The sequence below is a fragment of the Ostrea edulis genome, chromosome 6, assembly GCF_947568905.1.
Source record: "Ostrea edulis chromosome 6, xbOstEdul1.1, whole genome shotgun sequence".
Lineage (NCBI taxonomy): Eukaryota > Metazoa > Mollusca > Bivalvia > Ostreida > Ostreidae > Ostrea > Ostrea edulis.
Genome location: NC_079169.1, coordinates 73733248 through 74309963, shown reverse-complemented (window position 1 = coordinate 74309963; position 576716 = coordinate 73733248). Strand labels below are relative to the sequence as shown.

The 576716-nt window shown below is 35.6% G+C and overlaps 18 protein-coding genes and 4 long non-coding RNA genes across 49 annotated transcripts; 14 read left to right on the top strand and 8 right to left on the bottom strand.

The window, feature by feature from the left end:
• Positions 1–366: 366 nt before the first annotated feature.
• On the top strand, positions 367–9996 carry LOC125647965 (collagen alpha-1(XII) chain-like). The gene is made up of 6 exons (XM_056140752.1): positions 367–528; positions 672–1040; positions 1321–1551; positions 3112–3453; positions 5451–5546; positions 9661–9996. The coding sequence occupies exons 1-6, from the start codon at positions 405–407 to the stop codon at positions 9801–9803; spliced, it is 1305 nt and encodes a 434-aa protein (XP_055996727.1). The 5' UTR covers positions 367–404; the 3' UTR covers positions 9804–9996.
• LOC125647961 (uncharacterized) lies at positions 9974–21891 on the bottom strand. Of its 3 annotated transcripts, none has more exons than XM_048874833.2 (10): positions 21734–21890; positions 20769–21008; positions 19962–20107; positions 19707–19842; positions 19480–19617; positions 17525–17734; positions 15412–15561; positions 11803–11949; positions 10876–10963; positions 9974–10560 (listed from the first exon to the last, which is right to left on the bottom strand). In XM_048874833.2, the coding sequence occupies exons 1-10, from the start codon at positions 21798–21800 to the stop codon at positions 10236–10238; spliced, it is 1647 nt and encodes a 548-aa protein (XP_048730790.1). In that variant the 5' UTR covers positions 21801–21890; the 3' UTR covers positions 9974–10235. The 3 variants fall into 3 exon arrangements, with proteins under 3 accessions (XP_048730790.1, XP_048730792.1, XP_055996726.1); XM_048874835.2 differs by lacking the exon at positions 21734–21890 and adding an exon at positions 21509–21650; XM_056140751.1 differs by lacking the exon at positions 15412–15561 and having other exon boundaries at positions 21734–21891.
• Positions 21892–22308: 417 nt separating this feature from the next.
• LOC125647964 (uncharacterized) lies at positions 22309–33310 on the top strand. Its single transcript, XM_048874840.2, has 4 exons — positions 22309–22747; positions 32405–32498; positions 32601–32669; positions 32767–33310. Exons 1-4 carry the CDS (start codon positions 22616–22618, stop codon positions 32907–32909), a joined length of 438 nt encoding a protein of 145 aa, XP_048730797.1. The 5' UTR covers positions 22309–22615; the 3' UTR covers positions 32910–33310.
• Positions 33311–48858: 15548 nt separating this feature from the next.
• Positions 48859–59667, bottom strand: LOC125647962 (probable mitochondrial glutathione transporter SLC25A40). The gene is made up of 9 exons (XM_048874836.2): positions 59264–59667; positions 57542–57720; positions 56789–56856; positions 53643–53776; positions 52824–53000; positions 52226–52335; positions 52014–52092; positions 50397–50474; positions 48859–50217 (listed from the first exon to the last, which is right to left on the bottom strand). The coding sequence occupies exons 1-9, from the start codon at positions 59346–59348 to the stop codon at positions 50090–50092; spliced, it is 1038 nt and encodes a 345-aa protein (XP_048730793.2). The 5' UTR covers positions 59349–59667; the 3' UTR covers positions 48859–50089.
• Positions 59668–62381: 2714 nt separating this feature from the next.
• Positions 62382–94110, bottom strand: LOC125647958 (peptidyl-prolyl cis-trans isomerase G-like). The gene is made up of 23 exons (XM_048874831.2): positions 94021–94110; positions 88677–88741; positions 88248–88322; positions 88045–88152; positions 86160–86204; positions 85628–85715; positions 85294–85323; positions 83369–83514; positions 81984–82140; positions 79599–79724; positions 79272–79383; positions 78161–78369; positions 77572–77901; positions 77200–77385; positions 75819–75977; positions 74327–74410; positions 73743–74124; positions 71839–71898; positions 70265–70374; positions 68698–69075; positions 66476–66601; positions 64174–64653; positions 62382–63943 (listed from the first exon to the last, which is right to left on the bottom strand). Exons 2-23 carry the CDS (start codon positions 88738–88740, stop codon positions 63664–63666), a joined length of 3735 nt encoding a protein of 1244 aa, XP_048730788.2. The 5' UTR covers position 88741; positions 94021–94110; the 3' UTR covers positions 62382–63663.
• Positions 94111–100672: 6562 nt separating this feature from the next.
• Positions 100673–168070, bottom strand: LOC125645450 (zinc finger protein GLI4-like). Of its 6 annotated transcripts, XM_048870970.2 has the most exons (18): positions 167919–168070; positions 165067–165150; positions 146396–146525; positions 127476–127718; positions 126733–126868; positions 124110–124279; positions 122204–122341; positions 116085–116291; positions 113115–113332; positions 110060–110186; positions 109786–109931; positions 109292–109441; positions 108795–108959; positions 108395–108556; positions 107218–107493; positions 106977–107094; positions 106459–106557; positions 100673–106343 (listed from the first exon to the last, which is right to left on the bottom strand). In XM_048870970.2, exons 3-18 carry the CDS (start codon positions 146490–146492, stop codon positions 104074–104076), a joined length of 4722 nt encoding a protein of 1573 aa, XP_048726927.1. In that variant the 5' UTR covers positions 146493–146525; positions 165067–165150; positions 167919–168070; the 3' UTR covers positions 100673–104073. The 6 variants fall into 6 exon arrangements, with proteins under 6 accessions (XP_048726927.1, XP_055996724.1, XP_048726926.1 ...); XM_056140749.1 differs by lacking the exons at positions 165067–165150; positions 167919–168070 and adding an exon at positions 161451–162365; XM_048870969.2 differs by lacking the exons at positions 165067–165150; positions 167919–168070 and adding an exon at positions 161797–162365.
• Positions 168071–168220: 150 nt separating this feature from the next.
• On the top strand, positions 168221–176386 carry LOC130046952 (uncharacterized). Its single transcript, XR_008796021.1, has 2 exons — positions 168221–168525; positions 175976–176386. It is a non-coding gene; the product is annotated as an uncharacterized LOC130046952 (long non-coding RNA).
• Positions 176387–208199: 31813 nt separating this feature from the next.
• On the bottom strand, positions 208200–208648 carry LOC130047321 (uncharacterized). Its single transcript, XM_056141996.1, has one exon. It carries the CDS (start codon positions 208629–208631, stop codon positions 208200–208202), a length of 432 nt encoding a protein of 143 aa, XP_055997971.1. The 5' UTR covers positions 208632–208648.
• A 10435-nt stretch (positions 208649–219083) lies between these two features.
• LOC125683873 (contactin-like) lies at positions 219084–262920 on the top strand. Of its 6 annotated transcripts, none has more exons than XM_048925374.2 (25): positions 219084–219757; positions 221517–221606; positions 223134–223228; positions 225899–225984; positions 232080–232225; positions 232548–232661; positions 232839–233168; positions 240636–240731; positions 241613–241840; positions 243652–243757; positions 244145–244329; positions 244496–244768; positions 244999–245295; positions 245469–245638; positions 247298–247424; positions 248334–248498; positions 248877–249029; positions 250987–251081; positions 254762–254848; positions 255924–256107; positions 257009–257130; positions 259437–259623; positions 259768–259883; positions 262218–262392; positions 262589–262920. In XM_048925374.2, exons 2-25 carry the CDS (start codon positions 221528–221530, stop codon positions 262702–262704), a joined length of 3732 nt encoding a protein of 1243 aa, XP_048781331.2. In that variant the 5' UTR covers positions 219084–219757; positions 221517–221527; the 3' UTR covers positions 262705–262920. The 6 variants fall into 6 exon arrangements, with proteins under 6 accessions (XP_048781331.2, XP_048781329.2, XP_048781330.2 ...); XM_048925372.2 differs by having other exon boundaries at positions 221507–221606; XM_048925373.2 differs by having other exon boundaries at positions 221407–221606.
• On the bottom strand, positions 237357–238488 carry LOC125683875 (protein trapped in endoderm-1-like). Its single transcript, XM_048925377.2, has one exon. It carries the CDS (start codon positions 238379–238381, stop codon positions 237443–237445), a length of 939 nt encoding a protein of 312 aa, XP_048781334.1. The 5' UTR covers positions 238382–238488; the 3' UTR covers positions 237357–237442.
• An 8839-nt stretch (positions 262921–271759) lies between the features above and the next one.
• LOC130046434 (filamin A-interacting protein 1-like) lies at positions 271760–306135 on the top strand. 3 transcript variants are annotated; one of them, XM_056140743.1, is made up of 3 exons: positions 271760–272508; positions 275275–275403; positions 276307–277000. In XM_056140743.1, exons 1-3 carry the CDS (start codon positions 271785–271787, stop codon positions 276705–276707), a joined length of 1254 nt encoding a protein of 417 aa, XP_055996718.1. In that variant the 5' UTR covers positions 271760–271784; the 3' UTR covers positions 276708–277000. The 3 variants fall into 3 exon arrangements, with proteins under 3 accessions (XP_055996718.1, XP_055996719.1, XP_055996720.1); XM_056140744.1 differs by lacking the exon at positions 276307–277000 and adding an exon at positions 305564–306135 and having other exon boundaries at positions 271764–272508; XM_056140745.1 differs by lacking the exons at positions 271760–272508; positions 275275–275403; positions 276307–277000 and adding exons at positions 301504–302234; positions 304556–304684; positions 305564–306135.
• Positions 286024–288873, top strand: LOC125647586 (uncharacterized). The gene is made up of 3 exons (XM_048874318.2): positions 286024–286153; positions 287074–287208; positions 288670–288873. Exons 1-3 carry the CDS (start codon positions 286081–286083, stop codon positions 288822–288824), a joined length of 363 nt encoding a protein of 120 aa, XP_048730275.2. The 5' UTR covers positions 286024–286080; the 3' UTR covers positions 288825–288873.
• A 23611-nt stretch (positions 306136–329746) lies between the features above and the next one.
• LOC130046951 (uncharacterized) lies at positions 329747–334188 on the top strand. Its single transcript, XM_056140746.1, has 3 exons — positions 329747–330568; positions 332610–332738; positions 333617–334188. Exons 1-3 carry the CDS (start codon positions 329854–329856, stop codon positions 334015–334017), a joined length of 1245 nt encoding a protein of 414 aa, XP_055996721.1. The 5' UTR covers positions 329747–329853; the 3' UTR covers positions 334018–334188.
• Positions 334189–357715: 23527 nt separating this feature from the next.
• On the top strand, positions 357716–362304 carry LOC125647945 (filamin A-interacting protein 1-like). The gene is made up of 3 exons (XM_048874817.2): positions 357716–358454; positions 360518–360646; positions 361618–362304. Exons 1-3 carry the CDS (start codon positions 357731–357733, stop codon positions 362016–362018), a joined length of 1254 nt encoding a protein of 417 aa, XP_048730774.2. The 5' UTR covers positions 357716–357730; the 3' UTR covers positions 362019–362304.
• Positions 362305–373208: 10904 nt separating this feature from the next.
• LOC130046950 (uncharacterized) lies at positions 373209–381962 on the top strand. The gene is made up of 3 exons (XM_056140742.1): positions 373209–373810; positions 374695–374829; positions 381742–381962. Exons 1-3 carry the CDS (start codon positions 373612–373614, stop codon positions 381894–381896), a joined length of 489 nt encoding a protein of 162 aa, XP_055996717.1. The 5' UTR covers positions 373209–373611; the 3' UTR covers positions 381897–381962.
• A 10318-nt stretch (positions 381963–392280) lies between these two features.
• LOC125683284 (PTB domain-containing engulfment adapter protein 1-like) lies at positions 392281–428561 on the top strand. 8 transcript variants are annotated; one of them, XM_056140738.1, is made up of 14 exons: positions 392281–392399; positions 397929–397977; positions 401533–401606; positions 410992–411217; positions 414641–414712; positions 414819–414917; positions 417038–417175; positions 418499–418615; positions 420911–420997; positions 422974–423117; positions 423733–423856; positions 424869–424925; positions 425738–425883; positions 427698–428561. In XM_056140738.1, exons 3-14 carry the CDS (start codon positions 401542–401544, stop codon positions 427776–427778), a joined length of 1356 nt encoding a protein of 451 aa, XP_055996713.1. In that variant the 5' UTR covers positions 392281–392399; positions 397929–397977; positions 401533–401541; the 3' UTR covers positions 427779–428561. The 8 variants fall into 8 exon arrangements, with proteins under 8 accessions (XP_055996713.1, XP_048780232.1, XP_055996715.1 ...); XM_056140739.1 differs by lacking the exon at positions 392281–392399 and adding an exon at positions 397425–397528; XM_048924275.2 differs by lacking the exons at positions 392281–392399; positions 401533–401606 and adding an exon at positions 397178–397435.
• A 7885-nt stretch (positions 428562–436446) lies between these two features.
• Positions 436447–504029, bottom strand: LOC125683811 (semaphorin-5A-like). 7 transcript variants are annotated; one of them, XM_056140733.1, is made up of 27 exons: positions 500506–504029; positions 499176–499610; positions 498071–498134; positions 496644–496835; positions 496299–496390; positions 493853–493940; positions 474562–474755; positions 459254–459362; positions 458824–458926; positions 457204–457302; positions 456561–456777; positions 456208–456296; positions 456071–456103; positions 453616–453788; positions 452375–452510; positions 451531–451664; positions 450617–450815; positions 450398–450474; positions 449740–449876; positions 449206–449373; positions 448823–449017; positions 448171–448350; positions 447615–447800; positions 442656–442850; positions 442113–442286; positions 441701–441847; positions 436447–439206 (listed from the first exon to the last, which is right to left on the bottom strand). In XM_056140733.1, exons 7-27 carry the CDS (start codon positions 474689–474691, stop codon positions 438815–438817), a joined length of 3273 nt encoding a protein of 1090 aa, XP_055996708.1. In that variant the 5' UTR covers positions 474692–474755; positions 493853–493940; positions 496299–496390; positions 496644–496835; positions 498071–498134; positions 499176–499610; positions 500506–504029; the 3' UTR covers positions 436447–438814. The 7 variants fall into 7 exon arrangements, with proteins under 7 accessions (XP_055996708.1, XP_055996707.1, XP_055996709.1 ...); XM_056140732.1 differs by having other exon boundaries at positions 499176–504029; XM_056140734.1 differs by lacking the exons at positions 496299–496390; positions 496644–496835; positions 498071–498134; positions 499176–499610; positions 500506–504029 and adding an exon at positions 494921–495042.
• Positions 504019–504618, top strand: LOC130046949 (uncharacterized). Its single transcript, XR_008796020.1, has 2 exons — positions 504019–504138; positions 504338–504618. It is a non-coding gene; the product is annotated as an uncharacterized LOC130046949 (long non-coding RNA).
• A 17176-nt stretch (positions 504619–521794) lies between these two features.
• On the top strand, positions 521795–531286 carry LOC125683410 (cytochrome P450 1A1-like). Its single transcript, XM_048924546.2, has 8 exons — positions 521795–523497; positions 525660–525879; positions 526221–526344; positions 526439–526592; positions 527597–527733; positions 528875–528971; positions 530268–530474; positions 530754–531286. Exons 1-8 carry the CDS (start codon positions 523152–523154, stop codon positions 530939–530941), a joined length of 1473 nt encoding a protein of 490 aa, XP_048780503.2. The 5' UTR covers positions 521795–523151; the 3' UTR covers positions 530942–531286.
• A 14213-nt stretch (positions 531287–545499) lies between these two features.
• Positions 545500–547451, top strand: LOC130046948 (uncharacterized). The gene is made up of 2 exons (XR_008796019.1): positions 545500–545832; positions 546705–547451. It is a non-coding gene; the product is annotated as an uncharacterized LOC130046948 (long non-coding RNA).
• Positions 547452–550461: 3010 nt separating this feature from the next.
• On the bottom strand, positions 550462–552865 carry LOC125683413 (uncharacterized). The gene is made up of 4 exons (XR_007372947.2): positions 551687–552865; positions 551202–551309; positions 550912–551016; positions 550462–550807 (listed from the first exon to the last, which is right to left on the bottom strand). It is a non-coding gene; the product is annotated as an uncharacterized LOC125683413 (long non-coding RNA).
• Positions 552866–556455: 3590 nt separating this feature from the next.
• LOC125683411 (cytochrome P450 2J4-like) lies at positions 556456–568613 on the top strand. The gene is made up of 8 exons (XM_048924547.2): positions 556456–556861; positions 563033–563252; positions 563876–563999; positions 564097–564250; positions 564980–565116; positions 565774–565870; positions 566755–566961; positions 567720–568613. Exons 1-8 carry the CDS (start codon positions 556516–556518, stop codon positions 567905–567907), a joined length of 1473 nt encoding a protein of 490 aa, XP_048780504.2. The 5' UTR covers positions 556456–556515; the 3' UTR covers positions 567908–568613.
• Positions 568614–576716: the final 8103 nt, after the last annotated feature.

Below are 576716 nucleotides of genomic sequence, written 5' to 3'. Positions count from 1 at the left end.
TCCCCTGTTTGATAATCACCTCTACTAACATTGCATAATGAAGAAGTGTTAGCTGAAAAGTTTACACTTTATAGTGCTGTAATTCAGTAGTGTTGATTTTAAGGATTTTGCGAAACCGCGGTTAACATCAGATCTCTAAAATGGCCCTGCAATACATTGACTCTCGAGTGTACCGCTCTTTGGAGTCTTGATAGCGCATGGACTAAATCTTGTTTGCGAGTCAACAAGTTAGTAAAGTTGATGGAGAATCAAGAATGCTAAAATTATAATTTCTGACTATGTGATTGTGGTTACAAACAAAATTGAAAATGACTCCTTCATACATGAAAAAAAAAATCATTAAGTAGACCCAATAACATTTTTTATTCAAAATCTTTAATCTACTCCTATTCAAATGAAATAGAATGTTAAACTCATCGACAGATTCTTTTCTTCACTATGAATCTACTGTATATTTATTGCATAACTGTATTGCAGGTTACATAGACTCGCAATTCATCTTTAATCTCGCCGAGTCTTCAAGCACAGGTAACTTTATTATTCTTTGGGTGTACTGTAAAATGAGACATACTTGATTAAAAATGATTTCATAGATCACAGATGTAGCCTGCATTTGTAACCTTTCTAAGGTTTTGACTAGCCGTGTTACATATGTACTGTCGTGATAACAGGCTGTTCAGAAGATGCGGACCTCGCTTTCCTCGTTGACACATCTAGAAGTCTGGGTCTACAAGCCTACCAGAAAGAGCTCCACTTCGTGGAACGAGTCTTGGAAGGATACCAGATAGGACCCAACAAAACCAAAGTAGCGGTCATAACCTTCAGCGCTGGCAGTAGACTGGAATTTGACTTCAATAGATATGACACCAAAGAAGCTGTTCTACGAGCAATCAGGGGTCTTTCGTACACTGACGGGATGTGTACAACCATCTACAGGGCACTGAAACAAGCCAGGCAGGAAGTGTTTGTTGCGCACGCGGGCGACAGACCAGGTTTTAAGAATTTGGTCATTATTCTGACGGATGGAGAAACAAATCCAGGTACGGATTAGAGTAGAATACTGACATAAAACTCCATGAACGATGTTCCCAATTCTTTCACACTCTCATGCTTAACCAATAACATCACCCCTGTTCTTTACATTCTGCATTTGATTCTACATTAGAATTATTTATTTTTGCAGCACGTGTAAAATATTGTCCACAATTCCAATGTTTATTTCATTTTGTCACGAGATTCTTTGTAAGAACGCAAGATTTTGTTTTTGTCGTCTTCTTGTTGCGCAACATCTAAACATGTGAAATGGTCATCTCGATGCAGGCAGGTATGACCTGTATAGTCTGCCAATGGCCAAAACCTTGACGAGAAAGGAAGCTAACAAACTGAAGTTCCATGGTGTAGAGGTATTTGGTATTGGGGTGGGCCACCGTGTGGATCACGCGGAGATGGTGGGAATATCTAGTGGCGCGAAGAACTACTACCGCGTGGACGACATTGACAGTCTGGAAAAATCCAGACTGTTTAGAATACTCCTCAACAATCTCTGCACAAGTAAGATTCTCTTTGTTCTCATATACATTGTACATAGGAAATTTTACTTCTAGTTATTGCGGAAAATGTCATGCACCATAGTTATTTGGAGAGAATTCATCAATATCCTTTGAGTCCTCAGTAGAACATGCATCACTATATATAGAGTCAGACTGAATTGAGCCTTCTCAAATCCTCTAAAAGCGACATGGTTACTAATGGTAGTACTCAAATATTATGCAATCAGTAGCTATTTTTTTAAGTGTGTTTATTAATAGCATGAAATGATACATGTAGCTTCTGTGTTCTTGTTATCATATAAACTGTAAATCAGAATTTGTTTTAGCCAAACTTTCTCCTTTTCTTGGAATTCTTTATTCCTTTTATTTAGACTGGTTTGGTTCTTTGTCGTTTTGATGTAATCTGATTATAAGTGTATTGACTGGCCTTTATTCCACCAGGGAATGTGATGATTTTATGGTGTTTGCCTTACCTTTCAGGTCCACTAAGAAGGCGTAGGTACATATATATTCACGATGTTACACTATTTGTTCACGATATTACACTATATGCTCACGATGTTACACTACATATTCACGATGTTACACTATATTTTAACGATGTTGCACTATATGTTCACGATGTTACACTGTGTATTCACGATGTCACACTATATGTTTACGATGTTACACTATATGTTCACGATGGTACACTGTGTATTCACGATGTTACACTAAATATTCACAATGTTACACTATATATTCACGATGTTACACTGTCTGTTCACGATGTCACACTATATATTCACGATGTCACACTATATCTTGAGGATGTTACACTATATGTTCACGATGTTACACTATATATTCACGATGTTACACTATATGTTCACGATGATACACTATATGTTCACGATGTTACACTATATATTCACGATGTTACACTATATGTTCACGATGTTACGCTATATATTCACGATGATACACTATATATTCACGATGTTACACTACATATTCACGATATTACACTAAACATTCACGATGTTACATTAAATGTTCACGATGTTACGCTATATATTCACGATGTTACACTATATGTTCACGATGTTACGCTATATATTCACGATGATACACTATATATTCACGATGTTACACTATATGTTCACGATGTTACACTATATGTTCACAATGTTACGCTATATATTCACGATGATACACTATATATTCACGATGTTACACTATATGTTCACGATGTTACCCTATATGTCCACGATGTTTCTCTATATATTCACGATGTTACATGTATACTCCTGTATTGCTAGGCACTTTTACACATGCTTGCTTTTTGAATTTTGAATTTTTGCTGTCTCGATATTTAGTGTGCTTGTTTAAAATGTTGATTTAAAGATATTAACTATCGCATTATCATATTATCCACTCTTATATCGATAGTGTACGGGCGATGACGCGGTAGGGTAAAGATGATAAATAGATAGTACAATGGAAATGACAAGATACTACTAGTATATCGCGCGATCGTACCATCGTCATTACGTCATCGTTATGTTACGTATTCTTATAGGATGCAGTAACAAACCAGCGGACATCTTCTTCATTGTGGACAAATCCTCCAGTCTCGGTAGCGTGGCGAACTTTGACAAGGAACTTTCCTTCATCGCCAGATTTGTAGAGGGGTTTACCATCGGACAGGGCAGTGAAGACGTGAGGATAGGGGTCATATCCTTCAGCACGGACGCTCGGTTAGAGTTCGGGCTTGCTGCTCATGGCGATAAAAGGAGCTTGCAGGACGCATTGCTGAATATTGAATACTCACTTGGGAATACGTACACTCACAAAGCGTTTGAAATTTTACTCGATCAGGGATTCTCGGTCTCCCCACGACCTAGCACTGTGCCTCGTATAGGTAAGTATTCAACAGTGCTTAAACACTCTAAGATAGAATTCATAACAAACTCACTACTGAATTTTAAGTGGGAGAGGACACAAGGTCAGTGGAGATTTAGAGGTCACCCTGTGACCAAATCAATTATTATTTGTTGTTGTTTATCGATTTTTATTATGATTAAAAAATATCAAAAATACCTCATAAAAATAACCTAAAAGCCTCAGAATCCTGGAGCTTTTGGGGACCCACCGAGGGCCTTACAAATAACAGTTACACTGAGCGAAGCTCGGCCCGTCCGCGAAGCAAGATTTTAAAGGTCAATCAACTGGCAATGCATCAAATTCACTCATGGATGCCACCGTATTACATCCGAGATCTACATGTATGTCGAGTGCGCGAGACATTCGAGAAGTTCCGATTGCTTTAAAGGTAACACGTAGCCTAGTCAAAATCTGCAAAAGAAAATGCGAACGGGATGCATTGTTGTTGTTTATAATTGTTTGGTTTGAAATACCCCGGTAAGAAACACTGTTGCAATTTTAAAGACCGCTAAAAATTAACAACATTAACTAACAAATTTAAATTGGTAAAAAAGTGTATATTTTTATTTAAATAAAACTCACGAACTCGTTCTTCTACTTAATCGTAATTACTGTTTTTCTATTTAAAAAAAAAGAAGGAAAATGGAAAGTTTAAATTTCAATTGACCAGTATTGACTACTTGGGAGTATTAACCGGGACGGTTAAAACCGCTGGTTAAAACCGGGGGCGGCCGCCCAACCCTGGAATATAGAAATGCTCTTAAAACTGACTTAAAGAATTACAATGGCAGTTCCTTTTAGTGTAATCAAATCAAAGAACTAATAGACAAAACAATCGCAACTTCTTTGGTCTTTCCGGCAAGCTTGGGAAAGGCGTCTCGAGATTGTTTCTCCGCCTGCTGAAAAAGCACGGGAATGCGATTCTAGACGAGACTGCTTTTCGTTTTCTCATTTTTTAAAGACTGGAAAGCTGGTAAAATTGTTAAGTTGTATGTTGGTTGGTTGTATATTGTTTAACGTCCAGCTTATATTGAGACATCACAATTGCCGGTGAAGGGTTGCAAAATTTAGACCTATGCTCAGCGCTTACGGCCTTTAAGCAGGGAAGGGAGGGATCTTCATCGTGCCACACCTGGTGTGACACGGGACCTCGGTTTTTGTGATCTCATCCGAAGGACCGTCCCATTTAGTCGCCTCTTATGACAAGGATCTATGCTAACCCTGATCCCCACAGAATTATGATGTTGACTGATTGTAACAATTAACTGCTTTGAATGCACAGTCCAACAAAAAAATGCATCGACATGTCTGTTTACATGTGTATCGATCTCGAAATGCAGACGATTGATTTATGCTGAATAGCAAATGTTCTTCAGTCATTTGTGAATTTATTTTTCATAATTATAAAATTGAGTTATCAGTTATCGACTTTATTGTTGTATTGGCAAAACACGGAGCGCAAGCGAGATGTGTATCAATTTTCTCATAATCGGTTATTACGTATGGAGGTATATCACAGAATAATGACCACGGCATTCCTTTGATCTTTGCAATAACCGTGGTAGAATTTCACATCATGTATCCTCCACCAATCACTATTGAGAGTAAATGCGTTGTCCGGAGACAGAAACAAAATTTCAACATTGTATATACACTGTCCTCCGTGAAAGACGGTAATGATGTCCTTAATTAACTGTTGCGTTGTTGAGGGAATAATTAGGACGTAATTGGCGGTTGAATCGTAGTTGACGTTTAAGTGACAAGGGAATATGAAGTTTGGGCAATTAGTTTATTTTTGTAAGGGAAATAATACATGATATACACATTACATGTAACTTGGTTCATGTTATGGATGAAAAATATTCTTTTAGATTTATTCTAAAGTGTTCTTTAATTTTTCAAAAATTGGTAGACCAAAAGGGCATATTCTGGGTCAAGTTCTTTATGACAAAGTTACCGTTTGAATTGTTGAAGGTATCATCATGACGGATGGCCAATCTACGAATCCATACAAACTAGAGGATGTGTTGATGCTGGTCAAACTAAGAGGGATAGAAATATTCTCAATCGGTATGTAAAACTTCATTATTGGCCGTCAGAAAGTTGGTGATTAGATGTTAACTGCGGGTCTCAAAAACCACCATTGTTGTCTGATTATTCTATTAAATCAAATCACGGTAGTTACATGTGTTTAATCACGATTTTGATCAATAACATAAGATTTTTTCTGCTAATAAAATTTTTGGTATACGGAATTTGTTAACTCGTCCTATATTTATTTTCCCATTGTAAGAGACAATTTAAACTTTGTGGTTTTTCATCAAGTAATACGAGTTTGTAATTTTTATTTTTAGTGAGCTTTTCTGATCACCTGTTGTCCGTCCGTCTGTAAACTTTTCACATTTTCGACTTCTCCAGAACCACTGCGCCAATTTTAACCAAACTTAGCAAAAGCATCCTTGGGTGAAGGACTTTCAAGTTTGTTCAAATGAAGGGTCATCCCCCCCCCCCTCAAAGTGGAGATAATCACAAATATGCAAAAATAGGGTAGGGTCCTTTAAAAATCTTCTCAAGAACCAATGGACCAGAAAAGTTTATATGTATGTGAAAGTTTTCTGACGTAGTGCAGATTCAAGTTTGTAAAAATTATGGAACCCGGGGATAGGGTGGGACTGTATTAGGAAATCAAAGTTTTGCATACAAATATAGAGAGAAAATCTTTAAAAATCTTCTTCTCAAGAACCATTGGGCCAGAAAGTTTATATTTACATGAAAGCTTCTTAACATAGTGTAAATTCAAGGTTGTAAAAAATGGGGGGGGGGGGGCACAATAGGGATCAAAGTTTTAAATGCAAATATGTAGGGAAAATCTTTAAATACGGGGCAAGGTGACTCAAGGTAAGCTATGTGGCCCATTGGTCTCTTGTTTCTTTGTTATACGCTTTATCATATTCTTTTTTTTTTTTAATATTCATGGGTTACCTTTTTTAAAATAAATAGTCATTACGGACCCAGCAAGAGCATGGTTTGATCTTATGAATTTTTTTGTGATTTGACAATTTCAAGGATGGGTACTTTGTAGGCTTTTTTAAAATCCTCTTCATAATTCTAAAATCACAAGGCAAATAATTCGTATGTATAAATTGTGATTTAGAATGGATTAAAAGTGTAAGAGGAATATCAAAATCCCGCATTAGACACATCAAAACAAAAGTACCTACCATCTATCCTTCTGTGTTTAGCAAACCAGAAGTGATAAAAGAATTAGATAGGTTACGTGAGGAATATGTTTTGGTTCCAGCTGACAAAGCTTGTAACAACATTGTCTTTGTTTGTAAGGCTCATTATTGCAACTGTATTTTTAAACGAACTTGGAATTAATTCCACTTTTGGTAACTGCCCTTTCAAAAACTGAAATTCTTCAAAACATGTTTCAGTTTTAGACAATAGACACATTTAATATCCCAGTCAATGGGTCGGATGAATATGAGTTACCGTATCTATGCTGATTTCTAAACTTCATAAAAACCTTACAAAGATACATTGCTGGATCCAGTAAGTGTTCTACCAAGCCTCTATCTCTGCTCCTCACGAAAATATTAACAGCAATGAAGGAGAAACTTCAAACGCACTGTGCGACTACATGTGCCAGAAGTGGGGTAAATCAAATGTGGATTCTAAAAAATTCTAAAGAACTTTTAGTTTTGAAATCGCAAAACTTTTCTCAAATCAACATCAAAACGTATGACTTTCAACACTTTACACGACCATTCTTCACGATAAATTAAAGACTAGACTTTTTGATATCATAGACAGTTGCTTCTTCAACAAAAATGGAAAACGGAAATATTCATATCTATCAGTCGTCCAAAAAATTACTTTGTTAAACACCACTCTAATTCCACACTAAAGTACTCTAAAGTTGAAATAAACAATATGCTAGAGGTCCTCAATGACAATATCTTCGTGGTCTTTGGTGATCAGATCTTCCAACAGTTTCTTAGAATTCCCATGGGTACGAATTGTGTTCCTTTGTTTGGTGATCTGTTTTTATGTGGTGTCTTTTATTTTCAGTTCGCAGGGATATATTGAATCGACATATGAATGAAAATTATTGTTGTTGATAGATAATTCGTCGTCGATATATCTAGATGTCGAATTTAAGGCCACAGCAAAAGATTTTTTTTTCTAACGTAGAAGCTTTTGAATAAATTCTGCTTCATAGGAATATAAAAACTGGTCAGCTAACAAAGGAGCACAATTCGTGCCCATGGGGGATTTCAACAGACTGTTGGAAGACCTGATCACCAAAAACCACGAAAATATTGTCAATGAGGAAGTCCAGTATGTTCTTGATTTCAATTTCAGAGTGCATATGGTGTATATATCTCTCAGCTGATTCGATACGCAAGAGCCTGTTATGCGTATGATCAGTTTTTAAATCAAGACAGGCTACTGACAAACAATTTGATGGTACAGGGGTTTCAACAGTCTCGTTTAAAGTCAGCATTTCGCAAATTATATGGTCGTTATAACTATCTAGTTTGTCAATACAATCTATCATTGGGTCAAATGCTGTCCGACTTGTTTCGTACCGATTGTTAGGCCGTTCTTGGCACACTGATTTTGGCTACGTACATGTATAACACCGTTTACCTGATCAAGATATAGGGCTTACGGCGGATGTGACCGGTCAACAGGGGATGCTTACTCCTCCTAGGCACCTGATCCCAGTAATAATAATGCAATTGCTATTATTCTGTCTTTAAAAACTCTTTCATGTTCATTAAAGTAATATTAGCTCTAAATGTGAAGTTTTTGTTTTGTTGTAAAAATGTGGTACCATGATAGTTTTGTACATGTAACTTTAACCATAGTCATTGATAAAACTAAAACTAAGATTAAGATTTTATCAAAATAAAGATTTCGGTTCTATTGAATACATGTATATAGCATTATATAGAAATAAGTTTTTGTACGGGAAGACAATAATGAAATTTTACTTCATTCAGAGCCTCTGGATAGGTCTTCTAACACTAATATTGATAGCAAAAGTTTATAAACTTTATTTTTTCTGTCATTGAAATAGTAGATCACAATTTTGCAACAAACTTTTTCGACACCAAAATGAGAGCTAGTATTACTTTGATTACCGAACTTCAATATAAAAACATGAAGGTCTCTAAATGGTTTGCTTGGCATAATTTTATTAGTTACCAAGAAGTTGCGGCCGTGTCACTAAGTTTTCTTGTATTCACATGTACAATATATAACATGGGACTAATCTAGCTTCCTAAAATGACTTTCAGGTTTTTGGATGCCAAGCAGATGCACAATATTTACTGAAGAATGTTGGTATTTTTTAAGATATGGCATTATACATGGTTCCCCTGACTTTTGATGGGAACAAATGCACATTTGAGTAACACATTTTTTGTAACAAAAGCAGCTCATCTAAAAATATGATTTGTTATGTTACTAGCAGTATACATCTAGTTTTCATGGTAGATGAATGGGATAGATCAGATCCACCCGTTACATATATATAAACTTTCGATTTACAGCACAACTTTCTTCTGAACAATATTTAGGTCTTATTTCTCGGCATATTTAAATCGACGCTCAACGATTTAAATATGAAAAAAGAAATCCAACATATTTTCTCATTATACCACTACACTGTGAAGACATACTTCAAACCTTTCTAAAGCCCCAATCGAACTGAAAACGCATAATAAACTACTGTGTACAAAACTATAAGGGTCGAAGAACATGCTCTCAATTCTCAAATGAAAGGTGAAGATAACGAACAGTGATCAATCTCATCACTCCTATAAGCAATACAAAATAGAGAGTTGGGCAAACACGGACCCCTAGATACACCAGAAGTGGGATCAGGTGCCTAGGAGGAGTAAGCATTCCCTGTCGACCTGCCGTGAGCCATATCTCTTGATTAGGTAAACGGAGTTATCTGTAGTCAAAATCAGTGTGCCAAGAACGACCCAACAATTGGCACGAAACACGTCAGACAGCATTGGACCTAATGGTATGTTGTATTGGCAAATGTGTTCAACGTTTTTTACATGTAAATCAAAAATGAGCAAGCACTTGGTGATGTTTACATAAACTGGACGTTCTTACTAAACCTGTAATAACTAGTACATGTACTGTTTCTTGTTACCAGGTTTTGGAAGCGTGGACGTTACAGAACTGAATATGATGGCAACGGTTCCGGATCACACTCGCGTGTTCGTGGTAGATGATATTCATACGCTGGACACAGTGCGGGACGAACTATATTTAGAGATCTGTAATTTGATTGGATAACTAAACGTTCTAGTTACTGAACCAAATCTACCTCATGTATATATATTGTATAGTCTTCTCAAATTCAAATTACTGTTTAAATGAATGAAAAACTACAGTTACTTAAACAGGTTCATAGTGTACGTTGAGTTTCGCAGCTTTATGTGTATGTAAGGTTTGCCAAGTTGAAATTAAAAAGTTCAATGATATTTAATCGTGCTAATCAATTTTAAAGGAGAAAACAACAAAGTACAAAATACATGTACCTAAATCAAAACAAAGACCCACTAATCCAAACAGAAACATTGGTATATGAATGCAGTATATAAATGTATACTTATTTCCGGTATATATATATACATCTATATGAAAAAGCGCATTTGGAAAATGGTGTATGTTCTTAATAAAATCACAGCATAGGCAGCAGCAGCAGCAGCAGACATAATTGTAAAATCACATGACCGTTTCATAAAGCCCTTGTACACAGTATATCTGCACTCTCCCGTGTGATATCTTGTCGTATTGGTGTAATTTACAATTCATTGTGTCGTAGTGATTTTGGGGTGTGGCATTGTCTTCTGTAACTGGTGTGTTTGTGCTATCATGAACCAGCTGTTTCAATGTTCCCTTGAAATTCAATTGATTATAGTTCAAAATGTACTGATTGTCAAGAAATATGTTATTGTATATCCCGCTACGCTGTCGGCGACTCTGCTTTTCTAGTATATAATAAAACGGCTCGATGGCTTTTTCTTCCGGTACATGTACTTTGCGTTGTCTGAAATAGAGAGCATATTTTACAAGTTATTATTGATTGATTGGTTTCATATTGTTAAATGTCTCTCTCGAGATTAATCTTTCTCTCATATGAAGACGTCTCTAAGTTATTATGATCATACATGTATAACATTTTTTGTAAAACAATTTTGCATTTAAAGGTGTCACATGGGTCGCAACCCAATTTCGGTTGGCAAATTTTACTCCCAAAATACTTTTCGAACCATTGGGGGCTAAACTTCATTTTGGGGGACGGAAAAGTGTCATTTTAAGGTTTTTCTGGATCCACCCCTGCAAAGTCTTGTGATGAACTCACCTTGATCGTTTAATGTAGACACCCACCAGCACCATGGACAAGAACAAAAACACTGCAGCGACTGTTGGGACAACTATCCAGTACATCACTAAAATATATTCGTTAAAAAGACGTACTTACTATTGGTTAACTTATTGGAAATAGCAACAATACATTATTCCCAATTTCTGATATATCAGAAAATTGTTCATTAAGGGGCATTAGCTGCCAAAGTAATATTCACCAATTGTTATCAAATAACGAAAACTGCTTAACGGTACATAAAAATCACTACTGTCAGACATATCAAAATTCATACATTTTTTCAATCAGAATTATTTTTCTTATTTTTTAAGGCATTCCAGCATTTTAATCATGTGACATCATAGGTTTTTGCAAAATCTTTATTTAATTAAACTCGATAGATTGTAAGAATCCTCTTTAATGAATAAAATTAAAAATCTGGTAAATATTGATACTGAAAAAATTCATGTTTTCCATGAATAATCAATTATTTGAAAAAATTCAAAATGTTGTCAAGGGCAATAACTCATATGCTGGTATTTTCTCTTCTTTATGTCTTTTATAATGATTTCCATGATATCCACAATTAATTTATCCATATCTATATTTTTAAAAAGGGTTTTTTTTAAACTGTTGACATTAAAAAATGTCATTTTCTTACAAGTTTTTATGTATTTTTATCAATCCTTTAAATGAAATTGTGAGATTTTCTGATGTTGACATATTCATCTGTTTATGTATGTCTGACATCTTTAAAAAGGTGGCAATATACACATTTTCTTTCATTATTGATTAAATTAAACTATATTAAGTAGAAATCAATACAGTTGCTCCACTTTCAACCATTAATATTGATAATGCACATGAGGATGGAGCTACCTTAAAAAGCTTTTACGTCCTAGTAGATAAATAAAAGATGCTTACAATTTGCTTTGATGAAGTGAGACGCGTCTCTAGATGTTGAAGATGAATGCGTAGTCTGTGTAGTTTGCGCATGCGTAATATGATGACTTGTGTTGTAAGTACCTGGTGGTCCATTTACATGTAAATCCTCCAAATCATACCCTAGTGCTGAAAAAATAATTTACAGTTGTTCATATGCACAATTGGCATTAATCCGAGATTCCTCTGACTCTTGCCCCCACCCCCACCCCCGCTTTTATATTGGGACATGTTGGGAGCCCTCCCCCGCACATGTCACAATATAAAAGTGGGGGTGGGGGGTAATAGTCAGAGGAATCTCGGATTAAATTTGCATTGAATATCGACGGACATATGGAAGAGATCAAATTTATATTTATATAATATACAATATAGAGGCAAATCGGTAGGTGACAAGAATCCCAATGGTTACTACGTATCACCCTGTCTTAAAAGAGCTAAACAAAATTCTGAAGAAACATATGCCCATTCTTCAAATGAACCCAAGAATGGTCGATGTCTTCAAAGAACCTCCTATGGCTGCCTTCAGACGTCCGAGAAATCTGAAAGACATGGTGGTGCAAACCAAATTGGAGAATCCTTTGCCCAATGGGGGCTTTAAAACATGTTCTGATGGCAGATGCCTGTTGTGCAAACCCAGCGCGAGCACAGACAGTTTTGAGAACCCTGTCACCGGCCGATGCTACCGAATTCTTGGGGACACATCCTGTCGCACAACTGCGTTTATCTCATACCGGTAAGCTGCAAGGTCTGTGACCAACAATACGTAGGTGAAACTGGGGACCTACGTAGAAGGATCAATAACCACCGGTCTACCATTAAAACCAACACGGTCAAAGAAACCCGTTGCCGAGCATTTCAATCTCGCAGGACACAAATGGGAAGACATGACAGTAGTAGTTATTGACCATAATACTCACTGGACCGATGGGGAGAGAAAAAACAAGAAGAAATTCTGAATGCATAGATTGAGGTCATTCCGCCCCAATGGCATGAACAAACCCAATGACTTCACCAGAATGTGGCCTAGCTTCCCCTAGTTATTACTCAGTGTTGTTCTGTTGGTGATGTGGCCTAGCTTCCCCTAGTTATTACTCAGTGTTGTTCTGTTGGTGATGTGGCCTAGCTTCCCCTAGTTATTACTCAGTGTTGTTCTGTTGGTGATGTAGCCTAGCTTCCCCTAGTTAGTACTCAGTGTTGTTCTGTTGGTGATGTGGCCTAGCTTCCCCTAGTTATTACTCAGTGTTGTTCTGTTGGTGATGTGGCCTAGCTTCCCCTAGTTAGTACTCAGTGTTGTTCTGTTGGTGATGTGGCCTATCTTCCCCTAGTTATTACTCAGTGTTGTTCTGTTGGTGATGTGGCCTAGCTTCCCCTAGTTAGTACTCAGTGTTGTTCTGTTGGTGATGTGGCCTAGCTTCTCCTAGTTATAACTCAGTGTTGCTCTGTTGGTGATGTGGCCTAGCTTCCCCTAGTTATTACTCAGTGTTGTTCTGTTGGTGATGTGGCCTAGCTTCCCCTAGTTAGTACTCAGTGTTGTTCTGTTGGTGATGTAGCCTAGCTTCCCCTAGTTAGTACTCAGTGTTGTTCTGTTGGTGATGTGGCCTAGCTTCCCCTAGTTAGTACTCAGTGTTGTTCTGTTGGTGATGTGGCCTAGCTTCCCCTAGTTAGTACTCAGTGTTGTTCTGTTGGTGATGTGGCCTAGCTTCCCCTAGTTAGTACTCAGTGTTGTTCTGTTGGTGATGTGGCCTAGCTTCCCCTAGTTATTACTCAGTGTTGTTCTGTTGGTGATGTGGCCTAGCTTCCCCTAGTTATTACTCAGTGTTGTTCTGTTGGTGATGTAGCCTAGCTTCCCCTAGTTAGTACTCAGTGTTGTTCTGTTGGTGATGTGGCCTAGCTTCCCCTAGTTAGTACTCAGTGTTGTTCTGTTGGTGATGTGGCCTAGCTTCCCCTAGTTAGTACTCAGTGTTGTTCTGTTGGTGATGTGGCCTAGCTTCCCCTAGTTAGTACTCAGTGTTTTGTTTGTTTACACTTTCTGTTTTGCCGTCTACTTGTCACGGCATCATCATTAGCAGTCAAAAAACATTTTTTTCAATTTATTTATTTATTCATTATTATTTATAATATCCTTACTTAGTCCCCCTAATTACCCCCCCCCCCCTCATTTTTTCTATACTCCATTGCCAGATTGGATATTTATTTTTCGATTTAATCTTTTCATATTACTATATAATTTTTAGCTCACCTGAGCCAAAGGCTCAAGTAAGCTTTTCTGATCAAAATTTGTCCGTTGTCTGTCGTCATTGGCGTCTTCGTAAACTTTTCACATTTTTGACATCTTCTCAAGAACCGCTGGACCAATTTCAACCAAACTTGCCATAAAGCATCCTTGGGTGAAGGGCTTTCAAAGGGGAGATAATCACAAAAATGCAAAAATAGGGTGGGGTCATTTAAAAATCTTCTTCTCAAGCACCACTGGGCCTTTCTGACATAGTGCAAATTCAAGTTTGTCCAAATCATGGCCCCTGGGGGTTGGATGGGGCCACAATAGGGAATCAAAGTTTTACATACTAATATATACCTAGGATAAATCTTTAAAAATCTTCTTCTCAGGAACCACTGAGCCAGAAAAGCTGAGATTTACATGAAAGCCTCCTGACATAATGCAGATTCAAGTTTGTTCAAATCATGGCCCCGGGGGTTGGATGGGGCCACAATAGGGGATCAAAATTTTACATACAAATATATTAGGAAAATCTATAAAAATCTTCTTCTCAAGAGCCACTGAGCCAGAAAAGCTGATATTTACATGAAAGCTTTCTGACATATTTCAGATTTCAGTTTGTTAAAATCATGGCCCCCAGGGGTAGGATAGGGTCACAAGGGAGGATCAAAGTTTTGCATACAAATATATAGGGAAAATCTTTAAATATGACTCAGGTGAGCGATGTGGCCCTTGGGCCTCTTGTTATAATATATTTTATTTTCCATCACAGTTCAACACTAGTTATACAGCTTTACACCTCCTGGTACAAAATACTCATTATAAGCCGTCATCAGAACGAGTTGATACACCGCTTAAGGATACTGATTAGTTAACTCGTTCTTTGTTTTTGACTTGATCCAGCGAAGGACTGATCAGTTCAGATCAGTCTTGACGCTCTATGGCAACAGACTTTTCTATTTTCAGATTTATTACACTCAATAATTTTAATATGTTGACGTTTTATTTGTTATCAGCTTTTGTAGTTTAGTTGTAGTTTTCTTTTCTATTTAGATTTCTTTTTTATGTAAATATTCTATCGTCCTGAGGAAGGGACAGGTTGTCCTGAAAATTTGACAATTCACTTGTTCGTGTCGTTGGTCATTTTCAGTGTTTTTTATATCCTTTTTTATTTGACCTCGTATCTACTATTAGATCCGACACTTTGGATGTTGAGTGTTGTTGGATTATAGTGCTAACTAGCTAGATAGATATAGATAGATAGATACATTTGTGTAGATGGATAGATATATCTCGTCTGCACATAAATAACTACAGTATGCACTTTTAAAAAAAATAGTTTCCCTACAGAATGAAATTTTGAACAGTACTTGACTGGCACAGTGCTGCATGTTTGTTGCTGCAGGAAGTGGACGTTAATCCCCAGCCTCCCCTCTGTCTGTATTGCAAAGCGATGCACAACTTCTCCCGCGTTGACAAGAAAGGAATATGACGTTTCATAGACATGTCAATTGTTGAACCTAAATGAACAATGTGTACTTAATTAATCAATGGAGGAGGTAATTGAGGGATTTTGGTTCGACTTCCACTGCACATAATTTTAAGTAACTGTGTATGGTTTCTCTTCTTAAGTTCTATCCGTGGGGATCCGGGTTAGAATAGATCCTCAGTACCCCTTGCTTGTTGCAAGAGGCGACTAAATGGGGTGGTCCTTCGGATGAGACCGCAAAACCGAGGTCCCGTGCCACAGCAGGTGTGGCACGATAAAGATCCCTCCCTGCTCAAAGGCCATAAGCGCCAAGCATAGGCCTAAATTTGGCAGCCCTTCACCAGCAGTGGTGCCTTCTCCATATGAGTGAAATATTCTCGAGAGGGACGTTAAACAATATTTTAATCAATCAATCTTACGTTCTAAAACTCGATTGCTGTAAACATGTAACGTTTGAAATCGAAGTAATGGTTTAAAACCGATCGATTATTCATAATATGTAGGGCAATTATATTAAACACCAGGTACACAATAAATGCTCTATCACATTTGCATACAATTTTGATATTAGATGTAAAAACCTTTACAAGAGAAATATCCTCAAGAGCTTCCAAACCTGCATACAGCAATCAATTTTATGGCACTTCTGTGTTGATCTACTAATTAGCTACAGGTGAATTAATAATCCGCCTGTGCATAATAAGGATATTTGAAATCATATATTTCCAGACAGTTGCATACCTTCCATATACAATGTATGACCCAAAATCAAAGAATGAAACCACTGTATTAGTCAAATGTAGTGCATATGTATTGATAGCAATGAACTTTTTTTTATCCCACTTGATCGGCCGTATAACGGATGATTAACACATCGTCACTTCTTTTCTTAAACGGAAGTACACACTGATGTAAAAGAGACATAGTCTTTGTCCATGTAATAGTGTTTACCTCGATTTTTGGTTACCTCTGTGGATTAAGACATTGGTTTGGTAATCTGCAGATGGTGCGTTCGAGAAGTTTTAATTATATTTCTTAATGTTGCAGGGAAGTGAAACTTGTCATTGATGACAATTTGAATAAATGTTTTATACATAAGTTTCAATTATAATGATTATTTCATATTCAAGAATATATGTACAAAATTACTCGACTGACTGTCGACGCCTACCTTCAAATGACGTTGATTGAAAATAATCCAATCATCAAAATAAACTGATGATGATGTGTCTTTCATATTAATAATATATATATTATGATATGCACATTCTTTTACTCATTCGACTCAAAATACCTTATTGTTGTTTACGCACTAGCTATTCGATATCGATGCCACAACTTTGATTATATTTCATGTCATATATTTCCACAGGACAATGGGTTACTAATTTATTCTTAAGAGCCCAACTCTCTATTTTGTATTGCTTATAGGAGTTCAGAGATTGATCACTGTTCGTTATCTCCACCTTGTATGCAGTAATGTCATGAGAAACTATGCCGGTAATACGCTAAAATTACGCCATCGCGAAATATCACCACATCTCAGCCATTGCTTTCTCAACATAAGACAAATACAATAGAAGCCACATGCAATGACAAAGTCTGCAACCTGTGTACGCTTTCTTACTTCCGTGTTTGTATCGGTGTTGAATAATTTACTTTAAATGCCCTGTTGTCGAGATAACGTTTAGTTCGCTGCAGCAATATTAATTCACTTAAATGTAATATACATGTCTACATGCAGCAATGCTCCAGAGATCATCAAATCGATGAATCCTCTCGAACCATTGACCCCCACGAACAGCTCGATGAGATCAATTTTGTTAATTTTCAAGATAATTAGCTTCATTTCCTGCTCGTATCTCGTTCTTTACGCTAAATTTATGACAATTTCTAGCAATAAAATTTCATCGTCCTTAATACTCTCCATCCCCCATTCATCCCAGTAAAATGATTATTGCCTTGTCAATAGACCTTATCTAAGTTTAACTCACCGTCGGTCCAGATCTGCCGCGTCCTAGTCAATCCCGTCCAGTAATAAACGTTCGAAAGATTCAGATTATGATGATGCATGGCGTCGCGGTCCACTAGATGGCCGTGCATCTGATTGCACTTGTAGCTGGCTGTGTACCAGTCAGTTTTCTCTGACACAACGTACAGACAAGGAGTTGGTTGATTCAACCAATCACACATAGCACTTTCTTCTACAAATAGCATATATTGGCACTGTATAGCAGGTTTTATTGACGGGTTGCTAATTTTAGCCAATCTGCCAAATCGTCAAATTATGTCCTTAGTACTTCCTTTTTACACTGTCTTAATAAGTGTATTTTTTCACTACAAGTTAACCAAGAGAAAATTTGTGTATAACTTAAAGATTCAATAAAAATTAAGACATCTGAGATGTTTGCCCATGACCATGAACGTCTGGGGGAAAAAATTGCACAGTGTATTTTCATTATTTACATTGATGACAAATTACAAAAATCGAAGACGAAAGTGAGGATCTAAGCGCTTATTGATGAGCCAGATGGCATTGCATGAATTTGACTTTTTTCACTTTAAAGTAATTCCACCCTCCTGTGATGTCATCAGATTTTGCAAAATCAATGATTTATTTAGATTTATGCATGATAGGAATATAAATTTTGTTGGAGTCTTTTACTATAGTTATTGTAAAAAATCTTGTTAAGAATAAAATATTTCAAAAGTCTAAGTTATAAATGAATGATCAATGATACGTTTCAAAATATTGAATCCAAGGGCAGTAACTTTGTTTCTATTTATTTCTGTATCAAGTCTATCATTTGATGATTTCCTTTATTTTTTACAGACATTTTGTATATTTTTGTGACGATACAGTTTCATGAAATTGTTATGAATGCTACTATATCATCATAACCAGTTTGTATTAAATTTTAATAACACTGTTAAAGGAAAATTGCAATTTTATGATGTTGATATATGATTCTGTTTATGTACGTCTCACATCTTAAAAAGTGTGATGACCTATGTATTTTATTTGATAATTTGATAGTTTTAACTCTAATGAATGGAAATAAATACTCATCTTAAACTTGTATCAGATAAAACTGCGAGTATGGAGTTACCTTAAATTCAACATCTAGCTGACTCAAATATACGGCTCATTATAATTAGCATGATTAACAGTACCACATGTATATCCTCTGTGTTATCATTAAAAAAGAAATCATAGGGCCCAAGTCGAAATCAGCGATATAGAAGGTTGTAAGTGGAATTCATATTAAGGATGGATGAAAGTTTATCTATATTATACGGGAAGGTCCTTATTCTTCTTTTAAAAAGCCATAAAATATAGTCCCTTTCTAATATTGCATGGAGCGCAATGAATTAAAGTACAATGTATTTGGATTTGAAATTATGGAGTACAAAATTCCCTTCAATTTTGATCATAAAACGAAAATCTGATACACACAATAAATTCATAAGACCTGTGCAAACCTCATGAGCATACATCTTTTAAAAGACGGTTCCCTTTCTTGTCAAATCTAAAATAATGGGAATCATTGAGACGGAAAGAAATAATTCTCGAACGTACTTCACATGCTGTGCTTTATGCTTAGAGTGATGTGGTTTAGGGAAAAGAGGATACATAGGGAAAAGAAGGCACACTGTGTTGAAAATTCTAATATAATTGTCGAAAAGCATTATTAATTAATGCATAGATGACCCTTATCAGATTTGATATTGGTTCTCTTTAAAATGAAATTTATACTCGTCAAAAAACTGACATTCCTAAAGTCTCAATTTTTTTTTTTTTTTTACACCAGTGAAGAGCACGCGCTATACGGTACATGTAGTCTTAGTAACGTTATTGAAAGATAACCAGCAAATATTGATATTTCTTCCATCCAGATTAGAATTATGATAATATATCACAGAGAATATTTGTTCTGATTCTACTCACTGACGTTGCAAATAAACTCGTGCTCTTGTCTGCAATATTCAGTGGACCAAACATATTCCTTATTGAAAACCATCAGCAGGGCGCAATCTTTCCCGTATCTTTGTATCGTTGGTTCATGTAAACCCCATTCTACAGAATCTGTAAAACATATTCTTTAAATAAAACCTTAGAGAGATTAAGTGAAGTGTTTGAATCAATTTTCAGAAGGGAATTGGGTGCAAACAGACCCCATGTTGGAAAGACGGAGGAACGATTCGGTCCACCACAAAACTCCTCCGGGTTGCCTGCGCATGTCGTGTTGCATTCATATATTGGAGCTTCTTGGAGGATCGAGGTGTCATATAGGCAGTAACACTTCCGACCCTGTCAAAATGTTCGTAATGAATAGCAGGTCACTGAATGAATACACCGAGAGAGAAAAAACACACACCATTAATTGATATTATAAAACATCATAACAAAAACATCTACATAAAAAATACCTGCAGAGCAGCGAATTGTCGCTTGAGCGCGATTTTACAGAATGCCGTACAGAGCTCAGGGTGGTTATTGTGGAGAACTGTGTACACCGCCAGCGTCAGGTTACCTTGGAAACACCCGGTAATCCTGCCAATCTGAGGTCTCTGATCTGCGTGTATATATACCATGACGTATATGATTGATTGATTGATTGTACATGTATATTTCTTTTCATGCACTTTGAGATTATGAATATTTAAAACATACAAGTAAGAAAAAGTGCATGTAAATGTAAAATATGATTACGGATATGCAGTAGATTGAAAAAAGATATTTTTGTACGATGAATCACAAGCACTTGTTTCATACATGAGTCCTCCCTCCTTAACAGTGATATTATTAAGGAGGGGGGACTCGTGTATGAAACAAGTGCCTGTGGTTCATACCCCCATGTATTTTCAAAAGTGAAATTTATTCTTCATATTTACATTTCACTTTCGTTTCTGTCGGAATATTCCCAGCCGTTGAAATAGTCGTACTATATTTATCCAGATCCACACGTATATTGTCCATATTCAGTGAGGAAATAACTATCATTTCAATTGGGAAAGATTACGAAGGTAAAACACTGGAAATGTAAATTATATAACTAGCTGCAGAACTGTAGCTCTCTTAAAAAATATTTTGACGGAAATATTTTTTTCAGAGAGCTACAGTTCTGCAGCTTAAATATAACCAGTTATACGTGTTGTTTCATGATTGAAATGAATGGCCGTCTGGTGCAGTAAAACTGTCGCTCAATGCTCTAGTCGTTTCGTACATGTACTCACCATGTGACCACACCCACTGAGATTTAATCTCCCTGCCTCCAACCCAAAACGTGACAAAACTTTTGTTGGTGAAGCTATTTAGTTGACGTTCGACACGAAACATTTCCTCTTCATTTTTGAATGTAGCAAGTTTTTCGTCATTTTTCCCGCAGTTTCTTTCAGCAGCTTGCCAGGATTGAGGTCTTGGAAAAATGTTTACTACCTTTTCGTTAATATTGTGCTCAGATGAAGCACCACGATCTAAATGGAAATAGAATATGGTGACATTCTACATTTATAGTACTAAAATATATAAATACCCCCCCCCCCCTTGTTACTTTCCGTAAGATCGTTATGATTTTGGTTCGATCTGTATGTCTGCCTCTTAACAGAACTAATTACATGTATAGAAAGAAATCTTAATCCAGTATCTAGGGACGGGGCTTTTTTAAGACTAGGCGAGTCGTGCTTTCTTTGAATTTTTGTCATAGCATCAATGTTCACGGTATATCGGAAATATATATTAGACATTTAAAGAAAAATTTAAACAGTACATCATTTTTCCGGTGACTTAATTAAATGTTCTTAGTGATATTCCTGAGTTATTTCAGTTAACTTGTATTTCTCGAAGAAGAAAAAACACCGACCTTTCAATATTCCACAATGAATATTAGGTATAGATATCAAAGTTACTATTACAGGGGGTAGAATGGAAGCATATATATATAAGTTCTAGTGACTAAGCTGGTTATACACATTACCTGAATGCTTACACTGTTCTTTATCCGCATAATGTATCCAATTTTTATTCCTTTAAGTGATAAATTGATAAAAATTGCCACCAAATTTGTTTTCAATCAATCAAAGGTTCCTCACTCCACTCCCAAACAAAACAAGAGAAAAGGTGGGGATATTTAAAGGAATATAGAATAATTAATCTGATAATGTAACATGTTCATCAGAATATTAATCTAAATAATTCTTACCTAAAAATAAAATTATTAGAATACTTCCCACTGATATCATTGTGGCCGTGTCAAAAAGGATGAACATCACATGCTCATGTAGACCTGCTAGTTAATGTGACTAAGTGCTGTGGATTTTGGTTACTGTTATTTTTGAGAGGTTGATACTAAGCGGCTAAGCACGGAGAACGGAACCTGCATCTTCAGAATAAGGTCATAGGCCACGCTTACGTTACGCAGAATTGAAATGCAAACGACAATAAATACTTATGTACTTATCTACTCGCCAGACAGACGACTACTGTTCATAAATTTGACAGTCATTTCCCAACTTCTTCAAATGTTTCGTGAGGATAACAAATTTTCATTGTATTATTTAAACGTAAACGCGTGCAATTGACCACTAACCAGCACTTGGTGTGTTCTTAAGTGGGGGAGAAAGCGAGAGCAAAACAATCTAAAAGAAGATATTTATTTGAAGGTATTTTAATGTATATGAATAAACAGAACATTTTGGAACCTTCGTGCTAGTATGTACACCGCCATAAGTATGTACTTCTGCATTATATGTATAAACTTATGTTTCTCTACGTGAGCAGCCGATCGATGAAGCAAAAATCAGTGGGCATGGTATTCAATATATTAGCTAGTAAATGCATTCAAATTTCAATCAACTAATGCTAGATATTTACCGGTAGCTCAAACGTTACAACCGGTCATTCGTATATCAAAGGCAAAGTGATATTCCTTGTATTGTCAAACTATGTGTAGCGATCAATAGCGGGCTATAAAGCACTCCCAGACTGCTCTCTCTCAGAGCTAATAGAAGCCTTCCAACAGGAGAAACCCACACTCTGTCTTCATTCTTTCTCTCTCTTCCACACACTTCCAGACAGACTGACAATGTTTAGTGTGAAGCCCGGAGTGATTGTTATCTGTTTGTTTGTCCTCGGTGTGGAGTCCTACTGGTACCAGTATTACAACCATGGGCCCTTATTTCAAAAAAATTGGAAACTTCACCGAAGAAGTCTAAATGTGAGTTGTATTTTATCTTTTCCCACAGGTAACTTGGATAAGTCGTCTAGGATTGAATGAATATAAAGTAATTAATGTAGAAAGTGAATGTAGTTGTAACAAAAAAAATTCTTAGTGCATTTTCGACATTATTTATGTCAGATTTAAAGATTTTAAAATGCTATAGTAGTTTTCAGAATATCTCTGGCGGTTTATTCCATTTGTGAGTTTTTAGAAAGGTTTATATTTCACATTGAATTCTTCAAAATAAGATAGAGTCATGTGATGCTTCCTCATCGCGGATTACCACGTAAATGTAAATGTTTTGTTCATATCGCAGTGGGTAAAGAAGTGGGGTAGATTAAGGAGGTATGATAGTGAAAAGGGGGTACATCACAGAGATGTGATGTTGAAATGGGGTAGATTAAGGAAGTATTACTATACGGAAACAAAAGCTATAAACTTTTATTGCAAAGTATACTTTTTGCATATGTACAACAAAATGAAGGATCAAAACACGAATATTGGGTTCGTGAGCCAGGTGGTGATAAACATGACCCTTTTGTACTTAAAATTCAACTTGGAGCTTTTTTTCTAAAAATTTGCTATTGCGTTGAATAGCGTGATTAAGACACAAACTTAAAGATGTTGAAAGTCTATTTTTATTTCCCACAAAAGTGTTACACTTCCGAAGTCGAAAATTAAGTCTATTAATTTACCTCTTCAAAGACTCGTGAAGAAGTTTGTCTGCACCTTTTATGGTCACGTGATTTTGTCAATATGGTAAAATCTTCCTAGACGAAAAAATAGTGCACGGTCCGACGGTACTTCCTGTATTAATATAACTATAGTTAATGTTAGAAATTGACAAATATCTTGATTTGTTAATTTCGACAAATAAACCGAAAGAAAACCTTTATAATTGTAAAAAAAAAACCCAGCATTTTGGAAACAAAATGAAAGATGTTTTACTTGGAATTTGTCTCTTTTTCATGAAAAGTGACTTTCGGCAGGGGTGGAGGCAAATACACGGAGCTTCTTACAGGTTATTCATAATAAAATAATATTTTGCACCATTACGAAGATCCTATGGAATTGTAGCCCTCTCCAGAAAACGTCAGAATAAAAATAAAAAAATTGGAGAGGGCTACATTTTTGCAGCTAAACGAATCCCATGTAGTGTATGCTTTACCACTGTGTGGTCTAGTGGATAGACTGCCTGTCCCATTATTTGTTAACTGCACTGGTTCGAATCCTAATGCGCGATCCCTTCTTTTTCTTCCAAATGTTCTAACATTATGTTGTTCGCCATATTTAATGAACGATTAATGATGCCCTAGACCGTACATCAAATCCAGCGTTTAATGAATGGATCCTTTCATTAAATATTTGGTACAACGGAACTTAATGTCACATCAAATATTTTGAATTTAATGAGGCTTTAATGTCACATTAAATATTGATACAACCGGGCCCCGATATATAGATATTTCAGGCGTTTTCATCTGTATAGCCCTCCGCCATCAAATTTAATTTCTTCCCTAAATTGTATTTGAAATAAAATTCTGATATATACTTGAATAGTAATAAGACTGTAGACATATATTTTGTACATGCACATAGCGATACTACATGTACTTAGCCCTCCTCTTCTTCATCTCTGCTTAAATATCTAAAGAAATTATCTTTCTGTAATTCTACTTGCATACTATTACCTTCATCTATGTGTTCTTAGCGATAGCATTCAAGGAATAAATTTCAGGATGCATTTGTACATCTTGGTGTTTTAATTTTCTATGATAAAACTTTGATTCCCATAGTATTTGTAACATCTTTGATGCTACAATTATTAAACTTTAGTAGGTGTAGAAAATTTGATACCTTGATTTACTATGAAAAAAACTTTTTGTGTATAAAATATCTTATATTATCCATAACTTTGGAAATATTTTTGATTATTTATCTGAGTGGAGTAAATACTTCGACAAAATAAACATTATTTAAAACTTGATTTAGTGTTTTATAAAAACCTTTGATTCATTGATTTTCCTTAGTGAAGCGTTGATGTTTTGATTTAGTATAGACGAAAAATTTAATATTAAATATATTTCCTTCTTCTGTCGGTTACCAAAGACATCCACAATAGTGAATGAGTTTTAAGGTTTGATACATTTTTTGAAAAATCCAATCAGAACTTAAATTCATTACAACCTTTAGCAGTGGCGTAGCTTCCATTGAGGCAACCGAGGCAGCTGCCTCGGTAAAAAAAAAAAACCCCACCTTTTACATTGTTAAAATGTCGATAGCTTCTAGGGGGCGCTCCCCAGACCCCCTGCCTCGGTAATATTTGAACCCAAGCTACGCCTATGCCTTTAGTCAATGGATAATATTTACTGAGAAGTAACTCACACCATTTCATGGCTGTCAATATAATTTCGTACACTGTAGCAAATCAAGTATATGTCTGGTTTACGGTTGTTTGAATTTATTCCGGGTAAGGTATACTATGCCAATTTTTATCAAATGTCTTTCTGTTTGAAAAAAAAGAAGAAGAAAACCACCGCGATTTTTCATGAAAAATACATCCAGAACATAATTTATCCCGTTAGTCGGTAATGGAAAGTCGGTTTTTGTCAACTCGCAAGAGTGCATAAACTTTTTCTCTCCCCTATTAGCTCTATCAATTCTCGAACTACAACGATAAATTCGAGGATAGATAATGTTCTCTGGAGATTTCGGAAATCAATATTTGAACGTCACAGACTGATGAGCACAAAATTCTAAATCGGCAGTGATGACACGTCCGAGTATCGATGTGTCTTAACTGCTGAAATAAATCAGTGTTCAGATATTCAAAGTTGTTCGTTGTGGACGTCATATTCACTACTTATCGAAGGGTTGCATGCTCATCAGATAACTCTCTCTTTTCCACAAGATCAACTATTTCAAAATTGATCTTTTATTGATTACCTGGATTAATTACTTTGTTGTTTCGTTACTGGTATATGATATCAGAGATGATATTTTTGTCTTCCGAAACTCAGACGTTAGATAGGACTTAAGCATGGGCAGCGGAAAAGGCAAAAATGTATATATATATATATATATATATATATATATATATATATATATATAAGAGAGAATAAACACTTGGTATCATTTCAATGACCATAAAAACTTAATAAGTGACATAAAATGCTGAATCAACGGACCTTTTTTTTTTTGCAAAAACAAATATACATTAAAAAAAACCAAAACAAGACAAACCACTTTCAAAATACACAGCAAATAATTTTATATGCACAACATTTTGCAAATAAATGACAATAAAATTAAGATAAACGGTTCCTTACCATATATACACATGTACATATATTGAAATCAAGATACATAAACGCGTGATGAACAGACATAAAAACCTAACGAACTTTTTTTTATGTATTGTTCGTTTTGCAAAGATAACCGTTCGTTTTGCAATTACGTCTGTAATTTTGCTTTTATGTATATTTGTTTTGCAAATAGTTCCGTTGATTCAGCATTTAATGTCATTAAGTTTTAATGGTCATTCAAGTGTTTATTTTCTCCTGTATGGTATTTTTTTGTCCTTTCCGCCGCCCATATAATTCTTTAAAGTATGATTTTATTTTGAATTGTTTTGAATACATGTATGTACATTTACTCGTACTGCAATGTTTATAAGCATGCAATGTATTTAATGTTTACAGTTAGGCGAAAGTATGACGTAAAATAAGGCCCCGCAAAGCGCGAGATCCCATCGCAACATGACATATCGCGCGATAGAAACATAAGTAAGTAGTAACATTGACTTTTCATATTCAGTCTTCAAAAAATACAAGGAACCAAGACCCGGATTTAAGATAAGCATTCTTGAAATGCATTTAAAATCAAATAAACGACAGAGACTGGTTTACAGGAAATGACTTGTCCAATGACCTAAGTTATGATCCTTCTTGATAGGCCAGGGCTGCGTTCAAGATCGTAGCGGCTAGCCTAGCTGCTAGGCTAGACATCTAGGTATATTGAACGCACTGTATGAATTAACACTTGTTATCCCTACGTAGGGGCTAACCTAGCACATCGTTCAAGATTGTAGCGCTACCGAGCCCTACGTAGCCGCTACGATCTTGAACGCGGCCCAGGAATCCGTATCTTTATTCAATGAAAGTTGGATACAAAAGTACATGTACCTTGAAAACTAATAAAAGGCACGATATGTATGCAAAGTAATTATAACATTCCTACAAGTCTGATAAAATTTAGATGAAAATGTATCAAACATATTGTACACGAGAAAGTTTTGAATTATCTGACTTTGACCTTTCATCTGTAATCTTCAAAGCCAATAGAAAGCGAGGAATGTATAAAAGGTATAATTCCTGAAACTTCGAGAGAAAAAAGATAAAATATGAAGCTTAATCTTGTACACACAATTTCTGGAATTTCTCTTACAGTGACCATGAACTTTTGAATTTCACACCGAAAATTAATAGAGACAAAGATCTATATGTAAAGTACCATTTCTAAAAGTTCGGCAAACTTTGGTTGAGAAAATAAACCTCGTCTAGAAGAAGCTTCGGAATTTTCATTCCATTGACCATTATCTTTTATTTGCGACATCGAAAATCAATAGGAACCAAATATTTCATACTGGGTATGATTCCTGCAAGTCTGACAAAATGCGCATAAACAATGCTGTTTAAATATTGTGCACGAAGACTTTCGGAATTTCCTTACTAATTACTTTGACCTTTTATCTGTAGCCTTGAAAACCATGAGAACCAAGGTCTAAATGCGGGATAAAATTTCAGCAAATCTGATAACATTAAGGGGAAGAGGAATACGGTTTACAAATCTTGTACATAATCATTTTTAGGAATTTCTATTTTGACTACCTTGATACTTTTAGCCATAACCTTTATATAACCGATGGGAACTAAGAACATGTTTAAGGTATCTTTCCTGAAAGTTTGATAAAAATCCGATGAGATTTGTAGCTTAAAGCGAAAACATAAACACACAAACAAGTAAGTACTATATCCTTCCCCGATTCTGTTGTGGAGAGATAAGAAGGTAATAAATGGTACATTTACATATAAATCTATGGACTATTGATATAGACATTGATAACATTGAAATCTAGAAATCACAGACTGCAACATCTAAATAAAATACTAGCAATAGTTTAAAAGCATATAAGAACATACACTGGTATACACCTTTGTCATCACCAGTGATACTTGGCCTTTGTTTGAGTGTACAATACTTATAGGATATGGGGCTCAAGGTGGGTGTGACCGGTCGACAGGGGGTGCTTACTCTTCCTAGGCACCTGATCCCACCTCTGGTGTGTCCAGGGGTCCGTGTTTGCCCAACTATCTATTTTGTATTGCTTATAGGAGTTATGTGATTGATCACTGTTCGTTATCTTCACCTTTCTTTATAGTTCATGCTAAAATATAGTCCATACCAATAATCCTTTATAGTTCATGCTAAAATATAGTCCATACCAATAATCCTTTATAGTTCATGCTAAAATATAGTCCATACCAATAATCCTTTATAGTTCATGCTAAAATATAGTCCATACCAATAATCCTTTTTAAAATGAAAACAGGTGAAGATAACGACGTATCACACTAAATTCATTTATATTCTAGATCACGTGACACTAAAGGGTAGCGAGTTGATGGGAAAATAGCACGTGATGTGCTAATAAGACAGTCACGTGGTTACCACTCAGCTCGTTTCGGAAACTTGAAATCTCAACATGTACAACCGTAGTTTTTTTTTTAATGCATATCTAATAGAATTCTATTTCATTGTATACATAGAATACCGTAGTATTGATATCTTAATTAAAATCTAGCATAAAAATTGGAGCATATACATGTATGTATGTACCTTTAAGATAGGTCGTGAGTGTTCATTTGCCAAACGCCTGGCATCAAACGCGAAAGCTAAATCTAACAGGTCGATAAAGAACTCATTACTTGTCTACGGCCTTGAGGTCAATATATGCGACTTTTCACAAACAGCTGTTGACGTGTCTATAGTCGTTAGAAAACTTTTTTGAATGGTACATTCAAACAAAATCTAGGAGATCACCTGATCATCAGACCACCAAAATAAAAGTTTTCAGTTTATTTCTTCTGCGGAAAAGTAATGACTTGATTTTACAAATTCATGATAAAAACTATATCAGATCATGAAGGTCATATCTTAAGGTCAAGGGTTTAAAATACCATTATAGGCCTTGGCCACGTGGTCATAGTTTCATAAACACATATCAAATATACTTGTACATTTTGAAATTAATCCGCAGACTAGTGTATTATCGTCTGCCTCGTATTTTCTTTGTTTAGTGTGGCAGAGTATCTATAATGTTTCGTTTTCCTCTATATAATTGTTATTCGAAAGAAGTCGTTTTATGAACCGCTATGTTATTGGGTGTGGCCAATTGAATGGAAATTTGGCCATGACCTACATAAATAACTCTCATCATTCAAGTTGCGTTGACTTTCTTTTCACTATGTATGAAGTCTGTAATGATATGACAACATTTAGTGTTGCGGACAGAGAGACTAAACATAATATTCCACAAAATATTTGCCCTCTAGGACATTCGAATCAACGCACAATTCAAATGTTGTAATGTTCACGTGGGATATTTGTAGTCACGTTCACGTGGGGTATTTGTAGTCACGTTCACGTGAGATATTTTGCACCGTAATGTTTGGATCTTTTTGTGCAATAAACTATCCCTATTACAAATCATAGACTCTTAATACATAAAAAAAACTAACATGAAGAACTCTTGCCAAAATACTATTGAGTTTATAGCATATCGAGATGTTATGCTTCAAATAAGGATGCATGGATGATTCTGTTTATGCAAGATCCTTGCAAAAAGTATATCTCCATATTAAAATTCCGTTTCCACAATCAATTTCATTGGATCCCCTCGATGCTTTTTTTTAAACACTGAATAATATGCAGATCTCAATCAGAATTTGAATAGGTTCTGATTACAGAAAACCAAGAGCAATCCGTCTTCACAGGGGAAAGTGTTCAGACTTCGTAAGTGTCGAAATTCAATTTGCACCCACGGTGATAGGCGAAACCCCTCTGATGAAATGCACACGGTAATGATGAAAGATTAGTATGTATTCTAAGGAAATCACATCCTTCAAGGATAAATAATTCCCCTATTCATTTCTGTCGCTTATATTAATGAATGGGGTATCGCGAGTGTCGTTTGATTTGCATACTTGTGGAAAATTCTCGTTAGTACGGAAAATTAATACCAAAAAACGGATCATGGCAAAAGCGTCACCTAATTTAATTCTGTCGTGGTTATGAGACTTGAATCCATATCTGTGTTGTGCTAAGCTTGTGTTCGATTTTACTCAGCCAGATTTCCAAACTTCTTTTTATCAACTTTGTACATTCATTGGAACACTGAAATAGAAATATTAGTGTACATACTATTTCTAAACAGTTAACAGTCTGAGTGAAAGAATCCCCCATGCAGGTCTTCTTAAATTATTTAGGTTTAAAGAGATTATGTCTCAATATGATTTACATATATCATACATTTTTCTGAATTCAGCTTATTTGTATACTCCCACCTGTGAAAATGGGAGGGGCATATAGTTGTCTGTCCGGGTTAAATGAAGGCCTCGTCAGGGATTGTTTTTAGAGTCAAAGGGTTTTGCTGCTGATACTGAAAGTAAAAGAATGGTTACCCAGCTTTCAATCGAGAACGCTTTATAATTAGGTGTTCATATGTGTACCATGGGTTGGTACATGTATGATGAAGAGGTTGACTGGGGTAAATATGGGAGTCATGTGGTGAATGGGTGTGACTGCTAAAACTGAAAATAGAAATTTGTTACAAGTTGGGAGTTCATATTTGATTAACAAAACCTTTATGCCAAACATGATAATGAGTAACTGATAAATACATGTAATCTCTTCACTTCCTTGAACAAAACCAACTGAAGATATCCACTTTGATTTGCCCCCAGGGAGTGGGCATTTGAGTCATTCAGACACATGTAGTTCAAATTATTAAAAATCACAACAAATTCAGTGACTGTAGGTCCCCGTTTAGAGTCAAATTTCTCTTGCACATTTTAAACATCCCGAAGTCAAAGTTACCTCCTTTGAGGTGGTGGCATTGACCTTTGACCTCAATACAATTGGAAACATTGGTTTGTACATTTTTGATAGAGACTTGTAATGTGAAGTATCATTTATAAAGCTCCAGTAGCATGTGACATATCAGCCAGAAAATATCTCTTACTTTTTGTGATCTTGACACAAAACATCCCAAACAAAAGGATTCATCCTTCATGCTAGGTATATATCACTGTACTTAGTGTCAAGTTTCATCGCTAAAACTTAAAAATAGTACAGGAGATTTTATTTGACACCCCCCCCCCTTTATTTTTCCTACAAAGAAAGGTGAAAGCGAGGTACCCCAAATTCTTTAAAATTTAATCCATGTTCCCCACATGACACTAATTTGTCCTCTTAAAATTACTTTCGTTGTTTAAAGCAAAGTTTACGTTTGGTCCATAAATAGTGCATTACATGTATATTATTAATAGGGGAAAATGGAGCTGATCCTTCAGTGAAACATCAAAAATATTTCCAGTTTTCATGAGCACAGAAGAAGGTTTACAAAGTCGCACGATGTTTTTGAAACAATAATAATAAATTTAAAAAAAAAAAAAACACTGAAAAAGGTGAAGTCAGAAGACAAAAGCAGACGATACAATACCTAATCATAGTTCCATCACAAAAACTTGAAGTATTAGAATAATAAACTAGATTTTGCACATTTTAAGGGACCAAATTAAGCCCTTACCATATATCGTTATCTGCATGTTGAATTTACATGTATTTTATAATGGAACGGGTGGTAAGCATTCTATTTTTATTGAATAAACAATTTCAAAACGTCAACCGATTCCATTATTGCTTGTATAAATCTCTGCCAGCATTAAACATGCCAATAATGTTGTGCTTTATCTCGATATATCATTGATCTTTCTGAAGAGGTAGGACATATTCCATATCTCATATCCAGAGGATGTAGTTATCTTCCGCAGTTTTTGAGGCGAAGCAATAAAAAGTGAAGTCATTAATGTTCTAAAGCATCCATCACGGGTGAAAATGACATTTGTTGCAGTTATTACTGGACACAATATGGCAGATAATTGTCCGGATCAATCCTAAATGACAGGGGGAAATAGATTTAATACTGTCCAGCACGTTCTACTGTACCGCGCATCAGCCAAGTTTGGGTCTTTTACTTGAAAATTTTAAGAAAACATTTATCATTTCTACGTTGCGTGCAGTAAGTACTCCTACAATATTCAGCAATAAAAAAAAAATACAATTATCGCTATCGTTCTTATACATTTATGTTCTTGCCACTTAAACATAATGAAATGTACAATCTTTAAATAACGCCCTCTTTGAACACCGAGCTCGGACTCCAAGAAACTGATCTGTACCCGTCCTTCCCATACTTATGTCTAAATTGCATGTTCTTTGGATATTGGGGTGTTTAGTGGTGGATCCAAATGGAGTGGGGGATTGAATTGGTTAAGATAGGTACAGTACATTATTACGTAATTTTGTTTTCAGTGTGTTGAAACCGACGAGCAGTGTGGACATACTAGTCAGTGTTGTGACGCGAAGAATGTATGCTTGAAGGACCGACAACAGTCAATTCTGATGGGTAATATCATTTTCCCATATTGTATTTTTCTGGTTTCCTGCGTTTAAAAAATACATATACATGTATGTGTCTTTATCATTAACTATTTTTGATTTTTCAAAGGTCGTGGGATTGGAATTTGCAGAAACGTTGAAAAGCTGAAGCCTGGTCCAGAATTCCTCAAGCAATTAGGTAACTTATGGATATTAGTTTTCGGGTTGCTTTTAATCAGTTACATTAATGAGTCGAGTTGTATTTTCATTTCTTTTCTTTGATGACTTGTTGACAGGAGCCAAGTGTTCGGACAGCACGGAATGCGGCGCTGGTCTTTGCTGCAGGGGCATCTTCCGTTTCCGGTTTGGCAAGGTTTATCGGTGTGAGAAAAGCGAAGGTCCATTCATGTGCATTTCCAGTGAAGAATTCGAGTTCTAAATCAACTTTTACAAGTGTTTACATTTTCTACGTCATGAATTCGAATACATACCTGTCAAAATACGAGTTAATATGCTTTTAAGGTGTGGACTTTTTATGAGTAAGTAGGGTTGAGATTTGCAAAATTAACCTATATCTAACATCATACCGTAGTGTGTAAACTGCATATATAGTTAAAAACAACACGTTGATAGAGAGGTTCGATTTCATCGAAGTTCCATAAAGTTTCATTTATAAACAACTTTACCTTAATTTGTGTAGAAATTTACTTCTAAGTATGCAAGCTATCCAAAAATAAAAACACGTACCCCTCCCCACCCCATGAAAATTGTTGTTGTTAAAGAAAGATAATTTTCTACAATGTATACAATACTGTAAATAAATTATTTACATCAGAGAAACGGTTGTTGTCCATGCAGTTGTGGGGTTTCGGTGAGGAAAAACATGTCGGCAGACGATGCGCCAGAAAGATCTTGTAATAGTCACAGGCACCTGAATTATGGATATTACTAACCCCCCCCCCCCTTTTTTTCATAATTTTTTTTTGGTGGCAATAAGTTCTCTGAAATGTATGAATTCCCAGTCTATCTCATCCCTCTTTCGATTCATGTAATCGTTTCACGCTTTTTGTAAGCTTTAGAGATTGGCCTTCTACCGGTATAATAAAATACACAAGGTATAAGAAACAAAAATTTGTAAACAAACAGGGGGTCCCCGTTTCGGGGCACATTTTCCAAGTAATTACAGCGTTACCTAAGGAATTTTGGCGAGCGGCAGGTCGGGGAGATGTCATACTACAAGTCTCTTCAACTCACAACCCATCTCATCTCTTTTATTTGACAAAATCTTGTGTGCATTGATCGGACAGGGCTTCATCTCTTCCACTGGCAGCCAAAAAGGAGATCACAGAGTACGAATTTGTTGTACGCGCCGTGTGATTGGTTCGCAAAGACATTGCTTAGTCTCGGGATCATCCGAAGGGTCTCGGGATTATTCGCGGACCAATCACACGACGTGCTCTGTGACCTCCTTTTTGGCTACCAGTGGAAGAGATGAAGCCCTGTCCGATCAATGCACACAAGATTTTGTCAAATAAAAGAGATGAGATGGGTTGTGAGTTGAAGAGACTTGTAGTATGACATCTCCCCGACCTGCCGCTCGCCAAAATTCCTTAGGTAACGCTGTAATTACTTGGAAAATGTGCCCCGAAACGGGGACCCCCTGTTTGTTTACAAATTTTTGTTTCTTACCTTGTGTATTTTATTATACCGGTAGAAGGCCAATCTCTAAAGCTTACAAAAAGCGTGAAACGATTACATGAATCGAAAGAGGGATGAGACAGACTGGGGATTCATACATTTCAGAGAAATTATTGCCACCAAAAAAAATTATGAAAAAAAGGGGGGGGGGTAGTAATATCCATACTTCAGGTGCCTGTGGTAATAGTATCTCTGACGTCTCCATAAGAGTGAAATATTCTCCAGAGGGACGTTAAACAATATCCAATCAATTAATAGTACCTCTGTCGTACTTTTCAACACAAAATATCACAGATAAAAATCTTGTAAGAGTTGTCGTACTTGTCAACACAAAATATCACAGATAAAAATCTTAGAAGAGGATTTCTGTCCACTCCTGGCTGTCAATTCAAAGTATCACTGAGGTAGTCTTCTCCTCATCAACGAGTGGTGGTAAAAAGCGTTTTGATGACCAAGACTAGTAATGTGTCAAGGATGGGAGACTCAATAAGACATGACACAGACTTTGAGTACATTATATCACAGGGGCTAAGCCCGTTTTGGGCCCAAACTCTGTGATACCATAAATATTTTCTATATTTATGGTATCACAGAGTTCGGCCCCAAAACGGGCTTAGCCCCTGTGGAAAGAACATTTTCTAACTTTTTAATTGTACTTAATGTCTCCCAAAGACATAAAATGACACATAGAACGTTGTTCAAATTTGTCAAAATTGCTGAGTTAAGTATGCATAATCTACCATCTTGTAGGGTGCCATATCTCTGTCACTTGTCAGATAATTATTTCGACTGTTCAGATGATTATGTCGACTTGTCGAGAGAAAAAAAAATCCTCGTTCTCATTTTCGTCTTGTTCACTAAACATCAACATTTTGATATCAAGAAGTCGATATGTCACTGATTTTAACAATTAGTCGACTTTTTAAACTCAATAAGTCATCATCTTTATGCACTGAACGATATGTTTTCTCGTCTTGGTTGTAGATGTTATGTTGTTGTAATTAGATGGGAAGATATCGTCAAAAGCTATTTATTTTTAGCATAAAATCTACATCTTGTTGACATCTTTTCCGCGACTTTCAACAAATATCATCTTTCAAAAGTTGTGTTGGCATGTTGATGGTTAGTGAACAAGACACGACACTGAAAGGTCCCCGTACTTTTTTAAGTCTTCATTATTTGACAAGAATTGTCTGACAAGTTATGACAGAAATGTGCTGCCATATATCTGGGGCTTTTTCAATTTGAATGCGTTGATGTAACATCTTTTTTAAAGCGCGTACCTGCTTTATCGAGACAAATATAACAAAAATTCGACTTTCTGGAAGAGGATTTAGACTGTTTTATTTCAACAACTCAACATAAATTATTATATAATTTGTCACAATGTATTTTAAAACATGTATACGATTTCGTAATAAGTGGCTCTTAAGATTTTAGTTCCTAGATATAATAAATATTTTCTGACAAGTCATCAGAAACATTTGACGCGTGGTGGCAGAAATATGCCACCATAACATAATGACTTGCTTGTTAAGTTTTTTTTGTTTTTTTGTTTTTGTTTTTTTTAAAAGATTGATTAACGATTTGTCCATTCCACTCCTACGATTTTTATCTACGTAATAATATGCCATGGTTATTAAACATGTTGCGGCTAACATACGGATTCTCCGGATCTACAGGATTAATTTTGTGACAATAGTACAGATACCAGTGAAATGTTTTTTCAATGAAACGTGTTATCAGCAGAAATGATGAAAAATCGACTACCAGAAATAGTTATTAACAAAACATGAAATTAGCTGGAGAGAGAAGTTATTATGTGAGAAGGGTCTGTGGTGACATTGGTTGGTTGATTCCCGAGCCGCGTAAATTCAATTTATTAAATGTGTTTCACTCCAACAGTTGTTTTGCTGGAACACGAATAGGAAGCCAAGCGATAACTTGTATGTCTTCAACTGTTAGAATACTAAATACTGCATAAATTGTGAAATCGCACCGGAGCACGTCAACAAAATACATAGAAATCTCTATTACTCAAGAGATATCTGTTTTACGTTGAGATATACCTCCTTCACTTAAAGAGATATCTCTCTAAGAATTCCTACAGAGATTTCTCTAAAAGTATAAGAGATATCTCTTTAATCGTTAAAAAAGAGATATCTCTCAAAGAGAAACAGATATTTCTTTCCAATATTTTTTATTAGTTTGAATTAAGGAATTCTCCCTAAATCGGAGCCCGCCAAAGCAAATCTTATCATGATGGCTGCATTCCCGGGCGAAGATTTTGCGTTTACCACATGTGAATACAGGCACCTGAAGTATGGATAATACCCCCTCCCCCTTATTTTGATAAAAAAAAATTGTGACAATAATTTCTCTGAAATGTATAAATTCTCGGTCTATATAATTCCTCTTTTGATTCATGTGATCGTTTCACGCTTTTTATAAGCTTTAGAGATTGACTTTCTACCGGTATGATAAAATATATTTATACCGATAGAAGGCCAATCTCTAAATTTTTTAAAAACCTCTTCCTGATGACTACCATTCCAATTCTTCTGAAATTTGGTATGAAGCACCCTTGGGACATGGGGGGGGGGGGGCATAAATTGTAACTTTCAGGACTCCTGCACCCCTTAGGCCCTAGGTGCGGGACAAAAACTGCCCAAAATTGACCAATTTTCAAACATCTTTAGAACCCCACGTGTGTAAGAAAAACTAAATGCATAGTGATGTAGAGCAGGAAGGCCTCTACCAAAATTGTAAATTCATGATCCTCGAGATAGGGGTTCTGACCCCCAGGGAAGGGCCAATTTTAGTTTATGGTGTTTATGTGTACAACACTTGAATAACATCTTCTATATTGAAACTACATTTTGCAAATGGATATTTAGAAAGAGCAGGTAGTCCTTTATCAAAATTGTAAATTTGATGATCCCAGGAGTAGGGGTTTTGATATCAGGGCTTGACCCAAATGGTCAGTTATTAAATGTATGAACAATAGAAAAGTTCGACTTCTTGATAATTACCATTCCAATTCTTTCCAAATTTGGTATAAAACATCTTTGGAACCAGGGGCACTTAGATTGTAAATTACAGGACTCCAGCACCCCTGGGGCCCTAGGGGTGGGGCAAAAAATCGCCTTCTCTAGAACTGCACATGTTCAAGAAAAACTAAATGAATTATGATGTAGAGCAGGAAGGCCTCTACCAAAATTGTAAATTTCATGATCCCCGGGGTAGGGGCTCTGACCCAGGGCGAGGTAAAACTTAGTATATAGTGTTTATGTGTAAAACATTTAATTAACATCTTGCTATTCATACTAAATTGAAACTAAATGGATATTGAGAAGGAGCAGGTAGTCCTTCACCAAAATTGTAAATTGCATAATCCTTGGTGTAAGGGTTCAGTTTCAGGGTGGTGTCAAAATTATAATAATGATTTGAAGAACTTCTTTAAGTTTGCTGATACTATATAAAATATAAGTGCATACAAAGGAATAGCAAAAAAGGATGTACAAAAATGGTGAATTTTCACAACCCAGGGTTTTGACTCTAGGATGGGTCCAAATTAATCATATCTTTTAATGTTAATACAAGGGTTTTGACTTTAGGTATGGTCAAGAGTAGTGATATCATTTAATGATAATACATAGTGGTGTATATCTTATTATGTAAAGCCTTTCATCAGTGTATGCACTTTTTAGGGCATTGAAGTTTTAAGAACACCAGTGACGGATTTAAGGGCAGGGGTGCAGCCGGCGCGCACGCCCCCCTAAAATTTCCAATCTTGACGTAAATCGTGGTATCTTGATTAGAAAAATGTACAAAACAATGTAAGAAGCAATAATTTATTCTACTCCAGGAGAAATGAATGACAAAATCTATTGATTTCTTGAATTACTTTATTGGGAGAACTTAATGTTTTCCCAAAACCCTTAAAATTTGCGTCATTTTATTAATTTCACCTCATAAAAAAAATGATAGAAAATAGTACAAAAGACTCAATATGAGATATATTTCAAGCCTTATAAAATCTGTAAAATCCAGGAGCTTCCTGGGGCTTCGCCCCCTGGGCCCCCACCAGGGCTTCACCCCCAGACCCCCTGCCACATAAAGTGGCGCCTCCCGTAACCGCAATTCCCGGATCCGCCCCTGAACAGACCTTGTTTTATACTGTTGCTGAACATTAAAATTTAGCTTAGATATTCAGAACGGCAATTCTTTTCTAGATTTCATAGCCCTTGGGAGTAGTGATACCTTTTCACTAGTACTCAGGTGACCGATAAGGCCTGTGGGAGTAGTGATACCTTTTCATTAGTACTCAGGTGACCGATAAGGCCTGTGGGCCTCTTGTTATTATTAATCATTGATAAACAGTGCCGTGTCGCATCAACAAGTAACATAACATTGTGATAATGAAACCGTGTACCTAGTATATCATAGTGATGGTTGTTTAATTAGGGCTTTCCACCTTTCTGTGGAAAGTCCTATTGATATTGTTCTGTTTATTATTTTCTTCCTTCTTTTCTTTCCGCCAAAAAATAATTTGACATCTTTAGACTTGTCGAATAGTTTTATAACCCATCATAATCAACATCTCAAAACATGATCACATGTGACCCTGCGTAATTGACCTTTGACCTTTTACGGAGTTATTGTACTTTACGTAAAAATCCTTGTTATCGCTACTCCTCTTTATGGAGCGCCAAATTAACATAAACTCAAATAAGAAGATATCTTCAATTATTTGAAGATATCATCAATTCAATTATTGCTCTCTTTAATTGAATTAATGCGCGTATTAAATCAAGTATTGCTCTCCTCAAATGAATTAATGCGCGCTTCAATTCAATTACTGCTCATCAATTGAATTAATGATAGCAATAATCGACTTAATGCGCGCATTAATTCAATTATTGCTCTCTTGAATTCAATTGATGAGAGCATCAATTGAATTAATGAGAGCAATAATAGATTTGATGCCCGCATTAATTCAAATATTGCTCTCTTCAATTAAATTGACGAGAGCATTAATTTCGTAGAAATATTGCTCGCAATAATTGATTTAGAGCTCGGTATAAATAATTTGATGACCTCTTTAATTCAATTGAAGATATCTTTAATTATTTACAGTGCTTTTGTATAAGGAATTAATGCGCGCATCAATTCTTTTAAAGAGAGCAACAATTCAATTAAAGAGATCATTAATTAAATTGTGGATATGTTGAATTGAAGATATCTTTAATTATTTAGTTGCTCTCTCTAAAAGAATTATTGCTCTCTTCAAATGAATTAAAGATATCATTAATTCAATTGAAGAGAGCAATAATTGAATTAATGCGCGCAATAAATCTATTATTGCTCTCATCAAATGAATTAATCCGCGCATCAATTCAATTATTGCTCTCATCAATTGATTTAATGGGCGCATTATATCAATTATTGCTCTCTTCAATTGAATTGTAGCGCGCATCAATTCAATTGTTGATATCATTAATTCATTTGAAGAGATCATTAATTCAATTAAAGCGCGCATCAATTCAGCAGAAGAATTAATGCTATCATCAATTCATTTAATGCGCGCAATAATTCAGAATTGAAGATATCATTAATTATTTGAAGAGATCTTTAATTTAATTGGTGCGCGCATCAAATGAATTGATGATATCTTCAAATAATTGAAGATATCTTCAATTATTTGAGTTTATGTTAATTTGGCGCTCCATACCTCTTTAATCGTAAAAGATAGGAGCGTCAAACATTTGCTGAAACATAGAGGAGACTTAGATGGATTCATATGGGCATCAATCAAAAGGATTCGAAGACCCCTCAGGGGAGTTATTGCCCCTTAGGTTTTACGATTTATTCGTAAATAATGTCCAACATGAGAACGGTTTATCGTAGAGACACGGGACCAACTGGAATGGGATCGTTGACCTTTGACCTTGAAAATTATTCAAAGTCAAAGTTCAAGGTCATCCAAAAAGGCCAGAAAATATCACTTATTATACTCTTTTCCCTGCTTAAGATAGCATTGAAATATTATATCGATAAGTATTGACTTCATGATTGATTCAGATATTATGCATGATAACTTTGAACTTTGACCCTTTCGTGAATTTGGGAGACTCGCATTTAAAAGCTTGTTATCACTACTACTAAAGCGAAAGTCATAGAGACATGAAACCTTCGCTAATGACTTCAGAGTAAAACCCCCTTGCACTGAGAAATTAATGGAAGGGATAAGCATAGTTATTGCCCCTGGAAGTCTCGAATATCATTATATAAGCCTATAACTTTTATATTAATATAGATAGAGACATGGAACCACTTGCATTGAGACCGATGACCTTTGATGTTCAAAATGAGGTCAGGGTCAAAGGTCAAGGTCATCATCAAAATTATTTTTTTCCATTTTCAAGGTGTTTCAAAGTATTTTTAGCATTGAGAAGCTAACTGAAAGTAACCGAAACCCCTAAACAAATTATTGCCCCTGAATGTCTTGATTAACATTTTTTAAGCTTATAGCTTTTAAATTAATATAAATAAAGACATGAGATCACTTGCATTAAGACCGATGACCTTTGATCTTCGAAATGAGGTCAAGGTCAAAGGTCAAGGTCATCGTGAAAATTATTATTTTTATTTTCAAGGTTTTTTTGAGTTTCTAACATCATCTAAAATATTCTTAAATATCTTTTTTTAAATCATTGTAGGTGGAAAGCCCTCTAATTGTTCGCGAACAATTAGGATTACTAGTTCAACATGTTTCTTATAGACGATAATTGAGAAAGAGTCGGGTGCAGAGTAAACTTGAAGCGAGTGAAAATGAACTGCGATCTATTGAGAGGCCATGTTTTATATAACCAATCCACCCCCACCCACCCCGATCACCGTATTCGTCACTGTAAACAGATGCGTGTTACATTAGACATGGATTGCAATCCGATACAAATTGGAATTACAATTTTCATCTTGCAGTTGATGGATTCTAGAATTCATTATCCCATTTCGTCTGTGTAGGAACCTTTTAAGTGAATACGAAGATATTTTTTTCTACATAGAATACGAGATGTTATTTTATGTTTATGATTACATTTCAGATAGAATTGTTTAGTTTTATCCTTTAATTGGACACAAAACGAAAACTTCCAGAATAGCCTGTCAAATTTCATTTGATTTCATGTCCGCTGAATTCTTTGCCATTGCTATTTAAAATAACGTTAACTACTTTAAAAACTAACGAACATCGTATATTTGTTTGTTAAGACTGATGCAGATTTTATGTCTATAAGTATTTGAGCGTGAGGAAGATGACAGCACCAGCTGTACAATAATGTCAAAAGTTTATTATGTAGTTGAGAGTAATATGCAATTTTTTTTTCGAGAAAACCATTGTCCACCACTGCACCTTGGTCGATCACGATTTTCTCGGGGTGAAAATTTTCAATGTTACCCTCAAATACATGGACTATTTACATACAATCTAATTAAAATTAGATGTTAGATCCGCTCACATACTCGCTACATGAGTATGTGATCGGATCTAACATCTGATTTTAATTAGATTTATTTACATAATGACCCAAAGCATTTAAACGTAACTTCCTTATATTTCCCTTCTATTTGAAATACTTAAAATTATACATAATGAGTGAAGACAAAAATTATACATCATGAGTGAGTGAAGACCGAGTAATTATGCTGTACTATTCCAGGAAAACTTATTCAAGCACTCTGTCAAACATTTAAAGAACAAGAGATGTTTGTAAAACACATATGCCCCCCATGGTGCAAAATTGAAAAGGGTTATACACACACATCATTTAATTGATAGTATTATCATCAATTCAAAATATTGAGCAGACAATATCTTCCTATGTCAAGAGTGAATTGACCATGTGACCTAAAAATCAATAGGGGCCATCTACTCCTTATGCTGTACCAGTGTGCTAAGTTTGGTGTCAATCAAGCAAATAATTCTTAAAATATAGGAGACAATATATTACTATGTCCAGTTCAACAAATGACTTTTGACGTCAAAATCAATATGGGTCATCTTCTCCTGAAGATGTACCAGTGTACTAAATTTGATGTCTGTCAAGCAAAAGGGTTATCAAGATATTGAGTGGACAGTAAATTACTATGTTCAGTTTGGCCTTTGACCATGTGACCTCAAAATAAATAGGAGTCATCTCCTCCTGAATATACACCACTGTACTAAGTTTGATGTCTGTCAAGCAAAGGGTTCTCAATATATTGAGCGGACAGTATATTCCAATGTCCAGGTTGACCCTTGACCTTTAAACATGTGACCTCAAAATCAATAAGGGTCATTTTTTCCTGAAGACGTACCAGTGTACCGAGTTTGATGTCTGTCAAGCAAAAGGTTCTCAAGATATTGAGTAGACAGTATATTCCTATGTCCAGTTTGACCCTTGACCTTTGATCATGTGACCTCAAAATCGATAGGAGTCATCTTCTCCTGAAGATATAACTGTGTACTAAGTTTGATGTCTGTCAAGCAAAGGGTTCTCAAAATATTGAGCGGACAGTATATTCCAATGTCCTGTTTGACCCTTGACCTTTAAACATGTGACCTCAAAATCAATAAGGGTCAGCTTTTCCTGAAGACGTACCAGTGTGCCAAGTTTGATGTCTGTCAAGCAAAGGGTTCTCAAGATATTGAGCAGACAGTATATTCCAATGTCCAGTTTGACCCTTGACCTTTGATCATGTGACCTCAAAATCAATAGGAGTCATCTTCTCCTGAAGATATAACTGTGTACTAAGTTTGATGTCTGTCAAGCAAAGGGTTCTCAAGATATTGAACGGACAGTATATTCCTATGCCCAGTTTGACCGTTGACCTTTGACCATATGACCTCAAAATCAGTAGGGGTCATCTACTCCTTAGGATGTACCAGTGTGTTAAGTTTAATGTTTTTCAAGCAAAGGGTTCTCAAGATATTGAGCGGACATTATATTCCCATGTCCAGAGTAGATTGGCCTTTGACCTCTTGACCTGAAAAACAATAGGGGTCCTCTTCTACTCATAACCAACCCACATATGAAATATCATTATCATCAAGTGAATGGTTCTCAAGATATTGAGCGGACAACATGTGGTCTACCGACCAACCGACAGGTGCAAACCAATATGCCCCTCTTCTTTGAAGGGGGCATAAAAAGGTACCAGGTATTCTTGTTTTATTATATAGCTAATAAATAGTCTAATATAAAATCTGCGTAAAATCTAGAGAATGTTAGCGTTCAATATCCTGAGAATTTATTGAACTTTGCATTGCGTAAATTGTATGCGCCCGAAACATTCCGAGTATGAGCGTTCAATATTGACGTTACCGTAACGACGTAAACAAGCCAAAATGGCAGACGACGGTCCTCCGAATCTGACAGACCCGGTATTTGATATTTACTTAAGCAAAATGTTTTACTGTACATGAATTATGATGTATTCATTTACAAAATCAGTTTGCTTCATGCAAAATATTGAACAGTTAAGAAATGCATGCCGTTATTGCACACTGCCAATATTGATGAATTATCGTCTATTTTGGAGTAGTTTGAGTGAAAAGGGATATAATTTAACAACTAAATACTTTAGCTATATAATAAAAGGGTTATTGAACTTATATAGGTGAATATTGGTACTCGTTGGCTGTCAAAATGCACTCGCAAACTCGTGCATTTTTACAGCCAACTCGTGCCAATATTCACCAATATAAGTTCAATAACCCTATATTATTACATCTTAATAAAATAATATAAAGATGAAAAAACATCAGCGGTTTGCACCTTCGGATACTATTCCGACGGGATGAACTCCAAGCTGATTCCAATGGGGTGCCAAAATAACATAAACGTAAAAAACTGGTATGTGATATAATTAATTATTTGAAGACATCGTTCATACAATTATTGCGTGCAATAATCCATTTGATGCGCGCATCAATTAAAATAATAATTACGCGCAATAATTTATCCATGTGCGCATCAATGTAGTGGAATTATTGCACGCAAAATTTTGTTTGGAGCCTGGTAAAAATGATTTAATGACTACTTTAATTCAATTAAAAATATATTTTGATTATTTACAACGATTTTGTATAATGATTTAATGCGCACATCATTTCTTTTAAAGAGCCAGCAATTCAGGTGAAGAAATCATCAATTTAAATGTGGATATGTTGAATTCAAGATATTTCTTATGTTCTCTCTCTCTCTCTCTCTCTCTCTCTCTCTCTCTCTCTCTCTCTCTCTCTCCGTGCGCATCAATTGAATTTATGATATTAATTCAGTTGAAGAGTACAATGCTATTATTGCGGGCATAAATTGAATTGATTTAATCAATTCGGCAGGATAATTGATATGCTATCAACAATCCAATTAATGCGCACAATAACTTAAATTTGAAGATACATGTATCATTACTTATTTAAAGAGATCTCTAATTGAATTGTGTGCATCAAATGCATGGATGGAATCTTCAAATAATTAAAGATATCTTCAATTATTTGAATGTACATGTATGTTTAAAATTTGGCGCTCCATGAATAATTCCACAACTTTGATTCAAATTACTCTATGGTTCTATTTCAGCAATGCTATTTAGGGTATCATGGACATAGATAATCAAAAAAGGAATGGGGTTTAAAACCCGTGTTACGAAGAATTCACAATGATCACTGAGCAGTTGCAGCCCAAAGGTGGTCACAAGTGAGCGAATAGGTAAAAAGTTCATAAAGGTAACAAAAGCATGCATAATGAAAACATTTATTTCAGTGTGTTGTGCTTGAACACTGCAGATCGGTCAGCTTGGTGTGTCCATCGTACCATTCGGCATTACACCCTCCGCAATAGTTCGCCCTACAGATGAGAAAATAACAGCAGCTTAGCGAATGTAATGGAACAATGTTGCTATTTCATTGGGGAATTTTTATAGCGCCGGTCTAAACTCGTACCGATCATGAGTAGACTAAGCCATGCCATTGTGTTAAATATTAGCGATAAAGTTGTTTTTAGTAAAATTATACATTTCGTCTACTTGTTCTGTATTATTAGCAGCGTATTATGGAGCGCCAAATTAACATAAACTCAAATAATTGAAGACATCTTCAGTTATTTGAAGATATCATCAATTCGTTTGTTGCGCGCAACAATTTAATTAAACATCTCTTCAAATAGTTAATGATATCTTCAATTCTGAATTATTGCGCACATTAATTGAATCAATGATAACATTGATTCTTCAGTTGAATTGATGCGCGCTTTAATTGAATTAATGATCTCTTCAAATGAATTAATGATATCAACAATTGAATTGATGCGCGCTACAATTCAATTGAAGAGAGCAATAATTGATATAATGCGCGCATTAAATTAATCGATGAGAGCAATAATTGAATTGATGCGCGCATTAATTCGTTTGACGAGAGCAATAATTGATTTAATGCGCTCATTAATTCAATTATTGCTCCCTTCAAGTGATATCTTTAATTCATCTGAAGAGAGCAATAATTCTTTTAGAGAGAGTAACTATATAATTAAAGATACCTTCAATTCAACATATCCACAATTTAATTAATGATCTCTTTAATTGAATTGTTGCTATCTTTAAAAGAATAGATGCGCGCATTAATTCCTTATACAAAAGCATTGTAAATAATTAAATTTATCTTCAATTGAATTAAAGAGGTCATCAAATTATTTATACCGAGCTCTAAATTAATCATTACGAGCAATATTTCTACGAAATTGAAGCTCGTATTAATTGAATTGAAGAGAGCAATAATTGAATTAATGCGCACATTAATGCTCTCATCAATTCAGTTGAAGCGCGCATTAATTCATTTGATGAGAGCAATAATTGATTTAATGCGCACATTAATTCAATTAGAGAGAGCAATAATTGAATTGATAATATCTTCAAATGATTGAAGATATCTTCAATTATTTGAGTTTATGTTAATTTGGCGCTCCATACAGTATATTTTTTTTTAAATTAAAGCTTTACTGAATTCTATAATTCCGCAATTGATTTCTACAATACAACTATCATTTTAACACAACACATCCGGGTATTTGGTGTTTCGTTGTCATTAATGCTAGCTCGATTTGCTTTTGTTTTCACTTACATGCAGTGAGCTCTCGGGTACGAACATTTTGAAACCGAACAAGGATTGACTAAACAAGAGAATGTCTGTCCTGCACATCCACTCAAAGAGGCGGCCGAACAGATGGAAACTAGGAAGAGACAAGAACCAAGACTCCATGTTATTAAAGTACAGAAATAGGACACACCATTAATAGGAAAGATGTATCCCAGCGGGAACAATAAAAATTATTTCCCTTTCCTAATTCTAACTCACGATACTGAATATTTATAGGACTAAAACAAACCTGTAAACAGCAAACAGAGGGCATAGACGCAAAAGCCTTTCATGTTGATTGTCGAGGAAGGTAGATTAAGGGACGATGCGTGGTGTAACAAGATAAGGAAGGCTTTATATATCTAGTGTTTATTGTTGATATCACGATCTTACGATGAGAGCGACATTGTCTGTAAATTATATCACCAATCCTTAAGAAGATGCTTCTTCAATTTTGTTCTTCTATATCGAGTTCAGATTGAGGGTGTGGATCTGCGGTTTCTGAGAAGTTAAGATATTAAAGCTGACATGAATTAATAAATATAGTATAATTCTATATGTCCGCCATATTTCTCTGCTAATCCGCCATATTAGTTGGATATTCTATTGTTATATGTATCAGGGTTCGTATGGTATATAAGGGGATGAGTTTGCTACGCTTCATTTCACATCAGTGTCATCGATTTACCTGTGCGGGTAGCTTCGACAGGTAACACGTACATCTCCGATACTAATTTATAGGACATCAAGAAGAAATGAAATCACGTTTTGGAACACCACGCAGTAAGCTAACAAGACCTGTAAAATACAGCACGAAATTGGGTCGAACACGTACTATGGTAGAATTGTAAAGGAATCCAGTGGGGCCCAGAGAACATCCCACGCAGCTCCTGAATGCTGGCCATCCGGAATATTATTTTCAATGCCAACATAAACAAGTGGCTTGCAAGTTTCCATGCTCACCTGCATCACAAGTATTCCTTCGTTACTCCACTATTGGGAGCCAAATTAACATAAACTTAAATACTTGAAGAAATCTTTAATTATTTGAAGATATCAGGAATTCATATTGAATTATCGTCCTCTTTAATTGAATTATTGCGCGCATCGATTCAAATGCAGTAAATCAATTAATGTGCGCAATAATTAAATTAGATATTACCCTCTTCAGTTGAATTGATATAAATATCAATTAATTCAATTGATGCGTGCGATAATTCTTTGGGAGAGAAAGAAATAATTCAATGAGTGATACCTTGAATTTAACAATCCATAATTAAATTAATGATCTCTTTAATCGGATTGTTGCCCTCTTTAAAAGAATTGATGCGCGCATTAATTCCTTATACAAAATCGTTGTAAATAATCAAAGATACCTTCAATTGAATTAAAGATATCACCGAACTATTTATACCAATGTCTAAATTAAATTTTGTGAGCAATAATTCCACTACATTGATGCGCGTATCAATAGAATTGATGTGAACAATAATTGATGCGCACGTCAATTCAATTTCTGCGCACAATATTTCAATCGATGCACGTATCAAATAAATTATTGTCCGCAATAATTTAATTGATGTGTGCATCATTTCAATTGATGAGAACAAGAGTTCAATTGTTGTGTACATGAATTGAATTACAGATTAATGTCTTCAAATAATCAATTATATCTTCAATTGTTTGCATTTATATTGATTGGGCGCTTCATGGTCCACTTGGTCCTGCTATTGATGGTAGTCATGCTTAATTAACCTCGCATGAGCTAAGGAGCTTTTCTAAACAAGTTTTGAGTGGAGTCTGTCTATCTGCATGCCAAACTGGCATAAACTTTTTCATTTTCAAGCACAATTAGAACCAATGTGCCAATTTCAACCTAACTTCACACAAATTTGCTACCGTCCAAGGAGAAAACGTACACAAGACAATTATATGTAGCGCTCAGGACCGTAGCAGTGATGGTTCTTTATTGTGCCAACACCTGCCACAACAAGGGACCTGTTTTTAGGGTCATATCTGAAAGATTCGCAATTCTTGCTTCTAAATGCGGAGCGTTTGGCAAAGGAGCAATCACTACCCATTTTAACATCTCAGGTTTGATGCGGACATGGCACGAGCGGGGCTTTAACTCACGATCCCTTTCAACCCCTTAATGTGACCTGGCAGGCATGATTTTAACAATTCAAAATCACCATTCATTATTAAAAGAAGCTTTAACACATTTTGTCTCTTCTGGTTTGGAGGTTCTTAAGCTTTTTTTCTTTAAAGTGTGCGACCCTACATTTGCACACACCCAAGATGCTTAGCTCAGGTGGACTAATAATCTCAAAGACCACTGTTCTTCAGAATGATCTGCTGACAGCTACATCTTTACTTTTCAATGCAGTTTCATGAAGTTGCATTTTCTCTCAGCAGTGAATCCACACTTCTCCCCAGGAGAATCTCAGTATCAACATCAATTGACATCGACTGAATTACCAACAAGTTCGTCGTTAAATACCAAGAAATTCAAGACTCCTTTTAAATCGTTTATTAATAAAGGAAAGCATTACACACTTCCCCTTTCATTGGACTGCTACTGCTCCGCATAACACTTTTTGGCTATTTACATGTACTGATTTGATTTTAAAAAATTTTGGCAATTAACATTAAATCATAAACAAGAATTACTTGCACACAATCCATGTTACGGAAATCATTCTCACAGTATTGGGCAATTATTTACAAAGAAAATGTTAGGCCCATATAGAATTATCTTGAATATCTTCAAGATAATCTTGAATTATCTTCAATAATGCAGTATATACAGAAATTTGTATTGAATACAAAAATCATTCGATCAATCAATACACTCAATTTGTGCCAATTAAATAAATACTGTCATAAATATGGACATGAAATTTTACATATCAAATATTTACAATAATAAAAAATATCTACAGACAAACCAGGAAACCCAATGCACACTTTGACATTCTTGCACTCACCCGCTCTTTCACACACCAACTTGAGCATGCTTATATCTAATACACAGTATCACTTCTCATCACCTTTGTGTGACAGGAAAACAACCCCAAAAAGCAACAAGTCACTCAAAGAGATACTACAGGTAAATATCGTATCCATCATGTACGGTATATTTTTTTTTTCATTTTCATACTTATTTAGTAATCAATGTAAGTGATTATGAGTCATGAGTGATCATTAAGATAATGAGGCTGATGAAACGTGTGGGACTCTGTACAAAGGAAATCACATGCATTACATAGACACCACTTAGTGGGTCAGTGCAATTTATAAATATTTCATTTTATCACAGGAAGTAAACGTGTATCATGTTAGAAATGTCAGATAATATTACATGCACTAACTGTTTAATCTTAATTTGTTAATTGCATACTCACATCAGATAGTGAAGAAAAAGATCTAATTTTGTTTAAAACTACAATAAGTAGACAATTACTCAAACCCCGAAAATAATTATCCCCTAAAACAACAATAAAACTTCTTATTATGCCTGAAATTCATAACATTGCTGACATTCTGATAATATAAAACCATAACGCGAATTTACGTGCTGCCTGTATTTCATTAAAAATCATGGAATGCAGTACCTTTCATAATTTACGCACAGAATGAGATAAGAAGATTCAAATCATCATCAAACAAGTCATTTCAAAGACTAGACATACAAATATAAAAAGCACCAAAAGTTTCCATGTCAATGAACCGCGTTACTCTATTGCTCAAGCAGAGTGCATCCTATTTTCTCGTAGTTCTCGATTTCTGGCTTTAAAAAAGTTTTTGAAATACTCGTATGAAGAAATCATGATGGCACATGCAGGTGCGACTTTCACAACTCTAGGAACCAGACCTGAAACCGATATAGAATTACATATTATCATCACAATGGCATCAGTTTTGTTTTTCAATGAGAATACCCCATCCCCTCCTCTCACCCAACCTTCAGTATAGGAACTCAAAAATATGAAGATAATACATTGCTAGTTCACACAGAACTCCTGACTCTATATTCAATTGGACAAGACTCACCTGCAAACAAGGCATGTGCTCCTTCTCTGTAGTACAACTGTATAATAAGGCGCAGAGTTGAGGTTACTTCTTGGGAACCTGAAACAGAACAGAATGTCATCATTCTTAACAAGAGGTACTGTGAGCAATGTTCACTAAGAATACCCCCCCTTACCCCAATCTCCCAAAGGGTGTTGTTAATAGGTATAAATTACCTCTTTCCTGAGTGTAAAAATATGGTATGCCTTTGTATAAGAAAATGGAAGATATAGTCCGAACACAAATCCATGGCATAAACCTATAATTTTGACCTTGAGATCAAAGGTCAAGGTCATAAAGAGGTCATGAATGTACATGACACATAGTCTCATGGTGATACACCCATGTCTTATGGTATGACTGTCAAAACCCTATAACCAATTTTGACCTTGAGGTCAAAGTTCAAGGTCATATAGAGGTCATGAAGGTACCCGACACATTGTCTCATGGTGATACACTCATGTGTCAAATATGGTATGCCTATGTCAAAAAACAAAGATACAAATCCATTGTAAAAACCTTTAATTTTGACCTTGAGGTCAAGGTCATATGGAGGTCATGAAGGTATATGACACATTGTCTCATGGTGATACACTCATGTGTCAAATATGGTATACCTATGTCAAAGAACAAAGAAGTTATCGCCCACGAATCCATTGTAAAAAACTTTTAATTTTGACCTTGAGGTCAAGGGTCAAGGTCATATAGAGGTCATGAAGGTATTTGACACATCATCTCATGGTGATCCACCTGTGTGCCAAATATGGTATGCCTAAGTCAAAGAACAAAGAAGTTATGGCCCGGACACGAATCTGCACAGACAGACGGACAGACAGAGCGATTCCTATCTCACCCCCTGAACTTCGTTCGGGGGGGGTATAAAAACTACATGTGTAAATTTATCTATAATCCATGTTCTCTATTTTAACCATCATGCATTTGTATAGTGGCCCCACCCTTGGCATACATGCACTTATATAGTGGCCCCACCCTTGGCATACATGCACCTATATAGTGGCCCCATTCTGGGTATCCATGCACCTGCCCACCCTGGGCATATAAAAATTAGAGGGATGGAAATGACTTATCCAGTAATCCATGTTTCACCTCTCCTCCAACACAAATACCCTTACAAAATTTATGACCTTAGTCCCCACAGTGTAAAATACATTAAATTGCCATGTCATGCAAAATTAGCCACCAGGACCTACTGCTTGGTACATCAGAGTACAGCTCCCTCCCTATGGAGCATCAGCTCAAAAGCTTCTTCTTGAAGTGTGCAAGATATAATCTAGAAATTATTTCATTATGCATAGCCATGTAATTCCAAGATGAGGCCATTGTGACCTACATCTGAGCTGCAACCTTACCTTTACCCAATCATGTGACTCGGTTTTGTGATTATTAATGTAACATGTTCAGAGCACTAAGCTGTTAATTTATCATGACTACAATAACTTTCATACTTATCACATATGTACCTCTTCCCTGTCTGTTAATTTATCATGACTACAATAACTTTCATACTTATTACATATTTACCTCTCCCCCGTGTCTGTTAATTTTTTGGGCTATTTTAAATGACTGGACTATATTTACCTCTCCTCCGTGTTTCTCCTATTGAAATCTGACGATGAGTTTTAATTACATCGAAAGGCAAGGTTAGTACAGCAGCAATCTGAAAAAGTAAAGAAATGTGTTAATACTTCCACAAAAACTGTTTATTTACAATTAGGTAATTTTAATGGAAAAACTCATCCTGAGCATGCATTTTTGTCAACGAAACTTGTGTGTCATTTTCCTCTACCTACCCCTCCAGAGACAGCTCCACAACAGAAACTCTCAGCAGACGTCATATTGTGTGATGGAGACTTCTTGATAACTATGGACTTCATCCCCTCGTATCCAAACCAGTAAAGAGCTGAATCATGTTCAGAAGAACAGGATTAATTCACAATAATGATCAGTACAATCAACTATTAAATTTAGAAATATTGCAAGTCAGCTAAGAAATAACAGTTCAGCATTATAATACTATACATTTTCTGCTATCAGAACATTTGTATGTGACATGTATTTCTACATGACCTTTACACCACCTCTTAAGGAGGAAGAACACATTGTCATAATGGCCGACTTTCTTTCAAAAATAAATGGAAAAAAATAAATATCAGTAACATTGCCTAGCCAGTTAGCTCAATGGACTCATTGTGAGTTACTGATTTTCAGTTCCCCCCCTCCTCCCCATTAATTTTCTACTAAAACTGCATTTTTTACTATATATACATAACTGTAAATTGAATTTAAAAATCATCCATTTTCCATTTAAAGTTTTCTCTGGTGTGTTATACATCCTTAATGCCGTATATATTGCACATTACAGCATATAAATATGTAGCTTGGACTGACCTGAGAATGGGACATCCCTGAGGAGTGTTGGTGTGAAGCCCCGGTACAGGGACTTGACCATGCCCCCTTCTTTCACTGTGTGTTGGACTGCCGTCAGTACCTGGCTGTACTTTAATTGCTCTGACTGTATCTTTGTTCTGACCATCTCTAGGGGGCTAATTGCAAAAACTGCAAGTGCTATGAAGAGAAGTAAACAAGTAAGATTTACTCTGAAAAAATCTAATGAATTGTTACAAACTTCAAATAAATAATCAGAAAAGAAAGCACAAACCCAAAACGTTTGTTGACAATAAAAAGGACAATCAAAACTGCTCTGCAATGTCTTCCACATGAAATATCACTTGGTAATTTTTCTGTATTCAGTGTAAGCATTTTTAAAATTGTTTCATTATTAATTTATAGCTACATGTATTGTTTATTACAAAGAACCATACAGTTCATAGGTTTAACGTACATAAAATAATTTATACAATAATAAGATTAACATATAAAGTATGACAAAATAAAGAAGATGGTGCGGAATAGTAACATTGTAACATTAATACAGTTTTCTATAGATGAAAGCGTCAGCAATGCTATATAAGGTCTATATAGTGTGATACATGATGTACAGTGAGGCTGATCAGGATATTCCCCTAATAATATATTAAATTTCTGCTCTTAATTTTGAACACATATAAAAATTTGTATGTCCAAAAGCAAACACTCACTCAAAACGCTATCTAGTATATATACAAGTACACAGCGAGTAAAAAGCACAACACTCGCTCCAAGCAACATCAAGTATATATACACAATGAGTCCTAGCACAGAACTTACTCCGTGCACTGGCTCCAGCCATTATCGGCTTCCACCAATCATTTTGTGATGAGAGTCCTGCCGAGTAACCAAATAGATTTCTAAAATGTTCGTAACATGAGAAGTACACCACAGTGGCTGGGACAGCCATCACCCTGAAAAAATCAAACATAGATTTGACAAATTACTTTCTTATAAATCGCAAATATGTTCAGGATGCTAAGAGACTACAATTTCATAAAATTCTATGATTTTGCCCAACAGTACCATGAAGAGCACTGCAACCAAAATACATTGTCCATTATCGGATACCCATAGTTCCTCTCATTGTCCATTATCAGATACCCATAGTTCCTCTCATTGTCCATTATCAGATACCCATAGTTCCTCTCATTGTCCATTATTAGATACCCATAGTTCCTCTTATTGTCCATTATCAGATACCCATAGTTCCCCTCATTGTCCATTATCAGATACCCATAGTTCCTCTCATTGTCCATTATCAGATACCCATAGTTCCTCTCATTGTCCATTATCAGATACCCATAGTTCCTCTCATTGTCCATTATCAGATACCCATAGTTTGTCAGATACCCCTAGTTCCTCTCATTTCCGTACTTATCACTGACAAAATCAACCATAGTTAACAGAAAATTAACCCAGGGTTTGACACTAAGGCACGTCCGACCGACTGAGTCTACTAAATTATAGGTCCGGTCGGGTAAAATGTCGATTTACTAGTCCGACTGGTCATGTTGAAAAAATAAACAAGAAACTTTACTTTAAACCATAAGATATTTTATTCTTAACTAAAAAAGAATAACTGTAGAGTTTGCGAGCAATTTTGAACCGCATGATGACACAATCTCTATTTTTAGTTCTAATAAATTAGTCGTGGTCAGAAGTGATGTTTTACGACATCTACTCGATGTTAATGTGTGTAAAGTTATGTTTTAGATGAATTTATTTTCATTTTAAAAAAACCTCAGTTTATTTGAATCAAATATAAGAAAGTGTTTATCAAATTAATAAATTACGTCGCAAACAGTCATTTTTCAGTGTTGACATATGTGCGGGAATTTCTCTATATTCAAATACGACTTCTCGTCCTCAAGAAAAGATGTCCCAAGAGAAAAAAAGTAAAAGGTTGGGAAGAAACAAAGCAGGGTTTATGAAATAGAGATTTAAAAAAAACGGTTGAGGTCATTTTATTTTAAATGGACTAGATAATTTCCATGCCGGGTAGAATTTAAAGAAACAGAAAATGTGTTTGAAAATGAAAGCATTAAATTCAATGACGAGACCAAAGCTCTTTTTTTTTTTTAACAATTAAGTGCGTTTTAGTTCATGCAAACTTAATGTTTGTCATTTGAATTAAGTACATTTAAATATGGAAAAACTATCAGTTTCTGGAAAGTTGGTCGGGGCTAGTGGTCAGGTCTAGCAAAAATCATTTGAAGTAGCCCGACTGGTCTAGTGCTCAAAAAAGTAAATGTCAAACCCTGTAACCTAACCTTCTCCTGAAACATAGTAAAAACAAGAAAAGTTTTTAAAACATATACATGTATGCTCCCCTCCCCCTGGTGCAAAACTGTAAAGGGTTATACACATGCATCATTTAATTGACAATAATGCCAAACCAATTGAGTATTTGATAATAAAATAGCTCAAACAAAAATCGATAATCATTTTTCTTTGATAAAAGTATCACTCGTGTAGAAGAGGAAGTAAATAATAATTCTATATTTATTTTCATATGGCCTAATTCAAACAAATTATTCTTAGTACTATCATCAGTCTAATGCATACCAACAGTTGATATAAACAAAATGTACATTTTCATAACTCTTATGACCTACATAACCAGTCTATAATGTATATGTGCATACACCTTATACCCACCAAAGTTTTCAACAGAATACTTCACATACCTCCACCACAGAAGAGCTGATAACAGAATACTTAACATACCTCCACCACAGAAGAGCTGACATCTCAAAAATTGTGTATTGAACAATATTTCAGATGATCTCATGTTCATAAATACGCCTACATCAAAACATTGAACGATTGTCAGCTTGTAAAATGCTGACTTTGGATTGAATGGTTATAATGAGATAAATAATGTCCCATGCATCATGTTATACTCGGAAGCCACTGTACCGGTGTACATGAATTTGAATAGCTATGATGTGCTTAATGCAGGGCTCGAAACTAAAGTGTATTTTCGTCAGTCTGTGACTAATAGAAATCATGGAGGACATATTGACTTCTCGACCTATAAGTCCGAATCTACAAAATCCGACTGAAAGATTTATTTGAAAAATAGATAAAACATTTTTCTCTGTGAAGTATCTAAAATGGTTATAAAACCCCAAATCCAAAGGCAGAACGATCGATTTTTAAAATTCGTCCTGATTCCGATTTCCAATTTATAGAAACATTCAGTCAGTGTCATTAAATTGTTTTGCGATACAGACGGTAATAACAGTGTTAATTTAAGCGCTACTAAAACAACACCGAAATCCAGGTATCGTGTGACTTTAGGAAACATGTTTGTTTAATGTTCCCTAGAGAATGTTTCACTCCTGTGGTGACATGGGACCTCCGCTTTTAATGTCACATCCGAAAGCCCTGTAATTCTCACTTCTAAATGCCAAGTGTTTGGCGAAGGAGCAATTACCACTTTATTTACATATTAGGTTTGACGCAGCCATGGCACGAGTGCGGCTCGAACTCATAACCTACCAGTTACGAAGCAAACACTCTACCACTGAGCTACCACGACCGGTCTACAAAATATGTAAAGGGTGTTGACCTCAACTTGTCACAAAACTCATCAAAACGGAAAGATTCCAACAAAAGCAAGAAAAGGTGTGACAGGGTTTATAAAAAGGAGAAACGGTCAAGAAGCTTTCAGGGTAGATTGCTAATGGTTGGAAATGATTGTGGTATGACCAGGAGAAACAGTTGATATTTTGATCCTGGAGTGAACAGTTCACCAATTCAAACAATAAATTGTTTTTATTTACCCCAAGTTTCAGTTTAAATGGCGGACAGATTAATTTCTCTGTAGACTGACAGAAAATGTCATCCATCAGTTTGGTCTGACTGGTTTGACCGAAAAGTTAGTTTCGAGCCCTGTTACCGTAAATGTAAATACTTACAGAGTAGGGGGCAGACCACTCCAAAGTGAACGAAACCCCTCATGCCTAGAAATCTGCATCATGGCATCCTATATTAGTAAACAACTAGTAGTCAAGTTTTTCATCAAAAAACCATTTATCTAAATTCATAGATTTAAAATGTTCATGTGATTAAAAAAACATTTAACAAATTACCAAAAAAAAACCAACAAAAAAACAACATAAAATTAAAACAATAAAACCCATTGGCCTTGGTACCCTCTTCCATGGCTAAATTATTCTAGCAAACTCTAATTATTTACAATGTTGCATAGAAAGAAAAGTAGAGAAGGGATTGGTACAAATGTACACATGTATATATGTATATGCTTCTATATTATACCATTCATATTCCAAATTTTGCTTTAAAAAAAATTACAATTGCATTAAAACCTCCAGGTCTAGAAAGTCAGTTAAGAATTAAGGAAATGGATAACGCATATGGCCAATATTTCTATAAAATTTTACTCAAACTGCCTCAATTAAAGCTCATAACTTCAATGAATAATGCCATAAAGAATTCCTTCTGGCCTGAAAACTATCAGCAATCAAGTATTTTCCATTCTCCCAAACCATTTAAAATCAGAATGATATACACATGGAACAGCCTAGTTTCTTTACACTATAGTAAAATCTACAAATGTGTTTTAATTTATCAACATAAGATGTAGAACATTTCGAAGGCTACATTTCAGAAGAAGCTTGACCTGATTATACATGTGAGATTTTACCTACCACTGTTCCTTTGTAGTGTCCAGGCACTTTCCTTTTGTACCAGTACCCATTGTTTGTCGGTCCATTGAGACAGGTACACAAATGATCCATCAGTCCATTGCAGTACAAAAAACATTTTCCCTTAACCAGTGGTACTTTCTGGGACTGTAAGCGAATCTTCACTACATCAAAAGGTGTAACTACAAAATGTCCTTATCATAAAAATACATGTATTTAACAGTTACAATTATATCTCTAAACCTTAATCTAAGATCAGTTACAAATCAGACAAATGTCTCTAAAATTGTAAAATGTTGCCACCTTTTGTGCACATCTAAATGCTGTCTTTTTATTAGGCATTTATTTTTTTTACATAATAACAAGTACAGGGTTGGGCGGATAAAACCGCCCCCGGTTTTAACCAGTGGTTTTAACCATCCCGGTCAATACTCCCCATGTGGTCAATTGTGATTTAAACTGTCCAATTTCCTATTTTTGTACATTTCTTGCAAAGATAAATTAAGTCTTTTCATTATATGGATCAATTGTTGATAAATATTTTTCATTAGATAATCAAATGTAATTTCATAAGTTTAAAATATATTTGGTTTGCTGAAACTGACCAAAATATCTTCAGTACCTACCAGAGGGTCACAGTTCTATAGCATAGCTTGACAATTGGAGACAGACTTGTTAATACATGTACCTAGACAGATTAAGAATAAAAGGTAGCTGGACATTACCTGAGCACAGGAAGCAGAGTTGACAGGTGTTAATAAGCATAGGCAGGGACCAGAGATGACCAGTGTGTGTGTTATTGTTATGAAAACATCACCAACCCACCCACTCAAATGTTTATTTAACACTTAAAATGAAGATTGATGAAACAATACTTATTAAAATATAGGTAGTTCTTATGAGCCGAATTCAATGTTAAAACTCACAACTTATCAATAAAACGATACTTCTTGCACTTACAAATATAGATTAAAAGAAAATATCACACAAAAATTCGATAACAGAAGCACACAATTGTAGTCAACCGGATTTTCCTTGTCATTTGAGCGAACGAGCCATGTGACTCAAAACAAAGCTCAACAGTTTGTTAAAATGTTATAAAAAAACTGATTATGTGATGAAAGAACTCATGAAACCGATAATAGTAAGTACAAAAAGCAATTATTTGATTTATTGATTAGTTGTGAGTTTAACATTGAATTCGGTCTGCAAGTATTTAAACTTGTCCCGAGAATGCCGCCTCCAACTGGAGGTGGAGAAAATTTCTGGTTTACGCAATGATGTTTTCCTGGCATGGTAAATATCAAAATCTGAAAAAGCCAGGAAAACGTCAGATATTTCGGACCAGCTGCCATGTAGTGCTAATCACTTTGATCAAAACATTGGAAGATGGTTTCCAAGAAATTCCAGTCAATGAGTTTGATGCAGAACAAATATATGTATCCAGGTTTCTCAATGTGAAATTTAGAAGATTACATTCATAAAAGTATATTGCAGAACAATGTAGTATTTACTGTTACAGTATTATACAAGTATATCTCTATATATTGCAAAAGTTCCCGTTTCACTTTGTGCAGGTGAAATAAGAAAGTGCATTGGATTTGACAAAGAAAAGAAACTCTAATGATAAAACAGATACATGGCTAATCATGATACATAAAGTATGGTACTTCATACTCAGTTTGTGAAAGAAAACATTCTTATGCAATCATTAGTTGTCATTACCAAGCAAAGAGGTGAGTATGGCCCCTGTACATGATGATATCATCTGCTGCACGGCCGTGATATCCTCGAAAGTGTCTCTAGGCATCACTCCGCTATTTCAGTTCTGTATAGGTAGCTAGGTATCCATTCTTTTGCTGAACATGCTGAATACGAGAATCGAATGTTGTAACACGTGAAGTGAAAAGTAAGAAGGAGGACAAGTTAATATTTTTTTTCGAAGGTCGAACCCGATTTATATTACGAAACGCTTATGCAAGTTAACTTTTTGGCAGGCGGCTGTACATTCATGCACCGACTCGATCATTATTTCAAACAAATCAAACCATCAATGCACGTGGATATTTATGCATATTACTACAATAATACGTCCATGAGCCGAGTATGACGGTCGCACAGAGTTCATATTTTAGGACGTTTCGCTACACTCATCTTCGCTAGCCAAGGGTTTTCGGTCCACTCCGCTCCCCATAATGGGGAGCGGAGTGGATTATCTTCACTTTCATACAATGCATTAATTGAATTATAGCTCTCTTCAATTGCGTGCATTAATTCAATTGTTGATATCATTATTTTAGTAATTATTTTCTTTCTTTGAGAGCAAAAATTCAATTATTGCATGTATGAATTAATTGTGTTAATGTATTCATTTTCGGGTGTTCGATTCACAGGCACTTGTTTCTGTATATAAGTCTGTATACTAATAATAACACATTATTATATTATTATTAATGTTATTATTAGTATACAAACATCATAACTTATATACTGAAACAAGTGCCTGTGGTTCGATTCCCTCACCTTGCATTTCTGAATATTTACATTTCCAATGGTTTTGCCTTTGATATCAACTGAAATCATATCCTCAGGAGTGTGCTGAAATCATATCCTCAGGAGTGTGCTGAAATCATCTCCTCAGAAATGTGCTGAAATCATCTCCTCAGGAATGTGCTGAAATCATCTCCTCAGGAGTGTGCTGAAATCATCTCCTCAGAAATGTGCTGAAATCATCTCCTCAGGAGTGTGCTGAAATCATATGATTTCAGCACTCCTGAGGATAAGATTTCAGCACACTCCTGATTTAATGGCGGGGAAATCTGACAGATATGAATGTGGAATGTAAATATAAAAATAAATTTTATTTTTGAAAACGCGCGGTCAAGAACAGAGCTCTTCACTTCAGGTTGGCATACTTATCATGAAGCTCGAATGCAGAGCTCTTCACTTCAGGTTGGCATACTTATCATGAAGCTCGAATGCAGAGCTCTTCACTTCAGGTTGGCATACTTATCATGAAGCTCGAATGCAGAGCTCTTCACTTCAGGTTGGCATACTTATATCATGAAGCTCTAATGCAGAGCTCTTCACTTCAGGTTGGCATACTTATCATGAAGCTCGAATGCAGAGCTCTTCACTTCAGGTTGGCATACTTATCATGAAGCTCGAATGCAGAGCTCTTCACTTCACTTCAGGTTGGCATACTTATCATGAAGCTCGAATGCAGAGCTCTTCACTTCAGGTTGGCATACTTATCATGAAGCTCGAATGCAGAGCTCTTCACTTCAGGTTGGCATACTTATCATGAAGCTCGAATGCAGAGCTCTTCACTTCAGGTTGGCATACTTATATCATGAAGCTCTAATGCAGAGCTCTTCACTTCAGGTTGGCATACTTATCATGAAGCTCGAATGCAGAGCTCTTCACTTCAGGTTGGCATACTTATCATGAAGCTCGAATGCAGAGCTCTTCACTTCAGGTTGGCATACTTATATCATGAAGCTCTAATGCAGAGCTCTTCACTTCAGGTTGGCATACTTATCATGAAGCTCGAATGCAGAGCTCTTCACTTCAGGTTGGCATACTTATCATGAAGCTCTAATGCAGAGCTCTTCACTTCAGGTTGGCATACTTATCATGAAGCTCGAATGCAGAGCTCTTCACTTCAGGTTGGCATACTTATCATGAAGCTCTAATGCACTTGAAGTATGCCGACGCAAAGCTCCATTCATAGCCTCATGCATTTTCAAAATTTTAATTTCTTAAACAAGAAATGTTTCGGAAACATGTATGCCCCATATGGTGCAAAATTGAAAAGGATTTTCACATGTATCATTTAACTGATAGTGATGCCAAAACAATTCAAGTTATTGAGTGGACAATATTTTCCTATATGTCCAGTGTAGATTGACCACGACTTCAAAATCAATAGGGATCATTTACTCTCTAGGATGTGCCAGTGTTCCAAGTTTGGTGTCACTTGAACAAATGATTCTCAAAATATAGGAGACAATATATTGTAGTAATTAGGGCTATATGGACCGTGGATATCAGCTCAGTGGTTAGAGCACCTGACTAGTAATGCAGGGGTCCCGGGTTCGATTCCCGGTCCAGCCAAAAGATTTTCTCCTCTCTCCAATATATATACTACAATATATTACCATGTCCAGTTTGACCCTTGAAACCCCAAATCAATAGGGTTCATCTACTCCTTACGATGTACCAAGTTTGATGTTTGTCAAGGAAAGGGTTCTCAAGATATCGAGTGGACAGTATCTCCTATGTCCAGACTGGATTGAACCTTGACCATGTGACTTCAAAATCAATAGGGGTCATCTACTCCTTAAGATGTACCAGTGTACCAAGTCTGACGACATTCGTCAAGCAAAGGGTTCTCAAGATGATGAGCGGACAAGACCTGGTCTACAGATCAACCAACCAACAGGTGCAGAACAGTTTGCCCTCTTTCAAAGGTGGGCATAATAATCAACCTTTGTTGTACAGGTAAATTTACTGTACATTAGGTCACAGTGAAACTCAAGTGTTGGACAAGAATTAGAAAATTTGTCGGAAAAAAATTAATTTCATAACGAAGACTGTTACTTTAACAATACTAATTCATTATAACCAATTCTGTGTCAAATTGCCTTTTAAGGTGACTTCAACCAACAAGTACAAATATTCGTTACATGAAGGGTAACCTGTCATGATTCGACAGGATGATGCATCCCGTGTTGGGTTAGACAGGGTTACACAAAAATCTTTGAAGAAACAGAATCCACAGGTCTCGCATCAGACTGAAACGTACAATCTAATCTGTTAAAAAAGATACTGCAAAATAGCATTGCATTAATCAATGAATTTATTGAAAAACATTCATGTCATTGTAAAAATTGTGAGATAATGAAAATTGTTCCTGCTATTTAATGACACAAAGGAACGAACATGATGTCATAAATCTTTAACTGTAAAAACAAAATTCTCCATGTTATTTTTTTTTTTTTTTTTTTTAAATTTTGCACACATCCCTGTCTTTACCACTTCACACTTTTACATACATATACAGATATTGGACAAAGAACTGAAATGGTTAAACTTTAACCATATTTTTCATACAAAAATGAATTATTTTTTTTAAAAATTCATTTGAAACCACTGCTGATTCAAATTAGAAGTTTCTTGTCATATTTATTGATAAATTACAGATACATGTACACATCTATTAAAGTTTGATTTAAACATCTGACTAAATAATGGAGTTAAACTTCAAAGGATCTAAAAGACAAACTTATCAATGAAATTATTTTGATTTTATTTCATTAACTCTCTTCAATGATTAGGTGACTTTAGACTTCTGATAAGGAACTAAAATATTTCTGTGTTTCATAGTTTTATGAAGAAGAAAAAAAGAAAAAGGATAAACATGGTTTTAAATGCATACATGTACTTTAGAAAAGATCATTCTACATGGATAGGAAAATACAGTGACATTTTTAACAGTCCCGGTACATTTGTCCATAGTCTTGTTGGTTGTTGATATAAATCTGGAAGATGCATGTCCAAAATTAACATGAAATTCTAGAGTCATAATTCTTTCGTGTTATGCTTAATTCACAAACCGTTATATTGCAGAGAAATTGAATAATCAAATACAAAATATAAATCTAGTTAATAAATCATCTATCGTGTTTGAATCAAGGGGAAATAATGAAATGCAATGGGCGCATGGGATAAAAACACTTTTGCTTCTGCTGTATTCATTCTCCCATAATTCAAGTAATTCTGAAACGTCTTCGGTTGCTTAAAGTGTGTAAACAGGGAGTACTAGCAGTCCATATAGCAGAGATTTGTCTGACTCATTCAATGTACATGTATTTGTTGTTAAAGATGAAGAATTCGCATCACACAGTTTTGGCTTTACTTAGTACATTAAGATGAATATAAAATTTCAAAAAGGATATGTTGAATAAATCAACCATATCTATTGATTTACACATTCAATGAAGTTGATACGTATACAAAATTTATGTACATGTATTATAAAACAAACAGTAAATGACAAATTTTCACACACATGGCTCATGTCCTACTTTCATCCACAAGACAGTAAACTTTTCTTTGAAATTTTAAGATCTACTCCTACTGCGACGTCGACTTCTGCTTCGTCGTCTGCCTCTAGGACTGTCACTACGTCGTCTGCTCCTGCTACGCTGCCTACTCATACTGCGACTTCTACTGCGCCTTCTGCCTCTACTAATACTTCTACTCCGTCTCCTGCCCCTACTTGTGCTCCTGCTTCGCTTTCTGCCTCTACTTATGCTACTGCTACGCTTCCTACTTCTACTTCTGCTTCTGGAGCTAGAGCTTCTTCCTCTTCTTCGACTGCGACTCCTACGAGACCTTGATCTACCATTATACAAAAGAAAGTCAGTTATTTAAATTTTAAAAAATATATCATTACTTTAAAACTACATGAATCAAACAGCTTTTTTCTCTCAATATACTGATTTTGACTATTTTAAGTCATTTGTTTGCATGTATCAATGTACAATGAAATTGACAGGAAATATAGAGACTTGTTTGTCTTAACTGCAATTTTTAAAAAAAAGAAAGCTTCATGTATATATCAACTGTACCTCTGTCTTGGCCTTATTGGAGAACGTCTCCTGGATCGACTCCTTGACCTACTTCTACGGCGGGGAGACAGCCGTCTTCTTATAGGAGACCTATATCGATAGGATGGGGCTCGTCTTCGAGGAGAAACTGATCTTTTGCGAGATGAAATAGATTTCCTGGGTGATCTGGATCGTCTTGGCGAGATGGATCGTCTCCGTGGTGATCTTCTTGATGACCTTGATCTTCTTGGGGACTTTAATCTCCTTGGAGAACCTGATCTTCCTCTTGATCTTCTAGGTGAGATTGACCTTCGTCTTGGAGATTTTGACCTCCTAGGTGATACCGAGTTTCTTTTAGTTGTCAGTTTCCGTGGACTTTTAGAGCGATTTGCAGATGATCTACTTTGCTGAGGACTTGTAGACCGTTTTTTGCCAGACCCTGGTGACCTTGAAGAATTTCTTTTTGATGAAAATCTTCTGGGAGATTTTGATGATTGCCTCCTGATGACAAAACCAAATAAAGTTAATAGAATAAAATATCATATAGCATAAACAAGAGGCCCAAGGGCCTAGAATCGCTCTTCTGATAAATTGTACAACCCCACCATTTCTATTCTTAGCCTCTTAGTATTCTAAATCTTTAGTTAAATCCTAAGAATTCAAAAAAAGTAAGTCAATGTGACCTACTTTTTGGTTTACACATTTTGAGAACCCAAGAAATATCAACTGACAAAGTTTGATGATTTTAAGCCAATTAGTATCTGAATATTGAAATATAGCTGTCAAATTCCAATCGTAGGTCATGGTGACCTACTTTTTGGTCAGCGAACTCCGAACATGCAAGACCCATCAACTGACAAAGTTTGATGACTGTAGGTCAAATAGTATCTGAAATATATATATATAGCCGTCCAATTCCAAAAGTAGGTCAAGGTGACCTACTTTTTCGTCAACACCCTTCAAACATGCAAGACCCAACAACTGACAAAGTTTGATGACTGTAGGTCAAATAGTATCTGAATTATATAAATATAGCCGTCCAATTCCAAAAGTAGGTCAAGGTGACCTACTTTTTGGTCGACACACTCCGTTGACTCAAGATGCATCAACTGTCAAAGTTTGATGATTGTAGGTCAATTAGTGACTGAAATATATAAATATAACTGTCAAATGCCAAAAGTAGGTCACAGTGACCTACTTTTTGGTCGATACACTCCGAAGACTCAAGATGCATCAACTGACAAAGTTTGATGATTGTAGGTCAAATAGTGTCTGAAATATAGTAATTTAGCTGTCAAATACCAAAAGTAGGTCACGGTGACCTACTTTTTGGTCGACACAAACCGAAGACTGAAGACGCATCAACTGACAAAGTTTGATGATCCTAGGTTTTACAGTGCCCAAAATATGCATCTAAAATTGGAAATGTGAAATTTGAATATCTGCAAAATTCAAAAAGTAGGTCACTGTGACCTACTTTTTCATAAATATGTTTCAAGGCCTCAAGATGCATCAACTTACAAGATTTGATGATTCGAAACCTCTCGGTATTTGAAATAACAACTTAAAATATATCTATAAATGATAAGCCATAAAATTCAGAAAGTAGGTCACGGTGACCTATTTTTCAGTTGACGCATTTCAAGGTCCCATGATCCACCAACTGACAAGTTTTGATGATCATAGGCTTCAAAGTGTCCAAGATATGCATCAAAATTAATTTTAAAATAAATACCTGCAAAATTCAAAAAGTAGGTCACCGTGACCTACTTTTGAGACAACTTGACACAAGGTCCTAAGATGCATCAACTGTCAAAATTTGATGATCCTAGTCCTTATAATGACTAAAATATCTAAGATTTAAGGAATTTAAATTTTTTTTAAATTTAGGTTAACTTTGAAGTGACCTTGAGACCACGCCCTTTGCCCCAGGGTAATGACTTGAACAATTTTTAATCTACAACATATCCTCATCCTTATGTGTAAGTTTGGTGATAATCTGCCCTGTGGTTCTTGAGAAGACGATTTTTTAGCAACCACTACTTTTGTTTGTATTTTCCTGATTATCTCCCCTTGTTAAAGGGTCACATCCCCCTATTTAGTATGTATGAAAGCCCTTGGGCCAATGATACCCTGTAACAAATTTGAGAAAAATTGGCCAAGGGGTTCTTGAGTTATAGCCCTTTTTCTAAAAAGTTTACGCACACCGCACAAATGGCCATAGCATTAGCTCTTTGAGCCTTCGGCTCAGAAGAGCTAAAAAGGTAAGAAAATTGAAATCTATAATGTATCATGCCACATATTTAAAACAATCAGTTTTTACCCTTGTCTAGACTTGGAATTTTTGGGTGATCTAGACCTGCTGGATCCATCAGATGAGGAAGAACTGGAGCTTCCCGACCTTGACCTACGGGTTGCTATTTCCACCTTCGATTTTGACACACTGACACTGGAAAGAAAAGATTCTATAGTGAATGTTACTACATATTTTGTGCTACATGTATCATTCATTTTCATGGAGGCTACTTTTCTTGATTAACAGGTTTATCTCTTTGTTGTGAGGACATAAATTGGATCCCACATCATAAGAAGGCTTCCATTGCTATATAATAATTTGTTGGTACTACAGTCATAAGCTAATTTTACACCAGTGTGAGCTTCTAATATCTCCCCATCACAAAGTTATGAGCCAAACAATAAGACTGTAATTATGAACCAGTGACCTCAAATCATGATAAACTTTCGTCTGTCATTATCAACCTTTATCACACAACATTACTTTTCCCAGGTTCATAATTATGCAAATTAGGTAGGTCTATCATTCATGCGCCACATAAACAAAACAACATGTCATCCTTTGAAATTGTTGACACTAAAAGACCTTGTTTTGTCACCAAGGTTGTTCCAAGAGGATTTTGTGTTTTTATGAATTGAAAATAATTTAAAGTTTCTTCAAACCGTGACATAGGGACGACGTCACAATCCAATTGAAAGCAAAAAATTTCTGTGACATCGGATTGTGAAATAGACAGTAATTTAAAATGTGCATTTAATGATAGTTGTGTGATAAATAAAATCTTACATTCATGCTTATGACACATGAAATTCGTTACCGGGTTTGAATATTTCCCTTGCCAAGGCTCAGGAAATATCAAGTCTGGTAACTCATTTCATATGTCATAAGCCCTTGTTCAAGATCCCCTATTTTTGCCAACTATGCGTTTCTAATGTCTATCCATTTCAAATTTATTTTCCTGACAATACAGCACAACAAATGACGGACATGGTCATTCTCATATACCCCTGAACTCCTTGGGGATACAACTAGTTCAATTTTGTGGAAGTTGCTGATACAGAAAAAAAGTACGCAAGGAAAAATTCATCCTCCCAAATAAAGGGTTTCTGAGCGGAGCGGATCATAAACCCTTGACTTGGGAAGATGGGAAAAATTAAACATGCTCTGTGGGCATATTGTGAGGATGACATGATCAATACCGTATATACTCGCCTATAAGTCGGATTTTTGGGAGTCAATTTTTGGTCCAAAACTCTATGTCCGACTTATAGGCGCATTCTAAGAAGATTGGGTTTTTTCTGGGCGGTGGAATGTAGTGTTTTTTTAAACAACTCCGACGATTATCATGGACTACCACACAAATGATTATCTAGACATATTGTATTGTTTATGTATTTTAAAATTATGTATAAAGTACAAGTATTTGCATATTTTTATCTAGTTAAAAATTATTTACATACCGCTACGATTAATACTTTCAATATTCAACTAATCTATCGTTTATCGGTAAAATTGAATTGCGAACCCGATTTGATATTGAAATATTCATATGTGTACTGGCTGAAATATATTTCATAAAAGATTGAATATTGTTAACAGATAATTTAGATCATCATTCTTGACTCTTAAAATTGTTGATACAATGAATTTATACCAGAATCCCACAATAACAGAGGCATGTGCCACTAAGTAAACAGTCACACTGTGTCAGGTACTGGTAATTAGGAGACCATAATTGCATAGGTAAACAAGGGATCATTGCCCATAATAGATCAAGGGTTGTGTTTAAACCCCAAACAGGTATGGCTTGGATATTGAGCACCTCATAATTATTAATTTCTCAAAATATTTTTTGAAACACAGGTAAAAACACTAGAGCATTGACTTGAAATTGTCGACCGATTCTGACAAAATCTGTATCGACTTATAAGCGGGTCAATGGCAAATTCCTATAAAATAACCTTAAAAAATACAACTGACTTATATGTGGACCGACTTATAGGCGAGTATATACGGTAGGTTCCACAGACACAATTACAAGAAAAGTATATAATACACTGGCTTTTCAAAAATGTTTCACATTTTGTAATTTATAGAGAGAAAATCATATGGTGTGGAGTGGTTTTACATGTATTACCATTTTCCCGACTAAAAGCAAAATTCCTTCAAAAACAGGATATAGTAAATACAGGTAATTTAAGCTAAAAGCAAGTCTTGTTAATTTTTTCCCCAACCACAATAAAACCTACTTAAAGTCTTTGATCCTTTCATCCAGAGATGACTTGGGTTCTTTTTGTTTCTCTGGTGATTTCTCAGGTGCTGCTGGAATCGGTATATCCAGCATGCTCGACAAAGCCCTATTCATTGCACCCAGAGCTGCCTGCTGATTGGTTGCTTTGGGAGCTTCTTCAACTACTTTACTTTCACTTTCTCCATACAGAAACTTGCTTGTAGGTGATGGAGAGCGTGAGTTGGAGCTATCTGATCCAGATGATGACGATTCGGATGAGGAACGTTTAGTTTTATGAAGCGTTGGACTATTGGACTTTCTGGCAACAGGACTTGTTGTAGACTCACTCAACTTCCTCTGTGTGTCACTTGTCTGGATGTCCCATCTATTACTCCTCCTGTAATGTAATGTCACATGACTTCAAACGTTTTAATCACCTGCTGAGCAAATGCAGATGTGGGGACAGGGGAGGGGTCAGGATTATTTTGTACCATTCTGGGGGCTGCAACCCCACCCCCCCCCCCCCCCCCCCCCCCCCCATTTTCAGCAAAATAAGTACCTTCTAAAGTTGCCTTCCCTCTTTAAAAATTTTCAGGATCTTCCCCTGTTGAGTATTAGACAACATCAGGGGTCTCACATCAATATTTAAAAATGCATAAGGCCAAGGCCATTCAAATTGGGGAAAAGTAATGGAATATTCTTCAGGAAGGAAAAAGGAATGAGAAGTTAAAATAATGACTAGAATACTAGAATAAAACAAGATTCACCCTTTCCCAATGCTTATTACAAAGGACCATCCTTGGCCCATTGAAGATCACATAAATAACACCTTTTTTGTTTATTTTGGAATGCTGCCAATCATTCACCCTGGTTTCAGAAAATCAAGAACTCTGAAATAGGGGTGAATCAATATATCGATATCTCGAAATGTACTGGTATACGCCTGTCCAGCGATATACGATACCGTGTTTCGACGATACGATACAATATAATGTCGGGTTTAAAAATAGCCCTTTTAATAGTCAGGATCGAAGTTCATAATTTAAAAATGGCTTCTAACAGGAACACGATTCCTCAGACTTTATACCCCCTTTTACATTATGACAATGGAGATTCCTCTGACTTCAATACCCGCTATTACATTGTGACACATCAGAGATTTCTCAGACTTTAATCCCCACTTTTACATTGTGACATCAGAGATTCCTCAGACTTTAATCCCCACTTTTACATTGTGACACATCGGAGATTTCTCAGACTTTAATCCCCGCTTTTACATTGTGACATTGGAGTTTCCTCAGACTTTAATTCTCATTGTTTGTTTTGTTATGAAATAAAGATATTAAACCACTTCATTTTTTTAAAATTTTGATATTTTACTTCAGAAAATGCTTAACTACATTGTAAATCCAATATATTGGATATCGCATCAGAAAATATTGTATTGTATCGTATCGGAAAATCTTGAGCAATACACACCTCTACCCTGAAAGCCATGTTTGAAGGCATTTTGTTTTTGTATTACCTTGCTAGTTCTGATGTAGCCTCTGCTACCTGTCCTATTGGAGACATTGGCGGGGTCTTACCTTGCTAGTTCTGATGTGGCCTCAGCTACTTGTCCTATTGGAGGCATTGGTGGGGTCTTGATTCTCACTGGTGTTCTCACACTCTCTTCTTTCTTATCAGAGTGAACATTCTAATAATAAATACATATACATTGAGCTTAATATTAAATAATTATTACATACCCCCTCCCTCCTCTAAATGTTTTTTTTTAAAGTAAAATAATCATTTGAACTGCAAAATCAACTACAGTGTATTTCAGCCTCCAAATATTTTGTAACAGCCTTAGTTTTGTAATTATATTACCATAATTTGCAAAATATAATACACAGTTGTATTTAATACACCACCACCACCCCTCTAGGGTCTGAAAACTGGACCAAAAAAGCACTTCGTTTGTTTAATATGCAGCAAAAGTTCGACCAAGTGGTAATTTAACTTTATATATATTTTGCGCTAATTTTCACAGAATATTTTTGAGGAAATAATGAATTCTGAACAAAGATGAAAAATTAGCAAACCGCACAGCTATATTTTTGAGAAACTTTGAGATAATCTTCACTGAATATCTTCAAAAAATACTTGGGTAATGATCATTTTAATTTTAGCAAAGCATGAAATTTTATAGCATTAAAGTTTGAAAAGATTAGATATTTTCTTGTTTAAATTGAAATCAATTAAATAGTCAATGTTGTAAAAATACAATAAAAATGTTAAACTAGGGTTTGATTTGTTGTAATAAACACACCGCCAGTGATTTACATTAGGTGCAATATATCAACCCTCTCGTTAATTTATAAAAATGATTATGATCAGACATTAATAGGTGCTGTAAATAATTACTGCTCTCTGTAAAAACAATACCTTCGATATGGCAGAGAAATGAAAAAATTCAAGCACCTTTTGAAATTTTGTTGCATGAAGATGGGTATCGTATCCATACCAGTTGATTACAGCAAAAGAAAATGTAATAGTGTATGCAGACTCGTGGAAATCGGACCATATGCTAATTCACTCTGCATGATTGTTGTTTTTCTTTCTATACCCTGAGGGGGTATCTGACAAAATCAAATGACAAGCACAGTGTACTCAAATATGGCTTCGTAAAATGTGCTGGATGCCGTCTCATTATTTTTTTTGCTCATTAAAAGTTATTTCAAAGCTTCAAATTAACATTTCATTGAAAGATATTCATAAACTTTAGAGTAACTAACTTTTAGTGACACATTATTTACAATTTAGCTTTGTTTATTCTAGCACATGACAAGGCATTGTGTACACATGCTAGAATGGTGGTGCCACATACAAGGTGAAGAATATTCAGATCTAATGAATATTATTTTTGCTGTTATATAATGATTTAATTATCAACACTTTCAAATAGATGAACAACATGAAAAAGCTAACAGTATCTATGAAGGCTATGTCTCCGAGTGAAACATTACTTCACTGCCGAGTTCCAACCAGGGAAAAACAATGGCCACATGATACACCAAAAAATTCTTGAAAAAAGTGTGTATTATATTTGGCAAACTACGATATACTACCGTAAATGTAAGTTCTCTATCAAAATTTAAAGAAATTTCAACATGCATACCCTTTGTTTGGGCTTAAATTCCTCCTCCGGCTCAGGTGGTGGCTGCCATTTAAACTTTTCCTGTACAACACAAACATGAATTTTATTATAAACCTTTCCAATACACTAAACAATATACAATCAAACCTTTCCAATATAACACTTATTTATCATGGTTTAATTATTGTTATCGAACCATACACTGCCCACCAAAAATATCCTTGATGTCAAGTACACGAGAAATATAATGCTTCAAAATTTGGGTTTTTTTGTTTTTGTTTTTTTGGTTTTTTTTTTTTTACAGCTGAGTACTTCATTGATATGATTCAATGTCATTTTTAAACAAACTAATTCAGGGAATTTATGTCCCCTGTCTTAGAACAGAATAAGATAATTCAGGGAATTCATGTCCCCAGTCTTAGAACAGAATATAAAGCTAATTCAGGGAATTCATGTCCCCTGTCTTAGAACAGAATATAAAGCTAATTCTGGGAATTCATGTCCCCTGTCTTAGAACAGAATATAAAGCTAATTCAGGGAATTCATGTCCCCAGTCTTAGAACAGAATATAAAGCTAATTCAGGGAATTCATGTCCCCTGTCTTAGAACAGAATATAAAGCTAATTCAGGGAATTCATGTCCCCTGTCTTAGAACAGAATATAAAGCTAATTCAGGGAATTCATGTCCCCTGTCTTAGAACAGAATATAAAGCTAATTCTGGGAATTCATGTCCCCTGTCTTAGAACAGAATATAAAGCTAATTCAGGGAATTCATGTCTCCTGTCTTAGAACAGAATATAAAGCTAATTCAGGGAATTCATGTCCCCTGTCTTAGAACAGAATATAAAGCTAATTCAGGGAATTCATGTCCCCAGTCTTAGAACAGAATATAAAGCTAATTCAGGGAATTCATGTCCCCTGTCTTAGAACAGAATGAGTGGGTGGAACACCTAAAATAATGCAGCTGAAGAGAGAGCAATAAACATGGTAACCCCCCACTTAATGAACTCACAAAAAGTAGACACATTCTGATCTCAATTGTTTATACATAAATGTATTAAGAGCAAATAAAGCAACAAATTTTATTGTCATGAAGTGTCAATTATCAAGATTTGAAATAATTCCAAAACTGATGTATCTTACAACTTGAAAAGAGAGCAACTTCAGTTTGTGGGTTTTATTGTTTTTTGTTTTTTGTTAATTCCTTCATTAATTTTGGAAAGAAGAATTTCTGGTTTGTTGGTTTTCATTGCCTACTTCATTAATTTGATTATATCGACTTCATTAGTTTGATTATACCGACTTCATTAATTTGATTATACCGACTTCATTAATTTGATTATACCGACTTCATTATTTCGATTACAATGCCCTTGATCTTAAAAGTAAATGCTTAGTCACCAGGAAGAAGGAAAGAGGCTAGATTCACAGTATAAAACAATTCAATACCTTATATGAATTGTGACCATGACCTTTTACCTTTTGATCTCAAAAATCGATAGAGGTCTTTCTTATGTTATAGAAATTCACCACCTTCAGCATCATTGCACAAGCTTTAAGGAAACTAAAGTTATCATCAGGAAACCATTTTATTTAAATATAAATTTCTGACCTTGGTCTTTGACCTCAAAATCAATAGGATTCTTCTTCAAGTTAAAGGAATTTATTGTATAAAATGTCATTATAAAAGTTTAATGACTTTGTGTGTGAAAACAAAAGTGTGACAGACAGACAAAATGATGTACAGACCCAAAGTAATGTCCCGTGCATTTTGCTAAAAGCGGGAGACTAAACATACATGACAATAATATTACTTGATAATCAACCTGCTCCAGAAATTTAAACCTGGGATATTTAGAATACGACCTATTTCTGACTAGGCGGTGAGGTAAAATTCATATATACATGTATATGTAGAAAATACCTCAACTTTTTTCTCTTTCTTTTGTTCCTCAGTTGTGCCATTATCATCAGATTCATCTGAGCTGGAGGAAGAACTTTCTGAATCTGATCTTGATCTGCTTGATGACCTTGACCTTCTTGGTTTAGCGTCATTTAATGACTTCATTGGATGGGCTTTGATGGGTACCTCTTTCTTTTCCAAGTCATACTGTATTCGACTTTGTTGCAGAACTTCATTAGTTTTACTAGGATGGTCCGCTCTTTTGTCGTCTGGAGATTTTCTGATGGTGGATCTAAATTCATTTTCTCTGTGTTCTCTCCGTTCATCTGAGATTTCTCGTCTATCTGCACTATATCTGGAACTGCTCAGGCTACCATTCACTTTCACTGAACTTGATTGATCCCTAATGAGTGAAACAAAGTCTAATCATGTTAATTATCTAAAACATTCAATTTAAACCAGTTTCAAATGAACTAGTATATGAAGTTTAAGATTTTCTTTATATAAAGTTGAATGAATCTGACCTGTTTTTTTAATCTGAGTTTACAGTTGAATGAATCTGACCTGTTTTTTTAAATCTGAGTTTACAGTTGAATGAATCTTACCTGTTTTTTGATTCAGAGTTTAGTGGCTTCTGCCCTGGCTTCCAGTGTGTTGGGGGAGGACTTTCCGATTTCTTCTTAATAATCCTTAAAACACAATTTACATTGATATAAAAATAGCAATCTTCATCCTGAAATGTGTACATTTAACAAGTCTTATTGAACAAACATGTAAAGTATTTGATTATGAAGCAGAATTTTTGAAAACTGCCCGTCCAAAGAATTTGTTGGATCAGAAGAAAGTGACAGACTGAGTACACAGTGCGGCCTCAGCAATCTGGGCGCCATTTATCTGGATACTTTGCCTTCCAGACAACATTTTTAAGGGAACAAAATTTTTATATGTTAATTTGCATCGTTAATCCATCCAAAAATTCATGTTCCAGATCCAGACAGCCAGGTTTTACAACAAAATGTTAAAATGCATTGAAAATTGTATCATTAATCTGGATTAATTAAAATTCCTGCTAGACTCAAATCCACGATCTACAAATCACTGTTGACACGTTAAGCTACTGAGCTACCCAGCAATTTGACTATCTCATTCATGTTTCACAAAGACATCCCATTATGAAGATATGTTACTCCTCTTAAGTTAAATGTATTTATTAACATGATCTGACAGTTATTTTCATGTGTAAAATATTAAGAACGTACCATGTAACTGTGTAGATTGATTCTCATAACAATGCCGTAGAGCTTTTATTGTTTTGCAATTTTTAAATTCTGGGTAGAAGCAAGAAAATTTGTTTTTAACAAGTATGGCAATTCTTGTTTGTGCATGCAGACACCTGTAATTTTGATGTCACATGGAGTTCTTTTCAGTTACTTAATAGCGGATCAAAATAATAAGTGTGTGTGGAGATCAAAGCAGAATTAGTTTGTAATAATGAGCTTGGATGACTTTGCCCCCAGATATTGGCTTGAATAATTAGGCCTATAGAATATGAAGCATTTATTTTTTCCCCAGTTACATGTAGAAATGGATTAGTTGCTTTTAGTCTGTGTGGTGCATAATTTTGACTATTTGGCTGTACGCCCTGAATTTTTACATTCAACATATTTTAGATTGCCCTCTGAAATTAAATATACAAATTGTACATGTAAATATCTACAAGGACATGGGTATTTTAATTTTTGTGCTTTGAAATACATGTAATTGTTTAAAATATCATCACAATTTATTTAGTAATTCTTATCTCATAGTGCACATAAACAAAGTAAGCATATTGATTCTGACAGGAAGATATAAAATAAAACTGCGATTCTGATGATTCTGGTAAGAAACCAAGTGTCCAGATTAACAAGGCTCCACTGTATTTCACTGTTCTGATTAATGAGGCTCCACTGTATTTCACTGTTCTGATAGGTAAAATCATCAAAAGGACCGGTAACTCAAAAACTTTGCGAAAGACTTCAGCACTCAAACAATATCACTCACAATAGGCAAACACATTAAAATTCAACTTCAAATATGAAACAAAAATAAGCATACCTTGCAGGTGGAGGTCTTCTGTCTCCACTTCTGGACCGCGAACTTGACCCACTACTAGAGCTGTATCGTCGCCTGCCCTTGTTTCTGGAGTTTGACCGTGACCTTCTAGGCACTTTCTCTTTCGACCTTGATCTTCTCTCTGAATCTGCTGAACTGGAACTTAATGAAAGAAAGATACAATTTGTGATTACTTTATACATCTTTTGAACCTAGTGGATAATATACTGCTCAATGCGAAAGTTTTAATTCTTATCTCCTTGTTTTTTAAACCCAATCATTTTCAAATACAGAACACAAATGTTTACAAATATCACTAACAGTATTCACTTATATTAATGTAATGAATAGTTATCAAGGGGTCCATAAAGTGGGACAACCCTCCCAACACAGACATTACGCGTTCCTCACAACACAGACATTACACGTTCCTCACAACTCGGACATTACACGGACATTACGCATTCCTCACAACTCGGACATTACGCGTTCCTCACAACACGGACATTACATGTTCCTCACAGACATTACACATTCCTCACAACACAGACATTACACATTCCTCACAACACGGACATTACGCGTTGAAGAGGAACAACACATCATCATTGACTTCCTTACGACACAAAAATAAATTTCAGCAATACATTCCATGTCAAGCAAAATATTGTCATCTGACTGGTATGCACATTAGGATAACGCATAAATTGATGATCAATAGATCGTGAGTTCAAATCCTGCAGGTTTTGATATTTTTCCTGTAACTTTCTACTAAAACTGTATTTTCCAAGAAAATAAGGCAAATTTTAAAGTTTTCAATTCCAATATATTATTGTATACTTTCTCCATTTTCTATCCACAATTTTCTCAGTTGTGCTTTACCTCCTTAACCAGAAGCCATGAGTGCATCGTGTGTAATTGCTGACCTAAAGTTTGTGTAACTCTGTACAGAAACAACTGAATGGAACCAATGTTAAAACTAGGAAGAATTATTTTAGCACACTAAAGTTGATGTCTCCCCTTACGTTTTCCATAGTTTTTTAAAAAACATTCTTATGGATCATCTTTAGGTGGAAAATTTAGTTATGGTACATAGCAGTCACTTACGTGTATATGTGCTTCAACCAAGGAATAGTTTTGTGAACATACCAAATATCAAAAGCCTATGTCAAAAGACAAAAAAATACCCCAAAAATTATATTATTGGCCTTAACATAAAAGGTCAAGGTCATCAAAAATGGCACACGATACACTGTCTTACCATGGTATACCCAGATACCAAATATCATAGACCTATGTCAAAAGACACTAAAACAATATGTTCCCCTTCTGGGAAAGGGAGACATAATAAAAGCAGATAGATCTGTACGCTTTTTATTCATGCCTTGATTTTCTTCGCCTGTTGTGCGTGGATGATGTCCTCCGAGGGCTTCGTCTGCTGACTTCTACTCGTCTGCGCTCTTGCTCCACGTCCCTCCTCCTCTCTCTAGAATCACCCGCAGACATGTTCCTCCTCTCTCTAGAATCACCCGCAGACATGTTCCTCCTCTCTCTAGAATCACCTGGAGATCTACAACAGCAGTGGGAATGTGACCAATAATACTAATGACATGTTATTGTGTAAGATTGAAATAAAAAGCTGTTTATTGTTCGCTTTTAGTACCTATGTTTTAAAAAAGTTGTAGAAACATGTTGAATAGAATAGCAAAAGATTTCCATAGCAACAATAGTAAAATTAACAAAATTTTGGCTGTACCTGCGTCTGATGTTCCTTTCCTTGTCTCCGGATTTGTATCTCTCCTTGTCCCTCTGTCTGGGGGGTGACGAATCGTCAGACACTTCCCCGTCTGAGGAAGGGCTTCTGTCACGTCTCTTCTTTCTATCCTCAACACTGTCTTTTCTTTTATTGCTCTCCCTGTCTTGCCTTCTATTTTTCCCTTTGTCTTTCTCTCGATCTGTCTCCCTATCTCTCCTATTGGGAGATCGATCCTCTCGGATGGATTCTTTTCTTTCTCTGTTTGGTCTCTTGTCAGACTTATCCTGTCTGGATCTTTTCTCATCTTCCATTCTATCTGGTTTGTCCTCTCTAATTGTTTGAAACATCATGAATTAAGAAAATTTGGTAAATAAAATATAATTGTTTGCTATGTCAATAGAGAACAATCTGAACAGTAACTATAACTTCTTGAAACAGGCAATTTCTCCCCATAAAATTTAACTATAATATTAATTCTTACAAAAGAGTACCACTTTAGTTTATCCCAATATTCACCTTTCGTTCACTTCATCTTAGTTTTACTGTAGTAATCGTGAACTAATGACAGAATAGTGAAATCATGTTTAACCTCCTCCTCCTTGACTCCTGGTTGTTTTCCTGTATGTACCTCTCTCTCATTGGCTGTCTGTCTCTCCTGTCAGCCATCCTGTCTCCCCTTGTCCACCTCTCTCCTTGACTTTGATCCTCCACCTCGTCAGTTTGGGATGGTCTCAGTCTGGACTCGATCGCCCGTCTCCAGTGTGGGGGAGTTTCACTTCTGCTCCGGCTTCTATATCTCTTTTTATTACAAAAAAACAACACACAAAACAATTTAATGTCTTTTGACATTATGGGTGATAAAATACAGGTATCTATCTCTAGTTTTATTTGTGAATATTCTGTTAAAGAAATGATCTAAAGCTGTCCTAATGGAACCATTACCCCTGCTGGGTACACAAAATATCAATATGATTATTAGAAATACGACAAATAATAGCTTTTAAAACTTTTACACACTGGACAGCTGAATAAGGTGATTGTTTGCGGGAAATAATAACCGAAGCAGTTGATATTGATAAATATATTTTCAAACTAGATTGATTGATTGAATATTGTTTAACGTCCCTCTCGAGAATATTTCACTCATATGGAGACGTCACCACTTCCGGTAAAGGGCTGCAAAATTTCGGCCTATGCTCGGCGCTTATGGCCTTTGAGTAGGGAGGGATCTTTATCGTGCCACACTTGCTGTGACACGGGACCTCGGTTTTTGTGGTTTCATCCTAAGGACTGCCCCATTTAGTCACCTTCTACGACAAGTAAGGGGTACTGAGGACCTATTCTAACCCAGATCCCCACGGGACTTTTCAAACTAGATGATTTCTAAATAACTGCATGAAACAGTGGACTAGATGTGTAGTGTCCCTCTCAGTGGCTTAAACACAATGACAAAAAAACCCCACACTCCTAATCTTTTAAAAACAACAATATTTACATGTATATCATAGATTTTTTACGACTTTTTACGGTCTGAACACTCACCAATGTGCCCCGTCCCTCAAGCTTCCTCCCACTAGGTGTAAACTTGGGTATTACGACTTTTTACAGTCTGAACACTCACTAATGTGCCCCATCCCTTAAGCTTCCTCCCACTGGGTGTAAACTTGGGTATTACGACTTTTTACAGTCTGAACACTCACCAATGTGCCCCGTCCCTTAAGCTTCCTCCCACTGGGTGTAAACTTGGGTTGGTTCCCATAGGGAATCCTGTCAATTCTCCTCCTGTTGCCAAACCCTGGTGGTGATTTTTCTCTGTAAACGTACAAAGTAATAAACCCCAACAATTAATCAGAACTTGAATCAGAGTTAAGAAAAAATAAATGCATTGTGACTTATCCCAATATCTCATGTAAATAGCAACTGAAATTTTTCTGCTCAAATGAAAAAAGTATTGATATTCTTTTTTAATTATGCACTTGTAAACCATATTTCATTTATCACAATGACAGATAAGAAATTTCCATTACTTTTCTATTTCTTCCTCTCTGTTGCCCCTGAACAAGAACTTTTGCTGGGGGACCTCAGGGATTTCATCTGGACGAATCTGGGCGAACACTGTGGTGATTTCTGCCTCTTTCTGCTTATCCTTTTCACTAATTAACAGAAATAATGTGTCTGTAAATCACTATGCTCCTGACCATGGCCACATTCAATGCAGCAGATTTGATCTTGACTGAATGACCTTAACCTAATCAGTCACCTCTGACTTTGATCTTTCTGTCTACGAAGTATGAAGTCCCTATGTTGTATATTTAAATTTTTTTGACTAAGGCTAAAGTTACCTCCAATACATCATCATTTTAACCTTAGCAATAGCAGTGCTCACACTGCTAAATATATACAGTACTGCAGTAGTAATTAAAGAAAGGAATAATTTAAGACACAAATTTCAATTTTGTAAATACATGGGGGTATGAACTTTGAAGCTTCATGAAGAGTATGCCAGTAAGAAACATTGCAGTAATAGAAACATATATGCCCCTCTTCATGTGACAATATTGAAAAGGCTCAACATGAAAATTAGTATGTCTATAATGATAGTGAAATATTTGGGATAGTGTATCGAGATCAAAGTCTTCCCAGTAAAAGATTCTCACAATATTGAGCAGAAAATTTTATGTGCAGAAGGTTTGACCTCTGACCTTTGGATGTAAAAATCAATAACGATTACCCACTCCGTAGGGTTTATATATATAACTAGTTCGATGTCTATCATGCAAAGGGTTCACAAAATATTGAGTAGCTTGACCTCGACCTTTCGCCTCAAAATCAATAAAGGTCATTTACTCCTTAGGCGGTATCAGCACCAAGTTTGATATCTATGAAGCAAAGGGATAAGATATTGAGCAGAAGGTATTTTCTTAAGTTCAGAGTAAATCAAGTACAACACTTAATGTCTTGCGTATACATAATTTTATATAGCACATTGAAAAAGAGCTAAATCAAATCTAAGTTAACTTGTCGAAAAATCAATATCTGCCAAATATTGTACACACTAAATATAATACATTTACAGTAGTTCCAAGTCTCTACTATAAAATATCATAAAATACAAAATTGAAACTTATTATCTAGGAATGTGAATAGTGACAATATATGAAACAAAATTCAAATGGTAAAATCATGCAGACTGATAGCATTTTAATTAAATAATCCTTCTGCCATAAAATATAGTTCTTTCCGAACTCCTTCTAAATTTGATTTGATACTGGATAGGGTTAAGTAACAAATATGTAATTATATTTGGGCCAATACAATAAATATTGAACTAGTACTTACATAGTAGCTACATCATGAACAATAGTGCTCAAAAACTGAGGAGCTAACTTCCTTAACTACAGTTGATTAAATAGAGAAAGTGTGTTACTTTCGATTGTATGTACTCCAAATGACTAAATCTAACAGACAGGCTACGAGAAACTGTATTAATCTATCAGAGACAGGCTACGTGAAACTGTATCTATCAGAGACAAGCTACGTGAAACTGTATTTATCAGAGACAGGCTACGAGAAACTGTATTAATCTATCAGAGACAGGCTACGAGAAACTGTATTAATCTATCAGAGACAGGCTACGTGAAACTGTATTTATCTATCAGAGACAGGCTACCTGAAACTGTATCTATCAGAGACAGGCTACGAGAAACTGTATTTATCTATCAGAGACAGGCTACGTGAAACTGTATTTATCTATCAGAGACAGGCTACATGAAACTGTATCTATCAGAGACAGGCTACGAGAAACTGTATTAATCTATCAGAGACAGGCTACGTGAAACTGTATTTATCTATCAGAGACAGGCTACGTGAAACTGTATCTATCAGAGACAAGCTACGTGAAACTGTATTTATCAGAGACAGGCTACGAGAAACTGTATCTATCTATCAGAGACAGGCTACGAGAAACTGTATTTATCTATCAGAGACAGGCTACGTGAAACCGTATTTATCTATCAGAGACAGACTACGAGAAACTGTATTTATCTATCAGAGACAGGCTACGTGAAACTGTATCTATCAGAGACAGGCTACGTGAAATTGTATTGGGAATAATCTCTTTCATGAAATGAAAAATCAAGCCTTCCTGTAATTCTTTATGAGGGTATAGAAAGATTCAATCTGACTTAAATCCAGACCTTTATTTACATTCTCACATCCCCTTTGCAATATCATAAACAGAGGTCAGGTTTAGTCAGATTGAGAAGGGTTGTTATACATAATCCATTAAGCATCTTCCAACGACATCCTGAAAATCCATGCATTTTCAAAGTTTTGAGTGAACTTCGCTGTGGTGATTTGATGGCAAAATATTCACAATTTGAAGAATCATAAACAGATGTGAACGTTTTTACCTTTCCTCTTCTTTCTTTCTCTTTTTATGCTTTTTCTTTTTTGATTCCTTTTTGTGCTTCTTTTTTTTCTTCTTGGCCTTTCCAGTTTCTGAAGATGACTCATCTGATTCACCAGAACTCTTGGCTTCAGATTCAGACTGCTTCTTTCTCTTTTTAGCTACATAAAATAAACATGAATAATAAAGCTTGGAAATTTTGGAAAAATTAAACACCACTTGAAGGAATTATATCTTACTGTCCTTTGTTTTGGGCCTAAATTAAAATGTTGTTTGTTTGCCCTCAGCTGATAAACCTATGGAAATTAGCCCAATTCAAAATACTTTGTTGCTAATTTTCATTTATAAATTAAAAAATTACTTTTTAATCAACTTTTGTCCATTTTTATTCTGTTGTTTGATTTCATAGAAACTAGGTTGGGGCATTCAGACAATCGATTTAACACTTCGTTAAAGACTTTTTAAAAGCATTTGACAATTGGTGGCAATATTGCCAGCATCACGATAAAGTTCCAGAGCCTGTTTCCCTCAGATGAGGATTGGTTCAATGTGTGTATTTCTTTAGTGGTGCAATGTGGAGGCACTTCCAATGAAATACGCAGTAATAGAAAGTGGAATATTTTGATGAGACAACATCCAGAGAGATCGTGTTCTAGTTCTTGTGGATGAGTGCAGTCAGGATGATTTCCACTTGAGAAAAACAGGCAGAATTGCCATAATATATCTGATAAATTTAAACAAGCTTACAATAGAGGGTGGCTAAGGACCAGAAAATGCTTACACTACATAAATAAAGCAGGATTGACATGCATAGGAAGACAAATACATTCATACACAGTAATAATAATGTTTTATTAATATAAAACATAACATTTCAAAAGATGCATTCAAGTACATGTATATGTACTTTCAAATTTTAATAGTTATATAATTTGCATCTAAATTTGAAGAATAAATGAAATATTTTTTTCTACCTACTTAACCATTGTTAAATTTGAATTAGAAAAGGGCAAACAAACAGTATTATATAATTCATGCCTTGCTAGTGAAATCATTAATTTGAAGTGCATATCAGAACATTTACACATAGATACAAATTTGCATCAGCAAGGATACCCATTTCCCAGATTTCAGTACAACACCTCAATAATTTATGTAACCTCTGTCAATCACTTCTCCCCTACCTACCTTTAGATTCTACCTGTCAATCAGTTCTCCCCTACCTACCTTTAGATTTTACTGCCAATCAGTTCTCCCCTACCTACCTTTAGATTTTACCTGTCAATAAGTTCTCCCGTACCTACCTTTAGATTTTACCTGTCAATAACTTCTCCCCTACCTACCTTTAGATTTTACGGTAACTCTGTCAATCAGTTCTCCCCTACCTACCTTTAGATTTTACTTGAAGAACTAATTCCCCACAATTGGCAATTTTCACATCAACCTTTGGTCTGCTTTTTTCATCTGTCTCTAAATTCTCAATTTTCCTGACCACTTCTTCACCAAAGATCACTTGTCCGAAAACAGTATGCTTACTGAAATCAAAGATATGAAAATAAGAGCAGGGGTCAAATAAATCATATTATGATTGTCATTAATTAGAAATCTTTCATCATGTTGTTTGAGTCAACAGCAGTGAAGGCCATACACAACATGGCTACCATTTTCTCTAACACTACTTTTTCATCTCCTTGATATGAAGAGTTCTTGTATGATTTCTGAAATGGGTTTAAAGTTTATATCGTGATAATATTACGTTACTATATATATCAACCTGGTTAGCTTAGTGATTAGATCACCTAACTGTAATGCAAGAGTTACGGTTTCTCTACAATTGATTCAAAGACTATTCTCCCCTTCTTTGCTACAATAACTTACAGTATATACAACCTTCTAAAATACATAAGAGCTGACTTTACATTTTCACTTGCTACAACCAGGCCCTATCAAAACATGCTAACTCTAAAACAGACCTGGTAATATACCCCACAATTTTTGTAGGAATAAGATAGGATGCAAGTGAATTGGAACTGGAATATCACTAAAAATCATATATTATTCAGAACCATCGCATATGACCTTAATTACAGGGTTTGAAACAAACTTGAACGTTTGGTAGCTATGTGGGCTCCTGAACTTTGCAATTCTTGGGGCCCACATCAAAATTCAGTTACCCACAAATTAGTACACCTTTTATTTACCAGTAAAAATGTGTTAAAGCTTTGTTGGATATTGAGAAGAATTTATTGTAAACATTCTAGCCGCCGAAACCACTCCCCAGGGAATCGCTCGTTTAATGAAACTTCCAACTTATTCCACTTCCACTTGAGATTCACTAATTCGTGTTGTGTCTTTTCCAATTTTATTATTGCTACTTTCCTTAAAGTTTATTTGCCTCTGCTGGAATCCATTATTCTTTTGTAACTTTTTATATCCCATTCCTTACTTGTATGTTGGCTTTTTTATATTGTTTTCAAATCAATATCGATGATCAAGTGCAAATGAAGCTATGTGATTTGGGTTAAGTTAACCATGACAAATTTAAAAAACAATCCAAGCTTTAAAAGAATTTTTTTTTAACACCATGAGCTATAATATCAAAACTTTGATCCCAAATGGTAAGATGACATATGAACTCTAGATTTATATTAGCACATGTAGACGGATATAAATATATTTAAGTATGTTTAATGTGCAGTAATACATATTTCTATGAAAGTTCTGGTCAACAGGAGATTTTTAATCAAGTCCACTTTATCTTCACTTTTGAACAAACTTGGAGGCCCTATACCTAAGGAGCTTTGTGACAAGTATGGTTGAAATCAGCACACTGGTTTAAGAGAGGAAAATTTTTAAAAGGCAATTATTTCATGATTCCAATTATATTTGCTGAGGATATGTCATTTCATTTGATCAAACTTGAATCCATTTCATCTAAGGTTACTTTACATTTTATATAAGGTTACTTTACATTTTATCTAAGGTTACTTTACATTAAATTTACTTGAAAATGACTCCATAATTCTTGAGAATATAATTTTTTTTTAAAATTTAACATTTAATTTTTCCTGATTCTACATTATCTCCCCTTTGCAGAGGGTATGGCCCTTCATTTGAAAATACTTGAATCCCCTTCACCTAGGAATGCTTTCAACAGATTTCGATGAAATTGACCCAGCAGTTTCTGAGAAAAAGTCAATTATGTGAAAAGTTAATGAATACACAGACCTCAGATGATAAGACAAATTTTGATCAGAAAAGCTCACTTGGTCTTTGGCTCAGGTGAGTTAAAAGCAAAGTTAAATCAAACTTACTTATCAAGGTGTGGTGCAGGCTTGGTTGTTCTGGTAACAAATGGCAAATAGCCGAAATTCATAGAAAAGAAAAAAGCCACTGATTAGCCAAAAATCAATAAAATGTTAACATTCATAGTATCAATACAATGTTTAAATGTTTATATGCATAGAAAACTACCACAAAAGCTAAAAGGCCAATGTATGCTCTTTGAACATTTGTACTATTTTCTCAGTTTTTCTCCCTTTGAAATTCGAAAGAAGAAAAAAACACCAATATGACACTTGATTTGAAACTGTCATTAATACCTGCACTAGAAAAATCATTGTCTTCATTTTACAAAATCAATCTTACATGAAAAACTGGGACCCATTTGTGTCCTTTCCACGATTGGCCATGGACAAAAGAAAATCTTTCTCATGCTTCACCACAAAGTTCTCATCTGTAATAACAAAATATCATCTCATGCTTCATCACAAAGTTCTCATCTGTAACAATAAAATATCACAGATTTTCAAGTTTTATATTCCAGCAAATCTAATTACAGTCAAAATGGAAAAAAGACCTCGAGATGTCAAATAATTGCTACAAATAACTCAGTAGATATGCTCCGTGAAGTATACAATCAAAACTAGAGTATATATATCGTGTAAATGGAACTTTTAGTGAGACACAGAGATATATGTGGGTACATATATTTAGCAACTTTATAATTCCAAGACAGGTAACTACTACCTCCGACGTGTAATAAATTGTTAACAATTTTCAATTTTAGCAATCTCATCACTCTCGTTAATGATGTCAAAATTAAATCCTCGCTAAAAATTCTGCTTATTCGGTATGCTTCATACATCAGTTCTCCATTTACTTCAGCATGGTGACTTACCGGGAAACATTCCTCCGTATATAGACTCCCCTCCAGTTCCATCTCCTGTAAATAGTACACATACAGTAGATGATTGTACATCAGCATTCATCACAACAAAATTTAACAAGATGTGTTTGTGAAACACAAATGCCCCCGATAATGGCCAATTCCAAAGATGGCCAATGTCACAAGGACAAATATCTTGGTACCAGTAGAAAGATCTTGTCACAAGAACTGCTCATGTGCAATATGAAACCTCTAATATAAATTTACCATTTAGAAGTTATGACCTATTTCAAATTTTTAAAAATGTCACAGGGTCTAAAATGTTGGTACCCACGAAAAGCTCTTGTCACAAGGAATACTCATGTGAAATACCAAAGCTCTAGCACTCACTGTTCAAAAGTTATTAGCAAGGTTAAAGTTTCATACAGAATGACAGACAGGACAAAAACAATATGCCCCCCGATCTTCAATCTCGGGGGCATAAAAAGATACTGTATCAATCTGCTCCATTCTAACTACATGTAGCAATCAAAATTGTTCCGAAAGTTTCAGACCAATTTTGATTGATTTTGAAGTCTTAGGCTGACATGAGGTGTGATACTTCAAACTAACCAAACTAGACTTATAATTTTCCCCACCTCTCTCAATAAAAAAACTGTTGTGTAATGATCATCACTAAATCATACTGTGGAAATAATACATACTCTTCTCTGCATCACGCCTCGTATCAACCTAAGACTTCAATATCAGGCCAAGGGCAGGGCTAGGGTTAATATTGGTTGAAGGTTGACATGGGATGCAATATACATGGGCAGGGCTAGGGGTTAAAACTGGTTGAAGGTTGACATGGGATGCAATATACAAGGGCAGGGCTAGGGTTAATATTCAGGGCTTGAAACTAACTTTTTATGTCACAGTCCAGTTGGACTGGTGGGGTATAATTTCAACCAGTCTGCAAAAAAATTTACCAGTCCACCAGAGTTTTCCAGACATAATTAAACATATTTCGTTAATGATATTAAAATGAAATATGTAATTTAACTCAATATGCCTTTAATAGAAAATATTGTAATACTTATGTGAGATTTATATTTACTAATCAGGTTTGCCTGAGAGGAATGCCAAATGCTCGTTTACAATTCACAAGTATATTTTCCAGAATGACGTTTTAGAAAATTGACCAGTCCCATTGGACTGACTAAAACAAATGTCAGTCAGTCCGCCAGACTTTTAACCAGTCATGGACTGGCGGGCATATGTTAATTTCGAGCCCTGATATTGGTTGAAGGTTGACATGGGATGCAATATAGAAAAGGTGATGTATTACTATAAAGTTTAACATATTCTTCATAACAACACACAAATATAAAATAGTAGAACAAAGATCACAAATATCAATTTGTTTTAAAGAAATTGATTTGTTCCGCTCTGCTGAATGGGCCGCTGGATGCAATATGTCTTTGTGTCTTTGTTATTAATTGTATGCAAAAAAATCTATATATACCATGTATGTAATAAAATGCATTACATGGATATAGACGAAGACTACTGTAAATGTAGAAATGTAGAAATGTTTACAATGTTAATTTACCCTAAATATATGAAAAAGAACTTTTGGCGTATATATTCCATGTCAAAAGGTTAATATTCACGGGGCTTTCTAGCATGCATGTGTATGTACATCAACTGCTGTGTAATCCTTAACATAGATAGTCATCAAACTTCATTGGTAAATTGACTATCACTGGTCAACAACCCTGTTGGTTTCAGGTCAAAAGGTCATCTTGTTTCCCAAACATTAATTTTAATTGGTGAAAAGAGGAGGAAGGCACATATGTTTTACAAACATGTTTTGTTCATCATAATTAGCCAATACCTGAAATATTTACAATATTACCTTTGGTGAAATCCCCCGACTGTATCATGAAGTCTTTCACCACGCGGTGGAATGGGGCTCCCTTGTAATGGAGAGGTTGTTCTGATTTCTGACCGACTCCTTTCTCCCCTGAATATAATGAAGAGCACACATCATTATTCCAAAACGTACTAAAGCTAGATGTACATCACGTTCTGAAACGTCATCTCACAAAACAAACGTACCTGTGCATAATGAACGGAAGTTTTCACATGTTTTTGGACAAACATCTGCAAACAACTCAAACACTATTCTTCCTTCTACAACAACAGAAAGTTGAAAACTGCTTATTATACATAATTGTATGCAAGCAAATTCACAGAGGAAAATTTATCAATTCTTAAGACTACTTATTAAAAGTCTGGAAGTTGAATCCAGTAATTTTGATACACTTTCTTGATTATTAAAGTGTCTCTCAATACTACACACTTGAAGACAACAATTCAAAGAGACAATGGGACTCTATTACAAGGAACAAACAGATGTGTAGAATTACAATTTACTGACAAAAGTTACATAGGAAGTCTGGGACAGGGAACAGACACACATGTAGAAGCATTATTTACCTGACAAAGTTTGGGAAAAGGAAGAACAGATATAGAAGTACGATTTACCTGACTTTCCGTCCACCTCAATGTCCATGAAACACCGGGGTTTGTATCCAGTTGATGAAGTCATCCTACAAAACCACACAATACTATAACTATAGTCTAAATCCTGCTAACTTGTTCATTCAATTTGATATAGGAATAGGTGCAATAACCATGATAACATTGAAATTCATTACATTTATTGAAAAAGTAAAAAATTAAACATTTCCGCTGAAATATACCCTAGCTTGTACTATGACATCACAGATTTAAGGATTTTTTACACTTTCCTTTGGAATTGTCAAAGATGTTAGTTATTCAGGCCGTTTAATGCCTAGAAATCATTGGTGTCATGAATCCTCTAAAAGGCAATTTTCATATTTGAATCAAAACAAAACAAGAAATGTTTTAGAAACATATGCCCTCTGTGTGGCAATATTAAAAAGGATCAAATTTAAATTTAGAATGTAACCATAGTTCAAATTGTGGATTATCTAATACTCAGGGGAAGCCACAATACAAAGTTTGATCTTTCAGACAAAGAGTTTTACAGATACATGTAATAAGCAGGTTTTTTTTTTTTAATGATCTCTATCAGATAAAGGGTTCTACAGATAATAAGCAGGGTTTTCTTTTATGATCTCTATCAGACAAAGAGTTTTACAGATAATAAGCAGGTTTTTTTTAATGATCTCTATCAGACAAAGAGTTTTACAGATAATAAGCAGGGGTTTTTTTATGATCTCTATCAGATAAAGGGTTCTACAGATAATAAGCAGGGTTTTTTTATGATCTCTATCAGATAAAGGGTTCTACAGATAATAAGCAGGGTTTTTTTTTTATGATCTCTATCAGATAAAGGGTTCTACAGATAATAAGCAGGTTTTTTTTTAATTATCACTATCAGATAAAGGGTTCTACAGATAATAAGCAGGGGTTTTTTATGATCTCTATCAGATAAAGGGTTCTACAGATAATAAGCAGGGTTTTTTTTTATGATCTCTATCAGATAAATGGTTCTACAGATAATAAGCAGGTTTTTTTTTATGATCTCCATCAGATAAAGGGTTCTACAGATAATAAGCAGGGTTTTTTATGATCTCTATCAGATAAAGGGTTCTACAGATAATAAGCAGGTTTTTTTTTATTCAGACTGATTGATTTATAACCTTGTGAGATTCAAAATGAAAAGTTGGACCTTGTGACTTGAAAATCAATGGGGGTCATCTACACTGGAATACCAATATATCAAGTTTGATGTTTGTCATGCAAAGGGTGTACACGATAATGAGCAGAGAATATTTATCCAGAGTACTGAGAGTAGTTTGACCCTTGACCGACCTTGTAACTTCAAATCAATTGGGAACATCTACTTCTTTAATTGGGTAAAACCATTATGATATAGGTCAAGCTGAAAATATCTTGATATGTTTAGAGTAAACTGACCCTTGACCTTTAACCTTGTGACCAGTTCATTATTTAATCTGAACCACTAATTTGTAATATTACAAACTAATTACAACATCAGCAATAAAGGCTTCAAATTAGCTATGACTGTTTTATGTGTGTTGCATCTTTCATATTTATAATCCAAAGTAACAAAGTAGGCAAACTAATAAAAGAACTGATTGATGTAACCCCAGTTTAAAAGTTTAGATCAGTTGCACTCACTTAACCCTGTAGTCTGTACCAATTTTTTTTTTTACATCACTGACCTGAAGGACCTGTCAGTACATGACAACTACATTAGGAGATCCCTTATTTTCTGTACATTAGGAGATCCCTTATTTTCTGTACATTAGGAGATCCCTTATTTTCTGTACATTTGAATCCAAATATCAGAACATAGTAGTGAAACTCACTATAATCGTATTTAACTTCCTGCTCTATTGATATCTTCAAATTCAATTCCCTACTCTTTTAATAAAAGATTATTTTCTCTTTCTTAGTGCTTGCCTTACAGAATGATTTATCATTAGTTGGCACTTGACTCTTGGGAAGTGGTTAAACTGTGACAACACTCTCATATAAGACACCTGCGACTCTGGCTAGGTAGATCAATAAAATTTCTTTGCTTCTCTCATTTTGGTGCCTTTCCAGACACTGCATCTCCCCCATACTTAAGAGCTCTGAATGCATTCCCCCGATTAAATAAAGCATTGTTTCCTGTCCTCTACTCGCTGTTGGGGACTTAAAATACTGGTATGTCCCTGTTTGCATTGTATATGTGTCATATAATTATTTTAGAGGAAAACTGTGGTGAAATGGACAGACAGATACACTATATCCTATAAATACTAATATGCTGTGTTTGTATCACAGGAGTCGGCAATTTTATCAATAAAGTAGAAATATATGAGAAATGGGCATAAATACTACCACTGAGCTTCGCGAGCGTAGTGACAGGAATGCAACGCGATTTCGACAAATCTGCTCCGGTGCTATATTGCGTGAAAAACACAGCAGTACCCGGTATAAATAACATCAGTCGATGTGCCCCACCTGATTTCTGGATCGGTCACCCTTTTAATTGCCGTCAATTACACTAAAATCCAAAATAAACACATTTTCGAAAATAATCACTCTCCATTAGTTTTTGTGTGATGTCATGCCACTTGCTGCTGAACTATCGCGGTTGAATTTTATCATGTTTATAAGAAAAATATATAAAAAGAAATAAAACATCTTTTTTTATGACTTGTTTTTGTGTTTGTTATTTTTTTTTTTAGAGACAATAATTGGTAATTAATTTTTAATTGAGTGTTAAGTTTACGTAGGTAATATGCGTTTGAAAATAAAGGGAGGTAATTTTTTCACGAAATCAATATTATGCTTCAAATTTGAAGAAATATGCCCAACAACTTATATATATTGTGTTTGATATCACACTTTGAATGGAGATCATCATGTTGGGGGTGGAGACACAATAAAGTTTTCAAATCCAAAAGGAAAAAAAAATGACTTATTGAGTACAGTATATGAATTTTCAAATATATCTAGATCTACTCCAATTTCAAACAACAGATGTACAGACTTTGCAGTTTGTGCATGCCCCAGGCCACCCCCTCATTTTAGGGTAGTATAACTTACAACGCTTGTTATCTCATTAAATAACATTCTTCAATTTTAGCCGTTTAAGCCTAGCTCATCTTTCAATAAGGCCTAAAAGCACTATTTAAACAAAATTTTAAAGTATCATGCTGAATTTTCTTCTCATCCTCACAAATGTCAAGGGTTCTGAGTGAACTCATGGTTCTATGGGATGGCCAAATGGACTCTACCAGGCCTGCTAACACTGCGAGAATGTTTTCTCCATGTATCAAGGTCCATGTCCCAAATCAGGCTGATTTATAAATAGGATTTGCCCCCCCCCCCCCCCCCATGATTTTTAAAAGGTCTGTCATTGACTGTACCACTGGAAAATTCAATAGCAAAAGCAGAACTGATGATTTTTTAAATGCTAAGTGAGGTTCAAAACAATTTCAGCAAATTAATAATAGTATTTCTTCATGCCACAGTGTTCTGCTGTAACCTCATAGAAAGAATTATTGGAAATATCTTGTATATAAATATTACTATCTTTAGTTATTAATATTTAGTAAATTTCTATGGGTTGGCGCGATAAAGAATTAGTCTCACTGCACTACGTCCTTGAATGAAAAAACAGCACAAGAGGCGTAAAAAGACCGGCATCCCTCACCCACCTCAAACTGAAAAAAAAGCAGGGGAGGTTGACATCTGAGTGACTCAGGTGATATATGGAAAAAAGAAACTTGATAAACTGTACTAGCAAAAATTTTGCAATCAATAAAAATTTCTATCTATTAAATACTTTTGTTATGTGTGATGTAAAATTACAACAATATCTAGGCCATCACATGCCGTGATTATCTGGAATTTCTCCGTGTCAATTTTGATTTTACTGCTATTGTTCAGCAGCAAATGGCGTGACATCACACAAAAACTTATGGAGAGTGAATATTTTCAAAAGTGTGTTTATTTTGGATTTTAGTGTAATTGACGGCAATTTTAAAAGGGTGACTGATCCAGAAATCAGGTGGGGCACATCGACTGATGTTATTTATACCGGGTACTGCTGTGTTTTTCACACAATATAGCACCGGAGCAGATTTTGCCAAAATCGCGTTGCATTCTTGTCGCTTCGCTCGCGAAGCTCAGTGGTAGTATTTATGCCCATTCATATATTTCTACTTTATTGATAAAATCGCCGACTCCTGTGGTTTGAATATACCTAACATCAAAGAGGATTACTGGTAAGGGACAGGTCCTACAGTCACACCCAAATTTTATAGAGATTCATGGCCACCACCCCTAACAAACTATGTACATGTGACAGTCAGATGGGTTCTATCGCTGGCAGCCAGATAGGTCAGTTAGTAGAGCACCTGACAGGAGGTTCAGAGGGGCCCAAATTCAAATTCCGATCTGGTCTGTTGCATTTTCTCCCTTCCTGTAATACATTTGGTGTCCGGATGTCCTGGACCAGCCTCTGGAACTGACATTTAAAAATGCCTGCCAGGGGATAAAGATCAAGGTGTGAAGACATTTAAGGAGGGAGGAGTGTAGCAGTCAGACAGGTTCAATCACTGTCAGATAGCTCGGACAGTTGGTAAAGCACATGACAGGAGATTCAGCTTCAGGGGGTCTGGATTTGTATTTCGGTTTGGTCTGTTGCATTTCCTTCCTTCCTGTTACAATACATACACATACAATTCCTAGATACATTGGGAAGGGGTGACCATGAGTTCGATGCCTGCATGTGGACCTTTGTAGTTTTAAGTCCTAAAAATAAGGCAAATCCCCCTCCCCTGCTCCCAGTGGTTCCTCCATGTAAAGACAATACTTCTGAAACACTCGCTATAAAAAGTCAAAGTTGGAGTGAAACCTCTGTTTAGAAAAGAATAATATTCTTTCTTAACTGATTTGAATAACACAGTTTCTAAAATCCTATTTTATAATCTGACCGTTTATTTTTATCACTTTGAGCGTACACTGCATATATAGGCGCTAGGCCTATGCCTATTGATTTTTTTTCCCCGTTTAACACCAACATAAGTATCATCATAGAAACTTATTCAACTAAAGTCATGCAAATTAAAAAGCATTATCAGTTACAACATTACAATAATCTTGTCTTTCGTTACATTTTGCACAGAGCATGACTAATTTACATGCATCACACATTAGCTCGAATTTCCTATGAAAATGCCGCTATCTTTCCCCACGAGTGTATACATCGCACACCTTTCCCCAAATATTTTACATGATGATAAACGTTTTAGAAGCCATAATATTCCTTTGGCAAAAATATACCTATAATCGTATTTAACTTCTTTCTTAAACTTACGTTTTTATTGGATAATTTACCCTCCACAATGGTGTCAATGGTGGAGAACGGAGTTACCTGCTCTTGGCGTTTCTAAAATGCAAATCCGTTGTGGATCCGTGTTTCGGCTACATTATAAGAGGCCACAGATTATACTAGAAAGTAATAAAAACAACATAGAGACTTGAGCAAGTCTAAGATTATACTTGAGTTTTCACTTATGTATTAGATTATCTGGAAATTGTTGACGTGAGAAATTTTCTGTTTAGCTATATATGTAAAGATATCTTCAATCTGATTTTAAAAATTCGATCCTAAGATACGCTCACAGTCGCTTTGTACGCAGAATATACGGCGCGGATCTAAGAAGCCTGGTTTTGAAGATATCTCATAATTATAATCTATGAGATATCTTACAGGATACCTCATCTAATTTGCAGTTTTTAAGATATCTCATAAAATATATCAGATATCTTATAAATTATATAAGATACCTCATAAAGTTTATAAGATATTTTATATATTAAACAAGATATCTTATAAAGTTTATGAGACATCTTAAACAAATAAAAGATATCTTTTAAATTACTTTTATAAGATATCTTATAAAACATAAAACATATCTTATATGTTTTATAAGACATATTACAAACTTTATAGGGTGTCCTATAAATTTTATAAGATAAAAACATTAATGGATTTTTATAAGATATTTCATAAACTTTATAAGATATCTTATAACTTTTATAAGATATCTGTAAAAATACAGTTTATAAGATATCTCATATATCTTATAAGATATTTCATAACGTTTATGAGATATCTTGTTTGATATACAAGACGTCTTATAACATTTATGAGATATCCTTTAAGATATCTCTTATAAACTTTAAATCACATGAGATGTAAAATATATGAGATATCTTATAAACTTTCTTTCATAAGATATCTTGTGGTGTTTATGACATCTCTTATAAAAATCCATTTAGGATATATCTTTAAAAATCTATAAGATATCTTATGAAACATATTTTATAAAATCAAATTTGTAAGATATCTTCTATTTTTATAAGATATCTCATATACTTTTTAAGATATCTTGTTTGATATTTAAGATACCTTATAAAGTTTATGAGATATCTTATATAGTTTATAAGATATATTACATATACATACATGCATTTTATGAGATATATTACATGTATAAACTGTAAATTACATGAGGTATATCATTAAATCTATTAGATATCTTATCAAAAATAGAAGGTATCTCATAAATTATAAAAGACATCTTTATAGATGAATAAATATGAATATGGCGTGTTATGGATATCTCATATAATTTACAGTTTACAGCTATCTCATAAGATATATAAGATATCTTATCAAGTTTATGAGATATCTTGAATATTAAACAAGATATCTCTGAAGTTTATGAGATATCTGATAAAATAGAAGATATCATAAATTTATTTTAAAAGATATCTTATAAAACATGTTTTATAAGATATATCTTATAAATTTTACATAAATGAATTTTCATAAGATATCTCATAAATTTTAGAAGATATCTTATAATTTATAATTTTTATAAGATATCTTATAAAATTTATGATATATCTTTAAAGAGACATAAATGTAAAAACGGCGTGCCATACAAGCCCCCATAACCCCTTCTTTACTTTTGATAATTTTAAAAATAACTATATTAGAGTTATCTCTCTTTGTAAAGTATTTGCAGTTTTTTCACACGTTTCAAACATGTATATTATTCTGCCGAGGAAATACAAAATAATTTCTATTTACCTATAAACGTTCTGTAACATAAATCACAAATAGATTGGCCGATAATCAAAGTCAAAGCTGAAAACTGTCTCAGACACGAAGAATCAGAGGAGAGGGGCATCCAGGGGTGTACCCCCTCCCTCCTCCGCACACACAGACAATGGTGAAGTCATCCAACTTCTCCAGCCCCCCCCCCCCCCTTACTTTGAAACATGTCTACATTGGGAAGTCTAATTATGTAAAATTGGTGATTAGTTTTACTGGATCAAATATATAACTAATCCAGTAAAACTGTGTAGCTTTTTTTGAAAATAATTCTTTATTTATGGAATGAAGTACCACATCTGATAATACACTTTTAGTATCAGCTTATAAAGAAGACAAAGAATTAGCTTTGAAAAGGAGCTATAATTCATGGCAAAGCAAGATTTTCATTCTTCAACATAAACTTAATTTGACTTCTTTGAATGTTTCTCGTAAGGAGTTTAGGTGTAAGCTTAATAAAACTTTTGCCGACATGACCTATGAACAATTGAACAAAATCTCATTATCTAACTCAGGAAAACTTTATTTCTATAGTAAAATCTTAAATTGTAATGAATATAAATTGCAGGATTACTTAAAGTTTCTTTTAAAAAGGTGTGAAAGATCACAGCTTACAAAATTAAGAATAAGTGCACATTCACTATTTTATTGATATCGCAACATACATGTATATCTTAAACATGCTACATGTACGACCAGATGGCGGGTCATGGACATGACGTTAGGGTCATATAATTTCACCTTATCTGTTGCCCATATGGGATGTTTTATTTTCTTGCTTGATATTTGCTTTCCTTAATGAATCTGGTGTCGCTAGCTGTCTCTGTGTTCAGCTGCCTGTTATCACTACCGGGTAACTATAAGCAACAGCAACATTTGCAAACTGTACGAGTATTCATTTCTGGATTGATTCAGGGGGGGGGGGATAACTGAAACAATTTGTGTGTGGTTTTTAAGATATCAAACGAAGGGCATCTGATTTTGACTTGCCCGAATTTATTGAAGCATGAGTACCAAATAAGTAAAATTCATAAAAGTAGAGTTGTATGTTATACATGTACGTTACACATTCTACGCTTGATTTGATTCATGTGTCGTAGTCATGCACGTGTCCGTATTATGTTTGAGAAACATACATCAATCAGATATATACGTGTGTAAAACGAATGTGAACTAGAAATAAAAGACACCACAGAGTCTTCCACATCTGCATCGTGTTTAGATATTTTATTGAACATGGGTGTTAACGACAAACTAACAACTCATCTTCATGACAAACGGGATGACTTCAGCTTCTCCGTCTCAGTCTTTACAAACTGATTGTGACTACAGATTACTCCGTTTACCTGATCAAGATACAAGGCTCACGGCGGGTGTGACCGGTTGACAGGGGATGCTTACTCCTCATAGGCACCCGATCCCACCTCTGTTGTGTCCAGGGGTCCGTGTTTGCCCAACTATCTATTTTGTATTCCTTATAGGAGTTATGAGACTGATCACTGTTCGTTATCGTCACCTTTTATTGATCACTGTTCGATATCTTTACCTTTTCATACTGCAGGCTGTCCAGCACTCTGTCCAAAAATAAGGGCTAATTTTAGGGCTAAAATTACGAAAATTTAGGGCCAAAATTAAGAATTTCATAACTAAACCAGGGCTGTTTTAGACATTTAAATAGTCTTACTTTCGCAAATATGACAATAAAGAGACTCACAAAAAGTACTCTCCATGCAGGAAGGGCGTCTTCCAGCTATTAATGGCTACAATCTTAATAGTCACAAAGTCACAACCAACAAGCATTACATAGTCCCCTACCGGTTGCAAAAATTACTGTACCACAACAATATTCAAAGTTCATTATGTAGGTTATGGTAAAAGGAAAAATTGGGGAACCAGGGTAGGAATGGTTGGAAATCAACTACTATTCGAGAAGAGACAAGACCAGGAAAAAAGACTAATTAAGTTTATGTCTTTAACCAAGTCAATAAACTGTGACATGTAGGTGATCATAAATAATTTAGCTATATTGTTGTATTACTATGCTAGAAGTTTTAATGAGTGTAGTACTCTTATCTACAGAGATAAAAAAACAACCAAAAAACAAACTTGGATGTAAACTAACAATTCATGCTATTTTTCTAAGTCCAAGGGCCATAACTTAATGAAAAATCAACGGACCGAGACGAAATTCAAACTTGATCTGTAACTTGTTATGGCAAAGCAATGTACCAAATATCAAATTAATATCGGCAAGCACCACAAAAAAAAAAAAAAAAAAAAAGTCCGGAAAACTGATAATTCATGCTATTTTTCTAAGTTCACGGGCCATAACTTAATGAAAAATCAACGGACCGAGACGAAATTCAAACTTGATCTGTTACTTATTATGGCAAAGCAATGTATCAAATGTCAGATGAATATCTGCAAGCACAAAAAAAAAAAAAGTCTGGAAAACTAATAATTCGTGCTATTTTTCTAAGTTCACGCGCCATAACTTAATGAAAAATCAACGGACCGAGACGAAATTCAAACTTGATCTGTTACTTATTATGGCAAAGCAATGTATCAAATGTCAGATGAATATCTGCAAGCACACAAAAAAAAAAAAGTCTGGAAAACTAATAATTCATGCTATTTTTCTAAGTTCACGGGCCATAACTTAATGAAAAATCAACGAACCGAGACGAAATTCAAACTTGATCTGTTACTTATTATGGCAAAGCAATGTATCAAATGTCAGATGAATATCTGCAAGCACAAAAAAAAAAAAAGTCTGGAAAACTAATAATTCATGCTATTTTTCTAAGTTCACGGGCCATAACTTAATGAAAAATCAACGAACCGAGAAGAAATTCAAACTTGATCGAGCTGTAACTTGTTATGACAAAGCAATGTATCAAATATGAGATGAATATCTGCAAGCACAACCAAAAAGTCCGGAAAACTGATAATTTATGCTATTTTTCTAAGTTCACGGGCCATAACTTCATGAAAAATCAACGGACCGAGACGAAATTCGAACTTGATCTGTAACTCGTTATGGCAAAGCAATGAACCAAATATCAGATGAATATCTGCAAGCACAACAAAAAAAAGTCTAGAAAACTGATAATTCATGCTATTTTTCTAAGTCCCAGGGCCATAACTAAGTGAAAAATCAACGGACCAAGATGAAATTCGAACTTGATCTGTAACTTTTTATGGCAAAGCAACGTACCAAATATCAAATAAATATATGCAAGAACAGAGAAAAAAGTGCGGAAAACTGGACTGACGGTAAGACAGACGGATGGACGGAGCGCAAACCTAAAGTCCCCTTCAACTTCGGTAGGGGACTAATAAGCACGTCGACACATGGATCCACTGGTCAAATTTAGTAGGAATACATTTTAAAAATTTCTAGAATAGAAATATACGTTGAAAAATAGGAATTGACATGAAAATGTAGGGCTTTTTAAGGATTTTCCCTTGAATTTAACATTTTTAAAGGAATTTTAGCAAAACTAAAAAAATTATTAGGATTTTTTAAGGAATTTTAGGGCCGCTGGACAGCCTGATACGGTAGAATCATTTAAATTCATAGGGGCTAATTTTCAATTTCACCTTTGTTGGCATGTAATTTCGTGCACAGGTACTCAACCACTGGACCTAGATTTTTATTTTTTTTTTTTGATTTTACAAAGAATGTTTATTTCCCCCTTTTATAGGAAAATATTTCGTTTGGTTGTATATTTATACTTGAGGATTTTTAGAGTGGAGCCCCCACGAAATCCAATCACTCCACAGTATGCATGAAAGAGGCGAAGATCTTGAACAGCGATCAATTTCATAAATCCCTAAACAATACAAAATCAAAAATAGGGCAAACAAACACCAGAGGTGGGATCAGGTGCTTAGAAGGAGTAAGCATCCCCCTATTGACCGGTCATCCTCACCATGAACAAGTAAACTGAACAAACACTAGTTAAAATCATTTTCTTGGGAACCCCCCCCCCCCCCCCCCAAAGACAAACGAACCACACCTCCCCCAACATGTCCTAACAAACATATGATAACATTTAACCCATCAACAGGCTGTATTTGCAAACAAAATCATTATATCGATAATAGAATTTGGGAAATGCTGACTTTAACAGTCTTTTGAAACACAGGTAACATATCCTTTATTAGTCAGTTGCCGTCTCAGTTTAGAAATTGATCATATGCAAAACATGCTCGAGTGCATCAAATCAACTGGGAGACTTGTAAATAAATATGTTAATCGAATTGCTACATAAATATGAGAAGTTGACAAAAGAGAAGCTGAAGTCATCAACTGAAGTTGAATCACAAGTTTGCCATTGACATCCATGTTCAGCAAATCAACCAAATAGGAAGCAGCTGGATGTGATGAATTTCAACTTCACCGGGACATGATGAATCGACAAATGAAATAAATGCATTGAACATACAAGATCAACATGTCAGGTCGTACGTGCAGCACAAGTTTGTAAATTATATGGTACACATAGCTGCCGGATTCACATATTCCCAGTTTTTAGCACCAGAGACAGCCAATACAGTGAACGTTTGTTTTTATGATTAAGCTCCATGAAATGTTTATTCAGATTTTTTAACAAAATCAGGCTAGTAATGCGAGGCAAATAATTTATGCAATTGAAACAAACCCGAATCCTTTCATGTAAAAATTCCAGGTGTGTGCATGTGTTATACATGCATTTATACTGGTACCCCCCCCCCCCCTCCCCTCCTCATCTTCTTGTGCATGTACTTCTACATACATTTAATGTACCACATTTTGATTAAATTACACCCCCTACTAATAAGTAATAACCATGGACATATTGTATTAGAATTTTATTGAATCATAATATGACGCATGTAACATATATAACTGAAAACAAACATTGGGCATTTCACTAACATTTTGTTCAAGTTTAGAAATTTCTCTTAAAAAGAAATCACAGAGAAATGCAAGTAGTCAAATTCTTCAATTAGAAGGAAAAAAAAAAAAAAAAAAAGAATTACGAAAACTTGCATAGGTAAACATGTCAGCATGCATTTAATGTGATGCTATGTCAATGTTATACACAAATGTTATAAAATGAAATTGATAACTTCAGCATGAATATATGATGAATATGCACTAAAATGGTACAAAAGAAAATATATTGTAAGTACAATTAAACGTCTCATGTAGTAATAGCACTTCAAAAAAAAAAAAAAAAAAAAAATGCGATTTCAATATCACCAAACAACCATTCGTAATAACTATAATCTCAACAATCGTAAAGTTCTGTAGAAATACAATAATGCACCAAATATAGCAAAATAGGAGATTCCAAACCTCTGAAATAAGCACTAACCTTTACAGAAAATACCCTAAAAACTGTCATACAAAACTACATCTTACAGCAATTCCCATTTAAAAATATAGGTATTGATGTTTGGTTTTGAACCCTAATTAGGAGATTCATAATTATCTTTAGGTCCGACTCTAAAACAGCACTACCTTCATGAAAACCCAACTTTATGGCACATACTTGGCAAAACTGAAAAATTTCGAGTTATGACTGAAGTATGATGAACACAGTGGATTCCTACATATACTGAATGACAATTAATGGTCACATATAGCACAAATTACCGTTAATTCTCTTCAATCAGGATATCCTGTAATATTTCAAAGTTTTGAGCATGTATCATTTTCAAGTGTTACTTGGTATGGGCACACTGTACAAAGCTTTAAATTCAACCTTGGTTATTTTCAAGATTTTAGAACAAAAGAACAAGGTACAATTGTGTACATAAAAGGTCCCAAAAATTCTGATTTAAATGTGTCTTGAATCAAGCTTGATCTGTGTTTTGAATAAGTTAAATACATGCCAAGTATACTATCTCAACTTAAATAAAAGTTATTTCTTATCTAATATCATTATTACGTCATGAATAAGAGTTTTTCCTGCCTTTTTTCAAAAAGAGCTTGACAGCTGTTAAATTTCATCCAGATTATTGCTTAATAGGAAAAGGTGTGCCCATTCGTTGAGCAAAATGAAATTAATATATATTGTGAATTAAGAGAAGATGAAAAGTGTGTTTGAAAATAAATTTGCTCGATGCATGGGCTGTAGGTTTTCTGAAAGGAAAACACCCTGAATTTATGAAAATTTTCATTGATTTTTGGCAATTTTATGCCAACTTCACGCTCCTGTCCTACAACACAAAGCAATTTTGGATCAAATTAAATGTAGTTTGAATTTGCTTATATATTCCTTATTTGAATGCCAGATTTTGGGACTCCTACTAAAATCATCTATTTTCTGGGCCAAATGACTGTAGAAACTGTCCCTACTTCTTTGTTTTCACTAACCCAACTTCACAAGATACCATTGTGTTTCCAGAAAAAACATGTGTATTTGGTTGTATATTTGAAGTTTTTATATAAAAGTGATGGCTATGCTATTTTCACTGCAGTTTTAATTTCATGGATTTATCCCTCAAACAAAACATATGGCCGTTTACTGTACCTGAAGTCCTATCATCCTTCAATGTGCTTCCTTTAAAACTATGAAATTTCAACTCCATGAAAACAAAGTCTTACAGTATCTAAAAAGAGCAGATTGCATATTTACCCTGTGCATTCAATATTCCTTTCTCAAATACCCTGTTCATAATTAATACATGTAACTTGTAGTATAATTGCATAAATCTAACTATTCAAATATAAATGAGCACTAGTTATCAACAGATCTGTTTACTTTGTTATCTATAAAAATGAAAGAAAATGCATAGTATTTCTGATATCAATCTGTATCAACACACAAAAACTCCCAGCATGCATCTGATAGGTTTGAAATGACATAAACTGTACAAATCTACTGCTTTCGATTATTGAGTTTTCCTTTTTAAACCATTGATAAAGTGCATCTTCATTAAATTTTGCTGCCCACATGAAGAGATCAAATGATGAAGAAGATATATATAATGTGCTTATACCAATCAGTTGCTCAGTTTTTGGCAACTTCTCCAAAATACTATGAATCCATAAAATTTCATGGTGTATCAGGTTGTGTGGAATTCAAGGGTATACTTTTTGACCATAGTGAATAATGATATATGCAAATCAATGAACCAAAGAATAAAATTGAGAATATGCATCCTCATGCTAAAAGATTTGCATTTTTAATTCAACTTTGAACGAAAATGATAACCTTTATTTATGTATACTTTAATGGCTGATTTTATACAAAATGATTCTTTTGTACGAGAAATCAACACAATGTACTAACATATCATTTCTGTAAAAATGAGATATGCCACTAATTATTGTACAACCATTGAGTATTTTGGTTATCATACAACTTTGATTTTGTTTTTGAGCCACTAGTTTAAGAGCACTTGTATAAAAATTTACTTGGATAAAATAATAAAAATATACATTATCTACAAGGCACTTAAAATTTAAACATCTCTTGCAGTTTGGGGGTGGTGGGGGTGGGGGGGGGGGGGGTGGTGAATTTTAATGAGCAACATTAGAAATAAAAAGAGCAGCATCAATCAAATAATTCTGAAACAAGCAAATAGATAAACCACTAAGTCTTCACTATGCAAAAGCGTACAATGAGAAAAAAAAGATAAAATATATGCATTTGATACATAAGACAATGAGATATAAATTTTTAGAATATTTCATGACATTTAATGGTAAAGTCTAACCAATGATGGACTTGAATGCCCAGCTGAATACACAGACAAGGCAGGTAATCAAATAAAACAAATTCAACCCTGAACAGCCAAGTCTCCTCTTTATCAAACGAAGAAACATCTTCATGTAATTTGTTTCTGAAGATTTTCAGCACCAAGTCTATAGGAAGTTTTCACCCATGACATGAAAACACATCAACTTTGTGCAAAGCATCAAATTTCTCCTACGAGTTTTCAGAGTAAAAATCATAATCACTGTTCACAATAACTAAATTTTCTTGGCACTTATAACATTTTTTTCATGGACAGATGTACAAAGAGCACTGAATTTCCTATCCATTCATTCACATTTGCACTACGTGTTTGTGAAGCTGACATAAACATTCATTCTCACATAAATGAGATATGAAACTCAGAAGTCTTCTTTCTTCCAACATTATAGATTACATAAATTGATAATCTCATATAAAACACAAACGAACACATTTCCCCAAGAAACTGAATTTAAGTATATTTCTGACTCAGTTGCATCCACCATTATCAATGCCTCATATTTAAATATTTATTCTCCTCTGCCAATTGTGTCAATACAGAACTCATGTCATTCACCACCATGTTATTTGAATTCATTAATGATGCATTATAACGAAGGGAAGACTGGGATGCAGACCGATGGCTCATAGCCGTGGGCGTGCAGACGTCGGTAATCGAACTCATATTATCCAATAAATTCTCCGATGATATTGAATTGATGTTCTCCATGAATTCCTCAATAATTGGGGCGGGTGGTTGTGGGGGTGGAGGAGGGGGTGGTGCCTCTTTTCTGTCTGTAGAACTTGTCACCTGATTACAGCCAGGGGACATCTCCATCTGTGTTGGGTATGCCGGCTGAGGCATCAGGTGATTTTGAGTGGGTTGATTATTTGTCATCTGCGGTTCCATGTTCATGTTTTGTCTGTACATGACATTTGGTGAATTCTGTTGGTACATGGGCGGGGCTGGAGGGTGGGGCATCATGTTCCCAGATTGATTCTGGTTATACATGATTGGCTGCTGTTGGTTGTTGTACATTTGTTGTTGGTGCTGACGCATCACCATCTGGTTTCTGCCCTTGGCCCTCGATGGAATGTGGGAGGTACTGATATGTGGCACCTGGACTTGAGGACTCTCTGATTCTCGTTTGTTAATCGGTGGTTGGGGCTGATGCATCATGCCCGCCATCTGTTGTTGCATTGCATTTTGAGATAATGGTTTAGGCATGTTTGGGGGATGAGGCATATTTGTAGGGGATTGAAGGGGATTATTAATGAATTGTTGATTAGGCATACCTTGGTTAGTATTGTTCATCGTGTTCCACTGGGTCATGTTCATATTTTGATTCATGTTCATTTGCATTATTTGTGGGTTCGTATTTTGTTGCATAGTCCTGTACATTTGATTTCCGGGCGAATGCTGTGGTACATTTCGATGTGTTAAGTGCATATTTTGGGCATTAGATATGGGACCATTTGGAGGATGAGGCAAGGGAACATTAGGCGGGTGAGGCATTGGTCCACTGGAAGACATGGGAGAGCCATTTTCATAATTAGGTGGGTGGGGCATAAGCATCATATTTGAACCTTGAGGTAGATTCTGAACATTTCCTTGAACTCCTGGTGATATATTACTGAATCCTTGATTACACATAGAATTCATTTGCATATTACCACCCATCATTTGCATATTTTGGTTTTGCATATTTTGCATCACATTTTGGTGCATACTGTTTGGATTCACATCACCACAGTTTTGCAATCTTGCATTATTAAATTGTTGCATTCCATTTGAGATGTTCATCATTTCCTGGTTATTGCCTTGGTTTCCATAGTAACCACCATTGACCTGCATATTGTTATCCATATCTCCTGGTAGAGGCGTGGCCTGGTTCGTATCTTGAGTGAGAATACTTGCTCTGGATGAGGCTGCAATTTCGGTGTCTGCCATGGAGTTGTCCACATGGTAGTAATGCTCGTTAAGAAAGCGTTGCATGTCGTCCGGAATCAACATGTCCTCATTATCGTCCATCATCTTCTCCAGAAGCGCCATCTCGTTGTCCAGCTCCACTTCGTTCTCGTACTCATCATTTTCTTGTACACTGTTATCTGTGGCTATGCTACTCCGTGATGAATTAAATGTGCAGTTGGAGTCTGTTTTTGTCAGTAATGATTTCATACTCTGTGGTACAGGTAAAGGCTTCATCATGTTGAGACTGTGAAACCTCTGGAGACGTTTAAGAGCACTGAAGTTAGGATCCAGTGTCCTCACTGGGTCACTTGCCCTTCTCCTCTCTTGGTTGGGGATCTCGTGTGGCAGTGGAGTTCGGCAAGGTGTACAAGTCCGGGCTCCATCGAGGTCATGTCTTGCTGATAAATACCTCTGAACACGTTCTCGGGACTTGCTTTGTGGGCTGCGTAGTGTCATTGCTTGAGATTGCACTATGAGATTTGGGTGGCTTCCCAAGTGAGTTTTTGAAAACTGGGCAGCCATATTGCTGATATTGCTGATATTACTGTTACTAGATTCACTGGAGCGACGACTAGGACCATGTATGGGTATATTTCCTGTGATATCATACTCATAAGGGGAGTTTGTAATGCTAAGTCGAGCTGATATCTGGGAAGCCTCACTTGAGCGCCTGCTGGAGAACTTGCTGCCTGGCATGAACGGACTGGAGTCTGAACGCATACTGGACATGTAAGAACTAATAGTGCTCGTATTGCTGTCCCGACGGCCCACTCCATATATATTTCCCGGAACCAGCTCATTACGACCTACAGATAGAAAAGTATTTTAATCATACTGCACACTTTTCTGGATTGACTTCAGCATTAGTTAAATGTCAGTCCCATTATATCAATCGTGTATAGAAGTACTACTCATACTCACTGTTGAGATCTTGGGTAAGGCGCTTGATCTGGGGGTTTTTGAGATGAAGAGCTTTAGAGTTGAGGTCTGTGAATGGAGACTGATTACTATGTTGATTACCTGAACAGGAAAACAAAATAACAAATGTCACATGTGGAAAAATTCTAATGAAAAGAGGGGAAATTTTTTTTTTTCAATCAATGTGCTTAATATGATGATCAACTTTGCCTGAAAGTAAAATTGTAGTCAAAGCTGTATGTTCATTTTGCTGAACAATTTCATTCATTTCATTAACTGAAGTGAATGCCAGGTATTCAAAAAAAAATTTAAATTCACTAAAATTGATATCATATCAATATCTTTTTTAAGGTGATACAAACTTCAAAGCAAAGAGATTTCACTTGCATTTGTTTAACACTATGTTGTCTGCCTAGAATTACATGTCAGTTTTTCTGAATTTCTTGGAGACTTGGTGAATAGTGCTCAGATTTACAGTACTCCCAGAAGTTTTCCCTGAAATAGATTTGTTGGTGTCTCACCTGATGTGGTTATCTGAGGTAGTGCTGTTTTGCCTGGTAGGCTTTTTAACTTCTGCTGTAGAGTTCTAGTTGTGTTTAGCCTATTTGTTCTGGCTACAACTGCTGAAGTCCCATGAATCTGGAAAAAAAACAACTTGCAAATTACAAAAATTCATAACTGCTGAACAGCAGCAGAATCTGTTTCATCACTTTTGAGAACACCTGTACCCGACACACGTCATTTAACTGCACCTGTACCTACCTCAACATCCTCAGGTTCTGGAATGTCCTCTTCCTCCTCCAGGTCTCCATGCCTGTCAATCATGTGGGAGGTGTGGTCCTCAATGAGATCCGGTTGGTTGTTACACGTGACATTCACCTCAGGACTGCTGTCTGGGGAGGAGTGATGGTGAGGTCCTGTCCCGCCTCCTCCCACGCTGTCCTGGGACTGGCGACGCTCTCCACCCCCAGTATGGAGGGGTGTCACTGTCAGACACTCTTCCACCTTCCTATGGTTGTCATCCATGTTATCTGTGTCCTGTACAGAATGTAAATAATTAAAAATTACCACCTTTATGCCAGGCTCTGCTTATTTTTCCTAATTTTCTGTAATATTAGGTTGATAGTTTTTTTCGCTATCTTGCAAGCCTTGCCCAATACACTGAATTGACCTATGTAAGGCCTATATTGAAAAAAAATTGCATGTGAAGATTTAAAAAATTGCTTTTTAATATCATCCAAATAGTTCATAAGGAAGCGGATAAGACGCAAGACAAAGAAAGATAACTCTGATGTAAAACACGTTTTTGGATCTGAGACAGGTAAACCTTATTATTTTAGATGTTTGACATGAATAAATGAGGGCATTAACATATCAAGCATACACACAAAACTAATGAAACATAGCAAACTACATGTGTATAGCCCTTTCAATCAATTTTACTGGTAACCAATATGTAAAAACCAATACAGTGGATGAGGAACAGTAAACAATCTGAGTGTGCAATGCTTAAAGTTGGATTAGCAAAGTGGTAATTTCATTAATTGTATCTTCATAATGAATGGCCTGTATCAATGCTTTCGGAAACATCTGTTAGATTTAAACCAGTATAACTTGCACGAAACCCATTCCCTAACGACCTCATAATAGTACTATAAATAGCTGGGAAAGTCTTCGCTCTATCTGCCGAATCAACCAATCTAAGGATTTTTCTTAGAAAATGGCTAAATATAAGCCTTTTGCCATATACTTTACATTAAGACTGTTTCCAAAAATTACGGTAAGTCAAATTATAAACAAATAAGACCATTTTGGTAAAATAATAATTCTCAAACTTTCCATTTTGCTTAAAATGAAGCGATGAGTTTAAATCTGAAAACTGAATTTGCAGTTATAATGCCATGTCATATAAACGTAAAATTTGCTAAAGACAGACAACCTGATCTCCATCATCCCGCCTCTCCTGTTTACAAGAACCGTCACCTTTATGTTTCTTATTGGCATAGAACTCTGGACCGTGGACAGTTTTGACATGTTTCCTAAGAGAGCTAGGGTCAGTGTAACGTTTTGTACACCCTGGAGCCTTGCACACGTAGGGTTTCTACAAAGTATTAGCATAAACAATCAAATATACTAACCCTGTCATGATTTTCAAATGATACAGAATTTTCTCATACTTATCTTGACAATGCACAGGAAACAATCAATTCTTTTTTCACTTTTTATAAATCAGGTTTTAAAAAATCCAGATCAAGAAATTTAGCCATTGGAAGAAGGGTATATATGAAATGATTACGTGGTGCAGTATTAATTTTGGAGCAATAGCAGCAGTGACTCACAGCATTAGAGTGTGTTCTGTTCTGGTGTTTGGCTCGGTCTGAGGCATTACTGAACGCTTTGGTACAGCCTGGAAACTCACACATGTACGGTTTCTCACCAGTGTGGGATCGAAGATGCGTCTTCAAATTTTCCAGACGAGAGTATGCCTTTGTACAGCCCTCAAACTAGGTACAAGAATTCCAAAATTAGCAAGAGAGTAATTATATATATTGTTTATATTCATCTTCTGTGAAACAGTACCTTAAATGCATGTCCATGGTATTCTAAGCATGAGTGCTGACAGATCTTTTCTTAATATGTGTTTCAAAAATCAACAAAATACTTTTTGGAATCTGTGAATAAAGATCTTAAAAAGCTTACAACCTGACTGGCGTCAGCCCACAGGACAGAAGTGCCCGGAGATTGGGCGTAGAATCGAGACAACTGTTGACTACCTCAGCAACTGGGACTACCGTAACAGAATAAATACAAAAACTGGATAGTGAGTATGACTTACAGTACACTTGTGTGGCTTTTCTCCTGTATGGCGCCTCATGTGAACCACCAACATGTACTGGGCTTTGAATGGTTTCTCCTCACGACTGCAGTCCTTCCACCGACAGATAAACATCTTCTTGTTAGCTTGTATATGGTCAATATTTATATGCTACAATTAGAGTAAGCGTTGAATAAATCTCTTGTTGACAGACATGAAACTCGGGTTAAGCTTCGTGTTTCTGTGGTTCCGAGTTGTCACAGAGTCCCAATGTATCAATCATTAAGGACGGATCATCAGGACCAAGTGGCGATTCCTAGCTAGCTGGATTTAAAAAATGGATACCGTTGTGTCTTTTTTAAATGAATAAACCATGCAACTTCAGCAGACACGTCAGAAACAGAACCATAAACTTTTCTACATGTATTTTCATTCCTCTATTTACTTTTCGGATCAGTATGTGTCTATAACTTCTGTTGGTAAATTTCTATTGTAATAAAAAGTTTATAGAGTACCTTCACCAGGTCATCTTGAGTAGGGAACTCGAGGGAACAATTTTCCCAATGACAATTAGTTTCTATAAAGTCAGGCTCCCCCTCCACCGGGACATGTTTTCCTTGAGAGTCAATGGTAGGCTTCTCATCATCATCACGAAGGTCTCCTTACAGAAAAACACAAGTTATCTCTCATTTCTTCACACTCTCCTTTACTTTATAATGAAATATTGCAAATTTTTTGTTTTGAAAAATTACTTTAAAAATGAGCAAGAAATACGACAGATCAACATACTATGAGATCCATGATGTGAATCAGCTTCTTTCTTAATTTTTGACCTTTTGACCTCAATAGGGTTTGGATCAACAGTACTACTGACGACACTGCTGCCTGCCTCCTTAGTTGTCGTAGAAATCTGTGACTGTAAGGAAAAATTTAGACATGTGTTTACCGTTTAAAGATTCATCAATTTGTCAGCTCTTACTGGTACACAGATATATACTTTAATTACTATAACTTGACTGAACGTAGTAACCTTATGATTAATTTTCACAGGTTTCAGTTTCGACACACAGTGTCCAAAACTTATCCACTGAATGTCTACTCAGTGGGAATAACTGCATATTGCACTGTCTTGATAAAACCATCCAATTCATATGTAAATTAGATGCAAGTAATAGTTAATGAATACATGGGCACTGCCAAGTGGATCATCTCGTAAAATGATTCAATATTCTTGTATATCAACCTTTCATCAATATGTCCTTGACCATTGTTCTAAAAACTTCTCCCTCCCATCTAATTATAAGATTAAAAGATCGAAGGGTATTCTTTCTATGGTAGCCATACATACGCTGTATTCAGTTAGCGACAGGCTTGACCTACAACCTTTTGACCCACAATCAATCAATGGCAGCTTTCTGTCCCCTCCTGTCATCTCTGCTGATATCATGAGAAGTGGGTCTTAATACTTGGTGTTGACACTTATTACATTGTAACCTCGACCTTTTAACCCAGAAATCTAATTGTGATATTCCCTTTTTTATTTTGCAGCGTAATTAAAGTTTCCTGAAAAAAAAAAGCGCAGTGTGTACAGAAGTGTACCTCCGTGCCCTTCACACTATCTGAAGTCACAATGTAAAAGTACATCACAACATACAGGTCTATAGTTGTGTAGTGGGAATAATTACTTGTGTATACACATGATTAGCAATTCATATATGTATGTACTTGTTTCCCCATCATGCTGTATCCACATGCAGTTTACAGTCTATGTAACCTGTAGTTAACGTTGTAAACTTTCTTTCTTTTTTGAATTTCCTTCTTTATAAACTGTCTTACTGTTATGCCCTCTGGGCCCAAAATTGGAATAAACTTATCTTATCTAATGTCATTATACTATATAGTATTTTGTCGTTCTTTTCTATTGTTATCAATTGTTCAAGTTGTATAAGTGTCAATTTGCTTGTAAAATGATTTAAAATTTTTTTTCTTTAATATCATATAAGTCTCCTATTTGTGTTCTGGTAGTTCTGATATTGCATTGTGACCTTGACATCACCCCCAGTATGCATAGTCATATAGAATAAAAAAATTTAATTGTGTGTACATAATGACTTGGCGTAGGTGAAAGATGAGGATTGTTTGCTGATTGTGTGAAACGAGGAAAGGAAGCTGTTGTTCAAGCAGATAGTTATGCGAATCTCGCTTAGGAAAGCTACAAATTATTCTGGTGCTGTATATCATCGGTCATGTTTTGCAAAAAATATCCTCGAATTTGACGATGTTTGATTTGTTTGTTTTGATGTTTTCTGCCACACTCAACAATTTTTCAGTTATATGGTGGCGCCCAGTGTTTATTGGTGGAAGAGAGAACCCAGATACAATGTACGTGGGAAGAGACCACCGACCTTCCGAATGTAAACTGGGAAACTTTCTCACTTTCTGGCGCGAGAGGGATTCGAACCCGCGCCGACAGAGGTGAGAGGCCGTGTGATTTTGAGCACAATGCTCTAACCACTCGGCCACGGAGACGATGTTTTAGAATTTTGGTCTAATATTAACAATGTTTATGATTTTCCAATGCAAATTTCAAGTAAATCTAACTATTCTTTGACTCTAATTTCTTTATTATATTTCAATGCCATGGGATCTTTCACTTGTGCTGAATCAATTTATTGCACGGGCCATAGAATGCATAAATATCAGGTCATGTGACTGTTATGATTATGTGACTATAATTAGGGTGTGTGTGTGTGTGTGTTGGTTCTCTCTGGCATATTAAATATTCTATTCCTAATTTCGTCAAACTAATGGACATCTAGGTAGTAACATGGGTTTTGGCAACATAGTAATGAATTTGTGAAGTTTGTTCATATATACTTTACTTTACATACGTTGGGTAGTCTTAACATCGTTATAACATCGGTATATTTTTTGCCTTCTTGGCATATATACTTATTGTATATCATCATATCTTTTATAATTAAATTCTTAGTGATTTGAGAAACTATTTCTGGGTGTAGTTAGACACCTTTAGTATGACAAAAAATAGGGATTGCACTCCTTATATGGCAACCATGACATCATTTCATTTGATCTCTGACAGTAACCTTGACCTTCTGATCTAGAAATCAATAGGAATATTTCTTTCCTATCCTTTATCAATATAGCATGAAAATGGAATGGCATTCTTTAAATGGTGTCCACAACATTATTACATTCAATCAATGATGTGACCTTGACCTATTGAAATAAAATGTGTTAAAACCATTTTAAGTATGATTCTATGTATACTACAGTTGATAAATGTACATTTTAAAATTTTATTTAATTAATGAAAGCAAACATCTCTTTGTGTTTAACTTGTTTACCTGTGTTGTTGAGGTGGCAGTGATGTTTGTGTTGTGTTTACCTGGGAGTGATCAGCTTTGAGTGGTTGTTGTTGAAGTGGCAGTGATGTTTGTGTTGTGTTTACCTGGGAGTGATCAGCTTTGAGCGGTGGTTGTTGAGGTGGCAGTGATGTTTGTGTTTGTTTACCTGGGAGTGATCAGCTTTGAGCGGTGGTTGTTGAGGTGGCAGTGTTGTGTTGCATTTACCTGGGAGTGATCAGCTTTGAGCAGTGGTTGTTGAGGTGGCAGTGATGTTTGTATTTGTTTATCTGAGAGTGATCAGCTTTGAGCGGTGGTTGCTGATGTGGCAGTGATGTTTGTGTTGTGTTTACCTGGAAGTGATCAGCTTTGAGCGGTGGTTGCTGATGTGGCAGTGATGTTTGTGTTGTGTTTACCTGGGAGTGATCAGCTTTAAGCGGTTGTTGTTGAGGTGGCAGTAATGTTTGTGTTGTGTTTACCTGGGAGTGATCAGCTTTGAGCGGTGGTTGCTGATGTGGCAGTGATGTTTGTGTGGAGGGAGGGATTCCCATGTGTCCACCCTGCTGCATTCTACTGTGTGTCATCATGGGTTGTTGCATCATGTGATGCATAAATGGTTGGCCCTGCATGCTGCCAGCAGATGGTCTGAAGTAGGGCAACTGTGGTTGATGTGCAGGACTGACAGCCCCAAAGGATGCTGAAAACAAACACATGCAGTTTCATAATATGTGTCTATGTATGTGTATGTATATATATGTGTATATATATTAAGCATATAATTGGTAATGATTACACCGATTCGATACAGATGACATCACAATAGCCGATATCGCCGATTGGTCAGAAAACCCATATCACACATGTGATAAAAATAATACCATTATCAGCCTCAAGATGCCATATCAGATAAAAATTCTCCCTCAAAAACACTATACTGTATGTATACAATGTTTAAATATATGATAAAGAGAATATTGCATGCTTCACCCTCAGGCTAATACGGGGTCACTCAGGCTGATATGATATATTATGATATCGATTTTAACATGAAATATTCTCCCCCTTTTTCTCTCTTTAGACATAGAGGATAAATATATTTGTAAAATGCATTTTACAAGTAAAAATAAATTGTTCAAATTTCAAACCCGATAATATGATAAGAAGTAGCAAACAAATATTCTTATTTACTTATGTGAATAGTTTGATTCACATAAAATCATATAGTACAATTTACGTACATATATTATCTGTAATTACTTTATCATCAGTGTTCAAGATTTCTAGAGATAGCAAAACTAGAAAACTTTGTTTATCTCCAGAAATCTTCAAAGAAGGACCCTGGGAAGATGGTTTTCTGAACTTGTATTTTCCATTAGTCACCACTTAATTAGCAAAAGCATGAAGGCAATTAAAATGAAAGAAAATAGGATTGCTTTGCACAGAAGTAGTTCTGCAAGTTGTCTTGGAGCTTGCACCTGTATGTGTTCAATGTGAGTGAACTTTGATCAGTATACAAATACTAGGGCCAAAATTAGAAAAGACAGTCAGATTGTTTAGGCCTCCTGGAACCCCACTTGAGATCAGATGCAGTTAAAATAACAAATCTGTAAACTTTGAGAAATTCCATCAGGTCCATTAGACACACAAAATGATTGCCAGCCTAGCTTCAAAGAGATATATCTCTACTAAAACATATACCAAACAAACACTAGTTCCACAGACAATTACCTACTGTGGCAATAATGTGTGAACAGAATGAAACTGGAGCCTGTCTGTTTACTGGATTACATATCATCTGGTTTATTTTGTGTTTGGTTTTTATGAAATATTCCGCTTTCTTGTGTATTTTGAATCATCCAATTTATTGACAGTACTTTGATTTCCCTAATGAAATTATTAATTTACTATCTTCTCCCTTAATGAGCCCCATCTTTTCAGTGCTGTAGAGGACCTCACTCTAACAATCTCCAGCCTCCCATTTAGAGCCCATTATCCTTGAGGTAAATACTTGAGGAATGAGCTTAGTACATCTACAGTTGATAGAAAACTGTGTGAAGAAGTTCAGAAAACCAGGCACCCCTGAATTTGTGATGCAATTCATAAATCACCAGGATACCTGCCAGCAGACGCACTAAGCAGGAAGTGAGGCCAGATAAAGGAGAACCGGCCTCAACTATTAACTTCAATGATTTTCAAGCTTTGTTATCCCAAAGTGATACAAAAATACTTCTAACATTGCACATCAGAATTTCATAATGCAGCAGTAAAAAAATATATTAAGAGCTACTCAAGACTTTTTAGTAAAAGGAGCTTTGGGTGAGAAATACAAAGGCTAACAAAAGATTAACCATATCACATAAAAATATTAAGCACTTGCAGGTGCTACAGATTTTCTCTCAATATTACACTTTATAATTTGCACATTAAACAATCTGATTTGCAGCAGATAAAACCATATGTGTGGCTTCTAAGCCTGGATGAATCTCTTCTATCATGTAAACATAATTTCCTATTTTTTAAGATCCCAAAGCAGCACAGCCTGTTGCTAAGAATTCAGCTGATGGCAATAAACACTTTACAGTTACAAAATAATGCTTATCCTGAACTTTACTTCCTCTATCTCTCCTTTCTCAAATTCATTTATCATTAAGCTGATAATTAACTCTGAAGGTTCCCAAAAAGTTAGACTGTGTTAGGTAATCAGCACTGTCAATTTAAATGATAAACTCCCTTCATCCAAATTACAGAATTCTCAAGATAATCATTTTATCTTTCTAACCACAGACCCAAAGTACCCCTAGTGTAGTTTTGTGCACCAAGAGCATCATTACATTTGCCTGGAAAAAAGAGATTAATTTCCAAGTGTAGACTTATCTTGTTGAAGGTCAGATTCTTACTCCTTAAAGCTAGCATAGTGAACACAACATGGCTTTAATTTGTGTGTGTGTTTTTTTCATTCTGATGCTTACAAGTAGTGTACATAGATAAACAAATTTTCCATCAATAATCAAAATCTTTAATAGGCATAATTATATTGGCATCCCCATCCTTTTCCCATCCCGCCCACTTTCCCCCTCTCCCTTTACCCCCCCCCCCCCCCCCCCCCCTTCATCGCACAAGTCCTATTTAAAAGATATTCAAATAGACAACTGGACTGGGTTAAGATGTAAAATCATTTACTTTGCAATATATACATGTAATAGTAACTCTACACATATCTGTTCAATGATATCCAAGATGTCATTTTAAAAAAAATCAAAGATGTCAGTTTGACAACATTTAAGATATCTATGAATAACATCCAAGATATCCTTTCATAATATCCAATATATCAGTACTATTATTTTCATAAGATCCAAAATATCAATTCAATAACATCAAAGATATTGGTTCAATAATATCCAAGTATATCCAATGCCAAGATATCAATTACCATTTCATAGACTAACCTGCAGACAAATGGCCATAAGACCCACTGGCAGCACTAGAACTCCGGGAATTATGGGTACTCAGGTTGAAGGAAGGAAACTGTAGTGACCCCTCGGAGCTGCGAGTTAGACTCTGAATATCCAAGAAGTCCGAGATCGGAGAGTGGGACAATGCTCGCTTCCGACTGCGGCCCACAACACTAGGTCTAGGGCTGGTCAGGCGCGAACCTAGAAAATCAAAGCATATGCAATTGAAACTAAAACTGGTTACAAACTATGATTCATTGATAAACAAAAGTGGTTTAGTTTGAAATCAGGAGCAACTCCTTAAATAACAATGGTCAGGAGCAACTCCTTAAATAACAATGGTCAGGAGCAACTCCTTATATAACAATAATCTTTCTTAAAAATGATTTTGAATTATTTGACTTTGTATAGAGAACATCAGATATTTTAAAACAAGCCACATCATGTGTATACAAGATGAAAATTTTGGTAGAAGTATTTTCTTTCTTCTGATCTGAGCTGGGAGGAATTCTTGAATATGTACAGTCATATATATAGAATTTGCCTATGGGACATTGTGATTCTCTATAACTTCTATAAAAGCACCTGGATTTATGATTTTCTTAGTAATCACTTCATAACACTCTCCATAAACAGTGTGATTTAAGAGACCAGTCAATTCTACCAGCCTATCACTTTATGAGGACTCTGTCAGATCATTATTGAACAAAGCAATGATTTGGGATATAATCTCATATCCAACATGATACCACGCTATTTCTAACTGATTTTCATAGCAATTCATTGAAATTTCAATATTCAACCAACATAATCTTTAAGTCTTTGCAGTAGAAATGTTTACGTCAATGGTACACAAATCGATATGAATTTTATGAATGTGGTAAGTCATAAACAACTATAAAGACATTCTGTTGTAAACATTTAGAACACCTCTTGCTTTCCTGATAGCCATTTTATTCCTTTTATACCATATATCCTTTTAATAAAGAAATGTGTGAAGACACAGAAGAGAAGCCTTAAATATCAGTTCTTCATTCACTCATTTTCAATTGAATCTCTTTCTAGAGAATATTATTCTACTTTAAGAAAGAAACCATTAAAAAGATGTATAGAAAAAAAGTCAAGGTTGGTAAAGATGTTCTGCATAACATTAGGATTTAGTTCTGGAATGAGAGCACCCATATTCCTGTGTCACATCACTCAAAATAGCATCACAGAAGTGTTCATTGATAATTGTTACTCTGTTTATTAGTAATTTAAGGACGACAGACCTAATTCGAAATTTTGCACTTCTGCGCAGAAAGCCGCGCACATCGCTATTTACAGTCTCCGTGCATTGTGACGTCGCTGTAATTGTTTCATCACATTATGAACATGCGAAATTTACGAACTGAACTTGAGACTGTATATTTCTTTCATTATACAAGTAATACATCTTATTTTAATCCATATTTAATATGAATTCTTCAATAAAGTCGATTTATAGCATTTCCGTAACTTTTGTATCTGTGAATCATCTATCTGTCCATGACTCTGCCGTGTTTTATGTGCAATTTCTGGGATTCCGTAATTGTCCGTGTTTTTACAACCTCCCGCGCATATGCCATGAATCAAACTGTCATAGGCATGCACAACGAAGTAAAAAAAAAAAAGTGGACTCTTTTGTTATTAAAATTTTACTTCTGAATATAGTTTATATCATGAATATTCTTATCAATAGTAATTACTGTATTACTCCATAAACAATTAACGATTTACGGCATGCACCAGAAGCGTATTAATCAAAAACCGACGATAATTTCTATTTACAACCAACTACGGAAAAGAGGGTAGAATTATATTTTGAAATCTTTCGACCTTTCACTAAAACGACACAGAAAAAAAGGACTAAAACCGTATCAATCAACAACAACGGAAGAACAGAGGCAGGGTCGCGGGGGGGGGGGGGGGGGGTTTCTCTCTCGGCTGACAATAAACACGCTATCGCCCCTACTCATTGGATAGATATTTTATTATTTTACCAAAGCAGAATAATTCCTCTTCTGACAACAAAGCAAATCGTTCCGTCATAATGTTGGGAATAGCTGCTATAGTTGTGACGTTGAATACGCCGCTGGGCTTTGTATTTGACGTCACAATGCCGAATTGCGCGGAAAATCGATGCTGCCGGTGAATAGTTTGAAGACTATCACCCTAGCGCAGATCTTATAGCATAAAACCGATCACACGGCAGAGATACATATACTTTGGTGAAATTAGTCGGCTTATCGCATCTTTTGATATAGAGAAAAATACATTCAGGTAGAATAATGCTGTAGTTACTCATGTCTGAGATTGCAATTGCCAATCAACATGTACCACGTATTACATAAACATGTATATGCATTTACATTCAATACAAGTACAAGTACATGCAGAAATGTAAGAATTACTTTATTAAAATAAATTTATGCTACTCTGAAGCTTAACTTATAAAAATGTTTCAGGGAATAGAAGTCCATTTTGTTTCTGAGAGTGTTCATCAGAAAAATCTTATAAATGATGATGACACTTGAAGTACATGTTAGATTCTATCTTGAAACTGTACGATAAGTCATGTACTTGATCTCTTATCAGTATAAAATATGTATGCTTTTATTCAAACATTTGAACTTTTTAAATTTATTTAGAAACGTTAAAGATAAAGAAAATGAAAACAAAATGTGCACATTACATATACACTATATACAAATCCGTTGTCTTAATCTGCATACTGAGCTCTATATTGGATTTACTGAATTTGTGACAGTTCATACATTACATATTTTGACACCACCCCTGGAATATCATGCAATGACTCAGTGTTTACATATGATTGGTGAACTTTTTCCTAATCCATATGATTATTTAGTATAAAGGAAAAGTATGAAACTAAAAGTAGAAAACCTAACCATTTCTTATTTAATGTCATTTTTCTTGAAAACTGCCCAAAAATCGTCCTTTGACATGCTCCCCTGAAAAAGAATTGCCGATGACCCATACTTTTTTTCTTACAATTAGTAAGATTATTGTCTTTTTAAAATCATTCTTTAATTAGGATTAAAACTCTATTGTAGAATTTTTTTAATTTTAACTTTTATATTGCACATTGGAAATTTCCCTATATTTCCTTTGCAATTACGACTACTTCATAGCCAACTTTTGAAACGCCCCCTGCTGAAAATCAAATACGATTTTCATTTGATTTTTTCATTGATTTTAACTCATTAATGCATGCTTTACCTTATATCAAAATTTGAATAAAATCTCTAGTGTAGAAATGAATTAGGTCCGTCACCCTTAAGTCATAAATAAGACAATAAGTTATAAATAAATGTATTTATAGCTAAATTGACCTTGAACTTTGAATATCCCATAATGTACAAAAATCATGTACAACAAATATTCCTATTCAGTTATTACGAAATCAATTTGAATCATTTAAGTACCCTTATTAGACAATAAGAATTTTGCAAAGATGTTCATACTTAACTCTGTGTGCATGCCTTTCATTTAGTCCCCCCCCCCCTTAATAATATAGAAACGGTAAATTCTAAAATGCAAATTTACACTTTAAATGTGAAAACATTTTCTTGAGAATTAAAAAAAATATCAAAGATGTTTCAGTCAATGAAAATTCATCATCCCAAATTCATGCACATGATTTTGGTGTTATATGAGACATCATATATGTTCCATAAAAAAAAGTTTCATCTGAAAACAAATATGCTCAAAAATTCATTGGTCAATAAAATGAAAATAAAACAATCAAGCAAAGAGTTCTCAAGATATTGACCAGACAGTATATTCCTATGTCCAGTTTGACCCTTGACCTTTGACCTCAAAATCAATATGGGTCATCTTCTTCTAAAGATATACCAGTGTACCAAGTTTGATGTCTGTCAAGCAAAGGATTCTTGAGACATTCAGTGGTCAAGATATTCCTATATCCAGTTTGACCCTTGACCTTTGACCATGTGACCTCAAAATCAATAGGTGTCATCTTCTTCTGATGATGTACCAGTGTACCAAGTCTGATGTCTGTCAAGCAAAGGGTTCTCAAGATATTGAGTGGACAGTATATTCCTATGTCCAGAGTAGATTGACCCTTGACCTTTATACCTGAAAAACAATAGGGGTCCTCTTCTTTTTATAACCAACCCACATATGAAATATCATTACAATCAAGTGAATGGTTCTCAAGATATTGAGCGGAAAACTCATGGTCTACCACATGGGGTTAAGACCAGCAGTTTAACCTTGACCTTTGACCACGTGACCTGAAAATCCATAGGGATCATCTACTCTCTAAGGAAAGCCTCTGTATCAATTTTGGCTATTATCAAGCAAAGGGGTCAAAAGATATTGAGCGGACAACACATGGGTTTAAGACCAGAGGTTTGACCTTGACCTTTGATCATGTGACCTGAAGGTCAATAGGGATCATCTACTCTCCAAGGGCAACCCTTGTACAAAGTTTGGTAGTTATCATACATAGGGGTCAAAAGCTATTGAGTGGACAACACATGGTCTACCACATGGGGTAAAGACCAGCAGTTTGACCTTGACCTTTGACCATGTGACCTGAAAATCAATAAGGATCATCTACTCTCCAGGGGCAACCCCTGTACCAAGTTTGGTTGTTATCAAGCAAAGGGGTCGAAAGATATTGAGCAGACAACACATGGTCTACAGACCGACCGACCGACAGTTGCAAAACAATATGCCCCCTCTTTTTCAAAGGGGAGGCATAAAAATATTCAGTTCTATACAGGACATTCATCAGACTGTAAATTCCAAAGAATTGATGAGTGAAGTTTAGAACATGCCAGTAAGGATGAAAAAAGAGCTTCAGTCCGGCTCACTTTATATCAAATTTATGCCTAATAAACATATTCATCCCCCTCCTTACATTCACATCAAACAAAATTGACCTGCCATTAGCACCATGCTACTGAATACTGAAGATTATCTATGTAGATATTTGACAAATCCTAGTGTCGCAGGACATGATGAACTGGGCATTTGTTTTGTCAGATAGAACAAGCACCTGTCTGTGACATAAATCAGCCTGGCCGAAGTTTCCACCCATGGTTGACAGTCTGTGTCAATGTAGGTCTCTGAGTGCAGTCAGGTATGGAGGTCATCAAAAATCATAAAGGCAATACCTCAGTGGACATTGATGGCTGGGAGGTGTTTAGATTGACTTTTTGTGGCCACTTTCTCTTACCTGGACTCTCAGGTGAATCTAACGTCTTCTCTCTCAAGTTGTGACCATGTGATCTGATAATGTTGATTTTTATGGGAAGGGTTCTAGCAACAATACTGCCACCTTAAAAGTCTTTTAATTTGTATCTAGGACTTTGAAAACCTATCATTTATGAAATTTAACAGCTGTAACCAAAGATGTAGGCTACTGACAAACAAGTTGATTTTACAGGGGTTTCAACAGTCTCGTTTAAAGTCAGCATTTCGCAAATTATATGGTCGTTACAACGATGTAGTTTGCCAATACAACCTGCCATTGGTTAAAATGCTGTCTGATGTGTTTCAACCAATTGTTAGGCCGTTCTTTACACACTGATTTTGACTACGGACTGCTCCTTTTACCTGATCAAGATATAGGGCTCACGGTGGGTGTGACTGGTCAATGGGGAATACTTACTCCTCCTAAGCACCTGATTTCACCTCTGGTATGTCCAGGGGTCTGTGTTAGCTGAACTCTTAATTTTGTATTCCTTGTAGGAGTACTGTTTGTTTCTTCACCTTTTTTCACACACACACACACACACATATAATATGTGTGTGTGTGAATGTATATGTTTGTATGTGTGATGTGTGTGAAGAATTTCACTATTCTAGGCCAAGATAAATTTGATGGAAGGAAATTTGAGTGACGTAAATCAAAGAGTTATGAGTAACCACAAAGCAACAGCATTTCATGGTATGTTTTTTCATTTCGCAATTTCATGGTATGTTTTTTCATTTTGCAATTTACAGCACCCTTACCTTCCAATGATCCAGGGGGTGTTACAATTTACAGCACCCTTACCTTCCAATGATCCAGGGGGTGTTACAATTTACAGCACCCTTACCTTCCAATGATCCAGGGAGTGTTATGCTTCCACTGCCTGGTGTGGGAGGAATGTCCCCAAACATGCTCCGCCCACTCTGTGAAACATGACTAGGGGCGTAATCACTATATAAGGACCCAGGACCTCCAAGTGGAAAACCTGTAAAGGATTGAAATTTGTAAATGTGCTCTTTCTCTCCAAACTTCTAAATGTCAAAACTTTTATGTGGCTAAGGCATGTCATTTACATGAATTTTCTATCAATATAGAAAAATAACTAGGCCTGTCCCAACAGGACTAATACCCCCCCCCCCCCCCCCCCCCCCCCCCTTGTAGCTTATCCATATTGGGGCATATTTGAAATATAGCTGGAGACAAGAAAGACAAAAGTTTCAACATTATTCAGGTTTCAACTGAATACAAGTTACTAGTGATGTACCGATTGTCGCCGACTTTCGATTGTCGGTCGCTATAACTGAAATGATGTGAATAATCGATTGTCATTTTGAAAATCGAAAATCGTCGACGTCAGTATTTTTTTTTTATAATACGAATGTTCCTACCGCGACTTATCTAAAATCAAAAATGGCTGACGAAGCTGCATCATCCGATAAGATTGAATGATTGAATATTGTTTAACGTTTCTCTTGAGAATCTCTCACTCATGGAGACGACACCATTGCCGGTAAAGGCCTTCAAAATTTAGCCCTATGCACAGTGCTTACAGTCTTTCAACAGGGGGGATCTTTATCGTGCCACACCTGTTGTGACACGGGGGCTCGGATTTTGCCTCTTACAACAAGCAAGGAGTAATTAGGCTCTATTCTAACCCGGATCCCATAAGAACAACAAAAGTCAAGAGATCAATCTCTATCCCGTTAAAATAAAATCGAAAGTATGGGATTAACTTCAAATTTCTAATTATGATTTTGGACGCCTCCATATGGGTGAAACAAGATACAATCAATCTAATAATTTTATTCTAATTAACTTAATATCTAGGGTAAAACATAAAGTAAATTTAATATATTTATGCTATGAATTTGAAATCATTAAAATTCGATTATTTTTCGATTAATCAATCGAAAAGGTACATCCGATTAATCCGATCATTGATTAAATTTTCCCGATTGCCCATCACTACAAGTTACAGGATACACTAAATTCTTATGACTTCGATATTTTAACAATAATCATGGTGCAATAAAGAGAGTACAAATTTTCAGAAAAATCCATGTCCACAGACACTGGACAAATGGACATGATTCCATCATACCTTCTAAACTTTTGCAGTACTTAGTCTCTGTGAGAAAACATGTTTATACAAAATCTAAAACAAAATGACCACAGTCCATAGAGTTGAAAAAACACATGTAAACTAAGAAAAATTGTCCAATCATGATGCAAAGATCAGGTGCCCATCTTTATATGATGACAAAATAATGCCTACAGACAAACAGACAGACATGCTGACACCCCCCCCCCCCCCCCCCCCCCCCAAAGTTTGTTTCCTCGGGGTACAATTTTTTTAACATAATTTTTTTATATACTTCCATGTAAATTAGACGAATTTGATTGGTTTATAAACATTTGTTAAAACGTACCGTTTCCTCACTGTGTGCATAAACCACGCCCCCCGAGTAACAGTACATAGCAACGGTTGACAATGCATGATGACGGGTAACAGTATAAAAATTGTTAACGGCGCAGAATGTTTGCACGTACAGTTCATCATAGTTTAGCACAAAGGTCTTTTGGGCGTTAAAACATTCCATATAACAAAAAATATTACAGGTTTTGCATATGGTAGCATGTGAAATGGTCACCCCTTGAAAAACCTCTGCTTCATCTTGGTCAACAATTGTATTTTTGACAATTTCACATGATACCTTACAAAACCTGTAATATTTTTATCGTATTTCATGTACCTGGTAAACTAGATGGGCTGTATCTTCGTTGTGAGAGGGGACTATGTTGATAGTAGTTTCTCTGGAGCTGTTCCCAATGGATTCGGGCAGCTAAGTTTGTGACTGGTTCTCGTGCTAAAGGGCTTCGTAGACTGAGAGATGGAACATCTGATAGGGGACTGTGGGGAATGCTATAAAGAAAGAAATATAAAATCAAGAATACACTGATATTTGTCTGTGACCTGAGTGTTCCGACTTCTAGATACGATCGAATATTTGGGAAACACTTTGCTCTTGACCATGTCCTGTTGTAGCAAATTTGATCTTTCACCTTGATTTATGACCTTGAACTTTATCAGATACAAAGCTTTTGTTTTACCTGTTTAGTCCATCATATATCAAGATTCTATTTTGCCTAGTTCAAAAGTGCTGGACAGACAAACAAAGAGACAAAACAAAACAATAACAATCTTCGAACTTGGGGGCATAAAAATTTCTCAAAACATTGTATATACTTACTTTAAAGTTTACTTAAGTCAATCAAAACAAGACAATGACCTGCTGCTTCATGCAGTACGTACTACACTTTGAAGGGTGAATTGTCCCTAAAGTTAGTAACTAATTGATTTCAAAAAGCTTATGATTTATACATCAGATGCCAATACCTAGATTTACACTAAACTATGCTTCTGGCACTAATCTAAAAATTAAGTATTAAAGAACTATTAATTGCTCAAAAGCCCAAACCCATAATGAATAACTATAATATTCCAAATATCCCACAGTTTAACTGAGGTCCTTAGAAAATTTCAGTCAAGCATGGCAAAACTCTGCATGATGAAATGAAATCCATTTGTTGTGTCTATACATTAATATCTGTCTGTCAGTCTGTCTATCTATCATCTGTCCGTCTATCTATCTATCTATCTGTCCGTCTATCTATCTATCTGTTTGTCCATCTATCTATCTGTCCGTCTATCTATCTATCTGTCTGTCCCGTCCGTCTGTCTATCTATCTATCTATCTGTCTGTCTATCTATCTGTCCATCCGTCTGTCTATCTATCTGTCTGTCCCGTCCGTCCGTCTATCTATCTGTCCGTCTGTCTATCTATCTGTCTGTCTGTCCGTCTATCTATCTATCTGTCCGTCTATCTATCTGTCCGTCTATCTATCTGTTTGTCCATCTATCTATCTGTCCGTCTATCTATCTAACTGTCCATCTATCTACATGTATCTATCTGTCTGTCCCGTCCGTCTATCTATCTGTCTGTCCGTCTATCTATCTATCTGTCCGTCTATCTATCTGTTTGTCCATCTATCTGTCTGTCCGTCTATCTATCTGTCTGTCCGTCTATCTATCTGTTTGTCCATCTATCTATCTGTCCGTCTATCTATCTATCTGTCTATCCCGTCCGTCCGTCTATCTATCTGTCCTTCTGTCTGTCCGTCTATCTATCTATCCGTCCATCTATCTATCTGTCCGTCCATCTATATAATCAAAGAACCAGGAACTACACTTCCATCAAATTGAAACAAGATTCCAAGTGTTTACCGTCTGTGCTTTGTCCAGAAAACCTTTTACAGCATGGAATGACTTTCATTAAGGTTATAGACACAACAAAAGTTCATCCAACAAAAAACCTCCAGTCCACTAACAGACGACAGCACTTGTATGTCTCTAGTAACAGTGTTTGTGTGTATACAGTAAATGCCATGTAATGATTGCATGGAGATGATCAAGATACGGGACCAACATAACGGTCCACTACATTGAGGAGGTTTATGGTTGACTTTCATAGCTTCCGTAGTGTAATACTGCTTTATTTAGGTGTGTGAACTAATATCAAACACATAGTCAGATATAATCTATCCAGACTTTTTACTGCTCATCCAGGTTTTTTAGATTTTGTGGTGCAGGTGATACAAGGACAAATCAAGCTTTCTCATCATGGCGTCTCAAAATAGATATGGAGTAAGTTAGAGGTACAGAAACCATGATGTAATACTTATAGTAGATGTCAATCAAATGGATCATAGATTTAAATAAACGGCTTTTACTAGTCAACAAGGTTTTGCCTATATCAACTATCATAATACATATACTTCAACAATGAATGCTCTAAAGTTTCATTTTCATAAAAAAAAAATTCCCACCATTTAAAAGCTGCTGAAGAATGTAATCCATTAGCTAATTTCAGTCTTGTGAGCTATATAAATCACCCATTTGGTCCTAGTATGACCTAGGCTATTATTATGTTACCCTAACCCAGGAGGCACAGGATGACAATATCGCCCTGGTTGATATTATTATGTTATCCTTACCCAGGAGGCATAGGCTGATGATATAGCCCTGGTTGATATTATGTTATTCTTACCCAGGAGGCATAGGCTGATGATATGGCCCTGGTTGACATTATGTTATTCTTACCCAGGAGGCATAGGCTGATGATATGGCCCTGGTTGACATTATGTTATTCTTACCCAGGAGGCATAGGCTGATGATATGGCCCTGGTTGATATTATGTTATTCTTACCCAGGAGGCATAGGCTGATGATATGGCCCTGGTTGATATTATGTTATTCTTACCCAGGAGGCATAGGCTGATGATATGGCCCTGGTTGATATTATTATGTTATTCTTACCCAGGAGGCATAGGCTGATGATATGGCCCTGGTTGAGGCCACTGATATCGCCCCTCCAGTGTGTGCGAGTTCAGTGGGAGTGGGTTGTTGATGGGATAGTGGAGGTTGTAGTATCGGTAAGGATTAAGGTTGAATCCTGCAAAGACAACCAGTTTTAAAAGTATTGATTAGAAAATTCACCAGCACAATGCTGGTAATCGTAATGATGAACCATCTCTCCCAGAACAGCTTTTATGTCCTGTTCATGACAAACAACAACCAATTGTGTATTCTTCAGATTGCCAGTGAAAAGCTATTACACAGTTTCTTATTTTCAGCACATTAAGGTGGCTCACTACACCTTGAAAGAATTTCTCAAACCAGCACGAAATTATTTGATCATGAAAGATAGGATATATAATAATAAATCAAAAGGGCAGAAAATGTGTAAGTTTGGATAAAAACCATGATTTCCAAAAATTAATTTCAATAAATATGAACAAAATTTCTTGCGGATTTGAACTCGGGATCTGCGGGTCACTAACCCGATACTGTATCCACTGAGCTACGAGGATAAACAAGCAAATCGATCGATACAAAATATTACATAAAACATTTAAATCGTCATTGACATAAAAAGTATAAGTCTTGATGTAATGAGGTACCTTAATCAAAACCTAACACTTTCTTAATCTTTTCAATTGATATCAGTATTTACAATGAAATTAACGAGTTTAGTAATTATAAGACAATTAATGACAAACCACCATAGGAATAGTCAAGCAATCCATTTCTAGGGTCCAAAAGTGGTTGGACACCATAATACGGACTGTGTGGCGGTAGTCTCGGGTCTACTGGGGGTGGTAGTGGGGTAGGCCCCACCCCCCTATCAACAGTCTCAACCTCCCGTGTTGGTTCTGATGTGGAAGGTTCCTCATCCACGCGTGGGAGATTACTGGGAGGACGGATGACGTTTGTTGGTCGTCTAGTCTTGGAGGACGAATCAGCTAAAAAAGAAGATTTGTTTTGGTATATCAAACTAAACACTCAACTGAAAAAAATATTTCTGAATGGGTTTTATCTTTTTAACAAAAGTTCCTTGCAGTTAATTAAATATTTGCCAAAAATTTTCAGAGATTTTCAATCAGGCTCATCTGATCATAAAATCTACTACACTGTTAAGAAACTTATCAAGAAAATTCAGTTGGTTTTCAATTATCTTCAATTCTAAGACAAAAAATACAACAATTGGAAATGTTTCCTGCAACTTCAAGAAGTGTCTTTTAAGCACCTTGGAAAAAAGATGAGATTTACTATTTCAAGTCTGACACATCACTGATCAGTGAGAGAACAAATATAGATTTCTTGAAAGTATGATGACAAAAGAATGTCTTCAGCAAAAACATTGTCTGGAGAATGTTCGTGTTTAGATTTCTTCACAACAAAAAGTGCAGAACAGCTGTTTTAAATTACGGAACTAACACCACATCCAGAATTTACTGCAAGTTTAAATCTCTGAAAAAATAAATCTTGAAACTATATCAGTAGTGTGTTTGACATTTTGCTATTATAAATACCTCATGTCTGATACTGAGGCAAATAAACTTAAAGTGCACACTGTGGATTATGAATTTTTTTCTTTCTAAAGTTTTTAAGTCAACTGCAAAAACAGCATCCAGCACCAAGTTTATCTATGGAGGTTTGATTAGACTCATTTGTGCTCACTTGTAAGCTGGGAGGAAAAAATCAAGGATGTTTCTGATAAATAAACACACACAGACTAACACATGTGGAAATTTGGGATGATTCTCTAATTTGTTGAATATCAAATCTGCAATTATATTTTTGGCATTTTTATTGCAACTTCTTTCCCTTCCTGTCTACTACTCTGATTCTGGTTCAGATCCCCCTGCTCCTTTTTAAATTGGCTTCCAAAATCCTCTAAAATTTTGTTAACATAAACATCCTAATGGATGACAGATAGAAAAAGATCCATTCAAAAATCTTCTGTTAATGTGAGATTCAGCAAATTTCATGTTAAAATAATCAGAAACAAAAAATTAAATTTCGTATCCCTAACACTGATCTCTAATAGTTGGCTATTCTTTAACAATTTCTGTGAAAATATAAATTTCTGAGGCAGTTTCACACCTACAAAACAGGGTGAACCGAAATTATTTTCATGTACTTGCAACATTTAAAGTATGAAGTTTAATATCCCAATTTGATCATGGTTCATGCAGTGAGCCCAAACTTTCTGATACCAAGATGCTTTTATAAACAGTAATTTTAAGCCTTTTGAAATAAAGTGGCAGTAAATCCACATGTTTGTGACATTGTACATAACATGTACTTGATTCAGGATTTACTGCTAAAAGTTTAACAAACACCTAATCATTTAAACAACAAGACTTCTGTTATCTATGCAGCACACACTTTCTGTCAGAATTAGGGTCAAATTATACTGCTCATGACACTTCGTCCTTTTTATACTCAACACTACAAAAACTATACACATACTTAATTTTGGTTTCAAAGTTTATTTGGACAATTAATTTACACAAAATGTTTTTTGCGAGCAGTTGACTTACAGTTTACCTATATTAAAGAAAACATTTATCACATGCATATAGACAATGATACTCGAGATTGCTCCTAGATAAAAAGTCCTCATGGTGGGCTCATTTAATTTGGCTCCTATTGCTAATTAAATGATTGTGTTAGACATACTGCACTTCAAAACTACACCAGAAAGGTGAATTACTACCTGTAAAATAATTATCTCAGATCTACCAATGAAAGGCCCTTCATGTAGATTGTATAAAAATTTTCAGGGTTTTAACATAGCATGGATATTTCTGATGACTGTAAAAGTCAGTAGGTCAGTATTTCACTGCTGCATTTTAAGACATGCATTCATTAATAATAATGCTGCATATACTTGATGTAACATATCAGTCCAAACATTGTAGGAAAACAATTTGTCATGTAGTCTACATCAGTGTTTTGATATACATATATTAATATATACACTATATTGTATCTTCTTGACTTTGAACCTGCACCTGCCAGTGTATGTAATGCACTTTTTAAGTGTCTGTGCTGGTACCCTTTGTGGTTATACTAGTGCTGGTACCCTCTGTGGTTATACTAGTGCTGGTACCCTCTGTGGTTATACTAGTGCTGGTACCCTTTGTGGTTATACTAGTGCTGGTACCCTTTGTGGTTATACTACTAAGCATATGCTCAATGGCTTACAACCCAAGTCAAATGTCAAGATAGTACTCTCTATGCATCTGGATCCGGTACTAATTGTGATATTTCTGCTGCATGCACTGTACAGACAGATCAAGTTTACAATCTTAATGATTGTGCTCAAACAGCCATGACTATGTGTTCGTGCCATCATGTAAAATGTCACTACTTCTTCAATAAATGTCCCAACAAAAACACTCTTTATTTTACTACCTGTGAACACTGTGCTAAAGCTACCGCCATAAATTAGTGACATCTCTCATACACCCTGCAGCTCCTATTACCTTCTGTGTTTCAAAATCACGGGCCAGAACGCACACATTTCTTAAGCCAATATTGCCTACCCTAATCGTCTTCATAAAGTCGGATGAAAAGTTCCCGTTCTCTCTTTAAACCATGTGTTTTTCATCTTTTGAGCGCCCGATGCCCATAAGAGGTGAATGTCACGCCCTAATTTTGTTACAGAGTACCCATTACACATTCATTAAATCTTGAACATATCTCATTTTTTATGAGAAAAATTTATTTTGAATTCCTCTTTGCGCGTTTTTGAGAGGACAGTTTTATTGTGTTATTGAGATGAATCTTCTCATTTAAAATTCATTATGTCTGGCAATCCATTTGCATAACTTTAAGAATTGAGTGGGGAAAAGTGATTTTTTTTTTCATTTCAAAATCTAGCATGCAAACAAAATACCAGTCCATAAAATTTTTACTTTCTTTCAAATCTTATGATTATCAATAATTGTTTAATGTTAATAATCTAAAACTGTTTAATACATAGAACCCTTAAAGCTATACTGATTGCCCTCTGGGGACCCCACCTCTTAGACCTCAACACTGCATTGTCCTAGGCTTTGCATAACAGTTTGTTGTCCGATCATCCATTGATCTTTTCAAATATCTTATTCTAACACTTTCATACCATTTGCAAATACAGTGACACATACTATTTAAAATCATCATAATATATCCAGACTTGTTTTTTAATTTGATTCTATAATACTACATATTGCATTCTAAATCAAAGTTTAGTTTGTGATCTGTAGGAAATAAAATAATTCACCAAATCATTGTCTGGTCTATATTGTACGTGGTACAAGTAAAAATGCTATCAACAGCAAGTCAATTGCATTTAAACTCATGTAACACAGATTGGAGCACCACAAGCTGTGGTGTGATCTTCACCTATTTGCACTCAATATATACTTTATTATGCATTTATGACTTCTGTATGCCTATGGTTACTTCAAAGTCTAACCAGAACATTACAAAGAGCATGCCTTGTATGCACGCACACAAACACTAGGTCATACACACAACTGTTGCTGTATGCCTTAAAACTCTGTTAATTATACGCAGAAACTATAAGTGATGCGTCCATTTTTAATTACCGACTAAGAAACATACGTTACATAAATTTGCTATTCCATTTTATCAATACACAATATTCACACATTCAGACTGAATCAAAGCACATGAAATTGGCTTTTATTTCTACAACGCACATATAAACCAGTAGAACATTTCACTTAATTATGAAAGAGGAAAATTCGAGGATGTAATGATCATAATATTATTTACATTCGATCGTAACCAAAATGACAAAGTCACAGTGAGTGCAGGATATGTCCAAACAATTCTGTCTATATAAACCGCTGACCAAAATATGAGTGGGAATTTAAGCTTCACTGAAAGATTTATCTCCTACATCAAAAACTGAAAAACCTCTTAAGTTCAAAGGCTGCTAGGGTCACTTCAAGAAGTAGAACTAATGGTTTATATTAAGAGGTATAAAATACATTTCTATAAAACAGTTCACGTGCAATAAAACAAATTCGAAAGGATAAATTCCATGAGGCTTCATTTTGGGCTCGGGTTTTATTTGGAAGTCATTGTAATTTTTAGGTGTAGTCAGTCACATATAAATTTTTTTCCATATTTTAACGAGTTCGAACTCTTTCTACCTGAGTGCTTGAATGAACAGTTTTGAAGCCACTAAAGGTGAACTCAATTGCTTATCCACAATAATGAGGGGAGATAGCTTTTGTCTCCTTTAGCAGAATTAGTCAACATGAAGGACTAAATTCCTCAATACCCATCTTGTGCAGACGTCATCGATTCCCACTTATAAAAAGTTCCCAGTAATTATCTGGAGATTTGATCAAATATACTTCTCAATTGAAAGAAATTGGTAGGCAAAAAATCAGGCTGGATGACAATATGATCTAACACTATTCATCTGTCAAAATGTCTGATCGGGGGCTAGATAACAAAGCACTCTGTGTGCAGTGTGCTTTTTAAAGAAAGGTCTCAACAACAAGGCTTGCATGCTTGATGTATTTATCATGGTCTCGCCTCGTGAGTTCTGGCAATACCTTTAACATGTCATATACCTACATCGGTCATAATACATAAACCTAAGAATTTACTTTACATCTCATTTAATTATCAATTTGTGTGTTAACGCACTTCAGGAGGTTCCTTTTTAAAATCCACGTGGACTGCACAAGGTGAAATACAAAATACACACAGAATAGAGATGAGAATAACCACACAGTCAAAAATTGTTTTCTTTTGCAGTGTTGTAGAGTTAAGAACTGGAGGTGGTATATATGGATGTTCATCGATTCGTAATGATCATTTCAGAACATCGTAGCAAGAATACTAATACAATTTCACTCATAAGTGCCACAATTTAGATCTAAATGCTAGAGACCCTGGTCAGTTCTTTTTCACGACAATGCCTACATTTGTCATGACATGAGACAGATTTTTGAGAGAGTCTGATGTAGAAGACCAGTGATTTCCACTTACTGTCGCCAAGCACTTTGTGAAGGTTTTTCAATTTACTTTATGCCATATGCCACTTCAGGAACATTTTGGTCACTGCACATTCTTGAATCTGTCCTATAAGCAGTGACAGAGAGGCACTTCTTCAATATTCCATGCCCATTGTGACATATGAACTCAGTTCATGCATGAACTCAGCTCACACACTTTCTTTCAGAGAACCGGGTAATTTTACAGTGTGTTTCAAACCTGCAAGTCAGGGATGATCCTCATACACATTAACAGTGGAGTAAAACAAGGACTATACAACTCTGAATCTCATGGGCAACAGAAGATGGAAACATAACCCCCCGAGTACCTGCTCCATGTTGCACAATAGGAAACACTCCTAGAACATTGTGTCAAGTATCCAATATAGGGAGAAAATGTAAAATCTTAAAGCCTTACAATTTTATGGTGGATTAGTTACATTTACAGCGATAAAATAGGTTTGGGGAAGATATTTCTTAAAATGTTTTTAATGGACGTATTCTTTTCATATTTATTGGATGTGTCGAGATCTGATACTTTACATGCAACAACTACAGAATAAATTCATTGTGAAATCTGGGTGTCACCATTCTTTTTTTTGAGTCAAGGTTAATTCAAAGTTACAAACCATCTAGGACATTGAAATTCTATTACAGCAGACATGAGTTGTATTTACTAGTGATTTATAACAAATTTTGTCCAAATCTGTAGCATAAACACTATATATGAAAATATTTCTGTCTTTTTGCAAAGCAGAACTAATGAACACAGGCATATTGGTGGACTGAACTTTTTCCTCTGATAATGTCAGAATTTTGCACGTTGTAATTTCTGTCATGCTTTAACTTTTTTGGACATTTAAGGTAGTAGGGGTAATGGAACACATTAAAATTTCTAAATTTTCTCCTTAAAAAAGATAAGGGTACGCATCTCTACATGAAATGTCAAAGAAAAGGGCCCTTCTCAGACACACAGTTTTTTGCAAATTACAAAAATCTGAACAAATGAATTTTAAAGTGTCTCCCTCTTGTAGTTGCCTTGTAGTTCCTGGATTAAATCAAAGTAGTTCATCAATTTTCTTGAATTTAATAAATTTAGCATTCAAGGAACAGCAAATTACATATTACATAAACTCCTAATGTTTTTAGAAACGTGCATCCTTGATTTCATATATCATCATAAAAAGTGAGAGAGAAATGGGTCACTTGGATGGAACCTTCAATTTCCAGATCCATAAAATAGAAAAGTGTCTGACTTTGCAAATTTTCTGTAAAGAAATTCAAAAATGAGTAATATAGTAAATTGTTTTCTATAAAATTAATTAAATAATGCAATCTGCAGAATGAATTATATAAACTTGTCTTTACTTATAGAAATATTAATACACCATTTGATTTTGTGTATGAAGAAATTTAGTTTTAATATATGTACAAACAACCATGGCATCTCATCCTTATATTCCATAACTTAATTTGTTTCTTTCTTTTTTTGGATAGGGTGGGGTTGGGGATGGGGGTGAGGTCAAATTAAAAGGTCAGTGCTTTCATAGAGAAATAAAGCACACTGAAAAAGCATACGTTTACCAATGACAAAACATGATTAATGACAAATCATTGGTAAATCTAAATATTTCTTTTAACTTCAGTCATAATTAAGTCATGTACATTTCAAATGTGATAAGTTAAACATCACATGTGCATCTATGTCGTAAGCAAATTCAGGGAACTTGATTTGATATTTGTGCTTTTAACACTACAAAATGGTGATACTTTTCTTCTAAGATTCATTGCAGTAAAAGACTTTATAAAAAAGATCATTTATTGTCTATGTGACCTGGTGACCTTGACCTTTGAACCTTAAAATAACAGGGATGATTCTTCGTGTGATAGACTATTTATCTTAAGTTTCATTGCAAAAGCTCAAACAGCTTTTGAGATTTCATCTGAAAAACCATATTTTATTACCACATGTGAACGAGTGACCTTGCCTGCTTCAACAGAAGGTCATCATCCTGTCATACAGACTCTTCTTGTGGAATGTTATTGCTAAAGCTCAAACAAAAATTAATATATCTGGAAATTGTTTATTATTATCATATTATGTGATCATTTGACCTCAAAAACAATCTGGATCACCCTAAAGTCCTGATGAACCTTCATGAGAAGTTGTATTGCTAAAAGGCAAATGGTACAAGAAATGTTCACAACCATTAGACTGTTGTCAGATGTATGGGGGAGATCCTATATAAGAAAGATGCTGTCAGCCCTTAAAACGTCCAGTGAGACTAATCAACCTCAGTCTATCTAAATTTGTAACATAAATTTTGATATTTTTGTTTTTATTTGGAAGATCAGACACTTAATTACTATATTAGCACCTGATCTGTATGTAATTTAAACTCTCATTGTTTTGATTTAACAATTAACTTTCATGATTTATTTAGCCAGTGTAATATAAACTTTGTACTTATTCAGTGTAGCGAATTGGCAGGAAAAAACCTCCCAGACAATAAAATATTCCTTTTCTAAGTTTAAGGTTTTCTGGGGTATCTGATAGAAATCCAATAGGTTCTACATGTACCAAACATATATAGGAATGCAGGACTCATTAAATATTGTCTTTAATACAACATCTCATTCATTCTCAACATCTCTGTTGTACTCGATAATCATCAGAAAACCAAATTGTCACAGGACAGATTGATGCACAGTGACAGATCAAATACTCCCACTTTTAATGCCAACAGTGAAATTAAAAACCAAATGAATTTTAAAGATGATGAAAATAAAACCCTTTGAGTGTAATGAAACAAAACAGCCCATGAAAATTATCTCACTATTTGACATTCATGTTACAGGTATACTGTCATATTCAAAATATTAATAATGTATTTGCATGTACATGGCTGTACAGCATTATTGGGCCACACACCGACAATATACCGTAGGTGGGCTCATGTTCTGAACTCAATACTGTGCAGCAGTGTCAACCACATACAAGTTGGGGTTAAACTATGACACACTTCTAATACTTCAAAGACAATTCATATAGGAGTTATGTTGCAATTCATTTAAAACTATACATTGAAGAAGATCGGCTTATGAAAAGAAAGCAATGTATTTCTCACAATTACAAATACAAGTGTATTTAAATTCACAAGACAAATGATGGGAAATGTTGCATTGTTTTAAATCCATATAGGCCTATAGTCCTACATTAAAAGAAAATTCTTTTTTCAACCAACCCAATAAAGACATCCGATATCCCCTCTATTCATTGGTGCAACTGTTTTATTACTGTTTCTATCAAGAATTCTTCTTTCGAAATTTCAAACAATATTCACTGATTTATATTCATTCAATTATATCGGAAAAAGATTTGGCTTCAATATGTGTCAAAATGTGGGAAAAGTGATTTGCTCATTGATTTTTTACAATAGGTCCTTTTGGTGGGTTGCTAAGGGGAAATAATTGTTTTCCTTTTTCAGTATATCCCACGACCCAAAAGTGAGTAAATTTTAAAAATTTCTGATTATAAAGATCTAAAGCAAAATCATCTTTTAGTCTTTTTCTTTTGTAAATAATTTAAAGACATACATGAAGTTTCTCGATAATGTATATTTTTTTGTGACATTTCACGTACAATTCACTTGCTTTCTATCTAATTTCTACAAAAAATAACATATTTTGATAGTTCCTGGTTATTGCAAGTAAAACTGTAAAGTCAGATCTTATGTATTGTATAATTATATGAACATTACAAAGTTATTGTAGCAATATAGAAGGGAGAAAGATCTTTGGAACAATATGGGATTGAACTTGGGACCCTTGCATTACTATAATTAGGTGATCTAATCACTAAGCTCCTTAAGGTCGATATACAAAGTATGGTAATATTAATACCGATATAAAATTTAAACCCATTTCAGAAATCATACAAGAACTCTTAAATTCATATCTGCAAGATGAAAAAACAATTTTTGAGAAAATGTCAAAAACGTTGCACATGTCCTTAACCAATCTAAAAGAAATAGTGAATTGCAGCTCAAAGATCTTAAAATCATACAACCTACAAGACATGTTAGGTCTACCCATTTTTAAATATAATGCAAATTAATCTCATGATTTATGTATATATATGAAAAGATTTACCTTCTAAAACTTCCAAAACCTCACTTATAATATCCAGGTCGATAGATTTTACTCAAAACACACCATACAATATCCAGTGTTCTCACAAAAAGTCAAGTTACTTCTTAATCCAGCAAACCATATAGCACACAGATTTTACTTTTTCCAACAGCCATTTTCCATAGCATTGCTTTTTTAAAAAAATCATCCAGGATCAAATTTCATATTTTGTAAATTCAAACACCCCTGTGGATAATTTTTCTTAAACAAAACTCTCAAATCATTAACATCACTATCACGTTTCAAAACAATACACACTGCAACAATATGTCAGCGTAAATCCAACCTTTCATGCAGAAAAATCACATGAAAAAACAACATAAACAGATTCAACAATTGATCTGTCTAAATCCAATAAAAGTGGAAACTGGATAAAAACAATGGAAGTCACTTTTTAAGCTGTAGCAATAGTAACACACCTCCCGTTTGCCAGCTTACAAGCAGTCTAACAGATCACATCTTCTCTGGTGGTATGAAGGCCCTGTTGTGGGTCAATACCTCCCATACATGTTCAGTCAGCCAATACCTACACCTGAATTGAATCGTTTTCTCAACAAAATACACAATTATGTCTCTCACTTGATCCACAGGTAGTTTTGGGATAAAATCCACTCATTAATTATGAAATTTGTTGGATCCAAATGCACGTAACCCCTAATTAGGCCTCTAATTTATGTATATTTCACGTATGACGTTTTATCTTTTTGGCTTCCCCTATTTTTTTCTAACAGTGTGCTAGACCACCCAAGTTACGTTTTCAAACTGCATGCGTCTGTCAACGCTATTCATACAGTCCCTGTTGGGATAAGTGATCCTTAACCATTTTGATCTATTTTCTTTTCATTAACAGATAAAAGAAACATTTTTTTGCATTTAAAACATGGATAGAAATGGTGAGATGAAGGAGATTTCCACAGCAAGGCTGTAAAGGTGAGTATGTAATTATAGCCTCGCATCATTAACTTGACAAAATTTGAGCAATGAAAATTACAGCTTTTTAGTGATTTCAATACTTAGAATCACTTTCATAATTATGTATCCCAGGTAACTGCCCAACAAGATATCCTCATTTCAATTTTATTTGTGCCCGTCTTCTATTTCAATAACCAGTTTAGGAAATAATGGGTTCAGTTAAGAAAATACTTAGGGCATTTCTACCATAGTATCACCATCACTTGAAAAAAAAATATTAGGAGATAAAAAAGAAGATATACTTGCAGATTTGCTGAACAATAGATGAATGGATATTGCTGTCAGTCAGATATTGTAAAATATTACGTTGCCCATCATGCTTTGCTCTATGGTCATGACACAAGGAGCTAATCGTATAAGGTCATGGGTTTGAAACCCTTTGTGAGACATAGAGGCTTAAATTCAGACAATACGACTAAATGTACCCACAGTTTAGTGCTGATTGTATTTTAGACTTTCTGCACTGGTCTTGTTTTACTATTAATACCTATGACCATAAACATTATATACTACAAGGATACATATCAAATTCTTTAAAAATCTGCTTATTCATGATTGTGCCATTGTTGTTTTGTTGGAAAATGCTGTAATTCTTGATTTTGTCAATGGAAGTACATTTACAGCAATGAAGTCCAACAGCACGGAAACTAACACATAAAAGAATCCCTGCTGCTTCTTTATAGGGTTCCCGCACAAATGCAATGTGGCTTTATTCTTTCACCCATGTGGCAGTACTGAACTCAAAATGAAAGATATGCTTCACAGGTATACCAATATGACATATTTTGTGGTATCTTTCTATAAATGTAACGTAGGTAACTATTAAGGTGCATCACAAACAAGCATCCGGCCCGAGTCTGTGAAACATCTTCTCCATGAGACTTCTGAAGTTTAAAGTTTTGAATTTCAAGAAAATTTTACACCCACTGAATTTGCACTGAGAATAGAGTAGAATTGAATGAGCAAGCAATTATTGTTCATGTATTCAAATAAGGCCATTTCCATGTTTTTCTGGATGGCTTAAAATGCCTATCAAGAATACATTTTTCATTTTCTGGATTTTTACAAAGGTGCACATAATCACAGGTGGTGGGGTTCCCTCAGAAGTATGGAGGACTGGGGACCACGAGGCAGATCTGCTGATCACTCATCTACCTGTAAGTCTTTTTCATCCTGGTGACTGCTATATAACATAACAGAACAGGCCATGCATATTTCTTAATTATCTCTCCCACTAGAACTCTTGGAAGGACGAGGCCCAGGGGCAACAATACTCACCTGAGTAACCCATCTTTTACAGATAACTTATGGGATAGAAGGATTATATTGGAAACAATAATGCAATCAGTAGTATGACTGTAACTGCCTTTTACAAAATTTCTGCATTTCTATGCTAACTAGAACAGCTGAAATTATTTTTCTTGTCCCCCACATTGACTTCAAGAAAGGTTTTTGTTTTCATTAAAAAAATAAGAGTTCCTAAAATGTAATTTACAAATAAAACAAATGATCCACTGGTTTCATATCTGTCTCTTTTCTTTGATCAATTCAAAACTTTATATAACATTGATGCTATACAACTTTAACATTATAATATAGACCACATACATTCTAGATCATCTACAAGAGCTATGACTCTTAATTTGTATTAGTCTAGAACATGTAATTTCTTGCTATTACAACCCAATGTTTTGCAAACCACTGTCTCAGTATTGAAAATTGCCTTCATGAGTTATGATTGGTTAATATCAATTTCATTCATTTGGTGATTACAATATAAAGGTCTATTGAAAGATGAAATTGAAAGCTAATGGGCATCAAATTAACTTATGTGTTCATTGCCTCCAATGCCATGAAATTTATCAGTTTCTCTGCAAAAACCTGTTAGTGGCCTGATCAACTAAAACTGGTATAAAACTGGTACATATGTGTACAGTTCACTATTAAGAAAGCAGGCCTATTCCATACAGTCTAAACAAGTTTCCTTTTCTATCTTATAATAGGATGCATCTGGATATGATTTAATATTAAAAGATTTGAAAAAAAAAAGATTTAATGTGGTATGCCCATCATGCTTTGCTCTATGGTCATGACACAAGGAGCTAATTGTATAAGGTCATGGGTTTGAAACCCTTTGTGAGACATAGAGGCTTAAATTCAGACAATACGACTAAATGTACCCACATTTTAGTTATAAAAAATATCAATCTCTGACTAACATTCACACCTTTGATTGACACTTCAAACTTCCTTACATGTTATAATTATAACACATTCCTTACCTTTCTAAACAGAAGAAAGAAGATTTCACGTGCAACTGAGAATGTGTCAACTTGAGTCAGAAACCACTTTAAAGTTTGAAACACCAGTTTGCTAAAATTCAATTGTTTGTGAACAAACATTGTGGGAAGACTTTCTTTTTTTACAATCTTATACTCCAAAGTGAATAGTTCTCAATTGTGAGAATGTGATATTGATTTTCTGTGTGAAATGTGAACTATTTCAGTTACAAAGACGTTTACCTTTGCGAAACAGTCATTCGAAATTAATCAATCAAAATTTACGACTGCATACTCTTCAGTTTCTCTTGTACAATATGAATCCGAAATATTCGATATAGATGGTTCACCATAAATATAAACTTTTTTATTCAGCAACTTCGATGTACGAATGTGAAACATTCGATAGATGTCTCGCCATAGAAATAAACTTTTTTTGATTCCATAACTTCAATGTATGAATGTGAAATATTCGATAAATAGTGCACCATAGAAATATTAACTTTTCTTATTCTGCAAATTCGATGTACAAATGTGAAATGTTCGATAGATGTCACGCCATAGAAATATAAATTGTTTTTATTCCGCAACTTCGACGTATGTGAAATATTTGATAAAATGGCGCACCATAGAAATATTAACTTTTTTCATTCCGCAACTTTTGATGTATGAATGTGAAATATTCGATAGATGTTGCGCCATAGAAATATAAACTTTTTTTGATTCTGCAACTTTGATATATGAATGTGAAATATTCGATAGATGAACCTCCATAGATCGAAATATAAACTTTTTCAGCTCTGTTGCTTTAATGTATGAATCTGTTATATTTGATAGATGGTTAAAAAACTTTCTCGACTCAGCAACTTGGATCTGACATTAGCTCAGTAATTTGGGGTCAGTGACCTCTCTACCTGTAGAACATTTTCATCAACTAACTGTTATCTCATCATTATAGCCACAATACTCTGACTGACCATCAGATTCACACAGTATCAATGGAAAAACTGCATAATGAGAGCAGGGTATAGATCAACAAGGATAGATGTTATCTACTTAGCAAATGATTCAACATTTTTGTAGGTCATTTTTTAACCACACAGGTTAATTCTGACACTCGGTAACACTAAAAAAAACCACCTTGTATGACACTCCTATCAACAACAGTAATGCACCCCGGGAACATGGAGTACAGCAGAACAATACAATGATAGTTATCAGACAGCCTCTAAAGGCTGCCAAAGTCCCATGTCACCTGTACAGAAAACAAAAGACAATACACAACAAAACAGGCATTTGTATCCTTCTCCTTACTTGTGGGAATCCCAGCAAGACAAAAAATGATAATCGCCTGACCCCGATTTAAATCACACACCTCTTAGAGGATAGAGACACCCTCAGTTTCTTAATCATCTTGGTTTTAAAAAGTTTAATCAGTTGAAAATTGAATTCCCTAAATTTCTATGGAGCTTCATTTTCTTAATGGCTTCGATGTCTTTCAATGATTCCTCGGTGTTCCCATAAACAAACATTTTTGAACAGCCTGCAGTATTTTAGTGCTTATCCAACTGTGTATGTGACTGGAGTTTCATTTTAAAACTTCTAACCATGAGTCACGTAATTATAAGGTATAGAAGGAACTTACACTCATTCAACCTATCATTATTTCCAGCTAGCCTTTGTTGGCTACTTACACTCACAGGACACAGATTAATGTAGCTTACTACAATGAGCTACGTATGTAAACTATGAAATTATACCCTCTGTGGATACATCAAATATGTATATTGAATGTAGCCATCTTACATCCCAAATTTTTTTTTTAACTTTGCTCTAACTTGTCCGCTAATCCTTGCAATACAAAGTTATTGCTCTACCAGAATTTTTATACATATATTTCTTAATAACCATGACTGAAGATGATGGCAGCTCTTCACGACTGGTCGCGGTAGAACGTTTGCTTTGTAACCATGAAGTCGTGAGTTCGAACCTCGCTTGTGCCATGGCCGCGTCAAACCTAAGACATTAAAAATAGGCACTGATTGCTCCTTCGCCAAACACTCGGCATTTAGAAGTGAAAATTACGGGTCTTTCGGATATGACCTCAAAATACAGAGGTCCCGTGTTGCAGCAGGCGTTGGCAAGATAAAGAACCCTCACTGCTACAGCCCTGAGTACTAAGCATAGGTCTAAATTTGTGGTACTTCACCTACAGCTGGTGACATCACAACATGAGTGAAAATTCTCGAGGGGACGTAAAAACAATCAATCAACTTCATTATCTTCCCAACTAATCCATGTGGCCTTCATCTTACCTCAATTGCACAAAATTCTACACTTTGATCTTTGATAAGCAACATTTGTGGCTTCTATCTCTCAGCATTGCTAAGCTGTAAGCCAGGTAATTATCTTAATCACTGTGACCTTCACGTTTTCTGTTTGACTGTCTATAATTAAGAGTAATGATGGATAATCAGGTCATTAGAGATCCTCGTATCCAATATGAGCATCGGATGTTCCGATGTCGCAAAGACATGGCTTGAACAAGAATTTTCAAATTGTGTCCTTCAATGACCTTGACTTAGTTTAAACATGTGGAAAATTAATCTCGGTAACATGGAAGAGACAAATGGACCTCAGGGGTCCCTCGAACCTCTCCTAATGGAAGTCCTGCATGTTGATCTTGCGACAGAACATGATGTAATTGGTTTCCGTAATGGGGAAATTTCACTCATTTTTTCTGGGATATTCATTAATTAACAACTTTATACTGAATTGAGTGAACCTGTCCATCCCCAAAGAGACCATACTCATATTCTACTCTGCAAAGACATTCCCGAGCATGCCCTTAAAAGCACTCAGTGACCAAACTAACCCATCTGTGACCATTTACAAACTCAAATTCATTAAGGTAGCTTGGCAAATTCCAATGAAGTGTCATATGATGAATTTAATCTTTGATTTTGCACTGATCATAATAAGTCTCTCAAACTTCAGAGTTTTCAAGAGTCAATTATTCATGCATGTTTACATTGGACCATCTCACCATCCCCCCTCCCCGCAAAAAAAACCAAACCATGAACATGGAATAACATAGAATTAATTTAGGTAAGCCTTCCTGTAAGTATTAAAACAAATAAATGCTGTACCTAACACCCTACCCCAGCCCTTAAAGATTCAATTTCTTGAAATCTATGATTCTCACTTGAGCAGTATACTATCTACCGATGCAGGAGACCAAATGATTTTTCTTACATTCATCAATGCACCGCTGAATTTGCTGACATCCCCCATGACCAAAAAATCCATAGGTGTCTTTGCTGACACCCCCATGACCAAAAAATCCATAGGTGTCTTTGCTGATATCCCTCATGACCAAAAAATCCATAGGTGTCTTTCTTTAATGATCAACTACCTTTGTGACAAATATGAAAGCTTTTTGTTGAAAAATGTTTTCCAAGATATAGAGCCACAGCAAAAGTTATGACAGACAGTTAAGCAGATGCCCATAATCTATGAGTGTATTCTTTTAACAAATAGCTACCTTTCTGTAAAATATTGAAGCTGTACATTGAAAAACAAGATATTGTGTCACATTGAAAATGTATCAAACTTGGATTGAAGGTCTCTTTTGACCTCGACCTTCAACTCCATGACCTATACATGTCTTTCAGTAATGGTCAGCTACCTTTGTGTGGAACATGGAAGCTTTATATTGAAAGCTTTTAAGTTTAAAGTTTTGAATAACAAAGTCTTGTGGCCTTCAACTTTGACCTCATGACTCAATAATACATCATGTATATAGTATAGGTGTGTTTCTTTAATGGTCAACTACCTCTGTATAAAATCTTTGTTGAAAACTATTTAAGATGCCATATCACAATGAAAATGATCACAGATGGATGGTGTCAACTATACCTTAATTTGTATAAAATATTAAAGGTTTATGTTGTAAACTTTTTAATTTTAATCTTAAAATGGTAAAGGATTGTTGTGACCTTAACCCTCAATCTGATTAAAACCAGATCTTCGATCCACTCCTCTACTGGCCATGTTGCAACATGGCCAGTAGAGGAGCGGATTGAAGATCTGTTTTTAATCAGATTGCTTAACCCTTGACTTAAAAATCTGCAGGTGTCTTACTTTAATGGTCAAATACCTTTGGATAAATATTAAAAAATTCCAAGGTCCATTGAAAGAGACAAGCTATATTTATAAAGATTCATTTGAAACCAGTAGATCATTTATGTTTTATTTGTAAATCACTTTTTAGAAACTCTTTGAAAACAAAAACCTTTCTTGAAGTCAATGTGGGGGACAAGAAAAATAATTTCATCTGTTTTCGTAGAAATGCAGAAATTTTGTAAAGGGCAGTTAGTGTCATACTACTCATTGCATTTTTGTTTCCAATATAATTCTTCCAGCCCATAAGTTGTCTGTAAAAGATGGGTTACTCAGGGGAGTATTGTTGCCATTGGGCCTCTTGCTTCCTAAAAATTTCTAAGGAACATGGACAAACAAAGAAATGCAGCCCCGAAATTCATAAGAGTCTTTCTCTCTTTGTAAAGTATTTCTGTACAAAATTTGAAAAAGACTCGGTTTGAGGTATTGTATCACAACACAGGCAGACAGTGCAATTCCTACAGGGTTCCCACTTTTCATGTTATAAATTATAGTGTGGTGGTAATGCAGTTGTTTAAGAAATAAATTTCATTTTGAAAATACATGTTATGAACTGTGATGCTTGGCACCAGCATACTTCATGAAGGTGTTAGCATGACATTTTTCTTTAAAATTCATCTTATAACATAATTAAAAGGGTATAGTAATGAATCTACCAACAATGGGTTGTAACACAACTCCGTGCATATCAGTTTTATACACTGCTTTGCAGTTTAGAAATGTAATTTGCACGAAAACTATATATGCAGGTAATAATATCTAAACGGTGTCTCATAAAAAACGGTAATAATCAAGACAATTCGATAATACCTAAGCTGTTTAAATGTTACATATTATTTTGCTCAATAAAAAAACTGACCTTTCAATTCAACTTGATTCAAAAACGTCCAGCTTCAGAATATTTCACTCCAATGGAGATTCACCATTACTGGTGAAGGGCTGCAAAATTTAGGCATATGCTCGGCGCTTACGGCCTATGAGCAGGGAGGAATCTTTATCGTGCCACACTTGCTGTGACAGGGGGTCCCAGTTTTTGCGGTCTCATCTGAAGGACCGCCCCATTTAGTCGCCACTTACGACAAGCAAGGGGTACTGAGGACCTATTCTAACCCAGATCCCCACAGGTGTACATGCATGCATGCTGATATAATAAATATGATATGAATTTCACTATGTAACATTCTATTTTAATCAATTTTGATACTGACTAGAAGAAAAGAGAAAAAATTAAAACTAAATTTATTAAAAATAAATTGAAATTATTAAATCATATAAGTTTCAAAGAAAAAGTTTCAAGAAATTTGAAGTTTTATTATAAAGAAAAATCACTTAAAAGTTTTAACTTCCATTTAATAATGCCCTTCAACATCAAAACCCCTGGGTTTATTAGAGAGCATCAAATTTCAATCAAGATAACATATGGGATAGGGCAACAGGTTTCTCCACAGTGAATCCAATATTATCATATTACCCATGTTTTCAAGCAAGTTTATGGCAATTAAACTTGAACTTAAACCCTCATTACTGGCCGACAAAAGAAGAAAGCTTATACTTTTGTATGGCACCTTAGTAAATGGAGAAGCCTAACCAATTACAAATACCCCACGATAAAAATCTTCCAAACTTTGATGGTTATAAATCAAAATTTGAGAAAAAATAAAAATATTTATACTAACCTTCTTAATTTGTGTGCCCCAGAATTGTATGGTGAGTATTTTAATGGGGAATGATGTGCAGGTTTGTTTCACTAGTTCCTGTTAGTTTATCATTGTATGATAATTCGTATCTTTCTTACTACCTATCTCCTTCTGCATCATTGACTCCAAATTTTTTTTTGGCCACCCTTTATCATCATGATGTTGAGATGCTGACTATGTGGTCCTCTGTATGTAAATTTTTCTACCCCTCAATCCCCTTCTATTTACATCTAGGCCTTAGGAGCCATCTTTTTACTGACCAGTCCTTATCTACCCCCTCACTCACCATCAGGTCCAGATGCAGCATCTTTGGATTTCTTGGTTTCAGGGCTGTCTGATTTAGCAGCTATCCCATTGCTAGATTCACGGCCCTTGGTGGACATTATGGTTGTTTCTCTGTTGAGCCACCATCACTCCTACAAAAGTTAGAAATCTTGTTCAGTGCGTTGACGCGATACCTACACATTTTCAAAATCGCACAGCCTTCATTTATAGAATTTCAATGTCGTGCGGCCATCACTCTTACAAAAGTTTGAAATCTTGTTCAGTGTGGATACCTTGATACCTACATGTTTTCAAAATCGCACAACCTTCATTTATAGAATTTCAGTTCTAAGATGTACTATTCATATCAAATAAATGTTCCCCTTTCAGAGAATATTTTTAGGAATGTTGATGCCATAAAATTCATACATCAAGCATTTTAGAATTCCAACAAATATCGGTCTTCACTTTAACTTTGGCATCACTAGTGATACCTAATATCGTTTTAGCACCATATTACATGCAGCACACACAATATGCACTTTTTGTCCACTTTCCACGTTTTCTTCTTACTGGACACTTAGTAAAAAAAAAAAACTAAAAAAAAAAAAAAAAAACTCAAGTAAAATTGATTCAAGTACAAATATAGGGGTTTGTAAATGCCTAAAGACTACTTTAACTCAATTATGAGGTCACATCTGCTTTCATAACATTGCATCTATTTATGAATAATAATGGACATAAACACTGCATCTGCTATCCAAAATGTAAATGAATGTAACACAGCTAGCTTCTAGATGCAAAAAATATATCTTGCATGGAAAAGGACCCTGCAAGCTTGGTCCACTTTACCATGCAACAACATCGTGCAGGCATATATTTCTTAACATATGGGCAATAATCTACCAGTAAAAGTTTATTGGAATTTTCTCAAAACTTCTCTATCCCCAGACTACTGTGTCAGAAATGATAAAACAAGTATAGGCAGCTAACGTATGTATGTATATAATGGAAAATTACTATGTACATTTTTTCAAATTCAAAGTTATATCCAAGGAATTAACCACAATCAATTTAGCATATTAAATTAAAGTCAAAGAAAATAGTTCAATTCCTTAAAAAAATAGGTTTCTACAATTGTTGTATTGATATACTAGTAAACACTTCATACACTATCATTGACCTGATGTCATTGGCTGTTTAATTCACTAATTAAAACACTAATTATAGATGTCATCTTAAGAAACATCTAGACACACTCCAGACAAAGGATGATCTAATAAATACAATGAATTATTAATTTCCTGCGCATCTGAATAATAATTCCGTCTATCTGTGGGTAATTCAATTTTATTTTAAATATTTCATAACTCTTTTTCTAGATACATACATTTCTATCCAAGAACTATAAGAATGTTGAACAAATAACATGTACACACAATGTAGATATTTTCATTTCAACAAACATTCAGAGGTCACTAATGGTACATTATGAACACATCCTTCACCTGAATTTAACAATGCAAGGTTGGGTAACTTCAGTATCTTACAGAATAAATGGAATTTTCATGTTCCATTGTCATTAACATGAATCATTTGTCGACAAGCAAAATTGCATTCAAGTAAAAAACAAATGTGTATGATTTGTTTCTATGACAACTGTAAGTTTTTACACAACTTGGTCTATCTACAAGAAAAATATTATGCTGAAATGATTGATTTCTTCTGCCCTAGGATTAATATTTCTATTAGAAAATAGACTTCCAAAGGACACTGGCGTTTAATCCTTTAATAGTGAGGGTTTCTGAAGTTGAAACATCTTATATGGCATAGGTTTGTGCAGTATGTGTCCATGTTCTTTTTAATGTGAGCCTTTTATGATTTTTTAAAAATATTTTGATACTCATGTTCTACCATACATGATGTAGTCTAAGGTCTTTGTCCAGTTGTAGAAGCTTGATTGTCTATGTGTCCAGGACTATGCTGTGAACAACATTCAATTTTATGAGCCTCATAATTGTTATAGAAATGGCAGATGGGGAAATCTAAATTTTAATTGATCTCTAGGTCAAAAGGTCATGTCAAGGTCATAGTATACTGACACTGTGAAAAAGAATGTTCCACATCATAGTGCCTTTGTTGACCAGCATGTATGTTGTGAGGGATTATTCCAATTGGTGACTGTATGTGCTATGGGAATACTCTGCTTGGTGGTGCCCTTTTTCTATTTGTGGCATATGTGGTGCTCTTGTTTCAATGGTAGGGTATGTTATAAAGAAAATTATCCACTTTGTGGTGCTTTCGTTTTATTGGTGTATGTTGTAACACATAGGCTCCACTTTGTGATGTTTTTGTTTCATTGGTGGTGTAATGCTGTAAGGGAATGCTCCATTTTATGATGCCCTTGTTTTTATAATGGTGGTTTATGTTGTAACAGAACTGTTCTACTTTGTGATGTACTTATTTCATTGGTTATCTAACTTACTTTGTATGTCTCAGGAATGCTCCACTTGGTGATGCCCTTGTGTTATTGGTTATTCAACTCACTCTGTATGAGGAATGCTCCACTTTGTGGTATCATTGTTTTGTGGTGTATGTTGTGAGAGTATTTTTCCACCTTGTAATGTTCTTGTTTTATTGGTGGTTGTGAGGGAATGATCCACTTTGTGGCGTATGTTGTGAGGGAATGATCCACTTTGTGGCGTATGTTGTGAGGGAATGATCCACTTTGTGACGTATGTTGTGAGGGAATGATCCACTTTGTGGCGTATGTTGTGAGGGAATGATCCACTTTGTGGCATATGTTCATTGTTGTGAGGGAATGATCCACTTAGTGGCGTATGTTGTGAGGGGATTATCCACTTTGTGGCGTATGTTGTGAGGGAATGATCCACTTTGTGACGTATGTTGTGAGGGAATTATCCAATTTGTGGCATATGTTGTGAGGGAATTATCCACTTTGTGGCATATGTTGTGAAGGAATTATCCACTTTGTAATGTCCTTGTTTATCGGTTGTGTATGTTGTAAAGGAAAAATGTTCCACTGTGTGGTGTTTTTATGAATGCATAAAGTTTTTATAACTTGCGGGGTCAACTAAAGCTCATCAATACCCTTAAATTCCTCCTGGCAACAACAAAAAAAACACCCAAAAGCATTTCACATTCACATATAAATTTTGGCACAAAGCTACATTTCCTGTAAACTGTACACATATGCTGTGCAAACAAATAAAATTTCTGGTACCACATGCACTTGATTTAGACAAGTTTTCTTGTACTAACTGACCTTGTTTTGTGAATATTGATGAGTGATTGAATGTATGAAGTTTTACATCCTTGTGAGATGTGCCCATCAAGCAACAGCAGTTATACCTCATTGTACTAAATGTAGACCCATGCTATCAACTCCAAGTTAGTGATGGTTGATCAAGAGTCCACAGAAGATGAGACCTTCATCTATGGCCACGACATTAAATGCTGAAAATTTATTGAGTCTGAAGTCTGACTCCTAACTGATGTTCGACTATTCAGGCCTGCTATTCATTCACTCTACAGACTATTATCATAACAGTCAATCATTGTGTGTGCATAAAATAAGGTTGTTTTTTCTTCTTCATAAAATTAAGGTAGCTCCTGCACACTCATGTGACTTACCAATATTAATGGTTCAGAGTAGAAAAACTGTATCAATTTCTACTTAAAATAAGTTATTCAATCCTTGCAGCAATCCTTTGATCTTTGCAATAACCTCATTAGAATAGTAAATTAATTGTGGATATCTGGGATTAATCATTGTATTATAGCTATACAATAGAGAAAATACCAGCATAAGAATTATTGCCCTTGACAACATTTTTTTAAAATAGAAAATCATGCTAAATTTTCAGTATCAAATTAGTTTACCAAATTCTTTATTATACTCAGAGAATAAAATTCCTCCAAAAGATGTAATTCTATCATGCATAGAGTTTAATTAATTAATAAAGATTTAAATTGTAAAAAAAACAACCCATAGTGTTGCATAATTAAGGATGGAACTTCCATAATTTCTATAATTCATATCATGACCTCGACTTTGGTCAGTCACCACACACTCTTTAATGAAAAAGCTTACAAGCAAGCCAGGTTTTGCTTAATTAGTTATAAAATTACCAGTATTGACCAGATAAAATTGCACTCTACATCAGACAATAACTTTGGCCAAGGTAATACATGATCACTACCCACTCCTCAAGTTATATAGTTCATTTAATCTCTACCAACAACTTTAATCTTGTTTGAAAGCTCATCTTATGCAAACATTGATTGAAATATGTATTTCACACGTTACAAAATTGCAGGTTAAAGAGCAACTTCATTTAATCTCTGCTAGTGACCTTAACTTTGTTCAAATAACCTTGATTTGAATATCATGACAAACCTAAATTTGCACAAAGTATGAGGTTCTCTCTACTCAATACACATTGTGGTTGCTGGTCATCCTCATGGTGATATTGAGTTTATTCAAATGATTTTGGTTAATTAATACTCACCTTACTAGCCTCTGATTTCTAAAAGCTCTATAATGACCTTGATTTCTACAAGCTCTATAATGACCTAGATTTCTATAATGACCTCATTCAAAGGTCATAACACACAACATAAAAGTTATACATAGGACTCTAGAAAACAGGACAAGATTTGGAACACATAGACAATTCAATGGACAGACAGACAGGGCAATTAATGCTGTGAAAAGGAGATTCAATGAACAACCTCAAAAAAAAAAAAAAAAGAGAAAAAAATAACCACTTTAAACACTAAGAGCTAGGTCTAATTAAAATCCAGACCCCAAGTTATACAAGTAATTACCAGGTAACTCGCTGAGATAAACCTGTAACTGCAGCCCTACACACAGATAACCCTTGTTTCCTCCCATTTCTGGATGAAACGAAACATGTGGCCCTAAATCATCAACAAAAATCAAGTTCACATTTCTTTCTCATTAGTTATCAAGCAGGAGAATGCAGTAGATACAGGCAGTTTTTCCCTCCTTTTTTATTTATCCTAGAAACACATGATGCCAAGAATTAGGTTGCATTGCTGTTTAGCAGAATACTGGCTTAAAATCCATGATAAAACAAAATATTAAGTGCAGATTAGTGGACCTTTCCATCAATGACATCACAATCCTCCAATTTTGAAAATGAAGACAAGAAATTAACATTAATTTCCACCCATACAAAAAAAAAATCACCCACCTCACCTTAATTATATTAGAATTTAAAATTACATTTTAGGTACTGGCATCACTGTTATAGATAATTGGAAAAAATTCATAATCGATTAAAATCAGACTCGATGCATTGATATAATCGATATAATCGGTATTTGCATGTACAGTAATTTATAAATGTTTATTATATTTTTGCTTATTTCATCTTAGTTTCATGAATATGTGCAACATACACATATCTATTAGTCTATTAACGAGGAATGAAATACACATGTAGGTGTTTTTTCTAACCATGACTGAGCGAGTGACCCAAATTGACTTTAGTTTTAAGAAACCCCCAAAAAATTCAGAAGTCGACCAACTTGGCTTTCCCTGGGTAGGAATATACTTGTATCAAGTTATCATGACATGTGTAAAAGCTGGGGTAAGAGTCAGAGGAATCTCAGATTAGTTATCAACTTCATTATTGTTGATTTCAATATCCATGATGATGATACCGGAAGCCTTTTCCCTTTTTAAATGTATCAATTAATGCATAAGTTGTTGATTCGTTTATTGTGGGTTTGTCACTTTGTGTTCGGATGACAATCGATTATGAAAAATGGAATCAATAATCAGAATTGACGAGCCAAAAACGATCAACTATCGTTTCATCAAGAGGTACCATTTCAAAATCCAAATTTTCTGTAATGTTTTCGATGCAAAGTGAAGATAACGAACAGTGATCAATCTCATAACTCCTACAAGCAATACAAAATAGATAGTTGGGCAAACACGGACCCCTGGACACACCAGAGGTGGGATCAGGTGCCTAGGAGGAGTAAGCATCCCCTGTTGACCGGTCACACCCGCTGTGAGCCCCATATGTGTCTTGCAATAAGTCTGCAAATTCCTTATTTTACATGAACACTAAATGTGGCGAAATGACATGTATATGTCAAATCGTATGAACATGAATATATAATTTGCATGTAGTCTGTTAATCAAGAGGTCTTACATGTACATATATGTATTTTAACAACAGCAAAATAAAAGTGGATATTTCTATTTTGCGAGTCAGATGCCTCTCGCGATATTACATGGTAATAAATACGCCGGTTTCGAGATACGCCTAAGTTATTTCCCCTTTGGGCAACTCTCGTATATAGTGAGGCGCGAAACAATTTGTTTACACGTGGGAGTGGGACTAATTTTCATCACTGCATAAATGAATGTACTCAGTAAGTTTCTCATACACTGTTACATCACCCGAATTCGACTGATACACAAACTAAGTAAGTTATAAGTATTTAGGGAGTAATTAAATACATAGAATTCTTATCATATCACGTTATTTTGTTGGTCATAAGTACCATATCTAAGATATTACTTGCAAATATGACATTGTTTTTATGTTTCCACTTCAGTAAAACATTTCTTTCGACAGTATTTTGTATTCCCCACATTTACATATTAAAAGAGAAGCCACTTTTAATGCATTTCATCGTCTTCCTCGCTGACTGTAGGTCCACTCTCATTCAAAGCGCCACTAAATGCACCTCCTACACAGAAGAGTTCGTATCTCGAAACTGGCGTATTCCTCGCGTATATTTACAAATCTTCAGTATACTACATTGCTCATTATGAAACTTAGCATGAATATTTGGTCAGATAGAAATATAGTCTAATGACTCTTGAGGTCATGAAGGTCAAGGTCAATTTATGCACATGATAATTTTTTTTAAAATAAATGGGATTGGAGACATCTTATTTCAAAACTTTCATGTATATGCACTAAGCCACACTCTTTATACCATGAAATTCAAGCAAGTTTATACAGAAAACTGCAAAGGTCTTTCCTCGGAAAAAGTTTTGTAAACATTTTTGATGTACATGTACTTCATGGAAAATAAATAAATGCAATTTTATACATGAATCGCCATTGTCGGGCTGCAGCTTTCTGCATGAACAAAGCTTCTCTGATTTGGATTTCTATTTATAATTTGTGTAGACTGATATTCACACAAATTCAAGTATAACAAAATTTGTTTGAGTACATCTTTTGACTAGTGATAATTCTTTAACCTAAAATTGTTTTCTTGTTGAATTTCCGGTGTTTGTTTCAGGTTCCGAGCCTTATTTTCTCGTAACTGTCCACTAACATATACTTTTCAAGCATTCACATTAGTCTCAGAGGATTGCTTTTTTAAAAGGTATGCCCTTTGAAGAGTTGTACTAAGGAAATTTGTGCAATCTGAAGATCTAGTACTATCAAATAACATCCAATCATAAGGAAATAAACCTGAATATCATCGGTAAAACAGTCAAATCAAACATGAGGAAGTGCAAACTCTAAATACATGTACCATGAAGCCAATTACTATAATAGTGTACTTTTAAAATACATTTCTGTACGATGAATTACATCATAGGTAATTATTTCTTTGTATAATGAATTATATCATATGTAGGTAATTATTTCTTTGTATAATGAATTATATTATAGGTAATTATTTCTTTGTATAATGAATTATATCACAGGTAATTATTTCTTTGTATAATGAATTATATCAAAGGTAATTATTATTTTGTATACATGTTCATGTAGTATGATTAGAATTTCTTGGTACATTGTTCAAATTCTTGTTTTGAATGAAATATTTTTGGCAAGGTAAATAAGTGTTGATGCTGGTCACTTCCGGTGTGTGCAGAAATTGATTAGTTCGTACCGATAACTCTCGCACCAGGCAGAGAAATTGAATTCAAATGTTGTAACAATGTGCACACTGTGCCAAAAATTAATTTGGACTATTTGATATAAAATCAAATATTATCCTGATTGTTTTATGAAATGAGATACTACTACCAACTGAACATGAGGCTTGGTTTAACACATCAGTAAAAACCGTTATATGGATGTGTGCAATGATATTTTAAAAATCTCAAACATTCACATTTACCTAATTTAGCCAGAAAAAATTTAGTAGAAAGTAATCTGGAAAAAAAATAAAAACTCTGCAAAAATTTGAAGTCATGATCTACCGATCAGCAGCCATATATGTTAACCACTGAGCTCCCTGTGGCTCAGTGATGGAGCGTTTGCTTCATGACCAGGAGGTCATAGGTTCACACCCCGCTTATGCTGTGGCTGTGTCAATCCAATGATGTGAAAATTGGTAGTGACCGCTCCTTCACCAAATGTTCAGTATTTAGAAGTGAGAGTCGCAGATCTTTTGGAGGAGACTTTAAAACCAAAGTCCCTTTTCAGGGCAGGCGTTGGCACAATATAAACACGTACCCCACCTCTACTAGCTGCCCCGAGTTTTTTTGATTTACAATTTCAAAATGCCATTACCAGTAGTTACAAACTTTTCAAACATTCATTTCGTTTTAAATCCGAGGAACTTTTACGAAACTTATAAATGATTTTTCGTGTTTGTAAACCTGAAAATAAACCCAATTTGGAGGAGGTCTTTAATTTGGCTAATTTAATTGTAACCTGAAATTTGAAATCTGTAAGAATTGAAGCAATTTAATATACTAGAGAATAACAGCAAATGTTGCATAATGGATAAAAAGATCTGCAACAAATTAATATGTAAAGTTTTAATAGCTTTGGCGAGTAAAATTTGTAATTAATTAGCATATTAAAAAGAGAGAGGGAATTTGACTTCATGATCCACTGTATGACATCAAAGTCATTAGTAACAAAGCATTTTGTACAATTGTGGTGAAAATGACAACATTCATCAAACAAAATGATTTGCTATTATTTTATTTGCCAAAGGTCTTTTTAAGGATGTGAGGTTACTGCAATATTTGCGGAAATTTGAAAAATAGGTCTGCATGACAAGTTTATGATAATTGATGTTGTAAAAACTAAGACAAATATGATCTTATTTTTAGAGATAAATACCACACATAACAAAAAAATTACACTACACAATCAGTTTTGGAAAAGTTTTGTAAATTTGATAATGAGAAGAATCGACTTTTCATTATGCAAATGGATTTCAGGTTATTTGCTGCTGCAAACTTGCTCAGTATTACATTTCTATAGATACCACACTCGTAATTATCCAATCAAAATAAAACTTAGTCAATCACAATTTCATATACCGGTATATAAAAGAATTATTTTTGTCTATGCACAATTTGTTTTCATTTCCCGGCCCAAAAATTATCCTTTTCTCTCAATTTTTGTACCCCAGATTAGAAAATTTTGAGTAATTTGTAGAAACAATCGTTTACAAAGGAACTATTTGATGTTGGTAGCTGATGTTACTAAAGATGCACTTAGGCCATTTACATGCAAGTGAAAAACACATGGATTTGTGGGTAGTCATGCTTGCAGGTGAAAATAAAAATAAAATGCCGAGTACGGTGGGTTTTTTCGGTGTTGGCAGAAAGAGACAGGTAACATAAACATTGAACATTTCTGACAAATTTATTTTTCATCAATTTAACAAACTGTTGATTTTCCCCCTATATAGTAATACATAGTAAAAATAATTACCATGCAGTGTGATGCCTTTAAAGCTTGTCTGGTTCTGTATGCATATTACAGAACATGTAAATGCGAGAGCAGCAGTTTAAATCTTCATGTATTATGCTTTGCTGGAAATCTGAGGCTTCATTTATCCAGTCATAATCAAAGAAATGAATTAGTCTTTGAATACATGGCAATTACACCAAAGGTTAATTAATGATCAGGATTAAAGATATTGCCCATCTGGCATTTGAATTGGAAAATGAGCCTAAAACAAATTCCAAATGTTGTCTAATCTGAATGATTATTTCTGGTGTACGTGCCAAGCATTATTGTCTGGATTATAAAAATTTCTTAAAATCCTTTTTATTTCTCAATCAATTTAATTTCTATAATATTTCTACATGTACATAGAACAAATACTTATATTTGTAGCAGCAACGATTTTTTCATTCTGCAATAAGAATAAAACCATCATAATCCAAATTCTTTTCGCAAACTGTCCACTAAACAAAATTTCTAACACTCATAGCAGTCACCAATATCGTATATATAACACTTTACCTGAATGCCAGAAATAAAATATTCAAATTGCTACGTTAATATGCAGGCTTATAAATGTGCTTAATTCCTCATGTTCTCTACTTCGTCTGAAGGTTAGTCCATTCAGAACTGGTCACTACATCTACAGTTTTGGTGGAAAGCTTTCTTATCTAATATTCCCAAGCCTTTGCATACCTGTGGGAATCTCTCTCCTCATTCAATGACAATAGAAACGACTCCAGTAACTGGTCTAGAGAAAAATAATGTACAGGCAAAACCATAAATAATACTAGGAATTTTTGGAATACGCCTCTCATTCATTGTTTAACTATACATTTGACCAAATTCCAATCTACCACAGTTGTTCCTAATACACAATACCAACTCCACTCAGACCCAACACAATACAGAGGCAAGATCAAAGGTGCTGTTCTTACATCAAGACAAAGACCTGTAAAACACACATAGCCTGCCATTGTCTGAGACAATGAGAAGACACAGGAACCACCATCAGAGCTGAACTAGACCTTAGATAGATTGAATTCTATCTTGATTGTTAGTGGTAAATACCACCTATCTAGACCTATCTGTGTTCTGTCTACAAGGCCCAACAACCCAGTAGGTAAAAAGACAAAGCTATTACAGATCAATCACATTATAGAAAGAGGTCCTACTGCACACAAACACCTTACAAAAACACAATAACCAAAGAGCATACTTATCAAGGAGCACACAGTAAAGAACAAATCATTTGATATATATATAATTTGTTTGCTTGTCTACATGAAGCCAGATTTGAATGTGGCCATTTGTATGACAACTTTACAGAACTCTCCCCATGATAAACAAGGTCTTTCAGTTGGGAAGCCACCCTTTCACTATCAAATAACTTTTCGAAACAGCATCGAACTATGCAACCAAGAGCAAAATTAAAATAAGGAATTCTACACAATTCTGAAACTTCTTTCTCAGAAGTATTGACTAATCTCTATAAATTTTAGAAAACTTCTCTTTCAGAAGTATTAACCTCTATAAATTTGCATGGTACTCACCATAAATAATTAGATATGGTGTATCATGTGTATAGGAGTAAGAGATGTATATAGAGAAGACAGAATAGATTTCAATTTCAATTTCAATAAGGATAATCAGCAAAATCCACTATGTAGACATCCCGCTGATGACAAAGAGACAGAGAGAATATAGAGGGCAAATGGAGACACAGAATAGAGGGGACACAAAATAGAGGGCAAATGGACAGAATAGAGAACAAACAAAATAGAGGGCAAATGAAGACATAGAATAGAGGGCAGACAAAATAGAGGGCAAATGGAGAGACAGAATAGAGGACAAACAAAATAGAGGGCAAATAAAGAAAAAGAATAATGGGCAGACAAAATAGAGGGCAGACAGAAAGACAGAATAGAGGACAGACAGACAAATAGAGGGCAGATAGAGACAGAATAGAGAACAAACAAATAGAGGGCAGACAGAAAGACAGAATAGAGGACAGACAGACAAATAAGAGGGCAGATAGAGAGACAGAATAGAGAACAGACAAACAAAATAGAGAGCAAATGGAGAGACAGAATAGAGGGCAAATGGAGAGACAGAATAGAGGACAAACAAAATAGAGGGCAAATAAAGAAAAAGAATAATGGGCAGACAAAATAGAGGGCAGACAGAAAGACAGAATAGAGGACAGACAGACAAATAGAGGGCAGATAGAGAGACAGAATAGAGAACAGACAAACAAAATAGAGGGCAAATGGAGAGACATAATAGAGAACAAACAAAATAGAGGGCAAATGGAGACAGAATAAAGGGCAGACAAAATAGAGGGCAAATGAAGAGACAGAATAGAGGGCAGACAAAATAGAGGGCAAATAAAGAGACAGAATAAAGGACAAACAAAATAGAGGGCTAATAAAGAAAAAGATTAAAGGGCAGACAAAATAGAGGGCTAATAAAGAAAATGAATAAAGGACAGACAAAATAGAGGGCAGACAGAAAGACAGAATAGAGGACAGACAGACAAAATAAAGGGCAGATAGAGACAGAATAGAGAACAAACAAAATAGAGGGAAGACAAAATAGAGGGCAGACAGAAAGACAGAATAGAGGGCAGACAGAAAAAATAGAGGGCAGATAGAGAGACAGAATAGAGAACAAACAAAATAGAGGGAAGACAAAATAGAGGGCAGACAGAAAGACAGAATAGAGGGCAGACAGAAAAAATAGAGGGCAGATAGAGAGACAGAATAGAGAACAAACAAATAGAGGGCAGATGGAAAGACAAAATAATGGGCAGACAGAAAGACAGAATAGAGGGCAGACAGACAAAATAGAGGGCAAACAGAAAGACAGAATAGAGGGCAGACAAAATAGAGGGCAGATAGAGAGACAGAATAGAGAACAAACAAATAGAGGGAAGATGGAAAGACAAAATAATGGGCAGACAGAAAGACAGAATAGAGGGCAGACAGACAAAATAGAGGGCAAACAGAAAGACAGAATAGAGGGCAGACAAAATAGAGGGCATATAGAGAGACAAATAGAGGGCAGATAGAGAGACAGAATAGAGATCAGACAGACAAAATAGAGGGCAGATAGAGAGACAAATAGAGGGCAAATGGAGAGACAGAAGGGAGGAGAGACAGAATAGGGGGCAAATGAGGAGAGAGAATAGAGAACAGATAAAATAGAGGGCAGATGGGTAGACAGAAGGGAGGGCAGACAAAATAGAGGGCAGATGGGTAGACAGAAGGGAGGGCAGACAAAATAGAGGGCTAATGGAGAGACAGAAGAGAGGACAGACAAAATAGAGGGCTGATGGAGACATAATAGAGAGCAGATATATATATATATATATATATATATATATATATATATATATATATATATATATATCTATATATAGTTACTTAGTTACTGAGCTTCTTGTGACTTAATGCAAATATCAATTACTCAGGCATGATAAAGAATTCGCAGTACTGAAGCATGTTTTGACAAAGTTTTTTTTCATTAAAAAAAAGGTAGCTCAATCCAGCTATATAAGTACCAAATTCAATTTTTGTGGATTTGAACCAGCAATCAATTTTATGATGAGCAAGTACCATATATATGAAATACCAAATTAATGTGAACCAAATCTTGATGCAGATCAAAGAATCAAATCAAGAAGATTGACAAAATTTTCCAAAGAAAGAAATGTCAAGTGTGTACAATACAATAAATGTTGCCAATACTTTTCAGAGAAATGATGTTCTGCATACTAGTTAATAACAAAAAGAAAAGTGATATTTTATCTTGATCATTAAAGACTTTAAGTAGTTGGAGGAGGGGGTGTACAAACTTCCATACGTTTCTCTTGTCTGACATTGATTGCACATTTTTTTTATGGAAGGAATGAACATGTTGAATGAAGATGTGCATTTAAAGTGACATTTTAAGACTACATGTACACTTTCATTTGTAAGTAAACAGCAGAAAAGGAATGTAGAATAGAGTGTTCGAAGAAATTGTACTTGATAATTTAAGTTTGGATCAACATTTATCATAATTATAGTTATAGGGGGTGGACATGATGAAAACTATACATGAATCAAGTTTTTTTCCCAGACATGGAACTATTGATCTTGCCCCTAAAGCTATGAGATTTTGTATCAATTCATAATATCTTTAATATCATGGAAGCCCATATGTGTAATAATATACAAGTGTAGCAATAATCATTCTGTTGCAGGTCTGTGGCTAAGAGATCAGCAAACCATGATCTGCTCTGCATGCATCAAATGACTGACCCTCCACTTTCACCAAAGGATTGGGAATGGCATTCACAAAACAGCTGTCATTCCATGGCCCCATAAAACAGTTAGCAAAGAAATTCGACCCTATCACCAAGATCACTGGTAAATCCATTTATCATACAACCAAAAAACCATGTTTCTCTAGGTCTATCTCTAACCTTTCTCAGATATTCTATACTTCCTGTGCTTTATAACCGTAGGTGTTACACATCCGAGAAGAAATATTTCATTTTTGCAGCTTGAAGAACGAACCATCCAATGTGTCAGGGTTGTCACTGAATATTCTGAGACGAGGAACCAGTTCCTTAAGCTCCAAGTACTTCAGGAAAACTGCTGCAGTATCAGTTTTACGACTATTTCTTATAATAAACAGTCATTGTATAGAATGCATTAAGATATTTATGGGTACAATTTTTTTTACAAGTTGGATTTTTTGAGTAATATCAGCCTTGAATTGAGAAAAAAAGACATCCCTTTCCAATGGGAAGATTGATGCCTTTTGAGATATTTGATTCTTTAAGATAATTATCTTTTATTTGATGTGATTCTAGAAAACGAAACAAATTTTTCAATCATCTTTTAAAGAGAATTAAATCAACTTGATCTCCATAAAAAATGTCATTAACAATGTGTCCTACATAGTGAGCAAGTTAATTAATGTATGCAGACTTCCTTTTTGAGTAATATTTATAGTCTTGCTCATAAATTTCTTTTTTTTTTTTTTTTTGGCCACTAAAATGTGAACATAAAAAGTACAAATGTACTACAATATTTAGTTTTCTATGAAATAATGTTGATTCATCATTATAAACATTAATTATATTATCATGACAAGAAAACATATAGATTAGAACTCTATTTAGTTACAAACTGTATCTGAAGGTGTATATCATGATAGCCAACATCAAAGTGAGCGCTGGACATACCGGCTCTCATGCCTAGCATTCCCCCCACTCCTCTCTTTCCCCCCTCATCAACCAATGCAATTTACACATGTTATAGTATATATGATATAATAACAAAGCATGACATTCTCCATCACCTCTAGAATTCTTCATCCTTCGATGAGTATGCTAAACTATCATATGTTCCAATAGACAAAATACCACAGACTGTAATCTGCAAATAAGTGAGATTAATTCAATAAATTGCTACTGCCAACACCTTTCAAAACAATCAGCATGGATTGCATGTCTGTATTTGATTTAATTGGTGCCCAATTGGCCAGCACTTGTTGATGATAATAATATGTCTGCAATAATCAGAGTTTGTTGTGATATATTCATGGAGAACTGCATCACCACTTCAATTTCCCCATCCCCCCTTTAACATTCATTCATACATGAAGGCTGCACATTCTGAAATGAATTCAGATACTATATACTTACATATTGCAGACGACACATTCTGCACAGAAGCACTGTTTCTGGAAACAAAACCATCCAATTTAATGCTGTCTTCCCTTGTGTGCATGTAAATAATGGAAATTATAATCTATTCCAAGTTCACTGCAGAGAGAAATTTGGGGTCAGACATTTAACTCCTGTTCACAACAGACACACGTGCTTTTAACACTAAACAGACAATCAGTATGTAGATCAGAATAACACTATCACAGTCATTCACAGAAAATAAACTTCCACAACTGTGCCAACTTCTGTAAACTATATATCCCCTGCCACCATCTGCCTCTGGGAACCCCCTTCTGCATGTGTATATATCCGCTATCTATAGACTCTGAACTGCTATAGCCATTCCATCCCACCTTTTTTCTGGCTGTGTTGCCTTAGGCCTATATGGTGTGTTTCATTATACCTGTATAACACCGACACTTCACAGATTCACTCAAGCATATTCGCCACTCCACAAAGCATTCAAACTCATTTTTGAATAGACAAACCATACACAAAAAAACCCCACGTAAATGGGCCCCGCTTAATAGGAATCCCTTTACATGACTTCTTTGCAGGAAATACCAAAGCTGAATGTTAACATTTTTCTTGTGAATGGAAGCAATTTACAGTCACTATCTTAAGTTTCTCCTTACATGATTTGAAACTTGATCATACTCAACCCTGGATGGCATCCACAGTTTTCTGCTCCAAATATGAATTTTGATGATGTTACAAATGACTTTTCCCCCTTGATTTTGACTGGTTAACTTTCTGTGAATTTTATGGGAGGATATACTGGTTTAGAGAGAGAAGAAATCCATGCAGAATATCAACCCGCATATCAAAATTCAAAAGATTTTTGATAAGATTTTTGTCAGAGAAAAGATGATCCTCATAACATGCAATTATTACAAAAATCATATAATAATTACAGAAAAGCAGATAAAAATCTGAAATTTAAAAACTTTATTTTTGAAACATGATATGATCTTATTAACATGCACTCTGAATTCTCACAGAAAGCTAATTCAACGTTAACACCTTGAATACTTGGTTTGCGCACTCCCGATTGTCTAAAGGTACAAGCACCTACCTTTAATAACTGCACCAGTTTAACTTTCTGTACAAATTAAAATAAAATTAAAAAGTCTTAAAGTCTTCATCTAATTTTTTTTTTCCTTCAGCAATGTGATCATTAATTTTAAATGCATATACAGACTCTTTCTGCTAAATTCCCCCCCAAAAAACCCACTCCACTGATTAAGGGCCTTATATGATCAGTTTCAATCAGACAACAAACATGAAGTTTTATCTTTTATATATGTCAGAAGTTATGACCAAGGTTGAAATTGGCTGACAAAGGGAGACACACATAAAAAAAAACCAAAAAACAAAAATGACCCCCAATTTTGAGGACATGAAAGTTTTGTTTTAAACTCTACTGAAAATTCAAGAACTTCTTATTTTCCTTATTTTACAAAATTCAGTACAAAGGGAATGGACTTTATCATCAATAAAAAAAAAATAAATAACCAGGAACAAATTCAAAGTCAGAATACATCAAATCTGTCATGAACAAATGATCCATGCAAAAATTGAAATGAAAGGTAATTTTAATTGAAAATTAATTATAGCTGTCCAATCAACAGATTATTTTGGTCATGGTATGTTTAACTGCGACATAAAAGAATTTCAAAAATGCTCTTCAGTGATCTCATTCGGACATTCTGTGCTACAGTGCCAAAATGATTTCAATCGTTAATTCATGACCATTTCCAGATACCAGTCAGCATTAATTTGAAAGATAACTATCATTGGGTGGGGCAATTCAAGAGGCAAAGCATCAATTTTTTCCACTAAATAAGTTTGTGAAAGATATCAAGAAAAGACTAAAATATATATTAAAATTATATATTTACTGTAATTTGAATAACAATTCAAAAGAAGACATTTAATGTGTTTTCAGATCAGTATAATGAATTACAGATAAGAGGACATTATAAAAAAAAAACCCAAAGTATATATCCAGGTGTCCAGGCCTCTCCCCTAAATTCCGACCAAGACGAAGTTGGCCCTGTTTGTTCATGAATGGTCATTACTTCATTTTCAGTCACAACTGTCACTTAAATCATTTAGCTGTCCCTGGACATTCGTCTGTCACTCAGGACATAAAAAAGTACACAAGCACTGCCAGGCCAAATCATTATATATGACAAATATCACCCCTGTCATGCCATGTTGTTCCATATGCCATTAAAAACTGACCAAAAACCAGTTCTGTAGCATTCTTTACATCAACCAATGGCCAGGTTTTACCCCCATTTAATTTATGGTTCATTAGGAAGCAATACAGGTTATAATAACTATATATATATGTGTGTGTGTGTGTGTGTGTGTGTAAGACTCTAAAGTGCGATGGTCACGCCAAAGTGCGATGGTTTGTTAACGTTATGGACGCCAAAGTACGAGGGCCACACCAAAGTTCGATGGTGCGGAGTTCAGTAACGTTTGTGACGTAACGTCATTCTAAATGTCTTTCAAAATAAAACTGAAGAAATGCAACATGGACGACAGTAACGGCAAGGTTTACACTGTTGAGGATAGTGAGAACGGCAAAGTACATTTGTTGTCGAACTATCTATTTCGCCCAAACATTCTTTAATTCATGATCATTTATTACTTCGACGTACACGCATTAAATTCCTGGGGGTATGCTATAATACAAAACATTCTATACGATTTCACATTGGAAAAATTTGTGTTTAATAACACGACAACTAGATGGTAATGAAATAAGTTTTTATTCTTATTTTTTTTGCATGGATTTTGCACTGATATTTTGGTGAAACAACACACGGTTAGTTCAGTCTGTACCATAACAACGTGTCATTTACAGACCAATGGATTTTGGGGTGTCACACCATCACACTTTGGCGTGTCGGACCATTGCACTTTGGCGCATGAGTGTGTACCATTGCACTTTGGCGTGTCACACCATCGGGGTTTGGCGCAGACCATCGCACTTCGGCGTGACATGACCATCGCACTTTGGAGTCCTACATATATATATATACACACACACAGCTTATAATACAATATCATACAACATGCATCTCTATCAGAAAGCGAAAAAAAGCCTTCACTTTATTCCCAAATATCATTTATTTATTCCAGCACATCAAATTGCATAAAAAATTCACTTGCTCAAGAAATAATAGAACTGTTGCTTGATAATATTGTGCATCATTATTCTAAACCCTTTACCTGACAATTAAATTTGACCTCCGTGAATGACCTTTGCCCTTGTCAGCCATCTAAGTCTTGTACCTTGATCTTTTACCAGGTACCCTGAAATCCAAAGAAACCAATATCTTTATAAGAATTACCACTCTGTATTTATAGAGGCATACATAGCTTCTGTCTGACTAAACACTAAATGTTCTTGACCGGCCTTCTCAGATTTCTTTACATGCCATCCTGCATGTGCACCTTTAAATATAATTTACTTATACAACCATAAATATGATCACCAATATATATTTACATTTCCAACGTTCTTTACAAATTGTAATGGTAGGCATTTCCTCATGAATATACTGCATTTGTAAACAATGCACATATGATTACAGAACTACATGTACTGGATAAATACAGTATGTCTATTCTAACATGACTGAGAATTCTGACAGAAATGAAAGTAGAATGTAAATATAAGAAATAAATTTCATTTTTGAAAATACAGGAGAATATGATCTACAGTGCTTTACACTGGTATACACTTCAAAAAGGGTGAGGCACTTCATTTGATCAAACTTGAATCCTCTTGACCCAAGGATGCTCTGTTCTGGAGAACAAGTCAAAAATGTTAAAAGTTTATGGATGGATGGACAGATAGTGGACAAGAAGTGATCAGAAAAGCTCAACTTGAGCTTTAAGCTCATGTGAGCTAAAATTGAAATTCATTTTTAAATGGATACTCAACATACTACATTGTATATTCAACTCATATATAAACTCTCTAAGGACTTTTGATTTCTTTTTGATAAGGAAGAATTGTCTCAGCCTGTCAATGATCAAATTTCAAAGCCTACAGGATTAAGAAGATTTAATGAGAAGGATACAAGCCTAGCAAACACTTGTCAATGAGCTGAAAACGAATGAATCCACAACCCCATTTTTAAATTGTTTGCTTTGTGTTTTCCTTGCAAACATTGGAAATCCATCTTCTAACACTTGCACAATAGTATAGCCAATTGACACAATTCTCCTATTATTCCTAGTAATTTTATCTTAAAGGAAACTACTTCTGACTTTTCTTTGGTTCTTATTTTCTTTTCAGAGTTTGAATTGTGACATCTTGTTATATCCGGTCTTTAGAATTCAGCACAGATTTCTATTTTGAAAATTCCATCATTTTGATACTTTTATATATTTTTCTGATTGCTAAATATTCTGTAAAAATGATCCAAGAGCAATAATGCCCACAAGGCCCTGCACTTTAAAGGCAAAAGAAGAGAGGAGCTAGTTTCTAAATATGATAACAAATTTCCTTCTCCTTAGAAAGCCCAATCTATGCAAGGTTAAACATAGATGCCCAATTCACCTTTTCCTCTTGTCGGGATGTAGAGGACAGTTCAAGAATCAAGAAATATACTACCGAATTATGGAAAGCTGAATTGGATCACTCTCTGGAATGGTCCTTAAAAAATATATCTGTCCATGGAATCAGTCAAATATATGTACTATTAAACTGAATTTCTTCAATTATGCGAAGTCCTAATTTGATTGATTGATTGTATCTTGCTTAACATCCCTCTCGAGAATTTTTCACTCATAAGGAGACGTCACCAAGACCGGTGAAGGGCTTCAAATTTAGGCCTTTGCTCGGCGCTTACGGCCATTGAGCAATGAGGGTTCTTTAGTGTGCCATTACACCTACTGTGACACTGGCCATCAGTTTTTAAGGTAATCTCCAAGGACCCATGACATTCACACCTGATGCCGAGCGTTTGGCGATGGAACTGTCACTACCTGTTTTAACGACTTAGGTCTGTCGCAGCCGGGATTCGAACTCTGACCTTCCGCATGCGGGGCGAACGCTCTACCACCACAGTGGTTAGTTCTATTTTGAACTTATTTTTCAAAACTTTCACTATGTTCTTTATCATCAAGAATTTTAATGGCTTATAGAATGATTGAATGCTCATTTACAGTGATGCAAAGAGTGCATAACAAAACTTTAAAAAAAAGCTTAGTTTCCCCTTTAAAACAGACAGTGACTGCACACTAGGCATGAGAAGCAAGTCATGGGTTTTCTGGATGGGACCTCTCAGGATAATCTTTTTATCTGGCCATGATAAGTGTACACCACATCAAACTCAATGCTATTTCTATTGGCATTAGGGGTGCATTAACCTCATTCATCCACCAACACACATATGCACTATTGTGATAATATAAATCACCCTATTGTAGTGTGTTAAGCATTACAAAATCCAAATAGATACCCATCACATTGACATCGTTCTAAATGGAACGTTCTGGAAAAGATACCAATGGAATACAATGAGAGATGTTATGCCTTTTCGTAGACATTTTCAGTCTTTCTTTTCTAAACGACAATTTTCAGCCAGTACATATTCAATGGGTGTTCCATTGAAAGGACAGCACATTTAAATGTTTGTGAGATCACACACAGTTAATTTGACTAGACAGCAAGTCAAATCACAATTCTTCAATAGATCCATAAAAATATTTATAAAGTGCTTTACAAACATTTCACACTCCAGCTTTCTGTCTTCCTCAGAGAAGTCATATTCAATCGTTTTTCTTTTCTTTTTTTCGGGTAAAGGATTACTCTGATTTTTTCCCCCCTTTTTGTGCTTTACAATAGCTTTTTTACATTATTTTTATTCACTGAAAAACAGATTAGTAATGCACAGTTTCAAGGATAAAGAAACAGAAATGAAATCCTAATCTCCTAAATATCTTTCTTTCTCCTTAATCCTTATTTTCAGTCATCGTAACAGAATTACATATTTACAGACTTTCAGTTTGAATTCCTTGTGACCTGTTCCCTGCAGTATTTCCACTAATTAGTTATAAATTGGCTGTACCTCTGTGAGTGGTCCGCTGAAACTGTTACCACGGGTACCGTCTTTGTGGAGATTTCAGCCTCTTTGTTTGGGGTCAATGGATTTGGTCACTACGACAAATGGAAAGGATAATCTCCTTCAATCTGACATGTGGGTGTTCCCCCCAATGTTTCACATTGTCATCATATTTTGTGTTCTTTCATTTGGAAGTTTTCACCCCTGAGTTAAAGACATGTATTTGCTCTCTGATCCCATGTCAGTCGGAATTTAAACTTGACCTTTACAAGGCTTAAAAAACAGAATTCTTTCTTTCAAGTTTTGTAATATATTTCCCATATACCAGTATATCAAAGAAATACTCGATCTGCATATAAAAAAAACTATTAGCTATACAGAATGAACCATCAATACACAGGTGTTGCAATAATGGACATTATAAGTGTGATGTCATAGAATACAGACTATTAGTACTTGAACACTGCAGTGAGAAAGAGTTTTTCTTTTGAGATAGAGATCTTGTATTGAGCCAATGCTAATATCAAAATTATATCAATATATCGAAAGACTGAAAACATTTAACGAACCATGCCTTGGTAGGAAATCAATAATCAGAAACAGAGGTCCTTAGGTAAGACTAGAATTATTTAATCCTATGCATGTATCACCAATCACGACTAAAACTTTGGATGCAACCTTTCCATCTGTAAGGTGTGCTGAATCTGTTTATATATAGTTGTTTAAGTACATGTAGTCATGCATTACAGATTTGACAGTGTGGCTCCATACTTCTACAGACAGATCAACGGAATGATAGATAACAAAAAACGTCCCATGTATTAGTACTTTTCAAAAGCAAGGGTTAAGAAGGAGGAGAAAAAAGCAATCAAACCAAGAATTTTACTATCATATTTGATTCAGCTTTGCCTTGAGAAAATGTATGCTCCTTAATGTTTGTCCAACAAGTTTCGCAGGTCTTATAAATTTCTCTGTTTTAACATCACAGGTAAATTCTGTATGTATCATTTCAAATCCAAATAAGTTTATTACATTATACATTATTTCTGTGGCAGATGGAGTTTTAGCAAAAAATAACGGGAACTGTAGCACACAGTTTTACATTGCTTTCTATTTGCAATTTCGTTTTCATCAGACTAAATATAAATCTGTATTAATTTTAGGGTAAAAATTGTAATACTTAGTTAAAAGCAAATATAATTTTGAAAATTCTACACAAAATCCATGTAAATAAATTCTACAGGTTTGCAACTGGCTCTCTATCTCAATAGTTTCAAAAAGAACTCCCATAATTTCTTCTGATTTTAAAATCTAGGATATGAGGATAATTTCAAGAGTTTCAAAATATGTTTAAAATGCATGATTTGAACATTTTATAATCAAATTTACATTATGTCAGAAAGCTTTCATTAGAAAGGAATCAAAGTTTTCAGGTAATGCATATTTCATTTTGTGCAAATTGTGGCTGTGGAAGGTAGGGGCCCACCTAACACCCCCTTGGGGCCACAGTAAGGGAACAGCAGTACCATGGTTGGTCATATTTATATGAAAGCTTTCTCAGGTAGTGTAGACTCAAGTTTTTAGTTTACCAGAGCTGAAACCTCGATTCCCTATCATGGCCCTACCCTGTCCCAGTGGCCACAAATCGAATAAATTTCATTTCTGTATTTCCTGGCTTGCATATTAACATGACTAATCATGGCCCTGTGCTGCTCTTGAGAAAAACTTTAAAAGATTTTTCCCGATGTATTCCAATATAAAATTTTGTTCCCCAGGGTTTGAAACTAACTTGAAAACTTTGGTAGCCATGTGGGCTACTGAACCTTGCAATCATAGGGACCCACATCAAAATTTAGTCACCCACTGACTAGAACACTTTTTATTTAAAAAGCATTTTCATGTTTTGTTATGCTGTTTGGTTTATATGACATGCAACCGGCAACAAACAATCGGGACCCTGTGACATTTGATGGCATTACAGAAAAGAGTATCACAGTAAATACGATAAGACAAAAAGATAATGGAAGTTTGAAATCATGGAAGACCAACCGACCACGACATGACACCCCATCCCCCATGCATATGACGAGCATGCTTTCCAGCCTTTTTCTCGAAGAAGAGGTAACAAACTCACAATACGAATAAGTCACATCCACTTCTGTGTTTTCTAGCCACAGTCGATTGGTCTTCCATGATTCCAACAACTTCCGTACTTCCGTTGTCTTTCTGTCTTATCGTAATCACCCTGATACTCATTTCTGTCTGTATTTTTTGTTTCTTGAGTTCACTGACCCCATTTATAAATCGCCACATCGTTGGTAATTCAAAATCACTTAGACGCTTTGCAGAGAAGTGATTCTATAAGATGCGATTTGCAGATCACAAACTTTTCATTAAAAAAAAACCCAAAATGATCTCACAAAATTGAAAAGCAAATGTTTATTTCGTAAATTTTCTAATTGCCATGTGGGCAACTTGAACCGTAATTTTAATTTGCCCACTTGGAAATTTACTCGCAAATGGTGAGTGGGTGACTGTTAATTTCAAACCCTGTTCCCCTATTGTGGCCCACCCTACCCTTGATGGCTATGATTTGATCAAACTTGAATCTGCACTACTTGAAGATGCTTGCATATCAATATGACGTATCATTGCCCTGTTGTTCTCGAGAAGATTTTTCAAGATTTTTCTGATATATCCCCATATACAATTTTAATCCCCTATTACAGCCCCATCCTACCCCTGGGAGCCATGATTTGGATAAACTTGAATTGTTATTGTGTCAGGAAGCTTCCTCATAACTTTCATCTTTTCTTGTTCAGTGGTTCTTGAGAAGATCTGTAAATGACTCCATCCTATTTTTTGCATTTTCTATGTCACTTCTCCTTGGAATGGGAGCTAGATGCTCTTTCATTAGAACAAACTTGAATCCCCCTCACCTAAGCATACTCTGAGCCAAGTTTGGTTGAAATTGGCCCAATGATTCTGGAAAAGGTGAAATTTGTGAAAAGATTGCAATGCTGCAGCCACCAATGGACAAGTTTTGATCAGAACCTTTGGCTTGAGTGAGCTAAAAATGCAGTTTATTAAAATGTTTTTGACCCTACAGAAATAGATTCAAGGTCTCGAGAATTGACAGGCCGATAGAAAATGCTTAGGTTTTCAGGAATTTGACTGACATAAAGTTCCTGAAAATCTTTTGGTACTGTCAGCAAACCTGATAAAAATTGATAATGCTTGTGCTGTGAATTTACATCAGTTTTTAATTTTGGACTGAAATCATCTGCCATTTGAGAAATGCATCTGATGATAGGACCATGATCTACCTAGTAAACTACCAAATATAAGGATCAGTCACAGGTTTTAACCCATATATTTACAATGTTTGATGTCCTCATAGTTTTCAAGCATGTTTTAAAACTAACTAAGGCTGTTTAAGTAAATTAGATAAAACAATGCAATGTCACATTAAAGTCTGTGGACAGACGGACTGGTCACATTAGAGTCTGTGGACAGACAGACTGGTCACATTAGAGTCTGTGGACAGATGGACTGGTCACATTAGAGTCTGTGGACAGGTGGACTGGTCACATTAGAGTCTGTGGACAGGTGGACTGGTCACATTAGAGTCTGTGGACAGGTGGACTGGTCACATTAGAGAGTCTGTGGAAAGGTAACATTAGAGTCTGTGGACAGGTAACATTAGAGTCTGTGGACAGACGGACTGGTCACATTAGAGTCTGTGGACAGGTAACATTAGAGTCTGTGGACAGACGGACTGGTCACATTAGAGAGTCTGTGGACTGGTCACATTAGAGAGTCTGTGGACTGGTCACATTAGAGAGTCTGTGGACAAGTAACATTAGAGTCTGTGGACAGACGGACTGGTCACATTAGAGTCTGTGGACAGACGGACTGGTCACATTAGAGTCTGTGGACAGACGGACTGGTCACATTAGAGTCTGTGGACTGGTGAACTGGTCACATTAGAGTCTGTGGACAGATGGATTGGTAACATTAGAGTCTGTGGACAGACGGATTGGTAACATTAGAGTCTGTGGACAGACGGATTGGTAACATTAGAGTCTGTGGACAGGTCACATTAGAGTCTGTGGACAGACTGGTCACATTAGAGTCTGTGGACAGGTGAACTGGTCACATTAGAGTTTGTGGACAGGTCACATTAGAGTCTGTGGACAGACGGACTGGTCACATTAGAGTCTGTAGACAGACGGACTGGTCACATTAGAGAGTCTGTGGACAGGTAACATTAGAGTCTGTGGACAGACGGATTGGTAACATTAGAGTCTGTGGACAGACGGATTGGTAACATTAGAGTCTGTGGACAGACGGATTGATAACATTACAGTCTATGGACAGACGGATTGGTAACATTAGAGTCTGTGGACAGACGGATTGGTAACATTACAGTCTATGGACAGACAGATTGGTAACATTAGAGTCTGTGGACAGACGGATTGGTAATATTAGAGTCTGTGGACAGATGGACTGGTTGGTAACATTAGAGTCTGTGGACAGACGGATTGGTAACATTAGAGTCTGTGGACAGACGGATTGGTAATATTAGAGTCTGTGGACAGATGGACTGGTCACATTAAAGTCTGTGGACTGGTCACATTAGAGTCTGTGGACAGATGGACTGGTCACATTAGAGTCTGTGGACAGGTGAACTGGTCACATTAGAGTCTGTGGACAGGTCACATTAGAGTCTGTGGACAGATGGACTGGTCACATTAGAGTCTGTGGACAGGTCACATTAGAGTCTGTGGACAGATGGACTGGTCACATTAGAGTCTGTGGACAGATGGACTGGTCACATTAGAGTCTGTGGACTGGTCACATTAGAGTTTGTGGACTGGTCAGATTAGAGTTTGTGGACAGATGGACTGGTCATATTAGAGTCTGTGGACTGGTCACAATAGAGGTTGTGGACTGGTCACATTAGAGTCTGTGGACAGATGGACTGGTCATATTAGAGTCTGTGGACTGGTCACATTAGAGTTTGTGGACTGGTAACATTAGAGTCTGTGGACTGGTCACATTAGAGTCTGTGGACAGATGGATTGGTCACATTAGAGTCTGTGGACTGGTCATATTAGAGTCTGTAAATAGGCCTGGGATTTGTAAATGGTAATCATCACACAGAAAGTAATTGCTTTAATTAAATAAAGTGAGAGCTACAGACTCCTTGCATGGAATCCTCAAAGTCCAATGATTGCAACTGCAGCCAATTTTTAATACATATAAACACCTACGTGTAGTCTGAAGTGACACATATATAATCAATTCCTAGACTTTCAAAAATTGAAATCTACCACTAACGCTACATTTTATCATGTAAATATGGAAACTATCAGATATCCAAGACACCACACACATTTCATCAACACGCATGGACATTGGAAAGTTTCCCAAGAATCAGTTACAGAGAGTCAAAACCATTACTCTCTATCAAAAACACACACACATACGGAACTTTCTGTTAAACTAACATTTCATGGAGCATATCTTTCTTCATACATTTGGTCTAGATCTCTATCACTGTACTAAAAGACTGAATTCTCTCACAGAATATTTGGTCATGGTGTTGAGTAAATGGAAATTATCCTTAACCAACATCTGAAATCTGTGGCTGTAGTACTGAGTTCACTCTGTCACTCCCAAAGTTTATCAGTTCATCTTTATCATGTTGTTATTTATTTCTATCCTTCAAACATATATACGTGAAAATCTGTGGTATGTTAAGATTTATGATCATTCAAGAACTTACTGTCACATTCTGGTATATGAAAATCGGTGAGAAGTTCTTAAGTTTAATACATTGTGTGGATAAATATACATCTGTGCCTAAAACATACTCTAGCCAAATCTCTCTAAAGTCAAAATCATTCAAGTTGATACAAATACATTTGTTTTTTAAAGTTGAATTGAAAATCTATTTCAATAAGTATTGTAGATATACTGACTAAAAATAGTGCATAAACCATTAGCAATGTTTAATACCGTGACTATGTCTTATGTCTATGTGTAAATAATTATCACATTCTAGAGTATCAAAAAAAAAAAGGAAATTTTTTTTTTGGAAAAACATGCAGTGTTCCCAAATTTACATGAACGGCCTAATTTTTATCCTGTCCTTTTTTGCTTGTGAGACAAAAGCCATATACAATATAGGAGAGTGTGTGTGGTTTTCTCAAACAAATTATCTGTGGTTTTTAAGGGGAAAAAAGAAGAAACATTGACCGAAAAACAAAACTTGCATGATGGCAATACATAAATACAAGATATTTGAAAGGAGAGCAGGTCGCGAGAACTAGTTTTTATGGTCGTTTCAGATTTCTGACATCTTTTGTCTGTGTTAGGGGGAGACACCAACATGCTTATGCTTTGTATGAGTCATGTTGCCAGATAGATATGAGTCTTTGACACACTAGAAGCATACATGATATGATCCTTCTGAACTTTCTCTACACAGTAAAAAAAATCTATGCTAAATATTTCTTTTATATGAAATAGCTTTTGTGAGTGACAAAAGGATCACATAAGAAATAAATAATGATTTAATCAACTTCACTGGGATATAAAATCCTGTAAAACCTGAAGAACTTCCCTGACAAAGATTCTATCACACACTTGCCATTAAAGCTGCATAGCCCTTCCTGGTTCTCAATATTCTGAAGGGATGGCTGCAATTTCAAAGGTTTCATTTGTCCAAATACAAAGCAGCTACTCTAGGGAAAACAAAACATCTTGCAGTTAGGATAACCCTAGATAGGGTGAAATTTTGATGTACATTTAGTAGACCCTCCTTTCACTTACCAAATGAACACAAACTTTCAGATGTTTTTTACTTGCCTACATGATCTTTCGCCATATATCCCTCACAGATCATGAGTGATTGGCAGATCTGAGCTATGAAAATTTAATGAGCTTGCAAAAATTAAAATATTAAGCAAATAAATGTTGATTTCATATGATCTAAGGATCTTTATTTGGATTGCATTTTCCAAAATGTTATCCCTATTGCATTAACTTCAACAAAACTTGTGACTAATCAACTAAATTTGGCTCTTAGATCTGCTCCTAATTTCTTATTGGTTCTCCAAAAATAATGTTGGTAAAGGTCAACAAACATGGCGGTGAAAGGTGACAGATTAAAAATGACAACAATATCGATTTAGTTTAGTTTCATTTTTGGAAAACTTTTTGAGTTTTTTTTTATGCATCAACAAAAATGATGTAAAAATAAATGGTGTGAATACACACTCACAAATTTCAGAACATTGTAAAAACAGTGTGTGAAATTAACTTTTCTATACAACTGGTCAACAATTTCAAAATCAATAGACCTGTCTGATTTCCACTACTTTTTGGAATTGCAGCCCTCCCCAAGAATGTCAACATGTTAAAAATCAAGGAGAGCTAGTACCACTTGAAGTCATTTCCTAGAGAAATTTTGAAAATCATTTTCATAATGTATGTATTTCAGATGAACAGCCCATTTTAAACTATGACACCAAAAACCCATGATACATAGTATTGATTGACCCAGCTAACCTCGAAAAGAGTTCCTCAATGTGGTACTGAAATCGTGCAGTTTCGTGAGAATTTCTGTTGTCATCATTTCTTGAAGAACTCACAGGTTTTTTTTGTTTACCAAAATAAGCATTTGAGATAAGATGTGACAAAATAATAAAGGACAATATGAAGAGATCAAGGTTGGACAGATTGAGGGATTTCAGGATGCAGTGAATCTTTTGATGGGACAACCATCAAAGTCAATATTGACCTTAGTGTTCCCTGTCTGTGGTAATGAAAGATTCCTGTTATACCCCCACCATTAAATATGCTTTCAAAGTATCTACCTCAAACTGGTAATGAAAGATTCCTGCTATACCCCCACCAAATATGCTTTCAAAGATCAAAGTCTCGGAACTCAAACTGGGAATTTTGGACCTATCAAAACTTCATTGTCAAGAAACATTTTTCAATTTTTTTTAGTGTTTTATACAAAGGGAAACAGTACTGGTTTTTGTTAACAGGTGCCTGAGAAACATCCTAGGGATAACGTGGTCAGATACTATCAGCAATGCAGACCTACGGAAAAGGACCAAACTGTGGTAGTTACAGCATCAGAAGACACAGATGGAACTGGATAGGTCACACACTGAGGAAAGTGAACTCCAAGCAAGGTAGTTACAGCATCAGAACACACAGATGGAACTGGATAGGTTACACACTGAGGAAAGTGAACTCCAAGCAAGCTCTAGAGTGGAGCCACCGAGGACAACGAAAGCGTGGAAGGCCAAAAAATCTAGATGTGTCGGCACAACCACGAATGTCCCTGCCTGCAGTAAAGTCAAATGTAGAAAATCCATTGAAGTATAGCATTGAATGTGTTATTTAGATTGTATGTTACACACATTTAGTACAATAAAAAACTTATCAACAATCCTTTGTATGTTTTAACAGCCAAAAAATAAATATATGAAGTTTTCTACGTTAAAGGGGCACAACTCCATAAAAAAATCAATGAACCAGAACAAAACTCAAACTTGATCTGTGTGTAACTCATCAATATACATCTGTGTACAAAAAATCAGTTCAATATCTCAAGGGGTTTAGAAAAAAAAGTCCACAAAACTGCATGGTCTTAACAGAAATTTTTCTAAGTTAAGGGGCGTAACTCCATCAAAAATCAATGAACTGGAACAAAATTAAAACTTGGTCTGTAACTCATTAATATACAACCACATACAAAAAAATCAGTATCTCAAGGTGTTTAGAAAAAAAGTCCGGAAAACTGGGTGTTGCAGAAGGATGGACAAGGATAAAACTACGTCCCAACCACTTTGTGGCGGGGGCATAAAAACACACCTGGCATAGAGGGAAAATTAGCAAAACCTGGGTGGATAGAGGTAAAGAACACTGCACAAGACAGAGAGAGATGGAAAGCTATGTCTTCCCTGAGATGCAGTGGATTATGTCACGTCATACAAAGGGATAAGCATTTTTTTTAGAATTATGATGTGCATGTATCAATCTTTAATAAAATACTTAATGAAGTATTTGTTACAGTAATATTTTGAAAAGTTTTTTCCCCCAGTATATTGTGAATTTTACCTTCAATCTGTGCATTGCAGGTTCATTTATACCCTGTGCCAGTTACCTCTTCAGCCATCAACTTCCTCCAGTTTAACCTTGAATTCATCACACTACTGCTTTTCAGCTTCTACTATCTAAAAACAAAAAATAAATAAAAATATGTACTGCAGGTTACATCCAGAAAAACTCGATCTTCATGACTAATAATTCAGAATCATGATTTATGGCTCTAAGAGGTTGTCCCAAAATTTTGTGGACTGGGCTTACAACTTTTAAAGTATCAATTTAATTTCATAAAAACTGCTATAAATAACCAATTATACCAATGTTGACCAATAAATACCCAAAATTTCAACTTTGTACTTCTTTTAGCTTTTTGAGAAAATTATTTTACAATGAGGTTGCATGTGCTTGCTTGGTGGCGCACCTTGTGACGTCAAAATTTTCTTGCGGTGTTTTATATGTATTAAGTTCATCCTTCGAACATGAAATCCTTTTTTAGGTCAATATGATTGAGCTACCCAAGAAGTACAATATTCATCGAGCTCAAATTTGAAATTCGCAATTCAACTTTGGTCTGCATCAGATGTTGAGAAAATAAAAATATTTTATTACATGATTGAATAATTTTGTGATTTTTGACAGGAAAAGATCCAGAACCCTTAAAAAACCGAAATATTATTTTCATCTGCACATGGCTTTGAGATAAATCAAAAAATAAATTGTGAATTTCAAAATTAATACAATTAATTTTTTGTTTATACTCAATGAAAACTTGTTTTTATTCAGTATATATTGATTATTTTGCACTTATTGTAAAGAAAAGGTGACCTTTATCATAAACTGGAGTAACACTGGTTGATTTATAGCATCAATGAACCCAATCTCAAGATGACTGATCAGGTATTGTTTGGTAAATTCCAGTAGCCAGTTCCCATGTTTTAAATCATTCAATTATGAAATAAACAAAATTCACATCTAATCACTTTCATTAGGTCTTTCATCTAGCTGAATACAAAAATGGCCAGCCATATGGCTCTAGCATCCAGTTTTGATGTTTTAAATTGTTCAGTCATACAAACAATTATTGAGATCTTTTTGGTCATTGTAATGCTTAAGCTACCTGAAAATTAAATACAATATTCTCCAAACCCAAATGTCAATAATTGTGCATATATTTCTCCTCAAAGGCACAAATTAATTCAAGGTCATGATACTTAGTAGTTCTGTATATAATAATATACATGTAAAATGTATCCAGTGAAAATATGTATTTACAGTTGAACTACAGTATCTCAAACATCAACATCTCGAATACCATATATATCTGAAAGTGAGTAAGTCCAAACTACATTTTCTTTATGTTGGTTGTACGTTGTTCAACATCCCACTCGAGAATTTTTCACTTATATGGAGACGTCAGTACACACTCAATACCTGGAACCCTTGGATATTTAGAGTTTTTTTCTCAGTACCATCAAGTTTGCGATAACAAGGTTTGACTGTATCTAACTTTCATCAATTCCAGCCTGCCACATTTTCTATTATGCCTTTATTCCAACCTATCTTCAGGGCAACTTCTCCATTCTTCCTCCTTTTACAACCATTAAGCAGACATTAATCATTACACCCTGACAACATATTATAGCGGCAGCATGAACCATATTTCTCACACTGGGCCCATCAACCTCCCCCTTTGTGGAAGTGCACATTTACATATTCAATTATTTCTGCCCTGACCATTTCACTGCTGGAATTTTAACATTTTGTGGCTTTATAAGAATAATAATTAAAAAAAAGCTTGAGACATTTAAAACCTACACATTTTTTGCAACCTAATTAAACAGCATGCTTTTATTTATGTTTTTGTACTGTTGAAACACCTTGTGTTTTCCCTCCATTGTAAATCAATAATTTTTGTACATTGTACATATGATAATCTAATGTTACTATCTTGTGCTACAGTAAATACCACTCCTCACATCGAAGTCAGCGATCCATAGTGAACCACAACCTTCACAAGAACAGTCTGATTAAAAATTACAACTTTCAACATATTCATTTATATTGTGCAGCTTCATTTAATTCATAAAACTTTTAGGCAGCTGACCTATATCTGCCACTCAGTCAGTGAGAAGAAAAGGGGGGAGGGGGGCATTTATCATGACATTCGATCTAAAGTTGTTAAAAATAAAGGTAAATAAGGTTTGAGAATACTCCTATTCAGCCAAGAACATGTGGTTCCCCAATAAAACCTACTCACATTTCACTTAAAAACACACTGTGAAAAAAGCTGCCTTCTCATTCCAATGTGTCATGCCAATGGTTAACCTACATATTAACTTCTCATTTTCATCTCTTTGGAAAGGAAGATAACAAAAACAGACTGCAAATTACTCAACATTTGTTGCAAGGAAAAACACAATAAGCCAATTCTAGGCTGTCTGTTTCCTGCTATCTGTTTCAGAAAGGAAATCATTAAGCACATCTGGTGAAAAGTTAGAATATGTGTTTTACATAATACTCCACAATTAGGTACTGCACTGCTGTAATCTATTGAATTTTCTTTGGAAATAAAAGTTATTTAATAAAATGCTGTAGTGCATAGAACATTTCGATCATTATACTGACCACATGCTAGAGTATACTCAAAAGATTGTATACAAATCCCTGTCTAGTCAGCTGCACCTTCTCCTACCCCACAACACTTGAGTGTCATCATTTGCCCCTAAAATTCATTGCCTGCCAAGGGAGACCCTGGTAGGCTTTGAAGCAGACATGGGGTAGGCTTTGAAGCAGACATGGGGTAGGCTTTGAAGCAGACATTGGATACGTAGGCTTTGAAGCAGACACAGGGTAGAATGGTAACAGTTTGATTGCTGGTGACCAGATATATATAGCTCACTAAAGTGAAAGCCCCTGGAGATTCAGAGGTATCAGGTTCGAATCTGGTTCATTGAATTTTCAGATTTCTCTTTTCCCATTACTTACAAAAATTCCTGAATTTAAAAACTGTCATGTCTAAATGTTCTACCAGAGACATATATAACAGAGATTAAAGCAGCTTCCCCAAGTCTTAAATTCTATCAATTCTTGTCTTGTTATACATGTATGCCTCTGGTTGTACCTACCTTTATGTAGCTCTTCCTACCTAATTTACTAAGTTACACCGAAAAGGTGAGCCCATGTCAATTGAACAAGTATTTCTATTTCTAAGTTAACTTTAACATCAATTTCGAGTTTTAATTCCTAAATGCAGAGTGCTTAACAGAACTTTTCAAAGTTTATTACAAATATCTGTAGCCAATCTAATGACATTTCAGCTAAAAATTCAACTTAGTAAATCACATGTATTCACAACACTTACAGAACTGTGCCTTATGTACATCTCAAATCAAGGCTTTGGGATCCTCCCCATTCTCGCAAACGTCATAAATCACATGTATTCACTATACTTATAGGGCCTCCGTGGCCGAGTGGTTAGAGCATCGCGCTCAAAATCACATGGCCTTTCACCTCTGGTCGGCACGGGTTCGAATCCCGCTCATGCCGGGAAGTGAGAAAGTTTCCCAGTTTACTTTCGGAAGGTCGGTGGTCTCTTCCCAGGTATATTGTATATAGTGGTGAAACGATGCATCGCGATGCGGCCAAATTGTGATGTAGAGGTCTTGATTCGATGTTCGATTTATTCCAGGTCTGTTTCGGTTCGATACGGTTCTAGAATAATAACATACATTGTTTTTGATAACACGGTTTCTGATTGGCCAATGGAATTTAAAATTGCCCAATCACGTACGAGTAAACTTTGCTGTACCAAAATGGACACAGTCGAGTTGAAAAATGCACCCCCAATGTATAAATCCTGGCTATGGTGACAGTTTGGCTTTAGAACAAGTGATAAGAGTGTTGCTTTATGTTAAACGCTTTTATATTATGTAGAATTTATTTGCAGAGAGCAATAAATACAATAAACATAAAAAAAATCTAAGCATTTTAAAGAATTTGGAACATGCTATTGTATCGAATCGAAAATCATCGAATCAAGACTAAAGTATCGAAAATCGAATCGAATCGAGAAGGTACTGTATCGTTCCACCCCTAATTGTATATAGGTTCTCTCTTCCACCAAGAAAAACTGGGTGCCACCAGATAACTGAAAAATTGTTGAGTGTGGCTGAAAACATCAATCAATCAATCACTACACTTATAGAACTGTACCTAATGTACATCTCAAGTCAAGTCCACTCCAATCTCGCAAACGTCGTAAATCACAAACCCTTGACTTAGCAAGATGTCTTGGGTAGTTCTACTGGCTAAGTGAACAATGCAAGTGATTCAAAGGAACTAATTTTAATCAGATTGCTGAAAATTTATAAAATTTCCATACAATTGTAGATATGGTTTGGGCTATATGTGGATAATGGATATTGGCCTGGATAGCTCAGTGGTTAAACTTAAAGCACCCGACAGGAAATGCAGGGATCTTCGGCTAAAACACAATCAGGGTGGAAATTACACCTAACCTAATATGGAAGCAGATACCTTTTTTGTTTTAATAGATACAGTTTCAAGAATAACACCACTGCAACGTAGACACTCCCAGCTTTCCCGTATAACATTAATCACTTTGCATCATTTTGTAACCAAAAAAGTTGGTTAAATTGAAAATTATACAGGATTCTGAGGGTGTGATTTGTGTCAAATTTGATTGAATGTATTTATCCAGATTATTTGCTTGGTCAAATCCAAGAAAAGGTATTTAAATTTTTATCTTAGTATTAAAAGCATTTTATACACTTTCTTTCAAAATTTACAGTTTCAGATTTGGTTGAAAAATAACAGAAGAAGTAGTATCAGCACCTGAGAGTGATATTTTAAACTTTTCAGGCTTATAAGTATACTTTGCTTAAAATATTGTATATGGTTGTTCATATCGCAACCAATTTACAAATATATTTCAGGTATGGCATCTAATAACAAGTTAATTCCAACGAAAATTTATTCCTTTGTATCAGATAATTGTAACTTGATGTGCAAAAATGTTCACTTTTTGTAGAGTCTGTAGCCCCCCCCCCCCCCTTTTTAAAGGAAGGACAGTTTTGAAAACATTTAATGATGAAATAGAATATATCTTCTTTTTTATTCTCCAGCACTTCAAAAAGTATTATTACAAAGAGTTTTGCAGAAAACCAATTTTATTAAAATTAGATCAGGACTATGATCTGCTCATCTACTATGGTTACACCTATGGGCGATAGTAGATGAGCGGATCATAGAATCGAACTTTAATTAGATTGGTAGAAAAATGAACTTACAGTAAAATACCAGGAGCATCATTACAATATTGTGTACAAAGTAGTGTCTGTAACCCTATACAATTAGATGAATTACAATATTGTGTACAGAGTAGAGTCTGTAGCCCTATACAATTAGATGAATTACAATATTGTGTACAAAGTAGTGTCTGTAACCCTATACAATTAGATGAATTACAATATTGTGTACAGAGTAGCGTCTGTAGCCCTATACAATTAGATGAATGAATTACAATATTGTGTACAGAGTAGTGTCTGTAGCCCTATACAATTAGATGAATTACAATATTGTGTACAGAGTAGTGTCTGTAGCCCTATACAATTAGATGAATTACAATATTGTGTACAGAGTAGCGTCTGTAGCCCTATACAATTAGATGAATGAATTACAATATTGTGTACAGAGTAGTGTCTGTAGCCCTATACAATTAGATGAATTACAATATTGTGTACAGAGTAGCGTCTGTAGCCCTATACAATTAGATGAATGAATTACAATATTGTGTACAGAGTAGTGTCTGTAGCCCTATACAATTAGATGAATTACAATATTGTGTACAGAGTAGTGTCTGTAGCCCTATACAATTAGATGAATTACAATATTGTGTACAGAGTAGCGTCTGTAGCCCTATACAATTAGATGAATGAATTACAATATTGTGTACAGAGTAGTGTCTGTAGCCCTATACAATTAGATGAATTACAATATTGTGTACAGAGTAGTGTTTGTAGCCCTATACAATTAGATGAATTACAATATTGTGTACAGAGTAGTGTCTGTAACCCTATACAATTAGATGAATGAATTACAATATTGTGTACAGAGTAGTGTTTGTAGCCCTATACAATTAGATGAATGAATTACAATATTGTGTACAGAGTAGTGTCTGTAGCCCTATACAATTAGATGAATGAATTACAATATTGTGTACAGAGGTAGTGTCTGTAGCCCTATACAATTAGATGAATTACAATATTGTGTACAGAGTAGTGTTTGTAGCCCTATACAATTAGATGAATGAATTACAATATTGTGTACAGAGTAGTGTCTGTAGCCCTATACAATTAGATGAATGAATTACAATATTGTGTACAGAGTAGTGTCTGTAGCCCTATACAATTAGATGAATTACAATATTGTGTACAGAGTAGTGTTTGTAGCCCTATACAATTAGATGAATTACAATATTGTGTACAGAGTAATGTCTGTAGCCCTATACAATTAGATGAATGAATTACAATATTGTGTACATAGTAGTGTCTGTAGCCCTATACAATTAGATGAATTACAATATTGTGTACAGAGTAATGTCTGTAGCCCTATACAATTAGATGAATGAATTACAATATTGTGTACAGAGGTAGTGTCTGTAACCCTATACAATTAGATGAATTACAATATTGTGTACAGAGTAGTGTCTGTAGCCCTATACAATTAAATGAATGAATCACAATATTCAGAAACTTTGTTCTTGTCCCAATTTTTCTAGAATTATGTAATAAGCCAATTGCTCACTGAAGGTATGAAATTCAGACTATAAAACACAACATATAATGATTTCTATGATATTATAATAATTTCAATTACCACAACAAGGTGGGTTTTTAAAAAAAATAATTTTGCAAAGAAAGTTAAAGGTAGGCCAAATTAAGTTATATTTTAAAGTTTTGTCTCATAATTCTTAAACAAAAAGAATCATTAATAGGTTTCAAAATATATGGATCTCTTTTAAGAAAAGATATCTCATTGTGACAAAAAATTGTCCACCCCGATTGCATTTTAGCCACCTGGGTTCAATTCCCAGTCCAGCCATAAATTTTCTCCTTTCCTGTTTTAAAATTACTTAGGGCCTAATACATTTGGTGCCATTACAAGACTAGCCCCTGGAACTGACAGGTTAAAATTTATCTGCCAGGCAACATAAATCTTGGGTTGATGTATTCGAAGAGTGAATTTAAGACATTTAACATGTTTAAGGAGGAAGGAATGTGGCGATCACAGGCAGGTTCGATCGCCAGTGGCCAGATAAGCTCAATATGGTAATTTATTATATAGCTAATAAATAGTCTATTATAAAATCTGCGTAAAATCTAGAGAATGTTAGCGTTCAATATCCTGAGAATTTATTGAACGCTAACTTTGCATTGCGTAAAGTGTACGCACCCGAAACATTCCGAGTATGAGCGTTCAATATTGACATTACCGTAACGACGTAAACAAGCAAAAATGGCAGACGACGGTCCTCCGAATCTGACAGAGCCAGTATTTGATATTTACTTAAGCAAATTTTTTACTGTACATAAATTATGATGTCCCCATTTACAAAATCACTTTGCTTCATGCATTAATGACGGGTTAAATATTGAACAGTTAAGAAATGCATGCTGTTATTGCACACTTTCACCTTAGATGCCAACATTTATGAATTCTCGTCTGTTTTGGAGTAGTTTGAGTGAAAAGGGATATAATTTAACAACTAAATGCTTTAGCTATATAATAAAAGGGTTATTGAACTTATATAGGTGAATATTGGCACTCGTTGGCTGTCAAAATGCACTCGCAAGCTCGTGCCTTTTCACAGCCAACTCGTGCCAATATTCACCAATATAAATTCAATAACCCTATAATATCTAGAAGTCCGATATATACAAACAAATTGCGATTGAAAGAGGTATAGCGCCCTTTCCCAGGATTTCGCCTACTACCATATTTAAATGGAAAGTACCTATTACTATTAATAGATTTATTACTTGACCCAATGGGTATTATTGAATGCAGGAAACCAACTTTATGAAATAAATATGAGGAACAGCTTCTACATGTTTACCATATAAAATATTTCCCTAATTTTGCACTAAAAATTCACCAGAAATACTTTTTATTAATAAACTATATACAAGATATTTCTCTTCTACTACTTCACAACCACATTCTCTGCTTACATGCATTATATGTCACTATAAACACATCAAATATTTTTCATAATCTTTATATTTTCAATTTGTTTGACATTTTACTGAATCGTGTATCAAGATATTTTCTTGACTGTTTCCAAGATTTTTGTTTCACGAAAGGTGTAGATTGCTACGTTAAATTCATATGTATAATATGGTAACCAGAGAGGTTGGAACAACAATGAGTAGATCTACAAGTATACGTTTATATCTGGTGTGTATATTTTGTGGAAATTACGATGTTTAAAAATTAACTAGCTGAAGTGAAAAAAATGATCTGGAATTTTAGAGAATTGAACCGTAGACCCTTAACGCAAAAACCGTTCAGCATACACCACTAGGCTATTCACGTTATTGTGAAGAACTTCTGTCTTATGTGTATATATATCGCCACTTTGCAGTCTTTTGGAAGATAGGATAACTAGATTAAATTATCAATTTTTAATATGAAGACCAAGTTAAACCAAACAGATTTTAATACGACAGTATACTATGATATCAAAAAAACAAAACCCATTAAAGGTTTTTCTGGTTTAAGTTAGTTTAAATAAACAAACACGTATTTTTTCAATGCCAATTCAGTAATTCTCCATATATCCCATGCAAAATAAGTAAATTTCATTGATCTTGTTTGCGATATTTATGAGTGTTTTTGCCAGGAACTGGTATGATTGGTATTTGTTTATTGCTAGATTTAATAAATATCATGGACTATTGAAACAATTTGGATGTTTACAAATGCGCTATATTGTAGGCCATGTCGTATACTAAGTGCGCTATACCTCTTTGTTTGTATATATCGGACTTCTAGATCTATTACCATATTGAGCTGTACACAAGAAACAGGATTATCCTAATATATTTTTGAATAATTTCTTCTTGTATGTTTGCATAATAATAAAGGACATACTTTCTTCTTCTATAGGCCTACATGTTTGTATAAAGTATGTTTACTCATAAAGAACTATGATCGGACTAAGCGAGACAACTCTCACAACAGAATTACGATACACAATTGATGAATTACATCTTGCAAATTATGCATTACGTAAATAAAAATACAACATTCTCAACATCTACACAGTGGTTGTGTCATGCAGAGGACCATCTGATTTGTAATTACCGATATGATAAAGTCATCGACGATCACCTAGCTTGTTTCTCTCGTCACATTCTCTTACCAACTTCCGGTATATTCTGGCGCGAAATTTAGGCAGTTTTTTTGCTAGCGGAGTGTTGACTATGATACATACACCACTAAGTGTCGTAATTTCTATGGCTGTCTTATCGCAACGAGAGAGAGAGAGAGAGAGAGAGAGAGAGAGAGAGAGAGAGAGAGAGAGAGGGGGAGAGCAGTAAAACGAGGACACATTTCAACCTGAATTCCACTATGAGGACCAAAAAAAAAAAAAAAAAAAAAAAAAAAATGTCCTCAAAATTTACGTCCTCATAAATGTGACCTGCAGCATGTGAAAGCTGTAGCTACAAACTACTAGCTTAGTGAGAATTGACATGTCCTTACTATTATTTTCTCTCTCTTAAAAAAAAACCAACAACCTTTTTTCATAATTCGAAAGAGTATTAGATAAACTTCTGTAGGTATCCCTATAGCTATACCTAACATACATGAGGTACTTTTTTGCTTTAGAATAATATATGCGTATATTCTCTTCTACACATTGTGAGGACGTCCTCACTTAGTAGGTTTGGTCGGCGAGAGAGAGAGAGAGAGGATTGACCGTGGCGTGACTAAAATACTAATTATTTTAGTTCTATCATGGTCAATCCTCTTGATCATCCTCGCAATGTCAAGGTTTTTGTGATTACGTCGAACCTTGACATTGTGGAGATGTCCTCTCAATATGATAAGGGTTAATTGTTCAAATCAAAACGTTTTGATTTGAGCAGTTTTTATTTTTTGTCGCTTAGTAAGGTAACTCCATCCATATGTGACTTCAAAAAATTGTATTATTTTTACTCACTATATAGTTTAATATAATAATAACTAAAGAAAATGTGTATGTCACCACCTTTTTATAAGATGTCGGACATAATGTATTAAGTTAATAAAATCAGAGATTAGATCAACATAAGAAAATCACAAACTGCTAATTTATAAATAATACTATAAATTAATTGTGGGTATAAAACTATTAGGCAAATCATAAACCAGCATAGGAGTTATTGCCCTTGACAACATTTTATTCATTATGAATAATTGACTATCTATGGAAAATATAAATAGTTTGCCAGATTTTTAAATCCAGTGAAGAAAGTTCCTCTGAGAGAACATATTTCTATCATGCGCAAAGTTTTTGCATAAAAGGACGCGTTGAAAACCCCCGTTAGATCAAATAAATTATAAGTTCTCCCAACAAAAGTAACAATGAAATAACAAATCTTGTCGTTTATTTCTCTGAGAGTGGGATTTTTTTAAAATATAAGATTGTGTATTTTATGGTTTATTAATTATAGACCATGATTTACCTTAAATGAACCTTTTAAAATGGGGGTGTCCCTCCCCTTTTTAAACCCATCACTGATCATGTTATGAAAAAATATGTTTCATGTGTGAAAACAAACATTGAACTATATCATATTTACTTCTTGCATTAATTGTAATAGAACTAGATTCCTTGTCAATCATGGATGCTTTTTATCTTGATGTTGGTCGGAACACAGGCACCTGAAGTGTGAATAGCGTGTATAGATCTTATGTACATACCCCCACCTCTCTCTCTCTCTCTCTCTCTCTCTCTCTCTCTCTCTCTCTCTCTCTCCACCTCTCTACCCAATGATATAAAAATAAATATAGAACCAATAATTTATCCAAAATATGTTATTAATTTCCCCGTCGATCACCTCCATAGTCAACTTACAGCTTTTGAGATGACCACTTGTGAGATATACATATATACTATTTATGTTATATTAGTATCTTACAAGTAGTCGTATCAAAACCTTAATACAGAAAGTAAAAACAGGCTTATTCAAAACGACTTATGAAGGTGATCAGCTGGGATATTACATATTTTGGATAAATCATTGGTTCTAATCATAGGAGCTCTCACAAATTGACCCTCTCTATTCTATATTTACACAAAGGGGAATCCGGAATCCCAAAATCGCTACCTCTAACCATTTATCTCCTTTTCATATTTCACGAACGTTAAATTTTACAATCTAGGTCTCAATCGATTTGGGAAAGATCATTGTAAAAAAAAACAACCTGATACCTGTTTGCAACGGCAACATATATAAAGAAATAATACATTTTTCGATCTTTACTATTATTTTTATTTTTTTTAACCACAGGAACTTTTCTTTAATCACCCAAAATGGAAGACGCGCTCTTTCTTATCAGTGAACTCAAATTGCTAAAAACTCCCAATTTGAAAAGACATTTGAGTTTGTAGTTTAGTTGATTAAAAGTGCATGCAACATTGAAATCGTTTTCATTTGTGCATGAATTATTACGTTTTTCAATGTAGTTGATCAACTCCACATACCCAGCGAACTAACAAGCAGGGGAGGATCCAGGAATTGTGGTTACGGGGGGGGGCACTTTATGAGGCAGGGGGTCTGGGGCCGCCTTGAGGGGACCCAGGGGGCGAAGCTCCTGGATTTTACGGATTTTATAGAGCTTGAAATATGTCTCTTATTTAAGTAATTTGTACTATTTTCTATTATTCTTAAAAAGGTGAAATTAGTAAAATGACGCACATTTTAAAGGTTTTTGAAAAAAAAAAATTAAGTTCTCCCAAGAAGTCAAAAGATTTTGTCATTTATTTCTCCGGGAGTGGAAAAAATTATTGCTTCTTTTATTGTTTTGTACATTTTTTAAAACAAGATGCCACATTTTGAAAATCCGCCACTGACAAGTGATTCCCTTTTGAAATGAAAATAGAAAATCGACAAATGAAAAATACTGCCTGATAGAAATTGAAATCCAGGTTAATTCCCATAGTTCCCGCCTATTGACCTTTATATTTTGCATGAATTGAATTTACATCCAGTTAGGGGGGAATAACACATTGGAGCTGTAAAGGTTATCACAGAGAAAACAGTCAGTGGAAAAAGTATTTATCTTTAAAAAATTATCTATCATGGAACACAATGCTTGTATTCAGAATGAAGTTTATCAAGTTGCAAGCTATCTTTTTCCTGCAGCTGGTCCATCTGATCAGTAATTAGAGAGTTCACAGTGTGACTGAAATGTTGCGAGTTCGAGCACCACCCGTACCATGACAACATCAAGTCTGAAGTGTAAATACGGGTATATTGCTTTCTCCTTCTCTGAGAGTCGAGGGTTTTTGGATGAAACCTTGAAAACCGATCTTCTGATCCACCGCAGGTGTTAATTGATACGATAAAACACTACCGGGACCATGCACGAGTCTAAATTTGTGGTACTTTCCCTACAGATGGTAACGTCTCGATACGAGTAAAAAATCCGCGAAGGGACGTGAATCAAACAGGGTTCATACCGGTGTAACATTAAATAGTGACCCCGTTGAAAAACAACCCCAGGGGTATTTTTCAACGAATGTTTGATCAATTTTCAACGTTGAAAATTGATCCAGACCGTTAATTAACTACCCTCCCAAGCGTGGAATTTTGACCCTTGTTAAAAAATTACCCTTAGACATTTTCTCTTCAAGAGTTCATTTCTGATGGGTCAAATTTCAACATTGAAAATGAACAAAATGTTTTCTTTACAATCCACACCTCGGACAAGTGGTGGGTCATATTTCAACATTGAAAATGACCCCAAATAAGCAAAATGTTTCTTCTATTAAAGTAAGGATACTACACCGATCCACTGAAGTTCGTGACCTTATATTTTGATCAAACCAACATTTTCTGCTTTTCATTGGTTGGAAATAACGAAGGTATCCGGTGATGCAAAATATGATAAACTAGTATGTTATATAACACTTTATGACGATTTAGGACCTGCCCTAGAGTCAGAACTCTGGGATTCAAAATTCAAATTTTCGTACATTCCTTTCTGTTTTCCTATATATGCATTTAACTTTTATATAGATCAGCGCAAAATTAAAGGAGTCCTTCAAATGATAGACATTTAATCACTGTGACCATTTTGGCCTTATCCTGGCAGCAAAAGCCCTACCCTGGGATCATGAAATTTACAATTTTTGTTCCATTCAGTTTCAATTTCATATCATAAGCATTAAAGAAGATGTTACTCATGCATCATCAGATATTTTCGTTATTTCCAACCAATGTTGTGTAAATCATAACATCATTATTTCTATTATTTAAGGTTACCAAATGTTTCCAGAAATCTGTGATTTTTTTGGTGCTAAAATCAGTTGTTTCCCGCCAACATGAGGAATTCTAACATATTCATTGGTCATATATTTTTCGTTGTAATCTTGTATAATGAATTCTAAAATATTGAATTGTTTGTTTTGTCATTTCTTGTTTAATATAAAAGTTATTCATTGTCTCCAGAAATCTGATTTTTGTGTGTGCAAAAATAAGTCGTTTCCCCCCAAAATGAGGAATTTAAACATGTTTATTGGTAATATTTTTCAGTGTAAACTTCTTTAATGAATTCTAGATTATGAAATTGTTTGTTTTGTCATTTCTTGTTTAATTTAAAAGTTATTCATTGTTTCCAGAAACCTGTGATTTTTGTTGTTTTTTCATTATTTTGCCCCAAAATTTAGAAAGAACGAGTGAAAATCAATCTAAAGATGGATGAAATTGATGATACTAATTGAATGATTGTAAAATAGAGTGTTTTGACATTGGGCAAATTTTGGCCTTTAATGCCCCTTGTCCATTTGTTTCCCCCCTCTCTCTCTCTCTCTCTCTCTCTGACAATACTTGTTAAACATTTACATTATGTATGTAACATTTAAGTAGCCGTTAAAAATAACCCCATTACTGATCAAAATTTCACGTTGATCAATTTTCAACGACCGTTTTTGATCAAAATTTAATTTAAAATTAAATTTTGATCGGGGTCATCTTTCATCGTTAAGAAATGACCCTGGGGCCGTTTTTCAACGGGGTCACTATTAAATTAAATGTTACACCGACTTTGACTTATGGTGACGGTAATGTTGCTTTAACAGATAAAGTTCAACTTAAAGGCACTATTTGCTGACGAAGAACATCATCTTCACTGGCAAATTCTGACAGGTTTTGGATTTCTTAATACAAGAAACTTGTGTCAGACCACGCACTTCTTCTGAACAATCTTTAAAAATTCTATACAAAAAATAAAAATACTAAATCAAGAGCGTATAATACTTAACATATATATCTCTTTTAAATGTACGAAAAGTGTGTGTTCTGTTCACCCAAATACATGTGATTCATTGATTGATTGTATATTGTTTAACGGCCCTTTCGAGAATATTTCACTCATATGAAGGAGGAGATAACGAACAGTGACCAATCTCGTAAGTCCTATAAGCAATACAAAACAGAGAGTTGGGCAAACACGGATCCCTGGATATACCAGAGGTGGGATCAGGTGCCTAGGAGGAGTAAGCATCCCCTGTCAACCGGTCACACCCGCCATGAGCCCTATATCTTGATCAGGTAAACGGAGTTATCCGTAGTCAAAATCAATGTGCCAAGAACGGTCTAACAATCAGCATGAAACACGTCAGACAGCATTCGACCCAATGATAGGTTGTATTGGCAAACTAGATCGTTATAACGACCATAGAATTTGCGAAATGCTGATTTTAAACGAGACTGTTGGAACCCCTGCACCATCAACTTGGAGATGTAACCATTGCCAGTGAAGGGCTGCAAAATTTAGGCCTATATGCTGCTGTGACACGGGACCTCAGTTTTTGCGGTCTCATCCGAAGGACCGCCCAATTTAATCGCCTCTACGACAAGCAAGGGAGCCTGAGGACCTATTCTAACCCGGATCTCCACGGGATCAAATAAATGTGAAACCCAATGAAACAAAACATTTCACTGCAGCGCATTGAAAGCATTCGTCGTGACTGAAACACAAACATTTGCAAAACACCACAAGAAAGCTAAATTGCAAACAGCCAATTTCTGTCACAAAACCCTTCTTCAGCTCTGTCTTATAATTTGGATTTTCAAAAAAAACCAAAAAAAAAAACAACAACAAAAAAACAAAAATGAAAGTTTTGAAAGAAATATAATTAAAAATCTAAGATGGGTTATTCTGGCTATATGCTTTATACATAATAAAATCAATAAATGACTATGCACTTGTGTGTATGTATAATGTCAAATCTTGTACTTCTGCTGTTGTTTTACTATTTATTTTTATTCTGCCCCCCCCCTCCCTCCTGTCAATCCGCCACTGCAGATCAAGTGTAAAATAAGGGAGATTTCTCAGCTAATTTGGATTGATAGCCACCCAAGAAAACTATCCCAAAACAACATCTGGAAACCACAATGAAGAATGCCATTGATGCGAGCAAAACAATTTAAATAACACGAAGAATTACATAAGAAACAAAGTTTTGTAAAGGTTGCATGTAGTTAGCGCTTATTTTACTTTTTCATTGCAGAGTACATGTACTTAGAACCATTTTCCAAATACAGAGATCCTTACGGTGTGTGTGTGAATTGATTTAAATGTAAACATTAAAAATATAACTCATTTAATATTGACAGCCAAAATTTTGACCTTCTGAATGCAAGAATATTAGCAATATTTTAGCCTTGAATCTGTGTTATGTAAACAAAGACTCGAGTCTTTTTATGTATACAAACAAACAAGTGAAATATTGATTTTGTAATATAAAGCATAAAAATTTTGCATAGTCACAATTTAAACTTTTAAATGACACATTTACCCCAAAAATGCTTGAAGTGTGAAAGATATAATAAAACTTGGATCGATATCCATTTCTTTTGAAAACTTCATAAACAATAACATACCGCAATCTTTGTTTACAAAACAAATAATAGACTCTCTAAAATGAGCTGTGATATAAATGTATAACCTTAATTCTTATGTGAACTCTTTTAAACACACTGGACAGTGAAAATTCTGTGGAATATCGTGAATCGGTCCCTTTAATACGAAGTACAAACCTGGTGTTCATAATGGTGTTCCTTTATGTTCTGCACAGAATCAATCTCCTTAAAAACAGATAAAAGCTGGAACTGAAAGACTGGACACACTTGCCTTACATGTATATAATACGCACCATCGGAGCCCTGTTCTAAATTCGGGTATTGAAAACTATGATCGATTGGCGTGCGCAGTCTTTCTTCGATATTACCCCAAAACTAGAGATAGAATACTCTAAATCGGACCCCCCCCCCCCAAAAAAAAAAAACAACCCCAAAACAATGAAACTGATAGGTCTTTGCGTAAACTAGGTGTGTTGAGATGCACATCTATTTTGGGACGTTCAACATAATATGTTTCAATACATGTACATTGTAAAATGCCATCAATTCATGCTAAGCCCTTCACGAGTCCTCTAAAGCAAACTGGGTTTGAGACAAACTGCCAAATGTTATTTATGGTTCAAAGTTTACAGACTTCTTGACTTCCTTAACTTGTTTCTTTTTGTGGGTGCTTCATGTTTTCGATGTGATCAAGCTGCTGTCAAATTACAGAAAAGAGATTTAAATATCCACCATGTTCAGGTCCTGGTACAAGAAATGCACACGGATATTGGAAGTATGCGTGAAGCTGTAGACGATGAATTCATTATTCATGTTAACTTGCAGATAAATGGGAGGTCGAGACAAGCCTTTCAAGAACACGTTCCAGGGAGTGGGACATTTTGTTTGTAATATTCGAAGGGATTAATGCTTCATTATCTGGACATTGGGGTCCTTGAAGCTACATAACTGATTTGGTTACTGTCTTTCAACACTGGTATTTTCCCCATTGTCAAGACACTCTTCCATATACAGCAGGCTGCATGATGGATGCTTTGATGAATCCTCTCAGAAAAGCAAGAAAATATTGGTTTGGTCAAACATGACAACCTCCAATGTCAAGAGTTCTAGCTGTCTAGTAAGACCACTACGCCTTTATGTAGGTGACCAGAGACCCTACTTGAGAGTATGCATTATTGTTTGAAATAAGAATGAAAGAAAACTTAAGTTGAATATAGACAATGGTATTGTATTCTATCTGATAAACTCACATAAAATGCAGATATTTCAGCATTGGGGAAAATGTTTGCATGTAGGCCACGAAAACGCTTCGAACGCGGATGGATGACTGCAATATACACGTGCACTTTAGTGCATGAAAGCATGTGCAATCCCAGGAAATTGAAAGGAAAAAAAAAACAACTGACTCACTCTCACAATTAGAGTATATACAATCTTTAACAAGAAAACATTGATATCTTTAAATTTGCCATTAGAACACAAATGGTAGGAAAACTTTGATCAGAAAAACATTTGATTTCTAAAGATCTGTGTCAGTTTACGTAAGAAACTACAAGGACCACAAGTCTCGTGAGTAACCACATGCTTCTTTGATCCCCCCCCCTATTCTAATTCAAAAGTTACGTTTTTGGGCTATTAGTAATAAAATGAGGTATCGATTTGTACATTGTCTTCTTTTTCATTGAAAATATTATACCCCCTTTGCTCTGTACTACAAGTGCTTGTGGACAGGACTTCCACCCGACCCTGCACTTCTTTTCATGATCATAAGGTATATATTATAATCACTGATATAACATTCATAAAAATGGTTTTTCTCGTGGGATTTCTTTATTTCATAGAAGTAACAATAGGCCCAAGGGCCACATTACTCACCTACTTGCTTTGACCCTGCTCTTGTTAAACTGTTGTAATTCTTAAAAGGTTTCTTGTTTACTGAAAAAAAAATTGTCCCATATCGTGGTCTCAACCAAGTCCCAAAGGGTCATGACATAATCGAACTTGAATTCACTCAACATGTGTATGCTTCATCACCAATATGACTATCATGGCCTTGCTGTTTAGGAGAAGAAAGTGTTCTTTCCTGTATACATCCATTATGCTAGATTTGATAGACCCTAGTTCCAGGGTTCATATATCCCCATTTAAAACTGATCTATTATAGTGGCCCAACCCTACTACCGGGGTCCACAATATGAAGAAACTTGAATCTGCACTAAACGAGGATACTTGCAAATTGATATGGCCAATCATGATCTTGTTGTCCTTGAGAAGAAGATTTTAAAAGATTTTTCCTATTTGTAAAACTTGACCCCTTATTGTATGAAAAGTAGAAGATAACGAACAGTGATCATTCTTATAACTCCTACAAGGAATAGAAATTTAAGAGTTGGGCGAACACGAACCCATGGATACACTAGAGTCTAGGAGACCGGTCACACCCGTGCATGGAACGCCAAATTAACATAAACTCAAATAATTGAATATATCTTCAATTATTTGGTATGGCAAGCTAAAGAACCCTCACTGCTCAATGGCCGTATATATAATTGAATAATTTGCAGAGATCTCGAATTGAATAGTTGCACGCATCAAATGAATTGATGCTAGATAAATTGATGATATCTTCAAATAAATAAAGATATCTTCAATGATTTGAGTTTATGTTAATTTGGCGCGCCATACCATTGTTGACCCATCCTATCCCTGAGGGCCATAATCTGAACACAACCGAATCTACACTATGCGAGGAAGCCGTCATGTAAATTTCCACTTTTTCGGAATATTCTTTTCCACCTTGAGGGACAAATGAGGTGGAAAAACGAAGAACAAAAATCATGTGCTTGTGGTGTTAAAACCAAAATCTTCCGTCCAAAACTCCTTTTCAAACGTTATTATCATTCATTATTTATTAAGTTATGAATTTATTCTTTATTAAATCACGAATTACTTATATAAATACTGAAAAAAGAGGCTACAGACCACTATATTTTCCAAATTACCGCCATATGCTCAATACTCATTACAATGTACCACGGTCATCTCTACCGTTGGCCAGCGCCTTGTGATTAATTAGGTTTTTTTAATCTTCACTTTTCCATTGACCGCTGTTCGCTATCTCCACATCTTCATGTTCCATTTGTCTTAGTAGACCAAGTACTGAAAATCGTAACGGCAAACAATCAGAAAAGCTGTAGAAGTTTTAGGTAATTCATCAACTCTATATGGCATGGAGGTAATTCATCAACTGTATATGGCATGAAATATAAGAAATACAACACACACTATTTTTCCATTAAAGAATTTACATGCTCTTACATGTTGATAAATCGCTCAACATATTACAAGTAAGTCGAGCGCACAAGATAGTAAGTTAATCACTCGAGATAACATATATCGCGCACAGAGACGACAGATCGAGCACACGAGATTATATATCAATCGCTCGAAATACATTTCAGCTTTTAGACACACATTGATTAAGAATACGAGATTGTTGAAAGAATAATTGTACACAGCTTTAGAGAAAACATTGAAAAATCTATTCTGAAATATTGCTCATGTTTTGTACAACTTACATACAACACAAGCACGTTTTAATGGCGTTTCTGATTTTGGAATGAGAAATAGAGTAAATAAGAGTTTCAAATACATTTTGTGACCACATGACATAAGTGAAAATCACATGAATATCCACACCAAGATTCAAATCAGGGTCTATAATTGGAAGCAATCCTGCCGGAAGGTAAAAGAGTATAAATGACGTCACCATGATGATAACAGTGATAATGAGTTGTCGTTCTTGTCTGAGTTTCCTTTTTTTCTGATGATGATCCTGGCTCGCGGCGTAGACTTTTCTCCTGCTTAGTAAAACGGTTCGTACGATCCCAACATACGAAAACAGAAGTGCCGACAGTGTCACAATGAGTGAGAAACAAACCAAATATGTCCCATATCCTCCAGAAAAAGGGAAACACCACGGCGCATGATTCGTCAAACTGAACTCCCCCCAAAGTTCGGTCAACGGCATTAACATATTAACAAAAGGTAAAATCCAAATGAACACAATACACGAAACAACATTCCGAGTTTTAGAAAAGAATGTTTTCCCGAAAACTGAATGCGAAATATTCATGTAAGTGCTTATGGATAGTAATGCTATATTGCACATTTGAACACCGATCAGAACGAATATAATGAAGCCACTCATTCTACAAAGCAAGTCCTTTCTCCCAGTCGGATGGAATGAGTTAACCAGGGCAGCAGACATTGCTATGATGCTAGCTGCAAGGTTGACGAACATCAAATGAAGTGTAAAGAGAACCGAAATTTCACGATATAGCTTCAGTCGGATGATGACCGCGATGCTAACTGCATTCATAAGAACTCCAGTGACCAAAATTGTGGAGGAACAGGCGATGTGAATGGCGAAGGCAGAATGGTACATGTAATAAGGCAAACTCGCCTCTGAAGTATTTCCTTGCGCAAACATTTTTTGTGATTGAAAATATGTATTAATGTTCGAGAGATGTACCGGGTATGCAGATCGAAAGTGTAAGCGTGTTTTCACAGCTCAGACTTTTTATTGCCGAGAGAACACATTGATTGTGTGTTAAACAGCCAATAATGAAGTTTGAATTCCATTTTGACCTCGGTGAATATGAATGAAATGATAATACCTGTTAAACCTATTGCAAGCAGAATTGATGGACATTTTTACTTTACTCGAGATTAAAATGTAATGACACCTAAATTTATTAATATCGATCGATGAATTTCTGAGAGATTTTCCTCCTTTCAAATTAAATTATCAATACAATAGATTAACCTGACTTTCAGGAAGGAAATCCCTTATTTTTATTTAACCAAAATAGCTTAAAAGGGAAATGAGGAAATTTCTTCAAAACACTCTGATACATACATTAGCAGCGAGTGTTGGGTGGAACTGTTTTATGATCTGGATTTTGATAAGTTATATCTCGATTGTGACGTCAGGAGAGAGAAAAAGTAAACACACAACGTCAAATATAAACAGGTCATGAAGTAACTATGGAGGCAAATGTGAAGAAAGATATCAAGAGTCTCAATAAAATGAGAATAATTGGTTAGTTAAAAGCAAACATTCGTTTTACAGGGGCTCTAAAATCAAAACGAACTGTCTCACTTTTTCGCTGTCCTTTTTTATAAATGTTAGATTTAAGTGTTTAGGATGAAAAAATAAATAAAATAAAGAACAGCGACTAATTACATAAATCCTATGTAAATGAATCTCATGGGTGGGAGTAGGTACCTAAGAGGAGTAGGCATCCTCTGTTGACCGGCCACATCCCCGTTGACTTGGCCATAACCGCCATTATCCCTCTTTCAGGTAAACTCAATAATCTGTAGTCAAAATCAGCAACAATTTCTAAATATGTCTTTAATTAGGGAATGAATTTACCATTTTTTTTTCTTCGTTGGATGGAGGTATACCACGAAAAAAAAACCGACGGAAAAATGCATCATTGCGCGTAGCGTATGATGAAAAGTTTTCCGTATTTTTTTTGGCGGTATATCTCCATCCAACCAAAAACAAATCATTCCTTATCATTTGAATATTCTAAAACATTGAGTTTATATAATAAAACATGATATGATTCGAGTTCACATAACGATTTATTCTTAGACTGCATTTTATGTCATTTTGAGATGGGCGTAGTAATTTGTGAATATGACTTCCACGAACTGTTTACTGTTGAGCAAAGGTTTCTTGTGAACTGAAAAGTGCAGTTTTGAAAGGATGAGTTAGAGATCAGTCCTATGGATAGAAAATTGCTGGAATTCTGTTGATTGGAACTGGCATCAAATCCAAGGTACCGACGGCAAGCGTGGGACATGATCATGATGTGGGATGCGATAAGAAACCAGACAGGTACGGTTCTCTTGACGGTTGACACGGCTTTTAAAAAATTCCAGGTGGAAGAGCGAGTTTTGCAGAGGGTCTTGCGACTTTTATAAGTGAATTGCTTTTGGTGGTAATTGCAATGCCTGTTGCAACTTCGTACGGAAGCCTTGTCTCGGTGCCCACTCATTAACATAATATGCTGGAGTTCGAAATCGTCGTCGTCTAGAGCTTGAATATTGCAGTCGCTCTGAGGCACTGTGCGGTGTAATTTTGAGAACCATCAGAATTTCTAGAAATGTCAGACATGGATTTGGAAAACTGTTACGCTTTGACTGGCTTTGCTGTGAACCACATATTCTCTGATTGTGGAGATGCCAGTGCAGCTTTTGAACAGTAATAAAATAACGAAAAATACAACGTCATTAACGTTTTTGTTAAGACATGATTGAAGGTGTATGTAGCAAGTGATGAATCAAGTCATAAGGAATGACATTAATTGCAAATTGTGTGATTGGGTGATGACATAGATAATCTGACAATTGCTACATCAATTAAGCAATAACACAAACATTACAATTTCAATCAGATCAATGCCGTTTAAAGACAACATCCATGGCTGTTCCAGTTTGCAGACTAACAAGCGCTCACGTTATTTATACCCTACCGGTAAAGTTCGAAGGGACTATCTGTTTGCACTCCGTACATCTGTTGTTTTGTCTGCCTGTCATACCTTGGTTTTTCGGACTTTGTGCACCAAGCTTTGAATTTGGTGTGATTAACTAATATATGTTCAAGCCTTGTCACGGTTGAGTGAAATTTACGAGATTTATGGGACTTTGAGGCAAATATAGTTTTATGGACTTTTTTCCACAATGCTAAGAATCTAAAATTTGATAAGTGGGTACCCAATGAATAGATACAGATCAAGTTTCACTTCTGTTACGCTTGACTTTTCTAATAAAAATTAATTTCATGGTTGAATGAACTTCTTAAAAAATTTTATACGGACTATTTTCACCATGCTTTGATTAATAAAACTGAAATTTGGTATGAAAATGAGAATATAACGAACAATGATCAATATCATAAATCCTCTTAAGAAATAGGGCAAACACGGACCCCTGACTACGCTAAAGGTGGAAGCAAGTGCTTAGGAAGAGTAAAAGCGCTTATTGACAGGTCACACCCACCGTGAGCTCAATATCTTGATACATGTAAGGTAAATGGAATAATTTGTAGTCAACAATTGGTATGAAAAACGTCAGACAGCATTCGACTTGACAGGTTGTGTTTGCAAATTAGATCATATAAGGACCATAGAATTTGCAAAATGCTGATATTAAACTTAACTGATGAAAAAATTATAACAGTGACCTAACTGTCAGTAGCCTACATCGATTTAGAAATTGATCATACGCAGAGCATGTTCTTGCGTATCATTTGAGAGATATAAACACCATATGCAGGTGATAATGGTTTATAGCTGCATAAATATGGGAAGTAAACGATGGCGAAGCTGAAGTAATTACGTTTGGTCATAAGTTTGCCGATAACGTATATATTCAATGAATTATCCAAATGAAGCAGATATGGAAGACATTGTATTGTTTTTTATTTTATTAGTTCACTAAGATATATCCACTCGGCAAATGAATGGAAGTGAGTATTGTTAACAGATCGATATATATCTAAATGTCAAGTTGAAGGCCATAACGAGATAAAATCTTTTCTCATATAGAAACTTTTGAATAATTTCTGTCTCATAAGAATACAAAATCAGGTCAGTTAATGAAGAAGTACAATTCGTGCACATAAGAATTATAACAGCCAGACTGTTGGAAGACTTTATCACCAAAGACTACGTATATATTGTCAATTATCCATCATCCAGTTCAATTTTTATTGAAGATGTAGCTGTCTATGACGTCAAAAGGCCTAATCTTTTTAAAAATTCATCATGAGAAATTGTTATGTAAAGTGTTGCAAAGTCGTACAGTTTGATAATGTTCATTTTGGAAAAGTTTTGCGATTTCAAATTTGCTAAAATTCTTTGAGAATTTTTGACGAAATCCTTAAAATGTGTGGTGAAAGACGAGACCTCAAGAAATTGAAGAACACAACGACTGGGGCAGTGGCTTACAAAGAAGATCAGGAGAGGCATGAAAAGGGTCAAGGAAAAATGGAATGAGAAACAGTGTGCAGAAATAGAAGAAAACCTCAACAGGAACAACAGCAAAAAGGCATTCCAGGTTGTAAAAGATCTTAAAAAGCAGAAGCAGTCGCGAGTCAATACCGTACAAGACAAAGAGGGGAATTGCCTCACAGAAGAAAAAGAGAACATTGATAGATGGACAGAGTACTACTAAGAACTCTACAATAACCAAACCCACGGAGACACTGATGTCCTGACATGTCGGGAATCACCAAACCCACGGAGACACCGATGTCCTGACATGTCGGGAATCATCAAACCCACGGAGGCACTGATGTCCTGACAGGCCAGGAATCACCAAACCCACGGAGACACTGATGTCCTGACAGACCAGGAATTATCAAACCCACGGAGACACTGATGTCCTGACAGGCCAGGAATCACCAAACCCACGGAGACACTGATGTCCTGACATGTCGGGAATCATCAAACCCACGGAGACACCGATGTCCTGACAGGCCAGGAATCATCAAACCCACGGAGGCACTGATGTCCTGACAGACCAGGAATTATCAAACGACGATTACAAATCCTGCGGGGAAAAATAGAGGCAGCAGTGAAATCACTGAAGAACGGACAAACAACAGAGACAGACAACATACCAGCTGAGCTGATTAAACATGGAGGGGAAACAGTGATTGAAGTCATCACGAAAATCTGCAGTAAGATCTGGCAGACTGGAGAGTGGCCAACACCATGGACTCAGTCACTCATCATAACTCTCCCCAAAAAGGCAACTACAACAGTGCCAAGACTACAGAACCATCAGCCATATGAGCAAAGTGATGCTGAAGATAGTTTTGAACAGAATAAAACCGCAGGCAGGAGAAATTGTTGAAGAACAAGCAGGGTATCGCAATCGAAGAAGCACCACAGAACAGATCTTCAACTTAAGAGTTCTGTGCGAGAAGTACAACCAACAAAAACAAGATATCTACTCTGTCTTTGTTGATTTTAAGAGGGCGTTTGATAGGGTGTGGCATGAAGCGCTTTGGGTCACTATAAATCAATACAACATAGGTAAAACTTGTACGGTACCAATTTTGATGCACCAGATGCGCATTTCGACAAATTATGTCTCTTCAGTGATGCTCAACCGAATGTTTGAAGTCCGAAATAACAATGAAGTTTTAGAGCTATTATAGGCAAAAACAGTGTGCCAAAAAGTGGAGTCAAATTTGTTGAAGGATAGGAGCTATGCGTGAGGGAGATAATCCTTAATTTGAAATGAATTTCTAAATTTTATAACAGTCAAAAGCTGACAAATACCACCAAGCAGCTTTATGTAAAAACCAGCAGTGCAGTACTTGTTCAAGGCACAGCTGGAGACAGGTTCCACACATTTGTTGGGGTCCGTCAGGGCAGTCTCCTTTCACCAACCCTGTTCAACATCTTCCTGAAGCGCATGACAGAGACCCTCGAAAATCACCACGGCACAGTCAGCATAGGAGGGAAAGTTATCACAAACCTACGATTCCCTGATGATATTGATGGGTTGGCTGGAGATAAAAAAAAAAAAAAAAGAGTGTGCCAGTCTAGTGAACCACCTGGACAAAATTTCCCCCAGATTTGCCATACAGATAGATAAGTGCTGATACGACAAAAATGACGACAAACAGCACAAAGCCAATTGAAAGAAAATTACAGTCAGTGGACAAGAGTTCGAGACTGTAAAGCAGTTCAGATATATAGGAGTCATCCTTGACAATCAGGGCTCCAAAACTGAAATCCTCGCTAGAACTGCTCAAACAGCGGCAACGTTGGCAAGACTGAAACCTATATGGGAAGTAAATAAACATCAGTCTCACATCCAAACTGAAATTACTATATGCATTAGTCATTTCAGTCTTTCTGTAAGATCCAAGCAGTGGAAATGAGATGTTACAGAAGACCACTTGGCATTTCGTACACAGAACATGTCACAAACGAGAAAACTCGGGAGACCATCAATCAGCATGTGAGCCACTATGAAGAGCTACTGGCCACTAAAAAAAAAAAGTTGAACTGGTACGGCCATGTCACCAGTGGTAGTGGACTGTCAAAGACCATCCTCCAGGGTAATGTGCAGGGGAAAAGACAATGAGGGAGTTAGAAAAAGAGATGGACAGACAAAATTGCGGAGTGGGCGGGGAAACGTTTTGCCACAACCCAGTCCCTCATCCATGACCGTCACAGCTGGAAACAGTTGGTACAGCGTTCAGTGATGCAGTGCCCCTACGACCCTAGAGGGTTAAGGGACCAGTGACAGTGATATAAAAAATCTTCTCAGGAACATCAGGGATATCACCAGTCATATTTGTATGCAAACATCCCCAGGTAATGCAGATTAAGATTTGTTCAAATTCTGGCCCCCGGAAGTAGGATGGGGCCACAATAGGGAATCAAAGATTTACATGGGAATACATGTATATAGGGATTTTTTTCTTGTCAAGACTAGCAGGGCCTTGCTTAGTCGTATTGATATGTAAGCATCCCTGGGCAGTTCAGGTTTTAGCTTATTCAAATCATGATCTTTGGGGTAGATTGGAGCAAATTTAGGGGATCAAAGTTTTATATAAAAGATTATAGGCAACATCTTTAAAAATCTTCATCCCCACAAAGAACAGGATCATGATTAGTCACATTGATTTGCAAAATTCAGCAGGTAGTTCAAAATTTAAGTTTGTTCAAGTCATGGGCTCCAGGGGTAGGGTGGGGGCCACAACAGGAGATCAAATTTTTGTATGGGAAATTGAAGAAAACAAATTAAACAAGTTTTCCAAGAGTAACAAGACCACAGTAAATCTAAATGCAAGGTTTTTTAATGCCCCTGTGTCTAAGGTTGGAGGCATGGTGTTTTTGTCTTGGCTGTCAGTCTGAAATATTAACCTTTCTTATAACTTTTGAATGGTGAGTGATAGGATTCTCATATATTATGTATGCATTCTTTGTAACATGACCTTTTCATGACAGTAAAGGTTTTAACCTTGTAACATTGATCTTGGAGTTTGACCCACTTTTAAGAAACCTATCGTGTTCAATATATCTTGATTGATTTTATATTGTTGAACGTCCATCTTGAGTATCTCTCACTCGTGTGGAGATGTCACCACTGTCGGTGAAGGGCTGCAATATTTAGACCTATGCTCGACACTTGTGGCTTTTGAGCAGGGATGGATCTTTATCGTGCCACAGCTGCTGTGACACGGGACCTTGGTTTTTGTGGTCTCATCCGAAGGACCGCCCAATTTAGTCGGCTTTTACGACAAGCAAGGGGGTACTGAGAACCTAATCTAACCCGGATTTCTCTTAAACTTTTCAAAGTAGAGTTTTCATATTTTGTATATAGATATCTCGTGGTACGACCTTTTATATCATACTCTGACCTTGACCTCCAGAATAACAAGGGTGTGTTAGTAATATTGATATTGATGCATATCCATGTTGTATGAATTTTGATTATGTATGGAGTATGATTATGATTGTATGAAGTTTGATTATGTCGCAACCCTTTGAGCTAGGTTGAAGCCATAATATGGGGTAAAAATGTTTCATGGAAATAAAGATTGAAAAAAAATCTATGAAAAACAACTGCAGGGCCAAGGTGACTCAGGTGAGCGAAATGGTACATGAGCCCATTGTTCCTTTGAAATTCTTGATAAGCATTATCATCTAGAGTTAGGAATAATGAAAAGGAGTATCACATCTTCCTCAATATAATCTATTTTACACTCAAACTTTGTTGAAAATTCTGGCAAGAGAGATACTTATCAAAGGTGTGCTGGAGGCAATTTTTATCAAAGAGAACAATATGGAGATTGTTATTGTCACACAAAGAGCACACCAAGATTTTAACATTTCAAAAGACATGCTTTGAAGGAAGTTTTTGAGAATTCTAGGTACCGATATGGAAGAAGTTCTCTTAAGAAAGATTTCTTTCACTGTGGAGATTCTCGCTCAAGCTTTCACTATCTTCACAATATACAGAAACAGGAAAGAGATTTTCATAAAGCGTTACTATAAATGTATCAACATCGTACAATCGTACATGACAGCTATATTTCCAAAGATGTTCAGTATCAATGTGGTGGTGACTCTTTTCCTGATCTGTTTGCATGTATTGTTCTCTATATACATTTGACATTTTGCTGTAAAACTTGCTTGGCTGTTATAATAATGTTGATTTGTCAATGATTTTTAACATTGTAGATTGTGTTCTGTTTTGTTTGGTAGATATAGTGTTTGTAAATTTGTAGTAAAACTAAAAAATGGATAAACTGTATGAAAATGTGTGCTATACAATTTTTTACTATTTGTTTGTAGCATTGTTGTATATATCTACTGTCGTGCTCAACATGCTGATTTTACTTACCCCCCCCCCCCCCCCCCCCCCCCCCCCGGCTCTCTGTGTTTACATTTCCAATGTTTTACCGTCAATTTCTCTCATATCAACGTATGTAAGATACAGATATTCTATGAAAGAAAGGTATGTAAGATATTTCTATCTTTCATATCACGTGACGTTTATCTTACATATCCCGTGACGTCATAATCAATACACAACTAGCTTGCAACTTACCTCACCTCGATTGGGAATACCCCTCGATTGACGAACACTAGCGTTTGCAAAGCTCTTGTACAAAAATGACAGATTGTAATGTCCCTGATAATATCCAGGTGTATGTGACCGGACACAAAAATACACATTCCTTGAACAATTACTGCACACTCAACAACAGTCACAAATTCCTCATACACCTAGATGTCATCCGGTGCAGTATGCCAGTTCACAGAAACCCAACCCACACGGTCTACTAGTTCTAGGCCTACCTCCACATTCACTCTGTCAACGTCTACTGTCCGTGTCTCAGGTGAAATAAGTGCCTTCAATGTCCATGAGACTCGAGTCCTTGCACGAAAACGAAAGTCTAGCCATGCCCATATTCACCAAGAAAAACCACTTGAAATCTCTCTTCACACACTCGTCATTAAATAACTGCTCAATTAATATCAATATCAATGCTCCTCTAAGAAAAAAACGTGCAGTTGTGGATTCATATTCTGATTAGGTCTGTCAAAATGTTTCGCGCTGATGGACTGTCGAGTTACGTCACGCATCACCCTGATTATTGATTTATTCAAAGAGGAATAACTCTAATACAATTCACTTATACACTCGTCGGCCGATTTTTTGTCGGCAACGTAGTTGCCAAAATGAAGGTCGTAGAATTCGATTCTGGTGTTATTTTTAATGAACAGCGAAATATTAATTAATTGGAAAATTCTCAAAATGGCGTCGCTAGGCACAAGGAAAACGGAAAACTCTAGAAATATGAGAGAAAAATACTCTCTTATGAGTTGCCATGAAATATTAAGGTGATTCCACCCTCGGGGTTGCAAAAAAGCGGTAAAACCCTCGGCAAAGCCTCGGGTTTCACAGCTTTTTTGCAACCCTCGGGTGGAATCACCTTATATTTCATGGCTACTCATAAGAGAGTCTTATAATCTTTACCTACTGCCATCTCCTCATGAATGCTCTTAGATGTGAACAATGTGAATATAACTTTTGATAAATACAGTATGTCTGTTTTAGCGTCTAAAATCCCAAAAGAATTGAAAGTAGTATGTAAATGTAGAAATATGAATTTCAATTTTGAAAATACATAAGGGTATGAACTGTAACACTTCACGACAACGCTAAAGATTTAATGTTCTGCTTGCTAAAATTTAGCACATTTTTTGTTTACATTGAAATATGTAAATAGCAAGGGTACAAGGAACTAATCTTTTACTGTACAACAATTTGAAAACAGTTTATTACGATTTGGTTTGCATATTACTTATTCAGTATTAATAGCTAATCAAAAGAAACTCGTCCATTACCGGTATTTGTGCTTAAGTGGTATTCTAACCTTTGATTTTTCCCTGGTGTCATGCTTCAATTTAGTTGATACACGTCTTGCTATTTAGTTGATGCATCATTTATCAAAGATGAAATGCAGAAAATAACTACGGGGAATCACCCAATGAAATGATGACTACGCAACATATATTTTGTAAGTTTATTGGCGATTATTGGCCATGGCTGCTTATAAATGTGGGAGCCAGGCATAAATTCTTGCCTTAGAGGGCATCCCTAAAAACTAGCAAAATATTTGAGCCCTAGGAACAGATGCCGAAACGTTGTCCGCAGCCATGACGACTGGGAGTCATTGATGAAAACAGTCAGGTTTGACTTGACCTGTAATATAAATCAAAAGAAAACGAAACAGCAGTACCCGTAGGAATGAAATACATGTAATCAAACAGAATGATAGTCACCAACCAGTCTACAAATTTATGTACACGACTATCAAAGTGTCAGACAACCCCCCCCCCTCCCAAGGGGGGGGGGGTATGGGAGGGAGGGTGATTTTTTTCCCCAGATGAATGTGACGAAAGCACAATATGACGTCATAGGATAAGCTAACAGCCTGACAGTTACGGGCAGCACTAAAAAAAAAAACAACAACAACCCGGGAACGACTTTTTATCGTTAATGTAGCAGAACGAGTGAAAACGAGTGGATACAAGATTAAATAATCTGAGAATAGACAGAATCACGAACGAGCAGCAAATCAATATACGTTTCCCTTTGATAAATGGATTTAACCCCGCAAAATTTCGGCGAACGAACTATTAGAATTAATTACTATAAGCATAAAAAAGACAAAATGTATGTAATTTTGTATACTACTTTAAAAACATGAGATGTGTCCTTTAAATCTTATTATCAAAGATGAAATGCAGAAAATAACTACGGGGAATCACCCAATAAAATGATGAATATGCAACATATATTTTGTAAGTTTATTGGCGATGATTGGCCACAGCTGCTTATAAATGTGGGAGCCAGGCATCAATTTTTGCCTTAGAGGGCATCCCTAAAAACAAACAAAATATTTGAGCCCTGGGAACAGATGCTCAGATTGTCCCAGTTCATTCTGATAACTTTGCACCTGTGAATTGTTGGGGGTAGCTACTATGGTTGATAAATCAGTACCTGACTGGTCGCTGTCTGTTTGTGCCTCTTGGACCACCAGGGGGTTAGAGGACTCCATCCTCTGAGAGAGCACAGCGACTACCGCCTGAGTCACCTCATTCAGTTGCTCCCTGGACAAGGCCATAGTTGGCGCCGAGTTGTAAAAAGTAGATGAAGCTTGTTGTAAGGGGTACGGTTCGTGGAGGGTTGGAGAATCAGCAGTTACATCCACATTTTGCTGTGGACCATCCGTGCTGGACGGGGTGACGCGTCTCTTTCCACGTGGTATCGGCACGGCGCGGCTTGGGGCATCTTGTTGTTTCCTTTTAGGCATTTTCTTTCACTCAATTGAAATATAAAATAGATTTAATAACATAGTGGTTTGCCAAAAATGAATAAGAAATAAACTAGGTTTTCTAATGAAATAGGACGTGTCACACGAATCGTAATGGCGACGTGTGCAACATCCGATAAGTTAAAACCAATCCAAGCTAAATACATTTCAATTTGCCATCGGGGATTGAAAAGGTAATACAAAGGTTAGAGTTTCATCAGATACCTCGATCAACAACTTTCACGACAGAAGATTGAAACCACGACGAAAATTGCAAACATATTCGGCTCACACAAAAAACACGTCTTACCTGCTGAATTTTTTCCAAATGAATGTGACAAAAGCACAATATGACGTCATAGGATAAGCTAACAGCCTGACAGTTACGGGCAGCACTAAAAACAACAACCCGGGTTATCGTTAATGTAGGAGAACGAGTGAAAACGAGTGGATACAAGATTAATAATCTGAGAATAGATAGAATCAAGAACGAGCAGCAAATCAATATACGTTTCCCTTTGATAAATGGATTTAACCCCGAGTGGTTAAATCTTAATAACATTTTCATGTAAAACTTACTTGTCGCTACTGTTTCTAAGTCCCCTTTACAAATTGCAATTGTTTTAAACAAAAATCTTGGTTCCGTCTTTAGACTAAGTGTTGTCTGCTTAATATTTGAAGAATCTCTTCCTGGAAAGTTAGCATATTTAGCATTAGTACAGTGTTTGTCCCTAGAAAGAAGATGATCCATATTGATTATTGGGTTAAAGATCAATGTCAAACTACTACAATATCGAAAAATATTGTCTGCTCAATATCTTGAGAAACATTTAACAATAAGTTAACTTGAGACATTGGTTGCTCTTAAAGAGTATATCACCCTTATTGATTTTCGGGTCACAAGATCAAAGGTTAAGTTGAAGCATAATTTTGTACTAACATGCTTCCTCTATCAGTACTCTCAGTACTTTGATTCCACTATGCTTTTACTTGGCAATTGAAATTCGATATGTGGGTGCCTGAATAGATGCAGATCAAGTTTCACTTTTGTTATGCTTGACTTATTCTAACAAAAATTGTAAGACGTAGTTTCATGGTTAAATGAATTCCTTTAAATTCTGTTTTCCGAACCCTTTTCTACCATGCTTTGATCTAGAAAGCTGAAATTTGGTGTGTGATTTACTATTATACGGTTACAAATCAAGTTTAACTTTTGTTTGAATGGAGTTAGTTTTACGAGATTTACAGGACTTTGCGCCAAATGAAGTTTACCTTAGGATTGATTGATGTTTTACGCCGTTTTGGCAAATTTCAGCCATTTTACGACAGTTTTAACTTATGAAACTAAAATTTAACATGTCTGTTATCTAATAAATATTACACAATAATTAAGTTTCTCATTCGTCACAGCTGACAAAAATTGTAAGACTTAGTTTCATGGTTAACTGAATCATTTTATGTACTCTATTATAGTGTCTATTTCTCAGTATTTTTTCTTTTAGGGAAAAAAATTTAAGAGGACAAACCAATATGCGATCAAGCTCGTCGGATTCGCAGCATCCATTTACAAGAGATTTTACCTGGGATTAAAATAAAATCAGCCTGTTCGTCCAAAAATAAATTTTTCCGACTTTTTATTCAAACACATAAGAGATCTAGCTATAACATGGCCACACTTAAGTGACAGAAACGCGGGTAAAATAAAAGTAACAGTTGTGACTATTTAAGACGCTAGATAAAAGTGAAAATGTCAATCTGTATGTTTCATTGTTCAGAATACTGGAAGTGAGGTTGTTCTTAACACAGCAATATAACTCGAGGCTGAGGTTGATCGCAGACATATTTCAAGCCTATAGAATCCAAGAGCTTCCGCCCCCTTGGCCCTCACCAGGACTTCCCCCTGGACCCACTGGGAATCTTAAGACCCCCTGTCTCATAAAGGTGCGCCCACCCACCCCCACTTCAATTCCTGGATCCGCCCCTAAGTACTACACATGTATACTTCAAAAGATTGGTAAATTGGGGGGGGGGGGGGGGTAGGCTTTTAAGGATGGTGGCAAATCTGCTGACTACATCGAGATCTGCAGACCCTCATGGTGATCCCTAAAAGCGCGAAGGATTCTTCCTGCTGTGTGTGCTTCTGCGCCGCCATAGTTGCGAAGAATTCACACTTTTGTATTGTGTAGGTTTAAATACGTAACAAAATTATGTGACGTAAAAATTCATGGGCGCCACCTGGTGACTGTTTACGCATCCTTTCGTTAGTTTTCTATGTCTGTTCATCACGCATTTGTGCATCTTGATTTCAATATATGTACATGTGTATATATGGTAAGGAACCGTTTATCTTAATTTTATTGTCATTTATTTACAAAATACCACTGCTCTGTATGTAATATCATGCTCTGTATGTAATGTCATTTGCTGTGCATTAAGTGGTTTGTCTAAATTATGTTTTTTATGTATTGTTCGTATCGCAAAGATAACTTCGTTTTTGCAGTTACGGCTGTTCTTTACATACCAGATCATTAAGTTTGCTTTTATGCATATTTAACTTGCAAAACGGTTCGTTGATTAAGCATTTAATGTCATTTATCAAGTTTTTATGGTAATTGAAATTATATTAAGTGTTTATTTTCTCTTATATGGTCATTTTGCCATTTTCACCGACCATATACGTTGATGCGTACCATGAAAAATAAACATTTATAAATCGGAACAAAAATATTCATATCATTAGATTTCTATACATGTAAAACAATAATTGATACCCGAAATCACATGTATGAATTTCATGGAAATATATAGAGAGGCTCTTAGAAGGTTTTTATTTAGAACTAGGTCACCTGAGTAACTCATTGCTATCTGTTTTGCCCGTTGTGTGCCGTCGTAACTTTTAAATCTTTGGAACGGCTAAACCCATTTCAATCATTTTGGTAAATACAAATGTAACATACGGTATATGGGTCTGTGAAAACGAAAGTGAATTTCATGGACCCTGCCTCCCTGGGGCCTGAGAGATGTGGATAAATTTACCAAAATAAATGTAATCTTCAAAAATCTTCTCTACTCCTGAACATCAAGGAATCTAACTATCAGCATGATCATAAGCAATTGCCAGAATTAGAATTCATGACCCATGGATTTAGGGTTCATGCCCCGGGTGGTGTTACGTTAGAAAATCTTGGTCTTTACATCTGTTGGACATCAAGGATACGAAATGATTGCCAGATTATGATGAGGATTGAGCCCTATACCAACATTATGAAATTAATTACCACTGTGATCAGGGTTCAAGCCCTTGGGTGAAATTAAGCTGGTCATATTTTTATTGAAAACGCATTATATCATTAAAAAGCGTTAAGGATGTTTGCTACACCAGAGAAATTTGATATGGATGAAAAGTGGAGGATATGTACAACAATATTTTGAAACTGAAATTTTTTTGTTTTAGATTTACTTCATTTAGTCAAAAAATGCAGTTTTAGTCGAAAGCAATTTGAAAAAAAAAAAAATTTAAAACCCTGTCGGACTCGAACACGCGATCTACAGTTCAGCAGTAGACGTGCTACTCAGCGAGACGATGACTTCTTAATTGAATAGACAAATATTGCTAATATTCATATTTTCATCCATGTTTTGTAAGGAAGTCAGCCATTATGACGATGTAGAGAACATCCTTAAACAAGTCTGAATTTGTGGTAATTCACCTACAGCTGGTGACGTCTCAATATGAGTGAAAAGTTCTCGACGAGACGTGAAACAAACAAACAAGCAACCAAACTATTGACATGATTATAATAAGCAATGAGCCCTATATCAAAAAATTTAAATTCATGATCCCCGGGTGCAGGCCCTAGGGTGGGGTTTGGATTACATCGGTCATCTATTGTTGGTAGATTACATTAAAAAAATCCTTTGTGCTTTTAGAACTCAAATAGGAAATCGCATTTCGCTGTGATGTAATGAAACTTACTCATCTATAAAATGATTGTAAATTATCCAATGTGTTTGATAATTATACCAATATATCTATCATCTAGTACAAAGTATAAAGATAGAGGAGTATTAAAAAGCACACAGGTAATGCGATGTTTTCTAAAGAATAAAAAATGTGAACACTCAGGTGACTGTTAAGGCCCATAGGCGTCTTGTATTATCATTCGAGATAAATATAAAGCTTTAAGTCAGAAAACAGGAACAGATATGGATACGAGGAAAATCTGAGAGAGATATGTGGTATAACAATAACAGAATCTGTATAAACTACACATTTCTATAGCAGATCACAGCTCTTAAGGTGACCTCACTATTTCCGGTTATATGAAAATCAAAAACAAACAAACAAAACAAACCAACCAACCAACCAGCCAAACAAACAAAATAAGTTAAAAAACTTACAGGATGTCATTAATCGACATCGCCGATAATTTGTAACGAGAAAGTCTTTATTTTCATTTTACCTGGACTCTACACTGAGAGGTCAAAATAGAACTAGTTATCTTGTACGTTAGGTATCTATTAAAGCTAGCCGATACGATCTTAATTGTAGTGCTGGATATGGCCTTCTAAATTGAACTACCATATGTTATTTGATTTAATGGTGTTACTGATACGACTTCATTGTTTACATAGACGAATACGGTTGGGGCCTACCAATGAGAAAACACTCTACGTCAGAAGCCTGCGTCTACTTTGTAGAGTGAATAGGTCCTAAAGTAAACTGAGCTGTGCTTTCTGGACGGAAAAGATCGAGAAATAACACAACAGAGACATTTGATACCGGATGAAAAGTGGAGGATTGATACAATAATATTTTGAAATTGAAAGAATGAAAAGATTCTCGCCAAACGGGTCACATTTTTATGGAAAACAGCCAAATCCGAATTGTTACTGCAACAAGATTTGAGTTTTAGGTGTTTAGATCTTTAAAGGGACTGGTTCACGTTTTTTGAAAAAGACATTTTTCAATTTTGACATTAAACATTCGAAACATACTAGTAACTCATTTAAAGTTGACAATCAAAATGTTTACCTTCTGAATGCAAGGATAGGGAATATTTTAGCCTTAACTCTGTGTTATGTAAACAACACTCGAACTTTGTTTATGTTTACGAACAAACATATGATATGTTAATTATGTATATTGCACAGACACTAATTTAACTTTTAAATGGCACATTTTGCCCAAACACCTCATGAAATGGGATATACAGTATATCATAAACTTAGATCGATAACCATACATTTTCAAAACTTTGAAAACAATCAAATACCCCAGTCTTTGTTTACACAACAAATAATAAACTTTCCACAATGAGCTTCTGTCATAATGTATAACTTTAATTTTTTGTTAAACCTTTTAAACACATTAGAGAATAGATTTTGATAATTTTAAAAAAAGTGGAAAAACAAAATTGGGGGGGGGGGATTGCGAATCAGTCCCTTTAGGAAGGAATATTTACATTCACCAAATTTTTTCTCTCATATTTCTTTTGAAATTGGCATTGCTTTCATCATACAATGAATACATGTTTTGCAAACTATAGTTCGATCCAGTTTTCTAGTACTGCATACTCATTACCAAATATGGAACACCATCAAGGTCAAAGGGTACATTGGCTGTTCCGTTTAACGTAACAAATGGGTCAGCCATATGCTATTTTAGAACTTAATTCTAGTTTATAGTATTATATATATATATATATAAACAATGAAATGTAAGAAAGCATTTTATTGTTTAGACAACACATCAGATAAAATCTGACATGGATGGAGAGAGAAGGATATGTACAATGATAATTCAAAATTGAAAAGTTTCAAATTTCCCTCATTTAGTAAAAAAGAAAGAGCAGTTTCATTAGAAAGTAATCTGGAAAAAATCAGAACCACTGATAACTCGAACGCACGAACTACAGATCAACAGTCGACATTAATGGTCAACTGAGTAACATGCTACAATTTTATACATGTCTTTTATAACCAATGCACAAAAGTAAAAAAGACGGGTTTTAAAGATTACATGCAAATTTTTACTATAAAACCATTTGGGACCACACCCTCAAGCCTGAGTCCCTGGCCCAGGGGAAGACATTTTCACAAATTTGGTAGACAGCTACACGTGTTTCCTTAAACGAGGGGTCATGAATTTCCCAAATTTGGTAGAAGGATTCATGCTCTTAGCTTCATAACTACATACTCTGTAGGTCAAGTTGCGCAGGGGTAAAAAAAATCTTCAAAGATTGTGTTTTTGAAAACCCATTCCCTCAGTCCCCAGTGACCATGAAGTTTTCTTTCGCCGAAATTTGAGAAAAATAACCATATGTGTTTGCAGAGAAGATGCTGATTAAATTGTAACGCACAACTGACAATTAACAATCGCAGTAGATCATGCAAGTGACTCATGTAACCGAAAGATAGTGCGTGTATTTCATGCAATTGTTAATCCGAAAAATCCACCTTCGCAGCAGTTCATCCGATGATAGGCTTTCACAAGTTCATAGGAGTTCTTCTTGCATTATCTTATTTCGTAGGTCGGATAGTGTATGACAAAGGTATCCAAATGATGGCACCATCTGTTGATTGGGCTACTATAATGTCATGCTGCAGATTACTTGTCTAGCTACCTGTTTCTCGAGTGAATTCGATAAGAATTCTAGCTTACATGTAGGTCTAGATAGTGGAAATAAACGCAATAATCTCGCATAGTGCAAGGCATATTTATGGAACAAATTGAAGGAAACATGGCACATGTTCTAACTTTCATTCGTCATTGTACTTGCACTTTCTAAAGAAAATCCGGGTATATAAATGTTGTTACCCTGGTCAGTCTGTCACGCTCTCTTCCTCAAACTCCTCCTTTACTTCAAACAGTAACCAATTAATCTTTTGGAATGTGATAAATGGTGTCCTGTAGATGTGCAATTGTATTTACGGTTTCGGAATTTTTACCCTGGGGGCAAAATGGGGGTAAAAAAATCTGATATTTTTTCTTTATAAGAAAAAAAAACAACAAACAAACAAACAAAAAAACCCCTGGTTCCCAGAACTCATACATTTTACGCAGTAGACAAATCATCTTTTGTAAGATGATTGGTCGTGCCCTGTAGATGTGTAATAAAGTTTCAGAATATTCATTTTCATCTTATAGGGGCTAAACGGGGGTCGAAAACAACGGGTTAAAAAAAAACCCAGACCTTCTCTTTCATTTTAGCAGTAGGCAAATTATCTTTTAAAAGATGGTTGGTGGTGTCCTGTAGATGTGCTATAAGGTTTCGGAATTTTCATTTTCACACTTGTCCCAAATGGTGGTCGAAAAACTGGGTTTTTTTTCTTCTGTATATGAAAATAGAAAAACATGGTTTCCAGAACTCCTCCTATTATTTACGCAGTACAGACATATCTTTTGGAAGATGGTTAGTGGTGTCATGTAGATGTGCAATAAGTTTTCAAAATTTTTCTTTTTCTTCCTGGGGGCTAAATGAGGGTAATAAAACGGCGGTTTTTTTGTTGTTGTTTTTTTTTTACAACAAAACCCTGGTTCCCAGAGCTCCTCTTACATTTGACACAGTAGCAAAATCATCTTTTGGAAGGTAATTTGTGTCGTCTTGTAGATGTACATTCAGGATTTTCATTTTCACCCTGGGGGCCAATTGGGGTTGAAAAACCCACCCAATGTTCTTCTATAGAAAAACTTGGTTCCCAGAACTTGTTTTACACTTTATGCATTAGCCACCATCTTTTGGGAGATGATTGGTGGTGTCCTTTAGATGTGCAATAAGTTTTCAGAATTTTCATTTTCACCTTGAGGAGCAAATGGGAAGGAGACACGATGAACAAAAACCAGGTGTTCAGTGCATTGTGTCATGCGCAATAAGAATATATTTGCTTTATCCGTTGGAATCTCAACCATTTTAAAGATAATGGAACAATTAGAAATGGTGGGGGTTGGGATAACCCCAGGCATTTGCCCATCAAAATACTCCATGCATCTTGATATGTGCAGTAGGAATATATATATATGGTTTAAGGGTCAGGATCAATTAGTCAACTCATTAATGTAACGAACAGAAACACATTAATCCGATTATGTTAATTCATAAAAATTATCATGGAAAGAGTTAGTTATCTATGTTGAACATTCTTTTTTTTTCTTTTTGGTTACCTTTTAATACTCAATGCATCTTGTTTAAGAAATGAAACTTATAATTCTTTATTTGATGCATGTATCAAACGAAAAATTAGACGGAAAACTTCATCAATGCGAGTAGCGCATTGATGAAAAAGTTTTCTGTTCAATTTTTCGTATGATACATGCATCAAATAAAGAATTATAAGTTTTATTTCTTATCCATTTAATTATGTTTTTGAAATAGAAAAACAAATAGTTTCTCACATCAAAAAGCTTTAATGAATGTTTTTGAAATGGCGCGTACGAATACCTATACGTAACAATGAAAACAACAACAAAACTGGCTGTGCATTCAGGTAAGGTAGAGTTACTGTTCAGAATTAAATGGATTGTACGCCAAATTAAAGGTGCAATGGTTCAAAGCTGAATTAGATATAAAGGAAGAACTAGTTATAACTGGATGTATGCTGATTTGCGTTCGAGGAGATGTTGAACACTGGTTGTGTCGTAGGAACGGTGGAATGCGACTCGGCTCCATTTCAACATCAAGTAAAAAGCTCAACACCTCTTCATCTAAATTACCCTCGTTGACTGAGCCCCATATAACGCAGTTCAATTTCAATATCTCGCATACCAAAAGTAGCTGCTTGCTCCATCGTGTTATTGAACTCGTAAAGCAGACGATACATACCGGGAACTCGTGTTTACAATCTGTCTACTTCTACCAGTCAGTGTCCCACGTCATCAAGTTGACTATTCTGCCACGTCATCACCAGGCCTATGTGTGTTGTTTCTTTAAATTAATGTGTATTTTATTCATATATTTGGTTGTGTTTATATTTGGTAGCATCAAACGAATACATTTCGTTTACAATGCTTGATTGGAAATTCCCGTTCTATAAATACCAGTAAAATTAGAACTGGGAAGACGCATTGCAGAGAAAAGTAGTCCCGCGCGCATAGTGCAGATGAACTCCGGACGAATTTTTTTGAGACTAAGAAATCAAACGAATTTTTCATCCAATCAGCATCGTTGTTAAGTCATCACTTTAATGGGTTTTAAATGATATATGCAGCAAGAATATATGGTATGGGGCATGTCATATGGTAACTATTGCAGCATCTTTGCTACTTACATAAGACATATTCTTTTATCATTATATCAAATAATCTCATCTAATTGACTAAACTTCGCAGTGCGGTATGTGTGGTTACATTTTTTAAACATGGTACAAGTTAACATTACTTCTCGTCATTTGGTACAACTTAGCTAAGGCGTTACGAAACTTCCGTTTCCGTTTTACGCCAAAGTGGCAGCATCACTAGATACAGTCTTTCCCCCGCCCACCCTTCCCTAAATGTAATGTTTTATTTCCTGATACCCAAGATATGATTGCTAATGCTTTACAACTCACAATTTCAAAGCAATTTTTGCAGAATAATCTGCCGTCAGAATTTTATTTTTCAGGAACAAGTCTTCAGCTTTGACCCGGAAACTCAGATGTTTATACCCACTGATTTATGGACCTCATTGACATTACTTTTCTCTGTGAATCCTTCACCTGTAACAATTGTTAAACTAGCCACAAACAATCTTTATTTTTATCTACCCCCCCTTTTTTTATTCGTTGCATTGTATTGGGGGCAGGTCTGAGGGGATATATTGGGAAGTTTTCAACTTGTCTGGCCTAATCGTTTCCCCCATCTGCCACCTAAGGCAGAGGGTGTTAAGAATATCATACACGTATATTTCAGGAAATTATGTTGTTCTTGATTTGGGGTGCCCACTCCACCTCTTCACACAGGAGGGGAGGCTTAATGCTGGAGTACAGGGAAATGTACTAACAACCAGGTGCAATCCCTGGGAAACGGGGTATACAGCTGATGACTTGAAAACTCTTACTATCCCAAATAGGTAGTAAGTTATAGTTTGGGATTTTCAGTACTGGCGCTAAACGCCAGGCCACCGATTTGTCCGTTATACCGGTTAGGTTGGTATGCCGGATATTCCCTCGGACCCTTGGGCTGATACAATGCGGCAACTCATATTCCATTCACCCTTTGTGTAACTGTTTGATTCTGTGTGAAGTGTTAGTATTTTGATTCAATAAACAGGTGTAACATAACGTTGGTGTTGTTACTGTTGTCATGGTTACAGGATAGAACATGTATAAGGTACGGGTGTACCTGACTCTCGGAACATCATGGATTGATGTGGAATGTTCATTTAAGTATATTTATGTTAAAATCGTGCTGTTAATCCAAGGCAACAATGCAGCTCTATTTGTTTCCATGTAATTCATAACAGAAAAAGGTTAGGTGTAAAAGATTGTCATTTATTTAAAATGACGAAAACTGTGAGTCCTAAAAATACAGAACGAAATTGGCTGGGAGACATACCCGCATCTTGACTAGAAATGCAAAATATAAAAGAATTACACAACAGCGTTCTCCCAGCCACAATAGTGTTACCTAAAACAAACGCGATAATGCAATAACAATACAATATGAATCTTTACTGGAAACAAAAGTGGTGCGGTTTCTTTGCTAGTTACACAAGTATATTTAAAGGCAAACACTTGCGTGCGGGTATTTCTGTCTGATGCCAGCATCTTGTTTACTACTGTAATTGATCTCTAAGTAATAATGAATCCACGGTATTTACGCGACAAAATCCACTTGTAAACAAACAAGAGGTTAGGGTATTTGTGTGTCCGAGTTTATCGCAAAGATAGCGACGTATCAACTGACCCTCTTATACAGATACCGCCCAAAATTTGTACGTAATATTCAAATCGAAATATATACATGCCATATACCCGAGTTGAAAGTTATGTATAATTCCGGGAAATCATTCTAAGCACAGGATACTCATCTTAACTGTTATAAACTGTGGACATCGGATGCTCGCCTTGAGATCGTTTTGTCGCACACACTAGACTAGGTGAGGCATACTCTTGGCGCGTACTGTAGCGACAACGGTTCAAAAATTAAGGTAAGGTAGTTTATTATAAAACAATTGAATATAATATGCAATATTGAATGTAACGATGCAGGCAAAAATTATATCATTGAAACCACCACATAAGTAACAAGTTTTAGATATTGTATACACTTTAAAAAGGAATGTTAGCGTGTGATAAAAGCAGACCCATTGTATAGGTACATGGAATTCTGAAGTCCGGATCTCATAACGGCATATATGTTGCATTTCTTCATGAAAATCGTTAAAACACAATCCAGTTTAGCAATTGTCATATAATACAATATTAAAATTAATTTATTGGATGATAGTAATCTAAAAACCATATATTCGTTTGGGATTCACAGTCATTGCATTTGCTAAATAAAAACTTCACCATGTTCCTTAAATTCTATTCTATTCAGAAATGAATTGATGGGTTTATCGAGCAGTCTACTACCCATGTCAAATCTTTCACCAACACTGAATTAGATCCCACTGTTTTAGTTTTTCTGATACTGGTCTCCACCCAGCTGCGGGCTCTGTGGGCTTTATCTATAAGATTATTTGCTTATTGTTATGGCAATCATTATTTTCATTAATCATTATATTATTATTGCTGAAAAATTATTTCAATTCATAATTCCAATTAAGTATGAAATACGAAGCACTTGTGTTATCATTCTTGTAACTTAACTTGCTTGACAACCGAGAACTTCAACACGAGGTGTAGTAGTACTGACACACTGGGAGATATCAGTTCTCGCTCCGGATAATGGAAACGTCTTTCACATACTACACGAGAGACATGCTACATGTACCATATAAAACTGATTTCAAGAAAAGTTTTGTACTTTCACCCCAAGTACATTTGTCATTATAAGAGGAGACTGATAAAGTCAATAAAATACTGATAGGATATTTTTCAACATTTGACTTGTACTCTTATCTAATAAAGTTACAGTATCATTTAATCTGGCGTTCCTATAATCTCTACCGATTACGCAAAAGTACAAAGGACCCGGTCATCGTGGTAAGGTGTTCTTTGCTTCAATTGACTTAGAACATTAAAAAAAAAACATCCTGATTTCTAAATGGATATGCTTGTATTCTACCGCCTAATCATTTAAAAAGAAAAAGAAAAGGAAAAGTAGAATATTTACTTGATGTTTAAAAACTTTATTTCGAAACATCTTGAAATCTATGACTTTGTGGATATATTTGTATTTTTACCACCTAATTGTTGAAAAAGAACATGATGGTTTAGAATATTTCCCCCCATGTTCAAAGACTATATAAATATTTTAAAGTTTGAATTTCGGAACTCTTTTAAGTGTCATTTTTATTAAAGCTAGAACAGAGAGAGAGAGAGAGAGAGAGAGAGAGAGAGAGAGAGAGAGTCAGTCGTAGATGACCACAGAAAGGATTATACACTGTACACACAGACCATATACATTTAGATAGGTTTATTGTGTCGTATCAGTTCCGTGCATTAATTAAAATTCTTTTGCCTTTAATGCAGCGCCTGCATATGCATGTTAATTTTTTAATTGTGTTTGAAAACTTTAATGAGGCCTCTGGCATGTTCGTTTATTTGCTCCTCGCTGAGATCACGCACACCACCTCTCTCAGTCCATTCAAAGTTGTGCCGTATAGTTGCACTCGTTTGGAATTCTTTTCAGAGAAATGAAAGGACAAAAACAACACGATTGTAGAAAATATAGACGCTTGAAACATTATGAAATGAATTATTCGTATTTATACTATCCTGTAAAACAATAGATCTACACAGAGAATGCCACCATGGACGGAATTTCCTGGACTCTCACTGCTTTGGTGCTGTTTTTCTCCATGTGTGATTCACAATTAATTCCAGCTGCAGGTTAGTACAATGACGTCATGCTCTTAATTTTCTTCTTCATTATGTTAATTAAATAAAGATTTTTTATGACACTGAGATCGATGATCCAGGGATGCAATTAAAAAAATTAATTTTTTTAAAAACTATTTTTACATTCTGTTTATTTTCAACTTTAATTCTGACATAATTTTGAGATTGTAAAGACTTTAAAAACATTTATTAGATGTACTAAGATCGAGGTCAAAAGTTTTATTCTAGCTAAAAGTGAAATACATCAATGAACTGAAGACCTCGCATCATCACAAGCACTCTTTGAACATTGGAAATGTTTGTCTAATCTGCAAGTAAATAAAATGAGTGTATTATCATATATAAATTAGTATGTTGGTTGAATTTGACATACTACAACAGATAAATAAAGAGGAAACAGCAACTACAAAGGAAAGCGCTGAAAAATAATTTACATGTTCAAAGGGTTGTTTTAGAAAGACTATTTTATTTACAGTCCCCAAGTCAATAAATATATATTAGATGCATTGCACAGCTTGGATATTTTGTACAACGATGCTTGAATTTATTTTGTTTTTAAAAATTGCTTTCGAATTCAAGTGACCACATTGAAATAACTTTAAAGTCTATAGGGAAAGTGCGACAACTGGAGGTATTTTACATTGACCCCCCCCCCCCCTTCTCAGTTTGTTAACCACTCCCAGTGATGTCCAAGTCCTGCCAAGTGGAAGAAGAACGTAATCTACAAAACATATGAAACAGTGAGGGAGTGATGCATGAAAATGTTACAATATATATTAACGTATATCCCGCCCATCGTCATTCTATTAATTTGTCTTAAACGCGAAAGGCCTCCCTTGAAAATGAGTCTCACTACGTTAGTTATCACAGTTGCCACAAATATCACTCTTCAAAAGATGTACCGAATTGTTTTCCGTCACGACAAAAAATACAACAACAAACCACAAACAAACAAAAAGTGAAAGAAAACACCACTTCAGATGTCATGTTGCATTATTTTTTTTCGTTGAGCTGAATAGCGTAGTCCAACCTCAAGAGCAGAAACCGGCGTAAATAAAGAATCGGGTGATGATACATTGTATAAATTACGCAGTTATTTATGATTTGCTGTAACTCTGAGTCAGCTGACATAACCACTAAAGAAATATACAAACAAACCCCGAACAGTACTAGACTAAGTTCGCAACAGGAAGAAACATGAAACTGAAATGTACGCCGATCCTTCCAAAACACAGTAGTGAATATGATGTGTAGACAGGAAGAATTTAGGTGTTTCCATTTCAAATCCGAAATCAAGTTATGTCATTGTATTTCGGTTTCATACTGCTTCATAAATGCACAATCTTTTCATTTATTTCTGCAATACATCCTTATCTAAAATGTATGCTCGTAACGAATGTTAGTGATGAACTTGGAACAGACAAAACGATCATGCGTTGAGGATGGGGGTGGGGGTGGGGGGGTGGGGGGTGACTGACGATTGATATTTCAGCCTACATAAAATCCTGTTATTTTCAGATTGTCCATTAAACTGGTATTCCTTTGAAAACAACTGCTACAAGTTTAATGTCTATCCACTACGAACATATAAAGAGGCGGCTATAGAATGCGAGGTAACTTGTCCCTCTCTTGTATTTTACCCATAACGTCCACCTTGAATTCAGATATGAGTAAAAACAATATATGATATACCAAATAACCTATCTTCCAAAAGAAAATATTATGCTTTGGAAATAATATCGACATTCTGTATATTTCTCCTTCATAATATGTACAGGCATAACCTCTGCACAGATCATCGATAGAGTGATGTAAAGTTGGTTACTCTGCAAAAAAACCCCAAAAACCGCCCTAGGGTGGATTTGCCCCTAGGATAAGCTAACTCGGGTTCGATTTCCCCTTGGTATAGGTCTGTACATAACTTCTTGAGCTTGTGATGAACAGTACCTGTTTAGAAACTGTATATATATGTGTCCCTTGCAATTCTCCAGTTTGGGATCAATTTTAGACTTTATTGATGGAGATTTATGTACATGTAAGTTGCTCACAACATGAATTGCCAGTGTTGCTATACTTTACAGCTGGAAAACGTCTTAATAATCGAAACAATGCCATGTTAAAAGTTTATGGCTTCGTTTAAGTCAAACTGACTTAATTTTAGACGAATATTTAAATGATTAGGCAATATGCTTTATTACATATAGTATATCAAAATGTTATTTTTCTTCATAGAATATAATTGTGTAACCAAAGGGTAACCAAATGACTCAAATACGATGTTGTTTAAATTGATAAAGGATAATAAACAGAACAGTTTTCCCATGGGGATTATTGATTTTTTTTCTTTCAACACCAACATAAGCAATAATTACGTATTTGGAAAAAATACGATACCAAATCACAATCTTAAAAAAGCGTTTTTAACACACCCAAAAATGACTGACGAAAAATTAAATAGGTTTATTCATAAATATCAAAGCCTGGGTGCTTTCAGATTAAAATGTCAATACCGAACATATGTCACTACTGTGAAAATAAATTTCGTAAATAGTAAAATTCAGTGAGCATAATAATAAAAATGTTCACTCCAGGATTCGAACCCGTGATCGACATAAAGTGTTATCCACTTAACCACCAGAAGAATCGGAAGAATTCCAACCTATACATGTAGTTAGACATTAAAAAAAAAAAGAAGACTTATCAGTCAATTTCTTGCAATTTACCAAAGTATGCATGTCTGAAACAAGTGACAATTTTCTTAGAGGATGAAACAAATTCCAGTAAAACGGGCCTTATTTTGTTACAAGAAAGCCGTTTTTTCACATTATTGAAAACCCTTCAGATTAATGGTCAAATCTGACAATTAACGCTATTTGCTCGTTTTTAGAATGAATCATCTGAATAGGTTTTTTTTATGAATCGGAACTTCTAGTAGATCACCCAAGTGCAGAACTTTAAAAGGTACAATATCGGTAGACATGCGATACTTGTTTTCTGGAGCTGCCCGTGTGCTAGGAACAGTTGTAGTGCTATAGCTCTAACATATATACATTTACTTGTCTTGTATATAGAATAATCTTATGATTTTAATCAACGCAAATTACAATGAACAGAAAATATTTCATGGAAACCAAAATAGGACTAATTTTCGAATACACTTTTCTAGTTTAGAACCATATCTACGATGTAAAATCATAAAATCGAAATTTGAAATGTGTTTTTATATCATTAAGAAACAATTTCTCCCACTCATATGTTGAATGTTGATCCGCAATAAATTAAATAAACAGTGCCCCGGTACTCTATACGTAAGACCACCATTTGCATAACGTAAATATGTCCACATGATTTGGTTACTGTCATATCTGAACTAGTAGTTTGAAAGGAATGACACTATTTTTACTCGCTTGCAGACAGGTGCAGAATTATTTATAGATCAGTACGAACATGCCTTGCTTATTCCGCAGATAATATATTTCAAGGTGAATGACCAAAAAAAAAAAAAAAAAACCACAAAAAACCCCACAACTTTGAAATACGATTCAATTTCAATTGATTTATTGTATAAGACATAGTATATCTTCAATAGTAATGTAGTGGATATATCTAGTTGGGGTTATATGGACCGTGGATATTGGCTTGGGTAGATCAGTGGTTAGAACACATGACTAGTGATGCAGGGGCTCCGTGTTCGATTCCCGGTCCAGCCCAAAAAAATTCCTCCTCTCCTATATATTACATTTGGTGTCGTTAACCACCTCTGGACTTTGGGTGAAAGTTCAGCCACGGGCAAAACGAATCTGGGTTGTGTGTCTTCGAGGGCGAAGACAATTTAAAGAGGGAGGAAAACGTTGAAGATATATCTAGTTAGGGCTATATGAACCGTGGTTTGCGCACATGACTAGTGATGCAGGGGTACGGGGTTCGATTTCCTATCCAGCACAATAATGTCTTCCTTTCCTATATTATATTGCAGTAAAATGATCATTACGACAAAGAAATATACATTGTTTTTGTGCTGAATCCATGTATCAAAATGTAGTTGTAAATGTATTGACCTAACGATACTGCATTCTGAAGTACATGCATTTATTTTTCGTGTAAAAACTATTTAGAATTGTTTTCAGATTAGCTTTGTATATAATTAGGTTGAAGACATTACAAGGCAAGTGATAATGGCAGGTCATAGATAATGGGAAAGGGAGTGTGGGAATACATATTAGGAATTTTGGAATACACCCAACTGCCGACCCAAAGTGCATTTTAACTTTCATTTATCACAGGCTCAAGGAGCCGGGCTGTTGAGCGTGAACACTGCCCAGGAACACAATTTCATCGATACCACCCTGCAGCGGATTGATCGGGACAGGTAATGATATTAAAGACAATAATTTATGACGAAAGTCACAAAGCGTGTTTTGAATTGCTGTATAAATCAAAGTACTAGCAGAGCTGTTGATCGATCCGTAAATTATGTGTGATGAGAGAGTTTCTAACAATATGAAACGATAACCCACGTGTCTACAGGGTATGTACCATGAGTAACAACTTATTGAATCCTTACCATCAACGCTATCAATGACATAGAGTTACTTGAGTGACCGAATATGAAATTGGTTCCTACAGGCTTGATATAGGGGTAAATAATTGTCATGGCTATAAAGCTCACTCTGAGGATATACAAAGTAATTTTGCTATAAAGGTCAAGTATATATCATTAACGTATCACATGCCCTGTGAGAAAGTTTTTGGAAAAATATTCTTATTTTGACATTTTAAGATCTATTTCGCACACTTAAATGATCAATGCCTTGACATCTAACCCTTTCTCACATCTAGCCCGTTACCTTGACATTTAACCCCGTTACTTTGACATCTAATCCCGTTACCCTGACATTTCACCCCGTTACCCTGACATTTAAGCCCGTTACCCTGACATTTCACCCCGTTACCTTGACATCTAATCCTGTTATCCTGACATTTCACCCCGTTACCCTGACATTTCAACCCGTTACCTTGACATTGAACCCGGTTACCTTGACATTTAACCCCGTTACCTTGATATTTAATTCCGTTACCTTGATATTTGATCTCGTTACCTTGACATTTAACTTCGGTGCCTCGACATTTAACCCAGTTACCTTGACATTTAACCTCGGTGCCTCGACATTTAACCCCGTTACCTTGATATTTAATTCCGTTACCTTAATATTTAATTCCGTTACCTTGATATTCAATTCCGTTACCTTGACATTTAACCCCGTTACCTTGATATTTAATTCCGTTACCTTGGCATTTAACCTCGGTACCTTTACATTTATCCCCGATATCTTGACATTTAATCAAAGTACAAGGGTATAGAAGAAGGGGGAGGGGCAGCCCCTACACCTTTCAATGTGGGGGGATTAGCACAACCATGTTTGTGCCTACGCACTCCACTTTGTGAATGGGATCAGTTATGTAATTATCATTAAAAGTTCGCTTTGTAGTCATAGTTGCTTTTCTTAAAGTTTATGTTTCCTTTTCTTGAAGTTTATGCCCCCCCCCCCCCCCCCCCATCTTATTTCTTCTTCCGCAATTTAGACCACATGTTAGGTTTCTTTTTCACTGAATGTTCAGGATTTTCACAAACGTGCAATTGAAGGCGAAGACGAAAGTGATTTCTGCCTGTGTTTGACAGTTTACGGTATTAGTTCGGTCATCCAATGTAAGTAGTATAATGCTTGAATTAAACTAAATAAGTACCAGACTATGTCATTGACTCGGTGTTTTATATTTTGCCATCTCACTAGCTTTTACATATTGATGATATGTTACACAAGAGCATACCTGTTAGACTTAAAAGTAGTTATTATCTTAGGGTATGAAATTCAACTAATCATAATCTATTCTACTTCCCTCCCTCCACAAGAAGAAACCCCCCTCCCGTGACGCTGTTTTTTTTTTTAGTATTTAGATTGATAAATGTTTTCTTTCACCTGCATATTGTCAAAATAGAGAAATAACTATTGGTATGAAGGTTGTTAAATCTTACTCTATATTTGATGTTGCCTGTTAATCGGATTACATAATTATCTGGCTGATACTAGTAATCAAACTATCATAAAAATGACAACAAGTAATGGTACAAGATCCCTGACGTCACTCAGAATTAAAGCATAAAAATCTCTTATACCCCCTCCGTTGTAAACGATTGGAAGGGGTATTTACTATGTTTAAACAACACCATGTTCTAATTAAGGATATAATTTGTTTTGATTAGTTGCAATAATTAGCACAGGCATGATAAAATCAGAATGTAAGCTTGAAGTTATATGAATTGACACCATGTCAAAGGTCAAAGTGGACATAGGAAACCGCGCAACTGAAGGAAATGGAAACTCCTTTCTTGTTTCTTCTACTTTATTATGGGAAATAGCAACTACAAAGTTCAGAAAGACATACAAAGAAATAAAAAAAGAATAAAGTGGCTTTGTGGGGGAAAAGAATATATTAACAACAACAAAATTAAGTACACGTATATCAAAAATAAATTTTGGAAAGGTGTATTAGAAGCTTGGATTTACTTTTCTGGAAAATAATCTTGAGTCAACTCTTAATGCAGTCATGGAACCACTATTTTACAACACAAATATTATAGTGCTAAGAAAAGTATATTTCATAAGAATTGGCCATGAAAACAATATTGTGTATATCATAAAGATGGTTCTTTTATGGACCTTTAATACAACATATGGGATAACGCAAATGTTCTGGAATATAATGGAATTTTAGCAGCGGGGGGGGGGGGGGGGGGGGGGGGGGGGGGGGGGGGGGGGGGGGGGGGGGGGGGGTAAATAATCCTTTGACAAAAAGTATGTCATTTCTACATATCCCTTCATATCTCCTTGTTACTTAGAGCAACAACAACAAAATCCATATGAAATATTGAAAAGAAAATCAAGAAGTGCCCTCAGGAAATACTAGATATATTTAATTTCAATGACGTAGAGAGGAAGAATATTTTTCCCTCCGATTTAAACTTACTAAGAATACAAAACTTCAATAGTTTCAATTTCGAATAAACCATAAAATCCTATCAACAAACTCCCTATTGCATGAAATTAGAATTTCAGACAGATGTACTATTTGTAATGATGAAACTGAAACTATTGAGCATATTCTATGGGGATGTGACTTTGTTAAATGAGTTTGATACTTTATGTTTCGAAAAGAGATTTTATACTTGGACCTTAGATAAGAACAGATAGGATAAAAACTATGCTGTCTTTACAAACTAAATACTTTATTTATAGTATGAAATATGCAAATAGAAATATTTCATTGAATGGGTTGATATCCCCTATACAATCTATGTATGATATTACCAAACAAATAGCTATAAAAATAACAAAAACAAACTTCTTTATGTACCCCCCCCCCCTCTCTCTCTCTGTTATACTGTAAAATAAAAACACGATAAATTAAAAGAAAAAAGAGCATGAATTTAAAAGGAATAATAAGAGAAAAACATATATATAGATTCGATAAATAAAAATTCAAAAACAAACAAACAAAAAATACCCCCCCCCCCAAATACCAGAACAAAAAAGAAAGAGATGTGTTGACACTCAGAGTCGAGTGTTTCCACAAGATATATGAAACTTTGTGTCGAATCGTTTTCCAGACCTTTTTTTATCAGGTGATCGGACGATAATCGGGCTCACGGCGGGTGCGACCGGTCAACAGGGGATGCTTAACCTCCTAGACACCCGATCCCACCTCTGTTATGTCCAGGAGTCTGTGTTTGTCATTCTCTCCATTTGAATTCCTTATAGGATTTACTAGCTGCAATAATGTAACCCTCTCCAATTTATTTATTCTGACGTTTTGGGAGAGGATTACAATTCCAAATGGTCTTCGTAATGGTGCACAATAACTTATGAATAACCTATGATAAGCTGCGTGTATTGTCTCTAATGCTGTTGATACGAAGAATACCAACGTTTTTGCTTGGGTATGTCTAATAAAGGTTTTTCCATTAAATATTATATACACCATGCAAAACTCTTCGTATGCTCCGTCATGCTTATTATAGCGAAATCTTGTTAGTGGAAGAGATAGAACTTATCCATATTTGGACAGCACACTGAAAATTAAACCAAAAACTGCGCAAAATTGTAGTTGTTCAACATGGACCCAAGCCATTCCGACATAGAAAGGAAAATCATATGGTGGTAGAAATATTTTTTTTAACACCCTGCTGTTGAATTATTAACTTGATATCGAATTTAAACTTCTCCAATACCGACGAAAGCTCTCTCTCCTCCAAACTCGTACATTGATGTAAACAGTACATTATATGGGTATATAATTATGTAAATAACTTGCAGCTGAAAAGATATGTTCAGTACATCAAACATAGACATATGAATCGAGATATTGGGATATATCAAAATTGTTAAAAAAGATAGAATAGAGTCTCACAATTCGCGAGATTATTTAAGTAATAAAATGCTTTCTTTGTTGCTTTACCACGTGATGAAGGTAACTGGCATTGCAGGAAAAAAAATTCACAATCTGCGTAAGCAAAGGATTATATAATTTCTACGTACCGGTACATGCACGGCGTGTTGTTTTTGTTCTACTGTCCACCGTAACAGGAAGTTATTTCGCCTTTTCAGAAGACATAAGATCGCCACTTTCATTAATTCCGTTTGGCGTAAGAACAGGACCTATCAAACTCGCCAAGGGTTTGAACTTAACGACCTGCTACTCATAAAATAACAAGAGATGTTTGTAAAACACTATGCCCCCATGGTGCAAAATTGAAAAGGGTTATACACATGCATCATTTAATTGATAGTAGTATCATAAATTCAAAACATTGAGCAGAAAATATTTTCCTATGTCAAGAGTGGATTGACCATGTGGCCTAAAACCAATAGGGGTCATCTACTCCTTATGCTGTACCAGTGTACCAAGTTTGGTGTCAATCAAGCAAATACTTTTTAAAATATAGGAGACAATATATTACTATGTCCAGTTTAACCCTTGACCTTTAACCTCAAAATCACTAGGGGTCATCTTCTCCTGAAGATATACCAGTGTACTAAGTTTGATGTCTGTCAAGCAAAGGGTTCTCAATTTATTGAACGGACAGTATATTCCAATGTCTAGTTTGACCCTTGACCTTTGACCATGTGACCTCAAAATCAATAGGGACCATTTTGTCCTAAAGATGTACCAGTGTATTAAGTCTAATGTATGTCAAGCAAAGGTTTCTCAAGATATTGAGCGTACAGTACCATATATTCCTATGTCCAGTTAGACCCTTGACCTTTGACCATGTGACTTCAAAATCAATAGTGTTCAACGTCTTTCTAAAGATATACCAGTGTACCAAATTTGATGTCTGTCAAACAAAGGGTTCTCTAGGCATTGAGTGGTCAGTATATTCCTATGTCCAGTTTGATCCTTGACCTTTATCCATGTGACCTCAAATTCAATAGGGGTCATCTTTGCCTGAAGATGTATCAGTGTACCAAGTTTGATGTCTGTCAAGCAAAGGGTTCTATAATAATAATAAAAAAAAGTACACTTATATAGCGCCTTATCTAAAAATACTCTAAAGCGCTGTACAACATACTAAAATTTACAATTGATAATTAAAAGAAAAACCATAGAATACACAACGAATAATCCTTACACATATAAGCATGAATGCAACATTATGTCATAATGGATAAAAAGTACAAATCAAGACAATTTAAACTATAAAATATGATGCAAGCATACAACGTCCTAAATATAAGAAAAACAAACAAGTAAAACCACTCAAAGGAATCTAAAACACAAATGTGCCCAAAGTTCATTAAATTCAACAGTACATAGCTATTTAAAGGTTATAGGATTGACAGAAAAGATGAGTTTTTAACAGACATTTAAAACATTCAAGATTTTTGGCGTTTCTGAGCGGCTAGGCATATTGTTCTCAAGATATTAAGTGGACAGTATATTCCTATGTCCAGAGTAGATTGACCCTTGGACCTGAAAAACAATTGGGGTCCTCTTCTACTCATAACCAACCAACATATGAAATATCATTACGATCAAGTGAATGGTTCACAAGATATCGAGCGGACAACATGTGGTCTACCAACCGACATACCGACCGACCGACAGGTGCAAAGCAATATGACCCTCTTCTTTGAAGGGGGCTTAAATACTGAAAACTTTAAACTTTTACACAAATGACGAAAAGGTTTAGTGTTTCATTCCAAATAGTATCAATTGAATAATCACCCTCGATAAGACTTTTTTATTACAGAAATACAATATTGCGAAAGTTTACTTTCTAAAATCAATAATGTTCTATTAGCTGACAATCTTTACAGCAGTGGGTCATAGAGATGTCAAAGAGCCACGAGGTCACTATAAACTGTCTAGATTTTGTTTTTAAATCTTGTATCCGTTTTCCTGCAGATCTTTGTGGTACACGAGTGGCCACAGAGAGCGCCGTCATGTAAAATGGAGTGGAGATGGCACCGTGTCTACGAATGACGTCACGTTTTGGGCAAGTCCTGATGATCTGAGCAGCATCTCGAATTTTATTGTATATAAATACTCTGGTGCGTGACTTTAGTTGTTAAATTCATATTATATCATAATGAAATACAAATAATTTTTGTTTGAAGTCATATATTGGAACAAGTCTTTAATTATTTGAAGATATCATCAACTCATTTAATGCGAAAAACAATTCAATTAAAAATATCTTAAATTATTTGAGTTTATGTTAATTTGATGTTCCATAGCAATGATATTGTGGTCATTTGTTGGGAGGAAACCATATTGCTCTGAGGAAAACATCGTGTCCGACATGCAATCACTACCGACCACAAGGATCAGCGATAAAAATGTCAATTCTTCAAGATTTCTCTTTTCTTGCAGTGACGCTTTTGAAATACGCCTGGAGCACAATAGACGGAGGGGCGCCTTACAAGTTTATCTGTGAAATTCCAAGGAGTGAAACTCAGCGCCTCCTCCAGGAGAACCGAGATTTCAGTACGACACAAATCTGATACCTCTTGTAATCTGTAAATGACATCAATATTAATGTACAGACCGTGATCAGTCAGGTTTGGTTTCCTGTCGATGTACATTTTAATTGCTTAATAAGAACAGTACCAAAGTTGACAGTAAACACACTTCATAAACATGCAATCATGGTTTTTTTTCCAGCTTATGGTTCAAATATCACAGATCCTTCTTTAGCCCCGAAGGGACCCAGATTTACCCTACATCCATTCAACGTCGTCCTTACAAATAGGTCTTATCTGCCAAGTATTGAATGCGATGCCACTGGAAATCCACAACCAAAGTACAATTGGTACAAAACTGACGTCAGCGGAAGTACGAAGGTCATCAGCATGTCCGATTTCTACACCATCAGTAACGGAAAGCTGACGTTTAACCGGATCGACGAGAGACGGGACGCGGGCACTTATCATTGCGAAGTTTCCAATATTTATGGTTCAGTGCGCAGTGCTCCAGCAAAGGTCACCTTTGGAAGTGAGTATTTCGTGATCTGTTGTACATGATGCAGTTAATTCTTTCTCCTTAGTTATTATATGACCGGGAGGTCGACGTGGGTACGAGTCCTGCTCCAACCTAATTTCTGTGGAAACGAGGGGGTTATTGGAAAGAGCGAATATAAATAACCCCCTCGTTTCCACAGAAATTAGCTCGAACCTTGACCGCGATCCACTTTAATGTGTAAATGTTGGTAGTGAATGCTCATCCTCCAAACGTTCGAGATTTAGAAACGAGAGTCACGGGTCTGTCGGATGAGCCACTATCTCCCTCTGGCACTCTTTGACACAGTGCATCGTGGATGCCGATCCACTTGAGGCCTTCGGAGTCAAAATCGGCGAACAAATGACACCATCTAAGATGGTTTTTATTCATTTTTATCACAAGAGCCCTTCACTGCAGGATTATTCTATAGTATAAACAACAAGTCATAAAGTATGTTGTACTTTGCCATCAGCGTGACTTTAATGAATGAACTGAAAAGTTATTAATTTCCAATGTCAAGTGATGTAATTATGAATGATTTCGTAATAATAATGGTTAGCAATGATATTGATCAAAAATGATTTTGATATGATTCCATTTCGAGAAATCACCGTGTACAATGCCACATGCGGGGACCGTGATCGGTGTAGCGCGGGGATGTGATTTCGAAGCGAAGAAAGTAGGTCAATAAGTATTCAAAGACTGATTGTGTTTAATCAAAATAAATCTAGATAGCCAAAAGTATTGCACGGAAGACAGTGGTTATTGGCAAGCTAGCACTAGCAACTGGGGAGTTTAGAACTCTTTGGAAATACCCAAACACTTCGACAATATACAAGTAGGGTAGGCGCCGGGTATATTTTTCGGTGTATTTAATGAGAAATATCCACTCCTACTGCATAAACTCCAAAGTTTTTTTGACCAGAAACATTACCTTTGAATGGGACTCAATATTCGACTGAAAAAACCAACACAAAAGCATGATATGCCGAGTATTTGACTGAAAACCCTGTGTGGCGTAGGGGGGTGAAAATCTTGTGGCGTAGGGGGACTGAGACTCGCAAAGTTTCTTACCAAAATCCTCATCTTGAACACAGTGAATATATAAATATCAAATTCAAACTTGTTCAAAGTTACTCTGATATTCGTACGATAAACCGATAATGATGTGTGTGACTTTCTATGCCATTACATTTTCATTAAAAACATTTTCTAAAATACCACAATACCAGATGATTAAGACAGTTTCATATTTTAATGAAATTGACATGAACTATTGATAATTTCAGATAATGCAATGATCAGAAAGAAAAACAATCTTTGGTTAAATAAACACAGACACCTGAGGTATGGATACTACTTAGCCCCCCCCCCCCATTTTTTGCACCATAATATCTTTTAAATGTGTGGATTCCCTGTCTATCTCACCCTAATATTGATTTATGTACAATCGTTTCACTTTTTTGAAAGCTTTAGATATTTACCTTGTACTGGTATTAAATTACATGTAATACCAAGAATTTCACGAATATCCAGAAATAAAGCAAGATGAAAGCATATGATATAAATGTTTTCAGGCACGTAGGATTTCCCCCCCCCCAAAAGTGGGGAGGGGAGGGGTGGGGGGAGACGTCCACTTCACAAGCGTCTGAAAATTCTTGAAAAGCAAAAACGAAACAAATATAACAAAACCCAGTTTAAATCCTAAATCGCGGGGGATGGAGTGCAAGAGATTGATCGGTTCCTTAAATTTTATAATTCAAATATTATTTTATTAATGGAGGTATTTTATAGATCAAACTTTGTTTGTAAAATTAACTAACTATGCACGTACAGTAAAAAACACTCCCTTCTATTGCTACGTGTTTGATAATTATTTTTGTGTACATTTGAGTAAGTTGATTTACACTAACATTGATTTTCAAAAGATCGAATTACACATGAGTAAACATATTTCAACAAAAATATTGCATTAGAGAAGCGTGTTCGATAAAATTAACATGTTGCGGTCATTGACTCCTGATGTACATGTATATTTTTGTCCACAGTGTGAAATGATTACAAGATAATACTTGCATGCTTTGTTTCTACATGTAATTTCTGAAAAGTAATAATGAAAACTTGATATTTTAATGACATCCTTACCCTGGTATAATTTTTTTTAGGACTGCGAAAAATCACACAAGGGACACATAAATATAATCAATGACTAAAAGTATTGTACAGCGTCAGCAATATCATTTCAAATTGTCAGTAATTACACTATTCCTTAACTGGCACTTATTTACATGTACAACCAGAAATAGTAAATCCTTATAATGCTGCAATGAATTGAGGACCGCAACCAAACTCAGCCAGAGTTTGTTTGAACATGGACCGCAAGCATTCTCTCGCCAAAGGGTGCGTTACGCAAGATTCTCTTGCATCTCTGTCAACACTTGCAATCACGTGACAATACAATCAAATGATATACACAGCCATTCTCATTTCCTTTCCTTTTAAAAGTTCTGGCAACATGTGATACATCAGGCTCTTTCATAACGCACTGGCACTTTGATAAGTACATTTTTACCATTAAGCTGTTTGTCTCTTATTTTACAAGTGTTATGGAATGTTTTACAGCCTTCCTTACTTTTGATTCCATGTTTACAGTGATCTCTACCACGTGAATGACCTACATTCATACGCATATTACGAAGTAGTTCCAAATTTAGTATCAGAAAACCGTGATTTTAAACATTTTACAGTAAGCACCCATTAAATTGCACCAAAAGCATTTCATAATATGACTAAATATTTAGTCCAAAACATAAATGTTGAATTATTAGAAACTTTTACAAGATTTCTGTAAAAAGCCGTTGACAGAGGTCTAGTGCTCGTACAATCTAATTAGAATTAGATGTTAGATCCGCTCGCTACACAAACATCTAACATCCCATAGAGGTCAAATTTGCAACAGCCAATCAAATTTCCGCCTTCATATCGCAATTCCATATATTGTTTACGTAAGAAAGAGAAAAAATGGCGGCACCCACGATCGTGACTTATTTATCGCGTGTTTGGTTTAAATTTTAAACTATGGCGACATCGGGGGATCTTTTCATGTATACTTCAACAAAGATGACGTGTAGCGAGTATGTTAGCGGATCTAACATCTAATTTTAATTAGATTGGTGCTCGTAGCGCACGAACCTTTGAGTGGAGAATAGGACCGCAACGTGTTATGCGCCACCTGTATTCAGGGGGAAATATCTCGCGCTGCACTGTGAAAAATGCCTTAAGTTTGATTTTGACGCATATAATATTTCTCGCACAAATCGTATATATGTGCTTGTTTGGTTGGGATTCCATCATTTCCTCTACATGCAATCAGTTTTACTCTGCAAAACACACATAAGTTTAAACATATAGATAACAGTCAATCATACACTGTGATTTTACTTGGGTTCCCTTTGAACAAAATGATTTGAGAATTTTCCATATAATTTTGAATAAAGACAATATTCGCTGTGCTGAAGATGTGTATTTTAGTGAGAAACTTTGCTTACGTTAAAAGGATTCTCGGCCCCCTTACGCCACAAGATTTTCACCCCCCTACGCCACACAGGGTTTTCAGTCAAATACTCGGCATATCATGCTTTTGTGTTGGTTTTTTCAGTCGAATATTGAGTCCCATTCAAAGGTAATGTTTCTGGTCAAAAAAACTTTGGAGTTTATGCAGTAGGAGTGGATATTTCTCATTAAATACACCGAAAAATATACCCGGCGCCTACCCTACTTGTATATTGTCGAAGTGTTTGGGTATTTCCAAAGAGTTCTAAACTCCCCAGTTGCTAGTGCTAGCTTGCCAATAACCATTGTCTTCCGTGCAATACTTTTGGCTATCTAGATTTATTTTGATTAAACACAATCAGTCTTTGAATACTTATTGACCTACTTTCTTCGCTTCGAAATCACACCCCCGCGCTACACCGATCACGGTCCCCGCATGTGGCATTGTACACGGTGAAATTAAAATAAGAAATATGATAAACTAGTTAACTAGAGAAATACATGACGTAATCATTACATACACTGTAAGATCCAAAAATCACACTCCGTGTGATCTGAAACCGCCATGGGTTTGGTCAAACCTTCTGTTCAATTTAAGAAATTTAGATACAATGATTTCTAGATCTATGCAAGGTTAAAATGATGCTAATATAAAATCACCGAATGTGAAAAATACACTAATAGTTTGTGGTTGCTGATTTTCCCATTCCAACATTTCAGCCTAAAACCGTGTCGGCTTTCTTACAAATGAAAAATAATTTGATTCCATGTCTGATTTTGGTATGTAAGACAGAATATATCAGAGTTTCAACTACATTCTGTGACCACATGATATAAGTGAAAATCACATGAAGATCCACACCAAGTCTGGAGTCGGGGTCTGTGACCGGAAGAAGGCCTGATGGAAGAAAGAGGATTATATATGAAGTCGCCATGATAATGAGAGTAATAATAAGTTGTCGTTCGTTGATGAATTTTTTTCTGTTTTGGCGAGGAAGCTGGTTCGCGGCCTCAACCTTTCTTCTGCTTCGTACAACGGTACGCACGATTCCAACATAAGAAAAAAGAAGTGCCGACAAAGTCACAACGAGGGTGAAACACACCAAAAAGGTTCCGTAAGTACCGGAAAAAGGAAAACACCAGGGCTGATGGAGGGAAACGGCAAATTCACCCCAAATTTCGCTCATAGGCATTGACATATTTGCAAAAGGCAAAACCCATATAAAAACGAGACATGACACAGTGTTGCGAGTTCTAGAGAAAATCACTTTCCCAAAAGTACCCTGAGCAACTTTCACGTAAGCACTTACAGACAGCAATGTAATATTACACATTTGAACTCCAATCAGACCAAATACGATGAATCCGCTCATCCTGCAAAACATGTCCTTTTTCACGATTGGATGAAATGAATTCAATAATGCAAGAGGCATACCTATGATGATTGCTGTAAGGTTGACGAACATCAAATGAAGTGTAAAGAGAACTGAAGTTTCACGATATAGTTTCAGACGGATGATGACACCGATGCTAAATGCATTCACAAGAATTCCCGTAACCAATAGGGTGGTGGAACCGACAACGTGAATGGCGAATACAGATTGTGATGTGTGGTAGTGTGGACTCGCCTCCGAAATATTTCCCCGTGAAGACATTTCCTTCTGTGAGACAGATGTGTTCGAATCAAATTGCAAATTCAGTTTTTAGCACTCTATGCTTGTTATTGAAACTGAGAAATGCCACCTTGATTTTGTCAATTAGATGTAAAGTAACAATTTGATGAAATTGATATCACTTGCTGAATCTTCTGTAAATATTTGGGTAGTTTTGTAAATGTTGCAGATAAGGAGGACCGAAATATGTGACATTTATAGTCTGTATAAGCGCCACAAAAAGCAAATATTGAACCCAAAATCCATATATCGACTGTTCGTTTCTAGGTAGAAGTCAATTATTATTCAGTTTATTATTTCCTATTAGCTATAATTAATTATCAAAATTAACGGCAAGGCTGTTGAAAGTTTCCCCGTTGCGTCCCACGATTTTGACTTTTGGGTAGGTAGATAGGAAAATGTTGTGTTGGAGGAGAAAGAGGCCTGTGGGTTTAAACGGTCACCTGAGTTCCACACAATTAAAAAAAACCCAGATTAGAAGTATTGCAAATTTATTATGCTTCGATTGCATTTTTCAAACTGAAACCCAGTAATGATAATGATTACTTCTTTAATTTTTGACCTATGGTCTTGACCGATATTTGGAATACTTGAATGAAGAACCTCGACATTGACTCGTTTTCTATTCTTAAGAAGGCTTGTGTGCCTCATTATTCCAGAATTATAATCCTGAACAAATAATCCCAATTTTTTTTAAACCAGTGAATTAAACTTTGGTAAAATCACCATGGTCTCCCTCTTGGTCGTGACGCAACGACTGGTCTTAAGTTCAAGCGTTTTTCTCTCCATCTCTAACTACCTTTTACTATTTACTTTGACCTTGACAAAAGACTTTGATTCATATTCGTGACACAATTCCTAGTCATAAGCAAACTTTGTGCCAAGTATGAATTTGTAATGTGGATCCATTATAAAGTTACGACCTTGGCAAAAAGTGCGATGGAAGGACAATGGACACACATAAGCGTATTATACACTTAGTTTGTCTACCACATACATAGGAGTAAAGAGGATTTTTAAAAATTCCATTAATTTTCATTGCATTACCTGTTTAGTCCCACCATGGAGTCTGAACCTCAAGTTTCACGAATTTCACCAATTTGGCAGTCTGCCTATCTATCTCCATCTCTCTCTGTTCATCTCCATTACTCATGCAATTAAATCAACTCAGTTTTTCTGATACATATTCCAGACTGAAACATACATGTAATATACATGTACATGTATTTTCACTATACGCCCTATTTAACCCTGTCCGAGTTCCTGGGATTTGTTCATTATAATGATGTACTTAATTTGTCTAGCCGTGTTTTATGTGTATGTTTATTCAGAAAAACAATCATGTTATATCTGTTTACAACATATGATTAATTTTAAAAATACAAATATGTGGCAGCAGTGACTTTGATTTACGTAATATAGAATTATTTATGTTTTAAAATAGGCACACCATTTAGAGTGACAGAGTTGTAACGTTATTTTCAGAATTTTTGCTATAGTTCACGTGGTAATTCAACTAATTAAATAAAATGAAGGAAATGTTTTCACGGAAAACTCAACGACATCCCGTGGGGACCCGGGTTGGAATAGGTCCTCAGCGCCCCTTGCTTATCGTAAGAGGCGACTAAAAGGGGCGGTTCTTAGGATGAGACCGCAAAAACCGAGGTCCCGTGTCACAGCGGGTGAGGCACAATAAAGATCCCTCCCTCCTTAAAGCCGTAAGCGCCGAGCATAGGCCCAAATTTTGCATCTTTTCACCGAGAATGGTGACGTCTCCATATGAGTGAAAGACTCTCGAGAGGGACGTTAAACAATATTTCAATCAATCAATCAATGTCCAAGAGAGGTAGAATACAAAGGAGGTCAATGAAAATATCTCGTTATTTTAGCAATGATGACATCAGTACCCCTACATTGACATACCCATGTCTTGAATGAAACTCCGTAAATTCATAATACTCAGACGACATCGATATTGTCCAGTACATTTTGAAGTGACTCGATATTTATGGCCCACGTATGAACTCGGGTCCGGTAGAGGGCATATGGTTATGTGATTAAAATATTAGTGTATTTCATAGAAATAAGAAACTTCTTTAGCTAAGAAATTTGTTTGTAAAGAAGGGTTTTAATAAGTATTTTGTATTCAGGTTTGTATGTAAGGAAGAGTTTTAATAAGTATTTTATAGTCAGGTTTGTTTGTAAAGAAGAGTTTTAATAAGTATTTTATATTCAGGTTTGGCCCAGTTCCCTAATGTGGCTCCAGGTATTACCCGGGTGGCGCTGTACCAAGGAACATATCTGAATTGTAATCCACCCACACACACACCAGGTTTGTTTCTAGAAAATTCATCCTAAAACATATTTCAAATGCATATCTATGAAGTAATATGGAAACTTAAGAATTATATTATCATTTCAATCTACGCACTATATCTATCGAGATTCATACGCGCATTGTTCACAGTTGCAACGCATTCATGAGGAATTGGCTATCATTACAATTTGTAAAAAGACATCAAAGGCAAAAAACAAAACAAAAACAAACAAACAAACATCGGAAATGTAAATATTTTATTATGTACAACATGATAGGATTAGGCAGCAGACGGAGCCTATATAAAACTTCTCTCAAGGTACAAGGCCACTACATGCACATGTTATAAATACACATCAAAGTAATAGAGATATTAAGAAGGTATATAATTAATTACATGTATAAATATAGAACGTATCGATAGTATTAAAGTGTCTTGGCGTATATGTAGTGTATATTTAAGTTTGATCTCAAAAGTTTTATGTAATAGATTCACAGAGTTACAATATGTTAATATGCAAAAGTACTCAAGTAGTGAATAAAGTTAATGTGCGTTTAAATAATCACTCCTGGGTCCACGAGAGGGTTCAAGGTTTGCACAGGAATTTACAGAAAAACAGAACAAAAGTTTATGCAGGGTCAATGTACATGTAGATTGAAGTTTGTACACAATAGGGTGGTCGGGCCCAGGTTAGTGCCATAATTCGGCTTTAACGTATTACATGGGGGGAATTGCAATATCTTGTGGGAGCAATAAGGCCCATGGGCCTCTTGTTTGATACACACAACTAATAAACGTACTCATACAATAGCTTTGACAAACGATACCCACCGAGATCCACTTAATTTTGTTTTGTATAATTGTGTGTCATTTTTATTAATTTTCTGTTTGTCAGCCATATCTTATCATTGGATGAAAGGAACGAGCTTTTTGATCCAGGAATTAAACAGCTATTTCTTCCTCTCTGCGGATGGAAATCTTTATTTTTCCGAAGTTCAGCAAATCGACGAGGGGAATTATCACTGCATTGTGTCGTTAACGGCGTCTCCAGGCGATAGGCTAGCAACCAATCAACCTCCAACTGAAACAAGCCTCAACATTAGACTGGATATATTAGGCGACAGTAAATTAATTTTTGAGCAAGATTCCTTAATGATTTATTAGAATAATGTAAATATTTGAGCTAGATCCTAAAGAAGCCCTTGTGAATATTTATATCGTTAATCTCCCCTCGGGATTACGTTAAAGGAAATTTCCAGCAAGTAGAGTTGGTGCGTGCGTTCTTTTGAGATTACTTCTAACTCTCTGCTTTATTGCAGGAATTATTCTGGATATTGCGATATAATTCATGTACAGTGGTGGCATATTTCTGTCGTCACTTGTCAGATCATTTTGTCGACTTATTATTTAATTATGTCGACTTGTCAAATCATTTTGTCGACTTCTTATTTAATTATGTCGTCACTTGTTGGATCTTTTTGTCGACTTGTTATTTAATTATGTCGACTTGTCAGATCATTTTGTCGACTTGTTATTTAATTATGTCGACTTGTCAGATCATTTTGTCGACTTCTCAAATAATAAACGTAACAGTAAAAAAAATTCCCGCCTAAATGCGCTGTCCATTTACTTACGGTAGCTGCATCCTCTTGTAAATTACATATCAAAGGTTAATTTAATCAATAACCAAGGAAAATATAGGCCTATATGTTGACAACTTTAAAAATGCCAGACATACAAAAACAAAAGAACCTGTGAGGATCCGGGTTAGAATAGGTCCTCAGTACCCATTGCTTGTCGTAAGAGACGACTAAATGGGGGAGGTCCTTCGGATGAGACCGCAAAAACCAATGTTCCGTGTCACAGCAGGTGTGGCACGATAAATATCCCTCCCTGGTCAAAGGACGTAAGAGCCGAGCATAGGCCTAAATTGCAACCCATCACCGGCAATGGTGACGTCTCCATATGAGTGAAAAAAATCTAGAGCGTAACGTTAAACAATATACAACCAACCAAAAACAAAAGTTTATATGAACATCTAAAAATTGAACATTTTCATTAAACTGCAGGATAAGAATATACAAAAACTGGTTAAAATGACAAAATTTTAATTTCAACAGTTTCCAAAAACTCCTACTTTGTGTAAAATTAAATACATGTAAATTAAGTGTGAATATAAGTGGAATCGTTGTATAATAGACATACAGTAGAGAAATACCAGCATAGAAGTTATTTGTATATTGAACATATATACAATAATATATGATCAAATCAGAAGTTATTGCCCTTGACAGCATTTTTGTAGTATAGATGATTTATTATTTATAGAGAATATAGACCTTGTTAATATCAAATAGTTTACATTCTTTTTTTATTATACCCAGTGAATGAAATTCCTCAAAAAGATATATTTTTATCATGCACAAATTTTAGTGAAATAAAGATTTTGCAAAAACCTGTGACATCACATGAAGATGGAGCTACCTTAACAACATAATGATATGACAAGTCGAGGAATGATCTGACAAGCCGACACAAAGATATGAGAAGTTGACATTATCTTCTGACAAGTTGACATAAAGATCTTATTGTCGACTTGTAAGATGATTACGTTGACCATAGGGCTAATGACGTCGCTGCTTTTTCTTCTGAAATTTGAATCTAAAAAATTCTGTAGATATGGATAATATTTATGTAAACGGTTTAAAGCGTTAACGTTTTATTAAGTTTCCACTGACTAGAGTTTGGGTGTGTGAGGATGATTTAGATACATTGGTTCGCGTGGAAATTCTTGAAAAGGCGGCTTCTCGATTTATGTGAATTACCACTCGTTCAAATGTATCCATCCGACCACACCCTCTTATTTCTATAGATATACCACACACCCTATATCTATAGATATACCAACAAGTGTATTTCAAACTATCGTTTTAGCGGCGGCGCTGTACCCTCCCCAGATCCACAACGACTTTCCGGCGGTGTTCCCAAAATCTCCTAGGCTTGGGCAGACAGTTAAAATAGAATGCTTAGCGTATGGAAGGTATGAAGTGACATGATGAAAAGATGATATCACTTCTTGGTGATGTATGTTACATGTAGTTTGAAATTTACATTTATATCCACCGATTCCACACGACATCTCAACGTGAGGTTCTTTCTAGTGGCCTTGTCTATCTAACAAAGGCCAAAAACTCTATATAAAAGTATTTACATTAAACACAAATACAGAAAAATATGAATGATAAAATGTCTTTCTTGGGTTTGTTAAACGGAAGATGAAGGTAGCAAACATTGCAAAAATTAAAAATGCAATATGTTGCATAACCCGCTAACGCGTAGATAGGATAACATACAGTTTATATTTAGAAAAGATCATTGCAGGAAAGAGGTCCAGATTCGCATTATTTGAGACTCATTCTATTTATAGAATACCTCTAAAATATAGCTGGAGAAAATCCGGCGATGTAGGGATGCCATCCAAGGCCTACACGCTCAACTTCGACCGTGTGTTGGTGATCCCCAATGTACAATTTTCGGATGAGGGAACATACACATGTCACGTGAAAGGTCGAACACAATTTGATTCCAAAGATTTCTTGCTTACCATTGGTGGTCAGTATGACGTCATACATTTAATATTGGACTGACGGATACATATGAACTAAGGAAATTAAACCAGTTTATAATCTATGCAGGTGACAAATTTTCAATAGAAATTTTTGGTGAATTTTTGTATACAGATAATTTAGCAAAACAAATTTTCTTCTTTTATTTGCAGCAAAGCCGTATTTTGTATATCCTTTAAAAGACCTCATTGTTGATGAAGATAGTGATGTCACGTGGCGCTGTGAAGGTATCGCCAGTCCGCGAGCAACATACGTGTGGTACAAGAACGCCCGACTAATTACCGCGGGAACTGATGGACTCGAGATCTCGTCCAATGTTTTGAGGATCAGGAATCTTCGAAAGAACCTTCACAATGGAATGTACAGTTGTCAAGCAAGCAACATGTATGGGGCTGCAGTGACCAGCGCGCAACTTAAAGTGCTCTGTACGCATTTTTCAGCTTCTAGAATCATTAGCTACATGTAATTGTTCTTTTAAAAGTATATGTACATGTATTCAGATCATTTACAGGTGCTGGTTTAGTACATGAAATGATGATTATATTAGTTTTTCCTATCTTCTAGTGCATTTTATCTATTTTCACACCTCACTGTATAACAAACTGTATGGAAATTAAACATCAGGCATTGGTGAAATACTTTATGATTTTTACAGCTTTTAAACCATCCTTTGCTAAAAACCCTCTTCCAAAAGTGATTATGGCGGCAAACAACGGAAACCTTACTATTCCATGTATACCGGAAGCAGCTCCCGTGCCCGCCATCTCGTGGCTTCAAAATGGCGCGAAAATGAGCCTCACTGTAACTGATGGTAACCAGAGAGGTCCTCAGCAGTTGACGAACGGGTATCTTAAGATCGTGGGGATTAGTTTCGCTAATAGAGGTCTGTACACATGTGTGGCGGCGAACAAGAATGGGGAAAGTATGAGTACAGGAAATGTGACAATAGTTGGTAAGTTCTAATGTCAGAAACAGGTATTATGTATTGCATTTTTATAATGTGGAGCGTCAAAGGAAAATGTATCAAAATAATCTATGGAGAATATTGAAGCAAAATAATGAGAAATACATGTATATATCTTACACAATGAAAAGCTGATCATTATGATTTCATTTGCCATGTAGGTGGCATCTCGATCGTAACACGGCTTCCTGGTGTTATCCCATCCAATAGGAACGACACAGTTTTCATTGAGTGTCAGGCAACATACGATGCCTCCCGAGTTGACCTTGTTTATGTTTGGAGGTTCAACGGAAGAGTCATAGACTTTTCACAGGACTTTTTGTATGAAAAGGTATTCAAATTAAAAATTATAACATTTACAACTTTTTTTATCCGGTTTTATAATTACAGTTAATATTATGTTGATAGATACTCGAATTGTGACAATGTGGAATGTTGTTAAGCGGGTAAAATTTATTGAGGGGGTGTGTTCGGATTGCCATAACGATTTTTTCTCGATAACAAAGAATGATTATGATATATATATTCTCTTCTGTATATTCTTATTTATGAATATTTTTTATCGATTGATTGACTATTGTTTAACGTCCCGCTCGAGAATATTTCACTCATATGGAGACGTCACCACTGCCGGTGAAGGGCTGCAAAATTTAGGCCTATGCTCGGCGCTTATGACCATTGAGCATGGAGGGATCTTTATTGTGACACGAGACCTCGATTTTTGCGGTCTCATCCGAAGGACCGCCCCATTTAGTAACCTCTTACGACAAGCAATGGGTACTGAGGACCTATTCTAACCCGGAACCCCACGGGATAGATTTTTTTTATCGAAGTAATAGTGTGAATCAAAGGCATGATAACGTGAAAAGCCTATAATCATGTAAATGTAAAGGTGGAAAGGGTGTAAAAGCGAGAAAGAAAGGCGTAAAAACATGGACGAAAAGATTTCTTGAATATGGAAGAATGGGAGGATAGCTATATGTTAAGGGTTATTGGGACGTACCCCTTATATGGGAAGATGGTAGTTTTCTATTCTTTCTTTTTTTTTTAATTTTTACGTTTTTATAAAATACCGTAATATATTCAAAATATTTAATATTTGGATTTTCATTCACACAATTAGCAAAATTAAAAACTCCATCAAACAAAAATAAGAGAAAGGTTTTAGAGCATCCTAGCTTCTACCAAGGGCCCCGATCCCTATAAGGTCGGATCCAGGACCTCTCATTAATTTTCAATGCAAAATTAGTACGGGACCGACATTTTCCCCAGCCGCTGAACAAAGAAGTTATGGTTGTCTGTATTTAACAATCGGGCCTGGGAGGAGTCACGGAGCAAACCAATTTTGCGTGTATATATTGAAAAGCACCCGTGCTCCGCAAATTTGCTAAAGTGGGCGACCCAGTTTATTATACATGTAGAATAGTGAATTGATTTATCGGTAGTGGGTTTGGGTAAAACGTAGTTTTTTATTATCTCTTTTTCTGATCCTAATAGACATCCATACTTATTAGTTTTGTTGATATAACACACATACAATGATTCTACATAAATTGTACATTTTAGCTCATTTTCAGTCAGGTTGTTTTTTTTAGCCGTACCAAGTACTGTATATCTATGATACGAACCTTCAGATAAAATGACAGGCGGGATGCTCATAAAGATGTCCGTTTTCTTTCTTTACAATCATGCATTTAAGATTGAAAATTGATTACTTGTGCATAGACTCGCCGTCAAATTATCCTCTGGCTGTGAGTAACATTTTAACTGAAGAAAACACTGAAATTTAAACGTAATGCATTATCCATTAAACAATGAGGAGAAGAAGGACGAACTCCGAAGATTGTGAAACGTATCAACTCTGTATTCCGTCTATCAACGAAGCTCAGTCTGTCTGTCATTTATTCAGCATCAAAATGTTACGTATTTATCGGATCACACATTTATTACCGACAGAGACGATGACACCTGTTCTATTTTATGCTTTAAGAGTTCTAGAATGGGAGTCCCTGGTCTCTTCATCCACTTTATAGACTACCACCACAGTGGGAAGTACGAATGTGTTGCCATGTCAACTATTGCCCAATCCTCTATATCTACAACAGTGTCTGTTCAAGGTATGCACAGTCTACTCTACCTATACCGAAGTCACTTATATTGAACTATCTGTTATATCGAAGTAAAAATAAATTCCCAGTAATATGTATTATATAATTAAATTATGATCGTATTTAACTTTGGATATAATGAATAATTGAGGTCGGTCCCTTGAAATTCAATATATACCTTAAATACACGCGCGATAGTAGTTGAATTGATTCACCAGGAATTCAAAGCTGTCTTAGACAAATTTTATATTCCCGCGACAGCTCCACGGTTTTGTACATAAAGAAGGCGATTAGGTACACCAGCTGTAAAAGTCAGAGTCTCCGCCATATTCAAACCTGAATTTATCGCTTTACCAAAATAAAAAAATTAAAAAAAAAACACCAAAAAACTCGCGAAACGTAAACAAAAATATCCAGAAACTGGTAGGTATTTCTGACAGTGAAAGATGAACACGGCTGTACAGGTGTATATGTTAGAAATAGATTAGACACTCGTGAGCTCCATGATATGCTGAAGCATGTAGATAAGGTACATAAACAATGCTACGTGTAGCAATATATACAACAACCTTTCCAACAGTTTGCCCAACGTGCATTCATTTAAAACTTATTTTTGAAAATGCATGAGCATATGAACTGCAACATTTCAGTTCGGCATAATTTTCCTGAAGCGCCGACGCTAAATAAAATTTATCTCTTATATTTACATTCTGCTTTCATTTCTGCCGGATTTCTGATTCATCAATGATAATAGACCTACTATATTTATTAAGTAGTTCTGTATTCACGCCTATTATTACAATTTATAGATATCAAAGCCAAAAACATAGGGCATACAAATGTTAAAGTGTGAACATCAATCAACGGTCGGTAGGAATTTGCCCAAATTATATCTTGATTTTTTTAAAATTCCGGTAGGCCCACCAGGAATGCCGGGAAAGGTGTACCGCATTAAAGGATCGGAAACAACTCGATCAGTCACAATTAAATGGACAGTACCTCCGAATCATGGACCCCAAGTGCAGGAGTACAACATCGAGGCGCTGACGTCAGCAAATCCAACATGGAGGCCACTAGCAATGAGTAGGTTACCTTCCCTTCAGGACAGTGGGTACTCAAAATTGACGTGTTATAGATATTTGAGAAATAGTTTGTACAGGTTTTAGTATTATCTATGATGAATTTTCCCTTGAATTCATTCTTACTCTTGCATTCGGCCCAATACTGGACCTTCATAGTTTTATAGAAATTCAATTCAATAACGGAATGAAAAACTCAAAACCGTCTTTTATTAATTTGCATTGATTTTATAATGTGTTTTATGATTGATTTACATCGTAAAAACATCCTATGATATAGATCTTTTGTGCACCCACTTACCTGATACAATAAATTCTCAAAATCTGATTAAGATATCTTTCTCTCATTCATCCTTATATTTTTTAAAATTATATCTTGCAGATTTATCAGATTTCGAAGTTTTGATTGATGGAAATGTTGCTGCGGACAAAAGACAGTACACAATCTCTGGTCTGGTTCCCTTTAACAGTTACCAGTTCAGGGTGTATGCACGCAATAGATTTCCCCAACCCGGAGAGTACAGCAGGCCATCTGGTAAGGTTTTCAAACATAGAATAGCAATGTTGTCACGCTGCAGCTGTATTTATTTAGAGCCCAGCCTGCTGATGAATACAAGCTATATGTAATAGGTCACAGTTTCCAGTGCTATCTGCTGTTAGTAGACTTGCTCAAGGATTTTAATTTCATGCACCTGCTAAAAAGGGGAAGGCAATCCCAAATATGTTTACATGATAAATGATAGGATTAATTATATGATGATTTTTTTAACTATTCTGTAGATATACGGCCTAGATAAGCTTCAGTACTAATTTGAAAACGTTAAAAATTGAAATTCCCACCATCTAAAGTGGCTGCCGTGATGTGGAATTCTTTGTATTCAAGACCACAAAAATCAATAATTTTGACGTCACGCCGTCTGTTCCTGTTTTGATGAGATTTTAAAATAATCAAAGGTGTGAACGTGGTAGATTTTACGAATAAATAGGTTGATGCCTTCCTGTCAAGCTGTTAATTGCACTAAAGCGAAGGGAGATGTGAAAAAAGTTGTTTTTCTCTCTCGAAATTCCTGACCCAACTAAGCCATCTGAATAGAAAAGACTATATAAACTGTGGATCCATGATTTGTGCAATGACAAGTTGAGATTCGAGACATTTGTATGAAGAAACGTGTACCATCTGCCTGGTCTGCGATTGGAATGAACGTTTACTTTTCTCAATTTCTTCTTACGAAAGAACGGGCTCAAATCTATACGGCTCCAAACTTAACTGTTTGTTACTTGTCATGTTTACAGTGCTGCTGATTAAATAAACCGGAACCGACGGTGTGACGTCATTAATTGAACTCCATTGGTCGCTCTCTTAGCGGCTGGTAATTTCAAATATATAATAGATTAATATTGATTTAATCGTTAAGCAAGGATTGTTTTTGTTAAAGACTGTCATTTACGATATCAGTAAGTAATAATTTATTCATAAAAACAACAATGTGGTTAGGGTTGCCTTTCCTATCACAGTGAGCAGTTAGCGAGCGTTTTTTTGAAACTTACCAACAAAGAGCCTTGAGCAAGTCTTATGAAAATTGAATATAACGAATAGTGATCAATCTCATAACTCCTGTAAGCAATGCAAAATAGATAGTTGGGCAAACAGGGACCCCTGGACACACAAGAGGTGGGATCAGGTGCCTAGGAGGAGTAAGCATCCCCTGTCGACCGGTCACACCCGCCGTGAGGCCTATATCTTTATCAGGTAAACAGAGTTATCCGTAGTCAAAATCAGTGTGCCAAGAACGGTCTAACGATCTGTATGAAACACGTCAGACAGCATTTGACCCAATGATAGGTTGTATTGGAAAATAAGATCGTTATAACGACCATATAATTTGCGAAATGCTGACTTTAATCGAGACTGTTGAACCCCTGTTCCATCAACTTGTTTGTCAGTAGCTTGCCTCGATTAAAAAAACTGACCGTAAGCAGAACAAGCTCTTGCGTATCGAATCATCCCGTTTGTCATAAAGTTGAGTTGTCAGTTTACCGTTAATGTCTACTTTCAATAAAATATCAAAGTATGAAGCAGAAGTGGACGACTCCGTGGTGTCTTTTATTTCGAGCTCACAGGGATATATCGAATCGACATGAATGAAAGTTATCATTATCATATATATGAGATATTGGTGATGTTCTCCACCATAGTCATGGACTTCAACAGAAATGGCTGGCGGTAGCATTATACCATTCTAACACACACACCCTTCCGACCTATATCAAAATTCCGATTTAGTCGTCTGTCAGATCGTATATTTGTAGCTCACAATCATCAAAGGATACTTCTATTCATGAAATATAGGGGGATTAACAGTTTTATTTCACAGAGGTGTAGGACGTTCATTGCCAGTGTAGGGTCACAATATTTCCATTTATGATGGTTGCTAACATGATTTAAGTTCTAATTACAAAATGCCGGTAATTTTAAGATATTGTATTTACAGAGTACATTCAACTGAAGGGGGACAGACCTGTAAATGCTGTACAAAACGTAGGGGGAGGGGGTGGAAGTGTCGGTGTGCTGACGATTTCATGGACGGTGAGACAATAACAATTTCATGTATTTATTTATTTATAGGCTTAACACAGTATAAAATCATGCGTAACACAATGTAATACTAGGTGTAACACAGTATACACTGTACAACCATGTGTAACACAATATAACACTAGGTGTAACACAGTATACACTGTACAACCATGCGTAACACAATATAATACCAGATGTAACATTGTATACAGTGTGCAACCATGCGTAACACAATATAACACTAGGTGTAACACAGTATACACTGTACAACCATGCGTAACACAATATAACACTAGGTGTAACACAGTATACACTGTACAACCATGCGTAACACAATATAACACTAGGTGTAACACAGTATACACTGTACAACCATGCGTAACACAATATAACACTAGGTGTAAAATATTATACACTGTACAACCATGCGTAACACAATATAATACCAGATGTAACATTGTATACACTGTGCAACCATGCGTAACACAATATAACACTAGGTGTAACACAGTATACACTGTACAACCATGCGTAACACAATATAACACTAGGTGTAACACAGTATACACTGTACAACCATGCGTAACACAATGTAACACTAGGTGTAACACAGTATACACTGTACAACCATGCGTAACACAATATAACACTAGGTGTAACACAGTATACACTGTACAACCATGCGTAACACAATATAACACTAGGTGTAACACAGTATACACTGTACAACCATGCGTAACACAATATAACACTAGGTGTAACACAGTATACACTGTACAACCATGCGTAACACAATATAATACCAGATGTAACATTGTATACACTGTGCAACCATGCGTAACACAATATAACACTAGGTGTAACACAGTATACACTGTACAACCATGCGTAACACAATATAACACTAGGTGTAACACAGTATACACTGTTCAACCATGCGTAACACAATATAACACTAGGTGTAACACAGTATACACTGTTCAACCATGCGTAACACAATGTAACACTAGGTGTAACACAGTATACACTGTACAACCATGCGTAACACAATGTAACACTAGGTGTAACACAGTATACACTGTACAACCATGTGTAACACAATATAACACTAGGTGTAACACAGTATACACTGTACAACCATGCGTAACACAATATAATACTAGGTGTAACACAGTATACACTGTACAACCATGCGTAACACAATATAACACTAGGTGTAACACAGTATACACTGTACAACCATGCGTAACACAATATAACACTAGGTGTAACACAGTATACACTGTACAACCATGCGTAACACAATATAATACTAGGTGTAACACAGTATACACTGTACAACCATGCGTAACACAATGTAACACTAGGTGTAACACAGTATACACTGTACAACCATGCATAACACAATATAACACTAGGTGTAACACAGTATACACTGTACAACCATGCGTAACACAATATAACACTAGGTGTAACACAGTGTACACTGTACAACCATGCGTGACACAATATAATATCAGATGTAACACAGTGTACACTGTACAACCATGCGTAACACAATATAATACCAGATGTAACACAGTGTACACTGTACAACCATGCGTAACACAATATAACACCAGGTGTAACACAGTATACACTGTACAACCATGCGTAACATAATATAACACCAGGTGTAACACAGTATACACTGTACAACCATGCGTAACACAATATAACACTAGGTGTAACACAGTATACACTGTACAACCATGCGTAACACAATATAACACTAGGTGTAACACAGTATACACTGTACAACCATGCGTAACACAATATAACACTAGGTGTAACACTGTGTACACTGTACAACCATGCGTAACACAATATAACACTAGGTGTAACACTGTGTACACTGTACAACCATGCGTAACACAATATAATACCAGATGTAACACAGTGTACACTGTACAACCATGCGTAACACAATATAATACCAGATGTAACACAGTGTACACTGTACAACCATGCGTAACACAATATAACACTAGGTGTAACACAGTATACACTGTACAACCATGCGTAACACAATATAACACTAGGTGTAACACAGTATACACTGTACAACCATGCGTAACACAATATAACACTAGGTGTAACACAGTATACACTGTACAACCATGCGTAACACAATATAATACTAGGTGTAACACAGTATACACTGTACAACCATGCGTAACACAATATAACACTAGGTGTAACACAGTGTACACTGTACAACCATGCGTAACACAATATAACACTAGGTGTAACACAGTGTACACTGTACAACCATGCGTAACACAATATAATACTAGGTGTAACACAGTGTACACTGTACAACCATGCGTAACACAATATAACACTAGGTGTAACACAGTATACACTGTACAACCATGCGTAACACAATATAACACTAGGTGTAACACAGTGTACGCTGTACAACCATGCGTAACACAATATAACACTAGGTGTAACACAGTATACACTGTACAACCATGCGTAACACAATATAACACTAGGTGTAACACAGTATACACTGTACAACCATGCGTAACACAATATAACACTAGGTGTAACACAGTATACACTGTACAACCATGCGTAACACAATATAACACTAGGTGTAACACAGTGTACACTGTACAACCATGCGTAACACAATATAATACTAGGTGTAACACAGTATACACTGTACAACCATGCGTAACACAATATAACACTAGGTGTAACACAGTATACACTGTACAACCATGCGTAACACAATATAATACCAGATGTAACACAGTGTACACTGTACAACCATGCGTAACACAATATAATACCAGATGTAGCGCGGTATAAAAGTAGATGTAGCGCGGTATAAAACTAGATGTAGCGCGGTATAAAAGTAGATGTAGCGCGGTATAAAACTAGATGTAGCGCGGTATAAAACTAGATGTAGCGTGGTATAAAACTAGATGTAGCGTGGTATAAAACTAGATGTAACGCGATATATAAAACCGTGGCGTGGTACAGTATACATTAGGCGTAGCCAGATATAAAACCAAACTTTACTTGTAATAAAACTAGGCGTAACACTGTATAAGAATAGGCGTAACACAGTGGTAATAGGTAGGGGGGGGGGGCTACTGACTTCGTTATGAAATTGTTATGAATACTATTATATCATTTTCACCAGACTTTGATGTTTAAGGAAAATTGCAATTTTCTGGCGTTTATAACAGGTATATGTGTGCCAATATTGATAAAAAAGAAAAAAGAAAAAGATTAATACCGCAACATACTTATTTTATGATTTCTATTTGTTACTAAGATGTATTATTTAAAAAATCAACAATCAAATATAAGATTGTCGACGCAAAGTAGGACAACAGCATGCTGTTCTCTACAGTATACATGAAGAAGTTATTTTTAGTCAAGATTAACCTATATATCGACTGCGTATAACCAGCTATTCCTGGGTTGTATAAAATCTGAAGACTAACGGCATTATTGTTAGTCTGGTATTTAAAACATTATTGCTACTTAAGTAAAAGCTTTATCAATGATGTCACAAATGTGTGAATGCCGCATTATGGCACCCAGAGCATGCTCACGAGATGCAAAAACACTAAACGTACTTCCGGAGGGCGCTAGAAATTATAAAATATGAGTTCTGAATTTTGCAGTTATTATCAAAGGAAGATAGATGTGGACCCAACGTCGGTTATATTGTGTACTGGAGAAAAAATGGAACCACATACGAATTTGATGAGGTACTAGCAATCTGTTGCCATACATTCTGTGATCGACTCTACTACAAATGAAAAATATAAGACCAATACAAGTTGTTCATATACTAAAACGAAACTGAATGCGAAGTTTTTGTGGTAATAGGTACGGGAAGCTATCGACTTCGTCATTAAAAAATTAAAAATCAAACCTGCCATCAATCCTTTTGTCTTCAATACGGAAGATGCACCATATCTTTGTATAACATTTATTTTATATTCATACTTCATATATAAAGGCTGTTTATCATCTGGGTCATTATCCAGACATTTTAGACATCTGATGATCACAGAAAGAAAAATTCAAGTTCTTGTTACACCCTTATTGTCGTCGTATGATATGGTCATGGGGTTCACCTCTCCCACCTCCCCTATCCAGCCCCCTTTTCCTTTATTCCCTCCTCCCCTCTTATTTCTCCCCTTTTCTATTCCCCCTCTTCTTCCTCTTCTCCTTCCTCTCCCTCCCCTATCTTCGTTCTTTTCCCTTCCTTTTTACCCTGTCCGCCCGCCCCACCCATTTCCTTCCCTTGATATTTTAGAAATATGCGTGAATGTTTATAGAGACTACTTATATCTAAAGGTGTCTTATAATCCTAACGTCAGAAATTGTAGTATAGATCGAATATGTAATATTGTGAAACCTGTCTAATCCGATATGCACTGGGTGACATTTTTTGTACCAAATAATGAGGAATAAAAAGTGTACCAAAAATGAGGAATAGATAGTGTACCAAAAATGAAAATACGAAATCAAGAATGAAAATAAAGATCAGATTGTCCAATGAAACGGATTGCACAGGTGTTTGATTAGGCAATTTTCACTGTACTTTGAAAACAACTGCACTGAAACTTTCCACGGGGTGCATATATACCCGTGAGTACTGACACCGCATATTCATGTATAAAGTGTAAATAGTCACTTGATGCAACTTTGCTTATGGCTTTTTAGATGCAAGAATTTTTTCTCCTCATGTCAAACTACATTTACCACATGCAGATATTCTCGCACCAACATCAATAAGGAATATAATAGTGATGTTAAGTTGATTATTGATTTCAGAAAAGAGTGTTGGAGACGGACTACATCTTTACTAAAATGGTTTCTGGTAACAACGTATCTTACACAGTAAATCTACACAACGATGAGTTATTTTACTTGCCATATGAAGTGAAAGTTGGTGTGTTCAATAAATATGGTGACGGGCCAAACAGTACGTCTACCACTGTCTATTCCTCGGAGGGAAGTAAGTGATAAGTGAACATCTAAGAATGTCGGTTACATTTTATACCAAGGTACTTTAAGGATAGGATCCCCATTTCCTCTTTACCAGCACTTGATGTTCGTTTTTTTCTCTCGATATCAAGTACTGTGTGTACACTTATTGTACAGTGGATTAGGGGGAGAAGTCCTGTCCTCAAACACCTTTTCACGTGCAGCTTCGTGAGCCTGTCTGTGTAACATATTTTTTTTAACTGCCGTTGTAAAATGACCAGGGGTTATAATTCAGCGTTGTAAATTCAATTTTAAACTGTGGTAGTACGGGACATTTTTTATTTCATGGGTTGTTTGAAAAGTAAAAATAGCAACTTTGGATCAATCCCACGCTTGAGGAAAAGACCCCATTGAATTTTAACTAAAACGCAAATTCTATGGTCGTTATAACGATCTAGTTGACATGTTTCATACCGATTGTTAGACCATTCTTGGCACACTGATTTTGACTACGGATAACTCTGTTTACCTGATCAGGATATGGGGCTCACGGCGGGTGTGACCGGTCGACAGGGGATGATTACACCTCCTAGACACCTGGTCCCACCTCTGGTGTGTCCAGGGGTCCATGTTTGTCCAACTATCTATTTTGTATTGCTTACAGGAGTTATGAGATTGATCACTGTTCGTTATCTTCACCTTTCATACATGGATCATTGCAAGTAACTTTTAAAAAAAATGGGAAAGAGTCACAATCCCACAGCATAGGTCGCATTTCTCCATATTGCAAAATGACCAGAATAATTTTTCAACAGCAGGTTAAAATTTTAATAGTACTAGCGAGTGAAAAAACAGTGTTTTCCTAGTTCGCCAGAAATGCAAGTTGTGATTGTTTCAGTATAGTTGTTTAATTTTTCCAATACATATTGCAGTACCCTTACTTCGCCCAACAAACGTCAACGGTTGGGAGATCAATTCCACTGCATTGTGGGTAACTTGGGATCCAATGCCAAACACCAGAAAGGCGATCAAAGGGGTCATTCGAGGCTTTGAGGTAGCTCACTGAGATTTATGTTAGTATTAAAGACTAGTTTCCCAGTTTTGAAAGTTTTATTGACAATCAGACATTTACATGCACTAGTATTGAAGTGAAACTCGCGATAGCTCAGACAGTAGATTGCTGGCTTCGTGAGGCAAGACAGTGCTCGTTTGTGGAAGCCGGTCCAATCATCATTAGACGCGAAAGTCACGTGTCCTTTATTTAAAACTGACGTCCGATGTCACGGTGGACGCTGACATGAAACAGAAACATTGTCTAAGGTCGATGTATGATAACATTTTAAAATTTGAATATATTCTATCGTATGGATATACAAAAGGATTGGTTACAAATTCTAGCAATTTAGAAAACCTTTCCCATATAAAAAATATGTTGTACATGTACATATACAAATCAAGGTTGTCGTACCACATGCTAATAGTTGTTCTGGGACCCCGTAAAACTCGAAATTTGAAAGCTTTAAAAATATCAAACCTTCTTATTCATCATAAAAGATGTCATGTTCAGTACAATTAATATAATTTGTCTTTGGATTTTATAGAAATTTGAAGTACATAGCATCCACAGGCAATTATATCGCTTGGGTTTGAATTTACTATCTACAGGTATCCTATATATATATATATATATATATATATATATATATATATATATATACATTTTTGTGAACTTTTAACGTATAGAAAACATACAACGTAGTTTTGGACAAACATTTTTCCTATCATATATTTATACTGGAAAGATAAAGCTATAGTTTATTCAAGCCTACATGTACGTTCATCTTTTCTAGAAGAAATGCTCAATAATTATAACCACTTTGTTTCAAAATTTAAAACAACCGCAAAACGTCTTCTTTGTGATGTCATAATTCTGTTTCTGCGTCATTTTGACGAAATTTAAGATAACAACTGACATTGGGATTCTTGTACAAAATACACTTAATTTGAAACAAAATCACAATTGTGGACTTTCGTGGGCAAATAGTCTTCATAGGGCTTTGTGACATTTTCTTCCTTAAGCTGATGACGACTCGATATATAATGAAACTGGCCAAAACTTGAGGACCATCACATCTTCATACGATCGTGATCTGATTTTATGAATTACTATAATAATTAATCAATCGATATCTGGGGTTATTTAGACTATTGAATTCTGATACAACTTTGCGGAAAGTCAACCTAGCGAAAGTACCATGATTGCACATTGTAAGAGATGCATACTAGTAGATATGGAAACACATCAGGAAAAACTTAATCTGTAACACCCCGCACCTCAGATCTCCATATATTTCTGTATTTTCCCGTATTTAGATGCAGAAAAAATACGAAAAATTGGGTGAAACTAAGAAAGTAAGGAAATAAGGAACAAATCTGGAAAATATGTGGGGAAAATCTGGAAAATATGTGGAAAAAATATGGAAAGTTGGACTTAGTCTATTTTCAATCAGAAATGCAATAGGAATGCAGAACTTAGAAAATATTTCATCTGGAAAAAATACGGAGCTCTGAACTTTTTCCATATTTTAAATGCGGAAAAAATCTGGAGATCTGAAGTGCGGGACATGTACATGTATGAACTAAGCAAGCCAACTCGGTCTGGGTATTAAGATCATATAGAGTTCCAAGGTCACGGATTGTGCAAAATCAAGATAATCAGGATACATACCTAAACATCGATCTCATGAATATATATAGACAGTCTCGTGTTTGTCCCCAGGGTTTCAACAGTCTCGTTTAAAGTCAGAATTTCACAAATTCTATGGTCGTTATAACAATCTATTTTGCCAATACAACCTATCATTGGGTCAAATGCTGTCTGACGTGTTTCATACCCATTGTTAGACCGTTTGTGACACACTGATTTTGACTACGGATAACTCAATTTACCTGATCAAGATCTAGGGCTCACGGCGAGTGTGACCGGTCGACAGGGGATGCTTACTCCTCCTAGACACCTGATCCCACCTCTGATGTGTCCAGGGGTCCGTGTTTGCCCAACTATCTATTTTTTTATTGCTTATAGGAGTTAAGAGTTTGATCACTGTTCGTTATCTTCACCCTTATAGGAGTTATGAGTTTGATCAATGTTCGTTATCTTCACCTTTATAGGAGTTATGAGATTGATCACTGTTCGCTACCTTTACCTTTCTGTAATACAACAATCCCCAACAAAAAATCATATTGTTGTGTGTAATTACCGAAGTGATTTGATACAAAGGTACATAAATAAGGTGGTCATTAACCTATGTCCAGATGTACATTATCAATTGTTCAGTATTCCACTACCACCAATTGCAGATTAATGTTGAGGATGCCAATGACCCAAACAGGAAGGGCGTGACAGCATATCATTATGGATATATGACCGGAAACAACGTCATAGGCCTGGAACCGAATACAGATTATTGGGTGACCGTCCAGGTGTTCAACACGGCTGGAGAGAGTAATCCCAGCGAAAAGCAGCTTCTGGGCACCTGTCTAAATCGTAGGCACATTTTATATATATGTTTCCGTATGTTAAGACGTTGACACTGACATTCGACTTGTGTAAACTCAGGAGCAAATATCGACCTATACTGTCTTCAGTTGATACATAACAAATCATAACGCACATTGTCCGTATTTCCAGCACCATTACTATATCCGGAATTTGTGAACATTCGATCTCACGGAGCAGACAGTGTGTACGTAGAATGGAGAGGTGTGTCCACGGGACTGTTCGAGGAAACTCTGAGGGGGTACAAGGTAGGTCTTCACAAGTGTACAAAACAGGTTTGAAATATCTAAACTCAAGGAACACTGGAAGGAAATGTGGTAAGGCACAACGCTTTCGTCTCATTTTATATTCACTTCGATTCTTGTGCTACATGCACAGGCAATTGTATCGCTTGGGTTAGAATTTACTATAAAAGAGGGTACCCAAGTTGGTCGATGTAAAAACAATAAACCAAATGATATAAAATCATCCTCTGTATTCTAATATATTCATACATAATCAATCTACATTACTACCAAAGTTCATTCCGAAATGCCGTATACTTTCCAAGATATGCAGAAATGAATTCGAAAAAATGCTTACCATTTTTTGGTCGACTTTTAGCTGGGTCCTGCCACTATACATGTACGACTAACAGAATGTTTGAGCATTACAACAAGCTATTACATAGAATCTGCGGTATTATATATCATTTCTAAGTTGAATTTCTTACCCCTATTCATAAACTGAAGTCCGTAATTTAGCGCCAAGTGACTGAAAATTCTAAAACCGTCTCCACTTTCACTTACCACAGCTTTTCAAAATGACCGGTACAACTAATAACCCGAAAAGAATTTTAAAAAACCCAAACCATAACGATTTCGAGACTCAAATACTTCTTTTTTCTCAATATTAATTCATTACAGTACATAGATTATCCTAATAACAAGTCTTTATAAAGATACAAATGTCTTATGTCTATTTTTATCCAAATGATATTCACACAGGTGTTTGACGATTTATAACAATGATGTTCATTTGGGTAGTTAGTGGCACCGGTCAATATACATGAAAACGCGATCTTTATTTCTTAATTATATAATAACATATACTGATTATTTGCATGTTTTAGTTGTTACTGAATTAAAGAATTATATAGTAGGTTAGGTAATAAATCACTTATTCGATGGCTTCTTGAGTACCATTCAACTGATGTCCCTCAACCTCCGGCCTTGGGCAATGGATTTCACAGGTCTTCATCCCTAGCTCGGGACAACAGCTTGACAAAGAAGCTATACAATAATTGTCTACTGTATAGTGCGTATGCTGTCGATTTGTTCCTACTTATTTTTTAAAGGTTTATCTTGAAACAACTGTAGAGGGAAACTTTGTAACGTATTTTCTATATAAAATATTGAGGCGGCGATGTAAAACTACAGAAATATAAGACCTGAAACGCGCGCAGGAAAAGCTGAGTTGTAAATCCAAGGTTTTTATAATGGGTAGATCTCTCGCTTTTTGATCCACCCAATTTTTGCTAGAGAGCTCAAAGAGGACAAATTAGGTGAAAATAAGGAGAGGAATATTCTCTCGAATAAAATGGAACCAATGTCTTAAGTGTTAAAGATTATTTTCTCACAGGAGTTTATGTCTGTATGTTGTAAAATAGAAGTTATGACATCAACCGTCATATTTCTGCCCCCCTCCCCAATGTACACCTTAATGTTTATTATGCCCCCCTTCAAAGAAGAGGGGCATATTGCTTTGCACCTGTCTGTCGTTCGATCGTTAGACCACATGTTGTCTACTCACTATCTTGAGAACCATTTACTTGATCGTAATGATATTTCATATGTGGTTATGAGTAGAAGAGGACCCCTATCGATTTTCAGATCAAAAGGTCAAGGGTCAATCCCCTCTGGACATAAGAAGACGCTGTTCGCTCAATATCTTGAGAACCCTTTGCTTGACAGACATCAAACATGGTACACTGGTACATCATAAAAAAGTAGATGACCCCCATTGATTTTGAGGTCAAAGATCAAGGATCAAACTAGACATAGGAATGTACTGACCGCTCAATGTCTAGAAAACTCTTTGCTTGACACACATCAAACTTATTACTCTGGTACATCTTCAGGAGAAAATGACCCCTATTAATTTTGAGGTCAAAGGTCAAGGGTCAAACTGGACATAGGAATATACTGTCAGCTCAATATCTTGAGAACCCTTTGCTTGACAGACATCAAACTTGGTACACTGGTACATCTTAAGGAGTAGATGGCCCCTATTGATTTTGAAGTCACCTGGTCAAAAGTCAGTGGTTAAACTGGACATAGTAATATATTGTCTCCTATATTTTAAGAATAAGTATAGCTTGATTAACACCAAACTTGGTACACTGGTACAGCATAAGTAGTTGACCCCTATTGATTTTTAGATCACATTGTCAATCCACTCTTGACATAGGAAGATATTGTCTGCTCAATATTTTGAAATGGTTTGGCACTACTATCAATTAAATGATGCATGTGTATAACCCTTTTCAATTTTGCACCATAGGGGTATACATGTTTTACAAACATTTCTTGTTTCTTTTAAAGATACGATGGTGGCTTCTTGGAGAAAACATCAAATCCGCTAATGACACTGTTGTTGGCAAGGAAACATATGGGGTGGTATATGGAATATCCAAAGGATATGTTTATGCCCTCCGCGTTCTGGGATTTAGCAAAGGAGGGGACGGCAAAATGAGTCCCACGCAGTATTTTACACTAGGTGAATCCTCTACTTTTAAACCACCATTTCAGATAAACGAAAATAAGTAATTTAACGAAAATAGAATCTTTACAATTTTTAGGAAAGTACAATGTACGTGTAATCTTATAAAAATATTTTATATTTTGTCTCCTGTTGTATATTTTCATTTGTATTTGTAGAAAATCATTTCCAATTTCAATTTGTTTTTCTTCAGGAGGCAGAGTGCCCGTGGACTCTAGAATTTCCGTCGTGAAATTGGCTGCCTCTTCCACAAGCCCATCACTCTTCGTCGTCAGTTTACTTTGCCTCATTCAATTATTGTTACCGTAATCGCCTTCTAAGAACCTTGACATGATACCAAAAGATCCAGAAATCCGCAGTCATCCATCCAACATTCCCCATTTATTTGCCGTTGTATATATACATAATTTTTTTTGTACGCTGTGACTTAATATTTTTATATGTATCTTTTATTCAATTTCTAGTTTACAATATTGCAAATGATTGTCCCGTTAAAAATACTGAAATAAACAACTTTGATTTGTCGAAGCGTTGTTGTTACTTATGTAAATCAGGGAGGGAAAACATGGGTGCAAAAAAAAAAAAAAGGATGGAGGGAGAGAAGTGGGAAGACAAAAGTTGACGAGGGAGAAAATGTCGAGAAAATGAGGTATTTCATAAATGATACTATTACCGTTGTCCGAGGAAGGGGATATATACTGTTGACATTCTTGCTGTGTTAAAATATCAAGGAATTACAAAGCGAGGGTATATGAAAATGCGACTACTATTTAGTAAATAGTAGCATGGCATTTAATGCAAAGCATACATACATACATATGGCAGAGGTTCAACACAGGCATGTTGGACATAACTAACACACAGGTAATACATAGAATAAACAATATGTCTGAATAGTTGCATGGTTTGACTTCGAGTGAGCGTCTCAATGCCGGAAACCCGCTCGTGCGCAAAGTCGTGGTTCGCTACGCATGACCCGTCTATTTACGGACACCTAACTCGACTAGAATACATGTAGAGTTGAATTTTTGATTTTATTGGTTCGATTGCCTTTATTTGCAAGGGAGTTAATTTGGTGCTGATCTAAAATATGTACAACTTTCAAAGGCACACATAGCAGGTAATAGTTTCGAATTATAGGCAAATTTCTTAAAAAAATGAAGACACCCCATATATCAAATGATATTACATGTGTAAATATGTGTAGAATAGGATACATGAAAGGTGAAGACAACGAACACTGATCAATCTCATAACTCCTATAATGAATACAAAATAAAGAGTTGGGCAAATACGGACACCTGTACATACCAGAGGTGGGATCAGGTGCCTAGGAGAAGTAAGCATCCCTTGTTGACCAGTCACACTCGCCGTGAGCCTTGATCATGTAAACTGAATAGTCCGTATAGTCAAAATCAGTGTGCCAATAACGGCCTAACAATCAATATGAAATCGGTCAACAGGGGATGTTTACTCCTCCTAGGCACCTGATCCCACCTCTGGTGTGTCCAGGGTTCCGTGTTTGCCCAACTATCTATTGTGTATTGCTTATAGGAGTTATGAGATTGATCACTGTTCGTTATCTTCACCTTGTATACGTCAGGCAGCATTTGACCCAATGATAGGTTGTAATGGCAAACTAGATCATTATAACGACCATAGACATTTCGAAATGCTGATTTTAAACGAGACTGTTAAACCTCTGTTACATCATCTTATTTGTCAGTAGTCTGCCTCGATTTAAAAACTGTCCAAACGCAGAACAAGCTCTTGTATATCGAATCAGCTGAGAGAGATATATAAACATCATATGCAGGTGATAATGGAATATTGCTACATGAATATGGAAAGTTGACGATGGAGAAGCTGAAATCATCCTGTTTGTCATAAAGTTGAGTTGTTAGTATGCCGTTGATATCCATTTTCAATAAATATCTAAGAAAGAACCAGATGTGGAGGACTATGCGATGTCTTTTATCTCGAGTTCACAGGGATATATCGATTCGACATATGAATAAAATGGTTATTGCTAATAGATAAAACGTCATCGATATATCTAAATATCGAGTCGAAGGCCAAGTATAGCTAGGTTTTTATTGAAAAAACTTATAGAATTATGCAAAATGTAGGTGTCGCCATGATTCCTAGCATTAAATGTGTGCAAACACGAAACTAAGATACACGTACATGGTTAGTTGCGAAAGAAATTTTTATTAAAATCTACATGGTCCAGCAAAAAGTCTGTTGCTGAGAGTGATGAAAGATGGCCCCAGATGAAAGGTAGACTTTTAAAAGAAGGACAGACAAATGGGGTTTGAGTGGTGCGGATTTAGCCCAAATGAGAGAGATTCAAAGCGAGAAAGGGGCGCCTGCTCAGAGCATGTTTTGTGCACCAGGATGTATGAATTACATGTAATTTAGGGTTATAATTTATCAATATGAAAGGTGAATATAACGAACATTGATCAATCTCATAAATCTCATCAGCAATACAAAATAGATAGTTGGGCAAACACCAACACCCTGGATACACCAGATGTGGGATCAGGTGCCTAGGAGGAGTAAGGATCCCCTGTCGACCGGTGTCACCCGCCGTGAGCCCTATATCTTGATCAGGTAAACGGAGTTATTCGTAGTCAAAATCAGTGTGCCATGAAATAAAAGGGATATATAATTTTTCATTAGTCTGTCATAACCTGACCTTGAAGTTGATGTATATCTCCTACCCATATATTTCAGAACCAAAACACTGGTACCTGCCACACGCTTTTACAAAATAAAGCCAAAACCAATCTCGTCTGTTGACTTCGAAGTGTTTTAAATGATTTATGAACGTTTGGCGAAAGAGCAGGATTCGAATCCACTTTTCCGTCATGTAAATTTTTATATATATTTTTTATTTTTTGTAAATTTTTATATTTTCAGAGCAGTTCAGCAATGTGAAGTAAGAATCGTGGGTTAATCGAGATCCTCGTGTCCGATCAGAGGCATTTGAATAAGATATTGGATGTCAAACATGGCTTGTAATGTAAAGGCATGCTTTTCATCTAAAGTTGAGTACCGTGCTACAATTCAGTACTTGTATTTAAAAGGTAAAACAGGCAAGGAAATACGCGGCGAGTTGTGTTTATGGGTTTTCTGTGATAGACAGAGATGCTGACTGTGATATACAGAGGTGCTGACTGTGATAGACAGGTGCTGACTGTGATAGACAGATGCTGACTGTGATAGACAGGTGCTGACTGTGATAGACAGGTGCTGACTGTGATAGACAGAGGTGCTGACTGTGATAGACAGGTGCTGACTGTGATAGACAGGTGCTGACTGTGATAGACAGAGGTGCTGACTGTGATAGACAGAGGTGCTGACTGTGATAGACAGGTGCTGACTGTGATAGACAGGTGCTGACTGTGATAGACAGGTGCTGACTGTGATAGACAGATGCTGACTGTGATAGACAGAGGTGTTGACTGTGATAGACAGGTGCTGACTGTGATAGACAGAGGTGCTGACTGTGATAGACAGGTGCTGACTGTGATAGACAGGTGCTGACTGTGATAGACAGAGGTGCTGACAGTGATAGACAGAGGTGCTGACTGTGATAGACAGAGGTGCTGACTGTGATAGACAGGTGCTGACTAAGATAGACAGAGGTGCTGACTAAGATAGACAGGTGCTGACTGTGATAGACAGGTGCTGACTGTGATAGACAGAGGTGCTGACTAAGATAGACAGAGGTGCTGACTAAGATAGACAGAGGTGCTGACTAAGATAGACAGAGGTACTGACTAAGATAGACAGAGGTGCTGACTGTGATAGACAGGTGCTGACTGTGATAGACAGGTGCTGACTGTGATAGACAGGTGCTGACTAAGATAGACAGAGGTGCTGACTGTGATAGACAGGTGCTGACTGTGATAGACAGGTGCTGACTGTGATAGACAGGTGCTGACTGTGATAGACAGAGGTGCTGACTGTGATAGACAGAGGTGCTGACTGTGATAGACAGGTGCTGACAGTGATAGACAGAGGTGCTGACTAAGATAGACAGAGGTGCTGACAGTGATAGATCATCACATACAGACTCAAGAAATGCCTATTCCATAGAGGACTCTCACCTGACAGATGAAAAATTCACCTTTGAAAAAATATTCCCCTTCGAAGAATATTTTTGTAGGAAATATTAGATTTTCTATAGTATTACTCGCTGCCTATTGAGGAATATCTTGTTATATCATTGTGAAAAAACCCCAACATAAAACTGATTTTGTAAATGGGGACATCATAATTTATGTACAGTAAAACATTTTGCTTAGTAAATATCAAATACCGGCTCTGTCAGATTCGGAGGACTGTCGTCTGCCATTTTGGCTTGTTTACGTCGTTACGGTAACGTCAATATTGAACGCTCATACTCGGAATGTTTCGGGCGCATACAATTTACGCAATGCAAAGTTAGCGTTCAATAAATTCTCAGGATATTGAACGATATGGTGTATCATTGCTCATCAATATGTTTTAAAAACAGAAACATTTGTATTTTAATCATTTTAAGTTAGAAATAATTCATGTAGATTTACAATACTTTATACCGTAATTGATAAAAGAATGAACGACTGTAAACACAATACATCTTGTGGTGGATTTAATTTGTCTGAAAAATTAAATCCACTTCAAAATTAAACCATTCCATATATTACATTAACAGAGAGGCAAACCCAAGAAACATTTTGGGAATAAAATCGAAATTTGATACAAAACCACGAAAATTCATCCCTATGAAAGTGCAATCCTACACATGAAAGGAAACATCCCTTACCCATATCCAACACATCGCGTGTTTGATTTGATTCAGAATATCTCCGCATACGATTATTTTGTTTCTGACAAGAAAAAAAAAATCGAATTTAAGTACTCATGAAAGGAACAGATTATTCCTGAGAATTTTATTTTTGTAAAACATTTTTAGTTTTCTTTATACGCATTGCACTGGATTTATATCAGTGATCAATTAGAAACTATCTAGATCTACTTTACATCATGTATGACATATTGATTATGTAAATCCTTCCTTTGACAATCACGGGACGTGTTTATTTTCGACTGAGAATTTCAGATTAGAAAGGAAAAGGAAGTTCCTATTTACTCTCATTACATATATATGTAGTTGCTCAGCTTAGAGACTTCGTGGAAAATGTCCAAGTATTTCTTATCATATTATGACTAATAGATAGCAAATGTGGAATCTTTAAAGTCACGAGTCAAGAAATTTAAAAACTTTCAGAGTAATCAAGAATTACATCTGTTTTCAAACATGTCTGTCAAAATGCTGAATTTCTTCACCATTAACCCCTTTTTCCAGAAACCCATGAGATTTTTATTTCCTGTTTACGTTCATTATTTTTCAAAAGCGGTTATAAGGCTCATGGGCAACTTCTTCCGCCTCACACCGACACAATTTAAATTCCTTATTATCATGAACTCCCGTGAACTTCATACATGTATGTCTAATGCGAAATGAAAACTGTTCAGTTCTGCTGTTTATTTTCTTGCTTCTTCATAACAAAAAAGTAGGTTGTACAATCTTTAAAAATAAAAAAATAATGAAAGCGTAAAAAACGTTTTCCATTCCAATGCGTTATATCGGAAGTACAATATCATCATATATAAACTCCAGTTTGATTTTTAAGTATGCCCTCTAGATCTATACTATACATTTTGTTCACAATACTAGCTATCTTACAAGTATATCCCGGTGTATTCCTCAAAATATGCCAGTGCCTAGATAAGATATGTAATTAGTTCCCCAAACGAAGATTTTAACATTTTGTTTTTATTCTGTATGATATGAAAGGTGAAGATAACGAACAGTGATCAATCTCATAACTCCTACAATTTCTTTACAAGTTTTTTTTAACGCGATTTCTCGGATATGCGTCGTGGGCCAATTTTCGTGAAAATTTCAGGAACTCGGTAGGTATTTTCTCGATTTTTATTATATATTGCTTTTTACGTAAGATATTGGCGTTTTCCCGATTTTTTGAGGGACAGTTTGTTTCCGAGTGTTCTCGGAAACTATTCCAGGTATCAAATTGAAATTTTCAGAGTTGAGTTCATGGATGTGCTGAATTGCATTTAAATTTCACATTTAATACAAAAAACGTTAGCTCGGTAGGGCTAAAAAAAAGCACCAGGTGTTTTTTTTACTGCATTAATGTATACATTTTTGTCAGTATCATTTTATACACAAATAATTTTGAATGGTATGGATATAGAACAAAAGTAAACTAGGAAAAATTGTTTTTACACACTAAGACTGATGTCTCGCCTTCCATACCTTTTTTAACATTGTGTAGGAATACTTTTTAAAGTGGATAATTTAAAAGAGTTACGAACATAACAGTCACCTATATGTACATTTGTATATGTACTTCATCCAAGGAACAGTGTTGTAAACAAATGATTGATTGATAGATTGATATTGTTTAACGTCCCTCTCGAGAATCTTTCACTCATATGGAGAGGTCACCATTGCCGATGAAAGGCTGCAAAATTTAGGCCTATCCTCGGTGTTAATGACCATTGAGCAGGGAGCGATCGTTAACGTGCCACACCTGCTGTGACACGATACCTCGGTTTTTGCGGTCTCAACCGAAGGATCGCCCCATATATTCGCCTCCTACGACAAGCAAGGGGTAATGAAGACCTATTCTAACCCGGATCCCCACGGGATGAATTCTTATTGATGAATTGTAGTTAATATTGTGTAAACAATGTCCCATGGTTTATATATATCTAAATTGATTGAATTTGCGTACATTTTTGCAGTAGACGCAGGGAGAATCCATGGTCATGCACGATCTTATCAGATTCTTTTAAATTAAGCACTGTCCCCTGTTGTCTTTTGCACATTTGTTACCAGATTTAATATATACTATATTAACAATTACAATCCTGCATTAAATACAGGGAGAATATCGTCAAATACAATATTAAGATATTCTTAAGCACTGTACCCTGGCAATCTAATTAAAATCAGACCCTCTCTAACCGTTACACTATTAGATGATGTCCCCTGGTGTCCTTTGAATTATTGAGATCAACTTTTTAAACTATTACATGCTTTGGTAATGGTATATGTATTGCACTACATCTAGTCATGTTCTAGTCGCCTTCTTATGTTGTTTTCCCTCCACTTAAAATCAATGAAAGGTGAGGATAACGAACAGGGATCAATCTCATAACTCCTATAAGCAATACAAAATAAAGAGTTGGGCAAAAACGGACCCCTGGATATACCAGAGTAGGGATCAAGTGCCTAGGAGGAGTAAGCATCCCCTGTCGACCGGTCACACCCGACATGAGTCCTATATCTTGCTCATGACCACAGCATGAGGGTTCTTATCGTGCCAACCACTGTTATGACTCAGGACTCCGTTTCTAATAAGGTTATCTCTCATATGATAAAGTATTTCTAAATATCTCGAAAAATTTAACGAATTAATGAAGCAGCTTTATTGCAGTAAAGTCGTTCGTTTTGACACTCTCCGACTTCTGATATCAAAACGACCATTTGTTAAAGTACTAAAGTACGAAAATTCTTACATCTCTTCAATGAGAAATATTTTGGAAAGCATTATAGACAACAATTGTGTAGAATATTATTCTCAATAATATATAAGCTTGCGACCCCTTTAAGGAATTCTGGGGTCGGAACATAAATATGAATATCCCAATGATCTCGAAACTGAAATATATTATGTTAGACGTTTTAGAACAAAGTATGACCAGACCGATACGACAATATAAAGTTTTAGGGACCACCCCCTCAAATAAGGGGCTAGGTGATATCAATAATATTTCCATAATAATTCAAAATTTATAAAGAATTTGTGGAGCAGTATTGATGCTAAGTTGTGCTTTCTGACGTTCTCTAACTACTGATATTAGGAACATGACGTTACCAACATGACGATCCATTACGTAATGAATGTTCTAAACGGCTTTTATGTTCGAAATTTTTATTCTTTCTGTTGCTGAAACTAAAGATATTTTTGCATTGTAGATCAAAGTTAATGGTCATCATCGTAATCTTTATTACATCTATCGCATTACAGAATCCAACAGAAGACCTTCTCGTTGTTCAAAATGAGACCGTGTCTAGTTATTATTTTTATTATGTTCCCGAAACAAACTGGCCATAAATTTCTAATTAAAGGCTGATATAAAGTGATATTTTTGCTGTAGATTTACAATACAAATACCTAATGAATGGTGCATTGTAATTTTTAACTTCCTTCATCAAGTATCGATCTATTATCATTTCGAGATTCCAATTAAATGTTTCGAAATTTATGTGGCACATATATTTTGGACTCTCTATCTAGCATAGTCAAAATCACTTACACACGCGCAAATACCTGCGTTAAATTTTGATTGGCTAATATTTAGATGACCTGTAAATCTCTTATGAATGAGAAAAATGGAATGATACTGACATCATAGGTACTAACTACAAAAACTTAGAAGAATGTACATGTAAGATGATTGGTTGTGCTGAGACACAATGGCACCACTTTCTAAAGGCGTGGGGTGCATCCGTAACGGTCCCCGTTACAATTAGAACTAGTTCTGTTCCCCAAACGAAGTGTTTTTACTCTTCCTCTTCTTCTTCTTTTTATTGTTTTTCTCCGGAACCTTTTCTCCATAGGTGTTCCAAGAAACTACAGAAAGTTGAAACCTTTTTAGGATGATAGTAGTGCAAAACGGATGCTATTTTCTTTTAACATGCGTGTATATGCATGTACGTTCATCAAAATTTTGCCACAGGAACTTTGGAATCAGTGTCAAGTGTTTATTTTCCAATGAAATCGTTTTAAATAAAAATCGTAGTTAACAACACACATGTCCACCCCTTTAATTTTGATTGGATAATGCTCAAACGTCTAAAACATTCCTGCTTATTTAAAGAATTAGTTTGAAAATGATACCGTAGATATCTATTGAGACGCTTAACGTAATTGACATGGTCAAAATTGCTGACCAGCAAGTATATGTACGTTTAGTTCATTTTGATTGAAAAATACTTCAGCTTACATAACTCAAGGAAATAAAGTGAAAGTTATACTGTTATTAATCAAAGTGTATATTGAACGACTCAAACAAAATGGCAAAGTACTTAATCAAACAAATTGGCTGCACTTTGTAATTGGGGGACATTAGGGGAACATTTCTAACCATCCCCGTTAAAATCAGAACTAGTTGAATTGTTATGGCACGGATGAGCTAAAAATTCAGAAATATCTGGGTCGAAAAACTTTCTAAACGGATTTGTAAATATTGGTTGGGTATATAAAATGAATTGCGTATCAAAATAAGACATTTCCACCATGAAGCAGGTGGTGTGCTTGTTGTTCGTGGCAATATGCTTGTTCAGATCGAATGGTTTATCAGTTGTAACAGACAATAGCATGCATAACTCAACAGACATCGACTTCAGTACACTTGATACGAAGAGCGTCGATGTGTTCCGACAGTTACTAAATCAGGAGACGTTGATCCGAATGACATTGGTGAAAAATGTCCACGTTTTGATGAAGGACATGGTGTCCTTGCAACAAAGCCTTGTGTCTGCAGAAAGCGAAATTTCGTCACTTAAAGACACAACCGGCAGAGAAATAACCGAACTGAAGAAAGAGTTACAGTCCCTGAAGTTCCAGAACAATAAACTGAATGACGAAATTACCAAATGTAATGAAAATATTTTCTCTTTAAAAGAAAATATCACGGAAATGGACGAAAATCACCGTGTGTTCGAAAAACAGCTATCTGACGAAAAACGAAAGTTTGAACGGAACACATCAGGAGTACTTGCTGACCTTAAAATCGAGGTTCGCTATTTGTCCACTACACTTTTGGATCTGAATAAACACACTCTGCAAATAGATAAAAATATACCTGAACTCGTTGAAAACAAATATATGATGATCTCAGAGAGAGTTAATGATTCCATGGCCATGTATAGCAGAGAAATGAGAAGCACGGGTAGAAAACTGACAACTGCCTTGTCAGACCTAGAAAGAGTGCAACAGAGCATGGCAAAGTCATTATTCGGTAAGTAGAATGCAATTCATGAATAGCGAAAATTGATGGGTTATGGATAGAAAAGTTTACAAAGGTTGTCCTCAAAAATTGTAGACATACCCATCTTCTCAAAAAACTAATATGCAACTGATATTTATACATGTACATGGAAAAATTTGCCCTCGTTTTATATTCGCCCACTTCAGAGAGTTGTGTATATAGAAGGGAAGGAAATCAATGATATCCATAATTCTTTATCCAACATTACTGGTTTTATGAAGTCACACACAAGACTGTTTCTAAAGGGACAGCAGGAGCACATCTCCATATCGGTAAAAGTCTGTCAAGAATTAATATTTCATTTCATGCTCCCTGAATAAAGTCGGGGGCAGATTGTTTTACCCCTTTTCTTCCCACATAGAGTACTTGATTTTCCCAGATACTAGTAACGCATGCTATAGTTTTCGAATTCCATTTCATTCCATGCAGGATATTACTACAAATACTATGGAGGCAGCGCTGCATTCAATATTTTCATTTTCTTTAAATGAATTTATCATTTCAAGTGCATACAGGATACCTATTTCACACAAACTAATTCTGCAGTTTGCAGACAAGAACTCTTCTATCATACAGGATGCAAGTATGCTGAGGTTGTGCAAAGTCTCAGGATTGGGGGGTGGGGATAAAAATCTTCACAATTGATAGTAAGCGGAACTTCCCTCTGTTCGTTTAACGTCGTCTGTTAACATATTTCAATAAAGTACCTATTCTAATCCGGATTGCCATGGACTTCTAACGGAATTGTGAGTCATTTTATTGGGTCCTGTGGGGATCCAGACTAGAATAGGTCCTCAGTACCCCTTACTTCTCGTAATAGACGACTAAATTGGGCGGTCCTTTGGACGAGACCGTAAAAATCTAGGCTTCGTGTCACAGCAGGTGTGGCACGATAACGACCCCCCCCCCCGGTCAAAGGCCATAAGCGCCGAGCATAGGCCTAAATTTTGCAGCCGTTCACCGGCAATGGTGATGCCTCCATTTGAGTGAAAATTTCTCGAGTAAAAATATAATCATCCAACCATCATTTTATTGACCCAAGTTGAAAAAGAATGTTTGTGAATTTTGCAAGTCGTGTTCATGTTTGCCAGACGGTATGGAAACCTAATCAGAAAATTACATCTGCCCCTCTGCAACCCATATGAAGCTACACCTCATAGGAATATTAAGTCCATCGTTAAGACGCTTATCAAGTTTTTTCCCCCAGCTTTGTAGGAGTACCTAAAGCCATTCAGTCCGACCAAGGTTCGAATTTTATGTCAGGGTTGTTTCAGCAGGTCATGAATGAGTAAGGTGTTAGACAACACAAGTCCACTGCTTATCATTCGGAGTCTCTTGGGGGAGGTGGGGGGCGCTTGAACGTATTCATCAATCCCGTAAAACTATGATGAGTACATATTGTTACTAGTATAATAAAGATTGTGATCAAAGGGTTCACATTGCTTTATTTGCCGCACAAGAAGCAGAACAGGAGTCTAGTGGATCAAACTTCTACAATATGGAAAACATTGTCTGCAAAATATCTTGAGAGAAGTATTTGACAGTAAGTAAACTTGAGACAGAGGTTGTTCGATTTTCAGGTCACAAGACCAAGTCGAAGGATAATTTTGTACTAAAAATAAAAATCAATATATGCACCCAGGGGTGCATAAGCCGAGTTGCATGGGATACATTGTAAAGTCAGGAATGATGTGGCATATTTATAATTGTGAAGAACTAATTTCAGTTTTAAACTTTTCAAGTTACTGTCCAGAAACCATATTTGTCTGAAGTTTTCAATCTATTTTTGGTCACTGTTACCTTGACCTTTGACATTTTTTCTCCAAAATCAATAGGGGCCTTGCTTTGCTGGTATCCAACAATATAACCAAGTTTGATTTGATTCAAATTAAAAAAATTGAAGTTATTCTCCGGAAACTAATTTTTTTTTTTGAATTTTAAATCTATTTTCGGTCACTGTGACCTTGTTCTTTTACCCATTTTCTCCAAAATCAATAGGGGTCTTCCTGATTTGGTACCCAACAATATATTAAAGTTTCATTTGATTCGAATGTAAACTTTCTGAGTTATCATCCGGAAACCAAATTTTTCTGAAATGTTCATTCTATATTCGGTCTTTGTGACCTTGACCTTTTTTCTCCAAAATCAATAGGGGTCTTCCTTACCTAGTACCCAACAATATATCAAAGTTTCATTTGATTCAGATTTAAACTTGTTGAGTTATCATCCGGAATCCAAATTTTTCTGAAATTTTCATTCTATTTTCGGTCACTGTGCCTTGACCTTTGACAATTTTTCTCCAAAATCAATAGGGGTCTTCCTTACCTGGTACCCAACAATATATCAAAGTTTCATTTGATTGGATTGTAAACTTTTCGAGTTATCATCCGGAAACCAATTGTTGACGCCCAACCGCCCGCCCGCATCACCAAACCAATAGCCGAGTTCAACTTCGTTGAAACATGCTTCTGCCTATTAGTACTCTCAGTACTTTGATATATGTATATTTATGAAATCGTTACATCGGACTAACATTTACCGATTGATGATGTAACAATATATTTGCAAGAACAATAAAAACAACAACAAACAAACAAAAACAAAGGAAACAAACAAACAAACAATTTTTTTTCGAATATTTGAAATAAATATCACTGTGGTACACGAAATGTGACTCAGGAAATTCCTTAAAACTGAGTACATACAATGTATATTAATTAACTTACTGTTTTGCAGATGATTTGAACAGCACAGTTAGTAGCGTAGAAGCAGAAGTGAAGAAGGTTGAATATGAACAACTAAAACTCTCGTCTACTGTGTCATCTTTAGAGGTGTTCCGAATGAATGTTACTAACAACCACTGCGGTATGTAGTTTTACATTGTTACATGTATACAATCGTTCCAGGCCTATTCAGGGAACAGTCAAAACTATTGTACCGAGGTAGTGGCGAAGACCTAGGAAACTGTTGTCACAATAGTTTCCCGGGTCTTCGCCACTACCGAGGGGCAATAGTTTTGACTGTTTTCCCTGGTAGGCATGATATAATTGTTTTATTACCTACTCTGTTAACCGGGCAATAGTTTCTCACGTGACCAGGAAACAGTTCGGCACAGGATCGGGTAAAAGTAGGTCACGTGATGAACTGTTACACCCCTGCTCATTTTGTGTAGCTTATTCTGCTGATTAAAGTTGGAAAATAGAAAAAATATTTATAATATCAATTCATATTGTAGATTAGGTAATAACACTATGTTTTGTAAAGAGTATGTTTTATGAAATTAACAAATTGCAAAGATTTTGCATACATTTGTTAATATTTCAGTACTGTATGAATTTTAATATTCCATAATGTACATGATATACTAGTATATATATAATACATGTAATCAGATAACAGTGTAAAGTCTAAAGAATCTAAATTATAAATCAGAATCATTTCCATGGTCATTTATATCACTGATTTTTTAAATAATTTTCGGTATCCGAGCACTTATAGAACCTGTGATCTGTTTACAATACTGAACATTTCCTTAATGGCTTTTTTTACGGGAAAACAATAATTTAGTATGTGTGTTATGTAATATACTTTCTTTTATTTCATCATTGCAATATTGATAAAGTACGTTCCTTTCTGATTAATAACACATTGTCAGAGATGATCTTTCAGATATGGAGGCGTATAAGGTTTATTTAGTTTTCTTTTTGGAGACTTCATTCTTAACATAGATGCAGGACAATATATAACGAGACAATATTTATATTTTAGGCTTGTCGACTAAAGTCGCCTTTACCGCTACGATAACGTCAAGCTCCTCTTCGTGGACCGGTGGTACACTGGTTTTTCCCCAGGTGATAAACAACGTGGGTGGGGGCTACAACACCGGGACAGGGATCTTCACTGCCCCCATGGGAGGGCACTATGTCTTCTTTGTCAGTGTACAAAGTTTCAATACTGAGGAAATTTGGGTAGATATTGTACTGAATGACAATTCCCAGGTCAGAACGATGGCATATGACCAAGTTGACAATGATTATTATGAGACCGGAGTTAACCTGGTTGTTCTAAGATTGGACAAGGGAGACACGGTGTGGGTTAAACGTTACAAGGGTAAAGGTTACTATTCCGAGAGTGTACCAATCACAACCTTCTCTGGATTCCAGTTGTAAATGAAATAATACATAAAGATGTTGATGACATCGTCAGATGACAATCCTGTAAATGATAATTACGAATATGAATGATAAATACATTGAGAACAATCAAGAGAGATGTCATGTCAATTTCCCTCTGGTGACGTCATTGTATTTATGAACAGTGTACATATGTTCATGTGCATCCACAGTAATATATATGATTTCAAGTTTGGACAATGGTTTGAAACATAAGTTATGAAAATGCGATATGTTAATGACAGTAACAACACATTCATTCAAAATGATTAAATCAGATCAATGCGTGCCTTTTAGATTTGATTAGTAAATTTGAATCCAAGCGATATAATTGTTTGTGGATTAGATGTACGTGTAATTATAATACGACTCAGTCGAATATTGCCGGTTTATCATATATAGATAAACCGTGTTATTTCATGCATATAGTAGTCTTATGGGTTATGAAAACAACGACAACTCTTATAAGTAATTCCACATCACCCCACCCCCCTTCTCTTTATTACGAACGACAGATATTATTAGTAGTCCCCCCTTCTTATTACTTTCGGAGCATGCGCGTCATTTACTTCCTTTTCTGTCTCAGCATCCAACTTGGGTACAGGCAAAAAATATCGAAAAATACAATCGTGCAACATCGACGTTCTTTAAAAGAAATAAGTTATCAAGTTCAACAGAAAAGATTCTGAGGGCAAAATCTCAACGAGCATCGAAATCAAGAAGCCCATACGCTACACAACCGGCGTCCCGTGTGTCTTCAAAAAGTGTATTGGCCCGGGGGCAAACAAGCCACGAGGTCGGACAAGCGTCCACAGCGGGACAGTCTACAATGGTTACTCAGCCTCCATCTACCGCTTCATCATCGTTGGTGTGGACAACACAAATAGATGGGGAATCTCTTCAACAGTCGCTCGGTATCAACATTCCCTCTGTACCAGTGAATGCGAGTCCTGTTGCTAATATCGTGCCCGTCGTGGAGATGGCATCATCATCGGGGGCATCAATAAATCAAGGTATGGATGCTAATTTCGATATATGTACTCTTAGTCCATTTAACAGTGTGGCTTCTCCATTAGGAGCTCATGTCTCCCTGAATCTCAGAGAGAAAATTTGGAACAATGAATATGTGCATTTAAGTAGATTAAATTATTCCTGCAAGACCCCTGTTCAGAGAATCAAAACCAAATTGTTTTCGAAGGGGGTGTTTTCCTACTCAAACGAAAGAATAAAGAAAGAAAGTTAGCAAATTTTTCTCAATGGCTGGATGCATTTTTTATCTATGCATCAATTTACCTACAAAAACACCCATTACAAGCCATTCCTCTTATAAGATACGATGTGCAATTTCGTTTAAAGAAATCTGTTGACGCCTCCCTAAGTTGGGGATCAATTGATGCTGAGCTTTGGATGTTTTACATGCAGTCAACACACTTTAACAAAACCCAGCAAATCACTCCAACCAACCATAAGTTTAATCTAAAATGTTATAATTTCAATTATGAGGGTTCTTGTCAGAAACAATATTGTAAATATCTCCATCAGTACATTAAATGTAATGCACCCCACCCATCAATCAACTGTCATAAATTTAGTCAGTCTTCTCAAGCTCCCCGGAATCCCCAGGCTCGTTCAAATCCAAATAACTATGGTACCATTTTTTTCAGGAACCAGCAACTGCAAAATTCTGGACAACAAAATACCAGGTAGTTTGTGGTATAAGTTATGGGACATTGGATATTCTCCTATCAAAACTTGGATTTATTACTTAAAAATTATCCTTTCAAGCACATTGCAACAACTCTATCTAATGGTTTCAAGAATGGTTTTTCCTTACAGTATTCAGGTTTAAGAAAAAAAGTAGAAGTTAAGAACATGATTTCAGCTCAAGAACATGCTTTCGAACTCCAGCAAAAAATATCCAAAGAAGTTGACCTAGGTAGAGTTTAGGCCCCTTCCCGTATCCCCCCATTTCAAATTTGAGATGTAATCCTATTGGTATTCTCCCTAAAAAACAAGGTGGGTGGCGAATGATTTCTAATTTGTCATATCCAATTGGTGATAGTATTAATGATCATATTGACGAACAATATTGTTCGGTGTCATATGCTACATTTGATGAAGCTGTATCATTAATTCAGGAGTTTGGAGTGGGTGCATTAATGGCCAAAATGGATATATCTAGTGCATTCAGGTTATTGCCAGTTTGTCTAGAAAATTTTTGTTTGTTAGGTTTCAAGTTTTTGAATTCATATTATATTGACAAATGTTTGCCAATGGGTTGTTCAATTTCGTGTTCATTATTCGAAATGTTCTCATCATTCATTCATTGGGAGTTGCAGCAAAGATCTAATTCAAGAGGAATAACTCACTATTTGGATGATTTTTTGTTGATAGGAAAAGCAAACACCCAAGAATGTAGTTTGTTAATGTCACAATTAGTTGAGTTGGCTGATCTAGCACCGGAAAAAACTCAAGGTCCGTGTACACGTCTTTGTTTTCTGGGTTTAGGCATTGACACGATATCAAGAACATTATTCATTCCTGATGAAAAGGTTAGTGAATTGTTGGAAAAAATTTCCCTAGTCTTGCGTTGCAAAAAAGTTACTCTTAAAGAATTACAATCATTAGCTGGTTCACTAGCATTTGTAGTCAAGGTTCTACCCTCGGGGAGAACATTTTGTGGGCGTATTTATGGTGCACTAGCAGGAGGGAAAAAACCTTTTCACTTCATTAGGATTTCAAATGAGATTAGAAAGGATTTAGAAATGTGGATAGAATTTTTGTCAAATTTTAATGGGTTGACAACTTTTCCATCTTTGTCTTGGCAGGATGATGACACACTTGAATTTTATACAGATAGTTCTGGTTCTAAGGGATGTGGAGTTATTTTCGGAAATGAATGGTGTTCATTGGCCTGGCCTTCACATTGGTCTGATCACATGATCAAAGAGATAACATTTTTGGAATTAGTTCCGATAGTCTTAGGGATCCATATTTGGGCAGAACAACTCAAATCAAAGAAATTACTGCTGCATATTGACAACCAAGCATTAGTTCACGTCATCAACAAAAAATCGTCAAAAAGTAAAAACGTTATGGTTTTGCTTCGAGCTTTAGTCTTGCATACACTTCGTTTTAATATTCAGGTCAGAGCAACTCACGTGGCAGGAAAATACAACGATATAGCAGATGCTATTTCTCGTTTTCAGTGGGCAAGATTTCGACAGTTGGCCCCATCAGTAGAGAAGTTTCCTTCCCCAATTCCTACTCAATTTTGGGAAATCATTCAGCTACTATAGATCAGCTATTAGAAGCGAGCATATCTGAAAATTCAAGTAAAGTTTATAAACAAGGTATTCAGGCATTCATCAATTTTAGGATACTTGCTTCTCTTGATGATTTGTGGCCACCCCCCTTTAGTTCATGTTGTAAATCTTATAGCCTTTATGAAAGAATCAGGTCTGGCACATTCAACAGCAAAGTGTTATATGAGTGGTTTAAGTTACGTGATCAACTTACATGGTTGGGAAAATCCAACTGAATGCTTTTTGGTTCGAAAGTTGATGGTTGGTTTTAAGAGAACTCAGGAAGTTGTGGATTATAGGCAACCCATTACATTATCTTTGCTTACACAAATAATCAAAATCATTCCTGTGTTGACGTACTCTTCGTATGAATCCCAATTATTTCAGTCAGCATTCCTTCTTGCATTTTTCGCTTTATTGAGGGTGAGTGAAGTAGTGTCATTGGAAAGAAATCATATTCAAATATTTGAAGACCAAATCTGTTTTTTAATTCAGTGTTCCAAAACTGACCAGTTTGGGAAGGGTAATTCCGTTAGAATAATGAAAAATCTAGATTCTTTGGTGTTGTTTGAAATGTTACAACAATTTACTGATCTCCGTCGAAGCATTCAAGGGAAGCAGTTGTTTGCACATTACAATGCTAAGCCCTTAACTCAATATCAATTTTCATGGATGCTACATAAATCACTCAAATTTCTAGATATACCTAGCAATTCCTACAAATCTCATTCGTTTCGTATTGGTGGGGCAACTTATTTGTACCTCAAGGGTGTTTCAGAACTACAGATTAAACAAATGGGTAGGTGGAATTCGTCTGCCTTTAAATCCTATATTAGACCATAAATTCAATTTCACATAAACATTTTCAGACTCTGTGTGGATCATTGGTTCATCAATTGTTCACTGGGCACAGCAATATGCAGAAAACACCAATCAGTTAGACCTTGGTTTGAAGCAGTTTGCTATCATATGGAATGGTAAAAGGGGGATGGTTTGGGAGAATTTGTCTTCAGTTGTTGCAAGAATGTCGAAATCTCATAGCCCTCCATCTATTTTGATTCTACATTGTGGAGGTAATAACATAGGCGATCCTCAAAATACCCTTAAAGGCATCCAAAAATTCATGAAACGTACGTTAGCACAATTAGGTCAAGATCTGCCAAATACACTAATTGTATGGTCCCATATTTTACCTCGCGGCAATTGGAGAAAGTCATTGTCAAATTTTGAAGGTGAAAAAGCAAAAAAGAGAATTAATAGTGCAATTGCAACTTTTGTTTTAAACCAACTTCATGGTGCCTCCATTAAATACCCTGATATTCAGGTATCTTACAAGAGGCTATTTAGAATAGATAGGGTACACTTGTCAGATCTAGGAAATAGTATTCTCATCAACACTTGGAAAAATGCTATCGTGCAATTCGTCACTACATCTACTCGAACTTACCCTTGAATCAATTTTTACATATACTGGCGAGTCATGGTCAGTTTTCAGAAAGTATCATCTATCTATCTTAAATTTATATACATCGTGCCAATTATTTTGGTATATCTGGCACACGTACATTATGACATTCATGTGCATATTAAATCTGGGTAGCAATTGGTGCACGTGTAAATAGAACTTATGACATATATCTATATCTATTTGGCTGACATTGTGTACATGGTACATGCAAGCTAAAAATTATATATCTAGTGAATGCAAAATTGCCGCCTTTTAATATTGGCGGATGGTTCCCATGACTGAGTCCTGTGATCCATTTGGCATAATTTTGATTAAAATATTGTCTCCGGTGTGTACTGTCTTTTCCAGGCTCATCGGATAAAGATAATATTTTATTTCATAATTGTGTATTTTACATCTGATATATGCTGCCATATTGTATGTTCGGCGCATTATATGTATCTATATACATGTAGCATATCTTATCTGATGCACATGTATCATATTTGTCCACAGCTCTGTCAGAATCTGTTATATTGCAATTTTGATTAAACGGCCATGACAATATCGCAAAACAAATACAATTTTATTTTTATCACAAATAATTAGGTCGGAAATATGTATCAAACTTTGTCTGTTGTCTGTCTACTCTGTAATTTGCTAATTATTTAGAACTTAGGTCCTGAAATAACTTATATATATATATATATATATATAGAGAGAGAGAGAGAGAGAGAGAGAGAGAGAGAGAGAGAGAGCAGAGCCAGTGTATACTTATCCATACCAGGCAGGTAGAATCAGACGACGTTCAGCAGCCACTCACAACAGCCTGTGTTGGCACCATTGATACAGCAGCACAGACAAGGCCAGGTGATATTTCAGATTATCAGCAGGACAATGAGAACCCGCACACTGCGAGATTGACACAGAATTTTCTTCAAAGAAATTATATCGATGTCTATCTGGCTACCTTTGCCAAATCTGTCTTGTTCAAGCACGCAATTATCAACTTAGTGTTCATGCACACGTCGGTAAACTCGTATTCTGCCGTTCACATTACTGACGTTGAATCTTGAGTCCAATTCAGGAGTTGATTTTTAACCGCTGTCGAGTCCACTACATTCTGTTACGTCGATGATTTGGTTTCAGTTGTAAGCCTTTTATAAGGTCTTTTGCAGAAAATCTCACAACGTTTCAATATTCCAGAAACTGTTCTACAGTGAATTGCCCTACCATGGCACCCAATTGTTTGCCTCATCGTCGTTGTGGCAGCTCATTCTCTACCCAGAGTTCCGTGCGCTCTCTCGCACTACACCTCTGTCAACGGCTTTTTACAGAAATCTTGTAAAAGTTTCTAAGCGCGGAGCGCTGGCTCGTACTGCGAGCTCTAATGACTAGAACGCGGGAAATAATCCGAGCTAAATCTCAACCTCTAACAAGAATTTTTTTGGACGCCAATCCCAGAAGTCCCTTGTACAAAATGGCGGATGGTTCGATTCGTAAAATAATAATAAAAAAAATCTTTGAAGTATTACAAACCTTTCTTATTTGAAAGGAAAGGATGACAATCATATTCTTCCCCCTTTCTTTTTCTTTTTAAAATATTGTCTAAAGAAATGTAAACAGTCACGTCACAACTACCAGGCTACGTCACAACAAGCTCGTTGCATTTCCCGCTAAACTGGTTCCTACATTGACGAGAAGAGCACGACAGTAATCCTACGTATTGACAGTGAACCAGATCAGTTTTCCTTGTTTTCAATATAAATTTTTTGAAAATGTATTCAGATATGCTGCGCTCGCCCCAACGGTCACACCGTAATCATATTATTCAACATTATAGAGGGCGAAGCCCTCTCACGGCTCGAAGGGCCGTGAGAGCGGAGCTCTCCCTATAGGTAACACGTATATACATGTTTAAAAGGAAAATATAGAAAACTAATGAAAAATTAAACCATACCTATGGAACGTTATTCTGAGATGTTACATAAAATCCATAAAAGCATATAAATCTTATTTTCTTAGTCATATATAATTACTCCTCGATTTAAAACACGAATAGTACATATACAACGTTTCAAATGTTTGTGTATTTGCTAAACACCGACGCTGAATATGACGTCACAATGCACTGTTTACATCAGTTGCATAGAGTTTCCCGCGTTCAATGAATAGGCGGATCAAAAATGTCTGAAGTTAGAATACTTTGAGCTCTGTCCTCACATGTTAGGTGCAAATATTTCGGGATATTTTTTTGTCCTGTTATGGATCTAGATACTATATAATGCCAAAATGTTTTTGCTTCGCCCTCAAACACGGTCACGCCGTAATACATATTACATTTATTGCATGATAGTGAGGGAGATATGAAGATTCATGCAATAATATAAATTGTTTATTATACCAAAACAAAGCAAGACTATAAATGATCATTTGAAATTGGAGTCCGCTCATCTATATATATTGCATGTAGCTGACATCGTTCTAAGGGTAACACCGCGCCGTTAACGTAGTACGGTATAAGGTACAAACAACAAAATACAGTGATATAATAACCATTTTTTGTAGTTCCATTCTCCTTGAATGCTGATTTACTTTCTTGTCTTTGTATCAACCAAAACCAGGCAATTTAACTCTGTATCAGGGACCCGCATATTTTGTGCCTTATGAACTATGAAAGTACAATGACTCGGACTCATTGTGACGTCACAACAAACTACGTCTACTTTGCCGTAAAATATATGGAAAATGAACGAGGTTGCCCAAGAGGTAAATATGATGGGGAGATTAAACTGGTTTCCTGTTGATCTCGCTTCTCTACGGGTAGTCTCGTTCAACCAGACACTCAGCTGTCTCCGTAGATCACCGACAAGCAGATATTTACGGAAAAAGCAGAGCGCCTGGTTGCACGAGACTACTCTACGGGTACAACAGGTAAGCGCCAATTTTTGACGGCCAGGATTCGGGCTGTATCGTAATTTTACACGTATGATGAGAGTTCCTTTCAAAACAACAACGACGCTAACTTTGACGTCACAGTTGACCACACTACGTTATGAATACAGTGAAGCAGGCTTATGAAGCGCGAAACTTCGTATCGTAGCGCAATAGACTTTGACGTCATAACTAGACTACACCAACTTTACCATTCGGAATCTCTCTAGTGAGACATAACCAACTGACCAATGAAATCGGCTCATTTGGGCTACCAAAGTACCGCTTACCCGTTGTTTGTGTGTAGCATCAAACAGCGGGGAACCAGTTTAATGGGGAGATATGCAAACTCCCCGTCGAGGCCCCATTACGTCACCTACGAATTGGTTTGTGAGCAAACAAACTCTGGTGGAAGTTTGGAGAGATATGATGTTTGAGAGGGAGATGCGAAGTTTTGTCATCCCTGGCACGTGACTGTATAGACCAATCAGATTACGCGTTGCATAGAATTCTCATACTGAGGTAAAAGAATTGTGTCTTCGACTAAATATTTAGTCATACTATGAAATGTTTTTGGTGCAATTAAATTGATGCTTACTGTAAATTGTTTAAAATCGCCGTTTTTTTAATCCTAAATTTGGAACTACTTCGTAATGTGCCTATGAATGTAGGATATCCACGTGGCGAAGATTTGAATGTAAACATGGAATCAAAAGTAAGAAAGGCTGTAAAAATACCATAAAACTTGTGCAATAAGAGACAAACAGCTAAATGACAAATATGTACGTAAAGTGCCAGTGGGCTATGAAAAGAGCCTGATGTCATCACTTGTTACCAGAACTTTTAAACAGGAAGGAAACCGAGAATTATTGTTTATATCATGTGATTATATTGTCACGTGATTCCAAGCGTTGACAGAGGTGTGTGTGAAGCTTGCGTAACGCGCCCTCTGATGAGAGAATTGTGGCAGCCGTATATCTATTCCGCACGTGACGTTGCCGTATCAACGCTTGTTGACGTTGTGTTGTCACAAATGACCGACCCGGTCTTGCGCACTCATTTATGGACCCTGTTTGGTGAGGAAGTCGTATCAATCGGCTGATTGTGTTAGCGTGAACGTTGAACACCCCCCCCCCCCCCCGACTGACGCTTGCTTGCACCATACCGAGTGCTTGATTTCGCAAATCATTGCTTCGACGCGGCATCGCTTCTTCACCAAACATGAATCGATCAGTGTCTGGTTGTAGAAATATACCAAGGTTTTTATCTTTTAGTTCTTACATTTTACGGTACATACTTGGGTTATTTAGGAAGGGTGTTTTGCCACAGATCTCTAAACCTCTTTTACGGTACATACTTGGGTTATTTAGGAAGGGTGTTTTGCCACAGATGTCTAAACCTCTTTTGCCGGATTGTTTCTTTAGTTCAACATGTTATGAATTTTCATTTCAGTGCACAGTGTGAATATACATGACGGTTAAATGAGAAAAAAATCACAGCAATTAGATAAGAATAAATGTGTCGTTAATCTGAATTTTTATTGGCGAATAAATGAGACATGATATATTCTTATTGTCTGTTAATGAGCTGCATATTCCTAATTGGTGATAGAGCAGCAGCTGTTTCAAATGACGCTGCATTCACTGAAGTCCTCACTCGGTGCCTGCTTGAATCGTCACTAAACATGGACTCAAAGTACAGCTGTAGAAATGTCATCTGGATTGTTGCGATTCAATTTCTTCTCCATCAGAAGCTAGGTTTGTTTGGTTTTTATAACTTTTAAATATGCTGGCAAAGTTCATAAAGGGCTTTCCGAAGTTTGTATATACTTATGAAAATTCTTCTTTTTTCATTTGTTTTTTCTTCTTCAGTAATGTATCACCCATATCAGTGGGGATGTCTTTTTTTATACCAAAAAGTTATTTCTCGCAATTTTGCAGCCATGTCCCATTTTCGTCGAATAAAAATGCAACAATATTTAATCCCTTCCCCTTTGAATATTTTTAATTTGATTTGAATGTTTTTCATTCTAATACCCTGTACACTTGCAAAGGTTTCGGGCACTGTAAAAGTTAAAGAATTAAACAATCTGAACAAGAGTTTATTCTGTCTGTTGCCATGCTGTGTGTATATATATATACATATATATATATATATATATATATATATATATATATATATATATATATATACGCGCGCGCGCGCGAACGACAAAATTCAGATGAAGATTTCACATTTATTCCAAAGCGCTTTCGCTCTACGGGATTTTTAAAAAAAAAACCGCTGAAGACCCGTGAAATCTTCATCTGAATTTTTCCTATATTTTGTCTAAGCCAAGGACTTATTTTATTCTAATAAATAGATAGATATCCTCGTAAGCTGAATACTCGGACTGACGCCGTCACCGAGTCTCGGAGTCAAGATATGTCGACCGAACGAGATAATATCTTAAGCGCACAGGATGATTATGTCACACGCATGGCATAATATGTCGATCGCTGGAGATGATAAATCGATTTTTCGCCTGGTAAAAGTATCGGTGTTTTTAGTATACCACCGTAATGTCAAGTTCTAAACCATACTTAAAGCGACTACAACTCCCACCCTCGACTTTAATTCACCACAATTCGGTTTTAGGTGTATGTTAATAGTTTGATTTTTCTCTTCTGACAATCAGAAGCATGCCCACCATTAAAACAACAAGACCTGCTGGCCTGCTGGAACATGGACCCATGCTGTACAGTTCAACCTTCGCACACCATTGACCAGTTCGGGTTTGGATGTTTTCGCGGATGTGTGAAAAAGTGCTCGAGTAAGGAGGTTGAATCGTTTTTCATGAATCTGTCATTTTATTACATTAATGTTAGCTAAACGAAGATTTTTCAAGTATGCACGATGAATCTACCAACCAAAAATGAAATTACAGTTTCATAGTATAAGACACAACATCAATTTATTCAAATGGTTTGCACATGTGCATAGCCAGGTACATCTTTTGAAATCCAATAACAGCTTTATAAAGAGGGAATTATTATGGCAAGCCCTTTTACTATTTATTCGAAAAATAAGATATCTTTTTAAATCAAAGAGATATCTCTTATTTGAAAGATATCGCTTTAAAATGAGAGATATTTCTTGATTTTAAGAGATATCTCTCTAAAAAAGAGATATCTCTTTCACTTAGAGAGAGATCTCTTTCACTTAGAGAGATCTCTTTCACGTAGAGAGAGATCTCTTTCACTTAGAGAGATCTCTTTCACTTAGAGAGATATCTCTTTCACTTTGAGAGATATCTTTTACTTAAAGGGATATCTCTTACTCTGAAGGATATCTCTTTTACTTTGAGAGATATCTCTCTAAGAATATTCCCAGAGATATATCTTTCAAAGTATAAGATATATCTCTTCAATTGTTAAAAAAGAGATATCTCTAAAAAAGATTTTTTATTAGTTTGAATATTTAAGGAGTTCTCCCTAAGCCGGATATCCGCCAAAGAAAATCTTACCATGATGGTTGCAATCCCGTATACAGGTAACACAAAACAAAGACAATAAATTAATAAAATATGTGAGCTACACTCAATCTGATTAAAACCAGATCCTGAGATCCGCTCACAATCGCTACACTAGTGTAGCGATCTAAGTGAGCGGATCTCAGGATCTGGTTTTAATCAGATTGGAGCTGCACTGGATTTACATTTATACCAAATTATGTTTCCCCAACCACCTCTTCAAACTTGTCCGCCATTTTTACACTAGAAGTTGTTTGATTGGTTAAAAGATAGGGTTATATCATATTAATGGCGATGCAACAGGGAGAAGTCATTATGATCACGGGGGGGGGGGTATTAAAGAGATATCTCTTTAAGTTAAAGAGATATCTCTTTTTGAAAATTTAAGGAGATATCTCTCTAACTTAAAGAGATATCTCTTTTTACTTTGATGGAGAGATATATCTTTCTCTTTGAGAGATATCTCTCTAGCTTTAAGAGATATCTCTCAAAGAGAAAGAAATATCTCCCTAGCGTAAAGAGATATCTCTTATGTTTAAAGAGATATATTTTAGTTCAAGAAATATTTCTTATGTTTAAAGAGATATCTCTTGGTTAAAAAGATATCTCTCTAACTTACAGAGATATCTCTACAAGCAATAGAGATGTCTCTCTAGTGTAAAGAGATATCTCTCTTATATAAAGATATATATTCTATTTTACGAATAAATAGTAAAAGGGCTTGCCATAAATGACTGCTAATTATGGTTGTTTTCTCCTAAGCTTCAAGAAAGATGTGTTTCAACCCATGCTTAACCCAACTTCACAATCTACAAAATTGCATCAACACGGACCCTCTCCACTGTGACGTAAATCCCATCATGCAACGCGTCGGAGGTCAGCATTGCTTCAGCGGATGCACACAATATTGTGAATGATTGAACACTGATTTCTCAATTGTCATTCAAAATAAAATTTAGATACATTTTTAGATCTGTAATATATACTGTGTTATCTATCTTGACCGTTGACCGAGCAGGCTACTTATTCTTTCCAAACAAAACTCGTCTTTCAAGTTACACTGTACATTGCATAGGAAATTACACTGAATGAAGTGTTTTACAAACAAGTTCACTATTTGCGGATAGACCATTAAAAAAACCAATTGTAGAATTTATTTGGTATCCCATGCTTCCGTTGTTTTCCCATAATACAATAACGTATATTTATATTTATAAATTAATGAATTTTGCCAATAAATTCCGAAACGCTTGATCCGGAGTTACTGCTTGAACATTTGATATTGTTTTATATAAGAGGTGAAGTGCGTAAGCTATAATAGAATTTTACTTCATTAGTAAATGTCGTGAAATTAATTAAAAATCTACTTTCGTTTTCGATAAACTAAACAATTTATTGCCATAAATTATTTTTATGTCTGTCTGCCTCCAACCAAATACAATAAAGAGAACTCCTGGCTAAAGATAAAATAGGTCATTTGTTGAACATTAATGACAATAAACAAATAGAAATATACATAATAGCCTGTTGCATAAAATTACACAATATGCTCAATCAAACAGCATGCAACTAGGCTAACAGTCCAACTAATAAAATGGTTGCATAGAACATATTATGCATATTCAGAATAAAATATGTAGAGCATGGAAATATTTACGTCTAATCGAAAAATATTTGGACTAGTACGCTGAAGGGACTAGAAAAAACATGATCCTAACATCGGAAAAAATATGTTATGGGGTGTTACATCGCCACCTTAACAAGATAGATAAAATTTGTTGAGCATATGAAAACACAAATATTGGCTAGCTTGTTAACGCCCCATAAAAATAAAGCAAACAAACCTAACAGTTGCAGAATAATAACAATACATTGAAGTTGCAGCCCCTGACTGCTAAACACAATAATACACCACCAGCCCCTGACTGGATGGTAAGAAAGGTACTAATATTAAATATCATACAACCCCTGTTTGCATGAAATGTCTTTACGATTAGAACATAGGGCTCTTGAATAGGGAAACATTATGTTAGCTCACACGTTAAGTGTGGGGATACGGATGTATTTTTAAAAGCGGTGGAATGCCATCTTCCCATAGTTTGGATCTGAAGTTCTGAAAACCCTAAGGATGCAGCGGTGGTTGTTGCACCTATTCTGAAACTGTGTGTTTGATATCGTTTTAAATCTAGGTTGCAAAAGGCTAAGGCTTTGCGTAAATGGTGTGTGAATTTATTTTTTTTTGAAACTGGCAACCCATCCATAAATGAAAAGAGGAGTTCCGAGGGAGACACGTGCTTTCTTAGTAGGAGATACTGCGTAAGCGCTATACAAGGGCAGATAACTGGATTTTTAATATTTTGATGTAGGCGCAGAGTAGTAATATTTGACTTAGAATGCTTTAAATGGGGAATATTAATTTCAATAAGCTGCAATTGATCTTGTTGCCTCTGGACTGAGATATGATCAAAGAGCAGGAAGTGTTGTGCAGGGCCAGTAGTTTTAGTGATATCTCCTATCCGCAAAAAAGCAGAAAATGCTAAAATGAACATTGCTTTTAGCAGGCGCCTAAGAAATAAAGATGAAGTAGTATACTGCAGGGCATTTACCAATTGTATCAAAATAGATGGAGTTATGGGGAGTCTCGAGTCCATTGAAGGTTTACATTTTTGAAACCCAGTCAGCATTTTCTTAATGATAAAATGTTGAGTAAGATCTTGGTAGCCACCGAGTTGAAAAATAAAATTCAGCGATGATATGAGTGTGCAAGTAGATGAGGCAGCCAGCTTCCTGAGGAAGCAGTGAGCAATGAATGCTGACAAATGCTCAAGGGAAGGGGGTAGGGGGTTTGCACAAGATCCAAAATGCGAATTAATAAAGTTCATATAAGTCTCAAAACCTGACTTGTAGACAGACAATGTGGACTGAGATAATGAGTTCCTCAACAAATAATCTTTTGTATGCTTCAAAGTCTCACCAGAGCAGGAGGTATCTGAGTACGTCTGGGCTGCATGTGAGGGAAACCGAGTTTGAAACTCTGTCACCTGTAGACGAGAAAGCATATCAGCTGCTGTATTTAAGACACCAGGGACATGCTCAGCAACAAAATGAATATTATGTTGAAGGGAGAGGAGCATAAGGCGCCTCATTAAAGTCATCAGATTTGGGTCTTTAGAGGTGGTTTTGTTGATCACATGCACAACGGCAATGTTATCTGAGTGAAGAATCACCCTGCAATTTGGGAACTGATGACACCAAAGTTCTAGTGCAATAACAATTGGAGAAACTCGCGGACGGCAATGTGAAACTGCAGCCAGTTGCTAGAAAATTTACCAAAGAACCACTCCTTGCCAAAGGTACAGCCATATCCAAGGTCACTTGCGTCAGTGAATAAATGTAAGGAGGTGGAAGAGTGTGTAATGCCTGATGGAAAGAGAGCTTTATCGTTGAAATGTCTCAGAAAGATTCCCCACGCATTCAAATCAGCTTTGGCTTCAGAATATAAACGGCGATGATGATGAGGTTTTTTGAGGCCCACTGTCAAGTCAATCAGTCGCCTGAGAAAAGTTCGGCCAGGTGGTACGACCTTACAAGCAAAGTTAAGCATTCCGATGAGAGATTGTAATTGTTCTAATGTGGCTGATTTTTGTGATTTAAGCTTTTGCACCTCTTCTCTCAAGGAATCCAGCTTGTCTTGTGGTAGGCGGATTTCAAATTTTACAGTATCCAACTCCAAGCCCAAGAATGTTAAAGTTGTGGTGGGGTAGACGGTTTTGCTTGATTTAATGGGAAGGCCAATATCCTGTGCTAGTTTGTAGAAGGACATAAGCATTTAGAGGAATTTCGAGGTCCAATAAATAAAAAATCATCTAACACATGGACGCAATGTGCCACAGAGAACTTGTTTTCTAAAATCCATTGAAGGGCTGTGCTGAATCTCTCAAAAAGATTGCAGGAATAGCTTAGTCCAAAAGAAAGAGTTTTGTCATAATAGTAGTCATTTCCAATCCGAAATCCTAACAATTCAAAGTCACTGGGATGGACTGGTATTTGTTTGTATGCGTTCTCAATGTCGGTTTTTGCCAAAAGTGCTCTTGGTCCCAACTGTTGTATAAGCGAGATTGCAGTGTCAATGGATTGGTATTGTACAGTACATAAATGATTGGGTATATGGTCATTGATAGAGTTGCCTTCGGAGTACGACAAATGGTGTATCAACCTGAATTCACCTGATGCTTTCTTTAGCACTAATCCTAATGGGGAAACTTGAAGATTAACAAACGGTGGATCTGAATAGGGTCCTGCTATCCTTTTGGCTTTTAATTCTTGTTGGAGACGTTGAGACACTAATAATTCCTGTCCTTGAAGAGATGATAAATTTTTGGAAATTCTAAACACACATTGTTCTGTATACAGAATTTTGAATCCAAAAGTAAACCCTTCAATAAGGAATGATTTTAAGACTGGGCTGTATCCATTTAAATAGTCAGAAAGATGATTGGGTTTTATTGGAGTAGTGATTGGAGAGGTTTTTTCCGGGTTACTTGGTGGTTGAAGACTGGTTACTTTTGGTATTACTTTGTGCTGCGTTTTGTTGGGCGGGTGTTGTTTGTCGAGGTCTATTACAATTTCTTTTTTAATGTTTGCCTTGGCAGTGCTGGCACACATGGGGATGGGGACATGCACGTCCCTTGGGACAGGTGCCGTGATTATTGAAGGAGTAGCTGTACCTGTGCTTCTGGGGGGCATGAAAGGGCTGCGTTTTGGCTTTTAATTTGAAGTCGAGCCCCGCAAATACTCTTGATACAGTTCCACATTTTTTTCTTGCCATGGGCAAGAGGCGGGATCTTTCTGACTCCATCGTCTAAATTTGTCATCATATGACAGAGCTGCAGCATCTTCACAGGCGTCAGATATACGCTGCACAATCTGTGCATATGCCATAAGATTACATATTTCCTGTGGGTGCTTCTCCGCATAGATTGCTACGAAAATGTGGAATGCTTCCATCCACTTAGTAAGGGTTATACGCTTTCAAATAGTGGATCTTAACCAGTTTTTAATTTTTAAATGACATCTTAAGCTGATACGATGTGAAGTAAATCCGTTGTTTATCGATGCTTGATTTTGATCTTACAGGTGAAGTAAGTTTTGATAATTATTAAATAAATAAAATATGCCTCTTCGTTTCTTCAATTCGTGATTTTAGTCCTAGATCAGTTTTATGGAAATTTTCAGAACGCCCAGAATGAGGCAAAACAAATGATAATTTAGATATTCCAACATCCCCCCTCCCCCGTGATAATAGAAGTCTGTGTTACGACCTTTTTTTTGGTAATAATTTATCAACAGTTACCAGTACGTACAAGCACATGGATAAACACAACAATGTCTTTTGATTGAACATGTTTTGTGATGACACAGATTCCTGCTTTTGTACATAGGGTTAAGTCCAATACATGAAAAATGTTTTTCATTTTCAGGTCTACTTTCTTGATTTTGTCTGCAATTTTGTTAAATTCTGGAAGCTTCAAATTCCCGGGTTAGAATAGGTCCTCAGTACCCCCTTGCTTGTCGTAAGAGGTGAATAAATGGGGCGGTACTTCGGACGAGACCACAAAAACCGAGGTCCCGTGTCACAGAAGGTTTGGCACGATAAAGATCCCTCCTTGCTCAATGACCATAAGCTCCGAGCATAGGCCTAAATTTTGCAGCCCTTCACCGGCAGTGGTGGACGTCTCCATACGACTGAAATATTCTCGTTAGCAATATTCAATCAATCAATCAAATTGGCATTCTCACAATATTCACATAGACATTGTAAAAAAAATTCCTATATTTTTGGGTTTTAACCTCTTTAAGCTCCAATTTAGAGAATTTGTATGACAAGCCCTTTTACTATTTATTTGAAAAATAAGATATCTTTTTAGATTAAAGAGATATCTCTTATTTTAAAGAGATATCTCTCTAAAAAGGACATATCTCTTTCACTAAGAGATGTATCTCATTTACTTTAAGAGATATCTCTTACACTTAAAGAGATATCTCTTTTACTTTAAGAGATATATCTTTCACTTTAAGAGATATCTCTTTCACTTAGAGAGATATCTCTTTCACTTAAAGAGATATCTCTTACACTTAAAGAGATATCTCTTTTACTCTGAGATATATTTCTTTTACTTTGAGAGATATATCTTACACTTAAAGAGATATCTCTTTCACTTTAAGATATATCTCTTTCACTAAGAGAGATATCTCTTTCACTTAAAGAGATATCTCTCTAAGAATTCCTAGAGAGATATCTCTCAAAGTATAAGAGATATCTCTTTAATCATTGAAAAAGAGATATCTCTTTCCAATATTTTTATTAATTTGAATACTTTAGGAATTCTCCCTAAAACGGAAGCCCGCCAAAGCAAATCTTCCCATGATGGCTGAGGTGTTGCTAAAACGCGGAACGGAAGATAGAACTGAAGACGGAACGGAAAACGGAAAATACATTATGCAATAATGTTATGAGGTCAACATTTTGCAAAATCAAAAGGCTTATAATGAACAAGGGATGCAGGAATTACAGAGAGAACAGGAAGTCATCCTCAGAATCCACCATTTCATATTAATACCTCATACTAATGCATTATTATGTAATTTTACACGGTGTATTTTGTGGATAAATGTACCAACAGGCGCTTGCCTAATAATTCGCATAGTAAGTTTTAATAAAAATATCAAGCAAGAGTGTGTTGGCACCATCATTTTTCCCGGCTTTGTCATATACATTATGTATCACATCAAATTTTAAAGCGAACGAGTCCGGTGAAGAAAAAAGTTTTGCCTCAATTGGGATGAATCTATGTGAAAGTTCGTATATTTACCGATATCTTGCGGATTAGTGTTGAAACTGAAGAGATACAGTGGGAAAGAAAGATTGAAACAACACCAATGTTAACTAGGGTGAAGTTTACGACCAATAGAAAGAGGAATTAACAGATTTATATGAGATAATATATGAAATAGCTAAAAAGCTAACACAGAATTTATGCTTGAATGGAAGTAAAAGTCATCTCATTATTAATCCAAATATTAATCTATACAAGTATTTAGTTTAAAAATTAACTGCCAGAAGTTCTCCATATTTAGGATTGGGGTGCTGTGGTTACTAAGTCTCCTGTTAATTAAAAATAATATATCAAACACAAGATGTTTAACTTGTTGACTAAATAAGATCATGAATTATTCTTTATTATTTTATACATATCACACTCCCTGTTGTAAGTACACACATACACGGTATTATGTGTAAATACATGTATATGTGCGTTAATGACGTTTTGCCACGGGGGGGGGGGGGGTATAAACCACGTGTGTTCTCTTCATTATCCACCCATGGGTGTCACTGCTCGCTAACACCTCTGTCAATGCCGAAATTTCAAAATTCTTATAAAATGCCTTGTAAATTCATATATTAACGTTTTTAACTAAATTCGCTTACTCAATGTATAATGCAAAAGTTTAAGATAAAGCTTGTAAACAATCCCAAATTGTTGATTTTAATCAAAATGACCCCCCCCCCCCCCGATTTTCACCGTTATCTTATCTACATTAATCATTCTAATTCTTAAATTCCGGATCCGTTCCGCGTTTTAGCAACACCCTGATGGCTGCAATCCCGTGGGAAGATTTTGCTTTTACCGCATGTGAAATGTATACAGGTAACAAAAAAACAAAGACAATAAATTGATGAAATATGAAAGCTAGACTAGATTTCGCCTCTCTGCAACTTGACAATGTTACCTCAACTACCTCTTCAACCTTTCCCGCCATTTGTCCACTAGAAGTATTTTGCTTGGTTAAAAAATAGGGTTACATCATTTCAATGACAATGCAACAGGGAGAAGTCATTATGATCACCGGGGGAAAAATTCTAAAGAGATATCTCTTTAAGTTAAAGAGATATCTCTTTTTGAAAATTTAAAGAGACATCTCTCTAACTTAAAGAGATAACTCTTTTTACATCGATAGAGATATATCTCTTTACGCTAGAGAGATATCTCTTTGTCTCTGAGAGATATCTCCCCAACTTTGAGAAATATCTTTCAAAGAGAAATCTCCCAAGCGTAAAGAGATATCTCATTTGTTTAAAGAGATATCTCTTTAAACAAAAGAGATATCTCTTTTAGTTAAAGAGATATCTCCCTAGCGTAAAAAGATATCTCTCTAACTTACAGAGATATCTCTTTAACGAATAGAAATATCTCTCTTATTTAAAGAGATATCTTATTTTACGAATAAATAGTAAAAGGGCTCGCCATAGAACTTGTCAAGGAAAATCTTCTGATCTGGGTTAACTTCCTTCTACATCTTATAAGTTGTGTCAAGTGCACCCAGCAACACTCTACTCTCATCACTGTCTTTCTTGAATAACTTCTTATTTGGTAAATTAGTTGAAACTTGATCCTGTTGGAAGAATGTTTTTACAGATTTTTTTGTTGCCTCATCCAAACAGTCTTTTCTCTTCTTGTCTTTTTTCAGGCATCCTGAACTTAAGAATTTTTTGTGAATGCCTAACTCAGTGCTGACCATTTGGATTGTTCCATAAATGTACTTTTTAAGGTTTTTTATTATACTACTTATAAATGACTTTCTTAATGTTCTAACTAATTTTGCTCTTCCTCTTAAACTTTGATCAATTTCCCTGATGGCATCTGTGTATATTTTGTTGACCATTAAACCCTTTTCTGCCAAAACCTCTTTTTTATGAGTTGAAGATTTTTCCACGAGTCCTTTAACTATTTCAGCAAATTTTCTAGGAGATTTTGGTAATTTCCCCTTAATCCTATAGACTGCTTTCATTACAGCACTAGTTTTATATGGAATTGAAGAATCACTTGCTGTATTGCGTTCTGTTTTTGGTGTTGCTGACAATGTGCATACTTTGATCTCAGATGTCTTTATCTCTGCTCTCTTTAATTTCTTTCTTAATGCATCTTTTTCACGTATTCTTCTGTTCTTTTGGGAGGAAAGTTTTGCTCTGTATTTCCTTCTATATTCAGCATTTCTCTTTTTCCTTTCTTCTTCCTTTTTAAATTCTTGACGGGTTATCCTGACAGTATTCTGACTGGACCTAGATTTTTGATCTTTTTTCCTCTGTCGATATGCTCTTATTCTCTCTCTAGCTCTCTCTCTCTCTCTCTCTGTTTTTCTGCATGGTTTTTCGTCATCATTCCAACTCTCTCTGTATTTTCTCATTCTCTCAGCATGATAAGATCACTTTCGGATGTGTGTAGACTGGCATATTTCGTATTGCTGGGAGGTGACACGTTTTGTTTATGAAATTAAGTATTTTCATGGTCTTTACAACTTCTTATTCATTCATCTGATTTTCATGTAAATTTAATTAAATATGACATTTTAACAAATCTACATTGTATCTGTGGATGTGCATGTTTCAAGCAAAGAAAGATGCATTGCAAGTATCTTAAAACTTCTAAACTTAATATTTCTTTGGTGGAAACATAATCATTATCAAGATTACATTAAATATAAGCTTCATGGAATAGTAATATGACCATGCACATCTTCCAAAGTGTTGCAGTTTCTATACAATTACAATTACCTATATCAAGTCAAAGGTTCTTTAAACGATGTTTTGAATTACAATTGTTAACACTTTGCAATCTTAAAGTAAACATTTCGTCAACAAGAGGCCCATGGGCCACATCGCTCACCTGAGTAACCTTGGCTCATATTTAAAGATTTTCCCTATATATTCGCAGGTAAAACTTTTATCCCTATTGTGGCCCCAACTTACCCCAAGGGCCATGAGTTTTATAAACTTAAATCTGCACTATGTCAGGAAGCTTTCATGCAAATGTAAACTTCTATGGCTCAATGGTTCTTGAGAAGATTTTTAAAGATTTTTTCTATATATTTTAAAACGTTGATCCCCTATTGTGGCCCCATCTTACCCCCGGGGGTCATGATCAAGATTTGAACAAACTAGAATCTGCACTATGTCAGAATGCTTTCATGTAAATTTCAGCTCTTATGGCCCAGTGATTCTTAAGAAGATCTTATATGGCCACACCCTAATTTTGCATTTTTGGGATTATCTCCCCTTTAAAGGAGATATAGCCCTTCATTTGAACAAACTTGAAAGCCCTTCACCGAAGGATACTGTTGGCCAAATTTGGTTATAATTGGCCCAGTGATTCTTTAGAATCTATCTTGTCTATCAGTGGACAAGAAAGGAAAGAGAATTAGTGTAAACAATGCCTCTTTTTATAACAATGTCCCCGATGTGTTGTGGCTGACAGACGTTACGTTCAAAACATGAGGAGAAATAAACATCAATTTCTATTCAATTTTAGACATTTTTAGTTTTCTTTATACGCATTGCATTGGATTTATATCAGTGATCAATTAAAAACTATCTAGATCTACTTTACATCATGTATGCCATATTGATTATGTAAATCCTTCCTTTGGCAATCACGGGACGTGTTTATTTTCGAATGAGAGTTTCAGATTAGAAAAGAAAAGGAAGTTCCTATTGACTGTTATTGCATATACATATAGTTGCCTCAGCTTGAAGACTTCGTGGGAAATGCCTAAGTAATTCCTATGATATCATGACTAATGGATATTTAATGTGGAATCTTTAAATTTACACATTCACGAGTCAAGAATTTTTCAAATATGTCAGATTAATCAAGAATTACATCACTGTTGACTGATCACTGTTCGTTATCTTTACCTTTCATCTATGTTTACAAACACGTCTGTCAAAATGCTGAATTTCTTCACCATGAACCCCTTTTCCCAGAAACCAATGAGACTTTTATTTCCTGTTTACGTTCATTTTTCTCAAAAGCGGTTATAAGGCTCATGGGCAACTTCCTCCGCCTCACACCGACACAATTTAAATTCCTTATTACCAAGAACTCCCGTGAACTTCATATGTCTAATGCGAAATAAAAACTTTTCGGCCATGCTATTTAGTTTCTTGCTTCTTCATAGCCCAAAAAATGTGTGCACTCTTTCGAAACAAACAATAATGAAAGTGTAAAAAACGTTTTCCATTCCATTGCGTTATGTCAGAAATACAATATCATCATATATAAACTACAGTTTGATTTTTAAGTATGCCCTCTAGATCTATACATTTTGTTCACAATACTATCTTACAAGGATATCCCGGTGTATTCCTCAAAATGTGCCAGTGCCTAGATATGCTATGTAATTAGTTCCCCAAACGAATATTTTAACATTTTGTTTTTATTCTGTTTCTTCTTATCACCATTACACTATTAGATTGTGTCCCCTGGTGTCCTTTGAATTATTGAGATCAACTTTTAAAATTATTATATGCTCTGGCAATGGTATATGTATTGCATTACATATAGTTATGTTCTAGTCGCCTTTTAATGTTGCTTTCCGTCCACTTAAAATCAATGAAAGGTGAAAATATCGAACAGTAATCAATCTCATAACTCCTCTCATAACCCTTGGATATACCAGAGGAGGGATCAAGTGCCTAGGAGGAATAAACATCCCCTGTCCACCGGTCACACCCGCCGTGAGCCCTATATTTTGCTCATGATCGTAGCATGAGGGTTCTTATCGTGCCAACGCCTACTATAACTCAGGACTTCGTTTCTAATAAGGTTATCTCTCATATGATAAAGTATTTTTAAATATCTCAAAAAATTTAACGAATTAATGAAGCAGCTTTATTGAAGTAAAGTCGTTCGTTTTGACATTTGCTTAAAGTACTAAAGTACGAAAAACTTTACATCTCTTCAATGAGAAATATTTTGGAAAGCATTATAGACAACAATTGCGCAGAATTTTATTCTCAAAAATATATAAGCTTGCAATCTCTTTAAGGAATTCTGGGGTCAGAACATAAATATGAATATCCCAATTATCTCGAAACTGAAATATAGTATGTTAGACGTTTTAGAACAAAGTATGACAAGACCGATACGACAATATCAAGTTTTAGGGAGCACCCCCTCAGATATGGAGCTATGTGATGTCAATAATATTTCCATAATAATTCAAAATTTATAAAGAATTTGTGGAGCAGTATTGATGCTAATTTGTGCTTTCTGACGTTCTGCAACTACTGGTATTAGAAAATGACGGTTAGGCAATAACGGATTACTGTCGTCATCAACATGACAATCCAATACGTAAAGAATGTTCTAAACGGGCCTTATGTTCGAAATTTTTATTCTTTCTGTTGCTGAAACTAAAGATATTTTTGCATTGTAGATCAAAGTTAATGGTCATAATCGTAATCTTTATTGCATCTATCGCATCACAGAAACAAACAGAAGACCTTCTCGTTGTTCAAAACGAGATCGTGTCTAGTTATTATTTTTGTTATCTTCCCCAAACAAATTGGCCATAATTTTCTAATTTAAGACTGATATAAAGTGATATTTTTGCTGTGGGTTTACAATACAAATACCTAATGAATGATACATTGTAATTTTTAACTTCTTTCATCAGGTATGGATCTATTAATATTTCAAGATTTCAATTAAATGTTTCGAAAATTATGTGGCACACATATTTTGGACTCTCTATGTAGCATAGTCAAAATCACTTACACACGCACAAACACCGGCGTTAAATTTTGATTGGCTAATATTTAGATGACCTGTAAATCTCTCGTGAATGAGAAAAATGGAATGATACTGACATCATAGGTACTAACTACAAAAACTTAGAAGAATTAAATGTAAGATGATTGGTTGTGGTAAGACACAATGGCACCACTTTCTAAAGGGGGGTGGGGGGGGGCATCGGTAACGGTCCCCGGTACAATTAGAACTAGTTCTGTTCCCCAAACGAAGTGTTTTTACTCTTCCTCTTCTTCTCTTTATTGTGTTTCTCCTGAACTTTTTTCTCCAGAAGTGTTCTAAAAAATCTACAGAAGGTTGAAACCTTTTTAGGATGATAGTATATCATTTGTAGATGTGCAAAACGGATGCTATTTCTCTGAACATGTGTGCATATGCATGTACGTGCATCAAATTTTGGCACAGGAACTTTGGAATCGGTGTAAAGTGTTTATTTTCCCATGAAATCGTTTTAAATATATATCGTAGTTAACAACACACATGTCCGCCCCTTTCATTTTGATTGGATAATGCTCAAACGTCTAAAATATTCCTGCTTTTTTAAGGAATTAGTTTGAAAATGATACTGTATATATCTATTGAGACGCTTAACGGAATTGACATGGTCAAAATTGCTGACCAGCAAGTGTATGTACGTTTAGTTCATTTTGATTGAATATACTTTAGTTTACATAACTCATAGAAATAAAGTGAAAGTTATGCTATTATTAATTAAAGTGTATATTGAACGACTCAAACAAAATGTCAAACAAATTGGCTGCACTTTGCAAATGGGGGACATTTGGGGGAAATGTGTAACGGTCCCCGTTACAATCAGAACTAGATGAATTATGTTATGGCACGGGTGAGCTAAAAATTCAGAAATATCTGGGTCGAAAAATCTTATAAACGGATTTGTAAATATTGGTCGGGTATATAAACTGAATTGCGTATCAAAATAAGACATTTCCACCATGAAGCAACTGGTGTGCTTGTCGTTCGTGGCAATATGCTTGTTCAGATCCAATGGTTTATCAGTTGTAACAGACAATAGCATGCATAACTCAACAGATATCGACTTCAGTAGACTTGATACGAAGAGCGTCGATGTGTTCCGACAGTTACTAAATCAGGAGACGTTGATCCGAATGACATTGGTGAAAAATGTCCACGTTTTGATGAAGGACGTGGTGTCCTTGCAACAAACCCTTGTGTCTGCAGAAAGTTAAATTTCGTCACTTAAAGACACAACCGGTAGAGAAATAACCGAACTGAAGACAGAGTTACAGTCCCTGAAGTTCCAGAACAATAAACTGAATGGCGAAATTACCAAATGTAATGAAAATATTATCGCTTTAAAAGAAAATATCACGGAAATGGACGAAAATCACCGTGTATTCGAAAAACAGCTATCTGACGAAAAACGAAGGTTTGAACGGAACACATCAGGAGTACTTGCTGACCTTAAAATCGAGGTTCGCTATTTGTCCACTACACTTTTGGATCTGAATAAACACACTCTGCAAATAGATAAAAATATACCTGAACTCGTTGAAAACAAATATATGATGATCTCAGAGAGAGTTAATGATTCCATGGCCATGTATAGCAGAGAAATGAGAAGCACGGGTAGAAAACTGACAACTGCCTTGTCAGACCTAGAAAGAGTGCAACAGAGCATGGCAAAGTCATTATTCGGTAAGTAGAATGCAATTCATGAATAGCGAAAATTGATGGGTTCTGGATAGAAAAGTTTACAAAGGTTTTCCTCAAAAATTGTAGACACACTCATCTTTTCAAAAAACTAATATGCAACTGATATATATATATATATATATATATATATATATATATATGGAAAAATTTGCCTCGTTTTATATTCGCCCACTTCAGAGAGATGTGTATATAGTAGGGACGGAAACCATTGATATCTATGCAAGGTGAAGATAACGAACAGTGATCAATCTCATAACTCCTACAAGCAATACAAAATAGATAGTTGGGCAAACACGGACCCCTGGACACACCAGAGGTGGGATCAGGTGCCTAGGAGGAGTAAGCATCCCCTGTTGACCGGTCACACCCGCCGTGAGCCCCATATCCTGATCAAGTAAACGGAGTTATCCGCAGTCAAAATCAGTGTGCCAAGAACGGCTTAACAATCGGTATGAAATATGTCAGACAGCATTTGACCCAATGCGAGGTTGTATTGACGAACTAGATCGTTATAACGACCATAGAATTTGTGAAATGCTGACTTCAATCGAGACTGTTGAAATCCCTGTACCATCAACTTGTTTGTCAGTAGCTTACCTCGATTAAAAAACTGACTATACCCAGAACAAGCTCTTGCATATCGAATCAGTTGAGATATATAAACACATATGCAGGTGATAATGGAATATTGCTACATAAATGTGGGAAGCTGACGATGGAGAAGCTGAAATCATCCCGTTTGTCGTACAGTTGAGTTGTTAGTTTGCCGTTAATGTCTACTTTCAATAAAATATCAAAGTATGAAGCAGAAGTGGACGACTCTGTGGTGTCCTTTATTTCCAGCTCACAGGGATATATCAAATCGACATATGAATGAAAGCTATCATTCTTAATAGACAAAACGTCATCGATATATCTAAAAGTCGAATTGAAGGTCACAGCGAGAGATTTTTTCTTCTCACGTAGAAATTTTTGAATAAATTCTGCTTCATATGAATATAAAAACAGGTCTTTATCCAACATTATTGGTTTTATGAAGTCATCCACAAGACTGTTTCTAAAGGGACAGCAGGAGCACATCTCGATATCGGTAAAAGTCTGTCCAGAATCAATATTTCATCAGGAATCGGTACCGTCGACGATTATCATGCTTCCTGAATAAAGTATTTCATATCATGTAGGATATTAGCAGAAATACTATCGAGGCAGCACTGCATTCAATATTTTCATTTTCTTTAAATCAATTTATCATTTTAAGTGCATACAAGATACCTATTTCGCACAAACTCCTTCTCCAGTTTACAGACAAGAACTCTTCTATCATAGAGGATGCAAGTATGCTGAGTTTGAGCTAAGTCTCAGGATTGGGGGGGGGGGGGGTAAACATCTTCACAATTGATAGTAAGCGGAACTTCCCTCTGTTTGTTTAACGTCGTCTGTTAACATATTTCAATAAAGTACCTATTCTAATCCGGATCCCCATGGGATTTGTAACGGAATTGTGAGTCATTTTATTGGGCCCCGTGGGGATCCGGGCTATAATAGGTCCTCAGTACCCCTTACTTGTCGTAAGAGACAACTAAATGGGGCGGTACTTTGGACGAGACCGTAAAAATCGAGGCCTCGTGTCACAGCAGGTGTGGCACGATAAAGATCCCTCTCTGCTCAAAGGCCATAAGCGCAGAGCATAGTCCTAAATTTTGCAGTCCTTCACTGGCAATGGTGATGTCTCCATTTGAGTGAAAAATTCTCGAGAAAAATATAATCAACCAACCATCATTTTATTGGCCCAAGTTGAAAATGGATGTTTCTACAATATGGAAAACATTGTCTGCTCAATATCTTGAGAGAAGTATTTGACAGTAAGTAAACTTGAGACATTGGCTGTTCTTAAAGAGTATATGATCCTTATTGATTTTCATGTCACAACATCAAGTTGAAGGATAACTTTGTACTTTTAAAAACCATGCTTCTGCCTATTAGTACTCTCAGTACTTTGATATATGTATATTTATGAAATCGTTACATCGCATTAACATTTACCGATTGATGATGTAACAGTATATTTGCAACAACAATAAAAACAACAACAAACAAACAAACAAAAAAACAAAGGTAACAAAAAAAAAAAAACAACAAACAAACAAAAAACAAAGGAAACAAACAAACGAAAAACAAAGGAAACAAACAAACAAACAAAAATCGATAATTTGAAAGAAATATCAATATGGTACACGAAATGTGACTCAGGAAATTCCTTAAAACTGAGTACATACAATGTATATTAACATACTTTTTTGCAGATGATTTGAACAGCACAGTTAGTAGTCTAGAAGTAGAAGTGAAGAAGGCTGAATATGAACAACTAAAACTCTCGTCTACTGTGTCATCTTTAGAGGTGTTCCGAATGAATGTTACTAACAACCACTGTGGTATGTATTGTTACATTGTTACATGTATACAATTGTTCCATGCCTATTCAGGAAACAGTCAAAACTAATGTTTCGGGGTAGTGGCGAAAACCCGGGAAACTGTTGTCACAATAGTTTCCCGGGTCTTCGCCACTAGGCAATAGTTTTGACTTTCCCTTGTAGGCATGAAATAATTTTTATTACCTAATATTATTAATCGGGTAATAGTTTCTAACGTGACCAGGAAACAGATCGCCACGTGATCGGGTAATAGTAGGTCACGTGATACACCCCTGCACATTTTGTGTAGCTTTTTCTGCTGAGTAAAGTTGGAAAATAGAAAAAATATATATAATATCAATTCATATTGTAGATTAGGTAATAACACTATGTTTTGTAAAGAGTATGTTTTATGAAATGAACAAATTGCAAAGATTTTGATTAGATTTCTTAATATTTCAGTACTGTATGAATTTTTAATATTCCATAATGTGGATGATATACAAGTATAATACATGTAATCAGATAACAGTGTAAAGTCTAAAGAATATAAATTATATATCAGAAGCATTTCCATGGTCATTTATGTCACTGATTCTTAAAATAATTTTCGGTATCCGAGCACTTATAGAACCTGTGATCTGTTTACAATACTTAACATTTCCTAAATGGCTTCTTTACGGGAAAACAATAATTTAGTATGTGTATTATGTAATATACCTTCTTTTATTTCATCATTGTAATATTGATAAAGTACGTGCCTTTCTGATTAATAATACATTGTCAGAGATGATCTTTCAGAGATGGAGGCGTTTAAGGTTTATTTAGTTTCCTTTTTAGAGACTCCATTCTCAACATAGCTGCAGGACAATATATAAGGAGACAATATTTATATTTTAGGTTTGTCGAGTAAAGTGGCCTTTACCGCTACGATAACGTCAAGCTCCTCTTCGTGGACCGGTGGTACACTGGTTTTTCCCCAGGTGATAAACAACGTGGGTGGAGGCTACAACACCGGAACAGGGATCTTCACTGCCCCCGTGGGCGGTCACTATGTCTTCTTTGTCAGTGTACAAAGTTACCATACTGAGCAAATTCGGGTAGATATTGTACTGAATGGCAATTCCCAGGTCAGAACGATGGCATATGACTCTGGTGACAATGATTATTATGAGACCGGAGTTAACCTGGTTGTTCTAAGATTGGACAAGGGAGACTCGGTGTGGGTTAAACGTTACCAGGGAAAAGGTTACTATTCCCAAAGTGTACCAATCACAACCTTCTCTGGATTCCAGCTGTAAATGAAACAATACATAAAGATGTTGATGCCATCGTCAAATGACAATCCTGTAAATGATAATTAGGAATGTGGATGATAAGTACATGTATACTGAGATCAATCAAGAGAGATGCTAAATCGTTTACTTGACGTCACAGAAACTTTGAAAAAATAAATCCAATTATCCCTGCAATTTACCTTCATTGTGTTGGATTTTATGCATCCGTCATCAGTTGCAGTCCAACTTAGAATTACTGTTTAAAATATAGCTACTTATGGTCACCCTCACAATATTTGAATGAATGTTGATCGTCTTTTCGGCAGATCAAATATATTTTCACCAGCTACATGTATTAGCCTCTTAGTTCAAAGGAGTCAACCATATTATGGTTGTTCAGCACATGATGATGCAAGTTCAAAAGGTGCAAAACGATTGGAGAATATTACTTTTTTTCTTTTCTTTTGCATATCTTCACCAGAAATTTAAAGTTTCAATATGGTTGACTCCTTTGAACTCGGAGGTTAATAGCTGGTGAAAACACATTGAGCATATAATGGGGAGGGGGGGGGGATTAGAAAATATTTAAACATGAGTTTTTCCTAATTCTTTTTTATTTGGATATCAAGTTTAGATTCTAAATAAGATATAAAATGTCAAAAATAGATAATAAATCACAAATAGATATTTTATGAACAATTGGAATTTGTGTAACGTAACAATCACGGAGAGATAACGTAACATGACAGACAAATAACGTAACATGACAGACATATACCGTAACATGACAGACATATAACGTAACATGAAAGTCAAATACTGTAAAATGATAGACATATACATGTACCGTAACATGACAGACATATAATGTAACATGGACAGACATATACCGTATCATATGACAGACATATACCGTAACATGACAGACAGATAACGTAACATGACAGACATATAACGTAACATGGACAGACATATACCGTAACATGACAGACAGATAACGTTACATGACAGACAGAAAACGTTACATGACAGACATATAACGTAACATGGACAGACATATACCTTAACATGACAGACATATAACGTAACATGGACAGACATATACCGTAACATGACAGACATATAACGTAACATGACAGACAGAAAACGTTACATGACAGACATATAACGTAACATGGACAGACCATATACCGTAACATGGACAGACAGATAACGTAACATGGACAGACAGATACCGTAACATGGACAGACATATACCGTGACATGACAGACAGATAACGTTACATGACAGACATCTAACGTAACATGGACAGACATATACCGTAACATGGACAGACATATAACGTAACATGACATACATATACCGTAACATGACAGACATATACCGTAACATGACAGACATATACCGTAACATGACAGACATATACCGAAACATGACAGTTATATACCGTAACATGACAGACATATACCGTAACATGACAGACATATACCGTAACATGACAGACATATACCGTAACATGAAAGACATATACCGTAACATGGACAGATATATACAATAACATGACAGACAGATAACGTAACATGACAGACATATACCGTAACATGACAGACATATACCGTAACATGACAGACATATACTGTAACATGACAGACGTATACCATAACATGGACAGACGTATACCGTAACATGAAAGACATATACCGTAACATGACAGACGTATACTGTAACATGACAGACGTATACCGTAACATGACAGACATATACCGTAACATGACAGACATATACTGTAACATGATAGACATATACTGTAACATGACAGACGTATACCGTAACATGACAGACGTATACCGTAACATGACAGACATATACCATAACATGACAGACGTATACTGTAACATGACAGACGTATACCGTAACATGGACAGACATGTAACGTAACATGAAAGCCAAATACTTTAAAATGACAGACGTATAATGTAACATGACAGACAACTCCCATAACATAATAAACACAAACAAATCTTGTAACGTGACAGGCAGGTCAAATAAAGACATGTCATGTCTAATGTAACTTAACAGAAACCCCGACATGTATACTATCTATAATGTGGTGTGCGATTCTGCACCACTGATTAAGGTCATTGTGTTCTTCATATCCGACAAATGTGTGACAGCTCCATTGACAAATTTCTATGGGATGTATTTTTTTTTTTTGCCATGCAAGATTTATACCCTTATGATTTTTTTTACTTAATTATTCTGCATATAAAAAGAAAGAAGAATGATCTGATATGTATTTTTAGCTCTTGTAAGCCGAAGGCTCAAAGAGCTAATCATATGGTCATATGTCTGGCGTGCGGTGTGCACCAACTTTTTGGAAAAAGGGCTATATCTCAAGAACCCCTTGGCCAATTTTCGTCAAATTTGTCACAGGGTGTTCTTGGCCCAAGGGCTTTCATTTGTACTAAAACTAGGGTTGTGACCCTTTAACAAGGGGAGATAATTAGGAAAATGCAAAAAAAGTAGGGGTTGCTAAAAATTCTTCTCAAGAACCACTGGGCAAATTATCACCAAACTTATGCATAAGGATGAGGATAGGTTGTAAATTAAAAAAAAATTGTTCAAGGCATCATCCTGGGGCAAAGGGTGTGGTCTCAAGGTCACTTCAAATTTGACCTTAAATTTTGTTTTGTTAAAACTTTGATATTTTGCTTAGTATAAGGACTACGATCATCAAAATTGTCAGTTGATGCATCTTAGGACCTAATATCATGTTGTCTCAGAAGTAGGACATGGTGACCTACTTTTTGAATTTCGCAGGTAATTATTATTAAATGGATTTTGATGCATATCTTGGACACTTTTGAGCCTATGGTCATCAAAAGTTGTCAGTTGATGGATCATGGGACCTTAAAGTGCGTTATGTGAAAAGTATGTCACCATGACCTACTTTCTGAATTTTATGGTTATTAATTATTTATGAATACATTTTAGGTTGTTATTTCAGATACTGAGAGGTTTAGAATCATCAAACCTTGTAAGATGATGCGTCTAGAGGCCTCGAAACATATTTATCAAAAAAAGTAAGGTCACAGTGACCTACTTTTTGAATTTTGCAGACATTCAAATTTCACATTTTCAATTTTAGATGCATATTTTGGACACTATGAAAGCTAGGATCATCAAACTTTGTCAGTTGATGCATCTTGAGCCTTCATAGTTTATTGACCAAAAAGTAGGTCACCTTGACCTACTTTTGGATTTTGACGGCTATATTTGTGTATTTCAAATAGTATTTGACTTACAATCATCAAACTTCGTCAGTTGATGGGTCTTGAGTCTTCGGTGTGTGTCGACCATAAAGTAGGTCATTGTGACCTACTTTTGGAGTTTGACGTTCATATCAGAATATTTCAGATACTATTTGACTTCAATTATCAAACTTTGTCAGTTGATGCATCTTAGGTCTTTGGAGTGTCTCGACCAAAAAGTAGGTCACTGTGGCCTTTTGGAATTTGACGGCTATATTTGAATACTATTTGACTTGTCAGTTGATGCATCTTGAGTCTTCAGTGTGTCGACCAAAAGTAGGTCACCGTGATCTACTTTTGGACAGTTACATTTAAATTTTCAGGTACTATTTGACTTAACATCATCAAACTTTCTTAATTGATGAATATTGGTTAGTGAGAAGTTTTGCCTGTTCTACAATGTATCAGAAGAGCGATTCTAGGCCCATGGGCCTCTTGTATTAAATTGTCAAAATTATATGTATACAGTGTATTTTCATTGTCAGAGATCGATGTCTGTTTGTCAGAGATCCATGTCTGTAAAATGAAAATATATATATATATGATTTTTAAATTTTTCTGATTTTGCGATATTTGACAGATCAGTTTATCCTGTGTATGTTACATTATTATTACCTATTTCATTGATTGATTGATTAATTAATTAATAATTGTTTTACGCTGAGGCGGTAGTATTTCAGCCATATTTGAAACGGAAAAACTAATTTTCTATAAATGATTCAATGAAATAATGTTCATATTATAAATATTAACATTAATTACCATAAAATTCATAAAATGTTCTTCTGCCTTTCTTTTGGACAACAGGATCACTTATCGGTCCTCAGACATCATTTTTATCTATTACATGGGAAATTTCAAGTTTTATCCAATGAAAATCTTTCTTTTTCTTATAAAATTGTACATAAGGCCACTCAACCACCTGAAAAAAATAGTAGAACATAATATTTGCATTAGTATTACTTACAAAACCAGACCGAAAACTGTCAATATAGAGATCTGCTACATTCAGATAGAAAAAATGATATGGATCTTTATATGATTTTGCCAGAAATTAAATTTTGGATCAAAATTACTACTCTTCCTACATAATGGCACATTGAAAGATTCAATATCGGAAAGTTAGATACAAAAAATCAGAAGAACATACAAGAACTGCATGGTTTCAAAGAATAATGTGATAAGTTTAAAATAAGATAAATAATAAATACTAGTAAATAAACAAATGAATTTTAATGTTTCACTTATTAGAAAACAAGAATCTTTACAACAGCTGGCAGATATCCAGACACATAGATGACTTTAATGAATTGTCCACGATCAAAAACCTCTAATTTAAGAAATTAAATAACTTTTCCCAAATCAATAACATCAAAACCCATGACTTTTCAACACTTTATAAGACCATTCCTCACGATAAATTAAAGATTAGATTTTTTGACATCATAGACAGTTGCTTCTTCAACAAAACTGGAAAACGGAAATATTCATATCAGTCATCCAAAAACTTACTTTGTTAAACAGCACTCTGAATCCACGCACAAGTACTCTGAAGTTGAAATAAAAAATATGCTAGAGTTCCTCATTAACAATATATTCGTGGTCTTTGGTGATCAGGTCTTCCAACAGTCTGTTAGGATTCCCATGGGCACGAATAGTGCTCCTTTCTTAGCTGACCTGTTTCTATATTCATATGAAGCAGAATTTATTCAAAAACTTCTACGTGCGAAGAAAAACTCTCTTGCTGTGGCCGTCAATTCGACATTTAGATAATAGATGAAGATAACCAACAGTGATCAATCTCACAACTCTTATAAACAATACAAAATCGATAGTTGGGTAAACACGGACCCCTGGACACACCAGAGGTAGGATCAGGTGCCTAGGAGGAGTAAGCATCCCCTGTCGACCGATCACATCCGCCGCGAGCCCTATATCCTGATCAGGTAAACGGAGTTATCCGTAGTCAAAATCAGAGTGCCAAGAACGGCCTAACAATCGGTATGAAACACGTCAGACAGCATTTGACCAAATGGTAGGTTGTATTGCCGAACTACATCGCTATAACGACCATAGAATTTGCGAAATGCCGACTTCAATCGAGACTGTTGAAACTCCTGTGCCATCAACTTGTTTGTCAGTAGCTTGCATCGATTTAAAAACTGACCATACGCAGAACAAGCTCTAGCGTATCGAATCAGTTGAGATATATAAACACCATATACAGGTGATAATGGAATATTGCTTCATAGATATGGTAAGTTGACGTTTTGTCTATGAACAATAATAACTTTCATGTCGATTCGATTTATCCCTGTGAGCTCAATATAAAAGACACCACAGAGTCGTCCACTTCTGCTTCATATTTAGATATTTTATTGAAAGTAGACATTAACGGCAAACTGACAACTCAACTGTATGACAAACGGGATGATTTCAGTTTCTCCATCGTCAACTTCCCATATTTATACAATGAATGCATCTTTTGAGTTCCTGAGACAGTCTTAACATTTCACTCTGGTCTCGGTTGTCTAATCTCTTCTAAATGAACAAAGAACATGTGCCGTCCTTTGTGAATACATTTTCCCCTATCTCTGTCTCCTTTCCCAGGTTTTCTTTGCAGAACTTGAGCCAATGCATTTTCCACAACTGCTTCATTATTTTTCACAGCTCTTGTGACTCTGGATTTAAGGACCCCTCCCTCTCCATCACACCTGCTTTTTTCGTGCCTAGACCCATAATAATATCTTTAGATCGTAAATCCAAAGTATGTAATGGCATTTGCAATATCTGCAAACGGAATTTTGGACTTGTACTAAGATGTGCATCCATACTTCAAGATAATTGCTTTACTAATTCTAAGTCCTGTGCTTTCTTATAAGAAAAGATTTTCACAAGGAATGTATGAACTGCATGAAAATCGTGGGTGAGATCATCACGAATGATATCACACTCCTCTTCAACTACCTCATCTTGACATTGTGGGCATTTATAATAAACTATTGCTGGGTGAATAGTAATACACTCTTTTGTCCTATGCGCAGACTGGACTTCATTTTGACAAGTGCAAGTGTAGTTCTCCGCAAAATCAATTGTTATTGCCACCGTGCTTGGATGAAGATGGTTTCTTAACTCTGCAAACTGGGAAACCTGCCAATTTGCCTCAAACAAATACTTGGATAAAAAAAAATTTCGCCACAAAACTTCTGAATTGAGTCAGTTGTATTTCCTTTTAAAGTAGTTATTTGCTTCTTTTTTACTTCTTTTCCTGTCTTTTTGTTTGTTGTTGTTTGCATTGCTCATTTTTCCACTTCACTTCCATTTCTAAAAACTCAGTTTTCAGCTTATCCATCAGCTTCTCAGTATCACATTTGGAACATGTTCTGTCAATACATTCTAAGTTGTGGAACTTTCCTCTTTTTGTACATAGTGTCATAGTAAGTCCAATACATGAAAAATGTTTTTCATTTTCAGGTCTACTTCTTTTTGTCTGCAATTTTGTTAATTTCTTGAAGCTTCAAATTCCCCGGGGGATCCGGGTTAGAATAGGTCTTCAGTACCCCTTGCTTTCGTATGAGGCGAATAAATGGGGCGGTCCTTCCTTCGGATGAGACCGCAAAAACCGATGTCCCTGGTCACAGCAGGTGTGGCACGATAAAGATCCCTCCCTGCTCAATGGCCATAAGCGCCGAGCATAGTGGTGACGTCTCCATATGAGTGAAATATTCTCGAGCGGGACGTTAGAAATATTCAATCAATCAATCAAATTGGCATTCTCACACAATATTCACATAGACATTGTAAAAAATTCCTTTACTTTTGGGTTTTAACCTCTTTATGCTCCAGTTTAGAGAACTTGTCAAGTAAAATCTTCTGATGTGGGTTAGCTTCCTTTCACATCTTATAAGTCGTGTTGAGTGTACCCAGCAACACTCTACTTTCATCACTGTCTTTCTTGAATAACTTCTTATTTGGCAAATTAGTTGAAACCTGATCCTGTTGGAAGAATGTTTTAACAGATTTTTCTATTGTCTCATCCAAACACTCTTTTCTCTTCCTGTCTTCTTTCAGGCATCCTGAACTTAAGAAATTTTTGTGAATGCCTAACTCAGTGCTGACGTTTTGGATTGTTCCATAAATGTACTTTTTTATGTTTTTACTAAACTACTTATAAATGACTTTCTTAATGTTCTAACTAATTTGCTCTTCCTCTTAAACTTTGATCAACTTCCCTGATGGCATCTGTGTATCTTTTGTTGACCATTAAACCCTTTTCTGCCAAAACCTCTTTTTTTTATGAATTGAAGCTTTTTCCACGAGTCCTTTAACTATTTCAGCAAATTTTCTAGGAGATTTTGGTAATTTCCCCTTAATCCTATAGACTGCTTTCTTTAGAGCACTAGTTTTATATGGAGTTGACGACACACTTGATGTGCTGGGTTCTGTACTTCGTTTTGCTGACAATGTGCATACTTTGATCTCAGATTTCTTTTTCTCTCCTCTCTTTTCATTTTCTTTCTTAACACATATTTTTCACGTATTCGTCTTTTCTGTATTTCCTTCTATATTCAGCATTTCTCGTTTTCCTTTCTTCTTCCTTTTTAAATCCTTCACGAGTCATTCTGACAGTATTCTGACTGGACCTTGCTTCTTGATCTTTTTTCCTCTCTCGATAAGATCTCATTCTCTCTCTAGTTTTCTCTCTGTTTTTCTGGGTTTTTTTTTTTATCTTCATTCCAACTCTCTTTGTATTTTCTCATTCTCTCAGCATAATTAATTTTTAAGTTTACTTTCGGATGTGTGTGGCCTCGCATGTTTCTTATTGCTGTAAGGTAACACGTTCTGTTTATTAAGTATTTTCATGGTCTTTACAAATTCTTATCCATTCATCTGATTTTCATGTAAATGTAATTTGATATGACATTTTAACAAATCTACATCTTTTATCATGATTACATTAAATATAAGCTTCATGGAATAGTATTATGACCATGCACATCTTCCAAAGTGTTGCAGTTTTTATATAAGTGCAATTACCTATATTAAGTCACAGGTTCTTTTTAAGAGGCCGTCCACGGAGATATCAGGCAGTAGCTATAATACAGCTGGCACATGCAATTCCCCAAAATTTTATTCATACCCAATAAAAGTTAAGGTCATACGCCAATTTTATCGTATGTAAAGTGAATTTCACAAAAAACATTGTTAGATGCCAAAACTTGGCCTATTTCATAAATTCGAGGACACTATATAATCTATAGAAAATGATCATTTTGTAAAGTTAAATAATACCCAATACAATAAAATTTGTCCAGAAAGTATAAACAATATTTGAAGGAAATTCCTTAATAATTAAGATGAAACAATAAAATTGCTGGGAAACAATGCTGTTGTTGAGCATTTACTGACAGAAGTAGCCAAAAAGCCAGTAATTTGAGTTACCTCCCTTGGCGTAAAAAATGTAAAATGATCCGAAACTTGCATAAATTGTAATTTTCGAAGAAACAGTATTTATTTAGAACATTTTTCACTTATCTCGATTTTTTTATCAAGTGTAAACGTGGAATTAATTTTTTTTTTAATTTGATGGTGAAAAATAAATATTCAGCCCGGACCTTATATAAGTTTCGTGGGTAAACAGATATGGCTGACAAATGATAGAAAGGTGAAGTTTTTCTAGGAGTGGTCCTTATTTTAGGGACTTGTCAACCCTTAATAATTGTTCAAAAGACATAAGTGGATATTCAAGATATTTTAAAGTTGGAACTGCGTGTAATATTCAACCGAGATTGACCCCCTGCTGTACAGATCGGGGTACTTCGAATTCGACGTAAAAGTTTAACTGTTTAAACTATCGTGCACGGTGCAGATGCTTACTAGTATGCCGAGGTCATTGCGATTCTTTGGGGATTTACTGGAGGCAACCACCACCAAATGTTGTTATCTACTACACAAAGGAAAGTGTAAAGCAGACAGAGCAGTAAACTTCAATGTTTCAAGGGAAATATTTGTTCCCGTTGGAAGTGGTAAGTAAAAATGTCGAATTTTCTCTGTTATTTTTTTTTGAAAACTGTGTTTGATTGCTAGACAATTTTGATGGAAGTTCTCATGATGTGTCAATGCAAACAATTCATTTGATGAAATGATTCTTTTTAAAATAATAATGATTGAAATGATAAATCTCCACAGTAAAAAAAAAACATTAAATCAATCTGGGGGGGGGGGGGGGGGTGTGTGTTAATGTAGGGATTTTTAAAATCTGTGCTACAACACAATGTTTATCCACAAATCATTGAATTAAAAAACAATAGAATCACACAAAAAGAAGATGAAAGTGGTGAAAAGTGTTTATTGCCCTGCAAGCTATGTACATATCAGCATGCATGCATAAAAAATAATATATATTAAAATTATATCAGATTATTTTTGACTGATTTTTTTTTACTAGCTACTTTTCACATGTGTTTGTTTTTTGGATTCCTAGATTTAATAACTATTAAAGGATGAATGAATCAGTGTGAGAGGGTAGTATATGTACATGTATGCATGTGACAAAAACCGAATACCAAATAAAAAAAAAATAATGATATATATTTATTCATGTAATTATGCAACTATAAGAACCATTATGTGGGTGGGGGTGGTGTGTGTGTTACAGGTTGATGTATATCATTAATTTCTCTAAATTTAAGCTGAATGGATTATAAAATTCAGATGTTTTGAATTACAATTGTTAATGCTAATTTGCATTCTTTGAGTATACATTTTGTCAACAAGACGGTCATGGGCCACATCGTTCACTTGAGTCACCTTGGCCTATATTCAAAGATTTTCCCTATATGTACTGATCACTAGCCATGGTGGTTCAGTTAATTCTTTATTGGTACGCTATTAGTAAAACTACTACAATTCGGAAAATGTAGACATTACACATGACATAATGGTGTAACAATGAATAATTCAATATAATAAATATGACTGACTGAATTATGACTAAGTATCACTTGCTTAATAACACACAGTTGACAAAAAAATACACCTAAATCATTTATGATTTACAACGAGAAATTACGCAAGATAATAAAAATGTATGACATAAATAAAGAACTGAATATGACTACCTAATAAATCTTACTTTGAAAGTTTAGTTTATGCATGGGTGAAACATAGCACGAACAGTTTTCCCGCCAAAGGTCTAAATAATTTACATGAACTTTTGTATAGATATTGACTGCAAATGTAACATGTACATAAAAAGAATTTAAACATAAGAAAACACAAAAAAATACTTCCACTGTGGGATTACATCACTGGAAAAGGTGTACGCTTGTACAAGGTAGAAACTGTGCGGTGTGCACGGGCTCAGTGCAAAACTTTGTAAATAAAGAGTAGAAAAATGGGGCATAACTCTTACACAAAAAACCGAGTCATTCCTAGAATAATTCGTGTATATAACACTACACTATATATTCGCATATAAAATTTTGATCCCTATTACAAACTTAAATCTGCACTATGTAAGGAAACGTTCATCCAAATGTAAACTTCTATGGCCCAATGGTTCTTGAGAAGAAGAGTTTTAAAGATTTTCCCTATATATTTTAAAACTATGAACCCTATTGTGGTCCCATCCTGCCTCCCGGGGCCATGATCATGATTTGAACAAACTTGAATCTGCAGTATGTCAGAAAGTTCTCATGTAAATTTCAGCTCTTCTGGCTCAGTGGTTCTTGAGAAGATTTTAAATGACCCCACCCTATTTTTGAATTTTTGTAATTATCTCCCCTTTCAAGGGGGCATGGCCCTTCATTTGAACAAACTTGAACGCCCTTTACCCAAGGACACTATTGGCCAAATTTAGTTATAATTCTCCCAGTGATTCTTCATCAGAAGATTTTTAAAGGATTTTTTTCTATATATTTGTATGTAAAACGTTGATCCCCTACTGTGGCTCCATCTTACCCCCGGGAACCATGATTTTTACAAAATTGAATCTGCACTATTTCAGAAAGCTTTCGTGCAAATGTAAACTTCTTTGGCCAAATGGTTCTTACGAAAAAGATTTTTATCTATTTATCAATATGTAAAAATTTGATCCCATAGTGTGGCCCCATCCTAGCCTCAGGGGTCATGAGTTTAACAAACTTGAATCTACATTATGCCAGGAAGCTTTCTTGTAAATCTCAACCTTTCTGGCTCAGTGGTTCTTGAGAAGACGATTTATAAAAATTCCTCCTATACATTTGTATGTAAAACTTTGATCCCCTGTTGTGGCCCCATATTACCCCCAGGGACCATGATTTTAACAACCTTGAGTCTGCACTATGTCAGGAAGATTTCCTGTAAAGTTCTACTTTCCTGGTCCAGTAGCTCTTGAGAAGAAGATTGTTAAACATTTTCCCTATATATTTGTATGTAAAACTTTGATCCCCTCTTGTGGCCCCATTCTACCCCCGGGGGCCATGATTATAACAAACTTCGATTTGCACTATGTCAGAAAGCTTCATGGTAATATCAGCTTTTCTGGCTCAGTGGTTCTTGAATAGAAGATTTTAAAGATTTTTTTCTATATATTTGTATGTAAATCCTTGATCTCCTATTGTGGCCCTAACCTACCCCCGGGTGCCATGATTTTAAGAAATTTGAATTTCCACTATGTCAGGAAGCTGTCATGTAAATTTCAACTCTTCTGGTCTAGTGGTTCTTGAGAAGAAGATCTTTAAAGAGTTCCCCTATATATTTGTATGTAAATCTTTGATCCTCTATTGTGGCCCCATCCTACCTTCGGAGGTCATGATTTGTTCAAACTCGAATCTGCATTGTGTCAGGAAACTTTCATTTAAATTTCAGCTCTTCTTGGCTAGTAGTTCTTGAGAAGAAGATTTTTAAACCCCACCCTATTTTTGCATTTTCGTGATTCCCTTTGAAAGGGCATGACCCTTCATTTGAACAAACTTGAAAGCCCTTCACCCAAGGCTGCTTTTGGCCAAGTTTGGTTATAATTGGCCCAGTGGTTCTGGAGTAGAAGTCAAAATGTAAAAAGTTTACAGACAGACGGCCAGACGGACAACAGGCGATCAGAAAAGCTCTCCTGAACTTTCAGCTGAGGTGAGCTAAAAATTGCAAAAATGTTTGTCTCCTTTATCGATAGATCGTAACACAAACATGACAACCCTGTGGACATTTCTAGATAGCCAACCAAATGAAATTGAAAGTTTCATTATTTTATCAAAATAATAGATGCTGAAAAATAGACAATATTTGAAATACGACTCTCTCTCTCTCTCTCTCTCTCTCTCTCTCTCTCTCTCTCTATATATATATATATATATATATGGGCTTTTTAAACTATGAAATTTCTTTAAATCAGGATTTCTTTTTATGCCGTATAACATACGAAGACAATGTCATCATGGTAATGTCTGTCATTGTTACAATCTAAGCAATAGCTGTTTGGTCAGTCTTTTTCATATTTTTCAGCTGCCTTTATAAACCTTACTATTCAAATTCTTATGTCCATGAACAATATTAATATCATCTAAATAAATTAGAATTTCACAAGGCCTATCAATATAAAATTCTCTATAGAATTAAATGATTTGACATAAATTTTTATCAACGCTAAATTATTATAACATGCCCAGAATTAATTGTATAGTTCTCTTTTGTGTATATAAAAAAAGGACAAACACTGCAATATAATGCATTGATATCTTCAATATATACACTTATTTGTTAAATTAATAAAACTTTTTAAATCTGAATGCAGCTTTGAAATTTATGTAACATGAACAAACGTCGTCATGTCTGTCACTGTTACGATGATTTAGATGCAATGTCCGTCAGTCCTTGTGTTATTCACACAATTATACAATCTAGTAAACTTATTCTGCAAGGAAAACAGGTGTACAAATTCATACATTTATAAAAATTCCAAATTAATCCTTTCGTTGTTCATACTGATATGATATTTGTGTCAAAATTGTTATGCACGTAACTTACCAGATGAACGTCACACATGAACAGACAGTAATTCACGGCTCTTCGGTTTCTATCTGGGGCGCTAACAATCGGAAGGTCAATACAGATGCAGAGAACACTGAGGGAAAATAAAATTATTTATAACCTCCAGGTCACATGTAGACGCACTTAGTATCAGAGATAAACTCTATAAATAGCACGTAACACCCAGTTCATTTGGACAAACACCACCAAATGTTTTCACATAGACTTCCATACAAATTCCAATCACTGTCAATTATTTATTAAGCCAATTTTCAAAAAATCAGTCACCATTCAGCAAAGTTCATCATCTCCCCTTCAAAATTCCACCCAAAAATATATGGCTTGCCGTTGCGTTTTTCCTTCAAATTTTGGCCTGTTAACAACTAGTGTAGATCCGCACTGAATGAAATTGTCCATCCAAATATCACCTCTCCACTCAGATCTTCCCTTATAGCTTCTGTATCTTTCTACATATTCTGTTATGTCACCTGTCATTTTTATCACTTATATTTCACTATTAAATTCCATCACAAAGATTTTCTGTTAATGACCAATCAGATCTCCTGTCAACTTTTCTTCTCCGCACAACTTTGGGTGTCCACAATGGCGGCGCCCTGTAGCTAGGCAATTCTGGTGTTTTTCCTATAACCAAATGGAAAACAAAGTGAAAAAGTGGCCAATTTGACATTTTTAGATAACATGCACATAGTACATGTAAAATATGTAACATGAAAAAATTACATGAAAAAACATGTAAATTATGACTATCTATATAATGTAACCCCTCACACATGATGAACTCAACTGTGATATGAAGCTGTGTTGAATGTCAACTTTATAATGACTTTTTACAGTGCTTATTGAAGTAAAAAATGTAAATAACAGTCTTATTGTCTTATTTTTTATGTTTTCAAGAGGATGTGAGGATTCACATGTAATTTACATATTCAGGGTACATTCTACCCGGTTTTTGAAAAAATGGCCAAAAAATCTTAATTTATCAAGGAAAAATGCTTTCAAAATGCATTTACTTTTCCAATTCAGAATGAATTCACTAAGCTGCTGACAGCCAATTAATAGAAGGTTATTAAAACATATGAGGGGTAATCTGATCTAGTAGTGTTGTTTCTCTGTAACAGTAAAACTGTCACTACCCTCTTTAACTCAGATACATTTTGCAGTGAGGGTTGCTTGCTAATTCCTATCATGATAATAAATTATTACACAATATCACTTAAACTTGACATGATGCTGATAGAGCACTGGAAAAAGCACATCACAAGTGAATTTTACTTCAGACAGAATATTCCTAGCAGAATTATATGTCAGTTTTCAAAGATGGGAAAATTCAAAAAAGGGAATAATTATGGTTTTAAGCCAAAATATGTGCCTCACAACAAGGGGAAATTACATGAAAAAAAAGAAAACTCACCTGCACCATTCACGAGAGTTGACAGGGAAACCCTACAACTGGTGACGCATCCACCCTCTCTGTGCGAGGAGCAGGAAATGATGCTCAGGCCTGGGTGCCACCGACTGCTTCGGCCAAGACCCCTGAAAAAGGAAGGAAACCATGAGACTTTAAATCAGGCTGAATCCTCAGGGTAACGATTACAATTCCTCTAACTTTCTTAAATTATGAAACAAAACCTCTTTGAGTAGAAAATATTTTTTTCTAATTCTCAGAATAGGCCCACATATGGCCAAATTGGTTGAAATAAGGGGTATCCCTAAGATCCTGTAAATTTAATTAGCTTAATTAATTTTATAATTAATAAACTCTCTAAATTATAGCAACATTACAATAATTGTTCATTCATATGAAGAGAAAGTTACAAAAAACAGTTGTTAGGGACTGTGATGAGCCTCTTGACTCAACTTTGAGAACAAGTATAGTCAAAGGGAAGTAACTCTAATTTCTGAAAATGAACTTGCCTGGTTAGGAAGTAATCAGGTACATAACTGATTTCGGCAGGTGTGAAAATGACTCCTACAGACTGCTGCATCTGGAAAAGACATGTGGCATGTTCAACGCAGAGTTCAAAGAACATGGGCGGGCCAATCCAGGCTGTGATGGTGACCTAACCTGGGACTTGGACTCTGAAGAGAGGCGTGACCTGGGCACTAGGTTACGGCTTAAATGTAACACCTGCACCTACGTGTCCAAAATGTATAGCCTCTATGTCGAAGTAGAATCCGGTTCCAGGGGAAGGAAAGCAGCAGCAATAAACTATGGCCTACAAATAGGTCTCAGTCAAACCCCCATTGGCAGTTCTTCTCTTCGTAAAATCCTCATGTCAACCAACACCCCACCTCCAGCCGAGTCTTCTCTACAAAAAACAAGCAACACCATTATGCAAAAAGTAATCACCTTAAACAAGTCTGATATGAAAAAAAGATGTAAGAAATTAGTTGATATTAATAAACTTTATGAACAACATCAGGAAGAAGTAAACTATAGAAAAAATATGATGCTTTCAAAATCATCAAAAGAGCAGAAATTATGCAAAAAAATTGAGCACAGCTATTCAAAACCACCATCTAAATATGCTAAATGAAATGAAATTTACATGTAAAATACATATAATTACATAAAATGCACCAGGGCATGTGTGACTTGCTGCACACCCCCTGCAACTGTCAGTGAATCCTCTCCTGGTTGATAGAGTGGGACTCCACTACCAAATGCTGGGGGTTCACACACAGCTTGGTATGGCAGAGGTGGCTACATTCTACATTGTCACGTGGAAACAGACTCCGAGTCAGTTTCCACTCTGCCATAAGGGCAACTCTGTGGGCCTTTTCCACTTTTCTTCCCTCCTCTGGCCAGTAGACAGTTTGTAGCCCATAGCCAGAGGGGGAAATCCTACCCCTCCAAATGATGCAGGTGCCCCCTTGGGGGCCCCGTACACTTCTACGATTTACTTTTTCTTTCAAATTATCAAAAAATGCATCCATTTTATTGTAAAACTGACAAATGGCGCTAAAAATGCACTACTTTCTTACACTTACCTCATAAACTGGTTCTCGCTACCTCAGTATAGGACAAACACCACCAAATGTTTTCACATAGACTTCCATACAAATTCCAATCACTGTCAATTATTTATTAAGCCAATTTTCAAAAAATCAGTCACCATTCAGCAAAGTTCATCATCTCCCCTTCAAAATTCCACCCAAAAATATATGGCTTGCCGTTGCGTTTTTCCTTCAAATTTTGGCCTGTTAACAACTAGTGTAGATCCGCACTGAATGAAATTGTCCATCCAAATATCACCTCTCCACTCAGATCTTCCCTTATAACTTCTGTATCTTTCTACATATTCTGTTATGTCACCTGTCATTTTTATCACTTATATTTCACTATTAAATTCCATCACAAAGATTTTCTGTTAATGACCAATCAGATCTCCTGTCAACTTTTCTTCTCCGCACAACTTTGGGTGTCCACAATGGCGGCGCCCTGTAGCTAGGCAATTCTGGTGTTTTTCCATTTGACAGACACGTCAACCATTCCGAAGATTTGTAAATATTTCAACCTACAGGACTTTTGGGGGGATTTGTGATCAATATTTTGATAAAGTTTTAATTTTTCTATCAGTAGACAATAATTAGCGTAAACAGTGCCTCTTTTTATATCAATGTCCCCGATGTGTTGTGGCTGACAGACGTTACGTTTAAAACATGAGGAGAAATAAACATCAATTTCTATTCAATTTGTGACATTTTGAGCATGAACACACTCTAGTACGTAAATGTTATCCTTCCATAACAGTTATGAATTAAGATATATCGTGTACTTGGAATTAATTCAATTCCGTTCCGCGTTTTATCAACACTTTGAAAACAGTTGAACAAAGTTAAAGAAAGTACGATTTGTTGACTTGATTACAGAAGGCACCAAGGGACAGTGACTGTTAACAGTCTGGTAATAAATTATTGTTTAATTTGTTTAATAATTTACATTCTATTCCTCCTATTAAAATCGTAGGTCAAGATGTGCTCAAGAGCGAATTTAGAGCCATACACATACACAGTATCACATGTACATTTTGCCACCGGGGACGGGGGGGGGGGGGCATATAAAGTACGTGTGTTCTTTCCATTCTCTACCCTAAAGTGTTGCTGCTCGCCAACACATCTGTCAATGTCGACATTCTTGTAAAACGCAATGTAAATTCTTATTCAAAAACATTTAACTTCTCTTAATTCATGATGAAGAATTTTAAGATGAAATTGTATTACTGCTTGTAAACAAATTCCCAAAATTTTGATTTTAATCATAACAAAGTATTGTCTTCCGATTTTTGGTGTTATCTTAGCAACATTTATCATTCTAATTCTTAAATTCTGTTCCGTTTTCCGTTCCATCTTGTTTTCCGTTCTGCGTTTTAGCAACACCCTGAAAACAATTCAAAGTACGATTTTGTAGACTTGATTACAGGGGGCACCAAGGGACAGTGCCTGTTAACGGTCTGGTAATAAATTATTGTAGCAGACTGTTGGTCTTGTACTCCCAGTAACCAAGACAGCTTACAAGTGTAAATCACGAAGACGAAAAAAGTGTGTAAGGAACGATAACTCTTGCTAGAGATTGTTGATTTATTTCTAAAGACAATATAACTCGAAGACTAGTATCAACAATAACTTCAAATCCCAATAAAGTACGTATTTCATTAATTTACGAAATATTTTTCAAAATAAATTCATGTAAATTCCGCAGACATGAAAACGTTAATTCCGCAGGAACGTATGTACAGTTTGAAACCCCGTATCAGAACAGATCACGTGTAATAGTCATGACGCAAAACCATGTGATAAAAGATTGAAATTGAGTGGCTACAGCATTAGCGATTGAACTAAGACATGGATACCCCCCCACCACCACCACCACCATTTTATTGAGGTTAACATGTTCATTATACATTATAGAATGATGTTTTATACGTTTTAAAGGCAGAAACATTTGTATTTTTAATCATTTTAAGCTAGAAATAATTTATGTAGATTTACAATAATTTATACTGTAATTGATAAAAGAATGAACGACTGTAAACACAATACATCTTGTGGTGGATTTAATTTGTCTGCAAAATTAAACCATGCCATATATTACCAAAAAAAACTTAAGAAACATTTTGCGAATGAAATCGAAATTTGATACAAAACCACGAAAATTCATCCCTATGAAAGTGCAATCCTACACATGAAAGGAATCATCCCTTACCCATATCGGACACATCGCGTGCTTGATTTGATTCAGAATATCTCCGCATACGATTATTTTGTTTCTGACAAGAAAAAAAATCGAATTTAAGTATTCATGAAAGGAACAGATTATTCTTGAGAATTTTATTTTTGTAAAACATTTTTAGTTTTCTTTATACGCATTGCACTGGATTTATATCAGTGATCAATTAGAAACTATCTAGATCTACTTTACATCATGTATGACATATTGATTATGTAAATCCTTCCTTTGGCAATCACGGGACGTGTTTATTTTCGTTTGTGATTTTCAGATTAGAAAGGAAAAGGAAGTTCCTATTTACTGTTATTACATATACATGTAGTTGCCTCAGCTTGAAGACTTCGTGGAAAATGCCTAAGTAATTCCTATGATATCATGACTAATGGATATCAAATATGGAATCTTTAAATTTACACATTCACGAGTCAAGAATTTTTCAAATATGTCAGAGTAATCAAGAATTACATCACTTTTGGTTGATCACTGTTCGTTATCTTCACCTTTCATCTATGTTTACAAACACGTCTGTCAAAATGCTGAATTTCTTCACCATTAACCCCTTTTTTCCAGAAACCCATGAGATTTTTATTTCCTGTTTACGTTCATTTTTTTTTCAAAAGCGGTTATAAGGCTCATGGGCAACTTCCTCCGCCTCACACCGACACAATTTAATTTAACGAAATAAAAACTGTTCTGTTGTGCTATTTATTTTCTTGCTTCTTCATAGCAAAATACATAAATAAATAAAAATTAAAAAAAAAAAAAAAACCTTTAAAAAAAAGTTTTCCATTCCATTGCGCTTTGTCGGAAATACAATATCATTATATATAAACTCCAGTTTGATTTTTAAGTATGCCCTCTAGATCTATATTGTTCACAATAATATCTTACAAGTATATCCCGGTGTATTCCTCAAAATGTGCCAGTGCCTAGATAAGATATGTAATTAGTTCCCCAAACGAAGATTTTAACATTTTGTTTTTATTCTGTATGATATGAAAGATGAAGATAACGAACAGTGATCAATCTCATAACTCCTACAATTTCTTTACAAGTTTTTTTTTTAAAATGTGATTTCTCGGATATTTTCGTGGGCCAATTTTCGTGAACATTTCAGGAACTCGGTAGGTATTTTCTCGATTTTTATTATATGTTGCTTTTTACGTAAGAGTGTTCTCGGAAACTATTCCAGGTATCACATTGAAATTTTCAGAGTTGAGTTCATAGATGTGCCGAATTGCATTCAAATTTCTTTAACCCTTTAACTCCCAGTGACGCCTTTTGACGCCTTTTATGTGCCGACGTGATTAAATTGGGGGCGTTTTGTTAATAATTGGAATACAATGAAACAAATCATATTTTCTAAAAGTAGAGTAAAAACTAAACAATTTTCCTACGCAAAATTTTTCTGTGCGATGTTGGGAACTAGTCGAAAACATGCATTCAAAATCGCACATCGTTACCGGAAAGTAGGAAATTTAAGCCGAAATGACAAAACTTGTGTCATATTCTGTTAGTGAAATCTTTTCTAAAAAACAAAATATTTAAAAACGTATATCATATTCGGAAAGGTTGAAACATTTGCTTCATTTTTTCTTACGGTCATATTTAGGTACGGGCAAGTGTCATAGACCTATTTCTTCATGAAAGTAATGCATTTTAACAGTTAAACGCGATAAAAATGCATTTTAACGTCATTTGACATTAGCGTGCGTGTGTATTGCGCAAATAGATTATATAACGATACATAACTATATTTACGTGGAGAAACTAAACAAATTTATAACGGTAAATCTGTGATTGGGTTTTTGTTTTTGTTTTATGAATTAGAACTACTGTTTTACAACCTAAATAAAATGTACATTTATTTCCCTATGTAAGCGTGTCCGCCTTCAGCCTAGGTATACGTGTGTGAACAATGGCTAATAGTACCTTAACATTCACGGATTTTTCTTACGGATTCTTACGTATTCCACAAATCCATAAAAGTACACGGAATGTTACGATTTAGACATGGATACCGACGAGTGATTTACGAATGCTTGTGATTGACTACGAGTCGGAGATCCGTAAGAACTCGTAAGAAAAATCCGTGAGTGTGAAGGTGGTATAATGCGCACGGAATTTGTGGGGGTTTTTTTCTCTCTATCTTTTTCACATACATGTCCGCATTCAGCCTAAGTATATGTGTGTGAAAAATGGCTAAAGCGCACGCGATTTATGTTTTTTTTCTCTATCCTTTTCACGTACATGCACTATATAATCTAGAAGAATAAAGTTTTGTTTACATTTGAGTGTCTCGCATGCATGAATTAAAAAAAAGGTATATATGTATATTTTCATTAGATGAATAGGCAATAAATATGATGTAGGCTATGGAACGGACTAAAATGTACATTTTTATAAGTTAATCATTACGAGCAAGTTGTCAGTGTGTGCTAGATGTAAGTATGTATACTCATTTAAAAATGTTAGCGTTTAGATTATGATTTTTCCGTTTATTTGCAATAATAATCTGTTAGAATTTAAAGAAAAATAACTTCAGTACAAGTAAGTCAAATAAGTTGTTTTGTCTAAATATTTTCATTTCTTGTTACGTTGTCATGACTAACATAAACAGCGCATAATTTAATCATGGAGTATAGCGCTGAAAGCGATACAGGCTCAGTTTTGTTGTCCGTTGGGTCACCGTCAGACATTGGTGTAGATGACTACAGTTATGAAAAAGTTTCTATAATAAGGACAATGAATCAGAATATATAGAAACACGGTCACCAGTGTACACTGGACAGTCATTTGAGTGACATTACGGACGAGGATTTCTACTTCTAGTCGCATCAACTCCATAGCGTAAATATTGTAAAGTTCCATGAAGATGTTGGTCCTTCTCATGAACTTGACTCCTTATATCAGGGGGCGTACAGGGGGTGGTCCTCTCCCCCTCTCTCTATCCCTGAATAGTGATGAATTGCATATTTCATTTGGGTACTAAAGCGTATTACATGCCAGTTTACTACCCATATGCACGGCAACGATTATGATGCATATAGATATAACAAGCTTACGTGATATTGCAAATGTATTCTTTAATTGTTTCTTTTATCTGTTAAAACACAATGGGCACGGCATCGAATACGTATAGCCGTTGATGCAGATTAGATGTGAAAAAGGAAAAACGAAGGAGTTATAAGAAAAGAAGTGTAAGAACCTCCCCACTAAACCTCTTTCTCCTCTTCCATGCACCTCCTTCCTCTCATCCTGTCCGCCTCCTCTTATAGCATGTATACTGTTATTACCTCTTGTCAGTTTTGGGGAAATAGCAAAGGTTATAGGTATGTAAGGAACAGAAAGCAGATCGAGTACAGGACAGCCTGGCCCCAACTGGACCCCGACAAACGAAATGTGTATCTTTGATGGGAATTAACCAATTACCCGATATCAAAATATACAGAGACATATAATCATTTCTATGATATGTACTGGTCAGATGACAATGCATCGGTAATTTTTTTTAAATATTTTATGACAATGGCAACAATTTTGATAAAATTTCCGTTATTTGAAAAAACACCATAAGACACACACACATACACGTGATTCTACAACATAAAATATGCATATATGTAAATACAAAACATTGCAAACATTTTGAATTATGTCAGAGAAAAAGTACGATTGTGTACGGTGACGACGGAGACTCCCTGATCTACATATAGTACTAAATAGTGATGCTTTTAAAAGTACGCTTAAAATATTAGTAATCAATTGCTCGGTAAAGCTAAGAAAAAGCACCATTTTTTTTACTGCATAATGTATACATTTTTGTCAATATCAGTTTATACACAAATAAAAACTTTACATCTCTTTTGCAACTTCTGATACTAGGAAAATGACGGTTAGGCAATATTGGATTACTGACGTCACCAATATGACGATCCATTACGTTATGAATATTCTAAACGGGCCTTATGTTCAAAATTTTTATTCTTTCTGTTGCTGAAACTAAAGATATCTTTGCATTGTAGATCAAAGTTAATGGCCATCATCGTAATCTTTATTACATCTATCGCATTACAGAATCCAACAGAAGACCTCCTCGTTGTTCAAAACGAGATCGTGTCTAGTTATTATTTTTGTTATCTTCCCGAAACAAATTGGCCATAATTTTCTAATTTAAGGCTGATGTAAAGTTATATTTTTGCTGTGGGTTTACAATACAAATACTTAATGAATGGTGCATTGTAATTCTTAATTTCTTTCATCAGGTATCGATCTATAACATTTCGAGATTTCAATTAAATGTTTCGAAATTTATGTGACACATATATTTTAAACTCTCTATGTAGCATAGTCAAAATCACTTACACACGCGCAAACACCTGCGTTAAATTTTGATTGGCCAATATTTAGATGACCTGCAAATCTCTTATGTATGAGAAAAATGGAATGATAATGACATCATAGGTACTAACTACAAAAACTTAGAAGATTGTACATGTAAGATGATTGGTTGTGCTGACACACAATGGCACCACTTTCTAAAGGGGGAGGGGGGCATCTGTAACGGTCCCCGTTACAATTAGAACTAGTTATGCTCCCCAAACGAAGTGTTTTTACTCTTCCTCTTCTTCTCTTTATTGTTTTTCTCCGGAACTTTTACCTCCAGAAGTGTTCTAAGAAACTACAGAAGGTTGAAATCTTTTAGGATGATAGTATATCACTTGTAGATGCACAAAACGGATGCTATTTTCTGTGAACATGCATATGTATGTACGTGCATCAAAATGTTGGTACAGGAACTTTGGAATCAGTTTAAAGTGTTTGTTTTCCCATGAAATCGTTTTAAATATATATCGTAGTTATCAACACACATGTCCGCCCCTTTCATTTTGATTGGATAATGCTCAAACGTCTAAAATATTTTTGCTTATTTAAGGAATGATTTTGAAAATGATTCTGTAGATATCTATTGAGACGCTTAACGGAATTGACATGGTCAAAATTGCTGACCAGCAAGTGTATGTACGTTTAGTTCATTTTGATTGAATAATACTTTAACTTACATAACTCAAGGAAATAAAGTGAAAGTTATACTGTTATTAATTAAAGTGTATATTGAACGACTCAAACAAAATGTGAAACAAATTGGCTGCACTTTGTAAATGGGGGACATTTGGGGAAAATGTGTAACGGTCCCCGTTACAATCAGAACTAGATGAATTATGTTATGGCACGGGTGAGCGAAAAATTCAGAAATATCTGGGTCGAAAAATCTTATAAACGGATTTGTAAATATTGGTCGGGTATATAAACTGAATTGCGTATCAAAATAAGACATTTCCACCATGAAGCAGCTGGTGTGCTTGTCGTTCGTGGCAATATGCTTGTTCGGATCCAATGGTTTATCAGTTGTAACAGACAACAGCATGCATAACTCAACAGATATCGACTTCAGTACACTTGATACGAAGAGCGTCGATGTGTTCCGACAGTTACTAAATCAGGAGACGTTGATCCGAATGACATTGGTGAAAAATGTCCACGTTTTGATGAAGGACGTGGTGTCCTTGCAACAAAGCCTTGTGTCTGCAGAAAGTGAAATTTCGTCACTTAAAGACAGAGAAATAACCGAACTGAAGACAGAGTTACAGTCCCTGAAGTTCCAGAACAATAAACTGAATGACGATATTACCAAATGTAATGAAAATATTATCGCTTTAAAAGAAAACATCACGGAAATGGACGAAAATCACCGTGTGTTCGAAAAACAGCTATCTGACGAAAAACGAAAGTTTGAACGGAACACATCAGGAGTACTTGCTGACCTTAAAATCGAGGTTCGCTATTTGTCCACTACACTTTTGGATCTGAATAAACACACTCTGCAAATAGATAAAAATATACCTGAACTCGTTGAAAACAAATATATGATGATCTCAGAGAGAGTTAATGATTCCATGGCCATGTATAGCAGAGAAATGAGAAGCACGGGTAGAAAACTGACAACTGCCTTGTCAGACCTAGAAAGAGTGCAACAGAGCATGGCAAAGTCATTATTCGGTAAGTAGAATGCAATTCATGAATAGCGAAAATTGATGGGTTATGGATAGAAAAGTTTACAAAGGTTGTCCTCAAAAATTGTAGACATACTCATCTTCTCAAAAAACTGATATGCAACTGATATATATATATACATGGAAAAAATTTGCCCTCGTTTTATACATGTATTCGCCCACTTCAGAGAGATGTGTATATGGTAGGGAAGGAAACCATTGATATCTATAATTCTTTATCCAACATTATTGGTTTTATGAAGTCATCCACAAGACTGTTTCTAAAGGGACAGCAGGAGCACATCTCCATATCGGTAAAAGTCTTTCCAGAATCAATATTTCATAAGGAATTGGTACCGTCGACGATTATCATGCTTCCTGAATAAAGTATTTCATATCATGTAGGATATTAGTAGAAATACTATCGAGGCAGCACTGCATTCAGTATTTTCATTTTCTTTAAATCAATTTATCATTTTAAGTGCATATAGGATACCTATTTCGCACAAACTCCTTCTCCAGTTTACAGACAAGAACTCTTCTATCATACAGGATGCAAGTATGCTGAGTTTGTGCTAAGTCTCAGGATTGGGGGGTGGGGGTAAACATCTTCACAATTGACAGTAAGCGGAACTTCCCTCTGTTCGTTTAACGTCGTCTGTTAACATTTTTCAATAAAGTACCTATTCTAATCCGGATCCCCATGGGACTTGTAACGGAATTGTGAGTCATTTTATTGGGCCCCGTGGGGATCCGGGCTATAATAGGTCCTCAGTACCCCTTACTTGTCGTAAGAGACGAAAATGGGGCGGTCCTTTGGACGAGACCGTAAAAATCGAGGCCTCGTGTCACAGCAGGTGTGGCACGATAAAGATCCCTCTCTGCTCAAAGGTCATAAGCGCAGAGCATAGTCCTAAATTTTGCAGTCCTTCACTGGCAATGGTGATGTCTCCATTTGAGTGAAAAATTCTCGAAGAAAAATATAATCAACCAACCATCATTTTATTGGCCCAAGTTGAAAAAGGATGTTTCTGAATTTTACAAGTCGTGTTCATGTTTGCCAGACGGTGTGGAAACTTACTAAGAAAATTCCATCTGTCCCTCTCCAATCCAAGCTTTGAAAAACCGTTTAGCAGAGTGTTGTTGGATTCTGTAGGACCTTTCTCCAAGACTAGGTCAGGGAACCAGTATTTACTCACTAATACCCAGTATTCACTATTATGTGTATATCTACTCAATTCCCTGAAGCTACACCTCATAGGAATATTAAGTCCATCGTTAAGGCGCTTATCAAGTTTTTTTTTTAGCTTTGTAGGAGTACCTAAAGCCATTCAATCCGACCAAGGTTCGAATTTTATGTCAGGGTTGTTTCAGCAGGTTATGCATGAGTAAGGTGTTAGACAGCACAAGTCCACTGCTTATCATTCGGAGTATCTTGGGGGAGGGGGCTTGAACCTATTCATCAATCCCGTAAAACTATGATGAGTACATATTGTTACCAGTACAGTAAAGGTTGTGATCAAAGGGTTCACATTGCTTTATTTGCCACACAAGAAGCAGAACAGGAGTCTATTGGATCAAACTTCTACAATATGGAAAACATTGTCTGCTCAATATCTTGAGAGAAGTATTTGACAGTAAGTAAACTTGAGACAGTGTTTGTTCTTAAAGAGTATATGATCCTTATTGATTTTCAGGTCACAACATCAAGTTGAAGGATAATTTTGTACTTTTAAAAAACATGCTTCTGCCTATTAGTACTCTCAGTACTTTGATATATGTATATTTATGAAATCGTTACATCGCATTAACATTTACCGATTGATGATGTAACAGTATATTTTCAACAACAATAAAAACAACAACAAACAAACAAACAAAAAAACAAAAAACAAAGGTAACAAACAAACAAAAAACAAAGGAAACAAACAAACAAACAATTTTTTTTCGAATATTTGAAATAAATATCACTGTGGTACACGAAATGTGACTCAGGAAATTCCTTAAAACTGAGTACATACAATGTATATTAACATACTTTTTTGCAGATGATTTGAACAGCACAGTTAGTAGTCTAGAAGCAGAAGTGAAGAAGGCTGAATATGAACAACTAAAACTCTCGTCTACTGTGTCATCTTTAGAGGTGTTCCGAATGAATGTTACTAACAACCACTGCGGTATGTAGTTTTACATTGTTACATGTATACAATTATTCCATGCCTATTCAGGAAACAGTCAAAATTATTGTTCCGGGGTAGTGGCAAAGACCCGGGAAACTGTTGTCACAATAGTTTCCCGGGTCTTCGGCACTACCGAGGGGCAATAGTTTTGACTTTCCCTTGTAGGCATGAAATAATTTTAATTACCTAATATTGTTAATCGGGTAATAGTTTCTCACGTGACCAGGAAACAGATCGCCACGTGATCGGGTAATAGTAGGTTACACCCCTGCTCATTTTGTGTAGCTTTTTCTGCTGATTAAAGTTGGAAAATAGAAAAAATATATATAATATCAATTCATATTGTAGATTAAGTAATAACACTATGTTTTGTAAAGAGTATGTTTTATGAAATGAACAAATTGCAAAGATTTTGATTAGATTTCTTAATATTTCAGTACTCTATGAATTTTTAATATTCCATAATGTGGATGATATACAAGTATAATACATGTAATCAGATAACAGTGTAAAACCTAAAGAATCTAAATTATAAATCAGAAGCATTTCCATGGTCATTTATGTCACTGATTCTTAAAATAATTTTCGGTATCCGAGCACTTATAGAACCTGTGATCTGTTTACAATACTGAACAATTCCTAAATGGCTTCTTTACGGGAAAACAATAATTTAGTATGTGTATTATGTAATATACCTTCTTTTATTTCATCATTGTAATATTGATAAAGTACGTGCCTTTCTGATTAATAATACATTGTCAGAGATGATCTTTCAGAGATGGAGGCGTTTAAGGTTTATTTAGTTTCCTTTTTAGAGACTCCATTCTTAACATAGCTGCAGAACAATATATAACGAGACAATATTTATATTTTAGGTTTGTCGAGTAAAGTGGCCTTTACCGCTACGATAACGTCAAGCTCCTCTTCGTGGACCGGTGGTACACTGGTTTTTCCCCAGGTGATAAACAACGTGGGTGGAGGTTACAACACCGGAACAGGGATCTTCACTGCCCCCGTGGGCGGTCACTATGTCTTCTTTGTCAGTGCACAAAGTTACAATACTGAGCAAATTCGGGTAGATATTGTACTGAATGGCAATTCCCAGGTCAGAACGATGGCATATGACTCTGGTGACAATGATTATTATGAGACCGGAGTTAACCTGGTTGTTCTAAGATTGGACAAGGGAGACTCGGTGTGGGTTAAACGTTACCAGGGAAAAGGTTACTATTCCCAAAGTGTACCAATCACAACCTTCTCTGGATTCCAGCTGTAAATGAAACAATACATAAAGATGTTGATGCCATCGTCAAATGACAATCCTGTAAATGATAATTAGGAATGTGGATGATAAGTACATGTATACTGAGATCAATCAAGAGAGATGCTAAATCGTTTACTTGACGTCACAGAAACTTTGAAAAAATAAATCCAATTATCCCTGCAATTTACCTTCATTGTGTTGGATTTTATGCATCCGTCATCAGTTGCAGTCCAACTTAGAATTACTGTTTAAAATATAGCTACTTATGGTCACCCTCACAATATTTGAATGCATGTTGATCGTCTTTTCGGCAGATCAAATATATTTTCACCAGCTACATGTATTAGCCTCTTAGTTCAAAGGAGTCAACCATATTATGGTTGTTCAGCACATGATGATGCAAGTTCAAAAGGTGCAAAACGATTGGAGAATATTACTATTTTTTTTTTTTTTTTGCATATCTTCACCAGAAATTTAAAGTTTCAATATGGTTGACTCCTTTGAACTCGGAGGTTAATAGCTGGTGAAAACACATTGAGCATATAATGGGGAGGGGGGGATTAGAAAATATTTAAACATGAGTTTTTCCTAATTCTTTTTTATTTGGATATCAAGTTTAGATTCTAAATAAGATATAAAATGTCAAAAATAGATAATAAATCACAAATAGATATTTTATGAACAATTGGAATTTGTGTAACGTAACAATCACGGAGAGATAACGTAACATGACAGACAAATAATGTAACATGACAGACATATACCGTAACATGACAGACATATACCGTAACATGACAGACATATAACGTAACATGAAAGTCAAATACTGTAAAATGATAGACATATACATGTACCGTAACATGACAGACATATATGGTAACATGACAAACATATAATGTAACATGGACAGACATATACCGTATCATATGACAGACATATACCGTAACATGACAGACAGATAACGTAACATGACAGACATATAACGTAACATGGACAGACATATACCGTAACATGACAGACAGATAACGTAACATGACAGACAGAAAACTTTACATGACAGACATATAACGTAACATGGACAGACATATACCGTAACATGGACAGACATATACCTTAACATGACAGACATATAACGTAACATGACAGACAGATACCGTAACATGGACAGACCATATACCGTAACATGGACAAACAGATAACGTAACATGGACAGACATATACCGTAACATGGACAGACATATACCGTGACATGACAGACAGATAACGTTACATGACAGACATATAACGTAACATGGACAGACATATACCGTAACATGGACATACATATACCGTAGCATGACAGACATATAACGTAACATGACATACATATACCGTAACATGACAGACATATACCGTAACATGAGAGACATATATAATAACATGACAGACATATACTGTAGCATGACAGACATATACCGTAACATGACAGACATATACCGTAACATGAAAGACATATACAAAAACATGACAGTTATATACCTTAACATGACAGACAAATAACGTAACATGACAGACGTATACCGTAGCATGACAGACATATACCGTAACATGGACAGACATATAACATAACATGACAGACATATACCGTAACATGACAGACATATAACGTAACATGACAGACATATACCGTAACATGACAGACATATACCGTAACATGACAGACATATACCGTAACATGACAGACATATACCGTAACATGACAGACATATAACGTAACATGACAGACAGATAACATAACATGACAGACATATAACGTAACATGACAGACAGATAACGTAACATGACAGACAGATAACGTAACATGACAGACATATACCGTAACATGACAGACGTATAACGTAACATGACAGACATATAACGTAACATGACAGACATATACCGTAACATGACAGACATATACCGTAACATGACAGACATATAACGTAACATGACAGACATATACCGTAACATGAAAGACATATACCGTAACATGACAGACAGATAACGTAACATGACAGACATATACCGTAACATGACAGACGTATAACGTAACATGACAGACATATAACGTAACATGACAGACAGATAACGTAACATGACAGACATATACCGTAACATGACAGACATATAACGTAACATGACAGACATATACCGTAACATGACAGACGTATAACGTAACATGACAGACATATAACGTAACATGACAGACATATACCGTAACATGACAGACATATACCGTAACATGACAGACATATAACGTAACATGACAGACATATACCGTAACATGACAGACATATACCGTAACATGACAGACAGATAACGTAACATGACAGACGTATAATGTAACATGACAGACATATACCGTAACATGACAGACATATACCGTAACATGACAGACGTATACCGTAACATGACAGACATATACCGTAACATGACAGACATATACCGTAACATGACTGACGTATACTGTAACATGACAGACGTATACCGTAACATGACAGACATATACTGTAACATGACAGATGTATACCGTAACATGACAGACGTATACTGTAACATGACAGACGTATACCGTAACATGGACAGACATGTAACGTAACATGAAAGCCAAATACTGTAAAATGACAGACGTATAATGTAACATGATAAACAACTCCCATAACATAATAAACACAAACAGACAAATCTTGTAACGTGACAGGCAGGTCAAATAAAGACATGTCATGTCTAATGTAACTTGACAGAAACCCCGACATGTATACTATCTATAATGTGGTGTCCGATTCTGCACCACTGATTAAGGTGATTGTGTTCTTCATATCCGACAAATGTGTGACAGCTCCATTGACAAATTTCTATGGGATGTATTTTTTTTTTAGCCATGCAAGATTTATACCCTTATGATTTTTTTTACTTAATTATTCTGCATATAAAAAGAAAGAAGAATGATCTGATATGTATTTTTAGCTCTTCTGAGCGGAAGGCTCAGAGAGCTAATCATATGGCCATATGTCTGGCGTGCGGAGTGCATCAACTTTTTGGAAAAAGGGCTATATCTCAAGAACCCCTTGGCCAATTTTCGTCAAATTTGTCACAGGGTATCCTTGGCCCAAGGGCTTTCATTTGTACTAAAACTAGGGTTGTGACCCTTTAAGAAGGGGAGATAATTAGGAAAATGCAAAAAAGTAGGGGTTGCTAAAAAATCTTCTTCTCAAGAACCACTGGGCAAATTATCACCAAACTTATGCATAAGGATGAGGATAGGTTGTAGATAAAAAAAATTGTTCAAGGCATCATCCTGGGGCAAAGGGTGTGGTCTCAAGGTCAATTCAAATTTGACCTTAAATTTTGATTTGTTAAAACTTTCATATTTTGCTTAGTATAAGGACTAGGATCAAATTTTGTCAGTTGATGCATCTTAGGACCTAATATCATGTTGTTTCAAAAGTAGGACATGGTGACCTACTTTTTGAATTTCGCAGGTAATTATTATTAAATGGATTTTGATGCATATCTTGGACACTTTTGAGCCTATGATCATCAAAAGTTGTCAGTTAATGGATCATGGGACCTTAAAGTGCGTTATGTGAAAAGTATGTCACCATGACCTACTTTCTGAATTTTATGGCTAATCATTTATAAATACATTTTAGGTTGTTATTTCAGATACTGAGAGGTTTAGAATCATCAAACCTTGTAAGTTGATGCGTCTAGAGGCCTCGAAACATATTTATAAAAAAAACGGTAAGGTCACAGTGACCTACTTTTTGAATTTTGCAGACATTCAAATTTCACATTTTCAATTTTAGATGTATATTTTGGACACTATGAAAGCTAGGATCATCAAACTTTGTCAGTTGATGCATCTTGAGCCTTCATAGTTTATTGACCAAAAAGTAGGTCACCTTGACCTACTTTTGGATTTTGACGGCTATATTTATATATTTCAAATACTATTTGACTTACAATCATCAAACGTTGTCAGTTAATGGGTCTTAAGTCTTCAGTGTGTGTCGACCAAGAAGTAGGTCATTGTAACCTAATTTTGGAGTTTGACGTTCATATCAGAATATTTCAGATACTATTTGACTTCAATTATCAAACTTTGTCAGTTGATGCATCTTAGGTCTTTGGGGTGTGTCGACCAAAAAGTAGGTCACTGTGGCCTTCTTTTGGAATTTGACGGCTATATTTGAATACTATTTGACTTGTCAGTTGATGCATCTTAGGTCTTTGGGTTGTGTCGACCAAAAAGTAGGTCACTGTGGCCTTCTTTTGGAATTTGACGGCTATCTTTGAATACTATTTGACTTGTCAGTTGATGCATCTTGAGTCTTCAGTGTGTCGACCAAAAGTAGGTCACAGTGATCTACTTTTGGACAGTTACATATAAATTGTCAGGTACTATTTGACTTAACATCATCAAATTTTCTTAATTGATGAATCTTGGTTAGTGAGAAGTTTTGCCTGTTCTACAATGTATCAGAAGTGCGATTCTAGGCCCATGGGCCTCTTGTATTAAATTGTCAAAATTATATGTATACAGTGTATTTTCATTGTCAGAGATCGGTGTCTGTTTGTCAGAGATTCATGTCTGTAAAATTAAAAAAAAATATAAATATGATTTTTAAATTTTTCTGATTTTGCGATATTTGACAGATCAGTTTATCCTGTGTATGTTACATTATTATTACCTATTTCATTGATTGATTGATTAATTAATTAATTAATAATTGTTTTACGCTGAGGCACTAGTATTTCAGCCATATTTGAAACTGAAAAACTAATTTTCCATAAATGATTCAATGAAATAATGTTCATATTTTAAATATTAACATCAATTACAATAAAATTCATAAAATGTTCTTCTGCCTTTCTTTTGGACAACAGGATCACTTATCGGTCCTCAGACATCATTTTTATCTATTACATGGGAAACTTCAAGTTTTATCCAATGAAAATCTTTCTTTTTCTTATAAAATTGTACATAAGGCCACTCAACCACCTGACCAAAAATAGTAGAACATAATATTTACATTAGTATTACTTACAAAACCAGACCGAAAACTGTCAATATAGAGATCTGCTACATTCAGATAGAAAAAATGATATGGATCTTTATATGATTTTGCCAGAAATAAAATTTTGGATCAAAATTACTACTCTTCCTACATAATGGCACATTGAAAGATGCAATATCGGAAGGTTAGATGTAAAAAATCAGAAGAACATACAAGAACTGCATGGTTTCAAAGAATAATGTGATAAGTTTAAAATAAAATAAATAATAAATACTAGTAAATAAACAAATGAATTTTAATGTTTCACTTATTAGAAAACAAGAATCTTTACAACAGCTGGCAGATATCCAGACACATAGATGACTTTAATGAATTGTACACGATCAAAAACCTCTAATTTAAGAAATTAAATAACTTTTACCAAATCAATGATATCAAAACCCATGACTTTTCAACACTTTATAAGACCATTCCTCACGATAAATTAAAGATTAGATTTTTTGACATCATAGACAGTTGCTTCTTCAACAAAACTGGAAAACGGAAATATTCATATCAGTCATCCAAAAACTTACTTTGTTAAACAGCACTCTGAATCCACGCACAAGTACTCTGAAGTTGAAATAAAAAATATGCTAGAGTTCCTCATTAACAATATCTTCGTGGTCTTTGGTGATCAGGTCTTCCAACAGTCTGTTAGGATTCCCATGGGCACGAATTGTGCTCCTTTGTTAGCTTACCTGTTTCTATATTCATATGAAGCAGAATTTATTCAAAAACTTCTACGTGCGAAGAAAAACTCTCTTGCTGTGGCCGTCAATTCGACATTTAGATATATGAAAGATGAAGATAACCAACAGTGATCAATCTCACAACTCTTATAAACAATACAAAATAGATAGATGGGCAAACACGGACCCCTGGACACACCAGAGGTAGGATCAGGTGCCTAGGAGGAATAAGCATCCCCTGTCGACCGGTCACATCAGCCGTGAGCCCTATATCCTGATTAGGTAAACGGAGTTATTCGTAGTCAAAACCAGTATGCCAAGAACGGCCTAACAATCGGTATGAAACACGTCAGACAGCATTTGACCCAATCGTAGGTTGTATTGCCGAACTAGATCGCTATAACGACCATAGAATTTGCGAAATGCCGACTTCAATCGAGACTGTTGAAACCCCTGTGCCATCAACTTGTTTGTCAGTAGCTTGCATCGATTTAAAAACTGACCATACGCAGAACAAGCTCTAGCGTATCGAATCAGTTGAGAGATATAAACACCATATATAGGTGATAATGGAATATTGCTCCATAGATATGGGAAGTTGACGTTTTGTCTATGAACAATAATAACTTTCATTCATAAGTCTATTCGATTTATCCCTGTGAGCTCAATATGAAAGACACCACAGAGTCGTCCACTTCTGCTTCATATTTAGATATTTTATTGAAAGTAGACATTAACGGCAAACTGACAACTCAACTGTATGACAAACGGGATGATTTCAGTTTCTCCATCGTCAACTTCCCATATTTATATTTATACAATGAATGCATCTTTTGAGTTCCTGAGACAGTCTTAACATTTCACTCTGGTCTCGGTCGTCTAATCTCTTCTGAATGAACAAAGAACATGTGCCGTCCTTTGTGAATACATTTTCCCCTATCTCTGTCTCCTTTTCCAGGTTTTCTTTGCAGAACTTGAGCCAATGCATTTTCCACAACTGCTTCATTATTTTTCACAGCTCTTGTGACTCTGGATTTACGGACCCCTCCCTCTCCATCACACCTGCTTTTTTCGTACCTAGACCCATAATAATATCTTTAGATCGTAAATCCAAAGTATGTAATGGCATTTGCAATATCTGCAAACGGAATTTTGGACTTGTACTAAGATGTGCATCCATCGTTCAAGATACTTGCTTTACTAATTCTAAGTCCTGTGCTTTCTTATAAGTGAGAAAAGATTTTCCCAGGGAATGTATGAACTACATGAAAATCGTGGGTGAGATCATCACGAATGATATCACACTCCTCTTCAACTACCTCATCTTGACATTGTGGGCATTTATAATAAACTATTACTGGATGAATAGTAATACACTCTTTTGTCCTATGCGCAGACTGGACTTCATTTTGACAAGTGCAAGTGTAGTTCTCCGCAAAATCAATTGTTATTGCCACCGTGCTTGGATGAAGATGGTTTCTTAACTCTGCAAACTGGGAAACCTGCCAATTTGCCTCAAACAAATACTTGGATAAAAATTTATTTCGCCACAAAACTTCTGAATTGAATCAGTTGTATTTCCTTTTAAAGTAGTTATTTGCTTCTTTTTTTTTTTTACTTCTTTTCCTGTCTTTTTGTTTGTTGTTGTTTGCATTGCTCATTTTTCCACTTCACTTCCATTTCTAAAAACTCAGTTTTCAGCTTATCCATCAGCTTCTCAGTACCACATTTGGAACATGCTCTGTCAATACATTCTAAGTTGTGGAACTTTCCTGTTTTTGTACATAGCGTCATAGTAAGTCCAATACATGAAAAACGTTTTTCATTTTCAGGTCTACTTCTTTTTGTCTGCAATTTTGTTAATTTCTTGAAGCTTCAAATTCCCCGGGGGATCCGGGTTAGAATAGGTCTTCAGTACCCCTTGCTTTCGTATGAGGCGAATAAATGGGGCGGTCCTTCCTTCGGATGAGACCGCAAAAACCGAGGTCCCTTGTCACAGCAGGTGTGGCACGATAAAGATCCCTCCCTGCTCAATGGCCATACGCGCCGAGCATAGTGGTGACGTCTCCATATGCGTGAAATATTCTCGAGCGGGACGTTAAAAATATTCAATCAATCAATCAAATTGGCATTCTCACACAATATTCACATAGACTTTGTAAAAAATTCCTTTCCTTTTGGGTTTTAACCTCTTTATGCTCCAGTTTAGAGAACTTGTCAAGTAAAATCTTCTGATGTGGGTTAGCTTCCTTTCACATCTTATAAGTCGTGTTGAGTGTACCCAGCAACACTCTACTCTCATCACTGTCTTTCTTGAATAACTTCTTATTTGGCAAATTAGTTGAAACCTGATCCTGTTGGAAGAATGTTTTAACAGATTTTTCTATTGTCTCATTCAAACAGTCTTTTCTCTTCCTGTCTTCTTTCAGGCATCCTGAACTTAGGACATTTTTGTGAATGCCTAACTTAGTGCTGACCCTTTGGATTGTTCCATAAATGTAATTTTTTATGTTTTTTACTAAACTACTTATAAATGACTTTCTTAATGTTCTAACTAATTTGCTCTTCCTCTTAAACTTTGATCACCTTCCCTGATGGCATCTGTGTATATTTTGTTGACCATTAAACCCTTTTCTGCCAAAACCTCTTTTTTATGAATTGAAGCTTTTTCCACGAGTTTTTTAACTATTTCAGCAAACTTTCTCGGAGATTTTGGTAATTTCCCTTAATCCTATAGACTGCTTTCTTTAGAGCACTAGTTTTATATGGAGTTGACGACACACTTGATGTGCTGGGTTCTGTACTTCGTTTTGCTGACAATGTGCATACTTTGATCTCAGATTTCTTTTTCTCTCCTCTCTTTTCATTTTCTTTCTTAACACATATTTTTCACGTATTCGTCTTTTCTGTATTTCCTTCTATATTCAGCATTTCTCGCTTTCCTTTCTTCTTCCTTTTTAAATCCTTCACGAGTCATTCTGACAGTATTCTGACTGGACCTAGCTTCTTGATCTTTTTTCCTCTGTCGATAAGCTCTCATTCTCTCTCTAGTTTTCTCTCTGTTTTTCTGGGTTTTTTTTTATCTTCATTCCAACTCTCTTTGTATTTTCTCATTCTCTCAGCATAATTAATTTTTAAGTTTACTTTCGGATGTGTGTGGCCTCGCATGTTTCGTATTGCTGTAAGGTAACACGTTCTGTTTATTAAGTATTTTCATGGTCTTTACAAATTCTTATTCATTCATCTGATTTTCATGTAAATGTAATTAGATATGACATTTTAACAAATCTACGTCTTTTATCATGATTACATTAAATATAAGCTTCATGGAATAGTATTATGACCATGCACATCTTCCAAAGTGTTGCAGTTTCTATATAATTGCAATTACCTATATTAAGTCACAGGTTCTTTTTAAGATGTTTTGAATTACAATTGTTAATGCTAATTTGCATTCTTTGAGTATACATTTTGTCAACAAGACGGTCATGGGCCACATCGTTCACTTTAGTCACCTTGGCCAATATTCAAAGATTTTCCCTATATGTACTGATCACTAGCCATGGTGGTTCAGTTAATTCTTTATTGGTACGCTATTAGTAAAACTACTACAATTCGGAAAATGTAGACATTACACATGACATAATGGTGTAACAATGAATAATTCAATATAATAGATATGACTGACTGAATTATGACTAAATATCACTTGCTTAATAACACACAGTTGACAAAAAATACACACCTAAATTATCTATGATTTACAACGAGAAATTACGCAAGATAATAAAAATGTATGACATAAATAAAGAACTGAATATGACTACCTAATAAATCTTACTTTGAAAGTTTGAAAGACTAGTTTATGCATGGGTGAAACATAGCACGAACAGTTTTCCCTCCAAAGGTCTAAATAATTTACATGAACTTTTGTATAGATATTGACTGCGAATGTAACATGTACATAAAAAGAATTTAAACATAAAAAATTACTTACACTGTGGGACTACATCACTGGAAAAAGGTGTACGCTTGTACAAGGTAGAAACTGTGCGGTGTGCACGGGCTCAGTGAAAAAACTTTGTAAAATAAAGAGTAGAAAAATGGGGTATAACTTTTACACAAAAAACTGAGTCATTCCTAGAATAATTCGTGTATATAACACCACACTATATATTCGCATGTAAAACTTTGATCCCTATTACAAACTTAAATCTGCATTATGTCAAGAAGCGTTCATGCAAATATAAACTTCTATGGCCCAATGGTTCTTGAGAAGAAGAGTTTTAAAGATTTTCCCTATATATTTTAAAACTATGATCCCCTATTGTGGTCCCATCCTACCTCCCGGGGCCATGATCATGATTTGAACAAACTTGAATCTGCAGTATGTCAGAAAGTTTTCATGTAAATTTCAGCTCTTCTGGCTCAGTGGTTCTTGAGAAGAAGATTTTAAATGACCCCACCCTATTTTTGAATTTTTGTAATTATCTCCCCTTTGAAGGGGGCATGGCCCTTCATTTGAACAAACTTGAACGCCCTTTACCTAAGGACACTATTGGCCAAATTTAGTTATAATTGTCCCAGTGATTCTTCATCAGAAGATTTTTAAAGGATTTTTTTCTATATATTTGTATGTAAAACTTTGATCCCCTACTGTGGCCCCATCTTACCCCCGAGAACCATGATTTTTACAAAATTGAACCTGCACTATGTCAGAAAGCTTTCGTGCAAATGTAAACTTCTTTGGCCAAATGGTTCTTACGAAAGGGATTTTTAAAGATTTTTATCTATTTATCAATATGTAAAAATTTGATCCCATAGTGTGGCCCCATCCTAGCCTCAGGGGTCATGAGTTTAACAAACTTGAATCTACATTATGCCAGGAAGCTTTCTTGTAAATCTCAACCTTTCTGGCTCAGTGGTTCTTGAGAAGACGATTTATAAAAATTTCTCCTATACATTTGTATGTAAAACTTTGATCCCCTGTTGTGGCCCCATATTACCCTCAGGGACCATGATTTTAACAACCTTAAGTCTGCACTATGTCAGGAAGCTTTCCTATAAATTTCTACTTTCCTGGTCCAGTAGCTCTTGAGAAGAAGATTGTTAAACATTTTCCCGATATATTTGTATGTAAAACTTCGATCCCTATTGTGGCCCCATCCTATCCCCCGGGGGCATGATTTTAAGAAACTTTAATGTCAGAAGGCTTTCATGTAAATGTATAAGTTTTTCTGGCTGAGTTGTTCTTGAGAAGAAGATTTTTAAAGATTTTTCCTATATATTTGTATGTAAAACTTTGATCCCCTCTTGTGGCCCCATTCTACCCCCGGGGGCCATGATGATAACAAACTTCAATCTGCACTATGTCAGAAAGCTTCGTGGTAATATCAGCTTTTCTGGCTCAGTGGTTCTTGAAAAGAAGATTTTAAAGATTTTTTTCTATATATTTGTATGTAAATCCTTGATCTCCTATTGTGGCCCCAACCTACCCCTGGGTGCCATGATTTCAAGAAATTTGAATTTCCACTATGTCAGGAAGCTGTCATGTAAATTTCAACTCTTCTGGTTTAGTGGTTCTTGAGAAGAAGATCTTTAAAGAGTTCCCCTATATATTTGTTTGTAAATCTTTGATCCCCTATTGTGGCCCCATCCTACCTTCGGAGGTCATGATTTGTTCAAACTCGAATCTGCATTGTGTCAGGAAACTTTCATGTAAATTTCAGCTCTTCTGGCCTAGTAGTTCTTGAGAAGAAGATTTTTTAATGACCCCACCCTATTTTTGCATTTTCGTGATTCCCTTTAAAAGGGCATGACCCTTCATTTGAACAAACTTGAAAGCCCTTCACCCAAGACTGCTTTTGGCCAAGTTTGGTTATAATTGGCCCAGTGGTTCTGGAGGAAAAGTCAAAATGTAAAAAGTTTACAGACAGACGGCCACACGGACGGACGGACAAACGACGGACAACAGGCGATCAGAAAATCTCTCTTGAACTTTCAGCTCAGGTGAGCTAAAAATTGCAAAAATGTTTTTCTCCTCCTTTATCGATAGATCGTAACACAAACATGACAAACCTGTGGACTTTTCTATATAGACAACCAAATGAAATTGAAAGTTTCATTATTTTATCAAAGTGATAGATGCTGAAAAAATAGACAATATTTGAAATATGACTCTCTCTCTCTCTCTCTCTCTCTCTCTCTCTCTCTCTATATATATATATATATATATATATATATATATATATATGGGTTTTTTTAACTATGAAATTTCTTTAAATCAGGATTTCTTTTTATGCCGTATAACATATGAAGACAATGTCATCATGGTAATGTCTGTCATTGTTACAATCTAAGCAATACCTGTTTGGTCAGTCTTTTTCATATTTTTCAGCTGCCTTTATAAACCTTACTATTCAAATTAAAATTCTTATGTCCATGCACAATATTAATATCATCTAAATAAATTAGAATTTCACAAGGCCTATCAATATAAAATTCTCTATAGAATTAAATGATTTGACATAAATTTTTACCAACGCTAAATTATTATAACATGCCCAGAATTAATTGTATAGTTCTCTTTTGTGTGTATATATATATATATATATATATATATATATATATATATATATATAAAGGACAAACACTGCAATATAATGCATTGATATCTTCAATATATACACTTATTTGTTAAATTAATAAAACTTTTTAAATCTGAATGCAGCTATGAAATTTATGTAACATGAATAGACGTCGTCATGTCTGTCATTGTTACGATAATTTACATGCAATGTCCGTCAGTCCTTGTGTTATTTAGATAATTATGCAATCTAGTAAACTTATTCTGTAAGGAAAACGAGTGTACAGAATCATACATTTATAAATATTTCAAATTAATCATTTCGTTTTTCATACTGATGTGATATTTGTGTCAAAGTTGGTATTATAGCTCGTATTATTGGTATGCACGTAACTTACCAGATGAACGTCACACATGAACAGACAATCATTCACGGCTCTTCAGGTTCTATCTGGAGTGCTAACAATCGGAAGGTCAATACAGATGCAAAGAACACTGGGAAAAAATTAAATTATTCATAACCTCCAGGTCACATGTAGACGCACTTAATATCAGAGATCAACTCTATAAATAGCACGTAACGCCCTGTTCATTTGACAGACACGTCAAGCATTCCGAAGATCTGTAAATATTTCAATCTACATGACTTTTGGGGGGATTTGTGATCAGTTTTTTTGATAAAGTTTTAATTTTTTTTATCAGTAGACAAGAGATAATTAGCGTAAACAATGCCTCCTTTTATAAAAATGTTCCCGATATGTTGTGGCTGACAGACGTTACGTTCATAAACATCAATTTCTATTCAATTTGAGACATTTTGAGCATGAACACACTTTAGTACGTAAATGTTATCCTTCCATAACAGTTATGAATGAAGATATATCGTGTACTTGGAATAAATTCAATTCCGTTCCGTCTCGTTTTCCGTTCCGCGTTTTAGCAACACCCTAAAAACAATTGTACAAAGTTAAAGAAAGTACGATTTGTTGACTTGATTACAAAGGGCACCAAGGGACAGTGTCTGTTAACAGTCTGGTAATAAAATATTGTTTAATTTGTTTAATAATTTACATTCTATTCCTCCTATTAAAATTTTAGGTCAAGATGTGCTCAAAAACGAATTTAGAGCCATACACATACACGGTATCACATGTACATTTTGCCACGGGGAGGGGGGGGGTGACATATAAAGTACGTGTGTTCTTTCCATTCCCTATCCAAAGGTGTTGCTGCTCGCTAACACATCTGTTAACGCCGACATTTCAAAATTCTTGTAAAACGTTTTGTAAATTCTTATTCAGATGTTTAACTTCTCTTAATTTATGATGCAGAATGTTAAGATTAAATTGTTTTACCGAATTTTGATTTTGATCGTAACAAAGTATTGTCTTCCGATTTTTGGTGTTATCTTAGCTACATTTATCATTCTAATTCTTAAATTCTGTTCCGTTTTCCGTTCCGTTCCGTCTCGTTTTCCGTTCCACGTTTTAGCAACACCCTGAAAACAATTCAAAGTACGATTTGTAGACTTGATTATAGGGGGCACCAAGTAGACTTGCTTAAGTCTCTATGTTTAATAATCATTGCTCTCTTTTTTTTGGTGGCATTAAGTATGGTAGAGAGCAGATATTTAGACTTCTGATACACAAAAAAATTTGAACGAAATGATAAAGTAATAAAACAACATAGAGACTTGAGCAAGTCTAGGCACCAAGGGACAGTGCCTGTTAACGGTCTGGTAATAAATTATTGTAGCAGACTGTTGGTCTTGTACTCCCAAGACAGCTTACAAGTGTAAAACACGAAGAAGAAGAAAGTGTGTAAGGCTACAGACATTAACGATCGATTGAAGTAAGACATGGATATGCCCCCCCCCCCCCCCATTTTATTGAGGTTAACATGTTCATTATACAATATATAATGATATGATGTATTATTACTGTCTATGTGTTTTAAAAACAGAAACATTTGACAATGTATTTTCATCATTTTAAGTTAGAAATAATCTATGTAGATTTACAATAATTTATACTGTAATTGATAAAAGAATGAACGACTGTACTATAAACAAAATACATCTTGTGGTGGATTTAATTTGTCTGCAAAATTAAACCATGCCATATCTTACAAAAAAAACTTAAGAAACATTTTGCGAATAAAATCGGCATTTGATACAAAACCACGAAAATTCATCCCTATGAAAGTGCAATCCTACACATGAAAGGAAACATCCCTTACCCATATCGGACACATCGCGTGCTTGATTTGATTCAGAATATCTACGCATAAGATTATTTTGTTAACATTTATCTGACAAGAAAAACATCTAATTTAAGTATTCCATTATTCTCGAGATTTTTATTTTTGTAACACGTTTTTAGTTTTCTTTATACGCATTGCATTGGATTTGTATCAGTGATCAATTAAAAATCTAGATCTACTTTACATCATGTATGATATATTGATTAAGTAAATCCTTCCTTTGACAATCACGGGACGTGTTTATTTTCGATTGAGAGTTTCAGATTAGAAAGGAAAAGGAAGTTCCTATTTACTGTTATTGCATATACATATAGCTGCCTCAGCTTGAAGACTTCGTGGAAAATGCCTAAGTAATTCCTATGATATTATGACTAATGGATAGCAAATGTGGAATCTTTAAATTTACACATTCACGAGTCAAGAATTTTTCAAATATGTCAGAGTAATCAAGAATTACATCTATGTTTACAAACACGTCTGTCAAAATGCTGAATTTCTTCATCATTAACCCCTTTTTCCAGAAACCAATGAGATTTTTATCTCCTGTTTACGTTCATTTTTTTTTTTCAAAAGCGGTTATAAGGCTCATGGGCAACTTCCTCCGCCTCACACCGACACAAATTAGATTCCTTATTACCAAGAACTCCGTCAACTTCATATGTCTAATGCGAAATAAAAACTGTTCGGCCATGCTATTTATTATCTTGCTTCTTCATAGCCAAAACAAAAACAAAAAACAAAAAAACAACAACAACAACCTTGTGCAGTCTTTAAAAACCAAAAAAATAATGAAAGTGCAAAAAACGTATTCCATTCCATTGCGTTATGTCGGAAATACAATAATCATCATATATAAACTACAGTTTGATTTTTATTAAGTATGCCCTCTAGATCTATATTGTTCACAATACTATCTTACTAGTATACCGGTGTATTCCTCAGAATGTGCCAGTGCCTAGATAAGATATGTAACAAGAGCAAAGCTCGTTGCAAAGCAACGGGAGGTCTTCCGTCGGAGCTGTGTGACATAAAAACCTTGAATTTGACCATAAGTCCTTGGGTCAGTTCCTAATGCAGCCTCAGTTAACATGAAAATCTGTTGTAAGTATGAAATATAAATGTTTCTTCATTATTTGATATGGCCAGGACAGGGTTTGTATTTTCTAAAAAGTGAACTTGACAATGTGACCATGGGTCAAGGCCAGGACATATTCTTTGATCATATGGAAACTTTTTATCAGTATTAATATAAAAAATTTGCCATTAGGAAGATATATTAAGACTCTAATCAATTTTTAATTTTTAGACCTTTAGAAATGGTACAAATGACCTTACATCAAGAATATTCATGTTATGGTCATTAATAATCTTTATGTGAAGAATGAGCTTACGGTGTATTTTTAAAAGTTGTGGTCTGGGCACATTTGCACGGATAGACGGACTTGGCGATATCTCAAACTTTATTAGCTGGGACTATAATTAGTGTTCGGTAATATTGTTGTCTGTTCTTCCAGCTCGAAGAGGCAGTCTCTTTTGTTAGATTGTCAGATATTAATGGGAAGGTTTTATAAAAAGTAGTGTTTTATATTGTAGATGTCATAAAAACATTGCAATGGGCAATAACGGTGACGATTTTCCATTGAATTGCAATACCTGTTTTTGGACCGATGAAATGCTGAAAATTGTAACTGATGATGTTTTTCATCCTTGTGTGGAAATATGTAACATCATCCCCCCTCCCCTCGACAAAAATGGTTATCCTGCTTTCCCATAGCATCCACAGATACAGAGCAGGGAAGAGTGGTCAGAGAGAGGACTAATATTAGTTTATTTCAGACCATAATTCGATGCTTCGAGTCAAAGCACCTTATCCTCCTGGGTTTTTTTTTCTTTTTTTTTTTTGGCTTTTTGAGTTCATCCTCGTGAGTGATTTTACAAAAGACGAATACAAGTTAAGTTTTTAGAAAGAAAATAATCAACTGTGACAGGAAGATAAGTACTGTAACGATATAAGTAGTTTGGCTACGCTGGCGATTCTGACTTCTCGTATGTAATTATGAAATAGTTTGAGAATTTAATATATATCATTGAAATGAAGCTATAAAGGTGTACTACGAATTTTTATCGTTAGGTGTTTAATAAATTTATACTACTCAAGTACATGCGTGTATGATCTCATTCCACGAATCCGTCTTTTGAGGCGCGCGTGTATGTGGGATTAAATTCTTTCAGCATTTAACTTTTCAGTCCCAATAATGAAGAAAAAATTATTATTTAAATTTATGAAATTTATGGCTCAGGGCATACAATAAAGGTTTATAGCTGTTATCAATATTTTATCATACAACAAAAATATTCAGACTGAAGAGAATAATTCATCGAGTTTGAATTATTTATACATACAAATCAAATAAATTGCTCTCAAATCTTGAATATTTTATTAAACTTTAATATCTATCTGCGTAAATACATGTAGGTATATTATGTACACAGTGTGCACAGAAGTCGCGTATGAATTTCACGCCAGGGGCACGTGCCGCAGTTACATAATTTGGACCAGGAGTTCTGAATCAATGTTTAATCAAAGTCATTGTTTTTAAACAATAAAACAACAAATCATTTGAAATGAGACTGGTCGGCCATGGGTTTCTGAATATTCTATACGCATGTTTAGATTTGGTTTAATCATGATTATAAACTATTGATTTCAAAACATGTTCAGAAATAAATTGTTATGTTTGTAAAATGTATCCATTTTCTTTTTCAAAACGAAAAATTTGAGTAAAGCTTGAGTGTTCAGTTAAAGTAGTGTGAAATCACAGATCGCTAGTCCAGCAGCGATGAATCTCCGATATTAAACACACATTCAATATTAGACATGATTGAGAAACGAATTGTATATTAAATTGCAGATTTTAAAATTGATGCCTGACTCAATGCTCTAGAGTTTTGAATTTAAAACAAATCAAACGTAAGACCAGGGACGTATAAACAAGTACAGTGGAGCCTCGTTAATCCGGACACTTTGGTTCCCAGCAAAATCGTCCGGATAAATGAAGCGTCCGGATAATTGAATCGCATATTTTCTAGCTTTGCATAAGTAACCAATATGTGCCTACTTTATTGATGCATAGTGAATTAAATACATTCTATCATTGGATTTAACCATTTGCATTAGTAAATAAATTATGATAATGTTAACATTTACATGTATTTCAAAGCACTAAAATTGTAAGTGTTCAGTGTATTTGCCTGTGCTTACATTGTACATACATATGATCCCAGCAAATAAATATACAAAACTGTGTACCGTATGCACTAAAACAAATAATGAAGCACTTTATGTAACTATAAGTAAATAAATCATTAGTAACTAACATAATCATTTACACTTCAAACATTTCATCACACTTTTACTTCTTAAAGAGGCCGGTAATTTCCACCTGTCACGATTCACGGGTTCGGCGGTCTGTTAAAACAATCTTCATCGTCCAAAGTTGATATAAGAATTTCGTGATTATCATGTCAGTTGACAACATTCTTTAACCAAAATTCAATCTGCCAGAGTTTATATTTCTTATTCTATAATTATCCAAGACAATATCGGGAGAACAAAATCATTTAAGCTCGTAATATTAAGACCTACTACTGCTTTGATCTAGTCACTTGCACCTATTATTTTCATGATGCGATAATAACGTAACAAAACTCGGGTGAAACTAACATTACGGGTACATACAGAATTTAATTGTCATTTTCCTTAAAATGGTAATTTTCTCACTTCTACCCAGAGTTTAAAAATTCGAAAGCAATAAAGCTCTACAACATCGTAACAAGAATCAATCGTACACAGGTACATTCTACATGCGTGACATTCTAAACATTAAAAACTTACTACATATACATGTGCATGAACATACATGTATATTTCACGCCAATCAACAGTATAAAATCCAGAATCTAGAAGTATAATCTACACTCTTTAGATTTGAATAAGCCGATATCAATTTACGAATCAGTACAACTGATATGTGTAGCAGTTAAAAAATTATCATTACGGCATGATGTTTAATTTATTAATACTATTAGCGTATTGATCAAGACTATACAATAATATGCTACAGATTTATTTACAAAATTCAACGCTACACGCAATAAAGATCTTATGTGCGAAAATTGGCAATACAATGTCTCGATCGGCACGTGCTATCTAACGGACTTATCATCACACACCACCTAATTGGAGGGAGGTGTTGCCAGGGTACAGGTAATCGCTTCAATTAGACAGTTGGGCTTGTTTTCTTTATAATTTACGCCTTGCTGAAATTGTCCGACACAGACCTTCCCTAAACAAAATTACCGTCCGGATTAACGGTACAATTTTCAATGCATTATAACGTTTTGTAGTAAAATATGACCGTCCGGATCCGGAACGCGAATTTCCGGATTAATGATGCAAAATAATGTATAAAAATTCTGTTCCCTAGAAAAATCGTCCGGAAGGTGAAGCGTCCGGATTAATGGCGTCCGGATTACCGAGGCTCCACTGTATATACATCCCCGGAAAGATTGAATTATTCGAAAAATCCAATATGATAAAAAAACATAACATTCTGTGTTATATTTAGGACGACAATGTTTACTTTGTGTAGATGCCCTGGTTCACACGCGATGGTTCCTCGAGTCGGTTATTTATTGTAAACAAAAACAAACCCCGCGGTGTATGTAAGATGCGTGTAGTTAATGACTGAGTTATTCTATGCTTGAAGGTTTGTTTCTTCAATTAAATTATCGTTGTGTTAATAACAAACGTAGAGGAGATAACCTTTTCCTCTTTTTTTCTTTGGAACGATTGTTTATATTAAAGCTACTAAATAATAAAAAAAAAAAAAGTTGTCGATAGATGATTTTTAAAGGAACCATAGATCACGTTAAAACCTTATTTTAAAAGAATATTAGCATTTCATGAAGTCAGATTTATCAATTAAAGCAAGTTTATTTAAGTTATACGCATATCCCCCCCCCCCTTCACCTACCTAATGTTTGCGGGTCAAGCTTTTTACTCATATATAACACAATACTCGAGCAAAATATTATGTTTATGAGATCAATAAGATGATAAAGAACAACTTTTCCAGCAAAAGCCATGTCGAAATATTTACCATTTTTGAGTTATAAAGCGAAAACTTTGAAGATCCCCTAATTTAAGGGGCCAGCCCCTTTTAAGGGATATTAAAAGAAAGCTCTTAACATTTTGCACAACTTTTGTTCTACACGTCTTAACAAAATATTTTTAGTTTAAAAGATACAAAGGAAAATATGTGTAATTTTTTGCTCCTTTAGGCGTCCTAATTTTTTAACCCTGTCAACCACAATTTCGAACGCTGTAATCAAAAAACGATGTGCAGAACTACAATGCTCCTACTTTTCATGTTTAATGCATTTTCTGCTCAAGCTTATACAGTCTCGGAGCCTTTGTCTGGAAACTAAAGCCCCTAAAATTTCATTCAAAGGGGAATAACTCGTTAACAGAAGGGAATTTCTTAAATGTAGTACATGATTTTAAAATTGTTCTGTAAAGTTTATAAACCCTGAAAATTTCAGCAAAATCCATGCAGAAATGAGCGAGATATGAAGCTTCAAAGTTAGCGTCTAGGAAAAAGAAGGGGAAAAAAAGAATAATAAGAATAATCTTAACCAGCACAATCAGAAGAAGATCTTCCGTTGTTACGGAAGACCTTAATAATCTTAACCAGCACAATCAGTAGAAGGTCTTCCGTTGTTACGGAAGACCTTAATTAGTTCCCCAAACGAAGATTTTAAAATTTTGTTTTTATTCTGTTTCTTTTTCTTCTTATTATTAAGGACTTCCTTTTCCAACGGAAAACTGTAAAGTTTTTTCTTTGACATTTTTATGGGAAGACCTCATTGTTATTGTAAAGTTTTGTTCTTCTTTTTTTTTTCTTTACAATTTTTGTGAACGCTGGCTTTCGGATATGAGTCGTCGGCCAATTTTCGCGAAATTTTCAGGAACTCAGTTGGTATTTTCCCGATTTTTATTATGTTGCTTTTTACATAAGATAATGACGTTTTCTTGATTTTTTGAGGGTCAGTTATTTTCCGAGTGTTCTCGGAAACTATTCTAGATATCGAATTGAAATTTTCAGCGATTGTAGAGTTGAGTTCATAGATGTGCCGAATTCCATTCACATTTCTTTAATACAAAAAAAAAAACCCGTTAGAGCTCGGTAAGGCTAAAAAAGCACCAGTTTGTTTTTACTGCATTAATGTATTCATTTTTGTCAGTATGATTTTACACACAAATAATTTGGAATGACATGGATATAGAGCAAAAGTAAACTAGGAAAAATTGTTTTAACATACTAAGACTGATGTCTCGCCTTCCATACCTTTTTTAACATTTTGTAGGAATACTTTTTAAAGTGGATAATTTAAAAGAGTTACTGACATAACATTCACCTATATGTACATCTGTATGTGTGCTTCATCCAAGGAACAGTGTTGTGAACAAAGGATTGATTGATAGATTGATATTATTTGACGTCCCTATCGAGAATCTTTCACTCATATGGAGACGTCACCATTGCCGATGAAGGGCTGTAAAATTGAGGCCTATGCTCGGCGTTAATGACCATTGAGCAGGGAGGGATCGTTAACGTGCCACACCTGCTGTGACACGATACCTCGGTTTTTGCGGTCTCGACCGAAGGACCGCCCCATATATTCGCCTCTTACGACAAACAAGGCGTAGTGAGGACCTATTCTAACCCGGATCCCCACGGGATGAATTCTTATTGAAGAACTGTACTTAATAATATGTAAACATTGTCACATGGTTTATATATATCTAAATTGATTGAATTTGCGTACATTTTTGCAGAAGACACAGGGAGAATCCATGGTCATGCACGATCTTATAAAATTCTTTTAAATTAAGCACCGCCCCCTGTCGTCTTTTGCACATTTGTTACCAGGTTTAATATACACTATGTTGACAATTACAATCCTGCATTAAATACAGGGAGAATCCCGTCAAATAGATATTAAGAGATTCTTAATCAATGTGCCTTGACAATATAATTAAAATCAGATCCTTTCTAACCGTTACACTATTAGATTGTGTCCCCTGGTGTCTTTTGAATTATTGAGATCAACTTTTAAAACTATTACATGCTTTGGTAATGATATATGTATTGCGCTACATCTAGTCATGTTCTAGCCGCCTTCTTATGTTGCTTTTCCTCCACTTAAAATCAATGAAAGGTGAGGATAACGAACAGTGATCAATCTCATAACTACTATAAGCAATACAAAATAGAGAGTTGGGCAAAAATGGACCCCTGGATATACCAGAGTAGGGATCAAGTGCCTAGGAGGAGTAAGCATCCCTGTCGACCGGTCACACCCGACATGAACCCTATATCTTGCTCATGGCCGCAGCATGAGGGTTCTTATTGTGCCAACCCCTGTTATACCTCAGGACTCCGTTTCTAATAAGATTATCTCTGATATGATAAAGTATTTCTAAATATCTAAAAAAAAATTAACGAATTAATGAATCAGTCGTTCGTTTTGACACTCTCCGACTTCTGATATCAAAACGACCATTGGTTAAAGTACTAAAGAACGAAAATTTTTACATCTCTTCAATGAGAAATATTTTCAAAAGCATTATAGACAACAATTGTGCAGTATGTTATTCTCAATAATATATAAGCTTGCGATCCCTTATGGGAATTATGGGGTCGGAACATAAATATGAATATCCCAATTATCTCGAAACTGAAATATATTATGTTAGACGTTTTAGATTAAAGTATGACAAGACCGATACGACAATATAAAGTTCTAGGGACCACCATCTCCAATAAGGGGCTAGGTGATATCAATAATATTTCCATAATAATCCAAAATTTATAAAGAATTTGTGGAGCAGTATTGATGCTGAGTTGTGCTTTCTGACATTCTCCAACTACTGATATTAGGAACATGACGTCACCAACATGACGATCCATTACGTAATGAATGTTCTAAACGGCCCTTATGTTCGACATTTTTATTCTTTCTGTCGCTGAAACTAAAGATATCTTTGCATTGTAAATCAAAGTTAATGGTCATCATCGTAATCTTTATTACATCTATCGCATTACAGAATCAAACAGAAGACCTCCTCGTTGTTCAAAATGAGATCGTGTCTAGTTATCATTTTTATTATGTTTATTATGGGGGGTGTGGGGGGGTAAGATGATTGGTTGTGCTGACACACAATGGCACCACTTTCTAAAGGGGGAGGGGGGCATCTGTAACGGTCCCCGTTACAATTAGAACTAGTTATGTTCCCCAAACGAAGTGTTTTTACTCTTCCTTTTCTTCTCTTTATTGTTTTTCTCCGGAACTTTTACTTCCAGAAGTGTTCTAAGAAACTACAGAAGGTTGAAATCTTTTAGGATGGTAGTATATCACTTGTAGATGTGCAAAACGGATGCTATTTTCTTTGAACATGCATATGTATGTACGTGCATCAAAATTTTGGTACAGGAACTTTGGAATCAGTTTAAAGTGTTTGTTTTCCCATGAAATCGTTTTAAATATATATCGTAGTTATCAACACACATGTCCGCCCCTTTCATTTTGATTGGATAATGCTCAAACGTCTAAAATATTCTTGCTTATTTAAGGAATGATTTTGAAAATTATACCGTAGATATCTATTGAGACGCTTAACGGAATTGACATGGTCAAAATTGCTGACCAGCAAGTGTATGTACGTTTAGTTCATTTTGATTGAATACTACTTTAACTTACATAACTCAAGGAAATAAAGTGAAAGTTATACTGTTATTAATTAAAGTGTATATTGAACGACTCAAACAAAATGGCTGCACTTTGTAAATGGGGGACATTTGGGGAAAATGTGTAACGGTCCCCGTTACAATCAGAACTAGATGAATTATGATATGGCACGGGTGAGCTAAAAATTCAGAAATATCTGGGTCGAAAAATCTTATAAACGGATTTGTAAATATTGGTCGGGTATATAAACTGAATTGCGTATCAAAATAAGACATTTCCACCGTATTTCCACAATGAAGCAACTGGTGTGCTTGTGGTTCGTGGTGTTCTGCTTGTTCGGATCCAATGGTTTATCAGTTGTAACAGACAATAGCATGCATAACTCAACAGACATCGACTTCAGTACACTTGATACGAAGAGCGTCGATGTGTTCCGACAGTTACTAAATCAGGAGACGTTGATCCGGATGACATTGGTGAAAAATGTCCACGTTTTGATGAAGGACATGGTGTCCTTGCAACAAAGCCTTGTGTCTGCAGAAAGTGAAATTTCGTCACTTAAAGACACAACCGGTAGAGAAATAACCGAACTTAAGAAAGAGTTACAGTCCCTGAAGTTCCAGAACAATAAACTGAATGGCGAAATTACCAAATGTAATGAAAATATTTTCTCTTTAAAAGAAAATATCACGGAAATGGACGAAAATCACCGTGTGTTCGAAAAACAGCTATCTGACGAAAAACGAAAGTTTGAACGGAACACATCAGGAGTACTTGCTGACCTTAAAATCGAGGTTCGCTATTTGTCCACTACACTTTTGGATCTGAATAAACACACTCTGCAAATAGATAAAAATATACCTGAACTCGTTGAAAACAAATATATGATGATCTCAGAGAGAGTTAATGATTCCATGGCCATGTATAGCAGAGAAATGAGAAGCACGGGTAGAAAACTGACAACTGCCTTGTCAGACCTAGAAAGAGTGCAACAGAGCATGGCAAAGTCATTATTCGGTAAGTAGAATGCAATTCATGAATAGCGAAAATTGATGGGTTGTGGTTAGAAAAGTTTACAAAGGTTGTCCTCAAAAATTGTAGACATTCCCATCTTCTCAAAAAACTAATATGCAACTGATATATATACACGCACATAAAAAAAATTGTCCTCGTTTTATATTCGCCCACTTCAGAGAGTTGTGTATATAGAAGGGAAGGAAATTATTGATATCCATAATTCTTTATCCAACATTACTGGTTTTATGAAGTCACACACAAGACTGTTTCTAAAGGGACAGCAGGAGCACATCTCCATATCGGTAAAAGTCTGTCAAGAATTAATATTTTATTTCATGCTCCCTGAATAAAGTCGGGGGCAGATTGTTTTACCCCTTTTCTTCCCACATAGAGTACTTGATTTTCCCAGATACTAGTAACGCCTGCTATAGTTTTCGAATTCCATTTCATTCCATGCAGGATATTACTACAAATACTATCGAGGCAGCGCTGCATTCAATATATTCATTTTCTTTAAATCAATTTATCATTTCAAGTGCATACAGGATACCTATTTCACACAAACTAATTCTGCAGTTTGCAGACAAGAACTCTTCTATCATACAGGATGCAAGTATGCTGAGGTTGTGCAAAGTCTCAGGATTTGGTGGGTGGGGGTGAAAATCTTCACAATTGATAGTAAGCGGAACTTCCCTCTGTTCGTTTAATGTCGTCTGTTAATATATTTCAGTAAAGTACCTATTCTAATCCGGATCGCCATGGACTTCTAACGGAATTGTGAGTCATTTTATTGGGTCCTGTGGGGATCCAGACTAGAATAGGTCCTCAGTACCCCTTACTTGTCGTAAGAGACGACTAAATGGGGCGGTCCTTTGGACGAGACCGTAAAAATCTAGGCTTCGTGGCACGATAACGACCCCCTCCCCGGTCAAAGGCCATAAGCGCCGAGCAAAGGCCTAAATTTTGCAGCCCTTCACCGGCAATGGTGATGTCTCCATTTGAGTGAAAATTTCTCGAGTAAAAATATAATCATCCAACCATCATTTTATTGACCCAAGTTGAAAAAGGATGTTTCTGAATTTTACAAGTCGTGTTCATGTTTGCCAGACGGTATGGAAACCTTATCAGAAAATTCCATCTGCCCCTCTACAACCCATATTCAAGCTTTGAAAAACCGTATAGCCGAGTGTTATTGGATTCTGTAGGACCTTTGTCCAAGACCAGGTCAGGGAACGAGTATTTACTCACTAATACCCAGTATTCACTATTATGTATATATCTACCCAATTCCCTGAAGCTACACCTCATAGGAATATTAAGTCCATCGTTAAGGCGCTTATTAAGTTTTTTTTTTTAGCTTTGTAGGAGTACCTAAAGCCATTCAATCCGACCGAGGTTCGAATTTTATGTCAGGGTTGTTTCAGCAGGTTATGCATGAGTTGGGTGTTAGACAGCACAAGTCCACTGCTTATCATTCGGAGTCTCTTGAGGGGGGGGGGGGGGGGGGGGGGGGCGGCGCTTGAACGTATTCATCAATCCCTTAAAACTATGATGAATACATATTGTTACTAGTACAGTAAAGATTGTGATCAAAGGGTTCACATTGCTTTATTTGCCGCACAAGAAGCAGAACAGGAATCTATTGGATCTTCAAACTTCTACAATATGGAAAACATTGTCTGCAAAATATCTTGAGAGAAGTATTTGACAGTAAGTAAACTTGAGACAGTGGTCGTTCGATTTTCAGGTCACAAGATCAAGTCGAAGGATAATTTTGTACTAAAAAAACATGCTTCTGCCTATTAGTACTCTCAGTACTTTGATATATGTATATTTATGAAATCGTTACATTAGATTAACATTTACCGATTGATGATGTAACAATATATTTGCAAGAACAATAAAAACAACAACAAACAAACAAACAAAAACAAAGGAAACAAACAAACAAACAATTTTTTTTCGAATATTTGAAATAAATATCACTGTGGTACACGAAATGTGACTCAGGAAATTCCTTAAAACTGAGTACATACAATGTATATTAACATACTTTTTTGCAGATGATTTGAACAGCACAGTTAGTAGTCTAGAAGCAGAAGTGAAGAAGGCTGAATATGAACAACTAAAACTCTCGTCTACTTTGTCATCTTTAGAGGTGTTCCGAATGAATGTTACTAACAACCACTGCGGTATGTAGTTTTACATTGTTACATGTATACAATCATTTCATGCCTATTCAGGAAACAGTCAAAACTATTGTACCGAGGTAGTGGCGAAGACCCGGGAAACTGTTGTCATAATAGTTCCCCGGGTCTTCGCCATTACCGAGGGGCAATAGTTTTGACTGTTTTCCCTGGTAGGCATGATATAATTGTTTTATTACCTACTCTGTTAACCGGGGCAATAGTTTCTCGCGTGACCAGGAAACAGTTCGCCACGTGATCGGGTAATAGTAGGTCACGTGATGAACTGTTACACCCCTGCTCATTTTGTGTAGCTTTTTCTGCTGATTAAAGTTGGAAAATAGAAAAAATATAAATAATATCAATTCATATTGTAGATTAGGTAATAACACCATGTTTTGTAAAGAGTATGTTTTATGAAATTAACAAATTGCAAAGATTTTGCATAGATTTGTTAATATTTCAGTACTGTATGAATTTCAATATTCTATAATGTACATGATATACTAGTATATATATAATACATGTAATCAGATAACAGTGTAAAACCTAAAGAATCTAAATTATAAATCAGAAGTGTATATATATAATACATGTAATCAGATAACAGTGTAAAGTCTAAAGAATCTAAATTATAAATCAGAATCATTTCCATGGTCATTTATGTCACTGATTCTTAAAATAATTTTCGGTATCCGAGCACTTATAGAACCTGTGATCTGTTTACAATACTGAACATTTCCTAAATGGCTTCTTTACGGGAAAACAATAATTTAGCATGTGTGTTATGTAATATACCTTCTTTTATTTCATCATTGTAATATTGATAAAGTACGTGCATTTTTGATTAATAATACATTGTCAGAGATGATCTTCAGAGATGGAGGCGTTTAAGGTTTATTTAGTTTCCTTTTTAGAGACTCCATTCTTAACATAACTGCAGGACAATATATAACGAGACAATATTTATATTTTAGGTTTGTCGAGTAAAGTGAGCTTTACCGCTACGATAACGTCAAGCTCCTCTTCGTGGAGCGGTGGTACACTGGTTTTTCCCAAGGTGATAAACAACGTGGGTGGGGGCTACAACACCGGAACAGGGATTTTCACTGCCCCCGTGGGCGGGCATTATGTCTTCTTTGTCAGTGTACAAAGTTACGGTTCTGGTGATATCAGGGTAGATATTGTACTGAATGGCAGTTCCCAGGTCAGAACGATGGCATATGACCGTGGTGGCAATGAGTATTATGAGACCGGAGTTAACCTGGTTGTTCTAAGATTGGACAAGGGAGACACGGTGTGGGTCAAACATTACCTGGGAAAAGGTTACTATACCGACAGTGTACCAATCACAACCTTCTCTGGATTCCAGTTGTAAATGAAATAATACATTTGAAGTTGTTGATGCCATCGTCAAATGACAATCCTGTAAATGATAATTAGGAATGTGGATAAGTATATTGAGATCGATCAAGAGATATGTCATGTCAATTTCCCTCTTGTGACGTCATTCAATTTATGAACGGTGTACATCTATGCATCCACAGTAATATACATGATTTCGAATTTGAACATTGGTTTGAAATATAAGTAATGAAAATGCTATATGTTTATGACAGTAACAACACATTCATTTAAAAGGATTAAATCAGATCAATGCGTGCCTTTTAGATTTGATTAGTAAATTTGAACCTAAGCGATATAATTGTTTATGGATTAGATGTTCGTGTAATTATAATAGGACTCAGTCGAATATCTGAGAGAGAGAGAGAGAGAGAGAGAGAGAGAGAGAGCAGCCAATGTATACTTATCCATACCAGGCAGGTAGAATCAGACAATTCCGAAGTTATCCAGGCGTGTACGGACAGCTGTCAACATCTTGCAACACGACTTCAGATATTTGATCTGCCTATTCATTTAACGCGGGAATTATAACACAGTTGATGTAAACAGTGCATTGTGACATCAAATTTAGCTTTGTTAATATGTTGTGATGATGGTTACTAAAAGTTTATACATATGATTAGGAAAACTGGAGTATAACCGTAAGGTGATATAGACACTTGTAGTTACATATACTGTCTCTTGGAAACAAGACACTTAGCATCATTTATCTGGGGTGGGGGTGGGGGGGGGGGGGGAGTCGAAGGATAAGTTGGTAGTTAATTAGCAAATGAAAAAAAAACTTTCTGCCTGATCTTCCAATTCTTAAATCGTCGGGGAGTGGGGGCGGGGGGGGGGGTATCCTTCGCTACATGGGTTCAATTCATATTTTTAAACCTATTTTTTCTCATTCAATACTACTATCAAGAATAGGGGGGTAGGGGTTCACTCAATATATCCTTATTCGCATATGAAAATAAGTGCCAGGGAAAAGCAGTTGTATATACCACATTGTCTATACATGTACCCAAACAACTTCCCAGAGTCCGTTCTAGATTTAGACTGAATGTCGGTTCATACAATGACATGCCCACCGACTGATGTAATTTTCATTTATCAAAGATGGACACTATATGGAGACAGAGAGAGAAAGAGTTGGAACTACTCTTTGTTGACCATTTAGGGGAAAGTAAAGATACAAACACGGACGCATTTTTGTGAGGTTTTTAAATACATTTGCTATATGAAATATACCATCTGAAGTTACATGTATATTACTTGACGTGTTTTGCTGTACCCAAGAAAATGATATTCCATTCATGTAACATAAATTTGTATCGTTTAGTACATGTACATTTACCACACTTTATTCAATATATTTTGTAAATACCCATAGCAGGCAGACATATTTCATTCGTATGTACTGTAACATGTATATTGCATACACATGTAAGCAGATCTAGACCTCTTATATAGTCCTTGGTGTACATGACTTAACAAGTAATTTTATCCGACTCAATCTACGTTTTTAATCGAATTGTTTATATTTATGACCAAAAAAAAAAAAAAAAAAAGGAAAGAAAGAAAGAAAATTCAAGAGCCATTTTATTTTCCATATTTCATTTGAATAGGAGGACATTGAACAGCACCTTCGAAAATATGATTGCGTTCTACTCCACAATTCTTGACAAATACACGCATTATTTTCCTCACTCTAATTAACACAAGATTCTTCCGCAAAATGTCTATGACCACGATAAAGTTACATGTAAATGAATAATGTATTTTCCATAGCATGCCACTTTTCAATAGTCTTTGATCTCAATGAATATTTTTATATAAAAAGTTAAAATTGTAACTTTTAGAAAAATATTCTAGAAAAATCAGGGTACGGTAAATCCTATAAGGTTGATGACGTCGTTCCGAAAAAGCGACCGTCGGAAGAGAGCGTCAGAGTTAACAATGCAATATTCTAACGTTATTTTCTCAATATCAGCAACAAGTAAATGGTACGTGTTATAGATGAATGAAACGAGAAAATAATCACCTTTCTATCTGCAAAATATGATCGGTTTTTGAAGCACGGCCAATTTTGGCCAATAACGTCCCTTGTTCACCATGGATAACATTTATTTCGATGTTGACAAATTTCCCGAGTCCTATATCTTTTAGCCACCAGTACATACAAATAGCGACCCAAATGTAGCGAGGAAAGCGAGTATGAAATCTGCATAAATTTGCGAGTAAATGATGTTTACATGGGATCACTGTCTAAACACTATTTGGTAATGCCATTTCTGTAAACAACAAAGCGTTGTTGCTTTTCTAAAATAAACAGTGAAATTATTATTAAATTTATTTTTGGAGAAGTTAGATAGGCCTAAATTATGATACGATTACGTATCATTGACAACTAGGCCTACTGTCACGGGTGCATTTCGAAAGAAAAAAATGATAATAAAAATGATCAAACCTATTGTGAAAATCACAATACTTTTAAATTATTTTATTCAAGCAATTTTTTTAATCATTATTATTTTTTATCTACACGTTGTTACTTAGGAAGTGGGAGCGCGGCGTGCTGTTGTTGTAAACATGTACGCGTTCCTTAAAAAAAAATGAAAGCATTATAATTTAATTCAAAGTTGGTAAATATCATATTTTATTATTTATAATTGAAAATTCAATTATCTTTTATCTTTAAATTTCTTTTTTAAAACTACCTGTACTTGTATTATCGATCGTTATTTCGAATTAACGGTCGTTAATTTGAATTAACGGTCGTTAATTCGAATTAACGACGATAAACTTAATTTATCAAATTGAAAAACTAGGATTAATGGTCGATAAAGTTAGTTTATCTCCGTTAAAGTAGGTTTATCCAATTAATGTGATTCGCGCGTGCCATACAGCGGTACTCTTGCCGACCGTGTCAGTTTTCTAGTTTTTTTTATTTCATGCAATTTGAAACATATCATATTTCTGGTAGATAGTCTTTGATAAATAAAGTATTATGTCCATCAATTCAAAACGACATTGCTATTCCTTGAGAGGCTATAAATGAGACCAAAGACGGTAGGAGTGGGCAAAATGTTAGGTTTGTTTAACTAATACCGGATATGTCCACCATTAGCGTTTATGACAGCGGGTAGGCGATTTTCAATTGACTGTCAAATGGTCCGAATAGTTCTTTTAGGAACATTTTGCCATTCTTCCAACAACGCCCTTCCCATCTTTTGTGGATTCTGAGGCTGGCGGCTGCGCAAACGTCTACCAAGCTCGTTCCCAAAATATTCAATCGGATAAAAGTCTGGGGACATGGTCAATCAGAGACATCGATATAATTTCTTTGAAGAAAATGTGTCAATCTCGCAGTGTGCTCGCTCACTGACCTGCTGATAATCTGAAATGTCACCTGGCCTTTTTGTGCTGCCGTATCAATGGTGCCAACACAGGCTGTTGTGAGTGGCTGCTGAACGTCGTCTTTATGACGCTGAACAGTTAAGTTTCCGTACAGAATGACCAATTGGGAGCGAAATTTGTGTTAATCGCGCCCAATCCATCAGGCTACCTTCGCCAAATCTGTCTTGTTCAAGCACGCAATTATCAACTTAGTGTTCATGCACACGTCGGTAAACTCGTATTCTGCCGTTCACATTACTGACGTTGAATCTTGAGTCCAATTCAGGAGTTGATTTTTAACCGCTGTCGAGTCCACTACATTCTGTTACGTCGATGATTTTGTTTCAGTTGTAAGCCTTTTATAAGGTCTTTTGCAGAAAATCTCACAACGTTTCAATATTCCAGAAACTGTTCTACGGTGAATTGCCCTACCATGGCATCCAATTGTTTGCCTCATCGTTGTTGTGGCAGCTCATTCTCTACCCAGAGTTCCGTGCGCTCCTCGCACTATACCTCTGTCAACGGCTTTTTACAGAAATCTTGTAAGTTTCTAATATCCAACATTATAGAGGGCGAAGCCCTCTCACGGCCCGAAGGGCCGTGAGAGCGGAGCTCTCCCTATAGGTAACACGTATATACATGTTTAAAAGGAAAATATAGAAAACTAATGAAAAATTAAACCATACCTATGGAACTTGAAAATTTTGGTCCAATGGCGTCAATTCGAATACTATCACGTGGACAGATCGGTAAAGTTGGCTACTAGTAACCAGCTACTAGTAACTGGCTACTTAAAAAGAGAAAAGTTGGCTACTAGTAGCCAGCTACTTGAACCAGGAAAAGTTAGTTATTAGTAGCCAGTTACTAGTAGCCAGCTACTAAAAGTAAGAAAAGTTAGCTACTCGTAGCCAGCTACTACAAAATATAAAAGTTATAATTACTGATAGCTCGCTACCAGATAAAGGTTAATGAGTTTGAAAATTATTATCTATCAGATTTATTTCTAAAGAGGACGAGGAGTCGTATGATATTTCATGCTCAATTATCCCCAGTTACATAACGTTGCAATGCAAAATACGTACCATATGTTGAAATTTCAGGGTAACTCGAATCAAATTGTAAAAGTAGCAGACATCTCAAAATGGATAGTATATCAAATAATTGAAGGCCTGGATTCAATCCGTATCACTTTTAAAGTAAACACTCAGTTGAAAAAGTTTATTCGTATTTTGCATTGCAACGTTATCTCTTACGCCAAGAATATTCAGATATCGCTCTTTAGGAAATCAGTTACTTATACATTTTGATTTTATCGGTACAATGAAATTTCAAGATCCGTGTGAAAACCATAAGGAACTCCGTGTTTATATCATATATTTAACTAAGTTACAACGATACGTATGACAAGTAGTGATATTGGGTATCGTGATATGTTATCAATTTTCAGATATCACGCTTAAGGAAGTCAGCTACATATACCTTTTGATGGCAGGTAAACTGAAATTTCAAGTTTTTCGCAAATATCTTAAGGAACTCTGAGTTTGTATTAGATATCTGACTAATTTCCAATTATCAAAGTGAAGAAGAGTGATATTAGGTATCTTGACATGCCAAAAATTTCCAGATATCACGCTTAAGGAAGTCAGCTACTTATACCTTTTAATTCCTGGTATCCTGAAATTTCAAGTTTTTCAAAATATCTTTAAGAACTCTGTATTTGTATTAGATATCTGACTAATTTACAACTACCCACGTGAAGAGATGTGATATTAGGTATCTTGATATGCCAACAATTTTCGGATATCATACTTAACGAAGTCAGCTACTTATACCTTTTGATTCCAGGTAACCTGAAATTTCAAGTTTTGCATAAATATCTAAAGAACTCTGAGTTTGTATTAGATATCTGACTAATTTACAATTATCAAAATGAAGAAGGATGATATTAGGTATCTTGACATGCCATAAGTTTCCAGATATCACCCTTAAGGAAGTCAGCTACTTATACCTTTTGATTCGCGGTAAGCTGAAATTTCAAGTTTTTCATAAATATCTTTAAGAACTCTGTGTTTGTATTAGATATCTGACTAGTTTACAACTATCCATGTGAAGTGGAGTGGTACTAGGTATCTTGATATGCCATCAATTTTCAGATATCACCCTTAAGGAAGTCAGCTACTTATACCTTTTGATTGCAGGTAACCTGAAATTTCAAGTTTTTCATAAATATCTCAAGGAACTCTGTGTTTGTACTAAATATCTGACTAATTTACAATTATCCACGTGAAGAAGATTGATATTGGGTATCGTGATATACCATCATTTTCAGATATCACCCTTAAGGAAGTCAGCTACTTATACCTTTTGATTGCAGGTAAACTGAAATATCAAGTTTTATCAAATATTTGAAGGAACTCTGAGTTTGTGTTAGATATCTGACTAATTTACAATCATCAAAATGAAGAAGGGTGATATTAGGTATCTTGACATGCCATAAGTTTCCAGATATCACCCTTAAGGAAGTCAGCTACTTATACCTTTTGATTCCCGGTAAGCTGAAATTTCAAGTTTTTCATAAATATCTTTAAGAACTCTGTGTTTGTATTAGATATCTGACTAGTTTACAACTATCCATGTGAAGTGGAGTGGTACTAGGTATCTTGATATGCCATCAATTTTCAGATATCACCCTTAAGGAAGTCAGCTACTTATACCTTTTGATTCCTGGTAACCTGAAATTTCAAGTTTTTCATAAATATCTCAAGGAACTCTGTGTTTGTACTAAATATCTGACTAATTTACAATTATCCATGTGAAGAAGATTGATATTGGGTATCGTGATATACCATCATTTTCAAATATCACCCTTAAGGAAGTCAGCTACTTATACCTTTTGATTGCAGGTAAACTGAAATATCAAGTTTTATCAAATATTTGAAGGAACTCTGAGTTTGTGTTAGATATCTGACTAATTTACAATCATCAAAATGAAGAAGGGTGATATTAGGTATCTTGACATGCCATAAGTTTCCAGATATCACCCTTAAGGAAGTAAACTACTTTTACCCTTTGATTGCAGGTAAACTGAAATTTCAAGTTTTTCATAAATATCTTTAAGAACTCTGTGTTTGTATTAGAGATCTGACTAATTTACAACTATCCATGTGAAGTGGACTGGTATTAGGTATCTTGATATGCCATCAATTTTCAGATATCACCCTTAAGGAAGTCAGCTACTTATACCTTTTGATTCCTGGTAACATGAAATTTCAAGTTTTTCATAAATATCTTTAAGAACTCTGTGTTTGTAATAGATTTCTGACTAGTTTACAACTATCCATGTGAAGTGGAGTGGTAATAGGTATCTTGATATGCCATCAATTTTCAGATAGATATCTTTGATATCTGACTATTTGATATTTGCCGATATTACATGGCTTTATATGAAGTGTCTTGATATGCAATCAATTTTCAGATATCAAGTTCTACGAAGTCAGCAACTTGCACCTTTTGATTCCAGACATCCTGAAATTTTAAGTGTTTTGTATATAGGTTAAGGAACTTTGTGCTTCTGTTAGATATTTGACTAGTAAACTACTATCCACGTGAAGATGATATCGATCGAGGTATGATAATATGTATCAAGATAACTAATACCACTCCTCTTCACGTGGATGGTTGTTAGTTTTTCAGATATCTAATACAAATGCAGAGTTCCTCAAGATATTTACGGAAAACTTCAAATTTCAGGTTACTTAGAATCAAAAAGTATAAGTAGCTGACTTCCTTAAGGGTGATATCTGAAAATTAATTGTATATCAAGATACCTAATATCAGTCCTCTTCATGTGGATAGTTGTAAATTAGTCAGATATCTAACACAAAAGCAGAATTACTTAAGATAGTTATGAAAAAGTTGAAATTTCATGTTACTAGGAATCAAAAGGTATAAGTAGCTGACTTCCTTAAGGGTGATATCTGAAAATTGATGGCATATCAAGATACCTAGTACCACTCCACTTCACATGGATAGTTGTAAATTAGTCAGATATCTAATACAAACAAGGAGTTCTTTAAGATATTTATGAAAAACTTGAAATTTAAGGTTAGCAGGAATTAAAAGGTATAAGTAGCTGACTTCGTTAAGTATGATATCCGAAAATTGTTGGCATATCAAGATACCTAATATCACACCTCTTCACGTGGGTAGTTGTAAATTAGTCAGATATCTAATACAAATACAGAGTTCTTAAAGATATTTTGAAAAACTTGAAATTTCAGGATACCAGGAATTAAAAGGTATAAGTAGCTGACTTCCTTAAGCGTGATATCTGGAAATTTATGGCATGTCAAGATACCTAATACCACTCCTCTTCACGTGAATGGTTGTAAGTTAGTCAGATATCTAATACAAATGCAAAGTTCCTCAAGATATTTACGGAAAACTTCAAATCTCCGGTTACTTAAAATCAAAAGGTATAAGTAGCTGACTTCCTTAAGGGTGATATCTGAAAATTAAATGTATATTAAGATACCTAATATCACTCTTCTTTACTTTGATAATTGTAAATTAGTCAGATATCTAATACGAACTCAGAGTTCCTTAAAATATTGGTAGAAAACTTGAAATTTCATGTTACTTGCAATCAAAAGGTATAAGTAGCTGACTTCCTTAAGCGTGTTATTTGAAAATTTATGACATATCACGATACCCAATATCACTACTTGCCATACGTATCGTTGTAAGTTAGTTAAATATATGATATAAACACGGAGTTCCTAATGGTATTCACACGGATCTTGAAATTTCGTTGTACCGATAATCAAAATGTATAAGTAACTGATTTCCTGAAGAGCGATATCTGAAAATTCGTGGCGTACCAAAACACCATCTATCACTTCTTGCCATATGTATAGTCGTAAATTCGTCAGATATCTAATACAAACATAAAGTCAAACATAAAGTTTCTTACGGTATTCACACTTATGTTGAAATTTCAGGGTAACTCGAATCAAATTGTAAAAGTAGCAGATATCTCAAAATGGATGGTATATCAAAAGATTGAAGGTCTGAATTCAATCCGTATCACTTTTAAAGTAAACGCTCAGTTGAAAAAGTTTATTCGTATTTTGCATTGCAACGTTATGTAATTGGGGATAATTGAGCATGAAATTTCATACAACTCCTCGTTCCTCTTTAGAAATAAATTTGATAAATAATAATTTTCAAACTCATTAACCTTTATCTGGCAGCGAGCTATCAGTAATTATAACTTTTATATTTTGTAGTAGCTGGCTACGAGTAGCTAACCTTTCTTACTTTTAGTAGCTGGCTACTAGTAACTGGCTACTAGTAGCTAACTTTTCCTGGTTCAAGTAGCTGGCTACTAGTAGCCAACTTTTCTCTTTTTAAGTAGCCAGTTACTAGTAGCTGGTTACTAGTAGCCAACTTTACCGATCTCACGTGGACATGTATTTCTCCATTTTGAATCTCGTGTACCCAAGTTCACGTTATTCTGAGATGTTACATAAAAGCATATAAATCTTATTTTCTTAGTCATATATAATCACTCCTCGATTTAAAACACGAATAGTACATGTACAACGTTTCCAATGGTTGTGTATTTGCTAAACACCGACGCTGAATATGACGTCACAATGCACTGTTTACATCAGTTGCATAGAGTTTCCCGCGTTCAATGAATAGGCAGATCAAAAATGTCTGAAGTTAGAATACTTTGAGCTCTGTCCTCACATGTTAGGCGCAAATATTTCGGGATATTTTTTGTCCTGTTATGGATCTAGATACTATATAATGCCAATATCTTTAATTTTGCTTCGCCCTCAAACACGGTCAGGCCGTAAGACATATTACATTTATTGCATGATAGTGAGGGAGATATGAAGATTTATTCACCTAAGAAAAATCATATTACCCGAGGGGCATGATTTTTCTTGAGTGAATAAATCTTCATATCTCTCGAACATTCATGCAATAAATTGTTTATTATACCAAAACAAAGCAAGACTATAAATGTTCATTTGAAATTGTAGTCCGCTCATCTATACATTGCATGTAGCTGACATCGTCGTAAGGGTAACACCGCACCGTTAACGTAGTGATGTAATAACCAGTTTTTTGTAGTTCCATTCTCCTTGAATGCTGATTTACTTGCTTGTCTTTGTATCAACCAAAACCAGGCCATTTAACTCTGTATCAGGGACCCGCATATTTTGTGCCGTATGAACTATGAAAGTACAATGACTCGGACTCATTGTGACGTCACAATAAACTACGTCTACTTTGCCGTAAAATATATGGAAAATGAACGAGGTTGCCCAAGAGGTAAATATGATGGGGAGATTAAACTGCATGGTTCCCTGTTGATCTCGCTTCTCTACGGGTAGTCTCGTTCAACCAGACACTCAGCTGTCTTTGTAGATCTCCGACAAGCAGATATTTACGGAAAAAGCAGAGCGTCTGGTTGCACGAGACTACTCTACGGGTACAACAGGTAAGCGCCAATTTTTGACGGTCAGGATTCGGGTAGCTATGACGTCACAGCCTACTGCACTACGTTACGAATGCGGTGAAGTATGAAGCGCGAGCTCGAGGACTTACGTACTATGGCTAGTATTCGGGCTGTATCGTCATTTCACGCGTATAAAGAGAGTTCCTTTCAAAACAACAACGACGCTAACTTTGACGTCACAGTTGACTACACTACGTTACAAATATAGTGAAGTAGGCTTATGAAGCGCGAAACTTCGTATCGTAGCGCAATAGACTTTGACGTCATAACTAGACTACAACAACTTTACCATTCGGAATCTCTCTAGTGAGACACAACCAACTGACCAATGCAATCGGCTCATTTGGGCTAACCAAAGTACCGCTTACCCGTTGTTTGTGTGTAGCATCAAATAGCGGGGAACCAGTTTAATGGGGAGATATGATGTTTGAGAGGGAGATGTGAAGTTTTGTCATCCCTGGCACGTGACTGTATAGACCAATCAGATTACGCGTTGCATAGAATTCTCATACTGAGGTAAAGTAATTGTGTTTTCGACTAAATATTTAGTCATACTATGAAATGTTTTTGTTGCAATTAAATTGATGCTTACTGTAAATTGTTTAAAATCGCCGTTTTCTGATCCTAAATTTGGAACTACTTCGTAATGTGCCTATGAATGTAGGACATCCACGTGGAGAAGATTTGAATGTAAACATGGAATCAAAAGTAAGAAAGGCTGTAAAAATACGATAAAACTTGTGCAATAAGAGACAAACAGCTAAATGATAAATATGTACTTTAAAAAGTGCCAGTGGGCTATGAAAAGAGAAATGTCATCACTTGTTAACTTTTAAACAGGAAGGAAACCGAGAATTATTGTTTATATCATGTGATTATATTGTCACGTGATTCCAAGCGTTGACAGAGGTGTGTGTGAAGCTTGCGTAACGCGCCCTCTGATGAGAGAATTGTGGCAGCTGTATATCTATTCCGCACGTGACGTTGCCGTATCAACGCTTGTTGACGTTGTGTTGTCACAAATGACCCGGTCTTGCGCACTCATTTATGAACCCTGTTTGGTGAGGAAGTCGGCTGATCGTGTTAGCGTGAACGTTGAACGCCCCCCCCCCCCCCCGACTGACGCTTGCTTGCACCATACCGAGTGCTTGATTTCGCAAATCATTGCTTCAACGCGGCATCGCTTCTTCACCAAACATGAATCGATCAGTGTCTGGTTGTAGAAATATACCAAGGTTTTTATCTTTTAGTTCTTACATTTTACGGTACATACTTGGGTTATTTAGGAAAGGTGTTTTGTCAGAGATGTCTAAACCTCTTTTACGGTACATACTTGGGTTGTTTAGGAAAGGTGTTTTGCCACAGATGTCTAAACCTCTTTTACGGTACATATTTGGGTTATTTAGGAAAGGTGTTTTGCCACAGATGTCTAAACCTCTTTTACGGTACATACTAGGTTTATTTAGGAAAGGTGTTTTGCCACAGATGTCTAAACCTCTTTTGCCGGATTGTTTCTTTAGTTCAACATGTTATGAATTTTCATTTCAGTGCACAGTGTGAATATACATGACGGTTAAATGAGAAAAAAATCACAGCAATTAGATAAGAATAAATGTGTCGTTAATCTGAATTTTTATTGGCGAATATATGAGACATGATATATTCTTATTGTCTGTTAATGAGCTGCATATTCCTAGTTGGTGATAAAGCAGCAGCTGTTTCAAATGACGCTGCATTCACTGAAGTCCTCACTCGGTGCCTGCTTGAATCGTCACTAAACATAGACTCAAAGTACAGCTGTAGAAATGCCATCTGGATCGTTGCGATTCAATTTCTTCTCCATCAGAACCTAGGTTTGTTTGGTTTTTATAACTTTTAAATATGCTGGCAAAGTTCATAAAGGGCTTTCCGAAGTTTGTATATACTTATGAAAATTCTTCTTTTTTCATTTGTTTTTTCTTCCTCAGTAATGTATCACCCATATCAGTGGGGATGTCTTATTTTATACCAAAAAGTTATTTCTCGCAATTTTGCTGCATGTCCCATTTTCGTCGAATAAAAATGCAACAATATCTAACCCCCTTCCCTTTGAATATTTTTAGTTTGATTTGAACGTTTTTCATTCTAATACCCTGTACACTTGCAAAGGTTTCGGGCACTGTAAAAGTTTTAATTAAGAATTAAACAATCTAAACAAGAGTTTATTCTGTCTGTTGCCATGCTATGTATATATATATATATATACACGCGAGCGCGCGCGAACGACAAAATTCAAATGAAGATTTCACATTTATTCCGAAGCGCTTTCGCTCTACGGGATTTAAAAAAAAAAAAACGCTGAAGACCAGTGAAATCTTCATCTGAATTTTTCCTATATTTTGTCTAAGCCAAGGACTTATTTTATTCTAGTAAATAGATAGATATCCTCGTAAGCTGAATACTCGGACTGACGTCGTCACCGAGTCTCGGAGTCAAGATATGTCGACCGAACGAGATAATACATGTATCTTAAGCGCACAGGATGATTATGTCACACACATGGCATAATATGTCGATCGCTGGAGATGATAAATCGATTTTTCGCCTGGTAAAAGTATTGGTGTTTTTAGTATACCACCGTAATATCAAGTTCTAAACCATACTTAAAGCTACTACAACTCCCACCCTCGACTTTAATTCACCACAATTCGGTTTTAGGTGTATGTTAATAGTTTGATTTTTCTCTTCTGACAATCAGAAGCATGTCCACCATTAAAACAACAAGACCTGCTGGCCTTCTGGAACATGGACCCATGCTGTACAGTTCAACCTTCGCACACCATTGACCAGTTCGGGTTTGGATGTTTTCGCGGATGTGTGAAAAAGTGCTCGAGTAAGGAGGTTGAATCGTTTTTCATGAATCTGTCATTTTATTACATTAATGTTAGCTAAACGAAGATTTTTCAAGTATGCACGATGAATCTACCAACCAAAAATGAAATTACAGTTTCATAGTCACGGCTACCCATGTCCTAAATCATAATGTAACGGTTATGCAAGAAAATTCGTTTGGAGTGTTTCCGGTTATGAGTTAAAAGAGAACAACACGCCGCTTCGACAGGTAGGTAGATCTGAGTTTTTCTTGTTTATGACAATTTAACCATTGCTGACGAAAATCGGGGAATGTAGTCAGCTGTAGAAATGATTAAAGTACACGAAAAAACCACAATTACCCATATCTAAAGCGGCAAGACGACACGAGATGATTTTCCGAGAGGAAAAAGGGGTTGAATTTTGAATATTTCTCACGATTCTCGATTGTCAGGGTCAATATCGGCTCAATCAACTAACCAGTCGAAATAAGTTGACCACTCTAGGGACGATTTGTGCAAGTTAAAATTAAAATATTCTACTTTCTTGATGTTGGTGTTTGTATTTTGCCAACATTTCTATCCAAACGGGTCAGGTAATGCTTTAGGGGATAAGTTAAGATTTAATGGATTGGTTAAGATTTAGAGGAAAAGTTGGTTAATACACACCCGCTGCATCTTTTGTTATTACAAAAGGGAAGCAACGTGTAGTGTCCAATTTTTTGCTATTTTCAATGATCTGGTTTTAATATCAAGAAACCAATCGTCATGCGACTAGGATTAAGTTTATATTACTCGGTACTGGAAACATTTGAAAACCAAGTAGTATTTCCTGTAACACTGCGTCTGTCTTTATTAAGCAAACTTTTAGTGGGCGGAGAACACTGTTTGTCAATTACTTCTTAGACCCATTTTCTACAGAAAACACATGCAACTTAAGTATGGATATTACTACCCCCCCCCCATAAGTTCCCCCTCCTTAATAATACCACAGGCACTTGTTTCATACATAGGTAATAAGGAGGGGGGGGGGGGGACTCATGATGTATGAAACAAGTGCCTGTGGTATTATTAAGGATGGGGGACTCATGTATGAAACAAGTGCCTGTGTTTTATACGTATTTTATTATACCGGTAGAAGGTCAATCTCTAAAGCTTACAAAAAGCGTGAAACGATTACATGAATCAAGAGAGGGATGATATAGACAGGGAATTCACACATTTCAGAGAAATTATTGGACCCCCCCCCCCCTAACAACAACAAAAATTATCAAAGGGGTACTAATATCCATACTTCAGGTGCCTGTGGAAAAAATCATGCAAAAATACAAGTACTGATACTATACTAAAGTGGGTTTTTTTTTACCGCTAACTTCAGCTGTTCCTATGCAAAGATTCATTGAGCGTTTTCATTTCCACACTCTAAAAACAATGTTTAGGTTTGGAACACTTTTTAAACGTGTTTAGGTCTAAAAGTGTTTAGGATTGTGCCTATATCCTAAACGCGAATTGTAATAAACATGTTCTACCCTAAACATGTTCAGACTGAGAACATGTTTAGCTATGCAAAAATACAGTATCTAAACACAAAATAACATGCTAAACACTTGCTAAACACAATCCTAAACGTCTAAACACAATCCTAAACGTCTATGCGTTTAGGTTTTGAACATGATAAGCTTAGTAACATTGTTGACATTAGTTTTACAGTCTTCATGTAGAATATTCCTGTCTTCTGTAAATGAAATTCGAATTGCAGAAAAAATTGCATGTCAGAATTGCCATACTTCAAACTGCTATAGTGTACCAGGCCCCGATAGTGACCATAGTGTACATCATACGCCGTATTGCAAGTATACACTGTCGAGGTCGATATCCAAAATTGATGGAACCATTAGAAGAGCCGTCTATGGGCTTCAACCCTTTCCTGTTGGAAATGAGCAGAGTTTAGGGGTATCCAGAAAATTTTGATCTGGAATTCCATTTCAACTTGAACAGGTCTGAACACATACATATTGAATTTTTAAAAAAGTGTAATTCATTGTCTCTGGTATTAGACGTGCCTTTAGTGTTAATTTAAACCAATGCATCACTCTTACTTTGCATTGGAACAAAATTCATTTAAATCTTGTGAAAGAGAACATCAGTTGCAATTGATGCCCCCCCCCCTTTTTTTTAAAATTCAACATGTGACAGTGCCTGTTATGCGAAAACTAGCATATCAAAGACAAAAAAATTGTTGAAGTTGTACTTGCCGGATGATATTTAACCATGTATAGTTTACTTCTTATATATGTGCATAAGTGATTTTTAATGGTTTTGTCTTTAACATGTATCGCGGAAATTTCGGCAATTAGAATATAGAAATAGAGTTATCGGACTTGCAATGTAATTTGAGAAGAACCGCGCAAACCCGCATTGTTCGATTTGAAACATCATGGATCCCATAGACACAGTTTGTAATACAAGGGATATACTTGCTAGATTTTGCAATGTTATTCTCCTATAATAGAAGAGAAAGCTACTATTTAAGACTCTTTAATGCTGTGGATTGAGTTTTAAATAGAAGGTTAGCAAATCATTTTGTAATTGAGACAAAGTCAAAACCTAAATACAAGGAGAACTAAACATGTTCAAAACCTAAACACAAATGAGGTAAACGTGTTCAAAACCTAAACACAATAAGGGTAAACATGTTCAAAACCTAAACATAATATGGGTTAAACATGTTCTACACCTAAACATAAAAAGAACATGTTCCAAACCTAAACACAATTAGTTAGACATGTTCCAAACCTAAACACAAAGAGATTTAAACATGTTCAAAACCTAAACACATTGGGTTGAACATGTTCAAAACCTAAACGTAAAAAGTGTTAAACATGTTTAAAACCTAAACACAAAAAGTGTTAAACATGTTTAGATTTAGAACGCGTTCAAAACTGTACACAAGAAATGTGTTTAACTTTGTCTTTAGGATCTAAACACCATTTATAGAGTGCACCCCAATACAACGTACACTATTCATTCTATTATTTTGTATTTTACAGATGGAAAGAACTCAGCACAGGTGTGAATATAAAGGATGCGACAAAGTTTACCATCAATTAAAAGGGGAAACGGACTTTGCATATGGAAATTCAACATAGCTTTATTGACATCGGTCACTTACCTGTTTTGCTTTTGTTGTTTTTGTTTGGTATTTTAACATTAAAGAGAGATTACTTGAGTATGGTCTCTGGTTATACCTACTTCCGTTCAGATTTATCAGCATTTTACAATCTGAGAGTTGTCCCTTCTTAAGCTCTCTTCTAAAACATTTCTAAAACATTTCAAAGCAAACGTTACAGTAGGTAAGACACTTCACTTTGTATACACGGATGTTTCGAGTGATGCTTGTGTCAACATAATGTTTTACGGGCTGTTATTTCTTTGCATAGAAAAAAACCGGTATTAAATTGCAGGTACCTTTCTTAATAGCAGTTTAGAGAGAAAACGTTTGCTTTGTTTTATAGCAATGTTTTATGATTTTTGAGAAAGAAGTAGGTTTTGTAGGGCATCTACTCTCACAATCATCTTAACGAATCTGATTTAGGTAAACAGCAATTCTGGAAGAACTCTACCCCGTTTGGTTAATTTTCATTCAGTGGTTCTCATGTGGAATTTAGTCAGCGGACAAAAGACGCCAAATGGTGACAACAACTAATTTGATATTATTGGTCAGATGAGGAGTATTCTGAATGTTCATTTTTGTTAGTTTAGTAATTATTCTACCACGCTCAAAATTAACTAGTATTTTTATTACACATTAGATTCTGACATGTAATCAAAGTTTAGTCCAAGTCTATGCGGCTGCAACAGCTTAGAGTAGTTTATTCTGTAACCATCATGTTGCCTGATGGGTTGTTCTCCGGCATGTCGATTTGGTGCATTCGGTAAATACATTTTTTGGAGGCGATCTCTGTCTAAATGATCCCTGTGAAGTAGAGAAAACGTTATCACAATCACTAGACCATATCATGAGAGCTTCCATGCTTATAAATTCCTCCTAAAGAGTAAATTGACACAAGATCGACACCTACATGTATATAGTGTATCCCCCCCCCCCCCAGTAATCTGACTATGGCCTATGGCCCCTTAACCATTTTACTAGGAAATCAATAGATTTCTATATCCTAATATGAACTAATTCCTTATAGACTTTAACATTTGGTGTTCTGAATTTGAAGTAAAGTACTAGACCAGAAAATGCAAAGTAACAACATATTCCGTGCAACATCATGTAGCGATTGGTGGACCGTTCTTGGCACACTGATTTTGGCTGCGGATAACTCCGTTTGCCTGGGGCTCACGGCGGGTGTAGCCGATTGACGGAGGGGGGTGCTTACTCCTCCTAGGCACCTAATCCCACCTCTGGTGTGTCCAGGGGTCCGTGTTTGCCCAACTCTCTATTTTGTATTGCTTATAGGAGTTATGAGATTGGTCACTGTTCGTTATCTTCACCTTTCATCAAGAAAGCATAAGCATACCTAAGTATTTGACAATTAAACATCATGCATAAGTATTCGACATTTACATAATCCGTTAATTTTCTACATAGTCATAAATAAGTTGCTTATACACACCTTAGAATAAACACTCTATCTTCTTCAATTCTCTGCACCTACTATACATACAGTTGACATACTATCTGGGTCTAGTCTTGATTGCCACGTCTTTGGTTCCGGATAAGCAGCATCTTTATTTAGTTTTGGTGAATATGTTCCTGAATAAATATACATATACGAGTACAATGCATGTACATTGAAAAAAATATCTAAAGCTTATACAGTGTTTTGTATGGGGAAAGAGACTCAAAGAGTAGAGGTGAATTCGCAAATCGAAAACGGTATCAATCTTTTTCTCCCTAACACGACTAATATTTTTCAAATACCTTCGTTACAAAAACAAAAAAAATTAATTTCAATAAATCCTAAGTCATGCATTAATGGTTATTGCAGATCCAGAATCGAACATACTAATCTAAATTACGTCACGTAATACAAACTCATTCAGGTGCGTAATTCTACTGTATCTATCAGCGGGGTGTGTATTAACCAACTTTTCCTCTAAATCTTAACCAATCCATTAAATCATAACTTATTCCCTAAAGCATTACCTGACCCGTTTGGATAGAAATTTTGGCAAAATACAAACACCAACATCAAAAAAGTAGAATATTTTAATTTTAACTTGCACAAATCGTCCCTAGAGTGGTCAACTTATTTCGACTGGTTAGTTGATTGAGCCGATATTGACCTTGACAATCGAGAGTTGTGAGAAATTTTCAAAATTCAACCTCCTTCTGCTCTCGGAAAACCATCTCGTGTCGTCTTGCCGCTTTAAATATGGGTAATTGTGGTTATTTCGTGTATTTTAATCATTTCTACAGCTGACTACATTCCCCGATTTTCGTCAACAATGGTTAAATTATCATAAACAAGAAAAACTCAGATCTACCTACCTGTCGAAGCGGCGTGTTGTTCTCTTTTAACTCATAACCGGAAACACTCCAAACGAATTTTCTTGCATAACCGTTAGATTATGATTTAGGACATGGGTAGCCGTGATAGTATAAGACACAACATCAATTTATTCAAATGGTTTGCACATGTGCATAGCCAGGTACATCTTTTGAAATCCAATAACAGCTTTATAAAGAGGGAATTATTATGGCAAGCCCTTTTACTATTTATTCGAAAAATAAGATATCTTTTTAAACCAAAGAGATATCTCTTATTTGAAAGATATCGCTTTAAAATGAGAGATATTTCTTGATTTTAAGAGATATCTCTCTAAAAAGAGATATCTCTTTCACTTAGAGAGATATCTCTTTCACTTAGAGAGATCTCTTTCACTTAGAGAGATATCTCTTTCACTTTGAGAGATATCTTTAACTTAAAGAGATATCTCTTACTCTGAAGGATATCTCTTTTACTTTGAGAGATATCTCTCTAAGAGTATTCCTAGAGATATATCTTTCAAAGTATAAGATATATCTCTTCAATTGTTAAAAAAGAGATATCTCTTAAAAAGATTTTTATTAGTTTGAATATTTAAGGAGTTCTCCCTAAGCCGGATATCCGCCAAAGAAAATTTTACCATGATGGCTGCAATCCCGTGCAAAGATTTTGCGTTTACCACATGTGAAGTGTATACAGGTAGCACAAAACAAAGACAATAAATTAATAAAATATGTGAGCTACACTCAATCTGATTAAAACCAGATCCTGATATCCGCTCACAATCGCTACACTAGTGTAGCGATCTAAGTGAGCGGATCTCAGGATCTGGTTTTAATCAGATTGGAGCTACACTGGATTTACATTTACACCAAATTATGTTTTCCCAACCACCTCTTCAACCTTGTCCGCCATTTTTACACTAGAAGTAGTTTGATTGGTTAAAAAATAGGGTTACATCATATTAATGGCGATACAACAGGGATAAGTCATTATGATCACCGGGGGGGGGGGGGGGGAGGGGGGGGTATTAAAGAGATATCTCTTTAAGTTAAAGAGATATTTCTTTTTGAAAATTTAAAGAGGTATCTCTCTAACTTAAAGAGATATCTCTTTTTAATTTGATGGAGATATATCTCTTTCTCTTTGAGTGATATCTCTCTAGCTTTAAGAGATATCTCTCAAAGAGAAAGAGATGTCTCCCTAGCGTAAAGAGACATCTCTTATGTTTAAAAAGATATCTTTTTAGTTCAAGAGATATCTCTTATGCTTAAAGAGATATCTCTTTTGGTTAAAAAGATATCTCTCTAACTTACAGAGATATCTCTACAAGCAATAGAGATGTCTCTCTAGTGTAAAGAGATATCTCTCTTATATAAAGATATATTTTAATTTTCGAATAAGTAGTAAAAGGGCTGGTTGTTCTCTCTTAAGCTTCAAGAAAGATGTGTTTCAACCCATGCTTAACCCAAACTCACAATCTACAAAATTGCATCAACACGGACCCTCTCCACTGTGACGTAAATCCCATCATGCAACGCGTCGGAGGTCAGCATTGCTTCAGCGGATGCACACAATATTGTGAATGATTGAACACTAATTTCTCAATTGTCATTCAAAATAAAATTTAGATACATTTTTAGATCTGTAATATATACTGTGTTATCTCTCTTGACCGTTGACCGAGCAGGCGACTTATTCCTTCCAAACAAAACTCGTCTTTCAAGTTACACTGTACATTACATAGGAAATTACACTGAATGAGGTGTTTTACAAACAAGTTCACTATTTACGGATAGAACATTAAAAAAAAAAAAACAATTGTAGAATTTATTTGGTATCCATGCTTCCGTTGTTTTCCCATAACACAAAAACGTATTTTTATAGTTATAAATCAATGAATTTTGCCAATAAATTCCGAAACGCTTGATCCGGAGTTACTGCTTGAACATTTGGTATTGTTTTATATAAGAGGTGAAGTGCGTAAGCTATAATAGAATTGTACTTCATTAGTAAATGTCGTGAAATTAATTAAAAATCTACTTTCGTTTTCGATAAACTACCCGGAAATAGCAAAACTGAGATTTAAAAGGTGGATCCGCTTTCAAATAGTGGATCTTTGCCAGTTTTTAATTTTTAGATGACATCTTAAGCTGATACGATATGAAGTAAATCCGTTGTTTATCGATGCTTGATTTTGATCTTACAGGTGAAGTAAGTTTTCATAATTATTGAATAAATAAAATATGCCTGTTCGTTTCTTCAATCTGTGATTTTAGTCCTAGATCAGTTTTATGGAAATTTTCAGAACGAGGCAAAATTATAGATCTCTACCCAGAGTTATCGTTCCTTACACTCACTCGTCTCAAGGGTTTTACAAGATTTTTGTAAAATGGCACGTATGCTCATATAAAGTATGGTTTTGACTTCAGTTACAAAAATATACGTAAATAAATAAATATTGAGCAGATGTCAAGTCTTTTTTGTGACACGAGAAGCATTGATTTGGGTTGAAACGTGGATATTGGGTAGTTCTATTGCACATAGGTACATGAAGAATATATAGTAATGAAAAAAAATCTACAAATAGTTGCTTGGCCTACCTTTTCTCGATATTTTATAAAATAGTTCTTAGTTTTATTAGCCGTAAAAAAAAGTGGATTTACATGTGGAATAACATTGCTGAGACGTTAACAGAGGTGTAAGTGACAGCAAGGAACGACAACTCTGGGTAGAGATTGGCTTAGATCTACAACTAATCCCACATTCTCGGGCCTTTCCGGCAAGCCGAAAAACAACCCGAGAAGCTGCCTCTGGTTTACAACATTGTGTATATAGGCGTTTACTGTTAGTTACACGTGTAATGGTTTTGACTAGGCCCATATTTATCATTTTATGAAGATTTATAATTATATTACTTATATACATTTCATTCAATGAAGGATACCTTCTCCCAAGACCAGCGATCTGACACATCGATGAATTTCTAAATACGGTATTCATATGATATTTTCGATATTCCAACATCCCCCCTCCCCCGTGATAATAGAAGTCTGTGTTACGACTTTTTTTTGTAATAATTTATCAACAGTTACTAATACGTACAAGCACATGGATAAACACAACAATGTATTTTGGTTGAACATGTTTTGTGATGACACAGATCTTGAAAGTAAGATATAAGTCGAAAATTGTCAGATATCGAATGGTCCGGGACTATTCTATGAAGTCTGTGCCTTTCAACTTTGAAGTTAAAACATTTTACCGAAATTATGTTGTATACTACCTTGCAATGTTCAAGAAATCAGGCCACTGATTACAATATAGCATTTAAAAAAAAATTAATGACATTTTTATTTCCCAGACCTATCACTATAACATATAACAAATAGACCAAACAATAGAAGAAAAAAGGTGTGGAAAGCTGCCAGGGATGGGCCCTGACTAAGCTCCACCTAAATAACAATATATATTCCCTATTACATCTCGCAAAATGTAGAAGAAGAAAAAAACTAAAAGATATACAAGATTATATATAATCATATGAGAACAAAGTTTTATAAATACATCATTTCTAGAGGATATGAAAGTATTCCGTGACAACTACCCAAATGGCCCTTCTCACATTTCAAAAAGTATATTTTGACCCTGGGTAGTCATGTAAAAGGGAAGGCAGATCATTTCCCTTTACTTTATTTGTACACGATATAAATAGTATGCAATAGAATTTGTATTACAAATATATAAGATTATAAATTTTTTTACAATATTATCAAGAATATGTGAAAACGATACCTTGTTGAATTCAAGGATTCCCGTTACATGATTTCGAATGTCATAAGATTGCTCTTTTTTGTTTAGTATTCTGCAATACATTTTATATTTGTAAATTTTACATGCAGTTAGTGATAAAGGAGTACATGTATTTAAAAATATTGTTTTCTCATTGATTTCAAAACAAAAACAAAAAAAAACAACAAAAAACCCACCTAAGAACAATGTTTTTCCATGAAACTTGAAAATTCAATATTTTTTCAACAATTTTCCAAATTTCACAAATATTTTTACATTTCAGTACCAAATGCTCATTACCCTCTTTTTCCTTACATAGTGAACATAAATCCGTATCAGTAACTTTCCATTTCTTTAACATAACTCGGTTGCTGGTTAGATTGTTCAACAACTTGTAATTGAAATCAGCAATGTGGGTATCAAAAATATTACATATTTTTTGCTTATATATTGCACTCCAAGACTGTTTTGAAAACACTGAATCTTTTAGAATAAAAATTTTGATATAGAGGAGGTACAATAAATATCATAGAACATTTTACTTGAGAAATCTTTCACGCGTACAATTCCGTGATTCAGCAGTAGAAAGTATGAATTATCTTTTATATGTACATTTTCCTTTATCATATTTTGAACATCGAAAGATTGTAGTAATTTTCCTTTGGCATTTTTTACAATATTATATTCACAAATCCACGCAATATAACTAATACGCATGGTTTCTGCACATAACGCTGTAGCAGATACTTCTATGATTTCCCAAATTTCACGTGTGGAGTGGCAGTATATTAATAGAAATTTTCGCCAAATATCGATCAAATTTGCATCCTTACGTGTGGTTGCCGAATATTGTTGAAGGGTTCACCTATTTCTAGCACAAACTGCAAGGCTGGAAACGAGTAAGAGTAAGTGGGGACATCACTGTGTTCCGTCGTATGTTAATATATGACTAGTTTTATCTCTATAGCTGTAACCAAGCTAAATATGTCAATTATCTAGTAAAACACGTACCCCTAAGGTCACCATTCCGCACCCCCAAATGTGGGGTTGTACACGGTGATATGAAAATTATCGAGTGTAACATGTCATGTCATATGACTTTAAGATGCCGTCAACATAAGCAACAATCTTCGTCATTACAGGGTTCAGTCGTGTATTCCAACTCATTTCAAGTTCAAGTCTACACCCTCTATTTCCTACAGCTATACTTCTACTATTGCAACCAAAAGTTTTAATTATAAACAAACTTTGCAGTGCCTAGATATAGATCATCTTATACTTAATCCACCTACGTGTTCTTCATCTTCTTTCAACTGTAGTCCAGCTGGACATGTCATTACTGGTGATGTTGATAAATAGTTCAGCTGGACATGTCATTACTGGTGATGTTGATAAATAGTTCAGCTGGACATGTCATTACTGGTGATGTTGATATATAGTCCAGCTGGACATGTCATTACTGGTGATGTTGATAAATAGTTCAGCTGGACATGTCATTACTGGTGATGTTGATATATAGTCCAGCTGGACATGTCATTACTGGTGACGTTGATATATAGTCCAGCTGGACATGTCATTACTGGTGATGTTGATAAATAGTTCAGCTGGACATGTCATTACTGGTGATGTTGATATATAGTTCAGCTGGACATGTCATTACTGGTGACGTTGATATATAGTCCAGCTGGACATGTCATTACTGGTGATGTTGATAAATAGTTCAGCTGGACATGTCATTACTGGTGATGTTGATAAATAATCCAGCTGGACATGTCATTACTGGTGACGTTGATATATAGTCCAGCTGGACATGTCATTACTGGTGATGTTGATATAGTTGAAAATGAGGACCTCAAATCACTTATTCTAAAAGGTCCTAAATACAGAGAACCTCGGTCTTTTAATTGGCGATAGAACTACATCTCTATCATGAATTATCTCGAAGATTATGCCAGACGATGGGCTAAATATGAAAACTTGATACATTGTCAGAATGGGTTAAAAGCATAAGAGGAATATTAAAATCCCGCATTAGACATATTAAAACAAAAGTACCCACCATCTATCCTTCTGTGTTTAGTAAACCAGAAGGGATAAATGAATTGAATAGGTTACATGAGGAATATGTTTTGGTTCCAGCTGCCAAAGCTTGTAACAACATTGTCTTTGTTTGTAAGGCTCATTATTACAACTGTATTTTAAACGAACTTGGCATTAATTCCACTTTTGGTAATCATACTTATACTCCAACTGCCCTTTCAAAATATGAAATTCTTCAAAACCATGCTTCAGTTTTAAACACATTTAATATCCCAGTCAATGGGTCGAATGAATATGAGTTACCGTACCTATACTGGATTCCTAAACTACATAAAACCCTTACAAAGATACATTGCTGGGTCCAGTAAGTGCTTTAACAAGCCCCTATCTTTGCTCCTCACGAAAATATTAACAGCTGTAAAGGAGAAACTTCAAACTTACTGTCCGACTATATCTGTCAGAAGTGGCGTAAATCATATGTGGATTCTAAAAAAATCTAAAGAACTTTTAGTAAACTTGAAGTCGCAGAATTTTTCCCAAATTAATAACATGAAAACCTATGACTTTTCAACACTATACACGACCATTCCTCACGATGAATTAAAGACTAGACTTTGTGACATCATAGACAGTTGCTTCTTAAAGAAAAACGGAAAACGGAAATATTCATATCTAGTGATCAGTCATTCAAAAACTTACTTTGTTAAACACCAATTTGATTCCACGCATAAGTACTCTGAAGTTGAAATAAAAAATATTAGAGTTCCTCATTAACAATATCTTCGTGGTCTTTGGTGATCAGGTCTTCCAACAGTCTGTTGGAATTCCCATGGGCATGAATTGTGCTCCTTTGTTAGCTGACCTGTTCCTATATTCATATGAAGCAGAATTTATTCAAAAACGTCTACGTGAGAAGAAAACAATCTCTCGATGTGGCCTTCAATTCGACATTTCGATATATCGATGACGTTTTGTCTATTAACAATAACTTTCATTCATATGTCGATTTGATATATCCCTGTGAGCTCTAAATAAAGGACACCAGAGAGTCGTCCACTTCTGCTTCATACTTAGATATTTTATTGAAAGTACACATTAACGGCAACCTGACAACTCAACTGTATGACAAACGGGATGATTTCAGGTTCTCTATTGTCAACTTCCCATATTTATGTAGCAATATTCCATTGTCACCTGCATATGGTGTTTATATATCTTAACTGATTCGATATGAAAGAGCTTGTTCTGCGTATAGTCAGTTTTTAAATCGAGGTAAGCTACTGACAAACAAGTTGATGGTACAGGGGTTTCAACTGTTTCGATTGAAGTCAGCATTTCGCAAATTCTATGGTCGTCATAACGATCTGGTTCGTCGATACAACCTATCATTGAGTCAAATGCTGTATGACGTGTTTCATACCGATTGTTAAGCCGTTCTTGGCACACTGATTTTGACTGCGGATAGCTCCGTTTACCTGATCAGGATATAGGGCTCACGGCGGGTGTGACCGGTCGACAGGGAATGCTTACTCCTCCTAGGCACCAGATCCCACCTCTGGTGTGTCCAGGGGTCAGTGTTTGCCCAACTATCTATTTTGTATTGCTTATAGGAGTTATGAGATTGATCACTGTTCGTTGTCTTCACCTTGCATGATGGCGTCCATTCTTCAAAACATCTGCTTCGAAATTTATCCATTTAGTATACTACCACATCAGAGTCTCAATTCTAATCTCGGCTGAGATTCGACTTGGCTGAATATTTGGACTGACGCCTTCAGCCGAGATTATCTCAGTTCGACCAACGATTGGTAATCGGAGACCGAGATTCTACAAAAACAACCTAATTTTTCAACTGACTGAGAAAGGCCTCAAACTTTCCATTCTGTGGGAGAAAGAACCAATATCGGGCCTACGACCGTCAATCAATTCTTTCTCTTACAGAAAATACAGTTTTCGGCCTTTGTCCTCATTAGGTCACCTAAAGACCTGCAACTCTCACATCTAAATGCTTAACACTTTTGGGAAGGAGCAGCCACTACCTACTTTTGACGTGGTCAAGGCATGAGCAGGGTATGATTCCTCGACCTCCAGGTCACGAGGTAAATGCTCTTACCACCGAGGCACCGCGACCCTCTGTAACTGCCTTGTGATGACAATTACTCTGAAGTAGTAATATGTGTTATGGAAGAAGTCCGCCCCTTAAACTGTCTATATGTATGGACGGTATCATGGAGATGCTTGTATTTGTTTAGCATCTGCATTTACTGGCATACACCCCAGTAAATTCACAAAAAAATATATAAATAAATGTAGTTTTAGCATGAAAAGGTGAATATAACGAACAGTGATCAATCTCATAACTCCTAAAAGGAAAACAAAATTAAGAGTTGGATAAACACGGACCCCTGGACATACTAGAGGTAAGATCGGGTGCCTAGGAGAAGTAAGCATTCCATGTCGACCGGCCACATCCGCCGTGAGCCTAGCTGTATATCGATTAGGTAAACAGAGTAATCCGCAGTCAAAATCTGTGTATAACGAACGGCCCGACAATTCGTATGAATCACGAAACACGTCAGATAGCATTTAACCCAATAACAGGTTGTGTTGGCAAACTAGATCGTCATAACGACCACAGAATTTGCGAAGTGCTTTAAACGGGACTGTTGAAACTCCTGACCGCTGTAGTCAAATCTCGATCCTATATCGTTTACTGACCAAAGGAGCCCTGTGACTCATAGATACACTGTGTACAATACAGGCAAATGGCAGAGGATTCAGAATTATTGCAATATGTAAATATATATTATCAGACAAATAAGTTTAGAAACTAATTTAAGCTACGAAAAATGAAACATCATTAATGACAGTTAACAGATAGTGCTTCTCTTTGTTTTGTAGCTTTCACTAAATACTGACAAAGCTTGTGAATAGTTTTATAGCTTTCACTACATACTGACAAAGCTTATGAATAGTTTTATAGCTTTCACTAAATACTGACAAAGCTTGTGAATAGTTTTAAAGCTATATACACTAAAAAGTTCTACAAGTTTGAAAAAGGAAGGTTTTTTGTCGTGATAAGATTTGATATATTTTTTGCGTAAACCAAAAAATGCTGGGCATATCAAAACGAAATGAAATTCGTCTTTTATTTCCTGCAAATTACAAATTGAGCATTTGCGTTCGATTCTAGGTAAATTTTTGTACCTTCCATTTTCAACATTCAAAGAATGTGCAGAAATTCGATATTTGCATAGTAATTACTTTCCCTTGTGTGACAATCGCTTTACAAGATATCTCTGTAAACCAAATGTATCAATTATTTCTTTATATAAAATACATTTCGATGAAATTTCAAAAGCACTAAAACAGCTTTGTATAAATGCATCGGTGAGACGCTGTTCCACAAGAAAAGAAAAATGATTAACAATACCATCATTTGCTGTTCCCAAAAACTTCCAAGACCCAAGCAATAAAGTTCTTTTCTAACTGAATTCAACCAGTTTGTGCAGTTTTCCCTTTGAGTATTGCATTCACATAACAATTGTTAATAACATGTTTTTCATATATGATTATTTGTATTAAGCAAGTTACACCAATATTTCAAAATTTCCTTTGGACACATATTGGGCATCTGCCAAATTCAAAATAAACCATTAGATTATTTGTAGACTTTCGAAGCAACATACTTTTCTTCAAAACATTTACATGTATGTGGGGCTTTATGAAATCCCCACGTTTCACATCCATAATGAAGAACAGAACTTACATATGTATCAAATAAAGAAAGCGTAGTCTCAACATTTAAATTATTCTCTTTCACCCTTCTCCACAAGAGAATGTACATTTTTTAGCTTGGTTGCAATTGATTTCTGTGTACAGTCTTTACCGTTGTATTTAAAATCCACACCTAGAAACGTAAATACGTCAACAATATCAGTCTCAACATTAATGTAGAAACACTTTTCAAAATCTCTAACTCTATCACCATTTCGAAAAACTACCATTTTTGTTTTGCTGATGTTTACATCTAAAGAGGTGGGGGGGGGGGGGGGGGGGGGGGGGGGGAGTATGTCCAGGGATCCGTGTTTGCCCTGCTCTTTATTTGTATTCCTTATAGGAGTTGAGATTCATCACTGTTCGTTATCTTCACCTCTCACGCTACATTGTACAGTACATATGGGATTTCCTTCACAAAAAGTCCCCACCTTAGAATCCCACTGTGTGTCTCATTATATAAGCTGTATTCACGAAACATTAATTAATGTTCATCGCTATAACGGTACCCCCCCCCCCCCCCCGACAACATCAGAGTTTTCCAGGCATCTTTAGTATAAAAATGGTTCATTATTTGAATATAGAAAACTTCTTGGCACCAAATAACAAAGTACATGTAGCTTTCAACTCCAAATCTCCTTTAATTTCCGCATTGTTAACTGTTGCATTTAAAGATTCCTTCCAAACTATGAATGTAATTGTGTATACATGTAAATTCGTTTAGTCTATGTAGTGGAGCATGATGCTCTGTAAATTACAAATGTACTTAGTATGGCAAACTAAAATTTCAATTAAAAAGTTCTTTTTTCACTTACAGCTATGTGTATTCATGATCATAAAAACACAAGTTGTTTTTAAAATCTAGCACAGTAACAGAGTATACCGCAACGCTGCAATAACATGAAAAATTAACGTTTCACGTTATAGTGGAATTAATCAACGGAAGTAGGAGGTGGCATTAAGATAACTCCATACTCGCCGTTTTATCTGATACAAGTTTAAAAGGTGTATTTATTTCCATTTATTATAGTTAAAACTAATAGATTATCAAATAAAATATATAGGTCATCACAGTTTTTAAGATGCGAGACATACATAAACAGAATCATATATCACTTTCAGAAAAATTGCAAATTTCCTTAAACAGCGTAATCAAAATTTCATAAAAACTGTTTATGACAATATGATAACATTCATAACAATTTCATGAAACTGTTTCTTCACAAAAAATATACCAAATATCTGTAAAAAAAAAAAAAAAAAAAAAAAAAAAAAAAAAAAACAAACAAAACAATAAAGGAATAAAGGAGTTATTGCCCTTGGATTCAATATTTAGAAACATATCTATGATTATTCATCTATAACTTAATTAAAGACTTTTGAAATAGTTTATTTTTAACAAGATTTTTTACAGTAACTATCGAAAAGCACTCCAACAAAACTTATGTTCCAATCATGCATAAATCTAAATAAATCAGATTTTGCAAAATCTGATGACATCACAGGAGGGTGGGATTACTTTAATTCAGCTTTCGAGAGGGGTGTCATACTTTAGGCTTCTAAATCCGGTATGCTGGGGTCATCATGGAACAATCATCTTTGTGAGTAGATGTGATTCGATCTGATTCATAATGAGCCTCGTCTATAGCAAAGAGATATCTCTTTTTAAAAATTTAAAGAGATATCTCTCTAACTTAAAGAGATATCTCTTTTTACATCGATAGAGATATATCTCTTTACGCTATAGAGAGATATCTCTTTCTCTCTGAGAGATATCTCTCTAGCTTTGAGAGATATCTCTCAAAGAGAAAATATCTCTCAAAGAGAAAGAGATATCTCCCAAGCGTAAAGAGATATCTCATTTGCTTAAAGAGATATCTCTTTAATCAAAAGAGATATATCTTTTGTTTAAAGAGATATCTCTTTAAACAGAAGAGATATCTCCCTAGCGTAAACAGATTTCTCTAACTTACAGAGATATCTCTTTAACCAATAAAGATATATCTCTTCTTTAAAGAGATATCTTATTTTATGAATAAATAGTAAAAAGGGCTTGCCATACTCGTCGGGTACACATGGTCTTAGTTAATTTTGTTTTATACACGACATGTAGCACACGCAGCATCTATATAATGGCTTGTCCGACGACCTTATGGAGAGGTTTGGGCTCAGTTCTTACGTCTGAGAAGAAAGAGACTGCCCAGAGGCAAAGAAACTAAAAATGACTACTGGCAACAAAGGGCTATATTTGGTTAGTATGGAACGCCTGACGTTTTATGGTCGCTGACGGTGTCGGTAAATGCTTGCGCGGGAAAGCGCCGCATTGTAGTGTTTACAAATAAACAACAATATATAAATTCTCTCTCGTTGTCCATCGCATCTTGCTGTCTAGGATGTCCTGCTGGGATTGTATTGAGTGCTGAACAGTTTTACCAGGTTGTTGGTGCTGTGCTGAAGTGTTGGCCGTGTCAAGGATCGTACTTGTAAGTTGTGGTGTCAAACTAATTAAGCAATATTGAGACCTGATTTACGTGTCCAGCTATTTTAGTATTCCGTAGTTTTCCCAGTTAATGGTAATCATGTATGCCGTGAAAATGATGTACCCTATGCATCACAATACTAGAGAGGGTACAATTTATTTTGTTTTATACGCAAGTTGATATTTCGCCTCCCGGTTTCGGCTATGTGACTGGTGGTGACCAGCACAAAAATTAATTTGAAATTAGGTCTGGATTTTTTTCATGATGCAAGATTTGGGTTACACTCGCTGAATGCACGAATAGATCGACATCTTGGGTACAGTCGAGGTAGGAATATTTGGGTTTATATTGAATTCTTCTTTAATATTTAACCGTTTTAAACTTTTCAGAATTGTAACACTAACTAAGCAGACCCGCGGGAGTTGGTGCAGACTTTATTTGCAGTTAAATAGTATTTTAATTTAATAAGTTGTTTGAAAATAAGATTCATGAAAAATGTCACAGTCTAGATATTTAAACAAGAGCCCTGTAATATGATCCACGGGAACATATGAAACGTTTATGTTTGCCTTGTACTCCAACTTGAAATTTTCTTTGGTTGTTAACGCATGCATGATCCCTTCACCAATGGTCGACCTAATGATTGAAGTGACGTCAGACGGATATCTCGGGAGACTCCTGTATGTAGACAACCGTGTGTTATATTGCTGTGTCTACTGTCATTTTATTGCTGTGAATTACATTTATGACATATTTACCAGAATATAAATATATGATGAATTTTCCCTTGTCCTAAATCTGTAGTCTCTTGAGCTCGATGTGCATCACCTTGTACCTGTGGTTTTGATTCAGGCAGAATTCAAGATTGATTTTATTATGACAGCAGACCAGTTTTGTTGGAATGTACATAACCTGAGACTTTTATTATCAACGTGCGTGTGAAATTAAAAATTTATCCCCCTCCCCCAATCTAATTAAAATTAGATCCTATGATCTGCTCATGTACTATCATTAGTAGAAGACCAGAAGATCTTAAATTCTTAATTAGATACCCCCCATATGAATAGATATTTATTTGTTTATACCTGATCAAGATATAGGGCTCACACATCGGGTGTCACCAGTCGACAGGGGATGCTTACTCCTCCTGGGTACCAGATCCCACCTCTGGTGTGTCCAGGGGTCTGTGTTAGCCCAACGATCTATTTTGTATTGCTTGTGGATTGATCACTGTTCATTGTTTTTGCCTATGATGGTTGCTTATTCAATTTTCGAAGAAAGTCTTTAAAATACCACAAGGGAGTGGAAACTCCTGAGAAGGGCAATCTAATTAAAATTAGATCCTTTGATCCACTCATCACATGTGCAGCGATGAGGGGATCAAAAGATCTAATCCTAAGTAGATTGCTGAGAAGGGATGTTGATATTAATTTGTGTGCTCATTTACGATAAGGACTGATGATTTTAAATGATAAAATTGAGTACAAATCATTTATAACTCGTTAGTCTCCATCAAGGAAGTCCTATTTTAGTCAGACTTCTTATTTCGCTTCATCTTCTAATTAATGGAGACACCTGTCCAAGAAATCTCTTTGTTTTAGCTTGTCAAACAGGAGAGGTCTGTCATATTAAATGTGTTGTGTCTTGTACCTTCATGACTCAGATACATGCCTACAAACCATGATATTGATCAAATTATCAGGGGGTTTGATGACAAAGTCAAATGATTGATTTCTGTGCATGCCACTAGCTCACCTATTCATCAGCTGAAAACTCAAGTGAGTTTTGTCTGTACATAGTCTTTCTATAATCTGATATCCGTTATCTGTTCACTTTCTTGCCACAAAGCATACTTAACATTTTTTCTCTCCAATCTTTGAAATCTTGAGTCATGTAGGGAAGGGGGTATGAACATTTTCTTCTATTGAAATTCAAGTTTGTTCAAACCAAGAGCTGTATAGGCCTGGAAGGGGTCACAAGAGGGGTAAAGAACTATGGGTAAATTGTTTTTAGAATTATTTTTCTCTAGAACCACAAGGATACAATGCATCAACTTCATATTTAAGTATTTTAAAAATAAATGTTCACAAGAACCACAGGGGTACAATTTGTCAAATTACAAGCATCCTTATGCTGTGTTAGATTCCTTTTAGTTTACACCAAGTTTTGTCAAACCATGACCACAGGTTCAGGATGACCCACAACACATAGGGGGCCTTAAAAGCCTGACGTTGCCAAGATAACTGCATTTACAGTAGAATTTCGTACATATTTTCAACAATGCAACATGTACATGATTAGTGTGAATATGTTTGATAAATTACAGAATCCTCCACGTCCACAATTTGTCAGTTTTCTCTTTTAGAGTTACTGACCTTGACAAACACCTGTCCATAACTAATGAATACTGTTACATGATTTGCATGTTGACATTAATTAACTGTTCACTAATCATCCCAGCAATGTTTGTCTAAAGAAAATAAGACATCAACTGGGGGTCTTTATCCCCAAGCACTGCAGGCATATTATACAGGGGCTGATGTAATGCACCAAATGTAACAGAAAGTAAAAAATATGGCTAAAATGGGAATCAAACCCAGGACCCCTTCATTACTAGTCAAGTGCTCTAACCACTGAGCTATCCAGGCCAATGTCCATGGTCCATATAGCCCAAACCACTAAAAATATTTTTTCTCACCTCACCAGAATGTGGCCTCTATTGTTTTATAGTTTGAAGTTATCCTCTTTCACCAGAGGAAGTGTTATGCAAGCTTCACTTATGCACATCTCTGTCAATTCCTTCGTAAAAGATTCTTGTACAACTTTTAATAATGAATTTAAAAAATCCTGACATTATAGTCAACCATGAAATTGAATCAAAATTTTGGTTAGAATAAGTCAACAGTGAAAAAAAATGAAAAATAATCTGTATCTACTCATTAGATAACTATAATACATTAAATTTCAGTACTGAAAAGCCTTGTGGAAAAAAAAAGTCAGGAAAATTTCATTGGGCACAGTCCTTTACTCTCATAGAATTGATCAACTGTAATAAAACTTGAATGTTATCCATTAGCAAATCATATATCAAATATCTATCCTAAATCAAACCGTGGTGAAAATAGTCCAGAAAACGAAGTTATAATAGACGGATGGACAGAGAGAAAACTTATAGTCCCTTTGGCTGATAGAAGACTATTAAATCAGCTAGTAGCCTAGTTTATATTTGGCCTGCGATGCTCTCACGGAACCCGTAACCTGACCATATCTATAGCTCGCTGTGCGGCTTTCATATGATGGCAGGTGACTACAGCGAGATTGTCGAACAGATACACGGACTCTGGCCTCTGCAATACACTATTGTTTAGTTTGAAGTTAAAACAATTTTTTAAAATCATAAGCCTGAAGCTTGTTCACATGTCATACAATGTATTGTATGATCCCCGCACGTTCATTTCGCAGAGGAAGTGAGCTGATTGAATAGCAAATGCATGACATTTTTAAGACATTTAGGCAACAAAAAATTAATCATATGGAGATTGTAGTTTTATGGGACATTCGTCAAGGTGACCACTATAGTCCCAAATCTAGAACTTAACAAAAAAGAAGTAGCAATAGGTCTATATTGCTTACCGTTAACCAGAATGTCATGGTTTGAAAGAAAACAAGAGGTCACAATGGGCCTATATTGCATGTTCACCAGTGACACGAGTGTCGTGATGCACTGAACACACCGGAGATAAGTGATGGATGAGTGGTCTTGCTTGATATATGCCATAAAACAGAAATACTGATGAAAATGTTCATTAAAACTTACGGTTATGACTGAGAATATTCCCGCTTGCCCCCTGTATTTTGAATTATTTGATAAGATGGCCTACATGTTATGCACATGCAAGGACAAAAAAATGTTGATTCTGATGTAAAGGTCTTGTCACAAGGAATAAACTCGTAAATATCAGAGCCCCTCAGACACCATTCAAAATTCATGGCCAGTATTATAAGATATAGGTCTATAACAAGGTCACTAATATTAGTGGAAATAGAAAGGTCCTATCACAATACTCATATGGAATATGAAAACACAGCTTAGCCATTCAAAATTATATGGATTATTATAATGTTATATTTTAGAGGGTCAGAAGAAACGAGAATGAACAAACCATGAAAATTCTCATACATATTGTACCCCTGTCTTCAAAAAGGTGGGGGTATATTTTTAAAAAGAATTCATTTGGGTGTGTTCAGGGTCATAGTGACTCAATGAGTGGACAGCACTTTAAAATTTGTCTGAACAAACGGGGGATTCGGGAGGGGGGGAGGGGTTTCACCAAAATTGATCATTTTACATGATCCATTACTTTTAAAAGGGGAGGATTCCACACCCTCTTCCACTCGCCATGTTGCTCTGGATTTAAAGATAGGTTGAAATCTACAAAATAGATGAGAGAAATATACTCCAGATTCCACCATTTTTAAAAAAAAATGTACTGGGAGAGCCCCCCACCTTCTGACTCCCACTACATGAAAGGGACACCCCGTCTTGTGGCTTTATTATTAGACTATAATGAAGCAATTATTATAAGTTTAAAGGAAGAGAGATTCAAAGTGCAATGGACCAGACCAGAGTTTGAAAACTGGGGCCCCCTGAATCATGGCTAAAATATATTATTAATCAAGTGTAACTCTTAGAAGTGAAAGTATCAACATTTGTTGTGATCAAGTGTTTAATTGGTTTTACCAAAATTTGATTTATATTTTATTAAAATGGCATGATCATTAATACATTGTAACATCACAAATGCTAATGCACTCATTTTCAGCAAGGAATATATTAAATCAATAAGAGGTGAAAATTACTGCAATCAAATTCAGTGATCCTTATCAGAAGAAAAATTCTCAATGCATGAATACATGTTGACGCTGAAAATGAGAACGTGTACTTGCATAAAGTGAAAATGACTCGATTCGTCAAACCTAATGAGGTCAGGAAAATAATGTAAACAGTCATTATACCTTTAGGTATCCACAGAATTCAGGTAAATTTTTACTTCATGTAGAGCTGACAAGTCCTTGATTTTGTTGTCAAATTTCATCTGTATTTCCATCATGGGGAAGTGACAGTTACATAGGTATAGTGATCCTTGTTCAGAGCTTGGAGGTTTTTGACAGTATCCCTCTGTGTGAGTGATATTCATCACTGTGTACACCCTGGGGACATTAATTTGTGATGATTACTCATTCTTATTTTTCAAATGGGATGCAGGATTGTCTCTCAGGTTACAAAACAACTTGTTTTCATGGAAATAAGTCATGCTTTTTTTTTTAAATTTCTAGGACAAATGTGTAAACAAATTAGAAGTGATATTGGTATGCCTGTATAAGATATTTCAATGTTTTACCATTGTTTATGTGGGAAGTTGACATGAAACGTGTAGGAGAAATAACATGCAATTCTTTGTAGTTTTGAAGTGAGACACTGAAGTGTGCATTAATTCATATTATCTTCTAGACTACTTACTCATATTATAGGAGTAAGACTGAAGCAAGGCAGGTGAAATTGATCGGAAACAGCTGACAGGTAAGATCACAATACTATTCCTTGAACTGTGACATGCTGCATAAAATGTAGTTTTTGAAAAATTGGCAAAATGATATATTAGTCACCAACTAGTGGAACAAAATCTCATTTTATTGATGTTGAAATGAATTCCATTGATTAGGAATAAATAAGATTAATAATATAGATATATACTATATTATTTTGCTGAAGTTTATTTATGACATACGTAGTAGTTACCCCATAGTTTACAATTATTCATTATATTTTATTATACATGTAATAGCTTTCGGGAGCGCGATCGCCTGTTTACAATATATGGTGCCATTTTTTGGTCTTTACATTACACTTTGTACACCATATATTTTTATGAAATTACTTTATATCACCAAAAAATGCCACGGTATGAACATTAATTAGTTTTTAAAAAACTTTTTTGAATGCATAGAAATGTTTGGACTTTTGGTTTTAAAATATTTTTATGCCCCCCTTTGAAAAAGGGGGGGGGGGTTATAATAATGTTTTGCAACTGTCGGTCGGTCGGTCTGTAGACCATGTGTTGTCCGCTCAATATCTTTCGACCCCTTTGCTTGATAACAACCAAACTTGGTACAGAGGTTGCCCCTGGAGAGTAGATGATCCTTATTGATTTTCAGGTCACATGGTCAAAGGTCAAGGTCAAACTGCTGGTCTTTACCCCATGTGGTAGACCATGTGTTGTCCACTCAATAACTTTTGACCCCTATGCATGATAACTACTAAACTTGGTACAAGGGTTGCCCTTGGAGAGTAGATGATCCCTATTGACCTTCAGGTCACATGGTCAAAGGTCAAGGTCAAACCTCTGGTCTTAAGCCCATGTGTTGTCCGCTCAATATCTTTTGACCCCTTTGCTTGATAATAGCCAAAATTGATACAGAGGCTTTCCTTAGAGAGTAGATGATCCCTATGGATTTTCAGGTCATGTGGTCAAAGGTCAAGGTCAAACTGCTGGTCTTAACCCCATGTGGTAGACCATGAATTGTCCGCTCAATATCTTGAGAACCATTCACTTGATTGTAATGATATTTCATATGTGGGTTGGTTATAAAAAGAAGAGGACCCCTATTGTTTTTCAGGTCAAAAGGTCAATCTACTCTGGACATAGGAATATACTGTCTGCTCAATATCTTGAGAACCCTTTGCTTGACAGACATCAGACTTGGTACACTGGTACATCATCAGGAGAAGATGACACCTATTGATTTTGAGGTCACATGGTCAAAGGTCAAGGGTCAAACTGGACATAGGAATATATTGACCACTGAATGTCTCAAGAATCCTTTGCTTGACAGACATCAAACTTGGTACACTGGTATATCTTTAGAAGAAGATGACCCCTATTGAATTTGAGGTCACATGGTCAAAGGTTAAGGGTCAAACTGGACATAGGAATATACTGTCCCTTCAATATCTTGAGAACCCTTTGCTTGACAGACATCAAACTTGGTACACTGGTACATCTTCAGGAGTTGATGACCCCTATTGATTTTTAGGGCACATGGTCAATCCACTCTTGACATAACAAGATACTACTCTCAATTAAATGATATGTGTGTGTATAACCTTTTCAATTTTGCACCATGGGGAGCATATGTGTTTTACAAACCTTTTTTTTTAAATTTTTACATTTATTCATTTTCTGACTTCTAGTACCGGTACTTGCTTCAAAAAATTGAAATTTGATACAATTAAAATTCTAAGAACCCATATTTGTGCATTTTTCTGTTTAAAAATTTAGCAACATATTTAATTGATGATGATAGTTACTCTTTTAAAATCCTATTTAATATTCTACATATTTTGACTAAATTGACTAGAAAACATTTACATATATATACAATTGATTTTTTAAAAATCGGTGAAACATAAGCGAAAAAAAAAAAAATTGTATGGCACAAAACCATAATGTCTAATTGACTTCACTCTGTTCGCAAAACAAGTTTATCTCTCGGATGCGTTTTTATCATGTGACTGGGTCTTTTCTAAAATCTTTAGAAATGATACCCGTATTTCTACTGACACGTATTTCTCGACTTGTTCGCACGCATGGAGGAGAATATGGAAATAGAAAGTCTTTGGAATGAAACCATTGACGATATTATCTTGTCTCAAGCTTCAAATGAGATTGAGTGCGAATATTTATTTGGAGAACTTAGTCTGAGTCAGTTATCCGTGTTTGATATGTGCAATTTTGATCTGGAGGAACTTCATTCAGTGGACAGTGATGTTGTTTTTTCGAGTTTGTGGGTGGGGTTTGAAGAAAAGTGTGGGTTATGTACAGATAACCCACACTTTCAACAAAAGAAAACATGCCAAACTATGGTACAATTCAAAATACTCAGACTATTATAATGTATACTGAATTATTTCTTTTTATACCTATTACGCTGTGCTATTTGATGCAAACGTATTTAATGCTACATATTATTTCTTTTTGTATGAAGTCATTAATGCATATGTAAGAGATACACTGGGTCCTTGGAATGATAAATACTGGGTGAGGTGACAAGAAAAGCCCAACATGTATTTTCATGGACCCCATATATTTTTCATATTATCCCAGTAAATAATTGCTGAGTGATGATGCTGGTTTGGAAATTAGTCTAGCTAACATGGAGGACAACTCCTGTCATGCATCAATCACAGCATGTGTAAATTGTACCACCTTATTCCAGTGTCAGGTTTACTAGGAGTTCATTGGATATTTACTTTGAAACACGAAAAAAGTCCCATGTTTAGATTACATGGGTGCATTTCACAAAAGAACTTGCGGTTTACAACCAACTTTTTATACATGCATGTGGAATTTCCCCATTTATTGTAAGATCATTCACTGCAAATACTAAATAGTAAAAAAAAATGTTGAAAATTAAGCCTCAGAAAAGTTTAAATTCATTAATTTAAAGTAATAAGTGTGTAATCCAATTTAAAAGACTTGCGACTTTGTCATAAGTTGTTTTGTAAAATGAGTCTAATGACATAGTTGGGGTTTGATGTGAACTAAGAAAACGATAGGAAAATGTTCAAGCAATTTGAATTAGTGTTTGTAATTTCTCAAATTTGTTGATTGTAGTTTTTGGGGGTGAGATTTCCCTTGTACCAGCTAGAAAGCTGAGAATTTAAAAACATTGTGTGTGCACACTCGAAAAGGCAATTATTTTGCAATGCAGCAAAAAAAAACCAACAAAAAAAAAAACCCACCCACATAGCACAAAAGGTTTATACATATGTTGTAATGCTAGTGGATTTCTTCCTTAAGATTGTTTTACAGTCATTTCTTTTAACACCTTTCAGTCATTATAAATAAAATATATTTCATAAACACATGTGGCACGAATTCACCACATGCTGTACCTTATACTCCTGGTGACATATTATGTATTACAAAAGAAGAGATGGATGTGAACTTGGTACTTAAAAGCTCTTAGTACATGTAAGAACAGGGATAAGCCAATTAGACAGGCGATGGAATACACTGATACTTGAGACTATTATTTTGCCTGGTTTTCTTTTTTTATCATGACCTCGGCCCAGACCCTAGTCATGATTGGAGTGTCTCAGAAAACCCCTCTAATTTGTGAGGAGGAACATTTAGCAGAAAATCTCAGGTATGTGTATCAGTTTGTTAACTAGCTCTGACAATAATGAAAATATAGTATCGGCTGCTCTGATTTATTTAGATTTCTGACAGTGTGTTTGAAAAAATAAATCATGATAAAGGTTCATTTTTGCAACTTAACTGTTAGTAAATATTTAAAAAGATTTTAATACTTTGGACTTTAGTAACAAAGTGAAGGAATTCTGGAAGGAAATATTAAGATGTATTTCTGTTGTATATTTTACTGGTTGTAACATTTCATTGCGTAATTTAAGGTGGTGTATAAACTTGCACATTTTTCGAGTTAATTCAGTAAGAAGAAACATGCATTTGGTCATGTACCAGTGCTGGAAATCAAGGTCTTGTTGTCACATGAAGCAAGCAAGCTTTTTTTTTTTTTTTACCACCATTGAATATACGAAGTACAGTTGTAGGTGTATGCATTAATGTGCTATTACACAATCTCTAAACTCCTTTAAGTCCAATACTTTTCAAGAATTTGAGATTCCAGACATTGTCATAAAACAATGCATGTAGATTTGGATTATGTATCCATACATACACTGGGGATGAAGTTGATAGAAAGGGTTACAAGATGAAGAGAAAGGAGATCAGAAAGGCAGACTTGAAAAACGTTAAGTAATCCTCGTGCCCACGAACATATACTTATGAAGATCCTAGTGGCTAAATACTTGTATGTTTTTCAAATGTTAGTTTGAACTAATTTTACTAGTATGTCAAAAGAGGGATTGTCAATGGGAGAGCTTCCTGCATTTTAAGAATTGTTTTTGATAAAGAAAGATAATTTCTTAACATCCACTTCAGATCACATGTGACATGAACAAGTCATTCTTTACTCCAAATGTTTTGTAAGAAATTAAAGACATATTCTATTGATAAGTCTTGGCGTTAAGTTGTCTAGCAAACAAAATTAATTACAGATGAATACATAAAATTCATGATGACTGAATCCTCACAACATCAAGGCCCATGTTCACTCAGAGACATTCCCTCATTTATACACAAATCATCTCTGTAAAATCAATACATAGACACCATGCATACAGACTCCTCCTGAACAGGACACCACACAGACTCCTCCTGAACAGGGTACCACACAGACTCCTCCTGAACAGATTACCACACAGACTCCTCCTGAACAGGACACCACACAGACTCCTCCTGAACAGGGTACCACACAGACTCCTCCTGAACAGGGTACCACACAGACTCCTCCTGAACAGGACACCACACAGACTCCTCCTGAACAGGGTACCACACAGACTCCTCCTGAACAGGGTACCACACAGACTCCTCCTGAACAGATTACCACACAGACTCCTCCTGAACAGAACACCACACAGACTCCTCCTGAACAGGGTACCACACACACTTCTCCTGAACAGAACACCACACAGACTCCTCCTGAACAGATCACCACACAGACTCCTCCTGCACAGATCACCACACAGACTTTTCCTGAACATATCACCACACAGACTCCTCCTGAACAGAACACCACACAGACTCCTCCTGAACAGGGTACCACACAGACTCCTCCTGAACAGGGTACCACACAGACTTCTCCTGAACAGGGTACCACACAGACTCCTCCTGAACAGGGTACCACACAGACTTCTCCTGAACAGGGTACCACACAGACTTCTCCTGAACAGAACACCACACAGACTCCTTCTGAACATATCACCACACAGACTCCTCCTGTACAGATCACCACACAGACTCTTCCTGAACATATCACCACACAGACTCCTCCTGTACAGATCACCACACAAGACTCTTCCTGAACATATCACCACACAGACTCCTCCTGGACAGAACACCACACAGACTCCTCCTGGACAAATCACCACACAGACTCCTAAACAGATCACCACACAGACTCCTGAAAAGATCACCACACAGACTCCTCCTGAACAGAACACCACACAGACTTCTCCTGAACAGAACACCACACAGACTCCTCCTGCACAGATAACCACACAAACTCCTGAACAGGGTACCACACAGACTCCTCCTGAACAGGGTACCACACAGACTCCTCCAGGACAGAACACCACACAGACTCCTCCTGGACAGAACACCACACAGACTTCTTCTGAACATAACACCACACAGACTCCTCTTGAACAGAACGCCACACAGACTCCTCCTGGACAGGACACCTGGATGTGACACTCCTCACTCACACATTGACTCCCCCTCCTCACTCACACATTGACTCCGCCTCCTCACTCACACATTGACTCCCCCTCCTCACTCACACATTGACTCCGCCTCCTCACTCACACATTGACTCCCCCTCCTCACTCACACATTGACTCCGCCTCCTCACTCACACATTGACTCCGCCTCCTCACTCACACATTGACTCCCCCTCACTCACACATTGATTCCCCCTGGATGTAACACTCCTCACTCACACATTGACTTTCCCTGGATGTAACACTCCTCACTCACACATTGACTCCCCCTGGATGTAACACTCCTCACTCACACATTGACTCCCCCTGGATGTAACACTCCTCACTCACACATTGACTCCCCCTGGATGTGACACTCCTCACTCACACATTGATTCCCCCTGGATGTAACACTCCTCACTCACACATTGACTCCCCCTGGATGTAACACTCCTCACTCACACATTGACTCCCCCTCCTCACTCACACATTGACTCCCCCTGGATGTGACACTCCTCACTCACACATTGACTCCCCCTGAATGTGACACTCCTCACTCACACATTGATTCCCCCTGGATGTAGCCCTCCTCACTCACACATTGACTCCCCCTCCTCACTCACACATTGACTCCCCCTGGATGTGGCACTCCTCACTCACACATTGATTCCCCCTGGATGTAGCCCTCCTCACTCACACATTGACTCCCCCTCCTCACTCACACATTGACTTTCCCTGGATGTAACACTCCTCACTCACACATTGACTCCCCCTCCTCACTCACACATTGACTCCCCCTCCTCACTCACACATTGACTCCCCCTCCTCACTCACACATTGACTCCCCCTGGATGTGACACTCCTCACTCACACATTGACTTTCTCTGGATGTAACACTCCTCACTCACACATTGATTCCCCCTGGATGTAACACTCCTCACTCACAGATTGACTCCCCCTGGATGTAACACTCCTCACTCACACATTGACTCCCCCTGGATGTAACACTCCTCACTCACACATTGACTCCCCCTGGATGTGACACTCCTCACTCACACATTGACTTTTCCTGGATGTGACACTCCTCACTCACACATTGACTCCCCCTACTCACTCACACATTGACTTTCCCTGGATGTAACACTCCTCACTCACACATTGACTTTCCCTGGATGTGACACTCCTCACTCACACATTGACTCCCCCTACTCACTCACACATTGACTTTCCCTGGATGTAACACTCCTCACTCACACATTGATTCCCCCTGGATGTGACACTCCTTACTCACACATTGACTCCCCCTCCTCACTCACACATTGACTTTCCCTGGATGTAACACTCCTCACTCACACATTGACTCCCCCTCCTCACTCACACATTGACTCCCCCTCCTCACTCACACATTGACTCCCCCTGGATGTGACACTCCTCACTCACACATTGATTCCCCCTGGATGTAACACTCCTCAGTCACACATTGACTTTCCCTGGATGTAACACTCCTCACTCACACATTGACTCCCCCTGGATGTAACACTCCTCAGTCACACATTGACTTTCCCTGGATGTAACACTCCTCACTCACACATTGAATCCCCCTGGATGTAACACTCCTCAGTCACACATTGACTTTCCCTGGATGTAACACTCCTCACTCACACATTGACTCCCCCTGGATGTAACACTCCTCACTCACACATTGACTTTCTCTGGATGTAACACTCCTCACTCACACATTGACTCCCCCTGGATGTAACACTCCTCACTCACACATTGACTCCCCCTGGATGTAACACTCCTCACTCACACATTGACTCCCCCTGGATGTGACACTCCTCACTCACACATTGACTCCCCCTCCTCACTTACACATTGACTTTCCCTGGATGTGACACTCCTCACTCACACATTGATTCCCCCTCCTCACTCACACATTGATTCCCCCTGGATGTGACACTCCTCACTCACACATTGACTCCCCCTCCTCACTCACACATTGACTCCCCCTGGATGTAACACTCCTCACTCACACATTAACTCCCCCTGGATATGACACTCCTCACTCACACATTGACTCCCCCTCCTCACTCACACATTGACTCCCCCTGGATGTGACACTCCTCACTCACACATTGACTTTTCCTGGATGTGACACTCCTCACTCACACATTGACTCCCCCTCCTCACTCACACATTGACTCCCCCTGGATGTGACACTCCTCACTCACACATTGACTCCCCCTCCTCACTCACACATTGACTCCCCCTCCTCACTCACACATTGATTCCCCCTGGATGTAACACTCCTCACTCACATTGACTTTCTCTGGATGTAACACTCCTCACTCACAAATTGACTTTTCCTGGATGTGACACTCCTCACTCACACATTGACTCCCCCTCCTCACTCACACATTGACTCCCCCTGGATGTGACACTCCTCACTCACACATTGACTCCCCCTCCTCACTCACACATTGACTCCCCCTCCTCACTCACACATTGATTCCCCCTGGATGTAACACTCCTCACTCACATTGACTTTCTCTGGATGTAACACTCCTCACTCACAAATTGACTTTCTCTGGATGTAACACTCCTCACTCACACATTACTCCCCCTCCTCACTCACACATTGACTCCCCCTGGATGTAACACTCCTCACTCACACATTAACTCCCCCTGGATATGACACTCCTCACTCACACATTGACTCCCCCTCCTCACTCACACATTGACTCCCCCTGGATGTGACACTCCTCACTCACACATTGACTTTTCCTGGATGTGACACTCCTCACTCACACATTGACTCCCCCTCCTCACTCACACATTGACTCCCCCTGGATGTGACACTCCTCACTCACACATTGACTCCCCCTCCTCACTCACACATTGATTCCCCCTGGATGTAACACTCCTCACTCACATTGACTTTCTCTGGATGTAACACTCCTCACTCACAAATTGACTTTCTCTGGATGTAACACTCCTCACTCACACATTGACTCCCCCTCCTCACTCACACATTGACTCCCCCTGGATGTAACACTCCTCACTCACACATTAACTCCCCCTGGATATGACACTCCTCACTCACACATTGACTCCCCCTCCTCACTCACACATTGACTCCCCCTGGATGTGACACTCCTCACTCACACATTGACTTTTCCTGGATGTGACACTCCTCACTCACACATTGACTCCCCCTCCTCACTCACACATTGACTTTCCCTGGATGTGACACTCCTCACTCGCACATTGACTTTCCCTGGATGTGACACTCCTCACTCGCACATTGACTTTCCCTGGATGTGACACTCCTCACTCGCACATTGACTTTCCCTGGATGTGACACTCCTCACTCGCACATTGACTTTCCCTGGATGTGACACTCCTCACTCACACATTGACTTTCTCTGGATGTGACACTCCTCACTCACACATTGACTCCCCCTACACAGCGGGGTTAAGGTGTCCCGAGTAAAATAACAAGAAATAACAGCATATTCATAAAAAAGTAAAATCCTTTCAAGCGTAGCATATTTTTAATAAAAATCGTTTGTCATTACATAAACAAGCATCGTATCATGTGGGGAAATCCTTTGCTTAACTATTACGTCGTCATACCAGTGACACAGAGCTATTTTTATCCGCTAGACTTTTAGTTGTTTATCACCTTGTTACAGGTGAAAGATGCACTCAAATCATTTGCAGTTTGGGCTTGATATGTCGACATTGATATGGTAAATTTAAAGAGTGATACGGATCGGTACAATATCCTCTCAAATATAGCAATTTCCATAATCTCAACTCAAATGTTGGGCATTTTCCACATTCACATCCAAATCGTATCTAAACGAGGCAAAATATTGTACCTTCCGTATCAAAATCCTAAATCTGCAACTAGTTACCTTTCTGAATATGCCTTGATCGAAATAAAATATCGTCATCTTTCACCTGTATCGAGTCAAATTGTACATGCGTTGGTTTTCTTTATTCCAAATGACTATACACATCGGGGGCGATATCAAGGTCAGAAAGTGATGTAAAGATTACTTTACAGTCCTTCGTGCACAGACTATATATAAAAGTATGAGACTTATATATTATCAAAGAAAACTGGGGGAAAATAATCATCTGACAAACAGATTTAAACACATACAGCTTGTACACTAGATAACGGCAATAAATAGCGAGAAAATATTATGACATTTTCCCCGCGATACAACTATAGACCTGTATGTCGTGACGTACTTTTATATTGTGACGTCATATAGTATGAAGTGCACCAAGGTACATTTTATGATTGTTTTAACTTTACTCAGGACACCGTAACCCTGCTGTGTGGATGTAGCACTCCTCACTCACACATTGACTTCCTCTGGATGTGACACTCCTCACTCACACATTGACTCCCCCTCCTCACTCACACATTGACTCCCCCTCCTCACTAACACATTGACTTCCTCTGGATGTAACACTCCTCACTCACACATTGACTCCCCCTGGATGTAACACTCCTCACTCACACATTGATTCCCCCTGGATGTAACACTCCTTACTCACACATTGACTCCCCCTGGATGTAACACTCCTCACTCACACATTGATTCCCCCTGGATGTGGCACTCCTTGTGGGAATGCTGCTCTGGCCTCTCCTAGTCTAGCTTTGTCCATGTTTTAGACCGAACTATTTAAATGTTTCAATCACTGATTCAAACTTAAAATTCTACATAGTATTTCATGCATATCATGATTCTATGGTATTATGATAGTACTAGGCAGGATGATATAACATCATATATTCATCAGTCGGTACACCTTATTTTAGAACACAGTAAGTTGTTTATAAATGGGATGAATTGTTACAACCCACTATTAAAATTAAGTATGTCATCCTGACCCTTCATGTTGGAAGTTTTTATAGATACACTAGTACATGTGTGACAGTTAGACTGGTTTGATAACTAGTGGCCTGGATAGCTTGGTTGGTACAGCACCTGACTAGAGATTCAGGGGGCCCAGGTTCGAATCCTGATCTGGTCCCTTGCATTTTCTCCCTTCTTAATACATTTAGTACTGTAAACCAGCTCCTGAAACTGACATGTGAAAATGCCTGCCAGGCGATAACGAGTTTGATGACTTTAATGCGTGAGAGCATTTAAGGAGGGAGGAATGTGGTGGTCAGACAGGTTCAATTTCTGGTGACTAAATAGTTCAGTTGGTAGAACACCTGACTAAAGATGCAGGGGGGCCAGGTTCAGATCCTGGTCTGATCCATTGCATTTTCTCCCTTCCTGTTATGCATGCATATACTAAACTTTATTAATTACCAATTTATGTGTGCATATATATCATTATATACACTCTCTGGCTGGATTAGGACATCCCTGTCTCAGGCGTTTGTTGACTGCAGTCCTCTGTGCAGCTATCTTCAGTCTTATTGTTTTATCCTACTTAGTTTCCCCCAAAAAGACAGTCTGATATGTTTTTTGAATTCCTTCAAATAATTTATGGGTCTCTAATCACACAAATTTATTCATATCCCCCTGCTCCCCACCCCCCACCCCCTTTCCATGAACAGTATATAATGAGAAAACTGGTTTTAAAATGAATGTTGACTTATTGGCAGACTGTATGCACTAGGGAATTATTTAATAAAATGTCTGAAAATCACAGTTGTATAAAATTCATGAACAGTTATAAAGGGAACTTACTCTTACCAGCACTACTCACTCACAGTAATCTGTATATGTGCTGTCTTTTAAAAGAAAGAGGACTTCCTGCCCATGAAAACCTTTTAGCTGTTGTTGTGAATCCTGTATAACAGATGTGTAATTAACTCAGGTTCTGTATGATATACACATATTGTTATGTCATCATCGGCCACATTATCAAACAAACTATGTGATATATATACTCTGCACATTGGGCCCAAGTACTGAGGTGCATTGTATTTGCATTAATAAGAAAAAAGAAAAACTACAAAAGGAAAGATTGTTATGATAGATATCAAAAAGCCCTACAGGTGAAGATGTAAGTGCCTTTAAATACCAAAACATTTCACGCTTATAAGGAATGACCCTATATGAGAAATGGCAGTTTAAATCACTCAGGTGTAGAAAAATGAAATCTCCTCCAATGCGTATGTCTCTTGATATAAACTCCTGAACTGTGTTTCAAGCCTTGTGTGTAAATATGGCTGACTTGGCGATGCGGTTTTGTCAAAATATGAGCTGACTGAATTCTAATCAGCTTGAGAGATTTTTCTGTTCCTGGGTTTGTTTACATGAAACAGCTGACTTGTACTTGTAGTGACTCTCCTTGTGTATTGATTGAGTATCAGACGGACAGTATACAAGTCTGTACACTTTATTGTTTGATGTATTAGGAATCTTCTCAAATGACAGACGTGTGAAATAATTTTACCAAAACAATACCTGTTGTCGACATATGCAGAGTGTGAACTGTGTGGGAATTTAGACGTAAGGTTCTGTACCATATGTACGTGTATATAGATCTGGCTGTAGCTACTGGATTTGAGATAAGCAGCGGTTTTTGATGTGTTCATTGAAAGTATCGCTGTCATATTGTGGACTTTTTACATCTTAGTGTTTGAAAAAAAAAATTTGAGTGACAAGGACTCAACAGGAGTTGTACATGTGGCAAAGTTATAAATAGCTCTGAAAGGCACACAGTGTTTTAGACTTTGGATATAGTTTATACAGTGTACTCAGCAGGAAATATTACAGGGTTGTTTAAAGGGGACGTCTCACTCTGGTGACAACCTTTAATCTATTGTGCCAAGTTAACCAGAAATATTGTATTTCAAAAATGTGTCCTATGAAGTAAAATTTTGTGATAAAAAAATTGTCATACGTGGACTTTTATAAGTTGGATTTTTATGTTATGCATTATTATGGAAGTCTGAAGTAGCCCAATCAAGGTGACTGACTGAAGTGTCATTCAAGGGTCAAGAGGTTTTGTAGTACCTAATCCTGCATAGTATATTATTGCTTTACACTGTTATGCACTTGGATTTATCTCGAGGGAGATAAAAAAAAATTCACTGATAAGTCAACAACATTGCTGTCACACAATACAACAATCGAGATCACTATCGCCAAACTTTATCATGGATGCCACTGCTAATGTAAAGGTTGCTCGTGATTATTTTATTAGTAAACAGAACACTGTGCTTATACCCAGCAAGGAATTCGGCAAGAGGAAGTTCATTCATGTTGGAAGCAGTAGTAGTCTGAAATCAACAGGGAAACAGAAATCTTTAGAAGGAGGAGGTATTGAGGAGGATAATACTCCCCAAGTTCTCACCATGAAGTCAGCTCTAAAACAATGGGTGCATCCCCCAGACAAGCTCCTCACGGGACACATAGTGTACAATGTCAAGGTAAGAGGGACGTGGGGTCAAAGTTTTATCAATGTAAAGGTCATGAATTTATTCCTTTTTCAGTCATGTAATTCTTTCACAAGTCAAAATTGGAATTATAACTCTGCATAGATACAGTGTAGTTCTAAATATGCAGACATTCCCATACCAAAAAATAGTACACGAAAGTATACTTTAATGATACTTAATTTTATACCATATAAAATTGTACTTTTAGAAAAAGGTCAGAAAAAGTACACTATTTCTTGTACTGGAAAACATTGCCTCTGAAAGCTGGTGACTTTTTTTGTACTTATTTTGGACAATCTGATTAAAATCAGATCCTCGATCCGCTCCTTTTTCTTCGTGTAGCGACAAGATGAAGAAAGAGGAGCGGATCGAGGATCTGATTTTAATCAGATTGTTATTTTGGACTTATTAGTTTTCATCCAGTGTACTTTTTCAGTTTTGTACCTAGTTAAATGTGAACCAAAGCTGTTTTTTTACAATTTGTCTTTGCAAATTTATTAGAATTGAAACTTTGATATATATCTCACAAATGGTTCCAACACTCCGGACCCCAAAAGTGTTTAAAAAAAAAAAAAAGTACTTTTTTTGGCCTAGAAGACAGTGGGAAATCCATGTACTGCAATGGCTGATATTGCTGTAACAGATAGCTACTAAAAATGTTATAAATGTATTTTTGATACGAGAAACACTTAGTATTTACAAACTGAAATAAACTGCAAAAGAGAAAGGGGGAGGCTTATAATAGCAGAGTTATATGTATTGGGGTGAATATGATATTTCAACACTAAAATAAAGCTTACTTTTAATGGGAGAAAAGATGCTATCTTACGTGATGCCAGTTTCTTTAGGGGATAAATCTACATATTGAAAAGGCCATACTACTTAGTCATGTTTCATCATAGATCGTATGAATTGGAAATAATTCTTTCATGCATAAAAGAAATACTGTAGTTCTCCCAATAAGCATCTAGGGTGCTTAGAAAATTGAAAAAGGGGAAGGGTACTTTCTATATAAACTGTACCAAATCACAATCATTCAAAACTGGGTAAGAAACATTAGAGCATATTGTAAAAATTACTTGTGGATTAATTTGTTCAGGGGGTTTTATGTAGGAAAATTTTGTGCATTTCCAATATTGTAGTAATATATATAAACTCCGTTTACCTGATCAAGACAAAGGGCTCACGGCGGGTGTGACCGGTTGACGGAATGCTTATCCCTGTCCAGGGGTCCGTGTTTGCCCAACTCTCTATTATGTATTGCTTATAGGAGTTATGAGATTGATCACTGTTCGTTATCTTCACCTTTATAGGAGTTATGAGATTGATCACTGTTCGTTATCTTCGTCTTTATAGGAGTTATGAGATTGATCACTGTTCGTTATCTTCGCCTCTATAGGAGTTATGAGATTGATCATTGTTCGTTATCTTCACCTTTATAGGAGTTATGAGATTGATCACTGTTCGTTATCTTCACCTCTATAGGAGTTATGACACTGATCACTGTTCATTATCTTCACCTTTGTAGGAGTTATGAGATTGATCACTGTTTGTTATCTTCACCTCTATAGGAGTTATGAGATTGATCACTGTTCGTTATCTTCACCTTTATAGGAGTTATGAGATTGATCACTGTTCGTTATCTTCACCTTTATAGGAGTTATGAGATTGATCACTGTTCGTTATCTTCACCTCTATAGGAGTTATGAGATTGATCACTGTTCGTTATCTTCACCTCTATAGGAGTTATGAGATTGATCACTGTTTGTTATCTTCACCTCTATAGGAGTTATGAGATTGATCACTGTTCGTTATCTTCACCTTTATAGGAGTTATGAGATTGATCACTGTTCGTTATTTTCGTCTTTATAGGAGTTATGAAATTGATCACTGTTCGTTATCTTCGTCTTTATAGGAGTTATGAGATTGATCACTGTTCGTTATCTTCACCTTTATAGGAGTTATGAGATTGATCACTGTTCGTTATCTTCACCTTTATAGGAGTTATGAGATTGATCACTGTTCGTTATCTTCACCTCTATAGGAGTTATGAGATTGATCACTGTTCGTTATCTTCACCTCTATAGGAGTTATGAGATTGATCACTGTTTGTTATCTTCACCTCTATAGGAGTTATGAGATTGATCACTGTTCGTTATCTTCACCTTTATAGGAGTTATGAGATTGATCACTGTTCGTTATTTTCGTCTTTATAGGAGTTATGAAATTGATCACTGTTCGTTATCTTCGTCTTTATAGGAGTTATGAGATTGATCACTGTTCGCTATCTTCACCTTTATAGGAGTTATGAGATTGATCACTGTTCGTTATCTCCACCTTTATAGGAGTTATGAGATGGATCACTGTTCGTTATCTTCACCTCTATAGGAGTTATGAGATGGATCACTGTTCGTTATCTTCACCTCTATAGGAGTTATGAGATTGATCACTGTTCGTTATCTTCGTCTTTCATTTTCACCACAATTTTATTGGGTTGTGTGGGGTTGTGGATTGAGACTTGAATTTCATTATTATATGCATGAATCTTAAAATGATTCTGGAATGAAAAATTGAATGAATGATAAACAAGTTCAAAATACAATGTAGGAGGAAATTGTAAGTTTAGCTTATAAAAGAATGAGCATTGACAAAGTAAGGTTATCCATTAAATGAAGTGAATCTCGGTCCTTGTGGAGAGTTCAATACTGAGACTATAATGAGGAAATTAATGGTCCCTAATAATGATAGATTACTGTATTTAACGCTAATATGCAGTGGTATGAAATGCATTATTATGATTTATTTAAAATGTCTTTGTTTATTCACTGCCAGAGCCAGGGCAAATCAACTTCAAGGTCTCATGCAGTCCTAGATGAAATGTTTTCTTTAGTTCTCTTAGCTCTGCACTCTTCCTCACCAGGCAATGGGTTCTAATTTATACCCCACACTTGAAAACATATTTCTGGAATATGTCTAAAAGTTGATTTTAACCTTCATGAAGTTGTATCGGGGTCTGAGTGAACATATATCAGTAACTAGCATCTTCTGAATTTTTTGTGCACTGGCTGGTACTATAGGTAGCTGTTCAAAGTTTGCTACAATCTCAAATGAACATAGCAGTGTTTTTTTTACCATTTTAAAACTTTTAAAATACAAGAAATTATCAACAAAGTTTTAAAATTTGAGTAACATTCCAGTAGACCATAAAAATTGAACTATAGGAAACAACGAAAATTAATTGACTCAATTCCAGTAATATTCATATATCAACAATAGTAAATGGCATTTAGAGTATGTTGTGGAAATTTAAAGAATCTGCATATGCAACAATCTTTATTGAGAAATAATAAGAATAAGTATTACAGATACACATGATGATTAAATTTACATCGGCCCGTTACAATAATATTGCAGTTCTTGGGTGAATGTGAGGTAGAAAGTCCAAAAGGCACAGACATAGTGAAAGACGCCATCAGGAAACGAAAGGTTTGTGATCAGATATTATCATAGTTAACTCAGATCCTTGTTGACATTCGAGTTTGTGTATGTACATTATTACCAAAATGACATCTTCAAATGAAATTCTTTTCAGTTTAAGAAACATATACGTAAAGCAGAGGGCCAGAAAACACCCCGTGTGGAGCTGACAGTGTCAGTGGATGGAGTCACAGTTCAGGATCCCAAAACCAAAGTCAGTTAACGAACAAAATCTCTCTTCGTCTTTCTGTCTACTCTCTTGGGATCTTTGAGCTTTTCTGATCAAAATTTGTTTGTCGATTGTTGTTAGCTTATACACATTTTCAACTTCTCCATGTAGAACCACTAGGCCAATTTTATCCAAATTTGGCAAAAATATCTTAAATAGGTAAAGGAGATTCAAATGTGTCCAAATGAAGGTGCGGATCATCAGATCACATGAGACGTGAAGCGTTGAGTTTGATCTGATGATCCGCGCCAGGCCGACGAGATGTGTTCCAACCCTTCTAATCAAGTTACTGTAAGTAATGATATATTTATTATATACCCCCCTATGCATTTTAAATCCACATTTATAAGATAATAAATGTAATCCAAATTATAAAAAAACACAGACATACAGTGAAGTTATATTTTGTGTACGCAGTTTTGTTTGTGACGCGGTCAACAATCTCCACAAAAAATGTTGTGTTGATGCATTGTGACATCATCAGTTTCAGAAAATACTGATACGGAATCAGAAAACCACAGTGTGGTGATCCGGAAAACCGGATCACACACTGTGAAATCCACAGTATCAAAGAATGATACATTGATGGGTATATAATAAATGGAAATATATAGGAAATCTTTTTGAGAACTACAAGGTTAGAATGTGTCAAATCAACATTACAGCATATCCTCTTATAGTGCAGACTGTTTATTCAGGCTGTCCCAAAAGGCCAGGTTAATTGTGCAATAGAGGTTTAAAAGTTTTACATTGGAATATACATGTATATAGGAAGAAATATTTAAAATGTTAATGTTCTCAAGAACAATAGGGGTACAATTTATCAAATAAATATGCCATGTATATTCATTTTTTTGTTGTTGCAAAAAAGGCCATATAGGTATATATAGGGCCACTGATAGGGGATTTAAGGGCCTATAGGTTTAAAATTTTACACCGCAGTGTTAAGGTTGATTGATCCTCATGTGATGTCATAGGTTTTTGCAAAAATCTTCATAAATTAAAGTTTGCGCATGATAGAAATATATCTTTGTGAGGAATTTTATTCACTGGATATAATAAAAAATCTGGTAAACTATTAATACTGAAAAAGTTTATATTTTCCATAGATAATCAATTAATCATGATTTTAAAAAATTGTCAAGGGCAATAACTCCTATGCTGGAACTTCCTCTATTGGATGTCTATTATACATTGGTTTCCCTAATATCCACAATTAATCTATACATATTTATGAATTAGCATTTTTTAAAAGACTGTTGATACTTAAATTTTGTCATTTCAACAAGTTTTTATATATTTTTATTATTCTGTTTAACGAAAATGTGGATTTTCTGATGTTGATGTATACTTCTGTTTTTGTATGTCTGACATCTTTAAAAAAGGTGGCAACATATACATTTTCTTTGGTTATTAATTAAATTAAATTATATTGAGTGGAAATTAATAAAGTTTTTCCACTTTTAACCATTGATATTGATAAGTCACATGAGTATCGACCCACCTTAAAAACAAAAATAAAAAATCTTCTCAAGAACAAGGGCACAATTTATTAATTGGATATAACATTTAAGCATCTTGATGTAGTGACAATTTAAATTTGTTCAAGAAATAGATGTCGTTTTTGAAAATATGTGAGGGCATGGGCTGCGATGCTTTCTGCCCGCATACTTCATGAAGTGCTTTATTAGGCGGCTCATAAAAAGTATGCCAGTGTGAAGCCTTGCAGTTCATACTCTCATGTATTTTCAAAAAATGAAATTATTTTTCTATTCAAATTCAAAAGCAGCATGGCTAATGAGGTCAAGGGCATCCATTAGTATTAAGTCATATTTGTCACTATTAAAGTTTGTCACATGAAGTTTTGCATATCTTGTTAAGACTATAGAATATATCGTAGGAAAACTACTACAGTGTGGTATTGATATATTGAATTCTAATTCACTATATGTACAATGTATATTTCCTCTTGTGATGTTTGTTTGATATTTTATTACATCTGTTTAAAGTCAAATGTAATATCAGAATTTTCATCAGAGCTGTGTATGTAGGTATATCTTGCCTGTATCGTCACCTATAGGTGTCATTTCACTTGTCAATTTCAGGCATGTATGCATCAATATCCCCTACACAGGATTTCATACTGCGCAGATGACAAAACGGATAAGCGCATGTTTACATTCATTGCCAAAGCTGCAGACTCAAACATGCATTACTGCTATGTGTTTGACAGTGAAAAGTGTGTAAGTGTTTTTTCATTAAATAAGCCATGCACTCGGTAACATGTCGTTGAATTTTCCATTAATTTTTGCTTTCATTTTTACAACAATTTTAAATTTATGAGTGAAAAGGGAACCCTGTTGAGATACCTGTACATAAATGTTCACATGTAATATTTTGGTGAAGTAGGTCATTTATTTGTGATAATGATCCTTAATCATGGGTTTAAAAATGCAAAGTATTCCTCTTAAAACATTCTTGTGAAGAAGAAGACAGCAAAAATTTTTGATGTTATAAATTTCTTCTAAACAAGAGAAGAGCTGTGAATTTATCTTATGTTATAATTGTAACGTGTAGTGGTCACCCCGCCAAGTACTGAACACACTTGCTGCTGCTTAACTTGTGTGATCAAGAGAGCTTTCTAGTGAAGCAGAACAAGTTCCCTCTCATACTGTCTGCTACACTCCCCCACCCCACTCAGGGCAGCTTTGTCCCGAAGCTTAGCGCGAGTTCTCTCTGAGTGTTTGGCACCGGCTCAGCAACGGTATCCGCCGTTCCCAATGATAACCACTGTCGCCTATGGGCGAAACCACGTCCATACATGGACACAAAGTCCCAGATCTCCGAAGAAACTCTGCCTGAAGCAGGCCTCCCATGAAACATGAGAGTCACTATGCTGCCACCGATTTGTAATGTGTAGCGGTCACCCAGCCAAGTGCTGATCATGCTCACTGTTGCTTATAACATGCGTGATCATGAAAAAGACTCAATCACATTACTAGAAAAGCTAGCTCACTAGCGAGGCAGTATAAGTTTCCTCTTATACTCTCCACTACATAATTATGTTTCACTACCTTTGGAGTCTCAAAACAGCTGTTAAGGAAGAATGCTACACCAGAGAAATTTGATATGAATGAAAAGTGGAGGATGTGTACAATGATATTTTGAAATTGAAAACTTTCAAATTTACTTGATTTAGTCAAAAAATACAGTTTTAGTAGAAAGCAATCTGGAAAAAATTTAAAATCCCTGCTGGACTTGAACCCTTGATCTACAGATAGTCGACGTTCTAACCTACTGAGCTACTTAGCTAGGCAAATATGAGTTTTTAAATGAATAGACAAATATTGCTGAAATTTATTTTTTCAACCATGTAAAATGATTAAGTCAGCCATTATGATGATGTAGAGTACCTCCTTAACCCTTTCCTATATAGAATATACACATTACACAACCTGATTTGCAATTGGGAATTTGCACACAAATTGATTTAATGAATTTTGATGAATTAATACACAAAGTAGTTTGTCACAAACAATACATTTCAGAGAATCTTTTTTGTACAGGCAGAAGAAATCACCTTGACCATAGGTCAGGCATTTGACCTTGCTTACAGACGATTCCTAGAGAACTCTGGTCAAGATCTAGACACAAAGAAGCAAAACCTATTCTTACAAAAAAAGGTACGATTTTTAGCTTGCTTGACCAATGTCCTTGAGTCATTCTGATACCACCAATGTCAGTATTTGCAATTCAGAGACTGTAAATTCAAGTGGGTTTTTTTTTTTTTTATAAAGGTTCATTTCCATGCATTGTAAATCTATTAATTCTAAATGATTTGCAGCAGATTTAAATGTTTTTTGATGGTTTGATCATTTCCAAAAACTTTTAACCTTATAGAACTTGATCTTGCATTAATAATGCTGCTATGAATGTATAGTACAACCATCATAAATTCATGTTGTATCTGAACCTGTATGTTTTTTCTGTATGAGTGATCATGTTGTATCTGACCTGTATGTTTTTTCTGTATGAGTGATCATGGTGTATCTGAACCTGTATGTTTTTTCTGGATGAGTGATCATGGTGTATCTGACCTGTATGTTTTTTCTGTATGAGTAATCATGTTGTATCTGACCTGTATGTTTTTTCTGTATGAGTGATCATGTTGTATCTGACCTGTATGTTTTTTCTGTATGAGTAATCATGTTGTATCTGACCTGTATGTTTTTTTCTGTATGAGTGATCATGTTGTATCTGACCTGTATGTTTTTTCTGTATGAGTGATCATGTTGTATCTGACCTGTATGTTTTTTCTGTATGAGTGATCATGGTGTATCTGAACCTGTATGTTTTTTCTGTATGAGTGATTATGGTGTATCTGACTGTATGTTTTTTCTGTATGAGTAATCATGTTGTATCTGACTGTATGTTTTTTCTGGATGAGTGATCATGTTGTATCTGACCTGTATGTTTTTTCTGTATGAGTGATCATGGTGTATCTGACTGTATGTTTTTTCTGTATGAGTAATCATGTTGTATCTGACCTGTATGTTTTTTCTGTATGAGTGATCATGTTGTATCTGACCTGTATGTTTTTTCTGTACGAGTGATCATGTTGTATCTGACCTGTATGTTTTTTCTGTATGAGTAATCATGTTGTATCTGAACCTGTATGTTTTTTCTGTATGAGTAATCATGGTGTATCTGAACCTGTATGTTTTTTCTGGATGAGTGATCATGTTGTATCTGACCTGTATGTTTTTTCTGTATGAGTAATCATGGTGTATCTGACTGTATGTTTTTTCTGTATGAGTAATCATGGTGTATCTGAACCTGTATGTTTTTTCTGTACGAGTGATCATGTTGTATCTGACTGTATGATTTTTCTGTATGAGTGATCATGGTGTATCTGACCTGTATGTTTTTTCTGTATGAGTGATCATGGTGTATCGGACCTGTGTTTTTTCTGTATGAGTGATCATGTTGTATCTGACCTGTATGGGGTTTTTTTTTTCTGTATGAGTGATCATGTTGTATCTGAACCTGTATGGTTTTTTTTTGTATGAGTGATCATAGTGTATCTGAACCTGTATGTTTTTTCTGGATGAGTGATCATGGTGTATCTGAACCTGTATGTTTTTTCTGGATGAGTGATCATGTTGTATCTGAACCTGTATGTTTTTTCTGTATGAGTGATGGTGTATCGGACCTGTGTTTTTTCTGTATGAGTGATCATGGTGTATCTGACCTGTATGGTTTTTTTTATCTGGATGAGTGATCATGCAGGTTATTGAGGTCTATTTCTCAGTGACTAATCCTTTTATATGTGGTTCAGTCTTGTTAGCAGGGATTTTTGAAAGAATAATTTGATATCAGTTGTAACATGCAATTTGATTGGAGGATCAGTATTCATCATTTACTGTTTGAATTGGCCAGGAATTATAATTACCTTTGAGCTGCAGCATACATGTATGGCAGTGAATGTTTAAAACATGACCTTTACTTCTTTTCAACCACTTTTCATATTACCACAGTAATGTATATATAATATTGACATGTATTCTGAGTGAGGCACTGACAGTATAGAATTCTGATTAATGTTAACTCTGGGATTATAGGTTCATGCACTCTGTATAGAATTTTGATTAACGTTAACTCTGGGATTATAGGTCCAGGCACTCTGTATAGAATTCTGATTAACGTTAAGTCTGGGATTATAGGTCCAGGCACTCTGTATAGAATTCTGATTAACGTTAACTCTGGTTTCTATAGGTTCAGGCACTCTGTATAGAATTCTGATTAACATTAAGTCTGGGATTATAGGTCCAGGCACTCTGTATAGAATTCTGATTAATGTTAACTCTGGGATTATAGGTTCAGGCACTCTGTATAGAATTCTGATTAACGTTAAGTCTGGGATTATAGGTCCAGGCACTGTATAGAATTCTGATTAACATTAACTCTGGTTTCTATAGGTTCAGGCATTAGAACAGGAAAATGCAGCTTTAAAAAGAAGAATCCAAGAGCTAGAAAATCTGAAAGGAGTGGAACCAAGTCAGCCGGTACGAGTAATTAGGATTCAGTCACAAGTTTCATCCCGGCCCTTAAGCTTACTTAAACCCCCTCCCCCCAACAACAACATAATATACATGAGTTTCCTCCCCTTACTTAAACCCCCTCCCCCAACAACATAATAGACATGAGTTTTATCCCCTTAATTATACCCCTTCCCCCAACAACATAATATACATGAGTTTCATCCCCTTACTTATACCCCCTTCCCCAACAACATAATATACATGAGTTTCATCCCCTTACTTGTACCCCTTTCCCCAACAACAGCATAATAGACATAAGTTCCTCCCCTTACTTATACCCCCTCCCCCAACAAAAACATAATATACATGAATTTCCTCCCCTTACTTATACCCCCTTCCCCAACAACATAATATACATGAGTTTCTCCCCTTACTTATACCTCTTTCCCCAACAACAGCATAATATACATGAGTTCATCCCCTTACTTATACCCAACAACATAATATTCATGAGTTTCATCTCCTTACTTATACCCCCTCCCCCAACAACAACATAATATACATGAGTTTCATCTCCTTACTTATACCCCCTCCCCCAACAACAACATAATATACATGAGTTTCCTCCCCTTACTTAAACCCCCTCCCCCAACAACATAATATACATGAGTTTCATCCCCTTACTTATACCCCATCCCCCAACAACAGCATAATAGACATGAGTTTCCTCCCCTTACTTATACCCCCTCCCCCAACAACAGCATAATATACATGAGTTCATCCCCTTACTTATACCCAACAACATAATATACATGAGTTTCCTCCCCTTACTTATACCCCCTCCCCCAACAACAACATAATATACATGAGTTTCATCCCCTTACTTATACCCCATCCCCCAACAACAGCATAATAGACATGAGTTTCCTCCCCTTACTTATACCCCCTCCCCCAACAACAACATAATATACATGAGTTTCATCCCCTTACTTATACCCCCTCCCCCAACAACATAATATACATGAGTTTCCTCCCCTTACTTATACCCCCTCCCCCAACAACATAATATACATGAGTTTCCTCCCCTTACTTATACCCCCTCCTCCAACAACAACATAATATACATGAGTTTCATCTCCTTACTTATACCCCCTCCCCCAACAACAACATAATATACACGAGTTTCCTCCCCTTACTTATACCCCCTCCCCCAACAACAACATAATAGACATGGAAAGGAATGCTATACTTATTTCAGAGACGTGTATGACAGAGATTAGCAACTTACCCAAGTCTCATACATGTATTTTAATTCTCATGGCCGGTCCCCCATTTGTCAGTAAAAATGCACACACTGATCTAAATTAAGAATACCAAGTTCAAACCTTCTAGATCCTATCACTAAAACATTCAAGATACAATATTTTCAGAAAATGTTTCGCTTCAAAGGAAAATGAGTGAAGTTTCAAAAGGCAACATACAACTCACACTGCACGATTTGTCAAATCTTAATTGTTATAGAATATTTGTTAATAATGAAATAATTTCAAACCTTAATTGTTATGTTTGATTCTGATTTATGATAGGAGTGAAATAAACTTAAATCAACATGAATTTATCAAACCAACAAATCGGAATTAACAATTTATAGGTGGGACCATCACGTATTTTAAGCGGTAAACACGCTGCCGAAGGAGTTGCTTATCTTTGTTATATGCCTCTGCTTATTTCCTCCAGTAGCTATGTTTTATTTTATCCCCGATTATGTTAATTTCATCAAGACCTTAGAAAACATGTAATTGATTAGTTACACATGTGGTCTCAACATGCTTTCAAACAGAGCCTCATGTCATTGAAACGAACTTGCTTGATTCAAAGTCCTTATTACATGTACAATGTACTAATAAACAGTTACATGGAATTCTAAGTCAGGACCATCACATGATTCAGTAATAATGTGTTTCCTGTCGGATAATAGCATAATCTATTTATTCCAACAGATGTATGTGAATACTCGTAGCATTGAAATAGTTGAGGGGTCAGTCACCAATTCATCTGACAATGCTGCACACCCATCAGGTGTGAAAATGGACCATTCCAGTCCACAAGATGATAGTTCAACTGAAAATTTCTTTTTTGATGGTGTAAGAAGTCACTCAAGCTTTCAAATCTGCTTCGGGGCACAGCATATATATGCAAAAGTAGTAAACTGTAGTGAAAGAAATGTTGCACATCATTTCATTTAGAAACTTTTATTAATAAACCTCTTAATATAATTTACCTGGTGTATGTGTGGTATTGTGGTGTCATGTGTACTTAAAAAGGGTATTCTCAATTACTTATAATTAACACAGTTCTCATAGGGAGTAGATTCTGTATCAAATAGTTTGAAGATTTCACATATATCGTATCATTAATCTATCAATTCTTATGCACTGTGGCACAAAGGATCATCTTGTTACATTTGCATAATTGTAGATATGCATACATCATAGTTTCTAATTTTAATGCTTTAAACACTGTAATTTCTAGTAGCATTTGTGTGAAGAAAAATAATCCTCTTTCAAAATTTAGAAATACTTCTTTCAATACATGTGCTATCGTATTTAAAAATCTAGTGGAAATAAAGATGGTGCAAGATTTTATAAAGAAAAACAATACTGAAAGTGATTTAGCTTTTACTACTTCTGAAATATGAAGAAACATTAAAACTAAATGATAGAGTTCCCATTGTGATAAACTTTCTGCTATTTTGACAGTTTTCACCTCAACCCTCAGTGGGTCGTAGATTAGAGAACTTGATTTTGGATGACAAACCAGCTCAGGCAAATGGCACCTCCGCCACCAATGGATCCACTCCTGCAACACCTGTGAAAGGCCTCTGTATGTATACTGAGGAATAGAAATTAATTTTTCATTCTCAAGAAACTGCAAACCTCCACTGATGCCCCCAAATCATTGTAGTATTTTTGGATCATCATGATGCAAAAAAAAAAAAAAATGCAAATGGAACCAATAAATTTTGTCCGACTGTCCATCCAACTGTCCAGTTTTTCATAAAACTTAAACCTGACCATAGCTTGCAAATAGTATTTTACAAATTGTGCTTGAATTCAAGGTACGTATATGGGATGTAATTATTGAATTCAAGGTACATGTACATACATGTATATGGGATGCAGTTATTGAATTCAAGGTACATACATGTATATGGGTTGCAGTTACTGTCCATCCTCATGACAATTTCTTTTACTGATTTACTGGACCCCAAAAAACTTTAGTGTAAAGGACCACACTTAATTTTAAATTCCTTGTCTGATGCTACATTGTAGTGGTTTGAACAAGGAATTACAGGATTACCTATGACACAGGATTAAAGGACAATAGCATATGTTAGTGTGAAGGAGATCATCACATTAAGTCTAGCCTTTATAAATGGGGAAATACATCTATCTACAAATCAAATCCTAAATATTATACTAATCTGCAAATGTGTTGGTTCATGCTTCCAAGTTTTTATGCATCCCACATTATAGATTGAGGATGGATTTGTATGTCTCTTTGACTATGTCCAATATTTTTACTTTTGTAACTTTTAAACTACGGCATACACAAGATACTTCACATGTGATGAACTGAAATGTTTTAAAGTAATATGGTTGGTCAAGGTCATTTTCAAAGGTCAAGATCAAATTTGTTTTGTTTGCTCTCAGTATCCTTAATTTCAAAATTGTATTGAATTCTTTAGCAAAGAATTATTCCTGAAAAATTTCATTGTGATAGTTTGTAGCCTGTGTTGGTGTACAAGTCAGAACACGTTCTGGACTTAGGTAATATTAGAAAGAGAAAATCTTTTCTGTAGAAATGACAGCATTCATGCTTTCTTTGCTTTCAGTGTCTCCGCCTCCTAGAAGTTCAAGATCACAATCTCAGCTCTTGTCTGCAAAGTCAGGTAACATATTACATAAATTCAGATTTATCACTATAGAACACTAGGCAACGTCGCAAACCACACCACTCCGTTTACACTACGACAGGTAGATAGGTTCTCCTGGACTCGGTAAACCACACCACTCGGTTAACACTATGATAGGTAGATAGGTTCTCCTGGACTCGGTAAACCACACCACTCCGTTTACACTACGACAGGTAGATAGGTTCTCCTGGACTCGGTAAACCACACCACTCCGTTTACACTATGACAGATAGATAGGTTCTCCTGGACTCGGTAAACCACACCACTCGGTTAACACTATGATAGGTAGATAGGTTCTCCTGGACTCAGTAAACCACACCACTCGGTTAACACTATGATAGGTAGATAGGTTCTCCTGGACTCAGTAAACCACACCACTCGGTTAACACTACGACAGGTAGATAGGTTCTCCTGGACTCAGTAAACCACACCACTCGGTTAACACTACGACAGGTAGATAGGTTCTCCTGGACTCGGTAAACATGGCTGATTCAGAAATAGAACAGAAAATATATCTAGATCTGGTTTCATAATAAACACAGACATATTTTAGAATTCAGAAATTTTATTGATAAGTAGGGTAGCAATTCAGTTCATTAATTCTAACTTGAGTCTTGGCTAGCAGTGTACATTAAGTTCTCGTGTATTTACTAACTTGACCAGCGGGATGTACATTAAGTTTTCGTGTATTTACTAACTTGACCAGCGGGATGTACATTAAGTTTTCGTGTATTTACTAACTTGACCAGCAGGATGTACATTAAGTTCCTGTAAATTATCTTCGACAGGATCAGCAAACCCTTTTTCCTCTCCAGGACCATCTCAATCAGGTGTTGACCCATTTGGAATGACCGCTTTTACCCCCACAGAACCAGGATCCACCCCAAAGACTAGAACGGAGAGCAGCAGTGAAAGGGAACTTATGGACATGCAGGTCAGCTATTAGTCTCAGAACTTATGGACATGCAGGTCAGATATTGGTCTCAGAACTTATGGACATGCAGGTCAGATATTGGTCTCAGAACTTATGGACATGCAGGTCAGATATTGGTCTCAGAACTTATGGACATGCAGGTCAGATATTGGTCTCAGAACTTATGGACATGCAGGTCAGATATTAGTCTCAGGACTTATGGACATACAGGTCAGATATTGATCTCGGGACTTATGGACATGCAGGTCAGATATTGATCTCGGGACTTATGGACATGCAGGTCAGATATTGGTCTCAGGAATTGTTTCAGTACAGACAATTTTCATTGCCTAAAAGGTCCGGATCCATACAGTGATTTGCTTGTATCTTGCTGACAGTTAACTATAAGGTTTTTTTCTATATGTCAGTCGATGTGTGCCATATCATATCTCCATCTTTAAAGTATGTACATGTATAGACATTTATGGCACGCCAAATTCACAAAAATGAGCTAAACATAGTTTCACAGTTGATAAACTAGGTTTATCGACTGTAAACTATAGTTTACGGACCGTAAACTATAGTTAACGACGTTAATCTATATTTCACATCTGTAAACCATAGTTAACAGATAATCTATGTTTTACAAGTGTAAACTATAATTAACAATGAAAACAATCATTAGCGATTGCAAAACATAGTTTATCAGATAAATACGGTTTCACGATTGTAAACTACAGTTTACAAGTCTAAACTATTATTAACGAATGTAAATGATAGTTTACGGTTTGTAAGATATAGTTTATAGTCATTTGATGCGCCGAATTCACAAAAAAGTGATCAACATAGTTTTGTTTAATATAGTTTATGAGTAAAAATGGCAGTTAGCTATAGTTTACGATCAAAAACTATAATTAACGAATGTTAAACATAGTTTATCTGATAAATATAGTATCACAATTTGTGAAACTAGGATTAACAATTGTGAACTATAGTTAACGAATGTAAATTATAGTTTACAAATGTGAATCTGTATTTATCAGCAAATTATATTGTTAACGTTTATTTAAAGACAGATAAACTTGGATTAGCATTTGTAAACTATAGTTTACAACCGTTAAATATAGTTTTACGGATGAAAACTATAGTTAACGAATCGTTAACTATAGTTTACGGTCCGTAAACTATAGTTTACAGTCGATTAACCTAGTTTATCAACTGTGAAACTATGTTTAGCTCATTTTTGTGAATTTGGCGTGCCATAGACATTGGTACAGGGTGCACATGATCATGTACAGTACTAATGCTCTAAAGGTCAAGGTCAATAAATCTGTCCTTAAATGTATTGTGTTCCAAACATCCATGTAGTGTGCCTTGACTTAGGATTGATGTTCACTACTTGCTTTTGGAATAGATTTTAAAAATTACTTTAAAACAATGTTCTAGAGCTTGCTAGAAATCAAGGTCGAACAATCCGCATTGGCCTTATAGTTAATTCCACTTTGACCATTTAATGCTCAAACCACCCATATAGTGTTTCTTATCAAATATATTGTCCTTTCTTGAAACTCCCTGCAAAGAACTATTGGAACAAAACCTTTATGGAGAACAGTGTTTAAAATCCATGTTTAAAACTGTTTTATTTGGAAATTGTTGTCCAGGAAATACATGTAGTTTGGTACATTTAGTACTTTTTAAGCTGTCAACAAAAGCAGATGTTATGAGAAGTTACATGTATAATCATCTCAATCTATGTGCCTATAGTGATTTTAATACATAGTGAATTATGGTAGTGGACAAAGTAATTTCTCATCAGTAACATGTTATTTCTCTAGGTGGGATTTAGTGCTGGACTCTCCTTTGGAACAGAAGACTTCTCATTGGCTGACTTTGACCCATTGAATCTGAGTTCATGATGGGATGTGCCAATCAGAGCATTGATGTGATATTTCTGCATTGATAGAGAAAACAGATGCATTATCTGTCAGTGTACATGCCTAGTCCTTTGTTATTCTGATGGTTTATAGTGTGAATTCAGGTTCAAATAACTGTATCGTAGTTTAGCTTACCAAAGGTTAACTTCATTCCAAAATAAATTGTCATTTTGCAATTACAATGCCGAATGGTGTTTCATGTGAAAGAGATTTGAACAATGTCAGTAATCATATATTTCTTCATGTGTTTGATAGTATTCTTTTCTGTTTACTTGCTGATTTTTTATATGTATTCATAGAAATTTATTCAGAGTCCATTAATGACACAATGAATTATATGTCGTTTGAATTGGTAAGATTCGGAATACATATTGCTACATAACATTCAGGTACATTTTGTGTTGTATAATTACTGTTCATTCCTTTACCTTTTTGTAGAGCTGTACATTATAAATCGACATGTACTAGATCGACAAGATTTAATGATGGGTGTACAAAACAGGTTCTACTGTTTTTCATTGATTAAGGATTGAAGAATTCGTAATGTGATGATGCAAACTGCACACAAATTATGCATATGGGACCACAATCATATTTGTATGTTTTTCAGTCATTGCTATACATGTACTTGCAATATCATTCGCTTGTATAAATCATTCATTTCACATTATTGTTGGTATGGTATAGTGGAAATGCATAAAATGCAAATTATATAGATCTATACATATTTCTGTAAGTCGGCCAAATAAATTCATTACAACGAAACTGAAACTCGCCTAGTTTTTTGTTTAGCTCTTGGTAAATGATTAGAAGCTGACCTTTTTGCTCTTGATACTTTTTAGCTCACCTGTTGTCCGTCGTCCGTCTGTTTGTAAACTTTCACATTTTAGACTTCTTCTCCAGAACCACTGGGCCAATTTCAACCAAACTTGGCACAAAGCATACTTGAGGCAAGGGGATTCAAGTTTGTTCAATACTTATCATTTCCATTAGTGGAACTCTTCAAATTAAAGGCGCGTAAAGTCGTGCTACCGGGACAACATACGTAAACATTACTTAGGCATACATAATATAAATTATGGTATCGAATACATATTATAACCGACTGCAAACCACGACACTGATTAAAATTCTAAAGGCAAAAGGAATTGATTATTCTTACAAGAAAACATCCGAACGTTTCGTTTATGTCCCAGTAATCTCGAACTTGCTCGCGAGACTTGTGCATTTTCTTACCAATGACGCACAAGAGTCATCAAAGCGCGATAACTCTAATGTGCTGGTAATGAGAAGTATTGAAGGGTAACGCCTTTCTCCCAGGAAAGATAATAATGAAATAGCAAAACTACACTGAAAAATTTATATTTTTAAATCTTATTCTACAATTTTAGGATAGGGTCACAATAGGGGATCAAAGTTTTATGTACAAATATATAGGGAAAATCTTCTAAGAACCACTAGGCTAGGAAAAAACAAATTTACATCAAAGTTTCCTGACATAGTGCAGATTCAAGTTTGTTAAAATCATGGCCCCAGGGGGTAGGATGGAGTCACAATAGGGGATAAAAGTTTTACATACAAATATATAGGGAAAATTATTAAAAAATCTTCTGATGAAGAATCACTGGGCCAGAAAAGTTTACATTTACACTAAAGCTTCTTGACATAGTGCAGTTTCAAGTTGTGAGGCGATGAAGAACTATTTTCTGAACTTTACGTTGGGAGGTGAGGGGGTGGAGAACTATTTTCTGAACTTTTGGTTGGGAGGTGAGTGGGTGGAGAACTATTTTCTGAACTTTTGGTTGGGAGGTGAGGGGGTGGAGAACTATTTTCTGAACTTTTGGTTGGGAGGTGAGTGGGTGGAGAACTATTTTCTGAACTTTTGGTTGGGAGGTGAGGGGGTGGAGAACTATTTTCGTACCTTGACTTTGGGAGGTGAGTGGGTGGAGAACTGTTTTCTGAACTTGACTTTGGAATGTGAGGGGGTAAAGAATTATTTTCTGAACTGTATGTTGGGAAGTGAGGGGTGGAGAACTATTTTTGTAACTTGACTTTGGGAGGTGAGGGGGTGGAGAACTATTTTCTTAACTTTACATTTGGAGGTGAGGGGTGGAGCACTATTTTCTGAACTTTTGGTTGGGAGGTGAGGGGGTGGAGAACTATTTTCTGAACTTTTCATTGTGAGGTTAGGGGTGGAGAACTCTTTTCTGAACTTTTGGTTGGGAGGTACTAATTTCTGAACTTTATGCAGTGAGGTGACAGAGATTGCCATCTAAATTTGTTCAAATTGTGGTCCCCGGTGGGTTGTATTAGATTGGAAGTTTTACATATAAAAGGAAAAATCTTTTTTGGTAAAATGATGGCCCTTGAGTGGAGACAATTGTATAAATATTTCACATCTTGTTCTTTTTCAAAAGCAGTATATTATCGGAGATAAAGGGAAACCATGTGCAGCTAATTTTACATGCATATGTATTTTAATCAAGTATGTATCAATACAAGAGGCCCAAGGGCCTAGAATCGCTCTTCTGATAAATTGTACAACCCCACCATTTCTATTCTTAGCCTCTTAGTATTCTAAATCTTTAGTTAAATCCTAAGAATTCAAAAAAAGTAGGTCAATGTGACCTACTTTTTGGTTTACACATTTTGAGAACCCAAGAAATATCAACTGACAAAGTTTGATGATTTTAAGCCAATTAGTATCTGAATATTGAAATATAGCTGTCAAATTCCAATCGTAGGTCATGGTGACCTACTTTTTGGTCAGCGAACTCTGAACATGCAAGACCAATCAACTGACAAAGTTTGATGACTGTATGTCAAAAAGTATCTGAAATATATAAATATAGCTGTCCAATTCCAAAAGTAGGTCAAGGTGACCTACCTTTTCGTCAACACCCTTCAAACATGCAAGACCCAACAACTGACTGACAAAGTTTGATGACTAGGTCAAATAGTATCTGATAATTATATAAATATAGCCGTCCAATTCCAAAAGTAGATCAAGGTGACCTACTTTTTGGTCAACACCCTTTGAACATGCAAGACGCATCAACTGACAAAGTTTGATGACTGTAGGTCAAATAGTATCTGAAATATATAAATATAGGTGTCCAATTCCAAAAGTAGGTCAAGTTGACCTACTTTTTGGTCGAAACCTTTCGAACATGCAAGACCCATCAACTGACAAAGTTTGATGACTGTAGGTCAAATAGTATCTGAAATATGTAAATATAGCCGTCAAATTCCAAAAGTAGGTCAAGGTGACCTACTCTTTGATCGACACACTCCGTTGACTCAAGATGCATCAACTGTCAAAGTTTGATGATTGTAGGTCAATTAGTGACTGAAATATATAAATATAACTGTCAAATGCCAAAAGTAGGTCACAGTGACCTACTTTTTGGTCGATACACTCCGAAGACTCAAGATGCATCAACTGACAAAGTTTGATGATTGTAGGTCAAATAGCGTCTGAAATATAGTAATTTAGCTGTCAAATACCAAAAGTAGGTCACGGTGACCTACTTTTTGGTCGACACAAACCGAAGACTGAAGACGCATCAACTGACAAAGTTTGATGATCCTAGGTTTTACAGTGCCCAAAATATGCATCTAAAATTGAAAATGTGAAATTTGAATATTTGCAAAATTCAAAAAGTAGGTCACTGTGACCTACTTTTTTTATAAATATGTTTCAAGGCCTCAAGATGCATTATTTTACAAGATTTGATGATTCTAAACCTCTCGATATTTGAAATAACAACTTAAAATATATCTATAAATGATAAGCCATAAAATTCAGAAAGTAGGTCACGGTGACCTATTTTTCAGTTGACGCATTCCAAGGTCCCATGATCCACCAACTGACAAGTTTTGATGATCATAGGCTTCAAAGTGTCCAAGATATGCATCAAAATTAATTTTAAAATAAATACCTGCAAAATTCAAAAAGTAGGTCACCGTGACCTACTTTTGAGACAACTTGACACAAGGTCCTAAGATGCATCAACTGTCAAAATTTGATGATCCTAGTCCTTATAATGACTAAAATATCTAAGATTTAAGGAATTAAAAAAAAAATTGAATTTAGGTCAACTTTGAAGTGACCTTGAGACCACGCCCTTTGCCCCAGGGTAATGACTTGAACAATTTTTAATCTACAACATATCCTCATCCTTATGTGTAAGTTTGGTGATAATCTGCTCTGTGGTTCTTGAGAAGAAGATTTTTTAGCAACCACTACTTTTGTTTGTATTTTCCTGATTATCTCCCCTTGTTAAAGGGTCACATCCCTCTATTTAGTATGTATGAAAGCCCTTGGGCCAATGATACCCTGTAACAAATTTGAAAAAAATTGGCCAAGGGGTTCTTGAGTTATAGCCCTTTTTCTAAAAAGTTTACGCACACCGCACAAATGGCCATAGCATTAGCTCTTTGAGCCTTTGGCTCAGAAGAGCTAAAAATGATAAAAATCATTGATACTGACAATTTTGAACAATATGAATGCATCAATTTGCTGTCAACTGCACTTTGAAGATCATCCAGAATTCAAAGGTTTCTTCATGCTGACTTGGACTGGCATTTTACATCAAGTGATTTAGAATGACAGCAAAGAACAAGAGCCACGAATACCCAAAAATGGCCATGTAATTGTGAGTAAAAGAAGGTATCTTCACTCCAAAATTTCATCATGGTATGAAATAGCTTAGACCTTCTTTATAAATCCAGTGTGTTTTTCCGCGAAAATTCATGCATAGAGAAATAACATGCAGAACCCATAGGCCCATAACAGTTGTTATTTTTGTAAAAGTTGATAATATCCAACCATATGCACCAAAAATTTGTATAACCCGATCCAATAAATATTAATTAATTGTATATTAGTATATTACATACTGCATAGAAGTTCAGAGTTTTTTTGGATCGAGGCCTGGGGGGATAAGTGAATTTTTACTTTTTATGTTCTGCAAATAACCGGAATTTCACATTCCATGCACGAAATCCGAATACTTTTCCAAACTATAGGTTTAATACAAATCGTAATATTTAAATATAGTTGAGGATTGTTCCATTGTCTTTTTTACGAAACCAGTAATTATTCAAAGTTAATAAAATATGATTATTTCAAACAATATTATTGAAATAAAACCGGATCCGCGCCATCGTCAGAATTGGGCTACGTACATCAATCGATTTTGCCCCCAAAATTTCAAATAGATTAAATGCTCTATATATGAACTTGAATATATATGTAACCATGTTAGGGATAGTTACAAAACCCTTGTACTAGTTAACAGTTTTACCTATTTGATCAAACAATTACGAAGCTAAGTCCTCCAATCCACTCCAGATACAATCGAGATCCAACCATCGTCTGCCCGTGCCTTTACTTCCACACATTTTCTTTATACGTTGTCATACTATATATATTTTAATTATCTTAAGACCGTTGAATTTAATAAATATTTAGCTTCACGTGTTTCATCTCCGTGCATTCAGTTTTCTTGGCACTGGTAAACATGTTGAAATCGCTGTCGCAGTACATAACAAGAGGCCCATGGGCCACATCGCTCACCTGAGTTATCATATATTTACACATATGAAATACAGTTTCCCTTATTGTGGCAAAACCTGACACCCCGGGGGCCATGATTTCAACAAACTTGAATTTGAACTATGTCATAAAGCTTCAAACTTGAATCTGAACTATGTCAGGAAACTTATATAGAAATACATACGAATATGAATACGAAAAATATATCTAGCAATAAGGATATTTTTCTTTTCTTTTAAATGAAATTCATTAACAAACAGAACTACAATTGATCTAATTAGCAAAAATACAAGGCAGTTAATAAAAAGGGATCATAATAATGAATAATTCGAAAATGAAAAATAAATGCAAAAAGAATGTTAACGAAAATAATGTAGATCTATATTTCAGTTATTGTTTGTAACATGGAGGAAGTGTCTGATAACGGGAAAATGTTTCCCTTATGCATTTTATGTAAGATAAGAACTAAACCTAATGACAGGAAGAAGTGTGAGAGTGTTAAAATAAGCAAATTTTATGGTGGATGCCAAACTAAAGATGTGTTAATTCACCATGGAGTTAACCCCTTGATTGATAAAATTCTTGTTTCTATATATTTATGTGAAAATAACATCCGCTTAATTTTGTTTGCACATTAACCAAATATATGCAAGGAGGGAGTTTGGTTCTATTATATGTATAAGCAGTATCAGAATAAGATTTTTTAATTAATGAATTCGTTTCATAGATGTTATGGAGTTAATGATAATAATTAAGGCATTTTGAAATACACATAGGTCTAGATATTATTGTAATAAATGATCCGGATAGGAAACTAATGAAATTAGATAAATGGAACATATTTTACCTGATGATGAGTTCACGTGAACATTTTCTTAGCCTAATGTAAAATAAATTATCTCCATATGGCTAAACTAAATGTTCATGTGTTATTATGTACATGTACGGCTACTTTTGTAACAGTTCCCCCCCCCCCCCCCCCACACACATACCATAAACGTAACTCCCTATATAGCAAAACACAAAATAAAAGTGTGAAACATAGGATCAAAGTTGTACATGTAGCAACGTGCGTCTGAAATAACGCCGCTGCCCGAAGCCTGGCTACTACTGTTTTCGGCGTGTTTACATGTACATGCGGGATAATAATAACACCCCCCCCCCCAAACAGATAATAAAAATAAGAATCCGCAAATTTATAAAAGATTGTTAAAAGAAGTGATCAATATGCATATAAACTACATGTAATATTGAAACGTACATACATAGGTCAATAGATCTTATTCGTAAGTCAACGGTTGGATCCACCATGTTTTCGTATACATTTTAATACCCCCCCCCCCCCCCCCCCCCGAAAACTATCGGTATGTGCAATAAATGGTTATACAGTTAAAATATTGGGATTGGGTTTATCTTCATGTCATACTTAAATAACAAAGCTAAGTAAAGAGGTACTGAATTAATATTTCTTTAAAACTTCAAAACTGTTGAATGGTTGCATATAAATAAAAATTTTAAAAAATTATAAAGACAGGGAAGGAGACAAACAGAGAGGGGAGAAAGAGATGTACGAGTATACTATATAGGTGTGTGTTTTAATATAAAATTAACAGACAGATTTAGATATTTACTATATTATAATTAAATTGCACTGAATAGTGTTTTTGTTTCACTTTTATACCTAGAGAACTTTCACGTAAACGTACATGAAACGTTGTAAAATTGTGACGTTACGTTGCAAAATTGCGACGTCAATAACAATCTGGCCAAAACAATGGGTACTTTGAACGTCAATAACTAAAAAAAATGAAAAGATATCGGAAAAAGGATAACATATTTGAAAAATAGATATTCTTGGCTTCTGTCCCCGAGAATAATATCATGTTATGACTAAGGGCCATTTTTGGCTATTCGTGGCTCTGGTTCTTTGTTGTGTAGAAGCTTATTTAAATACCCCTTAAGGGATCCACACTTACTTTTCAAGTATGGGATTATTCTCTGCTTCTTGTATTAATTATTAAGCATTCCTCTGACGAAATTATTATTGACTTCACTTAAAGAGATATCTCTCTAAGAATTGCTAGAGAGATATCTCTCAAAGTATAAAAGACATCTCTTTAATCGTTGAAAAAGAGATATCTCTCAAAAATAAAGAGATATATATTTCCAATATTTTTTATTAGCTTGAATACTTGAGGAATTCTCTCTAAACTGGAAGCCCTCCAAAGCAAATCTTAGTGTGATGGCTGCAATCCTGGGGAAGATTTTGTGTTTACTACATGTGAAGTGTATACAGGTAACAAAAAACGAAGACAATAAATTGATAAAATATGTGAGCTAGACTGGATTTAACCTCTCGGTAACTTGATAATGTTACCCCAACCACCTCTTCAACCTTTTCCGCCATTTTTACACTAGAGGTATTTTGAGTGGTTAAAAAATAGGGTTACATCATATTTAAATGGCGATGCAACAGGGAGAAATCATAATGATCACCAGGAGAAAAATTCAAAGAGATACCTTTTTAAATTCAAGAGATATCTCTTTGACAAATTTAAGAGATATCCTTCTAACTCAGAAATATCTCTTTTTACATTGATAGAGATATCTCTTTATGCTAGAGAGATATATCTCTTTCTCTTTGAGAGATATCTCTAGCTTTAAGAGATATCTCTCAAAGAGAAATTTCTCTAGCGTAAAGAGATATCTCTCTAACTTTCAGAGTTATCTCTACAACCAAGAGATATCTCTACAGTGTAAAGAGATATCTATTTTTTTAAAGAGATATCTTATTTTACAAATAAATAGTAAAATGGCTTGCCATAAATAAATATCACATTATGATAACACGAATAACTATTATCATACTGTAACGTATTTCACAGCAGTGTACACATTTATTTTGGGGGTCATGGTATTTGATATTACATGGAAATTATGAATGTGTGTATAGTAACTATACATTGCCACGATGGGTACATGCAGAACAATTTAGATATATTCCAGGAGTCTCATTATCAAGAAAGATACATTACCTAGAAGTTGAAATTGAGATGATCACATTGCACAACATAAAATCTAAAGAATTGCTGATATGGTAAACCGTTTTATTTTTCAAACAAAACTGTTTTATACATGTATGTGATATTGAAAATGTAAATTAGATTGAATGAAAAACACTAACACAGGTGCACCATTGTTCTTCAACACACCACACAGGGGAAGGGGTGGACTGGAAAGGTCTGCCTATCATTCATTTTCTCTCTCTCCCGCTTTCCCCCTTGCTTTCACACTGTCCGTCCTCTCCATACAGTTTGCAGGTAACATACATGTATATATAGATTATAAAGAAATGTACGATTTGTCCAGGTCCTTGCCCATATTTTAAATTTTGACTATGGAATTCAAAAATAGATTAATTAAAAAATTGTTGTCATTGTTCAGACACACTTTCAGAATTTGAAAATTGATGTTAATGCATCCATTTAGTGGTGCGTTAAGTTAGTGGTGCGTCATTTTTGTCCAATAGAACTGAATTTAAAAAAAAAAAAAAATCGATCAAAATATACTGACACCTAATATTTTACGTTAACTTTGAGGTTAACATATATATATTATGGGTACTGACTACACTCAGTGGTATAATTTGCAACAGCTAGAGATGCTTTTGATTTCAGTCATGTAGATCTTGGTCATATTAAATTTACATTGTTGATATAGTTCCATTTACCAATGTTTTGTCAGTAATTAAACTTTGATGTTTCATTGGGGAAAAAAACTACATTTGACACACAATTAATTGACCTTAAAATGTATTTTTGGGGAAAAGAAACAAATTACAAAATAAAAAGTCTAAATGTCTAGTTGTTTGTACATATGTAGTAGGGGGCATGAGAACAATAATTACTTCATACTTCCATTGCTTTATACATTTATGTACCCCCATAATACATGCTAAACATTGTAAAGATCCCATTTTTATGTGATCAGGATATACTAATCTTATTATGTCAGCAATAAACCTACCAGATTTACCATTTCATTTAGAACTCAATAAAATCTCTAATCTTTCAATCTGACATAAATACCCACATGTAATATGTAAAACCAGAGGCCCATGGGTCACATAGCTCACCTTGACCCTGCTGTTGTGATTCTTAAAATTTACCATCTTTTAATGTGGTACAGAGGTGACAAGTGGAAAGGGGAAGGTCACAGTCAGTAATCAAACACACAATGTAACAATTTTACGAGTACGGTGCGACTTCAGAGTTCAATCTCGTACTTAGCAAGGTGATGACAGATCAAAAGAAAAAGTTCTAGTCAAACCAGTAACTGAAATCAATAATACTGTGGACACCACAGTAGATGCTATTTCTAGGTAAAAAAATGAAGGTCATGCGAGGTCAGTAATCGGATGTATCGACATCTTGTACATGAATGAAGAGTTCCATTCTATTTTCTGGTGCTAATAGCTTCAGAGGCGGTAAGTGAGGAATGGACAATCACCATTGATGTCTGATCTATACACCACATGTCAAGGTCATAAATGGTATAAATTAAATTTTCGTCAAATTCAGACTAATTTACTTGCTACAAGGATTGTGGATTGGAAGGGGGTCTTAGATCAACGTCAAAGTGAGTTTTGTGTTACAAAATTTGTATTCCAGAATGGTTTAAATAATAACAATGATGATGTGTTGCTGAGGCGACGCCCCTTTTTGTGTTGCAGCAGTTTTTTTTTTTACAAGTTCAGAGGACACCACAAATCAGGAGTATTCATTTGATTTGAAAATCGTCAGAAAGAAGAGAACCTGGCCAAACCGTACATGTTTCTTCTCGAGTAATAAATAAATAATATTCCATCGAACAACAAGAAACTGAAAACAAGACAATATATATATCATGTGTGAAAAATGTTAATAAATTAGGTTGATTCTAATTCTTATATAAATGCATCAGTTGAGTCCAGAGACATATACCCTGTTGTAAACGTGTCTGGACGAGACTAAGAAACGATGAACATACTAATGGCATCGAGACTTCTACATAACAGGAATTTATCTAAACATCTTGTAAAGTAAGATTTTGAAATTGACGGAAATATTTCACTTCTGAATTCGATACTGTATGCAATTTACATACAATATGAAAAACTATATACACTATATACAATGTGAAATGTACATGATGATTAAGGAGACTATACACTATATACAATGTGAAATGTACATGATGATTAAGGATGAATATAGTACATCGTCAAAATGGCTGAACTAGAATGAAAACTGCATTTTTTTTTACTAAATGAGGTAAATTTGAAAATTTTCAATTTCAAAATGTTGATTGTACATATCCTCCACTTTCCATTCATATTCGATTTCTTTGGTGTGTTATTCCTCCTTGTAATCCGTGTGTTCGATTCAAACTCTTGCGATGCTTTGTATCGACATCACTACTAAACTTCTGTCCTTAAGGAATAATTAGTCCGTATTGTTGCATACATATTATCTGACAATTGTTTATACTTGTCCTTTTTAAATGTGCTGTCTCTGATTACAGCTGTACCACGTGATGATAAAGTACACGAATCGTAGACTTTATTGTTGACAGTCAAAAAATCCAAACTGAGTTGTGACGCAAAAGATCCAAACCGAGGCTTGTCGTATACGTTATCTTTTCCAGGTTTCTGTACGTCGTATCGCCTGATACTCTTCCAGTTGTGAAAGCAGATGTAGATCCCGACACAAATCACCACACCCATAAAAAAAGCTGCGCAGCCGATGACTGTCAAGTGGATGAGCGTGTACTCGCGCCTGTAACCCATTGATGTGTACTTCAGCATGGTGCCTACCAAAGATAAAATTAATTCCATAAAAGATGTTCACGGGAAGGAGCAGTTAATCTGACGCTGGATTGAATTCCGTTTTATTTGGAAATAAATATGTTCTGTTATTCTGTATGAGGCGTCGTTTATGTATTTCAATTCAGCTAAGTTAAAACTAGTTCGATTCCTTCTTTAATTTCCTGGCGCAGTTTACAACCCTCCGGCTCCGAAATTTGCTATACATAAAAGGGTCTAATTTTCTTATATCATTAACACAGACCACTAAATCAAATGCACTGAATCAAAACTACCCATACACTGCATACTAGTACTCAGTGGTGGATTTAAAAGGGGCACACACACCCCTTCTAAAAGTTTCAATTTTAAGGTAAATCATTGTCTTTTGTTTAAAAAAAATGATAAAAGAAGCAGTCGTCTTTTCCACCCCCAGAGAAATAAATGTCAAGTTCTTTTGATATATTGTTACTCTTAATTGGAGAAGTTATATTTTATTTTTAAAAAAAACAACTTTAAAATTAGGTCATTTTATCCATATCATCTCATTAAAATTGACAGAAAATAGTAAAAATGACTACATAGGAGGCTTTCATACCCTATAAAATCCATAAGCTTTCAGATGCTTCGCCCTGGACCCACCAGGTGCGAAATGAAGTGCCATCCCCCCCCCCCCCCCCCCCCCCCCGCCCCCCTCAAACTAATTCAATTCCTGGGTCTGCCCCTGGCACCTACTGTACACAGTGACAAACTTTACAGGGAATAAAATGATTGTTCCAGATGCTTTAAGACATGAATAATAAATCAAACCATTTTCTTTTTTTAAACATCACCAAATGGCATGCTATCCATGTTTTTGTTTCTACTCAATGGTACATACATCTTCATTTAAGGGGAAAAAATTGAAAGTAGTTATCTTGCCCTCATTTTCAATTTTGTTTAAATGAACATGTTCACGTAGGAAAATAAGTTTGGCATGCCCTGCATTGATGTTTTAAGAAAAGAGCTGAAGTGTATTATTTGTGTCTTAAATCATCTAGGAAAATTGTACTATTTCTCAGGAAATTTGGCATTGTTTCGGTATAATTCACAATGATTAAAAGTTTCAGCATTGGAGTTAATTGTGTCAGATTACTATTGTTATAGTGTTCATAAAGATATGATACACTAAATAACACACACACATGCATCCCCCCACCCCCGACTTTTTATCTCCCTATTACGATTTTCTTATGTCATAATAACGACTTTTTATAATCTCTTTATTACGACTTTTTAATCATATTATCACGATTTATCAGACTTGCATATTTTTTATGCACCTAATTTGACCCCACTAGGCTTTCGTAGTAATCACTTAAATGTCATCATTATAGGATACATATGTATCACTACTTACTTTAATACTGCCCATTACGCCTCTGGCGTGTAGGGCAGCAAATATGTATCACTAATATCATTGAATTAGCGATACCATTGAATTGATTTAGTGATACTACAAATAAAAATATCGAACGGCACCTCATAGTATTAACATTGAAATTGCTTTTTCAAGAGGAAAAAATCAATATATGCACCCAGGGGTGCACAAGCCGAGTTGCATGGGATACATTGCAAAGTCAGGAATGATGTGGCATATTTATAATTGTGAAGAACTAATTTCAGTTTTAAACTTTTCAAGTTACTGTCCAGAAACCATATTTGTCAGAAGTTTTCAATCTATTTTTGGTCACTGTGACCTTGACCTTTGTTCTTCAAAATCAATAGGGGCCTTGCTTTGCTGGTATCCAACAATATAACTAAGTTTCATTTGATTCAAATTAAAAATTTTCAAGTTATTCTCTGGAAACTAATTTTATTTTGGAATTTTAAATCTATTTTCGGTCACTGTGACCTTGACCTTTGACCCATTTTCTCCAAAATCAATAGGGGTCTTCCTTACCTGGTACATAACAATATCTTTAAGTATCATTTGATTCGGATTTAAACTTTCTGAGTTATCATATGGAAACCAAATTTTTCTGAAATTTTCATTCTATATTCGGTCACTGTGACCTTGACCTTTGACCTTTTTTCTCCAAAATCAATAGGGGTCTTCCTTACCTAGTACCCAACAATATGTCAAAGTTTCATTTGATTCAGATTTAAACTTTCTGAGTTATCATACGGAAACCAAATTTTTCTGAAATTTTCATTCTATTTTCGGTCACTGTGAACTTGACCTTTGACAATTTTTCTCAAAAATCAATAGGGGTCTTCCTTACCTGGTACCCAACAATATATCAAAGTTTCATTTGATTGGATTGTAAACTTTTTGAGTTATCATCCGGAAACCAATTGTTGATGCCCAACCGCCCGCCAACCCACTCACCCGCCCGCCCGCATCACCAAACCAATAGCCGAGTTCAACTTCGTTGCAACTCGTCTAAAAAGATCTGCATTTGTCTGCTTGAATATGTTTTTGTCTGTAGAAAATGCACACTTTATAAAAGTATGTATTACCTTCTCCCAAGTAAAAACAGGATTGCACTTCAACGTTTTGGCCGTGGCATCCATCTGACGAGTCTTCGAGACAGGCTCTATGTCGGAACTCTATGTTATCCGAGTTACAAGCTGACCAGGACGACCATTGGTCCCAAAGTCCAGTATCTAAAAACAAGAAAAGAAACATGCGTATTTAGACAGATCATCAGATGTCAACGTCTCCGTCAGCTGATAAATGAAGAAGTTATGATCTTTGCCCTGGATAAAGTTTCATTACACATAACTGATGCAGTACTGTTTTGAGTGTTTTCATTCAGTGACGTGATCTCTTATCCTTTGGATAGCTCTCATTAAAGATAAATTCCTGTCAATTTACTTGATATATCACATTTCGATGAAATTTCCCTTTCACCACAAATCGCTTTCATACCATTACAGACTGGTCGGAAGCAGGGTTCCGATTCCTCACTGATCCCCACGCAGGATAGGTCCAAACTGCTGTTGAAGCCAGCATAGGGGATAATACAGGACCGGAAACGGGTCCAGGCCCCTTCTCCACACGTCACAGAACATGCAGAATAGGCAGACCAACCTCCCCACTCCGCTACACGGTAAATGTAAGAATGTAAAAATAAAAATAAATTACTCAAGACTAATTACAGGCACTTGTTCCTGTAACTAAGTTATGACGTCTGTGTACTAATGATATTATTAGTGTACAAAAAGTTAAAAAATTAGTTACAAAAACAGGTGCCTGTGAAACTAATCTAAAAAATTCTGTGAATTCATTTTTCTTATTGGAAGGGAATTAATATTTTCTGTAAAGTTTTGATTCTGAATTTTGTTTGATAATCAATTCTTTTTTCTGACATTCAGTTGTCGATGAGTACCTATAAGTTATGTGATCCCAAAGGCAATAGAAAATTTACAAAGCGCATTCACAATTTATACATGCATAATTAACTTGTCATACCCCGACACTCTTCATCGTTGCAATTTTTGAATTCCGAAGATAGGCCGACACACCCCTGTCCAAATCCTACTGGTTCCGGACTGTCGCATGACCTGACCCGCCACTGATGTCCCGTACCACAGTCGGCACTGCATCGTGACCACGTGCTCCAAATTGACCAACCACCATCCACCGATGAATTTAATCTTAATTTATCTGTCGTTGGTTTTGGAAGGTTATAGTCATGAATATACGAGTTCATGTTACTGGATTTTATTTTCATGTGAAATACATTTAAATTATTAACTGCTGACGTGCTGAGAATTCCAATTTAGTGGATGAAAAGGGTGTGCTCTATTAACAACCCTGTTCAGAACAGCCCAGTACAAATTTTAATGACATACTAAAATAGGACGTCCTAGAAAGTAGCCTTTTTGTATGATATACAATTATTCTCCACAAACCTAGGTTAACCACCAAGTGCTAGGGCACCCCCTCACCCTTTCAATTTTGATCAAACAATTATTCTGCTGAAAGCAAGAAACAGGGGAGTAATAAAACCATCATGGAGATTAAACACTACTTCAAACTTAGCAGTTATAACACGTATAATAATAATTATACTTAACGAACATCTAATCCTGAGATTTACAGAGTATGAAATGTATTCTTTATAGTATGAGTACATGGGTAAATTTATCACGATTCCTGACTTTATACATTTTTTGTTGATTTCGTATGAGGACACAAATTGATATTCCATATAATGTTGGAATATTGACAATGATAGGAGAACTGTAGAACATTGAAGGGACTCAGAGATATTGTTAGGCACTACAGGATGAGGAGATATCGATATCAATATGACCTCTAAAAGTTTTCCTCTGCTCTAACATTTCCACAGTTAAACGTGTATTTCAACACAATGACGCTACAAACGTACGTTTTTCATACATGATGAAAACTAAATATGTTTTAGAAGTAAAATGAATACAATTTCCGTAATATAATTCATTCCCATGATTTCTCAATTAAGTCCAAAAGAGTGAGGAAAATTTATATAGTTATGGATGGAAGGATAATATTTTTCAACTTTTGAACATCATCGAAATTTACAAGTCCCTCATTTTTTTTGTAAATATTTATCACGACCAAACAAAAACCAAAAACGTATATCAACCCTGCATGCATCCATTTCTTAAAGTGATTTTTTTTCTCAAGATCATAGTCATTCTTCTGAAGAAGAGAGAAAGTTTAACTCTCTCTCTTGTTATACTGACAGGTGGATAGCAAGGTAAACTAGCCCCGTCCTCCTGGGACTAATACCTTCGCGGGGCTCATCCATATCGGGGCACATTTGAAATATTATCTGAATTAAAATACTAAGTGCACGGATCTACATAGTATACAACATTTCCATAAAATCTGATGTAAAGGGGCCAAATGCATTACAGAGAGGAGAAAAATTATCTACAGACAGAAGAACGGACAGGGTGCAATATACCCCTATACTGTTTGCTGGGGTGTAGTAATATTTTGTAGTTATAAAAACTAGCACTATCATGATTCATGAAAGATATCTGAAATTTACTATAAATCTGGTTATTTTTTGCTGTAGATGAAATTAAAACAATTTTGAGGGTGTAATGATTTTGTAGAAATATTTTCATTAAAAAATTAAGTTTTAAGATATGCTCATCATGTCTTTCAGCAACAAGATGATTCACAAAGTTTGATCCAATTTTACAAAAGTAAATAAATCTATGCACAAATATCCAGAGTTACAGCATGTCTTTTCTATTTTTCTAGTTAAGGCAATACAACTAAACAGTGCTCCGTGAATACAGTGTGATAGAGAAAGCAGAAAATGAATGAAAGTTACCATGCCATTAACTTTTAAAATAAAATAAAAAAACAATATGCACAAAATTATATATTTTATTCAATTTTTTCCTTGTACTGGCATGTGTAAAAATAAATCTCATTTAGGGTCATTTAGCATAAAAGCAGATTTGTTTACATTTAAAGTACAATTGTAACTTAAAAGAGGAAATACACCATTTGTGACTCAAAAAACATTAGAAGAGCCTTGTAATATTAATTAATTCATAATAAATCAATATAAAACATTAGCTACAGTATGTATATAGTAAATAAATGTAGATATCTAAGGATAGGGTGTGCCATATGATAATTTATACAGAGTGTGCCTGACCTACTTAACTGATTGTCCACCGAAAACTGCAAACTTCTTATACAGGTACCAATCGATACCAATGTGTATTTGATTTATGATCTAAATACTTTCAATTTTTATCTGTATTTTCTAGGCACGAGTTTCCAACTGGAGATCTCTTGTGCTATTTGCCATTTTTGAAAGTGTTAATGAATTAATGAAGATGTCCCCCTGATCTAAATTTAAAAATTTTCATGTTAAGGATATAATTTCAATTTTTTTTTTTTTTAAATCTCACGATGGAATCATTGAGTAAAAATGCTACGGATTTACAATAACGAACCTCTCTCATTGGAGTATTCACAGATAGATGACCAACTGCATGTATGGAATCTTCAGGATTTACAATAACGAACCTCTCTCATTGGATAATTCACAGATAGATGACCAACGGCAGGTGTGGAATCTTCAGGATTTAACTATAAACCAACCTATATTTGCGACTAGTAATTGTATTCACAATTGACAGATGGGAAATGCAATCACGATCAGTAATATTGTGCGCCAACACATGAAACTTGCATATTTATCTGATATTTTATCATACACAAATAAAAGTTAATTTACAGGAAAGTTGAATCTCCAGCAAATTTGAAATTATGATGTTTTATCTTGATTTCACATGTAATTGGTCATTTATATTAAATATTCAAAGGGGGAGAGTGTAACAAATTTATATACATTACTTGTTGAAATGTAATTCAGAGGAAATTACATCGATATTCTAAAGAATGAGTCCAACATACAACCTTGAACGACCTAGTCGAGTCTAACAAAAATCAGGCACTTTGAGTTACAAAAAAATCTATGTAAAATTCATACACAATCACATATGACAGAAAATATAACAAAACTGAAATAAATAACAAAATATCTACAAAATAACAACAGGCTCTGTACAAAAAAAATTCTATGGCAACATATAACCATGTGATAGCACAAATCCTGTGCCATTTTAATGACGTGAATATTGCACTGTGGTATTCTAAAATAACAATTCTTGCTTTGTAGTTAAAGACAGAGCACACTATAGTACAAATGTAGCACATTCATTCCATATGATCAAGATGAAAGAATGGATTATTCGTATAACTATGAGTGGTAATTTGTAAAGCTTGCTAGTACTGTTTAATGTTTCCCAAGGTCTAAAGGCATTTGGCCTGTTGGTCTCTTTGTCTATTCAAAACATAACATAGGTCATGACTTTCAAATTATACAAAATTCATGATTACATTAAGAGAAAAGAAGTAGGTACAGTTTCTAAAGTCACCTGGCCCAAAATATCGATGATTTCACTTGGAGCTCAAACCCTAGCATTCAAATAAGGAATAAATTGGCAAACCCAAAATCCGCTCAGTTTGATCTGCAAAATGATTTGTGTCATATGACGAGAGCTTGAAGTTGGCATAGAATTGCAAAAATGCCATTTTCAATGAAAATATCCACAAATTCAGGTGGTTTTCCTTTCAGAAAACATACGGTGCATGCGTCGAGCAAATTCATATTCCAGCATGTCTTTCATTTTAAAATAGTACACAATATATATCATTTTCATATTGCTCGACAAATGCGCACATCTTTTCTGAGCAATAATCTGTATGACATTTGACAGTTTTCAGGCTTATTTTCAAAAAAAGGCAGGAAATGTCTTATTCATGATGTCATAATGCTATCCAATTAGGAATATCATTCTGATTTTGTCGACATAGTATACCTGGCATATATTTTACTTTCTTAAAACGCTGATTAAGGTTAATTCCAGAGAGAATTTTTTTGGACCTTTTTATGTATACAATCGTACCTTGTTCTTTGTCACAATCCAATATGGCCCCGCCCAGGGCATAGTGTTTCATAAACATATCTTGTTTAGTGGGTTTTTTTTTTTTTGTCCACAGGAATTGAATTTCTATACTTTTCATTCTTGAGCACAATGTATTGCACACTTCGAAATTACCACTTTTACACATTTCTTCACACACTGATGCATGTAAAATGATATGAAAGAAAAATGAAATATCAGTCATATTATATAAAGATACATGTACATGATCATGCAACACACTAAAAGTTTACAAAACCCTTTCACATTTTTTTCCTTTATATTGATACAGCAATCATTTTCAAAAATTAAAGTTCTGCTTTTGTACACCTTTATGTATAGAAAAATGACAGTACAACGTATAGCAATTCTATTATATGTTCTAAAATTAACAACTATGGAGTACCATCAAACTTGTGCCATGATTGCCAAGTCTTTTTCCTTCTGCAGTATAACCATGAATGTTAGTGAACGAGTCATACTTCATTAATGGCTTCTCTAACTTTGTTAGGATTTCATGCCTGTGCAATGAAGGCCTCTCCAGCATTCATCTCCTCTCAGAGAATGATTTCATACCACAAGCACACACAAACACTACTACTACTTCTACTGAATGTTGTTAGTAAGGTCACTGGTTTCGTTTCCTTGGTTACAGGACCAGGAGGACTATGGGACAAGTGATTTGATCCTGGCAGTGAGACATATCGGAGGATTGGCTCCACCCAAATCCAGAAAATTTAAACCAAACCATAGATCTAAAACTTCACCGTGGGTCATCCATATTTTGAACACTTAGAACATATTAGGAACACTCCTAACGTCCGACAATTGCAGAATTTGTTGAATAGTTTATGTCTGTGTTTGCAGAACTTTCGTATTGCCCGATCTAGTGGGGATTTTGTGTCAATTTCATTGGTTATTTTACCTGGTTTGGTACACGTACTGTTCGTGTTCGAACAGAATTGGACACGAGTTTTGACGTGGCTTGTCCTGATGAACTTTGAGTCTGGAACACTCGCAGTGCAGGCAAAGCGGTATCTCTGTTCCCAGTGACCATTAGCAGTTTGATTAATGTTTGACCAAGGAGTCCACTGAGTTAGCCTTTCCACATCTGCAACAGAACAATGTTTGAAAAAAGTTCACAAACCTTGCATAATCACAAGATCATCAATGATTAGATTAGTGCTTAATAATAGTCACTGTAAGAGTTAAGTCCCCTACAAATGAAATTTCATAGGAGAGCAAGCAACTGGATTAATCTGAATTCTGTGTCGGACTGACCACTCAACTTCAAAATGATTCTTGTTATATTCTGATCAAATAGTAATAATCCTCTCCACAACTCTTCTGTGAAGCACCTTCCATCTTCTCTAAACAAACTAATTTTTCAGCAGGAACTTGAAGTGATAAAAGTAATTATTTCACGGTCTAGTACCTGATCTATGTAAATGAGTATACATGTTTTATGAAATTCAACTTGCCTTTACATCTGTAGCTATTGCACATACGCCATTCGTTTTTGTTCCCAGCACATGGGAGACCATCTCTTCGGGGGAGGGGGTTTGTGCAGGTCCTACGCCGAGTCTGGATTCCCCCGTTACATTTAGCTGTGCAGTCAGACCAAGGGGTCCAAACTGACCAGTCTCCATCCACCGGTGGCTCTACGTGTGTAAACAGGTTATTTGTATCATTAAAACCTGGAGGTTAATACTGTTTTTTTTTTTTTATCAAGTAGCATCTATGATGTACCAATCTAATTAAGGAGGAAATCTGAGGTGAAAAAAAGTTGATATAATCTACTGTTAGTGAAAGGAAAAGAAGTTTTCAATGCACTGAAATTAATTTCAGGTACACTACTAAATGCTGTAGATCAGGTTAATTTTGCATGATTTTCCTTTGAGAGATCATCATTGTTAAATCATACATAACAAAAATACACAAGTGATCAAATGCTGCAATAATAAACATAAGCAACTGAGAGCAAATATTTTTGCAACATCTTCCAACAGCTCTCATATTTACCAAAAGATCTTTTAAAATAGAGACCAGAACCCAGATCTCACTACAGCTCTGTTATTTACCAGAAGACCTGATGTAATAGAGACCAGATCTCCCTATAGCTCTGGTACTTACCAGGACAGGCAGGGTTGCCCACACAGAATGGTCGTACTGAGGCTTTGAATTCCTCATCCTTTGACAGAGGTTTACAGTCGTCCCCACCATTCCTGGGGGGCGGGTTTGTACAAGACCTTGACCTGGTTTGCTGGCCATTTCCACAAGTTGTAGAGCATTTAGACCAAGATGTCCATTCAGACCACTGACCATGAACTGAAATTAAATGATTTATTAGATAATGTATATTTCATTCACAGTTGCTGTAAAATCATGAATGAAAATCTGAACTCTACTATCGATGGCCTATGGGGCAAATGCAAAATATACCTTTAATATAGTTCATAACAACATCTTTACTACACAAAATGACTAGTAAGTTCTGGACCTTGTAGATGACCTACTTGTACAGTTAGCGACTTCTACAGCTGACCCCTCACAAGGTCGGCCCCCATACAGAGGTGGGGGACTGTCACAGCTCCTCAAACGACACCGGCAGTTTCCAGAGGATGGGTCATTTCCTGATTGGCTGCATGATGTCCATGGAGACCAGTTTGACCACTGTCCATCAACTAAACAATGAATTTTTATTTATTGATTAACAATATTACAGCATTCCAGAGAACAGATACAAATTTTAAAAGTTTATTACTTAATTTGTTGAAAATTCTGTTGTGAGTTTCAGGTACATGTTTAATACAATATTACCTGGGCGTGTTCTGTTGTGAGTTTCAGATACACGTTACAATATTACCTGGGCCTGTTCTGTTGTGAGTTTCAGGTACATATTACAATATTACCTGGGCCTGTTCTGTTGTGAGTTTCAGGTACATGTTACAATATTACCTGGGCATGTTCTGTTGTGAGTTTCAGGTACATGTTACAATATTACCTGGGCGTGTTCTGTTGTGAGTTTCAGGTACATGTTACAATATTACCTGGGCGTTTATGAACAGGACATGATGTCACAGCTTGTCTCCAAAAGGATAAGGTAGGGTCTCCATTTGGAGCTGGGGAACATTTGCTCTCTCCAGAATCCCAACCACAATAGGGGTCCATGGCATTCAGGCATAAACTACAAAGGAGGAACAATATGTGAATTTAGGAGTTTTCCACAAACATCAAATTCACTTAAGGATAAGTGTAATAAAGTTGTGGTTTTCAAAATTTTAAAGTTTGTCTCATGTAACAAAATTTTGCAATTTCAATGTAAAATCATTAAGAAAAAAAAATTAAAACCTCGATGGAATTTGAATGCATGATCTACAGATTGCTAGCCTAGAGCCTTAATCAACCAAACTAACAGTCAGATTATGGATTTTAAAAGAATTTTTAAAAAAAATGTGTTTCTGACATTAATAATGCATTAATGGCATACTTCCATTTGTAAAAATGTGACAGTCTATTATTCCTCAGTAAGATGAAGATCATGAAACATACAGTATTAGGATCAATAGAAGGAAAACCATCACTTTAAATTTTCACACAATAAATTCTCACTTAAAGAGATTGATTAGGCGATCCTAACAAATAGTGACTGAAATGATGATAAATTTAACAGCTGATCACCAGATTTCCTGGTTATAACAGACTTACTCCTCCGTGGTAAACCTGGAACACCGGTGTAATGGAATTCGCATCACATTGTTTAAAGTGAACACATACAGAGCATTCTGGAAAATAAAACCACATAATACAGAGATTATCAGGAGTTCTGAATACAGCTGTGGTCCAATCAGCTGATATGCACAAGTTGCTTGATTAGTTGAAACATTTGGTATACATCAAATAATGTCTGACTTTGCTCCGACTCACATTTTGCTTTGAGATTCTGAGTTGTTTGATTGGCTTATGATCTCCATTTGGAGTAACTTTGATTTCTTCTACAAGACACGGCTCCTTTTCTGAAGGAAGATTCAACATTTTTCGGATGACACCTGAACTGGTGGCCACAAAGATCATATTGTAGATTCCCGTCTTTCCCTCCACTGTGTCGGCCACCACATGGGACCACCTACATATACACGAGTCAGAGATTCAAATAAAACTAGTCCTGAAACTTCATACTGTATACGATAATGCTTAGCCTGGTGTTTACTGAGTGGGGGAGAGCTAAAACTGTATACGATAATGCTTAGTCTGGTGTTTACTGAGTGGTGGAGAGCTAAAACTGTATACAGTAATGCTTAGTCTGGTGTTTACTGAGTGGTGGAGAGCTAAAACTGTATACGGTAATGCTTAGTCTGGTGTTTACTGAGTGGTGGAGAGCTAAAACTGTATACGATAATGCTTAGCCTGGTGTTTACTGAGTGGGGGAGAGCTAAAACTGTATACGATAATGCTTAGCCTGATGTTTACTGAGTGGAGGAGAGCTAAAACTGTATACGGTAATGCTTAGTCTGGTGTTTTCCTGAGTGGTGGAGAGCTAAACATTATTTTGTGTCAACAACATAGTCAAAGCTATGAAACATCACTGAATTTTACCAAGACCTTAACCTTTTGACCTTGAAATCAATAGGTCTCTTTGTCAATTGCATGCATCTCTGTACCCCCTATAGTAAGCACAAAACTGAGATGTCATTCTCCATATGATGCTCACACTAAATCATGTGACAGGAACAATACAAGCAAAAAGACATTCATAGTCTTGCATTTCATGGATGTCCAAAGTCCTAAATAAGATCTTAAGAACAACTGACAAGATGACCTTGTATTTTGATAAGAAATACCTTTCTGAGGGCCCCAAAAGGACCGGTGATTTGGTGTGAGGTTGAACTGCAGTGTCCATCATCTGGTACTTGTTTTGATCTTCCACCATCTCTGTTATTTGAAAAGACCTTTTCATTGTACTGCTATCTGGACACTGAAATATAGACGTTTTTATTATTCCTTATCAAGACAAACAAATGCCTGTAAACCTGGGACCATGGCTCACTGACCTATACGTCATTGTTAGCCAAGTAGAGTGGACCTAAAACCCTTGTATAGCTACGATGTGACCCATTACGACCATTAAAACGTATCTTCACATTTCGTAATGTTTTCCATTATATAACACAATACAACAGGGTCACTAAAAACATATCTTCACAATTCGTAATGTTTTCCATTGTATAACACAATACAACAGGGTCACTAAAAACGTATCTTCACATTTCGTAATGTTTTCCATTGTATAACACAATACAACAGGGTCACTAAAAACGTATCTTCACATTTCGTAATGTTTTCCATTGTATAACACAATACAACAGGGTCACTAAAAACGTATCTTCACATTTCGTAATGTTTTCCATTATATAACACAATACAACAGGGTCACTGTCACAGCTATTGAAATTCAACTGTGAAGTATAATGACTGATATTCTTAAAAAAAGAAAATCAACAAAAAACTGCAATTTTGAGTCTTAAATTAAAACTAAGCTTCAACAAAGCAAGAATTTATTCCATATTGATCACAAATGTAACTATACAATATAGCTTTACAGATGTTACATATATTGCACATCAAAAGTGTACTAACAATTCAGGAATAAAACCAGGCAGATTTACCTCATCAGTCCTTCCTTACCTTCAACAGGGGTTCCTTGTTTGTGTGCCTTTCCCAGGCGTACCGAGCATTCTCCTGGAACTTAAATGGCCCATTAAAAGTGTTTGTGAAGGCGGACATGTTGAACACACACACTGCACTCCCAAGAAGGGCATTGCTACAAAATAACAATAATAGTAAATCTAGATGTCACAAACATTGTGAGTTGCATTGAAAATTTTCAAATGCAGTTTTATATCTGCCGACTTACTCTGCTGTGGTGAACACACAGTTTTATATCTGCCGACTTACTCTGCTGTGGTGAATAGTTTTATATCTGCTGACTTACTCTGCTGTGGTGAACAGTTTTATATCTGCCGACTTACTCTGCTGTGGTGAACACGCAGTTTTATATCTGTCAACTTACTCTGCTGTGGTGAACACAGTTTTATATCTGCTGACTTACTCTGCTGTGGTGAACAGTTTTATATCTGCTGACTTACTCTGCTGTGCTGAACAGTTTTATATCTGCTGACTTACTCTGCTGTGGTGAACACACAGTTTTATATCTGCCGACTTACTCTGCTGTGGTGAATAGTTTTATATCTGCTGACTTACTCTGCTGTGGTGAACAGTTTTATATCTGCTGACTTACTCTGCTGTGGTGAATAGTTTTATATCTGCTGACTTACTCTGCTGTGGTGAACAGTTTTATATCTGCTGACTTACTCTGCTGTGCTGAACAGTTTTATATCTGCTGACTTACTCTGCTGTGGTGAACACACAGTTTTATATCTGCTGACTTACTCTGCTGTGTTGAACACACAGTTTTATATCTGCTGACTTACTCTGCTGTGTTGAACACACAGTTTTATATCTGCCGACTTACTCTGCTGTGGTGAACACAGTTTTATATCTGCTGACTTACTCTGCTGTGGTGAACACAATTTTATATCTGCCGACTTACTCTGCTGTGGTGAACACGCAGTTTTATATCTGTCAACTTACTCTGCTGTGGTGAACACAGTTTTATATCTGCTGACTTACTCTGCTGTGGTGAACACAGTTTTATATCTGCTGACTTACTCTGCTGTGGTGAACACAGTTTTATATCTGCTGACTTACTCTGCTGTGGTGAACACAGTTTTATATCTGCTGACTTACTCTGCTGTGGTGAACACGCAGTTTTATATCTGTCAACTTACTCTGCTGTGGTGAACACAGTTTTATATCTGCTGACTTACTCTGCTGTGGTGAACACAGTTTTATATCTGCTGACTTACTCTGCTGTGGTGAACACGCCATACAACAGTGTCTCGTTGTCGTTCTCTAACAGGTACGTGCTCTGTAGTTCATCGAAGTAGAAGGGGTATTCACCAGGAATAGAACAATTCAGTCGAGCCTTGAGGTAGGTAGTCCAGTTATCCTTAAACAACATCTCTCCTCCCTTGTCAGACTGTGATGAAAACAGATACAACTACATATACCATTGTGATGGCAAGCCTCACAAAAGGGACCCGATTGGTGGCATTATTTGCAAAGTTCAAGGTCCATAGCTAGTTCGAACAAGAGTACTGCAATCGGTACATAATGCGCCCGTGAAACGCTTACATAGGGTGTTTTTCTTGTGCTATAATTTGTATAACTTTGCTTCAGGTAGTATCAGCCATCATGAGGCTGTGACAAACTTTCGTACAACAAAGGGTCTTAGCTTAAAAATCGAGATTTCCTCAAAATGGACCAAGTTCAACAACCTGTGATTTTTTCAAAAATGGAAGAAAATCAAAATCCTTCCCCAGATGCACATCTTCAATACCCATACAAACACTCCACAAAATCAGATGGTCCTCACTTGAAAACTGTGGGAGGAGTTGGGCAGACAAATTATGTACCCTCCATAGAATATTAATTTCCAAATAGACTAAGTTCAACAACCTGTAATTTTCTCAAAAATGGAAGAAAATCAAAATCCATCCCAAATGCACATCTTCAATACCCATACAAACACTCCACAAAATAAGAAGGCTCTCACTTGAAAACTGTGGGAGGAGTAGGGCGGACAAATTATGTACCCTCTATATAATAATTATTTCCAAATAAAGGAGCAAAACTCCCGGAAAAAAGGTCAAAATGGATCAAAATTGCAGTATGATCTAGAGTGACCCACAAAGAAGCTACACAGCAAGTTTCAGCATGATATGTGAAAGGGAAATGAAATTATAAAGAAAAAACTCCGAATGGACGGACAGATGGACGTACAGACATCGCTGTACCATAATACGTCCCGTCTAAAGACAGGCGTATAAAAAAGGTCAACACTCAAAAGTGATCGGTAACCCCCTGATATAAGTTCATGTGTATATTTTTAATTCAATAGCTGCCGGGATAGAAGAAAAAAACCTGTTAAATATATGAAATTTGTGAGGTTCAAGGTTTATAATTTTTTTCACAAAAAGGTAAGCAAAGCCTACACTCAAACTTGATTTGTAACCCATTGATATATAATTAAAGTTCATGAATAAATTTTTAACAGCTGCAAGGATAGCCAAAAAAGTAAAGAAAATAGTAAAATCCCTGAAATGAAATAAGTTAAAGGCCCATAACTCTTTTAAACATCGTATAAGCAGAATTTTTAGCAAGGATTTAATTTAGCCATAATTAACAAGAATGATGAGGTCGCTAAGATTGAATATCACTAACAATTTATTCCATATCAGAGGTAGTAGCTACCTTTTCTGGAGTTATAAAGTCGCTAAAATTAGCTCTTGATAAATATAAATACCCATTTTTATGGGAAAATTGCAAAATTTGTGTCTCGCTCAAAATTCCACTTAAACGGTATAGACCAAGAAAGTCCAAACTCAAACTTGATCTGTAAGCTCATGTGTAAATTTTCAATTCATAGCTGCAGAGAAGTCTGTAAAACAGAAACACCAATGCATGCACATGATGATCAACTACCATGATGGTATAAGATATGAAAGGTTTTTGTTGAAAACTGTGTAAGGTATCGAGTCACAAAGACAGTGATGACAAACGGGCAGATGCCCATAATCTATAGGTGTCTTGCTTTAATAACATCTACTTTTCTGTAGAACATGAAAGCTGTATGTTGAAAACTTTTCAAGATATTGTGACACAATGAAAGTGTCTGCTGTAACTTTGTGATCACGAAATCTAACTGAATCTTTATTGTCAACTACCTTTGTGGGCCTAGGTTGGAAACTTTTCAACTTATCATATCACAATGAAAGCACAGTAAAAATATAGAGGGCCTGTTGTGACCTTGAATTTTGACCTTATGACCCCAAAATTTATAGGTGTCTTCCTTTCGTGGTCAACTACAATTGTATAAGACGTGAAATCTTTATGTTGAATTTCATGAAGTTGTGTCACAATGAAGGTGATTATTAACAGACAGGCAGGACAAACAGCAAGGATTGATGTGACTTCTATAGAGCTTCTACACTCAGAACCCTAGTTTATTTGCAAAATCAATAGGGGGATGCCAATTAAACAATTTGAGAAAATTCTTATCTCAATGAAGTCAAGAGTTTTTTTTCTAAATTATTTTTTATTTCTTTGTGTTTCATGACATATCATTTGTTTGACACATCAGACAATAAACTGTGTTCACAAAACATAAATGAGAGTATAAACATAGCATACAAGATAGACAATTAACATCTGGTATTTGATTTGTTAATACAATCTCAGATTTGGACATTAGTTACCTACCTTACATACTCTAGCAACTCTTGGATAAATTCTCTGTGAAAAAAAAAACAAACCAACACTTAATGATATAGACACTGATCATGTATTCCTTACTGATTCTCTTTAAAAAAGATTGAACATTGAAACAAAAATCTTACTTTGCCACAGTTGATATATTCAGTGGCCACTTCTCGGAAGAAGAAGTAAATAAAATCATCTATTTCATATGCTGATACAAAATCTGGTTCTGAAATGAAAATAATCGAGTTAGAGTTAGCTTTCTTTGAACCATTATCACACGATGTCCACTCCAGCAGACAAATGATATAATAATGATTGATTTGACAATTTACAAAATTAATGATGAAATGCGGCAAGTGCAACTATAATCAAGATCTTGATGCAATCACAATTAGGTTTAACCTTATCATGATAAAGTTTCATTTTCTACTTTTATCCACTTGCACTCTACTCTCAATACAAGTTCTTCACTATCTACTTGTCTTAATACCATTGAGCCACTTTGAGTTTTGTTGCGTTCTGAGTTTCTCCTTGTCGTGTGTGTATATCCTATAGATAACAGGATTTCTCTCCGCACTGTCCACGGATGTGGCGCTGATGTAATCCCTTTGGTTCGTGATGATCCCGGTCGAGTTGTGATGGGGACTGAAGGGACAGAACCCATATGCATTGAGAATTTTCTCCTTAACCTCGGCCAGATTGTCAGCCTAGAAAAACCAATGAAAATCTAGCTCTATACACCCACCAGTACATGTATAGTTATGTCATTCAACTTTTTACAATTTTCCCGTCATGAAACTTAATAGAACTTTTCATAGTCCTTTTATCTTTCAGGCTTTGCTGAATATCATTACTGCTATTTAAGTACAGAAGAAACCCACAGCAACATAAAGCTAGAAGATTTAATTCTGAAAACATAAAACTTTTACAAGAATTTGTTAAAACCCACAATGCAGCCTTTAAGGTGGGAGAACTGCATTATTGATGAATAAACATGCATTGCTTTTGCTACATCACTCAATAAAAATGGCTGTATACAAATTAACAAATCACTGTAAACAGCAGGATAAATTTTTTTTTTATGTTGGGAACATCACCTGCCCTGAGACTTGAGTTGTCACGGCGATACTTACAGCCCTCCAGGTGCACCATGGATTGAAAGCGTTGGTACCACACACTAAGATATCATCCTGATGTACCAGTAGTATCTTGATGAAATTGTAACAATCACTCTGAAAATGTCAGATGAAAACAAGTTAAAGTTTGTATGAAAATAAATATGTATTGCATAAACTCTGCATACATCAATTCTTATTCAGTAAACACTTGCATGGGCCAAATCTGATCGGATAACATTTTTTCTTGAAATGCCAGCACCGAAATAATTAAATATTCTCAATGTACTTCTAAAACTTTAGGTTCAATTAAATCTTGCATAATGAACATTTGCAATCCAATATTCTACGTAATGCTGTTACTTGTACTGCAGATGGAGCCAGAACTAAATTCAATCACACATCAGGGGCTAACTAGTATCTTGTTACTGTCAATTAAAATCTAGATTTACTTCTAAATACATTGCACCAGTAATGCACGAAGCTGAACTGCATGCTACACAACTTTCATTTCAGTCCTTCCCATGTCTTAGTTCCGTTCCTTATTGGTTCAGACAAGCAGAGAGGATGTGTAACATTTATAGAACTATAATACTATCTCACTGAGAAATTAGTTCAGATACCAGCTTCCTCTGAGGCCAGTACTACACAGGAAATATTGCAGATCAAATCTGTGAGAAAAACATGTTTTTTTTCTACATTTCATATAACGCTTGTTCTATATATAGTATGCTGGAGTTGAAACCAGGACCAAAAATGAATTAATGTAAGAACTGATTGATCACTTGACAACCCCTCAGTCAACTAGGTTACAACTTCCTGAACACTTTGTAAACAATTCTAAAATGCACCTAAGAGTTCTCAAGATACCTTCATTAACATTATTTTCAAACGAAAGGATTATATAATTTTGATTTTGCAATATCTGTATTGTTGCTTGGTACCGTGGGCAGCAATATAAGATCTGGTTTCCTTTTCAAGTACTCAATTACATACTCTCTCTTCAGCGTGCATGTCATATCCAATTTCAAATACTGTAACATGAACTAAAATCTATTGCAGAACATTGTTGTAATTATGCAGAAAATCCTCTTTTTCATTGCAATTTCTCCCCACCCTTGTAACAATTTAATTTAACTCTTCCCCCACTTCAGTAGCAATTCAACTGTTGATCCACAGCATGTTGTAAAGATGCTTTAACTTCAAAGACATGTGTTCACTAGAAAGATGCTTTAGAAGAAAAAAAATGTGTATTAAGTTCTAATTTCATGGCATTTCACTCTCTTCTGTTGCAGTAGGCACCAAATTAACCAGGACTCATAGGCTACCCTGCTCACCTGAGTTAACTCTTGCAAAAGTAAGATCTTATAAACTTGGGGTCCCTCTTTTTGAGGATGAACTAAACAAGGTCCATAGTTTTAACAAATTGAAAATAGATGTTGTAAAAAATTGCTTTTAATTGCTATTCCTGAAAAGAATTTCTACACCTACAGGAGAACTCTCTAGTTTGACCCACTTTACAACAAATTGTTGCTCTGCTGTTTCCAAAAGATCGTTTAAAAAATTCTTTCTTTCATATTCTTAACCCTATGACACTTTCTACCATCATCAAAATCCTGGATCCTCCCATTGTCTTACCTCCAGTTGTCCCCTCTGAACACAGCTCTTCATGTCTGACGATTTCCATTCCAGGTTCTCCTTTAAGTTCAGATCATTCAAAGAAAACCGCCAAAGCCGTTCCCTGTAAATAGCCAGAGAACTATTAGCTGAGGCAATTTTTCACATTTGCATATATATATATATATATATATATATATATATATATGGTCAATAAAAGTTTAGACCTGTTATAAAAGTGGTAAAATGTTTGGTAAAATTAGTCTGTTACAGATGGATAATAAAGTTGCTATAGACAGATAATAATGTTTGTGTCTGTTATAGAAGGATAATGAATAGTACTGTTATAGATGGAGAATATGAATGGCACTGTTATAGATGGAGAATAGTGTTTGTGTCTGTCGTTGATATGATTTGTATCCAGTAGGAAAGGATCCATTCTGACGCGTACCTCGCTCCGACTAACAGCTGGTTTCTGGCAGTGTCAATAGTGGCCTGTACAGAGCCCGTGATGTCTGGGTGGGTGTAGATTTGGAATGTTGTATTATCTGTGACTAGTTCTGAAATAAAGAGAAACCTTCTATACATATGCACGTGTAATGGGTAACTTTGCTCTTATATAGTCATCAATTTATAGAAGAATTTCATACGTCAAATTTTCATCCTACATTCATCAGATTTAAGAGAGTTAAAGAGGCCTCTTCAATACCATTAGAATAAAAGCAAATGCTACTTACATTTTATTACTCAAATCTGATGTCTAGAGATTAAATACAGACAGAAAATGACACTACAAATTTGCCAGATGACTGCCATTTATTGAACACAAATACCAGTTTCAATTTAAAGTCACTGCCCTCGTGATAACGGAATACAACATCCCTGATATCCTTAAATTGCCTAATTTTTATCAAAAATTTATCATATGATACCAGCATGAAAACCGAGGTTTTCAAAATCTCTTTTGCTATTTTTATCCACTTTTACATCGTTGATATAATAGTTAACAAATAAAACACAGAAAACAGAATCTAAGGCAGGACAGGAAGTCAAGCTTAATCTATCAATGACCTGTCTATGATATTTCCGTTTTACTTCCATTATTGTTGTTTTAAATTTGATCTCCCTTAATATTTCAACTTCTGTTAAGAAAAAAAACAACCCAGTGATTTGCTACAAAATTATGCAGTATAGGAGAAAAACATAAGATTAAAATGATACAAGCAAACTGGATACAGATTATAGTGTTATGCTCTACAGAATGACCTTGGGGTCAAGGTCATAACAATCACAGTAAAAGAAATTAGCTTGCATGTGAAGTTTACACTTCCAGACAGACTTATCAGGAGCTTGTTTTGGTTGCAACATCACCAAAAAGTCAGGTAGCGATTGATCCAGTAACATGAACACGGTTCTGACAACATGCCGGATAACCAAGAGTAAGGCAATTGGTGTTTTACTAAACAGCTAGCTCCTCTGATCCTCATCTAAAACTTTCTAATATTAGCTGGGACAGTCTGGTGCACCTACTACACCGATACACAAAGTAATTCACCTGACAGTGTTGACATTAACTTGCACTAGTCTGCAAGATTACCCCTAATGTAGTGTGATGTAGGTTTCCCACTGCTCCAGATAGATTATCTCTTGACTTTTCAGCTAAGTTCTGCTCAATGTTAACTCAATTCATCTTTGATAAACCTTATTTATTTACATTAAATGATAAAGATTCCCTCTCATAATGTTTTTTCTACACTGTAACTGAATGCATGTGCGAGTTTTCTTAAAACTGTTGTGAACTTCTATACAATTATATTAAGCTATTCTTTTAAATTCCTATCTGTTTGTCTATCACTCAAAAGGTTTGTAAAACTGTGTGTAAATGTTTCTAATAGTATACATTCAAAGGCATTCCCTGGAATGTGGTACCACTATCAAAGTGTTCAAAGAAAATGGCCCTCAAAACATCTTTTATCTGATTGGCAAACCATTTTTAGACATTTAAGGTTCCTTAATTCAGTAACTGCATCTAAGCAATTGTTATCCATATAATATCTCCAACACTTGCACTGATCAATGAAAAAAATCTTGAAAATCAAGTCTGAGACATAATAAAAGCATTCTCTCTTCTCATAATCAGAGGAAAATCAAGCAATGAATGTTGTTGAAATACCCATAATCATCGAAACCCCAATGATGCGTCCCGATGTATAACAGCGAGCACCTAACCTCTTTGCATCCCTCTTTCATGTATTGATAGCCCTCCCAAATTTAAAGCTATGTTTCGTTTTGCTCAGATAAAAACACAGGTGTGCTTCAACAGTTGGTGTTACAAGAAGTACACTCAAACCTAGCCTAACAGACACCTGTATACAGATTATCTACTCCCAAAATACAACAACTATTTCTTCCATTCCTTATGCTGCATGTAGTATCAATTTTTTTTTTTCATTATGAGCAAAGGCTGGTGTTTCATCACAATAATCTTCACTCGTTTGCACAATATAAAAAGCATGTTAGAAAAAAGATCTTCTATTAATGACAAATTTACCAGGTAAGAGAAAACAAATTAAAAACAAAATGATGCTATTTGGATTGAGAAAAGAATGATACAGAATGTGCATGGAAATAAAACATAAGCTCTGCTTGAAAGATATATTCCAGATCATTAGATGTTTGGCATGCTCAAAAACATTATCTTGAGGCATACAATTTCTTTACTGGTTCTTCAATCAACAAAACAAGTAAATAAAAATGTTCTGCAGTGAGCATTATAGTGACCGATAAACCACAGAGAGCAGAAACCTAGTACAATGTTGCGGATCATTCTCCAGCATTCATCAGCCAGACATCAACATCTTCATATCTGAATGGTTTATGGTTGACTTTCTGATTTTCAACATGTTGTAATCTATGCATTATATGTCATAAGATACAATTTTAATTTCATTGCAAAAACAAAACCCCATTTACAACTGGGATCAGTAAACATTTTTAAATCACAAACATCTGTTTAATTTGAACTATATTTCAAAAGCCAAGAAATTCCCATCAGAACTTCCTAAAAGTGCAAGTTACCCAATTACATAATTGCTCAAGATGTCTTATCATATTTTTCTGTATTTTTGCACTTGATATCAATTCATCAGACAAATTATACAAACAAGGACACAACTTCATGAAAATAAACCTCAGAAATATCATGTCCAGATATTTATCATTAAATGTCACAAAACAATAAATTTTATTTTCTCTCAGTCTGTCATCAGCTCATCCAACTCCCTATTATAGTGCTGATGTCCATGTCAGACTGACCAGAGCCCTGGCTGTTACTATCAGCCCCTCTGTGTCAAGACTGACCAGAATCCTGGCTGTTACTGCCAGCCTCTCCATCTTTTCACATTACAAGACGTGACAATTCTGACAGTCTCTGTTGATATGTATTGGCAGTGCTTTGATTTGAACATATTTTATTGTATAAATATACAAAGGGATTAGTTACAAGTTCTAGCAGCTTAGAAAACCTCTCCCGTGCAGTGCTGTGATTGTCTTATCCTAGACTTCATCTTTAAGCTACATGCAACTCATGTATGATTTGTTAAATGGTTTGCATGCTATATTTCAACATAGATTACACAATTCATACTGCTTATATAAACTTAAAAACTTTTGTAAGACTTAACTTTTTTCAAATACAGTTGAGTATAAAACACTAATTCTAACAGTTTCTCAAAGGAAGATTTCTAATTGGATGACACATTGTTGGACAAAATTTGTTAAGAGGGTATAAAATGGTTTGGGTTAGTTCACACTTATGAACAATAAAATACTAGATACCCTAAACCCTTTCATATTCTCCAAGTATCACATATTGGTTTGTTTTTCAAACCCAATTATCTTGAACAATCCAAATTTTGAATTGCTGAAAATGCAATTACCCATGCATGCAGGTTATTTGCTGAAGAAAAACTATTGCTGAGGATCATCAGTGCTGAAGACAACTTATTACTCAAGACTACCTATCACTGAAGACTAATGCTGAAGACAACCAATCACTGAAGACAATCAATCACTGAAGACAACCAATCACTGCAGACAACCTATAACTGAAGACAACCTGTTGCTGAAGACAACCTATTGCTGAAGACAATCAACCATGAAGACAACCAATCACTGAAGACAACCTATAACTGAAGACAACCTATAACTGAAGACAACCAATCACTGAAGACAACCAATCACTGAAGACAACCAATCACTGAAGACAACCAATCATGAAGACAACCGATCACTGAAGACAACCAACCATGAAGACAAATCACTGAGGACTACCTTTTGCTGAAGATCACCAATCACAGAAGACAACCAATCACTGAATACTATCTATCACTGAAAACAACCAATCACTGAAGACAACCAATCACAGATGACAACCAATCACTGAAGATAACCTATCACTGAAGACAACCAATCACAGATGACAACCAATCACTGAAGACAACCAATCACAGAAGACTACCAATCACTGAAGACAACCAATCACTGAAGACAACCAATCACAGAAGACTACCAATCATTGAAGACAACCAATCACTGAAGACTTCCAATCACAGAAGACTACCTATCACTGAAGACTACCTTAATTGCTGAAGACAACCAATCACTGAAGACAACATATCACTGCCCCAAGACAAACCTGTATAATATAATGAAAAATATCCATGTAGGATGTTTTACTCAAAAATCTTACCATATCCTTCAACAAAAATTTCAATTATATTCAAAACATAAACCAAGCAATATTCATTGAAATCAAATGATGTTTGTCAATCTTGAGTTACTCTTTTGTGGGGCTCATTGCAAAACAATTTTTTCACATTAAAACATATTCACAAAAAATCACATATAAACAGGTAGAATGTTGTAAACATATCATTTACCAATCTCAAAAATTCTAATTTAACATTCTTATCATATACACTTACAGATAATGAAATTAAGTACAATATAAGCATACACAAATGAAACACTGAAAACTTCTGCCAGTATGCATTGTTTAATTGAATGGTGCATATCATTGTTGAAAATCATTAAAATCATTTTTCTATAAGGCATTATAATTTAAGATTAAGTGCATTTAATGCTGTTTATAAAGCCTCTTGACTCCAACAAAAAAATTCTTAATACCCATATGACATTTGCTGTATAGAGAATGCTGTTTAGGATAAATAAAAACTTCAAACTTTTTTAATCTACTGAGCAAGGCTTTGAATGGTAAAATGTGACCCATGAAAATTTTAATCTTTTAGAATTACAATTAAACACATTATAGAATTGTCAACTTTAGTGGTTTTAGCAAATCTTGCAAAAAATGTGTCAAACTAACTGCCAAAATGTTTTTATAGCAAAAGATCAATGAATATAATTTGATTTACAAAGTTTGTTGCCACTATTTTAAATCACTAAAATTAACATTTATGAGAGCAGCTAGTTTTCATACAAACTGAAAATTAAACTAATAGAAAAAGTAAAAATATTATTGAATGAATCAATTGACCATATATCATATATACATAAAAATCATCCTGAATGCTGTGCAAATAATTGCTCAGCTGTCCATTAATGAATATTCATGAACACCATACCCTCACCCCTGCATCCCCTTTCCAAGATATTTACAACACATCATATATCATCATGAGAAATAAATTTCAAGGGTTCCATCAATCTTTGCTTGAAATCATGTCCAGGTATTGTTTACAATCAATGATGACTTAAAGGCCTGGGTTTTCAACACAAAAACGATCATCAGGACTCCCAAGACATGGGGCTTTGGACAGACAAATAGCCTGCCACTGGGGTTTAACATAGTACTTACAAGGGATCTTTTGACCATGATTGTGAATTTCACAGACCTATTTATCTCTGAGTCCATGTTTAATATCACTCTGATGGGCAGTGAACTCAAGTGCCCTCTTACATATCAATGTCCAAACTTTCTGACTGCCTGGATTGGAGCACTTAAAAAATTTACAAATTATTAAAATGAATGGATCTGAACATTCTGCACCATCGTTTTTCTTTCATATGATAATTAAATTATGAAAGGGAGCATTTGAGTGTTATGTGATCCCAGGTACAAATATAATCTATTCTGATCTCCATACTCCACACATAATGACATTTGATGTTTGGAAGGCATATCTTCCATCAACACAATTAGCCACTGGTACATCTTCCCCTTCTCTTGAGCTAAAGTAATCAGCTCTGCATTCCAAGTTGGCTCATTATCAGTTTTAACCTTATTATTTTTTGCTTCCTATATATCTGATAAATCAAAGTTCATTCAGTTAAGAACTCAGCAAGCGAGCAACTTTATGACAACAGCAAAGTGGCCATGACTTCTTCAATATCTCAAGTACCACAACATCCCAAACATTTCACCCATTTCCAATTTCTTCTTGGAATATACATGTATACCCTGAAAAATCTCTCTATTCTCTAAAGACATGTTAAAAAAGAATTTTACTACTGTATTCTGTGGGTTGTTTTTTCTTTTTTAAAAGAAGATATTTTCTTTCTTGATCTAATCAACAGATAAAACATGAGTGATTCTTTAGCAGGAGTTCCACCAATCTTTCATCACACTATATTTTTCATAATCTGAGACGTGTGCCACCAGTCTGTGTATTGATCAACATAGAAACCCCATCAATGATATCAATCTTTACTCGCCTCATGAAGACCTTTCAGGTGAAGAAAAACATGTCTTACCCTCTGAAGATAGAAGACATTCACAAGAATTTTATTGAGCAACTGGACAATATCATGATATATATGCTTTGCAAGATCTTCTGATGCCAAAGACTTAGTGACCTGTCTATCAAAAAAGATGACCTTGCTTTCTTTCAGGTGTCCACTTTCTTGTGCAGTGTCCTGTCAAACCCAGAGACCAAATAAACATAAATTTCACATCTACTTCACATCTCTATTCCATCTGCTCTGTCAGGGCAGGTAATTGATGATAAAGATACCAGAACATGGCTCCTTCTGTCTTACTTTAATATTTCAGTCACATGACATGTACTGCTGACATATGTCAAAAAAAATCACCCACAAAAAAAGTATACACACGGGAATGCAGTATTTTAATGGGTCAGTAGATGCGACCTTTAATTCGGGACATATTAGAATTATCATGTACAAGCTGACAAGCAGATGTGTCTGATGCATTGAAAGTTAATTAACCATGCAAGTTGGACATGCAATCTGGTGCGTACAAAGACATCTATCTATGACATTTAAGGCCTCCTATAGGTGTGTGGATGGGATGTTATGAGATAACAGTGAAAGTAATATACATCATAGTTACACCTGCTGACAGATATGTGTTCCAAATTTCATTTCATTTTCCTTAATTTTTATTCCCCCTTCTAAGTACTACTATGTGAATTAACCATGGGGAACAATAGCCCACACCTTCCTCTTCATCTCTCCACCTGTCTGAATTAACCAGGGGGGACAATAACCCACACCTTCCTCTTCATCTCTCCACCTGTCTGGTCTGTCATTCCGAATTTGTTTCCTTCATTCTCTTTCCAGGTATTTCATACTTGTATAAACAGTATGGAACCCTTAAGTGAAGCACTTAGATAAGGTCAGCATTCCTCGTGGCTGACCTATGGTTACACTAGTTATAGCCCTTTACATAATTAAATTAACATTCACCATTCATTACTATATGCCTCTCCCCATCTTGCTTAGAACAATAGGTTCCTCTTCATCTGTTGGTCTGTCTGTCATTTTGAAATTTGTTTTTCTTAATCATGCTTTGATATATTTCAAAACATAATATAACATACAATGTGAAATAACTTATAACAAACCAAGGTACTTAGACATTTGCTGTGCTGACTCCCTTCATGTTTGATTTACAAACTGTTAAGGAAGTTGTGGCTTCTGTATCATCTTTTAAGTCAATCATTTTCACAATGGGAGATAATGATGTGGAATTACTAGTGCATGGGTTCTTGATATATTGATTGACTCAATTTTACAACAGTTATGGCTCCTTTAATGAAAAAACAAACCCTTGGTCTCTTTGTGCATTGTTCTACCGTGATGATACTGTAGATTCCTTACTTTACGTGAGTACTTATTGCGAAATGACTCACTGACGTCGATTCACGAGAAAATAACTTTGCAAGTGCTCAGTTGATCAAGTGTTTTTGCATGCATTTTACCAATATAAAAATAAATGCGAGAAATATTTTTTCACGAGTGATGTTTTTCGTGAAATTATGCGATAATAAATTCAGGAATTTACAGTATTTATATTGCTTATAAAATTAGGCTCCAATACATTCTGATTTCTCGATGCATTAGTTATTACTCTATGTCCATATTTACAGTAGATTATCTCAAATCACAATGTATTTAGATAAATGTAATTTCTAAAATATAAGATAGTTATATATTTTGCAATTTAGATTAGGTCACAAAATCTGTTCTAAAAATTAATCCCTGTACAATATACGTCTATCAAAAAATCTTTCTGGCCCACAATCATTCTGTATACGGTGATTGTGTTATGCAATCAAAATTCCCTTTTAAGATGACTAAATTTAATACAATTCAACACTACCTATAATCTTCTTGATGTGGTTCTATTTATTCATTTAGTAACTTTTAAATCCTTATAGAAATTCTTCAAAAGCCTTTATTTTCAATTCAAAATGTGGAATTGCATAATGTACATTTCAAACACTTAAAACTATAAACCTGCCTAGTGGTGACTACAATATACATTGTATAAAAAATTGTCTTGTCACACTAAATGTGATGCATAAATTCTTATATAAGTTCAAGTATTGCATGTCTTTAACATAGTCATCAAATTGAGAACTAAATGGCATATAGACGCAGCACACACTTTAGGGGCACTTTAACTGCAAGTGACAAATTTTGATGCATGGATTGAAAAAACAACTGCATATTTCAAAGTATTAGAAAGACACGTATATTCTTGTGACATATCAAAGAGATAATTGTATGCTCTCTTTACCTTATTCATAATTATACACACATTCATTCACTTAATAAGATGAACATTTAGACTTGACCTGCATCAGTCTACATCTCCATGAATTATAACTTTCTTTTTGCTAGCCTGTGTTTTTTATTAAAATATCTGCATCAGTAACACAATGAGGGGTCTAGAATTTGGGTTATCCATTTTTATAGTGCCATAGATTATCTTTTAAATGTAGGTGCAATTCTACCCTTTAATAGTTCAACAAGCTGGAATGTTTTACCATTAACAGGTCCTGAAGGATTCCTTCAAAGACTAAAGCTGTGTTATAATGGGAGTAGTACAGGTAGTTTATACTGTATCACCTGTTCAAAAGAAAGGTTAGTCCTAAAGATTTACACAGAGCCATCTTACATTACTTTGTAATTTAGGATTCTAAACATATAGCTTAAGGTAAATTTGAAGAAAAGAAAAACTGCAAAGAAAATCTGTATGAAAAAGGTCAATATTTATCATAAAGCTACTTGACAATGATGTCAGTTTTCAAATGCAGGCACTTGCATTCACACATTCAGGTTAAATGTGTTTGGCCATCTACAGAAAGATTAGCGACACTTCAAAAGGATCCTGCCCTCGTTTCAGTGTCTATTTCTGCGATTACGACAAAGTTTAAATCAGTTGGGCACACCTGTAGCCTCCCATTAAGACTCTAAGTAATTCAAACTTGATAATTTAATACAAGATGATCCAAAACCCTTCAAGTTTTCAACAAGAAAACATGTCATTTAAGTTCATCTCAAATGTCTTCTGTATCAGCCAACAACTACCCCCATACAGAATAGTAAAGACGTCAATTTAAATGTGTAACATTTTGTACATACAAAGCCTCTGCTTCTTTTCATCTCTTGAATGAAAACCTTCTTTCAGACCAGCTTTGAAGAAAATTTATGAACAAAGTCATTAAATAAAAATTTGCCATCCGTCAATAAATCAAACCAGAAAAATCATGAACTTCCAAAATAAAGCATTGAAGATTATTTCTATTTTAGTGATTTGGATGGCATGTATAGCACGTATTACAAAATGTTATGACGAACTCCACAAATAACTTTAATAGTCTTTCTTTACTGCATCAATTATGGCATTATATCTTAATAATGATTGGTAATCAAGCAATTAGGAACCACAACAGTTAATTCATAAAAATCTCTGGATGCAGAAATTAGGCATCTGTGAGATGTACTCCCCAGATTATAGTTATTTAATTTTGTAAAGAAAACTTTGTGCATCAAAGAGGTGTGGTATAGATTTACAGCATGCTATTTTTAAATCATTGATTAGATTAGCCATGAAAATTAATGTATTGAATAATAAAAAATCATATACAAATGTGTGCAATTATTGTTGTACTGAGTGCAATTAGATATTCAATATGAATTTTTTTTTTAAAAAAAAAGAAAAGAAAAAGAAAAGTACCAGAAACGGTACAAATATAATTACACCTGTCACAAGCTGATGTAGGGTGTGTTTCTGAAGCCAATGAGTTGTAGAACTTTACTGAAGCTGGGTTACTAGTACCAGTATCAGCCATCATCAAGCTGCATTGACAACCTTTTTTGCATCATATAAATAAAAGGTTCTAGCTTAAAAACTGTGACAAGAGGTAAATAGACAGATTAAGTGCTCTGTGTGTAAAAAATATTTCCCCAAAATTTACCAAGTTCAACATAACCTGTAATTTTTTTAAACATAAAAAAGACAAGATGTGTTTGTGAAACACAAATGCCCCCGATAATGGCCAATTCCGAAGATGGCCAAGGTCACAAGGGCAAATATCTTGGTACCAGTAGAAAGATCTTGTCAAAAGAAATGCTCGTATACAATATTAAAGCTCTAATATTTACCATTTAGAAGTTATGACCAATGTAAAAACAAGATGTGTTTGTGAAACACAAAAATGTTGGTACCCACGGAAAGGTCTTGTCACAAGGAATACTCATGAGAAATATCAAAGCTCTATCTCTTACTGTTCAAAAGGTATTAGCAAGGTTAAAGTTTTCAAAAAGTAGGTCAAACATCAAGGTCACGGGGTCAAAAATGTTGATACCCACGGAAAGGTCTTGTCACAAGGAATACTCATGTGAAATATCAAAGCTCTATCTCTTATTGTTCAAAAGTTATTAGCAAGGTTAAAGTTATCAAAAAATAGGTCAAACTCCAAGGTCACAGGGTCAAAAATGTTGGTACCCACAGAAAGGTCTTGTCACAAGGAATACTCATGTGAAATATCAAAGCTCTATCACTTACTGTTCAAAAGTTATTAGCAAGGTTAAAGTTTTCAAAAAGTAGGTCAAACTCCAAGGTCAACGTCACAGGGTCAAAAATGTTGGTACCCACAAAGGTCTTGTCACAAGGAATATCAAAGCTCTATCACTTATTGTTCAAAAATTATTAGCAAGGTTAAAGTTTCAGACAGAATGACAGAATGAAAGAATGACAGACAGGACAAAAACAATATGCCCCCCAATCTTCGATCTCGAGGGCATAAAAATTAGGAAATTATTAAGAATCAAAATCCTTGCACTGTATACACATCTTCAAGTTGTTTACAAAGTCTATTAGCTTGAAAAACTGTAGACAAACCATGTTCTCACTTTGTAATATTTCCCAAGAACTGATTCAGATAATTTTCTCCAAAATTGAAGAAAATGAAATCCTTGCCACAGGCACATCTTCAATACCCATACAAATACTCTTTAAAATAACCAAAAAAGAAGGTCATTCCATGAAAAGTGTTGGAAGACATGTTATGTTGAATAAATCATGTACCCTTTATATATCAAGTTGTATTTCAAATAAAGGAGCAAAACTCCTGCAAGAGAGGTTGATTGTTGGATTTTATACTGTTTAACGCCCCTCTCGAGAATTTTTCATTCATATGGAGACGTCACCATTGCCGGTGAAGGTCTACAAAATTTGGACTTATGGCCTTTGAATAGGGAGGGATCTCTATTGTTGAAATGCATCAAAATTGCAATATGATCTAGAGTGACCACAAAGAAGTTATTTACAGTAAGTTTCAGCATGATATTTGACAGAGAAATGAAAATTGACACAGAAATTCTCAAACGGAGAGACAGACATCAAAGTGTACCATATAATACTACATCCCATCTAAAGACGGGCACATAAAAACCTAAATTACAAAAATAAATAAACAAAAAAAACAAAAAAGAAAACATGTAAACAAAATCAGTTGTCAAAAAATTGAGTACAACTACGAAAAGTTTTAAATTTAACTGTAAACTGAATATTGATGATATTAAGATGTACATATATGCATGTGCAGACCAAATATTCTCCTGGGTTAATGGATTACCACATTGTATTAAGGCTTAATTCATTGTCACAGTATTATAACCAGTCGCAAAATTATATATTCTGTTGGTTATACAAGCATTGCATGCTTCACAAATTGCCAACAATTTCAGATTCCCTTTATTTCTCTGCAAGTGCAGTACATAAGGAGTTAAAAAAAAATTCAAATGACTTCATTCCTCTTCACTTTAGTCTTCTCTAAATATTTTCCCCTAACCTCGACACCTTTTTTACAAACACACCGGATATACCTGTCTTTTTGTCAAACACATACCAATACATTACTTATCTGAGAGGCATAGGGGGTGAACTGTGAACATTGCATGGTCAGGCCTCAAAAAGTAGACAATATATCACAGGAGAGGTATTTTAACGAGGGACCTAGCAGATGCGGACCACAGATACAGTCGCCCTGACCCTGCTAATTATCACTACCTTACTCTGGTCAAGAATTCATCCCCCCTGTTCAAGTAGACCCAAGTCCAAAGGTATAGTCAAGGACAAATTCAGCTACGTCCATACTGGGTTAAATATCACGGTGTCCCATTTTGGATTAAATTATGCAGTAGGTTAATTTGCCCGCCCTGCACTTTATACACATATATGGAGTAAGCTATGAAGCAATTATTGCTTGTGGTTGTGTTGAAACCCAACAGTTCATCAAACTTCATGTTGAAGATTTAGTTCTTTTAACACCACCAGGTATCAGCCTTGACACACTTGGGTTAGAATTTACTATTAGAGAGTAAAGGTATAAAACTCTAAATATAGGGTACTCAACTTTGCCAATGAAAAAACAATACACCAAATTCTTCTCTGCATTCTAATATAATCACACATAATCAATTTACATTTAATACTACCAAATTCTGTGTACTTCCCAGGATATGCAGAACCCAAGCGATATACTGTAGATGCCTTATGCGAGTACATGATATGGTGAAATATGACTCGTATACGTAAATTCGCGTGAACATGAATTAACGTGTGGTCTATTGATAAAGAGTTCTTGCATGTATTTTAACAACAAAAAGTAAAAGCGAATAATTCTATTTCGCGAGTGATGCCTCTCACGAAATTACACAAAAATAAATTCCTTGCGAATATCTAGAAATCTACAGTAATTGCTTGTGGACACAACACAGCCATCTAGCAATTCATAAATGACCACCAGCAGTTGCTCATAAATTTCATTGGTGTTTTAACATCCATCCATTTTATACCACAAAAACAACTGCAAGAAACACATATAACTTCCAATTTTACTTTTTTTACTTACTCCTCTTCGTTCCGTTCGGAACATATAGGGCCCATACTGCTGTTTATATAATTTCCAATAGCTATACCTTAATTTTTTATTCAAGATCTCTAATAAGTCTGCCTATATTATTTTCTGCAGACACAGTCTTATTACAGTACCATCTTTGAAATGCAGTATTATAAATAAAATATCAAAATATAAATTCCATTTTGTGATATATTTTTTTGAAAATGTATTCGTTCATTCGAGAGGTTACGTGTACTTCTACAGAAAAATATCACTTACACTCCAATTTGGGGTGGGACAATTTCTACACTTTCAAAGTGAAAATTACAGACCGTCCATTCACAAAATGACCTCGTTTTGTAACATTCAATCAGACTTCAAAGGCCCCAATTTTAAGTTTGATACCAATTTTTTTTCTTTCTCTGAAGTACAACACTGACATTCGTACTCACTGGGTTTGATGTAAAAGATTTTAAATTCAAACATTTTTGTGAAAAAAAGTTTTTGACACCAATACATAAAGAAACCAAAACTACAGTAAAAATACCAATTCATATTGACAAAGTTGTGTTTTCATTGACAAATCTTACCAGCTTAAAATATTCTTTTCAATCAGCTAAACAAATATTTAGGTCTCACCAACAGACAAGAGACCCTTAAAATGTTATTAACAGACTTGATTACTTGGGAAAAATAATAATGATGGATAAAGCCTATAAAAACATTACATTCATGAATTTTTCTCCAGAGCCCTTTAATAAAGCTTGAACCTCACAAGTTGGTGGCAAGCAACGTGTCAAAAGAGTTATACATTATAATCAGGTTTGAATTTTTTCTTAGACTTATAGGTCAGCAGATACTCTTAACAGTGTCAAAACATGGGAATTCAGGAGGATTGGAGGGGGTCAAGTTTTTTAATGTTCCGGGGACAGTTTTACAGCTAGATAATGGCTGGTCCATCTGATGGAATGTTATGGTAAACTCATGGGTAGAAAATATAGTTTGAAGCAATTATCATTTATTTCTGTTTTATTGGATAGGGACCTCCCCTCTTGTAATGAAAAGGGTGCTGAATTTCTTGTTCAACTAAAGTCCAGACAAGTATAGGAAAATGGCCATGATGAAGAAATCCTAGATCCTTTCACTGGGCTATGTGAATTCTTGTTTTATCAATAATTGATATTGTCTTACTCAAGCATTGGAAGTTTAAACAAGATTTGTCTTGTGTGAAATATTTCGATGACTCACAAAAACATGATGGACGATAGTTTTGACAATTTATCATTTTTAATAAATGACACCCACTGAGACACATGCCTTAAACATACATCTTCTAAGTTTTTTAAGATGACTCTCACATATGAAATAACAAATCAAATGACAGTCAAACTTTCAGGCAATGGATAAACCTAAAACATTGCATGTACATGTACTTCAATTCTGTCCTTTTTTTGTTCACATTAATTACCAAGCACAGTAAGGACTGTCAAACAAACAATTCACGTGTCTACAGAGTCCTCTAGTTCCACACCTAATCTATGTACAAGTGGTGGACAGAATTTTATCAGAATTTTCACGTCATTGCTAAGAGCTGTTGAAAAGAACAACTTGATCATTTATCATTGAACCTCTGGAGGATCAACAGATAAAACCAATACTTTGCAGGTTCCTTTGCTTAAATTCAAAGGTACCTACACAATATGGGGTAAATATCAAGCCCCACATATTTTCGTCATTGCACGGTCGTCTTCAAATCAAGATTCTGAGGACAGGTTATGATAAAAATACTATAGAAGAACATGACTCTAGGCAAACATTGGTAAGAAATATTGATCAAGTATTAATATTACATCCACGAGGTCAGTGTAGCCTGTGAAATATAATGTGACATTACAAGAACTGTGCTAAACCAACAAATCAATTTACTCAAACCAGCTGTCCCGGCATAAAAACTACTCATCGCAAATATGTAAACAATGTATTCAATAGAAAAATATCTGTCATGTTCATTCTGTTTGCACTTGTATAAGAATGTTTGTTAGTTCATAGATATACATGCATAATGAAAATCTCCTTTAATTACCTTCAAAATCTGTATATCTGAAATCATATTTTAATGGGAATGGCTTTTCTTCAACTGCTACAGCTGATGGAATCAATAAGAGATCAGACAGAAGAATACAGTGGATAATGATCCTCCCTGCTGCAGGCATAGTGGATCGCAAAAGAAACTCCTGCAGTCATCCCAAATACATTATGTGTCTTTCCCCATTACACCTGTAAAACACATAGGAAACAAAAATTAAATTCAAATACTAGTATTAAGTAAAATATTCAAGTAGTCAGGGATGATTCGTGAAATTGTTTTTGAAGACAAAAATTCCTATAAAAACAAGATTTTTTTCAAAGATTTGAAATTGATGCAAAAAAATTAAAATCCATTTCAGAATGTTTTGACATTTGTGTACAATACTGAATTCACTGCTAAATATTGAAACCATAGCTGCAATAATGTAGCCCTATCCAATTTTTTTTTTAATTCTGACGTTTTCGGGATAGGGCTACAATTCCATAGGATCTCCGTAATGGTGCAAAATAATTTTATGAATAACCGATAATAAACTCTGTGTATTACTCCCAAATGTTGTTTACACCAAAAGGAGTACCAACTTTGTGCTCGGGCATGTCTAATAAAGGTGTTTTTCATTAAATATAATGTACAGCATGCAAAATTCTTCGTCTGCTCCGCCATGCTTGTTATCGAGAGATCTCGTAGGTGGATCTAATGAAAAGCCTAATCATTGACAATCAGCGCGAAAATGTAGTTACTCGAGCCACTTCGACAAAGAAAGGAAAATCATATTGTTGCAGAAAGAATTTACACTCTGCTGTTCGGTTTTAAACTTGATATTAAATTCAAACCTTTTCAATACCGACGAAATAGCTTTCGCCTCCATACTTTTCCATTGATGTAAATACTACCTTATATGGCATATGCAAATGATTTGACAACCGGAAGTTGAAACTTCAGTACATCAAACATGGCGCACAAATATGAATCGAGAAATTGGAATTTATCGAAATTGTTGAAAACGGTAGAACAGAGCCTCACAAATCTAAAGTTGCAGGTTGTAAATTTATATAATGACTAAGAAACATAGAATATCATTTTATTTACGTAAAGAAAGTCAGGAAATGTTTAGAATGAGCGCAAATGTTGCGGGAGTGAATCACTCCCGCATTTGCACCATTACGGAGATCCTAAGGAGTTGTAGCCCTCTCCCTAAAAAAAAAAAAAAAAAAAAAAAAAATCAGAGAGGGCTACATTATTGCAGCTATTGAAACCACAGCATGATAAAACATGATCATCAGAGAAAAAGAGAAGAATGTCCTGATTTTATTTGACAGGTAGAAAGATCAATATAACTGTCACCCACGTCCAGCTGACTTGTTCAGAGTTTGGGGTGGTAGATAATTGATTTACCATGCTGCGAGCCTCCCGAAACAAACCCCCTGTTTAGACTCCAAACACCAGTCTCAAGAAGAGGATATACTATAGCACTAGGGATGTTTATATATTGTTACAAGTCACTGTCCTCTGTAGATATTTATTTGAATTTAATATCGGGAGAAAGTGACAGATGGTCACTCAAGTGAAAGTCCTCCATTTTCACTGTGTGTTATTTTTTTCAACTTCATGATTTATGATATCATGAGAGAAATAGATTTTCAGTGGGTATAATGAGCATCAAAGAAAGTAATATCTACCATTATTAAATTTCTCTCCTACTGTAGTGAAATAAGCCTGAACCTGTGATAATTGAAAAAGAAACCGTAGCTTTATCAAAGAGGCTTTCCTGACTTTAACCATTCAAAGCTTTATATACACACTGCACGATGTCTTAATGTCCAAAATCCATGATAAAACTGCCAAATCACTACAATTAGCTTTGACCTTAACATAAGAAATATCCTATTTACAAAGCAATGTATTTTTTTTCTTTGTAATACTGATATGAGCAGTGTATCACATTTCTGTACAATACCAGTATAAGTATAAATCAAGTGCACTCCTGTATTGTATAGTGCATGCAATTTTTCTTAAATTCATCCCATGTATTACCTTGTACCTAGCAATTACAACTATTTTATTCTTTTTTTAAAAACTTAAAATTGTCATTCAGAATCCTTGTAAACTTAATGATTACATACAATATTGCATCCAGATAGGATTTCAAATTTACCAATTTTTAAAAGGTATTCACTTTCAAAACCTGCATGCATCTAGGGTATGGGCCAATGTCTATGTCGACTGACCCCAAATTAGCTCAATTTGTTTCATGTTTAGTTTACATACCACTAAATTTTGGATTATCTTGCTAGAGCAAAATGATGTCTGATCACCTTGTGCCATTTATCATGTTTATCATTCATATATGATAGATGAATTGTTTATTTTGGAAAGCAACAGTGGAATTCCTTAAACTACAATCTATTATACTCTAAAGTATTTAAAGTAAAAATCCTCATGAATTACATGAAAATAAATTTCACTTGAATAAAATATAATTTACAGTAAACGCTTTATCTTTTCTTTAAAACATTGAAGAAAGCAGTGTACAAAGACAAATAAACTGAATAAATGATAACATTATGTCATAAAAATTGGGAAATGTCACTTCATTAAAATCCAGTTTTTAAAACAGTTCATTGTTGATAATGCAGTGCTCTGAACAGCTGTTTGGACCATTTTCACTGGAAAATGTGCCATCAAATTTTGATTTGTTCCACTATGACACATACATTTCTTCCCTTCTAAAACTGTCAATTAAGACTAAATTTGGTCATTTCGCCAGACACATTCTCATCGAAAACAATGACTGTCCTCATACCAGAAAGTGATAAAATTCAATTCTATCCCAAAATGCATCACTAATGATTGCCATCAAACATTTGTAATTACTCATTCATCAACTCGGGGAATATAGATTACTTGAAAAAAAAAACATTAAGTGAATGAGATGAAGACACAATGGAATTATTTCTATCCAGACTCCCGTTTTAGAAATTTGATGTCACTGCAGTATCTAACCTGCAGCCTGCAGTCCGAGTGACTCAAAGAATGAAAAAAAATAAAATGCAATTACAAATGCACTTGCAGGGAATGACAGATCATCACACAGGAAATGCTGTGTCTATATGATCATACAATTAAAGAAGGTACTAGATTCAGAGCTATGGAGAACTCAATATGCATGGAAGTATGCACTAAATGCATGTTTCTTCAGCAAAAGATCAGCGACAAAGAACATCTGTATTTTGATCTACACTAACCACCATATGTTGGAATAATTTCCCAGACTTCTTTCACCAGACACATGCACTTATAGGTTTCACAGACTAACAGCTTTTAATGAATCAAATCAACCTCCAAAAAACAGATGACATTAATGTAAAACAGTCAGACTAAATATTGGTTTAGATTACGTACAAGTCATGCAACATTCAGGTCTCTGATCTCCAGAAACATGATGTCACTCTTATTATATAATCCAAGTGACACTGATGGTGGCCTGACTTTGGGACCTTATTGGCCCACCATGCAGCAATGTTAACAGTCACTTAAAAGACATATACATTTCCATCAATCCCACCTACCAAATGATGTTCTATGGCTGGTTTTCAAAGCTCCCATATACTTTAGAAAAGACCATTTAATACCCAAATGATACATTCAAAATTTCCTTACATTCGAAATCTCCACTTGACATGAAATTCTGAGGTATTAGTTCGGCTGTTTGTTCTGAGGTTGTTTTTTTTACTCCATGTATCCTTTAAAGCTAATTAAATCTTCTAATGGTGACCTGGCCACAAGATGTATGTTAATTCGAAGTTTCAGTGACTTTAAAAGTGTGCTCCAACATGGTTGTTATATGAACTTTCTAGGTGTTACTTAGAGAAGAGATGAAATAGGTCTAATCCTCCTTAAATCACTGTCTGTTTGTACTCCATCATTAAATGCATATTTTACAGTGGCTGGTCCTCCTTAGGCTTTATTTGACCTAGCTGTCACCCTTAAGGACCAATATCGCACCTTTATGGCCAATTATTACACCAAAGCAATTGCTGTACCTGCACCTCATTATCAAGCTGGGTTCCTAGCCAGGTGAGAGGAGGTCATCCGGATTCTGATACACTGACCAATAGCTTTTGCCATACAGAGGGACCCCCACCCTCCCCCTTCCAGCAGATCCTTTCAAGAAGCTGTGTATAATACTTGCACATAAATCCACAAATGAAATACTATAGTAATGAAAGATATATACTCTTACTGTATGCACATAAAACTTCTCCCACAAGAAAATGCACATTATTCATAACTTGTGACATGTTGCCATAGTTTTCCCGACATAGTGTACTACTTGTAACAGTATGGTGTTACATTCTTAGACGGAGGATTCTCAATCAAATCCATACCTCCACTCTCATTTACTTTTGTTTTCAGTAATCAAAGATAAGAAAAGTACATAGCTTAGAGTATTTTATCATCCTGACAATCGGGGAGAGATATGCCGATTGTAAATAATGAAATGTCATCCCAACCAAAAACAGTAGCCTCCCCTACCAAGTCATGATTTATGCTTGCTGAAAATAAAACTTAACACCATTTTAGTCATAATTTAGCACCATCTTTCAACTATTTATTATGCTATGTGAAACTATAAGTGTCAAATATATATTTAAATGAGTTCTTTATATGCAGGAAAATTTACATATACATTTCTGCATGCTCTTGAAAACCTTCATTAACTGCCTTGTCATTACAAGATTTATTTCCCCTGAGAAACCTACAGGACCTAGCTTCCTGTGGCTATTCAGACCAGTTTGTGAGGCTAGTTTCTCTTACCAAGCATAAATCATATTTGCTCCTGTAAATTTCCAAATAGTGAGCACTAAGATGTCTGCAGGCAAAGTCACTTTGAGCGAGGTGACATTTATTTTCTTGACCATCTTTCTCCTACTTTTACTAAATGTGAGGGAATTTACAGCTTTATGTGTATTTAAATAATGGCTTTCTCGTATATGTGTCCTTTACTACTAATTACCGTACCCTTCACCAAACATCAATGGTAACAGCAAATAAGAGGGACTGTACAAACCTACACATATTAAAAGTCTGACATTTAATTAATACACATTACTTGAGAGATTAAGACAACATTTGACTTAAACAATTTTATTCCCTGTTAAATATGACATTTATGCACTAAAATACCGTAATTATAACTGCACACATATTTAATACGATTCACTTGCTATTCATTTCACTTACTCAAGTCTGAAGGAAATGTTCAATTAGTAAAGAGAGACGCAGGATTTGGAACACTGGTCTTTCCCAATATTTTCCTCTTCTCTGCCATATACCTGCCTGTCACAGGTTTTAAAGCAGTGATTACATTACAACATAAATGACTTCCCCTGTAGTTAAAAACAAGATCTGGCAGTTAACGCAGAGATAAATCACAGCCCATCTCGATCATTGTCTTCTGGTTACATGCAGGGTGATCTTTGCAAACATTTGCAAAACAAGTGCACCTCCATCAACAATCATCAGCTTTCTCTGCTTTCTCAGGGTAATTAAGGCTAATGCTGTTGTAAAAACAATTACTCTGATTTAATTAACATAATCTGCAAGTCGGTGCTACTTTGGAGAGGACAAGTTTTAAACATGCATTTATTGTAACTACTTGGCATTGTCAGACTGATAATTTTAAAAAGGTAAGTTGAAGAATCTTCTATAAATTGCAAAGAAATTCCAAAACTTTTCCCCAAATTCTTGTCACTGCTCCCATTTTCAAGAGTTTTCAATGTACACAGCTCTTCAAAATGTCTCTATTTTGGTTTGTAGAGAGTCCTTCAAAAACAGTGTTCGTCTGTTGGCATGCAGGACATTTGCAAGTAGTGGCACATTCGGAGACTTTCTTCTGGAGTTTATGTCAGTATAATTCCTTTGATTTTGCTAGATACCTCATTACCTGAGAAAATTTACTACCTGAATCTTTTGAAGGTCAGGTGACATTGCTGATATTTAGGATAATACAGCAAAAAATTATATTAACCTGATCCTCCACAACGAATATGACTTTAATCTAAACAACCTTCAGACAAGGTTAACAGCATGAGCAAACTTAGTATGTCTGATTTATACCTCCCCTTGTCTCATCAGTCTTACAGTTTCAACTGTTTGCTACCCTGCGCTATACAGTTGTTTGTACTGAAGTTTTACTGCCAATGATTAAGAATACCTGTACATTTTAAAATCCTTAGATACAAGACAAGGATGTTCATTGAGAGAATAAAACTGAAAGAGACACACATACATTTCAGTTCTTTTCAGTAAGAATTTAAAGCAACACAATTGCTATCTCCAGATCAAGTGAAGCAGACAACAGACAAATCCTATTTTTTTGTCTGCCGCTTTGGCCAAATTCACAGGGTATACATTCGATAAAAATAAGAACCTGCAAAGCACTAGAGAATAATGTAGCATTGTGCAGCACACATCAACAGTATCACATCAAACACAAAGTGATCTTAAACAACATCAGTACAAGTCAATTCTCCAATCCAGAATCAAGGGGCATGTATGTGCTGGGTATTAAATGAAGTGCTAGATATTCCCAACTGGAATTCTTGGTTTATCAAATTGTCCTTGTGACATCTCTCATTGAAAACCTTTAAAGTGAAACATGCAATTACATCTACTATTTCAATGCATGTATCCTTGAAAAAGCAAACTTTCACTGACAAATGACAATTCTACACCCAACAGATTTGACTTAAATTGCTAGATTACTCCTACTATGCATTGTGGCTGTAATAAATAAGAAATTACACCAGCTTCTATGGAAATTCTACTCCTCATTCCTCTTTAATTCCATACATTTAGATAAAAGTGCTGTCGTCACTGTATGCCATGGTATAAACTGATGGTTTAAAAATCTTTGAAAAGATTTGGTATTTTGAAGTAGTTTTTGGCACGTCTTATGGCTATATAACTTACTAAGATTGCTCAGATACAGGCTAATGACTAATGATTTCATGTATGTGTGGACCCAATAATCACCTGAAAATCCATATTCCATACCTGTCAAGTTTATCCAAAATTGGCAAATGAGCAGAGATGCCATTAAAACATTTAATAATTTTTAACAAATGTTAAGGTATATGCATTCCTATGAAATTGCATTCATGAACAAGAGGCCCATGGGCCACATTGCTCACTTAGCTAAATCACTTTGGTCCACATTTAAAGATTTTCCCATTATATTAGTATGTAAAACTTTGAGCCCTATTGTGGCCTCATCCTACCCCCAGTGGCCATGATTTTTACAAACTTGAATCTGCACTATGTCAGGAAAATTGTACTTTCCTGGCCTAGTGGTTCTTGAGAAGAAGAATTTCAAAAATTTTGCCTATATATTTGCATGTAAATCTTTGATCCCCTATTGTGTTGGGGCAACCTACCCCTGGAGTCATGATTTTTACAAACTTGAATCTGTACTATGTCAGGAAGCTTTCATGTAAATATCAGCTCTTCTGGCCCAATGGTTCTTGAAATTTTTTTTTTAAATGATTCCACCCTATTTTTCCATTTTTGTGATTATCTCCATTTTCAAGTGTGCATGGTACTTCATTTGAACAGAGTTTAAAGCCCTTCACCTTACGATGCTTTTTGCCAAGTTTGCTTGAAATTGGCCCAGTGCTTCTGGATAAAACGTTGAAAATGTAAAAAGTTTAGAGATGGACAGACAGATGATGGACAAAAAGCAATCAGAAAAGCTCACTAGAGCTTTCAGCTCAGGTGAGCTAAAAAATGCCTTCAAGGCAAGCTCCAGCTTTACAGAAAATAACTGAGTTTTGGCAGATCATCACACAAATTGGCTTTACAACTCTTCATGAAACATTAAATGAGACCAATGAGAATTTTTAAAACATTTCAGGAAATTACCAGAATTATTTAAGAACACCTCTGTTCTTGATCAGTTCAAGAACGTTAGGTTTTCATCAGTTCTTCTTTAACCTGTTCTTGCAAATTTCCATGTTCTTCATGCTCTTGAGTTCAGGTGTTGTTCCTAAAATGTTTACATCCCCAAAAAGTTCAAGAACTGGTGAAGTACAGTTTAAGAATGTTCAGGAATAGTTGTTTAAGAACAGCTAGTTCTGAATAATGGAAGAACTGTGTTTATAGGTTTTGCTGGGGTAGTGACTAATCCAATGAAATTTTCAGCAAGAGCTCCCGCAAACTGATGCAGGAAAGTCGTGCCATCACCTGTCCACACTTATTGTGAACGACCTCTAATGACAAATTAATTGTTTCCCTCCTTCTGTTCCCCCTCTCAGTAGGTGCCCCTCCTTTCATTAAATACAATACACCTCTACAATAAACCCTATCCTGCCCAGTTCCTCATACCTTCATATTCTACAATACACTGGTTTAAATTTAAGACACTTTATATTCAAGCACACGAAACTCCATAAAAAAGAAATATCTCTCTCATTTTTTACAGACTGAGTTATTTTAAATATCTCCTTTATGATTTATCACATACTCTTTTACCTGAAATTTTCACACCAGTTCATATCACATATATATAAAAAAAAAAAAAAAGACAAAAAATGTTGCAACACAATACATTTACCTTGAAATTTCAGGTGCAGAAAACCTGTTCCTCAGCATCTAGACTTCACTGATATACCAGTAAGGTGACAATTTTATGTATGATATACACTAATGGCATGATCTAAACCACAGAGTGCAAATAAGCTCTAATATATCTCCATAAATATCAACAGATGCACTTAAATGCATGAAAGGCAACTGCAGATTACTAAATAGTTTTACAATGCAGAGACCTCTTGTAGGAATTAATAAATTTGCCGTCAAATACCTAGCTATGTAAGCATGCAGGCTGAAATATTGATTTTTAATAATTTTGAAAAACTTTTACGAAAATATGCCATAATTTTTTTTATTTTACTCTATGCATTGTTATTAAAGACTGAATTTGGAACAACATACTGCTATCTCCTAGCATTTCATTGTCCATTCTAGCTATCAAAATAGATTAGCCATTGTGGTGGTCAGCTTGCTAGTTTGATTGTTGGTTACCAGATGGGTCAGGTGCTTGGTAGAGCACCTGACCAATGTTTGAGGGGTCCCAGGTAGCAGTTTTATGGCCATTTTCACAAAAAAAAAATCTTTTGAATAATTAATCTTTTTTTGTCCCTGCTTTATAATCCAGAGTAAGAATAAAAGTTTTTATCACCTGTGTAACTTAGTTTTTCTCATTCATGATCAGAACTGCATTGTTTTAAAATTTCCATCTTAATCATAAGACATCTTGTGAAATGGGCCACAGGTCTGGTCCATTGCAAATGAAATGATCTTTCCCCAACACTCGGTGCAGGGCCCTGCCGATTGGACTGACATGTGAAACTGCTTGCCATGGGAGAGTCTGGTTGTCTTTGGGGGTGAAGACATCTTAAGGGGAAGGAACTTGTGGCCATCAGGTAACTTCAATAACCAATGACTAGAGAAACACCTAACTGGAGATTCAAGGGCTCCATGCAGGTTCAAATTCCAGTCTGGTTCAATTCATTTATTCTCATAAGTCAAACAACATGACATAGAGAAATGCATAGACAATCACACTAAAATTCATATATACATGCGAGTTGAGGTACACATACATTTACAAAAATAAATATTACAAAATATAATTGGCAAATTGACATCAACTTGGAGGGTTGACCACCTCATTTATAGTTTCAATAAATCTTGATAAATTCAAGAGCAATTTAAAATTTGTAGAAGAAAATAAATCATGAAATTTTAAAATATTTGGTCTATGATGAAATTTTTGCAGCATGTACATTTTTCGAAAGTCTTTTAAATTTTTACATGAAAAAATATAATGAAATTCGTCGCCTATTTCAGAATAACACAATTTACATTTTCTATCTGCTCTGGGAATACCAGACCATCCATTGTCATTTCTCCCTTCCAGTATGTTACACTTCTGACCCTTGAATCCAAGCAATGAATAAATATGGAGTACACTTTCAGAAATCTTCTCTTTTTTTTTTTACATCAACAAATATGTTTACATCATTTCTGGTGTTTCTTTCTGGTAGACCACTTCCATCATCACCTTAATAATCTAGGAGTTTGGACAATGAACCAGTATTTGTTTATTCTTTGCATTCATCCTTTTCTTTCATACAACAGAATGGTCTTTGTGGTTTAAACTAGATTACACACTTCCACATGCATTCAGGTGAAAGTGCAGGTAAAAGAGGCTGAAAGAAAGGAACCTGTATCCACTCAGAGCCAACAGCAAACGACCTTGTCTGACCCTATAGATATCTTATTTATTAATCAAACATTTCCCAAAGTTCTTATTCCTTCTTCTTTAGCATAGGAAACTTGGTTAATTTGTTCCGTGCACTTGAGTAAAATATATTGGGCATGTATTGCATATATAGTTATCTAAAATGTAAATTTGTGTGACCCTTACCTAGATTCCTGATAATATCTGGCAAAAAATGTAATTTATTTGGGTGTGTTCATAATTAAATAAAGTGTAGATGTAAACAGACATGCATGCAAAATTGACCATGTGTATTACATAACATATTACACAGCAATACCCCAACACAAAACAGAGTCATGATAGACAGAGTAAAGTGTTATGATAAATCCAGAAAAAAGCCAGAGAAAGTACATCCACTGAATCTTGATAATACTGTGTATGAAAATAAACAACAAGATATGGAATTTCTATACGATTTTATTTGCAAAATGGTGAAAAATTAATCAAGATGATTTTAAATTACTGGTGCAATGTACATGTAGTTTTCCAAATTTTCATCAGGCTCAATCAAATTTAGATTGGAGAGATGTGAGATATGAAAAAAAATGTTACACACTTTAAACGGAAGCTGAAGAGCTCCGACTGGATTGCCAGTATGATTTAAAACATCATCCCTGTTTTTCCCTATATCATCAATATACACCTGCTGACAGAGGTACATCAACAGCATCTTTAATTTCCACTTAACAGCCTTCATTTTTTAAGTCTTCCCCTTGATAAAAATGTCAGGTATATTTTGACATGTAAAGGGATACGTGAAATGTCCACACCTAGGAAGGGATACGTAATTAACAGTTGTAAGAACTTCAGGTTTCCTCGTCACAAAGATAAAGGCCCAGATTAGGAGTGCACACCTCCACAGATCAGCTTGCTAAAGTTACGGCAAAACTACACGTAGCAAAAGACCATCCTGTGAACTTAATGCACCATAAAGGGAAACCGTTTCCAGGTTCTGTTTTTATTTTTTCCCATTGAATTTCTTTACATTATCATTTTATGCATTTATAGACAAAACAAGATCTTGGATCTATAGACATCAAGAAAATTTCCTGTAGAACCAGAACATTGTCGACTTTGATTCTAAAGCCTGAAAAATGGAAAGATCAGCTTTTATTTAATTTGACTTCCCTCAAGATCTGATTTGAGGTCCAAATATCAAGACAAATAAGAAAACGGTTAGGAAATTAAGAATGAAATGAATAACCATTTTTTGCAAGTAATAATACAGTATTTTGCTAGCAAAAAGCAATTAGCAGCCATAAAATCAATTCCATCTCCAAATAGTTTTGATTTTAATATTGCAAGTCAGAAGAGATCCATATTTCACTCTGAGGCGTCTCTGTTCTTTTGTTTTTCTACCACTGTCTGAGTTATATATCTGACATGACTGTGCCAGCAATGATAAAAGATGATTACATCATAAATCTAAACAGGGAAAAAATTATCACACAATAGATTTGTCAAATATCATATTTTTGAACCTATATCTCACTTCATAATCAGGGAGTGCTCTGCTTTTCCTTAGAGGGAACCAGTTTTAGTATCTGAGAGCCATCTTGAGATGTGGCAATTAGTATTTGTAAGTGTTAGGTGTCCAGTCTGATTTCTATCACAATTATGTAAGACTCCATTTCGCTGACAAAAGACTGAAGAACAAAACACACAAATCTGATGATTGATTTGGGTCTATAGCAGACCAAGAGCCCCTCAATTTGTTTGTTTCCAATAGATAAGCTCCTTGTGGTCCTTAGAAATCCCAGTCAAGTGGATTGCAGGGTTACTGCAATGGGACAGTTTCCAGCCCTCCACTGGTCAACAATGCACTCACTTGTGTGGTCTCATTATACAACATTATCTAAATACAAGTTTGCATGAATAATAAATTGGTTAAAGATAAACCCACTATGACAGTTAAATCAACAGCATTAGAAATATACATGTAGCACATTTGGTAAATTAAGTCAGAATTTTGAAGAAAATAACACAGAAATTACGACTAGCTATATAATTTTTGAGGTGGGGGGATTGATTTTTTTAAAAATGTGAATGAAATCAAGTACTTGAGTTTTTTCACAATTGTAAAGAAATTTTATAGTCTACTGGACAGTCCGGCTTCACATGAAGGTCACTCAGTTCAAGCTACCAAATATGAACTTGTTAATCTGAAGGGAAAAAAACCCACTACCATACAAATGTATCTCTATGGGATCTTTTGAATAATGATATGCAGCAACTTCTCAGGTTTACAAGACACTTTTCTTACTTATTCCCCCATTAAAGCATTAAACCTTCATATCTCAACATCACAAGTAAAATCCTTGCTTGGTGCTCATCACCATAAATTCAATAGTGTACAAATTGGATGACTTCAAAAGAAAATCTTCAAATCTTGCACTCCAAAAGGTAGAATTCATTGCAAATCCTTCACACTCCATTAACCCTGTTTACAATATGTGACAGCTTTACTTATCTGGGGACCTCATCTAAAGTGAATTCATACTTTGTAAAATTTCAATACACCACAAATTAACAACTCTGCAAATCTGAAGATGTAATCTTTAATTTCCCATTACCAATACATCTCCTCTGATATACTTTTCAAATGAAGGAAATATATGAAGTCTATTTAAGGGTCCCAGATAATGGTACGATAATTTTTAAGATCCCAAATATGAAGTCTCATTTCATTCATGAAATTCAGTAATTTATGATAGATTAGTTGATGCTTTGGAAGAGAACACGACCTCTTTTACCTTGATTTATTCTGAATTTATTCCTCCCCAGACTTCGTAAAGATAGCTTTGGTTATCATCAGAAACTATATCACAAGTAATAAGGTGTCATTTTACGAACAAATATTCCAAAACAGGACATTGATTTACATACTAAGGTATGAAAATTTGGTGGAGCCTTCAAGATTTTGATAGAGCACAAGTTTAGCCAAAATAGTCTTCTCCCATGGGGTTTACAGCCTTGTCAAACACAGAACAGCCACCACACAAAAAGTAATCATCGGTTTTCTGTGAAGATCTGTGAAAACAAGCTATGATAACTGTCTATTTTCTTGATTGGTAGTAATTATTGTTCAAAGATCCAGATTCCTCTTTACAACTTGTCCCCCCTGATGACATTAATTTGACAGAGGCATTTACACCCTCGTTCATTAAAGAAGAACATTTTCATGACAGAGGGACTGCCCAGTCTTAACCTGGGATCAAGTTTCAGCGGAAATATAATGGTAAAAAGTATCAAAACCAGAACGTAAAATCTGAAAAACATTCACAATACTTCGCTAGGCAGTTTACTTTAAATGAAATGACCATGTATACTACACATGTACAAGTGATGTATATTACACCTGCAAGAACTTTCCAACACCTGTATTTTCATCTGGATGTTTTGATTAGTAACTTCTTTATTCAATTCAACTATGAAAGGAGAGTTTTAAATCCTCCAATAATTAGAAAGAAACATTCCGGGGAAATTTCTGGTGTTTATTGATCTATCACAAAACTTGATTTCCTGAACAATTAATTGTGAAATGTCAAACTAAAATGGAAGCAAATGTTGCTTTATTTGGCCCTAGTCTAAAAATGTATTTACTCTGTGATTTTTGTAGATGTGTGAATTGACTCTAGATAAGAAATGGATAGAACACCACTGAAAAATGACAAAAGATCTCATTTTTCAAACAGGTGAACAGGATTTAAGAAAATGTTCTAAATCCCTTGAAACAGTTACCCTCCGCCAAAACAAAATGTTGGGGCCATTATGAAGAGCTTAAGCTTACCATAAATAATTGTATAATAGTACTCAGATGCTTTCCTCAGTCCTCCTCAATATCAGGTGGAATTAAAACTATCTATCGTTTCATTCATAAGCAGATTCTCTTCTGAACTGTGGCACAATTTTTCATAATCAAACTATTAAAATCCACTTATTGGAAATAAAGTAACGCAATTACCAGACCTAGTAATACATGCTTCCTTCTGTCAATGGGTTCTACCGTCCATTAACCCATTTAAAGTCTGCATGCAAATAGGATGAGTAAATATTATTAAACTTTTAAGTTTAATTTCATGTAATGCCTGTCTGTTAGGGAAGGACCAAGCCAATTATATATAGGGGCAGGTCTCACATAGTCCCCAAGTTGCTCTCTTTTTGGTTACAGTCCATAAAGTTTGAAACTGCATGCACATCCAGAACTCTGCCTGCCTACAGGTTTTGTCACTGTAAGCTTGAATTAAGTCTTTAAGAAACCACGATCAGGAAACACGATCAAACGTCCCATTTTATTGAGTTTATTATCCCTGTCTGCTCTCTATGTCATACAAACCAATTGAGAAATCATTCACAATCATATTTACTAACAGTATTAAGTTGTTTGATGATTTCACATAATGTCAGCCATTATAAAAGATGTGCCACCAAATAATCATGAGAGATGATTTAATGTGTTTAAATTCTAATAATTTTCATAAATTGTGTCACCACAGGAGGGGCATTTCTTTCTCACAAAATGAGACCGTCACTGTCACTTTCAATACAGCTATAATATTTTGAATCAAGTTTTTTTTTTAAATACCAATTATACCCTATTTACTTCATATCAAAGTACATGTAATAGAATGGGGCTAGGCAGAAAACTGTTGTGAATCATGAAATCTTTTATACATACAATGTAAAAGTCAACAGAATATCAATGGAAAAAGAAAAAAAGGAACTCGTTTATAAAATATGATCACTTAAAAATCATAATTAAGGGGTATATAACTGCAGAAATTATTGATAAATGTTACAGCTGACATTTATAAATCTACTTTCTTTTCTACAAATCTCTGTGAATATAGAATTATCAAATAAGATTGTATTTTTTATATTCTTAATATTAAACTCCTTTAACCCCCTGCCCCTTCCAAACTCGGCCTCCAGCAACTCTTAAACCAAGAGAACTTACTAGTATAAATGTAGCAAATGTCATTTCTAGACTTTTTGGAAGCTAAAGTTCATCTAATAAAATGGGCAGAGAGAATATTAAACAAAATTTGAATTACCTTGTAAACATTGGGTTTATGAATCCAATGATATGATCCGCAAGAATGTATCGCTAAATCCTGATTTACGGGAAAGCTTTGAGACATGTACTTGAGAAAAAAACCTCCCCCACAACCTGTTTTGTCTGCTTGATCTTACCAAGTTAGTTGGTACACAACTTGCAAAAATACTATTACAACATTTAAGTATAAAGGAAACCAGCATTTAGTCAATTTATTCTTTAATCATAAATATCAAAGCAGAGTATTTTGATATTAGGATGTTGGTGTGAGGAAATGTACTTGAGTGAGTGAGAATGGCTTGATGAATTGTCCGATAACTGAATGTCGGATTGTGTGTGCAGAGGCATGTGTATTGTTTTACATAGATTCAGGGGAGCATATCACCACATGTCTGTTTTGTGGCTTAAAAGGTTGTCAAAAAATCTTTGAAGAACTTGTACCTCTAACACAACAAATTATTTCATGCACGGGAGATTTATAATGATGCTGACCACCTAGACTCCAGTTGTCACAACTATTCAAAATCATAACACTTAGCAAAACAAAAAGCTACACGCAGCATGCACAAAAATCCATCAAAAATGTAATAGAATTAATGAATAGAAATGATGCAAAACTTTAAACAACCTCCAAAAATATGGCATGTAGATTAAAAGGGATGCTGTACATCCCACTGACATTCAGAGGAACAATCTCTGCAACTTTAATGCCATATTGTCATAATATACCCCAGACTTCACATATTGTGTCTGGTCCTGTATTGAGATTATCGACACAAGATAACAACACAAACCCCCTTTTTATTCACCAGACACATCAGTATTTAATTTTCTAATTAACCATTAAACGGCAGTCAATGCGAGGGGTCTGCTTAATCTTACGCAATGCATCCAGATCCTGGTAATGGCGGAATGCAATAAATGCCCACTTCAATATCTATCACTTTGTCCAAGTATTCACATTATACTCTTTGGAAACTTTCAAAACTACTCTACTCTTAAAACTGCAGTTGAGCAGCGTTGGCAGATAAGCATCTTCAATACATTGATGTCTAATTTAAGGTCTATAGATTATTTTAAAATTATCTACAGCAACATCTATCATATTCCATGTCTTACTAAAATTCCAGTGAAAGGTCTTTCAGAATGAACATGCAGTGCCTTGGTCATTGCGTGTAACTATTTACCATGGTAATGACAATATTTTTTCCTTCAAAATTTCAAAATATCCGTGTGCATGATCACGACCTGTCCCATCTCTGCATCAGCCTGGCTAAAACATTTTGTTCCCCTCATTAATGTACAAACATAAAATCACATGGTTGAATGCAAGTTCACTAGCAATAATGGAAACCCAACTGAGTTTATCTAATATGTGTTTACATGTTTAACTGGTTCATATTGTACTAACAATGAAAATCACTAACTCACTCATCATGACTAGACATTTAGAAATTTTAAGTATGAAGCATTTGTTAATAGAGTTGAAACAATAACAAAAAGGTCCTTTTTTAAAAAGGTCTGAAATAGGTAGGAGGTTTATTTTGTCATCAAAACTTGTCGAGCTACAACCTACAACATTGTTTTAGCAAGTTACATATCCTCCATCATTGTGTCATAAGAGGGCTAGACATGATACTGACTGATTGCATTTTTGTGTATCTCTTGGGCTTGCAGTGGTAACATTAATATTTTCTTTCCTTGCAGAACGCATCCCAAGACATGAAATCCCAAAAAATCAACTATTGCATCCATCACAGCTCACTACTAATTGCTTCAATGAATGTAGCCATTCAGTTGGCTAAAATAACATATTGCAAGCAACATACATTCAACATCATCAAATATTCTACCTCAAATTTATACAACACAATTTTTCCAAAAGGTCATAGTAGCCATTGCATGAAAACAACATTACAGAACAATCAAACTGCCAAAGAAAGAAATCTCTTGTACATATTTCAATAAAAAAGAAATCTCACCCCTAGGGCCGAAATAAAACCACTAACGACCTAGCATTTGTCCTTCAGAGGTTGGAGAGAATATATATATATGAGGATTTAATATTCATACACATATCTATAATCTGAATTTAATCTTCCTATTCATATGTGTGTCAAAGCAGACATTATAGAATAGTAAATCTTCCTTTCAATTTCCTCGTGAAACATGGCCTGAACACTTTTTTTTCCAGCTTTCACTTGGATTCCATACTATTAAACTTGAGGCGTATGCCGATATATGGTAAATAACATTACACAAATTAGAAAAATGTTTTGGACAATAATGCATCCTTTAAAGTCATCCACAGTATTAATTTTCATCACATGGTACGGGTCTTCTTATAACATTTTAACATCACTTATAAAACACATTTTGATTGGTTCATTTCACGTTATCAACATTCTTTATATATCATATAAATCGAGTTGACATTAAGTTGTGCCATATGACATCCAAGGAAATATGTCACAATACATCTGGCTCCTCTATATTAGTTTTGTTGCTATGGCAGCTAGTATTGCTCCACATCATATAAAATTCAATTTTTCATGATAATTATTCATCAAATCACATTGAATGCATCTTAAAAATTAATTTACACAGAATGAAAGTAATTCATATGCATTCTATAAGATATGAAGTATGTTGGGGAGGTTTATATGCTTTATAAACCGTGAAAAGGCTTAAATTGTCCCGATTAACTAACTTTTTATTGTATAAAACAAGTAGAAATTACTTTCATTCCTTAAATAAAATTCCAACATTATGCTGATATAGTCCGAAGTGTGCAATATGTTCCTATCAAGAAGAAAATCATATGGTTTTAATTATAGTATCAAACTTAATCTACTTATGTTGTACTGCATCAAAAGAAGCCATCAAACTTCAGAAATCATTTCATGGTAATTAATTAATATCCAAGGGCAAATTACTCAAGACCCCAAAAAGCACACAAACAATATATTACATCCATCATTTGTGAAAATAATTTCGGTCTCAGTCAGTGCAGCGCCCTGTATTTTTCGACAATTTATCGAGCATAAATGTATACCTTTTACTATTTATTAATTTACGAATTATTAGTAAATCTTTCAGTAAAGCATGACTATTTTTTGATTAGTGTACACTTATTAGAACTCTTCAGTGTTTAGCGGTCAAACAGTTCAATCAACTGGATAACTCAGTTGGTAGAACACCTGACTAGAGATTCAGGGGGCCCAGGTTCGAATCCCAGTCTGGTCCATTGCATTTTCTCCCTTTCTGTTACAAGTGTATAGTGTATGAAGGTGTAACTTAAATAATAATAAATACTATTGATATTGAAAGATTGAATTTTCATGACAGACTGAAAAGAGAACATCATGAACTTAATATTACCACAATACAGTGTCTGTTTGGATATACTATTAATTAACCTAGACCTCTTGTAACCATCTAACACACATTCTGCAGAGTTTTGGTTTGTTCCACAATTCTTACTCATTCAATACACATTTTACTTTAGGATAAAGACCAAAATACTATTGACAGACTGAAAGCCAGGTGTTTGAGTGATTGGCCACCACAGGTAACAATTATAGCAGGGCCACAGATAAAGGTAATCTCATCAGATCATGTTTGAAATCCCCTCTAAAAAAGTACCCCAAAGTCCAGGTTACATAATCACACATATTGATCTTGATAAAAGTTTATGGCAAGAACTTTGTGGCTCTTCTGGCAAACAAATTCACAAATACTAGAGATTTAACATACATCTAATGGTAAATAACTAACCACAGAAGACAAATGGATTGGTAACCCTGTCCATGCATGGAGTTTGTTATAAATGACTGACAATAACTGTCTACCTGTAGCGGTAACACCTTATAAATGATTACCTTTAGTGACTGCTGGGTCTGTTATTGAATCCTCAATTTGATACATGGACCAATCAATTTCTCCTTACCCTTTCACAAAGTATTCTCACTATAAAAACAGAAAGAAAATCTTGATATACTGCACAAAATGATCTAAACCTGCATGCAAAACTTTTGTAGATCTTGAACAAACACAGATTCCTTTGTAAGATTGTCTTTTCTGAATATTTTTTTGCTGCTGAAATTATAAATATAACTCTCTGTATTCTGAAACATTTTATGCCACAAGTATGTCAGAAAATAGAGATATATATCAATTAGAAATATGCCTATCGTTTCCTGCGTTTAAGATTTGCAGGTAAAAGATAAGATGGTTAAAACATCAAAACACCAACCTCTGGTGCCAAACAAGTTCTTGACAACTGCTGAAAAACAAAATCAACTCAAACTACAAAAAAATTTACCTACATATTTACAACATATCTGCCTCATTAGCTCTTTTCAGAATAACAGTACAAGTTTGTTGACCAAATCATTCTGTAAAGAATAGTGTTTTCTTTAATTTGATTTCCAAACGGGATTTTGAAAAAGCTTGTCAAAATACCCATCCTCCTCTACACAGTGTGTACAGCTCAGCAGCTTTCTCTGATAAAGAAGTGTTTCCATGACTATAAAACTGTGATTTACCGGATAAGAAAAAATATCACACATCCGACCATGTGCAGAAATCTTCCTTCAATCATTGAACAGCAACTTGTTCATAGGTTAACAACTGATACCTTCTCAGTTGATAATTACCAAATTAAATCCAGGGGATAAAAACATTTTGATTATTTTTTTGAATTTTCAAAGCAAGGATGGATTTAAAAAGTTTCCATCACAGGATGCAGGGGCAGAAATCAGTCATTAATAAAAGAAAATCCCGAACTGATTATCAACAACGAGATATATCTCCCACTTCCTGACCCAATTTTAGGTCTGATCTTTTACAGACTTTAGTTTTTTGCTGCATCTTTAAGTTCTCAAAAATAAACATTTAAATCTTCAACCACCCTTATCCCTAAAGACATCAAACGGGAAGTTTTATACCACCAAGTCTGCAATCACATCATCTTCTCCTGCATTATGAGCAATAAAGCAAGTCTATATCTGCAATAGCACCAATTGAAACATGAAAAGCCATGTGCATCAAAATGGATTTCAATAAACCACACTGGAATTATATCTAGATTTAAAACAAATCAGGAGACAACCTTCTGCACATGAATCCTGGTTCTTTTTTTCAGTAGTTTACAGTTGTGAGCTGCAGTCAACACATTTTGATTTGGCAGCAGTTCAGTGGCTTATACAAATACTACTTGCGTAACACTCTGGGTTTGTACTGAATTAACTATTCCTGACTTTAAACTACCGACAGTAATTAATCCAATTTACCATGGTCTATGGATTTAACTGTTGTTAGAAACTTGTTAAAAACCTCCAGATAACAGAAATGCACCTAAATAAGGTATCATATTCTGAGGGTAACAAATTGACCATAACTATACAATGGTCAGGATTCATATGCCATTCATTTATTGCCTTTCAATAGTAGTACCGGTACATGTGTATATCACATTCATTTATTACCTTTCAATAGCAGTATACCGGTACATGTGTATATCAGTATTTCAAAAGTTGAAGCCACATTTCTGCATCATATTTTTTTCTTTCTCCTTTTCTAAAATTTCTGCATTTTACAAGCGATTTGTGCCCAATTAGGCATGACAATTTTTTAGTCAAGATTTGCTCATTAGATGGAGAGTGGTGAAAGTTTTATTCACATCAAGACAATAAACCCATAGCTCCAGGTCTCTTTCTGTAAGGCCCAACGTGAGGGATTATCTGGATCGAGCTGTTTCAGACCATTGTCAAACTGCACCCTAGCCTCTACCCAATCCCATCATTTTGTAAATTTGTGTGACATGTTTCATTTTTTTCTTTTATATTCTTAGAGATTACTTAAAAATATGTTGTCCTTGTCATTTTGTGGGACACATTATTTCTTTATGTACACCAGGGTCACTTTACTAATACAGTAGCTGCATATCTAGCATAAAGGTCAAGTTGTTAAAATCATCCTTAAAATAATTTTTTTTTCAAAATCATTTAAAGTTTCTATATGCAAACAATTTCCATATTCTATGTCGTAAAGATAAATATGGGATGATCTTGGTTGTTTGAATTTTATCACCGAATCATGACACAGCATTCATTCTTCTAAAGCACTTTAAATCAAAGGAAAGTATCTGTAAAACAATGGGATTAAGAGTACAAGATAAGCCCAGAAACTGCAATTCCATACAGAATTCTGTCTATGGGTTCCATGAACTTTGCCTCATAAAGTTTGTTTTTCAAGCCATCTTTGTATGACATTAGCAGAATCTGTAAAAAAGACATGTTAGATATAACACCTGAGAAGTCTTACCTGTCAAGCTGTTAACAAATCTGCTTGTAATCAGTAAACATTCCAAGACAGCAGAAATGGAAAGGAAACACACTATCACCAGAGTTTGAAATCTGAAAATGTACCATGCATTGGGCAATGCAATATCACTTAGTGTGTTTTTATAAGTTGAGTAACTTAAAACACTTCAGGATGGCAGGATTCATCAACACAGCACATATCATCAAACTCACTAAAAGTTCAAATATTTTTGTTGGAAAATTCCAAAATTATGCAACTTTGAAAATCAATTTTTTCACACAATTCAAAAATAATAATAATATCCCAACACCATTAATCAATTTCTTTTCAAACTGAGAAGCTCACTGGTTAGTCTTATTCCATTCAAGAAAAATCTGGTAGGCTGGCCTTTTTTCGTCAGACTGTTTAAAATATGCACACACAGGTAGTGAGGCAGTCATTGAAGTGTGGCAATCTGCCGACCCCTCTTTCTCTCTTTGATAGCTGGCAGAGATTGGACGGCCCTTTAACAGAGGCACACACTGCTTCCTGCCATTCCTTCCAACAAAACAGACGCAAAACATAATTAGTGTCACATATACCAAATTATATGAATGTACTTGTAAGTATCATAATAATATTTCTCTAAATTACAGTGAGACTCATTGACAAAATTGAAAGTCCAAATTAACCACATGCTGTCAGTGTGTTGTACAATATGTCAAAATTTCCTTTGCTCTCACCAATACATGTATCAGTCTTGCCTGCATGATAACCATTTGTAGTAATTATAAAATTAAAACACATGTATATAGCCGTCGTATTGTGACATACGAGCACATATAAACATATATATTTACGTTTAAAATTGAAATAATCCTCTTGGTTCAGTGAATGGATTGGTACACTTTGCATTTATTTAATAAATGTATCTCTTTACAGGGTTTGAACAGTGACTTAGGCAGCGTACTGAATACCCCTTAACCTGCATGAGCACAGATAAAAAAAAATCTACCAAACAAAATGTTTTAAAATTATCGCATGATATCTGAAGTTTCAAAAGCACAGTGGTTATTTGGTGCAAAACAGAAACTAATCCAGATACATATACTATACCTGTGTACACTTTTCTAACGAAAATCAGAAATAAAAATTATAATGCATTTCACGAGTACATTCGTATAATGTATCATGCTGCATTACAGAATATCTCAATACTGAGAAAATTCATACAAAAATATGCTTAAATAATAACAGTTTTCCACCTGTTCATAAAATTGTTATTCAAGCTCAGAAAGCTTTCTATATCGGTTCTTAATCATTGCTGAAAGTCAATAAAATGATGTAAAATCTGTACCTTTTACAACGCAAACTAGCTATTGCTCATACAATTCAAAGAACTTCATTAGTTGTGGTTATGTAATACACTATATTAAAAAAATTTAATTACACATAATCCCTTTGCAGTGATCAATAAACTGAAGGATACAAACTCCTGGAAAACATAGCTTCAATATTTTAAACAACATCTTGTAATGAATTTTTCATTTAAAAAACTGCAGCAAAAAAAATTTAAAAACTATCCTTATAGTACATGAATGAATGCAACACACTAATTTTAAACTGTTTGTCGATACTTTATGCTGAATATGCAGTATAAGTATATTGTACTTAACAGTCAAGAAGACCCTGAATATGCAATTACGATTTTTTTTTATATCAATTACATATCAAATAGAATGCATGAAAGAATAATGTACTGACACAAACAATATGAAATACCCAGCACCAACCTTTTGTCTTAAATTACTCTAATGACAAAGTTTCACATCGTAAGGGCACCAGTTTTCTGCGAATCTACAAGAAAGAAAGTTAATTTGGTATAAATGTCTAGTATGTTAATAAGGAGATACTTCTTCAACACACAGTCCTTGGCATGTTCTTTTTGAAAATCAGATGGCAAATTGTTAATATACCTGAGAGAAAATACGCAATTTCCAAGATAGCTCTTTTGTAATGGAGGTACATTGTACGTTCAGTATTCTGTTGAACACTTGCATGGTGGGTACAAGATGTATATACATAGGCCATTATAGACTGACTATGTAAATATGGTTAAAAGTTACAAAAGCATAAATTTTGTTTATATCAGCCGTTGGTATACTTTAAACTGACCATGATTAGGCCATTAAATTAAATATGAAATTGTTATTTATTTCCTCCTCTACACAAGTGATACTTTTATCAAAGAAAGATGGTGATTATCGATTTTTGTTTGAGCTATTTGATTATCAAATACTCAATGACATAAACTTACTAAATTTGTGTGTCCCTGCAGTTCGGGTGGTTGCATGACGTATGGTAATTATCCTTTAGGCAATATATGACCGTAGCGATAAGCACTTGTACCCACCGCGTGAATACAAAATTATTTTTTGCATATCACCACGCGTAAAAGTTTAACAAAGGGAAATAACAATTGGGCAACTCGGAATTTGTGCATTAAGTTAATATATATCTATTCAATTCTGTTTTACCAAGTTTATTCCCATGCATGCTGGACATTTTAATGAAATACTATTGACATTTCTAAACATTTTATTCTATTCTCCATGCACAAATTGTTTTCCCTGTCTAGCAAATTTTTCAATAGAAAACCTTTTCTGCAAAATTTTAACACCAAGAACACATAATAATTTAGTTTAATTTTTTTCAATACATATGCGTGGTTACACTCTAATGTTTGGGGAAGGGTAAGAAAATGTGACAGAGGGTGTCAGCTTGCCGAGTCCTCTGCACGTCTTCAACCCGAGTTTAAACATTTTCATTTCAAGAACAACTACGATGTATTCTGTTTACCCCACAACACAATATCAAATCAAATAAGATTTTACCAACCAGAAAATGCTGATTTCACTTTTAATTGGAAAAGTAACACAGAAGTATTCCTTTAGCGGTTCAGTTGTGTCTCTGTAACAGAAGTATTCCTTTAGCGGATGTGTCTCTGTAACAGAAGTATTCCTTTAGCGGATGTGTCTCTGTAACAGAAGTATTCCTTTAGCGGATGTGTCTCTGTAACAGAAGTATTCCTTTAGCGGATGTGTCTCTGTAACAGAAGTATTCCTTTAGCGGATGTGTCTCTGTAACAAAAGTATTCCTTTAGCGAATGTGTCTCTGTAACAGAAGTATTCCTTTAGCGGATGTGTCTCTGTAACACAGAAGTATTCCTTCATGTTTAGCGGATGTGTCTCTGTAACAGAAGTATTCCTTTAGCGGTTGTGTCTCTGTAACACAGAAGTATATTCCTGAAGTATTCCTTTAGCGGATGTGTCTCTGACAAAACAATGTAAACTTTGAAAAACACAACATCACAGTAGAATAGAACACATAAAACTATATTGGGGCATTGACCGACTATCACTCTGTTTTATTAGGTTACCTTTATTGGATTAGTAAAGAGGGTATAAGTTGTAAGATGAATATCATTATTTTACCTTTCCTAAGGAATGACCCCTTACGTATATATATGATAAATGGTGTCACACCATATGCTGGCCAAACTGGTAGGTAGGTTGATTCAAACTTGTTCAAACAGGATATCGAAATCTGAACCCATTTTGTTGTACAAAATTTACAGAAAGGTTAATGAAACTTGATAGTTTTGCCATAATTTCCCTTATTTTCCACTTCTACGTTATCTGTCTGTCATATAGAACATAAATGTACGTGTATTATTGAACAAAAAGTTACGAGATGGAGGTCACAGGGACCGATGAACTTGGAAGAAAATGATCATGGATTATGACACAGCAATTTCCAAAACAGCAGAGGTGGTTTTGGGATTCTAATTACTAACCAACTATACCATAGCAAGAGTCAAGTCGCACCCCAGGCTGCTTCACAGAACATTCTCATTATAAATGGAGTATAATTTGTATTACAGTGATAATAAATATGGAATGTACGCTTTCAGATATAAACATTTCTTTGATATATTAACTGTAATTTCAGATTTATAGCATATTTAAAAGCATTCAATGAGCATAAATTTGTCATGCAAATGCCTACATCTAGATCTACATCGCGACCAATTCTAATATGTCTGACCTAGTTTCTCAAACATAAAATTTCAAGTTGTTTATAACTATATAGTCATGTTTTATATGTGCTAATGAAAAACAGAACAGAAAACAATCCAGGTCATTTAACATAACTGTATGTGAATTACATTTCTTCTTAATGTTATGTATCCTTAATTCTCAGGCATGAGGGTATACTCGTGGCATGACTTGCCACCACAGGAGGGGAAACTGACGCAATCAACTTTCTGTGTTTTCATTCGTTCAGACCTGTAACACAATTAACAATTTGATTAATTTCACCAAAATCAAATCTGATTTCTTTTATGATCTTGTTTAATAAAACTTGATGGTTGCGATACACAACTTATACTTATTGAAAACATTACATAAAAGTTTAAACTGGTTTTTACAGCTGAACGAATGCAGAAATTAACAGTTTCCATTAATATTTTGTAGGTGGAAGTCATTTTATAGATGTGTCATAGAAGGTTTTCATGAACTAGTATACACAACACAGCAAGGACTGGGATTACCTTTCTCTCACCCTTTACTGATGGTTTCTTAAATTACAGTAAATGAATTCTTGCAGTACAAAGGCTGAATTCTTACATTTTAAATGAACTTGCCTGATCAAATGTCATCCATTAGGGAAACTCTTAGCACTTTTCCTGCGCAAAATATAATACCATCTATTCATTCGAAAATAAAATTTCACACACATAACATACCAAATTCAGAATTGGGAACAACTTTTATGCTAACGTCTATATAGTTTTAGAGGTCCAAATACCCCTTTGCTTGAATTCAAATAATTTGTAAAATGAGGTTAATATATTAGGGAACATTTCATAAAAACAACTTCATGGTACAGCTCTCCTCAATAAAATTTATCAATAACATTGAGCAATGCTAACATCAATGGACCTGCCACAAGATAATCTTTTCATCATGAAAGACGCAAATTTGCATTTCTCGCACCAAACGGATGACAGTGACCTATTATACTTTTCAACTAGTTTTCACACATCAAGTATATTCAATGAACTAATATTGACAGCACTCACAGTGGTAATATACCTAGTGTGTCATTGTGGTTACACACAGGCCATAGATCCATATTTATCATGTACGAAATTTAGAAAAAAAAATGCATAAAACATGGCCATTATCTGATTATGGCTCCAAGGCCGAGATGTGAAGAGTCTATCAGTGAGAGAAGAGTTACCTCCCTTGCAGTCACTCCTATTTTAAACTATAGTGCATTTAATGAGAATAAATCCCATAAAAAATCTGGTATGCTCTTTTCAAGCCTGCATGTAGTCAGTAGTTATAACTCAGAATATTACACAGAGCAGCCAGTATCTTTCTGCTAATTTTGTCTTTTGCATAAATCAGTGCTTGTCCTGGTTACAAGTGTCGAACAAGAAAATGGCATGTAAACAACACAGAACAACAATATTGGCCAACATTTAATAACAGCCTGTAAACAAATAAATTGCCATTTACCTCTACCTTTCGCAGAAATAAAATCCTGCCCCTGGGGACTAGGAAGATAAGAAAGTGACAAATTACAAAATGGGTAATAATTAACTTGTTAATCAGTTGGTTAATCAGAGCGATAATAGGCGATAAATTATAGAATGTTTAATCTGTGGCACTGCTAATGGTGGCTACATTCAGACTGCCTCCACTGAAACAAGATCCCCATGTTATCTGGAAAACTCACCAACTAATGCCCATCATTAGGACATCAGACAATATAATGACTTTACTGCCCACAAACCATACATCACAGCAGCCAGGCCTGATAACACCACTGTTTATACTCAATTCCACAACTTCTGGTCAATCTCATTTTTATACTGTTATTTCACCATGGTCATTGTACACTAATTTTTGTTATTTTTTGATTATTTGTGAACAGATTATGAGATCAGGTGATTGACAACGGAAGTATAATTTCTCTTCGTATGTTAGTAGCTATCCACAAAACTCCATTGCAACAAAATTGCATTTTATGACAAATCCATAAAATTCAAATGTCCTTAAACTTGTTCACAGCAGAGTCACACCGACTTTTGTTTTAAAACTTTTCCTGACTTGCTGACCCGGTACGTGATTGTGTATGATTTTCTAAACTAATTTTACTTAATCTCAAATAAAAATGGACACATTTTGTCCACAGTTATGCAGCTTTAATTTTTTTAAAAAAGATATCTCAGGCAGCTAGTATAGTCATTTGCAATATATCTGAGAAATTATAATATGCCTAAAAGTTTGGAAGGATTTCACCGATAAAAAAAAAAGAGTATGTAACCTATTTTTTACAACTTATTTTCCATTGAATTTACACTCTACTTGAAAAAAAAAATTACTTCATATCTTCATCTCTTACAGTCCTACATAGTCAATGAAATTCAATTTTAAACAACATATACTAAAATCTCATACACTCTGGGGGTTTTCAGTGTGAAGCATGTGTGAAGTGGCGTTGGACTACTTGAATATCAGTCCTGTGAGGTAAAATCCCAGTATATCATGGGAAACTTCAGGCCCTAGCTTCTGATAAGAGATCTAAAGGATCCAAATAGGAACCCCTTACATAACATTTAATTCAAAATTATCATTCAAATATCACTAATTATTCCCACTGCTGGACTCATCCAAACCAGATGTAGATCCAATGATACAAATCTTGACATTTGAATTAAAGGCCACTTTCCTTTTTTTCCCCTTTGAAATCCGGTATATTACTTTGTGGAATTATGTCAGAATGATGAGAATGACCTACAAAAGAGTATATAATCCACTCTAGGTCATAACGTGTCGTGGAAGGCATGGGGTATATTATTGTTACCCCTTTCCTTTATATACACTTCAGTCCCCCCTCTGGAATACTCATAAATCTGACACTGGACAATATTGTGTAAAAAAAAAATGCAAGCCGTAACACAAAAACAAAAGAATAATCCTGCATCAAATTAAAAAAATCATATGCTTTGTATATATACATATACAGTACACTGATGTACAATGATAAATGGTAGTATTATATTGTTTAAACACATTTTTACCCATCATCATTCACAACACTTTGGAATGCTTTGTAATTTAAGAGAAAGTCAATATTTGCGATGCATGATTACATTTGGATAAATTCTTCTTTCTTATATGCATTAAGATGTATAAGTAGTGGGCAGGACAAATTAGCAATCTTGTGTCAATTGTAATGACATTTATGAAGATTTTCTGCAAACATTCACCCCTTCTAAACCCTTAAAAGCCCATCAGAAAAGACAGGTCGTGAAATCCCACCAAGATTTTTTCATTCCAAGGAAAAAACCAAAGATATTGTGTATCATCAAATAGGTTTTACTTTGTTGATGAACAGCAGGACAGGATTTGTGTGTAAAACCTCAATAGTTCAAATAACCCTCAAATGACAAGTACCTGTCTGAAAAATGAAATACGCATCTAACACCAAGGATCCAAAAAATATGTGTGTATACAATCACCGGCCTAATCTCTTCTGATAATTAAAAGGGTGTTCACATTTAAAAGGTTATCTAGATGGCCCACTAGTATTACAAAAGGAGAGGTTGCACTTTTCTATAGGGATGGTAATATCAGTTATCTCATCTTAGATCACTCGACCAAGACAAAAACAAATGTGACATCAGATGTACAGAGATTTTAACTTCTTAATTAAAGAATTTCTAAAGATCAGTCAACGTGATGGGTCCTCGCTTCAATTCTTCAAGTATTGCTTGGAAGTAAATGTAAATATATTTCTAATTCAAATATTTAACAGAAAAATGAGTATCAAAAGACCAGTGACTTCTAGCATTTCAGAAGTTGAAAGATTAATATTCCTTCTAATATGTTATCTGAATACATCGTGACATTTTCAATATGACTTGCATTACTGTATAAATATCATAAAATTATCACACGATATTGTGAACACTTCCTTTACAGTTGAAGAATTTCTTAATGGTCCCACTTACCATCAAGCTCATGGCTGGGGGCAGTCCAGACCTGAGTTGAGTGTCCCATAGATGGCTATTACAGGTGTGAAAATACCCTGAAATCTATCATCTGGACATCAAGGGATGGACATTCTTTGTATACTAACCATTGTCCACATCAGCTGTTATTTTCATAAAATTATATACATATAAATCTGAAAAGTGTAAAAATTCATCAAATAATCATTGCATGTATTTTTTCCAGCCTGGGGCAATTAAAAATTTTCCTGTGCAAGATGTTGTCTGACAAAACAGATGATTATGACTTCCATAAATTTGAGGGTGAAATGCACATTCTGTATATTGCAATACACATTTTCTGAACTTGGCACATGTATAAACTAGATTATAGATGTACCAAACAGTTCTCTATCAACTATGACAATCATTTTGGCCACTTCCAATAATGAAGGATATTTCAACAAAGAAGTTGGTTTGCATTCTTTGCCATTGAAAATCAAAACCTTTACAAAAGTTAGAAAGTGGTCCATCTAGCTTTAGGTACAGGTGTTTAACAAAGGTCTATGTACATATTGCATGACCTGTTCCCTTTTAATGAATATAAAATATGACATCACAAAAATGGAGGATTTTTCATACCCCCCCCCCCCCTCCCCAAATATGTATAAAATAAAATGGGCATGATTTCAACCAACATGAACCTGCCCTATGTCAGGCAGCTTTCATGTAAATTTCAGCTCTTCGGGCCCAGTGGTTTTTGAGTAGAAGATTTTAAATGACCCCATCCTATTTTTATGATTATCTCCCCTCTGAAGGGGGCATGACCCTTCATTTGAACAAACTTGAAAGTCCTTCATCCAAGGATGCTTTTTGCCAAGTTTGTTAATATTGGCCCAGTGGTTCTGGAGAAGAAGTCGAAAATGTAACAAGAGGCACATGGGCCACATCGCTCACCTGAGTCACCTTGGCCCTTATCTGAAGACTTTCCATATAGATTTGCAAGTAAAACCTTGGTCCCTATTGTGGCCCCAACCTACCCCTGGAGGCCATGATTTTTACAAACTTGAATCTGCACTATGTCAGAAAGCTTTCATGTAAATGTCAATTTCTTTGGCCCAATGGTTCTTGAGAAGATTTTTAAAGATTTTCCCTATATATTTGTATGTAAAACTTTGATCCCCTATTGTGGCCCCAACCTACCCCAGGGGCTATGATTTGAACAAAAGTGAATCTATACTATGTCAGGAAGTTTTCATGTAAATGTCAGCTCTTCTGACCCATTGGTTTTTGAGAAGATTTTTAAAGATTTTCTCTATTTATTCCTATGTAAAACTTTGATCCCCTATTGTGACCCCAACCTCCTCCCGGGGGGGCCATGATTTGAACAAACTTAAACTTGCACTTTGTTAGGAAGCTTTCATGTAAATCTTAGCTCTTCTGGCTCATTGGTTCTTGAGAAGAAGATTTTTAAAGATTTTCCCTATATATTTCTATGTAAAACTTTGATCCCCTATTGTGGCCCCAACCTCCTCCCGGGGGGCCATGATTTGAACAAACTTAAATTTGCACTTTGTCAGGAAGCTTTCATGTAAATCTTAGCTCTTCTGGCTCATTGGTTCTTGAGAAGAAGATTTTCAAAGATTTTCCCTATATATTCTATGTAAAACTTTGATCCCCTATTGTGGCCCCATCCTATCCCCGGGGGCCATGATTTGAAAAAATTTGAATCTGCATTATGTCAGAAATGTTTTATGTAAATGTCAGCTCCTCTGGACCAGTAGTTCTTGAGAAGAAAATTTTTAAATGATCCTACCCTAATTTTGCATTTTTATGATTATCTCCCCTTTGAAGGGGGCATAGTCCTTCATTAGAACAAAGTTGAAAGCCCTTCACCCAAGGATGCTTTTGGCCAAGTTTGGTTGAAATTGACCCAGTGGTTCTGGAGAAGAAGATGAAAATGAAAAGTTTACAACGCCGACGACAATGGACAAAATTTGATAAGAAAAGCTCACTTGAGCCTTTGGTTCAGGTGAGCTAAAACATTTACAGACAAACAGACAACAGGCAATCAGAAAAGCTCACTTGAGCTTTTAGTTCAGGTGAGCTAAAAAGGAAAGTATATACAAGGGCGAGTCAATAAGTAACCAGTCAAACTTATTTCCGGTTGAGATCCAACTCTTCTTTTTCGATGTAATTGCCCTCTAGTGTGATGCACTTAGACCAATGGTGTTCAAGTGCCATCAGCCCAGAACTGAAAAAGTCAGGGTCCTTTCCATTGAGCCACTCCTCAACTGCCGTCACCACTTCTTCGTCAGACTGGAAATGACATCCACAGATATCCTTTTTCAAGTTTGGGAATAGGAAGAAGTCGCTAGGAGCTAGGTCAGGTGAATAAGCAAGATGTGGTATTAATTCATACCCATTTCGCTCTACAGCATCCATTGCAACTTTCCAGTTATTGTACTTCTCTTGGGTAAAGAGTCCAACAAAATAACGCCTTTTGCATCCCAAAATACTGTGGCCATCACCTTGCCAGCAGATGGTTGCGTCTTGAACTTCTTTGGCCTTGGGGACCCAGGCCCTTCCCACTGACGACTCTGAGCTTTATTCTTTGGTTCATAATAATGAACCCAAGTCTCATCTACAGTCACCAGACACAAAAGAAAATCATCTTTTGACCAAAACGCCTCAACAAGGCGCTGCATACTGATGCTCTGATTGCCATTTGCTTATCGCCAAGGGATTTGGGGACCCAACGGGCTGTTAGCTTGTGCATACCTAAACGATCATGTAACATTGTTGAAACGCTGCCATGTGAAATGTCTATAATGCCTGCGCTATTTCTGAATTCGCCTATCAGAGTATACCAGATCCCGAACTTTCGTACACATTTTTACGTCAGTGGCATCCAGTGGGAGTCCAGACCTGGCTTCATCTTCAAAAGATGTTCTACCGCAATTGAATTCCCTTACCCAGAATTTAACCTGAGCATAAGACTGTGCAGAAGACCCATAAACATCGGCTAACTCGCCGTGTATTTACTTTCCTGTCTTACGTTTTAAATACAAGTACCGAATTATAGCACGGTACTCAACTTTAGATGAAAAGCATGCATCACCAGCCATGTTTGACATTCAATATCTTATTAAAGAATGACTCGATACACGTGCAATTTTGTACCCAGGTATAAAACATGTATTGAAACAAGGCATGAAAATCGTGACCATCTCGGTCAATCAGAAATGGAATAGGCTGGTTACTTATTGACTCGCCCTCGTAATACACACAGAGAAAGAGAGAGAGAGAATGAGAAGAACGGAGAGACCAAAATTCCACGTTTGAAGAAAAAAAAAGAATACAGTCTCACTCAATACTGCTGATAAACTTCTACTTCATCTCTGATCTTCTTCAGAAGATGTCCAGATGGCGTCAATTTAAATGATGACGACCATATCTGCTGAACAGATATCTTCTCCGTCCATGGCTCAGTCTTTCCTCTAGCGCCTTTCACTCTTCTCGAACAGGGGGTCCAGGCAGTTGTTTAAAATCCCTTGTACCAGTGGATTTGTACACTATTCCCATCTTTGTTCAAAATTGTACACATCTAAGTAAATCAAGACAATTTTGATCATATTGGGGAAAGTTTTACCTACCACCCCTTCTTTTTCTCACTATTGGAAATAATGTTATTTATCCTTCACAATAAGCACTTATTAACCTTTATGAGCTCTTCTCGTGACTATCATGTGAATTTTGTGGTGTGTTACTTTTCTGGTAATCAAGATATTTGCAGATCGAATCATAATGCCATAATTTTTGCGGAATAGTAAAAAAAAAAACCAATTGCAGAATCGTAACATTTTGTATTAATATCAACTTGAGGAAAAGTGATACGTTGATTTACCATGACCGTTGTCTATGATAGTTGATGAGAGAATGCAAGATTAAATTCTTGGCATATAATAAGTAAAGCATCAGAGGGCTATGGTCAAAGAGCGTAAAATTAAATGAGATTAATCATACACCTGCAGCCATTCTCCAGCATATTTGGGAAATGTTGACAAGCACAAAACCGTCAGGATGAAATCTTCTGGTCCATGTATTGACACTGGTGCTCTTTCCGATTATTACCTATGTTAAAAGTTTTCAAGGAATAAAAACATCGCTTATCAAAGTAAAGTCGGACATAATAAGATAAATGCTATAAAGAAGCTTACAGGGGAGATTTCCGTGTCTTCATTCAGGTCCGAGTCAAATTCTGACTGGTCCATCTCAGGTTGAACATCTACGACGAGAAGAAAATCGGGCATGTTATGAATTTGCACTACCATTAAAGCAATATTACCTGTACGTGTAGCTCTAAATCTGAAAAATTTATTTTGTTGTAAAAATGTGCTTTATCATTATAAATGAAATTAAATAATCATTAATAAAATTAAAACTTAGTTCAAGATTTTATCAAAAAAATGATTTCGGTTATGTTGAATATATAGCATTATACAGAAATAAATTTTTGTACGGGAAGACAGTTATGAGATTTTGCTTCATTCAGGGCCTCTAAATAGATTTTCTAATACAAATATTAATAACAAAAGTTTATATACCTTTTTTTTCTGTCATTGAAATAGTAAATCACAATTTTAGGACAAAAATTTCCAACATCAAATGACAGCTAATACTGCTTTAACCATACTAAATGTAGATGTACTAGTCGGAATTCTTACTAGTCTTTACTATCACTTTACTGTCAAGGGTCCACTCAGGAGACTCCTCTGGAATTAAAAACAATTGCACAATTCATACTTGTTTGAACACTGAATTCAGTTACAAGAGGATTGTGTGATTGAAAGCATGGTCATTAGTTAACTGATCCACTAACTGTACAGTACCCGCAACGTTATTCTTGACATTCCTATCGTGTTCTATCATGCGTGTATCCTTTCGTATCGTGCGTGTATCAGGTTTTCCGTTTATCGTGACGATCGTTTATCATGTTTTGCGTTTATCAGGTCTATCTTGAAGATCATTTATCAGGTTTTTTCGTTTATCGGGTTTATCGTGTATCCTATCGTATCGTGCCTGTATCCTATCGTATCGTGCATGTATCCTATCGTATCGTGCATGTATCCTATCCTATCGTGTATCGTGTTCTATCGTTTATCATGTCAAGAATAACATTGCGGATACTGTATGCTAGGCTCGAACTGTGCATTTTCTCATGACTTATATTTGAACACTAGCATGCTGTACATGAACATACCGATTTCATCGCCATTTCTAAAGAACAATGTCCACCAACTCTTGTCCTCATCCTTGGAAAAGTACTTAAAGCTGTTTCGTACATCGCTTTCCAACCTTTCAAGGTTTTCTTCAATGTTGTGGAGGCTGGGTTCCACGATATCAGACTCTCCAGTGATATCAGTCCTCAACAGTCAGGTTGTCGCCAGTCTCGATCAGTCCATCTCTGCAATATAGGTATAATTCACCCCTTTTTTTTCAAGATCAGAAGTTTTTTTATTTGAACTTTTATTTAATGTGTGTCCGATATTGTACGAATTTAGTGGTGTGTGTGTGCATTGGGTGTAAGTGTGTGTGTGTGTATTTTGCTATCTCGATATCGCATTTTTATTTCTTGAGAAAAAATACCTTCACACTAATAAAATTTCATAGTGCAACCCAAATACTTAGTGTTTTTTTAGTTTAAAAGAATTCCTCAATGATCGATTGACCCTAATCATATTCACCTTGTCAGTAGTCCACTCTTTCCAATAGATCTTGGCTTTCCCTGTAGAGACTTTCATAATCTTAAACACGTGTGGTCTTCAGTTGTTCTTCATAACGTTTAGATGAGGAATAAGCCACTTTGAAATGTTAGAGACTGTGTTGGTACGAATGCTTGTTGGCATTGGAGTGAAACATTTTTCAAAACCCCTCATTAACTTATCTAGTTTGATTGCAGTATGTCGATTTAACCAGTGACTGAATCTGAAATATACAATGTATAGTAATTATGTACATATCAAGTAATGTAAAGTTTTGTCATCATCATTCCAGGTAATGGGAAGATTGTTTTGATTATGCATCTCTCAGAGTTTAAGCTCAGAAAAACATATATACATTCTTACTTTGAAAAAACCTGATCAACTGCATGCATCTTCATGGGTATGTCCGACCATCAAGAAGGAGATTTTGATTTTATTTAAGACACACTTTCAATGAGGAATGCCATGAATGCCAAAAGATGCCTATGATGTAATAATTAAATTACTTTAAAAAAAAATCCTGCATCATTGTCGTTACTTGAGGATATTCTAGACTCTTAACCTGTTCTTGTTTTCCCTTGCACAATTGTCCATCTGGAGATATAACGTGTCCAAATGCTTAAACTATATGGCTGAAATCAAAATTTAATTGTTTTCCCCAAGTTAAATAATTATTCCAAACTTAAATCATACCCCGTTTAGCTACAATAGTTCGGTCTGTATTCTTCCCACAAGGTTTTCCTATTAGCTGATACTACAACCTTGACCTTGAAAAACAATAGACCTCTTCCTCTCAATAAAGTGATCAAAATTACCAAGTTGTAAGATTCTGGAGCTTGTGGTTTATTTAGCATTTTGCCTACAAGGTCCACACAGACAGACAGACGACAGTATACTATAATATGTCCCATGTTCGACTCTTCGATGGGCATGTAAAAATGTTCTTCCATACATCCATTGGGATGCGTATTATACTGCGTACTGAGCCAATCTAATTTAATAATTTACGCAGGACACATGCCAAAATGAATAACTGGTTCATCTTCACAGTTTTACAAATATAACATGTAAAATAGCACAAAAAATAATATATTTGAAATAGCAGTGGTGATGTCATGTATGATGCAGATGTCATATAATCAACAAGAGACCCATGGGCCACATCACCCACCTGAGTCACCGTGGCTGTGCTATTGTTCAGCTGTTATGATTTTACAAGATTTTTTTTCCACATAAAAGATATAGTAAGTTTTCCCCGCCCTGGGGTCAGAACCCCTACCCTGGGGATCATGAAATTTACAATTTTGGTAGAAGCCTTCCTGCTCCACATCATGATGCATTTAGTTTTTCTTAAACATGTGCACTTGTACAGAAGAGTATTTTTGAAAATTGGCCAATTTTTGACAGTTTTTGCCCTGTCCCTAAGGAATTCTGAAATTTACAGTTTATGTCCCCTTGTCCCAAAGATGCTTCATACCAAATTTGAAAAGAATTGGAATATTAGTTATCAAGAAAAAGTTAAAAATTTCTGTTGTTCACACATTTAATATCTGACCATTTTGGTCCCATCCCAATACCAAAACCCCTACCCCTGGGTTCATAAAATTTACAATTTTAGTAAAGGACTATCTGCTCTTTCTAAATATCCATTTAGTTTCAATTTAGTATCAATAGCACTAAAGAAGATGTTATATAAGTTTTTTACACATAAACACTACAAATCAAGTTTGGCCCCACTCTGGGGTCAGAGCCAGTACCCCGGGGGTCATGAAATTTACAATTTTGGTAGAAGCTTCCTTGCTCATCATTACTATATACTTGACACTTTCTCTGCTAAATGCCCAGGAATGAAGAAGATTTTTTTTAAAAATACATCAATTTTAGTTTTTACTCCAAAGTTAAGGCCCCTTAGGGTGGGAGGTTATGAAATTTACTATTTCCAGTCTCCTTCACCTACAGATGCTACATACCAAATTTGGTCAAGATTGGTCCAGTAGTTTCTGGGAAGAAGTTGTTAACGGATGACGCACAACGACGGACACAGACCAATAGCAATAGGTCACCTGAGTGACTCAGGTAACCTAAAAATGCATTTATTGTGTCAGCAATATTTGACAATTTTTTTTAAATTAAAATTTCAACATATACTTTCCTTACATTTGAAATTGGGGAAAACATATATATAATTTGGGGGAAAATAGCTAATTTTTGTGAGAGGAAACAGCCAAATATCTGTGGCATTTTGGCCCCCCCAAAAATCACTGCCATGAAAAATGTTGACCCCATATTGTGGCCCCAACCTACCCCAAGGGGGGGGGGGGGGGTCATGATTTTCACAAACTTGAATCTGCACTATGTCAGGAAGCTTTTAGGTAAATGTAAACTTCTCTGGCCCAGTGGTTCTTTAGAGGAAGATTTTTAAAGATTTTCCCCATATATTTGTATGTAAAATTTTGATTCCCTATTGTAGCCCCATCCTAGCCCTGGGGGCCATGATGTTAAAAAAAACTTGAATCTGCACTATGTCAGGAAGCTTTTAGGTATATGTAAACTTCTCTGGCCCAGTGGTTCTTAAGAAGATTTTTAAAGATTTTCTCTATATACATGTACATGTATGTAAAACTTTGATCCTCTATTGTGGCCCCACCCAACCCTAGGGGTAATCATTTGAACAAACTTGAATCTGCACTATGTCAGGAAGCTTTCATATAAATTTCAACTTTTCTTGGCCCAGTGGTTCTTGAGAACAAGATCTTTAAATATTTTCTCTATATATTCAAATGTAAAACTTTGATCCCCTATTGAGGCCCTACCCTACCCCAGAGGCAATCATTTGAACAAACTTGAATCTGCACTATATCAGGAAGCTTTCATATAAATTTCAACTTTTCTTGGCCCAGTGGTTCTTGAGAACAAGATCTTTAAATATTTTCTCTATATATTCAAATGTAAAACTTTGATCCCCTATTGAGGCCCTACCCCACCCCAGAGGCCATGATTTGAACAAACATGAACCTGCACTATGTCAGGAAGACTTCATGTAAATGTGAACTGTTCTGTCCCAGTGGTTCTTGAGAAGATTTTAAAAGATTTTCCCTATATAGCCTATTTGTATGTAAAATTTTGATCCCCTATTGTGGCCCCATCCCATCCCCGGGGGCCATGATGTCAAAAAACTTGAATCTGCACTATGTCTGGAAGCTTTTAGGTAAATGTAAACTTCTCTGGTCCAGTGGTTCTTGAGAAGAAGATTTTTAAAGACTTTCCATAATACATGTACTTGTATGTAAAATTTTGATCCCCTATTGTGGCCCCACCCAACCCCAGAGGCAATCATTTGAACAAACTTGAATCTGCACTATATCAGGAAGCTTTCATATAAATTTCAACTTTTCTGGCCCAGTAAATGACTCCACTCTATTTTTGTGATTATCTCCTCTTTGAAAGGAGCATGACCCTTCCTTTGAACAAACTTGAATCCCCTTCACAGGGTTGTGGTTAACCTTTGAAACCATAGGTTCCATGTGGGCCCGACTTTCAAAATTTACAGGCATGGGTCTGTGTACATTGTATACCAATTCAATGCAATTTATAAATATCATTTCACAGCAGTTGATTGATTTAATAATGACTCGAGAAAATAAATCTCATTAATCAAATATCCACATATACGTGTATACCGTAGAGGAATTGGTTTAATCCAATAACTCATGTTTTTCGTACTACAGCTTTCAATACACGTATCAACACTTCGCCGCGAGTTACATCCCTTTGTGGGGTCAGATAAAGGTCAATCGGTGAAAAACCAAGTTTTCCTTCTTTACCTTACCAAATGTAAGATGTTATTACTTTGAGTTTTAGCCAATTACCAAGTTTTCATACAAGTTAATGGGTTGCCCCAATCTGGGGCATATTGTAGTTGACTGCAATTGATGGAAAAATAACAGATGTCAAAGCTACAGATAGGAAAATTACAAAGGCCAACGTAGGGAAATACGATTTTTATCCGGGAGATGGTGGACAAGGGACGTAACTTTCGCGAAGTGTTGATACGTGTATTGCCACATTCTGAAAAATAGCTTTCAAACCAGAGAGATATATTTGTATCAGAAATGAGTCATCTTAGCCATCACAAATTTGTATACAAGAGTTGCCCAAGTGACACATAAATTTCGTAACTTTTTTTTCTGAAGAATTCCAAAATTTTCTGGTTCCTGTATCTCGTATTGGCCTGCTGCCGGTTCTGGAGAAGATGATTTTTAAAATTTCTCAGTATAATTTTGCCATTTCTCTATTATCTCCCCTTGGGGAAAGGTTTTGTCCTTCATTTGAAGAAACTTGAATCCCTTTCACCCAAGGATGCTTTTTGCCAAGTTTGGTTGAAATTGGTCCAGTGGTTCTGGAGAAGTCGCAAAAATGTGAAAAGTTTACAGACAATGTAAAAAGTTAAGAAAATGCAGCGTCGGGGGATGCATCTTCACAATGTCGAGGTTTTGCGAAATCTCCATGCACTCCACGTACACGTGTGAAGGTACGTAATCATAAAACCTTGGCATTGTGAGGATGCGGCGGGGGAGAGAAAACTCTTGTGAAGGGAGGGAAGAGCGGGATCTTAATTTAGTTGGATTTCATACCAATTACTACAGCATGTCAAACCTGTAGAGATGGGCAAAATAGAGCCTAGAAGAGCGCGAGTCAGTGACATAGCCTGATACTATTTAGTATCATTCAAACATAATACTTACAATGGATGACCGAACAGTCAAACCAGTTGTCAAACCACGCCTTTATCACGGACAGAAAAGTAAGTTAAAAACAAAACCCAATCCGTAATCCGGAATAACAGAAAAGAAGGAGGAAGAACATCTTCGCAGAGGGGGAATGACAAAACAAAACAGGCCTAAAGTAGACTGCTGGTGAAGTTTAGATCCGTTTGAATGATAATTACACAACTAGACTTAATATCATTCGAAAAGTGGGGGGGGGGGGGGGGGGGGGGGGGGGGGGGGGGGAGCAAACATGGTTGTCCCGGGCCACTTTGTAATTTAAGGGGGTGGGGTGCCCTGGCTCCGGCTGTCCCCCCTTTTAGGACTACGTCCTTGCAATTTTAAAATTTAGAGAAATCGCTTTTATCTCCCTTTACAGACCTATCCATGAGGTTAACGGGACTAACCCAATCCCTATCTATCTGTGTAACGATTTGTTTTCTCTCCTGATTTCAAACTCTTTGTGGCTTCTTCTTCTTCTTTTTTTATACATCTGACATTGATAACCACTTCAAGGTCAATTGATACGATTTTTTAAGATAAACTTATATTTGTAAATGATGCCTGGGCCTTTCATAGACAATTAACCGAACATTACAAATTGTAAATGAAAAAATAATGATAAGGCGATTTGTCATAATCTGTTTTCAGCATTTCAATGACCCCTTGGGTAACCAATTGATATTGAATTCATGTTGTGTATAGTTGCTAATTACGAAAGTAATTGCTCGCCAGTTAAACCCGTAACACCTACATCAGTTTGATGACCTGTAACCTTTTTGAAAAAGTAACAAGAAGTGTCCACGTCGCTTAGAAAACAGAAATCGTCGCGATTTTAATGGTTTTACAATGTTTTATTGTATTTGGGGGTGCTTTAAAGAAATTTAGACCTCCCGACTCTTTAGCACATCATTAACCTACAATTGTTCCCTTTTAAACTCAACACATTCGTATTTTAAAAGCTGTGAAAGATAATATTCAAATTCTTTGGAATCTTCAGGCGGACAGGGAGAAAGGACTGCTTGAAAACGGATAAATCAGGATATATACTAATACAAGTTATTTACAAATCCTTTAAATTATTTAAAACACTTTGTTGATATACATTGTTTGTATCCATGCACAAGTACTCTGAAGTTGAAATAAAAAATATGCTAGAGTTCCTCATTGACAATATCTTCATAGTCTTTGGTGATCAGGTCTTCCAACAGTCTGTTGGAATTCCCATGGGCACGAATTGAGCTCCTTTGTTAGCTGGTCTGTTTTTATATTCATATGAAGCAGAATTTATCCAAAAACTTCTGCGTGAGAAGAAAAACTCTCTTGCTGTGGCCTTCAGTTCGACATTTAGATATATCGACGACGTTTTATCTATTTTCATTCATATGTCATAAATCGATTCAATATATCCCTGTGAACTCGAAATAAAAGACACCACAGAGTCGTACACTTCTGCTTAATGCCTAGATGTTTTATTGAAAGTAGATATTAACGGCAAACTAACAACACAACTTTATGACAAACGGGATGATTTCAGCTTCTCCATCGTCAACTTCCCATATCTATGTAGCAATATTCCATTATCACTTGCATATGGTATTTATATCTCTAAACTGATTCGATAGGCAAAGCTTGTTCTGCGTATGGTCAGTTTTTAAATCGAGGTAAGTTACTGACAAACAAGTTGATGGTTTCAACAGTTTCGTTTAAAGTCAACAATTCGCAAATTCTATGGTCGATACAACGATCTAGTTTGCCAATACAACCTATTATTGGGTCAAATGCTGTCTGACGTGTTTCATACCGATTGTTAGACCATTTTGGGTACACTGATTTCGACTACGCATAACTCCGTTTACCTGATCAAGACATAGGGCTCACGGCGGGTGTGACCTGTCGACAGGGGATGCTTATTCCTCCTAGGCACCTGATCCCACTTCTGGTGTGTTCACGGGTCCGTGTTTGCCTAACTATCTATTTGGTATGGCTTATAGGAGTTATGAGATTGATCACTGTTCGTTATCTTCACCTTTCATTGATCTAACGTAATTTCAGTATAATGTCCATTATCATTAAGATTTACCTGCAAGTATTTGATTTAACACTGTTTCTCGTAAAATATTAGATCTTTGGCATATAGAGCAGGCTACTGTGATACAAAGACAGAACAAAGGTACAATAATCAGTGGGATTAGATCTGTCAAGTTCCGGGACACCTGTTGTTCCGAAGTGAGACTTCAGCGAGATTCTCGCAGATTCACAGGACGCGACCCCCCTAACCACCGTCTACCATCAAATCTAAGAGTCACCCTCTCCTTCTGTTGATTATATATTTATAAGGCATCTAAAAGTTTAAAAACGTTGGCGGGTTGTATATGAAAATCTTTTTTGCAATGTTTGCGACGAGAGACATTTTGTAGCAGGAAGACGGGCCATACCGGGATTCGAACCTTACTCTCTAATCAGTATTCAGGGCCGTAAATTAACCTTCAATTTGGAGGAGGCAGGAAATTAGGCGGGGGTCTGGGGGCCGCCCAGGCCCCCAGACGCTGAGCACATTTTGTGCACACTGAACACGTTTCGTGCAAAATCCTTGATTCTAGGGCCTTCTAAGATGTTACTTGACTAACTCATTCTAAAAGAAAGATTTGGAATGCTTTTTAAGGGAGGTATCATGTTCTTAGTTATTGGAAACAACATAAATTCTAATGAACTTTAAATTTTAAATTTTTTTGGCTCAAAAGTTGGAGGAGGCAGCTGCCTCCTCCGCCTCCATGTAATTTACGGCCCTGATATTCTCTTTAGAGAAGTCGAAAGGCATAGCCATCATCGATGAAGGCTATGCCTCTCGACTTCTCTAAAGAGAATATCTAATCAGGTGCTCTACCAACTAAGCTATTTGGCCACCGGTGATTATTTAAGAAATAAATTTCATTTTTGAAAATACATTCATGAGGGCACGAACTTCCCGCCGGCTTACTTCGTAAAGCGCCCTAGCACGTCCTGAAAAAAAAAAAGCCATCGTGAAGCGTTCTTTATACCCTCTTGTATTTTCACAATTGAAGTTTATTTCTTATATTACCGTTCCACTTTCATTTCTGTCGGAATTCTCAGCCATTAGAATAACCCTACTACATCCATCAAGATTGTTCATATCACATAATATTTACATTTCCAATGTTTTGGGTTTGATATCATTTTGCAAAGTGGATTTCTATTATCAACATATGACGACATCGGAGAAAAATGTGGGGGTCTATGTGCTTATTGATACGCTAGAATTTAAAAAGACAGGTTGAAGGTCAAAGTTGAAAACATCGAAATAGAACTCGAGAGTTTATGGGTGAAGCTCGCCTAGATTTTTCTAAAATATTTACTAAGTATGGCTAATTTTGATTCTTCTTTACAGCTTCAGATAATACATAATGTATAGAATCTCAGACGTTTACACTCCGTTTGCTGAAAAAGAAATTGCATACAGAAAACACGGGTATAGAGAATTACCAATACCTTTTCTTTAAAAAAAAAAAAAACCATCCACGGCAAAATATAGTAAGTAATATGCGTATGAATACAGAACTGTATTTGTACGTGATAATAAATACAATACGTCTATTTCAACGGTTGGGAATTCCGACAAAAATGGAAGTAGGATAAAACTATAAGATTATGAAAATACACAAGGGTATGAACTGCAACGCTGCAGGTCAGCATACTTTTTTTTCACGAACCGCCAATTCATGAAGTATGCTAGCGTGAAGCGTCGTGCGCAGTTCGCACCCTCGTGTGCTTTCGTTTCCTGAAGTATGTCGGCGTGGAGCTTCGCAGCTCATACCCTCGTGTATTTTCAAAAATCACAAATTGCTAAAGTGTGTAGATACGAAAGAAAGCCAGACATGCGTTTTATAGTATCTATACAGATGAAGATTAAAACATCAGTAGATGTATGCTCGAACGTGTATTTTAAATTGTAAAGTATCTGCAGATGAAATACCAGACATTTATTTTTGATAAGAATCATTTTTCTTGAGGTGTATTAAATTTCATTCTTGTAAATTTCGTTCTTTTCTTTGTGCTGACCTGTGTAGTATAGTATGTACTAGCCCTTCCCTCTGGCTATGCAACTGTTTCCCCCTCTGAAAACCTGGGTATGTCACTACTATATCGTAGGATTACCCTCGCTGAAAGATGACTTAATAGTGAGGACTCTATCATAGCCAAATTACCTCCACGGAAAATCTGTTATATAGTAGAATTTCCTCCGTAACTCGGGACAATTTCGCTATATACAGCAGATTTCCCCTGTGGATAAATCTTTTGTATAGCCAATTTCCCAGGGAGAAAAGTTACAATGGGGGAAGCTTCCACACAACGCCTGGTTTTTCGTACAGTTAGAGTAGGGAAGATAGTAAAGAACGACAACTTTTCATTCACAAAAAGAAGACCCGGACGGGGGATTATGTAAATAACCTGGCGAGCTCTAAGAGTTTTGTTTTCTATCAGATGTTTGCACAGACGTCGATCCCTTAATTTGAAGAAATGAGTAGCGACTTCCCGTCCTCACGGAGCTTGTTTGGTTCTATAACCCAGAAAAGTCAAGTAGGCAAAGGGGAGTAACCGCCACAACGATCTTCCGATTGCATGTTCTATGAAGTTCACCATAAATCAAATAATTCGGGGTAGTTGTCTTAAGATTCAATATAAGTTTACAAAATTTTAGAGGCAGTCTCTCGATGATATCTAAACCCCATAATTCACATCCATAAAGAAGTATTGGAACAACCATTTTATCAAACATATCAAGTTGACAATCGATAGATAAATTCAATTCCCTTGTTTTTTTTTAATGATGGCATACATAACTCTGGTTGCTCTTTGCACAACATATTTTCTGGTAGTGTAAAAAGAACCAGTTCTTGAAAAAATAACTCCTAAGTATTTGAATTCTTTAACAATTTCAATTTCATTATTATTGTATAGAAATATTCAATTTGAGGACTGTCTACCTTTGCCAAAAATAACAATTTTAGTTTTATCCACGTTCACTTGCAACTTTCACTCTTCACAGTATTTTTGAAAACAATTCAGTTGGTATTGGAGGTAATCTTTAGTTTCGGACGTCAGTACTGTATCATCTGCATACAACATTATTATGAGCCTTGTAAAACAGTTCAATTTTTGTTCAATTTCATCAAATAAGTTGCTCAAACCAATAACATTTTCTTGTATCAAAAATGCTTCTAAGTCGTTAAGATATAATGCAAAAAGAAGAGGAGACAAATTTTCGTCCTGTCAAACTCCATTTTGACAAGGAAAGTATTCAGAATAATTATTATTGTGTAAAATTCTAGATTTACAACAATTATACAAATTAACGATAAAATTCAGGCATACTTTTCTTGAGAAATTTGATTGTTTGGGGCTCAAAAAAGCAACTTTTAAAATTAGACAGAGGAAATTCGAATTAAAATAGGAACAAATTGGGGGTATATATCTGGGACCTTTTCCCTAAAATATGCGATTGCCATATCATACTGTATATTCATACTGAAATATTTGAAAATGAACGTCAAGTATTTTGTCTATGAACACTTGTGTAAGATACGGTTGAATTTTGAAATTTTATCCCGAAAAAATGCCATTTTTAGAAAGTGAACTTCCGCTCACTATGGCGCAAAATTATGGTTGATGACCCTATGCTTTCTTTTCTTCATGTTTTTTAATTAAGTGTATCTTAATGCACATTCTGTGAAAAAATGAAAACTTTTTAATTACAATGAAATTGACAAGACTCTATCCTTAAGTTATATTTCACAAGTTTTTTCCATAATCCCAATCGCCACACTTTATCAAATGCAACCTTAAAGTCAATAAAAGCACAGTATAATTTCTTTGTCTTAGGTAATGAGAATCAACATAAACAGTTCAGCATTATACCATTCTGGAGAAATAATGGGAATGTGAGTACCATCTGTCAGCACTACAACACCTGGACGTGACCAGGTGTGCTACTTTGTTGCATAAGCGCTCTTTGGACATCTAAAATTCTGTTTCCAACAGAAATTTTATACGATTATTGTCCAAAGAAACTATTGCACGCGACATTTTCTTAATGATTCTCGACACAGTACATTTGTGTACCCCAAATAAATCCCGATTTACTGATAACCGATTTCCAGTCTGAAATAATTCCATCGCCCAAATCGCACCGTCAATATCGTCTGGAATAAACAAACACATCGCCCAAATCGTACCATCAATATCGTCTGGAATAGACAAAACAGCCTCTTTGCCGAGTCGAAATCTATTTCAGTGCACTGTAGTAAAATTTCATCTATTTTAAAACTGTATAACTTATTAATTTCATTTCTTTTTTAATGCTTAATATATATTTTTATGTTGATAAACATGTGTTATTTCCTTACTTTAGTTGAGAGCACAAGTGAATTTTATAATTTTTCTCATCCCTCTTGAATTCTCCATAATACATGTATCGTTTTATACCCTTGATTACTAAGATCCGAATTTTTTTTATATCAAGACACATCAACAGTGTTTAACATCAGTTGTTCGATTATTTGATATATATCTGTAGATTGCTATCAAGTGTTCGATATTTTGTATCGATCAATAAAATTTTTGATATAAAAAAAAATGCGATAATTATATAAATATGCAATCTGATTAAAATCAGATCCTATGATCCGCTCACTTAGATCGCTACACTAGAGGGAGGGAGACTACTTCTAAACAGCTGAACATTTTCCATGAATAAAAATAAAGGACATCTCCTTAACATTTCTTCCTTTTGAAATAAAATCTTAAAAGACGGAAACAAATTTTACAGATTTTACAGATATATCTAAATCGATCGAATCAAGGAAGTAACTTTAGGAGTGTACTTAAACCCATGAATAAAATATTATAAAATATTATAAATAAGCTGATTTTTATAATATTTTGTCTTTAATAATATATTAATGTAACATATAACTTAAACCCATAAATGAAAAATTAAAAATAAGCTGATTTTTATAATATTTTGTCCTTATATATTAATGTAATATGTATTGTCTTCTCCAACGAATTATTCCGTTCCTTTGAATGATTGTTTGCTTGTCAACAAGATTACACAAAGGTTTGCGTTTTCATATCAGGAATCTGTTTGGCGTGTAACCTATGGGTATACATGTAAGGAGTAATTTTAAAATCACCTGGAACTCCTGAATGACACAGGTAAGGAATCCGAAGTTCATTTCATCCGAAAATGCATAAACATTAGAGGGGGGGGGGGCGGCGGTCCCAGACTGCCCCTTGTCACTAGATCGGAACTGTGTGGTCACTGACTTAGAAATACGATGTAGTCTTAGCAATGGATTTTTTTGTGAAGAACTTCTATTATAGATCCAAATGTCCAATGTCACTATCTCACATATCAATGCTATAAATAGTTTCTTGACGCAAAAACAACACTAAGCGTAAATCATATCATTAAAAAAAATTAAACGAAATAAGATAAGGATGAGAAAAACTATCTTCTGTTTGTTATCTGCAACAGTGACGCGTCGCCGGTAAAACTCAGCTTATACGACCGTTAATTCAGCATCAACGGTTGTAAATAACACACGAGAAGATAGTTCGAAATAATGATAATGGTCAAGGTTTACACGTCTTTAGAGTGGAATATGGTTATTGTATATATATATATATATATAAATAATGTATCAACTGTTTCAGAACCGAGTGGCAGAAAATTGGGGGGGGGGGGGGGATAAAATCAAGTTTTCCTTTTTGTAATTATTTATTTTCTGCCAATCAGTGAAATACAACTTGATCGAACAATTAAGATTTACACGACTTTCAGGCAAATAAAAACATGTATGTAATCTGCAATTTTTCATTATCTTTTAATTCAATGGTTTTTTTGGAAATGGATGATTAAGTGGCATATCTAAATGTGGTCACTGCACCAAGTACATGGACAATAAAAACCATACTTTTACCACATATCAAAGCTAGGATATTCAGTAAACTGAACGTTTAATGAAACGTGATTAAATAGCAGAGCTCTGTCATTCAGACTCTTTCCAGACCTTTTAGTAAATTTTCAGTCGACCGAATGACAGTTTCTTCCCGTGTATATCATATAGACAAAATGTCGGATGATGAAGTAACCACATACTTCCGTTATAAAGGATAGACGGAAGAATGAGGAAAATGTCATATTCATTTCACTCTCATCCCTAAAGTAACCAGGTTGTGGATCTGCAGCGTCATGGATTCACCCTGGCAGATAGTGGGTATCGCTTCGGCGACAGCATTAGTCTTATACCTTGCAATAAGCTACCGACGGGGGAGTCGATACAAGCTACCCCCGGGGCCCTGGGCGTGGCCAATTGTCGGTAACCTTTTTCAACTTAGCGGAGGGAAAGGCTTTTACTACAAACTGCTGGGATTCAGAGAACGATATGGCGATCTCTTCAGAGTACAGATGGGCGTGCACACATTTTTTGTTGTATTTGGGCGTCGGTATTTTCATGAACTACTGGTAGAAAAAGGCGACCTTGTGTCTAACAGACCAAACTGGGTGTACACTCCCGACAAACTCACCCATGGAAAAGGTAAACCTTTCTTCTGTAATGCAATAATGCATATGTATCAAATGTAAATATCATTTTCTCAAAGCTGTAACATTTTTGTATCTTAAAAACACTTATTTGAATAAAACCGAGTTGAAATACTTGCATCTGCAAGATCAAATGTCCCACAAATGTACCATGCTGAGGTTCAATTTGACGAGTTCACTTTTAATCTAAGTAATGGGACATATAGCGAAAAAGTGAGACTGACATCAAAAGTGAGCTCGTGTGAGTTTATACGATTGAAAATGTGTTATCCGACATACAAGGAATTTGATTTTAAGACTAAAAATAGAACCCTTAATATATTCAATGATTTACGTGCTTAAGAGGATCGTAGTAATAATGAGGCAGGAAATGAATTCTTAAATTTTAAATTCATTTTTCACGTACATCAAGATATGTTATATTTCGAGTAGTCTACATCGTATTAACTACATTTAGATAATCCTGTAAATTACATTTTTTTTTTTATTTTATTCATTCAATACCACAGGTGCTTGTGGACAGGACCTACTCCTAGTATTTTAAATGTACAATTCATTGGGTATTTCGGGTGTATTTTAATAAAACATGTAACTTCAGAGTGTTTTTATTTCAATGGAATACACAAATCTCGCATAGAGACAGTTTTAAAAAAGGCATATCACTGATCATAATAGATAATTCATGTGAAATACCCAAGGAATTGAATATTCAAAAAGAAGGGGGGGGGGGATCGGAAGTCCTTTCCACAAGCACCTGTACCCAGTACAACACATGACCGTGTAATGCTTTTGTTTGTTTGTGATCGATAAATAATTAGGCGAGAAGTTTTTTTCAAATGAAATGAATTGACACCGGGCCAATTTTGCATTCAGTATCATAGGTATTTTTATCTAGAGAAAATAGCGACTGGAGATTGAGAAATCGTTAAATTTAGGGAGGGTGCAAATGTTAAATATCTTCCCCGCCACTCCTTCCTTCGTCATTTCCTTTATTTCTTGCTTCTTGCCTTCTCCCGCTCCCTTTTCCACCTCCCTCATCAATCTTTTATTTCCTACCTTCCCCCGCTCCCTTTCTCTACCTTCCTTTATCAAATCTTTTCCCCACCTCCTCATGTTTGTTCTCTACCTCCCTTATCAATAATTTTCTTCCTACTCCCGATCCCTTTCTCCACTTTCCTTATGAATCTTTTCTTTCCCACTTCCTCCTGCTCCATTTCTCCACCTTTCTTTTCTTCTCTACCTCCTCCGCCTTCCATTCACTACCTCCATTTTTATGTTTTTTCCCCACCCTTTACCTTTCCGTTTCTCCACCTGCCTCCATTTACCCTGTCTGATCCGGCGTCTAAAACCTACCAACTACTTTTACTAAAAAGAAAAAAAATCTTTCGCATTAACGTTTTCAACGTTTTTAAAATACCTATGATTTACCCAAAGTTCAAAATGAAACAGAAATCAAAAGTACTTATGAATAGCGCTAAACCTGTGACATCATGGCATTTACCATGGAAACACTGACAAAGTGTAATACTAGTATTTTTTACCAGCATTTCTAGATGTGCAATCTATCACTGACGTCATAAAAAGCAGAACTCGATATCAGATCATGACGTCATAAAAAGGGGAAATCAAAAGTAGATCATGCCAGAAACGTTTTTCTACTCCCGTTCACACTACAAATATGAAAAGCGTATGAAGAGGAGGGGGTTACTTGCCGATGAATCGAACTTTGCATGTAAAACTAACGGACTAATGTAGATAAAACGGGAAAAAGGGGGCGGGCCAGGGTCCCTGTTGCTACGTGCCTGTGTGTGTGTGTGTTTATGTAGACACAGGATTTTCTTTAAGTCCACTTTCTGTACGGATGGGTCTGGTTGGTTCTACAGATATAATATATCGGCCATCTAATGGTTAACGGCAATAGCTGCAAGACTGAATTGACATACATGTATGACCCCGTAAGACATCATGATAAACTTCTCCCCTATCTGATATCTTGCAGACAAGTAATTTTGTTTTCAAAGTCGATTCATAAATGTCAGTTATCCAAACCCGAAAATCCAATATTGTGACCCTAAAAAAAGCGCCACAGAGCTCTGTGCTTGGTGCTTTAAAGACGTAACTTGAATGTAATTTTTTCCCTAATGCTACACGTTACAGGAATTGTATGGAGCAATGGCAAACAGTGGCTAGCTATGCAGGCTTTATTGAAAACGGCCATGGATGACACGAATGTAATGTCCGCTCTCAGGCGACACCTAACGGCAGAGTTTGAGGAGTTCCAGTCTTTCGTCAGGGACGGATCCACCACCTATAATCTGGAATATTTGATCCGCCAAGCCGCTTTCAACTTTCTGTCAGCCTTTCTCATTGGAAAAAGGTATCGACCTTTCTTTCCTTAACAGTACTCCGTATTACACATTTTATCTCTAAATATTGCAATAAAGGCTTCAAATCTTTATTGATCTGTGCATGATCAGACCATTATTTATTGATATTCTCTAATTTCAAAGGTAAGTATATTTTGATAGAAAGTTGTACATGTATACATATTCAATAGACTGTATTTTAGGTATGGAACTGTATATGACTGTTACAGGAAAAGCATTGTTGATTAAGTAACTTTTGTTGACGATGAAATTATCTATCATTGGATTTGGTGCATAACGAACAGAGCAAAATCTACGATGTGTGTTAACTGCATTTTTTTTTTTTATTAAGATCTGCGTATGATGACTCGACCATGGCCGAAATGAGAGATAAAATAGAAAGTTTTGGGTTTTCAATGGCCACTGCAAATATTGAGAATTACATCCCATTGTTGGCGCTCATCAATAAATCAAAGGTGAGAATTTATTTTTTAAATACTAACCACAATTGACACTTTCAATTTGGCATATGTCATACTAAGATACGAAGTATCATCTAACTTTTTACAGATACGAGCGGCCGAAAATGACGAGGAGTATGTATTTGGAATAATCAGAAAGGTTATAAAAGAGAACAAGAATTCAACCAACGATCCTCCGCAGGACTTTCTACAAATGTATCTATCGAAGTCGAAGGACGACCGCTCAAAGGATGGAATGACTGGTACGTCGGGGTAATTTAACACTAATTGTGAGGCCAGATGTAAGCGCTGAGCAATCGTCCTTATGTGTACATTCCCGCTGTACCTTTCACATATATTTCAAAACTACCTGTATACCATGATGCGACAGGAAGTTGGTAAGACTGTTCACTGTCATTCGTCCGCAGCAACACGCCTACTTTTTTATATACTAGAAGAAATGCGGCAATGCTTGATATGACATAAAACATACTTAAAGCACAACGGTATTGTTTAAGACATATCGACAAAGGTGTGATAAAAAAGTTGGCTAAGTCTTCTACCTCCTCAGGAGAGATGAGATCAATTATCTGCATACTTGAAGCAGATTGTCAATATGTACCATGTCATCCATTAACGGAATTTAATTATGCATGCTAGAAGTCAACTGATATTTAATACTCTCAGTTGTCAATTTGTTGTCTGTTTTCCTCTCATAACTCATCGTCTTGTTTTCTCGTTTTCAAAAGTGTAGTTGTATGCTTTTATCTTAGTTTGGACAAAACCATTTAGAAATGGTGAGACTAATTTTTTTCGTATGAAAGGTGAAGATAACGAATAGTGATCAATCTCATAATTTCTATAAGGAATATTCTGTAAGGGACACAAAATAAAGAGTTAGGCAAACACGATGGACCCTTGGGCATACCAGAGGTGGGGCAGGTGCCTAGGAGGAATAAGCACGCCATGTCAACCGGTCACATTCGCCGTGAGCCCTATCTTTTGCTCAGGTAAACAGAGTAACCTGTAGTCAAAATCAGTGTTCCTAATAATCGGTATGAAACACGTCAGACAGCACTTGAACCAATGATAGGTTGTATTGGCAAACTACATGTAGATCATTATAACAACCATAGAATTTGCAAAATGCTGACATTTTACTAGACTGTTGAACCCCTATGACATCAACATGTTTGTCAGTATCCTGCCTCGCTTTAAAATCTGATTATACGCAGACCATTTTAGTCATTTTCTGAGTACATTTCAGAACTGGACGCTTTGAGGACCATCGTCGACATTTATGTCGGTGGAAGAGATAACCTAATTACTTATATCAAATGGATGTTGATGACGTTTGCAAAATACCCGGATATACAGGCCAGATGTCGATCAGAGATCTTTAAGGTTTGTTAAGTGTTTTTTCCTCTTTATCCATCATGGTAATCTTTGGCATTTCCTTGATGTAACCAGTGGGGAAGGAAAGCATAATCACCATCCTCTACGTAGGTGATTTTTATCGATCGATGTATTAACATGTGGTTCTTTGCTTGCGACCTTCAATGTCACCTTCAAGATTACCTCGATCCTTACAAATGTCATACATCAAAGTTTGCTCTAGTTGACAAAATGATACTACCGGTATAAATGTCGAACAATTTCAAACCACAACTGAAATCGGATGAGTATACGCCAATACGAATACATGTAAGATATGCTCGTTGTTGAACTAAAGTCATTATACATGTACAGTGTAATAGTTATAATACACATGAATAATTCTTCGCCTAATGTATAACATAAGTTGCTTAGGTTATTCGCAATGATTACATACTGCACAAACTGATCGCGGTAGCCAATAGTTACGGCGCTCGTTTTGCTTATGAAAGGCTGGGGTAGCCAGTAGTTAGGGCGTTCGCTTCGCTTCTGTAAGGTTGGGGTAGCCAATAGTTAGGGCGCTCGCTTTGCTGCTGGAAGGTTGGGATAACCAATAGTTAGGGAGCTCACTTTGCTAGGGAAGGTTGGGGTAACCAATAGATAAGGCGCTTGCTTCGCTTGTGGAAGGTCGCGGTAGCCAATAGTTAGGATGGGCACTTCGCTTCTGGAAGGTTGGGGTTCGATTGTCGATCCCGCCGTCATGTCAAACCTTAGACATTCAGCATAGCTAGTGTCTGTGTTACCCCGCCAATCTACTGACATTAGAAGAAAATGCAAAGGTTTTTCGGACATGATCTTAAAACCGAAGGTCCCGTATCACGGAAATGGTCCGATAAAGACCCCCTGCTGCTACGGCCGTATCGCACCTATCAGTCTGATGTCTGCATATGTCAATTAGTACGTCATCGAAAGTTGGTGACGTCTGTACAAGAGTAAAAAATGTTAAACAACATAAAATAGTTGAGGTTCCAAGCCTTATACAATCTGGTCTGTAAAGTATTCTTCTTCGGTAAGGCATGCAGCACCCACAAATATGATTATTGAAACGACCTTATGAATAAAATATTTTTTTGAAATAAAAATGTAAAAACAAGTGAGATATGTTTGGTAGGTGATTGGTCGAGACCGACGTGTTCAAGCAGACGATGGATCCAAAACTCCATATACTTTGGCTACAGTGAAAGAACTCATGCGCATGCGCGCTCCAGGTACAACACTTTTACAATCATAGAGTATCCATGGGTCTCTTGAAGAAAATCTAATTAAACCTTTGAATTCTTCCTAAAAGAGCATAGGTTTTTAATTGTCACATCTACTCGTGCGAGACTAACCCCGCTTTGTTGTAACTGTTGGAGATGACTCGCAAAGTGTTTAAATTTTAAAGAATCCTTAGAAGTCCTAAAATAAGGTATATGTTCCTATTTGTGTAAGTAATTGCCTACTTATATTTTAGCATGTTCTATTATGGTGGAACTACCGCGGTGGTTAGAGCGTTCGTCCCGCATGCGGAAGGCCGAGGTTCGAACCCCGGCCGCGACAGATCTAAATCGCTAAAACTGGTAGTGACAGTTTCATCGCCAAACGCTCGGCATCAGGTGTGAATGTCAGGGGTCCTCGAAGATGACCTTAAGAACGGTTGTCCCGTGTCACATTAAGTGTAGCATGATAAAGATCCCTCACCGCTCAATGACCGTAAGCGCCGACCATAGGACTAAATTTGAAGCCCTTCCACCGGTCTTGGTGACGTCTCCATATGAGAGAAAAATTCTCTCTCTCTCTCTCTCTCTCTCTCTCTCTCTCGAGAGAGAGAGAGAGAGAGAGAGAGAGAGAGAGAGAGAGATCGAGAGAGAGAGAGACGTTAAACAAGATAAAATCAATCAATCAATCTACATGTATTATTGTGAATTTTCGCCTGTGAACGACTGGGCACCTAAAACCACTAGGCTTCTAGTCACATTTACGAGTCATTTCAGCTTTTCTATTCGATATTTCCCCGTTAGGACTCCGTATCATTCCTTATTAAACTACCCCGGCCCCGCGATAAACCTAGGGCATTTAAGATAGGTAGGGACTGTTTCTACAGTAAACACAGTTTTGAATGGAGCGTAAAATGATAAAACAAACCTTCTGTTACCCTCTTTGGTAGGCACTGGGGTATTTCTCCACCGACGTCTGTGATTATGATGTCATTCAATATTGAGTAGAGGAATATATTTGGTGCAAGATGCATTTTCCTAGATCGTCGTTTCTGTTACATCTTCCTTTGTAATACATTGCAATGTCGGTTGAACTCGGTCTTCAATAAAGGTTGGTTATTAATTTAGCTGCCAAGTGTACAAGGACAAAGTCCTTTTTGTCGTCGACAGTCGCATAATTTGACTTTCGGAGACGAAATGGGCTTCATCTCTTTGACCTTTAATATATTGATACATTGTAAATTTTGACCATGATAAAAACATTATGAACTGTGTGAAATCAAATGTAGCCCTCGTTTGATTTTACAGTGGTTTTAGCCCCCTTCCATGCTGCAAAACAGGATATAAAGCTTGGCGAGTATGATATTCCGAAAGACGGCATCATTTTAATTGATTGCAAGGCACCATCTCATGATAGCAATATCTGGAAGGACCCGGAAGTCTTCAATCCAGAGAGGTTTCTTGAAGGTGCTGATCATCAGGTACCGGAGACCATCTTCGCTCCTTATGGAACAGGTACTTCCAATGTAGTGCTAAGTGATATAATTCACTAGTACAAAACGGGAACAAATTTTGTAATTTCGGTTTCATAAATACTCACCCATATGTTTAGCAATATTACAGCTTACATTTTTTTCTGGAAGAAGGGGGTTTGCATTTTATTTTACAAAAGAAATTCTTGCATTTATATTCACCCAAGGGCATGCCGCTAGAGAAAGTTATAGCTGTTTTTGAACATTAAGCTTACGAATATATCAATTAGCACACAAAGTAATCCACGTTTGACTTTTGCAGGACCCCGATACTGCATAGGCAGATACATCGGCGATATGTTCCAGTACGCCTTTACGGCTAACCTTGTTCAGAATTTCCAGGTAACGACCAAAAATCCAGAGGAACAGATCTCAATGGAGGATGTCTTCGACAAATTTGGACTCCGTCCACAGCATTTTGATAAAATCGTTCTTAAACCTGTGGAATGATCATGGATATTGAGAACATTTCCTATATGCTCAATTTATTTAGTTTATTATCTATGTAGTGACTGTCTTAAGCGGAAAAATATACCAAAATGTATACACCTATGATATATACATGTAATGATTTTCTGTTCACACTCAATCTACTGAATATGGGACGAACTTTGATGTCAAAAAATGCATTAAACGCACGACTCTCATTCTGCAATCTTTCTCGGTCAACATGATTTTTTTTATCTAATCAAAATTCTATAACGTAGATATTTCTTCCTCATGTAGAAGTGCTCTTCTTTAATTGATCTTCTGTGAAATGTCAAATTCAGTGCAGTCAATAAATTCTTTCTTATATCGAAGTTTTCAAGATCTATGGGAGAAATGTCTTGAATGAGTGTGTATGTAAAATGGAATGAACCAATACGCAATTTTCGAGTTGAGCAAGAATTGTTATCCTTAACTGAACTCTTACGTGGGGTGAGACGCAAAAGATATTTTTGCGGCATTTATAAATGTCCTAAAGAATGATCACCGGCTGTCGTGCAACCACCTCAATGAAGGAAACATAGATTTAGAGGGATAATGAAATAGCTCTGACAAAACTCAAAATTCTGTCAAAGTGGAAACGAGTAACTATTGCATATCTAATTCAAGGAGGAATAACGCACCGGAGATATGGGTGAAACGTGAAGGATATGTACAATAATAATTTAAGATTGAAAACTTCTAAATGAGCTAAGCTACCCAGTTAGGCGATTATATTTTTATCGCAATTCACCTTTGAATTAGAACGCTTTGGCCGATATAGTATTGCGTTGTGTGACGACACAATTGAATCTGTTTGTAATACAATAGCGAAATGCAACAGAAACTCTCATTGGTCCATATGTATAAGTCCGCCCAAATTCCCTTATACGGGAGTAGTCGGCATTTGAAAACATGATGCCATTGATGGCCAGATGGAAACAAACTTCAAATGAAGAAAGAGAAAAAGTTGTATTCTTGTGTTGTTGTCTCATAAATTTAATATTAAAAAAAATCCAAACATATCTCCCTACTATACTTATGTCCAAACATACCTTCAAATATTTATTAAAGCCCTATACGACCCAAAAACTCGCAGCTTTTGATGATTTCGTTTGTTGACGTAGCCATGTTAGGTAGCCAGTCAGTTCGAATCCCGGTTCATTTCCATACTAGCACAATAGCGTCTAGATGTGACAAATATTTTAAATAATAAATTATCCCAGTTCCATTAAATGATAATTATTCAAATAGCTAAATTCACGGCAATGCGGCTTTCATTAGTCTGGGTCGGTCTCCATCTCTGCCACAAGAGTGTTAAGGACCATAATGGGCTTATGTAGCATTTTCGTTAATCAAGAGCTTATTTTACCTTTTCAAAAACTATATCTTTTAATTTCTATTAATTATTCGTGTTGATAATTAATGAAGAGTGAATAAATAACTTACAACCAATTTTATGAATGGATACCAATAGCAGAGAGTTCGAATTGACCGGCTACCTAACATGGCTATGTCAACAAACGAAATCATTTGAAGCTGTGAGTTTTCGGGTCGTGTGTGGCTTTAATGAATATTTGAAGGTATGTTTGGACACAAGTATAGTAGTAAAATATGTTCAAGATTTTTAAGTATTGAATTTATGAGACAGCAACACAAGAATACATCGATAACGCGATATCAGGCCTCAACCGTGCGCAGCTTTTTGTGCCCCGTAAATCGAAGGTTTTTATAAGAGCTGGATCTGTGGCTATGACACGCCAAATTCACAAAAATGAGCTAAACATAGTTTCACAGTTGATAAACTAGGTTTATCGACTGTAAGCTATAGTTTACGGACCGTAAACTATAGTTAACGATTCGTTAACTATAGTTTTCATCCATAAAATTATATTTAACGGTTGTAAAGTATAGTTTACAAATGCTAATCCAAGTTTATCTGTCTTTAAATAAACGTTAACGATAGATTTTGCTGATAAATACAGATTCACATTTGTAAACTATAATTTACATTCGTTAACTATAGTTCACAATTGTTAATCCTAGTTTCACAAATTGTGATACTATATTTATCAGATAAACTATGTTTAACATTCGTTAATTATAGTTTATGATCGTAAACTATAGCTAACTGCCATTTTTACTCATAAACTATATTAAACAAAACTGTGTTTATCACTTTTTTGTGAATTCGGCGCATTAAATGACTATAAACTATATCTTACAAAACTGTGTTTATCACTTTTTTGTGAATTCGGCGCATTAAATGACTATAAACTTTATCTTACAAACCGTAAACTATCATTTACATTCGTTAATAATAGTCTAGACTTGTAAACCGTAGTTTACAGTCGTGAAACTGTATCAGATAAACTATGTTTTGCAATTGCTAATGATTGTTTTCATTGTTAATTATAGTTTACACTTGTGAAACATAGATTATCTGTTAACTATGGTTTACAGATGTGAAATATAGATTAACGTCGTTAACTATAGTTTACGGTTCGTAAACTATAGTTTACAGTCGATAAACCTAGTTTATTAACTGTGAAACTATGTTTAGCTCATTTTAAATTTTGTGAATTTGACGTGCCATATGTAACTCTGTTCCGTCACAATATTTTTTCAGAGAGCAACAGTTCTTCAGGTAGTAATTTTATAGTCCGTCCATCTTATCTGATCACTGGTCACCTGAATCAGCTCGAGAAAGTGGGCGGGCTGTAATCGGCCAATGAAAACTCTTGTTGTATTACATCAAACATGTCATTCAAACTGTTCGATTGTCTCATTCCATTGTGTCGTCACACAACGCAATACTATATCGGGTAAAGCGTTCTAATTCAAAGGTGAATTGCGATAAAGGAGTATACAAATATGGCTGATATTTATATTTTCACTTGTGTTTCAAAAGGATGTCAGCCATTATGTCGATGTAGTATACCTCCTTAAATAATTTCCTTTTGATATGGTGAGTTTAAAGTACAAAAATGTATATTATCGGCCGATGGAAACAAAAAGCATGTTTTTTTTTTATAACTATTATCCTCATCTACATAAGTAGCTTTATGACCTGGAGGATGTGAGCTCGAGCTTCGCTCTGGGAAACTTAAAACATAAAAATAGGAATAATTGCTCCTTCGCAAAACATTCGGCATTTAATTAAACGAGTTCTGACCTTAGATAAGAAGATTCTGTGTCGCGTCAGACGTTGGAACATTTTTATAAAAGAACCATCACCGCTTCGACCCTAACTGTCAAAGGTAGTAGGTCGATATTTGTGGTACTTCACCTATATGCGTTAATATTTTTTTTCAAAAGGGACATACATATAAAACAAAAACACACTGTATACATATATACTCTATAGCACCCATATCTTCAAGGGAATACTAAACGTATCTCCATCACAGAAGAACTGATTTCTCGAAAATGGCGTATTACGGAGTGTAAGATCTAAAATGTTAAAGTGATCTTACAAAGCAAAAGTACATACAACAAAAACATGCATGTGCGTTATTTAAGAAACAGGGACCGAGTAGGAGTATTTTGTTAGAGAACAGACAAGAGATTGAGACATTTTGTTTGAATATTGAGTCTCTTATTTGAATATTTACTAGTCATCAATTTCACAGCCAGATTAGTGGGTTTGAACAGGATTATTTTACTGTATAAATCTACAAAAGGACCTGAAAGAAATTCCTACAACTTATGAATCCTTTTTCTCAATCAGGGATGAAAACTGTGATGAAATAACAGATGAAATGTCATGATCATCTATATAAAAGGAACCAGCGATTGAATTTTATGCAATTTCTTTGAATAACGTATAGAGAACTGCGACGGATAGTATTGTTCTGTATATCTTCTGGTTAAGTTTTAAACTTTACCATTTTTAATGATTTTTTTTTATATCAATATAGATACATTTATATAAATTTTCATAAAAGTTGACTATTTAACAAGGCAACCAGAGGTAACTCTATAATTTGGGTTAAAATCACGTATTTTACTAAAGAAATCAATGGAAAATAAAATTAAAACATCTCCCCCCTCCCAATGAAATACAAATTCCTTTTAACAGGTATTATAAATTGTCATTTAGCAAATTTAAACCAAATCTTTTGTTGTTTCACGGAGGGGAGGGGGGGGGGGGGGGGGCAACAACAAACCAAACCACCACGAAAATATTCACTCTTTGATCAATTGCAAATAAGGTTAACCTATGAAAAATGAAGATTAACCATTTCTTACTCAGTTAAATAAAGTAATTTGACAAGTTAAATGTTTTTTTACTCATATCAATATGCATTTTAAAGTATATGGCTTTTGAAAGCCTGATTTCAAGGAACATATGTACAATACTTTTATTACGTTTATACAGGTCAATAGTTGGCAGGCAATTGCGTCTTAATTTGGCATGGGTGGGTTTTTTTTACCCATTTATCAAAGGAAAAATACTCAGGAGGGTAGGAATGGGTATTTTTATTTCATTTTGAATCTTAGAATGAATCAATACAACAAACAGGTAATAAATGATCACGAAAACATACACGTACGCACAATGTTATAAATGAGTAAGGAGAAGGGAGATCAATTCGAATTAAGAATAGACAGGACAATATATAAAACTTTGATAAGTCAACAAGAGAGTAAGCATCGATAAAAACATACAAGACTAATAATAGTATTCCTTACTTTATGATGTTCATTTTTCTTTCATGATTGATCCCGTGGGAATCTGGGTTAGAATAGGTCCCCAGTAACCCTTGCTTGTCGTAAGAGGCGACTGAGTGTGGCGGTCCTTCGGAGGAGACTGCTAAAACCGAGGTCCCGTGTCACAGCAGGTGTGGCACGATAAAGATCCCTCCCTGCTCAAAGACCGTAAGCGCCGAGCGTAGGCCTAAATTTTGCAGCCCGGTGACGTCTCCATATGAGTGAAATATTCTCGAGAGGGACGTTAAACAATATACAATCAATCTTTCATGATTGAATAAATGTAATTACATGTAGATATGTAGTGGATTTTTCCTCCAATTTTACAGAGATCACACGTCTGACACATTCAACGAGCGATTTATTACTAACACATCTAAAATTGTATAAACTATACTCAAGATCATGGAACAACAATAAAATATCATATTTTGCAAATCCAATTTCCATTTTCAAAGAATGTCACACAGATATTAAAATATATCAGTATGAATTTTAAACACTGTATGTGGTTTAGCTTTGTGTCGCCTACTTATCATAGGTTCTCATCCTGCCTCGGAACTACAGATTTCTCGAAATGCCAGGATTGAAAGGTTCGTGATATACTTTCACTTTTTCTATTTTCATAGGCCCTTTATGTCATGGCGCTATCCGTGCGTCCGCCCGTCTGGCTGTCCAATGTAATAATTTCCAGACTTTTACCGTAAAGGATGTGTGTACAGCATTGGAATTTGGTCACACTTTCTCCATCAAAAAGTGTAAGAGTGAGTTTGAATTTCAGCTGGAAAAGTAGGTCAAACAGTTTTCCAAATTTTTTGGTTAGGAATATAGATATTGCCCTCAAATTTAGTAATAAGCGTCCTCCTCTCAGAGAAATACAAGTTCAGTTTGCATTTCAGCTGGATTGGTTTGTCCGTCCGTCTGTCTGTGTGTTACTAAAAGTATGTCAAACAATTTTGCGGACTTTTTTTTCGGTAGGAATAGAGATATTGCACTGAAATTTAGCAACAAGCTTCCTCTCGGAGGTATACAAGTTCAGTTTGCATTTTAGCTGGATTGGTCAGTCGGAGGTTATATTTTAGGAATTGTCTCCATAATGGATACTGCGTTGAAATTTGGTTTCAATTTTCCCCTAAAGAAGTGTAAGTGTGAGTTTGCATTTAAACCAGATTGGTGCAACTTGACTTACTTTAATTTAGGGCTAAAACAGTTTTCCTTAATTTATTCTGATATGGATACAGGTATTGCCCCAGAATTTACTTACGGCCAGGTATAAAGTTAGCTTCACGTGTACTCACAGACAGGTATACCGTTAGCTTCACGTTTACTCACAGACAGGTATAACATTAGCTTCACGTGTATTCACAGACAGGTATACCGTTAGCTTCACGTTTACTCACAGACAGGTATAACATTAGCTTCACGTGTATTCACAGACAGTAATACCGTTAGCTTCACGTTTACTCACAGATAGGTATACCGTTAGTTTCACGCGTACTCACAGACAGGTATACCGTTAGCTTCACGTGTACTCACAGACAGGTATACCGTTAGCTTTGCGATTAATCACTACCAGATACACCGTGAGTTTTGCGCTTAAATTTCGATGAATTAATACCGGCATCCAGTCTGGAGATGTTCATGCAGACCCTGAAGTGAAAGGTTAGTATTTATTATATATTCATATAATTCATAGTCATATTGGTTTAACCTTAGCTCATTCATAGACACTCAACCTAATATTCTAATGACAGTCTGATCCTTGTATTGTTTTCTCAGTGACCTGCCGTCCGGATAGTTTCGTTTAAACTAACAGACCCTGAAGTGAAAGATTAGTATTAATAACTAAATATTTACAGCTGTGAGGGAGAAATTTCATACGTTTCATACCGATTGCTAGGCTGTCCTGGGCACATTGATTTTGACTACGGATAACTCCGTTTACCTGATCAAGATATAGGGCTCACGGTGGGTGTGACCGGTGGACAGGGGATGCATACTCCCCTAGGCACCTGACCCCACCACTGGTATATCCAGAGGTCCGTCATAACTCCTATAAGCAGTACAAGACAGAGATTCTGGCAAACACGGAACCCTAAATATACCAGAGGTGGGATCAGGTGCCTAGGAGGAGTAAGCATTCCCTGTCGACCGGTCATACCCGCCGTGAGCCCTATATTTTGATCAGGTAAACGGAGTTATCCGTAGGCAAAATCAGTATGCCCAGGACGGCCTAACAATCGGTATGAAACAAGTCAGCATTTGACCCAATGATAGGTTGTATTAGCAAACTAGATTGTTATAACGACCATAGAATTTGTGAAATGCTGACTTTATATGAAGTCTCTATCTTTTATTTCATCCCGAGTTTTGCAACACTGCCCTACATATTGCACCACAAAAGATAGAAACTTCATATTTGATGTGCTTCTTCATCTAATGAAACCCTTTCACTGAACACCAGAGGGTGTGTAGGGTCGAGGATAAAGGTCAGGAAATAGGGCATTTATGTTTCTTGTTAATAATTTAGGAGAACAATGTTATTCACATATGTGGACTCAGAAGTGGATGGCTTCTACCTAGAGATAGGGATTTCAATAATATATATTTCTTAGCCTGCTCCAAAGCAATGTCAATGTTTGATATTCTATTCCAGGAGGTATAAATGTTGTATTCTTTAATAGATATTTAACATGTACATGTGCATTGTATTTTAGAAGAGAAACAAAAACACAAGAATCACAAGTTTAAACAAACCAACTGTAACAATGCTTCAAAATAACTTACGATTTGCACTAGATACTGTATTATTTGTTGGACAGCAACTCAAACATATGACTTCTAAAAGGAAAATAAATCTTTTTATAAATCGTAATTTGAAAATATTATGTCAATAATCAACCTTCAGTATTCCATGAAACAGTGTGTGTAACTATAATCCACCAAGACAGAAAGACGGGCAAAGTGATAGCATAAGCATTAATGTATCTCTTTTATGAGAATTCCTGCTCAGTGAAAATTTTTCGAAGAAAATACAATTTTCTATACATGTACATAACAATTGACTTTATCCATAATAATCTTGAATTTTATGACTTGTATCTGATGAAAGTTTTCAGGTAGAAATTGTGTTTATGCCTTTATATACATGTGCATGTAGTTGTACTCTTATGTACACTTTACATCACTGAGCACATATTTTATAACTTGTTATCTTATGATATTTCATTTTATCTGATAACCACCGAGACTCCCGCATTCATACTGAGATTTTTTTTTTTTTTTTTTTATAGAAAATGAGTATTATAAAATGGCAAACTATCGACTCAACTTTATGACAAACGGAATGATTTATTCAGCTTCTCTTTGGCAATATTATATATTCAAGGACTTGTGAAGTTGAATCATATAAATAATTTAATTATAACCATACTCAATGCCCACAGTTAATCCCTCTATATTAATACAAAATCACCCCCTTCTCAGTTTCTAGCATTGTTAATTACAGTACTAGTGTCATGCAACGTAGTCATAATTATGGATTTATTTGATTTTAATATTTTTTTTTTACAATTATTCTCTATATACAAATACAGGACTTCAAATATGAAAAAAGGTTCTTAACTTGATATATTAAATGTGTGTTTCTGTAATAGTTTGTAATTGGAGTAAGTAAATTCATATCAATTAAAAAGAGAAATATGGGTATTTTATTCGTGAAAGTGGAACAATTTTAAGAAATTACTAAGTGAAAATATTTACTCTGTGATGTAACAGTAACGGGGAAAAGCATGATGTACACGTATATTGTCTCGTTACAACGCATTCGATATACAAGAGCTTGTTCTGCGTATGATCATCCCGTGAGGATCCGGGTTAGAATAGGTCCCCAGTAACCCTTGCTTGTCGTAAAAGGCGACTAAATTGGGCGGTCCTTCGGATGAGACCGCAAAAACAGAGGCTCTGTGTCACAGCAGGTGTGGCTCGATATAGATCCCTCCCTGCTCAAAGGCTGTAAACGCCGAGCATTGGCTAAATTTTGCAGCCCTTCACCGGCAATGGTGACGTCTCCATGTGAGTGAAAAATTCTCGAGCAAGACGTTAAACAATATACAATCAATCAATCAATGTATGATTAGTTTTTAAATCGATGCAGGCTACTGACAAACACGTTGATGTTACAGGGGTTTCAACAGTCTCGTTTAAAGTCAGCATTTTGAAAATTCTATGGTCGTTATAATGATCTAGTGTGCCCATATAACCTATCATTGGGTGAAATGCTGTTTGACGTGTTTCATACCGATTGTTAGACCGTTCTTGGCAGACGAATTTTGACTACGAATTACTCCGTTTACCTTATCAAGACATATGACTCATGGCGGGTGTGACCGGTCGACATGGGATGCTTACTCCTCTTAAGCATCTGTCCCCACCTCTGGTATGTCCAGAGTTCCGTCTTTGGTCAACTCTTTAATTTGTATCCCTTGTGGAAGTTATGAAATTGATCAATGTTTGTTATCTTCGCCTTTCATTAATGTAATAATAAATTCTTGCATAAATGAATATTAGTAAAACATGTATCCGCTTACAGAAACTCAGAGCTATAGAGTGTCAAACTGTAAATAAGGAGTATGAGACCACCACTATGGAATTTTAAATGTTTTCTACTGTGATTTTATATCAAACTACAATTTTTGCTAAACACAAGGAGTTTTTCATTACCAAATGATTATACAAATGCATGTCATGTAATTTTCATCCATTCTGATTTCCTTAGGTGTGCTGTATGTACCCCCACCATCCCCAATATATCCACTCAATAAAAGTCATTTTCTTCATAGAATAAATTTACTTTATCTAATACTGCCATATCAGGAAAAATATGTTTTCACAAAGGAAATGTTAAGTTTAGAAGTTTGAAGACACTTCATGCACATTCACATGCATATAATATACCTCAAACATCATGAAACAGACTATATCATTTTCTGTGTAAATTGGTAACTTGTATATAGTGTTTGATAAATTAAATACAATCCCTATGTAATATTAAAATTCAAATATGCCACATTGAAACATTAAAAAAAAAAGTTATTGAGAATGACGATTTTGACATGCTTGAATATTCTGAAGTGCAATTCAATTTTTCCGGAATTTTGCGGTCCTTTCTTGACACCAGACTTAGTCCATAAATAGCAATCGGAACTCCTCGAATGTCTCGCGCACTCGACATAGATCTCGGATGTAATACGATGGCATCCATGAGTGAATATGATGCATTGCCAGTTGGACTCATGGATGCCATCGTATTACATCCGAGATCTATGTCGAGTGCGCGAGACATTCGAGGAGTTCCGATTGCCATAAATAGTCCTAACGCGAACATGCGCTCTCGGCCTTTTAATTTTCATCCTCAGGCAAGTGCAGACAATTAAACCTGCAAAAGACATCAGAAGCCCTGTAACTTATCAGATTTTACTCAAAATTTTGACATTCTACCTACAGTAACGCAATCAAAATATGAGAATTTGCTATTCGATTCTGCATTTGCAAATGCATTTTTCGGTCTTTTTAGAATTAGTGAGCTAGCAGCAACATCTAATAACAGTCCCAAAAATATACTGCACCTTTCTGACCTACTACTGAGTAAAGACGCAATCAAATTTAACTTGCGTTTTTCTAAAACGGATCAGTGTGGGAATGGTTTAGTGATTACAATCAGCAAATCGATTGAATCAACAGTATGCTTTGACTTGTTGGAAGAATTTTTGCATTATAGATCTCAGATTTATGGTCCTTTATTCTGTCATATCAATGGTTCCCCGTTGTCAGCATATCAGTTCTCGAGTGTATTGCACAAAGCATTAAGATTTCTAGGTATTGAAACCAAAACATTCAAAACACATTCGTTTAGAATAGGGGCTGCTACTCACATGTATTTGTCAGGCATACCTGAACAAGAAATTCAGAGAAGGGGTAGATGGCTCTCCAATGCATAAAATTTTTACCTCAGACCTGAGCTGGCTACATATTAGATGCAAATAATGATATCACAATAGTGAGTCTTGACGCATAAGTTGCCAACCAGTTGAAAAGCATTGAAATAATTCAAATGTTTTTCAAATTTCAAGTATGCATTGTTAAGTGTGTTGTGTATTGTTCAAAAATCTTGTAGATTCAATATGGATTCTTTATTACTTGTTAAAAGAGCAGAACAATTTGCATTGAATTCACCTGAGTTTGGCAAAGACATTGCTTTACCTGGCATATCAGTGTCGTGGAAGGAAATATCGGAAGTTTTGACAATTTTCAGAAGGTTATTTTTGACATGTACTCCACAAATCCACATCCAAGGTTTCTGGTTATACATGTAGGGGGTAATGACATTTGCAAACATAATAATCCATTATGTAGACAACAAAATTCATGAAAAATGTAATCAGCAGGTTGAGTTTGGCTATGCCGTTGACTTGCATTGTATGGTCACATATATTACCTAAAGTTTATTGGCGTCATGCCATATCAAATATTGCTGCAGAGAAATCTAGGTGTCGGATTAATAGTTCTATTGCTAGTTTTGTTTTAAAGAAAGGTGGCGCTTCCATTAAACATCAGGATATAAGTGTGGAGCAAAGTAAACTATTTCTTAGTGATGGAGTTCACTTATCTCCCTTGGGCAATCATGTTTTTGTGTCAACTATGCAGGCTGCTCTTAGGCAGTTTAGTCGAGGTAGTAGTTTACTTTATCCAAATAGGTGATATATGGATATGAATGGGAACTGTTGTGGCTTCATGACTGATGATTATGCATTAATTTGTTGATTACTAATTGTGAATGATATGTGCTAATTTTTACGCTAATGGTCAAAATTCAGCCGCTGTGTTGGCGGTTGCATTTCATGCGTTAAATCCAATTGGCGCAATTTTGACAGAATACCATTTGCTGAGGGATACTGTTGTCTTCAGCCCCCCCCCCCCCCCACCAGCTCTGATATGGTTTGTTGAATAATTGTGAATGCTATGCTGCCAAAAGCTTACAGGTGGTAAAATCGGCGCATAGGGTATGAACATGCAAGTGGCATGTTAACAGTGAATGTTGTTTCAAATAAAAAGCCATGTTAATTCCGCCAATATGCTTTTGAGTATTTTTTTTCCAGGTCAGGGGTGGTTAAAATAAGTAAACTACCCATTAAGCTGAAATCTGTAGACATCAGCTTTATTAACGTGTATTGACTAATTTTAGTTTTAGGAATTTCGAAATAACGAACAGCGTTCAATCTCATAAATCTCATAAGCAATACAAAATAGATAGTTGGGCAAACACGGACCCCTGGACACACCAGAGGTGGAATGAGGTGCCTATGATGAGTAAGCATCCCCTGTCGACAGGTCACACCCGCCGGGAGCACTATATTTTGATCAGATAAACAAAGTTATCCGTAGTCAAAATCAGTGTGCCACGAACGGTCTAACAATCGGTATGAAACACATCAGACAGCAGACCCAGGACTGAGCCTTGCAGGTGCAAATTTCCTGAGGTGTTCACCATCAAATGGAATATCAGAGCAAAAAGGATCTTTTGCGCCATTGTTCGAGGCACTAGATTCGCAAACTGATAAACGGATATTGCTTATTTTTCCATGAAAATATTTAGCGAAGTTTTGCGATAATTCCTTTCCCTCAGAAGATGAAGGTAAAATGGGTTCGGACGTGTTACCCATGAGCCGATTCGTCAGACAATATAGTTTCTTAGAGTCTCTGCCACACTCGGTTATTTTGTGTGAATAACATTCCTTTTTACACTGAGTTTCAAAGATTTCAAATCCTTTGCTGTATGTTAGAACTGACTCCTTATATATTTGATGGTGTACAGTCAAACGTGTTTGTCGCCATGTACGTTCTGTTTTTCGCTTAGTTCGTTTTAGCATATGAAGTTCCTCTGTAAACCACTGCGAATTATGCCTAACGATCGCATTTTTTTCTTTCAATGGTGCGTGGTCATTTATCACATCACGGATACCCTCATCGTAAAGGCCAACCATGTCTTCGATTGGAATATCGCTCTTTATTTTTGATAACCGAAACTCAATGTCCAGGCAAAAATTTCGTGTATTTTGCGAAAAGAAAAGGACTTCCGTTGTTGTTGAGGTTGATGTACTTTGAGGATGGAATGAATGCCTTTATGATCACAAAATGATGCACCTTTTGAGTCACATTTGAGTTGATTATCAACGGTTGGAGCGGAATTCAGGATTGTGCTGTCATCTCTGTTAATAAAGTCGTCCAGTATATGTCCGCACACATGCGTAGGATCAGTTATATGCTGTGTTAACCCATGCTCTTTGAGAGAGTTCATGAACATTTGGGAATTTGGGTCTTTAACCATGTCAAGATGGAAATTCATGTCACCTGTGATAATGAGTTCGTCCAATGAAACTACATTGTGACTTACATAGTGCGACCATTCATTGAAAAATTCAGAAAGCTGTTATGATGGTGGCCGATAGACAATACATATCAGAATTTGCAAGTTCTGTGTAAACAGGGTGCATTCCATGTGCTCAAAATGATGGAACGAATCATCTAACTGTAAATGAATGGAACGAAGATTTTTGTTGTAAATGAATGCAACACCGCCACCTTTACGGTTCTTTGTGGGGATGTGGAGTATATCGTATCCATCCGGAACGAGTTCTCCTATCACTATGCTGTCTGTGTCACTAATAGATAATACGTCGTCGATGAAAGGTGAAGATAACGAACAATGATCAATCTCATAACTCCTACAAGCAATACAAAATAGATAGTTGGACAAACACGTACCCCTGGACACACCAGAGGTGGGATCAGGTGGCTAGGAGGAGTAAGCATCCCCTGTCGACCGGTCACACCCGCCGTGAGCCCTATATCCTGATCAGGTAAACGGAGTTATCCGCAGTCAAAATCAGTGTGCCAAGAACGGTCTAACAATCGGTATGAAACACGTCAGGCAACATTTGACCCAATGATAGGTTGTATTGACGAACTAGATCGTTATAACGACCATAGAATTTGCGAAATGCTGACTTCAATCGAGACTGTTGAAACACCTGTACCATCAACTTGTTTGTCAGTAGCTTACCTCGATTTAAAAACTGACTATACGCAGAACAAGCTCTTGCATATCGAATCAGTTAAGATATATAAACACCATATGCAGGTGATAATAGAATATTGCTACATAAATATGAGAAGGTGACGATGGAGAAGCTGAAATCACCCCGTTTGTCATACAGTTGAGTTGTCAGTTTGCCGTTAATGTCTACTTTCAATAAAATATCTAAGTATGAAGCAGAAGTGTACGACTCTGTGGTGTCTTTTATTTCGAGCTCACAGGGATATATCAAATCGACTTATGAATGAAAGTTATTATTGTTAATAGACAAAACGTCATCGATATATCGAAATGTTGAATTGAAGCAACAGCAAGAGATTTTTTCTTCTCACGTAGAAGTTTCTGAACAATTATAATAATAAATAAATATAAATAATAAACAAATATAATTTTTCATTTGTGTTATCTCTGAGAGACTGTTTATTTTGGTTTGCTACAAAGGATTTCATTGGTTTAAATTATGATTCGATTATGAAGCCGTAGGCTATATCCTTTTCATAACTACTGTTTACCTACATGTAGATTCTGCTTAAAGACCGAGAAAATAAGCACCGCCTTCAAATTTACCTGGTCTGTGAACCCTTGTCAATCAGGAAAAATTAAGCTTCAGATTGGATGCTAGAAATTGATGGACATTTGGTTACTAGTCTTGGTGTATGCCTTATCTATCTAATTCACGCTTCCACTGTCGTCAGGGGAGGTGCGGTTATCATCTCCGCACAGCCAATCAGAATCGCGGAAGAATTGTCCGCCATTACCTCCGTCAAAACTTATGATGACGGAGGTTTTGAGGTACAGATGTTTTAGCCTGATTACTTCGAGTTCTCATAAAATTGGTGGAATTGTGTGCATCGGGGAAATGCAACAGTGATTCACGTTACCCAGAAAGGATACTAGAAGTAATGTTTATCCCATTTCCAAACCCAAAATCACATAAAGATTAATGTTTACGTTGGATAAAGGCGTGCGGTAGGCCCCACAGTAAGAGCAGAATGGACCGGCACACAAAGTAAGTTAGTCTTAGCAGACAATTATGTATTAGTTAATAGTAATAGTTAAATCAGGGACTGATAATAATACATGCCCATGTCATGTGTATACATGTACTAAGAGCTACAGGTGCTTGGGTTCAGGACACACACACACCCCCTTCTCCCGAATTGGCCGAATAACCTGCACGACTTGATTTAAATTATTTCTTGTTGAAAATCCTACTAATGCATGTCAACAATGTCATGCATACCCCAAAATAGCTCTTTTTAAGAATTTCCCCCATTGAATATAACAATTCGTGTAGCTAGGTTATTCAAGGGAGTGGGGGGGGGGGGGGTCATGAACCCAAGCACCTGTGCTAAGAGCTACACAATACTATTTTTTTTTTTACTATAATATTATCTATTAAAAAGAATCCCATATCTAAACTAGTTTCATATCTAGGGTCAATTCATTTAATGTTTACACCAATATATATGCAGTTTCTGGTCTGGTGTCTTAAATTTTCCCTGCTCAGCCATACATATCATAACATGACTGTAAGAGCGCCATATTCAAAGTTTTCGTTCCATGATTCCTACAATAGATCATACTAGGGGATAAAGTTCTAAAGTTTCAGTAATCAGACTAATTCCGTGGTCAAAGTTTTTAAATATCAATAGAATTTATGTCCATATATATTTTGTAATAAATGGTTTAAATTCGAATTTAGATTTCATAATAATTCGAGCAAACTGAAATTTTATAAGTAGCTAGTAAATTGTTGGGTGTAATATATGCATAGGATCTTTCATGTAATAGGTCAGGTTACCTTTTAAAATTCCATGGCCCCTCTCAGCATCTATGTTTTACTTCCAAATGCTAAAAAAAATTGTTGTTTCTTTATAGATTCATTGGATATACTTGTAACAGCAGCACAAGTTAGAGAATTTACAAGACCAGTTAACAACAGCAGAAAATGCCTTTCATCAACAGAGCATACTTAATCATCATCTGCAACTCCAGTCAGCAATGGAAGCCCAAGATTAACCCCACCAACAGGCCACCCCTTTTGACATTAACAGTACTCTACAGCAAGAGAAAAAAAAAAACCAGGGTTGTTTTTCTATTATATCAATTTGAGACATGCCACATTTTGTACTTTGTTAGAGTTTTTTTTTATACATCTGAGCAAATTTCCCAGTGTGTAAAAAAAAAGGAGGAACATAACAAATATGACAAAACAATCGCAGTTGTTATTAACACTGATGAGGCTGAGACATAATTTTGAAATCAAGGACTTGGCATCAAGATTTTGTATTTCAACACAGTGTATCAGTGATATATTCTGTGCCTGAATTGACCTTATGTTGTGTTAGGTTGTGTTTCAATATAGTCCTATAGGAATGATATTAACAACATGACAACTGAATAAAAGCTCAATTCCCAACAACCATCGCTATCATTGATTGTGCAGAAAGGAAATCACAGATACAATCTTCTTTAAAACTACAGTTACAAATTATACATTCTGACTACAAATCAGCTACAACCTAAAGGGGACTTGTGGATTGTGATCCTTTAGGGGACACAATGGAAACTAGCTGTATGCCAATTTGTGTTATCTTGGATAAATAAAGGCTATTATTATTATCATATTTGTTAGTGAATTATTTACTGGATCTATGTCAGATGTTGCTGTTACAGAGAATAGCGGATTTTACAAACTCCTTTGTTAACTGATGGTGGTTTGAATTATTCTGGAAGGGGAATTCATTATGGTAGACAAAGGTTTCACGATATCCAAAGAACCTGGGGAAATATGTCTGCACCTCTGTATCTCTGTCAGTGTATTCCCACCAGTTAGTATATGTATATATATGGAGACATCAATAAAGTTGGGTAGTTTGCACCCTACTAACCCTTGGGCAAAACCCAGCCTTGAAGAGAAAATTGTAGAGCATGTGAATTCATTGTGTACTACTTGTATACAATGTGAGGAATTTATTTAAAATGATAAACATTTTATAAGAGAGTAAATTTATGTCTAACTTTGGGAAAACTTACATTATGATGAATGTAAACTAGTAGATTACTTAAATTTTCCTTCGAAATGTGTGAATGCTCACAACTAAGAAAATGTAAGAATTTGTGCTGATTCATTGACAATTAAAATAGACAGATATTGTAAACCATTTATTCTTAAAGAACAATGATTATTCCATAGTTTTGAATTATTTGTTGGAAATAAAAAAAACCATGTGGTACTTAATTTATTGTCCTATTTATGATAAACTACTCCTTTAACTAAGTATTATATTGTGTTGCTGATCCTATGTAATTACAATATGTACTATAGTACAAGAGGCTGGGTAACTAATTAAACAGATGTTTTACGAACAGGAAATTGTTTTTTGGTCCGAGTCTTAATAATATTCTTGTTTATAATCCAAGTTTTCTATTGTGTGTCATTTAACATATTCTTGACTGTACTGTCAAAATGGTGATGTCTATCAAACATTGTACACATTCTTTCTTTTAATTTGCAAGTTGGTTTTTTTTTAATAGAAATAGATATTTGGGTGGACGTGGAATAAAAACTTGGAATGATCTAATTAACCCATTACCATTAAAAAAAATTATGCATGTAAATATCTCAATGTAGATATCTAGATCTACAATATCCATTCAAGTATAACTGAAGTTGAACATTTAATGGAGATCACAGATGGTATTTGAGCTGCAATGTAAATTCTTGATAATATTTAACTGTTTTTCATAAGTAAATCATAAATAATAGTAAAATAAAAGAAGATGCAAAAGCAAGCAAGCAGATGAAACATTTTATTGAACCGGTCAACGCAGCATTATGTGATATAGTTATTCAGTTTCAACCGAACAACAAACATCGTCAATTCCGTAACAAAACAATTATTCAAAACTCGGAAAACGTTTCGTAATATTAACCCAGCTGTGCATGAACAGTAAGCATCGATGGCAGCCGATCCTGCAATTCGATGGTTAGACGATGTAGTGTTTCATTACTTCAAATGCAGCGAAAGCATCTAGCGCTAACAAATAAGTTATAATTACTGTTTCTTCCGCGTTTTTACCCACTGAAATTATGTGAACATAACCTTCTCTGAAGTATGTCAAACCCTTTGACGGACTGTTCTGTGAAAATTCACGAGTAAACGAGGCGATTGAAAAGGTATCCTGTAGAAGATCGAAATCGCTCGCCATGTTGTTTACATAAGTTGACGGAGTCTGAAAACATGTGACGTTCGTTGTCATCGGTGGGCGGGGCGTGGAAGAGTGAATTTGGCGCCTGTGCAATCTATTGATGCTTACCGCGTAATCCAACTGAAGAGGGAATCATACAATAATAGAAGTAAATTTTGCATACAGTTATATTAATTATAATAGAATATAGTAGGGTATGCTTAGGAATGGGTACGATTGATAATAATTGTTATGGATTGTTAGAATATAATTTACAAGGACATCGATTTTATGCTAAACAGATTAATTATGAGTAAATACATCGTACGTTATATTAATGAAATTTTGTTTACACTCTGTGGAAAATTTATAAGCGTAATTTTCCCTCGGAACATGACGACAAACGTGCATGTACATGCAATTGCAATCTAATTAAAATTAAATGTTAGATCTGCTCGCGTATTCGCATACATATGTATGCGAGTACGCGAGCGGATCTAACATCTAATCTTAAATAGATTGACGCAACTGTCAACTTATCGGAAGAGAAGTTAGCCGCTATAAGGGCTCTTTCTTGCGTATAATGGTTGGAATTGGGATACAGAGGAAGAACGAATTCTTCGTCTGGACCAGTTATCGAAGGAACTGTCGGAAAATCCGGAATTCTGGACGTTTCGGCACCATGACCTTTCGGCACCAGCATAGATGTTTCGGCACCAAGACGTTTCGGCAAAAATCTTGAGTTTTACTAACATTATATTGTAAATTTGAGGTGAAATGGGCCTCTCTGGATCGGCCAATGTGTAGGACGTTTCGGCACCTGTTATTTTTGTACATTTGATTAGAGTTTACTTTTAAACTGAATTGCATTGTGCATGGTATTTATTCATTTCCTTTAGATTACAGTTAATGATAAAAATATTTCATTTGAGATAATCTTTTCATGGAAACAGATCAATGAAAGAGACAATATTTGTCGAAAAGCGTATCTCGTGAATAAAAATTGGAACCGTGTAAGCCCTGGATCGAGGTGGTTGACTGTTAGTCCTCGAGGGTTTTCAACAGTCCAGTAGCTATTTACTTCGTTACTAGCTTGAAAATATGGATATAATTTAAATTCAATTGTTATGATAAAATGTAGAAATTTATTTCAAAATTAAGGATTCTCTCTCTCTCTCTCTCTTTCTCTCTCTCTCTCTTATAGCTCTTATCTTTGGACGAATTTGACTCTAGTTATTGTCACTCGGTCTTTTTTACCCCTCCAACTCTTCAAAGTTTATTATCATTTCGGATTTCCAACGTTTTAGGCTTCAGCATTACTGATTAAGGGGCATTATTTGTCGAAATGCACATCTGGTGCATCAAAATTGGTACCGTTAAAGCAAGGAACACTGTTCAATTTTATTTCTGTACTATATTTTTACTACAATACAGATGACCCAATATATTAACACAAAAACTAATACACAACTGATAGAGTACATGTATAAAGAAAAAGCACTAAATGATATTGCATACTTTGACACTTAATACCACTATGCAATGAAAATACAGATGATCACAATACATACAAACACTAATTCACATAACTGCTTAACATCTTTCATAAATTAAGAACAAGCACTAAAAAGAATTAATACAGATTTCTTACATAAAACACTATACACAACTTCATACTCAGGCTCCACGTCATCTGCGTGAGTGATGTCATCAATGGTCTCATCTCGAATCGAATTCTATTGGATGGCATCAGGAACATCATACGAGTTGTCAGAAAGTAAGGAATCTTCCTGAGGAGTTTGAAATTATTATCAATATTCATATACTATTTAGTTACTTACACTATGATGTTATATTTTCTCAAAAATTCAAATAAGTTTTTAAAAATACCAACTTCTCTGTCATCCTAATTTCTTGATAGACCAGAGAGGGATGGGCGGAAGATGGCATTCACAGGCTCATCTGCAATCATTTCTGCTTCAGATTCATCAGCTGCTGTCTGTAATAACCAAATATAGGATTAGTCCGAGTCTTAAATTTGATTGATTTAAACAATATAATTGTGTTTCGATATTGATAGTGTTTTTGAAAATATTGATATCAATATCCATATATTATTTAGTTATTTACACATATTATGCAATAATATTTGTTTAAAAAATTCAAATAAGTTCTTAAAAGTACCACTTGTCTGTCATCCTGATTTGTTGATAGACCAGAAATGGAAAGGTGGAAGGTGGCATTGACAGGCTCATCTGCGATTGTTTCTGCTGATTCATCAACTGCTGCTGCCTAAATTAATTAATCATATGATTAGTCAGACGCTTTAATTTGAATAATAATTTGACCAATATAATTGTGTTTTAACATACAAATAGTCAGAATCTTAAACAATGATCACCCTCATTCAAATTTGTTTTGATTTAAGGAATGAATATGATTTATGTTTCGTGGAATGGAGAAAGCCCACAAGACGGACGGAAAAGAGCATCCATGTAGTGGCACATGATGCTAATTACATAAGTTTTCCCTCTTTATTGACGTTGGATTTCTTTATCCCACGTTTTTTTTGTAATTCCTTATCATTTGAATATACATGTACTTGTATAAAAAAAAATAAGTTTGAAATTTAATATTATCTGTATAACGACATTTGTTTCAAACTTAACCCCGGTGGTTCCGCTGCAGTCAGCACATGTCCACTCAAAACTCTCCTGTTGTCTAGCCAGTTCCCGATACCGTTGTCTACTGATTCCTGTAAATTATCAGGAATTAAGCTTTCATCATTCAAATAAAGATGCCTTTAAATATAAACAGTCAATGTGTATATTTTTCACATTCAAAAATTTAAATGCTTGAAGAACATTAATGTAAGTTATTTCTACACATCACAACGTATAACAAATTAAATTGTATTAAAATTAATTTACAAATTTTTACTAGTATTGATAAAATACATTACCCTTGCTTATCGACCTCGTATTTATCTAATCCTGTTCAAACAAAGAGACCCACTTTCTTGTTGATCAGACATATCTCGCTGGTTTTCAACATCGTACAGTCTAAAACTTGAGCAGTGAAATCCTTCATAACAAATCAAAATCAACAATCCTTCGGATTCAATACAAGTGAAAAGTAATACAGTGCAAATGAACAAGTGGTCCATAGGCCTTATTTGTCACCTGAGTACTAGTTAAAAGTATCACCAGTCCCAAGGGCTAAAATATAGGGGAAAGCCTGTTCTGAACATCAAAGCTAAATTCTAATATAAAACAATATGTGTTTTTAAAACTTCAATGTCCTTAAAAGTGCATATACTCATGAAAGGCTTCACATAATATGATATATTTATTATCATTAAACGATGTCACTAATTTTGAACCCACCCTAAAGTCAAAACCCTGGGATTGTTGCACCAGTATAGTTAAAGAAGTCATTCGAATGAAAAAGACAATAATCACTATAATAATTTTGGCTCCACCCTGAAACCAAACCCGTACCCCCTAGGACCATGAGATTTACAATTTTGGTAAAGGACTATCTACTCCTTCTAAATATCCATTTAGTTTCAATATTTAGTATCAATAGCATTAAAGCAAATATAATTTACATGTTTTTCACATATACACTGTATATACCAAGTTTGATCCCGTCCTGGAGTTAGAATCTCTACCCCGGGGATCATAAAATTTATAATTTGGTAGAGGCATTTCTGCTGTATATCATTATGCATTTAGTTTTTCTTTAAGATATCCAATTGTAGAGAAGACTTTAGAAAATTGGTCAATTTTTGCCCTGTCCCTAAGGCCCCAGGAGTCTTGAAATTTACAATTTATTTCCTCCTTGTCCTAAAGATGCTTCATACCAAATTTGAAAGGAATTGGAATAGAAGTTATCAAGAAGAAGTTTAAAATGTTCTATTGTTCACAAAATTATTAACTGACCATTTTGGCCCCACCCTGATACCAAAACCCTTACCCCTGGGATTATCAAATTTACAATTTCAGTATAGGACTACCTGATCTTTCTAAATATCGTTTTAGTATTAAAAACACTAAAGAGGATGTTACTAGTATTTAAGGAAAGTCCGTGCTTTTACGTATCCGGTTTTAAATTTTAAACACCGACTAGAAAGTTCCATGCAGTTATAACTTCTTTGTTTGATGTTTGTAGTTTACGAGAACTGTACGAGTCAAATTTAGCATTCAAATGTGAATCTTAGATATATTTACCATGAATTATTATAGTGTGAAGCCCGGGGTCAGAACCTCTATGGCGGGGATCATGAAATTTACAATTTTGGTAGAGGCCTTCCTGCTATAAATCATGATGCATTTAGTTTTTCTTAAACATGTGTGGTTCTAGAGAAGATGTTTGAACATTGGTCAATTTTGGGCAGTTTTTGCCCCATCTCTAAGGCCCCATGGGTGCAGGAAACCTGAAATTTACAATTTATGTCCCCTTGCCTCAAGATGCTTCATACCAAATTTGAAAAGAATTGGAATGGCAGTTATCAAGAATAAGTTAAAACTGTTTAATTCTTAACGCACGACGGACGATGACGAACGCATGCCAATTGCCAAAGGTCACCCGAGTGACTCCGAAAATATATAATATACACGAAAATCAGTAAAACAGATGAAAACTTATGCATTACAATTGGAAAATGTAGAATACAAGAGGAAAACTATACAATACAAATGGGAAAATATACATTACAAATGAAAGATTATACAATATAAACGGAAATCATACAATATAAATGATTGATTGTATATAGTTCAATGTCCCTCTCGATAATTTTTTCACTCATATGGAGACGTCACCATTACCGGTGAAGGGCTGCAAGATTTAGGCCTATGTTCGGCGCTCACGGTCTCTTTGTCGTACCATACCTGCTGTGACACAGAACCTCGTTTTTCGCAGTCTCATCCGAAGGACCGCCCCATTTAGTCGCCTCTTACGACAAGCAAGGGGTACAGAGGACATATTTTAACCTGGATGAAAATCATACAATACAAATGAAAACTTACACAATACAAAGGAAAAAGACATATCATATATGCATAAATATATATCTTCTCATTTGTTATTTGCAACACTAACGCGGTAAAACTCAGTTTGCGACGGTTAAATCAGCACCAACGCTTGCAAATTTATAACAAACGAGAAGATAGTTATTCCCGAAAAATGATAATGGTTAAGGTTTCCATGTCTTTTCATGGGAATGATTATTTCATAATCATAATGTATCAACTGCTTTAGAAAGTAAGGGGGAATCAAGTTACTTTTTCGTAATTTTATTTACTACCGCACGGTGAATTTGAAATGCAGCATGATAAAACAATTATCAGGCAAATGAAAACATACATGTAATCTGCAATTTTTCATTAACTTTCAATTCAATGGTGGTTTTTGTTGTTGTTGTTGTTTTTTTTTTTTTTGAAATGGAAGATTAAGTGGCATATCTAAAATGTGTTCACTGCACCAAGTATTATATTAATAATGCTTTTACCACAGATCAAAACTATGCTATTCAATAAACTGAACGTTTATTGAAAAGTGATTAAATAGCAGAGCTCTGCCATTTAGCCTCTTTCCAGAAATTTGATTGAATTTTCAGTCGAATGAATTCTATTTCTCCCTATTCTATTTCTATATCTATTTCTTCCTGTGTATATAATATAGACAAAATATCGGATGATGAAGCAACAATGTACTTCCGTTACGAAGGATAGACGGAAGAGTGAGAAAATGAAATATTCATTTTACGCTCATCACCAAAGTAACCAGGTTGTGGATCTCCAGCGTCATGGATTCACCCTGGCAGATAGCGGGTGTCACCTCTGCGACAGCATTAGTCTTCTACCTTGCAATAACCTACTGACGGGGGAGTCGATACAACAGTTTAAGAAAGCAATATATATATATATATATATATATATATATATATATATATATATATATATATACTGTATATAATCGCTCGCTTAGTTTGTTTTTACCATACCGTTTGAAAATTATGTCGAAATAAATCATAGTATTATAAATAATAAACCTGAGTAGACTTAGGTGACCTATTGCAATTGGTTGTCGTACGTCGTCGTCCGTTAACAATTGAAAAAATTAACTTCTTCTTGATAACTACTATTCCAATCTTTTCAAATTTGGTATGAATCATGTTTGAGACAAGGGGGACATAAATAGTAAATGTCAGGACTCCTACACCCCTGGGGCCCTGGGTGCGGCAATACTAACCAGAATTGACCAATTTCAAAAATCTTCTTCTCTAGAACCGTACATATTTAAGGAAAACAAAATGCATTATGATGTAGAGCAGGAACGCCTCTACCAAAATTGTAAAATTCAAAATCCCCGGGGTAGAGGTTTTGACCTCAGGGCTGGGTCAAACTTAGTATATAATGTTTATGTGTAAAACACTTTTTAAAATAACATCTTTAGTGCTATTGATACTAAATTGAAACTAAATAAATATTTAGAAAGAGCAAGTAGTCCTTTACCGAAATTGTCAATTTAATGATCCCAGGGGTAAGGATTTTGGTATTAGGGTGCGGCCAAAATGGTCAGTTATTCAATGTGTGAACAATAGAAAGTTTTTTAACTTTTTTATTACTACAATTCCAATTCTTTTCACATTTGATATGAAGCATCTATGGAACAAGGGGGACATAAATGGTAAATTTCAGGATTCCTACACCCCCGGGGCCTTAGGGGTGGGGCAAAATCTGCCAAAAATTGACCAAAATTAACAAATATTCTTCTTTAAATCTGCAGATGTTTAAGAAAAACCAAGTTTGCTGAACATTAGAATTTAGCTTAGATATTCAGAACAGGATTTTCCCCCTAGATTTCATAGCCTTTGGGAGTAGTGGTACTTTTTACTAGTTCTCAAATGACCGATAAGGCTTGTGAGCCTCTTGTTTTGGGGTTGGGTTTTTTTGCCCATTTATCCGAGGAACAATTTTTTTTACTGGTGTCGCGTTACATTTTCGTATTTTTTTTATTTACTAATGCACAATGAATTTGAAATGTAACATGATAGAACCAGGAGAATCAAAACATACATATAACCTGCATTTTTTCATTTTAATATGATTCAATGGTTTTTTGTAATAGTTGATTGAGTGGACCATCTAACATGTGATCTCTGCACCAAGGAGATGGACAATAAAAACCACACTTTTACCACAGATCAAAGCTATGATATTCAGTAAACTGAACGTTTAATGAAAAGTGATTAAATAGCAGAGCTCTGCCATTCAGCCTCTTTCCAGAAATTTGATTGAATTTTCAGTCGAACGAATTCTATTTCTCCCTATTCTATTTCTATTTCTTCCTGTGTATATCATATAGACAAAATATCGGATGATGAAGCAACAATGTACTTCCGTTACGAAGGATAGACGGAAGAGTGAGAAAATGAAATATTCATTTTACGCTCATCACCAAAGTAACCAGGTTGTGGATCTCCAGCGTCATGGATTCACCCTGGCAGATAGCGGGTGTCACCTCTGCGACAGCATTAGTCTTCTACCTTGCAATAACCTACCGACGGGGGAGTCGATACAAACTACCCCCGGGGCCCTGGGCGTTACCAATTTTCGGTAACCTGTTTCAACTCATCGGAGGGAAAGGGGTTTACTACAAACTGCTGGGATTCAGAGAACGATATGGCGATCTCTTCAGAGTACAGATGGGCGTGCAAACAATATTTGTTGTATTTGGGCGTCGGTATTTTCATGAACTACTGGTCGAAAAGGGCGAGCTTGTGTCTAACAGACCAAACTGGGTGTACACTCCCGACAAACTCACCCATGGAAAAGGTAAACTTTTCTTCTGTAATGCAATAATGCATATATATCAAATGTAAATATCATTTTCTCAAAGCTGGAACATTTTTGTATCTTAAAAACACTTATTTCAATAAAATCGAGTTGAAATACTTGCACTTTTAAGATCAAATGTCCCGCAAATGTACCAGGCTGAGGTTCAATTTGACGAGTTCACTTTTAATCTAAGTAATGGGACATATAGCGAAAAAGTGAGACTGACATCAAAAGTGAGCTCGTGTAAGTTTTATACGATTAGAAATGTGTTATCTTACATACAATGAATTTTAGTTTAAAATACTAAAAATAGAACTCTTAAGACATTCGATGATTTAAGTGCTTTAAGAGGATCGTAGAAAAAAATGATGCAGGAAATGAATATTTAAATTACACAATTTATCCAGGGGTCCGTGTTTGTCCTACTTTCTATTTTGTTTCGCTTATAAGTGTTAGGAAATTGATCATTGTTCGTTATCTTCGCCCGTCATCACGTACATAAAGTCACAGGTGCTTGAGGACAGTTAACAGCACTTATCACACCCCTTGAAAATGTTAACTCCCGGGCCTCTTGTGACTGTTTGGTCAAACACTCCTTTATGACATATTTCTGGTCCATTCTATGCCATAACTCTAAAAATTTAACTTACACACCATTTCATTCAAAACAAACCAAACCCAACTAGTATAAACAGATACTAATGAAAAGTTTAAGTCTAAATTTCGAAGTTATGGCATAGGATGGACCAGAAATATGTCAGAAAAGAGAAATTGACCCAAAAAAGTCACAAGAGGCCCGGGGGTTAACATTCTCAGGGGACGAGGTCATGTCCTCGAGCACTTGCTTGTAGGAGTTATGAGATTGATCACTGTTCGTTATCTTCACCTTGCATGGTTATGAGATTGATCACTGTTCGTTATCGTCACTTTTCATGGATGACATAATGGGTTTTTGTGTGATTCAAACCAATAACTCGAGCTACCTAATCACACTCACTAAATCTTATTGAACTACATTTGGATAATTTTTATGGTGGCATATTCTGCCATCACTTGTCAGATCTTTATGTCGACTTGTCAGATCTCTATGTCGACTTGACAGATGATTATATCAACTTGTCAGATATTTATATCATTTAATAACTTTTAAAGTGATGACTTATAAACGATGCTGATTGGTTGAAAAATTCGTTTGATTTCTCTGTCAAAATTTCGTTCGGAGTTCATCTGCACTAAGCCCGCGGGACTACTTTTCTCTGGAATGCGTCTTCCCCGTTCTAATTTTAGCGCTATTTATAGAACGGGATTTTCCACACAAGCATTATATATAACGAAATGCATTTGTTTGATTTTTGTTTTTCATTGCTATCAAAAATTAGCACAACTAACGATATGAATAAAATACAAATTAATTTAAAGAAACAACATATATAGGCGATGACGTGGCAGAGTAGTCAATTTGATGACGTAGACCACTTACTGGTAGAAGTAGACAGATTACACGAGTTCCCGGTATGAATCGTCTGCTTTACGAGATCGATAACATGACGGAGCAAGTGGCGACTTCTGATCTGGTAAATATCAATGAAATTGAACTGCGTTATGTGGGGCTCAGTCAACGAGTGCGTTTTAAACGTTTTCCTCGATATTGAAATGGAGCCGAATTGCATTCCACCGTTCCAACGACACAACCAGTGTTCAACGTCTCCTCCAACACGATGTGCTAAATCCAGTCACCACTTGTTATCTTCCTTTATATTTAATTCAGCTTTTAACCATTGCACCTTTAATTTGGCGTATAATCCATTTAAATCTGCACGGTAACTGTTTCTGACCTGAACGCACAGCCATGCCGTTTTGTTTTTGTTTTCATTCTTGCCTATATGTATTCCTACGCGCCATTTCAGAAACGTTAATTCAAGCTTTTTGATGGGAGAAACTATTTGTTTTTCTATCTTAAAAACATAATTAAATGATAAGAAATAAAACTTATAATTCTTTGTTTGATGCATGTATCAAACGAAACATTGGGCGGAAAACTTTTTCATCAATGCGCTACGCGCATTGATGAAGTTTTCCGTCCAATGTTTCGTTTGATACATGCATCAAACAAAGAATTATAAGTTTCATTTCTTAAATCAACTTATGCTACCTAATCACACTCACTAAATCTTATTGAACTACATTTGGATAATTTGTATGGTAGCATATTCTGCCATCACGTGTCAGATCTTTATGTCGACTTGTCAGATCTTTATGTCGACTTGTCAGAAAATAATCACCATGACTAGAAACTCAGTATCTTCTTATTAAAGTGTGTTAATACCACTAACTGTCAAGTACTTGTCATCATAATATCTGACAAGTCGTCATAATTTTCTGACAAGTGGACATAATGTGAAAAATGTTATAATTTAAATCAACTTGTCAGATAATGACGTCTACTTGTCGGATGATATGTCGAATTGTCAGAAAATTGTGTCAACTTGTCAGATAATACATGATTAAAAGACAAGTCGACAAAAAACCTGACAAATTGAGAAAGTTTTAACAAGACGTGGTCTAGTGGTAGAGAGTTCGCCCCGCATGTGGAAGGTCGGGGTTCGAATCCCGGCCGCGACAGACAGGGTTTCCAACAGTCTCGTTTAAAGTCAGCATTTTGCAAATTTTATGGTCGTTATAACGATCTAGTTTGCCAATACAACCTATCATTAGATCAAATACTGTCTGACGTGTTTCATATTGATTGTTCTGCTGTTCTTGGCACACTGAACAGAACTACGGATAACTCGGTTTACCTGATCAAGATATAGGGCTCACGGTGGGTGTGACCGGTCGATAGGGGATGCTTACTCCTCCTAAGCACCTGATCCCACCTCTGATATGTCCAGGAGTCCGTGTTTGCCCACCTATCTATTTTGTATTGCTTATGGGATTTGAGATTGATCACTGTTCGTTATATTCACCTTTCACCTAAGTCGTTAAAACAGGTAGTGACAGTTCCATCGCCAAACGCTCGGCATCAGGTGTGAATGTCACAGGTCTTCGGAGATTACCTTAAAAACGGATGTCCAGTGTTACAGTACGTGTGGCACACTAAAGAACCCTCACTGCTGAATGGCCGTAAGCGCCGAGCATAGGCCTAAATTTGAAGCCCTTCACCAGTCTTGGTTACGTCTCCATATGAGTGAAAAAATTCTCGAGAGGGACGTTAAACAAGATACAATCAATCAATCTAACAAGACAACATAAAGATCTGACAAATCGACGTACTTATCTGGCAAGTGGTGTCAGAACTATGCCACTATAAGTTATGTCTGTTACAAGCCGATTTTTTTTCTTTATTTCATGCACTCAATACCACAGGTGCTTGTGGACAGGACTACAGTGATGATCTTTATAAACGGTTTCTATGCTAGATTTGTGTATCATATTTTATTAAGAAAATAACACCCGAGATACCCATAAGACCGTACAATGTTTTTATTTGTTTTTATCAAAATGTTATGGTGCATCAGGTTGGTACAACAAAGTTGGTACGTAAATAAACAAGGAGGCATGAAGATTTTTTCAAAATTGGCATCGAGCCAAATTTTGCATTCAGCATCATAGGAATTTTCATTTCGAGGAAATAGCAACTCTGATTTAGATTGTAATGTCGAGTAATTGGAGAGGGAGAAGTCGGTAACTTGGGAGAAGGCGCTAGGGCTGGGTATTGTCTGGGTATCTTAAACTGTATTGCAATATGTATTGCGATATTTTCACTAAGAATTAAACTGATCTTAACTCATAAGTAAGATAACACATGACCGTAATCAGCCATGTACCTCAACAATCACTTGACTCTACACTAATTAAGTGTTTTGGCGGTGTGATACGAGGTTATAATATTGAAATAATTGATATGAATGCGGAAGAAATAGAATTTTAGCTGCATGGAAATCCACCTCATCAGGAGTCTAGGTGCACTTTACCAATTATTAAGCAATTTGATAATTCTATAATTAATGATTTAAGCATATCCCCTAAATATTTATTTCGCTTATGAAACAAAAGGAAGATCAGAAGAAAAAAACACCGTCTTTGTCTCTCTGGAGGATGTGCTAGTATTTTAAAAGCTTTTGTTCATTTTTTGAATTCCAGGGTTGTATTTGGTGACAAACACAGGGGGTTTATCTTGTTTTCTTCTTCTTTCATTTGCATCTGATGATACGTGGCTCGATTGTAGTTTTCAAATACCGCTTGTATGTTTTGGTTGATTTAATTATGGTTATAGCCCCTCTTTAAGGTTTGTTTTGAACTCTTTAGGGCTTTCTTGTAGTTCATCTCCATCACTCGTTTTTCTCATTTGACGTATGGTTTCACCTTTAATAAATCCCATAAAAATGAAGGATTATGTGCACTTTCGTGTTTCAAATACTGGAACGTGTTTGTCAGTTTGAAGTACGTTCTAAAATGCAGGATGCGAGTTGCCTGAAATCGCTTTCCTTTATACACCGTAATCTGGTAATGTCTAATTAAGTAAGTAATATTCATTTAATGTCGGCAATATACAAGTTAAGCAGTTGGTAAGTAGAATAAACTAAAGTGAATAATTTACAGATTTCTTTTTCTTTTCCGTGAAAAGCAAAGCCATCATCACGATAACGCATGCGCCAGTGGTACATCTACATTATGCGATTTTATTCTAGGAATCCCGAGCTTGTAACTTAATTCCGAGCCCAAGCATTTTGTCGGTATATCGGTATCGCAATACGATATTTTTTGTCAACGAACCGCAATACACCGGAATATCGATATTATTGCGCAGCCCTAAGAGGGACAGATGTTAAATATCTTCCTCATCATTCGTTTCATCGTCACTTCCTTTGCCCTTTGATTCTCTCCTAGCTTCCTTTTCTTTATGACCTCTCCCGGTCCCTTTTCCACCTCCGTTATAAATCTTTTCTTTTCTATCACCTTCCGCTCCAATTCCTTTCTATATCATTCTTCTACATCCCCCTTATAAAGCTTCCTTCTCTACCTCCCCCTGTTCCCTTTCTCCATCTCTCTTTTCTTCCCTACCTACCCCGTCCTCTTTTCACTGCTCCCTCAACTTTGTAAAAATATTTTCCCTTTCTGTTTCTCCCCCGACTTCCATTTACGATGACTGCCCTTGCATTTATTGAAAGGTATTTTGAAACCTACCAATAACCTTTACTACAAGGGAAAACCTAGGCATTTCACGTTTTCAACGTTTTTGAAATAGCTATGATTTACCAAATGTTCAAAATGAAACAGAAATCAAAAGTACTTATGTAAAGCACTAAACATGTGACATCATGGCATTTACCATGGAAACACTGACAAAGTGTAATACTAGTATTTTTTACCATCATTTCGAAATGTGCAATCGATCACAGACGTAAAAAAAAAAAAAGCAGAACTCGATATCAGATCGTGCCAGACACTAGCTCATATCAGGCACGTTTTTCAAAGTAGGAGGGGGGTGGGGGTGGGGAAGAAGTTGATTTCACAATTGTCTGAAAAGTTTTGTCAAACAATTAATAAAAATAAATGAATACTGGCGATTTCTGCCCAAATCTCACAATCTTAAATCCGAGGGTCGGGTATGGCAAAGGTTCATCCCTTCAGTACAGTAGACGGTTTCAATTCTCACTTTTCTACTACGGTTTACGCTACTAGATGTAGATGAAACAACGTGTATGGAGGAGGGAGGGTACTGACGATGAATGGAACTTTGCATGTACAAATAACGGCACGTAAATATATCGGGAAAATACCTTGTTTAAAAAAGGCGATGGGCCAGGGTCCTTGTTGCTACGTGCCTGTGTGTGTGTGTAGACACAGAACTTTCTTTAAGTCCACTTTCTGTGCGGTTGGGTCTGGTTTGTTCTAAAGATATATTATATCGACCATCTTAATGGTTAACGGCAATGACTGCAAGACTGAATTGACATATAACCCCGTAAGACATTAGGCTAAACTCCCCTATCTGATATCTCGCAGAAAAGTAATTTTGTTTTCAAAGTCGATTCATAAATGTCAGTTATCCAAACCCGAAAATCCAATATTGTGACCTAAAGATAAGCGCCACAGAGATCTGTGCTTGGTGCTTTAAAGACGTAACTTGAATGTAATTTTTTTTTCTAATGCTACACGTTACAGGAATTATATGGAGCAATGGCAAACAGTGGCTAGCTATGCAGACTTTGTTGAAAACGGCCATGCAGGACACGAATGTAGTGTCCGCTCTCAGGCGACACCTAACGGCAGAGTTTGAGGAGTTCCAGTCTTTTGTCAGGGACGGATCCACCACCTATAATCTGGAATATTTGATCCGCCAAGCCGCTTTCAACTTTCTGTCAGCCTTTCTCATTGGAAAAAGGTAACGACCTTCCTTTCTTCAACATTCTCCGTATCGCACATTTTAACTCTAAAGATTGCAATAAAGGCTTCAAATCTTTATTGATCTGTGCATGGTCAGACCATTGCTTTATTTACATTGTCTGATCTCAGAGGTACTAGTAAGTATATTTTGATAGAAAGTTGTACATGTATACAAATTCAATAGACTATATTTTAGGTATGGAACTGTATACTCAATACAACCTCGCATAGGGTCAAATGCTGTCTGACGTGTTTCATACCGATTGTTAAGCCGTTCTTGGCACACTGATTTGACTGCGGATAACTCCGTTTACCTGATCAGGATATGTGGCTCACGGCGGGTGTGACCGGTCAACAGGGGCTGCTTACTCCTCCTAGGCACCTGATCCCACCTCTGGTGTGTCCAGGGGTCCGTGTTTGCCCAACTATCTATTTTGTATTGCTTGTAGGAGTTATGAGATTGATCACTGTTCGTTATCTTCACCTTGTATATGACTGCTACAGGAAAATCATGTTGATTAAGTAACTTTTGTTGAAGATGAAATTATCTATCATTGGATTCGGTGCCTAACCAACAGAGCAAAATTTACGGTGTGTATTAACTGCATAATTTTTATTTAGATCTAAGTATGATGACTCGACCATGGCCGAAATGAGAGACAGAATAGAGAGTTATGGGTTTACAATGGCCACTGTAAATATTGAGAATTACATCCCTTTATTGGCGCTCATCAATAAATCAAAGGTGAGGATCTTTTTTTTAATAAATACTACCCACGATTTACACCTTCAATTTGGCATACACCATACTAAGATACGAGGTATCTTCCAACTTTTTACAGATACGAGCGGCCGAAAATGACGAGGAGTATGTATTTGGAATACTCAGAAAGGTTATGGAAGAGAACAAGAATTCAACCAACGACCCTCCGCAGGACTTTCTACAAATGTATCTATCGAAGTCGAAGGATGAACGCTCAAAGGATGGAATGACTGGTAGGTCAGGGTAATGTAACACTAATTGTGAGACCAGATGTAAGCGCTGAGCACTCGTCCTTATGTGTACATTCCCGCTGTACCTTTCACGGATATCTCAATATTACCTGTATACCATGAAAGGTGAAGATAACGAACAATCTCAAAACTCCTATAAGCAATATAAAATAGATAGTTGGGTAAACACGGCCCCCTGGATATACCAGAGGTGGGATCAGGTGCCGAGTAGGGGTAAGCATCCCCTGTGGACCGGTCACACCCGCCGTGAGCCCTATATCTTGATCAGGACGAAAGCAACACTTCGACGTCCTTTATAATTATATACCAGAAGAAATGCGACGATGGTAGATATAATTTAAAACATGCTAAAAGCGCAAGTGTTTTGGGTATATGTATTGGCATGAGCGGGATAAGAATGGAGGCTAAAAGTCTTCTTCATCCTAAATTGGGGGAGGTGAGATCAATTATCTGCATACTTGAAGCAGATTGGTACTGTGTGCTATGCCACTCATGGACGGAATTTAATGCATGCGAGAAGTCAACTGATATTTGGATACTCTCAGTTGTCAATATGTTGTCTGTTTTCCTCTCATAACTCTTCGTCTTGTTTTCTCGTTTACAAAAGTGTAGTTATATGCTTTTATCTTAGTTTGGACAAAGTCATTCAGAAATGATGAGACTAATTTTTTTTCATATGGCAATATTAGTCATTTTCTGAGTACATTTCAGAGCTGGACGCTTTGAGGACCATCGTCGACATTTATGTCGGTGGAAGGGATAACCTAATTACCTATACCAAGTGGATACTGATGACGTTTGCAAAATACCCGGATGTACAAGCTAAATGTCGATCCGAGATCTTTAAGGTTTGTTAACCAGCATAAATCACCATCATCTGCGTGGAAGATTTTTATCGATTGATGTATTAAGAAATGGTTATTTTCTCGCGACCTTCAATGTCACCTTCAATGTTTCATAGCTCTTTTCACACATTCATGGATCAGGAGCCGGTCGACGCCGGATGCAAAATTCTAGTCATCCGGGTGACCCGGCGTCTTTGGGATATGTGACGTCGTTATGTCGGTGTCAACACGGTCTTATCACGATGCAGATACGAAAAACACCGGCCTCCCTACGGATATGCTCGGTAGCTACCCATACATCCCCGGGAAAAAAACCCGGCCTGTGCCGGTGTGATCACGGAGCGTACGGAAGATGACGGTTTCTGTCGGTCCACGGATTATCACGGTCTTTCTCCCCTGAGTTTATCGTGTCTGTCCGTGTAGTTACCGGGAACAATCCGTGTACAAGCCGTAGACATCCGTGTTCTTCAGCAGAATTGTTTCGTACACGGATGACCCCGGGCTTTACACAGTTACCTCGGTGACTACACGGAGTTGTTCGGTAGATACATGGACCTCTCGGTTGATACACGATACCTACACGGATGAATACGGAGGATTCTCGTTCGGTATAAATAAAATATTTTTTTAAACGTAAAACAATGACATATGTTTTGACAGGTAATTGGTCGAGACCGACGCGTTCAGGCAGACGATGGAGCCAAGACGCCATATACCTTGGCTATTGTGAAAGAAGTTCTGCGCATGCGCGCTCCAGGTAAAACACTTTTACAATCTTAGAGTATCCATGGGTCTTTTGAAGAAAATCTAATGAAACCTTTGAATTCTTCCTAAAAGGTTCTTAATTGTCACATCTACTTGTATGAGACTGTAATCCTGCTTTTTTGTAACTGTTGGAGATTAACCCGCAAATGTAAAGGAATCCCAAGAAGTCTGATAATAAGGTATATGTATTAGTATGTCTATTTTTAATTTGGTGAGTATTCACTTACTTGTATTTTAGCATGTACTTTTATTATGGTGAATGCTCGCCTATGAATGAATGGGAACCTAAAACCACTTAGCTGGTGAATCAATTCAGCTTTTCTATTCGATATTTTCCGGTTAGGACCTCTAATTAAACTACCCCGGTCCCGTGATAAACCTAAGGCATTTAATATAGGGACTGTTCTATCACCAAGCGCCCGGTATTGGAAGGGACAAACAAGGGATTTTCAGACACTACCTGTAAAATAGAGGTCCCGTATCATGGCTGCCACCTAAAACTTGTGCACGTTTCTACATTTATGAAAATTTCGAATGGAACTTAAAAATAGACAAACCAACCTTGTTTGTTACCCTCTTTGATAGGTACTAGGGTAATTCTCCTCTGACATCCGTGATTATGACGTCATTTGACATGGAGTATAGGGATTTTCTAAACATATTCTTAGGGCGTCGTTTCTTTAAATATTTGCGTTCTCATCTTCGTTTGTAACATCGCAATGTCTGTTGAACGTGGTCTTAATTAAAGTTTTGTTATTAAATTGTTTAGCTGTCCTCTGTATAAGGACAAAGTCTGTTTTTGTCGTCAATAGTCGTATAACTAGACACGACTACAAACTCAAAAAATCCAAATGTTGTCCTCTTTTGATTTTACAGTGGTTTTAGCCCCCTTCCATACTCCAAAACAGGATATAAAGCTCGGCGAGTATGATATTCCGAAAGACAGCATCATTTTGACCGACTGCAAGGCACCATGTCATGACCCTAATGTCTGGAAGGACCCGTATGTCTTCAATCCAGAGAGGTTTCTTGGCGGTGCTGATCGTCAGATACCGGAGACCAGCTTCGTTCCTTATGGTGCAGGTACTTCCAATGTAGTGCTTAGTGATATAATTCACTAGTACAAAACGTAACATATTGACGGGAACATTTAGTAATTTTGGTTTCATGAAAGGTGAAGATAACGAACAGTGATCAATCTCATAAATCCCGTAAGCAATACAAAATAGATAGGTGGGCAAACGCGGACTCCTGGACACATCAGAGGTGGGATCAGGTGCCTAGGAGGAGTAAGCAGCCCCTGTCGACCAGTCACACCCGCCGTGAGCTCTATATCTTGATCAAGTAAACGGAGTTATCCGTAGTCAAAATCAGTGTGCCACGAACGCTCTAACAATCGGTATGAAACACGTCAGACAGCATTTGACCCAATGATAGGTTGTATTGGCAAACTAGATCGTTATAACGACCACATAATTTGCGAAATGCTGACTTTAAACGAGATGGTTGAAACCCCTGTACCATCAACTTGTGTCAGTAGCTTGCAACTGACCATGCGCAGAACAATCTCTTGCGTATCGAATCAGTTGAGAGATATAAACACCATGTGCAGGTGATAATAGAATATTGCTTCATAAGTATGGGATATTTATACGAATACTCACCAATATATTTAGCAATATTACAGCTTAAATTTATTTCTGAAGGAAAATGGATTTGCATTTTAATTTACAAAAGAAATTCTTGCATTTATATTCACCCAAGAGCATGCCGTTAGAGAAAGTCATAGCTGTTTTTGATATATGGATTAACGCAAAGTAATCCACGTTTGACTGTTGCAGGTCCCCGATACTGCATAGGCAGATACATCGGCGATATGTTCCAGTACGCCTTTGCGGCTAACCTTGTTCAGAATTTCCAGGTAACGACCAAAAATCCAGAGAACCAGATTTCAATGGAGGATGTCTTCGACATATTTGGACTCCGTCCACAGCACTTTGATGAAGTTATTCTGAAACCGGTGGAATGATTATGAATATTGAGAACATTTCTTATTTACTCAATTCATTTAATCTATCTGTAGTAACTGTCTAAAAGCGGGAATATATATCAATATGTATACACATATGATGTATAATTATTGTCTATTGACAATAGGGGATATACTTTGATTTAAAAAAAAAAGTATTGATCGCACACCTCCTATTCTATAATGTTCCTCGGGAAATGATTTTTTTAACTAATCAAAATTCTGTAATTATGACATTTCTCCTTATAAAGTAGTATTCCTCTCTATATTGATCTTCTGTGAAATGTCAAATTCAGTGTAGTCAATGAATGCGTTCTTATATCGAAGTTTTCACGATCTACGGGTGAAATATCTTCAATGAGTGTGTACATGTATGTAAAATCGAATGAACCAATATCTTATTTTCGAGTTGCGCAAGAATTGTTTTCATTAACTGAAGTCTTGTCTTGAGACGCAAAATATATTTTAGCGGCAATCGAATGGTCATCAGCTGCCGCGTAACCACCTGATTGGAGAACACATAGATCTAGAATGATGATGAAACAGATCAGACAAAACTCGAACTTTATTGTGTTTCATTGTTAAAGTATTGATAGTGTGAAAGTGGAAACGAATAACTATTGCAAATCTAATTCAAGAAGGAATAACACACTCTGATATGGATAAAAAGTGAAGGACATGCACAATAAAATTTTGAAATAGAAAAGTTTCAATTTTACTTTATGAAGTTAAAAAAAAATACAGTTTTAGTAGAAAGTAATCTGGAAAAATATTTATAACCCCTGCTGTACTCAAAACTACAACATACAGATCAGCAGTGGACACGTTAACCGACGGAGCTATCCAATTGGGTAAATAGATACAATTAAGGCTGATATTTTTTATATTTATGTTATTAAAGGATGTCAGCCATTATGACGATGCAGTATACCCCTTAAACAATTTCCTTTCGATATGGTGAGCTTAATTTTTATTCTCGGCCGATGAAAACAAAAAGCACGGTTTTTAAAATAACTATATGTTATCGACATCTACACAGGTACCTTTGTGACCAGAGGGATTTGCGTTCGAGCCTCGCTCGGGCAAACTTAAGGCGTAAAATAAGTAGTGATTGCTCCTTTGCAAAACGTTCGGCATTTAGAAAAGTGCTGACCTTAAAAATGGAGGTTCCATGTCATGGCAGACGTCGGAACGTTTAAAAACCATTACCACTTCGACCGAGCATAGTAGATCTAGATTTGTGTTACTGCTTCTAAGTCTCAATATGCGTGATTTTTTAAAAGGGACATAAAACAAACAAAACAAAAACACACTGTACACATACACACTCTCTATACCACCCCATTGTGTACACACAGGTCACGTGCTACACACATCAACATCACCCAAATCTTCAAGGGAACACTAAACGTATCTCCATCACAGAAGAACTGATTTCTCGAGATCTGAAATGTTAAAGTGATCTTACAAAGCAAAGACACAACACAAATTCGCATATGCGTTATTTAAGAAACAAAGATTGAGTGGGAGGATTTTGTTGGAGAAAAGACCCGAGGTCGACCCATTTAAAAAAATAAATACCGTGCTTCTTATTCAAGTAGCCAGAGACCAATTTGCTATATGTGGTAATCGTATCAATAATGTCATAACCAGATTTGTCGGTATGAGCATGACTATTTTTATTGTATAAATCTGCAAGAGGATCTGAAACAAATTCTTAAAACTTATGAATCCTTTTTCTCAACCAGGGATGACAACTGTTATGTTAGTACAAATAAAATATCATGATCATATATAATATAACGAATTTTTGTATGAAATTTATACAATTTCTTTGAATCACGTATAAATCTGTCAACAGCAATGGGAAATTTACATCATGTAATAAAGTTTTACTTCCTCAAAGTGAATGATGTGTATCTAAAATCAATCTGAACAATACACATGTAATACAATGATTATTTTCTGCAGTTGAATTTTTTTTCAAACAAGGAAAATGAGTTTTCCACAGAATATATAGTGATCTAATATATATATATATATATATATATATATATATATATATATATATATATATAGAATAAATGAATATAAAACTTTGTAAGATCACTATATATTCTGTGGAAAACTCAATTTCCTTGTTTGAAAAAAAAATCAACTGCAGGAAATAATGTTGTTGCGCTCGACAATAATACAACCTAGATATATTGATATTATCGTATTTATTCTATTATTAATGGATATTCGGACAACATTCAATATTTTAATATAACGCTATATAGCTTCATTGAATGAGAAGTTCAATATCACAAATAAGTCACCTTTTCTAGATCTTAAAGTTATAGTACATTGTTCATAACATGTAGATTGAATCATAGTTTAATGTTCAAACACGGTCATAAAAATGTCACCCAGGATATCAAAGAACTCGTCATCACTACATGTTTGTATCTGTATATTGCCCAGTTTCCGGAATGTGGTGTTTTTACTACGTTGACAGGGAAATATCGTCATGATTGTCATAATCGCTGTCGTTACTTTTTTCCTATGGTGATGACTAGTTGTTGCCAAATCACGAATTTTTCCTTTATATACTGAACTTTTAATTATCGTAATTGTGGATTTATACTGATGTTTAGTTTTTTCACTGCAATTAAAGTTTACTGGTACACAATTATATCTTCATTCAATGCGTTTTGTTCCTTCTCAACTTTGTTGTCGAGTTTTGAGTTCATTTAAGAAATAATATTGTTGTTCAGTAAACATAATTCTGACGTCACGAGCTGTAAAGAAGTAAGTAAGTAATTTTATTTTATAGTCGGCACTGTGTACAATCATAAACAAATAACATGAGCTCTACAGAGCTCTTAAACCGACTATCACAGGCAAAATAGAATACAAAATATCACAAAGGTAAGCATGCAAAAAGAAATGTACATATTTACACGCATACTATATAAATAGACAATTTCGGAAGTTAAGAATTAAATACAAATCAAACAAAAGCCTTCCACTATTTTAAACACCGAACTAAAATGACCTGTATATGACACGAAATAAAAAACGTAGTTTGTTTCTCCATAATTAGATACTTAAATCAGCCATATTATCTGTAAAATTCAAGTTTACCACCACCAGCGCATTATAACCGTAATATTTTTCAGCAATCCGGAATATCGTTTTTTGAAAAATAAAATAGTGCACCTAGCTCGCCCTAAAATATTTTTGCATTTATGGTCAATTGAAAAGGTGTATAATATAAAAATACTTTAAATATTTTGGGCGAGATGAAACCAGTATGGCAAAACCTTTACAAAATAACCAGTTTTTGGTGAACAAAGACAAAAATACGGTACCATATCCGGTTCTAGTATGTATACAGCTTTAGTTGTGCTCCTATTTTAAAAATCTAACGTGTTTTTTAAACCCCGGATTCTGATACATATTTATAACACCAATACTCCTATTAAACATTTACTTTCATTTTTATATATTTTAAGGGTCATATTTTGGGGTTTGTGAATCAGGTTCTTTAAACTACAGCAGTAAGAATTGTTAAGAAGCACTATAACTGTTATAACAAAAAATAAGGAAAAATAAAATGAATAATATATAGCAGTTTACAATGACCAAGTTACAAAGTATACCAAAAACAAGGATTAGAAAGATGAAATATAAATGAATCTGTAAAAAAATAAATGGTAGTAATGCAGATGAAAGGCTGCAAAAATTTGCATAAAACGAAACAGCAAACTCAAAACAGTAAATTGAAAAATGATATATTCATTCAGCCATGCACCTCCACACCGTGTCCTCGACAGGAGCTGCATCTGCAGCCCCCCTCCAAGTATCTATGTATTTTTTTTGACTGATGGATGATTCCCTTACGTTGTTAGGTAGGAGTTCCACCGTGTTTTTTTTTTTTTTTGTTGCTTTTTTTTTTTACAATTTTGTTCACTACAAAGAGCCATACCTGAGGACAGTAACTAAAGTTAGACATGATAATAGAATGGTACAATGTAGATGTTCAGTTTACCCAACCTACAAAGATGTTTCCCTATACACTTTAGTACCTTTAATTGACGAGCTGCTTTCTCAAAAATATTTGAAATATGGGAATTAGTATTTTGACTAAAATCACTAATAACGTAAACAGCTTCACTTCTTCATCGCAGGTAAGAGTTGTACAATTTATGTTAAAAGTTATGTTATGTACCGAGAGATATTTGTTTGAAATTTTTCTGGGTTCGCCCGCATTTTGTTTGCTAAAAACCAGTCCATGAGAATGCCACTTTCCCTTTGAAGTGTATTAATAACATTGTCTAAAAACAAAATCAGAATGGGAGAGGGTGTTGTCATCCACATAGTTGAACAAAGCTGAGTCATTAAAGCGAGGGGCAACCCTAATCAAATTGTTGTTTTTATGAATAAAATACTACTTACTGATATCGTAAATCACAGCCTGTAACAGCAAAAGTCCTTGGTTAAGGATTAAATGATAGGTGAAGATAACGAACAGTGATCAATCTCATAAATCCCATAAGCAATACAAAATAGATAGATGGGCAAACACGGACCCCTGGACACACCAGAGATGGGTTCAGTGCCTAGGAGGATTAAGCATCCCCTGTCAACCGGTCACACCCGCCGTGAGCCCTTTATCTTGATCAGGTAAACGTAGTTATCCGTAGTCAAAAATTCAGTGTGCGACAAACGGCCTAACAATCGGTATGAAACACATCAGACAGCATTTGACCCAATGATAGGTTGTATTGGCAAATTAGATCGTTATAACGACCATAGAATTTGCGAAATGCTGACTTTAAATGAGACTGTTGAAACCTCTGTAAAGGATATAAGCCAAAAACTGTCCATTCTGTGAGAGAAAGAACTGATCGAATCCCGTAGGGCCGAGATCAGTTCTTTTTCTCACAGAATGGACAGTTTGAGGCTTATATCCTACTTAAAACATTACATCTTTTGTTCTAAGAATGGACAGACTGAGGTAAACCTATTGACAATGATAATTATCAATAAAGCTATTTTTGAATAGTCTGACAATATAACCAGTCTTGTGTAGAATTCTGTTTCTTTTGTTCACTTATTGGACAGTGTCCGGTAAGTAGTCTTCTACTTTCACTCTTTCTATAGTACTGAGCCATATCAACATGTCTTCCTCTGATGGGGAGAGCATTTTCATTGCACAATATAAATTTAAGGATTTTAGTGAAAGTACTGCAAATATTGTCTTAATGAGTGTTATATTCTGGATATGGAGGGTGAGAAACTTGTGGAGCCAAATTTTGATCTGAAAAGCATTGTGTTTTAGAATATTAGGATGAGGAAATAATTAACGCCAGCTAAAAGAACCCAATACGCATATCCCGTGAAATGAAATTATTCATGAAAGCGAAAATAAAAATTCAGAATTAGGATATGCTAATAAAGAAAACATTAAAAAGCGTTGTGAAGAAGTTTCGGAATGTGCCTCTGAATCCAACGAAATTCAAATACAGTATGGAAATATGTCTTTCAAATTTCTGTTTTGATGCGATATAGTAATGGCTAATGGAATTTAAAAATTGGGAATCTTACGAGTTGAAGCAGAGAATTCTGCTATAGGAAAATGTCGTTTTAAGTGTTTCAGCGATTTTTATACGCCCGTCTTTAGACGAGACTTATCATGGTACAGCGATGTCTGTACGTCCGTCCGTCCATCCGTTCGGGGTTTTCTCTTTATAATTTCATTTCCCTTTCACATATCATGCTGAAACTTGCTGTGTAGCTTCTTTGTGGGTCACTCTAGATCATACTGCAATTTTGATCCATTTCGACCTTTTTTCCAGGAGTTTTGCCCCTTTATTTGGAAATAATTATTATATGGAGGGTACATAATTTGTCCACCCTACTCCTCCCACAGTTTTCAAGTGAGAGCCTTCTTATTTTGTGGAGTGTTTGTATGGGTATTGAAGATGTGCATGTGGGATGGATTTTGATTTTCTACAGTTTTTGAGAAAATTACAGGTTGTTGAACTTAGTCTATTTGGAAATTAATATTCTATGGAGAGTACTTAATTTGTCCGCCCTACTCCTCCCACAGTTTTCAAGTGAGGACCTTCTTATTTTGTGGAGTGTTTGTATGTGTATTGAAGATGTGCATCTGGGGAAGGATTTTGATTTTCTTCCATTTTTGAAAAAATTACAGGTTGTTGAACTTGGTCCATTTTGAGGAAATCTCGATTTTTAAGCTAAGTTCATATGAAAGTTACAAATTAAAGCACAAGAAAAACACCCTATGTAAGCATTTCACGGGCGTATTATTTACCGTTTACGGTACTCTTGTTCCGATATCTGTGTTGATTCTTACTTGTAAGGAATTCAAAATTAAATTTGTATCTCTTTGACAAATATATTGTCTTTCTCTTATTTTCAGCCCACCTGAAGACGTCTAATAAGTTATTGAGTTTACCTGGTACTGTCCAATAAGTTGACAATTACTGTCCATTATTTTTAAGAACGGACAGTATCTGTCCATTCTTAAAAATAATGGACAACAATTGTCAACTTATTGGACACCTACAGGTAACCTTTTTACTACAAGAGGACTTTCTTATTTATAAAAGCCTAAAAAGACAAAGGATTACGAAACAAACATGTTTAAAGTCCCATTAACTTGTTTGTCAGTAGTTTGTCTCGATTTAAAAACTGACCATACACAGAAGAAGCTCTTGCACATCGAATCAGTTGAGAGATATAAACTCCATATGCAGGTGATAATGGAATTTTGCTACATAAATATGGGAAGTTAACGATGGAGCTGAAATCATCTCCTTTGTCATAAAGCTGAGTTCTTAGTTTACCGTTAATATCTACTTTCAATAAAATATCTAAATATAAAGCAGAAGTGGACGACTCTGTGATGTCTTTTATTTCGAGCTCGCAGGGATATATCGAATCGACATATGAATGAAAATTATTGTTGTTAATAGATAAAACGTCGTCGATATATCTAAATGTCGAATTGAAGGCCACAGCAAGAGATTTTTTCTTCTCACGTACAAGTTTTTGAATACATTCTACTTCATAGGAATACATGTATAAAAACCAGGTCAGTTAACAAAGAGCACAATTCGTGCCCATGTTATTTGATACATGGTTTTCAACAGTTATAAAACTATATGAAATATCATTTAAACGTGTAAATGTACGAATGCAATATGAAAGTTTTAAGTACATTATGATAAACACATTATTTGAAGAAGAAATATCAAAATGACATATATATCAATGCAGGTTAATTAGAAATTCAAGTGTGATTGATATGTCTTTATATTGAATGCATGAAAACAAACGTAATTTTTTTGAAACACTTGCTAAAAAATCATCATAAGAAGATTTAGCGTATGATATTCAAAGATTTTTATTCACGTTTCACGTCTATTTCGGGTTCTTACGTGGCAATTTGCGTTTATGATTAAGAAGGTGAATTGATTTATAAGGTGTTGAAGAGCCATGGTATAAATGAATATCAAACATGAATTTCAGATCGGTGTGATCTATGTAAAGGATATAAGCCTCAAACTGTCCATTCTGTGAGAGAAAGAACTGATCTTGGCCCGTAGGGCCGAGATCAGTTCTTTTTCTCACAGAATGGACAGTTTGAGGCTTATATCCTACTTAAAACATTACATCTTTTGTTCTAAGAATGGACAGTCTCAGGTAAACCCATTGAGAATGATAATTATCAATAAAGCTATTTTGAATAGTCTGACAACATAACCAGTCTTGCGTAGAATTCTGTTTCTTTTGTTCACTTACTGGACAGTGTCAGGTAAGTAGTCTTCTACTGCAGGTTTTATATTCACTCTTTCTATAGTACTGAGCCATATCAACATGTCTTCCTCTGGAATTTTCATTGCACAGTCAAAATTTAAGGATTTTAGTGAAAGTATTGCAAGTATTCTGGATATGGAGGGTGAGAAAGTTATGGAGCCAATTTTGATCTTAAAAGCATTGTGTTTTCGAATATTTGGATGAGGAAATAACTAACGTCAGCCAAAAGAACTAAATACACCTATCTCGTGAAATGAAATTATTCATGTGATAAGTTATTGGGTTTACCTGGCACTGTCCAATAAGTTGACAATTACTGTCCATTATTTTTAAGAACGGACAGTATCTGTCCATTCTTAAAAATAATGGACAGCAATTATCAACTTATTGGACACCTACAGGTAACCTTTTCACTATCAGTGGACTTTCTTCTATATAAAAGCCTAAAAAGACAAAGGATTGCGTAACATAAACGTTTTAATTTGAGTTACAATAGAATTACATAGACCAAATGTGCCAATGCGAATAGGATGGAAGAAAATAAAGATGATCTGCATCGTGCTGAGATCCACGTCTCGTTATATTTCCGATTATTATGATGTGTCTGCAATTCTTAATGTTTTATATAGACAAAATACGTTCCAGAATACCTTTATGGCCAATACCATACAGTTTTTAAGGGGCATTAGCCGTGAAAGTGATGACAACCCATTTTTCTCAAAATTTCTCAATGGCATAGGAATATATATTAATGACTAATAAAAACATCTATTTTGTACAACAACAAAAACAAGAGAAACCCAATCAAATTAAGTTAGATAACCGCTTTTAGTGTTTTTTTTTTTTTTAGCCTACTTGAGACAAAATTGAAGATAATTGATTGAATAAAAGCTAATCACGTGACGCCCTGATTTTTTTATATCAAAGTTTGACAACTGTGACGTCACTAACGAATCACATGAGACCCCCCCCCCCC

Bases quoted from the DNA above. Each gene is read 5' to 3' on its own strand.
- LOC125683411 (XM_048924547.2), top strand. From the start codon at position 556,516: ATGGATTCACCCTGGCAGATAGCGGGTGTCACCTCTGCGACAGCATTA. The intron at 556,862-563,032 runs GTAAACTTTTCT...TACACGTTACAG, and splicing joins CAAACTCACCCATGGAAAAG to GAATTATATGGAGCAATGGC. The intron at 565,871-566,754 runs GTAAAACACTTT...TTGATTTTACAG, and splicing joins TCTGCGCATGCGCGCTCCAG to TGGTTTTAGCCCCCTTCCAT.
- LOC125647958 (XM_048874831.2), bottom strand. From the start codon at position 88,740: ATGACTTCATCAACTGGATACAAACCCCGGTGTTTCATGGACATTGAG. The intron at 77,386-77,571 runs GTACAGCCAAAA...CTGCTGTTGTAG, and splicing joins GAAAGGAACATCAGACGCAG to ATCTCCAGGTGATTCTAGAG. The intron at 71,899-73,742 runs GTATTTTCTACA...TGTGTTGTACAG, and splicing joins AGAAAGAGAAAAAAGTTGAG to GAAAAGTTTAAATGGCAGCC.
- LOC125647964 (XM_048874840.2), top strand. From the start codon at position 22,616: ATGTTTAGTGTGAAGCCCGGAGTGATTGTTATCTGTTTGTTTGTCCTC. The intron at 32,499-32,600 runs GTAATATCATTT...GATTTTTCAAAG, and splicing joins ACAACAGTCAATTCTGATGG to GTCGTGGGATTGGAATTTGC. The intron at 32,670-32,766 runs GTAACTTATGGA...ACTTGTTGACAG, and splicing joins AGAATTCCTCAAGCAATTAG to GAGCCAAGTGTTCGGACAGC.
- LOC125683873 (XM_048925374.2), top strand. From the start codon at position 221,528: ATGGACGGAATTTCCTGGACTCTCACTGCTTTGGTGCTGTTTTTCTCC. The intron at 233,169-240,635 runs GTGAGTATTTCG...TTTTATATTCAG, and splicing joins AGCAAAGGTCACCTTTGGAA to GTTTGGCCCAGTTCCCTAAT. The intron at 262,393-262,588 runs GTGAATCCTCTA...GTTTTTCTTCAG, and splicing joins CACGCAGTATTTTACACTAG to GAGGCAGAGTGCCCGTGGAC.
- LOC125683875 (XM_048925377.2), bottom strand. From the start codon at position 238,381: ATGTCTTCACGGGGAAATATTTCGGAGGCGAGTCCACACTACCACACA.
- LOC125647962 (XM_048874836.2), bottom strand. From the start codon at position 59,348: ATGCCTAGAGACACTTTCGAGGATATCACGGCCGTGCAGCAGATGATA. The intron at 56,857-57,541 runs GTAGGTAAAATC...TTACTAATATAG, and splicing joins GACACTACAAAGGAACAGTG to GATGCCATGATGCAGATTTC. The intron at 52,336-52,823 runs GTCAGTCCAAGC...AACATGATTCAG, and splicing joins CAGGGATGTCCCATTCTCAG to CTCTTTACTGGTTTGGATAC.
- LOC130046950 (XM_056140742.1), top strand. From the start codon at position 373,612: ATGATATATTCTTATTGTCTGTTAATGAGCTGCATATTCCTAGTTGGT. The intron at 373,811-374,694 runs GTTTGTTTGGTT...TCTGACAATCAG, and splicing joins TCTTCTCCATCAGAACCTAG to AAGCATGTCCACCATTAAAA. The intron at 374,830-381,741 runs GTAAGGAGGTTG...TTCTCTCTTAAG, and splicing joins ATGTGTGAAAAAGTGCTCGA to CTTCAAGAAAGATGTGTTTC.
- LOC130046434 (XM_056140744.1), top strand. From the start codon at position 271,785: ATGAAGCAGGTGGTGTGCTTGTTGTTCGTGGCAATATGCTTGTTCAGA. The intron at 272,509-275,274 runs GTAAGTAGAATG...ACTGTTTTGCAG, and splicing joins CATGGCAAAGTCATTATTCG to ATGATTTGAACAGCACAGTT. The intron at 275,404-305,563 runs GTATGTAGTTTT...TTTATATTTTAG, and splicing joins TGTTACTAACAACCACTGCG to GTTTGTCGAGTAAAGTGGCC.
- LOC130047321 (XM_056141996.1), bottom strand. From the start codon at position 208,631: ATGCCTAAAAGGAAACAACAAGATGCCCCAAGCCGCGCCGTGCCGATA.
- LOC125647586 (XM_048874318.2), top strand. From the start codon at position 286,081: ATGGACTCAAAGTACAGCTGTAGAAATGTCATCTGGATTGTTGCGATT. The intron at 286,154-287,073 runs GTTTGTTTGGTT...TCTGACAATCAG, and splicing joins TCTTCTCCATCAGAAGCTAG to AAGCATGCCCACCATTAAAA. The intron at 287,209-288,669 runs GTAAGGAGGTTG...TTTTCTCCTAAG, and splicing joins ATGTGTGAAAAAGTGCTCGA to CTTCAAGAAAGATGTGTTTC.
- LOC125683811 (XM_056140732.1), bottom strand. From the start codon at position 474,691: ATGCCTGCAGCAGGGAGGATCATTATCCACTGTATTCTTCTGTCTGAT. The intron at 449,877-450,397 runs GTAAGTCTGTTA...CCTCCTTTGTAG, and splicing joins TCCAGGTTTACCACGGAGGA to TTTATGCCTGAATGCCATGG. The intron at 439,207-441,700 runs GTAATACATACT...TATCTTTGGTAG, and splicing joins CTGTTTTTACTTGGGAGAAG to GCACCATGCTGAAGTACACA.
- LOC125645450 (XM_048870970.2), bottom strand. From the start codon at position 146,492: ATGTCCACCAAGGGCCGTGAATCTAGCAATGGGATAGCTGCTAAATCA. The intron at 106,558-106,976 runs GTGAGACACCAA...TTTCCTGTTCAG, and splicing joins ACCTCAGATAACCACATCAG to GTAATCAACATAGTAATCAG. The intron at 106,344-106,458 runs GTGAGTATGAGT...TTCTATCTGTAG, and splicing joins CCTTACCCAAGATCTCAACA to GTCGTAATGAGCTGGTTCCG.
- LOC130046951 (XM_056140746.1), top strand. From the start codon at position 329,854: ATGAAGCAGCTGGTGTGCTTGTCGTTCGTGGCAATATGCTTGTTCGGA. The intron at 330,569-332,609 runs GTAAGTAGAATG...ACTTTTTTGCAG, and splicing joins CATGGCAAAGTCATTATTCG to ATGATTTGAACAGCACAGTT. The intron at 332,739-333,616 runs GTATGTAGTTTT...TTTATATTTTAG, and splicing joins TGTTACTAACAACCACTGCG to GTTTGTCGAGTAAAGTGGCC.
- LOC125683410 (XM_048924546.2), top strand. From the start codon at position 523,152: ATGGATTCACCCTGGCAGATAGTGGGTATCGCTTCGGCGACAGCATTA. The intron at 525,880-526,220 runs GTATCGACCTTT...TTTTTTATTAAG, and splicing joins GCCTTTCTCATTGGAAAAAG to ATCTGCGTATGATGACTCGA. The intron at 530,475-530,753 runs GTACTTCCAATG...TGACTTTTGCAG, and splicing joins CTTCGCTCCTTATGGAACAG to GACCCCGATACTGCATAGGC.
- LOC125647945 (XM_048874817.2), top strand. From the start codon at position 357,731: ATGAAGCAACTGGTGTGCTTGTGGTTCGTGGTGTTCTGCTTGTTCGGA. The intron at 358,455-360,517 runs GTAAGTAGAATG...ACTTTTTTGCAG, and splicing joins CATGGCAAAGTCATTATTCG to ATGATTTGAACAGCACAGTT. The intron at 360,647-361,617 runs GTATGTAGTTTT...TTTATATTTTAG, and splicing joins TGTTACTAACAACCACTGCG to GTTTGTCGAGTAAAGTGAGC.
- LOC125647961 (XM_048874833.2), bottom strand. From the start codon at position 21,800: ATGTTCATCCTTTTTGACACGGCCACAATGATATCAGTGGGAAGTATT. The intron at 20,108-20,768 runs GTGAGTACATGT...ATATACACGCAG, and splicing joins TCAGTGGGTGTGGTCACATG to ATCAGAGACCTCAGATTGGC. The intron at 11,950-15,411 runs GTACTGTTCAAA...TTATTTTTTCAG, and splicing joins TGCAGCACTGTGCCAGTCAA to CACTAGGGTATGATTTGGAG.
- LOC125683284 (XM_048924272.2), top strand. From the start codon at position 401,518: ATGACCTCGGCCCAGACCCTAGTCATGATTGGAGTGTCTCAGAAAACC. The intron at 417,176-418,498 runs GTAAGTGTTTTT...TTTTTTGTACAG, and splicing joins TGTTTGACAGTGAAAAGTGT to GCAGAAGAAATCACCTTGAC. The intron at 420,998-422,973 runs GTACGAGTAATT...TTATTCCAACAG, and splicing joins GAGTGGAACCAAGTCAGCCG to ATGTATGTGAATACTCGTAG.
- LOC125647965 (XM_056140752.1), top strand. From the start codon at position 405: ATGTTAAACTCATCGACAGATTCTTTTCTTCACTATGAATCTACTGTA. The intron at 529-671 runs GTAACTTTATTA...TCGTGATAACAG, and splicing joins CGCCGAGTCTTCAAGCACAG to GCTGTTCAGAAGATGCGGAC. The intron at 3,454-5,450 runs GTAAGTATTCAA...GAATTGTTGAAG, and splicing joins TAGCACTGTGCCTCGTATAG to GTATCATCATGACGGATGGC.